Here is a 576,716-nt window from a genome sequence, read left to right on the forward strand (position 1 = left end):
AGGCTAACACTGCCCGTGTCCTCTCTTTTCTTCAGTTAACTCTTACACTTTCCTAAATTCTGCGGTAGTGTTGATCCTTGCATCTAACAGGAAGGCGTCTGTGACAGGAATGGGATAATCACCAACGAAGCCTGGGGAAAAGATTGTGGTTAAAGATGAAAGAAGCCACATTAGTGATAACTTGGATGGACTTTGCAGGTCAAACAAACAAAACAGAAACAGACTCACAGATAGAGAGAACAGACCGGTGGTTGCTGGAGGGGAGGGAGTGGAGAAGGGGTGGGTGAAAAAGGGGAAGGGATTAAGATGTACAAATTGATAGTTATTAAATAGCCACTGGGATGTAAAGCACATCATAGGGAATATAGCCAATAGCACTGTGATAACTATGCATAGGGCCAGGTGAGAACTAGACTATTGGGGGGGGTCACTTTGTAAATTACATAAGTGTCTAAACTCTATGCTGTACAGCAGAAGATAACAAAATAATACTGGGTGTCAATTCAAATTGATATATAAAATGGGCATTGTTTTAAAGTCCACCTTAACATTTAAAACCTTAAAATTTAGAAATCTCAAATTATTAAAATATACTCCCTAAGTTTTAAGAATTCAATGTTTTTTACTCCAGATTACTTTAATTCACAGCCTCACAGAAGACTTCCATGAGATAATCATTTTCAGGTGAGAAATGACTGTATGTAAGTGGAGTGTTGACTTTCTGGAACTGTGATGAGCATCCATCGTGTTTGAAACTGAAACGCGCAGGTGAGACTGTCTTCCCCACTGAGTCACAGGGAAGCACATGGTGTGAAGTCAGCCCAGTCTAATAAGCTACTCATATTGCTTTGCTGAAACCAAAACACATGAATAAATGCTCTCCCTTCTTTTCTTTATAGGACCCAGTGGGAAGCTGGCTACCCGCCCCCACCTTCTGAATTAAGCCATCACTTTTTACCACTCTCTCGGAACAGAGTGACGTCTCCTTGGCATTCTTACATAAACGCCTAATGAATTATGAGCTCCTGTCATCACTTCGAATCCCAAACAGCCTCCATAACAAAGCTTTGCCCGAGGTTGACTCTCTGCAGTGGCTTCTTGAATGTGAAAGGATTAGTCCTGGGATCCTCAGTGATGCTTTTAAACCCCATCCCACCCTCAACACGGCAATAACAGCACTGCAAACAGTTCCCTTATATTTAAGAGATAAAAGCCTTCCAGGACATGAAAAAAAATCTGATATTTTTCCGTGTCATAATGCACAATCATGCAGTACCGATCTGCTCTCTGCTTTGCTGATCAAACGCAAGATCTGTCCAGAAAGTACCCAGCCATGTACTATGAAAAAATAGAGAAATTTACTGAAGAAGATACAAGAAACAAGAAATGTTGTACATAGGACAATGACACCTCAGTCCCCTTCAGAGTAGGCACATAGGAAACTCACACAGTTTTTCCATTCGCCATCAGCTGCCCCATCATATTTTCCTGAATCTCACTGATGGTCTGAAATCTCTTCCCTTTCAAAGGTGGTTTTAGTTTTGGGAAAAGCCAGAAGTCACAAGGAGCCAAATCTGGACCATAGGGGGCTGAGTCATCTGGGTGATTTGATGTTTCACAAAAATCGCATGAGACGTGATGCGTGAGCGGGTGCGTTGTCATAATGAAGCTGCCAATTACGAGTTGTCCATAGCTGTGGCCTTCTGAATCATGCAATTAGCTTCTCTGGTGGAATGTTGATGTTTAATGCAAAATTTGATGCAGATTTGTTGCCCTACTCATTCATTTTGAACGCAACGGCCACACAGTACACCTGCTCACTCAATAGAGTCTACCACTCCTGCTGACTAGTACCAGTGAAGTCACATGTACTTCATGTTCACTTCATGTTCACTCATGTGCACTCCAGTCCACACTCCCTGGCTGCCAGGTTACGTCAATGTCGCACAAACCATTCTCGTAATATTAGCAATGGCTGGACTTTTTCTGGACAGACTTCACATATTAAATCTTATTCTTTTTCTCATGAATCTTAACTTTTATTTTGAATTTCATATCTGTGGTTCATTTTGCCTTATTTCCTCAGTTTTATCTTCTAATTACTGTCTTTCCATCAGTAATATATAATTCACCATTAAATAGTCACCTTCTTAGAGATATTTTTCAATGCTTATAGTGCTTTTTTTAAAGAATTTTGATAGGTTTTCTGAATTTCCTTTTTCTTTGGGCATCATGCCCTATTCTTGCCTTAGAGAGTTTACCCTCTTATGTTTTTATCTTAAACACACTCATTCTCAAATCTTTTTGTAAGATTTAAAATAACCCCAAACAAGAAATAACCCAAATGTCCATCAACTGATTTCAGTATCAGAATCTCTCTTAAAAAGGGTTGTTTCCTCATGTGCTTTTCCTCTTTCATTCTCTTATGTAAGATCTGTTTCAGGGACAGACATTGCCCCAGAATGGGACCTTATTGTTGAGAGTCCTACCTTTATCTCTGCCTGGTTCACAGTATTTTATCAGTTCTAGACTTTTTTTTTCCCACCAGCATTACTCAAATACATACTTAACAAAACAAATTTTTTCCAGTAAACCTTATCATTTTTGACAAATAATACAGTAATATAAACCTAACTCATTTCTACCCCCCCAAACTTTCCCTCTACCTCCCTTACAGAGAATATGCTCCCCTGTTCCTCAGCCCCAGGCAACCCCAAATGTCTTCTGTCACTATGATTTTGCTTTTTCAAGAATTCGTATCAATGGAACCAGAATCACATGATGTTGTATGTGTGTGTATGTGTGTCTGGCTTGTTTCACTTAATGCAATGCTCTTGAGAGTTATTTACATTGTCCTGTGTATCAACAGTTTATTCCTTTTCATTACTGAACCCTATGCCAATTCATGGGTATACCATAATTTATCATTTGCTAGCTGCAGGACATTTGGGCTGTTTTCACTGTTTTGTTACTATAAACAAAGCTGCTATTAATTTTGTATACAAATACTTGTTCCATGTTTTCTTGCTTCTTTGCATGCTTGGTATTTAATTGATGGATGCTGAAAATTGCAAAATTGTGTTGTTTAATATTGAATTTTCTTTTATTCCTGTGGAGTGTCAGGACTTGTTCTGCTGATCAAGTTATCCTATCCAGACTTCCTTGACCATTTCAAGATTTGTTTTTAGGTTTGCTGGGGTGAATATGATTAATTTTATTTATTTATTTATATTTTTTATTGTTGTTCAAGTACAGTTTCTCCATTTTCACCCCAACACGCCCCCACACCCCACCCCATCCCCACCTCCCACCCTCGAACCTACCCCCTTTGGCTTTGTCCATGGGTCCTTTATACATGTTCCTTGATGGCCCTTCCCCTATTATCTTCTATTATCCCTCTTCCCCCTCCTCTCTGGTCACTGTCAGTTTGCTATTTATTTCCATGTCTCTGGTTGTATTTTGCTGGCTTGTTTGTTTTGTTGATTAGATCCCACTTTTAGGTGAGATTGTGTGGTATTTGTCTTTCACTGCCTGGCTTACTTCACTTAGCATAAGGCTCTCCAGTTCCATGCATGCTGTTGCAAAGGGTAGGAGCTCCTTTTTTTCTGCTGCATAGTATTTCATTGTGTAAATGTACCATAGTTTTTTGATCCACTCATTTACTGACGAGCACTTACATTGCTTCCAGCACTTGGCCATTGTGAATTATGCTGCTATGACTACACTTTATCACTCTGGGTCACTGTTCGACATTTATTTCTGTATTAGAATTTTGGACATCAAACAGGCTATGGGGTTTTCTTTCTTGTGTACTATTGCCCCAACCACTGCTTGGAACTTGTTCCCACATAGGCATGAGATTCATTCCTGTGTCATGGGTAACACTGCCTTCCCAGTTCCTGACCCTGTACGAGAAGTTCTGTTCCATTTTCTTTAGCACAAAATAATGCCATCTTTGAGAGGCATCACTTGCTTCCTTGTACCCTCTACTTGTCTACAAGGATGTATACCATCTCAGTTAGAATTTTTACAACCTGTCTTAACAAAATATTTACTTATGGGAAACTGCGTTTGTGGTAGAACTCTCTGAATGGTAAAGCCCTAAGTATTGTGTTCCTATGTGTAGGAAGAGCAGCATAGGAATAGGGGCCTCAGTATAAAATGGTCATGGTACCTTCAGGTGATAGAAGAGCAATGCAGACCAGCTTTGCAAAAAGAAATAGTATTCCTATTCAAAACATCTAATTATTAAAGGGAGAATCCAATGCAATATAGCAAATATAATTGTCTTCTTAAACAAGTCAAACATTGGTAACATTCTAGTGAATCCATTTGTGAGCTACATGTATTAACTTGCTTTGTGCTGCAGGCTGTGAAAATTCTGTGATAATGCCCCTACCCCCTTGTGGTCCTGTATATGTAGGATTAAGGCACGCCTGCATTCCCCCCAAGTCCCTGCTTCTCCATTGTTTCTGAGCATCTAATTCTTCTCCTTCCATTGTCTGCATTGAATTTGGGAAGGTGTGTGAGCTGTCACTCCTCAGGGTACTAGAAACATATTCAAAGGACAATTCCAGCTGGGTTGCATAGCATTTGTTTCACAAAGGATGACCTTCACAAGCCCCCAACACTTCTAACACAATTCAACAATAAGGTTTATTGTTTCCTAGGTCCCATTTCAATTTATTACACTGTTGAAGCTTGTTTTCTGAAAAGGTGCCAGAAAATAACCTGACTAAATTGCAGACTTAACAGTGAATGGTTTTAAGACAAACAAGACAGTTGGCTATTTTCTAAGCACTGAGAGATCACTCCTACACCATGACCTCCAGGTGTAGCAACTTGATGCTTGCCGAGACTGCCAAGAGGACCAAGAGAAGCCCCATCCTTAACAATCTCCAGTTCCTGCCCACGGGGCCTTTCCTTCTCTCAGCATACCCATCACCTCTCCCTCTTACTGTCTCTCTAATTACAAAATCATTTTCCACTGCGTTGTGAGCCCTGCCTGTAAATTGACTATCGCTCTCCAGTAATGTCCTCCAGGGTAGTGATTCTTCTGAAAGCAGGAGTTTGATTAGGAGGTACAGTTGTCCCAGCAGCCCCACCCTCACCACACTAGCCACCTTAACTATTCTACACACAAAAGTTTCTTCTTCCACTGCTCTCAAACACTGGAATTTGGCAAAGGCTACTTTGCATTAATGTTATGTGTGCAAGTAAATCCTAGCACGTGGTCTGAGAGTCCCACCATGAATGAAACTTGCACCTTTGCATTCCGGCTGACCTTACTTTCTCCTGCATCACCTCTTCCCTGCTGCTGCCTCCACCCGGTAAAACACTTGTGGGGAATTCCAGGACTCACGCTATCTGAATGTTGATAGATTTTACAACTTTTCCCTATCCTGTTTTCTATAAAACTTTTGAAAATATGAGGTAGCAAAGAACACCAGATGAAAGATCAGCTGAGGAAACGTATATCCTGGTCATAAAATATGTTTGCATTGGCACAATTTCCTCTCACAATGTACAGCAGCCCGTCTGGTATGAGGGCCTCGGTCTCCATTTTCTGAAAAGAAGTTCAGAGGTGGGTTTTAGTTCTTTTTACCCCTTAGGGATTTTCATCATCATCCCTCTCGACAAAAGAAAAACATTAGAAACAACCCAAAACACTCAACGTGACTTGTTTAAAAACTTTTTTCTTTTTCTGATTTTCTCAGAGACCAAATTAATTACCAACCTTGATTACTGACCACAGAATATCTATTTTTTTCCATAATTCTTGAACAAGTTAAAGTATTTCTTACTCTTTGGTTACTAATACATACTAATAGTAAGAATATTACCTTAAGATGTAGAGAAAACCTTCCTTCTTTCCTAAGAGCTGGAAGACGCTTTCCTGTTAGAGCATGTCCTTCCACCCTGATGTGGGGGAGAGGAAATGGCTCTGCGCTAACAGCTGGCTCTGTATCGCACAGAACAGAGCCATCGAGAACCTAAATGTTTTCCTTCCCGCTGGCACCTTCATAATGGAAAATCCTAACTTCCTTATAGTTTGTTGAACCCTCAGTTTTGCATCTGACCAACCTGACTCAGTGTTTCCCTGTAATGGACGCATATCTGTTCTGATAACCATGTGGTTAGAAAGCACATTTCCCCTCTTCAAAGGTTGTGCAAATTGTTTTTCTTATTGCATTTTTATTATTTTTATATTTTTTAAATTTGAAGTTTGTAGTGATTTATTTTCAAAATATGAATATTTTCATACTTGATTTCATAGTGTGAATATTTTATATTCCTTTTCTTTCAAAGTCCCTCCAAATTATATGAACTTCAGATGCTTTAAAAATGGGATCGATCCTGAGTTTGTGCTGAAATGCATGTCACAGTGAATTCAGTGGAAATCACTGGGAGCCCACGGAAAATGTCTCCAAATTCAGATGGAACCCCTACATTTGTTACATTTCTTTGTGCAAGTGTGTGTTCCCCTTGTCTCATCAGCAAACAAGAGCACCTTCTAGATTCACAAGGAGACTTTCCAGCTGTTGCGCTTCTCTGTGACTGTGTGCACGTGAATTCTCTCTGAATGGCTGGTCAAAGCTGCCCATTTGTCTTTCTGACAGGGATTTTCCAGGTGCCCTGTTGCTGCCACCACTAAACCGTTTTCCCAAGGAAGGGTGAGCCCTGGCCACCAGGGGGCGCATGGTCTCAGAAGTAGAGTGCACAAAGGCATCCTGTAACTGCTTCTGCTTAACCGGAAACAGTAGTAACATAGCAATTCTGAGTTACAAGTGACAAGGAAACTGAAGAGTAAGAGAAGCGTGGACAGGCACTTTCACAGCCCTAAAACCTGCGGTCTTCACGACTCCTAACTTTCTAAGGAAAGATGGCCCATGAAACGCCCACTGTGATAAACAACTGACCTCAGGCAAAGGCATTCACGAACCCCTGGCTGGTATCATCAAGCTCACACACATTCACGAAAAGCCCTAATTCAAAGGCTTCTCTTGTGTTCTATGTTAAATCCCATTTTCAAAACATTAATAGTTTTTCAAACTAGGGACGAATTCTTAGTTTCTGTGTTTTGAATGAGGAATCATTTTACAAAGGGTTATTTTTTTTTATAAATTTTATTTCCTCTGTTATGCTTTTAGCCACTAGTCCTAAGAGCTCTGCACCACGGAGAACTATCAACTGTATATCAAACATCATCTTGTTGCTTTCAGTTCTGGTTCTGGCTGTGATTACAGGGGTGAGGTGAGAGCTTCAAACGCTTCCAAGGAAAACACCTGCCAAGCTGACTGATGAGGGAAAAGCCATTTCAGGCATCATTTTCTGTTTGATTTTATAAACAAACCACTTTAAAGAAATAAACCAAGTATAAACAAAGAAAAAGTCCAGAAAAATAATACGGTTTCAGATATTATTTTAAGGACAATTTCTTTTTACATTAAATATCCACAATTCTTCAGTCAATACACTCAATCTTTCCTGCTATTCTTCAAGAGCTGGGCACAAGGAGACACTTTAAATGGAGATTTATAATACATATTTCAAACAGGTCCAGAAAGATATTTTCAATCATATTTCAATTTTATTTTTAAGAACATATGAAGTGTATAAAAAGGAGTCGGATACATAAGCAATGTGTGAAAATGTGTAAATATTAGAATATATGATTATAAATACATATTCAGAAAAAAAGCCACATGAAAGGAAATTGTGGTACATTTATTTATTCCATTCACTTTCTAAACTACCAGCCAAATGTAGGTTCTTCAAGGGATATTTTAATTTTAATATCTCATAGAATACAAATACTCAGAATCCATGTTGGTCTGGAATGTGGGTTGGATGATGTTTTTTAAAAAACTCCCCAGAAAATACTAATACGCAGCTGGAGCTAATCATTTCCTGGATTGTCTGCTTGCTTAATGGGAGGGGGGGCAATAGGAAATAGACTTCCTCACAAAGCTATAGGAAAGTTTTCTTCTGAGAGCCGTTTAGCACTAAAGGACATCCAGCCTTCCAATAGGAGAGAACGCTTTTAATAGGATAGTCAGCTTGGGTCATCTGGGCAAACACAGAGTTAAAAAAATATTTCATTAAGTGGTGATTAAACAATTTAATTATTATAACATGCTTCACTAGTTTATATTTTTATATAGTTTTATTTTATTATAATTTTTGGCCTCTCTATTAAATGGCGGTTTTCAGCTCTTTGGCCAATTGAAAATTTTATACATATATACACACACACACATATATATGAACTACTATTTTAGATATAAATACGTATCGGAGAGAGAGAAAACACTGAAATATAAATCTTAGCAGTTTTCCTGGGGCAGGCATCTTTTCAGCTGGGGGTCCATACTGACTGACAGTGGTTTGTTCTAGAAAAAAAAAATTGTTTTATGGAATGAAGAATGAAATATGGTGTGCAGGAAAGAAAATGAGAAAAAGGCTTAACAATCACCAGTATGTGGTACCAACTACTGGTAAATTAAAAACCTGACTGGCTCTCCCTGTCATACACTTGCTATTGTCCATAGAAATATTTCTGAAAGTCCTTTACCACTTCACAGGATCATGAAGCCGGTTGGTCCCATCTTCGCCAACACTCAAGAGGCTTCAGGGTCTGCAGGACCAACAAGAGCACGTTATGGGATTCACCCAGGAGGTCAGCCAGTCTCCCTTTGCTGAAGCGCTCTCCTTTGAGTAGTGATTGCTCCTTAGCACATCTGGGAACACAGGGGACTTTGATGCCATGCAAAGAAAAATGCCACTAAATTGTTTCCTAAATGGTAGGATTTATTTCAATGCTCACATACAATTGAATGAGACAAACTATTTACATAAAACCTAAGTACAAAAAATATAATACAATATAACTGTACATAATCAGGGCTCTCTTATTTTTTCCCAGACAGAGGTGAAGAGGGGGTTGCTATGAAAAGAAGATTGCTGCGCCATTAGCAGTACTTAGGATCGCTCTTCACGAATTTACTGTCTTAAAAAAGATGAATTAATTTGGGTTACAGGAGCTGGCAGCTCTCCAGGAGCAGTGAACGAGCAGTGCACTTTCACCTCTGTAACAATAGCTCATTTCAACATGTAAATATGTCTGTTTTCCTCCGAGTCCAGGCTGGGAGAGGTGTGAGTTGGGTTCTGCTGATTATTTGGGTAACCCCTCTGTCCACCCTTCCATCTCTGCACCCCCATATCTGATCCAATGAAACAGGTAAAGAGCTCCCTGGGCTGCTGCGATTGGTGTCTTCAGCTGATTTTTGAAAACCCTGTATCTGTCAGGTATCGTTAAACAACTTTCTTAGATATAGACCCGGGCAGCTCTCAAGTGAGCATTTAAGACCAGTGAATTGATGAACAGACAAGATGAAAGCGAAGACCATTGGAAATTTGTATTTCACACTGAATGTAAGAACTGGAAAAAAAGTGTGGTTTGCTCACTGGCCCTGTGAGGAAATAGTCAGCAATCCATAAGCATTCCAACAGGGCAACCAAATATATATATATTGACTTTAAAAAAAAAAGGAAACAATCCCAAATAAGTTTATTTTGTATCACAAAACAGCGACAGCAAGTGAACAGAATGAGGCTTTTAACATAACATTTTCATGTCACATCAAGTGACTTAACACAAACGGTTTGTTCCACACTTCTGGAGAACCCTACCTTGGACCAAGTTGGTGCATTTTCTTTGCCGATGATGTAGTATTTGGTGGTGAATGTAGGTGGGTAGGTTAAAGGTTCATACTGTGCTTTCTTTCAAAGTACGGAAGTTCAAGTGTGATTTTGCCAACAGTCATGGTAGAGAGGAAGAGCAATCAACTTTAGCGGAGAAAACACTGTTGACTTTCTTAACCTAAATAAACAACTTTGTGAACTTGTGAAGCAGCTTTGACACTGACTTGAAAAAATAAAGGAAGAAACCATCAGGCAATATTGTGTGTGGTGCTCATTCCTCTCACCGAATCTGTGGCCATTGTCGCCAGTCTCTCTGATTTTCCTACAGCTGTGCCCTTGCCGGACGAGGGACAGTAACCACAGTCTGTCACTCCCGTAGGCACCACACTGACATTCCTACCACAGGGCAAACGCTACGGTGTTGGCAGGAGGGTGTAAGATAAAAGTGATGGTGGTTTCTGGCAGGCGAGGCTGGGTTCACCTTCACTCTGAACACTGCTGGGCCCCTATTCCTGTGCCACACCCCAGTGGGGGGTACAAATCACATCGGAAGATGATGTGGTTCTTAGTCATTTTCTATTCCTGAGTTCAAAGAGGCATAGAAGAACGATTTTCTTTAAAGAACAGCCAATCAATCCCCTGTTTTGAATGGGAACCAATAATATCCAGACAAAATGATAAATCATTTTAAACAAGGCACTGACATTTTCATAGGAAATTAAACTATCTGAACATATAGAGGGTGGCTCACAATGCCCTCTGTGTAGAAAAATTTTGCTCTGAGCTTGTATTTCTCCAACGTGTGAACCATTTGAGCTGCCATTTGTCTAGCATTTGGACCCTCTGGAATTGCACTGCCCACAAGCTGAGAAAGAACACGACCCTGTTGGAAGCACTGGCCTCCTATTTCTGACTACATGTGGTGGGATGAATTTTATTCTCTGCCCAATAACATCGTTAGTTAAAAGCTTGCCATAAAGTGGTTGTCTACCTCTACTTTTCTCCCCTCCGGTTCTCAACTAGTTACCATCATCATGCCAACAAGATAAAACATGTTTACTTAAATGAGACTTGATTCTGGCTCTGGTCATGGGTAAGCAGCTTGATTGCTTTCTAACAGGGGCTAAGATGACCTCTCAGAAATACTACGTGAGACAGCTTTCACTAGGAACGGTACACTTTGTATCGGTCTCTGAATTTGGTTTTGATGATGCTCTAAGTCTCTTTGCAGAGTGGAACTCTATTTTCAAAAGAGAACAGGCCTCCATTGCTGATGCTTCTGTAACATGCACCAAATTTTTGATAATGCAACACAGGAACATTTAATAAAACTTTGGTCTACCTTCTCCAAAAAGTACATATGATGCACCTGCTAAGTCCTTAAAAAGGGGGATATGGAAGTCACTTTAGAAATTTTGTGGCTTTCTCCTCCCTGTAAAATGTTGGCACACTTTGGGCTGGCAGATGGCCACTAGTCTAGGCTAGAGAAAGGAACAATGCTGGGAACCACTTCCAAAGAATTGAAATGAGACTAACGTAGTTTCCTCATGAAAACCAGCCGAACTTGAACTGTATCCAGAAACAACCCTAAAAATTAACCTGTGATTAATGTCAGTTGACAACAGGTTCCTTTAGTGGGATTAAATTGCCTGGTTCAGTGTAATGTATGAATTTATAATTGTGCTTCTTGTAGTAAAAGAAAAAAAAGAAGAGGAAAGAGAAAATTAAAAAGTCACACAGAAATGAAAAATGTGACAAGTGTCCCTGAAGGTTTTGGCAAGAATCCCAAGTGTCCCAGCCTAAGGAAGGGCTTCTGTGGTGGGGGGGGAGGCCCCAGGAGACGTGGCAGGGCCCCCGCGAAGACCCACAGGTGAGGGCTCCTGCCGGAAGGAGGGAGCAGAGGCAAAGAACTGGCACCTGAGCAACAGCTCTACAGTGACAGCAACAAAGTTCCTCCACAGCTCGTTCAGATGTTTAGAGTTTAGCTGAAATTATTCTAAATGACTTGAAATCTGTTAAGTAAGAGGGAGAGATAGAAAGAGAGAGAAGCCAGAAAAATCGGGATAATTTTCCTTTGAAGAGAGTGTCAGGGGACAAATATGAGGGGATTTCGTTGCAGTGGTAATACAAGGGTTTATCTAATCAACAACACAAAAATGCTGTTGCTGGTGAGGGGTGTTTTCCCCAGTCGTTGTCTAAGATTGATTAAACACCCGCTTTGATATAATTTAGAGAGCACTTCCCAGGAAGTCCAGTGATGCTTTTTTGAAAATACAGTTTCTTCTTTCCTTGGGGAAATAGAATAACCTTTTAAGCTTAGAAAATTTGGGGGGGAGGGATTCAAAAAAGCAGCTATCGTGATACACAGTGAGGACATTTTTCTTTTAGGAAAGTGATAAACTGGGTTGAAGCACCCAGTTAAAATTAGGGAACCAGCTGGCTTCATTGCAGACTTCCCGCACAAAGCGATCCCACACAGCACACAAGGGATGAGGCAATGCGACCCGGATGCCCCGCCGCAAAGAGCCCGCACACCACTCATCTGCAATCCACCAGGCCTCCCAGAGCCCGCCTGCCACTGAAATCTTAATTTCGGTAGGGCCATTTTTGAAAATCTGGGGATATGAGGATATTTTGAACTCAGTATTACTAAACATAGGATTTTCCCAACACTTCATGAAACTATTTCTTTAAATGGGGTAGGGTAAAAACACACATAAGCTAATAAGTCCATGTTTGCCAATGTCCATACTACATATTTTCACAGGTCTGAATGTTCATTGATTGACAAAAACATGTTTCAAAGTCCACCCAAGGCCTTTATCACAATGCCCTTGGCATTAGATGAATTCTTTCGATCTTGATCCTACTTTCAATAACTATTCAAGCAACTGTCATGTTATGTATCAGCTGTTGGTGAATAATTTATCCTTTTCTTTCCTTCTGGGACCACTATGAATTGTATAATACCCTGAAATGCTCAGAAACACAACAATCATTAAAAACCTTACTTCCGGGTACCCAGATTTCTCAAGCTACATGTTGAAATGCTGTGGCCCCCATGCAGGGAGACATGGGAATGAGTGGATGGGAAGGCAACACTAGGTTAAAACCAAAAGGCACCAGAGCTAAACATCTCCTCCTCACCTGGCCCAGAGGCAGCAATGCCACCTGGGAGCTGGGGGAGCAGCTCACTAAGCACAGCAACGGGCAGCAGAAAGCAAGCTTCACACATCATTAATGCTCTTGGTAGGGGCCGATCGCCAGACATCAGTTCAGTCAAGGAGATGGAAAATAAACGTTAGTTCTTTCAATACTTTCCATAACATGGGAAATTTAAACAAAGTTTCTTACAGTTATATTTTAGTACTTTCAATACCGTCTTCAGGGGCACCATTAGTGTTCAAGGTTTTTTCTTCGCAGGGAGAGAGGAGGGGTAGGGTCTATCCGAATGCTACACAGGTCATTAGTGTACAGACTGGCTCTTCAGGACATGACGATGGACCAGCCAGGTGGGCATCCAGGCCAACCGCGTGGCCAGGAGCTCCCTGGAATGCCATGAAATCCGAAAGTCAGAATAAGGCTGGTTTCACAGCAACCTGCAGAACAATCTCCCCTTCACCGTGTCTGTGCCTCTCCTCTTTCCGCTTACCTCCCCGCGTGGTAACACAGGAAGTTCATGAGGACCAAGGAGGTGGTGTCTCAGGCCCCATATAATCACCTCTGCAGATGCAAACCAGGTTGCAGTCTGGGCTTCCTCTGGCACGCATCATTCCATGTCCGAACACACAAGTTGCTTCTAAGAATTCCACAGTATTCTCCAGATGGGGAAGATGGGGGATTCATGGGAATCACTGTATGGCCACTCCATATTCTTCCTTTTATCAATACTGCGGACCTAAGCACTCCTTGTGTGTGTCTGTGTATGTGTGTGTGTAGGGGGCTCTCATAAAAAGTGACTATTTTCTTGAATTAGAACATCATGAAGATTTATGCTCTAGAGCAAGAAGAGACTCCTATTTCTAAAGTCTCCTTCCAGTGCAGGTGGTACATTTATTACAAAGTTCAAGGAAAAAACTGACCTGTGAAACAAATGGACTGAGCACAATAAGAAACTCCACATCGTGGCTCATTCAACAGCGACCACGCATTGCAGACCAGATTCTCACAATGCCACATGTAGATTTTTGTTGCTTTTAAGGACATCTATTTTTGGCAGCAATGGGACACTTGTGGCTTGAAATGCACTTGAAATGTATCCAGACTCCATCTCTGAAGTTTCGGAAACATGGGCAGTCGTGGAGCACAGGCCTCGAGGAACTGGGGAATTTCAAGAAGCCAGCAATATAAGGACTATTAGTACTCATCATAATTATTGAGATCTGTGAAGTAGGCGTTAGAATAAGTCTTCCCAGTGAGATGCGGGTTGAAGTATTTGTTTCTTTCCTCTAGGATCAAGTTGTTTTTATTAAATGCCTGTAACACATAAAAAAAAATTAAGTGGTATTTTAGAAAGAGGACATAATGAGGAGGAGATTATGTTGGACTTGAGCTCTCTCCTAAGGCTCTATTATTGGAAAATGTGTTTCCTCACTTACCTGCTTTCCAACATCATTGGCCTTACTGAAGATCTGCCTCATAACTAGAATAAGGTGGGCGATTTTTATATCTTCCAGTTTATTGCTGAGTTTTAGGCAGGAAGTTTCCAACAGTGATAGGGAGTACATATTGTTATACTCATTTAAAGATGAATAAACTGTTCAAGGCATTTCATATAAATTACTCCATTGATTTTCATCATTTTCAATTCATTGAGAAGAAAATGGGAGGCTCAGTAAGTGTGAGTTACAGCTGGTGACTCATGAACCCAGGTCTGCCAGCTCCAATGCCAATACCCTCCCCACCCCTACTTCCAGGGAATGAGGAAGAGACTGGTCATTCACTCCAAACCTCTGGGGCAAGCACTAGGGTAATCATCCACTGGGGAAATTTAACAAAAGACAGCAGTCACTCTGCACTTTCACATCACACAAAGCTTCACCGTGCTTGAAAATTATCTGAGGATGGTCTTTATAATACTGTAACAATTTTTTTCAGATTGCCATCCTGGTGACTCCGGAAATGGACCTGTATATCTTATTGCCCAATCCTGGTCCTCATTACCGCCACCCAGCGTGTACCTGCCCTTGGCCTGGAGCTCTCCTCTTTGGCATGGCCTCCCTTTGGATGCAGCAGGCACAGTGGAGCAGAGCTGGACACTGGCCAATAACCTGATATTTCCCAGCATTTTATTTGTTGCTGTTACCATGTCTCATTTTTAACCTACATTCCGAATATGAGACTCCAAATATGTTTTCACAGGCAAAGCAAAGCTGAAAAGGCAGGCCATCATAAGAGGAGTCTGTTACCTTGCCCTCCACCCTCACCTGCGCCACCACCATTGTGCTTTGTCAAGAGCCCCAGTGTCCATCTGCCTTCCTTCTACCTCTAGCTGCTGTGGATGCTGCCTGTCCCTTACCTTGATGGCCTCCACCGAGTCATACTTGTCCAGTTTGTTGATGTGGTTCGTTATGCTGGTGTTGAGAGGGGCGGGTGCGATGGGGTGGATGACAGTGGCATCATGGGACTGCTGTTGGTACCGCTGGCAGTAGGTGTAGACGAGGAGTGTAAGAAGGCAGCCTAGGATGGAGCTGCTCAGCCCCACAGCGACCATGTGGAACATGTTGAACTCTGGGAAGACAGCATCAGAAGTGATGCTACAGTGGAAAGGAACATGCTACACAACAGTGCAGGGCTTTAGTGAACAGAGAAAGACAACATGGAAAGCCCCGTATCCATGTGCAATTAATCGTAGTGCCTTCCCTTGAAATGGCATAGCCACCAAGACACTGCTCCAAAGTGAACAGAGTGTATTTCAAGTTAATGCTCTTATGCATTGTAACGAGTCCTTTGGAAATCACCTTAATACACCAGCAGAAGCTTCTTTTAACTTAAAGAATGTTCTTCTCTTTCAAATGCAGCAGCTCTATGGTCTATGGGGTTTCTAGGAAACATGTTTTCCAGGCACCTGGACAGGCTGGGCATCCCCACAGCAGATGGCTGTGCCCCTTCCGCAAATGGACAAGGCGTTTACTGCTTCTAACACTGCTCACCTGCAAGCCACACTATTTCCCCCTTTTCTTTATTATTTCATTTTATTTAAAAATGAGTTCTACTTACATAATTCTTATGTTTCTCAATATATTTTTGATTATGAATATGAACACATAACATAAAAAGTGTAAAAGGGAATATAAGAATAACATCTTTTTCTTTCCTAGAGGACTGCTATAGCTAGATTCTGGTGTGCTTTTCCCAAAATTCTCTGCACACTTCTGTGCTCTGTGTGTGTGTGTGCACATGCATAAATATTATCCTGGGTATCACTTTTTTTCACATACATTACATTTTGGAGATCTTACAAAGAAAGTGGAAACCTTACAAATAAAAAAGGATTTGTGTCAAGGGAATAAAATATGATCTTTTAGTGGTCATGAAATGACCCTCTTTTTACACTTTTTTCCTGTTTGATAGACTCTGAGTTATTTTCCTTGAGTTATGAGCACAAAGCATTAAAAAAGTGGGAAGGCATGGATTTATGCCTCTAATATAGCATTGGCTCGAGTGACATCAAGGTAACATAAGCACAACCTGCCTAATGTCTGAGAAACCGCAGCAGGAAAAGAAATACACATTCATGGTGTGTTTGTAAGACACTTTGCAATTAGAGTTTCATGCCTTTCAGGGACTGAAGACCGTGCTCGGCAGTGCTGAAGAAGGTGGGCTTAGGGAGTACCAGGTAAAGCAGAACATGATCTTACTTTTACTACTGTGTTGGCCCTGTGTGGCTAGCCATTTGCTTGTGGGTTACTGGCCTTATGTGTCTCTCCTGCCCAGGACACATCCTGAGGACCTGGCTTTCTCTCAGGGTGTCCCCTCCACTGGCCACTAATGGGTGCACTTGCCCTAAGCTGAACCCTCTCCCACCCCAATCTGTCCACACTTCCCCAGGTGGAACCAGTGCAGAGAGGAGTCTGTAGAGCTGCAAAGTGAGGGCCCTGGGGCTCTCGGGAGAGAGGAGACCTGTAGGTCCGCCCCCACACCATGGTCCTAGGGCATTTGTACCTTAACCACTCGGGTTCCTCGCCAAGGGTTTTTCAAGCAGTCTTCACCTTACCTGCGATCCACAGAAGATGCTCATTGTCTCTCACCTGTCCCGACACCCTGACCTCCCCCTCTGAGCTGTGCCCCTTTGCTATTCCCAGACACGGCATTCTAGGGCCCCGGGGCCCTGAGTGGGGGATCCTCTTTCCGACGGGGATGGACCCTGGGCTGAGGCTGCCTCCTTGGTGTGCTGTGAGCACAACCAACATGCTCCTGCTCACACTGAGACTCCAAACTACATGATATTCCCACTGCGGGCATCCAGTGTGTTCAGTGCAAAGGGCTGGATGATCCAGGAGGATGTCACTAGAACTTTCCACAGGTATCATCCACTCCCGGCACCCACCTCAGTCTTTTATTTTTTGATTATTTTGTCAATAGTTTAGCAAAGTGAAAGGACTTCATAAATCTTTGGCTTTTCCTGATTTTGCCTGAAGCTACTAGGGCTGGAGAGCTCCCAAACAGGGACAGTTGGGTAAAGCACCTGGGGACGTTCCAGTAGTGACCACCGAAGCTGTGCCCCCGGTACCCTGGTGTTGTTATTTCTTGATACTTTCGGGTTGAGACTCCCTGGAGGCATTGTCAGGTGTGCATATAACTACTCTCTGCTGCACTGGTAACATATTTCATTATAACACGCGGAAGATGTATGACTCTATCCATATGCAGATGCTTTGTCATTAGTCAGATGAATCATTCCTCCAGGTGTCCTCCAGGGAAGGCTGGGGCCACTGACATCTTTATGAGGATTATATAGTCCTGTGTCTCATGCAACTAAAAATAGCTAAGTTGAAAAATTTCAAAAGGCTCAGATTTTTTTTGCATAAGGAAAAATAGTGCCTATTAAATTTCTTGACTTTGCTTAGTGTGACTCTTTGCTTTGAATATGCTTTTATTGCTGTGATTTTTGGTCAGTAAAGCTGGAGCAGAGACCAATTGCCTCACTGGTTCAACTTCCTGATTTTCTGTGCAAAATGTGATTGATTTTTTGCAACAGACTAAAAAAAGACATCCATATTATCTCCCAAAACATCCCTGCTAGGAAATTGTTTTAATCTATCAGCTCAACAATCAAATCCATCTGACCTCTTACCCAGCTATCCTGGCATGTCAGTCAGCAGCCTAGAGATCCAAAAAATTAGTTCTGAATAGTGCAATTAGTTTCTATGAATTAATCCATAGCACCTCAAGGATTGATTCCTTGCTGTTATTCGGCACAGCTGGCTCAGACACAGAGCAGCAACATTTTAGGATGGGAATGGGCTTTGCCTTATGTCTTCCTGGGAGCTCAAAGCCTTGGAAGGACTCCCATTGCTTAACCCTCAGAGGGCCAGCCAGGGAAAGTGGTTTTCGAACTTTGGCAGATGTGGAGAGCCTGTTGACTCTGCAAAGACATCAGCTGCTGGCCTCCCTCAGGACAGGATCACTCCCAATAAATACCACCCACTCTGGGCCTTCACTGCCTCTGAGGGTAGCAGCCATGCCAGGGCCCTGGTGTTGTCCAAGAGTGTCCGCTGACCGGGGTGCTGTGGCTCTAGCCCCCAGACACAATCCTCCCGCACCCTCTTCCTGTGGCAACCTGAGCTTCAAGTTCACACTGCAATCCCACTGCCTGGATCCGACCTGGGCTCCACTGGTGGCTGCCTGTGTCAGCTTCAGCCAGGGATCCCATCTCTCTGACCCTCACAATCACTACCTGCAAAAGGCAGACAAAAACCCATGACTGACAATGCTTTTCCACAATTCCCAAAGCCAAAACTCTGAAAATTGTATGACCTGACCTGACCCATTTGCTACAGAACTGACCAGAACTTCCAGGAGGATCATTAGCATATTCACTCCACCCACATGTAATGGCAGCATCATCAAAGGAATTGCTTACCTAGTGTGGCCCCCAGATCCTGCAGGGGGTGGGGTAGGGCATTATGTAATATACAGCATATGCCCCATATGGTCCATCTATAATCCGAAAAGTGTTGAAGTCCACAACCCTTCTCTATCTCCAATTCTTTTTTACATAAAGAATTGTGGACTTGGTCACTTACATAAATGTTCTTTGTGACTATCAAATAAGTTTCTTCTTGTCATTTAGTATAGTGTCTGGCTCATAGTGACTGGTCTCAAACATTAATGGATTCTTGTGATTATTTTCATTTGAAGTGGCATACATTCATCTTACAGCTGGATCCCAAGTTAGTGACTGCCATCTGTGAGCTCAGTGACCTGACTCAGGTCAGGCACCAGACACTATCGCTGAGGATTTGACCGTTGGCTCTGAATGACTGGATTACCACATGCCTGACTAAACAGAAAGAATGTCCAATAACAGATAGTGAACTCTTATTATTAAGTGTAGTTAATAACGGGAAGTACATTCCTAAAATATGCCTAGAAGCACCAGACTCCATCTGAGAATAAGCAGAGACCAAAGCCCCTTGGGTTGAGTTGTCTGGGACTCCCCTGGTAGATGGATTATGGTAGGAATGGTCATTAATAGGTCATCGGCCTATGAATACACACATATGACAATGAGTGTCCTGGAGTGGGTTTTAGCTCCAATTAGCAAAGATGGACCGGGGCTGGGCCTGGATATACGGACAGTGAGCTCTTCCCATCCAGATACAATAGACACAGACAGTAAAGTCCAAATTTATCACAGACTTGAATCAGAGAATGTTGATTTTTGTCATTTAGGGTTCTGGGAAGTTTGAAACATACCTCTAGAGATATGGGTAGAACATTTTGCCCCCTTACAAGTTTGTCATTCCAACAATCTGGAGATCTGAGGCTGGTTGCCATGAATTTGCATTACAAATATAAACAAAGTGTTCAATACTCATCAGAACTCTTAACACCGATATTTAGGATCTGTATACTATCAAGATATCAAGCACACGGGTTCAGAAAGCTTAGCATCCACCAGAGTCACGTGGAGGGCCTGTTCAACCACAGAGTGTTGAGTCCCACTCAAAGAGGTTCAAATTCTGCAGATCAAGCAGACGCTTGAGAATCTGTATTTCTCTCAAGTCCCCGGGTGATGCTGGTCATGCTGGGGACCCCACTTGAGAACCACTAATCCAAATGTCCAACATTGACTCTTAGTGTTTATGGTATCGAAGCATAAGGTGCTTGGGATCCAGTCTGTTGTGTTTTTGCTTTTTTTTTTTTCTTTTTTTGAACAACGGCAGAAACATCATTTGGCCAACAGCAGAAAATATCAGAAATCAATGAGAAAGTAGCTAAAAGGAAGAACTTACCTCCACACCTTTTCTCTTCTACGCTACTGGACCTTGCCACAGATACTTCTGGAAAAACAAAAATCCAATCACAATGTATAAAGGGTATTGGGAAGAAAGATCACATTAGGGATTCTTTACAAAATGTCTGATGATTTTGAGTTTTATGTGAGTCAAAGTTCCAAAAGCCTGATTTTTAGAAAATTATATTTGCTTCTGTGTTGGCTTAACCAACCTGAGCTGTGTTGGGTCGAGATCATCTTGACTGGGAAGGGGTGAGTATCATCACCACAGAGAGAAACGCAATGGTCCCCGGAGCTCAGACCTGGGCACCAGCTCGAAAACAAGGCCAGAGAATGTGCTGATGTTCTGTTACAATACTTCTGCCAGCCGTGGAACCCACAGTGTTTGTCTGAGGTCCCCTGACTCAGATCTTTGGTTCCATCAAAGCCATTGTTGTCACATTCCCTGTCACCAGTCCACCAGAGCTCCAAGGAAATGGCCAGAACAAATAAAGTCCCTATTCAGAGCCCACTCATGCTCTGCCATGCCACATACGAGCCGTCAGTGTGAGGAGAAACCCACCCAAACAGTAACACACAGTTTCAGGAGGCCAGAAACATTACTCTCTCCTGTATTTATTCTTCATTAGATAACAAGAATTAGAAATGTATCTGATTAAAAAGAGAAACAACAATAAACATTGCAGTTTTATATCATACATGATTGAAGTGCCCTATAGGGCTGAGGCTAATACTTTTCTCTAAACCATTATCTCTTCCATAAATGGAGGAAAATAAATTATTACCTAGTATTGCTTTGTAAGAGGTTGGTCTCTCCTTTGGTTCATGTCTCAGTCCTAACCCACACAGTGGGCATATGTGACATGTTGCGTCAGTATAGACACCAGACCTACAGCAAGCATGTGACAGGTGACTACCTACCATTAAAAACTAAACACCAAGTTCACGTGGAAAAGCCAGTGGCAAGAAGGCCAGTTACCTTTTCTCCAAGATACGAGCAATTTCCCAAATGGGTTCCCATTTCCCAAATACATTAAAATTACATAGTGAGGATGCAATCGCCTCCTTCTCTTATACAAAAACGTATGCACACAAGCATTGCCAAAACATCTGACTTAATAATTAAAATAACTAAACACGCCACTTTAAATTTTTGAGCAAAATCTTCTGCATGTGTCACAGTCAACAAATTGTAGAAGACAACACTGTGCTTAAAAAATGTCTATGATTTTTTTAAAAAACCTGAAAACTCATAGCCTAAATGCCAGTCTATACTGGCAATTATCTTTAAATCTACACTTGAATCACCCTGAAACCACAAGTTGAAAGAATCATCTGTTTCATCAAAAGGGACCTCAAAAACCAGTAAAGCTCTACTTGATAGCTCATTTTCCGTCTGAATGTGGGCAGTAATTCTACACACATTCTGCCCTTACCTGGGATGAAATTGGAATCAAAAACGCATGGCCGGCTCTCTGTGGTGTTCCCAGAACACTGGCTGCCCACGGGGAACAGAAGGACGCACTGGCGGGCGCGGACCTGGACTCCGGACACGTCACACTCAGACCAGTCTGACCACTCCGACCACATCTCTGCAGCGACCAGGGGCGGGGGAGGAGGCAGCAAGGCCCACTAAGATCAGTCAACTTGAAAGCAGCGTCAGGTTACAGTTACATATGTGAATTTAAGTCCTCATATTAGCTTTTATGGGCCTGTATGTAAATAAGATGTACTCCTATTTTCTTAGAAGTCCAGTGGACACAACACACACAAGGAGGAATAAAGGAACCAGTATATAGTTGACCTGAAATAATGTGCTTAAAGTACACTTGCTAAAACCACATTATTTTCATGCTATTAAGTTACTGCATTGGACACTCAGGCTAATCAGTGATGTCCAGCTGTGCACAGGCCACTGGTGGTGGGGAACAGACACCCTTTCCACCAGGGTAACACTGCTCCTCTGCAAAGAGCAGCCCCCACACACTTTCCTGAGAGACTCCCCCAGGCCTCGCGCTCAGGCGAGAGGAACAGCGGGCCCTCGAAGGAAAGCCCAGGTGCTGTGTTCCCGAGAAACGCAGGGCTGCAAGTGTTCTCTTCTGCCGCAAAAACAGTCCTGCAGAGTCAATATCCCCCAGTCAGGCCGTACTTGAGGTAGAATTCATCTTACTCCATGGTTACTGTCACGGAAGCTCATAGTAATCAATGTACAAGTCTTGGGTTAAGGCCAGAAGTTGAGCAATACCAGGTCCCTTCACCCTGAAGTGGAAGATGTGCCAGGATTTGTTAAATTCATCCAGGCCTACAGATGTGTGACAGGGAGACATTTGTGTTTCGAGTAAGGAGGTTAGACAAGTGAACTCTTAATGTTATTTATGAAATATTAATCAACATAAAAATATATTTCTATGCAGGTTTTTTTTCCCCCCCTCTTTAAATGCAAGATGTCGGCATCATCTTTGCAGTTCAGGGAACATTTGGAACTCAAACTTGTGCCTTAACCCAATGGGAGGAACGATCCATGTAAAGGGTACAACTTTCCCTTAAACATCAGTCAAGTGCCAGTTTTCAGAATGACTGTGAGAGTTTGGTTTCTAGGTACTTTTCAATATAAAGGGAACCTTCTAGAAAGACCTGCAGAAACAAGTTTTAAAAAAGTAAAAGTGTTTCAATGTCAAAGTTAGGCCTCATTTTCATTCCCAGTGGTCCCCCCATGTCAGAAAACAGAGCTAATTCCTGGCTGAGGATGCTGCAGGAGCTGGTGCAGTGGCACCTGCGTCAGCCAACCTCGGCGCTCAGACCCCATCCCCACGGCCCTGAGAGGCCCGTCCTAAGAAGCAGCTTTGCAAGGTACCTCCATGCTCCCACCCTGGTTTTCAACACAATCTCAGATTTCATTCTCAGATTAAATATTTTATAAACGCTTTGTTGTCACCAGCTTCTGCTACTAGTTCTAAAACTACGGCACGATGAGAACCATCTTACTGCAGAACAGCTGTTCTGAAGTCACGGCAGGGGTGACAGTGAGAGGTTGGTGGGCTCCGCTCTTTCAGCACCTGCGATGTAGCACGATCCATTTCACCGTTTCTAAATCACGGGGACAGGCAAGTTTGTTCCAAAGACCCACAGCTTACCAGGGCAGGGCTGCGTGTTGCAGAGAGCCTCTTCCGTGTGGAGCCCCAGGCAGATGTCTCCGCCATAGGCTGGGGCTGGGTTTGTGCACGAGCGGGTCCTCATGTAGTGTCCACCGCCGCAGGTCGCTGAGCATTTTGACCAGGGGGACCAGCAAGACCACATGCCATCCACTGAGAAGGGACACAAAGTCACATTACCTCTGAAATGCAAAATCTGACCAATCTCATGAGGCTACAGATAGTGTGTGCGTGGCAGGGACACATCCATGAAGCCATTAGAGGTCTTCAGATGAGGGGACCTATTTTGCATAGTCTCCCTTTCATATTTTCATTTCCTCTTATTTGTTCCTGCAGGAAATAATCTCTAAACATAACACGTAAGCATGAGGATGACAGAGGAGTGCAGTGTACGTAACACAAAATCCCCGTCCCCGAGAATGACCATGAACCACATTTTGCTGTGATTAATGTGGAGCCACAGCTTGCTCTTGCCTTTGGTAACTGCACAGGTGAGTTGGCCAGGGGAGACTCACAGCCAAGGACAGGTAGTTCCAGTCACAGCCTTCCTTACTAATTGAGTTACAATTTGCTCCAGGACAAAGGGATAAAGAAAAGGCGTCAGGTCCTGTGGGGGACTGTGGAGACACTCCGCAGATGCAGGCATCAAACAACCTATCAAGTCCACACCACACAGACTCAGCGGTGTGTTTACGTGACAGACTAAGCACAGGACCTGTTACCTGCGGCCAGACTTCAGTTTGGAAATGAAGGCGAACATTAGGCAGAACTGCTTCCTGAGGAACTGTTGCCATTGCTATCCGTGACTCTGAGCAGTTCTCCTGTTTTCTCCAGGCTGGGTTCCTGATACCTGTGGACGGGCCTCCTAGGAGAGCGCTGGGTGAGCAGACCCCACCTGGATCTCGGTGCTCTCTCCTGCATTAGCTGGCATTGTTAAACTGAGATCTCCTGCCGGCTTCTGTCTGACAGTGTCAGCTATGATCTGCCCTGTGTCTAAGTCCTTGCTGACCCTCTCTCTTGCCAGCCAGACCTGCCCTGCTTTACTGAGTCCCAGAGCAAAGCCAGAGCAAAGCCAGTCCCAGAGCAAAGCCAGGATGTCATTCAACTCCAGTTAGCAAAAAGCAATCATAACCACAGCAAGCAACATAAAAAAGCTGATGACTCATTTTTACTATATGTAGATAATATCATGTTTTATTTTCTCCATATTCTACATAAAATCAAACAGAGAAAGGGGATGCCAGAATTGTTAAAGACACAAGGCTATTTTGGCCAGAATGACCTAGTCTGTATTTGTATATACCCACTGAGATTTAACGCATCTTTATGGGGTAGTACGTCTCTGTAGATATGGGCACAGGTAAAAAAAATTATTTTTGAGACACATGAGCAGCAACACTATGTTTATCATGATATTTTAATTTGCAAAGAGTAAAAATAGAACAAAGAAACATCTGACGTGTAACTGGGGATTTTGTGATTTGGTAGTTTATCCACACTTGGAGAATTCACCATTTTCCCCAAAAGGCAATAAGCATGTCAGAAAACAAGAGGGAATGAATCGGATATCTGACATTGGTTGTAGTAACAGAAAAAAAGGCAGGCATAGATTTGCTTAGAACTTTAAAATTTTCAAACACCCACTGCCATCTCTATTCTCCCCGGGAATAACTTGCTGGAAGTTTTTCTCTATCTGTAACCCAAGTGGAAGCTTGAAGTGGGTATGCGTGCACACCCCAAATTAAGGCACAGATGAGTCACAGTGCCTTGGAATAGCAGATGTCACAGAGTTCAGATGTTTGCATGCACACAAGGCAGTCTTGGGCTCAGGAGGGTCTAATGCCTCATCTAGTTTGGAGTTAGCATCGGACTTAGAAGCAATCATGTGATCTGAAGCTCCTGGGCTTTTCTCCTGCACAATGAACCTGCAGACCAATGGCCAGCAGGCATATGGGAACAATGTCCAATGTCATTAATGGGCAAGGAAATGCAAATCAACACCACAGGGAGACATCACTGCATAAGTTTTAGGATGGCTATTATAAAAAAACAACAACATTAGATAACAGCAGAAGATAGTGTTGGCAAGGATGTGGAGAAACTGCAACACCTGTATCCTATTTGTGCAAATGTAAAATGGTGCAGTTGCTTTGAATAACAGTATGGTGGTCCTTAAAAAGTAAAAATTAAAATAAAAAAATTAAAAAACTACCATATAATCCAGAAATCCCACTCCTAGGTATATATATCCAAAGTATCGAAATCAGGATCTCGGAAAGATATCTGCACTTCCATGTTCATTGCAGCATTCTTCACAACAGCCAAAACGTGGAAACAACATAAAATCCATCGGCAGATGAGTGGGTAAGTAAATTGTGGTACTTACGTACAACGGGATAGTCCATTAAAACAAAGGAAGTCCTGTCATATTCCATGACATGAATGAATGTGGAGGACATTATGCGAGTGAAATAAGTAAAAAAAGACGAGGACTGCATGGTTCCATTTCCATATGAGATATAAAGTGTCACACTCGTAGAAGCAGAGAGTAGAATGGAGGCTGCCAGGGGCCGGGGAGGGAAGGGGCACGTGTGGAAGGAGGTGCGGTTCACAGGTGTGACGTCCTAGTCATGCAGCATGAATCTGCTGTGGAGACTGTGCCTGGAGTTGACAACACTGCAGTTAACGCCCCTATTCAAGGAGCCTGCCCTCTGTCAGATGCTCACTCTGTTCTCTCTCCCCCATACTTACTGACTTGCGGTGTTCGTAAAAAGACAAAATGAACTATGTTATTTGAATGTGAATACCACTTAGTAAAAAGAACCACCTGTAGTTTCTACCTTGGTCGGCCAAGGTCTGGAATCCTTAGTTCCGAATTAAATGTGGTCTGAAGAAAAGGAGTGAAGGAGAGACACCCAGCTATTTCTCACTGTTGCAGGTAAACCATGCAGGTGAAGGTACTCTATGGATCAACCCACGAGAAGTTAAAAAATGGTCATTTTTTCATGACTACAACTTTCATACCTTGTTGCAATTTACCAAATACATTAGAACTGGAGATCAAGTTTGAAAGGTATTTTACATTCACCTAGTGTGCTTAGATTTATTTTCAAACTTAATCATAATGAAGAAGCTTGTTTTTTAATGAAATAAAATTCCCGTGTGTGTGTACACTATGGATCCAATAGGCCTAAGAAGAGTAAATTCATAGGGAGAAGAGTATCTGAAATAAGGTAAAAATAGCCCTATAACTGGACCTCCTCATGGCTTAGCAGCTCTGCACCCAGAGCCCCGAGTGCTTCTGACCCCTCCTTCATCCTTTACATGTTATCACTCGTTTAGGAATTTTCTAGGAGGTGGGAGAGAGAACTGACATTTGCCCAACTCAGCCCCTCAAACCCACCCTTGCCCAAGTGGAAAGGGGCCACTCAATATTTTTCCAACCCTCTATGGAATCTTGGCTTTCATAAAGAAAATGAGGACAGAGCTATTTCAAGACATTAAGGTTATATACACATGATACTGTCTTCACCATCAAATCAACTAAAATGGAAGCAGCCCCCAGATCATGCTGAGGGCTGTCTCTGAGAGGGGCCCTGGGCCCGCACTCAAGGTCAGGGCAGCGTCCGGCATCTGGGGGAACTTGTACCTTCTGCTGACAGCCACCAGGACTCGAGTCTGGAACCCAGGACGGTCAGAGTCCCTGGAGGGATCCTGACATTCCCACGTCACCCTCCCTGCTCACTTTACAGCACGAGCCTGAATCTAATAATGCCGCCCCGTGGCACCCTCTAGTCCCGGGGGAGGGGTGCTCCACTCTCAGTGCTGGGGCTGTGGGAAAATGCTAGCTCTGTGACCTTTCCCAGCCCCTCAGCACCACTTGGCTGGGAAAGCTGGATGGTCGGAGGGAAGAGTTGCTTGAGGCTGGAAAAATTCTGGCAGAGACATCCTACAAAAAGCAGAGCCGCTGCAGGAGCAGGAACATTACTGAGAGCCTCAGCTACAAAGCTGGGAATTGTGTATTTGCCGTTTAATGTACATATGTATATGCCCATCCATTCATCACCCACCCACTCATCATCCCTCACTCACCCATCTATCCATCCATCCATCATCCATTCATCCATTCATCCATTCATCCACTCATCCATCTATCATCCAACCATTCATCTTTTCATCCATCACCCACCCACCCATCCATCCTTCCATCATCCATCCATCTATCACTCATCCATCCATCCATGGATCATTTTTCCATTGTCCATCAATCCATTTACCCATTCAAAAAATGTTTACTGAGCACTGCTACAAGCCAGTTTCAGTTCAAAGAACTCAGCAAGTTGCTTGTACCTACTGAAAAGATACTTTCAAGCTTCTGTACCTTTAAAAACATTGTTCCTGGTCTTTGGAATGACCTTCCACCCCATTTCTGATCTCTGTTTATTTGTCCAACTCCCCTCTGTCCCTCAAGACTCAGGTCGGAAGCAGCCTGCTCTGGGTCGCTGATCCCAGCTCCATGGGTCCTTGGCTGACATAACCTCTGTATCTTCTCACCACCCCAATAGCTGGTGACCATCTGGAGTGGCATCATTCGCAGGATGCCTCCTCACTGAACACCAGATTCCTTCTGACCTGGGTATCACTGCATCTTTCTTTACCCTGTGAATAGTGCACAGTAGGCTACCCAAACATGCTTGCTGGTAAATTGAGTGAAAGATGGCAGATCAAGTAACTGACTGCCTGCTTTCCCTTCATCCATCAGTTACAAGTAGGTATTCGAGTGTGTGCCCGGCCTCCGTGTGGGGAGCCAGGGCACTGCTGAGAGAGTGACACCCTCACAGCAGCCCCTGCCCTCTTGGAGCTCCCACTCGGGCCTACCTCAGGGCAGCTGCAGACCAGCACCCAGGGTGGCCCGAGGCAGCGGGTGGAAGAGTCTCTGACTATGGGAAGGTCAGGTGGAAGGGAGGAAGGTGACAGGGCCCCACCCAGAGCTGTGGCAGGAGGAATGCAGACCAGACAGAGGGGCCTGTGGGGCTGTGTCAGCAGGCAGCACCTGCTAGGAAGACAGAGGCTCTTGGGGGCTTTTTTTAGCTCATTTTATTAACTCTCTGCCAGCTTGGGAATTCCATGGAATGAAAAGGCAGAACTCAGGAGGAAGACCCAGACACAGAGCTTCTGTTGGCTTTGAGGAGAAAGAAGTATGTTTGGAGACCCAGCTGGGGAGAAGTGGACCCCTGCTGACCGAAGGCACGAGACTGGCTTACAGGCCCCTGGTGAGACACAGCTGATAACTGTCGCCCTGGAGTAGGTATCTGTGGTGAACAGAGGTCAGTTCCTACAGGGCTGGGCTCATCAGAGCCTGGGAGGGGGCCGCCTCCACTTTCAAGGACAGGACTCCTCTCCTGACCAGGGCTGACTTCTCCACTGGGCACAGTGCCTGGGCCCATGACCCTCACAGGTGCTCAGGAGAGTGTTTCAGTGTCTTTAAAAGTAGGAGAAATACATCGAATATAATGCTGTCTAGATTGTATTTGTTTTTAAACTACTTCCAAGAAGCTGGAAGATACAGTCTGTGATTTGTATATTTGTCTGTGTTGTGGGTATATACAGCATACCTCATTTTATTGTGCTTCACTTTATTGGGCTCACAAGTTGAAGGCTAGACCCTCCTGCAGCAAGATTACAACTTGCTGAAAGCTCAGATGATGGTTAGCATTTTTGAGCAATGAAGTCTTTTTTAATTAAAGTATGCACAATGTTTTTTTTTAAGACATCATGCTATTACTCACTTGGTAGACTACAGGATAATATAAACATAACTTTTATATGCACTGATAAACCAAAAAAAAATGCATGTGACCTGATTTGCTCCATTATTTACCTTATTGCAGTGGTTTAGAACTGAACGCTTAGTATCTCCAAAATACACCCTTCTCCCCTCTCATGCACGCACTCGTCCACAAATACACACCCAAAAGCCAGGCAAGTTGGTTGAGCCTCCCTAGATCAGAAAGCCTTCCAAGGTGCTTGATTTTTCAGATCTTTTCAAGATACTCAATCCACTTACCTGGGCAGGGCAAAATGTTGCATTCCTGGTATTCCAGGGATGGGCCCAGGCAGGGCATGCCCCCATACTTGGGCTCAGGGTTGTTGCAAACGCGCTTCCGGTTCCGAATGCCCCTGCTGCAGTCGCGGCTGCACTGTGACCATGACGTCCAGGCGGACCAAGCCCCGTTGACGGTGTGGGCAGAGTATCTCCCAGCACGCAGGAAATCACCAGAGAGGCCTGCCAAGGAAGAGGCTGAAGTGTTTGTTCTCGAAGTAACCAGGGTCTACACTAACTTTCATTTTGTATCAGTGCCTGCTTTATTTCTACAGCTACATCCTCAAATTATGTTGAACACTTTTTATACTTCAAACCCCAAAATTAAAAAAGAAGTAGTTGAATGATTAACCTCCTGTAACTCAAGTGTCTTTCTCTGTGCCTGCTATTAAATAAGGGTGCAAGTAAGAACTCACTTTTGAATGTGGCCAAGTCCTCACACAGGTTATAGGTTACAGTTCACTTACTTTTGTGGAAAACTTTTACAAAGAAGACACAACTTTCTCACTTCCCTTGGGAATTCTATAATAACCTGGCCTTGGACTCATCACTGAGATGGTCTGGAAAAACAGGATAATTCAGACATTTTTTAAAATTGACATTAACTCTCTGAATGGCCCTTCACCTGCTCACCTTTGCAAAATGAAGGAAGGCTGGTGAAAGGGATGGAGTTCAAGCTTCTGAATCAGAAGTCATGGAGACACATGTCTGCTCCAGAAGCCAGCAGTGGGCCTGAGCTCACAGCCTGGCGCCCAGCACATCTGTGAGTGACCCTGTTGTGTGGCAAATGCTCCCATGAAGTTCACAGTTGCTATCAAGACAGGGCTGCCCGGGAACAGGTGTAGATGAAGAAGCAGCAGCAGTGGGAGCTGGGGCTTGGGGGCAGGGCGGGCTGGGCAGAGACCGGCTCGAATACTGACTGTGTGTCAGGTCTGTTCAGGGCACTTTGCACTGACGTCGTGTAATGAGCCACAGTCAACATTCCTGTCCATTTTAATACAAATGCCAGCCACTCATAATACTAACAAAACCTTCAGCACCTTTCTCCAATGCAGGCAGAGCGATACAGGTTTTAACAACGACGACGACGATGACAACAGCAACAACAGAGGGTCTCAGAGTCTGCATGCACCAAAGTTCTGGGGACGTGCAGAAGGCAAATACGCCAGCAGTTGGACCCACTGTCAAAACAGGCCCAGACTCCTAGGCAGGATGCTCCTTAGAGAAAATGGACTAGAGCTGTCTTTTCGTGATGAACCGATACTTTGTGGTTAATCAATACAGAACAACTATTCACAATTAAACTGCATCTTGTGTGGTTAGAGGCAAATAAGTCCAATTTTGTATTCTCAAGATATTGATACCAAAATGTGTGGATGGTCCTCAGAGCTTCAAACCATTAAGACACAAGAATGATAAAGTCTTTTTTAAGCCATGCCCATGATATACTTTTGGAGAAAATACAGAATATATTTTATTATAGTGTATTAAACTTTTCCTTAGTTTATGTTACTAACATTTAAAATAATTATTAGCTTTGGTTTTATATTTGTCTGAAACTGGAAGAAATATAAAATCTATTTTCAGAAAAGAGAATAAAGTTAATGTACAGAGAAACACTGTCACTTATTTTCCATTTTTTTTTACTTCGATATCATAAAAAATAAGATAGTTCACAGCCAGCTCTGAAGTAAGGAAATAAGTGAATAGTGTTTATTTTTTTTAATTGTAGACTTATCCACACAAAATTCTTCACTAAAGGATACTTCTTTCTTTCCCCCCAAGAAACATAAGCTTGGTAGTTGCTAAACGACTTATTAAACAGGAAAGTTTGAGGGGAGGAGAGAGTTAGTGCCATTAACTTAGTAGACAGTTAATGTCAGCGAAATCAGTGCGACCAGGAGTGGCCATTGATGGCAACTGTTGGTCCTGCAGGCATCCAGGCTGGTGGCTCTACGCTGCCCGGGGTGTTCAGCTCCCAGAAGGAGGCATGGGGTTCTGTGACATGTGTACAGCTGGTGGCCCTTACTCACGGCCATTCTGTTTAAGAGCTTTCCCCCGCAGTGCGGGAGGAGATTTATGGCGCCTCCATGAATTTATTCCACCTGCATCAGTCCAACATGGCAACTCACCAGCTCTGTGGTTCCTCAAGGACAACTCCCCCAGGTCTAACATTCCTTCTCTAAAAGCGGCACTGATGGTGGCTGTGCTTTCTCTATCACATTCGTGGTGGGAAAATAAGGTAGAATTATAAACACAGGAGTGCTAAGAAATGTTGGGAAGTGGTCCAGTGCAAGATATTACTGTCACTGCTAAGAAGACCCCTATGTGAGCACTTGTTTCTTTTTAGAATTGATCAGATTTTCTTACATGAGATGAGAGTGATAGAAGACATGAAGAAGGATGCAGAAATGCCCAGGCAGAGGAGGGACTTTCTGGTCTACCCTAGAGCTCAGCCCACACTATTAATATGCTACTAAAGGGATTTATTTATACAAGTACAAGGAGCAAAGCAATTTCAAAGACTATTGAAGGCTTCTCATATGCTGTACTCTTAAAAATCCTTTTATATATATAAACACAGAGATGCAATTCTGTTTTCTTTGTCCAGTTTTGAGATAAAAGGAAAGCTTATTGCAAAATTTAGTGCCGAAAAAACGATAGAAGGTCACACTCACCCTTCCACAATATTTTCTGATACTAAATAAATTTCCCACAAACTATTATGGACCTGCTATAAATATTGTGTTATTTTTAGGGTTGAATTCATAAGACCATCTCAATATGTAACTACCAGTAAATTTTTATAGTAAGAGTTTCCAATCAATTTGCTACAAAGCCAGTTCTGCCCTAAAGGTATCGTTGTTAGAAAGCTTGCTAAACCAAAAGTCATCAAAAGGAAAAATCCCCCTCTCTCTTCTGTGAACGTAGAGAACAGATCACGTGCCAGTCCGTGGAAGTGGGTCAGCCCCCATGGAGTCCCCACTCACCATCCGTGGAGCAGCCACTGGTTCCATCACTAGAGCAGTACCGCATTTCGATTCTCTGTCTTCCCACTTCCAGCAAATTTGGGTCAGGCAGGCGGGCTTTGCATGTGTATCTAAATCGCTGCTCATAGTGGCCTCCATTGTCAGAGATGTTGACGGGCGTCCAGGGTGTCCAGGGCGTGGTCTTCTTCAGCTCAGGGCATGAGTTGGTATTACAAGGCTGGTACTCCTAGGTGAAAAAAGGCATGGTATGTATTCATCATATAACATAAACAGAGCCAGGGTTCTGTTCTTTCAGTGAAAGGCAGGGCTCTCTAAAACCTCAGGTCATTTTTAAGACACCCATTAGTTACTCTACGGGGTTTAAAACACATTTTTGTTAAATTGGCTATTTAGGAGAATGTTCAGTGTTCAATTCAACTCCAAAAGGATAAATGCCCATCTGTAAATGAGTGGATCAAGAAACCATGGTACATTTACATGATGGAATACTATGCAGCAGAAAGAAAGAAGGAGCTCCTATTCTTCACAGCATGGATGGATCTGGAAAGCATTATGCTAAGTGAAATAAGACATGCGGTGAAAGGACAAATACCACATGATCTCACCTACAAGTGGAACCTAATCAACAAAACAAATAAGCAAGCAAAATATAACCAGAGACATTGAAATAAAGAACAAACTGACAGGAACCAGAAGGGAAGGGGGGAGGGGGAAGGGAGGGAACAGGGGGAAAATGGGGAAGGGTCATCAAGGAACATGTATAAAGGACCCCTGGACAAAGCCAAAGTGGGTAGGATCGAGGGTGGGAGGCGGGATGGATGGGGCGGGTGGGAGTGGAGGGGGGAAAGTGGAGACAACTGTACTTGAAAAACAATTAAAAAAATTAAAATAAATAAAAATAAAAAATTGATACAGAGAAAAAAAGATCTGCACAATTTCTTTTGCATCAACAAGGAAAATGAGACAATAAACATACATGTATGTGAATAAAAATCATGATTCCCATAAAAATCATATTTCTTTCACTTAATAAGTAACCAAAAATGCTGAATATTCTGATGTTAAATTTAACTGTCTTATTTAAAATATCAAAGTGAAAATGGTGTGACGATTACTTGTTTTGGGGACCACAGTATGTTCAGTTGGTGATTAATGAATGTTTGAAGCTTTGGAATGACAGGTTCAAAGTGTTAGACTGGTAGGTATCCGAATGATAACACAGTGTGTAATAACTTCCTGTTGATAAGAAGTTTTCACAAGGTTTCCCTGGTTAAAGCCTCAGTGACGTTTGTCAGTTTCTCCTCCCTCCCCTCACTGCCAGGTATCCCTTGTGCACAGGTCGGAGAGTCCTGCAAGCTGAAGAGAAAGATTTGAAGATCTGGCAAATGGTGCGCAGTGTGTGTTCAGGGTTGGAATTTAAGGCTACAATTATGAAGATTCATCAAAAGCACTAAAATATTTATTTGGCAATGATTGTAAACATTATGTCTCTAGAAATAGGGCCAAATACAAGGGTTACTGGGTTTGTCTTTGGACAGAGCATGGCGTCATGATTCCTCCCTTTGACAACAAAGGATGCTTTGTTAGGAGGAAAACCCACAACACACAGCGTACTCAGTTATGGCCCTAGTTCTGAAATGATTTTTATCAATGTAAAACATACATATAAAATAAGAATTAAGTAGTGCTCTAAGCTGTGTTATCAGAGAGAGAACTGTCCAATCCGTCCACCAGCCTTCCCATCTCCGGTCGTCTTACTATAGTTAAGCTACACCTGTGGCTAGGTCGAAATCCAGTGTTCGCCCTTAGCACGAGGTACGCACTCTCCGCACCCAGCACAGAGAACGACTGATTTCTGTTTCTTGTCCAGTTCCCTTCCGACCCAAGTCCAGGGCTCATCTGTTTTGAGGGGTGGTTGTTCAGTTTCTACAAGCATGCCATTAATTCACCCCTGTCAGGTACTCACAGTAGAAGTTGTCTTTGTGGGTTTCTGGTCTGAAAAAAGGTCCCCTTAATGTTTTATTAGTGATTTTCCAAAAAGAGAGAAAGTAGCCCCCGTGTGTCTGCACCACCAGCTTTACATGGAAGTCTATTAAAATCAAGGTTTTGTCACTATTCTAATTATTCTAATTAGGTTTCTTTACTCACAATTCATCTGTTTTATTATTTTTACAAGGGACAATACCCCGGAGTCCTCCAAGTTGGCGACACCACAGGCTTTTAACAGGAAGCGTGTGAGGTGGTTTTCCTTACTCCTCTGATGTCGGGCCTTCTCCCCCGGCCTTCCCTGGCCCACAGATGCTGCTTGTCTCCACACCAACCCACTGCAAGACAGACGACTGCCTTTCCCTCTGTTTATAGCATCTTTTATTATGGCCTTTCGGATGCTGCCTCCTGAATGAAAAAATAGCCCCCATTCAGGCCATAAACCCGACCATGTGAGAAACTAGATGGAACACATGTGAGCGCTCTCACTTCCACTTGCAACGGAAGCCGCATGACAGGAATGCAGTACACCTTGTCTGGGAGCCCCAGGCCTGCAGTGTGGCGGCACTGCCATCCCCAAATTGAAAACGCCATATGCCACCGTCCTGCCCTTCAGGACTCTGTGCCAGCCTGGCTGGGTCAGTGTCCAGGGCTCCTTGCTGAAATGGATTTAAAGCACTTGCTGTTCAGGGACCCCTGCTTAAAAAAATGCAAGTATTAATGAGTTCAACACCACTTATAAAATCGTAATATCCCACATCTTTATCAACAAACGTAGAAGATATATCCAATAGTTCTTAGCTTCCTTACACTAAAAATTTCATCTTCTCTATGGAGATGAAATTTTGTGAAAAATTTGAGGGACAGATATATTTTAAAGCTGGCTCATGTGCCTGAGTTGGCCTCTGTGTGCTGGTGACATGCCCAGCAGGGCAGGGGGCAAGGAGTGCCACTGGTGGGCGTGCTCAAGGACGAAGAAGGTCAATTCAGGCTCATTAGACCTAAACCGCTGATAACGCAATCTGTTCTTTTGTTCATTAGCTCCTCACAGCACAGCTGTTAACACGAGACACAGGACTTTACATTTTCGACTGCTTTTTGAGGTTTTTCACATGATGCATTTACTTAAAATATCAGATTATGAAGTGCTGAGAAATGATATGACCAATCTATTTTATATTAATGACTAAAATTATGAAGTGATTCAAGTCAATGGTGAGTAATTATATGACTTAACACCCTCTGTTTGCTACAATTTACGTTTGAACTGTTGCTCTAAGTCCTCACATTTGAATGGAATTTGAACAGCATGACATTTAATGTTACAGAAAGAAGTTATTTTCAAAGTAGTTTCAGGAGCTAATTACTATAACTTTGCCACATAGGATTCTTAATATTCTGGTGGCAAATATTAACTAAGAATGGTTACTGACATTAATCCCACATCTAGATATATATGAAATCAGGATCTCATAGAGATATATGCACGCCCATATTCATTTCTGCATTGCTCACAATGGGTAAGATATGGAAAGAACTTCGTGTCCAACAACAGATGAAAGAATAAAGAAGATGTGGCATATATAATATACAGGGCCTGACACAAATAATACCTCTTCTTTATTACAAAATCTTTTACTACAAAATCGTAAGCATGTAATTCTGTAACATAACAATATCACACTCAAGCACTGGTGACCATATGACATTTTAGGTGAAATGTTCAAATTAAAACTATAAATTATTAGACCCATATCATTAACCTACCAAACACACTCAAACAGGTTACTTATGCAGGACCCTGTATATATATATACAGTTTAATATATAAAATATATGCACACAATGAAATATTATTCAGTCATGAGAAGTAAGGAAATCCTGCTATTTGCGACAACTTGGACAGAACTTGAGAGCATTGTGCTAAGTGAAACAAGTCAGACAGAGAAAGGCAAGTCCTGTGTGATATCACTTGTATGTGGAATATAAAAAAGATAACATTGTATGCCAACTATAGTTTTAAAAAGAGACTCAGACAAACAGAAAGTAGAGGTGGGTATGAAGTTCCAGGTGTATGATTAACAAGTGTGAGGATCTAACGTACAAACTGGTGATTATAGCTCATATAACTGTATCACAAAGTATATTCAAATGTTGCTAAGAGAGTAAATATTAAATGTTGTCACCCCCAAAAGAAACAGTAACTATGTGTTGAGCTAAAGGTGTCAGCTAACACTGTAGAGGTAATTATGGCAATTTATTAAATGTATCAAATCAGTACATGATGTACCTTAAACTTACACAATGTTATGTGTCAATTATATCTCAATAAAGCTGAAGTAAAGTTTAAAAAACTAAAACTTTTAAGGACAAAAAATAAATAGTCAAGGAAAACAAATGTAAAAAGTGGTTACTAAAGCGATTTCAAACAATTCTCCAAATTTGTTCCCTGGGTAGTCTCTGTCTCAGTCAACAGTGATAAGACCATTCATTTAAAAGTTTCATCCCGAAACCCAGGAGGCACCCTGATGCTTCACCCTTACTTCTCGGTCAAGTCCTCCAGACAGGGCTTCTTGTGTTCCTTCTCCCCTCCCCACTTTAATCGTCTCATTTCTATTCCAGCCACCCTCACCGCAGGCCTGTTTCATGTAGTTGAAGCCTGTATTTTACTGAAGTTTAATTGTCTAGTTTAGATTGTCTCTACTAATAGACTGCAAGTTTGTCAAGAGCAAGGACTTTGTCATATGTATTTCCCATTACCAATCTTAGGTACAGTAACCCTTATTTTTGTGAATGAATGGATAAATCATGTTGATCAATTCATGAACAAGCCCATTCAAGGGGAATTTGCATAAATTGGGTGAACAAATTTCAATGGTTAAGTGAGGTCCTCAGTTTTGCTTTTTATTTTTCCTTTCCAAAAAGTAAGTCAAGCCACTGTGATGTTAGCATCAAGATATAAAAATTAAGCAAAGGAATGGAATGGAAAGCTCAGAAATAGAGCTGCACATATATGGTATATTTGTTTTAAATAAAGGTACAAAGCTAATACAGTGAAGAAAGTAGAGTCTTTTCAGCAAATGGTGCTGGAACAATTGAATAGCTATACGCAAAATCTCTGATCAATAACTTGCTTCACAAATGATAATACATTCAAATGGATCATAGACCAATATCTAATACCATGGACCTTACAGAAGAAAACAGGAGAACCTCTCCGTGACCTTAGGTCAAGCAAACACTTTCTAGATAGGATGCCAAAAGTATCATTCTTAAAAGAAAAGAATAGAAATAAGTTGAATTAATCAGAATCAGGAAGTTCTGCTCTTTGAGAGACACCATTAAGTGAATCAAATCAAGCAACACACTGGGAAAGAATACTTGCAAATCATATATCTAAAAAAAACTCATATCCATTATGTTCGAAAAAGTGAAACTCAACAATTAACTTCCAAGTGTTACGAATAGACGTTTCATCAAAGAAGACATACAAATGGCAAAAATGCACAGGTTAAGATAATAAGATAATCTTTTAGAAAAAGTAAATTAAAACCATGTATAAATTACCACACACCCATCACATATTAAAATGGCTAAAATAAAACAAAACAAAAACTTGACAATAGCAAACGCTGGTGAGCTTGCAAAGCAACAGAACTCCTCCTCATGCCTTCCTGGCAGGGATGTATTGTAAAACTGCACAGTCCCTTTGAAAACTATTTGACATTTTCTTAAAAACTTATGAGCACACTCATCATATGAACAAGCCAGTTCCCTCCTAGATGTTCATCGAAGAGAAAAGAAAGCATGTCCGTACAACTATGTACTTGCACATGAATGTTCATAACAGCTTTATTTGTAATAGCCAAACACTGGGAAAAAATCCATGTCTATCAGCAGGTGAGTATCTAAGTAATTCATCTTATGTCAAAATAACCGAATACTACTCAGCAATAAAAGAAATGTACTGCTGTTATGTGCAACAGCATAGAAGAATCTGAAAATAATTATGCTGAGAGAAAGAAGCCAACAAAAAAAGAAATAACACATATACAATTATGGAAAATGAAAATGAATGCAGGGTCAGAAAGCAGTTAAGTTTCTCCAAGGGTAAGACACAGATGTTTATGAGGGAGAGGTGACAAAGTGGAATGAGGAAACTTCTGGGTTGATGACAGGTCCATTTTCTTGAGTGTACCAATGGCTTCCTGGAAATACATATTAGTCAAAACCTATCAAATTTTATACTTAAATAGGTGCAGTGTATTACATGCCAATCATCCGGCAATAAAGTTATTAAAATTATATGGTCACAGAAAGACAAGTGTCCATATAAGTGGTGGTTACCTTGCTGACTTAGAAATGATATTCAGAACACTGTAATTACATGTACCTGCACACATTAAAATTCCATTTTTTATGGCATTCATATTTGAGTATTTGGGAGTTACTATAACTACGAGGTATTTATAGGTAAATGCTTCATAAGCACAAAAGGTGCATCAAGTCCGATTTTACTTGTCATCACGTACACCTGGAAATGTCATTTTCTATCACAAAACTAGCCAGTGTAGCAACTCTAAGTTACTGTCTATGTCTACATGTATATCAGCTACAGTTTTAGAAGAATCTTAATTCTCTTACAATCAGTTTCTTCAGCTGCACGGCGTTTTCACGCTGATACAGGCCTTCGAACATAAAGGAGTTGTAATCACCTTCCATGGGATTTGGAGTCTCAGGAGGGCTTGGTGTGAGAACTCTGCCCCAAGGACAACCTCTTAGTCACTGTCTAACCCTCTGCAAATTTTGAACACTCAGAACATGTCTTAGTCCATTCTAGACTGTAACAAAATTCCACAAACCGGGTGGCATCTAAACGATAGAAATTTGTTTCCCACAATTCTGGATACTGAAAGTCCAAGATCACGGTGCCAGTGTGGTCAAGAGAAGGTCTTCTTCTGGGTCTCAGACCTCTCCTGTGTGCTCACCTGGCAGAAGGGGAAAGGGAGCTCTGTGGGGACTCTTTAGTAAGGGCACTGATCCCATTCATGAAGGCGCCATCCGCAAGACCTAACCTCTCCAAAAACCATCCCACTGGGCATTTGATTTCAATGTATACATTTTCGAGGGTGACATACCTTCAGAATACAGCAAAACACATCCCAACCAACAAATGCCAAACGAGGAGTTAGACAAGATGATCGAAAAACATTAAAAATATTTTGGGATCCACAATCTTGGTTTTCATTTTGTCCGCTGATTCCAACTAAACTTTGAGTGCATGCACTTGAATCTGGTTCATAGAAGGGGAAAGACTTGATAATCAAAATGTTAGAAGACGGAGTCTACCTTTGCTACTCTAAACAGAGGCTGATGATTTAGAGAACGTTAAGAATATTCCTCAAAATGTCTTTCCATTAAAATTACTAGTCATAAAGACTCAATGAAGTGAACTGGAAATATTTTTAAGTGTAAAGCAATTTCATAATGAAACAAGCGAATGTCTCTGAGAAGAAAATTCTACTGTTCTGTGCAGTGACTGCTTGCATTTCAGCAGGTTTCCTCTGAGGGGCCTCAGTTCTCCCCATGCCATCCTCAGGGACCTTAACTGTCCTGCTTGTCCCCTCGGGGGCCTCCTCCGCCTGGGAGCTCTGGACTAGAGGGTAAAGCCTGGTGTCAATGCATCTTCCCTCCCTGGCACCACTGCTGGCTCCAAAGGGGGAATCAGCTTGTGCCGAACATCTCGGGGGCTTTCAAATGGGTGCATTTACTTTCAACAAACAATCAACTTGCATGCTTTTAAGTGCAGAAAACCAAGCATTTCTCCGCTTTCAAACTAAGGAAAGACGTGTGTGCACGTACAAGATTACATATGTATGTATATATACAATGAAGCTGGCTCTCTTCCTTGCACATTTTTTGGGGCATTCCTTTTTATCACATTGGAGAAAGCCCAAGATAATTAGAGAAGTAGTGTTGTCTCTGAACATCTACACACTTACATCTCAAATACGAAGGTACATTTTATTTTATTTTATTCTCTAATGATAATGCCTTTAAATCCTTAGTAGCTGAGATAATTCAGACACTTTTTATTCATTTTTTCTGACAAATATCTTACAATGAGAGGAAAAAATACTTTTAGTGAGAAGCGAGAATCTATCATTGGGCAAAATGTTTCCTTCTCAAACCAATGACTCAAAAGGGTGACCTTGAGCAAGGGAGTCCACCCTTTACTTCCACTCCTCCATTTTTCAAGGGACAATATTTAGTGGTGATATACTTGCTTCAGAAGAATATAATTTGTACATATTTTAAGAGCTCTAATGAGGATTTTAGAAGAACCAGAGTAAATAACATCACCAAACTGAGGTTGTGTTATTATAGATTAAAGTTTCAGCAGGATAATTCACAGGGCATTACTTTTAAATTAAACATAGGGGTAGCTGCCCTAATTCTTGTTAGTACAAAAGAAGCAGCAAATAATTATCTGCTTTACTAGTAGAAGAGAATGTGTGAGTGTGTATGTATAAAAAAATCAACAAACACGTATACAATTCTAAGAAAAACAAGAAGTAAAAAAAGAACTACTCCCTATAATCAGAGTATTTGGATGTTATGGTCATAGTTACATAGTCACACTTGTGTGGGCTAAAGTGATTTAATTTCTTGGCAAGAAAATGTAAACCCAAGTTAGAATAATACAGTGGTTAGAGACAATTTAATCATGAAGACACAGGCTACAATCATACTTCTGTGGCCTCAGCAAACCCTAAATGAAAGAAAAACCACATGTATTTCATTAAAAACAATTATTTAGCAGCACAGACAACCGTTAGTGAATGTTTTACAAACTCCTGGAGATTAGGCTATATTTGGTTAAGTAAATATTTATTTTATGTATAAATTAATTTCTTTTTTTTTTTTTTTTTTTTTAATATTCTTTTTTTTTTTTTTTTTTTTTTTTTTTAATTTATTTATTGTTATTTAATTACAGTTGTATGCCTTTTCCCCCATCCCTTCACCCCACCCCAGGTGAACCCACTTCCCTCCCCCCTCTCCACCCTCCCCCTTGGATTTGTTCATGTGTCCTTTATAGTAGTTCCTGTAATCCCCTCTACCTACTGTCCCCGCCCCCACCCCCCACCCCCGCCCTTGCTATTGTTACATTGTTCTTAACTTCAATGTCTCTGGTTATATTTTGTTTGCTTTTTCCTTCTATTGCTTATGTTCCAGTTAAAGGTGAGATCATATGGTATTTGTCCCTCACTTCCTGGCTTATTTCACTTAGCATAATGCTCTCCAGTTTCATCCATGCTGTTGCAAAGGGTATAAGCTCCTTCTTTCTCTCTGCTGCGTAGAATTCCATTGTGTAAATATACCATAGTTTTTGGATCCACTCGTTTGCTGATGGGCACTTCGGTTGCTTCCAGTATTTGGCTATTGTAAATTGTGCTGCTATGAACATTGGGGTGCACAGATTCTTTTGGATTGGTGTTTCAGTGTTCTTAGGGTATAATCCCAGCAGCGGAATTGCTGGGTCAAAGGGCAGTTCCATTTTTAGTTTTCTGAGGAAATTCCATATTGTTTTCCACAGTGGCCTCACCAGTCTGCATTCCCACCAACAGTGCACTAGGGTTCCCTTTTCTCCGCATCCTCTCCAACATTTGTTTGTGGATTTGTTTATGTTGGCCATTCTGACTGGTGTGAGATGATACCTCATTGTGGTTTTAATTTGCATCTCTCTGATGGCTAGTGATGCTGAGCATCTTTTCATATGTCTCTGGGCCTTCTGTATGTCTTCCTTGGAGAAGTGTCTGTTCAAGTCCTTTGCCCATTTTTTAATTGGGTTGTTTGTCTTCCTGGAGTGGAGTCGTGTGAGTTCTTTATATATTTTGGAGATCAGGCCCTTGTCTGAGGTATCATTGGCAAATATGCTTTCCCATATTGTTGGTTCTCTTTGTAATTTGGTGCTGTTTTCTTTAGCCATGCAGAAGCTTTTTATTTTGATGAGGTCCCATTTGTTTATTCTTTCCTTTATGTCCCTTGCTTTAGGGGATGTGTCTGTGAGGATGTTGCTGCGTGGAATGTCTGAGATTTTCCTGCCAATGTTTTCTTCAAGGACTTTTATGGTGTTACGGCTTATATTTAAGTCTTTTATCCATCTTGAGTTTATTTTCGTGTATGGCGTAAGTTGGTGATCGAGTTTCATTTTTTTGCACGTAGCTGTCCAGATCTCCCAACACCATCTGTTGAAGAGACTGTTTTTGCTCCATTTTATGCTCCTGCCTCCTTTGTCAAATATTAATTGATCGTATAGATTTGAGTTTATTTCTGGGCTCTCTATTCTGTTCCATTGGTCTATGAGCCTGTTTTTATGCCAGTACCAGGCTGTTTTGATTACCGTTGCCTTGTAATACAGTTTGATATCAGGTATTGTGATACCTCCTGCTTTGTCCTTCTTTCTCAAAATTGCTGCTGCTATTCGAGGTCGTTTATGGTTCCATATGAATTTCTGTAATGTTTGTTCTATATCTGTGAAATATGTCATGGGTACTCTAATAGGGATTGCATTGAATCTATAAATTGCTTTGGGTAGTATGGCCATTTTGATGATGTTAATTCTTCCAATCCATGAACATGGTACATGCTTCCATTTGTTTGTATCTTCCTTAATTTCTTTCTTCAGTGTTGTGTAGTTTTCTGAGTACAGGTCTTTTACCTCCTTGGTTAGGTTTATTCCTAGGTACTTTATTTTTCTTGTTGCTATATCGAATGGGATTTTTTTCCTGATTTGTGTTTCTGCAGTTTCGTTGTTGGTGTACAGGAATGCCTTTGATTTCTGGGTATTGACTCTGTATCCAGCTATTTTGCCAAATTCATTTATTAGGTCGAGTAGTTTTTGAGTGGAGTCTATAGGGTTTTCCATGTACACTATCATGTCGTCTGCAAACAGTGACAGTTTCATTTCCTCCTTTCCAATTTGGATGCCTTTTATTGCTTTTTCTTGTCTGATTGCTGTGGCTAGGACTTCCAATACTATGTTGAATAGGAGTGGTGAGAGAGGGCATCCTTGTCTTGTTCCTGATCTTAGTGGGAAAGCTCTAAGTTTTTGTCCATTGAATGTGATGCTGGCTGTAGGTCTCTCATATATGGCCTTAATTATGTTGAGGACTGCTCCCTTTATTCCCACTTGGCTGAGTGTTTTTATCAGAAATGGGTGCTGTATCTTATCGAATGCTTTTTCCGCATCTATTGATATGATCATGTGATTTTTGTCTTTGCTGTTGTTGATGTGATGTATTATGTTTATTGATTTGCGAATATTGTACCATCCTTGCATCCCTGGGATGAATCCCACTTGGTCATGGTGGATGATCTTTTTAATATATTGCTGGATGCGGTTTGCTAATATTTTGTTGAGAATTTTAGCGTCTATGTTCATCAGCGATATTGGCCTGAAGTTTTCTTTCTTCGTTGTGTCTTTATCTGGTTTTGGGATTAGGATGATGTTGGCTTCATAAAAAGAGTTTGGGAGTCTTCCATCAGTTTGGATTTTTTCGAATAGTCTGTGAAGGATAGGGGTTAGTTCTTCCTTAAATGCTTTGTAGAAATCTCCTGTGAAACCATCTGGTCCAGGGCTTTTGTGTGATGGGAGTTTCTTGATGACTGCTTCAATTTCCTTTGCTGATATTGGTCTGTTCAGGTTTTCTGCTTCTTCTTCAGTCAGTTTTGGAAGATTATATTTTTCTAGAAATGTGTCCATTTCATCTAGGTTTTCAAATTTCTTAGCATATAGGTCTTCATAGTAATTTCTTACGATCCTTTGTATTTCTGTGGTATCAGTTGTAATCTCTCCACTTTCATTTCTAATTCTGTTTATTTGGATCCTCTCTCTTTTCTTCTTGATAAGCCTACTTAAAGGCTTGTCGATTTTGTTTATCTTTTCAAAGAACCAGCTTCTGGATTCATTGATCCTTACAATTGTGCTTTTAGTCTCTATGTCATTTAGTTCTGCTCTGATCTTGGTTATTTCCTTCCTTCTGCTTGCTCTGGGCTGTCTTTGTTGTTGTTCCTCCAGTTCTTGTAGGCGTAGGGTTAGGTTGTTTGTGTGAACTGTTTCTAACTTCTTAAGGTAGGCCTGTATTGCTATGAACTTCCCTCTCAGGACTGCCTTAGCTGTGTCCCATAGGTTTTGGGTTGTTGTGAGTTCGTTTTCATTTGTTTCCAGGAAGTTTTTGATTTCTTCCCTAATCTCGTTCTTGACCCATTCATTGTTTAATAGCATGCTATTCAGTCTCCATGATTTTGAGTGTTTTGGGTTTTTACCCTTGGGGTTGGTTTCTAGTTTCAGACCCTTGTGGTCAGAGAAGATGCTTGATATGATTTCAATTTTCTTGAATTTGTTGAGGGTTGCTTTGTGTCCTATCATGTGGTCTATCTTTGAAAAAGATCCATGGACACTTGAAAAGAATGTGTATTTTGCTTCTTTGGGATGAAAAGCTCTGTATATATCAGTTAAGTCCATTTCCTCTAGGGTATTGTTAAGTGACACAATATCTTTGTTAATCTTTTGTTTGGAAGACCTGTCCATTTTTGATAGTGGGGTGTTAAAATCCCCTACTATAATTGTGTTGCTGTCAATATCTTTCTTGAAATCCTCCAAGATTTTCTTTATGTATTTGGGTGCTCCTATGTTGGGTGCATATATATTTATAATGTTTATGTCTTCTTGGTGGATTCTTCCTTTGAGTATTATGAAGTGACCTTCTGGGTCTCTCTTTATGGCCCTTCTTTGGAAGTCTATTTTGTCTGATATGAGTATTGCTACCCCTGCTTTTTTTTCCTGTCCGTTTGCTTGGAAAATTTGTTTCCAGCCCTTCACTTTCAGTCTGTGTGAGTCTTTTGTCCTGAGATGGGTTTCTTGTAGGCAGCATATGTGTGGGTCATGTTTTCTTATCCATTCAGCTGTTCTATGTCTTTTGATTGGAGCATTTAATCCATTTACATTTAAGGTTATTATCGATAGGTAGTTATTCATTGCCATTATTTCCTACCTGTGTTCCTCTGTCTTTCTCTTTTCCTTCCTTTCCTTAAAGCAGTCCCTTTAGCATCTCTTGCAGAGCTGGTTTGGTGGAGCTGTATTCTTTTAGACTTCTTTTGTCTGGGAAGCTCTTTATTTGGTCTTCTATCTTGATTGAGAGCCTTGCTGGGTAAAGTAGTCTTGGTTGGAGGCCTCTGGTTCTCATTACTTGGAATATTTTTTGCCATTCTCTTCTGGCTTGGAGCGTTTCCATTGAGAAGTCAGTTGCTAACCTTATTGGGGCTCCCTTGTATGTTACTTCCTTTTTCTCCCTTGCTGCCTTTAAGATCCTCTCTTTGTCTTGGAAATTTGCCATTTTAATTATGATGTGTCTTGCAGTGGGTCTCTTTGGGTTCCTCTTGTTTGGGACTCTCTGTGATTCCTGGATTTGGGTGACTTTTTCTCTCCTCAGATTAGGGAAATTTTCCATCATTACTTTTTCAAACAGGTTTTCTATCCCTTGCTCTTCTTCTTCTCCTTCTGGTATTCCTATTATACGGATGTTGTTACGTTTCATGTTGTCCTGCATTTCCCTTATTGCCTCTTCATTCTTTCTGAGCCTCTTTTCCTTTTCTTGTTCCTTCTGGGTGTTTTTTTCTACTTTATCCTCCAGCTCGCTGATCCGATCCTCTGCTTCATCAAGTCTGCTTTTAATTCCTTCTACTGTGTTCTTCAATTCAGAAATTGTATTCTTCATTTCCTCTTGGCTCTTGTTGATATTTTCTATTTCCTTTTTCATGTTGATATAGTTTGCAGTGAGTTCATTGTAGTTTCCTTGTAGTTTCTGGTAGTTCTCTTTGAGCTCAGAGAGCTCAGTGAGCTTCCTGATGACCATTGCTTTGAACTCAGTATCTGATAGTTGACTTGCCTCTTTTTCGGTTAGTATTCTTTCTGAGACTTCCTCCTTTCCTTTCATTTGGGAATTGTTTCTTTGTCTTCCCATTGTTTGTGAGGCTCTTCTTGTTGGCCTCTGCTTCTTAAATTGCTTTGTTCTGAATCCCTGGGTTTATGATATGAACTTCTATGGTAGAATGCCAATGGGATTCGGTGGTGCTGTCTCCTTACTCTCCTGTGCTCACTGGTCTTGAGCTGACGTTTATGTGTTTAACACGGTCTAACTCTAGTCTTTTCAGCACTCCAGGTTTTGTTGTCGCACCTGTGGGAAAAATAGAAAGGGGGGGAGAAAGAAAAGGAAAAAACAAACAAACAAACAAACAAAAAAAAAAACCAAAGATGGGAAGGAGGGAAAAAGGAAATAGGAAAGGAGGAAAGGGAGGAAGGAGGGAAGAAGGATTAAAGAAAGATCGGAGGCAAGATAAGAAGGAATTTTAACAAAAATTAAAACATAGAAATAGATAAAAGAAGGGAGGAAGAAGACATAAAAATGGTAAAGGATGGGAGGAAGAAGGAATGGAAGAAAAAAAAGAGAGAGAGAGGAAGAAGGAGTTCAGGGGAAAGGAAAAGGGAAAAAAAAAAAAAAAAAAAAAAAAAAAAAAAAAAAGGGGGAAAAAAAAAAAAAAATCTTCTGTTGGCTTTAAACCGTTCAGGTTATTTCTGCTGTTGTCCTGTCTGTGCAACGGGAGGCGGTGGTTGGAAGGATTGGTTTCACTTTTCTTCCTTCCTGGGTCACACTCTTCACTGTTTTGTAGGTGTGGTCCCTGGCAGGCAATCAGGCCGTTGATCAGCCAATCCAGCAGCTTTGTTCTTGGGACTCTCGAGTGGCCGCTCCAGCCGCTTTGGCTCCGGACGCGTCTATAAATTAATTTCTAAAGCAATTTAAGTTTTGAGCTTTTTGAGAAATATACTATGAATAAATGCAAATCAGATGGTGTTGATAAACATGTACAACTTGTTTTTCCCTGCCCACAGATTGCAAAAAATTTAAATGTCATCTTCCTCTCTTAGATCATCTGGATGCCTTTTTGTACCCAAAGGAACTTTGGACAGAACAAGAGTTGTGGCATCTTCTTCGGTTTGCTATTCAATTGGTAAAATTTCTGAAGATATCTTACAAAGACCCAGATTACTCAGTTTTCTTTTGCATTTCATCAGTGTTGCAGGGCTGGGTGCCTTTGGGTCCCATAGTCTAGTGGTCCTACTTGGAGCCTAGTCTGTTTTCCATCAGTCACCTGCAGCCTGATTCCTTAATTATGGTACAACAATGGTCTTAAGCGTATGGTGAGAGTATGCATCCGCTCACAGACTATGGTAGGCAGAATTCTGAGATGCCTCCAAGATTCCCACCACCTGGGTGCAATTCCCTGTGTAATCCTTTGTCTGAGAGTGTGGGTGGGTCCAGGGAAGGTGATGGAATAATGGCTCTCTTGATTAGGTTCTGTAACATATGAACACCTTGTAGTGCATGAGAGATTCTCCAGCTGGCTTTGCAAGAAGTTCGCGGCCACATTGTGAGAGGGCCATGTGGCTGGGGCCTGAGGGCAACCCTCAGGAGCTCAGTGACCTCCAGTCTAAAGCCAGAAATGAAACAGAGACCTCAGTCCCAAAATTGCCAAGAACTAAATTCTGCAAACAACCACAGAGCTTGAAAGAGAACCCTGAGCTTCAGAAAAGTTTGCAACTTTGGAAGACACCTTGATTTCAGCCTATGAGACCCTGAGCAGAGGAACCAGTTACACAGGGCTGAGACTTCTCAGCCATGGAGCTGTGAGATGATAAAAGTGTTGTTTTAACACACTAAATTTATGCTAATTTGTTACAGAGCACTAGAATATTAATATACCTATGCAAATATATATACATATGTATTTTTGTTTGTTTGTATATATAAAAATAAATCGAATTCTATGACCTTGCTTTTTGTCCAATACTCCAAGGATTCAACTTATTGGATGATTCAAATGAAGTTGAATTGTTTTTATCTCCTGCCTCCTTTGCCTCTCAGTCTGGTCTCCCACTAACAAGGAATTTTCTTTCACCAGAAACTCATTACCTTCCTGCTATGATATTCCTCCAATTTTCTTATGAGAAAATCTTGGGTAAAGTTTTTTCTCAAAAAAATGACCACTACTTGCTATTAACAATGCATAGGAAATTCAAAGTGTTGATGAGAGTCTCACAGGTTATCTGTCAAGTTGAGGTTCGTTCTTAGAATTCATGTTTTATTAAAGGTGCCTGGCCCCATGCAGAATTTTTTTTTTAATTCAGCTTTGCAGAACTGCGGTAAAATATACATGTGTTGACCAGCAATCTGAATTTCAATTCTACCAGTTCCATTAAAGCTGTAGATTTCAGTCCACTGTGTTTGAGTGAAGGTAAATATCTTCACTCAAGATATTTTGTTGGGTAAATATCTTTTACTTTAAGGGCGTAGATATAATTTAAATGGTGTTCCATTCATCCCATAAAAGAGCTTTTCCTAAAGTGTGTCTCTGGGTAGCGTATGGGTGCTACAGGGAAAAGCATCTGTTGTCCGGAAGGGCTGAGGAGCCCTGGGTTCAACAAAGTTAAATGGATTTATTTAAAGCAAAAGAGATCTGAGCTCACTTGAGCCATTTCCTCAGACCTTCCTGAGAAACCAGAACTGAGTAACTGTGCAGACTGCGCGAGAGTAAATGCTGCCAGGGAGGATGCTACCTGAAATCAAACAAGTTTCCAAAAGGTGAAAGCGATTTTCTTATTGTATGACTGACTTTACAATCAACTTCACTAACTCAAAACTGAAAATGAAGGTGTATTTCTGCAGTTTTGAGGTTGTGCGGAAGATCCCCATCTTCTACCAAACCTAGCCAGGACTTGAAAGATCGAGGATGGGGTGTTATGTTCATAAAATCTGTAGCTCATGTCAAATGTTCTCTGTCCTTAGCCCATTGAAATCTCCATGTCCATGTTCTAATGGGGAGTCATCAAAAATATGCCCCTTCTTCAAAGCTGGCGGTGGTGGCTTTCCAGGGAATGGTTGATGCATAAAGAGCTGGCACTTCATTAGTCTTGCTTCTCAAGTGTTTTCACCTTTGAGTTTATTCATAAGTTTCTACTGTGAAATTCTCGGATCAATTCCAAGTTTGTGACCCTGTGTGATAACCACGATAGCCCACCAGGTCTGTCCAGGGCGGGGTCTACCCCTTTCATGTCCATAACCTAGTGCCTCAAGTTTCTCACTCATAAAATGAGTATAGAGGAAAACACATCACGATGATTTGGGAGTGTTAAACCAGATGATGCATTTATAGTGATTATCAGAGAACTTGGTGTACGGAGCATTGTCGTTCTGCACGGGGGCATGGGAACAGACAGCATACAGAACACAAAAATATTAGGAGTTCTCCAAAGCTGGTCAATAGCAATTCTCTCCCCCAAAATTCAGATGCTCATAAGAACCCATAATAGTTCTAGCACGGTTACACACAGGGGAACAGATTTATCTAAGTGGTAGAATAAGTATCCACAATTCTGTGTATATCACTTCACTCCTTCTGTTATGTGATCATCTAGTGGAAAATTATCTTCTAAATTCGCTCTTATCTGAGTTTATATGAAGATGACTTTTTATCAGTTTATATTCCTTAAATAATTAGTTCAGATTCCATGCCCTAAAAGATAGCAGTAAGAACATTTATTTAATCTAAAATCCCGATAGCGAGTATGATGTATTTGGAACATTCACTGCTGAGGTCAAAGTCCTTCTGTCATTTCATTTCACCAGTAGGGAAGTATTTGGAACTCTGGGGTGTTCTCTTGGCTTTCTGTGCTGGGAACCCATCATTTAATGGATCTGGGAAATGAAAAACATGTGTGTTTTATCAACATCTTTCATGAGGAATTGCACTTTTTTTGCTCTTCTTTTGGCCAATTTACTGTGGGAAATTATGTTCCTCTTGGAAAAAATCTTTAAACAACTTCCTTTTTATAATTCAAATAGTTTAGTTAGATTCCTATTACATCATAAATGTTTCCTGTCAGAACTTATGGGTACTGACCCAAGTAGCTTCATTCAAGTATTTCTATTTTTGAAATTAAAGTCAAAGTAATATTGCCTGAATGACATTTTCAATGAACAACAGTTATGAAAATGGAAGTACCATGTTACCCCCCCCATCCACTCGATCATTTGTCCGTGTTTCAGTAATCACTGTTGCAGCATCTACACCTCTCCAGAGGATCTTAGACATAAATGATGAGTGCGAGCACGTGAAATTCGAGGGAGACAAGGAAGTGCCATCAGCCCCGCACCAACTGTGTGTTATGGGAGTTAAGATGCTGGAGGGACTTGACCTCCAATAACAGGACACTGTGGTCAGTTCCATGAATCACTCCCCTGGGACTCTCTGTCTGAATGAGCAGTTTCACCCTAAGTTTCATCATCTTCCTCAATGACAGCACTGAAGGGGGGAGGCACCTACCGATTTAATCGCCTGGGTAGCCAATTCTGACAAAACTGATCCGTGCCCTCATAGTAGAATGTCATTGTCAATAGAAAACAAAATAAAAACCCTAATGCAATCTTAGCCACCTTCAAAAAAGTTTAAAGTCTTGATCACAGAAAATAAAAGACCCTCTGGTTAAAATGTAAGTTGCCAAATTAGTTGAGTATTCATCCGTGTTTTTTTTCTTTACAGTTAAAGATGCTTGTGCCCCATCTTTATCAATGTTCCAAATGTATATACAGGGTCTCTGGAATAACCCAAATGAAAAGAGTAGAGTGTGAAGGTGGTCTGCTTAGAACTTGTGATCACAAGTTAATCCCGAAGCACAAGGTGTGGGTGGAGCTCCCTGGCTGCCATCACATTCCATTGTCTTGTCTCCCAAAGCTGGGAGAAACAGATGCATTTCCAACCTGAGGATACAGGCTTTGTCCTTTCTCTGTGGAGTCACCACCTCAATGCAGTCACACGCATAATGACTTTCATGGGATCCTTCCCAATAAACGATCACAAAAGTGAAGTCTCTGTCTAAATGGAGTGAAAACATCTTCGCACAGTAACTTTTCTATGACTACTTTTGATGGGGTTATTTCTAAGATTTATAACTTTCTCTTTCAGACCTTAATTTTATGGCTTGTTAATGTCTTGAGGTTATAATTAAATTCACTTATTATTGACAGTATTACTGATGCATTAGAATCCCGCCCCCCCCCCCCACACACACACACAACCTAAACGCGTCTCTTGCATCTGCTACTCTCTTGCATCTGCTACTTTCTTTGCCTCCACTTCTCCAGTCCTCTCCCTACTTTCGTCTTCATGGTAGTTTGGAAGACAGATGATTAAGCTCATTAGAACAAGGAACAAAGAGAACAGCCCGACATCATGAAGCCATTGAAGTCTCTGCCACAAAGGTGAACAGCAGAATCCCTGTCACTCATCTGTCCTCATCCTAGCCACCAGCATTAACACAGGGTGGGGCAAACGGAGGTTTACAGTTGTTCGTATGGAAAATAATACAATAATTAATAAACAATAATACCACATTAAACAGTTACATGTACTCACTACTGTAAACCTACTTTTGGATGCTTTCCCATAAATGAGGTCTGCAGTAGAATTAAAATATGTAAGATGTTGTAATCAAACATGTAAGATAAACATTTCTAGGTTTTAATAAACTCAACATGGCAATGGTATAACAGTTTACTTACTTAGAAGCTTCCTACAAAAGAGTAAATACTCAAATCAATGTTTAAAGACTGATGTACATTATGAATTTTCATCTACTTAATTATGATTAGAAAATCATTCTGCTATAAATTCCTAAAATATAAAATGATTAAATAATGAAGTGGGTAAACTTCTAAATCCATATTTTAATCACAGATATGTGTTTATCCTGATGCATAGTTACATGCATTCCTTAGTTTTTAACTACAAATTTTCTTCCCTCTACCATCATGATATAAATATACTTTTATATATGAAAATAATGGAAATCACTTACTTGGAAATTCACATATTAAGATTACCTAAACTAACAAATGCAGGCACAAATCTCTCATTCTAGAATGTTGCTTTCTTTCTTCAACAAGGTAAAGGGCATTTCTTATTCAAAGCCATCTTTCAGGCCTATAGAAAGGGCCCCAGTTGAAATATTTAGAATTCTATACTGTGGGTGAGTTTAAAATTCATTTTTCTCTTCTGGACACATTGCAAAATGTAATCAAGAGTATTGACTGATTTCTACTTCAATTTCTACTCATTTAGGCAAAGAATTCTATAAGGTGGCTGAGTAAAAGGGCCTGCCCTTCAAAAATATGACTAAAGTATCCCTAAATTGCTTAATCTCTTACAAATATTAGTGTATAGAATAAAACAGTGATATAAGAGTGACTGTATATATCTAAGGTTTCTCTTATAGTGTGATTAAAAAAATGTGGCTTTCTTCTTTCAGACTGCTCCTCAGTGAGAGCTTTTGTTTGGCTTTATCACACAAGGAAATGCCCTAACCCGTACTCAGAACATTCCTGCCAGGGGGCTGAGAGGCGAGGTTCCTTCCAACAGGAGCTGACACAGGCAGGCAGGACCGGCAGCAGCAGCTAGAAGGCCAAATACGTATTTATAAATTTTAATATGTAATTATATATAAAATATATATAATTCCATAAATTATAATCAGACTAGCACTAGAAGGCCCTGGTGATTTTGAATGGTGCACCACGGTGCCCATCTTGGAAAACACTGGGCTAGTTAGTGCTCCTCACTGCATTTCTGTGGCTCCCGCCACTGGCAGAGTAAAACCACCGTCCTCAGCCTTCGAGAGAACTCGGAAAATCAGGTCAGCCGCTTTGTCTCAACCCCTCCCACCTCATGGCCTGTGTCCCAGCCACATGTCTAGAAGACCCATGAACATATGCTGTGGCTTCAGGCCTCTCTGGCTTTGCTGCTGCTGCCTTTTATGACATCCGGTAGCTTTCCCCTAATTTGCCTGGAAGTCAACTTCCTCCTTGGTGGCAACACTGTCTCCTGCACAGTAACCGCTGAAGGAGGCAGCACTGTGATGACTCATTTGGAAGGGTTCTCCGTGGTAGGCCATAGGGTTTGTGAAGGCAGCGGCTGCCCAGGTCTCATTTTTCTGTTTCTCGCCAGGCACCGGACACTTGCTGTACTGCGCAGCAGGCCGACCGCCAGCATCGGACCTGCCACCACCTCCTCACACAGGCGCAAGTGGGGTCCATGCATCAGAAACATGTCAGGCTCTTGTGTGATCTCTGAAAGCTTTGCCTCAATGCTGTTCAAACTCTTTAGTAATACTGAATAATTGTTCAATCAGCAAACAGTGTACAAATCGATAAAGATCAAGAGGCTCTGGTCCAAATGGCATGGAGGCCCCCCATCCAGGTGAGCACCCCCAAGGCCACCTGCAGGGGCTCAGCATGGCGCCAGTTGCCCAGCACTGCTACAGGTGAATGCCACACTCCATCCAATGACCAGTCATGAAGTAATAGCCTCTGACCTTTCAGACACGGGTAGGAGAGCTGGCAGGAATTCTTGGGATAAACTATTCCCTCCTTGGCTCACAACTCTGATTTCTTTGCCTTGCTGTATTGAATTGGCTGTGATCTGCAGCACAGCAGGGAATGGTACGGGGGCTGGCAAAAACCCTGAGCTTTTTCTTGACTTTAATGAAAGAGCTTCTGATGCTTCACCACTAACTATGATAATGTTTGCCATAATGCTTTAATAGATATCCTTCAAAGGGTTGAAGGCACTCCCATCCACTCTATTTGTTGACTTTTTAAAAACTATCAATATTATGTCTGTTGAGTTTTTATCAAACATTTATTCTGCATCTATTGAAATGACTAATATTCTTTCTCTTAATCTTATTAATATAAAAGGTATTATTTACAAGATTCTCCACTTGACCATCATAAATGTCATATTATGAATATGAACAAAAACAACATAAGTGAAATGTAACTATTGTGCATAACTTTCACTTGTACTTAAATCCCAATGAATTAACACTGCACAAGGTTGCCCAATACATGCACAGCACAAAAGAAGACCCTGGCAGCGGGGCCGCGTGAGGCTGTTATTCAGCCTGTTCTTCTCCTAAACTGTGAGCCTTGGCACGAGGCGGCCGTACGTAGAGGAAAGGGCACCGTTCTTTGAGTGAAAACATGTGGACTGTCCGCCAAGGCTTGAGCCACCAGAAGGGAAACTTGCTCAGACTCACACAACGGCACCTTATGGGTTAGCAGTGCTCCTGGATGTTAACCACCTCCTAACACTCAGAGGCAACACTGTCCACCAAAAGACTCAACCACTGGACATACCAGCTTGGGACAACTTGCTGCATTAGCCTTCACTTTACAACAAATGGCCCTCTGTCTATTGCTCAGAATCCATGCTGCTCTAACTGGCTGTAGCTTCTGATACCTGTACCCTACGCAAATGGGGGCCATGAGAAAAGGCACCCAAATATTTGAGAGATACAAACAAAACTTAAACTGTTGAACTGACCCTTCTCTGCACATGTTATTACTAATACGATGATGATTACTTGGGGACTTCCTCAGAGAATGTTCGATCTATATTGCTGGCCCAAATTCGTGACAGTTCTCTCTTAATTTGAATGCTGCCAATACATTTCATTTGTTCAGTTAGTCGCCACTCTGTGCCAGTCACTGAGAAGCAGCTGAGGATGCAGTGATGGGCCACCTGGACAGAGCACCTGCACCTGGGAGCTACAATCCCAGGCTGTCCTCTGTCAAGTGTCCCCACGTCACTGGGGCGCCTCCCCTCTCCAGTGGAAAAACATCACCCAGCTTTCTCTAACTTCAGGCTCATCAGCGATTTCACTTCACCCTGCTAGTTAGGAGGGCAATATTCGCAACTTAAAATTGTGCCAAGCAAATTACCTGTCCTCCTCAAAGATATAAATAAAATGCCCACAAAGTTCAAGGATTGTAACACTTTCTTTTGAATACTTGTCCTGTTGTAACTATGTAGAAAACATACTTTTAACTTTAGTACTTGTGTGAAAAGTTAATTCAGATTCCTTTCAAGTAACTGAGGTAAACTCCAGTAATTCTATGATAAACTCATAGCCACATCTACTCAGAGGCCACTCCTATGCAAATATCAGCATAAAAGCAACAAAAAGAAGTTGCAAATCCTGCTTAGAAACAAGGTACACAATGTCTACTGAGAAAAACATTATAACTTCCATTAATTGTACTTTTTCTTGCAGAAATACAGGTTAACGGTAGAAGTCAAGCACCAGAATTTTAAAAGTTAATGATTTGATTCAGGATGAAATAGTTCCCCTTGGCCAGAACCCTCTCATTCCGTGACTCATGGGGCATCTCTAGCAATAACATGACCAATGTGCTCTGAGGACACAAATGAGGCGGTGACAGGGCTTGCAAGGCCCTGAGAAGGTCATAAAGGACATGTGGACCCAAGAAAACCCTGCCAAGTTCTTCCATGAAGGCACACAGAGCACTGCATTTCCTAATAGCCCCAGGACGTGTGGTTCATGAAACAGAACATCAGTGCCAACAGTCAGAACGTCGACATTTTCAGTTTCACAGATGAGCAGGCTAAAGGACCCCTTGGTGCCAATAAGAGTCACAGTGCACGGGAATAGGACCAGAGTGCTGGAGGTCCACAGACAAATCCCTGCGCTGCTGAGAAAACAATGAGGGTGCCTCAGTGTACTTAGGGGCGCATCCTCAGTGTCTTCAGGGCCAGAGGTCAGCTACCCCCACACAACCCCCCCAGGGAAACACCAGGTTCTCAGCAAATTCCAGTGCCAGACCCTCTTTTGTTAAAGCAAACTATTGGGAACACCAATGATATTCAAAGTCCCATTGACCACCAGTCCATCTAGGTCTCAGGAACCCCCCAAACACCCAAGTGACTTCTTCTAAAATGGTGACATGGGGCTTGCCCAGAGAAACCCATCCCATGTACAGGGGCCTTAAAATTACACGCTTGGCTCCTTCCATCCTCTAGATATCTGTAGCTGGTATTTAATTTGGCACTTTCGACCTAGAATTGAGGTTACTTGGTTGGTAATATTCTTTCTCTTTCCCAGCTGAGAGGTCCCTGAGGTCCAGGAAAGCAATGTAATCAGACTCACATTCCTTCCAGCCCCACTCCAAGCTGGGGCTCACACTCATACTTGTTTAAGACTTGTTTGTTGAGGGAGCAGAGCTGGACTGCACTCAGGCTGGTGTGCATGGATTGCACCAGGGAAATAAGACAGCCTTTGATGAATACAGGGCATTTTGGCCTGAAAGGGCTCAGGGCCATTGGAATTATTTACAAAAAGGAGGTCAAATATTGGAATCCCTGCCACACTAAAACACTAAAGTCAGATTTTTTTTTTCTAATTAGGTGCTCTGCATTAGTTATATGTACTTATGGGGGCCTGATAAGGTCTCGGAAGGTCACTGCGAAGTACAATCTAATAACAAAAGCAATTTTAATGAGCTTCATACACTATTACTGCAGCCATACTGGTTTTCTGTGCTAAATTGGATTCAGTTGGAGCAGACGTATATGGCCAATTAGAAGGAATTTTAAATAATTTAACAATTTGAACAAAAAATAAAATGTTCATAAGTAAATACCACAGGAAAAAAATCAAATGGCAGCTCAGCCAGGGTGGGAATCTCCGTGAAAGACGAACCACAACATATGTTCCATTATACGAGACCATAGAAAAAGAACCCAAGAGTGGACAAAAACGATATAATCACAAAATGAATAGTCACCTAATTTGGAAATGTGTTGGCAATATTTTCCCAAAATATCATAAAAAGATTAATACATACATTTAATAATTACATTCACTTATTCCTCATACACTCTGCTTTGTGTTGAGGATATAGTCATTCATAAAATATTGTCTTTGACTTTAACATCTTGCAATATCTTATTTTTGGTATTAATAAGATTAAAAACAATTAAGGCATAGCTTATTAGTGTGATGGAAGTTTGCTTTTTGAAACAGGGCTAAATTCAAGTTTATATAACATATTTTTGGGCAAGATTACCCTAAAATTTAAGTTTTTTAGGTTTAGAAGCCCCTACTAAAGTTGAAGGGCCACCCAGACAGATCTGCATGCACAGCATCATGAATATAGTTATGACCAGATAGCTGCCTTTTTTTGTATTTATTTTTAAGTTCATTGGGGTCACATTGGTTGGTAAGACTATACAGGCTTCAAATGCACATTTCTATGACACATGATCTGTGTATGTGGCCCCTTTTAGTCTTTACTGCCTACTACACCCCCTGCCCTTCCCTCTGGTAACCGCCATACTGTTGTCTGTGGCTGTGAGTTTCAGTTCATATCCCACATATGGGGGAAATCATATGGTTCTTAGCTCTTTCTGACTGGCCTATTTCGCTTAGCACAATGTCCTCAAGGTTTATCCATGTTGTTGCAAATGGCAGTATTTCACCTTTTCTTATGGCTGAGTAGCATTCCATTATGCACATGTACCACCTCTTCATCCAATAATCTATCGAAGGGCACTTTGGTTGTTTCCATGTCTTGGCCACCGTGAATAATGCTGCAGTGAATATAGGGGTGCATGTCTATTAGCAAATAAATGTTTTTGAGTGTTTCAGGCATACCCAGAAGAGGGATTGCTGGGTCCTATGGTAACTCTATTCTTAATTTTTTGAGGAACCTCCATACTGTTTTCCATAGTGGCTGTGCCAGTTTACATTCCCACCAGGACTGAATTAGAGCTCTTTTTTCTCCACAACCTCTCCAACACTTGTAATTACTTGTCTTGTTGATAATAGCCATTCTAACAGGTGTGATGTGGTATCTCACTGTAGTTTTCATTTGCATTTCCCTAATATCTAGGGGAGTTGAGCATTTCCATATATCTGTTGGCCATTTTGTATGTCTTCTTCGGGGGCCAGTGCCTATTCAGGTCCTCTGCCCATTTTTTTCATTTCACTGTTTGTTTGATTGGTGTTGAGTTGTATGAGTTCTCTATAAATTTTGGGTATTAACCTCTAGTCAGAGTTATTGTTCACAAATATCATTTCCCATTCATTTGGTTGCCTTTTTGTTTTGTTGGTGGCTTATCTTGCTGTGCACAAGCTTTTTAGTTTAATATCGCCCCACTGATTTATTTTCGCAGCTACTTCCCTTGCCTTTGGAGTCAAGTCAGTAAGTTTAGCACCTATGCTTTCTTCCATGTTATTTATTGTTTCAGATCTTATATTTAGGTCTTTGACTCATTTTGAATTAATTTTTGTCCATGGGAAAAAAACTGTAATCTAGTTTCATTCTTTTGCATGTAGCTTTCCAATTTTCCCAGCACCCTTTATTGAAGAGGCTTACTTTTCTCCATTGTGTGTTTCTGGTTTCCTTGTCAAAAATTATTTGCCCATACACATGTGGTATTATTTCTGGGCTATCAATTCTGTTTCATTGGTCTGTGTGTCTGTTTTTATGCCAATACCATGCTGTTTTGGTGATCATGGCTCTGTAGTATAATTTGAAATCAGGTAGTATGATACCTCAGCTTTTTTTTTTTTTTTCTCAAGATTGCTTTGGCTATTCAGAGTCTTTTGTGGTTTCATACAAATCTCACTTTTTGTCCTATTTCTTTAAAAAATGACATTGGGATTTTGGTGGGAATTGTATTAAATCTTTATATTGATTTGGGTAATATGAACATTTTAACTATGTTGACTTTTCCAATCCATGACCATGGAATATCTTTTCATTTCATTGTCTCTTTCAATCTCTTTTAATAATGCTTTGTAGTTTTCAGTATATAGGTCTTCAGATCCATTATGAAATTCATTCTTAGGTATTTTATTCTTCTTGTTGCAATTGCAAAAGGAATTGTTTTTCATTTCTTTTTCTGAAATTTCATTGTTAGTACAATGTATAGGAATGCAGTGGACTTTTGTACTTTGATTTTGTATTCTGCAACTTTATGTTTATTGTTTCCAATAGTTTTGGGAGGAGTCTTTAGGGTTTTCTATATATTACAGAGCACCCTTTAGATCATAAAATCAACATGATTTCTTTTCACTGAAAGGGAAAAATAATTAAACACATGATGTAGCTTACATGTTTGAAATCATGGATGGAGCCGTACCATGGAAATATTACCCAAGAAAGTTAGCGTATCTCTAATTATGTACCTGCAACTGCAAGTCCATGAGAGCTAAAGGACTGGCTGCATCATGCAGCCTGGTACTCAAGACCTTTGGAACTGAAACAAATTACATTCTAAGTCTGTGTCTGGCCACGTAACTTTACACATCCTCATCTCACCCAAACGATGCTGCTCAGGACTCCCAGTGTGTACCCCACATCCCCTGACCCATACTTTCCACTCAAGTTCCTTTCATAGAGAATCTCCCACTCCCATGTCAACCTGGCCAAACCCTGGCCATACTGAGTGCCCTTGACCCATCCAGCCAGAGATAAACTCTCTCTCATTGCTTTCTCTTAATTGATCCATTGGTATTCTTAGCTTCGTCCTTATATTCTAGCCACTTGATTTATATTTTTTCTCTTAAGCTAGAAAGTTATGTTCTTGAGGTTAGGAGTTTTACTGCCTGTCTCTGTATATCTTCCATACCACCTAGGTCAGTTCTGTATACACAATAGGTACTCAACATTTTTGCTTCTCTAAATACACAGATGAAAAGCTTTGAAAATTCTACAAAGAATAGAATGACAGACACAGATCAGTAACCAAGTCATTGAGAATGCTCTTTTTTCCATACATAAAACTATTTAGAAATTAACAATACCATAGGAGATCGCACCAAGCATTAGACAAATTAATTCTCCAAGATGACTGGTAACAGTCACAGTTCTTTCCTCCCCTTCACTGTCAGATGTCAGGGCCTTCTCACTAAGTGGTATTAGTGGTTGCAAGAGGATAAGAGAAAAAAAAAAGTCAATTAAATAAGCGTCAAAAAGAAAACTGCCTGGACAACATCAGAAGCTCCTCATGAGGCCTGGATTCTGTCTGGTTGCCCTTCTATTCCTGCCTCACTCTCTTTTGAGAGGCTATGGCTCATGTGCTTCTGGTTTCATATGCAGAGCCTGAATCATTTTATAAGTAGAGTCCACAGCTTCCTTCTTTCAGTCATCGCCCTTTCTTTCTCCCACATGCTGACAGTACAGTTCCTTGGAAGAGTGCTTTCTAATTGTCTCGAACTGGGACATTTCATGGGACTAGGATGGACTGGAACAGATGGGGAAAATGTTTCACATCATGAAAAGACCAAGATGCCAGAGAGGAGTGTATGAGATGTTACTTTCTCAGGCAGCATGGCTTATAAAATAATGCAAGAATGTGACATGGTATGAGCCAATTCCATCTTAAGTGTCTTTATTGCAACTATTTCTTTCAAACCAGAACCTCATGAGATTGTGCCAGTCAGAGATCTAGAAAAAACGTGCAGTGGAGTGAAATGAGGAGACAACTGCTCTAAGAATGCCTGCTTTGTGGCTCATCATTGGACCACAGAACAAAATAGTTAGACTTCTATTCTTTGCTGACAAACGTTGAAGGCTTCTAAATGTAGCACTGTGTTTCCATTTACAAAGATAGTAACATCTACATGTAGTGCTAGCTTCTTATATTCTCTCTTGTAGTCACACAGAAGAGGTCAGAAGTAGGCTAAAGTTCTTAGGAAATTCTAGGATTACTAAAGGGATAACACTTGAGAAGAAAGAAATGACAGTGTCTATGAAAATATTCAATGTTTTCACACTTTAACATCTGTTACTTCCTTCTTTACTTAATTACAAGTTGTTTTGAAAATTATTATGTGTGTGAATTGCTTTAACAACTGAAATTATACATGTTCAATAATTCCATTGGAGGCACTCAGATGAAATAATAAAATGTGAAATGCATATCTTACGCACACCAATTAAAACATATCATTGATGTAATTAAACATAGATTACTTCTCCAAAAGGAAGAACTGCCTGCCATGAGCCAAACCAAATGACGAGTGTAAGGTGATCAAAACTCTCTTGAAAACCCTCTGGCTGCACTTGTAGACGTGGGAACTAACTCTACACATGCCCCAACCTTGCTGAGTGGAAACTGGTATTGAAGTATATTGTGAACAAGAGCACCACAAATAAAATTAAGGTATCAAACAAACTCATACACAGACGATTTCAATTTAAGCTCCTCAAGTGAGGGCTCTGTCTTAAGTTCCAAGTAGGGACTATGATTCCCTTATTCACCCTGCTATCCACACAGCTCATCAGGGGCTAAAAGCTTAATATTTATTAAACAATGATGGAATGGCATGGGTAAAAAATCAAGATGCTCAGATTCTGGTTCCCCCAGTGTGACTCAGGGAAACATCATTTCAGACAGTGATGCATGCAGATCCCGCAAGCCTGAGTAAACCATGCCACAAGAAGGGTAATCAATTAAGTAAATGACAAAGCTTTCCTCAAAGAAAAGTCTTTGTTTGTTTATTTACTTGATTTTAGAGAAGGTTTTAAAGCTGATGCAACACTGGCAGCTGATCCAACATGACCCTGCAGTGGGTCAGACCCCTGCCTCTCTCTCCACCTTCCCTGAAAGTTGGCTGGGCTGAGTTACTACCAGAGTAGAGCCACAGGTCCCTGACTGGGGTGGCCGAGTGGGCAGCATGTTCTTATGCAATCACAGCCCAACCTGCTATAATGCACGAAAATGCCTCCTGGAAACATAACTCCAGCCTGTGCAGTGAGGTGCTGGACTGAAATACTATTTTTAAAAATTGAAGGCGAGACAGAAGTACCCAAAGATGCAAATCAATGCAAGAGCCCAATCTTGATTCTGCCAACTCCCTCCCCTCCCCTGAGACAGGAAGTCCTTGTCTTCTAGTGAGAGGGAGAGAACATGTCAGCACATCATGTCAATGCGAATTCAGCAGGATAACCAAATCACCTTTTAAAAACTAAGAAGAGTCTTCTCTTTAATTGCAGTGACAAGTGCCCAGTTCAACGAGAAATAGATAAGGTGAGCTACAGAAATTGACCGAAACAAGTGCCTGATTTAGCAGGGACATCGAAATCAACTAGAGGACTCTAGGAGTATTCTCTCTGGTACTCCACGATTAGCCCAGACTGTCGTCAGCAGGGCTACAATCAAAGATGGAAGATGCATTTGGAAAAGAATATTCCCTGATTATATTTGGAGGAATGTCTTCTAAGTCTTTAAATTTAGAAAGCCATATTTTATTATTTAATTTTGTAGCAGTTAAAAATCTGATATCATTTAATACAGAGATGTGGGATTCCCTGTTTTAAATGATGACAACTTAGTATTTGTTACACCTTTTAAAAAATCGGTATGTTCTGTGGATACAATGCATTCATGTTGTGAATGCACGGCCATTTAGTGCAAATTATTATAAAGGAGAATGCTGTGACTGTGTTTCCCTAGGTGCATTTAGGTATTTTAGTGTCAGGTATAGGAAAAGCTTTATCATGGAAATTATTCGTAAACTGTAAAGGAATAAAATCGCTTTGTGTGTCTTACAAGCCACTTTTACAAAAGAAAATCTCTATTTATGTAAGTTTCTCCTTTCAATCAACTATGAAATCATTGTATTCAAATTATTATAGGCAGAAACGAGCCTGATTTTTTGTAGAGCCACAGAAATCTGTGCAATACTCTTCTAAAGCTATAAATAAAACATTTTTGTGAAATGCTCTAGTCCTCCATGTCAATGGCAATTTCCAAGATTGCAGCTGATAATTTATGTGTTTTAGAGACAGACTTTTGATGGATTAATTCCTGTGATCCATCATTTTCCTTTTCTCTCCCTCTGCATCATGCATCATTCTTAAACTTGATCACCAAACCTCTAGTGCTAAATTTCAGAAAACCTGTATTTTTGTGGCCACTTGCTATATCCCTTGATTTTCTGAACTGATACTAAGTTTTTCAAAATACTCAAGCTTCTTTTATTTATTTGTAAGTATATTTTATTGATTACACTATTATATACAGTTGTCCCAATTTTCTCCCCTTGCTGCCCGCTGCCTGGTACTCCCCTTTCCTCCAGCAATCCCCACCGCCCACTTAGTCCATGTCTGTGGGGTGTGCATATAATGTCTTTGGCACCTACTTTTCCTGTACTATACTTAACGTCCCCTTGTCTATTTTGTATTTACCAATTATGCTTCTTAATACCGGTATCTTTTCCTTCATGCTCTCCCTATCCCCTACCCACTGATAACCCTCCATGTGATCTCCATTTCTGTGACTCAGTTTCTGTTCTAGTTGTTTGCTTAGTTTGTTTTTGTTTTTTAGACTCAGTTGTTAATAGCTGTGAGTTTGTTGTCATTTTAATGTTCCTAGTTTTGATCTTCTTTTTCTTAAGTAAGTCCCTTTAACATTTCATCTAATAATGGCTTGGTGATGATGAACTTCTTTAGCTTTACCTTGTGTGGGAAGCTTTTTATCTGCCCTTCCATTCTAAATGATAGCTTTGCTGGACAGAGTAATCTAGTTTGTAAGTCCTTGCTTTTCATCACTTTGAATAGTTGTTGCCTGCAAAGTTTCTTTTGAGAAATCAGCTGATAGTCTTATGGGAACTCCTTTGTAGGTAACTCTCTGCTTTTCTCTTGCAGCTTTTAAGATTCTCCCTTTATCTTTAACCTTTGGCATTTTAATTATGATGTGTCTTGGTGTGGTCCTCTTTGTGTACATCTTGTTTGGGACTCTCATGTCTACTTCCTTCATCAAATTAGAGAAGTTTTCTTCCATTATTTTTTCAAATAAGTTTTCAATTTCTTGCTCTTCCTCTTCTCCTTCTGGCATCCCCATGATTCAGATGTTGGCACTTTTGGAGATGTCCCAGAGTCGTATACTCTCCTTGTTTTTTTTTAAATTCTTGTTTCTTCATTCTGTTCTGGCTGAATGTTTATTTCTTCTTTTTGTTCCAAATCATTGATTTCAACCCCAGCTTCCTTCCCTTCACTGTTGGTTCCCTGTGGATTTTTCTTTATTTCACTCAGTGTAGCCTTCATTTCTTCCCTTATGTTATTGCCATACTCAGTGATTTCTCTCAGCATCCTGACCCACTGTGTTTTGAACTCTGCATTTGATAGGTTTGGTCTCTGTTTTGTTTAGTTCTTTTCCTGGGGTTTTGTTTTATCCTTTCATTTGGGCCATATTTCTTTATTTCCTCACTTTGGCAGCTTCCCTGTGTTTGCTTTTGTGTATTAAGTAGAGCTTCTTTGACACTTTGTCTTAGTGCACCTATTAAGGTGTATGGGGTGGAGCCTTAGGTATTCACCAGGGTGGGACAACCTGCTTCACTACTTTGTGGCTTTGTGTGTTGGGGGAGGGGATGGAGAGGGACAATGCTGCTGCCTGGCTTCTGGAGGCTTGTCAGGCACTTGTCCCTTTTCCAGTCACTTCACCCACTTCCCATATGCAGCTGGCACCCTTCCAGCTGTTGCCCTGGTGTTGAATCCCAGAGTGGGTAGGTTTGTGAATATTTTAAGACTATGCAGGCCCTTTAAACAGGCTCTCCTGAGTAACTGGAAATTTCTTCTGTTGCCTCAATCCCCACTGGTTTTTCCAGCCAGAAGTTATAAGGCTTTCTTTTCACAGCGCGGGAGCCCTGGGCTGCGTGGTCTCATGTCCAGCTGGGGTCCCTTGCTCCCAAGCTATCCCTCCTGATTTTTACCCACCACATGTGAATGTGGGACTGCCTGTTCTGCTGCGGCCTCTCTGCACCACACTGTGTTTCTCCACCCCTCCTACTCATGTGGATGAATATGGCTCCTTTAACTCCTTGGTTGTTGGACTTCCATACAGTTTGATTTTCTGGCAGATCTGGGTGTTCTTTGTTATGAGGTTAGTCGTGATTCTTCTTGAGGTTGTGCAAGGAGGCAAATCGTGTCTACCTATGCCTCCATCTTGACTGGAAGTCCTTCAAGCTTCTTTTAACAAAATGTGACATTTTTACTCTACCCATCTTTCATAACTGCAAGCTCTTCACTGAGATATAACAAAAAGAAAGCAAATTTTACATTCCCATGTAATAAATATCAAGCTTCAGTTAGGGAGGCAAGGAGCCGGGGCAAGAGGCCAGCATCTGTGACTAAGCTTTCAGGGTATTGTCTAGGGCAACAAATAAACACAAGGAAGTGGATATGGCCCAAAGTGAAATAATGACACTTTAATACATAACTTAGTGAGCAACTGGCAATGTGCAAGTACCTGTAGTCTAGCATATACTAGGCTTATACTGTACAAAAGGAATAAAAGCAAATGAAAGTCATTCAACAAGTAGAGAACTTCCTATGTAGCTGCTCATAAAAGTGCACCCCTCCTCCACAGCAGGAGCATGGATCTAGAGAAAATCACTGTCCGAAACTGAGGTAATGCTAAATCTGAGAACAAAGGAAATGAACAACCAACCACAACTAGCATGCAGCCAATGTACAAGCTGCTGCATTTTGCTGTGTACAATGAGCACCCAAGTTTTTGGCCCAAACTTTCAGGGAAAAAAAAATTTTGCTTTAAATTTTAAATTCAATTTTTAAATTTATTTATATTTAGATACTTGCCTTTTGTATTATAAAGGGATTTTAGCATTTATTTTTGAAAATATTATGCTACAAGAAGTTTTATGTAACAAATAATTACAAAACACAAGAACAGACACAAGGTATTTCAGGTACTACCCATGTATAATGTGCAACCTTGTTTCTTCCTCAAAAATTTGGGCAAAAAAGTGTACATTATACATGGCAAAATGTGGTAGCTGTTCAGGTTTAAAAACTTCCATTTCTTCCATCTGAATGGTTTAAAGGTAAGTAGGTGTCAATGCAAGCGGCTGCGATTTCCTTAAAAATGGTATAGTAGAAAAAATAATAAAGGGGGCACCAGAAGTAACTTTATCAATTTAGGAGAAAAGGAAATGAGTCTTTCTAATAACTACTCTTTGAATCCATCTAGCTTTGAAGGTGTGGGACATTAGCTCCTGCCAGCTAATCTCACAGTTCTTGCCCCAGTATTTTTTGAAGAAACTACAGAATCCTGGACCGTTAAGGACCTTAGGGGGAGAAGACCTGGATGTGGGGTCTTACTCTGCCAGCTGCCAGGTGCCAGGTACATAACTAGTTTTCTCTGGGCCCTAACTTCCTCATTTGGATAATTAGGAATGTATTAGTTGACATTTCCAAAATATTCTGCAAACTCCACTGTCCTACATAAAAATAAGGTATTTTTGTAATACTGTCATTATTTTCTTACATCTCAACATATTTAAACTTTGGATTGCCAGGTTTCACTTGTCCCTCAATTTCTCCATAGTGACACAAACAATTTTTAGTTTGTTGTATCAGTTCTGATCCAACCTCCACAGAATCCCTCTGACAACGTGTATTGACTTTAATGTCTTTCTCCTTGACCTTTCCAGGCCTTCTGTGGTCCAATTCTTTTGTAGGAATTAGGTATCTCTCCTATGCTCCCAGTTGATACCATATATCATAGCTTGTCATCAATGGTTTTCCATTGTGTCTGAAATCTCAGTAATAAATACAGGGCTGGCAATATTGAGTCTGTTTCTGTTCTGGAATTATCTTTGCTGTATCTGATGCTGTCTTTAGCTCTGTTCTTTCACATATCAGCTAAGCCTTTGAGAAAATCTTTAGCTACATTTATTTCAGAAGCAATTCTATTTATATAACATACTATTTTATCTCTTTTTTCCTTTCATGTGTTGTAATTTTCAGGCTAAACATTGAATTAAATTTGTTATGAGTTCACTTCCAATTAATTTCCATGTTCATAGTAATCTCTTAATGGTACTCTCATGGTTGGCTGAGGGAATATGATCACAATATTATGAAAGTCAAGGGTGCCAATGAATGAGAGAACTGTTATACAAAGACAAAAAAGCTCCTCTTTCTTTTAAGAAACACTTAGTCCTAAATAAGAAAAGAATAAAATAAAGACCTACCATTTATTACTTAGCAGTGAGCAAAATAGTTATGCAAATGAAGTCTTGTCACTAAATTCTACTTGTGCCCAGAGATCCAGTTCTCAAAGGCTGGCCTGGCCACCCACTAACAATGTGCAACTGGCCAAGTTTATTAATCTTTCTCAAGCTGAGTTTTCCCAGGTCCAAGCAAAAGTAATAATACAAAAGCTTTCACTGCCTTGTAGGGGTAGAGGGAAGATAAACATAATAAATTTTAATTGTGCTTAGTGTAGTGTATGGCATAAAGAAGGCGCTCAATAAAAGTTAATTATATTGTTATGTAACACAGGATTTAAATCTAAACTGAAACTTGGTAACATGAGGTAACAGACCTAAATAATAACTAACGTATATTTAATTATAATTTCATTTGATACTATGCAGTGTCAGGGTATTTAAGATTTGATCTAACAATTATCATTATGTTTACTTGATATTACCAAAACAAGTTAAAAATAAAACGTGAATATGCCAAATATAATATAAAATAATGATACATAGTTAATATAAGACATTAATGTACAATATTGACATTTTGTTAACTTAAAAGTAAATTTTAATATGATAAATTATAAAATGTCCATTGTCTTTATTGCTATTATTCAAGTACAGAACTTTTTCCCCCTGAAACTGTGCTGATGCCAGTAATACGAAATGGTGCAGCCACTATGGAAAACAGTATGAAGGTGCCTCAAGAAAAGGAAAATGGATCTACCATATGAACCAGCAAGTTCACGTCTGCATATTTATCCAAACGCACTGAAACAAGATCTTAAGGAGATATCAGCGTCTGGCACTTTAAGAGCGGGGTTTCGCAGAAGAAAACGAATGGCTCTCACTGAGGGCCCTTCACTCTCTGACCTGAACCTCTCTTGGAGGTGTATTCAAAACCAGGACATACACATTTCACAGGTGAAACTTGGGAAATCTTTTTGTACAGTTTGTTTTCAAATGTCAGAGGGAGAAAAGATTCGCATGTCTTCTATATACTGTTCGTACTGCTGTAGTACTCAGGAAATTCAAGTTCTTGTACTTTCCAAAAGCATGTCCTTTACTGTATAAATAACATTCATTAGCATATTGTCACTTTTAATAAGCCTGAGCTCAGAGAAGCAGCTGAAGCTCAGGAATAACAATTAAAGCAATGAGAGTAGGAAAGGGAACTCACAGTGAAAGTCTGGAAAGGTGAGACCTTCTGCCAGAGCCTCATGCCATCAGCAAAGATGACACTTAACAGCAGTTATGGGGGGAAGGGACTGTCACCCCCTTCTCAGAGGAGGAGATTCACAGTCAGAAATACCATCCGACCTGTCATCCAGCGAGATATTGACAAGCCAATAATCAACTTCATGACTCTAAAAATCAATAAATTGCCTATACTTACATCTTGATAAAACCCTTCCACTAAAAACAAGCACACTTTGTGGCCAAAAATTTATGAATTGCAGCTATATATGAACATGAAGATTTACATATTACTTTAAATAGCTTTTATTTTTAAATAAACTTCTTAGAAATTTAGTTGATAATGTGTACTTTCTAAGCAATCCAAAAACACCAAGCCCTTCCCTCATCCTGCTGATGTTCCCCAGTGGGCATGGGCTGGCATTCCTGCCTTAAAGTAGGCAGACAGTGGGATACACAGGAGAAGCCACGTGGGAAGGAAAATAAAGGTTGTGCTTCTACCGTAAAAGAGTGGATAGCTGTGTTGTGCCGCAATAACACCTTCCAGGAAGTATATAGCCAATCCATCCACTTTGGAAGGAAATACAATAAACTAACAACCCAGAAATTTAAGCAAATTTGACCCATTATTTAAGCAAATAAATAAATAATGAAAAAACAACCCATAATACAAAGAACTGACATCAGGCTCATTAAAGGCTTGCATGACATTTCTCTGGATTTGAAAACTGATGTCATATTTGTTTCATGCACCACAATTCTGTGAACTTGGATATAAAAAAGCAATAAATAAGTTAACCTTTTATAAAGACATTCAATTTTTACATTATAGTCAGGTGTATCTTATGGGTGCACGTACACACACAAATTGTGACTAGGTTGAAGATAATGCTACACTTTCCTTAATATAATTTTTCTTTCATTAAAGTGATTTTAAGTGGAATTACCAAAGTGAATTTGCAATAAGAAAATGAATGACTTGAAATGTTCTCTGAATTTTTAAAGTTGCAAAGTTAAAGTGCGAGAGAGACTCAGGGCGTCATCCCTGTGGTTTCCCAGCAGATAGGATGGAGCCTCGTATGGGCAGGAAGATCCCAGGCTCAGTCGCTGAGCCTCTGGGAACAGGAAGTGATATATTTCAGCAAAGACTAAAACTATCTCATTTGAGTTGTTTTCCAAGAACAAGAGAATGTTCACAGATTTACCCTTCATGTTTTAATAAATAATTTTAAAATCCAGCATCTGAAATATCAATAAACATATCATTGCAAATAAGACAATAAGATTTTTCACGGTTGAAATTTAATTCAGGCTGGCCTGGAAAGAAATGCCTCTATAATCACTAATAGCTTCTATTAAAGTTACTGTAATATCTGCCAGTGCAAAGGGGGAAAAATACCTAATTGTAAATCCCAGTAACAGAGGTCTCCTTGGGTCAGAGTAATATCTGGCAAAGCATCTCATAACCCTCTTCCTCTCTCTGAATTTCCCAAGGCTGTCTGGGGTGCATGCTTTTTGCTTCTCACAAAAACAAGCTTTACATCAGCACAAAACATCCCTTAGCTTCATCAACTAAGGGATCAACAGCCTGCCAAGACCAAGTGGAAAGGTCAGCACACAAGGACACCAAGCCAGACCATTTCATGCTGAACTTCCTCCCCACAACATCCCCCCCATCTCTGCATCCACTCTGTGGTGCCAGCCCCTGGGGAAGGCAATGAGGTGCCAGCCCAGCAGCAGTCAGGGCCCAGTCACCCTAACAGATGGCACGGGGGGTGCTATAACGGGCCTTTGGGAAGGTGCTCACATTTAAGTGCAATTTTATTGGAGGGTACAAAGTGCTAAAGGAAATATAACTTGCTAAGGCAGAAGAAAAGCAGAACCATTAAGTTGTCTTTGATTTCCTCTGAACTGGCATCAGTATGATCTGACAATGACCCCATAAAGTTTCCTACTCCTCAGTGTCTCAGGTCCACCCTGTGTTCCATGCTTCAGTGTGGGCTCAGCATAGAGACCTCATCCCATTTCCCCAAACCAAAGACACTGACCCGAGTCAGGAATGGGAGCTAAAAATCTACTAAGGGTAGCCTATTCCATATGTGAATATTTAATTCCAGAAACTTCCAGGATACCCTGAATGTCCAGTATTTCCGGCAAACATTCTCATGACCAGGGAAACCTGTTTGATTCATGGCATCTAGTGCAGGCAAAGCACCTAGTGTGTGGACATGTCATATTTACAGAGCATGTAATGTTTACAAAACATCTAGCGTCTACTGAGAATCCAAGGTTTGCAGAGCGTCTAGTGTGTGAGAGCACCAAGTGCTTGCAGACCTTCCTGTGTGTATAAAGCCTCCACTGGCTGGTCAGGTCATGTTTACCAAGCATTAGTACCTACAGAACATGTAACGTGTACAGGTAACCTAGTGTATGCAGTGCATCTAATGTTTATATGTGTGTCGGTAGAGCATCTGCTGTTTGCAGAGATCGAATGTTCACAGAGCACCTGGTGTTCGCAGAGCACGGAGTGGTTACAGAGCATTTAGTAGTTGCCATGTATCTTGTATGTTCAGGGAATTTTGGTATGAAAACATCTAGCATGTGCTGACTCTGCCCTCCCAGCTCCAGTGGGTGGGCTGAAGATGAGGAGGATTCTACTCACCACATTGCAGCCCACGCAGTCCGGCCCGTTCTCGCAAGTCCTGCGGCGAGCTTGTATGCCGCCCCCGCACTGGGCTGTGCACCGTTCCCAAGGACCCCAGCCTGTCCAGAACATGTGTGGGGGGCACAGAAGATGCTCATTGCAGTATCTGTAAGGGGGAACCAAGAGGAAAAGGAAACTGCTCAGTGCAGTGTGAGGCCCCAGACCTTGCAGGCTCCGACCCTGCACCAGATGTTGGAACATGGGCATGCTCAGCGGGGGGGCTTTTGTGTTGGAAGTGGTCGCTCAGCAAAGGAGGCAGATGTGGCGCTGGCCATGCTGTGTGTGCACAGACAATGGGATGCACGGGAGACAATGAAGCAAATGCTAAACTCACAATGCAGAATGGATCTTCCTGTGCAGCCAATTAGAGGAGAAACAAACAAAACACCCTTCAAATAGACACCCAAATATGAGAACACATAGAAAACACCTCGGTAGGGCATTCATCTTCTAAACATAAACATTCAAAGATAATGCAGGTTATGAATAATACAAAGTCTGCAAAAGTGTATTTGGATTTTGTTCTTCATTCGTGAGAAATAAGGCTCATAGTCTATTCATATTAGTTAAAGAAAAGTAAAAGCCTGATTTTAGCATAAAGGTTCATGACATATACTGCTTAGGTGATTGCATTTTAAAAATTACTTGCAGACCCCCAGAATGATGTCCGACCTTAATTTAAATGACTACCACTTATCTAAAAAAAGTTGAATTACTATTTACAAATACTAGTCCTGTTTTTTGTGATTGAATATACTTTTACATATACATTCATATTGCCAATTTTTAGCCAAATATACAAGGGCTTTCTTAGCTGTGAGTCAAACTTCTCCTCATTTTATTAATAGTACAAGTGAAATGAAGTGAAGTTAGGGAAACAAATAAACAAAAAAACCAAGAAACAGCCTGGCATTCTACAAGTTACATCTCACAGGGAGGAAGATGCTATTCTGAAAGCCAAATTCAGAGCTTTCTCATAAATCGCCAGGGAGACGCATCTGGCGATTTAACAGACTATTCAAACATAACAGTCCATCTACTAAACACAAATTTGTCTTCTAGAGAAGACTAGAATGCAAGATGTTTCTGTCTTTCTCCCCATGCAGCCCATCCGCATTGAGAAACAGGAGGCAGAGGGTCCTGTTTGTGAGGCTCAGTCCGTTACTTCGATGTCATCACGATTAGTAAACACTTGACCCTGTAGGCACTATGCAAAGGGCAGTGCCAAGAGTGCGCCCCTGTCACAATGTGTACAACCCTGAGAGGAACACCAGGAAAGGGACGACACAAGCCCAGGATGTGTCAGACAGGCAGTCCCATCTCAGTGAGTGGAAAATAGGGCAAATGGTAGCGGGTGCCCAGAAGCTAGGAAAAGTATTTTGGGAGCATCATTTCCTGGCAGTAAACACCGAAAAGATTCAATAGTTTCTTCATCAAACCAAGAAAATTCCACAAATATGAGGCTCTGGGAACAGGTACAGTGATGCGAAGTAAAAAGCCAGGCCAAGCTGAAGGGAGTGAACAGGATGAGGCACGTGGAGCATTGACTGATAATAGTCTAGAAAAGGGTGGAAAGTAGAAATGGGAAGAGTGAAGTAGGAGAGGTCGTTGAGGTAGAAAGAACAGAAAAAAGTGACAAAGTTGAACTTCATTTAGAAGGAATCAAGAAAATCCCACAGAACTCCTGAGAAGAAAACAGAACCATGTGAGTTAGAGTGGGTAGGTTTGGCAGCTCCTCCCGCTGGAGCACGGGAGCCCCTGACATTTGAGGAGCTCTCCCTGCTTGACTGACAGCGAGGTCTGGGCCTCCAAAGAGGGGCCAGGGGAGGCCACCAGCAGGAAGAGCTAACAGAGCAAATAGCAGCCAGGAGAAACTAGACGGCAACCACAGAAGGGAGACATGGTCCAAGCCAGACAGACATGATAGTGGTGGATGGAGGAGAGTAAGGGATGCACATGGGACTTGGGACAGTTGGAATAAGACATAGCAACTGTGTGACTGTACATGAAAAGTAACAAACACTAGAGTCAAAAGTCAGGCTCACATGTGAAAATGGGAGGCATGCTAACTCTCCAAGACAGAGTTGATAGAAAGAAGAGAGAGTTGGCAGAAGAAGCCTCCAGAAAGTCAAGAGCCAATCAGGCAAATGGTTTAGTTTCTGTAACTTTTTACATAAAAGAGTAGTCAATGGCACTGATGAGTTATCACTATTCATCATTTTCACTTTTTAGGCAAAAAACCATGAAGTTTCCCTCTTAAGATGTCACAGACAATCTTCTAGGAGCTCAGCTCTCAGAGCTCAGGGTCATGGCCATAAACAGGAAGGACTTTCTAATTAACAGAGTGTGACTTCTAGATAAAAGAGCCCAAACAAAACTGAGGATACAATAGATTAAAGGAATGTGACCTTAGGAAGCACGTGCAAATGAGCAGTGTTACAATAAGGAAGTCATGCTCAGAGATGCCGACCATGTGAGTTGGCTCACAGACTGTTTCAAGAGAAAATTGCCATTTATTTTAAGAACGTGCTTGGAAGCAGTAAGTGAAGAAAACTCAGAACATCAGAACTCCCAGATTTAGTCCAAAATCTCCACGTGCAGCTTCTCTCACTGTGGGTATCACGAGAAGTATAAGACCACCTCCTGTTTCCAAGCCTATCCACCAACATTTAAAAGGGATGGACATCCTAGAGGCCTTGGCCCTAATTTCAGCTTTCAGAACCACAAACAAACAATAAAGGAGTAGGGGCAACAAAGGAAATATAAGACATTTGACTTTTAATGAGAAGCACAGTAACTGAGCTACCATTTCCCCATGGCAAAATAAATCATAGTGCACAGAAACTTTTCTCACGTTTGCCTATAGCAGGCCACCTTTGAAAACGCCCCGCATACTATTAGAGCAAAAAAAAAAACTTCAGGAGAACCTGAAAACTGCATGAAGCATAGAACTTCAACCAATGTTAATCAGTTCCGTATCTAGCTGCATTTTAACATTTCCCACAACGTGCCTTCCATTTTCTTTCTCTTTTTCCCTCTACAGCAGTCCTGGGGGGCAGAGGGGGAAGCTACACCATGGTTGTGTGAATATATCAGCGGCTGCAAAGGAGGTCAGAAGGAAAGCAGAAATTTGCAGGCTCTCTCTGTCCCTTTATGTTTGGGCTTCTACTCACAAATCCAGCCAGAGTCTGATCAGAGGCAAAGCCCTTGCAAGCCCCTAACTCTGATTCTTTGCAATTTCAAGGAAGGGCCCTCCTGGCCCCCCGACTCTCCCACTCAAACTAACATGCTCCTAAGAGAAGCATCTCTTGTTTAACTAGTCTTTCTGGCTCACAAACAAAAGTGGACATTGGAAGTTTGTTACCCTGGAAAGTTTGTTCCTCTGCTTGTTCAAGGAGTTTTATTAATTTATGGATCAGAGACCTACACAACGGGCCAGCTGGTGAAGTCTCATTGCTCTAGTCTTCGACACAGTGATGGCTTTTACCAAATAACAAGCTAAACAGTTCGAAATTTTATGGGCTCTCTAGGATCTCTAGTGTCTTAAATCATTGACAGCCACAGATGCATTTCATGATGCATTAAAAATTAAGAGTTTAATTTTGCCCATGAATGTTCATTCTCATTTTGCATTTAAAAGTTAATTAATAACCCAGCAATATTTTCCCATAAATTATCCATTTTCCCACAAACCTAGTCTCTGTGAAAAGAACTGCCTTTCATAATCCTGTATAGCCTAGATTCCCAGCACTGTATCATGTTTCTTTTCATATTACTTTATGCTATAAATTGTTTTCAGTTCCGGTTAGATCCATCATGGCTTCTCGCTGCAACCGATGTCCGCCTGCACCAATCAGAGGCCAGTCAGAACTATTTGCTCCTTGGTTCTCTCTGAGTGATAGTCCCTTTGCTGGGATATACTGAAATAATGGGATTTTTGTGACACCAGAGAATCTGTACATGCATTGCATCCATCATAATATTAATATGTTTATCCCAAGGAAAAGCTAAGAGAACCCATTAGGGGAAAATAATGACTTGCAAAGAGCTCACTAAGGGTTGAGGAAACACACGCATGAAGACCAAGTCATAAAAAAACCACCCCCTCCATTCATCCCTTCCACTCTAACCTGGTACCCGTGATCCCCACTCCTAGAATTCACAGCCGTATAAAACCTCCCATGCAGTGTTGGAGGAACCTGTGACTTGCTCCTATCCTAACTAATAGAATATGGCAATAATGACAGGTTATCATTTCATGCTTATGTTACATAAGACCGTAAAGCATTTATTGCAAGAAAGCTCTCCCTTGCTGGCTTCGAGGAAGCAGTCAGGCGGGAGAGGCCCAAGTGGCAAGGGAGTGAGGGTGGCTTCTGGCTAACAGCTTCAGTCCCACAGTGCACCATGGAACTGAATGCTGACAGCAACATGGGACTTGGGACACAGACCCTTCTCCAGCTGAGCTTCACATGGGACCACAGTCATGGTCTGCAGCTTGGTTGCAGCCTTGTGAGACCTTGAAGCAAAGGAGCAGGTAAATTGTGTCCAGACTACACATCCACAGAAACCATGAGCCAACAACCATGTGGGGCTTTAGGCAGTTTAGTCTGTGGTAATATTACTATGTAATAACTAGTGAAACAGATTTTGGTACCCCCATGTGTAGTGCTACTGTAAGAAATAACTAAAACTGTGAAGGGGGCTTTTGGACCCGGGCATGGGTAGAAGAAGCAAGCACAATTTTGAGGAGCATGGCAGAGAAAACCTAAATCAGCTTGACCTGACTATTATAGTCTAAACCTAGACTTTGTGGGCGCTGACAGTGAGGATTTAGAAGGACATAGGATAAACAACTAAAACTTAACAGCAAAACCAACCCAATTCGAAGATATGCAAAGGACTTGGATAGACATTTCTTCACCAAAAGATATACAGATGGCCAATGGCACATGAGAAGATGCTCAACATCATTAGTCCTTAGGGAGATGCAAATCAAAACCACAACGAGAAACCACTTTATATCTACTAGGATGGCTATAAACACAAAAAGTAAAGTAACAAGGATTGTTGGTGAGGATGTAAAAAAAATTGGAACCCTTGCATATTGCTGGTAGGAATGTAAAAAGGTTTTGCTGCTATGGAAAACAGTTTGGCAATCCTCAAACATCTAAACTTAGAATTAGCATATGACCTAGCAATTGTACTCCAAGTTAAATCCACAGAAGAAACAAAACTGGGACTTGAACAGATACTCATATGCCAGGGTTCACTGCAGCACTATTTACAATAGACAAAAGGTGGAGCCCTGGCTGGTGTGGCTTAGCGGATTGAGCGCCAGCCTGAGAACCAAAAGGTCACTGGTTTGATTCCCAGTCAAGGCCCATGCCTGGGTTGCGGGCCAGGTCCCCAGTACGGGGTGTGCAAGAGGCAACCTTTCTCTCACATGTCGCTGTTTTTCTCCCTCTCTTTCTCCGTCTCTTCCCCTCTCTCTAAAAACTAAATAAATAAAATCTAATAAAAAGAAAAGGTGAAAATAACCCAAATGAACAAATAAAGTATGGTATAGCCATGCAATCAAATGATATTCAGCCTTAAAAAATGAAGTTCTGACACCTGCTACAACATAGATAAACCTTGAAAAACATGTTCAGTGAAATAAGCCAGAGAGAAGAGGGTAAAAATTGTGACTCTACTTATATGAAATATATGGAATAGGCAAATTCATGGAGGCAGAACACAGATCAGAGGTTACCAGGGGCTGGAAGGAAGAAAAAAATAAAGAGTTATTGCTTAATGGTTACAGAATTTCTGTTTGGGGTGATGAAAAAGTTTTAGAAACAGTGGCTATGGTTGTATAATACAGTGAGTGCAATTGATGTCACTGAATTGTACACTTAAAAATGGTTAAAAGGCAAATTGTATGAATATATATATATATATATATACATGCACATACAACTTGCCTTTTATATATACACACACATATATATCTACATATAATATGTAATATAATTATATATAGTATAGTATATATATAAAATATATATGTATGTATATATGTGTATATATATGTATATATGTATCTCCACAATAAAAAACTGAAAAGGAAAAAGAACCTAGGAGCTAGGAAACTAGAAGAAAGAGTCTTTTCATACAAGGCAGAAAGCTTCCAAAATTGTTGCTGAAATTATATGGAAAGCAGAACATGAAAGCGTAAAGCAGTTACATAGTTAAGGAAATTCCCAGGCAAAGTATTGGAGGTGCTGTCTGGCCTTTCTTCTTCCTGCTTATTGTTAAATGTAGGAGAAAGAAACAAATGAGGGAAGAAGTAGTAAACAGAAGTAACCAGGACCGAATAGTTTTGGCAATTCTGAGCCTCTCCTAAGGGCTAAAGATGCTAAAATTAAGAAATAGCCCCTGAGCATGCCTGAAACGACCAGCATGGAGTAAAAGCTGAGGATGTGACTGTACAACCTTTTGTTCCAAACGATCAGGGTAGTATTACATCACAAAAAGGGTCCTTTCAAGAGGTCAAGAGCAAGGATGTGCATCATAGATCCTGTCAATCACAGGCAAGCTGTAGGGTGTTGGCCTGGCCCTCAGCAGTCTCCGGCAGGATCCCCAGGCCAAGAAGGGACATCTCACCAATATCTGTGGCTGTAGTTTGGTTTAGTGGAATAAACACCAAGGTAGTCCACAGAAGACCCAGAGCAAAGTACCAGCTTGGACTGTAAGGAACATTGAAAGTACAAATGAAATAAGCACTAGAAAATACAAAATTCTACTGGCAGAAAGCAGGCTGATGAGAGCACCCAGCAGCTAGCACACACTATCTTTTAAGAAAAGGGAAGAAAGATTCAGGAAGCAGAACTGAGAGCCCAGGAGGCAGAGCCAAGAACGAGGGAAAATTATGTCCAGGATTTAAAACTTAATTGAGTACCTTCCATGACCTCCCAACAACTCTCTGGCTAGATTTTAGGATTTCTATGGAGCAATGGGTCCACTGTACTTCCCATTTTCCCCCTTTTCAAGAGAAATGTCTGCAGTAGGTACCCTCTGCCTATCCCACCCACCATTGCCCGTGGGGTGTGTGGGTGGCAGATCTCATTTTAGAGGTTGAAAGACTGAAAAGAGCCACACGGAGGAAGCCTCAGTCACATTTGGGCCTGATTTACAAGTTAAGGTTCTGGAATTTGGTGAGATGATTTAATGGCATAAAATGTGTTTGGATCTTGGGAGTGGGTAAAATGCATTGTGCATGTGGTAGGGATGTGAATGACTGAGGGACAGATAATCTATTGTCCATGACAGATACTCCAGTGTGACTCCAATGATCCCTGCCTGCTGGTATCCGTGTCCTGCGTACACACCCCTCTTGAGTGTAGACAGGGCCTTTGACTTATTTCTCACCAACAGGATAGGGCAAGCTACTAGCACGTGAGGGCAGTCTCTGGCTAACAACTACAAAGAAGCCAAAGTCCTCAGTCTGACGGCCCCGAGGAACTGAATGCTAACAGCAACCACGTGATCTTGGAAGTAAATCCTTCCCGCGGACATGAATAACAGTGTGGTGATTGCTGGGGGGAGGTAGTGATAAGGGGACTAAATGGTAATGGAAAAAAAATACAATAAAGATTAAATCAAAGAAATTAAATAGCAAAAATCAATCAATCAATCAATCAACCCTTCCCCAGTTGAGCCCGAGAGGAGATCACAGCTCTGGCCGAGCAGAGAACCCAGGTAAGTTGGAATGGAACTCCTGACCCACTGAGGCTGACAGAGAAAAAACGTGTGTGGTTTTTTTGGATTTTTTAAAAAAAATTTTATTGTTATTCAAATACAGTTGTATGCCTTTTCTCCCCATCCCTCCACCCTGCCCCAGCCGAACCCCCCTCCCTCCGCCACCTCCACCCTCCTTCTTGATTTTGTGCATGTGTCCTTTATAGTAGTTCCTGTAATCCCCTCTCCTCACTGTCCCCTCCCCACTCCCCCCTGGCTATTGTTAGATTGTTCTTAACTTCAATGTCTCTGGTTATATTTTGTTTGCTTTTTTCTTCTGTTGATTATGTTCCAGTTAAAGGTGAGATCATATGGTATTTGTCCCTCATCGTCTGGCTTATTTCACTTAGCATAATGCTCTCCAGTTCCATCCATGCTGTTGCAAAGGGTATAAGCTCCTTCTTTCTCTCTGCTGCATAGAATTCCATTGTGTAAATATACCATAGTTTAAAAAACGTGTGTGGTTTTAAACCTGTAAATTTATGGAACTATTGTTACAGAGCAGGAGAATAATGCAAATAATGACGTCTGCCTTTTGATAATATTCACGTAAACGTCTGTGGCTTCATCCTTGTTGTGGCCTCTTTGGGAATAGCTGCTACCGCTCAGTTCCTGGTACTCATGAAAATCATTTTCTAGGTAATTTAGAACAGATAAACAGAGTGTCCATACCTTTTAGTAAAAAAATTAGTCAGATATTGTCTTTATCTATTACTTAAGAAAAATGATATGAAGAGTTCTGAGATTTTTGTGGCAATAAAGCTCTCATTGAATTACTCCCCACACTGGAGATTTTGTCTCAGATGAAAAGTCACTAACTATAATCTTGGCTTTAACAGAGGGATGTTTTGGGGGAGAGTCAATTTATTCACTTGTGGCCTCTCAAGAGTTCTTTAGGGTTGATGGAGTTTAAATAAGGATGAGGTGATTGTGTTAATGATTTTGAAAGCTTACACCTTGGTCCTTTGTTCCTTATAATGGAGACCATTCCTTTAATCTTGAGTTTAGTTCTCAAATGTTTGTAACAGATGCTATTCCTTTGTATTACTTAGGTGGAAAGACCTCCCACAGAACATGGCAAAGAAATCTAAGAATTGTTTGCTCGTGAAGACCCAGCATGTATTTTTTCTAGTTTTCATTAACTTCTTTCTAAGCCATTAGAAAGGCTATTCAATAGGGAGGGTTCAATTTGATAAAAATCTTACATAGTCCCTCTTCTTACCACCCATCCATTTATTACTTAAATCCAAATTTCCTCCATTAAAAAAATACTCATTTAGCCCAAAAGAGCATTTCTTCAGTTAAAAAAAAAAGAACATTTTAAATGTAAGTCCTCCAAACACACTGGCCATCCTGATTTTTTCCTGAAAATGAAGCTTCAAGAAAAATCGTAGATGGATACTGAAGACACATAAACTCGTATGTTTACCACAGACAGAGTTAAACAGCATCGCCCCTCCCGAGTGCTCAGCCCGGGAAAGGTGAGAACAGGCATGAGGTCTGTGGAGGTGCCGTGATGCTCAGGGCAGCTTCACACAGACGAAGGTGGCTTTTCCTGAGTGGGCTGTATTCTGTGACAATAGACAGCATTTAAAACTGCCAACCAATTTTAAATCTGACCAGTCTTAGAAATAGCAGGGAGACTGCTCTCCCATCAGTTTTCTCACTTATCAACCGGTGTTAGTTCTGAAACAACAGACTTTCTCAAGAGTATCTTGGGGGATCTACTTCAAAAATGACCAACCCTGCTTTGTAAAAATCATCTTTCATTTTCCTCTGAGTTGAAAGGAATAAAAATCTTAATTGGTAATTTAGGAATACAGTGAAAAAAGAAGAGTGATTTTGTCTGGTTGTTTTGAGGTTGTAATAAATATCTAGGAGAGAACTATCTGTTCAGTAAACCTGTATATAAATATAACACATAAATATTATATTGTATACATAAATACTAATCACATAGCAATGACTGCGCACAGTATTTTATGAGGCTCCAGTGAATCCATATCACTCTATACAAGCCTTACTACATTTTAATTAAAAGGTATTGAAAGTCATTTTCTTTCCCACGGGATCAATACAGCAAGTTTATGTGAGTGTGGCACAATAAGAATCCTGAAACTGATGTGAAAATTACCTACTTGGATATTCTCCAAACACCGTAAACAGGAATGTACTTAAATATGTGAAAAAGAGTCAAATATAACTATCATAGATTGTATGAGGCCATAATCAAATGTCAGATGCTATAAAAACCAACAGACTGTTAAATACAAGACTGAACTGAAATGTCCCCATGTGCTTAAAGCTTAAATTACACACGGAATAGAATGCCCCACTCTGGGTCATGGTGTAGCTTCATTGAGGGTATCCGTTAATCGAAGAATGTGTACCAGTTATAAATATGACCAAAACCTTGACTATGTTCTCACCTGTGCTCCAGCTTCTTAGTATAGTTCTGATGGAGAACTTTACTTCACTGGCCAATACATCTGGACCCAGGACCACCTTAGGTCCTACTTGGAACTGTAAGTTTTGAGATTGGTGTAGCTGAATTCTAACAAACACAAACTTTCTCCAGCAGACTCACTTGCCGGGTCTCCAGAGAGCCCAGTACAGACAGGGACAGGGTGCCCAGTGTCCCTGGACTGCTACTCTGTTGGGACTTGCTCAGCTGAGTCAACCACTCAGGGACCATAGCAGACCAGTGATGCTGTCAACATGGGGCTCTGGTCAAAATTTAAGGATGTCAGGAAAAGAGGAAGACAATTCAGCTCAACAGAAAATAATGCCCCAGAGAAGTTAAGCTTGATCCAAAACTAAAGCCGCAGAGCAACCAACTGCACTGGGGTGACAGTTAAGCGTGAGGACTGCGATGCTGGGGGCAGAGAGGCACGTACCTTTCCTCGCGGTTCTGCCCCACACACACCCGGCCGCCGTGCCGGGGCGTGGGGTTGCTGCAGGACCGCTGGCGCACCTGGAAGCCGATCCCGCAGGTGGTGCTACAGGGAGACCAGGAGGTCCAGGGGGTCCAGCCACCATTCCTGGGGGAGGAAACAATGTGGTCACTGAATCAAACTGGCTCCTGGTCCATCCCCTGTCTGCACCCACCTCCAAATTCAGGTGCTTTCCCTCATGGACCACCCAATTTGGGCTATGGAGGTGAAGGGAACCGGGGCCATAACACTAACTGTACTACATCATGGGAATCTCAATTACTGTGAGATTCTTCTCCCAGGTATCTTTTAGAGTCAAGGTAGGAAATTTAAGAGTAACATTTTAAGTGAACTATAAATAATTCAAAATGGGCTTTATTAGAAACTATTAAGAAACTTGAGTTATGAAAATATAAATATAACAAGAAATGGAATTCATTGAAAAGCAATTAGAGATGAATCCCTGAATGTTTAGAATTTATGCTTTTACTTGACCTGTACTATTCAGTTATAATTTAAAGTGCACATATGAATAAAATAATTATCGGAGTCTACACATAATGCTTACTTTTAAAATCAATGAAAATGTGTATTTCTTTCAGTAGCATTCATATTGATAGACAACACGGTAATGTCTGAAGCTTTAAAACAAACTATATTAAAAATGAAGGAAGGATATTTTAAATCTAGATTCTTGGCTATTTTCTTGCAATTTGACAAAGACACAGAGTATAAATAAGGAGTACAAACTGTATATCTGAATATATTTGTTATTTATATATGGATATAAAATAAGGTAGATGTATTAAAAGAATAAGTAAAAATAAAATGAACCACTTTTATGAAATATAAAATACTGTTGAAAATACAGAATACTCCTGTGGTCATGGTACTACAGGTTCAGAGGCAGAGGAGAAAATTGAGTAAAGTTGTAAAGGGAAATCAAAATAATAGCCACAACAAAACAATAAGCAGAAGACACAAGAAACCTACTTAATGGATCACACCTTTGAACGGGTCTCCTGGTTATTCAGTATCAAATGTTAACAGAGCTGGGTGTTGGGATTCTTGAGCAGTCTTTTGATTAAGGACTTGGCTTCTACTATCTCTCAGGTACTATCACAGTACATAGCAGTGGAAGCCACGCAGGGCACCCTGGGGACTGAGCATGTCTTCCTCCAGCTGCTGAGAGTGCTGATTGCAGTAACTTAGCTGAGAAGATCTCACAGCCACCAAGGGCCATCCCAGCTATGGAGTTCCCTGGAGAACTCAGCTGAGTTCTTCACTGGGCCTGCAGCCCAGGTCAGTATGCCCTCAACCAAGGTTCCTTCCTGCCCACCCTCACTGGGAGGGATGTGGGGGCATCCTCCAATTTACTTCCTGAACACAAACCTCATGTCACAGTGGCACTCCTGACAATCCCAGGACAAACATGGGTTTTGTTCCTCCCTTCCATAAAGGGAGGTAGGTAAGAAGAACGGAAGGCTGCAGAGACTGAATGCATTTAGATGGCCAACTCCTGCCAAGGCTCCAGGCCTTCCCTGACCTCCTGCCTTTCTATCAGCTAGTTACGTTTCTTAATATCTCTGCCTCTCCGTCTTTCCTTCCCTCCCTGCCAAGAATTAAAATTCAGAAGTGACATAGGCTCATTAGGAGGCACATTCAAATATTTATTTTAGTTATAAAATAAACCATACTTTTCTGATTGACAGTAAGTCTTACTTGGCCCTTGTTTGATAGTCAGCTTAGTTGGCTTAGCTAATTAATTTACATTGTGGATTTTTTTTCATAAATTAAATGTCTTTAATCTTGCTGCTCTGGTATTGAGAAAACATATTTAAATGATGTCATGAGATAAAGCATATAACCAAAAATATACTTTAAAAATGTATTGAATAGCAATATTTTGAATTTTCCAACACTTTGTGAGTGTGCAAGGTGCACATACATAAAGAATAACAGGTTGAATTTAGAGTTATTTGAATGATGCTCTTAAAGGCTCTTTGATATACTTTGCACAGACTGAGGAAGCACTTGATAGTACTGAGCAAAAAATTCCGTTTGCGTATTAGGTGGTTTCCGATGTGTTGCTTCCAACAAAACCAAAGGCCAACATAAACAGATTATCCACTAATATAGGACATTAAAAAAAAAGTCTTCAATATTAGGTTATCATGATTTTGGCAGATAATTTTGAAAAAACTTAGAGAAGTGAGTGACAATGCTGTGATCTTACATTTCCAACTACTTATGTACTTAAAACCTGTCAGGCCTTAGATCTAGAAAAATAAAACATAAAAGTGGAATTGGTGCTAAGCTCTTACTGATTCAGGCAGGAAGTTGTATTTATGCCTGAATAAGAATAGTAATTGGGAATTAAAAACAATTGCATTGAGGAATGCAATTCTTCAGTAGAATTCTAAAACAAAATCTCATTTTTTAATGTTAAGTAATTATTAGTCAAAATGTGTAATATCCATAATATTTAGATTAATTGTGTGTTAATTTTCAAAATACACATTTATAAAGCCTGTGGTTGTCAGAAATAAGTTGTAAATAAAATTCCGTTTATTAATTGTTTTGTAGTAGTGGCAGAGAAGAATAATAGGACAACCAAATAAGACTTTCAGACATAAAAACACAGCAAATTAGGATAAGATTCTGTAAGACAACAGACTAGAAATAGAAAGTTAAAGGGAAGGACAAACATAAAATTTTTGAATGTTCAATAAGAGCCTGTTCATCAATTTCTTTAAATAGAGAGGTAGCTAATTATGGTATTTAGGTTCTATTTACACATTTAAAGACCTGTATAATAGAAATCATACCTTTGAAAACATTGAACCTTTTGATAAAATAGATTAGATGCCAATCTACAGGTATTTGAGGAGGCATCAAGATTCTTAGCTTATCAAGACTCTTTGGGGCAGGTGAGGAATTGGCTGTGAAGATTACTGCACCAGAAAACCCAAGGGTCCAAGTACAAACGTGAATGACAGCTGTCCCACCACAGAGCCATGGACATGTGTGGACATGTGAGCTTTAGTTGCTACCCTAGATGTATCCTTCAGAGACTCAGAAAAGTCAGTTCTGTGGGTAGGTGGGTAGCTTCTCAAACTATAAAAACTATCCGACATTGTTGCTCCCACTCCAGAGGAAGCTGCTTCAAACAATGCATACTGCTCTCTGAATCTCCATGAGGGTCACTAGTATACGGGCAGTCAGGAATAGGTTTTGGTTGATGAATTAACTGGCGTCCAGTTAATTAAAGGAGAGGATGAGCTGATGTACCATGAACACCTCTCTGTCCTTGCACACACTGGGGGCAAGGTGGGGGCCTCCCCTTGAGGCAGGGTCTGCCATGGTAACAGAGGGTCCATTCCCCTGGTCTGAGCACAAGGTGGGCTGACTGGCTCCCAGAGCATCACATCTGCACAGGTGACCCACTCATGGGCGTGCCTTTCGGCATGCCTGAGGGTCAGGGACCTGGGAATTGTCATTTACAAGAAGAGGCTGTGTCACAGTGTCATGTGTCTGCCTAAATTTGATCTGAGACTAGTTCTCATTCTCAGGAACCACCTTATGGCAAGGACAGAAGGGCGGGCTCGCAACTCTCCCTTCTAACCACTGGGAGTCACTGATGCTGTCAATCATTTGGGAATGATTTCCCAAACTCCTCTACGGTCCGTTTACACATGAAAGTGGGCCCGAGTGCTGGGAGGGACGCACCTGGAACAGTTGGTGATCTCCATGCGGGGGCCTGTGCACTGCCAGCCACCACACTGGGGGGCCGGGCTGTCACAGGAGCGAGTGCGACAGAGGCAGGTTCCCACAGCGCTGCCATCTGTGTGCGTGCAGGGCATCCACGGGGACCACACACCAAAGTGCCCATCCACAGTGAGGTTCCTTGTCTAGGAAGCAGATATAAGGAAGGATGTTAGAAAGGGTTAAGGTGGCGAACATAAAGACAGGTCTCTCACAAGACAATCAGAACCCATTTATAATGTTTTATATTACAATAAAAAGGGAGGAACAGGGGAATATTTCAAAGTAGAGCAGAAGAGGTCATTGGTGAAGATAATGATGGAGGAGGTGGGGGAGAGGAAAGGAGAAGGCAGAAGAGGAGAAAGAGGAGGAGGAAAAGAAGAAACAGGAGGAGCAGGAGAAGGAGGGGACAGGAAGCAAAGCGTGCCAATAGCTTGACAATCAGGTGCTGGGAGAACTGTCCTCTAATGTGATAACCCAAGGAACAAGAAGAACTGGACTGAAAACCACAGATGAGCAATTGTGTGGCATTTTTATGTAGCTTAAAAAAATGAAAGATTGGTCAATTAGCTGTCATTTAAGACCTGGCCTGGCACAAATGTCACTTAAAACTAACAACATTTAATTTACTCGTCAAGTGCTTGGCACTGTGACAACAACCTCGTTAAGGGCCCATTAGAAGTAAAGTGCTGCACGGAGCAAGGGGAAACGAGGCCAGGTTCCATTTGGAACCACAAACCCAAACACGGTGTCACGTGCCCTCCTCCCGCATTTAAATGATGCTCTCCTCAGACAAGACCTGGATCTCGATGACAAGGAACTTAGGCTCAACTGCCCGCAGAGCCATAGCCCTCCCCAGCTGCTCCTGGCACGCAGGTGTTTGGCTGGAAGGGGGAAATGTGGACAAAAATTCTCACAAAGGCATATGGAGAAGGGAAGTTTCTACTGTTTGGGGCAGTTTCATGTTGAAAATATTTCACAGCTTTTATTCAAATGACTGACAGGCTTGGCTCAGTGACTGGAATTGTACAGGATATGAGGATTTCCCTACTGAGCTAGTTACTGGGGGACAGATGAACTATGGAAAGAATGGATTTCAGAGCATGGGACTGGACTGCGTCACGTGGGTGTCATGGGACTGCTGAGTGTATGATGTATGGGCAGGTGGCTGTCCCTCCTAATACCACACACACACACACACACACACACACAACACACACACACCTCATTGAAAATAGTGCAGAACCTAAAGAGCTTAAAAGTGAATTTTTAAAGCAAAACAACATGAATAAAACAGCCAAAATAGTACATTTACTTAGAACATTAACATCTATGTATCTTAACATATCATGGTAACCCTAGAATTTTACATAACAAAACTTTCTCCTCTTCTACAGGTCTGCTTTTCTGTGGACCAGACCCCAACCCAGGCCAGATGAAGCCCAGAAGCCTCTAGAATGCTACTGGAGTGACAAGAAAAGGGAGGTACAGAAGTTACAAGGCATAAATTAACAAGGCTTCATTGCCAAGTTGAGGTCCCAGAGATGAAGGTCTAAGTCTTAAGTTAATTGCATGTAGGATGACCCTGGCAGGAGACAGAAGCCACAGACTACACGAATTTGAAGAGCGCAGAGTGAAGGTATCTGAGCAGAACTGAGAGAGGTGTGAGAGGTAACAGGGGTCAGGGATGTTGAAGGGTTAGGAATCCTCCCTATATTGATTGGAACTTTTGAAACGTCAGGTTATTTAGAGACAGATTATAGAATTGGGGTCAAAAGATTTTCTCAAATCTCCCTTGGCCTCCATTTCCTCAGCAAAATACAAAGGAAATGGGCACAGAGATCTCTTTAGCTCTAAGAAGTGATGAGAAGTCTGAATATAGGAAAATGAGGACTTGTGAGGCCAGGAGGAAATGTGATAAAGTGACAAAGGAAGGAAGATGGAGACGAGTCACTCAGAATATTCCAAGAGGACATTTTATGATGGGAACACACTCAGAAATTGGCAAACTGAAAAAATAAGTCAGTGACTTGTGGAAAGGGATCTGCAAAGTCATGAGCCAGCCTTTGTGCCAGCTGAATGTATGAATAAGGTGATAGAAATAAATGAGTACAGGGAAGGTACAAGTAGAAAGACCAAAAGTGAGAGAGAAAGAGAGACAGACAGACGGGCATGGGGAGGAGTCAGTCACTGTCCCAATTCCTGACAACACTGAATTTCCCGTTCCAATCCATGTGCTCCCTTAAACCCAACCCCTGTTCTGCAAGGGACCTGAGAATCTCCATCTCTGCAGCCCAAAGAGCCTATGGCAAGAATCCCAGCCAGGGTGGAGGGGTTTTATGAAGCTGATACTTTGAATGAAGGGGCTTTGCACTCATCATGGGAATTATTCCTTGTCACTCCCCATGGGCGAGGAGGCATCACGCCATGCCCTTGACAAGGACACACCCCAGGCCTGGGGCTGACACCCATCGGCAGCATGGCAAAACCACTTGCTGGGCCAGGGCTGGATCTAAGATGAACATGTGGCCTGATCCTGGAAAATGAGACAAGAAGCAAAAAGCCTCCGGAAATTCTTTTCCTCCAGATAAGAGAAAAACACTCTGTTCCTTCTCATCCTTCCTGCCTTGGATATGTGAGGATGCGATGCTTCATGTCCCAGCTGGGGGGTGGACGGGGAAAGGGGTTAAGGCAAGAGGAGAAGGCTCTGGGAATAAGAGACCTGCTCTCCCGGTGCCTCCCAAAACCCAACAGCATCAGCCCTGAAACTGCTCTCCCCCCATCACAGGATGAAAATAGTCATTTTTAAGGCCCTACTCACAGGGAATTCAATTTCTTTTAAGGAAATGCTGTCCTATTGGACAAAATTTTTATATACTATTACTACAGAAAAAGTGAACTAAGATTTAAGGAAATAGTTACAAAATTGCCAAAGACTGCACATCTAGCAATTTGGATAGTGTAATTGGAAATGGCCTGCCTTTTCCTTACCATGAGACCAGCGTTCCTCAGCCTCAGCACTGCTGACATTTGGGCAGGGTAGTTCTTTGTTGAGGAGTCTGCCCTCTTCATTGTGGAATAGTTGCTGACATCCCTGGCCTCTACCCTCTAGATCTCCCAGGATTTGACAACCAACATTTCTCCAGATATTGCTAAATGTCCCCCTGGGGACACATCCAGTTAAGAACCATTGTATTAGACATCCCCCGCCCCTGCTTTGGGCACTGGTTGTAAGATAAAGAGGTCTTAGGCAAAGAAAGGGATGGTACCAATATTTTCCTCCCAAATATATGGATGGGTAAAAATGGGCTCACAAATGAGTGACAGATGAAAAGGGAGGAAGAATATGAAATAAGTGACAGTTCATGAAGGAATGAAGAGAAATGAGGTAGAAAAAATAGAACAGCTAGAGTAATAACAACACTGGAAAGGAAATTCACTCAGCAAATCATTAATGAGGATAGGGTAATATAATTCTGCAGGATGAGAATGTGGGCTTTATCTTTCAGCCATGGGTAGGGTAACTGCCTACTTTGAGGGGCAATAATTTCAACTCAGACACACTGCTGTTGGTTCTGTTACATTTGAAGCAGGAAGAGCTTGCAATATTCAGAAAAGCAGGTGGGCTTTCTGCATCGCATTTAACCGTAGGCTTGTTTTGATCCTGAGTATAGTAGCATGAGAATCTGCCTTGGAAATAGTGTAGATCCATGAATAATGGGGTAGGTTCTTCTGCTTTACTTCTCTATATGAGTAGGTATTTTCACATTTTCTTAGCTTTCCTTAAACACACATCAGAAATAAAGCTCTCTAGAATAAAGTCTCTGTAGTTCTGCTATCTTGATTTTCTATTTGGGGTAAGTCCCTTATATCATTAAATATTAAGTCATAGTAAAACACATACCATGTATATGTGTGGATAGTGTAGTGTATGCCATCCACTGTGCTGAGTGATGTGCACGTATTAACTCCTAGAATCTTGCAAACATCCCTATTATAATACATCCCATTTTACAGAGAAGAAAACTGAAACTCAGATGAGGCTCACCTTACTCTAAGTCATACTGGTTTTAAAAGACCCAAGATCTTTCTCCACAAACTGAATCCAGAGACGGATCTCAGCCACTTCATTCTGTAATGCGATTCCTAGATCATTCTTTGGTGAGAGTCTCAAGGAAATCAGCTTCATGTACTTTTACCCCCAATTCTGTAACAGCAAAGTTCCCCTCACCTAGGAAATAACACATGTCCTAGAGCTAACTAAGGAAGATGCAAGTTTTGTTAAAAGCAAAACCCATAATCCCATTTTAATACATTCTTGGTCAATTAAATTAATTCCCAGCTGACCCAGGATGGAGATGCCTTTGATATGTACAGAGGTTCCTGGAGCGTATCTTTAGGTTTTTACTGTACTCCAGCAGTCATTTTTTTATAACTACTTTAAAATCTCATATTTTCTACTCAAACATTTTTTCCATAAGTTAGAAGATCTTTCTTTATTTTCAAAGTTTCCCATATCTTTTGTCAGAGACAGTAACAAAATGGGTATTAATATGCTCCTTGAAAAGGCTTGTCTTGTATCATCCTGGTCTCATCCCTAAGTCTATGTCTATAAATGAATCACAGAAAGGAAACAGCACCTTCGAAGGGGACTAAGCTGGAGTTCTCTGTGGCCTCTAATAAGATGGGTGAATCCAGGCAATCTTTATTTATTGTCTCTGAGTCCTAGTTCTTTTCTCTATAACATGGAAGCAATGATGTCCATCTTTGAGGGTCATTATTAGCATTAAATGAGACAACCCATTAAAAATTGCCTAACATGGTCCTGCGTACATTAGTATAGACACATGATTAACCTTCGTTCTTGTTTCTTTTTATTAAAGTAGACTTTTTCAAGTCTTACATAACACTTGTTATATAAGATAATGTATATAAAATATTAAGTCTGAGAACTCATGGGCGGCAAATGCTCACTGAATATTATCCCAGATTATCAATGAATGATTATCCCAGAACCTCATCCCCATTTGTCAATGATCTCATGCAAAAGCAACAGGAAACATCTTGTGGGGTCAATGAAAATACATAGTAGATTTTATTACAAACTTTAGAAATAATATCTCACCTGCTATCTGAGCATAATAGGAAGGGTTACCCCTGGATCACAAATGGGTCCCCCGACAGGCCACTGCCTTGGGGAGATGCTAACAGATGTGAATGGCAATTCCTCATACATCAGAAGTACTGGATCTAAATCCTGACTTCCTTCCCAATGTAGTTGGAGAGCCTGTGTAAACTGTTTAGACTCTGGTCTATGGGGCTGCCATCTACAGGGAGGGCTTTGGGTTCCATCGTTGCTACAGGAAGTCCTCTTTCACTGTAAAGATGCTAATTATACACCATAGCCTGAGAAGAATCCTAAAATTGTGAGACTTACTTGGCCTACGTATTTTGCTGGTTATGGCATGATATATTTTGGAACAGTAGCTCATCATATGATATGATATGATATGCTGGTAACCATGTGTCCACAAAGGAAGCAGACTGTATTCAAACCCACGTAGATTCTTCAAACTATGCTGTCCTTGTTCAGCAACTCTACAAGTTATGCAGGACATATATTTTTTTCAAACCCACTAGATATTTTGATTTAGATCTTGCTCATGCACTTCCAAATCTATTAAACTGAGAACAATGTTTTCAATTACATTTACATAAGCAAACAGAACTTTAATCAGTAGTCGGTCCACTATTGCCCTGTGTCCTGGACAACAGAAATCCATAAACATTTTTAGTATTTTTAACCCTTCAGTGGAAAATAGGTCTTAGGTTGCTAAGTCCCTGGGAAGGTTCTGGGGTTCCCATGGGCAACTTGCACTCCCTGGAGAGCACAGGATCTAAACAGCAAATGGTGGCTCCTGCATGCAGTTTGGCTGGAAAACTGACTTTGGAGAACTCAGCTGTGCTACATCCTTTGTCCAAGGTTTGTGAAGATGTCCAAGGTAGGTTCCCACAAGAGGGTCCGATATCAGTCTCAGCACATTCAACATCCCTCCAACCTTATTGAACTCCATGAAACAGGACCTCCTTTCCTTTTTCACCTTGGGCTTTTACACTGGATATAAGCTGTTTTGGTCTCACTTAAAAATCCCTCAGCTTATAAAGCTTAATTTCTTTTGGCTAAATATATGTAGATAAAAAATATATTCTGCTAATTATAAGATTTTATGTATTTTTAACATCTCTGAAATCAGGTGGCATCTTGCATTCCATGGAAGCATTTCTTTTTCTTATAAAACAGGAGTATACTTCACAACCAGTGGCATACCAGAAAAGATGAAATATGGTAAATTTAGCCCGTAAAATTAAGCCTTTCTTTCATTCAGCCAAAAATGAAAAATAACATAGAAGCAAATCACATGTTTAATAGTCTCTAAAAATACCTCTCTATGTTAAGACTGCTCTATATAAATGCTAATAATTTTCACCTACTTCATTTTTTTCTAAGAAATAGATTGTTAGAAAAAATAGATAGTTAGAAAATAGATATATAATTAAAATAGTTGAACAGCACCCATTTATGATAAAAACCCTTAACAAAGTGGGAATAGAGGGAGCATTCCTCAACATAATACAGGCCATATATGAGAGACCTACAGCCAACATCATACTCAATGGACAAAAACTTAGAGCTTTCCCACTAAGATCAGGAATAAGACAAGGATGCCCTCTCTCACCACTCCCATTCAACATAGTATTGGAAGTCCTAGCCATAGCAATCAGACAAGAAAAAGAAATAAAAGGCATCCAAATTGGAAAGGAGGAAATGAAACTGTCACTCTTTACAGATGACATGATAGTGTACATGGAAAATCCTATAGACTCCATCAAAAAACTTGACCCAATAAATGAATTTGGCAAAACAGCTGGATACAAAGTCAATACTCAGAAATCAAAGGCATTCCTATATACCAATAATGAAACATCAGAAACAGAAATCAGGAAAAAAATCCCATTTGATATAGCAACAAGAAAAATAAAGTACCCAGGAATAAAACTAACTGAGGAGGTAAAAGACCTATACTCAGAAAACTACACAACACTGAAGAAAGAAATTAAGGAAGACACAAACAAATGGAAGCATGTACAATGCTCATGGATTGGAAGAATTAACATCATCAAAATGGCCATACTACCTAAAGTGATTTATAGATTCAATGAAATCCCTATTAAAGTACCTATGACATATTTCACAGATATAGAACAAACATTTCAGAAATTTATATGGAACTATAAATGACCCCAAATAGCTGCAGCAATTTTGAGAAAGAAGAACAAAGCAGGAGAGATCACAATACCTGATATCAAACTGTATTACAAGGCCACTGTAATCAAAACAGCCTGGTACTGACATAAAAACAGGCACGTAGACCAATGGAACAGAACAGAGAGCCCAGAAATAAACCCAAGTCTTTACAGTCAATTAATATTTGATAAAGGAGGCAGGAGCATAAAATGGAGCAAAAATAGCCTCTTCAACAAATGGTGTTGTGAGATCTGGACAGCTACATGCAAAAAAATGAAACTCGATCACCAACTTACACCATACACAAAAATAAATTCAAGGTGGGTAAAAGACTTAAATATAGGTCGTAACACCATAAAAGTCCTCGAGGAAAACATTGGCAGGAAAATCTCAGACATTCCACACAGCAACATCCTCACAGACACATCCCCTAAAGCAAGGGACATAAAGGAAAGAATAAACAAATGGGACCTCATCAAAATAAAAAGCTTCTGCATGGCTAAAGAAAACAGCATTAAAATAAAAAAAGAACCAACAGTATGGGAAAACATATTTGCCAATGATACCTCAGACAAGGGCCTGATCTCCAAATACATAAAGAACTCACACGACTGCACCCCAGGAAGACAAACAACCCAATTAAAAAATGGGCAAAGGACTTGAACAGACAATTCTCCAAGGAAGACATACAGAGGGCCCAGAGACATATGAAAAGATGCTCAGCATCACTAGCCATCAGAGAGATGCAAATTAAAACCACAATGAGGTACCATCTCACACCAGTCAGAGTGGCCAACATAAGCAAATCAACAAACAAATGTTGGAGAGGATGCAGAGAAAAGGGAACCCTAGTACATTGTTGGTGGGAATGCAGACTGGTGCTGCCACTGTGGAAAACAGTATTTCATCAGAAAACTAAAAATGGAACTGCCCTTTGACCCAGCAATTCCGCTGCTGGGATTATACCCTAAGAACCCTGAAACACCAATCCAAAAGAACCTGTGCACCCCAATGTTCATAGCAGCACAATTTATAATAGCCAAGTACTGGAAGCAACCTAAGTGCCCAACAGCAAATGAGTGGATCCAAAAACCATGGGACATTTACACAATGGAATTCTACGCAGCAGAGAGAAAGAAGGAGCTTATACCCTTTGCAATGGCATGGATGGAGCTGGACAGCATTATGCTAAGTGAAATAAGCCAGGAAGTGAGGGACAAATACCATATGATCTCACCTTTAACTGGAACATAATCAATAGAAGAAAAAAAACAAACAAAATATAACCAGAGACATTGAAATTAATAACAATGTAACAATAGCCAGAGGGGAGTGGGGAGGGGATAGTGGGGAGAGGGGTCTACAGGAGCTACTATAAAGGACACAAGGACAAAATCAAGGGGGAGGGTAGAGGTGGGGGAAGGAGGTGGGATTGGCTGGGGTGGGGTGGAGGGATGGGGAGAAAATGCAGACAATTGGAACTGAATAAAAAAAAATTTTTAAATTAAAAAAAAAGAAATCAAAAGGATTAAACATGAAAAAAAACAAATAAAATAGTTGAGTTATATGACACTTCCCATTTTCTACATGGGAGCCTACATATATGAGAAAAATACATTGCTTTGTTTCTTGAGTATTGCTCAAAGTGACATAATTTATTCTCTGTTGTTGCATGCTTTCCATATTGTTACCTTTCTAAAAGTGCATCTTGATACATGACACATTATATAGGATGAGAGGATAGGAATGGCTTTGTATAAGGAAATCACTTGAAAAAGAAAAAAGGAAAAACCCTTATGTGTTTCCCAGACAGCGAGTCAGAAAGCACATCTCAGCTACAATTTTAAAGCAGAGAAGGTGGCAAGATAGCTTCAGCCCTGGGGCAGATTCACATTGCCCTCTGACCTCCCTGAGTTTACAAGAGAAATGTTCCTCTCAGCAGCAGTGACAAGTTCAGTAACAGCCCTCTTGATCCCTTCTTAAATACTGGATCATCTCCACTTTTGGACTGTAGAAATATACAAGACACATATTTGTTATAAACCAAGTGGCAGCATGTGTATTTTCCATTACATAAGTAAGTATGTCTCAGATATCCAATAAAACCACCATGGGTCCTAGACCCATGTCCTCATTGCTTAAGAAGAACTGCTGTTATATTCATTTGCTCTTTTTACCATCAAAATTTTAAGGTCAAATATCTAGAAGAAGGTGTGCTGATTCTTCTGAAGTGCATGTCCCTGCCTTAGAGCTGCATGTCAGAGGTTGAATGTCATTTTCTCTGGGTGCAGGAATGGAAGGTGAACACCATTGTCCTTGCTGAGTGTTGGTCAGAAATGAAAAGGAACTTGAAACCCTCGCATTTTTTAAATCAATTTCAACAGATGCTGCAGAAAAGCTTGCTCTTAAGATCAGAGATCTGAAGCAATAACCCAAAGGACTAGCAGCTAACCCCCATGCAAAGATTTGCGTGGAGCCCAGAAGAGGCTCTGAATTCAGAGTTGCACTGTAAGTCCTTGATCTCGTGCCAACATTCGGGGAAGGACAATGTTTTAATAGCCCTGGCCTTCATCATGTAACTGCCTGATTTTCCCACTTACAAATGGAAGGATGCCTTCATGGACATGGGTTTAGATAATAGAATTAGCAGGCTCCTAGATAGGAAGCAGACCCACAGTTCACGTGCCTTGGGCAATTCTGTATTGAAGAAACAGCACAGATTTCAAATCACGGCATATGTCACTTCCCTGCTCAGCCCTGTCTTACAGAGCAATACCAGAACTGACAGTCACAGAAATTAGCAGTTATGTGACAGCAAAGTAACTTAATAAATTTGCAAATGTGTGGAAGCTAATAGCTTTTGATCAGATTATCTGAGGAAATAAAGAAAGTGGGATTTTTAAATTACAGGTTCAAAAGACAAAGGAAAAAAAAATCAGTTGGTTCCCAGAGTGAGTATGCAAACAAATAAGTTGGCAAAAGAAAATGTAGAATCTGTTCTCTTGGATTCAGATTCTAAGCTAAATGCAAGCGAGCTTCTCTTCACTCCGCAGAATTTATTGTGGGAATGTACATTAGATTGTTTCTCCCAGACTTTGCTGTGACCCTGAGCAGAATCTACGAGACTGTCCCACATGGGATTCAATGGTAATATCCTTTAGTTCATTCATTTAAAAGCTCTACTTAAATGGGCTCCTGGAATTATAGCTCCCAAAGGAAATTGATGGTTGTGGGAAGTACTATTTTATTAATGCTACAAAGGGTACAATAGTTCAAACCAAACTTTGGAGATAAAAATCCAAGTATAAAACAGAGATATTACACCCCATTTTCAAGCCAGTACTGTTTTCTCATAAGACACGTCTCTTCAAAACAGACAAAAAGCTTCTGCCAGTATCCTATCTGGCTCTTGTGCAAGCTGAGAGCTGAGTAAGTTAAGAGAGCACAGGCAGGGTGTGCTGAAAAGGTTCTAAGATAAAAATGTGTGGATGTCATTCAAGTGCTGCCTAGGACCAAAGCACAGCGGGGTTACTGTGTATGGCGTGTGCAGAGAACTGAGAATGCGGACACTTACAGGACAGCTGGCAAGGGTCTGCTCCCACTGAGTCATGCTCAGGCTCTCCTCCAGGCTGGTGCATTTCTTCATCACCACGTCCCAGCCACAGTAAGGGTCCTGGGCCCCGATGCAGGCACTGGAAACACATACGTGAGGGTCACTAGAGAGGCCACTTAACTGCACTAAAATGCAAAACGAGGCATGCCTGGCCCTCATGACCTGACATGGGAAGTAATTATGAAAAACAAAGTTTTAATCTGCACACACCTGGAAGTATCCAATAAAATTAAATAACTAATTTTCATTGAAACACCTCTTTTTTTCTTTAAGCTAGAGAGCAGACTGACTATCTGTACCAACATGAACCTTTTCGGTGTCATCAACAGAGCTAAAGTCAGAATTTCACAATGCTCAAAAATACGAGTTGTTTTTATCACCATCATCACCACCACCAACACCCCCACCAGTACTATTTGTTGAAAACCTACTGTGATTTGTCAAATTATCTCATTTAGACACAAACAACATTTATAGGGAGGTATCATTAACACTTTTTTATTATCACCATAATGATCATTACCACCATCAATATCATCATAACTATCTTCAGCAGTTATTATTTGTCGAACACCCACTGTGGTATATCAAGTTACTGTATCATTTAGACACCTAAAACCATCATGAGGGAGGTATTGCTGAAACAACAAAGAAAACAAAGACACAAAATTTATGGAATTGGCCCAAGGACAAGCAAATACGCCCAAAACCATGCAACATGGTAAGTTCAAATTTAATAAAACAAGTCTTTCTTTTCAGTACCATAGCTTAAAAATGTATTAAAGTTTTGAATTTAATAGTAGTTTAATACAGCTGTCTACAATATTCAACATATTATTCAGCAGTATTGTAGATAGCGGATATTTTATTTTAGCTCTGTGTCATTGAAGGAGCTAACACACAACCTGGGCATTATCAGATGAAGGTTTGGCCCCCACGTTATAAATAAAACACAAGGCAGAGGAGAGGATGGAGCAAGTAGACAGAGATAACAGTCACAGAGCCAAAATTATACAGAAGACCACCCTGCAGGAAAACAGGGCATTAAACACCTGGGCATTCGCTCTCTGAGCGGGCCAAAAGGTCAGACATGCAGGAAATGCATTTCCAAGAGTTTATTTTAGCAAACATGAATTCTAACTGAGCAGCATCAGACTGAAAGTGGTTGGCAGGCTCCACAGTGAGGAGCTGGGGGAGAGGTTTCTCTTTTTACAGAGAACACATGGAAGCAAGCAAGGAAGCTGTGTGATGCGCTCTAGCTTAAGTGGTTGCCGTGTCTGGGAAAGCCTGGTTGGCTGTGTGCGACTGGCGTTCTTGAGTGTCATTGTGTCGGCTTCTGGCACATTGGCCCCGGCTTAGGTGTTGGTTTGCTTACACAGGCTGCCAAGGCACTGGAGCCACTGCAGCCCAATGGTGCCCTTGTCTGATTACTTTAACACACACATACTATTAACACTTTCATGCAAAAAAACAAACACCAGCAATAAAAAGCAAAGTAAAAGACTTCCTTCACCAGAAGTAGGCAGTGTTTACACATATATTTGGGAGATAGTGTCTCTATACAAATAATGTGCATGTGAGGACATACACCTGTATTACATATTATACATGTGTCTGTGTGTATATATATTGTGTGTGTATATGTATAAATACACACACATATACACTATATGCAAACACATATACACATGCAAAAGGGACTGTAACACAGCCTCATGTTTTACTTTTTTTCACATAATTATATATCATAACACTTTTTCTTTCAGTAAATACAGCTCTGCCTTATTCCCTCTAACATCTCTATAGTGTTCTGTTACCTTGATGAGCTAACGTTTATTTAAATCCTTGAAAGCACGGCTGAAATGTACATTTTGTGCATATTTTCTACATGATAAACTTCTACTGATGAATGAAAAGATATGGGTTTTAATAATTTTGCACTGATCGACCATATGACGGGTGCCTCTTTTTCTTCTCCCTGTTTCATGTTAGATATGGCCTTTAAAAAAATAACTTAGCTCTTTCTAATGGATGAAAATTCAATTTTCTAGTCATCTGTTTTATTTCATTGTAAAATGAAGATTTAGAGTATGTGTGTGCAGTTATTGATTATCTGTATTTCTGTTTGTGTAGACATCCATTTATAACCAATTCCTGCTTTTGTTTCTTCTTAATTGGGTCATCGGTTTCAGTCTTTTTTATGTGTCCATTGGCAGCAAAGTTTTCTATGTTAAAAAAATGACACTCTGTCAATAGCATTTCCACTATGTTTTCCATTTGTCACTAAATGTTTTTTCTTTGAGGTTTAAAATTTTATGCAGTATATTTTGTGAATCTTTTCCTTCATAGCATCTGGATTTTCTACCATATTTAGAAGGAGCTTCTACTCTTAAAAAATCATAATATTGAAAGAGGGGGGAAGATGGCGGCAACATAGGTGGGAGCAGAATCCACTTGCCCTCAGTGCCAGGGAAATACCTAGCTGATCTGAGGAGCAGAGCGAACAGCCAACAGTACTCCAGCATATACGAAGATTAGAGACCAAAGATAGAGGACATTGAAAGATCTGACGGTAAGAAGAGTGCTCAAGGACAATAAGGTCCCCGGGACCCGGGACCGCGCGGTACAAGGGCTGCAGAGGCGCCAGCCCTGGCGCAGGGGCTGCTGCAGGAGTCCTGAGAGAGGGCCAGGCTGCGCTGTGAGCAGCCAGGTGCTTGATTGGACCAGGGGGGCTTGAAAAGGAGGAATTTCTCAAAAAGAAAAAGAAAATAGAGACACTCAGGGGCTAGTTAGAGAACTCTCGGTGGTGGCCGAGGCCCCTGGCGCCCCTCCCCCCTCTGCCCCTGGACTGCGAACGGGGAACGCGGGATAAGCAGCACCGGGGCTCACCTGAGGTCCGGTTGCGCGCGGTAGCGCGCGCGCAGATTAGCGAACGGGGCCGTTCATGAAACCCCGGAGGGGCGCCCACACCTGAAACCTCCGAGATCTTTTGGAGCAGAGACTAGCTGCTCCACCCACAGACCCAAAACCTCGGAACCGAGGACCACGTGATTCGGTCCCAGGGCGGCCCCGCCCACCCGAGAGTCTCAAGCCCCGGGCAGCTGGATCGGGCCCCCAAGCGTAGAGCCTCTGGCTTGGCGGCGGGCTGCGCGCTCACCAAGCGTAGGGCCGGCTGGATGCGCACTTCCCAAGCACAAAGGGGCTGGCGAGAGTCGTAACACCAAGGCGGCTGAACCAGCAGTTTGCGGCGCGCCAGCCTCCCTAGCCTGGGCGGCTCGATCGGTCGGCCGGCTGCGCGCTCAGAGCCCAAATAACGTCACAAACCCGAAGCGGCTGGATTCCCCTGCTGCGCGCGCACGCGTCCGGAGCCAAAGCGGCTGGAGCGGCCACTCGAGCGTCCCAAGAACAAAGCTGCTGGATTGGCTGATCAACGGCCTGATTGCCTGCCAGGGACCACACCTACAAAACAGTGAAGAGTGTGACCCAGGAAGGAAGAAAAGTGAAACCAATCCTTCCAACCACCCCCTCCCGTTGCACAGACAGGACAACAGCAGAAATAACCTGAACGGTTTAAAGCCAACAGAAGATTTTTTTTTTTCCCTTTTTTTTTTTTTTTCCCTTTTCCTTTCCCCCTGAACTCCTTCTTCCTCTCTCTCTCTTTTTTTTCTTTCATTCCTTCTTCCTCCCATCCTTTACCATTTTTATGTCTTCTTCCTCCCTTCTTTTATCTATTTCTATGTTTTAATTTTTGTTAAAATTCCTTCTTATCTTGCCTCCGATCTTTCTTTAATCCTTCTTCCCTCCTTCCTCCCTTTCCTCCTTTCCTATTTCCTTTTTCCCTCCTTCCCATCTTTGGTTTTGTTTGTTTGTTTGTTTGTTTTTTCCTTTTCTTTCTCCCCCCCTTTCTATTTTTCCCACAGGTGCGACAACAAAACCTGGAGTGCTGAAAAGACTAGAGTTAGACCGTGTTAAACACATAAACGTCAGCTCAAGACCAGTGAGCACAGGAGAGTAAGGAGACAGCACCACCGAATCCCATTGGCATTCTACCATAGAAGTTCATATCATAAACCCAGGGATTCAGAACAAAGCAATTTAAGAAGCAGAGGCCAACAAGAAGAGCCTCACAAACAATGGGAAGACAAAGAAACAATTCCCAAATGAAAGGAAAGGAGGAAGTCTCAGAAAGAATACTAACCGAAAAAGAGGCAAGTCAACTATCAGATACTGAGTTCAAAGCAATGGTCATCAGGAAGCTCACTGAGCTCTCTGAGCTCAAAGAGAACTACCAGAAACTACAAGGAAACTACAATGAACTCACTGCAAACTATATCAACATGAAAAAGGAAATAGAAAATATCAACAAGAGCCAAGAGGAAATGAAGAATACAATTTCTGAATTGAAGAACACAGTAGAAGGAATTAAAAGCAGACTTGATGAAGCAGAGGATCGGATCAGCGAGCTGGAGGATAAAGTAGAAAAAAACACCCAGAAGGAGCAAGAAAAGGAAAAGAGGCTCAGAAAGAATGAAGAAGCAATAAGGGAAATGCAGGACAACATGAAACGTAACAATATCCGTATAATAGGAATACCAGAAGGAGAAGAAGAAGAGCAAGGGATAGAAAACCTGTTTGAAAAAGTAATGATGGAAAATTTCCCTAATCTGAGGAGAGAAAAAGTCACCCAAATCCAGGAATCACAGAGAGTCCCAAACAAGAGGAACCCAAAGAGACCCACTGCAAGACACATCATAATTAAAATGGCAAATTTCCAAGACAAAGAGAGGATCTTAAAGGCAGCAAGGGAGAAAAAGGAAGTAACATACAAGGGAGCCCCAATAAGGTTAGCAACTGACTTCTCAATCGAAACGCTCCAAGCCAGAAGAGAATGGCAAAAAATATTCCAAGTAATGAGAACCAGAGGCCTCCAACCAAGACTACTTTACCCAGCAAGGCTCTCAATCAAGATAGAAGACCAAATAAAGAGCTTCCCAGACAAAAGAAGTCTAAAAGAATACAGCTCCACCAAACCAGCTCTGCAAGAGATGCTAAAGGGACTGCTTTAAGGAAAGGAAGGAAAAGAGAAAAACAGAGGAACACAGGTAGGAAATAATGGCAATGAATAACTACCTATCGATAATAACCTTAAATGTAAATGGATTAAATGCTCCAATCAAAAGACATAGAACAGCTGAATGGATAAGAAAACATGACCCACACATATGCTGCCTACAAGAAACCCATCTCAGGACAAAAGACTTACACAGACTGAAAGTGAAGGGCTGGAAACAAATTTTCCAAGCAAACGGACAGGAAAAAAAAGCAGGGGTAGCAATACTCATATCAGACAAAATAGACTTCCAAAGAAGGGCCATAAAGAGAGACCCAGAAGGTCACTTCATAATACTCAAAGGAAGAATCCACCAAGAAGACATAAACATTATAAATATATATGCACCCAACATAGGAGCACCCAAATACATAAAGAAAATCTTGGAGGATTTCAAGAAAGATATTGACAGCAACACAATTATAGTAGGGGATTTTAACACCCCACTATCAAAAATGGACAGGTCTTCCAAACAAAAGATTAACAAAGATATTGTGTCACTTAACAATACCCTAGAGGAAATGGACTTAACTGATATATACAGAGCTTTTCATCCCAAAGAAGCAAAATACACATTCTTTTCAAGTGTCCATGGATCTTTTTCAAAGATAGACCACATGATAGGACACAAAGCAACCCTCAACAAATTCAAGAAAATTGAAATCATATCAAGCATCTTCTCTGACCACAAGGGTCTGAAACTAGAAACCAACCCCAAGGGTAAAAACCCAAAACACTCAAAATCATGGAGACTGAATAGCATGCTATTAAACAATGAATGGGTCAAGAACGAGATTAGGGAAGAAATCAAAAACTTCCTGGAAACAAATGAAAACGAACTCACAACAACCCAAAACCTATGGGACACAGCTAAGGCAGTCCTGAGAGGGAAGTTCATAGCAATACAGGCCTACCTTAAGAAGTTAGAAACAGTTCACACAAACAACCTAACCCTACGCCTACAAGAACTGGAGGAACAACAACAAAGACAGCCCAGAGCAAGCAGAAGGAAGGAAATAACCAAGATCAGAGCAGAACTAAATGACATAGAGACTAAAAGCACAATTGTAAGGATCAATGAATCCAGGAGCTGGTTCTTTGAAAAGATAAACAAAATCGACAAGCCTTTAAGTAGGCTTATCAAGAAGAAAAGAGAGAGGATCCAAATAAACAGAATTAGAAATGAAAGTGGAGAGATTACAACTGATACCACAGAAATACAAAGGATCGTAAGAAATTACTATGAAGACCTGTATGCTAAGAAATTTGAAAACCTAGATGAAATGGACACATTTCTAGAAAAATATAATCTTCCAAAACTGACTGAAGAAGAAGCAGAAAACCTGAACAGACCAATATCAGCAAAGGAAATTGAAGCAGTCATCAAGAAACTCCCATCACACAAAAGCCCTGGACCAGATGGTTTCACAGGAGATTTCTACAAAGCATTTAAGGAAGAACTAACCCCTATCCTTCACAGACTATTCGAAAAAATCCAAACTGATGGAAGACTCCCAAACTCTTTTTATGAAGCCAACATCATCCTAATCCCAAAACCAGATAAAGACACAACGAAGAAAGAAAACTTCAGGCCAATATCGCTGATGAACATAGACGCTAAAATTCTCAACAAAATATTAGCAAACCGCATCCAGCAATATATTAAAAAGATCATCCACCATGACCAAGTGGGATTCATCCCAGGGATGCAAGGATGGTACAATATTCGCAAATCAATAAACATAATACATCACATCAACAACAGCAAAGACAAAAATCACATGATCATATCAATAGATGCGGAAAAAGCATTCGATAAGATACAGCACCCATTTCTGATAAAAACACTCAGCCAAGTGGGAATAAAGGGAGCAGTCCTCAACATAATTAAGGCCATATATGAGAGACCTACAGCCAGCATCACATTCAATGGACAAAAACTTAGAGCTTTCCCACTAAGATCAGGAACAAGACAAGGATGCCCTCTCTCACCACTCCTATTCAACATAGTATTGGAAGTCCTAGCCACAGCAATCAGACAAGAAAAAGCAATAAAAGGCATCCAAATTGGAAAGGAGGAAATGAAACTGTCACTGTTTGCAGACGACATGATAGTGTACATGGAAAACCCTATAGACTCCACTCAAAAACTACTCGACCTAATAAATGAATTTGGCAAAATAGCTGGATACAGAGTCAATACCCAGAAATCAAAGGCATTCCTGTACACCAACAACGAAACTGCAGAAACACAAATCAGGAAAAAAATCCCATTCGATATAGCAACAAGAAAAATAAAGTACCTAGGAATAAACCTAACCAAGGAGGTAAAAGACCTGTACTCAGAAAACTACACAACACTGAAGAAAGAAATTAAGGAAGACACAAACAAATGGAAGCATGTACCATGCTCATGGATTGGAAGAATTAACATCATCAAAATGGCCATACTACCCAAAGCAATTTATAGATTCAATGCAATCCCTATTAGAGTACCCATGACATATTTCACAGATATAGAACAAACATTGCAGAAATTCATATGGAACCATAAACAACCTCGAATAGCAGCAGCAATTTTGAGAAAGAAGGACAAAGCAGGAGGTATCACAATACCTGATATCAAACTGTATTACAAGGCAACGGTAATCAAAACAGCCTGGTACTGGCATAAAAACAGGCTCATAGACCAATGGAACAGAATAGAGAGCCCAGAAATAAACTCAAATCTATACGATCAATTAATATTTGACAAAGGAGGCAGGAGCATAAAATGGAGCAAAAACAGTCTCTTCAACAGATGGTGTTGGGAGATCTGGACAGCTACGTGCAAAAAAATGAAACTCGATCACCAACTTACGCCATACACGAAAATAAACTCAAGATGGATAAAAGACTTAAATATAAGCCGTAACACCATAAAAGTCCTTGAAGAAAACATTGGCAGGAAAATCTCAGACATTCCACGCAGCAACATCCTCACAGACACATCCCCTAAAGCAAGGGACATAAAGGAAAGAATAAACAAATGGGACCTCATCAAAATAAAAAGCTTCTGCATGGCTAAAGAAAACAGCACCAAATTACAAAGAGAACCAACAATATGGGAAAACATATTTGCCAATGATACCTCAGACAAGGGCCTGATCTCCAAAATATATAAAGAACTCACACGACTCCACTCCAGGAAGACAAACAACCCAATTAAAAAATGGGCAAAGGACTTGAACAGACACTTCTCCAAGGAAGACATACAGAAGGCCCAGAGACATATGAAAAGATGCTCAGCATCACTAGCCATCAGAGAGATGCAAATTAAAACCACAATGAGGTATCATCTCACACCAGTCAGAATGGCCAACATAAACAAATCCACAAACAAATGTTGGAGAGGATGCGGAGAAAAGGGAACCCTAGTGCACTGTTGGTGGGAATGCAGACTGGTGAGGCCACTGTGGAAAACAATATGGAATTTCCTCAGAAAACTAAAAATGGAACTGCCCTTTGACCCAGCAATTCCGCTGCTGGGATTATACCCTAAGAACACTGAAACACCAATCCAAAAGAATCTGTGCACCCCAATGTTCATAGCAGCACAATTTACAATAGCCAAATACTGGAAGCAACCGAAGTGCCCATCAGCAAACGAGTGGATCCAAAAACTATGGTATATTTACACAATGGAATTCTACGCAGCAGAGAGAAAGAAGGAGCTTATACCCTTTGCAACAGCATGGATGAAACTGGAGAGCATTATGCTAAGTGAAATAAGCCAGGAAGTGAGGGACAAATACCATATGATCTCACCTTTAACTGGAACATAAGCAATAGAAGGAAAAAGCAAACAAAATATAACCAGAGACATTGAAGTTAAGAACAATGTAACAATAGCAAGGGCGGGGGTGGGGGGTGGGGGCGGGGACAGTGGGTAGAGGGGATTACAGGAACTACTATAAAGGACACATGAACAAATCCAAGGGGGAGGGTGGAGAGGGGGGAGGGAAGTGGGTTCACCTGGGGTGGGGTGAAGGGATGGGGGAAAAGGCATACAACTGTAATTAAATAACAATAAATAAATTTAAAAATAAAAAAAATAAAAAAAAAAAATCATAATATTTACCCAGGATTTCTTCTGATTCGTCTGTTGAATCATTTCATTTGCCTCTGTATCTTTTATTTTTATTTTTAATATTTTTATCCTCACCCAAACACATGCTTATTTATTTTAGAGAGGGCAAGAGAGGGAGAGAGAGAAGAAGACAAACATCGATGTGAGAGAGAAACAGCAATCAGTTGCTTCTTGTATGCACACAGACCTGGAGTGAACTTGTAACCTAGGCATGTGCCCTGACTGGGAATCGAACCCATGGCCTTTTGTTTCACAGGTGATGCTCAACCAACTGAGCCACACTGGCTAGCGCTACCCCGTATCTTTGATACATTTGAGATATATTTTTAGTAACTTTCCTTCCTTCCCTCCAAAAAAATTAAAAATAAACAAAAACATATTTTAAATCCAAATCATTCAAACTTCAAACCAACAAAAACAGATTCACAGCTTCGAAGTAAGAGCAAGGAAGCTGTGTAGGGTATCCTTCTCTGTTTTCTATTAAATTCAGGTAGCATCTTTTCAAACACAAATTTACATCACAGTGTGTGAGCATTGGTTCTTAAAAATCTCTTCCTCTTAAGGTTTAGAATACAATTTCTAATAATTTACTCTTAAATAAAAATTTATTTTAATAATCAGTTCAGTTAGTAAATTTCACCTGTATTTATAGTATATAAAACAAAGCCCAAATTTTTCAGTTTTAAGACACATAATTATTGATTTAATAACATCTTTTTCTTTTTTCTTTTCTTTTTTATTTTTGCAGGGGATAGGAAAGATGAGGACTAACGAGTTCATAGGACCAAGGACAGTGCCCATTTTGCATCTGTGAAATAAGATTATTTCATATAATGGAACCAGGCCCCAGGACAACAAATTCTCCCAAGTAACTCTGCCTCTGCAGACATTGTTCGTAGGAAAATACCCAGAGGAAATTTACTTCAGCTGCAATGCGACCTCTAAGACAGACCTGGGCAAAGGGTGGGAACTAAGAACCCTTTGCCTGCTGCTGCGGCCTCTCCAGGCTGTGACAGTGGGATCCGCCCCTAGTGTCCCAGTCTTACTGATGGCCTGGCTGACAGCAAGCACAGTGGGTACCACACATGGAAACTCCCATGTCTGAGCCATTTTTACGTCGGTGAGCAGTAGGGTAAAGCTACACTTACAGAAATTATTCAAAAAGTCTGAATTCCTTATGTTTCTTATTAAATTAAGCAAATTCCTTAACGTGTTTCTCTTTTCTTTTTTTAAAAGATTTTATTTGCCTAGTTTGCTCTCGTTTTTGTTTTATGTGTGGCCGTTAATAACTGTGAGTTTGCTGTCATTTTTACTGTTCCTATTTTTGATCTTCTTTTTCTTAGGTAACTCCCTTTAACATTTCATATAATAAGGGCTTGGTGATGAACTTCTTTAACTTGACCTTATCTGAGAAGCACTTTATCTTCCCTTCCATTCTAAGTGGTAGCTTTGCTGGATGACAACTGTAATAGCATAATCAATAAATATATTTAAAAAAAAAGATTTTATTTATTTATTTTTAGTGAGGTAGAAAGAGGAGGAGAGAAAGGAGAGAGTGTGTGGTTTCCTCTTGTGCGCCCCCTACTGAGGACCTGGCCTGCAACCCAGGCATGTGCCCTGACTGGGAATTGAACCAGTGATCCTTTGCTTCGCAGGCTGGTGCTCAGACCACACTGAACCACACAAGCCTGGGCCTTAACATGTTTCTTATTAAATTAGACAAAACTAAAAATATGAAAAGGTGGAAAATTCCTCCAATTTCCTAACTTTGCCCCAACCTTCCCCTTGTAAAGCTACCTCAATCGATGAAACAATGCCACAGGGTTACGCAGAATATTTTAAGCTGTTTTAAGTGAAAATCTGTTGTACAAACATCACTTTCTTCCCAAAATGCTGCCAGTTCTGTGTGATTTTAACTTCCACTTATCCCATAAAGTATTAAAACTTCTCTATGAACACAAATGCCCATCCATTAAAAATACCACTTATATATGTTTTACTCACTTAAAATATTTAATACCATGGGTTAAATTCTGATAAGCTCTACCTTTATTCTTAATTATGCTTTAGGAAAAATGAGTCATCATAACATATATTTTGGAAGGTGGGTCTTTGAAAGAGACCATGTGGAAAATCATGGACTTCCTGTTAAGGATCACAAAAGTGGCTTTTCTTTATTCCACTTTGAAAATGTTTTCTTTATATGATGAATCTTTTTAATTTCCTTATTTTGTGAGGAATTTAATTATTCTCAGTTAACTTATTGTCCTCGTGTTGGAAATTTTGCAAATTCAGAAAACATCAGAATCTGAAGGATTAATTTGAAAACACATTTATCGAGAGTATGTTGTAGAGCTAAATGTGTATTTAGAGTCAGGCCTTAATTCTAGAACAAGGATAAACTACTCACCTTTTTGCAGGATATTGACACTAATATTTATCAAAACTCTTCCTTTGCATGTTAAAGTTAGCAGTTATGCTATTTGCCAATTTGAGTAATAAGAACATACATATATTCATTAAAATCTTTTCACTGTATTTTTGGACAATTGGAGCTAATTACTGAATATGATCCCCTCACATATCAGGTTGCCTAAGTACAGATAACCCTCTGGCTTGTTTTTGTCACACCAATTGTCATTATGTCAGCTTATTTTGCTGTAAAGAATTGTTGCCATGTTAACAAAATGTATCCATTAAACACAGGACATTAAAAAGTATTTCAATGGTTCATTAATTCAGCTCATACTGAAGAGCACTTGCCATGAATGAACTAGACTTTGAAGGTGGTGCGTTTACTGTGGAAAACACAACAGACATAGTCACTGTACCCAAAGAACTTACCTTTTATTAAAGGAAAAAATCATGAAGTGATTATACCGATAAATAGCAACAATTAGTTGCAAAGGAAAAACCACAAGAAAAGAATGAAAAGCAAAAAAAAAAAAAAGTCAAACTGCTCTTATATATTATTTCTCCTCTGTTAGGAAATTGAATAAAAAGCTGAACCCAAAACTGTTGGCTGCCTAATGCACAGCTAATAAAAGCTAAGGGTCTATGCTGCTGGATTCAAATTATGGAATATTTTTAGTACCCCTTATTATTCTTAGAAACATATTTCCCATTGCAACAATAATGTATAATTAATTAATATAAATTATAACATGGTCACATTTAAATATTTGGCCAAAGAAGAAAAGAAAAAAATATGCATTCATACCATGGTTGTAGGGGAATGGAGTGGGCAGAGCAGAAGGCAGGGGCAGCCCATGGTATCACTACAGGATGGCACTCGTATGTTCTTCTTTGTTTTTATTTTCTACCTGGATCAAAATCTATATCTATATCTATCTATATTATTGTCAGAGGTGGACTTACAATGAAGCTAAAGAAGCTTTACTTCCTGAGACTTTTACTTCTTTAGTCCATGAGGCCTTTTCAGGCTCTGCCATTGGCCTTAGTCATTTTACAGTTACAATGTGATGTTCTTTTCCTTGGTGAGAACCCCTCCCAAATGGTATGAACGTCAGGCCCCGCAACACCTACATCTCTCCCTGACCATTGCAGAACAGTCGTCTGGCGTCCGTTTCCTAAGCTACTAGTCAGGTGCCACCTTCTCTACATTTTGACCATTCCTTTTCCGCCCTGTCCAGGACCTGGGCGTGTTAACTTGTGACTTCCCTGGAAGACCCTGGGTCCCAGCCCAAGCCCACCTCAGACCCCCTCTTACAATGTGCTCTTCACAATTGTAATTAGCATGTTGACGAACATACTTTGCTCCCCCGCTTCTGTTTTTTAAACAGTTGTGATGAGGACACACACACAATGATTTCCTCTTTCCAATTACTATCACGCCACACAGATGTCTTCATAGTCACCACTCACAGCTTCAGAATAACCCGTGAGCAAATAATCCACTGAATAAGTACATCATAACTTGCTGATTAATTCCCTTACTACTGGAAATTCGGGACTGGAACACTGGATGTGATTCAGGTATAACTTACAAAGTAATTGGACAGGGATGTCAGGCTCAGATATTAGGTCCCAGAATAGTCTGGCCAAGGTCAGCCGTAATACTAAATCAATTTGGGAGTAAAGTCTAAGGTAATTCCAAGGCCCTTTGGCTGGGATCCCTAATAGATATTTGGGAGATTTTATTTATGCCCAAATCTCTCATTAGAGTCTGAGTTCCGTGAAGACAGAGTCAGGGCTGCCTCATCTGTTGCCCTCCACTTAGGGCCTGCCTTGGTGCTTGGCACCTATTAAGTTCAACAAATATTCTAGGAATGAGTTGAGTAAGGAAAATCCAAAGTCTTTGGAGGCCACACCAAAGCCAACAAAAGCAAAAACTCAGGACACTGAGATTTGGAAAATATTAAATGAATATGAAAGGGAGAATGGTTTGTAAAATGGGTACATGTCAAATATCTTTCTCACTGTTGTTTTGATTCATAACCATGAATCAAGGAAACCATGGCCACGGTTTCCGTGTACATAAACAAAAACACGTTCTTCAGTAAATGTTAAGGTATATAGCTAATTCATATAATTTAATAAGTTTAATACCTAATTTTATAAATCAGTACACATAATATTTTAATTTTCATTCATTCCTTCAAAAGGCATATAGAACAATATTCTAATTTAGGAGTCAGCAAGTGACAGCCCGCCATGTGAAGTTTCCCTGACACACCGCACAGAGGGGTGCTCTGCCCTGGCACCCTGGTGATTTGTCACGCCCCACACAGGGCAAGGCTCGACCACAGCAGGCCTAAGCTTTGGCCGAACGCCCTGTGGTCCTCCTGGGGCAGGGCACGTGGAGGAAGATGAGGAGCTGTGCAAGGCCATTGCCCTCCCACCTGCCTCTGTTCCGAGGAGGCTGTCATGAGGTAGTTTCTCATCGAGCTGCAGGCCGTACCCCCCAGCTGCAGCGCGGACTGGCTGCTCTGCACTGTGGCGCCCTCGTTCTCCTGCTGCAGGGACATCTGGCCCCTTCTGTGTTGGTGTCATCCTGTGGGACAAGGGACATGGGTAGCAGACACCTTTTCTGCTGCTACTTTTGTTGTCTATGAAAATAATAAACTCTCTGAATCTGAAAGTATATTTATTCCTTGGCCTGATGAATCTGGGGTCTGGGAGCCTTGCTGGGAGACACACAGCCATGCCTATTCACTGCGATCTGGGGCTGCTTCCACGCTACCAAGACAGGGTTGAGCAGTTTGACAGAAGCCAGATGGCTTGGGAAGCCTGCATATTTTCTAATTCCTTACCGCAGCAGTGTGCCAACCCACTGACCTAATTAATGCACAATCCTTAAAATGACTTTAAAAGCCTTTATCAAAAGCCCTCCTCCCATCATGACCCAGGAGCTGCAATCTGTCAGGCCACTTGGAAGGCCGGCCGCCCCATTTCCCAGGCAGAAAGGGAGATAGTAGTGTGTATGTGTGGAGGCGGGGAGGGGGGGGGTGGCGGCAGGGGGGTGCAGGGAATAACAGGCTGATTTTTCAACTTGACTATTACAGCCTGAGTCCTATGACCATTGTTTTCTTCCTGAAACGGGGACTCTCAGTTCTCTGCCGGAGTCTGTTTTCCTACAAGTATAAGGTTATGAGTTTACATTGGTATTTGCATCAGTGGGAATGAAGACCGTGGCTATTCTTGGCTGCTCTCTCCTGTGCATCCCTACGGAGATCGTCTTCCACTTTCAAGACCTCATGCCACTATTGGGGAGCCTGGAATGAGCACCTGGTGTACATAGGGTGGTCCCAGGTTGACGACAGCTCACCTACCTTCCACTGTCATATGCTATACCCATATCTGGGCCTGTGCTGATTCCCCAGGGACCTCAAAGTTCAGTAAATGTTAATTCACCCTATGAAACTAACATACCTGCAGTAAATAAGTCCTAGAGTACAACCAGAGGCACAGAGAAGAACGAGTTTCTCTCGCACCGTACACTGCAGAAGGTAACGGCCCACTCTGATGACTGAGATTAATTCTTTGCACAATTCCTCATGCTATTAATTAAATACTTGTGCAAAAAATGCTAAAATTAAAACACGTATTTTTACTTATTTTTTGAGATCAAATTTGACTACAATATTTTTTAAAATATTGTTCTTTCAAAATAACTTTCTGAGGAAAACAGCTCTGTGGAGTTAAAATGCCATGCTGTTTGTCCCACATTACCATGCACCACGGATGGTGCTGGCTGCAGGAGGGCAGCCTCCCCTGAGGCTCCAGGATCACCTCCAGAAAACCCGGAGAACGGAGACTCACTTTAGTATAACCGGGGGGCGCGAAACTCCTCTAGTCTGCTGGATCTGGCAACTAAAGAAGAAACTATTGGGAAAATGCTGTGACTCGCTGTCAGTAGACCTGAGTTTGGCTTGTCCTGATACTAACTAGCTCAGGCTCTCCGTGAGGGACATACATGCAAAGTGCCGTCACCACGCAGCTGGTCCCCTGAAAACCTGATCACTGAGCGTGAGGTCCTCATTGTGCCAGGGGCAGCACAGAGAACCAGAGGTGAGGCCCCGGCCCCGGGGGCAGAAAGTCCCAGCTCTGAACCTGGGTTTCCTGTCACCAGAGTTATATGACCTTGAGCAGGACACCAAAATTCTAAGCCACCATTTCTTCATTTGAAAAGTAGAGATGATGCGTGATTTCACTCTAAGGGTATATGATTAAGGTGATAAAATGATTAAGGAGTGATAAAATCTAGCACAGTGCCAGGTATGTAAAAGAAACTTGTGGAATTATATCAATTGTTACCATTTGTGAACATTTGTTTATAATGTGCATTGCCAGATATTTCTGAAAATGAAAAATGTGAATATGATTAGTTAAGCTAAATTTCTTAACTACTTTAAGATTCATTAATAAAATTGAGTTTCTAGTATTAGCTAAAATTATATCCTACTACAAAAAGTATACTTAATAAAGAAATCAGTATCCATTTCTTCTTACTCAACTGTTATTTTGTTCCTATTTACTATACTTTTTAAGGCATATTTCTGGAATATTGACAGGGCTTTTGTCAAAAAAAAGAACCACACCATTTTCTCCAAGTAATTCATGCAAAAAAAAAAAACCACCTGGTTATAAAGATATTCATTTCTTAAAAATTGATTCATTTCTCTAGCTAATTTTCACTAGAAGAAGGATGGCAGAGAAACATTATGGTGAAACATCCTTCACCATGAAAGGATGAATGGCCTCATGCTTTGCAAGCCACGAACTCCATTCTGGCACCAGAAAAACCCGACATACCGCACAGGACTATGTCTTCCTATATCTTAACCTGGGTCAAGCACCCAACAAAGTCACTGTCGGAACTCAGAGCTCACTGGGATGGAGTTGCAAGACTGGTGTCCTTCTAACTGCACTCTGAAGTGTGACATGTCTGCAAGACCAACCCCCTGTCTCCCACTGAGCCATCAGCATCTGGGCGGAATAATTCCTGCCCTAAATCAGTCCTGCAAGGAGCACAAATCCAAACAAAATTTATCAACCATTGGTTAAAGTTAGGAAAAAAGTGTTACATAAAGATAGTTGGTAATATCAACTATAACAATAGCATTGTTATTAGCTAGGAAGTCCCTAACATTATTTCTCAATACTCTACTACCAAAGGAGGCATCATAGTATAGACTTCATTTTCTCGGACCACCTAGAAGGGGATATTATAATAGTGTTTATTATACATAAGACCTTCCTTCTATGTAAGAACAGTCTGCAGAGTGCTTTAAATTTTGTGCTCTATACATTACCCATTTTATTCTACAGTAATTTGCAAGTTAGATAAAAAAGTGAGGCTTCAAATACTATAGTGACAGGTCAAGAAACAGCACGTACAAATCTGGAACAAGACCCCAAGCCTCTGAGCCCCAGAGGTAGTGCCACTGAGTGCCTGGTTTGAGAAAGACCGACCTGTGTGTGATGCCTGCAAGTGATATATCCAGATACCCACTTCTACACCAATTCTGCACTGATGCCCTGTTTGGGGCACTGAATTAAAAGAGGCCTGATCCCTCAGCACATGTAATGATGGGATTTCACCAGGGGCAAGCTTGCGTCAGGGGCCAGAGCATTTATGCACTATTCCAACATGAAAGGGCCAGTGAAGCACAGGGCGTACACATGACTTTTCAGGTTCCCAGCACCTGGGCCTGCATTTTTCCAAACTGAGCTTCAAACATCACTGTGGTCAACACAGGACATGCGTGGCGGGTCAGCGGACTGGCCTGAGGGCTGAAAAAGGATGTGATGGCACATAGGTTTCCCTGCGCCTGTGGAAATCCCCGTCTCCTTCCCTTCTCCCAGCGGCCTGGGTGGTCCTGGAACCTCAGGAGAGAGACAGCACCCCAAGACAGCTGGTGCCCAGGACAGCATGGTGAGGACTGCCCAGAATGGCAATGCCCACTGCTCCTTCAGGTATGTGGACCAGCTTTGGGCTAAGAGGACACACAGTTCATATTGTTCTATGTCTGGTATATATTCAAGTATACATAGAGAGGATGTGTATGCACACACACTACAGGAATAAAATTAAACTTGTGCTAAAGTAATGCAGGGACACCAACTACCAGTGTTACCACTGAGTGTTCTAAGGCACCAAAGAATTTACTGTAACCCTGACAGCTGCTTGCAGACGTTATCATGTGCCTCCTTGGCAGGTAACTGGTGGGTCATTTTCATCACAGTAAGTCTGTTTGCATCAAAACTCTGCACCCTGGGATTCAGGATTCACAAGGACATTAAGACTGCTGATATTCACCCACAGAGCATTTGAAGACCTCTGGCCCCTATGCCCTCTCTCTGGAGGCACAGCTAGAAGGAGCACCAGCTGACGGGCCGGCCTCCGGGGCTGCCCTACCTGTGCGTGCGGTGGAACTGGCACCTCTTCAGCTGGATCTTGGCCACGTGCTCCCGCAGGCCCACGTACAGGACACTCTGGCTGTGGAGGATCTGCAGGCTCCTGATGGGCTCCCTCCGTCTCTCAGGGAAGAGTTCGATTTCTTCTAGCACACAGCTGCTCAAGCTCTGGGCCAGGGGCGCCCTCACCTTTTTGATGGTGCCATAATCTACAAAGACAACAAGGAAGAAAGGAAATGAGGTCAGCAGGTCTCCTAGGTCACTGGGCAGTTAAGCAGCCCGGCTGCACAGAGAATTCTCTGAGGGGCTTTGAAAAATGCTGGTGTGTAGGCCCCCACCCAGCCCTAGTAAATCCACTGTGCTGGGCGTGGGCGCAGGCACCAGTCAGTTTACAGCTCTCAGCAGGCCTAACCCGCAGTCACGGAAGAGAAGCACCCACTGCCATCTGTCCTGGGGCAAGTCTAGACACCAGTGCTGAGCATGGTTCAAAGGAGCCGGCTTAGTGCCATGTCACATGGAACCTCAAGTGACAGAAGTTTTTAAGAGACAGTCTTGGATTTCTAGGGTCAACAGGGCTGACTTGCTGCCCCAGCAGGGCAGACACCAGGCCACAGGCAACTGCAAATGCGCAGGACAGAGAAGGCGGCCCCTTTTCCTTCCTGCCTGGGAAATACATCATCCTCCATCTCTCCTCCTCCTCTGTTTAGATCACTTTCCTTTTTCCTCTGATGTTCTTCTTTGGGATGCACTCCACAAAGTTTTCTTTTCTGTACTACAAATATCCATTTCTGACCCAGACCCCTCCCATCTGCAGGCTTTCTGCTCACTTATTTTTAAGCGCCACCCAAGGATGAGTGTACCTGGACCATGGAGACTCCTCAGATTGGCTGGGAAGAGCATGGAAGAAGGGCATTTCAGCCAGTGAGGGGCATGGCACGGTCAATGCCATGTGTCAGAGACACAGACTTGAAATGCATGCTGTTCCCCCTGGTGCACTGTAGCGAGGCCCCAGCTGCCAGCCTGCAAACCCAGGGCACGAACCCAGCCCTCTAGAAGCACCTCCCCAAACGTCATCCATCCATCAAGTCAACACAGAGGCACTGACTGAACAAAATCCATCAGGGTGCAAAGTTTTCAACACTCTTATTATGTGCACACAGAAAATGAGGCTAACGAGTAACCTAAAAACAAGTAAATCACGAACTTTTGGCTTTGAGGCTTCCAATCAATCATTAATCTTGGAAGACTCTGGATTGAAAATACTTTTCAGTTTTCTGTTTCTGTGCAAGTCTTTAGGAATGTTTACATTTCGAGAGAAAACACATATGCAGAAATGTATTCTCCTGAATTTATTTAACAATGGACATCTGAAACATCTCCATTGAACATGCGTTGATTATGAACTGACTACAAAGTAGTGTATGCAGTATTAGTAAACCACTGCTTAATTTTATTTGAAGCTAGCTAGTTAAATGAGTTTGAGAAAGTTCAAGCATAAAAAACATAATTGTGCTGTATGCTGGGATGATTTAAAATACAGTGCCTGTCTTTGAAGGGGAAAGTATGTGTTTGTGCGCAGAAGAGAGCAAGCGAGAAGGAGCAAGGATGGGAGGAAGGTCCTTCCTTCCAGACATTTTAACAAATACAATTTACACAGTCTTAGGTGTGCAAGAAAATTTGTATGACTTTACTGTATAAGTCAACTTAATTTCGACGTGGAAATCGCAGTTCCCAGCTGGTGGGAAATTCAACTTCCATGATGCGAGGGTCTTCCTGTTCGGCACGGTGCAAAGCGTGACTGAACACACAGTACCACGGCAGTGCCGGGGACTGGGTGGGAGTTTCAGGGAAGGTGACTGAGCACAGAGAGAAGGTCCTCACCCAGAGACGGAGGGGCCAGCCTTCCTGTGGTGCAGTGACAGCACAGAGCTTTCAGCTGCCCTTTGGGACCTCATGGTGACTGGAGACACTGACTAAGCCAGAGGATAGAAGGGGATCACTAGGCACCAGGGGACAGCAAGGCTCCTATGAGAGTTTAGGTAGGAGACCCTCAGGGCAAAACAGAGTATGTTTTAGCAATGCAGTGGTGGGGGTGGGGTCCGGGCAAAGGAGATGGGAGTCCAGCTGGTGAATCTTCACTTCGTGCCTGTTACTACACCATTTTCATGGGAAACACGGCTTACAGAACTCAATCCTATGCAACCGTTTGGCAGAGATGCCTTCCTGTCTATCATTTATTTTTGATGGATTATTACTCTGAGAAACCTGCTCAAATAATAGTTCAAATGCCAATATGCTCACATGCATTTCAAACTCTTAAGCAATTGCAGCTTAAAAAACCCAAATTTAAAAAGAGTTTTAATAATTTGACTTGAAATAACCACCACAGATCAAAACTTTTCAGCATATGTTCTGCACACCTGCATCTGATTTCCAGCTGACTCGGAGGTGACAACATCACAGGGCTTACTTAGTACCTCTTTAGAGCGTGGTACTTAGTGTGGATTTAAGTGCTGGTCCACCACCTGTGCCTGGGTCTCCTTCACCCTCTGAAGCTTCTGATCACACGAGGAGCCTCCTGAAGCTCCCCCTCCCCTGGCACGAGAGTCAGCACATCTGGAACTCCCCCACCCACCACACACAGCATTTAGAAAGCTCTTTTTCTTTTCTTGAAGCCTTTCCTTCCTCAGCCTGTACCTTGTTTTGCTCTGTGGCCACAACACTGTTACCTTAGCACAGAAATCCTTTCTCACCCGATGTCTCCAGAACACACATGTGACCACGCCCCTCCCCTGCCTCAGACCCTCCGCATGAAGTGCCAACACTGTCCTGAGTCAACCACGGGCTGCGCTTGGCCTGTGCACCTCTACCCTCCGGCTCCTGTCCCCCGTCTCCCACTGCTCTGCGCTCCAGTCATCCAGGGTCCTGCAGCAGAGAGCCTGCAATTGTCCAGGCCCCCGCACAGGCAGGCCCTTTGTCTAAAGTGGCCTCCCAGCCACCTTGCTCTGACTCCTGCTGTCCTGGCTCCTTGCGCAGATCGCTGGCAGCCTTCTCTGCCCATTCCCAGGCAGATGTTTCCTCCTGCGCTGTCCACAAGGCCCAAGTCAGGGCGTTCTTTCATTACTGACTTATCTTTCTGCGGGGGAGTCTCCGGTGGGCAGGACGGGATCTTGTTCTTCCCATCGCAGGGGCCTGGTCTGGTGACTAATCATGATCACACAGAAATTTCTAAAACCTGAGATATGATAGACATATGCCATTGCGTGTAGTGTGTTTACGGCGTACCACATGCTGACTGAACACGTTTATGTACTACAATGATTACCATCGTGGTGGCGTTAGCTAACACCTCCATCACATCACATGACTTTACTTCAAGTGGGTAAATCTGAAACACAAAATAACCAAGGAATTCCAAGGAATACAACTCTCTTTAGAATAAATTAAATCAAATAAAGCCAAGGGAAGCCTGATAATTCTCCATTTCAGAAAAAGATGGGTTAAAGGAGTGACATTTCTGAATCTCACAACACGAATGGGATGTCACTGCACTGAAGTAGATACTTCATCAGGGGCCCATTGGGGATGATACGCAGAACCCGCACCAGCCAGCACCTCGACTGGCAGGCAGCGAGTCAGGCCTTCTGTGCTCCATCGGGCTCCAGTCCCATGTTCTCCCCTCTTTACTCAACACCAGGGTGAAGCGCGCTTGCTCTGGAAGAAGGACGTGGCAAAGCCATTGTTTCTTTCAGCGGCAGGAAGGCAGCGCCCGGGTCATGAAAAAGACCAATGAACAAACGTCTATTTCTTTCACACACCACTGGGACCTCAGGGCACTTTATTTGTTGTTGTTTTGCTTTGTAATATTTATCACAGTTTAATTGCTAATGTACTTGTTTTGTGGTTTCTACTCTTCATCTGAAGCTCCATGGGGGTGGGGCCTCTCACCAGAACAGCCACCTCTGAAGCGAACCAAGTGCCATCATTTTGTTTTCCACACCACAACTTCAAACAGCCACAGGACATTTGAGTTGGAAGAGACATAAAAAAACATTTTGAATCTGGCAGGAAAAGAAAGCACAGCCCAGAAAGGTTGAGTTACAAAGATCAGACTATTGGGCCAGAATGTGGGTCCTCCTCATATCAATCAAGGGCTGGTTTCTAAATCTTCAGAGGAACTGTTGTTCTGAAAGCACGCAAAGATAACCCGCACTCCCAATAATGATGAGTCAGTGACTGCATAGCTGAGGATTTCCTAAAAGATCAGGTGGACTGATAAAACAGTGTATTTGATGGCAGCTGTTATTCAAGGCAAAGATGAAGCCTGGTTTACACACATGTGCTTATGGAATTCAAAACAGATAGCTAACGTATAAGGGGGCCAAGCCCAGGACTGAACTGACTTTTCAGTGAGGTTAAGGCTCTCATGTCCACTAGCTCAGAAAGCAAATAAGAAATAGTTTAATGAAAACTCTATTTCAGTTCTGTTTTTATTTTAAAAAGAGAATTTAAGGTATCAAAAGATTTATTTAAACAAAAAAGTTTACAATTAAAGTAAGACCCTCAAGCCACTATTTGCTGTATATAACGTAAGCCCTGTCTAATGTAGGCTGTCATGTACATAATCCAGTTATTGCTTGTTGAAAATTAACCATGTGTTTGACTTTGGGGGAACCATCAATGTTCAGTTTGCTAACCAACACGAATTTCATAGTTTTAACAAGATTCTATCACGAATCTTGATACAGGGGGTCAAGTATAGCAGTCTATTGTTTGGTATGAAATATGCCTTATAATCAGGTAGGGATTGCGATGGGCTCCAAATCCTCATGTTGAAGTCCCAATTCCTAGCACCTTACAATGTGACTGTACTCAGCTCAGGGCCCGTAAAGTAGTAATTAAGGTGAAACGAGGTCATGTAAGTGGTCCCTGATATAATGTGACTGGTGTCCTTAGAAGAAGAGGAAATTAGGATACACATATGTGCACCCACGTGAGACAACACACGGAGAAGACAGGCACCTGCAAGGCAATCTGGGAAGCCTCAGAAGAAAACAATGCTGCCGACACCTTGACCTTGGACTTCCAGTCTCTAGACCTGTGAGAAATAAATTTCTGTTGTTTCATCTAGCCTGTCTGCGGCACTCTGCTATCTTTGTTATGGCAGCCCAGGCAAAGTAGCACAGGGACTCCAGTCAAGGGTAGGAAATATAAAAATAGATTTTGTCATCCAGATAATTTGCTCCAAGCAATTTCAAAAATAGACTGTAAATTATTTTCTCTATTTCCCTAAGATATTATAACTCAAATTCTAGTGCAAAGGTATTATAAGTTATGTTAGACTCAAATTTTTTACCTTGTTTGATCACAACATAAGATTTATAACAGATTATTAACAGATTAGTATTTTCAAGTATTGACATTTATTTTATTTAATGCGTCTAACCCCTACATGTCGTCATAGGCTAGAAAAGAGTGGGAGATGAGACGGGACATGTAACATTGTGAGGAACTGCTGCATTTCGATCAGCATTACGCAATAATTCACGCAGCTGATGCTATTACCCACGGCCTTTAGGCTAATGACTCTGGTGATCTTTGGGGGAAATTAGACAGAACTAATGAGTGTTAAAGAATGAACTTTCAAATATCTGAGGAAAAGGTCACTGATTATAATAAATTTCTTTTTGGAGGATTTATAGAATTTCAGTCTCACCCAAATTTAAAAGTTTATGCAAAAAAATCCTTTTGAAGGAGGGCAGGACAGAGGAGGGAGGGAGGGAGCAATGGGGGAAAAAGCAATGTCGTCAGCCCAATAAAATGTTTACTGTTGCTGGGAATTAAATAATTTCTGATTTTTCATACTTGTGTATGATCAGACAGCCTTCTGCCATTCACCCAAGCTTTAAAAAGGAAACAAACAGTAAAGTAAATTTCATTATACCCTGCATGTATAGTGACTCCAATTCTGATGCCCTGGGCAACAAGAAAAGACTCAGAGAAATTAATTCTACTTATGAACTGCAGCCTGAAGTACTTTCAAAACTCATAATAAATACATATATTTCCTCTAAGGTGCAAAAAAAAAAAAAAACCTTAAGAGGGTGGAATGGGAACACACTTGATATATAGAAAATTTTTTTTATAAGAAAAGAAAAAAGTCATAGCAAGCAACAGAGCGCCATTCAGGAACACGTGATACACAGCGTAGGGTCATTGCAAAGCCCTGGACAGTTGTCTGTAATCTTGACCCCATCTTCCTCCTACTGCTTCTCTCAGCTTTGCCATGTTTTAAAGGAGTGCTTATTATTCAGCATCCCATGTGCTGAATCCAGTACAGAAACCCAAGTTCTGAAAGGGACAAGTGGCTATCCTGACAATGCTTATCTGTGCCAGGTCTGGACAGTCACTGCAGACACCAAGGCCACTAACCTGGGAAGCTAAATTACTTTATTCCCAATTGTGCATTTGAATGATTCCCCAACACTGTATCTAAGAGCCATTCTTAGTGCTTGTCTCATTGACCCAGAGCTACTGCAGCATGAAAGAAAACCTTTTGTATTCTCATCCATTGCTGTTCCAACCATTATCCGAAAGGTAATGATGAAACGCCCCACTCCACTCACGGGGCAGCATGTTGTCATAGCAACAGATCATTATATAAAGTTCATCAATTCAGCCAGTCATTACACCAAAGGAGCAGACAGCTACTATGTTAGCCAAGTTCTCTCTTTTAACTTGTAATCGAGCAAATGAATTAAATTGGTCTTGGCACTGGGAGCTCAGCATTACATTTATATTACAAAAGAAAAAAAAATCTTCTTGGCTGGTGTATACCTGGAAAGAAGATTTTAATTAAATCTGTTTATCAGAGGCAACTAATGGCTTACTTCTTCTCCAAAAGCATATGTTAGCCGGTTTAAACAGCCTAGTCATAAATTACTTGCAACATTCTTTTACTTCAAGTATTATTTTAAGCCATTTTCCCACATCCTGACCCTTCATCTATAAGCTCCAGAGGGTCAGGCTCTTGGGGTCACAGTCTGTCCTGTTCACTGGTCTCACTGGAGTCTAGGGTGGTTCCTGGCACACAGTGGGTGCTCCAGCAGAGCATGTGGTTCAGTGTGTGGACCCGAAGCCCCATCGCTCAGGCTCGACTCCTGGCTCCCCGTAACTCTTGTCTCTGTGTCTTCTCCCCAGGGCCCAGCTCACAGGTCCAGGGTCACACAGGGAATTTGTTCATGAAGAGGGTGCGGATGGTGCCTGGTACAAAGCATTCGCTGTGAAAAATTTGTTATCAGTATTTTCCTGATGCTTTTAGCTTATAGATAGATTATAAGCCCTACTCAACTTTTGTCCAAAATGAGCAAGCTCCCTGCCTCTGTCCGTCCCCCACACATGAAGCAGGAGGAGAGAGGATCACTCTATTACTGCCGCTCGCTACTGCCTTGCTGCACAAAACCTCAAAAGCACCGCTCAGGCCTCTAAATCATAAGCTGATGCTTATAGGAAATTTACCACTGAAGTTTCCTGTGAATAAAAACCGTATTACATTTAAAACGAGAGGGCAATTAATAGAGTCCTCTGGGTATCTTTTCTAAAGCTCTCATCTAACCCCACAGCTTAAATCTAGCCCTCATCATTCTGCTAAGGAGGCAATTCAAGTTTCTAGAAGGAAATTACTTGCCTTAGATTTATTGTATCTAAATTAGAAAACAGCCACCCAGTTGGCAAAGTTGGCAGCCCTTCCCTGACAGTCACCAGGCAAGAACACGAGTCTAAATTGCCTTCTGCCCCCCAGCAGTGCAATTTATACCGCGACCAATCGCATTAGGTATGGACTGGGGAGGTGGAGAAAAATCTATGCTAAGCACTTTTGTTCTTTTGCAACATTAATTTAAAAGAAAAGGAGAGCTCTTTACTCAATGGAATAAGAAAATTACTTTGTCATTTTTCTGGATTGCTATATTATACTAATTATGAACTATAGCTTGTCTCACTTACCGAGCTATTGGGTAGCTAGAACTGTCACCCTCGTTCTTCAGGCATGATCTCTTATTCACCCCCAAGGCTTCAAGTTGATCTGAGGTCTCTTACCAACCCAAATCTCTCTTTTTAGCTTCAAAGGATTTCCAACCAGCTATCACACCTACTCACGGAACTAGAATTCAGCATATCCAGAACCGAGCTGTGTCTCCCCTTTGGCCCAAATCTGTCCATGCACCTGAAATCCTGAATTCATTTATTAGGATAAAAATTCCAACCTGACTTTTCTTATCTCTCATTTCCATCTCCTGTCACTCCACCCACACCACCAGCTAATTTAAGTTTCTCACCAGTCAGAATATCCTGCCTTTTTATATCTGCAGGTCTTACACGATTGCGGCCATTCCTAGGAACATCCATCCATACTCTCCTCCAGGAAACCATCGCCCTGTCTCCGGGGCCCAGCTCCCACACATCTCCTCTGGGGGGCATTTCTAGTTCTCCTAGTCCAGGTCTGTGGTCCCAAATCCCTATGCCTCTGGGATCTACAGGAAGAAATGCTTAACAGTTTTTGTGGACAGGATGGGAAAGAATAAGCCTTCACTGTTTAACTGGACTTCAAAGGAGGAGCAGGCACTTGCCAGGCAAAGAAGGAAACAAGGGCATGTGAGGGCAGGAGGGCGGTCTGACCACAGCAGGGGTGATTAGGGACCACGACTCATGGACATGTAGGATTAAATGTTGCTTGGAAAGGTGGTGCACTGGGTTGCAACCACAAATGATTGGGACACAATCATTTGTTTGGAACCAGAAAATGTTGGAACCAGAAAATTGTTTGTGGCACGTGCAAATCCGTGTAAATTGGACTCAATTTACACGGATTTGCACGTGCCACAAACAACATCAAGGGTAAGAAAGTGCTGGCCTCCACAAAACACTTTGGTCAGCAATTAGGAATAAGGTAGCAGAGTTAAAGATTCTAGAACTCTGTGAATGACCAACTTCAGCTTCCCAACCTAAGGCCCACAAGTGGGTTACGAACACAGCATAACATAAATCTCCTCCACTCACGGGGCAGAAGAGGTAATTGTGTCCTGCTGGTTTGGTACCTCATTGCAATTAAGTGACCTTGACTTCTCCACTGTGCCATACACAGAATGTCATTTACTATGGCCGCCATGCTTGGGAACCCCTGCCCTGAACAAAGCCCTATAGACGGGCTCCAGGAGACGTCACAAGGACACATCCCTGCAACACCACTTAGAACGACAAGATAGTGGAAACTAGCCAAATGCCAGGCAACAAGATGCCCTTCCATTCAGGGAAACAAGGGAAAACTGTATGGCTGTAAAGATTAATGGACTTTAGATGCATACATAAACATGAATGAGTCACTCATAAAAGATATTAAACACAATTTTAAAGAGCAGGTCTCAGGAGGATATATGTAAATCCATTTACCTCAAGTTCAAAATCATATAAAATTAAGCTATGCCACTCAGGATATGAAATATGTTGAAATTATATAAGGAGAGCAAGAAAATAACAAACACAGAATTCAGGGTAGTTGGTACTCTGGGGAAGAGAGAATGGGGTTGGTGGGGGACATGAAGTGCCCCTCAGAGCTCCTGTGCAGTCCTTCTGTTTGACCTGGCTGGTGGGTGAACGGGGGGGCCTGTTGTTTACTCCTTATACATATGTATGTGCAACAGCATCATGCTTGTGGTCTCTAATTACCAAAAGAGCCTCCTTAGGAACGGCAAGTACTGTGGAATGTAACTCCTGACTTTCATAAACTCACCGTTTGGGTGGGTGAGCAGACCCACCTCTTGCACCCTGTGTTGTCTCCCCACATACACACTTGCACGTGATGGAAAGCTAATTTCAGGTTCAAATATATTAAAATAGAGCTGAATATTTAAAACAAAAGGGGCATAAGTACATAATAATGTACATGCACTTCTATTCCCTAATAATCCTCTTGGGATATAACAGCTATTCCTTGGAGAGCACCTGCAGTGAGAGCCCATACATGTCTCTACTCTCTGTCCCCCTGACCAGGGTATGGGGGTGTGTCAGGGAAGAAGGGCTCCCCATGACATGAAGCTTGGAATTCTGCTGAGGTCCTGCTAAGAATGAATGAAGGATAAAAGGGTGGAAGAGAGAAGACAGGCTGAGGGCAAAAAGCTGCTTGCTCCCCAATAAACCTTCCTGGTGATGATGGAACCTTCCACAACGTCTTCCAATTGCTGTGTCTTACTCTCTTTAAACACAGTCTGGGGAAGGAACTGAGTTTGTGTCTGGCTGCCTCAGAAACACAATCTGCTTGAGAGTAGACAGGACCCTGTGAGCATTAGCCCAGGAATTAATTAACAGAAATTACGGGAGGGCAGTGGAATTGGAAGACTGAAATAAGAAAGTAAAAATCCAAGGGGCCAGAAAATCCTAGCTGGCATCCAACAGGCAGCCATGACACATGTCATTAAATGTTCCTGTGCAAAGAAATAGGCTTACGTTGTGACACTTTACTGTGATGAAAAGCTGAAATACTCAGCCACTAAATATGGCCCATACTAATGATGCAGATTCCAGGACTCCTGGGATTGCTGGCTTTGGTGCTGACTTTCCACTGTGGCTTCCTGGATCTTTTGTGGGTGCGCATCTGTTTTTGATCTATATGGCATCCCAGCTAAGTTCTTACTCACATAGAAGGCTACTTATGAGCCTCAGCAAAAGTCACTGTTTTTCTCTAACTAGGATTCAAGCATCTGAGGGGCAGCTCGGTCCCAACACCAACTATGCATTTTCCAACCATAAAGGTTATGGTGAGAGAGTCCCAATCAGACAGCAGGAGACAGAGGACCAGCAGTGGGGTTAAATGCAGGTGCCTGGACCTGGTGTAGGACCAACCACAGAGCACATGAATAGCCATCTGATTCCTGGAGATGTGTTAGAGGATGCAGAACAAAACTCAGATACTACACAAGATCAGATCACAGGTCAACAGAGATGTCAAAGGCCTGGTCACTAAAACTGGGTGAGAGATCAGAGCCCAGTCAGGGCCAGGTGAGCTGGCACTCTGCCTGCAACCTGGTGCTCCTGGCAAGCTCTGTGCTCAAGTTCAGGAAGACCCCAGAACCTGAGAACTCAGAGATGCAGGCTAAGTCCTGCAGACAAGCTGTCTGATGAATCCGCACAGGTCAATGATTCAATAAAGACCCAGACAACTGGCTCGTATCCAATCCACGCAGAGAGAAATTAATGCTGCCCACAAATGTGTAAAAAACACCAACTTTAAATAATCAATATAATTTCTGATAAGAGGAAAAAATTACATTTTAACTCAAAAAAGTGTAGTTCGTTATGCAGGTTGCTTTGAAAGACCCAATTTACCAAGGACAAGTCAAGGCCTCTGTGGTTGAGGCTATTTTTTACTTTGAATCAGTGTACTTTTTCTATGGTCAAGGTCAGATTTTAGAAATTAACTAAGTGATCAAATCAAAGAGGACCTAAATGAAGCTCCTATTGTGATAATTAATGTTAGAGATCACTTTCAATACTGAGAATTTTTTATTATTTCAAAATCCCCTAAATCTATTTGAATATTTAGAAAATTAGTGGAATTTTTATTATTGGCACAAATACATAATAATTGAGGCCTATGAATCATCAGCTTCTGCTGGTCTTGACTCAGGATCACTCTAAGGGGCTTTTACTACACGTAGACGACTTTCAATATTTTACTCCCACATGGTAACAATACTTAACACATATTTCTAGTTGAACAAAGAAATCTTTCTGAAACAAATTCTCCTTTCCTTTCTCTCAACTCAAGTTTAATTCCTCAAGTAAAAAAAAACTACATATTTAATCAGCTTCATTACACTCAGTTGGAACTCAAGAGTTAGACTAAAAATAGGTAACAAGAACTGCCCTCCTGAACATTGTTTTAATCTCAGAATACTTAATAATTTCAAACAGAGTTAAGCTTTTGTAGCCTTCAGAAATCCAAAAATGATGATAATCATTCACTTGGACAGAAAGTTAATTAATTTGCATTTATTGCTCTTAAGTGGCTCAGAGGTTTTTTTTTTCTTTTTTTCTTTCATATTTGGTGTTAGTTAAAATAATGACAATGGGGCTGGATTATTGGAAGGATGGCTGGATGGACAGATGGACAGATGGCTCCTCGCTTTCCATTTGTTAAATATTTATTTTAGCTCTTACTAAAGGCGGCCAATGACGACAACAGGGGAACGAACTTGTTTTCTTCCCATTGATTTTTCTGTGGTCTAGAAGAGTAACTGTCTACATAATTATAATTTCAGGTATTCTTGACTTCAGGGATGAGTAAGTTCAGGCTGCCTAATTCTTCATATAAAATCTCATTAGCAAAATCACATCCTCAGTGTCACATAAGAAATACTTATACATCCCATGGGTAAATCAGAGAGGATCAGGTAATGATAGCATTTCTCCCTGAGGATGTTAGCTTGAAACATGATCCCATTCTTAGCACTGTGAGAACTGTGTGCTTCCTTCATAGGAACCTCTGCATCATCTTTCTATAAAGACAATTTTGTTTAAAGACCATAAAACACTTTATTCAAGAAACATCAACTTGGCCATCTGTATTTCAAAAAGGAAAGTGGGAAAAATATTATAAACCAACAAATATCTGGAAAGCTTTTGAACCTTACTTTGTGATTACACTATTTTTGAAAGAACCAAATTCACAGATATTCTGATGTTGACATCTATGCAATTGACAAATACCACTTCTGCACATTGCTCACTGTCAATAACTGTACTGTTGACCCAAATCACAGTTGGCCACAGGTATCCTGGTGGGAGGAAGTGCACTGTGCTAGTTCATCGGGATGATCTGGGAAGGACCCATTTTTTTCCAACGGGTTCCAGGTGGGAACTACAGTATTAATAGGTTCACCTTGCTCCCCATACCTTAGTGCTCTTACGGGTCTGTCAAATCTCTTTCTTGGACAGCAAGGGATTTCTCTACCAACATCTCTGCGAAGGCTTATTCGCAAAGAAATGATGTTTTTTTTCTTTTTCCTCCAGTCGCTCTGTTGTGTAACAACTTCTGCAAGAAAGTTCATGCCGAATGTCATCATTGATGATAGCTCATCATGCAGTGGACGCTGTAATTATTCCTTCCCAGTCCTTGGGTGCACTGCTGTCTGCTTTAGAATTTAATTACCTAGGAGCCCATGGCTAAATTTGCTTAGTAATGGTTGGTTGTTATTGCCAGGCATAACGTCCTGCCAATTTACAAGGATATACAGGGGTATATACAAGTTATCAAGGACAGCGGACTGTGCTTACACAAAAAATGAAAAAGGTAGACTTTCAAAACCAACCCTATGAGCAATTTGGCTGCTGTGATTAGATGTGGTTCCACTTTGGGCCAAGCAACCTGACACCTTCGCAAAGCCCTCATTACCTTGTCCTGTATGTTAGATGAAATCATTACAGAAAGATCTACTCTGAAGACAGCCTTCCTTGCAACGGATGAGAGAAGACAGCACTCTGGCCATCTGAGAGGAACCCAGTTCTCCCGGTGCCAAGATTCAATTTGTTAACACATTGTAATGAAATCAAATTATTCCAGGTTTTATGGTACTAGAAAGAATTTTGTTTTCTGATTTAACAGCTTAGAGAATGGCTGTGATGGGCCAGCTGACAGTAATTTCCCATAGTATCCTAATGCCCACCAGCGATGTGGAAGCATAGTGGAATTCCAAATCTCTGCTCTTTGCATTGCCCAAGGGATCACTAAACCTCATCCCAGAGGCCCAAGGCGACGCTGAGCAGTGCACAGTCTCCCTTGTGGGAACCGTGAATGCTCCCTTAGGGTCCTAGAGTAAGTGGGTGTCAGAGAGTCAGCACCTCCTGGGGGAAAGATGCAGTCACCACAATGCCTATAGGTGACTTGAGAAGGACTCCCTTGACAGGGTGTTTATCTCTCCAGTTAGCACAAGAACAAGCATCCTGGTCACAGGATAAAGAAAAGAAGGAGGAGAGAGCAGAGATGGCGGGGGGAGGGGGGGGTGCAAGCACAGATGGGACAGCCCTTCTGATTTTTATTGTTGCCAAGCAGGGATTATCTTTTGCTTACTCATTTTGATTTGTGTAGGAATTAGTAAATGCTGTAAGATCAATGCATTTCTCCCTTGCCCTCCTCTTCTATACTACAGAATTTTTTTCAATACATTTGCTCACAGAGCACCAGAGCCAATGGGAAATGATTTCATTCTGCCGCAAGCACGTCAGTCATTTCTAGATCACCGGACATGGAGCAAGCACTTGACGCAACGGGCAGAGCAAACTAGGGGAAGACTCCTTTTCCCTTAAATAGGAACAGCTTTAATAATTGCAGGAGTAGCTGTTTGCCCCAAAGAAGCATTTGATATTTAATTTAAAACTTTAATAACTGAAACCCATTTAGAGGTTTTTCTGTTTGTTTTGGGGGGGAGCGTTTTTTTGTGGAGGTGGACAGCATGTATGAGGTAGGGGGCATCTAAGAGACCACATACGGTAGGCAGGCAGACAGGTAAAATAGGTTCCTCCCTTTGAGTGGCCAGACCTGAATATGGCAACAGGTCACCTAGGTGATTAGGTGACATTATATGGCAACGGTGAAGGGATTCAGCAGATATCATTGGACTCAGGGTGGTGAACACCCCATACAGTGTACAGATGGTGTACCATAGAATTGTACACCTGAAACCTATGCAATTTTATTAACCAATGTCACCCCAATAAAGTCAATAAAAATGTTTTTTAAAAGGATTCCAAGTAAGTTGACTTTGAGTTGACCCAAGTGGGACTACCTTTCATGAGCCTAGTTTAATCAGGTAAAAGCACCTGAAAGAGGGTTTGGGCCCTGAGAACAAAGGTTCCCTTTGCAGGCTGGACGGAGTAGGAGGTCACGTGCACATGAGCACAGGGGAAGGAACCGCACGTGGCCTGTATGATGTGGGACTGGTCTCTGCCAACAACCTGAAAGAGGCTGGAAATGGATTCTTCACCAATCCAGCCTTCAGATGACACTGCAGTCCCACCTAACATCTGAGACCCTGAGCAGGTGACCCTGCTGAGCAGAGCCCAGGCTCTGACCCACGGATAGTATGTCACACAACACAAAACTAATAAGTCTCTGAGTATTCTATTTAACACCTCGTGGAACGGTTTGCAAAACTGGGTGTCTCCTTCTGAGGTCAGAGGCCCTGCTCCCTTTGAAGAAACTGGTCCCATCTTTCCATATATGGGACTCAGTACCACTCCCAGGTGGTGGGGCCAGTGAGCCCCTGCCCCAAGTAAGGCACCTGTGCAAGCTGACCAGCAGCCTTCAGTGTGGCCTGGCCTGGAGTCCTCTCTGCACAGGCAGAAGAACGGCGATTAGATACAGGGGGTTCTCCTTCTAAGGGACTCGAATCCAGGAACACAGAGAGGGGGACTGTCAATGGGGCCGCAGAAACGGGCGTCCTTACCACGTTCCCGTTGCTTGAAGTACCCTGAGGAAGTCTTCCTCACCACCAGGAGAACCTAATTCAAGTTAAATGTTATGGCCGGGGAAGGACTGTAATCGAGATCTTATACATTGGATGGTACTGATGTGATAAGAATGTTGCAACAACAACAAAAGAAATCACACAACAGCCTTGCAGAAGCAGCAGTGATTGAAGTTGATTCCTTAGAATAGCAGCATGTAAACCCTGTTTGAACAAATAAAAGCTACTTGGAAATCAGAAGGCCGGGGCGCTTACAGGCTGCTAACGTCTCTTTAGAATGGCGGTTACTCCACAGGACTGAGTTCAGGGTGCAGGTTACAAAAAACGAAGGCAGAGAGCAAAACAACAAGATGACTTTTCCGAAGGCTCATGAGATGCTCTTTTAATTTGCGGTTGTAAGGTGACATCATGGGAAACAACGACAGCTGACCCCATCCCACCTTGCCGGAGGTTCTCATATGGGACAGGGGGAGGCTGTTCCTGACATATCCCACCTTAATATTTGGAGAGCTTAAATCTGGGGGAAGTGTCCTTGTATTTCTGTCATTAACCAGTTCCTGGAATTGGCACCTTGACTTCATCTCCACTGATGAGTCAGTTTTTCGTCTTTATTTGTAACTACAGTGAACGCTAACAGCTCACGGCAAGTGAAGCTGGGTCCTGACAGGAACCTGAGGCTTCCTTCTTCCTGCCTGTTGTGCACCCTCCTTGGTCAGCGAATGCCTCTGGGAGAAGCAGACCTCTGCCTTCTGCAGGTGACCTCAAGTGACCCCCTCTGTCTCACAAGTTACTAAGACTTATGTGGATTTTTATTTTAATATGTACTCAGCCCAAGTAGTCTATTAGAACTTTAAAACTAAGCATGGAACAAAGGAAAAGACCACACAGACCTGCAGGTCCCATGTAATCATCGAGCATTTGGAATTTATTAGGTTTCTGAGTATAATTTGAATTCCAGCTCTGGTATCCATAAATACCCCAGAGAGCTCTCATTCAATTTGAGTTTACATGAGGGTAATTGAGATAAACTGAAACGTGCAGGGTGTCACATTCATTATTAATAAAACTGGTGGTCTTGTAGTGACAGAACCGGGGTTTATTTCTTTAAAAGTAATTTTCTTTTACTACTTAGTTGATTATGTAATCATCATGGAAAAGATAAGGGAAAAACACAGAATTTTCCTGTCCAAGTTCAAGCATGATAGCACCTCCTCTCTTGAATGTTTTTACGTAAAAGTGATCATCAGGCTGTACTGGGTACACGGGGCACCTGCTGTTACGTTCATTGTAATGGGGGTCACCACAGTGACCCCCAGAGTGAAATATATAAGGATCACATCTCTTTAAGGAATATGAGTATTTTGTACAAAAAGAGTAGTTCACAAGTATTGCAATAATTGTAAAATGTCTTTAATGTATTTGCCACAAAGAAATGGGTGAGAATGGAGACCTTAAGATCTACAAGTCCAATTCCTTTAAAGTAGCACTTGTAGATTCATCATCAAATGATCAAACAAGTGGACCTTCTCCTAACTGAACTACCCACGATAAAAATATCTGCTGAAGCTCCGTTAGCATGTTCCTCAGTTACGGGCTCCCACAGCAGTGCTCGCCACCAGACTTGCCTTTAGGAGTTTTCACGTGGAAAGCGGTTTGAAGGTCCCTCTGCAGAAGTGGAGATTCAGACTTCACGCAACAAGAAAACCCGGGGCACTGTGTGGACGTTACTAAAATCTCTTCGGAGCTATGATGTCATCACTGCACACAGAAGCAAGAGTATACTAGGTAGGTTTTGTATAAGCAGAAGGACAGCTGGTCGGGAAAAAGAGACTATGGGGCTTAGACTAAAGAAACGGCCTTGGTACCTAAAGGAATTGTATCAAACATGCGCCTCAAGCAAGAGTGACATGAAAAGACGAGGTAAAGAGAAACAGTTTCTATTTCTTTTGTCCAGAGAGCACACAGCTTTGCTGCCTGGGGTAACTTTCAATGAACACTGATCCTGTGACACGTGAAAGGGAAAGTAGAAAGACTGAACATAATTGTAAAACAAACAAACACACAGAAAGCACAGGGAGAGAAAAACTGTAGAATGAGCTACTCCATAAAAAAAGGAAGAAATCACATCATATTAAAAGTGAATTGGTATATTTACTGATTCATTGCATAAAATTTCATAATATTATTTTGTGGTTGGGCAACTAGGAATAAGCCACTAAAGTTATTCAGGAAACATAGTTTTAAACACAAAACACATGAAAATGCAAGAATTTATAATCCTATACTGGGTAAAACAAAATAATTAGTCGTGTTTATGTCATTTTAAGTAGTTCAGCATATATTAAATTGTTTTCAACAGGGAGATTTTCACTCTTAATTGGGCCTGACATAAACTAATACTAAAGAACTAATTTTGTTTATTGAGTTCAGGACACTGAGAAATGTCAGCAGGGCAGCAGAAAACCAGGCTACACTTTAAATTTGGCTGCAAGACCAGATGCAGAGTGGAAAAGTACACCCGGCGGAGTTAGCGGCACTGGGCCGCTGGAGTAGAACCCACAGTCTGGATGGCTTAGAGAAATGGCACCTTACTACCTCAAGGTTCCGGAGGTGAGAAGGTGGCCAGGCCACGCGCCCACGAGACCCTGGGTGGAACTTCTCGCAGATTAAAACTTTAACCTAACTTCTGTGGGGGAGGGAATACAATGTAGTCCACATGACCAGGTAACAGATTTTCCTACGCCGCAATTATTCACTGAAGTTGTGTTATCCTTAAACCCAAAATTCTTTAAATATTATCAAGTAAGCATTCCAACTACATAATGTTCCCTATCAGCCCATGGGAACACCTTGTATAAATAGGCGCACAGGGAACAAGTCTGAGTTAGGGTTGGATTTTCAATTTCCACTAGGAAGGGCAGAATTTGGAATGAGCGTAAACAATCTCTCCAGTACAGTATTTGCACAATGTAATGCTTGCTTGGGACACTTAGGTAGTTGCAAATAGATTATAAATATTGAGGGAGATAAATGTTAGTAATGGCAATATTACTGTATTACTTTGTTTTTGATGCCCAAGAGGATCTCCTCAGGGTTTCTCAAGTCTTAAGTACTTAGTCCAAGGGAATGTTGAGGTCCGCCCCTCACTCAGCAGTCTCTTTCTCTTCCGAAAGGGAGCCAAACGGCCCCTTTTTATTTGGTTTTTCTACCTGCTGATTATGGAAGCATTACTGATTTCTGGGTTTTAACAATGATTAGGAGCAAGCAGAATGCTACTATGTAACTGGAAGGGAAGAATGGGAGGGTAGGATGGAGCCACCAGTTATATTTTCTCCATGGTACTCCTGACAAAGGTAAGTGGAAGACAACAGGCATGAGCTCTGGGCTCCCACCTGCATCAATGAGGCACCTCCTTGCTCTTTCCTCAGGTTATGATGCCCCTGACTTGAGACCCCCAGAACCCCCCCTCTTTGGGGACTCCTTCTCTTGTCCATCAGACTTCCTTCTCGGGGAGACTCACATCAGTAGTTGTAAACTTTATAGAATCTAGGTCCATGGTGCCTAGTCTCTACCGAAAGGGCTCAAGCTGGATATTCCAAAAACGAAAGTCCTCGAATGTGTATTCCAGTCTTCGCCTCGCACCTTTGAAACTCAGTAAACTCTGCCCCCCCCATTCCTCCTTCCAGCTTTATTTTCCCCAGCACACATCCCATGTGACTTCACTGTGTTGTTTGTTTGCATCTCTCTCTGAAATACAAGCTTCTTGGGGGCAGGGAGTCTGCCTGTTGTGTTCACTGCTGAATCCTCTTTCTGGAAATGTCATATCAGAATTTCAGTTTCTCCCTTCTCAGCATTACTTAACTGCCCAAACCAAAAATGACCAGGAGTCATTCTTGCTCTTACCCATTCCCTCACCCCACACACTGCCACAGCCCTCACTGAGCCTGCCATGTCCCCTCCATGGGAAGGCCCAAGAACAGCATTTCTCAAACTGCTATTAGCACTATGGCGAGGAGACTTTCCACACTCTTTTTCCTGGAATTGTCCTGCCGCCCATGAAATTTTAACACTAAAGAATGTATATTTGGCTGTGTAATGCATGGGTACCTATATTTGACACACACAAAAAATAAGACTTTTTGTCCCTCGAGAACTAATTTTTGCCTGGGGAAGGCAGGACCTCTCAGCTGAGCATGCGTGCCTTGGTCTACACCACATCCTGTCTGCCAGCCATGCCCACCTCATACACCCCGTCCTGGACTTCATTTGCGACTGAATAGCCTTCACCACAGTCAGGCTAGACTTCGGTGCACAATCACAACGCAAAGACATGTGACTACAATGCCTATTTATTTTTACAACTGGCCAATCTTGCAGCACACCCACACTGAGGATGTGGAAAGAAACTTTACCTCAATTTTTACTGTTTCTACCTTTGTGCTACCCTGTAATGCCTTCTTCAAGAATAAGGGACAGTAGTCCTTAAACACATTAGCCAAAGAACACATACGCATGACCCATGGACATGGACATTGGTGTGGGATTGCCCGAGTCGGGGGTGGGTGGATGTGGGCAAATGAGGAAAAAATGGGGACAACTGTAATAGCATCTATAATAAAAGATAATGAAAAATAAAGACATTTAACATTTCATGTTACTTCCTTGATTTACAAATTTGTCAGTTTTATCTTTTCCCTTGATTAAGATCTGAGTTCCTTAACATGGACTACAGAGCATCTATCATCCGCCCTGTGGTTTGCAGCCGTGTCATTCTACGGGGGTGAGTACTTACCCCCACTGCAACACCCGAGAGAGCAGAGCGGGAAGCAAGGCTTATGAGCTAATGCATTATGAGGGGCACAATCCCAGGGCTGTGTGAGTGAGGAAGAAAGGGAGCAGGAAAGATGGGAAGTAAAGCCATGTGAGGTGTCACCATGGGGCCACTCCTTTATGTCGAGCCACAACCGGACATCTGCTTGGTTACATGGGAAAGCTTGCCTCAAACGGCCCATTGGTGGAAAAAGAGAAAGAAAACTCATTAGTTAGTTTCTTCCCATATTCTGCTTCTCATTGGGTGAAGCTCACCTCACAGGAGATGAATTCCCCTCCCCTTCTGGGTTGCATCTCCCAGCCCCTTTAGCATCTGCTAAGAAGCCACACCTCACACAGCAGTGTGCGTTTCACAGAAGACCAGAAGTGGCAGGAGGGGACTAGCCAACAGCTGGTTGGCATCAGTTGGAAGGATCTCAAAGTCCCACTGAGGGATCTATCAGCCATGGTGGCAGATGAGACAGGGCATTGGTTGAGGGTCCAGGATAACAGAAGGCCACCAGAGTCTGAGGAGGTGCTCAGACGGGCGATTCACAGACACGCTCTCTGTGCCTGAATGCGCTGTGCTCCACCAGCCTCCCAGCCCTACCGACCACCATGTTCTACAGGCACCTTGGTTTTTCTTTATCTGAACTTGAAATGAGTTCTTAGCTCCCACCCATCCTTTTTCCATGACTTTTCTCTGAGGCTTTTCTTCTTTGGCTGGAAATGTTTAATCTTTCTGTTTTTGAAGGAAAGATTAGTCTAGAATAATAGTCTTGAGTCACACTTCCTTTTCCTCCAATTCATATATGTGTGTGTGTGAAGCATATATATGTAAAACTATATATATATACAGTATTCAGTATATATAGTGTTATAAAACTATACATATAGAAATCTAGTATTAAGTGTTCCACTTTTTCTTCCTTTTTGTTTCTCAAAGCTTCTCCATCATTTGTTTGGCTGAATCTAGCCAGTAATGAGTCTTGTTTTGTGTTTGTAAAAAGAGATTCCCAGATCTATTTCCCAAGATTTTCATTGTGAGGGATATCTGCCTATTTTCTTTATTTCTGGTTGAGTATAATGTTCTTAATTCACAATGTTTTTCTCATAATTTTTAGACTATGTTTCATAGATTTATGCAGCTGAATAATATTCAGGAACCATCTAACTATTTCCCAATTTCAGGCATTTTTTCCCCTGAATGCCTAAATAAATCCTTCTCTCCTGAATGCGCAAATAATTCTTTCTTTATCCTTGGAATTTAAAAACTTAACCTGGCTATAATTAGTGCTCATTTATTATGAATCAATATTGTTCAAATGTGGTGTGCTTTGAAATTTGCAAATTCACGCCTTCCTTGATTTCAGGGAAATCATTGCTGGTACCTCTCTCAGTCCCTGCCCAGACTACCAACTTCATTACAGATAATGTATGACTGTTGGTTTTAGCCTGATATAGTTTCATCATTCTGAATTAGCTTAAACCATTTGCCTTCAAATCAAGTCACAGCTCTTTAGCAAATCATACCAGCAACTACTGAAATGAAAAGTCAACATGTCTGTCAGGCTCACGTGGCTAACAGATTCTGCATCTCCATCATGGTGAAGTCTGCGTCTAACCACAGAGAGCATCAAGGTGCGTCCATTACAGAGAGATTCTAGGTCAAGAATACTATTATTTCATCTCCAACAGCACTACTTGAGTAGGGTCCAGAAATGCCCAGTGTGATGTTCACCTGTGAGCCTCTTAGAAGTAGCAACTCTGCACTGAACTAGAATCGCATGGGGCTGGGCTTGGGAACCAGTATTTCCACATGTCCTACCTAGAACAGGTGAGTTATCCATGCTCAAGGTGAACAAACATTGGTCTAAAATAGTACTCTAGCAATAACAAGGGTTTGAATTAAGGGAATAAATAGTTATAAACAAATAAAATACGTGGTTAGCACAGGTGACAGAGGGCTCGAATTGACAAGATGTGGTGCTTGAACAAGAGTGAGATGGACTATCAGGGAAGCATCAAAGTTGTGCAAAAAAGGCACAAATTCAATTATAGGCACAGCTGGAATTAAGGCAAAGTGAAAATGAAAGTCCTATATTTCATCCTAGAAGAAATCCTTAAGCTTAATGATATTTCTAGGAGGCAACATAAAATTAGAAGAAGCTTAGCAACGGGCAAAGCCAGAGCAGCAGCACATGGCCCTGTGGGGCATGGCCCTAAGGGGCAAGCAGAACACACGGGGCCAGCAAAGGAACATCACAGAGAGGTAGGAGAAGCGGCAAAGAGACGGCGTCCTGCAAAGCAAGGAAGGAGAAGGTTCCCAAAAAGCATGACTGGCCAACACCACTGTAATTCTGTCTTTGTAAAGAGGAATTGAGCAGCTATTTGGGTATAAGATTGGGTCACTTTGAGAACCCCAGCCATAAATATTCTAAAGGGGTTACCCATGTGTCATTTTGCTTCCTAGTCTGAGAAGACCTTCAAATAAATAACAAAATGTCAGCACAGATAATGACCCAGACAATGTGCTTAGCCTTGGCTGGATTTCTCATAAGAGAGGCAAGGAGCAGCAAGCAAACAGACCCCAAACATGTCTGGGAAAAGGTGTATGACGCGGCAGTGGGTAGGGGTTGGCTGGCAGGGAAATCCATTCGAGCTGAGGGAAGCACCGGGAACTGCACTGTTAACAGAGGTCTATTTCATGTTGAGGTTCAGATAATACTGACAACTAGAATAAACCAACTTTCAAATGGCCATTGGCAGATTTCCGCCAATCTGTGTTTATTCAAATAAAATCAATATGGGAAAAAATCAACTTTTCACCAAATCTGAATTCCCAAACCAAAATAATAAACTGATTTGATTATCAAGTTAGGAAGTCCTCTCACGTGACATTCACCGCTGTTAATGTCACACTCATGGTCTGTCAGCTGAGTATGTATCAGTTCCTGGATAAGCACAACACGGGCAGGAGGACGGCAAGGACCCTGGCCTCGTGAGCTCCTTTTCAGCTTCAATATCAAAGAAGATGATTATGCAGTAACCAAAGTCCATAACAGGTTTTTAGAAACTAGACTTTAAGTGAAATGACATAGCAAAACCAATTTTACCCTAAAGTAACTGATATAAACAAGCGTTAAGTTCTTGTGGCACATTTCTGGTCACAAAACCATCACTAAACTTCTAAATAGAGACCCAAACATTTCTAACATTAAACATTTGAGTAAATGTGAGCTAAACATACATTAATTAAAGATTAATTCAAATAAATAATTCTTTTCTAACTTGCTGATTCTAGTGCAGGGTCACATGTGGCTGAAGCCTGTCCCTGTAGCACAGGGTGCAGGAGGGACCCACCCTGCAAGACACCCTTCCGCCGCAGGGCCATGCATGCACATCTACACTCACCCAGACTGGGACGGCTGGGGACAGCCAGTTCCCCTCATGCCTACGTCTTTGGGATGTGGGAGGAAGCTGGAGGAGCATCTAGAGAAAAGCCACGCATACCTGGGTGGAACGCACCAACTCCACACACATGGTCAGTGGCCCTGTCTGGGAATCGGGTTTCTTTTACTCGTCAACATCATACCGAAACAGAGGTGCACCAAATGACATTACTCTAGGACCTGCTCAGTACTCGGGGTGCTTTAACTTTACTGGTATAAGATATAAGTAAAAGGCCATTTAAACATCAGACTTCTGAATATTAAAAATTAAAATCTCTAATCTTTATAAACCCCCTGGTGTAGCTCTTAACAGATTTAGTTAAAGCAGACTGGAATTTTCAGATATTCTTCTAAATAATCCATGTATATATTTCAATACCTTGGAAATAAAGAAGAAATGTATATGCTGAATCATTAAAAATTAGATCCTTTAAAACTAAATTTTATTATCAATTGCAACTTGCTAAAGAAGAACTCCCCTTCTAATGTACCAACCAGTGTCATCAGAGATAATAAGAAGATCCAGAACTTGGCTGAGACACGGCATTTATCATTTACAAAGGTCCTGAAGACAGAATCGCCAAGCTAGTCTAAAGGGATGTAAATACCATCTGCATATTTAGCGGCCAGTAGATCTCTTGAGGTGTCTGCCCTGAGTCCCTGCACGTGGTTTGGAGCAGGACTCTCTTCAGGATGCACGAATCCATGGTTGTTCCCCTGCTGGAAGGGACTTTCACCCACTGCAAACGCCTCTTTCCCTTGAAGTTAACAAGCACGCTGACTAGTGAGACATGGAAACTGCAGAAATAGTCTATGCATGGAATCTTCCCCTATCCCCCAACCTGTGGCTGAGTCAGCAACATCTTCATATGTATACCATGATTCAATTTGAAGATACGAAGTAGAATAAAACAGCAAAAAATAAGGTCTATAAAACAAAAAAGCAAATCTCTGGCCCTGGCCAGTGTGGCTCAGTTGCTTGGGCATTGTCCCATGAACCAAAGGTCACTGGTTCAATTCCCAGTTGGGGCACATGCCTAGGCTGCATGCTTGGGTCCCCAGGGCATGTACGGAAGGCAACCAATTGTTGTTTCTCTCTCACATCGATGTTTCTCGCCCTCTCTTTCTCTCTCTTCCCTTCTCCCTAAAATCAAAAATAATTTTTTTTAAAGTGAATCACTGTAGACAACTTTGCTGAATGGCACATGATATGTTTTTACAGAATCACAACTACAAACCTGGAGACAGGATCAGACAGCCTGGAAGAGCAAATCTACAGCAGCCTGAGCTAATTCCCTGGCTATACAGTGGTAGGAAGAGATGATTCCAAACAGACTTGGGCAGGTAAGCTTCTTGAAGGTTATACTGTTTAAAAAGCCATGGATGTTGATGATAATTTCACCTCAGATCTATAACTTCTCTAAGTTGGCCTATTTTGATTTGACTTAAGATTCTATTCAAACACATCATTTATAATAAAAGTCCTCACATACTGGGGTGGACAAGACTAGGTTTACAGTTGTTTATATGGAAAAAATGTATCATACAAGAATAAATAATAATGCAAAAATAAACCCTGTGTCTTATGAATTCACAACTGTAAGCTACTTTTGCCCACCCCTGTATTTCTCTCCCATAGGCATGTTTTAAATAGTGGTGGGGCAAGTTGCTCAGTGCTATAGACTAAATGTGTGTGTCCTCCCAAAATTCATGTTGAAGCTCTAGTCTTCAAAGCAATGCTACTTGGAAGAAGGGCTTTTGAGAGGTAATTAGGCCGAGAGGGTGGAGCCCTTATGAACAGGATTAGTGCCCTTATAAGAAGAGAAGTGAAAGAGATGATCTCTGTCTCCACCATGAGAGGACACAACAAGAAGATGGTCATCTATGAACCAGGAAGAGGGCTCTTACCAGGAAACCAATTGGCCGGCACCTTGATCTTGGCCTTCCAGCCTTCAGAACTGTGAGAGGTAGATTTTCTGTTGTTTTAGCCATGCAGTCTATGGTATTTTGTCATGGCAGATTGAACAAAACATTTGCCAGGACAGTGCCATTGGAACTTATCAGAAGTTCACAGTGGAAGCAAACATCACCTTCTAATAGCCTTGGTTGTGGAATTGGTCCCAATTCTCATGCTGAAGCCTCAGGATGCTCTGTGCTGACTTGCCCAGGCCTGCTCAGGACCACCCCATCACCCATTTTCCACCCCTTTTCCAGGTCTTGCCAAAGAACTCAACAGCCTCCTAGAATTCCATACTCTGTGGCATCAATCTGAACATTTATGAAGAAAAACTAGAAAAACCTTTGGAAATGCCCAGTCCATTAATTACACAGTCTACCATGTGCCAAGCATCTGGAGGGGCCATATGGAAAAAAATGGCAGAAAAAGAGATATGGTTCTTGCATACAATCTAGTGACCAGACAGACACTGTCTTGGGATGGTAACTGTATGTTTTCTCTTAAAACAGCAAACTCTTAAAACCTAAGGCTTCTATATCAATCTTCTCCAAGGCTTCACTGAACAGCTTCTGGAAGCCTCACTCATAGTACCTGTTTCCATCTCACTTCCCCCATGCTCTGTCCCCTTTCTCCCAAGTCCTCCCCCAGACTGATCTTCAGAGGCATGAGTGGTCTCCTTTGGGGACCCGATGGTCACCTCCCTGCCCTGACCTTGTCTGATCACATGGTAACACAGCTTATAGCGATCACTCCTGAATCTGGCACCTGTAAGGCCAGCTCTTCCTTCTCAGTCAGCTCTCAGGTTAAATGTCACCTCCTGGGAGAAGCCAACCCCCACCGGCCAACTGTAGGAGACTCCCTGACTCTCACCACCCATCGCTGTATTCACACCCACTGTGTGAACTTGACACCACCTCTTACATGTTGTCCTTGGTATTTGGCTTTTATCTGCTGTCCCCATGAGGGTAGAAACTTCTGGGATAATATTTCACTCAGCCATGTCCTCTAACAAATTCCACTGTTTTACATTATCCAAATTAAAACTTGCCAAAAAAATACTTATTTTATGGGAAGTTAAGGAGCAGTACTTAAGAACTCAGACATTGTTTTTCTAATTAATATTATGACTAATAGTAGTGAAAGAAGAGAAAAACTAAGATATCGCAAAAGAAGCACAGAGGATAAGGAAGGGCGATAAGGGAGAGGTCCTACCTGTGGCCAAGTAGATGGTGTGGATGAGGGCATCCCTGCCCTGCACCAGGTCAACGGCCACGTGGGAAAAGCGGCTATTGTCCTCCATGAAGGAGGGCACTGGCGTCACTGGCTGCACCACCTCATGCATCAGTATGAACTTCTGGGCATCCTGCAGGTTCCGTTCTGTCAGGTTCACGTACATTCCTTGGTCCACCGTGCCACACTGCAAGGGAAAACAGGCCATTGCTGGAACCAGCCACCTGGGCACCCACTGACCCTGGCCACCCAGCTGGAGGCTGACTTGGAAACTGAATAACTGAACTGTGCAAACATGCCTGCTTCGCCACAGTCCCCGAAGTCCCCAACCTAGTGTCTCACTCATTTTAGAGTTGAATTTATATTTGAGGAGTCTCTCAACTTCATCATAACTGGATGATCAGAAGTTAAAAAGAATAAATGAAGTGGAAGTTGTCGCTAACTTTAATTTGAACAGCATATGCATAAAATTGCCACATTGCCTGCTGAGTCACTTGGGAGCCCTCTGACTAAATGCATATTCTTTTATCTGCCTGACAATTCAAATACCCAAATTGAAAATGCAGCAATCAAATACATAATGCAGATTTATTAGTTTTTTTTTTGAATTGGAGCAGTGGGTCTATAAGTAAGATATGGAGATAGAATTAGGTCATTTTAATCTGAAAATTATGTAACATTATTCTAATATCTTCCACATGGGCTATAGCAACACTGTGATGGCTTTATTGTTTCACGCTCATATTCCAAGTTGGACAAAAAAAAAAATTTGTTTAGAGCCTAGGAAGATGTGAAATAACATGGTGAATTTGCAAAAAAAAAAAAAGGGACTAGAGATAAAAGAAGTAGGGGAGGGTGATGAGGAGAGAGAAAAGTGTAAAGGAGGACAGGAAAGGAAGAAAGGGAGGGAAGAAAAAAGGAAGAAAAGAGATTTTCAGATTGAGGAAGTATATGAAGATGAATCTGGGATATACCAGGGGGAAATCAGCCTAGAAATGACTGAGAATTGAATTCAGAGCTGTGCTGTGAAGAGGCCGGGAGGTACCACATGGGATGGTTTTTGGCAAGAATGAGATAGAAAGGGGGGTGGAAAAGAAAGCAAAGCTTTTCTAGGACAGAGCATAGAATCGGAAAATTGCCACCGACCTTTCTCATTTCTCTCGTAAACTTTAAATCCTGGTACCAATAAAGGCCGATCCTCGGCTGAACTTCATGTAAGTCGGTCAGATGGAAACATACCATCTGAAACTTCCATTCATAACATGCCATTTCTAATACTAGGTTTTATAACAGGCTAGAGGTGCAAAGTGTAAGATGGAAACTGCTTCATTTAAAGCAGATGTTATTTTTGCAGCACTCGATAAAATACCCTACATGCCATAAAATGATAGGCGGATTGTAGCATTAAAGAATCTTGGAATGAAATAGATTTTGAGCATGGTCCAATGTTTCATTTAAAGTCACATCCTTGCAGGGGCACCTCGGGTGCCAGGCAATGGGACCACATGTGGTCAGGTGAAGGACTCACCGTGGCTACCCAGGAGCCATGTGGTCTCAGGTGAGGCATTGCTTTTCAGCTTCTGCATCTGCCTGTGAAGTGACTAGGAAAACTGCTCACTTCCCAGAGCTCTGTGAGACCCACTGAGATAACCACTGGAGAGCATTTGTAAATTAATTGCAAGTGCTTGTAAATGCCAAGGCATGATACAGTGTGCCCGGCACAGTAAATAAATGGTCAAAGCATTCATCTTGTAGCAGAACAGCAATTCTATGGTCCATTGAGCTGCAGTGGCCAGAGGGAAATGAATGAATAAATAAAGAAAGGAATCAATGGGTGAATACACTAGCAGTTGCTATTGACTGTGCTAGGTGATTTTACATAATTATCGCATGTAGTCTTAAGACTTGGAGGACAGGAACATTCCTATTAACCAATGTGTTACAAAGTGAAAGACAGCCCTACTGGACTTGGTCTGAAGTCCACGCAGATGAGTTCTAGTCCTGAGAATGACTTTATGTCTGATGTTTGTTCCTCCTTAAATCAATGGCAGTAGTTAAGGTACAGGTAGCAATTAGCTATCTGCCTGCTGGGTGAGCTCTTGCACACAGGTTTTTGTTTTGCATGCACAGTGATTTTTAAAAATTGGCATCACGAAAATTGGAAGTGCATAGCCTGACCAATGACCACCCCTTGCTGTTTGTTGTCCTCCTGGACCCCACAGCTCATTTAAGTCATGGACTTTTAATATTGTGATTTATAGTAAGAAAAATCAATTTGGTCTTCTGGCACAAGCTCCTAAAACCCTCGGAATTTCATAAGTGATGAGTGGGATAAAGATGTCTTTTGTTATGTTGATGAGGTGACTGCAGGACAGCATCTGAGGAGGTGGCCTGGTTGCCAGAGGAAAGGACCCTGTGATTAGAGGGCTGGAACTTTCAGTCCCACTCCCCTCTTGGGAGGGAAGAGGAGCTGGAGGTTGACTTCAATCACCAATGGCCTAAGATTTAATCAATTAAACCTATATAATGAAATCTCCATAAAATCCCCAAAAGACCAGGTTCAAAAAGCTTTGGGGTTGTTGAACATGTGGAAGTGCTGGGAGAGGGATGTGCTTGGAGAGGGCAGGGCAGCTCTGCAGCCTCTCCCCACACCTTGCCCTAAGCATCTCTTTACTTGGCAGTTCCTGAGTTAGATCATTTTATAATCAGCTGGCAATGTAGTAAGTAAGATGTCTGAGTTCCGCGAGCCACTCCAGCAAATTAATAGAAACCAAGGAAGGGGCTGTTGGAGCCTCCTATCTACAGAGTATTGGTCAGAAGCAAGGCTGACAGCCTGGACCTGAGACTGTCATCCAAGCGGGGGATGGAAGGGCTTACCTGTGAGATCTGCTGCTATTTCTGGGTATATGTGTCAGAATTGAGTTGAATTGTAGGACACCCAGAAGGTGTTGGAGAATTGCCTGGAGGCACAAGAAAAACTCCCACACACAGGAGCTGGGTGACAAAATCATTATTCAAGAACTGGTTTTGAACTACTCTACAATGTCTTGGTTTCTTTTTGCAGCCTATAATAAATATCTCACCAAAGGAGTCTTTTCCAATTATTTTGAAAGCTATTTAAATTTATAGCACATATTTATTGGATCATGAGTAACCCATGAGTTCTCTAGTGAGCTGCAAATTCTCTAGCTGTGCCTCATAGACTGGGCTCCTCCAGTGTCTGTGTGACACCCTGGGGACTCTGCACAAATGGAAAACAATAAAAATAGCAAGAACACAGTTACCGTCCTCATATGACTTATAACCCACAATGGTTGGCTTGCTAACACCTCTGTAAGTACTAAGGTTAATAATTCTACTGATTTTTAAATGCAACACTTGCATTTTTATTTATTTGTTTCAAGGGCAACAGATCCATCCTCATCCTAACTTACAGGCACTTGGTGGATGAGTCTACAAGCCCGTGATCTCATGATAACCTTCCTCCTGTCTTGCTGTGAATGAGCTTCATGTATCAAGGGCTCTGATGACATGGCCACGTCCCTTAACGTAGTCCTTCAACACTGGCTGCCATCGAGTCGAGGGTGTATTGTCCATGTCAGCGCCATCACTTCTGATGGGCTGTCATCAAAACTGCACAGAAAATTCCAGAGTCTGTGCAACCACAGCTGTGCCACTGGGTCTTGGATGATGTTTTCTGTCAGTAAGTGGGTCTGGGTGACTTTGGGGACCACAGCCTCTAACAGGATGCGGTTTTACAGCACCCCCGACAGCGGTTTCGAGTGCAACTGGTAAGTAGTTTTTGTTGTTTCCTTATCATTTTCAATGGAAATTTCTGAATTAAATCTTGAAATATTACGCACTGTCCTCTTACCCATACTTCTTTCTGAACTTGAATCATATTTCTGCTCCTCTAATTAATAGCTACTTCTAGTATATAAATGCTGCATAAAATTCCAAATGTTGGTAGGCAAAAAAGAATTTGAAAAAACTAGCCAATTCTCGTTGTTGGCTGTTGCAAACATAAGGCCCTTTACACACGACTAGTAGAGGGACCCTTAGTCGAAAGCCTAGTCCGCTCTATGTCAGCCTAGATGGTCCCAGGAAAGTCAGTAAGGAAGCCTAAGCTTCCTAGCAGGGTTTCAAACAAGGTAAACCAAAAGAAAACACTTGGAACGTGTATGCACTAGGAGTTGTACAAAGAACCACCATAAGGTATAACTTTAGTTTCCCACAAATCTTAAATTCCACCCAAAGAGAAGCTCAGCTAAGCAAGCTTCTTGCCTGAAGTGAAAGCCATGTGTCTCCAAGCTTCCTTTATTATACCGTAGATTGGACCTACTCCCATCTCACAAACGTGAGTAAGCCCTTCAATGTGACGCTGGCACTATAAAACCAGATGCCTGTGGCCTTAGGAAATGAGCAGATTTGCTGTGGGCTATAAATATAGCCAGATAAAGGAGCTAAATTTACCCACTGCTTGGAGGCGGTAAGACATCACAAAGTTTCTAAGTCACTTCTTTGTGAAGACTTCTGCAACAGTAGCATCAGGAATTAAAAGTATACCATAAATACAGTGAGTGTTCTCATTAAAATTTTTAAGCTGCAGGATTTTGCAATGAACTTTTGTAAAGGGAATGCTATGTTCTACCTTCAGGGTTTTACAAAGGGCCTTCATCTGGACATGGGTGGGATTTAGATACAGAGACTCAATAAATAGGCCAAGCATCAGTGTTCAGTTACTAGTTACATAAACCATACATGCCATCAGGACAAGTGGCTAATGCCTGTTTTGTCCCCACTAAACTGTTGGCTCACCTGACCCACAATAGGAGCTTCCCTGTCCAGTACTGAACTTTCTCATCAGAGCCTGGGATAGGAAATGTGAATCTGATCCCCGATTCCCTGACTTACAAAGTGCGGATACAGAGCCCACCTTACAGAGTTGCTGAGAGGAGAAGGGCAGACAAAGTTTATAAAGCATTCACAACATGTGGCACCCAGAAGGCCCAGTAAGTGGTCCCTGAGAGTCATCTTCACCATGTACATGACAGAGTAAAAATGCACGTTCACCGATGTGACCAAAATTTACTACTGAAGTGTACATGCCGGTGCATTTGCCTCTCTCCTTCCTCATTTCATGGATGAAAATATGAGGTGGAAGATGCTACATGATTTGTCCAAGTAAATAGTAAATGGTGAACAGGATGTATAAGCCACCCTTCTTGTTCTCCATCCCGTTCTTTTTGAGAAGTTTCAGAAACTGTTTCAAAGCAATTAGAATTGAACAGTTCCCTTCTTTCTACCCCCTTTCATCACCCATGGACATGAACAACAGTGTGGCGATCGACAGTGGGAAGGCAAGGCTGGGGGGAGGGGGGCAAAGGGGGAGAAATTGGGGCAATGGTAATAGCATAAACAATTTTTAAAATTTCAAAAAAAGAATTGAACAGTCCCTGTTGAAGTCCAAGTAAAGTGTAAAACTTTTCCATACCCCCAGTTTTCTCAAAGCCAAAGGTTGTATGTTTTGAGATGATAAACCAATAGAATTCTGAGGCCTGGATACGGGCACTGGTCTGCACTGATTAGTTAGGGTAACTAATGGTCCTTCAGTGGGAAGAGCCCGGGACGTTGCATCTGGAGACCTACACTGGGTATCTGAGAGACTGAGATCCCAGCTCAGTCACTCATCCCCCCCACCCCCCCATCCGTGGCAGGACTATCTGCCCTGGAGAAGTTGTTAAGCATCAGAGCGCTGCTGCCAGCATGTGACATTCCGAGCACCCCCCTGGAACTGGGCGGTACTAAACATACACCCACAAGGATAATGATGAGCCCATGATGGTTTTTGTCAGAAGAGTGGCCCTCAAGGGAAGCCGGCTGTTATGAACTGAGTATCTGTGTCTCCCGCAAATTCTTATGCTGAAGCCCTAACCCTTGGTGTGGCTGTATTTGCAAATGCGGCCTGTAAGGAGGTAAGTCAGGTTAACTGAGGTCATAAGGGTGGGTGGGGCCCTGATCCCTCAAGGTTCAGTGTGTCTCCAGGCACAAGTCAGTGTCTCTCCAGGTGCAAGGAGGAAAGGCCACATGGGGACACACCTGGAAGGAGGCTATCTACAGGCTGGGGAGACTGCTCTCACCAGAAACAGAACCAGTCAGAACCTTGATCATAGACTTCCAGCCTCCAAACTGGGAGAAAATCAATTTCTTTTGTTCGAGCTGTCCAGTCTGTGGCATTCTGCCATGGCAGGCTAGCAAACTCATATACCTGCTGATCAACCAACCAGGAGTAAATCGCTTCATCTCTATGGGTCTCAGCTACCTCTGCATGTTGGGAGATGGGAATAAATGACATACAGGGCCTCCCATTGGTGGGACAGCCTATCATTTTGAGATTTATGAATGAGTGGCCTCCAACTGCTCTACTTTCTCCACAGCTGCTCCATGCCACCCCATTTACCCCAGAAGGAAATCTCGCCACATTCACCAATTAGCAGTCCAATGCTGTTTGTGTGTTTCCACCACAATGCTGGGAGCCCATTCATCAGAGCATCATTCATTAGGGATCAGAGCTTCTGAGGACACAGTCCACCATCGTTAGAGCTAACTAGAGCGTGGTTTCCCAACCTGCTGCCTTATACGCTGGCCTTTTCCAGTTCAGCCTGAGGTGTCACAGCTGACAAAAGTCCATTTTTGGTCCTGGCCCCTCAGTTGACAAAGGTCTCAGGCTATTCACATGAGCCAAGCCCAGTGTAAGACTGACCCCGAGGGGTCTAGGGAGCCCACAGAGTCTGTGCAGCCATTGGAGGTTTAAATAGTCCCAGCCTGTCTCCCAGAAGGTATCAACATGCTTTAGAGGGGGATGACCAAGTGAGTGCCCTAATGCCCCCAGACATTACCTGGAAGTTCGGGTTGGGGTTGGGATATGGGAGCCAGGCAGAGCGTGAGTTCTCCTGATACTTGAAGGGCCCATTAAAGGCCTGCGAGATGGCGCTCAGGTTGAAGACGCACACAGCCGATGCAGCGATGCTGTTCCTGGGGGCCGAGGAAGAGAAACAAGAAGGAAGGTCAGAAAGTCCCACAGTCACTAGTCTCTCCCCAGTGGGCACTCAGACACTGCCCAGTGGGAGCACCTTCTAGAGAACCTCAAGATCCCAGCCTCGTGAATACCCCAAGGAAGAAATGGGAGCCCTGAGTGGTGCTCCCCTGTGATTTCTCTGTGGAAGAACAAATACTTCCGTACAGAAACAAGGCTACTTAGCAGTTATGACACTTGTAATCCTGCTGGATGGGATTAATTCACTCAGCCATCACCAGAGTGACAAAGGATTTTGAAGAGCCCTGTGTTACGCCTTTTAAATTCTGGAGGAAAAAGCCTTTCTCCGGCAGTGGCTGGCACCTCTCATCAGTCAGCATGGCCCCCTTACCCCGTGCATCTGGTTACTTTAGCGGGCACTGGGGTAAGTGACTGCTTCTTTCATAATCCCCAAATATTTGTGTTTATTTGTAAACCTTTAAAAATAATCAACTAAAAGCATTTTGTACACAACGCCTGTCAGACACCCTTCATATATCCTTTTTATAATTAAAAAGGGTGAAAGAGAAAAATCTGAGAACTCTCTGGCATCTTGAAGTGGTAATTTAGAATTCAAGCTCTGCAGCTCTGCGGGAGTGCAGGGCCCTGAGACGTTCTGTGACCTTCTACTAAGTGCGGGAACAGCAAGATGTTTTTTGGTTAAATAAATCTGCATTTTGATCTGAGCTTTGGCTTTAAATTTTCTTGTTAGTAGTCTTAGCCAATATAAGTTGATTTATCATTCTCCCTCACCCCGAATCAAAAGAAATTTCACAGGAACTCGAAAACAGAAATATCTGCCTTACACTCGATTTCTTTTGACAAACAGCCTCGTTGCTAGACGCCATTCTAGAGGCTTTACAAATTTCCATTCACTTCATCGTCCTGAGGTAAGGGGCAGTCGCTGGTAAGTAAAATAGGGCACAGCAAGGTCAACACGCCTGTCCAAAGTCACCCAGCTACTACATGAGGGAGTTGGACTTGAACCCCTGGCAGTCCTGCTCCAAAGACCAGGACTTTGAATTCTTTGTGAGTGCCCTGTGTAGACAGTATTAAAACCACCCCACGGGAACATAGGAAGCTTGAGGTTAGGGACACGTGTTTCTTCTGGAAGCTCCAGCAGAGAGGAAAGAGTGGCAGGAAGTAGGCCTATCCCTGCTGCTGGGGAATAAAGTGACAGATGCTAAAACTGAACCTATACAAATGGTTGTTTTTACTCTGTCTTACTTTTCCCACGGAAAAGAAGAACATGATAAGTCAAAAAATGCAAGGAAGAATTAGCCTCCAAACATGGGACTGGATTTTCGGAAGAACAAAAACGTGACTATGTTGGAGCAAGAAAAGCAGCATGCACAGCAGGGTGTCTACCAGGGACCACCAGGTGAGGCCACTCTGGTTGAGGAAGAGTGTTAATAATGATAATAATAATAATAATAAATCCTCCTGAGCACTCTGCTAAGCACTTCATAAGGGCTACCTCATTTCTCACAGGGACCCCACAGGTGCTGAGACCAGCCTGAGTATACACACGAACAGAGAGAGGCACAGGGTGGTCACTTACTCGCAGTCACAGGCTAAGGGAAAGTAAAGCAGGACTTGCACCTGCTTTGCACGGGGCCCCAAAGTTCCTGCGCGTGACTCCATTGCTGTGCTCCCTACCCTCCCTACTGGTACCCTATTTCTCAGTTCACTGCATCCAGTCACTCAGAACAGGGCTGAACACATATCTGGGGTCAGCCCAGAGTCCCTCTGGATGCCCCAATGGCAGCCAGTCTGGACATCTGTGACAGTCGTTGGGGTCACTTCTTCTCGACCTTCCTGGGGAGCAGAGCACCACCGGTGCAGCATACACACACACACACACACACACACACACACACACACACACACACCCTCACCCTCCTACCTCCCCTACGTCCTTGTACTTTCAGTGAGGTCGGGGTGGGGGAGCAAGGGCACAAATGTCTCCACTGTGGTCCTTCCTCTGCATCTCCCTGGTAGAGGCCTGCCTTCCAAAATTATATACCCACTTTTGCCTCCCCATCCCTGCAGACAGGTGGGACCAGCCCAAGTCTAGACTATCGTGACCTTGTGAATGAGCCTCCTTGAAGCTGGCATCACTACTCATAAGCCCATTTAGAGAACAGACCACCAACCATGTATTGCAACCTGGCCTCTCTCAGGAATCACGGGCATGCTGGGGACTTCATTTAATGCTAAGTTTTATTACTTAACTTGTTCAGAGCCCACATGGGTAAAAGTGGAGAGAGGTGAGCCCCACGTTAGTAGAACATAAAATTTGCTTCCTTAGTCTACTGAAAGCCACAGAAAGAAAAGCAGACATGTTCTTCCTATTTCTTCAACACCTAAGGAGGGAAAAGGTATCAAAACCTTCATGGTTCCCTGCCCCTACCTCCACCTTCACTATTTTAAGCCACCATTTTTAGATATCCCAGAAAACAAAAGCAAAACCTTTTCAGAAACTCCATTGCAATAATTTGCCATGTCCTGCAGCCCAACTCATGCCCCCGGGATTGAGGAAACCACACAGTCACCGGGACAAAGGGAGTCAGAATAGTGACCTGTCTCCCCACTCCCCAGTGTTAAGAGACCTTGACATAGAGAATCTAACTAAAACTATACTATGAGCAAAAGCACCAGAAAGCTTAGCCCCAGCATTTCACAAGCATCTCATCCAGAAATAGGAAATAACTAGCTACCTCTGATAATTTTGTTTCAGGTTGCAACCTGTCTTGTCAAGAATATGGTCATCAGTTGAGAGGGTGAGATCGAGGCCGACACGTGAGAGGGAGGACAAGTTGGACACACTGTAGGATTAGAGATGGATATACTGAAAGTTGTTCTCAAGACTTAGTGAAAGTAAGTATTCAATAGAGAAAGGAAAGATCTAGAAATTCTGCCTCTACTAGCATAGATGCTATATACTGGGTGATTTTCAACATGACGGGTGTTTGCAACACAAAACAAATTATCCAGAATAGTCTGAAACTTATTTTTGAGAGTATCTGAATTGACCATTCACCATCTTGGAATGGACTGGGCACAGTACTTACATAACTTTTTAAATTGTTCATTTTAGCCCAGAGCCAGGGGAACGAACAGCTAACTAAGCCAAATTCCCACTGTGGCTAAAACTGATGTCAACTGAACAACTGAACATTCATCTTGTACAGTCTACACTATTTCTTAAAAAAGGCTCTGGAAAGCAAATCAACTTCAGAAACTATACATTGATTTTTTAAAAGAAACTTATCACAGAGGGAAAATAACCTCTGGGTTGAAAACCAGATTTACAATAAAGATAGTCATGGTGGAGCGGGGGAGGGTGGGAAGCCATCCATTTTGGTCTGATTTTCTACTTTCACGTCAGAAAGAAGACTCTTCATGGAGTGAATGTTATTATCAAGTGAATGTTAACCCTTCAGCTCAGCAGTGGAAAGATCAGAAGAGAAAGATCAACAGGGAAGTAAGATGCAGATCAAGTGACTCTTTGGAAATGCAATCCATGGGCAGGCTTTGGAGGCAGAAGAGATGAGAAAGTAAAAAGACCTAGAAGCCCAGCAGACACCACCCAGAACCAAGAGGTTTCTTGGGAAGCAGCAGGGCCGTCCCCGACTCTAAAACTAGGACAATACTGGACAGACCCAATGCTTGGTCATCCCACCCCATTTATCAGCAATTTCAACCCATCCTGAATCTGCTCCTTTATTTTGTATACAATTACTGGGCTTTTGTCCAAACTGTTAGGTTAACAGTTTAATGATTTCAAAGGTGATCCAAACCAGAACCCATGAATCAGAATCATCATCATCACTGGCAGTGTTGAGAAAAGTGGAGGCTAGTGGCAATGTGATCTGTGATTCCTGGGGCTGGGTGAGACCTTGTTGCATCTTGCACAGCACGTCAGCTAAAAATGGAAAATGAGTGTGGGGTCATGCTACAGTCCGTCAGATCAGAGTGAATGGATGAGCAGAAAACTTCATGCACTTTCTCTAGTACTGTCAGTCATGAAGCTTAGAGCATCTACCCACCAAAGGAAAAAATGCTATTGTTTTTTTCAAAAATACTTTAAAAGCATAACCATCATTTTAGAAATGCCTGCCTACAACAGCCATCTTCTAGAACAACGGCTTAAAACGCAACTCTGGGAAAGCGAGAATGTGCATTTCATATATGAGCAGCGGTTTAGTCAAGAGTTACATTATCTCAAAGATTACACACTCCAGACAATAGGCTTTCATTATGCACAGATGCACAACTTGCATACAGAGAGAAAAACACATCTAACACGTACCAGCATTTCAGAAAGTAGCGAGAACACCCTGGCAAATCAGGAAGGAACATTTCACGGTAGAACGATTTGATGCTACTATTCCAATAAGGATAGATCAAAACCTTTTGATTAGTTTTATTTTCCTAATACCAGTCTCAGAAATCACAGATCTTAGTGTAACATTTAATTCACACTAAAAAAAAAAAAAAAAATGGCTGCTAGCCCAGTAAAATAATAAAGATTTCTTTTTAAAGCTACTTTCAAACCACAAAGGTCAAAAAACAGTAGATTCATTCAGAATGAGCAAAAGAGCAAGAAAAGCAATTATTCCCAGTTACGTACACATTGGTGGTAAAGATGCCGTAGATCAAGTCCAGCTCCGGCAGGAAGAAAGTGCTCTGCAGCTCATTGTAGTAGAAGGGGACCTCGCCGGGGCGGGAGCAGTTCAGGCGGGCCTTCATGAAGGTGGTCCAGGTGTCCTCCAGCAGGAACCGCCCCCCAATGTCATTCTTGCAGACCCGGGCAGCTCTGGAGAACACGGTCTTCCCACAGTCATGCTCCACAGCATTTTCTCGGAAAAAGAAGTAGGTGAAATTCCCGATGTCATAAGATGACACGAAGTTTGGCTCTGGAAACAACAGGAAAGGAGAAAAGTCTTAACATCCATGTGCTAGTTCTTTATGTCTTGCTTGTTCATTATTTCTTCCAAGGAGATTTGGTTCTGTGTAGACATCCGACGGGATGAATGGGAGGCTCCATGAGCATCTTAATGGCCTGCGCTGCTGGGCGGAACTCTACACAAGTTCTCAGTGACAAGAAATCACCATAATAATTCCACAGGGGAGCACCCTGAGTGCAGGGTCAAAGAAACATGCCATTAATACCATAAAAAATGGACAGCAAAGATATGCAGTCCACGTTAGAGCAATCCCTATTACTTCATTTGTATGTAATGCAAGATTATATAATCTTACACATCCTTCAGAGAGACAAAATAAGATCAAAGAGATGAAGTGTGATTCAGAATACAGGGTAGGGCAAAGTAGGTTTATATTTGTGCTTAGGCAAAACAAAGTTTATTCTCATATTGTTATTTATTAGTTATTGCATTGTGTTTCCTACAAACGACTGTATACCTACTTTTGCCCCATCCTGTACACAAGTCTAGTATCATGTTTGTGTGATAAGACAACAAAATTCTTTGATTTTGCTAATGTATACATGTATGGCTGACATAATTTAGGTGCTTTTAGTAAGGACTATAAAAATGTTTTTCATTTGTGAAACTAAAACAAAAACTGAAATGTAAGGTTAGTGTCCTGAATGAGCTTTAGCAAATCCCATTACTATGGTAACCACATAACTGTAAGGATTAACCCCTATTTTCTTGCTTCTGGGTCGCTGGAGAATCCATTTAGAGAAAGGCAGTATACTGAAGCAGAGTCATTGACCCAACCTTCTTGACCTCATAATTAGCTTAAAAATAGAGATTTAAAAATGACAGAAATACGACAGAACCTTTACTTAATCATCAAGCTCATGAGGAACTTAGGAATTACATAGATTGTCCACTGAATTTTATATATAGTATTGAAAGTGTTGTCTTTATAACTCTCTACTTAAGTCCGTCAATAATACAGATCCTACCCTTTCGCACACAGAGATGGATTTAAATATATTCACTGTTAGAGTGTGCTGTTATATCCCAGAGGCTACATATCTCTGACTTGTGTTTCTTGGAAAATAAAGCAAAATATTGAGAGAATTTTGAATCTCTCCAAAAGAGATCACTCTCCAAAAGAGAATTATTTCTAAAGCAGACCCCAAAAGCCAAGATATGGAACAATTACAAATTATGTTTGGTTTATAGAGAAAATAGACACCTATATGTCTAATTCTAAATAGAGGTTATATCGTTTCAGAATAGGTCCTGCACCCAGGTTCCTATATCTAGGCTACAATTAGATCATTATACTGAAAAGAAAGAAAAAAACACCATCCTCACCAGTAACAACAACAACAAACCTTATCTTAAAAAAGAGAACACAAAGAACGAAGGCCCAGGACTAGATGGGTCTAGCCCAGGACTGCAGTTACCAGCACATGTGGATGAGGTGTGAGCGGAGACCACAAGCTTTATCAAACGCCCTCCCAGCTGACTACTTCTGCTACTAACTGGGGACAGACAGTGTGAAAACCATGCAGTAAATATCTCTGGTATGTAGGAAGGCTCAAGCAGGAAAATGAGAAGCGGCAAAGGTAAAAAGATCTGTCATGGTTCTTCCAGGTCAAGGTTGGTCTATAATTTAAGAACATCTGTAGCCAGCACATGCTGCTGTGCTGGGCTCTGAGTGCCATGCTTCACATTCATATGCTAATTAAACTCACAGGAATCACAGAGGTAGATGCTGGGTCATTCTTCCTGTGTCATAGATGAAGACACTAAAGCCCAGAGATTTAATCATCTGTCCAAGTTCACACTACTGGTTGGGTGGGGCAAACCCCCTGAATCCAGGTAGTCCAACCACATAGTCTTTACACTTATATTTACACTACACTGAAAAATGTAATGGGCAGCACCAGAACAATCGATTACGTTAACAATATTCAAAAAGAAAATGGGAATCTTGAATAATGCTTTAGAAACCAAAGCGGTGAGCAAGTGTACTCAGGATCACGATGAGGAGGGTCTTATAACCTACTAGAGGGGGAGACAGATGCCCAGAGGGAACTTGGCCCTTCAACTACTAGAGACATCAGGAATGACACAGAAAGAAGAAAAAGAGGGAGAACAACCCAAGAATACAAGCAAGGGCTTACAAAACAAGAATCTTGCTGGGAAGTGATTGCCCCACCCCCAGAGATGGTGTTGCACATGGCTGCCACTATAGCCCCAGAGTGCCCCTGGGTGACTGATGGGGTATCTAGTTCATGTTCATTGTCCAGTCCACTGAACAATCTTATTCAGATTTCTCATGTAAGAGGACACAAAGTAAAGTCAAGCAGATTGGCCCACTGCTTCCTCTTTCCACAAAGAATCCCTAATGCCTCTTCTCTTCAAGCCACCCTGCACCAGTGTTATGATAGGATGACGAAGTACATTTTACATAGATATGCTCGAACAATTCCCTGTTGGGAAAAGCACACACAGGGAGAGCGTGTGCTTAGTGTGTAGTGTATGCTGTTTAGCTCACCACACATTACAGGTCATTTTAGGGTCTAGGCTGCGTTTGGACACACACCTGGCCACCCTACAGGGGTCCTTCGGGATGCTGATGGGTCCCTGACTGAGCGAAGCTGCAAAGTCAGGAAGCTCCCTTTCTTGGAAAGCAGAGCCTTTTGAAACTCAGCCTGCATCCTGTTTCTTTTCCAAAGACAGCAAGAAAGCAGGAGTAATTGTTAAACAGGCAGCCAAGTAAGTCTTGCATTTATAGATATAAATCTGGAACTAAGGGGATGTTTGAGTCTCATCAGGCAGGATAATAAGATGCATATTGTTTCCCTTGCATTATTCAAGTTCCGTCTTAGGTTAAAATGCAATTCACCACCAACCAGTATCTGTCACTCCTGAGTGAACTAAACAAGTCACCAATCAGGTACTGCCTGATTATCTACAATGAATGTGAGTGTGTGAATGACAAATATGAGGGATCCTTAATTCATTATCATTATTATTAGAGCTACAATGGAATAGGAGGTGTGTTGCTAATTCAAAATAAAACTGAGCAAGAGAATACATCAGTTTATTATAAATATATGCATGGAGCTATTTTATCTCATGTTTGTAAAACACTGAGTTGTGCATTATAGTATTCTGCAAAATGTCATGTTATAGGAAGACTCATGTTTTGTGATATAAGAACTTTGATTTTACACCTTCACTTACATGAGTGACCAAGTCAAAACCAACACTGACAGGAGGCCCATAATATAAGTGAACACAGGAAAAACAAAAGCATCAACAATTTTAAGAAGATTTTGACCACATAAAACCACCAGATGCTGAACATCCAAATGCACCCTCCCATTCCAGTGCCTACTGCGTCGGTCTGGAAGTGCACCAGGTTCAACAACTCAATCACGTGATTGACCAGGTCACTGTTAGGCTCCTGATATAGACATATTTGTCTACATTGATGAGAATCAATATTAAAGACAAAAAGGGAATTCCCCTTCTCCAACTTCACAAAAATCTTACTGGAATCAAAACCTATCATAATTTCTCTTCAGACAAAGGCCATCTTGGGATATGCTTGCCAAAGGCAGGTTGGCCAATGCTTGGCATGCAGCCTGTGTGGGTTGTGGCTCCGCCCACCCCGGCTTGAAACCTGGGCTGGACCACCGACATCCTAAATCCTGTATGATGATTCAGGGCATAGAAGAGCTATTTTGCTGTAAGGATTAAAGAGACGTTTACATAGTAAAATCCTAATGAATGGTGGCTATAATTATTTCATGATTTACTCTTGATTCCCTTTTAACAATTTATACTTAGTAGAACTTCACATAATGATAATCAAACATGCATATATTAAGCCTAAAGGTAATCAGAAATTAAGGAACACAAATATAGCCATACATGCTGAAATTTCAAAATAGCAAGCTATTCCACCCCCACCCCCCAAAAAGAAGAGTTAACGGAAACAGTCTCCACACAGGATGTACAGTTAGCCAGACACTGTCTGCTCTCCTGGGTGTTGGTGGCAGTCACTATCAACACCACTTCCATACAGACTCCTGGAGTTCAGACCCTCTCCTGGGTGTTGGTGGCAGTCACTATCAACACCATTTCCATACAGACTCCTGGAGTTCAGACCCTCTCCTGGGTGTTGGTGGCAGTCACTATCAACACCATTTCCATACAGACTCCTGGAGTTCAGACCCTCTCCTGGGTGTTGGTGGCAGTCACTATCAACACCATTTCCATACAGACTCCTGGAGTTCAGACCCTCTCCTGGGTGTTGGTGGCAGTCACTATCAACACCACTTCCATACAGACGCCTGGAGTTCAGACCCTCTCCTGGGTGTTGGTGGCAGTCACTATCAACACCACTTCCATACAGACTCCTGGAGTTCAGACCCTTTCCTGGGTGTTGGTGGCAGTCACTATCAACACCACTTCCATACAGACTCCTGGAGTTCAGACCCTCTCCTGGGTGTTGGTGGCAGTCACTATCAACACCACTTCCATACAGACTCCTGGAGTTCAGACCCTCTCCTGGGTGTTGGTGGCAGTCACTATCAACACCACTTCCATACAGACGCCTGGAGTTCAGACCCTCTCCTGGGTGTTGGTGGCAGTCACTATCAACACCACTTCCATACAGACTCCTAGAGTTCAGACCCTCTCCTGTCGCGCACATTTTTCCCTTATCAAAGCTACATAAAACTGTGCTGTCTAGGCATTTATGATGAGTGGCTAATTAAACTAAAATAAATTACGTTAAGTATGATGTGGTTTAAAAGCCATAAAAAGCATAGCATTTCTAGTACTGGATAGACAGACAGACAGACAGATGTACGCCCATGTGCGCAGACAGAAAGCACTGAGGTATGTGTATATGTGGCTCAATACTTCCACCTACTGGCTGGATGAACTTAGTCAAGTTATTTAACAGCACAGATTCCCCGTGTCCTGCTTTTTTGGATCATGGTAATGCCGTCCAACACGCAGTATCACTGTGAGAGCGGCAGGCAGCACGTGGCAGTGCCTGGCACTTGAGTGCTATTCATCAAAACATAGACCTCTGTTTATTTAAAGATACAAAATAATGAATAAATAACAAGCATGCAAATTAACAATGAATACATACATAAGTATATAAATTAACATAAACCCACAATATTGTCAGTGTGTACTTAACAAGCTAATTCATTAGTATGACACTCTGTATGTCAAATTGGGGTCTGTGTTCCCTTCGGCAGATCTGGAACGGGACGGGGTGGAAGGGCCACGCTATAGACGCAGCCTTGATGTCAGACAGACTGCTCCTGTGTGAACAGGAGCTTACTGACCACCTACCGTGGAGCCGTCCTGGGCACTGGGTATTCCATGGTAAAGGGAGACACAGCCTGTGACCTCAAGGACAGCGTGAGAAGACAGACAAGACAAACCAACAAGTAATTATAATGATGATGAGGACAATGAGTTCCAAGGGCAACAAGGGGAACTTGAGAATCAGAAAGGAGGGGATCTTATGAGAGTGGGAAGAGGCCACCAGGCCAGGAAGAGCAGAAAGAGTGATGGGAGAGAAGACTCAGAGGGTGGCCAGGATGGAATGAAGCCAGAGTCATCCCATTGGAAGGAAGCAATGGGGCAGGAGGTAGAAGGCCAGGTCAGTTACCCACAGTGAGAAGTCTGAATTTCCACTGCCACAGGAGAGACACGGGGGTGGGGGGGGGGGTTAAAGAAAGCTTGTGGTCCAAAGCCCTGTGTGGGTGGTAGTGGTGGAGGGTAAAGGGGCAAGGGGGTGAACCAAGCATGTCCTCAGTGGTCACTGACCCAGGAAGTGAGCCTCGGACCCCAGGTCCTTCTCTTCCTGAGCACCTGGCAAAAAGGAGCCATTGCCAAAACCCTTGCAGCAGGACTAGACACTGGCTTCCTTCCCTCTTCAAGGGGAGTATACCCTGCTGAGCTGACATGGATTTGCTGACTCAAGTGGAAGGGACTTGTAGCAAAAGGACATTGGCTCTCTCCCTAAAGGAGAACTGCCACCCCAGCATGAGCACATGCCCCAGGAGCCCAAAACTCTCACCCAGAGTTCTCCTTTTGATTCTGTGGGAGCTTCATTAACTGGCCATTTGTCTAATGTTCTAGCTCAAAGGGACAGAGACATCCTTGTCCGTTCTGCTCTCTGCCCCCAGTCCAAGCACAAAGCCCCGGGCAGCCTGTCCCTTCTCCTGCAAGATTCTACCAAACCACGCATTCCTTGGCTCAATTAGTTGTGTAAGTGATTTCTGAATATTTTGAAAACAGAAAGTTTCTATTTACCGTGTTCATTTTTTCCTGATTATATTTTAAATGTATAGGTTCACTTCTTTAAAGAACAAATTATTTAACCTGTAGCATTGTAACTCAAAACATAGTTCTTTCATTGAAATATTAACTTGAATTCAAAGATCTTAGAAATATTTTAATACCTATAAAGTATTTTTATTTTTTACTTCTTTTTAAAGATTTCATTTATTTATGTTTAGAGAGAGGGGGAGGGAGAAGGAAAGGGAGAGAAACATCGATGTGAAAGAGAACATCAATACTGGTTGCCTCTCATACGTGCCCTGACCGGGGACTGAATGTACAACCCTGGCATGTTCCCTCACTGGGAATTGAACCGGCGACGCTTTGCTTTGTGGGACAACACCCAACCCACTGAGCCACACCAGTCAGGGCAATACCTATATAGCATGTTTAAAAGACTAAGAGGGAGAAAAAGAGAAAGGTTTAACTGAAAGAGCAAACCAGGCTACACCATTACACAGTTAGGATAAGTAAACTTGCCTGTTGGCTTGATCTCTGTCTACTGGGATGACCTGAGCCAGGCCAAGAAAGAAAAAACAAAACAAAAAACAGAGTGAACTATCCAATCTGCAGCAGTGAATGAAAAATTGAGAGAGGCCATGATGGAGGAAAAATAAAGTTTAATAGAATAATATGTAGAAAAATTTACTGAAACATGTAGAACTGAATATCTTATGAACAGGATGGCAGTAGGACTTGTGGCCCAAACTGTAACACTTTTGAGAGGAAAAGAGAACAATGTTAATATTCATGCCCGATGCCAGGTATCACCCAAGGCTGTCACAGGAAGCTGATTATGGTCTCCAGGCAAGGAGCTTTAAGCCATTTTCCTGAGTGGTTGCATAAGTACTAGTAAATTTCTACACAATATATTGTACTCTCTGTAATGGGGCATGTCTTTCTGGCTTGGATATTTTTTTGGGGGAGGTGGGGTGGGATGTAGATCTTCATGAACTTAGTGTACACGGTTGATGCCTTTGGTCTCAAAATTTCTTGGTGGGGGATGGAAGGACTCATTCATTCATTCATTCTCTTTTGAAATGTGCAAATTGAAATTGCAAATGATTCACTAGCAAGTAGAGAGACTTCATCACAAGACTGAACAGATGCTCAGGCACTCAGAGCTGGATGACCAAGACAGAGCAGGACACTATTTTGAAGGAGCCCCACAAGAATTAATCCCTTCATGTCACTTGTCCAACTTTTGTGCCCATGAAGGGCTATGTTAAATTAGCCCACAGTCTCTTCTACGTTGTGTTTAGTAACCCCAGTTTACTCCATCTTCTCTGACAAGCTTTTATTCTAAGCTTTTATAAGAAAACACTCAACCGTTTCCAAAGTTCCTATGTTCCTCTTCCATCTCAGCTCGGGCATAAAAACATAGGCACAGGAGAGAGTGATGGAGGCGGGTTAGGACGTTGCTGTTCCCTAGGATGTTGACTAAACAAAGGGGAGGACAGGAGCACATGGAAGTGGAAGGATTCAAGCTCCGGAGTGGGTCCTGTTTTCAAATCCTAGCTCAAGTGCACAACAGCTGTGCAGCCCTGGTTCAGGTGGCTGATCCCTCTAACCTCAGCTTGCTCCTCTGTAAAATAAGGACAGTGCCATCGCCTTTGGAAGGTTGTGTGATGGATTCCAGATAAAATGTACATGCGGCCTCCCATCTACCTGGCAGTTATAACTAGCCACGTGACTCTCCCTTGCACTTGGAGTAATGACTGGAGTTAACAGAGATGTCAACAGATGCACAGACAGGCAGATGGTACACAGAAAGGTTATTTATTTAAAATCTCTTCTGACCCTACGAAGAAAATCTGATTAGGCTTACAAGAGAATTTCCAAAATACATGTAGCCCTTAAAAGACAGACAACCTGTCCATGCCCTCTGATGGGTTGGATGAAGCTTGAAAGTTAGAAAAGAACGGCTCATTGAGCTGGGTCACATGCCATAGGACTTTGCTCAGCAGTAAGTCCCAGTCTCATCACTCAGCAAGGTTCACCTCCAAGAGGCAGGTGTCAGACTGCAGCCTCACAGTCACAGTTCTGAGAAGCTCCCACCATCTACAAGGAAAACCGTTTTAAAGCACCTCCCCAGATGCTTGTTTGCTACAATACAAAACAAGGGGGAGGGTGGAGGTGGGGGAGGGAGGTGGGTTCAGCTGGGGTGGGGTGGAGGGATGGGGAGAAAAGGCATACAACTGTAATTGAATAACAATAAAAATTTTTTAAAAAAAGTATCATGGGGAAAAAAATTAAAAACTTGGCCGTTCACTATGCAATCTTATTTTTGTTCTGGTTTTACCAAGCTTCTTTTTCTCAATAAATACTTTAGTTTTCCTACACAAACATCATGGATTCCCAAGTCCCACTTGCCTGTGTTTTTGCTTGTTCTGTGAACTCTGCTTTCGTTGATGAATTCCCTGTCTTAACAAACACCATCTGTCCACAGAGTGCCTAACAGACACTGCAAGGTGCTGAATAGGCTCTGCCAAAAGGGTTGTCACCACAGGACAAAAGGGCTTCCCCAGAACAGAGCCCAATAAAGTCTGGCCACACCAGGACCACTGAAAGGTGGGGGTGGGGCGGCACCTAGCTCCACAAAGCTCCTGTCTTCACAACAAGGAGAAACAATTTCTCTGGGAGTTAAGTCCAGAGGGGATTTTCTCTCTCTGGGTAAATTAGGTTAATCATTGCATTTTAAAGTCTATTTGTTATGACTATTTGTTTTGTGGGTAACACCATTAACATAATTCAAACCAATGGAATTTCAGATCATTACAGGAAGAGTTTCCTTAACTAAAAATATCATAGCTCCTAAAAAGTAACACTATTCCAATGAGAAGACTTGTGGATTTCCGGTGGCTTTGCCTCACCACGTGAGGTCATGGCTGGGATCTCAGAGAATGGAGGAGGCTGTGGAGTTCATCAGGACAGCCCGGTAGAAAGGCAAGTATTTCCAACAGAGAAGAAACAAGCAGGTCGCTGGGTGTTAATGAGATTACACCTGTGTAGATGTCTGCACTGAGTTTTTAAGGCTAATTTATGGATTAGTTTTTCTAAGTTCTTACAGAGGTTTTATTCTACGCTCAAGCATGCAGGTCCCTCAGAAACTGTATCGGCACTCCCCTGCGAATTGCAGCATGATTTACCATAGCCAAGATATGGAAACAGCCTATGAGTTTATCAATATATAAAATGAAATATGGTTCAGCTGTGAGAAACAAGGAAATCCTGTCATTGGCAAAAACTTGAATGAACCCGAGGACCTCATGGTAGGAGAAATAAGTCAGACAGAGAAAGTCAAATATTGTACAGTACCGCTTATATGTGGAATCTAAAAAGCTGAATTCTGAGAAACAGATGTAAAGTAGTAGTTACCCAGGGCCGGGGTTGGGGGAAAATGGGGAGATACTGGTAAAGGGTATAAACTTCGAGGTATAAGATTAACAAGTTTTGGAGATCTAAGGTACATCACGGTGATTTTAGCTAAAATTACTATATTATGCACTTGGAAATTGTTAAGAGAATAGACCTGAAATATTCCTACTGCATAAAAAATGGAGATCACATGGAGAATTATCAGTGGGGAGGGAATGTGGGGAGAATGGGGGAAAAGGTACAGGGAGTAAGAAGCATAATTGGTAGGTACAAAATAGACAGGGGGTGGTTAAGAATAGTATAGGAAATGGAGAAGCCAAAGAACTTATACGTATGACCCATGGACATGAACTGGGGCCAGGGGAGGGGGGTTGGGGGGGAGGGACTGTGGGTGGGAGGGGTCGTGAAGGGCAGAGGGGAATGAAGAGGAGAAAAAAATGGGACAACTGTAATAGCATAATCAGTTAAATATACTTTAAAAAGAGAAGTACAAATAGGTAGTTACAGAATAGCCATGGGGATGTGAAGTACAGTATAGACAATGGAGTAGCCAAAGAACTCATCTGCATGACCCATGGACATGAACAATGGTGGGGGGACTTCCTGAGGGAGTGGGGGGGTGCTGGGTGGAGAGGGGCAAAGGGGGAAAAATCAGAACAACTCTAATAGCTTCATCAATAAAATATAATTTTTAAAAAAGGTAATTATGTGACAGGACAAACGTACTACCTAATGCTCTGATGGCAATTACTTTATAATACATAAATGTGTCAAATTCACACAATGTATACTTTAAATTTACACAATGTTAAATGTCAATTATATCTCACTAAAGTTGTAAAGACAGGAAAAGAAATGAACTTACAAACTCATTTTACACATTATTAATTCGGAAATGTTATTTTTCCCCTTTTCATGGGTTTATTGTTTCCCCAATTTGATCGCCAATTTCTTAAAGGCAAGTTTTACAGCTTCTCTATTTTAAGCATTTGCTGTTAAATATTTATTACCCTGTCTTAACAGTAATCATTTAATAAGGATTAGTATTAGTATTAAATGCATTAACATAGTTTCATTAATTATTAGTAATGCAATGCATTAATGTTAATGTATTTCTCTAAACACATAAATTTATTTCAAGAGTGATTTTTGCACAGGGAAAAAATGTAATTCTAAAATTTATATTCAAAACCAAACATATAAACTCAACGTTTCAAACCTCCAGAACATTATCCAATCAATTTCTGGGCCCTTGATAACTGACTAAACACGTAATAGTTGAAAATCAGAGTCCAAATGAGAAGTCAACATTAAGATTTTTTTAATGTTTAGACCTGACTCAGTTTCTAACATGCAAATATATTTTTTTAGTTTTGGGTTAAAATTTATACAACCCGTTCCCTTTATTTAACACCATCATTCACATTTCTGCTTCTTGTGACAAGTGGTCATCTCCTACCCATTCAACAATTATTAATAGAGCCTAAAGCGTGTTTCAGGCACTAAGGGGGATGATGAACACACAAAGATGGCTCACACATAATCCCTGCCCTCGAGGAAATTCACAAACTCGTGAAAGTAAAACCAGTAAAAGTCAGCTGGCCCCAGGAGAGAGGGAGTGGGATGTGCAAAATGTAACAGGCTGGGGCAGAGGGGGCTAAGGGTCTGTAGTGAGGACACAGAGGTGACGGGAAGCCGGCGGGCAGGGCTGTGGCTTTCTCTGCAGGGGAAATGAGGACGGGGAGAATGACCAAGAGCTCCAGCACAGTGGGGTAAGCACCACCATGCGCACGGCCGAGAGCGGATGACAGACCCAGCTGAGTCTGGGGCAAACTGAAACTTGAGCAGAAGGAAAGAGAAACTGGAATGAGTGAGCAGACAAAATCAAGGGTAGTGAGGACAGTGTAAATGCTGTGTGCACAGGAGCACTGCAAGGATGGCATGGTGCACCCAGGAAACAGCACACTTCCCCTTAAGAGCTCCAAGCGTGCAACCCAGATGGAGCAGATCACACGGGCTGGGAAGGAGAAGCAGGTAAGCCCGAGGAAAGCATCCACAGCCAGCCCTGCTCTCCCTCTCCACACCAGCGCGTACTGACAGCTGATGGCATGTCCCGTCACCTGGGTCACATGGAACAGGTGCAGCAGTGCAGTGGGACACCCACTCAGTGGTGTACAGCTGTAGGAGTGTAATAAGAAATGGTACCCGGAACTCGAGAATTAAGTCCAAAGGACTTAGCAAGCTCCAGGAAGGTTGTTAGAACTATACTAGGTATTCGTGCTGGTTTCTGGGAGGTGTGGTGGGAAGATTAGAGGCTTGGCAGGTCTCTACTCAGGGTTCCCTGTGTCCTGGCAGGACATCAGCCTGGACAGGCACATGCCACCACTTTCCTGAAGATTAGGCCTGAAGTTCTAGGGGACCCCAGAGGCTGGAGTTGCCAAAGGGCCTGGCATGTTCTGTTCACACCTGCAGTCCTGAAAAGACAGTTTTTGTGCCTTTGTGTTCTTCTTATAGAAGTGCTCGAGTGAAGCCTTCACTGCAGCCCTTTGGGGGGGTAACTCAGACATGGAATGAGCTGGAGGACATCCCCTCTGGAACGCTGCCCAGGAGACAGGCACCCCTTCCCCTGAGGCCATGGGGTGAGGAGGGATGTGGGGTGCAGAGGGCAGCAGTTTGAATAAATGGGTTGTCCCTCCCGGGGCTCTGGAGAACAGAGGGAGGAAAGGTGCAACCAGTCTGCCTTGGACTAGGGCGGCCGACAATGACACGGTCCTGACCTCACTGGAGACCAGAAACAACACTGTCGGCTCAGGGTGAAGATGGTATGGCTGAGACACGGAGGCTGGAGTTGGGCAGAGGACTTTCCCATAGCACAGAAATGAAGATTAAGGTTGTCACCAGAAAATAAGAGGCTGCAGTTTAAGATTTCAACCACTGAGCACTTCACGATTAGGACACTGTTATGGGTTGAATTGTATCCAACCAAAAAATATATATTGAAGTCCAAACCTCCAGTACCTATAAACGTGGAAATAGGGTGATCGCAAACATAATTAATTAATATGGGATTATACTGGAGGAAGGTGGGCCCCTAATCCAGTAGCATTGTTCCTGTATGAAGACGGCCTGGGGGACACAGACACACGGGGAGGAGGCCATGGGAAGACGGAGCAGAGACTAGAGTGGAGCAACCACAGGCCAAGGAAGCCCTGGAGCCACCAGAGCGGGAAGAGATGGGAAGGATCCTCCCATAGAGCCTTCTCAGATGCATGGGCTCTGCTGACTCTTTGATTGTGGACTTTTTTAGCTTCCAGACTCTGAGACAATAAACTCATGTTATTTTAAGTCACTTAGTTTGTGGTGCTCGGTTCTGAGAACCCCAGGAAACAAACACAGGCACTGCCCAAAACACCACTTGATGCAGTGGAGTGGTTTGGTGGCTGTCTGCTGGAGGCAGGGTAGGAGGGTGCCTAGCCTGTGCCGCTACAGGCACGCAACAAATATTAGTAGCTGCTAACCGGTACTTCATGAGTTGGCCCTATGTGTAAATGAAGTAATAGAACTATTGGAAGGGGCGTCCTCTGTGTATAAGTAAGTTGCCCTGCATGCAACTGAATTCTAAGCAGTGAATCTAAACACAAAAATGTTGCTGGCCCTGGTTAGTAGGTGCTGGCGTTTAGACCTCTCTTGCTGAGACAATTCTCTTCTCTGAACACAAAAATGTTGGAAAAACTTAGAAAATGTCCATAACAAAGATGTGGGTTTTATTTATCATATTTTGTCTGCAGCTGTTAGCTGAGTGATAGCCTCCCAGAGGCCTGACTCCTGCTCTTGTGTGGAGGGATCACGGCTTGGGCAGCCATGGGCAGGTCCTGAATGTGCCTGGGGGAGCTGGATGTGGCAGCAGTCAGACAGGAGGGTCAGGAGAGGCTGGCCTCAGAGGGACAGCAGGGGGCACAGCAGGAGGGCGGGGAGGGGGCTCATCACAGTGAGGACAGAGGAGGCTGATAGGTGTCGGTCACTCAGGAACACAGCCCAAACTGTTCACCCATTCGCTCGGTCAGCAAACCCTGCCTCACACATCAGATATCCCATCACTCTGTGGGGAGTGCACAGTAATTACCTTCATGTATTGAGTACTTGCTGTGTGCAAGGCTCTAATATTCATCATCTCCTCATTGTCTCATTTTATTCTCATAACAGCCGTCCAGTAGGGAGTTATCTCCACATTGCAGATAAGGAAACACAACTGGGATACAATCTGTATCTCCAAGGCTGAGTGTTCAGTCACCCTCAGGTGTTTCTAACACCAAGGCCTCCGCCCTTTACCTGTGAGCTGATGCTATTCATTAAACCCAGACTGAACACAGTCCCTAACCACCAGGGTAGGGGGTGCACAACAGTGAGAAGAAATGCAAATGAGGGGGTAACGCGAGGCAGGGCCCAGGGGAGATGAGGTCCCAGAGCCAGTGCACAGGGCCAGTGAGGGCCACAGAAGGGAGCAGACAGCTTCTTTTCCAAGAATATGGGGGGCATTAAAGGGGGTTTAGGACTGGGACTGGCATGATCTGGAGTACAGTGTTGAAGGATCACCCCAGAAAAGTAGTAGAAATAGATTGGAGAGGGCCTAGGGCAGAATTTCAGAAAAGAACTGAGGAGACATAAACACAGAAAGGAGCAGAGAAACAAAGGACACCTCACCAGCCAACTGCATGAAGCCTGCTTCCTGTTCCCCACTAAGCTGTGTTCAGAACAAATCCAGTTACCTGATGTCCATTCATTGGCTGCTGGGTCTGGATTCTCAATCAGTTGAAAACTCAGAAGAAGAATATTGGAGCATCATTTAATAGGACTCTAAAATTAGTTGGAAAATAGGAGCCCTCTTGTTTGGATTTCTTTCTTTGTTCTTACCTCATTTAAGAAAGAAATCTGAGCATTTTTATCCAAAGAGAGTGATCATCATTAGTGAGAAAGAAATTTATGGTGATGGCAAAGAAGAAGGGCAAATGGAGAAAGCAACAGTCTATTGAAAGAAAACTACTCCAGAATACAGCAGAAAGAACTTAGATAGGGCATCTGGTCAAAGGGCAGGTGGGATACAACATGTGGATTTCAATTAGGTCAGTGACAATTGGTGACTCTGTACCCAGTCTCAGCAGGGGACACAGCAGAAGTAAGTGAGGGACAGAGGCTGGAATCTGTCCTGGATGGAAGATCAATGAGAGCAGAAATGTGGGGCCAGACAACCAGGAGTAGAATTGATATCTCAGGGTTCCATCCAAGAAGGAATTGCCCGACAGAAACCAGGAGAGGGAATGAACAGTGAGCATGCTAGACCTGGGAACCCTGAGTCAGGCTCCCTGCTGTCTGTCCCAGGAGTCAAGCCTCCCTGGTGTGGCCAGGGGAGGCAGGGGGCTGCTGCTCTGTGAGGAAGGCAGGGCCATTTCATCTACAGGAGCTATGATGGCACAGTGAGCTAAGAATCTAAAACTTCCTGTGTTCAACCAATGACAACGGCAGGCCTGCAGTGACTGGGGCGAGCACTGGGTTAGCGCTCTCTCGCCCTTGTTCCATCACCTGACTCTCAAATGGAAAGGATTCTTCCACCCAAAGTGTGAGCAGCATCTGACCATCTGGTCGGCCCATGGGTATTGGAGTCACATGTAAACAAAGAGCTGGCATTTATAACTCATGCTATGATCTGAATTATTTTTCCAGGATATTGTTAACGGTTTCACTTTAGTGAAAAGAAACTGTGCTCCTAATTACTTCTTACTTTGCTTTTGGCAAACTCTAATTGCAATGCCTTTGGGTGGGGGAATTTTGATTTTTAACTGGAATCTTTGCTGGGCTAGTAAAAATCAACAAACAAATAGGAAAAACTTTGAGGTATACAGATGAAAGACTTCAGGGATGAAAGGAGACCTTCCATTGAGAGTCAATGCATTCAGCTGCAGCCAGTTCAACAGAAATAATGTTAACAGAGAGAATCTACGAAGAGTTACTCTTTGGTTTGGAAAATCAATCCATATCACCCTTGGAAGCACAGAGTCATTCAACTTCCTGGAGAAGCTCCATGAAAACATTTTTTGCAAGGGAGTCTTCAGAAGGTAAACTGTAATAGTTGGTTTGACTATGTTATTTGACCAAATACTTGTGTTTTATTTATACTTACACATACACATATTCATATGCACTAAGTCTAAACCAGTGGTTCTCAATCAGAGGCAATTTGGGGAAATTTTTGTTGTCACAACTGGGAGTGGAGGGAGGGGTATTGCATCTGGTGAGTATAGTTCAGGGGTGCTGCTAACCAACCTATGATATTCAGGACACCTCCTCCCCCACCCCAAAAGAATTACATGGCCCCAAAGGCCAACAGTGTTGAGGTTGAGCAACTCTGCTCTATATAATTAGCTTGTACTTGGCAAAAGGCCAGTAAATCTTTGCAGAACTTGAAAGCTTAAAATAGTAAATATTATGGTGGCAATTTAAAGATTTTATCTTAGTGCAGCTCTGAAATAAACGAGGGAAGGGATTACATATGGCTCATATACTTATCCCCATCATTATGTGTGTGAGTGTGAGTGTGCCCGCATTCACATGTGAACATACACAGATACAAAGTGCTGGATTTCAGCTGCCGTACGTCAGGACATGGTGCATAGCCAATCTCGATAGCGAGCTGGTGACCAAGTTCTAGCCCAAGTTTGAAAGGAAGTCTTCTGGGGGTTTCTGATTTCTTAAAAAAAAAAAAAAAAAGTAATACAAGAAATGTGGGTTCTTCTTCCACTAGATACTGTCACATCTGGATGTAGGACCAAAAGTTGCAACAGTGAATTAGCATCTGTGAGCACAGCCAGCCTGAGGACCAACCTGACCGGACAGGCCGTGGACGGCAGCAAGACCAGTGACGGGACTGCAGGCCTTACTAACATTTGAGCCTCTGATACAAGCAACTCCAAAGAGGTCTAAATCAACCTTCCAGTTATGGTACCTTACTTTTTAAATTGGTCAAGTCCTTTGGAGCTACCAGTAGCCATACACACTTTACACAGTATCTGAACATTTCACGAAATGCTAATAATTTCCCTTCTTAGACATACAGGGTCCAGCAAAAGTAAGGCTTGCTTGAGTGTGGTAGGTAGGGTATGTGACTGTCTCACACGAGATGGACAGAACTTTGAACATTTCACCTAAAATGTTACATGGTGCACTGAGCTTGAGTGTGATATTGTTATGTTACAGAATTACATGCTTATGATTTTGTAATAAGAGAAAGGGGCATTATTTGTGCCGGACCCTGTAGAATAAAGATGTTAAGAGAAAATGCACGTGTGTGAAGATACCTTGGGCACGTCACAATATTAAAAACAGCGTAAGTTCAATGATTATCAAAGGGTCCTCTTCTCGTGATCCCCACTGTTAAGAACATCACTGCTCTTTCTATCACTGAAGAGCCATACACAGAAGTACCAAACACATTACATTTTGATTTCTTTAGAAAATGAATTTACTGTTCTTTAGAAACCGTGGCAATTTGATTTTAAGCGCCATGCAACCAGGCGTCACCGACACCTGAGACGGGAAACAGGAGTGACTGTAAGACCTACCATTGAGCCACTTGGAGTTGTACTGGGCCGTGCGGAGAGGCGGTAAGACGCCCAGACTTCGGTAAATGGCGGGGTCGCGTCCCGGGAAATCCATGGCTGTAGCAGCGTACAGTTCCCCGCTGGCTGTGAGCAGAGCCGTGGAATTGTGCTGGGGACTGTAGGGACAGCGGGCCATGCCGCTGATCTGATCATGGATCTCGGTCAGGTTATTCAACTGTGGGTGAGGACGGGAAAGAGAAACCAATTATCCCCTAGGCAAGCCCTCGAATAGTGTTAATGCCTGAACTGCTAACAAAACAGGGGCAACAAGCTTTCTGGGGCTCATGACAACACACGACAAACTTTCGCTCTCTGCCCTTGATGAAACTGCATGCTGTGGCCGTGGTGAAAGAGTCCACGGAACAATCCCTCTCGTCATCCCATTAGAGCTCCAGAACCTCCTGTCAGTGAATCCTCACATAGTCTGAGGATTGTTGTATGCAGACAGCTTCTATTCATAGTGCAAGGGGCATGGCTGATCTTTCCACTTGAAGAAAGGCTCCAAATTTAATACTTACAGAAATATAAACCACAATAAAAAATTACGTACACTTTTGTCCATATAAGTGATTCGGCATATTATGAATAGCCCAAAGCTGTGCTCACAGGTAAGGATGTATGGATATTTATAGCACCATAGAGCCCAAATTTCCAAAACGTAATCACTCAGCTTTTAGAGAGACACCTCCATGTCCTGCTGTCATCTGGGTGTAATCTAGCCTCTCGGTTACTGAATGAGAAAAGCTCTTTCTTTGGTCGGGAGGGAATCCTGTGTGCAATTCTTCCATCACTCTTTCCATAGAGGCAATAGAGTCGGGGGTTTGGGGGGCCCTCAGAGCCACTGCCTGCTTTGCAGGTGGACTTGTAGCCCTGCTGAGTCACTCGAAGTCTCTATGCCTGAGATTCTCCTTTTATAAAATGGGGACCCAAAGGGTGAGCACAGCATGGGGTAGCAGCAAGGATTAAGTCATTGAGTCACAGAGGGCTCTTGAAACAGGGCATGGCCCCCCAGGGGTCTCTGTGGGCATTGCTTCTCATCACCATCATCCTCCCTTTATTTCCAGTAACAGAATGTTAGTTCAAAAATAACGAACACTAAAAGCTGACGATTAATTCCAATTTTGTGAGAAGCTGTGCGACCAGAAAATTAACCCAATGATAGTTCAACATCATGCTCCCTGAGGAAGATCAAAAAAGACCCCACACTTGGAAGATGACGTGTGTGCTTTGTCCCCTGGGGCAGCTCTCCTGGCATATGATGTGGATGCTGAACATCCATGTCAGTAATGATATAACTACTTTGCCTAGAGGTCCAGCTGTTTGTTTCCCTACTTTAAAGTTTTGTCATGGTTCTTATCCAATTTGTAATATCTTTGTTCATTTGGATTGTGATTTTAGGCCACTTTAATACTTAAAAGTATGTCCAGAGTAAAGCAGAATTAAGAAAAAAAAATGTTTATGATTAATGTTTAGAATCACTGGTGGAGAAAAACTGATAGAAATCATTTAGAACTCTATTTAAATTTAATTATATAAGCTATGGTTATTTCCAGTTCTTTATTTAATTGAGAGTTGGGATTAGGAATAAATCAATATATCCAATATTTATTCGATTTGATGAAAGATATGTTTTGAATTAAAGAGTAACTCACTGGAGAACAGAAGTACAAAAAGACATGAGTGTTTTGGCCCTGGCTGGTGTGGCTCTGTGGATTGAGTGCCAGCCTAAGAACCAAAGGGTTGCTGGTTCGATTCCCGGTCAGGGCACATGCCTGGGTTGCAGGCCAGGTCTCCAGCAGGGGGTGCTCAAGAGGCAACCACACATTGATGTTTCTATCCATCTCTTTCTCCCTCCCTTCTCCTCTCTAAAAATAAAAAATAAATAAAATCCTTTAAAAAAAAAAAAGACAGTAGTGTTTTAATAGAAGGTTTGGATTTTCCTGGTATTAATTTTAGTCAACTCTCAACATGAAGCCATACCGTGCGGTTGGTGCAGACAGGTGTGAAAGCATTGGTCCCACAAGTAAACAACCGGTCGCCACCCACCAAAAGCACCCGGATGTAGTTCTGACACTCATCCTGAAAAAAAAATCACAAGAAATATATTAACAATGCCTCAGTCCAAAGGGAATGTTGACTCTAAATACAATCTAACTAGCTAACAAATTGAATGTTAATTGACCACTAAAAAAAGAAACCCTCTCAGAAACTGAGCAAAAAGTCACGACAAAACTATTAAATAATCTGACTATTTGAATGCTTATTCAATAGAGGGTACTATGTTCAGTTAAAATCTCAAAGTGTGTCCCTTCTTTTCATGAACAGGGTTTCATTTTGAATTATATTTGATATCAATCCAAACCCAAAATTAACTTTGCCAGCTATTAGGAAAGTAAATAGCAGGTACATATCCAATGCTCCTCATAAAACAGCATCTTGGGAAACTTCCTCAGGGCTTTGAGAAAACATTGTGAATTCTCCTCCAAATGTGAAGGTCACATGGGAAACTTTACAAACTGGAATGTTTCACATTCAGTTCTCAAACACTGCATTACATACAAAGCAAGACTCTTAACATTTTTGGTTCTCTGATGGACAAGTAACAAAAGAGGGTGCCTGAAACGTATAGGAGGAAAGCCATGCTGAGGGGTGACCCAGAGCTAATATTTCTTGTGGTTGCAAAGCATTCCTAGAAAATCTGGGGCATGGTCATAGGCGTGCATGTGTTGGGAACCGCCCTGCCTGGTTTCAGAGACTGTAACCCCCCATGGCTAAGGCTGAGTGAGAGACCTTGAGACCCTAAGCCACTAAGGAAACAAAGCTTATCTCCCTGGCAGGAGCACTGCCTCTGCCCCCTTTACTTCACCCTGCCTGGCCCCCAGTGCATGACCAGTTAGCCAATGATGGGTAAGATTCTTCAAGGGAGGGATGACCTAAGACAGACATGGTCACAAGGGGGCCCTCAGGGAAGGACTTGGGGGGTATGGTGAAAGGGAGTGATGGACCCTCACCCTTCAGCTTTGACATGGCCTGAGTCCTCATTCTGTCTGCAAGAAGTCTCCTAATCTCTTGGTTGCCTACTTCCGCTGCTGGACCTAAGCCTGAAACAATTCTAGAGGTGGGTGCAGCCCTGTGCTGGAAAGGGCAGGTTCCCCAGGGAGATCAGGCCTAAGAAAGAACGCATAAAATCCTGTGAAACCTGCTTTGCTAATACCCTCAGTTTAAATGATAAGGGTCCAAGCATGAAATGAATTTGTTTCCCCAAAGTTTTATGGTCCTTTAGCTATCTGACCCTGACTCAAAATAAGCCCTCAGAGTTCTTTGAATGTTATCTATTTGATTATTACTGCCTGACAATGATTGCTGAGCTTTCCATGTACGCCCTGTATTCCTATGCAAATTAAGCCAGTAAAAGCCTGTCAAGACAAGGCAAGGGTCTGCAGGCTCTCCTTTTGAGAGAGTGGCCCTGCAGTCCATTTTCCTCCACAGGACTCAGTAGTCCATGTGAATTTGTCTCGTCTCAGCCACAACACCGTGGACACTGCTTGCCGGTGACCGCGTCATGCGTGGACTTTGCACGAGCATCTACTGATCATACACTCTTTGGCACACACTGTGCTGAGGGTCACAATCTAGGCTCTTCAGAGAAAAATTAAAATACAGGCCCAGAGCAATTACTTTAGAGTTGTCCACAGAAGAACAGTGCATTACTAATACCAGTGGGCAGGGAAAGCGAAGAGATGTAGGAAGGCTTCTCGGAGGAGGTGACAGCTCACATGAATTTCAAAGGAGGAGTAGACTTTACCGAGGCTTCTGGGAACAGGTGCTATCTGACACTTGCAGAATTTTACTGGACAGAAGGGGGAAAAGATGCCCAGGCAGGGGGAAGGACTGTGCCAAGGCACCCTGGTTACAGAAATCCTGGTGCTTCCATTGTATTCAGAGGAGGCAGCCCAGGCTGGGGAGCCGGACACAGGCCAGGCGTGCCAAGCAATGAGTTTGCACTTTATTTTGATTGTGAAGGGACTCTTTGTGTGTTGTTACTGCATGAGGTTCTGACCTGACCCAATGATTGTGATGATAGGACGACTGGGGAATCAGTGGGGAAGCTAACCTCGAGGTAAGGAGATGGCAGTTCAGAGACAGGTAAGGAAACCACGTCCTAATTCAGTCCATCCTCATCCTGTGCCTGCACCAGGTGGGAAGTGTGAAAAGGCAAAGCCAGGGCCCAGCAAATCAACAGAATGTGGGCACTGACCAACCAGCTGGACCCAGAAGATGACATGATGGCTTGAACCACACATTGTCCAAAGTCAGGGAGATCTAGACTTAAGGACACAGCAGTGCTCCTTCAACCAAACAGAACCCTCGTCTCCATGCCATCATTCAAGCTGCTGTGTGGCCTGGCTGTGATGAGGAAAAGAGCTAAGCTATTTGGATTTGCAAAGCAAATGTACAGTGAAATATCAAGGGTAGATAAGTCTTTTAATACTAATCCTAGCAATAAAAGTAACATATATTATCACTGGCTGCCAATCTGAAGACACTCGGAGGAAAGAAAACCACAGGGTGAGAGATCTAAGATAACTATCAGAATAATTAAGAAATGAGTGTAAACAGTAGACCGTAAATTGGGTGACAAATGTGCACCAGATGGGGAGGTATGTTTTGCTCTGTTCTGTTTTGTTTTTATAACTGGGGAGAGGGAAGGAGAGTTCTAGAGAAAAAGAACAAACCGAGGCTTTGGAGACAACATGATCATTGCTTCTTGGACTCCGGGAGCATGCAGAGAGCACAGGAGGGGCGTGGTGGGGCCGCCACCCCAGGGAGCAGAGGGGTGCAGAGTTTGCAAACATAGGATCAAGGCGAGGACAAAAACAGCCTGAGCTTGTCTGAGGGGCAGTCCAAAGGGCCACCCTGGAGAACACAGGGCCGAGAGGGCCTGGCACATTAACAGATAAAACAGACACAAAAATGACACTATATAATAAGAATAAGATGGAGAATTCCACACAGTGGAGACAGGTGGGGGTTTTGTTTGATTTCTGATGCTGCTTTCAGAAGTCTTGCAGGAATGAGTCAAGATGTATAGAACTATTTGTTTGTTATTTTGAAGCAAGAGACTGACACAAGATAGAAATGTGCTAGAGGCAGTCTCTGTTACCCATGAACAAGGTGAAGGGCAAGTTATTCCAAGAGAATCTGTCCAGCTGGAAAAGGTGTAATCTCAAGGCTGAATTCTAGTGAAGAGGAAGCAAGTGCCTGTGATCGATTATGGGAAGGCAAACAATCAAGATGACAAAAAGGTGGTGCTTATCTTAATCTCCCCAGAGACAAGTGAAATAGGACTTTAGGTCTTTAACATTGCTGAAGACCCATCATAAACTTGAGGAAGGACTAGAGAGGTGTTAGGGAATGTAACAGCCAGGATGCAGACCTGTGCCAGGAAAGCAGGACAAATCCAACTGGTAATTTATTTTAAATCTTGGAAAAAGGTAAATGAAGAAAAAAAACACTATTATTTCAATTAGGCCAGAGTATTTTTTTTTTAAAGAAAAGAAAGAAAAAGAGGCATGTTCTAGCCATCGGGACCACTTGAGAATACACTGGGCAGCTCTGCTACCTGAGGAGGGCCATGCGCCCCTGATGGGCTTCCCCCAGCTCAGTAAATGCGTAGGAAGGAAGGAGGTAAATGTCAGGAACCAGGACGATCTGACATGGAGGTTTGTGCAGCCCTTTTCTAAAAGGATGAAGACCCAACCCTATGGAACCCAGACTTGCTTATGATAAATGGGACCTAAGCACGATGTTCTAGATGAGTCCAGTATGGGAGGTCAGATGGAACAGGGTGTCCCACAAGAGAAACCTTTGGAGGCGTTTCTCCTTAGCTGTCAAAAGCTGAACTCATTTGCCCAGAGGTGTCATGCAGCTCATCGCAGACCTTTCCTCTTCTTACTCACTCAGAAGTTCTCTTAGGTTAAATTGACAAACTGCCTCGACTCATTCTAGAAGTAGTCAGTGTGAATCCTAAGTAAAGAAATACATATAAAATAATAACTTCTTGGGATTTTATTTTGAAGAGAGAGGGGGGCAAGTTCAAACAAAACAAAATGTAAAAACATAGAAAATGGGAGAAAGCGGAAGTACTTAGCCAAAAAGCTAATATAAATTTAAGAAGGAAAGAACCAGTCTGTGTGCCAGGCTTTGTGATAATCAGTCTCATTCTGGTGGTGACCCTAAGACCCAAGTTCTCCTATAGAAAATCTCCTGGTACTTTGTAAGTCTTTTCTACACATGTGGCCTCCACATGGGTTAGCTGAACTTGATAGAAGGAACGCGTGGAGAAACCCTGTTTTAAAATACAGACATAATACAGAAGCCCATTTTAGAGATTCTGTTACAGATTTCTCTTATAAATCCACTTATCTAAATGTCTCTGAATTTTTTCCTCATCGAAGAATTTTTTTTTTCTTTATTCCATCTTCAAAATGGATGAAGGGGATTTAGTGAATTCTGGTTTTCCAAGAAGTCATAGTCTCATTTCCGAGGCCACTAGCAACCTGCCACCACATGGCTCTGTTGTTGATAATGAGACTCATCCATCTACATTCTGATAATACCGCTTGGACATGAAAATGACCCACGTGTGTCCGCGCTCTCACAGGCTGCTCAACCTGTGGGGGACTTCGAAGCAATTCTTATTTGAATTGATAGCTGAGATGCACAGTTGCTGATTCACTGAAAGCTTTTAGATGAGACTGGCCAAGACTCACTTGGTCTCAAGGATATAAGGTCTGGCCCCAGAAGAGAAAACACATGCTTTAGGACCATTTTCTTAATGAATTAACTGGTTTTGCCTTATAGCGTTTCATCATTTTCCTTTCAAACAGTTATGTTCTGCTTGAACAAAGACCGTAATTGTGTAGAAAGATTAACTGTAAACAAGGTAGATGCCTCAGCAACACCCAGCCGTCACCAAACCCATCAATTTTAGGAAGGAGGGAGGAGGAAGGAGGGCTGGAAGCCTGACAGCCTTTATGTTAATCACAGCGCTCCCACTGAAAGCAGTGTGTCTGTCTCTTAATGATGCATCTGTGAGGTCCCAAAGAGCATCCAAGGAGCAATTCAGGGTAATTGCATGTACCTTTTCGGTTCAATGTACACCAACTGAAGGCATGATTACCAGGCGGATCTTGAGAAACCGTATGATCCAATCAGAGATGTGTGTGTGTGTGTGTGTGTGTAATAGTATAAATGTGCATACACAGGTGGGCAAAAGTAGGTTTCAATTCAACTTCCTCAGGAGGCAGTGGGGCTACCCCAAGCAGGTCGCTGAAATTCAGGTTTGTTTACTGGTTTTCGAAGACTACAAGAATGTATAAATAATGAAGGCCGGCTATTTGAGCACTTACAAGACTGTACCTAAGTGCACTGTGCTACTGTGGCATTCTTTTGAGTTAATACAGCTGTTGTAGCCCCAGCCAGGTAGCTCAGTTGGTAGGCATTGTCCCGACAGCACCAAGGCTGTGGGTTTGATCCCCAGTCAGGGCACGTACAAGGATCAGCCAATGAGTGCATGAATAAATGGAAAACAAATTGATGTTTCTCTGTCGCTCTTTCTCTCATCAATAAATAAAAACATAATTTAAAAAGCTATTGTGATAATCATAACCTGCCTGTCTTTTTCCATACAAACAACTATCAACCTACCTTTGCCCTCCCTTGCATATAGATATATTATTATATCTCTATTTATATATATTATTGTATCTCTATTTATATATGTTTATACATATAGAGATATAGCTATGTGTATAGCTATGTATATACACATATTAAAACTATATTATGTTATATAAGACACATTGAATTAATAAATTAAAATGTAATTTATATATTTATATTTATATAATGCAACTATTTTCAATGAAACTGACTCCATGGGAAACTTGTTTGGGAACCTCCATATAAAAAACATTTGGTGTACATAATCTAATCTAAAGAATCCTCCGCCTTGAAGCAATTATATAGGATAAAGGCAAGTCTGTATGGGAATTGATTAGGTCATAGCTTTCCAAATACCGGCAACTTAGGTGAAAATGTCAAGTTTCAACCCTGAGGCCACCAGGACCCCAGGCAGGGTGGTGTCACGTTTTCTTCCTCTCACTCACAGGCAGTTTAACCCTTTTCCTGTGCAGTTTGACATCCTGGGAGCAGGACCAAGGGACACAGCAGGAGGGACACCACACAGAGCCCTGGATCCTAATGGGAACTCTCCCACTAACTACAAAATAATTCTAGGAACTCGGTGTTAAAAGTACTGAGATGAAATCAGGAACAAGAAACTTCTGAAAATTATGAAGTGCAACATACACACAAAGTAGCTCTTTCATTCCCTTCATAATCAGTTGTGTTTCCTTTGTCAAGTTCCTAAAGGTCATGGTGGGATGGGCTTTGGCTCAGACATCACAACCCCACACAGACAAGGAACTCTTGTTCGATCACCGGAGACTTGACTATTTATGTCTAAAATAATATTTGTGTAAAAGACATTCAAATAGTTCTCAAAGCCGAATTCTATAATGGTATTCAAAAAGGTCTAAATACAACAGATTTTATTCTAAAAGTGTTTAGAATTCATGAAGACGGATTTTTCCCCCTTTAATACATGGGATGTTTAAGCCATTGCAGCGAAGTCACCCCCTCTGTCCAAAGTGCGCTGAAAATTGTGAAAATAAAACACAGCTCAAGCCTCAGGAAGAATAAGCAGTCTCAGCGCCTCACTTCTTTTCTAAAGGGGCCCGAATCAAAGATTGGGTGACATTTTTCTTCATTCTGACTCTAAATTGTCACTGGAACGGACTCTGTATGAAACGATGTCGGTTCAGTCCCAGCGACCCTGTTCCCAGGGAAACCGGAGGAAACTGTCATCTTTCTCCTCCCCTGCTCTGCAGGCAGCTGAGGCAGGTTCTCACCACAGGAGTGAGTGGGCGAGGGCCGTGCCACCCGCGGGCCCGCCCCTCACCCTCTCTCCACATTCCTGGCTCTGCAGTAAAACGCATTGTGTGGAGCAGCACAGGCCACTTTTCTTAGCATACAAAAAACCCCACTTCAGTCAAAATGGCTGGCATTTTTCTCATTTTTGAGATGTCACATTTTGCATTGTTCTTTTTGTTTTAGGGAGAAGGGAAACTTTGTAATTCTGCATCAGTCCTCACAACACTACCGCACAAACAACGATGTGAAACAGTTGAATTCTCGTTTCTCAAGTCATGGCTACAAAGAAAAACCTGATGTTCACTCCCCCCACCCCAACCGATGTTATGTGTTAGTCAAATTGACTCTGAGGATGTTTTCTGGTTTGGTCCCTGGCATTGTCAGAACAGGGAAACTTGGGGTGTCTGAACTCTGAATTCAGGGCTTAGCCGGTGGGCAGGTGGTGCTGGGCCTAGCTGTGGCTTCACTGGGGCTGCAAGGCTTCCTTCACTTCTGTGCTGCAGACACTGGGCTTGGGTCCTCATCAGATAGTTCCTGTGTCCAGTAGCACATTAAGAAGGAACCAGACGCTAAACAAATGCTAAATAAGAATGAGGTCATCACACAGTGCCCTGGGACGGACCCTGGAAGGCACCGATGTCCTCAGGCAAAGGGGGGGATGTTGGCCTTAGAACCATGAAAGGAAGGCCGGTGCTTTCCTTCAGGGAATCTTGCTGGTACAAAGCAAGGCGATTTTTTCCACCCCAGCCCCAGGTAAATCTGGTTCCACACGTTACATCCCTCACTCAGCACGGTGGTCTGACTTGAAGAGCTCCCTGTGCTCTGGTGAGTGAGGAGCAAAAGTACAACACATCTGTCATGTTAAGATGTGTAAATATTACAGGGAGGAAAAAGAAAGCGTCTTTTCAAAAGGCTTATACAAAATCTATACAATCTCAGGAAGGTTATTGAGGTAAATAAATTTATTACGTCCTTATTTATTTTCGGGGGTATTTCAGGAGACAGTGTTCTGATTCTTCGTAACCTGGTGCTACCTTTAATCTCCTTGTATCTTTGTGCTTCTCATGATTTATTTCAGAGGCATTTTCTGAGGTTAGAGATCTTTTGATAAATAGCTTTTCTTTTTCTTTATCTCCAAGTGCTTCCCTCGCTAAGACTGTATTTTCTTCTTCCTCCTCTTCCTTCTTGCTTTATTTTAGTTCTTTATTCAGCTTTGGGAAATGCAATGACTAAGTTTTCTGAGACTTACCTATGTGTCTGACCCTCAAAACTGTTGAGTTTAAAGAGAGAGACAGGCAGTGAAGTTGGGTAAAATTAAGGGCAGGACAGTCTTTTACAAATACCAGTCTTTTACGGTGTGAGGATGCTTTCCCAGCGACCTCCATTTGCCCTATCTTTTGTCCTTGGACCATCTTTGGTAGAGAGCCCTCTTTGCTGCTCTTTGTGAAGCGACTTCCTTTGGTGGAGGGGACGGGGAAAGCGTGCATGTAGATTTTCTCGTGGAAAGAGTGCTCATTTTAAAAATATATTAAGACAAATTATAAAGAAATTTCAACTCATTTTTGATGCTATTATTTTAGATAGAATATAGTTACTTTTCTGGAGTTAGCTATAAGGCACAATCAGGGAAAATTAAAATATTATTTAAAAATTCAGGCCTATGTTATTCTAAATGATATCATAACTAATTAATTTCATAGCTTAGTCTAAAGACTGAGAGTGCAAATTAGATCTGATCTTACGTTCTAAATCCCCTTTTGGAAACTAATTTAATGATAAAACCTAGAGAATTTACTGGATATATATTTAAAATCTTGCTTTTTTTTTTTTTACACAGCACCATAATCAGGAAGAGCCTTCACATCCACATGCTTCATGTTTCATCCTTCAGAGAGCTGACAACCACCATGGCCGTGTCCCCTTACCTCCGACTTGCCCTTACTGTAACAGGCCTTCTTGGTCACTTCATCACACTCCCACTCCACGGCCTACAGGAGAGACCAAAGTGACAGCAATTATTATGGTTCTGATTGAATAACAGGGAAAAAAATAAGACACCAGTAACCAGATTAGAAAATGTGGGTGCACCACACACCAATAATTTTAAACTAATATAGAATTTAAACTCAGTACATAAAACTCAGTCATATGGGCTGAGACGGGGCTTTAAAGGGGAAGAATTTTAAGGGACTCCCTGCCTAAGTATTGCGTTTAAGCAGCAATCACGTGATATTTAGGTGTGGTCACTATGAGAGAGGCACGTCCAACGAGGTGCCGACTAGCGCACAGTCACAGAAACCGTCACTTCAGTGACGTCACAGAATATACCTGTAGCGTGCTTCCAAGAGAAGCCTGGTGCAGAAGGGTCCAAATGCTCCTTTAGACATTTACGTTTTTATTTTAATAATATGTCATCTACCGATATTTGCAGATAATGCAACAAGAATGATTTTGCTTCTTTTTACTGCCAAGATACATATATAAATGGTGAACAGTCAATAAAATAAGTAGCTCTTGCAAAAAGCACATCTAGGGTTCCCCCCACCCCGATACCAGTAATGTTCACACTGTTATTAGCTCTGAGTAAATATTCAGAGCCCCAACTGTTAAATATCTTTTCCCGGACTTTCCAAACCTAACTCGTGCTGATCAATTGGATGTGGGTACTCACACATGGGGTGCTAACTCACAAATGGAGCCTGTGTTAGTGAAGCTACCAGACAGCGCTGACTTCATAGGAGGAAGTGATGCTTGCAGACATTAATGGTCTCTATGCTGAGACTGTGAATCATCTTTTGAACAAATTTTCCCATGTAAGTTGTCTATCTCTTCTATTACTTCATGGAATGTGGACTATTATGGGGTAAAAATGTTTTCTCCAGCTGTACACGTTATTACAGTGATGTCCTATCTTACTTTAGAGTAAATTTCTGAAGAATTCAGTATTTCTGAAGAACTGGCTAAATCATTGTCAGAAAAAAATATTTAAACAAGGGAAATTTTTTGTTAATTTGGGCTAATGTTAAATAATAAACTAAGTTAGCCAAAGATAAACTAATGTCTAATATTTTGAAGAATAACAGCTTCACTCTTACTTCTAGAAAGATTTTTCTTCTAACTCTCCAAAACTTAGGAGAATAACAAAGTCATTCTAACACCATTATCTAATTTCTACTTATCCTCCAAAGAATGCAACATAACAAAGATTAAAACATGAAACACTGAATCGTGTATAACTTATCTAACTTGGCAAATATGAGTCCATAAGAAAAGTATCCTAGAGAGGACACTTGAGCATCTTTCAAACAGAAACAAAACTACAACTGTTCTCCCTCCTGCAGGCTTGGAGAGGTTTGTCAGTGTCGCCATCTGATAAGAGAATTTAATTCTTTCTGTGATGCTTTCCTGTTCATAAGGTTTAATGGCAACAATATAGTCACAGTTAATCAGCATCTCATGCAAACAAATGACTTGAATTCCATGGTACGATGACAAATAGTTGCATGAAAAGTGATGGCACTTCCAGAGAAGAGATAAGGGCTTCACAAACAGTTTCATAACTGTCTATCTCCATGAAGCACAGATAAAATAAATGCGTTGCTGTCATTCTGAGTAGATGTTTCCTTTCTTGGATCTCTTTATAAAAGCTCACTCTTGTTTTTATTTAAATAAAGATATCCATGCCTTTACCCTTATTTAAACTCCAAACAGAATCGATCCAGTATGATATATTCTTTTAACAAAGTAGACCTTATTACAACTGCAATTTTATACCACCAAGAGGATTTAGTTTTATATATCACAGAGAGAAATTAATTTCTATACAGTGAAATGCTTGAGAGAAAGAGGTATTTTATAATGGCCCTCTGTGGTCTAGCGATTTTTTTGAAAGTTGAATAGTAACACTCTCTTCAGTAAACACAAGAGCTAGTGAGGAGCAAGGCTAGTCCCAGGCTTGCGAGAAGAATATTTATTAAATGCATAAAATGGCTCAGATTTTTCCACTGAAATGGCAAACAAACAGCTCTCGAGGTCCACCTAATTCCCAATTATCCTTTGAATTTTCCAGATAAATATTGGCCAGCGATTGAAACAGGAAGGAATAGGAAAAAGATTGTGAGAGATTTCCAAAAATATTTCATTACTTTATTCAGTTGACTAAGAAAGAGCAACTGCTCACACACGTTTATGGGACCAATAGAAAACAGGACAAATCTTACAGATACTTCTGAAGACAGTTTGTAAAAGTATCAAAATGTACGATCCTGGGTATTTTCATTACAGTATCACCAGCTTTCCAACAATATTCAAATCCAGAATTAAAGACCATAATTGTATAGCTTTTTCTGTTGACTCACTTTCTACCTGAATAAAGGATGGGATAAAGGGAAATTATATTAGCAGTGGAACTGAAAAACCTATTACAAGGCTGAACAAATATTGTGAGATATTCCAGAATTTGAAAAAGAATGTAGTGGGACAACGTGTCTTTTCCAGACTGGCCTAAAATGGGGGGTTCCAGATTAATCCCATGGTGTCTTTTATTCCCTCAGTGAGCGACACTTTACCCATTTGACCATTGTGAGGAAAAACATATAAAAAACCCCACTTTCCTTGGAGAGAAATATGAATGTCATTGGAACTCTCCTGTGGGAGCTCTTAGTTCTCAAAGTTACTCATTGTTTTGTATAAAATTAGATTATGTCATAACCTTTTGGTCATAACTTTTATCATTCCACGAGATTGGTTCTAAACAGTTAAAACTTTAAGTTGAGCCTTCTCGCTCTATTTGCACTGGAGATTCTTGGTTATTCTTTCATGTGTCATAATTTTGGAGCAAATCCCACTACCAATTTGTGAAGCCATCTTTCTTACCTACCCACACCCGGCTTTATGACAGTCAAAACAGAAAGGAACGCATTCTTCCTTCTACATTCCAGATCTAATACAGCACTAATGACCTAATTTCCTGAGTCTCTGGGTTGTTTTAATCTTTAATTTTTGCCATCTCCTGTCTTTTTCCATTGCACCAGAGCTCAGTAGAGAAAAGGAATCAATTCCCTATTCCATTCTGCATTTATTCTTCATTATAATTTTCAACAGCAGACATGTAGCAGTAATATTGCCATTATTTGGCTGTACACAGTAGGCAAAGAGTTGAAACACCTATTTTTTAAAAGACATGAAGATTCCTGTTTGTGGTGCATTTTCTGTCTGTAAATACATACAAATAACATCTGTGCTCTTCAACTAGTTAAAAAAGTTTTCCTCTGCGCACACATACTCATTCTCTGTCATGCAATAAATATTCAGCGGGTGCCCAGCAAGTGCAAGGCTTTGTGCTAGATAATGAGCGATGGAAGGAAAAACTGACATATCGATAACATTGGCACACATTGGATATTAGCTTGTAACAAAATACTAGTTAGTGTCTTCCATCAGTCTAGACAAGATCATGAGAATGCAACAGTGCTCATGTTCCTTGTTACGGTAGCCATGTTCATCTCAGATCCGGTGACAGAGTAGAGCTGACGACATCATCAACTTTCCGGAAGTGACAGTGTTACAGACAGAACTACAAGGAGATGGAGTGGGTTTGCGGAAAGTCATTTTTTACCTGCAGAAACCTTGAGGGTGTAAGGAAGCTCCTAGTGTTTCATTATACAGTGCACGCCCCACTGGCACGCACACACCCGTGCTTGCGTTGTGATAAACTGAGCTGAAATCTCAGGAGTAAATCAGATGTAGGAAAGAAAAATGATTGGCTCTTTTTATGTGTGTGTTACATACATTTAAGTCCACAGTTCTCAGAAGTATATAAACAAAGCTGTGTATATCACATTTCGCAGTGAGAGAAGTTAATTAGACAGGGACCAGCAAAGGCAGATACTTTTCACAAAAATGAAGAGAACAACATTCTTAGGCAGATGGGCCACTACTCTTTCAGCAGATGGCTTTGCTAATTAGATACTGGCAAGTGATAACATTTTTTTAAAAACTAGTTTAATTACACAGTGCCAAAAATTAACAACCACCTGAGGGCTTTTTTTTTACATGTTTGTATTCATATTCTTATGTCATGTATTTCTGTGAAACACTGGAGAATGTTAAATTGTCAGGGCAATTATAAACAAATTGCCAGGGAATGTGAGGCCATACCTTTGTTCAAAATGGAAGCAAATACAAACTAGCTGGAACTTGAAATAACTGTCATTTTTATGTAACTTGAATAAAGAGTCGATCTAGTCATCCTTGAGCATAAGACATCATCGCTAATGACCTTTCACGGCCACATGTGACAGGTGTAAAACAAGTGGCACTTAAGATGGCATGCTGTGTGCACTGAGAGACACAAAGTGACTTGAGTCACTTTGGCAAGACTTGTCCAGCTTCCTCCCCATCTTCCCTTTGTGGTGGGTAGTAGTGTACTTGCTCATATTTAATGTTACTTTGCCATATACTTGAACTTATGCCCATGTCAAATACAGGCAAGTCACGTCATGCTTACAGTGACCCCTGAGAATCAGAGAATTGGGAGGGGATTTTATATCATCTAAGTATTGTTTTTTGATTCTCATTACCCTAATATCTTCCGAAATTAGAGACATTGTAAATTATAACCTTAGAGAGTCTCATAAACATGTATTATTGTCATTTATAAGTCTTATTTATTTATCCTCACCCAAGGATATATTTTCATTTCTTTTAGAGAGGAAGGGGTGGGGGGAGAGGTATGAGAGAGAGAGCGATGAGTTGCCTTCTTGTAAGCACCCTGACTGGGGACTGAACCTGCAACGTGGGTGTGTGTCCTGACCAGGGATCAAACCCGCAACCTTTCAGTCTACGGGACCACATTCCAACCCACTGACCAACACCAGCCAGGGCTGTAAACCTTATTTTAAACCCCAAGATTTTCTCTCTCATAATATTATCAAATCAAACTTATTTTGAAATCTGCACAATGGAACTCCCAATTTGTTAAATGCTCATTGGGCCTCTTTTTTCTTCTTTTTTAATTGGGCGTTTTAAAGTGAGGGTTGTTTTTTTAACTCAGTAGGTAGTATATTACATTCCTAGGGCTGTCATGAGAAAGTACCACAAACTGAGTGGCTTTAAACAGTAGAAACCCGTTCTCTCTCAGTTGCCAAGGCTAGAAGTTCAAAATCAGAGTGTCCACAGGTTTGGTTTCCCCTGGAATCTGCAAGGGAGAATCCGCCTGGGCTTCTCTCTTAGCCTCTGGCGGTTGTGGGCAATCCCCTGCATTCCCTGGTTTTAGCCTCTCTCCAATCTTTGCCTCTGTTGTCATATGGTATATCAGTGTGTCTCTGTCCAAATGTCCCCCTTCCTACGAGGACACTGGTCTATAAAGTAAAGCCAAACCCTGGTCTGGTATGCCTTCATCTTAACTGATTGTATCTGCAAAGACACTATTTCCAACAAAGGTCACATTCTGAGAATCCAGGTGAACGTGGATTTTGGGGGAACATGATTCAAATTCGCACAGAGAACATGACATAAAAGTAGGAGTTTGAGGCTGACAAGTGATACCACACAAATAGGGTCATTACTCTGCTACAAATTAGCTGCCAGATCTTAGGCAAATTACTGATAACAATTTACTGAACTTTTGTCAAGTGCTAGCTACAGTGCTAAGCACGATCTATGTATTTATCCAATTTACATCTCTATAATATTATGTGGGAAATACTATAATAACTTGGATGACAACATTGGCTAAAAAAACTCAGCAAAAGCCAAAAAAAAAAAAATCTTGGTAGACTGGAACTGTAACTTAGACCCAAACCGGTGCTCTGAGCCACTCTCCGACCACTGAAACTCAAAGTGCATCCCTCTCATTATTGATTGTCAGTTTCTTTGTTTTGTTTCCTCATAAGCTAGAAAAACATATAACTAAATCACAGAAAATGTTGCATGTCTAAGTTTAGAGCTATTGGCATTCAGTAAATATTCATTAATCATAAAAAGTATTGATTCCCCTGTATAGAGTGTATTCATTTTTAAAGTCCCTGGATCCATCCATGATCCTAGTATTGATTTTAGAGAAGAAATGATTCACCTAATGAAGCTATAGAGTCAACAAGTGTGTGGCCAAAGACAATGTAAGAATCTTGGGTTGGTTTTGTGAAATTAAACGTCTTGAATATGAAAAGATAGTTCTTCTATGTAGCAACAATGTTGTGCTTTCAAAATGAATATTGAGGTGTCATCCATCCTTTTTCTGCCACAGCCCTCCAGCCCCTCACCCCCGATTAATCTGGAGTATAAGCCAAAGCCATCTGCAATGTTCGGCCATATCCAGCCACTTTCTTTCTGTCTCATTTCTAGAGCCCCCCACCCCGACACTGTGTTTCAGGAGACATGGACCCCATGATGTGATCCCGGACCATGCAGATGTGTTCCACATGGCCCGCGCACCAGCCAGTCCCACTTCCTGGAACACTCCTCCGAGATGCCCACCTAGCTAACACCCTTGCCCCCTGCACGTCTTTGCTCACGTGTTCATCCCCCAAAGAGGCCTTTATAACTATGTGTGCAAAACCACATCTGCCTTCTCAATCCCCAATGGGAGGCCAGTTACATTTGGGCAGCATCTTGCCCTCTTGGATCACTTATGTGTTCCCAGAATCTAGAACAGTGTTTCATACACAAGAACTCAACAGACAGTTACTGAATACTAAATGACTGAATACAGAACGCCCTATACACACAGCCTTGGAACCATCTCCAGGGTGTCCCCAGAGGACCTCCCATGCACAAAGGGAAGGGGAGACTGTGGGGACTTTGAGTGTCTGGGTGAGCCCACCATATGCTGCACTTCTGCTGTGAACACCCCACAAGGAGTCCTCATCCAAACACTTGACTGTGCCCCAAAGTGTGAAGAGAAAGAATGGAGGTGGCTTCTTTCTAAAGAGGGACAGGAAAGACTAGGGAGATCCACACTTTTTTTTTTTTTAGCAGTAGACTGGTTTCTTTAAGTAAATCTTATGCATAATCTCATTTAAATAAGGTAAATATGGCATTTAATAACGTCATGTTTCAAGTACAAGATGATCACATTAAATCATTAAAAAAGTGAGGACAAGTGACTGCTGAGTCACAGTGCTCTCGGCATTCAATTATTTCTAGATTTTGCTCTGTTGCCTATTTTTGAAATAATACTGATTATATAAATAAAGTAGTAATAAATAAGGCCACCTTTGAAATTCAGTTGCTTTGGAATATAATCAGAAATGACACCAGACACTTTACCCCATGTTCCACAATAAACCAAGTAATCCAGGTAACATCATAATAAAAAATTAATTCGCAAAAGACTTCCAATGTGTTTATAATTGTATATATGGTCTACATTGGTATAAATCCTATTTTAAATAATAGAACTAAAACACATATTACACATAAAATCCATGAGCACCTCTAGAATCCTGAGATTCCAGAAAACATATTTGACAAGTTACTTTTTTAAGGGACCAGGTGTGTCTGATAAGCAATTTAAAGGGCTTGGAATGGACCTGCGGGTGGAGAAATCAAAATAATGTAGGATGGATTGTAATAACTCTATTCCTGAATATGGATATGCACCACTGGGATGATTTTTGGAAAAAAAATGCATCAGAAAGGAGCCCAATATTAAAGGATAATGTTTGGAATAATTTTCAATGATAATTATCAGACACCGAGGCTTCCAACAACTGTTGTACTGCAAAAATGTTGCCATTAATGAGAGTGATGTTGGAAGGTAAGGCTAGTAGGAAGGTGAGCTGCTCCTGGATTCAAAGAAATCACTTTTATGGATCCAAATGGATTGGTTTGAAAAGTGGCTTACTGTTCAATCTGTTAGCCTAAATGTAATGAAAATGTTCAATTACCAGAGGAAGACTATTTTCAACATAAATTTCCTAAAGAATGGAACTGGTGACTTTTTGTTTTGCAGGATGACACCCAACCAATTCAAAGTCCATCAAGCATGGGATAAAAGTGTTGACTTCTCAAGGACTTGCCTAACTTAGTATTTCCCAAAAGTGTTTCATGGGAAAATGATTGCTTCTAATACCATGTTTTTTCTTTTTTAGAGCATACAATTATATAGACGATGCCTTTCAAACACCGCAGTATTTGTAATGTTCAACAGAAATCATGATGTTTTCTAGAAGCTATAATTAGACATTTTAGCTGATGTAACAATCATGCTGCACATGCTAAGGGGCACCCCAAAAGGAGTAAGCTGATTATACAATGTGGTAACAAGTATCAGACTGAACCGAGCTTAAGACTATTTGAAGACTTTATGGAACAATGACATAAGGTCTTGCTAAATAAATAAATAAGTAAGTAAAGAAAGAAGAAAGAAAGATGGAGAAGCATATTGGCATGGGATACTTTGGAGGACCTTGACCAACTCTGCAAATGAACAACTTGATTGACACAATGAAGGCTTTCTTGGACATGTCTTCACAAAGCTATATCTGCAGAAAGGCTCTGACCAATGCTTTCTTCTAGCACAGAGCACTTGACTACTGGCCATCCCATTCTAGAACCATTGGGAAAACGAAGAGAGACAAGTCTGACCCGAACACAGGAGTGAGTTTCCTAGGCAGACGCTAAATTTCATTTGCAAACACAGTGAAAGGGCTCACACAGGGCTGCATCCCACAGGTCAGACAAAGCAGTAAGGCAACACGAAACAAATGTACAAACAAAGGGACTGACTGCAGCAACTTCTGCATGGATGCGAATGAAGAGGCAGAAACCCTATACTTCTTTGTCCAGCTTAGAATTTCATTGTATGGACGTCAATAAGATACTTTTACAGCTTCAAGAGGACTGTCCTATCTGTGATTTTGTGTGTTAAGAGTTCTCTTTCTTGAAGTGGAAGGTCACTTATTTGGGGGTCATCAGTCTTGGTCCTATTATTCACCCTGGATAAATCCTAATGAAACATGCTGCACAGACTGTCAGCTTAATAGCCAATATAGACAGAAATAAATGGGTGTTTGTTTTAGTTCTTCCATCAATATTTTCTACTTTTCTGAAAACAAACAACACTTCATACCTGATTTTCTCAGCAGTTCTGGGTTAGAAGGTGTGCTAGAATCATGGGAGTACTTACAAAGCTCAGATTATAGATGCTTACCAAGGAATTGTTTTATACTCACTGGACCACTCAGAATTTACTTACTATTTGTGTTATAAATACTTGCTTCCTGAGATGTGTCTTACCACTACAAAGATTAGCTTTCCTTCCAACTTCAAAACATATTGAGCTATTTGCCACATCACAAGATATATTGAAAAGCCTTTTATGAGCCTTATCAGTATTATTTCCATAAATTTTTGCTTGCAGCTAAGAGAAATGAACATTAAAATTTGTCTTCTGGTGTACATTTGGGCAGTTACATTTCTCTTTTATTTTAAATAAAATGTATAACAAGATGATATACTTCTGTTCAAGACACATTATTTATAATATTCCAATGTTAAATGTGGACTTAATGAATGTTATCGATATATTCATTTCTCAGTTAATATTTAACATTCTTGTTATTTTAGTAATATCTGCTTAAACTTATTAAAGCAAATACATAACTTAACATTGAGCAGAAATTTGTGCTTTTGCCATTTATTTCTTCAAACATTTTTCTCTGTTCTATAGTATACTCAATTTATTTACATGCCAGGGGCAAGTCTTAGAATATTATCCTTACAAAATTCTCTGATGAAAATGAGCTCTATCTAGGAAACAAGTCCAACAGTGTTAAGTATGAGAATAACAGCTGGTATTTTATTTTATTTTATTTATTCATTTTTAGAAAGGGGGAAAGGGAGGGAGAAAGAGAGGGAGAGAAACATCATTTGGTTGCCTCTCGTACACACCCCACCCAACCAAGACTAAACCCGCAACCCAGACATGTGCCCTGACTGGGAATCGAACTGGTGACTTTTGCTTTGCAGGATGACACCCAATCAATTGATCCACACCAGTCAGGGCAGAGCTGGTCATTTTATGATACATATAGTGTTTAAGATGTTTTTATTGAAAATGGATGTTTTGTTATATTTTACAATAAATGGAAGTCAACTTCACTCAGTCTCTCCCTCCCTTTTCCATGTATTCTCAGCAGCTCTTCTGATACGTGATTAGACAGAGCTGACAATGAATTGCCAAATCTTGCAACTTTACCCAAATTTCCATGAAGGAATTTGAAGTCAATTATTTGGCTCTATGGCTCTGAGTAGTTTCCAGAAACACACATTGTATATGTCTGGTGGTGGCCCATTGTGGCAGGCTGAATAATGACCCCTGCCAAAGATGCTCACATCCTATTCCCTGGTACCTGTGAATGTTACCTGTAGGCAAAAAGGGCTTCCCAGATGTGATGAAGGATCTTGAGATGGGGAAATCAGCCCAGATTATACAGGCGGGCCCCATGTGTAATGAGAGGTATCCTCACAAAGGGTGGCAGGTGGAGGTTTGACACACACAGAGGGGAGGTAATATGATCACAGAGGCAGCGAATGCAGTGGTGCAGTCACAGGTCGAGGAGAGTCTCAGCCACCAGACTCTCCAAGAGGCAAAGAACAGATGCTCCCCTAGAAGGGGAGAGAGGGAACACAGCCCAGCCTCCTTGATTTTAGCTCCTGGCTTCTAGAGCCGTGAGAGAAGAAATTCTGTTCGCTTTAAGTCACCATGACTGTGGTAATATGTTACAGCAGCCACAGAAAACTACTATAGGCATAGGTACCCATGAAATATACACAAGTGTGCAAACACACAAACACACACACATGATTTTGATGTCACCAGGTGGATAAATTTACCTCCACGTTCTGCCAAACATCTGAGCTGGTCTGCAAATATAAAAGACGCAGTCCCTGATATCAAATACATCTCTCGGAGGGATACACTCCGTGGTTTGGGGCGTATTGGAAGGGAACTTGGTCCAGATGTGGCTGCAGATGAACCAAGGTTTGAGCTGGATTGTGAAAGAACTGATCAGTGAATGCAGGGATGGGAGTTCATGAAAAGGAAGGGAATTATCCCATGCAAAGTCCTGGAATGGAAAGAAAGCATATCTGAGAAACTGCAAGTACCGGGAGAGAGACGAAGAGGAGATGAAGAGTCTGGAAAGCAGCTCAAGCCTGACCTCACAAACCATGCCAAGGAGTTCAGACTTTGCTCATGATCTAAAGAGAAGGCATGTTCAGAGGTTAAGCAAGAAGTTGGCATGCTGAGATCAGTATTTGAGAAAGGTCTCTTTGGGGGCACAATAAGGCCCGGAACGGAGAGTGGGTGACTAGGAGACGGGGGTAGCGACCCTCGCAGGCAATGAGCAGTCAGATATTGAGAACTGAAATAGCCAGTGACAATACGATGACAGAAGGGTGGGAAACCAGCTACTTAGTAATGGGAGGTGCACCACAGATGTGTGGAGGAGGACCACACGCCTGACGTGACAGCTGGGTGGACATCCGTAGCTCAAGTCTGTCTGATCTATTGTATGACACCAATGCCCACCCACTCCTCTGGCTGGCTTTGGTCTGAGGGCCACGCGTAATTATGGACTGCCTTCTTCCCACCCCCAATAAAGTAACTCCAGTCATACAAAAATAAACTGTCTTTGCAATTCGGCATGAAGAAAAACATAATAGGACAATAAATTTACTTCTAAAATACAAAATAGTTAACAAAAAAATTCATAGGATGTTTTTATCATCACACTTTTTGAATGAAACATACTTTAGTTTATTGGTAGTGAATTTTGGTTTTATTAAACCAACTGAAAAACAACAAACCATATTTATCCCATGAAAGGTTGTGCTAACATTATAAGAATTCACGTAGTTCTGTACAGGAACTCTTTTCAAAGTCTAATGACAAAGGCTTATCTGCTTGGAATCCTGTGCACAGAGTCAAGCAAATGCGATGATATGAAAGTAATATGACACCAACAAATGAAAAATGGGAGAAAACTTAACCATCCTTGACTTACAGGACATTTAACAAAGTTAAAGAAATTGAAATTTGTAAGTAAAAAATAGAATGGAATAATTAAGTTTTTCATATCTATTAGTCTAACATTTCTCTTTATATTTTCATATATGTGAAAAATTCTGAAAAGAAACAAGCTATTAAAAAACCAAATATTTATTCTGCCTCCAAACCAGCCAAATTCAGAATTCACAAAGAATTTTAAGTATACTTGGATCTCAATCATATTTCTCACTATCAACAGAGGAAATTTAATGGCATTTTGGGGAACACTTTGGGTCTTACTCTAATTTTTCAAGTTTGGACTGAATCACATGCCTACCCTTTGGATAAGCAAAGCGAGTTCAAGCAGACCCAACAGATAAACGAGGACTGTAGAAAGCACTCAGTGATCTGGAGTTGTCACAACGTTGAAAGAGTGGCTAGTACGTATTAGAGCAAAGCAACAGCAGGAACAAGAAATCAGACAATGTTTGACAGTAGCACACCTTGAAAGAGCAGCCAGGAAGATATATCGGGGAAAACATTCCAGAATGGTCGATGGGGATGGAATAGAGTGCTCTTCTGCCCAGCGTCACATACTCTGCCCTCCCAACAGCCCTGTGAATCAGCTGTTGGTATTCAATTCATCCTACACATGAGGTAGGAAGGCAAATAACTTACCAAAGGTCATCAAGCTATTAAGTGGATGACCCAGGATTTGAACCCAAGACATATGGCTTCAGCATCCATGATCTTTGCCCACATCGTAAGGCCCCTTCTTTTAGTGAGTAGGGTGCCAGGAACTTGAAGATTCCTAATTTCTTCCTGCCTTACCAAAGTCCTACTGAAAGATCAAGTTCCCTTGCTTTGAACTTTTCAAAGGAAATAAAATGTACTGTGCATTTCTTTCTAATAAAAGGGGGAAAAGACCCTTGGAAGGGAAATGAACCTCGGAGGGAAGGTTTAGCTGAAGAGATGCTGTCCCTTCATTTCATTTTGTTGTTACTGAGACTTTGACAACACTGTTAAGATTTCAATGTGCATTGCAGACATATTCATTCATTTGAAAGTCTTAGCTAGCACCCACTTCGCCCCAGCCTCACCTCAGGCTGCTTGAGCTCTGAAAGTACATGGAAAACACAAAAGTAACTGTAGAATAGTCTATCGCTCTGCAGTTCTGCAGAGTTATCCAAGCCCACTTGAAATAATATCAAAGGCAAGAGCAAGTATGTGTGGGTGTGTCTATAATCCCATCTGACACATTACTTTTGGGTGAAGATTATTAAACGAGACAGGTCATTCAAACTGGGTTATATTCCCAAAGTGAGTTTATATGTTGGATTTGATGAAATAAAGAAAAACCCATCCCACAGAGATATGAAGGTGATAAGCACCTAGGTCAACAGAGCCTGAGTCCTGGTTATGATGGACCCACTGATTATGCAGGCACAGCCACATGAGATTCTAAGATCCCATGTTCCCATCTCTCCACCTGGAATATGGAAGCCAGCCAACCCCTTTCTCCCACAGCAAAGCACAGGAACACCCTGAGGAGGTGTGAGGACCACTGAAGAGGTGATACCAGGCCTGGAAAACACAAAGACTCTGGGACCCGGTGCACCCTGGGTTTTCACACTGGTCAGAAGTCAGCCAATCTGCTGTCTCAGAGCATGTCACTCTTCCTTGTCCCCAAATGGTCTTATAGTTCCCCCTGCTGTCCTCTCACTAGAGGATCCAGCACTTTACAATTCTCCTAAATGGTCCCAAGGCTGACAGTAATGCCAGTGTTAAAGGGAGAGGCCAAACATGTCTCCTGAAGCCATCACACAAGCTGTGGAAAACCACTGGGCTTTAAATTTAGTATTTTGTAGGACAGTCCCACCCTCAAGGAGCTCTAACATCCCTGAAATAAGTAACAGTAACAGTTACCCCCTCATCTCCTAAGGCCTAGAGATCTGATTAGGCTGGATAATTCAGAAAAGTTGCTTTCTCTTCTTTATTTTTCCAAATAGGATAACATTTTCCCCCCCATACATATCTATACATACTCTCACTCAAGGCCAACTGATTTAATGGATTGTGATGGATCATTAGGTCTCTTAATTATTTTCTTAGGATTATTGTAGCTGTGAAAATCAAGCCACAAACATTCCAATAGCAGTGATAAAATATTTAATTGCTTTTTAATTTAGAAATGATTTCTGGTTATGAGAACATCTCTGTCCCAGTGTGTTCATCATTTCTCTCTGCATATTCAAGGGCCTTATCAGTCTATTTATAACCATTCTGATTGGTTTATTTCTACGTTGTTTTGACAAATGTCATTCATAATTGGTTAGATTTGTGTTCATCTAACATAAAAACCAGGTGACTCAACCAACACATAATTTTTAATTACCCAATTTTAATTGAGTCTATGAAAAAATGAATGCAGCAAGTCCATATATGGTCTACGAAATTTCGGACTTTCACCTTTTCTAAACATCTGACCCTGGGTATTTCTAAAACACTTGATCCCTAGGCCATCTCTGCCAATTTCTGCTCTCCCTTTAAATAATGATGTGTCTCAGGAGAAACTCTTAGCATTAGAAATAGCTTCTATATTGCCACTACATCAGTGATAAAATTATTATTGCATAGTTTTCCTCTTTGGACAGCATTACCTGGCCCCACAACAGTGAAGCCATCAATATGGTGTACTTCCATTCTTACTTACTGACAGGAACTATTCATTCTTCTAATTCTCTTTTGAGCATATCCCGTGTGATACCCTCATGGGTCCCACACTTGATATGTCTGAATCACCACAGATGACCTCCCTCAGTGTCTCCCAACTTGCTTCTCCTAGTTTGTTCATACCACCACTCACATAGTTGCTCAGCTGAAAGATATATGAGCCATCCTTGACTGTTCTCACTGTCCACATTCAATCCACCAGTAAATCCTGTTGGATGTAATAAACACACACACCCCATCCCAAATCCATCCACGTCTCCATAAGAATCCCTTGCCTACACTATGATAGCAATTTTCTAATTGGTGCTCTTCCTCCAATCTCACCCCATTATAACCCTCTGTATATCTCAACCAAATGTAACTATTTAATATGAAAATGAGATTATGTTTAATAACCTCTAATGGCTTACTGTTGTAATTAAAATAAAACCTGGAGTTTACAGCATTGTTCAAAACACCTCATGAGATTTTGAGCCCATTTCACTGATCACATCCATTCCTCTGCCCATAACCACTGCAATCCCACAACTCTGAACAGCTTGTCCTTGCTTTAGCCTACCAAAGTCATTCCCTCTTCTGACCCTTTGGATTTGCTGGTCTCTCTTCCCAGAAATCTCATCCTTTACACCTCTGCCTGACTCCTCAACATTCAGATATGAACTCAAACGTCACTGAAAGTGGAGATTTTCTGAACACCTCACCTACAGGGGCCATTCAGATACTGTCTATTGTATCACTGCACTTGAATTCTCAGCAGCACACACTTACCACTTTCTAATACTTTCCTTAACCATCGATGGATGACATGTTCGTCTCCAAGTATAATGGAACTTCTAAGAGAATCAAGTTCTTTTCCTTGGCTCACCACTTTCCCTCCTGCACTTAGAAATTAGATTGCCACACATCACATCCTAACTAAGTATGAACTGAAAGGAGGAATGAATCTGAGAGTTTAGAGAGGCACAATGACTTTGCCTTTGGAAACTTTCTGAACGGGTAACCACCTCAAGGCGAGAACCTCATCACATTTGCTATTAGGTGAGCCGGGTTGTAAGACCATAGGTTCAAGATGTGTGTAAAGTTTGGGCAAATGATTTTGCATTTCTGAAACTCATCCTGCAAATCTATGGAATGGGAATAATGACCCCTGTGCTTCTTGTTTCATAAGATTGTTGTGAGACAGAAAAAGATGAATGTGGACATGGTCTGTGAACTGCAAGGCAGAGTAAGCCAGGAGGGGTAGCTGCGCCCAGGGTCATCGGACACTGAGAGCTCGTTTTTGTCAAGCATGCATTTGCTGGCCCACCACGCGGGTGTGGCTTAACCAGGGTGGCGGGCATCCCCGCCTGGCCCTGAAGAGCTTTGCGTCTGGCAACAATCCAGAGAATAAATCCTCTGCACAGTAATACACACAGAGAAACTCATTAGTTATCCTCTCCACCACCTCCTCACAGAAGCCTGTATCGAAGACACTCAGATAGCTCCAAGGATGACAGTCTGCTTACGTTTTCCTTTCAGTAGGATACATGGCACAGGTACTATCACTGGAGAAACAACCACAGAACTACTCTCAGGAAAAAGTGAAGCTCACCACATCTGGCAAACAAACTATATACATTGATTTCATGTATATACACTTATACACACTCATACATATACACACATACACACACGCACACCACACACTTCCTATATACATATATGCTTCACACTTATATATGATTTTTTTCACATCAAATTAAATCTCACTGAAAGTAAATAAAATGAAATAAACGCTTCTGTGTCATACCTGAAAATGCCCATCAAAATAGTCAGCTCCCAAGCACAATGTGTGGTTTTATTAAGGACTGAGACTGTATAGCTCTAAACAGTTGATTACAGTTTCTCCTCACAACAGATGAGGTCAATGAAGCCCCTAACTACCTCCCACCCCCACGTTAGGCACGAGGCATCACCACTGATTCAGAAGCCAGGCAGCAGAACCGTCAGCAGTGCACCCCGGTGCTGGGCCCGGCTGCCAGATGTTTCAGGGGGCCAGCATCAAGGGCATCAGTGGGTGTTTCAGAAAGGCTCCGGAACGCGTCATAAAAAAAGGAAGCACAGCCAGACAGCTCTGTATGCAGCAACCAAGGCTACAGGGGGTGAAGAGAAAGAAGTCCAGCAAAAGGTCAGGGTGGGTCCGGGTGCTACCAGGGCGCCCCATGACCAACGGCAGCACCCTAAGGTTTGTACCTGCCTAAAGCTCACTGAAACTGAACACTGAAAACTAGCTGAGAAGGAACACTGGGGAGAAGAGCTGTCAAATGTCAGGCTGCTAAAATAAAAGAGAAATGCTCATACTAAGTTCCTCGGAAAGAATCTCTAAAGAAGTTACCAGTCTTACCCGCTTCCCTTCAAATAGGTTCTCAAAATGCTAGTTTGAGGCTGACTTCTACGTTCATACTTCTACTTCTTAAATTAGCAGGCTCCGTGAGCCAAAATTTAACAACCCAATAAAAATCCTGACTATGGGATTAAAAAATGCATTGATTAAACTCAGTCTCAGGGGTGGTGTTACGTTACCTAACAGAGACTGACAGCCAAGCAGACATGCTGCTCATCAAGGAGGAAGGGAGAGACAGCAAGTTTGTCTGTCAGTCTGTCTTCTCCACATTTGGGATCAAAGGTCAAGTCATTAATATCATTGGGTCCGTCTCTCCTTATTTGTAAAAGACACTGAGAAGCCTGGTCCCACCACCCTGGGGTCTATCTGAGCATATGAAGAGCCGGGCTGAATACTGACTATTGATTCAGTTGAATCTTTTCATTTCCCCCTCCCTCATTATTCCTGGACAGCATTGTGCTAAGTGAAATCAGCCAGTCAGAGAAAGACAGGTACCATATGATTTTACTCATATGGGCAACCAAATGAACAAAACAAACAAACAAACAAAATAGAAACAGACTCACAGATCAAGAACAGTCTGAGAGCAGGCAGAGGAGAAGGGGGTTGGGGCACTGTGTCAAAAATAACGAAGGGATTAAGCAAAAAAGGGGGTTGAGGGATTTAGAAGAGGGTAAAGGGGGAATAAATGGTAACTGAAGGAGACTTGACTTGGGGGAGGTGAACACACAATACAGTATACAGATGATGAATTACAGAACTGTACTCCGGAAACCTATATAATTTTATAAACCAATGTTATCCCAATAAATTCAATAAAAAAAGTAAAAAATAAAACAACACAATAGGACTAGAGTACAGGCAGGTCATTTGCCCCCTCCCCTCCCCACCTGGAGGGAAAGTGTGCGTTGTTCTTTCTGACTCAAGGGCATTTTCTTCCCTTGACTGTGTATACTGTATATATATCATTTCACATCCTCTATTCTGGTTGTCATTACAACACAACATCCCGATGCTACACAAACTTCGTTAGTATCTTGATCATGGGAGAGGTGCCATGTTCATCGTGTGCATCGGGCTCATCAATCTCCTGCACACCATGAACTCGGCACAGAGACGCCACCCAGGAAGCGCTGCTTAGCTGATCTCAGCTAATGGCCAAATTGTTGTTCACTTCAGAGCTATGCCATCATTTTCTGTGACTCCCCTAGACAAACCAGTTATTTCTACTTCCTGGTTTCCAGTGTAAATTCTGCATATACGTACATATATGTCCCTCATTGTTTAATGGAAATAACAAATAGCAAGAATCTCAAAGGGTTGTAAGGAGTACTGAGTAGAATTTATCAATGTATTTAATCGGAGCCTGCACATGGCAAACCTGCAAAGTTACCTATTTAATGCTCTTAATTATTTAAAGAAAATCCTTTTTAACCCCATTCTAATCCTTTAGGTATCTGTTTTTCATGTGGACATAGAGTAGTTCTCACTTACTCTTGGGGACACGACCCACTCCTTTTAAGACCTTCAGTGGATGGCTACAACCTATGTATACCCACACACACCTATGAGAGCATTTAATTATGAACCAGGTGCAGTAAGAGACTAGCAATAACTAATACTAAAATAGAACCATGATCACAATACATTGTGATAAAAGTATATGAATATGCTCTCGCTCTCTCTCAAACTCTCTCACTGTCTTGTGCTCACCCTCCTCTGGCGCTGTGAGGTGAGACAGTAACTACACGGTGAGGTGAGGTGATGTGAGCGACACAGGCGCTGTGACGCATAGTTACGCTGCTACAAGTGTTACTTGAAACTGCGGCACTAGGACAATAAACCGGCTGACCGAGATGGATATAAGGGACCAATAGGCAGGCAGCATGCACAGGGAGGGGTGGGCAAAAGTAGGTTTACAGTTATGAGTACACGAAACACAAAGTTTATTCTTGTATTATTATTTTGTAACTATCATATTATTTTTCAGACAAACAACTGTAAACCTATTTGTGCCCACCCCTAGAGAGCATGCAGATGGGGACAAAGGAACGGGTCACATCCCAGGCAGGATGGAGTGGGAATGGGAGAGATTTCATGGCATTACTCAAAACAGCATGCAATTTTAAAATCTATGCATTGTTAGTTTTAGAATTTCCTGTTTAATATTTTCTGACCATGGTTGACCTCAGGCAACAATGCACGGTAAGTGAAACCACAGATAAGGGGACCTACTGTATAGCCACAATGGAAGCGAGAAATGCAAGCAGCTACTAGGCAAACATTTGCTTGTAATATTCTTAAGGGGTTCCCCGTACCAAATATTTCCACACATGTTGATGAGAAATTGTCATTTGCTTTGAGGGAGATTTGAAAATAAATGCCAAAGAATCCCAAATGATTTGAGAAGCTAAATCCATTCAATCAGTAGGAAAAAAAAAGATGCATATGCCTGCCAAAAAAAAAATCTGTTCAGAATATTAAGCTGCTTACTGCAATATTTGGAGAAAGCTAGAACAAACATAAAGGAAAGTGCGTTAAGGAATCATTGAAAAGTTCTTATCAATGTGAGGTGCAGTGACAAATATATCCTTAGTCTTTGTATACACTCAGTTTGGAACAGAGAGCTCTGAAACCCTCGGAATTCCCTTTGTTACTCACAACAAGCTCCTTTCGGCCACACCTGAGTTTATGCTAAGGAGGTGATTCTTGGGGGACCCCAAAGATAGCTTCAGGATGAAGGCTGGTTTCCATAGAAAGCAACCATAAAAGGCAGCATGTTGGCACCTACCCCACCCCTAGGCCTCCAGGAAGGAAAGAAGGGTTCAATCATCAGTAGCCAATAATTTGATTAATTATGCTGATGTAATAAAACACTTGTAACAATACCTAAATGAAGGGATTCAGAGAGTCTCCAGGTTGGTGAACACACAGAGGTGCTGGGTGCCCCAGAAGGGAGCATGGGTGCTCTGCCAGGCGCTCCCCTCCCTATTACCTTGTCCTGCGTATCTCGGGCATGTGGGTGTCCCTGAGTTGCATCCTTTATAATAAACCGGTAAATGTAAGTGAAGTGTTACCTTGAGTTTCATGAGCCATTCTAGAGGAATACTGAACCTGCAGGGGCTGGGGGAGATCCCAGGTGTATAGCCAGTAAGTCAGAAATACAGGTGACGGTCCAGACTCATGACTACTGTCTGAAGTGGGAATCGGCCTTGTGAGACTGATTCCTTAACCTGTGAGGTCTGAGTAACTACAGATGGTGTCAGAACAGAACGGAGCAGGACACCTGGTTAGTGCGCAGAGTCAGATGACTGACAGGTGTGGGGAAACCCCCTCGTCTGATGTCAGAAGTTGTGATAGAAACAGATTGGATAATGAAAGGAACAAAACTGCCCTTGGGTTTTTTACTCTGTCCCCCAGATTCCCTGGTGTCATCAGAACACTTACACCTGCCATTTAACCTTCATTGATGACTTAAATTTAGGTTCTTGCAAAAAAAATAGATCATGGTTTTTCACGACTGTGACCTACCTCTCTAATCCCCCTGCAGAGATTTATAAGAAGAGAATTTAGCTTGTAATTCTATTTTTGTTGGTAAGCTAATTTTAGGATTGGAAACTCTGGAATGGTGGCCACGTGCCTAGTTTCTTTTTAGGAAATACAGGCCTGCAGTGAAAGATGTAAACAAATTCAAATTCAAGTCTATTCGGGGGGCACTATGTTGTAAAGTTGGAAGAAAATAAAACACACCATTACAATAGATCACTCTACTTTTAGTTTATTACTTCCTGTTTAAGTCTATTGCACATATGCCCAACACATTTCCTTAAGCCAAGAGAAGGAGCCTGGTGCAGTGGGGATAAAGACACAGGACAGTGAAGGAAGAGAGCCAGGGAGGAGAGGGAAATGCGGGCCTTAGAAGGCAAGAAGGTGGTATTGGTGAAGAAAGCACTGAAGCCCTCAACCTCCAAGCCCACGCTTTGTTTCAATAATGTTCAAAGCTCACAGTGCCCAGAGGGGAGAGGGGAGGGAATTTCAGGGGAAAAGGGCGAAGGGTTTGTAGGAACAATTATAAAGGACACATGGACAATAACAGGAGGGGGTGGTGGAAATAGGAAGGAGGTGGGAAGGGCTGGGGGTTGGGCTGGCGTGGGGGGAAAAGGCAGAAAACTGTACTTGAACAATAAATTTTTTAAAAAAGAAAATTAAAAAAATAATAATAATGTTCAAAGCAAATCCCAGAAAAATCTCCTAAGTACTTAAAATTCAAATATGGTCATACATTCAGGGAACCATTTTATAAGGAAATGAAGTCAAAGTTGACGTCAAATGAGTCACTTGGGTAGAAAGTACCCTATGGTTCTCAGCTCTGAGATCCCTGGCTGGGGGGAGTGTGGCATCCCCACAGTTACATCCTCCCGGGAAATGTGTGGGTCTTGTTCCCAGTTCCCTTAGCGGACCTAAAGACCGAGAACGGAAACAAGCAGGAGGCCCATCTCCAGTTGAAAAATTTTGTATGTCCTATACGAGGAAAAGAAAGCTAGCCTCCTCTTAATATGACTAAGCTCTTCAATGAGAGGAATAATAAAGACACTGGTCACTATCTAAGTCACTTGCTGTATTCAGGTTGGGAAGTGCAGTAAGGGAGGACGATGTGGGGCCCAGAATCCTTTACCTACTAACGTAACTTTTTTAATTCCTTCTTTTGAGTTCCAAAAACTTGACTAAGAGTTTTCTTGGATTACAAATTCCGTCTAATCTTATTCTGGGGATTCTTCCTTGAAAAGTACAGACACTTCCGTATTCTGGAGTGGGACATGCACTGAGTGACTGAGGCAATGAGCAAGGGGTCCGCCGTGACTGCGAATGAGCGCATGTTCTCTTTGCGTTCGTCCTCCGACATGGTGGTGTCAGGCCTGCGGTTCAGGCCCACCATTACGTGCTGCCTAGATATCTGGGAGAACCTCGAAGGGTCTCAGATGGCCTAACTGCACATTCCCCTCCCGGCTCTGGGCTCTGTTCCCATGAAGGTCCCTGAGCCAGAGAACCTTGCGGGCTCCAGCACCCGTACCGTTCCAACTCATTGCTGAGTGCTGGCTCCCGTTCTCTGCCAGCCCCTGCAATTATTCAGACAAGCCAGTTCCACCTTCCCTTGGGCACCCCACCCTCTCAGTACTATACAGCCTGCCCCCCACGGGCCTGCTTGTTCCCTCTGGCCCCCATGTGGCTGTGCTCAGTGTGCAGTGTCCTCCTTCCCCGGCTGGGCTCTGGGTTTTTGTGACAAACTGCTGTCGTCTCATTTGCCCAGTGTCGAATGTCCTGTGTGCAGCCATCCCCATTACCTTACATCAGAAGATCCCTTCTGTCACCACTGGGTTTAGTAGAAGACAATTAACACAGGCATCACCTTCTGGGTTATGCTAAATCAAGTTCAAGGGAGCGGCCCCCTTTACTCCTTTTCAGGCCATCACAGGACTGGTTTCTACCCACACTGAATGGGCTCCAAACAGAGGAGCAGCCAGCACCAGCGAGCTCCCCACCACATGCTGGAAGGGAATGTCAGGCACTCAGAGAGCACACCCTGTTTTCATGTTGAGGGCCTGGCATTTGAAAAATGCTAGAAGGAAAAGGGCAGTGTTTTGCGGAGGAAGACCAAAGAGGATTTGCTAAAGTTTTAACATTCCTTGCCCCATGGCACCCCTTCCTTCTCAGCCTCTCCCACATTTTCTCCCACCATCACAGAAAAAAATCCATTTATCTCACATTTCCCAACCTGTCTGTGAACAAAGGCATCAGTGTTCAATTCCACACTCTGTGTACTCCCAATGGCGCGGGCTCTGTCTGCCCCGAGGGCATTTTAGGATAACAGGGATTTTGGGTACGAGTCTGTGAGTGCGGGTTGATCCTTCCAAGGAAAGAAGAGTCTCACCCAGTTTGTGTTTCGTTTTGATGTCTCAGATAATGCGAGACGTCCGAGTTAGCCAGGGTACATTTCAAAGCACAAGAAGGTTCTTATACTACCTAGGTATCCTATAAATAGAATCTGTTGGCGTCCCTCCGCTTGTAAATAACATTAACATAATAAAAAGCGTGAATAGTAATACGTGATTTGGAGGGGTATCCTGTTATCTGTGACAATTATTAGAGGACTAGGGTTCCATAAACAATGATGACACGTTTACAAAACCTCTCTCAACATAATGATGTAATGCTTGGCTGAAGAAACCATTGTTTTTAGCATAATTTCAAGCTACACTGGAAACTTTTATCAGGTCTCTTACAACAGCCCTAGAAAACAATATTTTATCTTTAAAACAAAAACAACTTCTTCCACCCTATAAGAAAGAGTGTAGGAAGATGATAGCAATGAAATGATTGCAACCGTTCTCTTTCGATGGGAAGAAGCATATATGGTGAAATTAAGACTCTCCTTATTTCTTCTAGACTAACGAAGAGAATTTGATCCAGCCCCAAATGCCCCCCCACATTCTAGCCTTGTTCTGGAAAGACCATGTGTATCTCATCTTTATAGCCCTGGTCCAGAGTCTATGTTTGAAATTTTCAGTAATAATAGTAACCTGGAAGTTTGGCCACTTTCTGCACATCTGAACGATAACTTCAAACACCTATTACCAAGTACCTGATGGAGCCCAGAGTAAAGGAGACAGACTTGGATTATGAGCCCTTACTTAATTCTCAGAAAATGCCTTAAAATTCCTGTTAGAACAGTTTAGGAGCCCACAGAGTAGGAGCCTGAGGTTTAGGTTGAGGATAAACACCTCACGGAGCTCTACCCAGCTAGAAAATGGTAAAATCAAGGTGGGACACTAGGTCACTCACTCAAAACACTAGGACATGTGCAGAGCCCTATGTGCCCACACTACGAACAGTAGGATGAAGGTTTCACATGGATGTCAAATTCAGAAAAAAAAAATTCTCATTTCATATACACTAAGAAGAGGTTGATTAAAAGAATCTAGCTCTGGCTGGTGTAGCTCAGTGGATTGAGCACAGGCCTGCAAACCAAAGGGTTGCCAGTTCGATTCCTGGTCAGGGCACATGCCTGGATTAAAGGCCAGGTTCCCGGTAGGGGGTGTGTGGGAGGCAACCACACATTGATGTTTCTCTCCCTCTCTTTCTCCTTCCCTTCCCTTCTCTCTAAAAATAAATAAATAAAATCTTTAAAAAAAATAAACCTTAAAAATAAAAAGAATCCAGACATATTTCATCGTTCCTTCCATTTGGAGAGAGCCATGGGACATCAGATCTGACCTAAACCCTTTCTGTTTCCCCTTCTACATCATACTGCCAAGCTGTTGTCTAGTCTGCTTGGTAAATCCAATTGGCTGAAGACATCAATTTCTTGTGAAAGTCTATTGAAAGTTTGACCCACTGGACTTTACTAAACTTTTTCTTAAACTGAACTGACATCTACCACCCTACATAAATTCTGAGCCTTCTTCCACATTATTGTGCCTTTTGTTTGTGAATCCCTAAATCATCTTCCTGGACCTTCTCCTTTCTAGGCCAGTGTATCCAAGTTACTTTGCTCATTTCTCAGATAATATGGTTTCTGATTCCTATGACTCTTCTGGTCCCTTTCCTCTCTCTTCTTTCTGATTAGTTATAACTCAAAAGTATAAAATTAAACTAACATTGAAAGACGATATACCATCTTGTCGGAGCTGTGCTTCAGAATAACCTAGTGCTGGTGTGTGCAAGGGAAAAGGAGGTAAGATAATGGATAAAACAAGATTTGGAAAAATGTTGATAAATTCTAATCTGACTGCTGAGTACACAGAGTTTCATAATACCATTCTCTTTATCTTTGTCTGCCTTTGAAATTGTCCATAACAAAAAGTTGTTTTAAAAGTATAGCATCCAGAAACATGTATAATACTTCAGACATGACACGGTTAGAAGAAGCTTGGAAACTACATTCAGTACCATGACACTGAATACTGAAAATATGATTTGTTTCTAGAGCCACCTAAATCTGCTGTGCTGTGTTTTCTGATACACCTATTCCATTTCCCATTGTGATTAGCATAGTTGAGTCTTGCTGTTTTTTATTCTTGGTGGATTTAGTTCCAATTATAGAACTGATTATTGGCCCTTGAAAATATTATACTGGTACATTTTACCTGTTCAGAGCCAATGGACCCTAAAACTGTCGATCAACTTGTTCACTTAAAAATACCTGCAGATATTTTCAGCACATCCTTCAAATCCTAACCTGAATCACTGATAGAGATACTGAGACACTGTGAGGTTAGAAACCTGGAGAATGAACTTGCTCTGCGTGGAAAACATACACAGCAATTCAGTCTCAGAGGGTGAGCATTAAACAAACAGCGATAAGATCACCCATCTACTGAGAAAAACACACGAAATGAGGCCATGAAACCCTAAGGAAAGGAAATGAAAAGCTGATTATTTTTTATGCCTTTTTGCGATGAAGTTCAGAATTTGTCAGTCAATGGTAATGGCACAGCACTGATATAGAATTTGAAAAATGTTAATGATGACAAACTAAAAATGCCACCTTAATAAATATTTTTGTCCCCAGGCAATGAGTTAATCTAGAGGTAGGACACACTGAACCCAGAAGTGAGAGGAAGAGATAACTGAATGTTAATAAAGGATTTATTTTCCTTCCACTGTGGCAAATTCCATTTCTATCACACTTTGTAAACAATCACCTTCAACACTTCAACAGATTGCTGTAATTTATCATGAATTTTTTAAATACTACCTTGTATATAGCTAATCAGCAACAACTGTTTGATTTGTAATCGCTTAATAATTAGGGAATAAATTATATTAAACTCTGTTTTAAACAGACTAATTTATTTTTAAAGTAGGTATATTTCAATTTGTTTTAGAAGTGATGACAATTTCAAGATAAATAAGCTGGTAAGGCGCACATTTGAATCGTACAATTATCTCCTGGGATGCTAAGCGAAACACATTTTTTTCCCTCTAAGTTGTAAAATCAGATCGTTAGACAACAGAAACTACCAGCCATGTATCCCCTGGAAACAGGACAGAGGCCGTAGGGGAAGGGGGCTGTACAGAGAGAAAAACTATTGGGTGGAGAACTACGAACTTCACGCACACTGAATCTCTCCAAGTCCTCACCTGCAACAAATTACCTAGAATAAAATCCCACCCCCAATCAGAGACACCTTGATGGCAAATGGAGGCGAGGAGATAACCAGGTGCACGACATATGAGGGAACGTTTAATAACTGCCTCCTGTAGTCATAGGAGCAGTAAAATTTGATATTAATGGTACTAACAACCTATTGTGTTGTAGGCATGATTCTATTCTGATTCAAAAACAAGACACTAGAGATGCTGAGGAATTCATAAAAGAATAAAAGAATTGCATTTGTGTCCTGGTTTTGTTTTTATTAGCTATGCAACCTTGAGCAAATTGGATAACCAGTCAAGTTAGTTTGCTCATCTGCAAGTATGGAAAAAAAATTAATAAGTGCCCTAATTACCAAAAAATAGTGCTACAGAGTTCAAAGCAGGTAATGTCCATGGGAATACTCTTGTTAACACAAAAGTAAAATAGAAACATTTTAATTATAATCCTTATAACAGTAGCAAAGAAAGGCGCAACATACAGAATATAAGACTGCATGATCAGGGATGATCTTAAAGGTTCTATAAATTTTATGATTTCTCAACCTACACTCTGTACTTCTACTAATACATTATCAAAATGTAATATATAATGTATCTCCATGGGCAAAAAAAAGGATTAGTTCTAAGGGTCTTTCCTGACTCAGGCAACCAGGGCTATTAAATCCCATGTAACAATGAACCCCAGTCTCCTCTTAATAAATAACTGTGCAGACGGTTTCCACCATTCTTCATTAAGAGTGGCTCACCATACCCGAATTCTGTATACAACAACAGGTTTATGCTAAAACCTCGCTTTCCTTCAAGGAGACTGGAATTTTAGTAGGTCCCAGGAAGAAGGTGCCTATGTGACCAGCCCTCAGTAAAACCTTGGGCATTGAGTTCAATGAGCCTCTCTAGAAGACAGCACTTCACACTTGGGACACCCTTGTTGCCAGAGGAACTACGCCCGCCTGTGTGACCCTGCTGGGAAAGGACTCCGGGAAGTTTGCACCTGGTTGCCTCTAACTTCCCTCAGGTGCCTTTTCCCTCTGCTGATTTGGCTCCATATCCCTCACTGTAAGAAACTACAGCCAGGAGCAGGACTCTGTGCTGAGGCCTGGGAACCGTCCTTTAATCCTGGGTGGTCTTGGGCCACCCTCCCCCCAATACAATAACAACTCTCCAGCCTGGTGGGAAAAGAAAGTCGTGGCTGGTCAGAAACCCAGCCTTCACTTCAGGAAGAGCTTCTCCAGTTGGCCCGAGAGCCCGGGAGTGGCTCTTCATAAACTGGGGGACATCAGCCTGGACTCATTCTAGTCATACTTGGAGGAGATTTCTCCAAGACAAGGTGGTGAATCTTTATCAATTCTGGCAGTAAGAAGGTATTAAGACATGTGAAGTTTTTTTTAAAATAAATAATTGTGTGTGTGTGTGTGTGTCTATATAATTTAAATAATTCATTAACCTGACCTGATTCTTTGTTGATAACATTCATTAACATGAACGAAGAACTTCTAGGTAAAATAAAAGCCACTTTGTAAGTCTCATGTAATCCTCACAGTAACCCTAAGGTAGCTACCACTATCATTCCTACTTTACAGATGAGAAAACTAAATGTATTAATGTTGTAAATTAAGATGGGCTATTAAAATTTAATTTCTAATATTGAATGATCTTGGTAGAACTGATAAGATTAAAAAATACAAAAGGAATATACAATTTGCTACATTTTGATAATGGCATATTTATTTCTATAAGAATTAAAATATTTACTTCTACTGGAATTAAAATATTCTTCACCTCATTCAAACACGTAATTCAATCCAACCAACAGCTCCCATTCAAAATATGTTTCCCTACCATTGTCAGATAAGTTTGTATGAGTGGTCTCCAACTGCAGGTGACCCCTCACGCCCCAAGGACATTTGGCAGTGTCTGGGGACATTTTGGTTGTCACAGCCTGGGGCTGGGTGGGTGCTACTGGCATCTAGTGGGTGGAGGCCAAGGATCCTGCCCAACATCCCAGAATGAATGTACAGGAGAGTCGCAGAACGAAGAATTCCAGCCCCCAATGTGAACTCTGCCATAGGCAAAACAGCCTAACTTATATGAAAAGTAAATCCATATTCATGTTATTTTATTGACTTTCTAGACAGGGTTATGGACGGATACTGAGAAATATCTGGATTCTTATAGACTTCCAGATCAATGAAAAGGATAAGGCAAATACAGCCATGACCCAATTATATGGGACTGAGATACACTGCTGTCCCTGACAGGGGAGGGGACAGCAGTTTGACATCTGTCAGATCATGCCCTCTCAGGAGTACAGGGGCCTCTTAAGTAAAGTGAGACATGGTTGGCTCAGGTCTCAGCTCCTCTCCAACTCTTAACACAAGAACATCATCAAATTTAGGTTCAGTGAAGTTCACTCTGGAGCAAACAGATTAATGTCCAACACACCTTTAAAGACAACGAATACAATAAAACTACAAAGACCAACACATACAGTCAGGAGCCACATATGGTGTTTCAGTCAATGACAGACTGTGTGAACAGTGGTCCCATAAAACAATAATGGAGCTAAAAATTCCTGTCGCCTAGTGACATCATCATGGGGCTTTATCTGCTTATACAAGCAAATCTATGGTTAAAAAAAGAAAGAAAGAAAGAAGAAGAAGAAAGAAGGAAGAAGGAAGAAAAAGAAACCAGGCAAATAACTGGACATATTTCGGAGCGACACGCCTTCTCAGGAGGAGCCGAGGCAGGCCCTGCAGGAGGTGCTCCAGGAGCAGGCGTTGTTACCACAGGAGACAACAGCTCCATAGGAGTTACCGCCCCAGAAGACCTTCCAGAGGGGCAAGTCGTGGAGGTGGAAGGCAGCCACACTGACGACCCTGTGCGTGTTTGTGCCTTACAAAATATTTCTGTACAGGTGTAAAATGGGTGTGCGTTAAGCCAAGTGTTATTACAGAAGAGTCAAAAAGTTAAAAAAAAATGAAAAGCTTACAAAGTAAAAGACTAATAGTAAAAGAAATTAAGGTTATTTTCATTGTGAAGAAAAAAATATTTTTTATAAATTTAGTACAGCCTAAGTACACTGTGTGTATTGTCTGTTAATGCCCAGTAATTTTCCAGGCCTTCCCTCACCGCTCACTCTCTGACTCACCCGGAACCACCTCCAGTCCCGCAGGCCCCATTCATGGCAAGGAGCCTTACAAGTGCACCCTTTTTTAAATCTTTTCTACCACATGTGTACTATGCTTTTTCTTTTTTTTTTTTCTTTTTTTTTCTTTTTTTTAAATATATTTATTGATTATGCTATTACAGTTGTCCCATTTCCCCCCCCACTCCACTCCATCCTGCCCACCCCCCTCCCTCCCACATTCCCCCCCATAGTTCATGTCCATGGGTCATACTTATAAGTTCTTTGGCTTCTACATTTCCTACATTATTTTTACCCTCCCCCTGTCTATTTTCCACCTATCATCTATGCTACTTATTCTCTGTACCTTTACCCCCCTCTCCCCCTCCCACTCCCTTATTGACCACCTTCATGTTCTAGTTGTTTGCCTAGTTTGCTCTCATTTTTGTTTTAGGTGTGGTCGTTAATAACTGTGAGTTTGCTGTCATTTTTACTGTTCCTATTTTTGATCTTCTTTTTCTTAGGTAACTCCCTTTAACATTTCATATAATAAGGGCTTGGTGATGTTGAGCTTCTTTAACTTGACCTTATCTGAGAAGCACTTTATCTTCCCTTCCATTCTAAATGATAGCTTTGCTGGATACAGTAATCTTGGATGTAGGTCCTTGCGTTTAATCTTGGGTAATGTAATGATGATGTGCCTTGGTGTGTTCCTCCTTGGGTCCAGCTTCTTTGGGACTCTCTGAGCTTCCTGGACTTCCTGGAAGTCTATTTCCTTTGCCAGATCGGGGAAGTTCTCCATTATTTGTTCAAATAAGTTTTCAATTTTTTGTTCTTCCTCTTCTCCTTCTGGCACCTGTATAATTCGGATGTTGGAACGTTTCAAGGTGTCCTGGAGATTCCTAAGCCTCTCCTCATTTTTCCAAGTTCTTGTTTCTTCATTCTTTTCTGGTTGGATGTTTGTTTCTTCCTTCTGGTCCATACCATTGATTTGAGTCCCAGTTTCCTTCTCATCACTATTGGTTCCCTGTACATTTTCCTTTGTTTCTCTTAGCATAGGCTTCATTTTTTCATCTGTTTTTCGAACAGATTCAACCAAGTCTGTGAGCATATTGATAACCAGTGCTTTGAACTGTGCATCCGATAGGTTGGCTATCTCTTCCTCGCTTAGTTGTATTTTTTCTGGAGCTTTGAAGTGTTCTGTCATTTGGGCCATTTTTTTGTGTGTGTCTTGGCATGTCTGTTACTTTAAGGGGCGGAGCCTTAGGTGTTCACCGGGGTGGGGTAATGCTGGTCTCTGCGCTGTGACGCTGTACGTGGGGGCGGGGCCGAGTGGGAGCAATGGCGCCCGCCTCACTCTCCTCCGGATTTCAATCTTCCACTCCGATACCCACAATCAAACTGGGCCACTCTGGTGCTGGTTCCCGAGTAAGTGGGCCTGTGCACACTCTAGGCCCCTGTGGGTCTCTCCAACAACCTCTCCTGTGAGGCTGGGAGTCTCTCCTGCTGCCGTCCCAACCCCCACAGGCGCTTTCAATCAGAGGTTTGAGGCTTTATTTCCCCGAGCTGGAGCCCTGGGTTGCGCAGCGGTCTGCTTCGCTGCCTGCCGTTCGTCCGGTTTATCTGTGGGTGAATGTGGTGCCACAAGGTGCTACCCGCCACTCTGCCTGCCCCGTTCTCCGCCACTCTGAGTCCGGCCCTCTGGGTTTATCTGTGCAAATGTGGGGCCGCAGGGTCTGCTAGTGCTCGGAATGCCTACGCCATTTGTCCCACACTCCGCCAGTCTCAGTCCCGCCACAGCCACGCGAGTCCTCTCCACCCCGGTGCCCGTCTCCGCCCCTCCTACCAGTCTGGATGAATGATTATTTTCTGTTTCCTTGGTGTCAGTCCCCCTTGCTGTTCGATTTTCTGTCAGTTCTGGTTGTGCGAGGAGGCGCAGTGTGTCTACCTACGCCGCCATCTTGGTTCCCCCTTACTATGCTTTTTCTATACTCAAGTATATCTAGATACATAAATACCCTTGCATTGCAAAGGCCTTCCAGTGTTCAGCACAACAACATGCAGTACAGGTTTGTAGCCTGTGGGCTCTGCCATAGAGCCCAGGCTCGTAGTCGGCTAGGTCATCTAGGTTTGAGTAAGTCCATTCCACGATGTTTGCATACTGACAAAATCACCTCATGATGCACTTCTCAGAACATTTCCCCACTGTTAAATGACCAATGACAGTAGAGGAAAACTCTTTAAAAATGGCTAAGAAAGATAAAGCGAAGAGGAAGCTAAGGTTGGAAAGGCAAGAGGCCAGAACTGTCCGAGCAGGGAGGCCCGTGAGCATGCTGGCAGCGAGCTGCGCACTTGTCGCTGTGGTTTTCAGTAACGCAAGTTAAGAGGACGCAGGATGTTCCCAAGGCAGTCATGGGAAAAGTGGCAACCTCACTGTCCCCACAACCTTCACTCGATGTAGTACACGTGCACAAAATGACAGTGTCCTCTCCTATGAAGTGGATGTTAAAGAAAATCAGCATTATACAACATTTATTTATAGCTAAATCCACTTAATTAAACACCACTAGTGGAATATAAGAAAAGAAACAGTGAGCTCTCAGTTGCCGTAGGCACACTGACATATTACACTGAGACGGTTTTCTGGCAGGCACACCTGACCAGATGGAGAAAGAGCTCCGCAGCTGGGCCCCGCCGGTCCTGACATCAGACAGTCCATCCTGTCACTGTGCGTCTCCCCACTCCACAAGGTGACGCCTGCATTCCTAGTGATAAGGCTCAATAAAAGTGTCCACACCCTCGTCCTGGAGACCTCTGCCCAGACAAGTATCATGTTACTGCATGGCAAGGGGGCAGCTCTGGCTGCAAACAAAACTGAGGCCGCCATCTCTGTTGACTTTGAGATGGGAGATTATCCTGGACTGTCCAGCGAGTCCACTGCAATCACACGGGTGCTCGTAAGTGAAAGAGGGAGAAAGGTGTGTCAGAGTCGCACAGGAAGATGTGATGAAGAAAGCAGGTGGGAGTGGTGTGATTGCTGTCTTTGAAGACAGAAGTTGGCCATAAACCATGGAGTGAATGCGGCTTCCAGAGGCTGAGAACACAAGGAAGCAGATGCTCCCCCTAGCGTCTCCAGAAGCAACGTAATCCTACCAATGGGCTGATTTTAGCCCGGTGAAACCCATTTTGAACTTTTGACATCCAGAATGGTAAGATAATAAATTTACTAAATTTACATTGTTTTACGCCACAAAGTATGGTGTAATGTGTTACAGCAGCAATAGGAAACCAATGTAGTCCCTGTTTTGGTTTTCTATTGCTTTCTATGATGTTGCCATAAACGTAGAGGCGGAAGGCCACACCCCTTTACCATCTCACAGTTCTCAAGGGGCAGGAGTCCAGCCGGGCCGCTGCTTAGGGTCCCCACCAGCCTGAGTCCAGGTGTCTACAGGACTGAAGTCTATTTGAGGCTCAGGGTCCTCTTCCAAACTCACTGGTTGTGGCAAAATTCAGCTCTTCGTGATTTTAGGACTGACGTCCTCTGCTCCTGGAGGCTGCCCATCTAACCCTGTCACGTGGAGGTTTCCAAAACATGGAAGTTTGCTTCTCCGAGTCAACAGCAGACCTGCTGCTGTTACTTGGAGAGCCTTTTAGAAGCTCACATGGTTAAGTGAAATACACCTCACATAATCTCCTTTTGGGTTAATTTATACTCGATTGGTTAGTGTTCTTAATTACATCTGCAAAATCCCTTTACCTTTAACATATAAGGTCACCTCGTCGTGGATGTGAATCCCCCATTATATTCACCAGTTGAGCCCAGGGAGAGATGATTACACACGGCACGTCCACCAGGGGGCAGAATCCTGAGAACCATGTTAGAACTCGGTCTACCATACATCTTGGCTGGGAAAACTAGGTGCTTTAGCAGCTTGCCCCAAGGCACCTAATCTTGCACCAAATCCCCCAACAGAGGCAAGTTAGAAAGCTATATGCACTGCCCTGATATGCTCACTGTCACACAGGACACATTTAACCTCAGGGACACCCTCTTCTGTCTCCAGTGACTGCCCTCTGGTTGTACCCTCAGCTGCCTCTTACCTGTCTCAGAGAACTCCAACTTCGCCTCATTTTCATGGTCAGAGGACCTAACACAGAACTACTTACTGTACACCTCAATGTACATGATCCCCAGTTTTACTAAAATATGTGTATAATGATTTTGTCTGTGCCCAATGTCGTTTTCCTGATTGAATTTTCCAATTCTGAATGAAAGCACATTGCAATGAACATCTAGCAATGCAATAATTTTCAGTAGACTATAAAACAGTAGCTCATAGAGAATTCTGAAAGAAAGTAATAGTGACAAGGGGAAAGCAAAAGACCTTCATTTTCATAATGTAAACTCAAACCTAGATTTCCTTGCCTGAAAAGTATCAACGTAGACACATCGTGAATGAATTACGTAGAGAAAGCTGCCACATGGGAGTTTAAAATGAGCCAGCGAATAAGGAACGAGGAGAATATAATTATTTCCATTTCTTTTTTATGACAGATTGGGCCGATTCCAATTCAACACTATTTATCAATTATTTTTAACAGTCACCAGTGACAGAATTTTTTTTCTCCTTTATTTTCTAACTCAAAACTCTTTCTCAGGGTAAAGTTTTCAGAAAATTACAAATGGAAAGAACTCCCTGATCACAGGCTAGTGTGGACCTGCAGACCTTTTATGTAAAATAAAGACCAGCCTTCCTATTGGTTCTTGCAGGTTTCAGCTGGAAGAAGTCTGCCTACCACTACAACATGGACATGCTTTAATAAATCATGCCAATACACCACACATTGCTTCAATTAAAGTTCTACTCCAACCCAGGGGTTGGGGGTAGGGGGAGGCACAGTCCTCACAGCCAGGCCCCAAGGCAGGAAATACAACGGCAGCACAGGAAGAGGGCACCCCTTGGCCAGCCACATAAACTCTGCCAGTCTGGGGCAGCTGGCCCAGCAAGACAACTCACAAATCCTTCCATTCTGATAATAACACCAAAGGAGAGGAAGGGAGAAATAAATGTCTGTAGGTATGTGATAAATTCCTCATGCCTCCAACACCTTCTCAAGTCCCCTGCCTTTAATTAGAAGCATTTCCTCATCACTGCACAATCCCTTTGTCCTTTCAACCACTGACTAGGATGACTTCTATGCTAGTAAGGATTTCTAACATTTCTTGTTAGAAAATGTTTCTGCTTGCAAAATGCTTGCATTTCTTGATATAACTAACCTAACTCCATGGTAGAGTGTTGGATTCTGCAATTCATCTTATAGAGCAGATCCCACACATCCATCACTGAGCCATGAACCCGCAAAGACAGTGTGACCTCTATGAGTTGACTAGAAAGACCAAAAATACCCAGCACTCTTAGCTTTTCAAAGAGGCATGGGATTAGGAAGGGACTGCTTACTTTGTCTTGCAACACATTCACACACAAATTAACACATCCTTTAACTCAAACCCTAGTCACCCGTTAAAGTCGTGAGTCTTAAGACTCAAGAGCCGCCAGGCTTGGTTCTTCCCTAAGCCAAACTTAAACATCAGCTTGCAAGTTTCCACAGCAGCTGTTCTGACGCCCCCTCCATCACTCTGCTCAGCAGCCAGCCGTGGGCAGGCACTGGTACCCTCTGAAGCAGGGAGGGCTGATTTCAGGGGCACAGGTTAAGAACACAACCCCAGGGAGTCTCAGAATGACTTTCTTACCCATGAGAGGTGGTACCCTATAAGGAATCTTGACCAGGGTACTCTGCTGAGTTCTGCTTCTTGGGGAATGGGAGAGAATACTGTCAAAAGTCATGGGTAACTTCAAGAAAACCAAGGCAGGAAGTACGAGTTTTCAGGCAAATCTTCCAAAGAGCTGCATTAAACAATATTTATCTTTTTGTATGAAGCTTCCAAGAATCTTAGAAGTTTGCCCCACTGTGACAGGACAGTAAGAAGCTAGGAAAATTCCTGGGCAAGTGGAACAGGGAAACTGAGATGTGAAAATCAAACAAGGCCAAACAGTACTTACAGCCAGCTGGTGAATCGTGAGAACTCATCTCCCCTAACCGAGGACACTTCAGAGTGAAGGGTTCCCACCTCTCCTCCCTAACCAAAGAGTACACGGCTTAAATCTCCCTGGTCTCAGAAAATAGAGAACAGAGACCCACTTGCTGCCACATGTGCCAGCTAAATCCAAGGACAGATAAAGTCAGGGGAACAAACACGAAAAACCCCATTAAAAGCCAGACAGACCCAAGATAAAAGTAAAACAGTAGAGTAGACTAAAGAATATTCCCAAACCCCCCTATGCACTCATTTTGACACATCAGCATATTGAAAAGTGCATTGAAAAGCTGATGAATATTCTGCTGAAACCCTCCCCTAAGATTCTCATGCACAGAAGGATAAAAAGCCCTCGGGACACAGACTCAGTGAAGCTTTCTCTAGGGCACGCCCTGCCCCTTCCTTGGCATGAACTTTTTACTTCCTCCTAAACTCTAAGGGTCCCAAGGAGACTTGCAGCCAGGGGAGCAGTGAGCAATGGCAGCTCAACCTGGGCTTACTCCCTGATTCTCTCTCCAGGGCCCCCTTTTCTCTTGACTTTCCAGTGAGCTAATAGCAGCCCCGCCATGGCTCACTTCTGTCTCTGTGACCTTCACTTCTCAGTGAGCTAATAGGAGCTCCACCTTGGCCCACTCTTTTCCTATAATATTTCAAGGAAGCCAAAGCAGAGCACAGCCTAGTTCCTCCTCTTACTTCTTCTACCCTAAGTCCTTTCTTTGTTTCACTGCCCCAGCTTTAATAAACATACTCTCCAAATCACCTGGACTCGCGTTGTGAACTCTTTCCTACATGAAGTCAGGAACCCACACACTACAGGCTGGCCTGAGGCAGACCCGCTCAGGGCCAGTCTCTCTCCAGTAACACCACCATCCTGACCAAATGGAGATGATAAATTAAAGTGCTACAACTCAATCTGCAATATTGTAATAAAAAATTACAAAGAGATTTATTAATGAAGTTGTATTTGAAAATGTACTTGCGTTACCTGTAAGTGGGTTACCCTCTTTCACCTAATTGTTCCAACATAAAGTCAAATTTTTAATTGTGACAATGCTGAAAGATGACTTTAAAATATACATTATAGGGAAACTGTTTCTCCTACCATTTATTGATAGTTTCATTTTCCATAGAATCTGGTGTCCACCTCCACCTGTCTCTCTACCCCCCCGTCCAGTCTATTAATAAGGTTAAGCAATCTTCACAGCGTAATTTTCAATTCTTGTGTACTGCTTTGGGCAACAGAGTAGACCTCAGTTTACCACGATCACTGCCAGGGAAGTACCCTTTCAAGCAGGTCCCCAAAGACATGGTCTTATTGCCATCTGCTTCCGAGTCATAGCTGATTGGACCAGAGATAGTTGACATACCCAAGTCCCAATAAGATATTCTTCAGTCATTTGTTTTTAGCAGAGAAAAAACAATATATGATGAGAAACATGAGCTTCCTGAGATCCGCTTGGACCAGCGCCTCCTGCACCCCTGCACACGTGCTGAGTTTGGACCCTCAATTGTTTAATATATTCCCCTTCCTTAGATTCAGTCAAAGCCATCACCACCAACTGCAGTCCACCGGTTCTGTCTACAGACCCCTGTGCAAGGAGAGAAGAGCACGCGCTCTGGAGTGGCCGGCAGTGCAGGAGACCAGGAATTAATGGGTCAGCTGACCCACTTCCTCTTCCGTCATCAGGCAACTGTGCATGCATGCACACACAAGTATAAAATGAATAAGGACATTCATTTTTACATTAACTTGGACACCAGCATTATCTGAAAAATACCATCTGTATCACACTCACTAATGTTAATTAAATATCTGCTAAGTGGTTTCAGAATCAGCAAGCATACCAACTTCTATTTTTAGGCATCATACTAAGTATTTTTCAAACAAATTAGACAATCAAGTTATTTCATATATATAAATTCTTACAGCCAAGTATTTCTTCATACACTGTAATTATTTTTAGATAAAGATAACTAGGAATTTTCACTATCCAGAATTTAAATAATAATTTATAACTTATTGCAAGGATTTATAATTTATATAGCTTCAAAAATTCTATACTTTCAAAAGAGATGATATATATTTTCTAATTTGGGTTACTGGGGTGCCGGGACCACATAAGCACAGTGAGCAGGCCGATCCGGTCCACCAGCTATAACTACACATAAAGTTTTACCGGCACACGGACATCTTTACTCATTTACGTATCGTCTGTGGCTTGTTTGGCATGACAGTGGCAATTGATTAGCTGCATCAGAGGTCACGTGGCCTGCAATGCTTCGAATTATCTGGCAAATCACTTTTTTCTCAAACCCTAATTGAAAAAAAATAGGATGGCATCATATTCAACCAAACTCAGTTAAAAAAATGTAGATTCTTAAAATCTGTCTCTCTTCAAAATCATTGACAAACATAAAAGAAACACATGACAGCTATGTGGTGTTCTAAAACAGAATTAAAAATACTTTCAAAAATGAAGAAAATCTAACACACATTTATAGGATACTTTACTAATCAAGGGCCCTACAGAACACGCGCGACAACATCACATAAGATCATCTGAGGATGACTTAATAGGAGAACGACAAACAGAGAAACAGGAGTCCCCAGCAGCTACCAGAGGGCCAGGATGGAAAATGGGAGAAGATTGGGGCCCACACACAGAGAGTGAGGCAACATAGAGCTTTGTCATCGGGGTCCTTGTGCTGGGTTGACTTTCGGTCGAGGGCTAGAGCCTGTCCAAAGTGACTCTGAGGGGGCAAGTGAAAGAAATCACAACCCTGACCTCCCCTACCTCTCTCCAGCAGCTCCGTGCACCTTCTCTATTGGCCCACCCAACTGGACACCCGAAGGCCTGGGCGTATGATGCGGCCCGTGCAGCGGGGCCCCATGGAGAAGGGGGGTGTGACGGAGAAGGGCAGGAGAAGAGGCGCAGCACAGGTGTGTGTGCATTCGAGGGCAGTGGAACAAGAGAAAATGAATGTGAAGCCATGCTCAGTGGTGTTTGTATTCCCAACAGTGCGGCCTCATGAACGAAACTCATCTTCTAAAACCAGGGTGAGACTAAGATGGATCCTTTTTTCCAACATTAAACGAAAAACACATTTACCAAAAACTGGCTCTATGAAGTGGCTGGAACAAAAAGGTTGGCTTGCTAAGACTCCGATTAACCTGGCAGTAGCTAATATACAAGTCATAACCTAGTCTAATTCTCATCCTGTGATTATTTTTAAAAAGCTGAAGTGAAGAAACAAAACGAATGAAGAACAGTAAAACCTTTCATCACGCTCTGCAAACAAAGGCCTTGTTCTCTTAAAAAATAGTTTTAAATTAAGTGACTTTTCTCTTGAAAGAGAATCCAAGCTGCATTCTATTTTAATCAATTGTTTAAGATCACTAGAGACAATATTGTGGTGTTCGTAAAACATCTTCAGCGGGACTCTGCGCTATTTCCCAAATGTTCTGCTGATAAACCCTTATCAGGAAGACTACTGGCATTTACTCCCTGTCAATATATATTTCTTCATTTGTATATTATATACATAAAACTGTGCATGCATGTATTATATTTTTATTACAAGAGGCACATTTTTAAAATGACATAAAATATACTTTAAAATAACTGTTATTTTATACTCTAAACAATATTTTAATATTTTAGTTTATTAATTTGTGATAGTGATTTAAAACTCTGTTTAGAAAGTCTGTTTTTAGCCCTGGCTGGTGTGGCTCAGTGGATTGAGTGCCAGCCTGTGAACCAAAAGGTCGCTGGTTCGATTAACAATCAGGGCACATGCCTGGGTTGTGAGCCAGGTCCACAGTGGGGGTCGTATTAGAGGCAACCACACATTGATGCTTCTCTCCCTCTCTTTCTCCCTCCTCTCCCCTTTTCTCTAAAAATAAATAAATAAATAAAAATCTTCAAAACAGAAAGTCTGTTTTTAAATTCTTTTCATTTTTCTATTTGTATTAAAACTGTTACAACTAAAGTAGACACCTAAAAGAGATTTGTAAACCCAAATGCATCATTAGCTGTTCTATTTTTTAAAATCGATCTTCCAATCATATAGTTTCTTAAAATTTGCATAATACATTTCCATCCTCACTGATGTCAAAATTATCTGCTTCAAAACTCCTAAGAGAAGTTTAAAATGAGCAGAAAACACACTGAAACACTGTAGTGGAAAATTTTATAACCAGGTGCAAAGTATACATAAAATTTTTTTTAACTTTTTATTTTCAAATCTGAAAGTAAGATAGGATCATCCTAGTGACACCTATATGTCAATTTCAACAACAAATTCACAAACATTTAAGTGTATGGTGAAAAATATTACTTTTCTATTATATGAGACTTTTTTGAAAACAGATTGTGACTCATTCTTGAAATAAAAAGATTATTTTTTCCTAAAGTACCCACTATTTATCATATCATTCAAAATAACAGAAAGTTTGGCAAATTTGGATCAGTTATCTCTTAAAGGATAGACACAGATAGACATACATTCATATGTGCATATATACATATACACACACCCACATATTAAGTTAGACAAACTTATTATGTGAGATTAACATACAGCTAATTTAAATGTGTTGCCCAGTGACAGACACCTAGGGAACGTCTGTAGGGAATGCTCCCCCCTCACTTCATTACCGAACATTGTAAAGATCCTACATATTAAAAATCATAACGCAAACATCTACTTGACTGATGCTTATAAACCAAAATCCTCCCCATTTGCCCACGACTGCCTCAGCATGCCCCAGAAATTGACTGGCATATGTCAGCAGCTTGACATATTAGAAAAGCATCCACTTGCATGTTAATATTCGTAAATTTTACACTGCTTTTATATAAAAATAATAAAAATGGAAATTCTCATATTTTCTTCCCACTCATTTTGAAATCACTGCTTTTGACTCTCAGGTTCACTGCATGGGACTCACCTCCAGGTGTTCATTAGAAATAAAGATTCCTTGGTCGGTGGGGTCAGAAGGTGTGGGAGGTGGAGTCACAGAGCATACAGCTTAAGGAAGCTCTGGGATGCAGCCAACAGTGTGCTCCACAGACGACTCCCGCAATATCCCCCCTACAAGGCCCTTCTTCAGTGTCATCAGCTCACCCCCTCCCAGAACTGGAGTCCAGTTCACCTCTTCACCTGGCAGGACTGTGGCTGCTATCACCAATAGAACAGGATAGAAGTGACCCTGTCTCTGCCAGTTCTGTGCTGAGCCCTAACTGGCCTTCAGCTTAGCTTCCTACCTCTTGAAGCCAGGTGCCTCATAAGTAAGGCCCTACCCAGCAGAAGAGGTCTGGAACATAAAATGACCGATGGAGGAAGAACGGGGTGAGATGAGCAGGGTGGGGAGGTGAATGGGTGGATGAATGGATTGATAGATAGGTCGACTGATCCCAAGGAATAGTGATGTGATTAGTGATGTGCAGACACACAGGAGTCGATAAACCAGCCTGAATATGAAACCTCTGGTCCCAGCTGCCTCATCTGATGCTACCATGACCATAATTGAACTCCCCAGCCAAGGATTTTTTGGAATTCCTTCTTAATCCACACAATCGTGAGCAAAATAAAACAGTTGTTTTGTAGTAATCTTTTAGGCAGCAATTGATCACCAAAACAAGGAGTGATTATTTTGTCCCAAGTCCATATGTCTAGTAGAGACACGTTCCCTGCTCATCACAGGTGCCACATGCATCAAGCACAAACTCTTACCAGCATCTGTGACTCAAGCTGCAGCACTAGAAACAGGCTGGCTTTTGTCCCCCGACTCGTCAGCCACCCAGTCTGCCTTTGCAGCCACCCAGTCTCCCTTTGCCCAGCTGGGCAGAACATAACTGGTGTGGGGGCAAGAGTGGCTTTTGCAAGATACCAAACATAACAATAATGATTTTTTTAAAACAGTGCAAATGTTTAAGCCCTCTTTCCCCTTAGTAAGTGCCTCCCGCCCCACATTTACAAATGGATTCTGTGAGTCCTCCACCCATTTATGGTGTTGATCTTAAATTACAGCATTTACCAGTATAACCTTCATTTGTAAAGCTCACAACTGTAACAATAAAACAACAGTGACATTCATTCAGGGCTTACAATATGCCAGGCTGCTCATTTACTCATCACAGACACCTGGAGGAAGGAATTAAGATTATTCCTGAGAGGAAACGGAGGCACACTGAGCTTACGCAAATTGTCTAAGGCTACACATAGTAAGCTGAGGCAGTGGACACCCAGAAAGTATTTTCCAAAACTCTCTTCGTCAGTGCCTCTAGGAATACAGAGACTGTGCATGGAATGCCAGATGACTAATCTTTGCTGAATTTATAAAAGATCAACGACTCTAGAATTGCTTGTTAAGTTTAAGCAATCAATTTTCATGGTGCCTTATTTACTAAACAGAAACTAACATGCAAAATATTCCTTTGAAATTCCAAAGTAATACAAAGTGTAATCAACTGTATCATGGGCACGTCAGCAGGTGCAGCCATTGCTGTTGGTATAGACCAGTGGTTCTCAACAGGGGTCATTCCTGCCCCCCCCCCCCGAGAATATATGCAAATGTCTGGGAAAATCTTGGGTCCTCATAACTGGGGTCAGGGGAGGGACCTCTAGTATCTAGTGCATAGAATTCCAGGACACCGCTAAAAACCCTACATTGCACAGGCGGCATCCCCATGGCAAAGAACTACCTGGCCCAAAATATCAACAATGCCGAGGCTGAGGAGCCCTGGTGTGGAAGGTAATGCGAGCTGCACCCTCTGCCCTGACAGTCCTTGTCCCTGTCCCTGTCCCTGACCACCCTCGCTCTGCTCTGAGCTCCTCTACGACTGTACGTGCTGCACCCAAGCAATTAATCACAGAGCTCGAGGAACAGCACTACCACTATCACCGCTCATATTTCAGGAGCATAAATCTTATCCCGTCAGCTGGAACATAAGCTTCTAGTGAGGACTCAGGTCCCCTCTTTTCCCAGCAGAATGCAGGGCAGTCAGTACCTGATATCTATTTGTCAACGTGATTTACCTTATAATTTCTGTTTCCTCAAAACTTGAAATGAAAAACTCAAAGCAATCCAGGTAATTGCTTCCTTCTGAGAACATGGCTTCATTAAACTTAGTCTTTTACCTCTTAAGGGTTTACAAGGCCATCTTTTCCCCCTCACCCTCCAGGGCATTTGAAAAGCAAACATTCTCTAATTTTAAATTGCAAAGAGAGCTATCACAGGAAAAACACAAACTTGAATTAATGAAAATAGAGTTACCAAAATTCCAGCTGTTTTGTATTCACTGCATGGACAACCGGTAATTGATGCTTTTTTTTTTTTTTTTTAGCAATAATATTGATGAATCTAACACATGCCATTGAATTCTACACTGTTCTTGGTCTCAGTTTGTCACAATATGCATGTATATAATTTTCTTTCAAGTCCACTCCTCCTGTACTATTTGCGCATCTAATTTTTTTTCACTTTTCTCTCCTCCTCCAACATTTAAGTTTATTCCAATTGATCATTGATCTGCCACATGCTTGGGTTAGCCCTACTACACCGAGTATTTGGAGGTGAGAAACTGTTAACCCACATTAGTAATTGAATTCGGGTAAAGGTGGGGAGGGTATTGGTATTTTCTGCAGAAATCAATAAATAAGTGAATAGCTTACTGTTGGTGTCTGTGTCAGCTGTATACGAACAAAGGGAAAAGAAACAAAAAGCAATTGGCCCCTTTATTTGTGATACCACAGTTACGGTCTCCATGTTTCATTCTCTGTCTTTTACATCTGATAGTACTCTACCAACAGAGTTAGAAAAGTGATTCGCAAACATGCTGACTTTTAATCACACACATAATTGAAGGGAGGGAAGAGATAGGAAAATGGAATTGGGAACAGAAGTTCAGATCATATACAGAAGTGAATTATCCCCAAATCCTGTCTGTGAAACACGGCCAGACAGCACTGGGGCTTCTCGGACACATGCACAGTGCAGAGCCCCATCACACGTAATCCACACCCAGCCCAGCCCCACTGTCGCTGCCCAGGGTTTGAGACTCGGACGTGTCATGATTTCTGGTAGGCACGAGGCCTGGGGTGCAAGCCTCAGCACACGCAACCTGCATCACTTGGAGGAGTTGCACACCCATGAGACCTTTTTCAAAAGACCTCAGCAAAGTTGCTGGGGCAGTGGACACTTTCCTGGGGCTCAGAAGTCATGGTCCTGCCAGACACCATGAGAGGGATACCGAGACGCGGTTCCACCCGTTCTTTCCTGGTTTCCTCCTGCCGTTCCTTGCACAAAGATTGGCATGATGTGTCCTTCCTATCAATACCCATTGATGCCAAACTCGCTGCTTGGGATATCTGAATACCTGGTGCTATCCAGATCCTTGACACAAAGCTCTTCACAGATCTACTGACTAGTGTACCTGCTTGACCTCTCAGAACTCCAAACCCCAGCCCCATCATCTGCTTTGTCCAGGGACCCTGAACTTCTACCTATTTCACTCCAGAGCAGGCAGCTTGTTCTTCCTCTATATTGAGAGTAACGAAGTGGCTTCCTAATGAGCCAACAAACTAGTTCCACTCCCAGACCTACCTGGTTCCACAATTTATTCATTCACTCACAAATTCATTAATTCTCTCCCACTCTTTCACTTTTACTCACTTTGTTTTCCTCCTCCTTCCCTTCCCCCATAAAAGCCAGATTAAAAACTGCCTTTATAAATACCCACTGGACAGCCAATTGGATGCCTCACTATCATGTAAGGTCACTAGGGTCAAAGCAGAACTTCCTGCTTTTCCATCCCCTCAACCCACGCATAGGTCCAGCTGCTCACAGCCCCACTTGCCCTGCTCCTCCCAGCACCCCTGGGATCAAATGCACCATTTCACAGTCCATGCTTGTACCCTTAAAGTATGACTAACGCCACTATTTTTGTTTCCCAGGGTTCATGTTCAAAGCTGGGATCCCCATGACCCCAAACCCTTACTCAGCAGGCATGGAAAGGATTTGGGGATTTCCATCTTTAAAAGTCTATGTAAGTGACTCTGATGACCCAACAGTGTCACTCTATTACAGAGTCAGTAAGCCTCTAATCCAACTACCATTTGTAACACTCTTTCTCTTGAAAAAGGCACAGCATAGAAATAAACTTCCTTTTGTGAGCTGGGAATTTCTGGTTTGTAAACTTCATCTATTTTTCAGAACTACGTGAACAAAGAGAAAGATGAAAGACCAAATAATTCACATTGACTGTTCCAATGTATGGCTTGGTAGAATTTTGTAATGATTCATGTGCAGTGCAGGTGGTTATATGGAAGTTATGGGGGGTGCAATGGAGGAAGTGCCCGGGTGGGGGTAGTTTCTGTCCCTGACTATCCTGCTCTCTGATCTTATCAGCAGAAGACTAAGTGCATGGAAGTGGCAGCCTGGAGGTCTGAGATCTAAACTGGAGTCCACCAAGGTCAGAGATGTATGACTTTAACGAGTTTTCCTCATACAGAAAATCAGGATAGAGACAACGCCTATCAAGTAGGTGCCCTAATTAGATTCAGTGCATGTTGAGCTCTTAACACACAGATGGATATACATAATAATGTCTCCAGATTGGCTACGATCATCATGACAAGATTCAGGAAAATGTAATGTTTTTTATATTGTTAAAAATCTCCAGAGAATTACACTGCACATATCTGAAAGATCTGGCTGGAAATGATCGCATTTGTCCAAATATCACTGAATGCTTCCTGTGATTCTAGGTAGAATGAGCAGAAAATATAGTTTCTATTTGCCAAATAACAACTCTGATCAACCAGTGGAGCAAATAGATAATTACCATTTAAAGGGTATTTTAATGTGATGAATGATAATTAGGGATTTAAAAACCTCAAATGCTACCATGTTAATTTAAAAAGGGTATGTAACTGGGGCAAGGAAATAGATACTTATACCCCATGTGAGGGGAGGAATAGAGTCTAAACATAACAGTTATTGTAGAAGGTCAGGAAAAAAGTTATTACTGTATAAAGTGTATAATTAATATACTACCTATACATCCATCTATAGGCTTATCATGTCTTAGAGGGTGACCTAGGAATCTTTAAATATATTGACTGTTTATATTCAGTTTGTGAGCTGTTACAAACTGAAATTTGTCAAAATCCAGAAGAATTGTTTTGTTTTTAAAATAGCTAAATGTGACCTATTCATACAGAGCCCTCTTAGAATCAGGATGCACGTACATGAGACATTCTATAATTATGCAATATACACGTGCTATGAAAATAGAACCCTCTGTATTGTTTTGGAAAAGAACTGTACTTTCCTCATATGTATTTTTTTAAACAATATGCCCCTTCTGGCAGAATTCACTCCCACTTTGAATGTTATGAGAAAAAAACCAATAATTTAGGGTCTGAAATTTGACTCAGGATCCAATGAAAGAGGAAAAAAATAACTGAACTTTAAAGGATGATAACAATGCTACAGTAAGACGTTAAGTAATTCACTAGAAATTTACATACGGCATATATGCCATGGACACCAGGAGGTTTTGGTCAAACTGAATCACCTTTTTCCCTCCCTTTCCAATTTACTTCAAGTGGATACCACCTTCTCAAGTTTACTGCTCCTGGTTCGTACATCTTCTTTTTGGTAGGAACATTTCCTGAGTCCTTGACCATGGGAATGCATTTAAAATTATATATATTTACTCCAATCATGTTTTAAAATGACAAGGGCCAATTTAATTATGATTTCCTTGGTGGGAAAAAATCATCCATTAATAGAACTATCCTGTTGCTCATACATGTAAGGCTAATAAAAAAAGCCATCAGTGTAAAAATCTCTATTTACCAAGGTAAATCAATTACAAATTCTTTTCTGACTCAGGAACACATTTACATCTATGGTTATGTGTAATCCCATTTTATATCAGTCTCCAAAAGACACTGTATTATTATGTGCTTGGTCAGATCTTATAATGCCTGTTCTTTTAAATTTGACATTTTATGATTTTTGTGTTCAAGATTAATTTAGCTACTTGTTTTTCTGTAATTATAAAAGGAAATCTACATTTCAGAAATACACATTTAAAACATCATACAGAAGTAAACTGATCCAGATATAATAACTCAAAATTTCTGAATTTCAGGACTAGCTTATGAAATAATACCTCTGTAAAGTTTATATTTTTAAATTTCAGAATTAGTGTGGAGAGCAACTATATTTGGCAAGGAAAGGCAATAAGGGGAGGGAAAGACAATATTTTCTATGCGTAAGACATCATGCTCCAATCCGTGTAGGCTCAAAAAATATGTCAAGCACTCCTCAGGGAGCTTGACCTGAGTTATGGCAGAAGCTTCAGGATGTCCCTCCAGAAGACAACAGCAGGGAAGCGACACACGATGGGGTAAGAGCTAGGGGCGAGCTTAAGTTCAGAGCAGATGACCGGCATCACTGCTGCTCCATTAAGAGAAAATTAAAGGGCCGGGGAGAAGGATGAAAACCAACGTGCATGTGGTTAACTTAGAAAGTCTAATGAGAGCTGAATTTTAAAAAGGGACAAGTGTGACAAAAAAAACATACTTTTTCTATATTCTGTATCATCAGCTAAAACATTCCACAAAGGGGTTGGGGGGAACACACTCACATGGTGTGTACACACACACACACACACACACACACAATTGAAGAATATATAGCTATGAAGCTAAGTGACCGAAATGTCACCTATTTATTAAAAATTACATTGATGGTGTTATAAAGTGAATTGTCTCTCAAAAAAGGTATGTTCAAGTCCTAACCCTCAGTATTGCAGAAGGTGGTCTTATTTGGAAACAAGGACTTTACCAAGGTAATCAGGATAAAATGAGATTCTCATGGTGAGCCCTAATCCAGTCTGACTGTGTCCTGGTGAAAAGGAGACGTTTGCATGCTGAGCAGATAAGCACAAAGAGAAGACAATGTGAAGACACACTGGGAGAAGAAGGCCCAGTGACCGGAGTGACACAGCCACGAGCCAGGAAAGGCCAAGGATTGTTGGCAAACACCTGAAGCTGGGAGAGGAGGAAGGACCTTCCCCGAGAGCCTTTGCTGAGAACGCGGCCCTGCCCTCCCCCTGGTTTCAGGTTTCTGACCTCCAGACCCGGGGGCCAACACGTTTCTGTGGTTTGCAACCACTGCGTGTTTGTCGCTCCGTCACAGCAGTCCTAAGAAACTAGCACAGATGGTTGGAATAAAAGTATCACAATTAAATATTTTTTTAAGTTTTTGAAAAACTATTTCTTAAATAAATAACAATGTAAAAATAATAAATACATAGTTTAATTTCCTAGCATTGTACTGATTCTAGTTTCTAAGAATATTAAACATAAGGTCTGTTCTCTGTTTGGCACAGGGTTTTGAAGAAGGAGTTTAAAGAAAAACATCTGTGATGAAGGTCCTTATCCCAGAATGACAGTAGTTGACATTTTTGCAGCTTTAAACACCCAGGGTGACATTCAAACACTTTAAAGGGCCTGACTACTATACGATTCTCCAATCATCATGGTGTTTTAGTAACGAACTCACAGACCTCAGCTCTGCCACTGTTGAATGGAGGCCACAAGCCTAAGTGAACTCCTGCCTTGTGGTGGTGTTAGGAGCCGGGATCTCTCCAGTTAGCCGTTTGGACAGGCTTCAAAAGCAAGCTCAGTCAACCAGCCCTTAAGAGAGAGCTAGGCTGGCTGCACCCTCAGCATTATTATTCAACACTCATTGTGAGCGTAACTGTTCAGAAGAAGGGGATATCCCTAGAACCTGGGCATGCGAATATCAGAACCTTAAGCAGAAAAGGGCCCTTGGAGATATTCTGCCCATTCGGTCTAATGCTACTGAGATGGAGGAAAGTAAACTCCGGAAACAGGGCCAGGAGAGTTGATGAAGAAAGAACCTGCCAACGATGGGGACAGTTAAAATAATACCTGCCGGGAGTTGAGCTGGGGCAGAAGGCAGTAGGATCTGAGCAGGAGAAAGAGCAAGCAGAAAGAAACACAGGTGGGAGGTTTGGATTCGGGTGGAGAGCAGGCAAGCACTCAGGAAGCAGGCAAGCTGGGGATGACCAATGCCCATCTTGTCCTGGGGACTTTCTCAGAACTAACCTTGCTTTTTTCACAGCTTCCTATCATGGAGTAGGCACTGACTGGTGGAATGGGGGGGAGGGGGAGGCCAGGGAGGGGGAGACTGGGCAGAAGAGTGCTCCCAGTGATCCAGGTCCTCGGCAGGGTGCGGCTCAGCAGCCAACTTTCAGCATCCCTTAAGGCATCGCCTTAGGCAGAGTTTTGTCATTTCTAAACCCCTGTCATTTGAATAGGTTTGGGGAAGGAGGCCATGAAGTGGAGCACCTTTCTCTACCCTCCTAACTGGAAACTACAAAAAGCCAAAGAATATTTACAAGAAAAACTTGGCAGTGATTACTACGAATTGCACAGACAAAAGCAACCCCTCACATCTCCTCCTTCCCTCACGGGACTGGACCATTAGAACCCTGCAGGGACTCAGCTCGAAGGAGAACCAGAAGTTCCCCACATGGTCACCTAATGTGACTAGTAAGAAACTGCAGTCCCACCCCCTGACTTCCCACTCGCTTCCCATGGCATTTCCAGGGTCCAGGGCTGTGAGCTCCGGTGGTGCAGCAGGCCAGCCCTGCCGTGAGCACCTGTGTGGTCCCTCAGGCAGTCATGTGCCAGGCATCACTGAGAGGGGCATTGGGACAAAAAGGTCTCTGACACTCTCAACCCCATTCTAAAAGATGGGCACTCCAGAAAAGGGGCAAGTGGGAAGCTTACAGCTCCTTCCGTGTACCACAGTCCACTGAAAATCCATTCCTTCCAATGAATGGCAAATAGGAAAGGTAGAATATACATTTCTCTCTATGCTCTCCAGTGAGTCCTTGTTCTCTTATCTCTCGGCTTTTCTGTCAGAAAACATTGATCACCATCATAGTGTGACATAGAAACAGACTCATGCTTCTCACCTGAGGGGACATTTTTGCACCCCAAGGGACATTTGGCAATGTCTGGAGACATTTTTATTTCTTTTTTCTTTTTCTTTTTCTCCTCACCCAAGGGCATTTTTTCATTGCTCTCAGAGACAGAAGAAGGGAGAAAGGGAGAGAAGCATCGATGTGAGAGAGAAGCATTGATTGGTTGCCTCTTGTACGTGCCTAGACCGGTGATCACATGTGCCCGGACTGGGGACCAAACTTGCAACCCAAGGACATGCCCCAACTGGAAAGTGAACCCACACGCCTTTGGTTACAGGGCGATACTTCAACCAACTGAGCCACGCCAGCCAGGGCTGGAGACATTTTTGATGTGACAACTGGAGATCGAAGTGCTAGCAGCATCTAGTGAATAGAGGTCTGAGCTGCTGCCTCGGTAGGTCCTACGTCCTATGGAGCACAGGACAGCCCCCCCACCCCAAAGGTCTATCTGGCCCACCTGTCACTAGTGCCAAGGTTAAGAACACCTGCAACAGACTAAAAAGCTAAATAGTCACTTTGAAAAATCATGAAGCAATAACACCAGGAAAAGCTTCAATAGGTAGAACCTATTCAAAACAAAAAAGCATGAACTCAGGAAGGTTTTCCTCGACATGGAAGCCTGAACTCTACCCCCACTGGGTAGAACCAGGGCCTGTGAAAAGATACATATATCTATCCAGAAGTGATTACGGCCTTATTTGGAGAAAAGATCTTTTCAAATCCTATTGAGAATCTCAAGGTGAGATCGTACTAGGTTACAGGGTAGACCCTAAATCCAGTGACAAGTGTCCTTACAACAGAGAGGTGAGGGAGATTTGAGACACTCCAATGCACAGGGAGGCCACCTGAAGACAGCGGCAGGGAGCGCAGTTAGGCACTGATGACCGAACAAATGCCAGGTGCCACCAGATGGGGGAGGAGAGGAAGGAGACGCCCCTAGAACCTTTGGAGAGAGTTTAGATCCGTTGACTCATTTTCAGACCGCTAGAATCCAGAATGTGAAAGAATAAAATTCTGTTGTGTTAGGCCACTAAGTTTGTGGTTATGTTATAGCAGCCCTAGGAAACTACACATCACCCAAAGGATAATATGTTCAGACTAAACTTGTATCCTTTCTAATGGAAATATCTGGTTTAAGTGTGACCTCCAAATGAGTGTTTGGAGATCTGTATTTATAATCCAAGTATGTTTCTTATGAACTAAATGACTCCCTCAATCAATGGGAACATTTATTTTAAACAGAAGAAAATCACACTTGCTACATGCATTGGACCCAGCACTCTGAAGGCAGCCTCATCTCTCAAAGGGCAGACAAGTTTTAGGCAGCAAATCCCTAAGTATCAGGAGTCTTAAAGTAAGTGTACACTGGCATTCAAACATGTTTTTGAAAAGTTTTGAATGTCAGCAGGAGACAAAAGTACAATCATTTTAACCAAACCCTTAGGACTGTTTTTGTGACAAGTGATAAAAAGTCAACTCCAACTAGTTTAAGCCAAAAAGGGGAGTTTTAAAGTATTTTGCAACTGGAAAATACATGAGGAGAAAATCAGATTCAAGCACAGACTAGCTCAGGGTTTCAAAGTATGCTGTAAAAATTCAAGTGTTGATTCCTAGTTATGATGGCCTCTATTGGGCCTTATTTGTGAGCAGATACCACATGGTGACAAGATGGCTGCGGGTGACATCATCCCTCAGATTCAAAACTGCAAAGAAATTAGCCTTGTTTCTCTCCGTGCATATTTCAAAGTCCTTAAAGGCTACTAATTAGCTGCCTTGGATCACTTATAGAACCCTGACCAAGAAGATGAGTTACTCTAATTAGGCTTCCTGGGTCACTGGTCTGCCTGTAAGATACAAGAAATAGAGGTCATGTGTTATTAGTTCCCTGAGGCTGCTGTACGAAAATTGTTATAAACTTGAGTTAAATCAATACAATTGTATTCTCTCAGAGTTCTGGTGGCTAGAAGTCAGAAATCAATATCACCAGAACAAAATGAAGGTGTCAGCACAGACATGCTCCCCTCCGAGTCTCCAGGGAAGAACTCTTCCTCACCTCTTCCAGCTTCTGGTGGCTGCTGCATTCCTCGGCTTGTGGCTGCATCACCCTGACCTTCAAGGGAAGCTTCTTCAAGTGTCTCCCTGACCCATCTTCACATGGTTTTCTCCTCTGTATATTTGCGTCAAAGCCCCCTCGGCCCCCCTCTTGTGAGGACCCTTGTGGTTCCATTTGGGGCTCACCCACATCATCAAAGATAACCTCCCATCTCAAGATTCTTAACTTCACCATATTGCTGCCACATAAGGTGACATTCACAGGTTCCATGAAGTTAGGGCACGGATATTGTTTGGAGCGTGTGCAAATTTTCAAAGTACTACTCCATGTCACGGGCAATAGTGCCACAATCATAGACAATAAGGTCCTGGTCGTACCAGAAGGGGAGTAAACAAGAAAGACAGTGATGTAGTTCCTTACAGGTTAAAGCACGGGCTCTCAGTTGACGCTGCTGCTGGTGATCCTCTATATACAATGAAGTCAGTACACATTGGAACCACCAGGTAAGCCAAACTGAATTTCATTCTGCATTACCCGCACGGTGGAACTGAGAAAGCGATACTGCGGGAAGAGTGTGTTTCATTTCATGCTCATTTTCATGCTCACGTTCACTCATGCTCAGGACCCTGGCTCACCTATGGCTGGGTCTAAGAGCAGATTTGCCATGATTGTCCAGGTGGATCCCAGACCTGAGACACCAAAGCTGCCAAGACATGAACATCAGCCACCTCTAGATAAAGTCAGTGCTTTAGAAATTCAGACAGAACTCGCTGCTCTGAAGTTGAGAAGTCTGAAGTTCAAATATTAGCCTAGCGGGGAACTGGGTTAATGGTGAAAAAGAATATATATATCCATTCTTCCAGCAATTCTTCCCTGACTCCTATTAGGCCCAAGCTGAGAAGAAGATAAAGGGACCCCTCAATGAACTCTAATTATTATGTGGCAAGAAGATTTGAAGCCATGTTAAAATTTGGCCCTTTTTTCCTTCATGAATCTATTTAAATTGATTAGGCTTTGCTGATACTAAAAATAATGCAGGTGATTTAGCAATTTATAATAAAGTATAAAAATGAAAGTTCATAGCGCCCACCACATGGGGATGACCACTGGCTAACTTCCTTACTTCCAATGCTAGATTTAACTTAATTATTCTAAAAAAGAGAACTTGTGGTCAAATTGAAGGACTGCCTGAAATTCATATTTCTTTTTTTTGAAATTCATATTTCTTCGTCAGACATATAAGCCCCTAAAATGTTCCTAAAGTTACCAATAAGTAATAAAAAAATCTTTAAACATGTAGAAGATGAGGTCATTAATGTTGTTGTTTATTTTTTAACCAAATTGTTTTCTGTAAAACAAGGCTGTATTTTCAGGTAGCAAAATACAACCAGCCATGTTAGATCAGCTATTTAAGAAGAATCAAAAGAAACAAACAAAAATCCTTGACAATCACAAAGTTTAATAAATCTTTTATAAAATATTTCAAAAAGGAACAAATGTTGAAGTCTAAATTTCTTTCAGCATAACTCTCAAAGAAATAGAGAAAAGATGAGCATTAATCCAGCAAATATCACATTCATAGGAGACAAATCACTTGCTAGGGAAAAAACAAATATCATTAAAAATTTATTATATCATGAACTATAATAAATCCTGAGAAATTACACAAATAAAGACTGTGGTCCTTATGTTCCACCAAAATTTGATGTTTTTACTTTCTTATACTCAAAATTATCACAAGTTTGTTTTATATTTGGAGCACCGCTTTCTTGAATGATTTTTATCTTAATTTTCATATAGAATTTCTAATTGAATTTCTACTTTTTCTTTTGATAATTAAGGGTAGGATTAAGGTATTAATCTTCACATAATTAAGTACTTTCCAGTTGTTAGCTTTGTGTGTTGGATAAAAATACCCATTTTCTTCTTAAAAGTTGAAAACTTTTGAAAAAGTCTTGAGAAACTTATGAAAAACTTCTAATTTTCTTTCGCATCATCTTTGATGAACTGTTTATATGGGACTTCATATACTTATTTCCATGAATTCTTTCTTTTTTTTGTTTCCATCACATCCTTCACATGCTTTATGAATACAATATCACCTTCACATTATTGTTAAATATTAACTTATAAAGAAATCTACAGGACTCAATGCAAAAGACGAAAGCAAGCCCTCCATGCTGTGGCACATATCTGTTTGTGCAAAGGAGGAACTTCTACCTCTTTGTCTCATCAATTGTGGAATTTATCTCCGAATCTCTAAACAATATGATTTTTTGCTGTTGTTTCTTGATTTTTTTCAGTTAAAAGTATCACTTACTGGCTTTTGTCTAATCTACCCTTCTACCATACTAACACACACACATACATTCTTTGGTCTCCACTTTCTCAAAATTGATTTATCATAATTTTTTTTGGATATTCAGGGTTTACATATTTGTGACTATGTCAATACTATTCACAAATGCGCCATGAAATAAGATACGTTTCTCAAAACAATTTTGTTTTTCTTGGAATTAATAATGGTCTTGTCTTAATACATTCAGGTCACTATAACAAAATACCGCAAGATGCATGGTTTATAAAGAACAGAAATTTTTCACAGTTATGGAAGCTTAAAAGTCCAAAATCAAGATACTGTCAAATTTGGTATGTAGTGAGGGCCAGTTCGTGGTTCATAGGTACTGGTCTTTCTGTTGTGATCACACATGGTAGAAGGGGTAAGGGATCCCTCTGGGGCCTCTCTTACAAGGGTACTAATCTGATTCCCCTCCGAAAGAGCTCACCTTTAAACACATCACAATAAAGTTTAAGTTCTAGTATAAAAATTGAGGGGGGGGATGCAAACATTCAGTCTCTAGCAAGACTCTCATTTGTTTTCCTATTTCCTTATTGCTAATATGTCCCCCAATAACCAACTATAAATTTCCATTTTCTCCAAATATATTCAAATACCTCAAGTATTCTATTAGTGTTATCTCCCTGGAAAGATATTCTCTGAACTGTTTCATCTGCTCCAACCTGCTCCTGAGGCCCACAGCAAGATTCCACAACTATCTCCTGTAGCTCTCATCCTGGGCATATTTTTCTTCCTCCTTCTTGTGTTGGAGCCTCTACTTCAAACCTAGTGTATTAATCACATACTGTTCACATATATTCCTTCATTTTCCATCATTTTCTGTCACTTCGTCTTTACTGACATTTTTGGGAGACTCAAATTTATTTTTTAATTTTCCACTGCATTGACATTTTTACAGTCACATATTTTAACAATTATCTATGAAGGGCCTTTTTATTTTTCCTGTTTCAGAAGACATTAAGGATAACTTCCTGTCTCTATATCCTCCAAGTTTCTCATTCAATTTGTTTCACTGTCATCTTTCATACAGGGAACTATAACCAGAACTGGGCACATGACTTGCTTGGTAACTAGTAGTCATCGATGCCTGTTGCTCTGGATGGGACTCTTCGCAGTGCAGCGACTACTACGTCAATACCCTCGAGATTCTAGCTGTAGGCTGGTCAGATGCCCCCAAAAAGTGTATTCTAAAAGTGTATGTGAAATATAGGTGGGCAGGAACACTCCACACTAGAGGAGAGGGACTGGGATCTCACCACATAGACTTTCATCCCTGGTTGTTGGATTTTTTTCAATGGTAATTCTAAGCTAGTTCTGGGCACTCCAGCCCAATGTGCCTCCAGGTTTTCCGTATGCCAAAATTAAAACTCTATTTTCTTTCAGGATGACATAGGAGCAGCTCTGATGCAGTACAAAGTGAGGGAGAAGTTCTGAGCATCTGAGTACCCGCCTCTCTTCCATTGCCTCCTGGTTTGTGTAGTTGCTGTTGGAAAACCAGCTGTAAATCTTCTTATTGCAACAAAGTTTCTGTGGGGTTTTTTTTTCTCCCCACTCTGGTTTATTTTGAAGATATTTCTCTTTGTCATTGTTTTTTGACATTTTGGTTGTAATGCATCTAGATGTGATTTTATATGATAATTTTGGGGAGGTGCTGAAATTCTTAAGGTTATGACTGATGTCTTTAATTGTTTTTGAAAGTCTCATCAATGATTACTATGAATACAGCCACTGCTTTGTTCTCTCTTCTCCTTTTGAGACTCAAATTATATGTGAGACAGTTTTGAGTGTGTTTTTGTATGTCTTACTTATAACATTTGTTCCCCTAACTCCTCTCTGTACATCAGTTCAGATATTTCCCAGCAGTCTCTCTTCCAGTTTACTATGCTAACTGGATCATCTTTGGGTTTAATTCAATTGCCTATTTTTATCTAATATATATGTCATAAGGTCTTGTCTTTTCACATGTCTAGATTATGTTATTGCAAGTTGAACTGTGGATAAAAGAACTGTAGAGACACCAAATTTTGCAACTTCCACCAAAAAGTCTTCCTTCACAAGGAGTTGCTCTGTTCCTTTGTTGAGCAGATTTGGGAGTGGGTGGGAGAGCTAAAGGCAGGCACTGAGCTGAGTTGGGGCTAAGATGCACGCTGGAGAGATTCAATAGACTTCTACTTTATCTCTGCTTCTAGGACATGTCTTCCAGGGTTTTCAACCAGGAACCTGGTGGGTATTTAGCTCCTCAGTCCTTTAAGACTGTGGGAGATCCATTCTACTCTTGTATGAGCTTAGATCTTCAGCTGCATGACCCACACATCATCAAAGTTTGGAAAACATCTTCAGGGGGAAGACTGGCCATGCGTTTGAAGCCAATTAAATCTCTAAATTGTGACTAGACCTTTGTAGGACTGCCAAAATATCTGCTTGTTTCTCTGTCTCTGAGAAGCGCCATCACTGGAGGCTCAGCATCCAGCTAAAGCCAAAACAGCTTTATCTTCTCTCTCATTTTCCTTGTTCTTGTGGGCTAATGACATTTAAAAATTGCCTTCTGGTCTCAAAACATGTCAAGAAAAGCCTGAGGTAATCAGGAGTATATGTTCAATCTTCCTCTTTTTTTTTTTTAACTGAAAACCCACCATATTTTCTTAAAACACTGAATATAATATTTGGAATTTCTTTACTCCTTGAAATATTACTGTACTCCTTGAAATATCACTGTTTCATCTAGAGTAATTAGTTTTGTACTGTACTCCTTGAATATTACTGTTTCATTTGAAGTGATTAGTTTTGGTTCTTATTTGGCTGTTTTGGATTGTGAGGATTTTTTTTTCTGTTCTTGTATATTTTCAAATTTTCAAATAAAGGGTATTTTCTATCCTTAAAAAAAACAAGTCTTCCAATTGGTGTATATATAAGATTCCATATCTAGGATTCATAGCATTTTTCTTTTTATATATCTTTAGTGACATTTAAATGCTATGTTTTTGATACATGTAGAATCTGTTTTTGAAATTCTCTTCACCCGCCTGAACCAGAAACTAATGGTTATACTTTAAAACTAGTTTTGATTTCAAAGCTCCATTATTCAAATGATTAAAAATTCTCCATCAAAAACTTTGAAAGGTCTTTGGACTATAATTATTAACACAATTTCATACCCAGTACTATTTTCTTTTCAGATGGACTACTTCTAATAGTTTATATTTCAGTGTGGAACTTGTCTCTGTACTTTCTAGAGAGAATATAAACAATAAATTGAGTATCTCTAAAAATTAAAAATGAAGGTGACTTCAAGAATTCAACTATTCCATGAATGCACATAAAATCATAGCATGGATTATACCCTATCATTTGAAAGAGGCTAGCTCCAAGACCTGTAAGAACTAAACAAACAGATTGAACACTGTGGCATAACGAAGAAGTAATAATGTATAAACTCTGGAAGGGTAGCTAAAGAGAATAGCAAAAGCAAAGTTTGATGGACATATACACACTAAACAAGGGAAGTGCCCATCACCCGCAGTTATTGTATCCAACTCCGTCACAGTTACTGAATAAAGTCAGGATGACAAATGGCTTGTATGTTAAAGAATTATCAAATCAAGAGTATCAATCCATTAATTCCAGAGAATGATAGGCCAATGTGACACATTTTTTTCATTTCTATTTCTCCCTTGCCATTCATTTTCACTTGGCCCCTAGGTAATTGGGAGACTTCAGCTTCCAGAATACATTATCTCTGACCCGAACAAGAAATCCATTACTTATATGTGAAACAAAGGGCTTTCCTGGTACGTTGGTTTATCTATCTGTGTCAGCATTTTGGAAGAGGCACACAAATAAGGAAAATGAAAGCGGGGCCGAGAATTCTAAGCATGCCCATCATTCAACAGTTATGTCAGGTTCTGGGGCCACTTCTGAAATAGAAGTAGAAATGCATTTTAGATAAATGAAATGGACCCCTCCATTTATCTAGCAGCCTGTGATTGTCAGACAGTGTTTGCTATTGTCTTACAGAGATTTCCTGACCTTGTTTCATAAAACCAAATGATACATATGACTAAGAAAAATATTTCTGCAACTTTGATTTAGTTTCTAAGGCTGCAAATGAAGCATGAATTCAGAAATGGATAGGTAGAATTATTAAAAACTAAGGCTTGTACAACATAACAAAATGCACTCAATGATCAAGCTTGTATTACACTTGTTTTCAAAGATATAAAAACATTTCACTTCTTCAGTGCTTGGGAATAGTCAAGGTCCAGAGCATCGGGACAAGGCTAGGTAAAACACTAGGGAATGCACACTGTCATGGGTGTTCTGGTGCCCTCCACAGCTCTCCTTACAGAAGGATGAGCCTTCTTCTCATTGCTGTCATTGCTGGTTGATACCAGCTCAAAGCTGTCCCCTCCTCTGGAGAACTGCTCTTGGCCAGTCAGGAGATTATGTCAACACACCAAACTCTAAAATCTTTAGCTAAAGACTGAAGGATGACGGAAGAGTTGGGCATAAATCATCCCCTTTGCCTCAGAGGGGACTGACTGAGATTCCATTCACACTCCATAGTGCCCTTGGCACCAGGCTGACACTGGACTCCTGTTGAGAGCAAGCCCTTGCTTCCTTCCTTCCTCCCTCTGCTATACCCCTCACTCTTCACCTGCTAAGAACCTGCTCTCGATAAAGCACACAGACAGGAATCCCTGTCTCAGACTTACAGGACACTTGACCTAAAACCCAGATATAAATTACATGGTAAATTAACAATTATATTCACTGTGAGCCAGTCGTCAACCGTAGGTGACAGGGCAGTCACTAGCAATGAGTACCATAAAATAGCATGCCAGTCGGTGATTAGAGGCTCTCCTTGGGGGTCCCACATACCCAGGTCCAAAGCCTAGCTCTACCACATATCGGGTGCATGATCTTGGGGAAATCACAGAAACTGTCCAAGCTTCAACTCCTCCTCCATAAAATATTGAAAGTAACACCTACCCCTTGGTGCTGCTGAGAAAACAAAAATAAGATGATGCATGGGAAGAGCTGAGTACAGAGCAGAAGGACAGCAAATTTTGTCTGCTATTAGTGTTGTCGAGTCATCATTATCTTATGACGAATTAGGTCATTAAAGTGACATCAAATGAGCATAATGCCAAGTTTCCAATTATAGGGTAAATTTTTTTTTTAAAGAAAGAGGAATCCAGGGGCATTTAAGCAATGACAGGAGAAAGAGTAAAGGGAAGGATGGTGCACATTAAGATTTTAATGCTAAAAGGGTCCTCAGATAACTCCAGACTCTCCTCTCCAAAATGTATCATGGAGAAAATTGAGGTCCAAAGAGGTTAAGTGGTTTGTTCAAAGTATCCCCACTTTGTTATTTACAGAAATGTTGGAAGCATGAATAAATTTGTTTGTGTGCAGTAGGAAATTAGAATGGCTGGAATGGCGGGGTGTGGGGAGCCTGGGGAGAAGACAGGCAACAGTTAAGTGCATCCCTTGGGGCTAGTCTTGTTTTTCCTAATGCTGTCTGGGACAAAATGCCAGCGCCTGCCAATATCTAAATGTCCAAGCTTTTTGCCTTTTCCTGGGTACACAGAAAAACTATAATTCCCAGCCTCCTTGCATGTGGTTGAGGCTATATGACTAAATTATGACCACCAGAATTTGGGGAGAAGGGAGGTGTGCCACTCCCGGGCATGGCCCATAGAGAGCTCCTCTGCAGGACCCTCAACTCCTCCATCCATGCTGTCCCTGTGGCATTGGCTGAGGATGGAGGAACCGTAAAGAAGAGCATCCCGGATCCCTGGATGGCAGCATGGAACAGAGCCCAGACCCTCCGCACTGGACTCTCACAAAACTATGGACTAAGGCTTTGTCTGTGCGGTTAGCCACTGAGAGCACAGGGCTCTGTTAACAGCAGTAAACTCAACTTGATGAATGCTCTCTGATATTAGTAAAACTCTCTTAGTCCTCATCTAGGTAAAATATACCTAAGCAACTTAAATCCTCCAAGAAGTTAAGAGAAAAGGAAAGTAGGTGTGTTTGAATAAATGGGTAAATAAAACAGCTCTTGACAGGGAATTTTCACCTAGGGAGTGAACGTAAGAAATGAGAATCTGGGGACAAATTGTCCCACTATCTTAGGATTCCGACCCATGGGTCACGGCATAGTGTAGACCATGAAACTACTGCCCAGGGAGTCAAAATGAACACATCAACCCGACATTGTCTGAGAAAAGCAAAACCAAAAACAAAGAATCACGCTGCATTAATACTGAGTTCACTCATCCATCCAGGAAACACTCATCGAGAACTCGCATGTAGTAGGTACCATGACAGATGATACACTTTTCCTTAAAGGAGCAAAAATGAAATATTCCAGGCTCTGTGGGTCAGACAGTCTCTGCTACAACTGGTCAGCCCTGCTGATGTAGAAGCCACAGCCAGCACATCATACAGGAATGGATGTGTCTGTGCCCCAATACGTGGTATTAACTGTGGTCACCAGAGGGCAATATGCAAATGCAAGAGCGTGGCTGGGTTTCAGTAAAAGTTTAACTGAGATGCACACTTTAGTTTGCAGACCCTTGAACGGCTCCAATAAAGATTACCTCTAACATCCCTTCCCTTCTACACTACGAGTTTAAGAATATATTTGATAAAGGCAGAAAATAAATAAAATTTATAATTATGGTTTTTGAGGACTACAGGGGAGACCAGTCTCCTCTTGTTCAATATAAATATAAAACTTGATTTTAAAATGAATTACTGTGATTATCTAATTTAAATAGTTTTTCTAAATTATTAGTTAATATATTATTGTTTAAATTTTACAGATAAATTCCAACAGAGGCGAATAATATCACATTGTTATGACCCATTAAAGAGAGTATTAGTATTATAAATTGACTCAATTTATTTTAAATTTAATTTCATATTAACAAAAGCAAGAAATTTAAACCCAAGTCTCCTAGCAGCTTCTTTAGAAATTGCCACTAAGGTTTTATACATGCATTTGGTTAAATATATGAATAAATCTAAAGAGGAAATTCCCTAAGCACATGAAATATCTTATAAATTTAATAAAGTAACAGGAAAAGTGGCTTCTTCAAATATATGGAAGCTGAGGTTTCAATCACCTCACACGGAGTCTCTGCACCTTGACACTATTCACATTCAGAGCCAGGGCCTTCTTAGTTGAGCGTGGAGGGGCTTCCCTGTGCACTGCAGTGCCCCCCACACCCTGGGCCCTGCCCATCAGAGGCCAGTAGCAGCCTCCCCCGCCTGTGGGGACAACCAGATGTTTCCAGTCCCGAGTTGAGAAACACTGGTTTAGAAATTGAAACTCAATTCCCCAAACCCAAATATACAGGAAACAAAGTTAACACCTATCTTAACTTTCCAGAGACTTCTGACGTTGACCAGGTAGCCAGAGATTTAACAGTTTTCAATTTAGAAGTCGGAGAGAGGCAGGTGGCAAATTGGAACACACATTTCAATTTTTATGCTTACCCCTGCAGTCGTATGTGAGAAACAGGCTGTGAATTCCTTTTCCCTCAGTAACAAAACAATATAAAAATGGATTTTGAGCTATTTCCCCAGAGAACGTTAGAAAGATAGCGAGGTTAAATGAGCTGCGGTCCCTTTGTGTTCCTAAGAGGCTGTTCAAGGAGCGTGTTTGTTGGGCCATCCAGGGTACGATCCCAGATGGGCAAATGCGAATGAGTCTGGAGACCAGCTGTATTTTTATATTTTTCAAAAAGCTTTGTTCTTGCAAAATAACCACTGTGATCAAGGCAAGGAGGAAAGTGATACTGAGGAGCTGAATGTGTTATTATGACAAGTAGGAGAGACACATACTGGTAAACTGCCACGTCTTCTATCGCAATGCCTGGAAAGGATTGGTGTTCACGACGCAATGGCTAAATTTCAGCACGCAGTTAGACGTGAGGGAATTCATCGCAGCCTCCGAGTGGAAAGACACCTCATAAATGATAGCCCGTTAATATTTGATTCTCTTGTTGGTGATGCCATCCAGGTTTTATTTCTGTAAATTAAAAGCAACTCTTGGTCTTTTACTTTAAGACGTTAAAGTGCGGCTGTTGATAAAAGGAAAAGCATAGTACATATTCCAAGCACAGCCATTTTACCTTGTGATATATTTATATGTGAACATTCTTGTGTGATGCCAAGAGATCGAACTCACATGGATAATGTCTACTCAGAGTAGTAGAGTAATCGTGTGCTGACCTAACCCTTGCTCAAATCTTTACTGCCTTAGAAACTCCACTGGTGACATCCCCACTTCATTTACCAGGGAGGAAAAGACAAGAAGACTTCTGACCTGGGTTCTGTTGACAACATCTGGCTTGCGGTGAGTTTTGCCATTCTGGAGCCATCCCACAGCAGCCCATTTGTCTCATCAGCGGGTTTCGGCGTGGTTTCACACCCTGAGCACGCGCAGAGCTGCATGCGCAGCTTCGGAAGGACAGCATGCCCTGACTCCCGCTGTCACGCCAGCAGCCCACCTCCCATCCTTCCCTCACCACTCTAGGCAGAAATAGGAGCTGGAGCCCCCTCTTCTGCCCTCACTGAACAACAGATCTGGGGATAACCAAGTCGCCGTGTGGGACCACCTTGACCTGAGAACGGGGAGAGGGAACAGACGCACTAAGAGGTGCTCGCCGTGGCCAAGAACCGTGCTGGCCACTCTACGTGAGCAGCACATTGAATTTGGAGGACACTGACGGGGTGGAGGGCCTCTGGAATTGTGGGGAAATCACTAAATTGAGTTTTAAAAAAACATGATGCAACACCAGCCTTCTTAGGACTGATCCCAAAACAACATCAAGATGGGAGAAGAATTGGGGGAAGAGGAAAAGTGTGGAGCAGTACTGAGCAGACAGGTGAATGGAGTCAGAGTCAGGAATTACCTCTGTTGTTCTAGAATCATCCTTTGGGGTGCGAGTGTGCACAGCAGGACGCCTACTGCAGCAGGCATTTCTCATTGCTCTAGTACCTGGGCTGCGTTCCCTTCCTCCCCTTCACGTTAAGGGTACAAATGTGAAGTTTACCCACACTCGGCTAACGGCAGGTTAAAAAAAGATTTTTAAAAAGGAGTGAATGTGTTACTAAATATCAAGGAATGAAAACTTTCACAGACATTTGTTTTGAGTCTACCACCTGCCAGGTAACGTAATCGAATGCTCTGCTCTGATCTAATACTGAGGAGACAAAGAGAAATACAGGGCTCCTCACAGCACGCACTGCGAATTTCAATGTGCGGCAATAGATTCGAGTCAGAGAGAGAGGTTCTGAGGCAATAAAATGCACCAGAGGGTCATCAGCCCAAAGGGACTCAGGACTGCTCACAAACAAGGGATGGCGAAAGTGAGATTCGGGAGGGGCCATCTTTTTCTAGATTGAGAAGAGGATAGGGTAAAAGTGTTTCTGCGAGAGAGGCCAGCCAGAGCAAACTCTTAAAGCTGGGCAATAACCTCCCATTTGGGAAGCTATACGGAGCTTACAGACAAGGTGGAAGTGTCCCAAGGTGGAGGGGGTGATGGGGAGAGACATGGGCGATGCGAGCTGCCACGAGGAAGTGGACCCTGCTGTTGGGGAGAGAGCAGGGCAACATCAAATAAAGCTTGTCTGGTGTTAAAAAAAAATCTATCATGGACTCTCAGTTCTGATGCTCCCCATTTTTTGCACATTGCTTGTTCTCGCTGGATTCAGTTTCTTCATTTTCTCAAGTTTAAAAAAATGCTCTGTCTTTGGAGAGACAGGGAAGGAGAACAGTATCAGCCTGAGATATCCAAGTCAACCCAGATGCTCCCTGGCAGACAAGAACACTCCTATAACATAACCGAAGGTGTCCAACACATATGTGCTTCTGTCACCCATGATCTAGATCGCCACTGTCCAGCTGGGTCACACTCGACCACACACAGCTTTCACATGCCACCTAGTCCGAATAGGAATATGCTCCGAGAGTAGACACACACCAGAGTTTAAAGACTCAATACAAAAAAAAAGGAATGTAGTATCTCAATTTCTTATAATGTAATAGGTGCATGTTGGAATGATGGTTTTGCTATAATGAGGTAGGTAAAACATATTATTAAAAAATAATTTCTTCTGTATCTTTGTACTTGTTTCAATGTGACTACCACCAGATAATTTTAAATGACCAAGGAGGCTCATATTATGTTCTGGACAGAGCTGTTTCTAACACCAGTACAGCCCTTTCTGCATCACTGTGCCTCCTCTTTTTTTCAGCCTTGGAAATAGTCATGTAAATTAAAATAAAATGTTCACAGAAATCAACAGTTTTGGTGCAGAAACTTTATCAGAGACATGTAAAAAAAAAGTCTGATGGGATGAACTGCCAGCTCTATCTCTCTCTATGCTGAGTAAACAGTAGGCTACCAAGCATCAGACGCAACCAAGAATGTGAGAGGAGGTTGGCGCCTTTTGCAACAATGTGACAAGGGCTGCGTGATGCCTGTCATCTGATATTAGGACTCTGTTGTCAAGGCCGCCATTCAGAAAGCCCCTGTCTGCTTGCCTGGCTCTATGTCACAGACTATATATAATCTGTCAGTGGGAGGTGAGGCTGATGGTTTTCCCATACCTCACTAACAGTTCAATTCCACCAGTAACCTACTCCTGACTTCTACCCACCACAGGCAGTCCTGGCAATGGGAAACATGGACGGGAATCGCAGTCTCCCTTCCCACACAATAACATCACACATGAGCGCCCAGCCAGTGCATCTCCCAAGTTTTTGTATCTATTTATGTTGAAGTAACATCAAGAAAAGCTGCAGGAAGAGTGCGATGGACTCTCAGAAACTATTCGCCCACACTTTTAGACTTCCCTTGTTAACTTCTGTTATTTTTCAGTTATAGTTTACATTTCAATGTTATTTTGAATCAGTCCCTGTTAACTTTTAATCACATTTGCATTATTATTCTTTCTGCATGACTGTATATATATTACATGTATATAGTATCACACACACACATATTGTAGTTTTTTAAATCATTTCAGAATAAGTTGCAGAAATGGTACTCTTTACCCTTACTTATCTTGGTATGTTTTTTCCAAAGAACAAGAACATCCTCCTATATAACCCTATTACAGGGATAAAAATCAGTAAATCAATATTAATATATTTCTACTCTTTTATCTACAACCTTAAAATTTTGCCAGCTGTCCCAATGTAGCACAAACATGCTTTTTTCTGTTCCAAGATGCAAGTGTTTCATTTGATAGTCATGCCTATTTTTCCTCTTCTTTGATGAAATACATCTTCATTCTTTTTATATCTTTAATGACTTGGTGATTTTTGAAAATTAGAAGCAAGTGTTTTCTAGAATGCCCCTCATTTTTGGTGTGGGTGCTGGTTTCTCATGGTGAACTTGGTTATAATCTTTGGCTGGAATATGATGGAACTCTTCCTGCATCCTCCCCAGCACACTGAATCAGGAGGCTCACACTAGCTGTCTGTGCTGTTACCAGTGAAGGCACAGTCAACTAGGTAAATGGTTATGGTGACCCTGACTAGGTTTTTTCACTACCAAGTCACAAGTTTCCCTCTTATAATTAGTAAGCATTTTATAGGTAAATACTTTGAGAATACCTAAATATCTTGGTCATTATGAAACTCTCACCCATAAATTTTAGCACTGACTTTGGCATTTTACAGTAAGGAAGATCAGTCCCTTCTGCCTCAATTGTTTATTCATTTTTTGTTAATACATACTCATGAATTCTTAGTTTATTCAATGTGTTATAATCTGATACCAACATTATTTACTTTAACAATCACACTGTCCCAGACTTCTTCAGGGTGCCCCTTTCAAGTTGGCTCTTAGCTGCTTTCTTCATGCCCTCATTGTTCTGTGAATACTTCCTCAGTTTGGGAAACAACAAAATTTTCCAGGCTTAGCTGGCACTTTTATTACTCAGGCCCTAGAATCAGCTACTTTTACAAGAAGCCTTGGTTTATTCTGGTGGAGAATGAAATTTAGAAAGCTGGCCCTGTGCACCAAGTGTGCTCATAGCTACTTTGCAGACCCTCTACACCACGAGAGCTGGAAAACCAACGAATGTGCTTGAACGTGCACATCCCTGCACTCTACTTTGTAACACATACAAAATGCCGGATGACATATTGTATCAGGAGTCACAATGAGCATACTATAGCGTTCCTATCTATTGAAAGGCCTATAATTTTTACAAAATGTTCTTTAAAAATCAGAGTTTTAAAATGATATTTTGGTTAAACTGCTGATCATTCTGAGTCATTATTAACACAATAAAATTTTACCAACCAATCAATTCAGTGGAGAGACAACTCATTGCCCAGTGTGATGAAACAATTTGGATAATAATGTATTATTTATTACTATTATTCCATTTTAAAAGCATAAGCAATTACCATTTGTTCAGGAAGCACTGTGCCTTATTCTCTTGTACAGGCTTTACGTTTTTTATCTTATCGGTGACGCTCTGGGAAAGAGAGTGCTTTGTGGCCACTTCACGAATGAGGAAACCCAGAACGCTGGAAGTCGTGGAGCCAGACCACCCAGTCTACCGTCTTCACAGACGCTGCTTTTTACCAATACTAGCTTTGCTTGTGGGACTGGCTTACTTTACGGCCCTGGTGAATAAAAGATCTAACATGAAGCTCTAGCTCCAAAGTTTTCAGAATGTTCATAAACACCAGCATCACAGAAGAAAACAATATAAACTCTCCAATCACTTCTTAGAACTCCAGCACGCGGGTGGCATTAAAGGTGATTGGAGAACTTTTTCCAAGCGACACAGCCCCAGGACTCTGGCATGTGTTACAGGCAGCTCTAGAACCTCGGTGAAGGAGGTATTTTTGCCATAACCCTCTCCTTCTCCACGGGCGCCCTGGTTATCAGACCCTTCTAAAAGACCAGAGGGCAGTGTGGGCCTTACGCTTCAGATCCACCAATAAAATCAATACTCCATTCACACACGAGTACCAGGCTCCTTCCCAAACCATAAACGCAGACGTAGGTATACTGCGATTTTCTCCATCATCACTTATTCTTTGCTCTATATAGTTTTTAACACACATATTTATATTTACTTAATTATAAATTATAAAGAGGAAACAATGACTTTCTGAGGGGGTTGATTTTTGCAAGAATATGATAGCTAACAGCATCAAGCTAAATAATCGATGATTATTCTAACTGGGGCAGAAAAGGATGTTCCCAGACATTGAGGAAATGTCCTTTGAATTATCTATCACTTGCAGAAGAGAAAGTCAGATGAGGCCCATGAAAGGAATTGGGGCTGCACAGCGGGAGAAAAGGGCCAACAATGAATGTAAGCGGGTGATGACTCGTCTCAAGCAGGGCAGCCAAGAGTCCTGAGGCCTGACCCGCTGATGCAATGAATCCCCGGAGCAGCCTAATTAAGTACCTTTGCGTACATCTGTCTTCATCCCCTCGAACAGTGAGCTAACTCGAATGGAAAAGGAAAGCTTGAGAAAAATAAATTGCACCTACCTGGATCAGAGACAAATCCTCAAGCTGTAACCTGAAGAGGTAGTTTCTACAAAATACAAAAAGAGAGCAGGTTTACTTTTAATAGATCCAAAAAATTACAGTTCATACAAATCATGAGAACAAAGGAAAACAAAACAAAACAAACAATGACTTTTGGCTTCCAAAGCATCCCCCTGCTAAGACTGTGTGTAGCACAGTTTTCCTGGGACCTCTGAGTTCAAAAAGGCATTCGATAATTCAACCGACACACATTTCAGACGGGCGACAAAGTTAAGGAGCAAGGTGCGTGTGTGCACGTGTATGTGCACGGGTGAGACTCAGGTAAGTCTACATTATGAATTGCTCTCTTGATCTATGTGAATGGACAAGGGGACATGGGTCTTCCATTCTGAAAGTAAATTTAAGTAAGAGGATATAAAACCATTCATCATGTGTCATTTTTACAGGTCACCTACATCCACCCAGTTTTATAATTCAAACCTGTCCAGGTTTTGAATTCAGCAATGGTCTAGGTATTAGAATGCTCTGCCTTGTTAGATGGATTTGGGTCACCCTAAGTTTAAAAGCAGGATCTTGCTCTGCCATCAAGTGCTTGAAAGAGTCAGCCCTGCCTGTGCGTCCTAGTGTGAAAGGACATCAGGGAGAAGGAAACTCTCAGCTCTCAACAGTGAAGGGGAAGAACAGAACAGTGCAATATACAATCGAGGTCAGTAGAGCACAGGGAGAAAAAGCCACAGGTATCGGCCACACGAGGCTTTGGACCCTATTACCGTGGCTTTTAGAAAGAACAGATGGGCCTCCCTCATGTGAGATGTTTTGGCTTCTAATTCAATTCAAGAAGGAATTTCATGCAGATGAGAAACGGAGCACAGGAGCAGAAGGCTGGGAAAACTGGCAAATAGCAATGGAAAGCAGACCCCAAGGACGCAGGACGGTGGGGAGGCGTAACAAGTGACTGTCAAGTGAGGCCACGGCATAGCATAGAGGAGGACGAGACATGCCTCTGGTGTGCACAGGCATGGGGAGAACAAAGCAACAGGGAAGCTGACATCCAGCAGCGCGAGTGCACGCACACACTGCTGGAGGAAGAGACGGGACTCAGCTCCCTTTCAGGGTGGGCTCATGCATCTCAAGGACCGACCCGGGGTACTCAGACTTCTCACAATTTGTCCCCCACCATGAGGGCACTGCCATCCAGCACTCAGTGAAAATTGCCTCCCCCAACCACTGTAATAGTTTCTTTGCCACATTCTTTGTCTCCCTGCAAATTAATCTCTGAAAATAGCCCCAGAAGCATGGCTGGCACATGGCACCTCACCACACAGCCATCTGGGGAAAACTTCCCCTCTTTATTACAGCTCAGTCCTAGCCCACAATGAAGAACCAGATTAAAGACGCCTTCAAGGAGGGAGCAGAGTCTATTTTTATTTAGTCGGGCACTATGCAGAGGCAAGGTTTCCGACAGAAACATCTTCCTGCGAGGACGCATGGAAGGTCGGGGTCCCTTGCCCGGTAAGCTCCTCTGGAGGCTAGCCTGCATTCGAAGAGTTGTAAAGATCTCACCTGATGTTTATTAAATAGAGGCCAGCAGGGCTCCCCTAAGAGAAGTTAGAAATCTATGCACACACACTGCGATAAGTCTTTCGGGTAAGGAGCACACGGGTGGCTCCAGAGGCAATTGCTGGCCACAAAGCAGGCCCGTGGCTCCCGACCCTCGGGCCAGTTTTATAAGTGGCCTCCAGCTGTAGAAAGCTGCCAGTGGTCACTGCCCCTCTGTTACAGGACACAGTATTGCCTAGTGGTTCAAATTATTGTGCAAAAGCCAAAGCTCTATCACTATACAAGCTCAGGAAGAGAGCTTCCGCACTCCACGCCTCAGTCTTCTCATCTGTGGAGTGGAGCGAAGTCAGAGCTGTCCCCTGAGGTGGTTGTAAGGTTTAAATCCCTCCCCACATCAAAAAACAACCCCACTAAGACCCCTGTCTCTGACACATTGTGAAAATGCAATCAATACAGCTACTACTAGACAGTTTATAAGAAATACTAAACTTTCCAGACACAATGAAATTCTCAGTATATTCTCCATGACTGGTTTTTTAGGCAAAAAAGACAACATTGTTTATATTGTCTTGATTCTGGAACCCAGTTATCATACTCTTTCCAACTGGCTGGCTCTATAAGTAGTCTCAATTTGAAAAAGACACTCATATTTTTCAGTCAATAAATTACCTGAGGGCTTTGATGATATTACATGGCCATCCTGTGCCTCCCCCACCCCCCTGACACATACACCCTCACCTACACATGTACACATGTGCATCCCACACTAGAGTACCTATCATTGGGAACTTTCGAGAAAGGCAGCTCCCATACACAAAGGAAGAGCTGACGGTGCTTTCACAGCATTGAGGTAAGAGGATGGTGGTGTCCCTGCCATTCTGCAGAGCTCTGGGTGGGACCAATGAAGAGAAGCATTCAAGGTCCTCTCGACCTGGGGAGAGGCTTGGAGCAGGTATAGAGATCATTCTCTGAAACCCCTGGGTCCAGTTTTCTGTAGGCTAAGTACTACACACTGAATATTTGAGTCTTCCCAAAATTCACATTAAAAATCCTAACCCCCGAAGATGATGGTATTAGGAGGTGGGGCCATTGAGAGGTGTTTTGATCCCTCATGTATGGGATTATTACCCTCATAAAAGAGGCTCCAGAGAGATCCCTAGCGCCTTCCACCGTGTGAGGACACAAAGCGAGAGGCTGGCCATCTGCAACCCAAAAGAGGGCCCTCACCGGAACCCAGCCATGCTGCCACCCTGACCTGGGACTTTTAGCCTCCAGACCAATGAGAAGGTCCCTGTTGTTTATAAGCTACCCAGTCTGCGGTATTTTGTTACTGCAGCCCGAATGGACTAAGATAGGAAGACACTGATTTATGATGACAAACATGCCACATCTCATCTCCCAAGAAAATTTAATCTGCTGACAATTCTTTCCCTGCCTCTCAGATCCCAACTGTCTATAAAGGTACCACCACCCCTCCCCGCCAACCATCACCAGTGGATTTTAACTGTTTACTCTGCATTCCCCAAACACCTGAGTAGGGTGCCCTCAAAAGCATCTCATCAGCAACAACTCAGTATAGTAGAAGTGTTGAATAGACAGATGGGAGCGGCAGAGAGGAGGAGCATGCTTCCTAGGAAAAATAGCACAGTAATCATCAGATATTATCACTGCCGCCACCACCTCCACCGCCATCTTCATGAAGAGGAGCACCAAAGATTTGAACTCTTTCTTTGGCATACTCAAGGTTACAACATGCAAGGTGGTGATTTTTTTTAACCCACTTTCAATTTTTTTATCTAATAAAAATCATAATCCAAGAATTCTAGAGCTGGATTGTCATTAGAGGGTATATGCCACTCAATTTGTAGGTAGAGAAACTTTTTCAAATTAAGATGTGCGGTGTGATTTATCCAAGATTACTAAGATTCAGAGAAAATCCTGGGATTAGAAACAAGCCTCCCCCCCATGTTAGTGTCCCCTGTCTATTGTGTTACATGGCTTTACCACCCAGTCACCCAATGCCCACTTCCTAATTTCACTGGCACTAAACATACACACAGCAATAGTTCTTCCGGCGCAATTATTCCATGCCTTCACTGTCCAGTCACATCTACAAATCGCTGTGAGATGATCCAAGGGTTAGCACTGCTAATGACAAGCTTTTGATTCTAGGTAACTGATTCTGACCTCTGGGACTGCGATCTGACTGTGACGTGTATGTGTCTGCCCATTAAGAGAACATGTTCGTCCTGCTGCTCTGGCTGATGAGACGGTGCTTCCTTTCTTCCTCCTATTTCTCATAAATTCTTCCCGAGACTGATTTATTTTAAGAGTGCTCAAGTTTCTTCACTTATGCAATGAGAAACTATGTGATCTGTCTGCGTATTTAAATAACACAAGTTTCTACAAAATTGTGACCACTTTTAGGTATATGCAATGGGTTTGAGGAACACATGGCCATCTCATGAAAGACTTCAAAAGATTGATCATGATATATTTCAATAAATTCCTGATACTTTTTAAGCATATTTTTTTAGTTTTTGCCAATGAATAATGCATTTCAAATATTCTTAAATGAAATATCAGCATATAAAATATAATTCTTTATTAATAAAAATTTATTCAATAAGTACTTACCTATAATATGTTAATCATAAAGTCGGTTGACTATGCTGATTTGAAAATTTTGAATAAAATTTTGAATTCCAATTTGAAATTGGAATGATCAGATATACAAGCTTCATAGACTCAACATAAATTCAAGGTCTGTTTTTATGTCAGTTGGCTTGTTACATTTTTGTTGCTTTTTTTTTTTATTTGTTTGACTTTGGAGACAAAGAATTGGTAGATATTTTCAAATATTTGTTTAATACATGACTGTGGTCTGCACAAACCCCAAGGAAACAACTGAATGACTTGCTGGACTTTTCCATATTAGAAATATGTAATATTATACATTTCAGTATTCACTTCATCTATCATGATTTTCAGTGATTTAAAAAGTATTTTAAAAGATGAAGTAAAAATAAAATGTTTGTGGAATTTCCTAATCTCCTCATTGGAACCTAAGAATATGACAAAACACAGTGTGGATTCTACTATTCCCAAACCTCTTTCCTCAAACTATTTGGCTCCAAGTACAGCTCCAAGTTCAACTCCAAGTGCATTTTTGCTGTTGGAAAAATTCTAACCTAGCTATCAAGATGAGGGACCTGAAATCTCCCCATACAACTTGACCCATTATCATTTAGGTCAACGACCTATGGAGTTAAAGTTCACAAAAGGAAAGAAAATCTTCTAAAGGGAATAAAACATTGATATAACCAGATGTGGGGTCACTTCCACACTAAAGTAAGACCTATGGTCATCCCCTGCAAGTGGCTGTTGTCTAGAACATTATAGAAGAGGCAACCTCTTTATCTTGTGATTGTGAGCTCACAGAGGAGGGAAAACCCTATCTGTGAGGTTCAAAGGAAAGGCTCCCACCCTTCCCAACGTGAAGAAGTAATGCTTCTGACTCCCTGCCAACAAGGAATGCTAACCAAATGTCTCATGCTGGGTCAGTTTCTCCAGCAGGGCAATGCTTTGAGCAACCCAAAGCATCTAAGTGGTCTCATTAATCTTGGTAACACCCCTAGGTGTAGAGAGGTAGCAAAGAAGAATATTACCATTGTTTAGGGAGAAAGGCCGTGGTACGCAGGGTTAAGAGACTGGATTCTCAGAGTGTAGTAGTTGTACAGCTTAGGGGAGCTACTCTCTGCTTCCATGCCCCCTCTCATTACAGCAGTGCAGAGCAAGGGTTGTACCATGCTCTCAAAGTTCACTTAAATGGCTATAGTAAATAAAAATATGAGCTTTTCTTTCCCTGGTATAGACCTAGTTTTTTTCAATGTTCTGGAATAAAATTTGACATTGCCCGTTCAAATGTAATAACCATATTACTTTTCGGAGTGCTAATATATGATGAGTAATTCACAGATCCAACAGACTGAATAATTCAGATCACAGAGCCATTACATTTGGCAGACACAAACTGACAGTTCTGAAGCCCATTCATCCCTTACTCACTAGACATCTGAGTGCACTTCCTCCCTCTTCACTGGAGTTTATTTCTTATTAACTTAGGTCTGAATAACTCATCCCTGTGTCCCATCACACCCCCCAGAGGCCTATTAGCAACAAATCACTAAGCACAACAATATATTCTCTGAGGGAGCGGTATGGACCTTAATAGATGAAGTTCATTTGTATCCTCATGTAAAGTAATAAAATGCAGCTGGCATTAAAGAAAAGGTTGAGCTATCATGAGCATATTAACTAAATGACTCATTTTATCTAGAGACACTATAAAACTTAACTCTGACCTCCATTAATTATGAAAGACACAGGTGTTTTAAAAATGACATTCTCTTAGAATAACTCAATTGGTCTCTGATGAATATAACTATAAAATCAAAGAAAAATTCCAAGTTCTTATTGAACAGGTAGGTTAGAGGCTTTCTTAAGGAAAAGGAGATAACCAAATAATTAAGACAGATACGCATTTTGCACAAAAAGAAAATGAAGACAGAAAGCAAGTAAATCTCTAAGAAAATGTTTTAAACAATGATGACTTATGTCAAACTTAACACGACGGTTGATCATGAAACAACCTGAAGACAAAACACACACTGTATAAAAACTGTGACCATCGGGGTAAATCTGACAGCCCACATCAACCAAAAAGCTGGTCTCGCTCGTACCTGCCTGTGTCAGCGCCATCTTACCCACTTCTTTTCATTCCCAGATTCTACCTTAAACATTATTGATATCCAACTGGCACAGAATTAGAAATAGTGGCATCTTGCATGATACCCAGATTTTCAATGGCATTGACAGACTTGAAGGTGAAAATATAAGCTTTTAACTTTGCAACTAATGAAAAGTATTATAGTAACTATATCCTTTAAAATACAGTATGATTTTATAAAAATTAATTGTTTAGATGTAAACATTTAATATATCAATCATATCTGTAGCTTTAAAGAACATAAAGATTTACCCTGGCTGGTGTGGCTCAGTGGATTGAGTGCCAGACTGTGAAGCAAAGGGTAGCTGGTCTGATTCCTAGTCAGGGCACATGCCTGCATTCTGGGCCAGGTCCCCAGTAGGGGGCACATGAGAGGCAACCACACACTGATGTTTCTCTCCGTCTCTTTCTCCCTCCCTTTCCCTCTAAAAATAAATAAATAAAAATCTTTCAATACATAAATAGATAAAATCTTTTTTTAAAAAAAGAACATAAAGATTTAATTCCATCATGTAATCAAGTTCCATATTTCACACACCTATCTGTAATTGCTATTCCGAAGACTTTCATTATGCTGGTTGACTCCAAACAACTTCCAGAAGCCTTTGATTTTTTCTGTGGGTATAAACATTTCCAAAATTATCTCTTTTATGTATGTTTTCCACAGTTTGGGGGAGCTTAATTAAATTTTAAAATTACCATACTATTCCAAATATATACCAAAATATTTAAATAGTTGTGTCTCATTTAGATCAAAGCTCTGAATGCTGAATTTTTTTTCCTTAGCTAATATGCTTTTAAAAATGGAGACAAATGTATAATATGGGCATGTTACGAGCTACCTCCTTAGTTCAACTTTTTTGAACCCTTTCCCAAAATAATAAATATATATACTCTGTGCTATAAAATCTTTAAAATAATTTTGATTATTGTTTTTACCATATGTGTTCAGTAATCCCTCTCCCAGAATTGTATTGGCTCATTTCATTCTTTGTCTCATTCCCAAAAAGCCTATTTCAAACCCTTTATAAGTCCTAGTTACCAGAAATAAGTTTCAAAGAATACATCAAAACCAAGATCAAACAGTCTTAATAGCACTCTGGTATGCTTCAATAACAAGATTAAAATTCACCGAATACATGGATAGCCCCTTGGTCTTTGGCCCGTAGAATAAAATAACAAAGATGAATTTTTAGTAGCATGTTACGATTAAGACCAACGCTGTTAGCCAATTACAGAGATATAAAATCAGAAAAACCTTTTCCCATAAGCATCTTTAGGAACAAAGTTATTAATCAATATTGTTAACCACACTGATAATTTAAATGTCACTATGCTCTAAATGCCACTTGCAAATCTCTAAGTGCTTTGAGGATTACAGATGGTGACTTATTGCTCTAAATTTAACTGGTGACTTCTGCTTTTCCGTATGTCCATTGGGTATTCAATTCATTCCTTTCCATTTTTCAGTTAATAGAGATCATTTTTCATTTAAAAAAAAAAGAGAATTATCCTATAATTCTTTTAACTTCTGTTTTCCTAGAAATACTGCTCAAATTATTGCCATATGCAATTATCTTGCTGGGTTATCTTCAGAACTAGTGAAATCTAAGGGTTTCCTTTAAATGTTTCTTCAAATAAAGAGTTACAGCTCATCTCCCATGTGCTCATACCCCTGCTAATGCTATCACAAGCCACACTTCCAAATCTCACTGACTCAGTCAAATCTCCCCTTTGGCCTTTGCCCTCAGCCCTCCATTCTATTTGCCCCCAATCACTGTCAAAACCAGCTTTGAAATAGGTCTCAAATCTGACTTCTCTCCATTTCCACTATCACTAAGTTTAAGTTCTCTCTACTGCCACCTGATCCACAACCCCCTCAACTGCTGTCCCTACCTCCAAATTCTCCAAACTCTAGCACATTCTGTACATAATATGTCACAAGCACCCTCCTAATGTAAATCTGAGCGTGTAATAGGCAGGCTTAGATGTCTCCTGAACAACTGATGAGCCTGGGAGAGGTTCTCACATCTGCCAGACCAGCGCATCCTCAAGAGCTCATTAGAGAGAGCAGGCTGATGCCTCTGGGGGGGTGGGTTGGGGAGTTGGCAGGGGGAGGGGTATGGAGCAAAAAAGGAAAAAAGAGAAAGAACTCATGGATACAAAGAACAGCATGGTAATTGTGGAAGGGAAGGGGGGTGGATGGAGGTGCAAGAGGGCATGGGGTGATAAACGGTAATGGAAAAATACAATAAAATTTAAAAAGGAAAAATAAATAAATAAAAACAGAAAGCTTGTGAAAACAAAGATTCCAACATTACTTCCAGAAAGTCTAATTCAAATGACCTGAAGAGAAGCCTGGGTATCTGCTTTCTTGAAAGGCCTGTCAGATAACTCTCATGATTGCTGGAATCGAAATCACGGGGTGGAGGAAAAGTCCAAGCTCCTCCACAACCTGACCTCATCTTAAGTTCTGGCCTCACCTACAACAAGTTCCCTCTCAGCCACCAAAAGGTTCAGTCAAGTCACACCATGATCTGGTACTTTCCATGTGGTGCGGTCCTTCTGGCAGGGAGACATTTCCAGACCCCTAATACATCTCCCAGGCCCAACTGGTCGAGCCCTTCTGAGTGCACCTTCTTCACCCCCAAGGCCCTTCATGCTCCTTTACTCTTGAAGTTTCCAGGGCCCTAAACTCAGGCCTCCCTGGGGGAATTTAACTGCTTGTGTTGACCCACCCACGAGTCCCGGAGTCAGCAAGCATTTTCTTTAAGGGTCTGAGAGCAAAGACTTCACTTTGTGGTCTCACTGGCAAGTACTCAGTTGTGCAGCTAAAGCTCTAAAGCAGCCATAGGTAACATATAAATAAATGGGTGTGGCTGTGTTCCAATAAAACTTTATTTACAAAAACAGGAGGCCAACTTGGGCCTTTGCTTGACAACCCTTACACTAGGCTATAAAGTTTTCATCTTTGTTTTCCCAATGCCTGAGATACTTCCTGACATACAGTAGCTCAATAAATATTTGATGAATGAAGAGTCATGAAAGAGTAACAACCGAACTAATAAATTCTGATGGGCCCCACGTGGGACCGGCAAGGAGAAAAGCTCTCAGCATTCAAACACTGTATCGCACACACACACTCAAAGTAAAGAGGCTGGTTCATTTTTATCACACTCCTTTGTTGCCTCATTCTTGTAATTTGGAAAACAGACAACTATATATATATATGTATATAATTTCTAACTAAATAAATAACTACACTGCTCGGCTTATCTGCTTTCCTGCTAAAACAGGGAAGAAAGTACAGAAATTATTTTGTTTTTCACAACAGCCAAAGGAACACATGGTAGGAGTATTTCCCACAAGAGTGTCTGTAGACCACATGTTTGTTAAAATCTCACACCCCAGGACCCCCATCCAGCCACTGAACCAGAGGGGATGGGAGTAGGGAGCAGAGAAAGCTGAATTTTGAATAAACACTCCTGGTGATATTTAGGTACACTGATGTTTAGCAAATATTGCACAAAATTTAACAAAGCCAACAGACAAAGAACAGCCTTTTTAAACACAGATTAGGTCAGTTAATCAAATAAGCATATTAGAAGAAAGAGGAGAATGAGTGGAAGGAAGAGGAAGATAAGCAGAGAGAATCTTAAGAGAGGAACACACATAGGAATTCAGTGCCAACACGGAGAAGGACAGAGAGAAGAAAATATTTAAACCACAAAGTATAGGTTTAAAACAAATCCAGGTGGGTAGGGGTGAAAATGAAGAGCAAGAATGAAAAGCACTGCCCTTCCTTTCATCACCAGCTGCTTCTCCTAAGTTGTAATTAATGTAAATACAATATAAACATCACCATTACCTGGGATTTCTTTGCACAATGGGGTTCTGCTGCTTTTTGGATTCACTCCTAATTGCTGATTTCATTCCACACAGCAGGAGTTACCTTTAATGCACAAACTTGACTAAAATATAGACCTTTGAAAGTAGAAGTTGTGGCTACTAGAGGCAGAAATCTCATAGAAATCTCCAGTTTCCTTTTAATTACATGCCACTTCCAACAGATTAGTTCTAAAGTAAAACTTTAAAATGAAAATAGGAATTATAGCCACAAAAAGGAGAAACTTATATTAGTCAACTTTTTTAAATGACTTTTCTATGAATCTAAAATTTAGCTTCCTTTGTTTAGAACCAATGACAAAATCATTTTGAAAAAAGGAAATCATTCCAATTAAACAGAAGCCTGCCCATTCATTTCATGTGATCTTATGGGAATAGACGCTTTGAATACTTAAAGTAAATGCAGCCCCAACACAACAGAAGTAATTTATCTTTCCTTTTTATCTTTCGTTTTGTAGATTTAAACCATGAGCAAAACAAATGGTTCAAAAAATACACTAACATTTTTCAAAACGAGTTGGTTGTGACTGTTACAAACACCAAGCTCTGCCTCGGAAGCACTCGGGTTTTAGTTTTAGGCAGTAAGCATACTGACTATAAAGCCATACTATGTATTGTACAAACACGTGTAGAGAAATACTTCCTATAAATGGAAAGGATCCGCTAATTACAATGGCAAGCTCCATGCGAGGCGCACAGTGGGCTGGCGCTCACTTCAGGTCAGGTGTGTGAGGAAACTCAGGCATCCCCATGACCCTATTTCTTGATTTCCTTATAATGTTCCCATTTTGTGATGCAATTTTAGTAGAATTAAAATTTTAAATTTCCAAGGACAAAAATCATTATATTTGTTGTCAAGTACGATGATTACCTGACCCAAATACTGGGTCTACGGGCTTCCATTCTACCACTTCCATCATGAGCAAGTGGCCAGGCCTCCTGGACTCACAGGGAGATCGTGTGAGAGCTTAGGGGTGAGTGTTCTCACTGTGCCCTTCAATTTAGGTGCTTCTATGACACTGACCTTGTCAGAGAAGCGTGAGACCATCAGAAATCAAGTTATAGGAAGAAAAGAACTGCAAAATCGAAAATCAAAGCTGAAATCAACTCCTCTTATGTTTGATGAGAATCTCTTTTCCTTGATGATGTATAGCTTTATGCTTTATAAAAATATGGCTAATTTGTAAATGCCCTGCACCTGGTGCAGACCAAGTCAGGCACCAGTTGGACTAACATTTAAATTTGGCACAGAATCACTTATCATCCTTACAATGAACCAAAGGCATTAAAGACCATCAGATTCATTTGGAGAATTAAAATGTAATCACCCTTCCTTACATGTGTTGTTACAACCCTAAATGCAGGAAACTTACACTTGGGCCTACTTTGTGGTTATTACTATCATTACATTCATAACTATCTACCCAACTATCTCTAAACCACAAATACTCTTTCATTCTGGAATATATATTATATTATGATATGTTACGATGTTATGTTATGTTATGTTATATTATATATAATGAGAACTGCTTTAAGTAGGTTTTTGGACAAAAATATGAAAATCATTCATAAAATATTATCCCAATAGTATAAACCAATAGAAGTCAAATACTGTAGGGAAAAAACTAAAAAGGTTAACTGTAATTATTTCTGAATTGTGTTTTTTCTTTATGCTTTACTATATTTTCCATATTTTCTAGAATGACAATGTCTGAGTCTCATCACTGAAAACACCCACCAACATTATTAATTTTTAAAGAGGCTTGGGTAAAACAGAATATGAACGTCAATGCTTTAAAAATATTATGAAGGATAATGTACTCCTTGAAAATTGGAAATATAGGGCTTTGTCCAGAAACTATATAAATTCAGATGCAAGGACCTTCTGGCACTACGCAACCCCAATCACCCATGGAAAGGTTTTTCTTTGGCGGCACAATGAACTTCTTTTTACAAAGAGCACAAAGAATTTTGAACTGAATTCAATTTCAGAAACATAAAGTATCACTGGAATAAAGTGAAACCATCCAGTAAATGACTTTACAATGCCTACAGCTAATATGAAAAAAAGACTCATTTTTTTCTACCAATCATATATTTAAACCATTACAGATTTCTAAAATATACACTTGCTATCTAAACTTTTTTGCTAGGTTGAGCCCTCCCAAACAGGAACCTGAGGGCTGGGTTATTTTTAAAGTTTTATAACTGGCTCACACTCCCTCTCAAACATTCTGAGCCTAATCCAACCAAGTTTTCCAGGTAAATTTCCTATTCTTACTCAGTGATATCTGCCGAAATATATGTGCACATATATGCCCAAACTCATAGATACCCACAGAGCCCCCTACCACTGAGGCTTATACTGGGTGCCTGCTACTGTGACAGTCACTTTTCAGGGATTATGTCATTTAATCCTCACAACAGCTGAAAGGAATAGAAATAGTTGTATCACTTTTAAAGATGAGAAAGTTACACTGAAATGGGCTCAAGGTCATGCAAGCAAGTCCATCTATCTTTTCTTTTGTTTATTGACTGTCTGTACTAGACACTCATGTTCTGTACTAGAATAGAAAATACAGCCCATGTTCTAGGATTGCTTATCTGAAATGCAAGTTTAACTGCATATCCTGGACTTTCATGTGCTAAATCTGGAGATCCTGTCGCTCCTGGTCACCATGCCATGGAGCACGCTAGGTCGACTCAGTGGCTAGCCAGTCCCTCTCGGCATGGCTGGGCTGGGACTGGGGTGAGATGAGGTAGATGGAGGCTTCCAGGAACACTGAGGTGGAGATTTCAAGGACACTGGGAGGAAGACCTCCAGGAACATTGGCATAAAGATCTGCAGGGATGTTGGGATGGAAACCTCCAGAGACACTGAGATGGAAACCTCCAGGGCCACTAGGATGGAGACCTTCAGGGACGAGTGTCCCCTGGGAATAAAGCCAAGCACTGTCTCCAGACAAGAGGGACCATGAGATGTCTCTTCTAAGCCCCATTTTGCTCCATGGCTTCTCACATTCATTAGGAGACTGTGCACCATTGACCAAAGGCCAGCCACCAGCAGTGTATGCACATGTGAGGCGCTGTCTGCTCCACCTCCAGAAACAATGGAGAGTCTTTTGAGTCAAAGTCACAAGCAAATCTTATCCAAAGTTCTTTAGAGTTGAATGAGGGATTTTGGAGCCAGCTACACCAGTCAGGGTCATATTTGCCCCTGCTGTCCCAGGAGCGGGCCTGTTTCCTCCTTGGCTAAGGGAAAGAGTTCATCTTCCCTAAGGGTTAGGTTAGGTATTTAGAGACTGCCACTCCTTTGGGTCCTTGCCCAACTGTAGGTATCTGGAATGAATCTGCTACAACTCCTACCCGCTTTCCCTGAAGTTTCCTCCAGTTGCAGAGGGCTGCATATACAAATCAAATCCTGGAAATACAAATACTGAGACAACAGCCACCTCGGAGTTTTTACCAGGAGGAGAAAGGGCTATATTCTAGAGAAACAAAGACAAGACAGACACATCCTCTCTACCATTTGGTAAGTCACTATATGAAAATGGGGGGTGGAGGAAGGACACTGGGCAAGACCTAACACATTAAGTACACTAATAAAGGTACATGGCAGGTGTCATCCAACAGGAATTCTCATAAGACTACACAGAGCAGGGAATGTAGCAGCTCAGGCCAAATGGCGGAGCCTTGAGCTAGATCCTTACCACAAGTTCGCCGAGTAGATATTTGGGGTGGGATGGGTGAGAAGCTAATATTCCAGAAAAGTTAAAAGGTTACCAAATCCCAAAGGCAAGAAAGAGAATGGTTTACTCTGTGGGTAACATAAATAATTCCACATGCCTGGACTGCGTGAGAATGGAAACGGTGAATCTGTAAGAGATGTGGGACCACAAGGCAAAGGGGCTGGTGGACCACATCAGAAAGCCAGCGTTTACCCAATGGCAGCTACTGAAAGTGGATATCTAAAGTGGTATTAGATGGATACCCAAAGGCTCCTTAAGATCTGACAGCAAAAGCAATAACCCTAGAAAACTTTCAATGTCTGTCTCGAATGCCCAGAACCTAAGCCATATTTAGCTTCACTCAGGTCTATGTGGAAACTGTATAACCTCTCTCCTAAGAAAGGTATGTTTTATAATCTAGTAAATTTGGATAAAAGAGATGTGAGCATTCCACTGCCCAAAGTGCTTTGCTTGGTTGACAGAAGGGTCCAAATCTGCAAATTACGTCTTTCTTCTAGTTCCATGCCTTTTTTCCTAAGAGATGGATATAAAGTGCTTTTATACATCACCCTCAAAATGCACTGGCAGGATAGATCATTTGAAGGCGGGGATTATGCATGTTTTCTGAGGAAGTCATGGGAAATACAAGGGAAAAACTCAAGATCTGTGCTGACGGTGTTCCAGTGGCCTTAGTGTCAAACTGGAATGTCAAATGTTGGCCTGGATACAGGAACATGTGCACCTTAAGAGATATAAACAGTAACAACTTCCTTGAATTCTCGATTGGCTGGGTAGTGGCCTAATCATCATCACAGAGAGGTAACATGGGCCAGAATGAGCACAATGGTCCCTTGATCTCCAGAATTTTACTGAGGAATTTGGTGAGAAGTTACAAACATGATTTCTGGAGTATGACTGCCTGGGTTGGAAATGTGGGTCCATCTTTATTAGGTACAATAAACATGTCCCAGGGCCGTGTATTTATCCACTTCCTGCCTCAATTTCCTTTGCTCTAAAATAGGGATATTGACAATACCTACCTCTCAGGATTCATGGAAGGGAAAAGGGAGTGAATTCATGTTAGAACAGTTCCTGGCACGTGGGGAGGGCCCAATAAATGCATGCTGTAAAAAGCAGTAGGCATCCTACTATTAGTGGCATACTTTATGACACTCACGCTGTATTTCACTCTTAGAAGAATTATTACTGAGCACTCGTCAATTATGGAAGAGCAGACCACGTGTAAATGCACAGATGCAAAATGAAGTCCAAAAATATCTGCAGTGGCAAAACATAAGATCTCTCACCTTGCTCCTACAACAAGTTCTTTCTGTCCTGGGTCAAATGTTAACTGCGAGAAATCCACAGCATTCTTCGCTCTGAACTCCCGTAACCAGGGGCCAATTTCTAAACAGGAAAAATAAATAAATGAAAAGATAAAAATGAATGATTTTTTTTAGGGACCACAGAGAATACACTTCAGGTAGCAAACATTACATTTCAGAGAGGATTTAAAGGTCCCCCTAGGTGACTGTTGAGGGGCCACTGGAGGTTTCCATCAGGATGTCCCATAATCCACACTGAGAATGTGTTAAGCACAAAAGACAGCCACCCAATAAAAAACAAGCAAGGCACCCATGCTTGGTTGTGATTTATAAGCCAGATGTGCATTTTCCCATTGGCCCTGGGCTGGGCAGAAAACAACACATCATTCACAGAAAAGACCATTTCCTGTGAACTTGACAGGAAAGAGCTGAAGACTTGGGGAAAAAAGCCCTCTGTCAGAACAAGGACAAACACAGGAGCACCATTTGCCTTCTTTCAAAGAAGATGTCCCATATCCCATCCTTTGGGTTTCTGATTTGACCTCATGATTAAACTTGTCCTTCCTAGATGCGAAATCCAGAATTACTTCTATGTCTCATTTGCATTTTTTAAGGGAAATTAAGAAAGAGCTACTCTTTAGAGAGGTTTGTTTTTTTTACAAGCACTATTAAATGGCCTCCAACCTAGAGTCCTATTCTTATTTCTTATAAAATGACAGTATGCATAGAGAACTGTAATGCTGCTTCTTAAACCTCTTTCGTACAATTCATTAGCTCATTTCTGACACTGAAAAAATATTCAGTGATTCTCACCTTACAATCAGCCCTGACAATCAACCCTGTTGTCAGACCATCTCTTTCTCTCAGATTTAAAACTGTCGGTGATATCACACTGAACAGGCGCATGACAACTGTCAACTCAACAAAGGTACTGGTTTGGGGGGGAAATGTGTATCACAGGGATAATCTCTTTCAACAAAAGCAGATGCTAAAAACAGATCTAATATGAAATTATATCCATGTCCTATAAAAATGCATTTGTTGATGTCGTTGAGATGGATTATTTTCTTTATTTTTGCTTCTTTTTGAGAGAGAGAGAGAGAGAGAGAAACATCAATTTGTTGTTCCACTATTTGTGCATTCTTTGGTTGAGTCTTGTATGTATCCTGACTGGGGATCGAACCCACAACCTTGGTATATCAGGACAACACTCTAACCAACTGAGTTATGCAGCCAGAGTGGATTATTTTCAAGCAATAACTTTGTGTAACAAATATGGCATTTCTCTACTGTCAGTTATTGAGGAAAAAATGACATGAACTGAAAGTTCTAGTCTGCTTAAGGAAAACAAAGGTTGAGTTATACAGAGAATGGTATTTATTTGGTTTTTGAAATTTTCATGTGTATGGTATCTTGATTGTTTTTAGTGATTTATATAAATTTTTTCACCTTATAGGCAAGTCAATTGAAACAAAATACTTATTGATAGCCAAGCACGTAAAAAGCAATGGAGCTATAAAAAGTTATTAATAAATGGTCCTTCCGAGAGTTTAATAATTCAGTTAGAGAACTAGCACTAATATCTTCTTTAAACACAGTATTTATAAATACAGGTATTTATAAGTGTTTATACAGTTACAGAAAGTATTACACACACACAGAAAGTACGATGATTTGAGTCTTAGGTAAAATGAAAGGAAAGATTTGAATTAACTCATTTCCCATGCATTTATCTTTCTATTCATTGAGAAGAATTGAAACAGAGTGACCAACAGGAACCAGAACAAAGATACATATTTCAGGGTTTAAAATGTACACTGCGCAGAGAACTGTACTTGAACAATAAAATTCAAAAATAAATACATAAATACATAAATAAAACCTATACTGAGAAATGATTAAACCACTTCCTAAAATACCAAGATAATAAAAGGAGCCATGTGGAGAAGGGAAAATGAAGCACATAGTTCTGCCAATATAGTTCAATTTTCCTTATTTATATTGCTAATGAGCTTCCCCATTAGAACTCTATATTTTTATGGTTCACACTACATACTAGCCGGGTAACCTGCACGTTCTCTCCTTTTTTGACTTTTGTGTGCATTCCTCCACCAGGTCTGCCCAGCTCAACTGTGCACATCACAGGGCTTTCCATCCCACTGGATCCCACCAGGGCCTCGGGGCAAAGTTCCTGCACCAACCCATCTGTCTAACTGAAAATATGCCTGCAGCAATACTACCATCTCAACTGTTTCTATGAGATCAGAACGTCATGCTCCATCTTTTTTTGATAATCAGTCCCTGGCTTCAATCCTATCTCTTCCCTTGTCTTTAATCCACTCCCTAAATCATCTCTTCTACCCTCTAATTAATATCCAACGTTATAAAGCCCCTTCCCCTTTGCTATAAGAATATGCATATCCTCCCATTAAAAAAATTAAAAACTTTTTAATTATATTCTTTTAATTAGAGATTAATTAGATTTTAATTAGAGAGGTTACTAGAGTTTCAAACACCAAACAAAATACATAATATACTCTCAAGCATAGCATGTAGGAAAGGGCTACATGCTCAGTTTTACCTGTAAATTTTACCAACTCCTTAAAAATATATAATTCCAATCTTATACAAATTATTTCAGAGACTAGGCAAAGAGGTAAAGCTTTCCTTCTCTCTGCAGTTTTGAGGCTATTATGATATTGATAATTTTGATATTAAGGCTAGACAGGGACATTATGGGGAAGAGAAATCATAGCCATCTCATTTAAGAACACAGCTGAAACACTCTTAAGGAAATAGCTGTATTAGCATATCACACACACACACGCACACAATTTCACATGGGATAGGTGTAATCCAGAAAAACAAGGACGGCTCAGAAAAGCTGAGCATCAGAAAATCTATTGGTAGAATTCACCACCACAATTACACAGTTCAATAGTACCATGAAGATTTATTGATCCTGCCTTCTAAGGAATCAGAAAATGAACAGTTACAGACTCATAAGAATAGCCAGGAGAGTACAGAGTCAGGAGAGGGGAGAGCACCAGGGCAGGTGGTGGTGAATACGCTCAGCAGAGGCCAAAGAAAGGTTGGGGAGAGTGAGCTGATCAGAGGAAAAGACACAGAACTTGGTAAATTAGGGAGATATAATTTTCAATAACATTCACTTTCTTAATACATGCTCATTTCCCCCAGATAATGGGTTCATTCACCTTTTCTTTCTATCCCTCTGTTCTGATGTTACTGAAAGACCCATATGATGGAATGGAACTTAAATATGGTAGCCAATATGACCCTTGTTTGGAAATTAAATAGTAACGTAAAACCTATACATTTGAATTGAATACTTTGTAGATAATTTTTAATAATTCATAGTAACCATCCTAGCTAATCCATTTATCACACAAACATAACTGTTAATATATGGACTCTGACAATGACTTTCTATTGCAAAATTAGCTGCAATTAATCATATTGCCTTCTCTTACTACTATATAAACACCAACATGATTTTTTAGTCAAGTCTATCAAAAGCGTAGTGATTCAATTTTTAAAAGAACCCAGTGTCACAGCTTCAAGAAAAATACTTTTATAACCATGCATCCAGTATTAATAAATTTGGTCCAAATAATTGGCATCTATAAACTAGAGACTGGCTTAACAGATTCAAGTTAGTTACCCCCCCAACCCCCAAAATATGAAAGCAAGAGGAGTGAAAGGTGCTATTTTTTTTTAAAAGCAAACACTCTAACGCTATCCAAGGTAAGGAGGGTTGCAAGCCAAGAAAACCTTTTAGAGCCTGATAAGATCACAGGAGATTCTGCTGATGAAGAACAGCACCTGCCGGAAAGTTGACAGCCTCTCCGAAAACCAGACTGATGGCTCTTCGGGGCTGCAGCCCTGACCCACGGGAAGGCTGACCTGTGGGCAGACGCTAAGTGAGAAACCTCTCTGGGAGAATAAAGGTGGCTACACGTGCCCTGAGTTTTATTCTTTTCTCCTTCAAACTCCAGTCAATGAAGGAATCAAGAAAATAGGCTGGCAAAACTTCTTGGGGAAAATGAGACCCATTTTGGAAACTGAGTCACAAGCTAAACTAGGAGGGGCCAGGGGATAGTGGGAAAAGTCACAGAAGCACAGGTAATAACAAAGCATATAAAAATATAAGCGCAAATCAAGGCTTACTATTTCCAAAACTCATGAAGTTATATTTTGATTTAATCTACATCTAATACTGCACATGGTGATAATAGCAATGCTGACAACATGATTATAGGTAAAGCAGCTAACAAAAATAGATAACATTTAAACAGTGCATGCCAGCAGCTACATGCCACTCTATGTAATTTACACATTTTAATTCCTACATTTCTCACACCCACCCTATTATAGGGTAAGCAGGTGAGGAAACCAAGTCTCATTGAGGTCAACGGCTAGAAAGATTCAGCTCCTGACTTTGGAGCTGGTGTTTTTAGCCACTATGCTCTACACTTAAATTGAAGTAAATCAGAAGTATACCTTACTATGTGACAGATTTTTTTTTTAATTTTAAAATCAGTTTATTGATTTTAGAGAGAGAGGAAGGGAAAGAGAAACATCTATGTGAGAAAGAAATGACATCACATTCATGCCCCAAGTGAGGATCGAACCTGCGACTTCAGTATGTGCCCTGACCAGGAATCGAACCCCCAATCTTTTGGTGTATGGGATAATGCTCCAGCCAACTGAGCCACATGGGTGAGGACCCTGTGTGCCACATTTTAAAAGTAACAGGAAGAAAGAAAAATCTACAAACTCTTCATTTGGAAAGGCAGTTTATTCTCACTGATACACTCCTATATTGTTTCATAAAAATTGCCACCCATAGTTGGGTTTTCAACTACGGACTACAGAAGGCACTGTCTCCCACAGGCAGCTACCATGTCGACCTGTAAATATAACATGTATTGTTTTTACTGTTATTATTAATAACAATAATCTACACGTCAGTTAAGCTCTGTAACAAAAAGCATTTACCATTTTCACTCGTAAGGTTTTATGATCCAAGAAGGGTCTTTACGTATGTAAGGGGGAAGACAATGTCAATACCCATCACTGATCTGCTTTATTGGAGGGAAGAACATTCTGGAACGAGAAGGAGGGGATAAGAAGGGGAAGGAGCAATGGCTGGATTTCTAAGCAGTCTGAGCCACTCAGCTGTGATATGGGGGAACAGGACACTGTTCTGAAAATGCATGAGCTGGGTTCTCACCTTCTCCAGAGGGCATTTCTGTTGCGGGGCCTGGTGGGGCCTGGCGGGCAGGAGGAGAAATGCAGGGTGTACTCTCAGCTAGGCATTCTGGAAATTCTCCTTGCCTGCCCTTTCCCCAAGTTGTGAAAGGAACCATCCCATCTCAAAGATACCTATTACTCTTTAATGTTGGCATGCTTCTCCCTTCTATGGATTTCATTTTCGGCTTCAGTGCATTACATAAACCACCATTCGACCTAAAAATATGAGCTAAAAATATGATTGAAAACCAAAGGAGTGTAATTTTAAAAAGCCCTAAGAAGAAGAATAGTGTGGTGGGACTACTGGTTTACCACACCGCCACCGGACTGCTACCCTTTTCTTCCTCTTCCTTGTGCTCCACCCCCCATCCCATCTGCTTTTCCAGGCCTGTTCCTCCAACTGTCACTCACAGCAAGTCCCTGGCACTTCTGGCAAGAGGTCGGCAGCACCCTCGAGCCATGTTTCACCTCCCAAAATAAAACACATCAGGCTCTCAGCTACCTGAGTCCTGCCTGAAATTCTGTAAGTGGTGATAACTGATTTCAGTCCTGTGGACCAAAAAAAAAAAAAAAAGGGAGGGGGGAGAGCAGAGCGTTTCTATGAAAAGAAACCTCACACAGAGTGATCTGATCATAAATTTCTTTTTTTTTAAATCATTTTGTTATTGTTGTTTGAATACAGTTGGCTCCATTTTCCCACCACTACTTTCCTCCGCCCCACCCTCTCCCCCCTTCCACCCTCCGTCCTACACCTCCTTGGCTTTGTCCTTGGCTCCTTTATATATGTTCCTTGAGGACCTTTCCCTTCTTTCCCGCTATCTCCCTCCCCCTCTTCACTGTCAGTTTGTTTTTTATTTCAATGTCTCAGGTTATATTTTGCTGGCTTGTTTAGGTCATAATGGGTAGTCATACCCCAGGCACATAATTGTTTTAGTAAAAGGTTTATCTTCAGCTTAAGCATCTAGGTTAACACACCTTTGAAATAAGTGTCCCTACCCTCCGCACAGCCCATAATCTTGTTACTCTGCAGACAATACAATCCCTGCCTTGCTTCTCCCACCTCCACGGAATCTTCCAAAAGTTCCCAGCTTAATTTCAAATGCATAGAAGAAGCTGTAAAACTGTTATGTTCTCAAGCATTTGAGATCTTGCTTCCTCACAATTGTGACTTTGGCTCAAATAAAATCTTATAAAATTTTTCTACAGGTTTGGACATTTCTTACTGTGACAGCCCCAAAGCCTCATGTATTTTTTGAGTGGCAGGACAAGGCAAAATGACTCACCAGAGAGGAAGTATGCAAATTCACAAACACTGATGCTTGTGAAAAAAAGACAAATCACAATAACCGATGTTTCTTATTTACACTCTTTTTTACTGTCTATATTTTCAGTATTTACTTGGTTGAAGAAACTGTATTAGATATTTTTGGATGTTAATGATTTCTTATTTTGTTTAATATTCATAATACGGTGAAGCGAAGTCTATAAACTTTCCTGTAGAAATAAAAAAATAAAAATAAAAAACCCTGAGATTTTGACAAGTTACATATCTTGCCAAATGTAATGTAAGTGGTAAGCAGATAAGCTGGAATTTAAATCCAGGATAGGACAAAGTAAATATTTCCATAAGGTCCAAATTTAAAATCAATTGTCCAAGGAATGTATAAAACACATTAATCCTTAACACATAGTAATATAATAGCATGAAATAATTTATTGAAAATAGCAGCTGCCACTGACCAAAGGAGAGCAAAACTGAAAAAAGGAAATTGCTGGTGATTTTCAGAAGGGGGATAGGAATGAACAGCCCAATCTGCCCACTGGGCAGGGCACGAGTGGAGAAAGCAAGGTCCCGGGGCAAAGCAGGAGGAAACTAGGGCCTCTCTCCTTCATCGTGTCTTTTCCAAGACAAGTCCTGGTAACACCAGCCCACTTAGAAATAGGCAAATACACTCTGCCTAACTTTAGCTTTGTAGAAAGGATGGAAAAAAGCAAACCAATTTTGTTCCTCCAAATGTCTTAAGCTCAATTATTTTCACTGTAACTCCTATCTAGGCCTCGGTAGAATCAAGGTAGTTCCAGCAGGACACAACGCTGCCTATCCTGTGGTTGCCACCCTGGGTTTTAGAGCTGATAAAGCTAAGGGCAAAGGAGTTACACTGACCTCCCCAAGCCACCTGCCAATGAGTGGCAAAGTGGAAAATCCTACTCCTGTGACTTCTTTACCAAGCCGTATCTTCCCTATCACAGCACTAGTAGTATTTTAAGGAACTAAAATTCTATATCTAGATTTAGGTACAACATCTTCATATATATGTGTGTATGAATGTATATGCATCTACCCGTTTATTTACAGATATTCACGTGAAGATATATAAATAGTTATATACAAATAAGTATATATTTATACATTTTACATCTAGATACAGATGTGTATAAAGTTATACAGTTATATCTAGATAGTCATCAATATGTTCATTCATATGTATATGCTCATACACATGTATATTTGCATAAGTATATCAAGATATTTTTTATATGTATATACATAAAATAAACACTAAAGACCACAGTAGAGAGTGAGAAAATGGTCTCAAACTTTTGCTATATAGGGAATGATCAAAATGTTCTGATGTGGCTTTTTCTTTAAAATTAATCAAAATTATTTCATATTAAATAATTAGAAAAATTAAAACATTTTATATGAGTAAAAGCAAAAAGGATCCAACATATCAAGAATGCATAAAGGATCTTTATTGACATTTTTATTGTAGGCACAACATATGAAAGGCAGTATTTTAAGTGCTTTCTCACATCTTTTTTGTCTTTAGTGGCATATCTGCTCCACATGAGTCGGGTGTTTTTCATGTCCCTTCCTATTTCCTTTGCAATGACATGTAACAGACTTAATCCATTTTTCACATAGAAAAAGCCCACAAACTGCAAGTTTTGCAAAATATCTGTGCTCTGGAATTGGGTTCTTCTGAAGTTCACTGCTTTATCTTGGACAGCCTGCCTGCTGGGTTTCTAAGAAACCAAAAGCTGTGATCGTTCACTTTCATTAAAGCGCTCCTGCTCTGGGTCTGCTTAATTCAAACACAGTTTGAAAGCCACAAGTCTCATTTTAAGCTATGTTTTACAGCCTGCAATGCACAGTACACTATATATTCACAATGTAAATAAGCATTAAATAATAGCCACAGATCTGTTAAATCATAGGAAAGAATGCTTACCCTATTCCAGAAAGGGCAGGAGCAGCAAGCCTACATGGGGTGGGGGTGGGGGGGCAGCTGTAAGTTGAAGACTGGCCAGGGGCAGGCTGAGAGGAAGCTTCACTCATTGAAGGGATTCGTATGTGATTTTTGAACACAGTTTTCTCAAAGTTAGATTACTGCGGGATACTACAGAACTAAAGAAACGTGTTTGATATTTTTCCTGGCCATGCATTTTAAAAGAAATTTAAGAAACAAAATTTCACTGCAATCCACTACCATCTCGTGACCAGCTGAAATGTACTCCAATGCTGAAACAAGAGTGGGATTCAGGATTTCCACTGTTTCCCCAAGTTTTCACTTGCTTGTGTGAATTTCTGGCCTTACCAGAAATGCTTGTTCAATCTCAGGACCTAAATGTCAGTTTTAGGTGGGTTCCAGGCTACCCCAGCCCAAAAAATTCTGAGTTGTCCGAGGGGTTACCTGAGACACACCTGGCAAGATATAAAGGAAATCTGTGGAAAATTGTCAGTAAGCTAGGGTCAAACTCCTCCTGGCCAATTGGTGCTTCCTTTCCTTCGGCTGTAACTTCTAAGATCATGGAAACCTCCTATTTCATTAGACCATCTGGAGCCACTTATTCCTAGTGAGTGCAGGATATGAACCAAGCTAATCGGTGGCAGGTATTCATTGCTGGATAACTCACACAAGAAGCAATTTCTACGTATCCATCCATCAAGACAGACTTTCTCTAAAAGGCTATACAAATTCCTAGGCCAAGACCCTCAAAGTCCTGGACTATGACCAGCTCTGTCCTCCAGGCTATGAAGCTGGTGCCAGGACTGCCCTGCCTTAAACTCTGTGTAGCTTATAAGTACACTGCATCAGCTACAGGAAACATTCCTGGTGTAGAAGTCTTAATTTTGCCTTGTGACCTGCAGCATATGACTGTAGGCTATAAAATCTAATTGCAAAATCTTAATGTTCTGCCAAAGGACATTAAAAAGTAATTTTCTTTAGATTTATAACTTCAGAATTACGAGTGATGGTAATATGACTAAAAATGAAAAAATGAACAATTTCTATTCAAGGGGCACTTAGATTATTCTAGGAGTAGCCACATGCTTCCTGTGTAAGCAGGGATGAGCATTTGCCCCTCGGTAACCACAGGGGCTGCCCAAGATAGTTGCAGGAACCTCTTAGAATCTAGGGCACTCGGTTTTAAGATGGTCCTATACTTCGTTCTGCCATGTGTTCAGGAATTGCCAGACCTTGGCTTTAAGAAAACAAATCATTTCCTGAAGCTAATACCTCTTTTTCACAATTCATAATCACTTTCTTCTCTCTCTATTTGCTAGTGGAAAATCATGTGTTCTCACCTAAGCCACTACCTCTGCAGACCTCAGGGCTCAGGGTAAGAAGCAGAGGCAAGCCAGAGTCGTGCAAGAAAGTTTCCTTACCAAAGATACTCCAATGAGTCCCAAGGTGATCTTTTTGCCAAAGTACTAATTTCATCTATACAACCCAAATAGAAGGTTTTCCAAGATAGACCCAGATTTTTCTAGGAACTTTAGGGTTAAGCATGAGGATGATACACACCAAGAATACAGGGGCAGCACAATGATTTATTTGGGTAGTCAACAAATGTTTCTGAGTCCCTGCTACTTGGAAGACCCTCCATAGGTACCAGTTATACAGGATCCAATGTGAGGCAGACCTCTGCCTCTGAGACATTTATCGTTTAGCTAAAAAAGGTGAGATATACACACTAGAGAGCTAAACCGAAGAAGAGAAATGCTAGCTGGTCCCAAAGAAAGTGTGATGATAAATGTTCTGAAGCATGCTGTCCAATAGAAAGATAATATGACCTAACATGTAATGTTGAGTTTTACAGTACGTACATTAACAAAATGTCAAAAAGCAAGTACAATTAATTTTTACCAGTATAGTTAATTTAACCTAATATATCTAAGATATTATTTCAACATAGTATCAAATTAAAAATTGAGATATCTTCAGTTCATGTTTCATGTGTATATTCTAAGTCCTCAAAATCCAGTGTGTATTTTATACTTCTGCACGTCTCAATTTAGACTGGCAACATCTCAAGTGCTCAACAGCCAATCATGGCTAGTGGCTACTCCACCGAACAGTGCATATCCAAGATATTAAGAATAGGGCTTTCTTGGTAATATAGAGACATTGTCCTATTACACCCATTATTGAAAAACAAATTAACTATGGGTCTTCTCAGAACCAACTGCCATTAACCCTGCAAATAAATCAGACACTGAGTCCAACAGAACTGTCCGCCATTCACCCAATCATTCAGGAAAGTGGCATAGTCCTCAGAGTTTAGCTGCCTTGGGTTTGAATCTTGTATGGAGAACTTTTATCTGTGGGACTCTGAGGCCACCACCAGTTGCCTCATTTTTTCCTAGTGAACTATAAAAGAGAGGAAAAATAAGAAAACAATAGTTAATGTTGAGAAGAATATGTAAATTAATTCCCATGAAGCATTCAGTAGAGTACCTAAAGCATCAGAGGGTCTCAAGAAATATCAGTTCCCACCCCCACCACTCTGGGCAGTAAAGGGTGGTCTTTACCTGTCTCACAGTTATACCATGAGGATGGTCCTATTATAAGAGGTCTGTCCATAAAGTATCCAGCCATGTGCTATGAAAAGTAGAGACATTTATTGAAGAAGATATAAGATACAAGAAACATTGGACAAAAGAACAATGATGCCTCAGGCCCCTTCAAAGTAGGCACCTTGGGACTTCACACAGTTCTCCCAGCGTCTCTTCCACTGTTCAAAACACTCTGCAAAATCCTTTGTCAGTATCACCATCATCTGCCCCATAGCATTTTCCTGAATCGCATCAAGGTCTGAAATCTCTTCCCTTTCAAAGGGGATTTTAGTTTTGAGAAAAGCCAGAAGTTTGCAGGGTGCCAAATCTGGACTGTTAGCGGGGCTGAGTTGCCTAGGTGATTTAATGTTTCACCAAAAACTCTGCACAAGATGAGATGCATAAGCAGATGTTATCATGATGAACCTGCCAATCACCTGTTGTAATAGCTGTGGCCATTTTTGTGATATTGCATCTCTCAACCAAAGAAGAACAAAGAAGAGGTAGTACTCCTGATTAATTGTTTGGCCTGGAGGGGTATACTCATGATGGATAACACCTTCCCAATCAAAAAACACAGTCAATATGGTCTTGATCTTGCTGCAACTTTGCTTCACCTTCTTTGGGCATGGAAAACCAGGCAACTTCCATTGGGATGACTGGGCCTTCCTTTCTAGATCATAGTCGTAGACCCACAATCCACCTCCAGTTATGACCTTCTTGAGGAAATCTGGTTCATTGGTAGCAGTCTGAATCAAGTCGTTAGCAACTGCAGCACCATGTTCCTCCTGCTCTGGTAGCAGAAGCCACGGACCAAATCTTGCCATGACACGTTTCATACCAAGATCCTATGTCAAAATCTCAGACACAGAGTTTTTGGAATCCCCAGATCAGCTTCTAGTTCTCACACTGTCAGTTGCTGATCGTTGTTGATTGCAGCCCCTACACATTCAGCATTCTCGGGTGTTCTGCTTATTGCAGGCCTTCTTTCAACAGATTATTGGCCATCTTTGAAGCATTTGTGCCACACTTTTATTTGACCTGCGCTCATCGCATCATCCACGAAAGCCTTCTGAATCATCCTAATAGTTTCCGCGGAGAAATGTTCAAGCTTAATGCAAAATCTGATGCAGACTCGTTGCTCTACTCACTCAGTCATTTTGAATGTGACAGCCACATAGTGCACATGCTCACTCAACAACATCTACCACCCCTACTGACAAGTACAGAGAAATCATCATTGTTCATGCATGTTCATTCCAGTCCACTCCCCTTGGCTGCCAGGGTACATTGATGTCCTACAAACCATTCTCATTACATTAACGATGGCTGGACTTTTCCCAAACTGGCGTCGTATCTTTTGACAACACCCTGAGTACCTGCCAGATTACCTGTCATCAATATTAACCTCCTCTTAGGAGGTGTACAATTTCATGTAAATCACAGCCTACCTGCTAAGAGTTATAAAAGCTCTGCAAAATCAGGAAAGCCATCCATCAACAACCATTCAAAACTACCTGAAAAGGTACCACACTTTGGCAGAACTCTATCAATCAAGTGAGAGATTCCATAGGTATGGGGTGTTCAAACCCTACATATTTCAAAGAAAAGTTTGATCCCTGGCTGGCTCCTGGGAGATAATTTCTAGGACCTCAGAATATCCTGCCTGATAAGAGTGCCTTTGTATACCTGCGGGCCTTGGGTCATGACAGACCCTCTAGGCTAGCAGTGTGATCGATGGTGGGGACCTCAGATTGACCTCTATAGGCTAGAGACTGAGTAACTAAGGTTAGCCACATGGGCATTCCATGCCTATTGACTGAGGGGAAAATACAAAAGCCCTGGACATCAATGCTCAAATGAGATTCTCTGGTTGGCGATATTCCACACACTGTCACACATCACTGCTAAGAGAACTGAGTGCTGTCCAGATGATTCGACTAGGAGAGAACAAATAGAAGCTCACACCTGGACTCTCCTAGGTTTTGCTTTATGCACTCAACTTTTCCAAGTTTGATCTGTATCCTTTTTTCTATAATAAAATATGAGTATGACAACATTTCTAGTGAAATCATTGAACCTGAAGGTGGTTATGGAGACCCTTAACTCAGAGGTTATTTCTCTTTGATGATAACCAGTAAGTAAAACAATAGCATCCATATATGTTTTCCTGGAAGCTATTCAGATACAGAGACGTTGGTCTGGATGAGTCAGAAAGACATAGAATAACGCGCTCTTGCTTTATCAGGGGATATTTAACCTATTTATCTGAGAGGAGACCCCAGTTCCCCCGGATAGCATCAGGATCTCTCAGGTGGCCCATCTACGGCTTTTCCAAAAGGGCGTTTTTTTCCTAGGATCAAGCTCGCCAAATTCCTTGAATGAGTTGTAATAGATATATGGCTGGAAAACAAGTAAATGCCATACATAATACAATTAATACATTTCATTGTAATCTTTCCTCACATATTTTACAGTCCACAGCCACCTCATTTTTTTAATAGCATAAGAAATTTCTCTACTTAAGAACTTTTACATGTATCGTTCCACAGAAACCAATAAGATGCCAATAGGTTAATAAAAGTGAGCAGACATCCCCTTATATTATTCATTGTTCTATTGAATAATTAACATTGATATTCCATGAAAAAAAAGGCAAAAAGCAATCTGCTTTGGATAAATCTTTTAGGAGGGTTGGAAGGAAGAAAAATTAGATTCAAAGTCATGAGTGTCCAGTTCTTTTGTGAAATTTGCACACACAGATGAAGGCACATTCTTAGCTGTGGTGTCCCTGTGAACCTCCAGACACACGGACTCAACAACAGCCCAACTGGGAAGGCAAGCCAATCTCATATGGCAAAGCTATGTTCTGCTCGTAAGTTTCCATGGGCCCATCAAACTGCCTTTACCTGGCTGTCAGTCCCTCTGAAACTCGCCTGGCTCTTTAGTCTTCTCTGTTTTTCCCCAACTCCAACCCCTTAGTCAGCCACAACCAGCTCTTTCTCACCTGCCCACACTGCCAACAGGATTCCACCTTTTCCGACTGATCTTCCCCCCATGTCCCTACTGCTAACAAATAGAACAGGCAGGAAGGCACTTAAGAGTATCTTATACATTTGTTAATATCTGTGTTCTTATACGCGGTGCAGTAAGCCTTGAATAAATATACAATGAATATAATGCTGAAAGCTTCAAGGCACAATGCAGTCCCTGAATCTACCTGTATCTTTCCTACTCGCCATTCGCCACCCCTTCTGCTCAACCACATTGCCTGTAGACTATATCTTGATTGGTGACTATGTTTAAGTAGCACTTATCAATTATATTCCATCATCTTTCTAAGTGTTTTACGTGTGAAGAGTTTATATACAAATAACGTGAATTTATTTTTAGAAGCCATCTCTAATATTTATACACTACAATTGTTAGTCCGCAAGGATTGGCAACTGATGGTCCACGGGCCAAATCCAGCCGATCACCTGGTTTTTTATACGTAAGTTTTATGGAGCACAGCACGGCTCATTTGTGTATGTACTGTCTATGGCTGCATCTGTGCTACATTGGTATGGTCTAACATAGACTGCCTGATTTCTGGGGTCTAAACTATTTACTGTGTGACCCTTTACAGCAAAGAAAAAAAAAGTGCGCCAACCTCTGCTTTAGAAGATCATAGAGTGAAAGCTCAATAAATATGGACTACAGGTCATTAAACACACTAAGTATAATCCTTTAGTAACAGGGACAAAAATAACACACAACCTTAAAGTAAAAAGGAAACTCTGAACACACCCACTCAAATGCCTCATTCTATCAATGACACATTGGGAGTCCAGACGAGCAAGGGAACTTAACTGACATTCACCCAGCCAGACGTCAATGTAGCCCAGTCTAAACAGAGCCCCTCATCCCTCACAGCACATGGCTTACAATGTATCACATGGCGTCAGTAAGTACTAGCATCGCCAGAGTATTTTATTACATTAGTTTTATATCACCCTAGTTTTGTTTCTTTTTTTTTTCAACTAAAACAAAAAGGGCGTACAGGAAATCATTACCCAACTCATGGACAAACTTCGAGTGTTCTCTACACGATCACACAAAGTCATTTTGAAACCCCAGCTAATTACTTCCATTTCCTTCCAGAGAAAAAGCTAACCTTCAGGAAATCCTAGCATGGCCTATTAGCTGATGTTATCTATGATTTCATGAGATTTACATGCTTCACTCACAGTCTTACTTAGGTACCAATAGCCCCCAAGTCAAATACTCAAGATGTTAAAAGCATGTGTTTTAAATGCAAAACAAAAGCTGATATTTGTGGCTTGAGGGCTGTTCTTGCCAGCAGAGGTGAATTTCTGCCTTGGCCCAGCATCCTCGAGAGAGCTCTGCACCGGGCACCTTCAAATCACCGACCTTGACAAAGACAGGGTCACGTGGTCAGAGAAGGTGGGGAAACTCAATGCTATCTTTTGTTTTGCCCACTTTGGTTTATTTCGGTGGAGCGGTGGTTGTTTTCATTTCCTGGTACTAGCTTGATCTGGACCAGAACCTGGTTGTCAAGCAGCTGCTCTCGTTCCCAGCATGCAAGAAAGCCACTGTGCAAACAGACCAGAAGCTCTATTCATGAGTTCCTCACAGAGAATTGTGAATTCAGTGTCACAGTCCCATTTCTAAGCTTGTTTTCAATTTTCTGACAAGTGCATGTACTCATTTCCTGATGTATCCCCAAAAGACTTCAGAGATCCTTTTTGCTCTGTGCCCAATTTTCATGGCATTCATCACGGTCAACTCTAATCACTTGCTTGATCCCATTAATGTTCCCTTGCTGGGCCATCCACCACCAGGCACATGACAGCCTTCCTTCAGCTAACACACTTAACGACTGTGTCTGGGCCTGTGCTTGGAGCTAGAGATACTGCCGGGAAATATACAGAGAAGGTTCTCCTTCTCCTTAGGTGTATAATCTAATGAAAAAGACAGAATCAACAAAATAAGTAACAAGTACCATGATGTAAATAAAACAGGACGATGTTCAGAGTGTGGCTTGGAGTGACATTATACAGTTTCCAAGGAAGACCACTCTGGTGAGGAGTCATTAAGCTCAGATATGAGTAATGAGAAAAAACCAGGCTGGGAGAAGAGCATTCCAAGATGGGGAGCTGGCTGGGGAGAGGCCCTGAGGTGGGGCTGAACCAGGATAATTGAGCAACAGAAAAACGGCAGGAGCATGTGAGAGGTGAGACAAGGAGAGCTGAGGAGACACAGACAGTTCAGGTAAAGTCTTGCTGGTCAAGGTGAAAAAGGTTAGATTATATTTGTGGGAGCAATGAGAAAACTCTTGCTGTAAAGGGAAAAATCATTATTTTAGGCTTTGCAGGCCGTATGGTCTTTGTCACAGCTACAGTACTCTTCCGCTGTCACTGTAGACAAATGTGAAGGCTGGTGTGCTGTGTTCCAAAAAGGAGGCACTCACAGGAAATGGTGGCGGGCCAGAGTCGCCTGTAGGCTCTCATTTTTGCAAACTCTGCTCTATGGCACCAGGAAGCCAAGTTCTGTGAGCGGGGGATGGGGAGGGAGTGGTAAAGGGGGAGCATGAGCTACTTTGCATTTTTAAAAGCTCCTATGGCCCCTTGTGTGGAGAATGGACCACAAGGGACATAGAATGCAGTCGAGGGACAAGGAGGGAAGGGCAGATTAAGAGGTGTTTTGAATTAACTGGAAAATATGGAAATGTAAGGAATTAAGGATGACATCCAAGGTTTCAACTAGGGCAACTCAATCTCTGAGGCCATTTCTGAGATAGGAGAGATTGGAGGAAAAAATGGTTACAAAATAACCTGACAACTCTTTTATGGGTGCCTCAGTGGAGATCCCCCGTGGAAATCCCAATGGAGAGATGAATAGGTAGGTGCAGGGTGGTTCTGTGGCTCAGGTGTGGTAGAACTGAAGATAAAATTGTGATAGCCATTAACACATAGATGAGACTAAATACAGTTCTAATTTGGAACGTAAAGGAAGCAGGTTAGAACAGGATGAAAGTGGGTCCCCACACAGAAGACTTGTGGAGTATTGAGCAAAGGAACAATAAATGCACACAAGAATGAATGAATAAATTCCATCTTCTTCCTGAGTGGAGTCATGTTACTCCTCTCCAGTCATCTATAACTCCCATAGTTCACAGAATTTCAGAGCTAATAGCCATGATGGTATTGATCTTAGAATTAATTTGACCATTTAACCACATTCTTGAGACCAATAAGCCATTTGTCTGAATATGTGCTTTGTAAGTGCCTCCCAGTTGGATACTGTTTCTAGTGCCATAAATATAAATTCTAACCTCCCTTCTCACTCTAATCCTTTCCCCAGAATTGACAGCTTATAGTGCCAGCTAAGTCCCAGCCTCACCGAAGGTGCATTTCCTCTCCTCCATGGGCTCCCTTGTAAGACAAGAGACTCTTCTGGTAGTAATCAGATGGGAAACTAACATTCTTTGTGAACTAGTTACTAGGTATTTATTCTGATCTGCTCTGCCTTCCAGTCCACCCACTTTACATGCATGAGCAGGAAAAAAGGCTAGCGTGTGCGCTTGTGTGCGAAGAAAGTTTAGCTCAGCCTGTCTGTGCCTCAGGGTATGAAATGTAACAGATGTTAGAGGAACTACAATTTTTTATGCTTTAACAAAAGGATGAAGGAGGTGGGGTGTAGCTGACTCGCAGGCTCTTTGGATCCCAAATCAGACCAAAGGGGAAAAAAAAGACTTTGCACACAGTTACAAGAAAGTGCTAGTGGAAAAGAACCCCCAAGGAGTTCAAAGGGACCTGTGTTTAATCAGACAAAAACATTTTTATAGCCTCAGGAACACACTTGGTGTGCGAGTAAGTTGTGCAGTTGGATGGTATCAGGCATTGAAGCCAGCATTCCTTCCTATGATTCTCTTTTTGTTTGTAACTAGCATTCAAAGAAAGTCACTGTGTAGAACAGATACTGAAGTAGCTAGACCTATGAGTTAACATTGTCATGAAAAGCAGCTTCCTATTATGAGCGAGATAACAAGTGGCTTCTCAAATACAAGCATCTCTATTAGCTCCAGATCCGCCTTCTTCCTGGGCTTCCATGGCGGGGCCTGCTTTGTCCCCTCCAGGGATGCTCTCATGCACCCAAAGATGTGACCACGGCTTCCTGGCCACCCCAATGAGCCCAACATCAAGTAAAAGTCCTGAACAAGGGGGAGGCAGAAGCTGGCAAGAGGTAGAGAGGAATTTTCTTCTGAAAAATCATTCTCCTCCCTGAGTCCATTCATACAGGGCTTTGTCCCGTTCCCACCTGAAGGTCACATGCATGGCCCAAGCCCCATCTCATTAATTATAACTGTCGACAAGCCATTAAAAATCTCATTTCATTTTACCGTTCACCCTCATTTTAACTGACTTTTCATAATTATAATTCTATTTTTGATATACTAGACCTATTAAATTTAATACCATATAGAGATTTCAGAACTCCTGAAAAAAAGACGAAAGCTAGACTGGTCCACTAGATGATGTGCAGTCCTTGCTTGGGAACATGTAGGGGGAAACTGCAATGCCATTCTATTTTCATACGTAGATAAAGAAAAGTCAAGCTAATTACATATGGTCAGTATAATGATGCTGTCCATCCGAACGGGCTATCATTAGCGGATCGTCTGCACCAACAGGACCCACCAGCCGATGATGCCAGCCTGCACTAGTTCTTTTTTCACCCCACCGGGTGTAAACATTTCTATTTTTGTTCTTCCCAAAACATAAACACTACTCCATACCCGAGGACAGGAGAGCCTGGCAATATCTTTATAAACTCTGGGGATAAATGTCAGCCTCTTTTCAAATGTTGAGTCTATTCAAAGGATTAGGGTGACAAGACAGGGTAGGGGGAACTGTTACCCAAGAAGCCATCATTTAATTGACTGGTGATGCCAAGATGAAAAGCCCAGGGGACACCTCTCCTGACTGTGTGAGTAGCTCCTAGTAAAGGAGACACACAGAGGGCTAATGTGATGCCCAGTGCAAAGACCAGAGGAGCATTTGAACCTTTCATGTCTTAAAGCACATAAGGCAAAATTATTTATCTCCACATCATACAGTATAATATTGATGAATATTTACAAATAAATTTCTAATCTCACTTTTTTAACTAACGTGGTTTAACTGGCATTGTTCGGACAGAATTTATGAGAATGCCTCTTCCGCTGCTGAACTTCAACTAAAACAGAAGAGGTTGCCAGGTTTCAGTTGACTGGACTGAAGACAGTGGATCTTCTTCAAGCACACTGCAGCAACACCTGCCCCCATGCATTCACAGAACCCAGTCGCATCCTCCCCTTCAACACACTTCCCTCTCTCCCTTCTGCTATGATTGGTTCGGGCCACCACTCTCTCTCATCTGTACCGCTGTTCACCTGGCTATGCCAATAGTCACTCCCCCAGTACTTTGCCCATCCAGTGTCCCCACCTCTGACTTCACATCAGCATCCTTAGACAACACCTCAGTAAAACTACACCAGTCTGGCTCCTTATCTCTAGCCCCATTCTCCCATCAAACATGCACGTTGGGCTCCAACTGTATTGAAGACTTTCGGCCCAGGGACTATTCAGAGTGTCCCTTACCTCCCTTTCTTCACCTGGTGCTCTGTTATCCACCCTTCAGATGCCGGCTGCAATTACAGCTCCTCCAGAAAGCCTTCGTGGGCCTCCTTAGACAAGATGAAGGACCCTGCCCGCGTGCACACAATGGACCAGCTTTGCCCAATCAGGCCTCATGACCCAGTGTTCCACTTGCCAATGTACACACTGTCTTCCCACTTCCTCCCATATATTCCCTCCCATGCCTGATGCAAAGGCTGACATAAAGGGGACCCTCACTCAATAAAAAATACACTTAGTGGATGCATGAATGAATGTTGTCTCAGTGAATAACTAAATGAATAAATGTTGAACACTGAAGTGAATAAATGAACTTTAGTCCTTAGGTGCCCACTCTATGATGAAAGCAATGAAACTAGAATAATAAGAGAAAGCAGTGAATGTTAGACTAGAGTTCTTTCCACTACGTTTGGGGTGCTCCACTCCTCTGATGTACAATAGTACCCCTGGACTCTAAAACGAGCTTCTCATTTTGGGCCCTGAGGTATATGATGAGATGTATTTACCTCAAAAATTTTTGATTCAAGGATCAAAGAAAACACTGACTCAGAGCCCTGTTGTGAATATGGCAGCCAGCAGAGCTATGGGAGCTTTCTGTGAACCAGAGGAGAGGGAGCGCGGACATGACCTAGATGCAGCAGGCTTCCCCTGCCAACAACAGCCCCAGCTCCTCAGCAGAGCACCACACCACGTACACACATACACACACAGATGTTCACACAAGGTAGAAACGCATCGCCCAAGCTCCTCCCACCACAGCTCAGGGCTGTAGAATTTTAGAGCCCCGCCATTGCAGTCCCTAACACTAACCTTCCACAGACGCCATGGCCTGTGAGCAAGTCACTTCCCTTCTAGGCTATTTCCTAGGCTGTATAAGAGGGCGGAGACATAGCCACCCACAGACTTTATTATAAAGACTCGAAGACACGCTGTCAGTAAGGGACTCAGTAAATATCTGCTGTTGGGTTGGGTTGTGATTTTTACAATGTGAGTCATTCCTGGAATTCGAGACTGCTATGCTTCGTGTTTTCACAACCTGTCACAATTCCCAGTATTGTTTTCATCGAGTAGATTCCCTTTGTAGAGGGAGGCCGGAGTAAACAAGTGGCCAGAGAGGGGGATTCCCAACATGTTAGTTAGATGGAACCTGAATCGGTGACAAGTTTGACATCCATGGAATCTAAAATGAGTATTTTCTTGCATGGAGAACACAGCATAGCTTTTATGCCTATAATGATTATTCTTCTATACCCAATTCTGTCCCTTTCTTTAAAAAACTCAAATGCTCATCAATGCAACTTACTCTGCCTTATGTTTGGTACCACATCTCCTGGGCTTGTCCAACAGTAGAGTACCCACATTGGCATAACTCCAATAACCATTTCCTTGAGTGTCAGGGGGAAGAATAAACTATGGAAAAAGTTGCCCTTAGAGGGCAAAGGGTCCACCCAGTTTCATAAGAACCACAGGGAAGGAAGAGGCAGAGCAACCTGCAATCCAAGGCTTCAATGTTCTGAGAATTATTCCTTTGATCTCATTTCAGGGTGGATTCTTCTAAGGTCATGGTAATAGATTTAAGATTGTTGTTGTGCTCATTTTATAGAAAGATAATGAGAGATTGCTTCTGTTTAGTTTCTAGACTCAAGATAAACAGGAATTACAATGGTGACATCATATGTCAGCAGTGGCCTTTGAGCCCTTTGGGCGGTTCAATGCACTGGTCACCGTAAGAATCACCATTCACCTTGATAGTGGGTCATCGTATCTCATCTGCACTCTTTGCAGATGATTCAGAATCGGCATCAAGTACACGCATGCACACTTGGAGATAACGTATAGGGTAGCATCCACAGGGATGGAATTTTGATGCTATTGGTGACCCAGACAGAGCACAGAATGCAAGATTTTTAGAAATTTGTCAGATTGAATATATTTCAAAAGACAAGATTTTAATCCTCTAAAGATCAGTAAAGGTGATTTCAAAATATGTATATTGAGTAAAACAGGCATCTACAAAGAAAGTTTAGATTAATATATAGAGGCCCAGGAAAGATGACCTATCTCAGTAGTACTCCCCAAAACAAGTACATTTTTATTACATCCTATACCTTGCTTTTGATAACAAGACAATAGCTACCAAATGTAATGAAGCTTTAGTACATGCTCTTCATGAATTTTATTTCAGATGATGGTGAAAATAATAAAACTGAAAGGAAAACAATAGTCTTGGTAGGTATTAATTTCATACAATGTTCTAAGAACTAAGCCAAGCCACCCTGTGGTTATTTTACATACACATTCCCAAACCTTTGAAAAAAGCCTTGAAGGCAGATAATACTATTCACATGATTCATGAAAAAACAAACGAACAAACAAACAAAAAATCTCAAAGAGCTAAAGGGCAGAGAAGAACACAAATGATGAATGCTTTTTATTTTATAATTTTCTCTATCAGTCTATGATTTATCTTTTGAATGACTAATTTTTTATTTTCTTCATCTTATTGGAGAAAGTAAGTTTTGGGGAAGCAGAGAAGTAAATGTATAGCCATTCTCTCCACCAACATCTATGAACTCCTTTCTTGGGGTACAATAACAAATAAAACAGAAATCTCGCCCTCTCAATACCTGAGTCCATGCAGGATTGTGCACTTTTGTCACTGAAAATGAGAAGAATATATGGCTCTGTCTGCGAGAAAGGCAGACAAGTGATCACAATTAGACCACCATGACCTCTACATTTTCCCTGTGATTAAGACTGACTCATATATTTCTTACATGTTTTGAGTTGTTGATAAATACATAAAGGAATTGTTTACTTTGAATTTAAATATGGCTTAATCTGTTCCTCTCTACTACATTCACACAGCTTTCCTCAGAATTTTTTCCCAACTCATAGTATTGTCTTTACTCCATCTATTCTGTCACTTCTATGCCATGGCCTCTTGCTCTGGGCATCCTGATGCTACTTGTGTGTCTCTAAGAAACCTTAACATCTGTTGTATGAGCCAGGGGGTATAAGTTCTGCACTGATTGTCTCATGGAGGTTTATTAAGTCTGAGCTCATCTTCAGTACCAGGAATTCCCACAAAAGCCCACAATCCAGGAACTATCCAGGAGCACTGCTAGAGAGTGGACGACTAGAGGGCCCTCTCAGATTTGGTGTTTAGATGTCAATTGTCTGTATCTTGACTTGGGGCTCCTCCCTAGCAAGGACAGTCCACTTGTGGGTCCCCCACGGGAGCCCAGAGAGCAGGCTTGGTACTCTAGTTTCTCTTTCGTGAGTCTCTTTCCACCCACAGCCTGCTCCCCTCCCTCTACTGTAGGGGTGATATGCGGTCCCTCTGGACTTCCACTCTTCAGTAGGACAGTGCATTGGAGCCTGAGCTCTATACTGGAAGTTGAATGTCTGCTTTCTCTGCCCATCAGTACCCTCCACCCACTTCTCCCCCCTCTAAGCACGTTTGAAAACTCCAGCCCCTAAGGCCTTTCACTGCGGAGTTCCACTGAGGATTCCAGACTTGACACCTCTTTTTAATAGCTGTCATCTGGGACTTTCCCTTTCTTGCTTTTGGGGCAACTCTGTATTTTATAATGCCATTGTATGAGGGTAAGGGATTTCTCCCATAAACTCAGTCCACTGTTTAGCTATGCAACTTTTACAAGAACTGTCATCTTTATGTTTTCACATCAGTTTCTCAGTAACTAGAAGTACTCCTTCCAATGAACAGAGAAAATTAGTTGAATGCTCTCCCAACATTTTTATGGTGACAAATATTAACATTTTAAATCTGCAGGGAAGAGGTATGTAATTTTCAATCCCTACTTTCTATTTTACATCTGCCTTTTCAAAATAGAATTTAAATCGCTAAAGTAAATCTAATTAAACTGCTAATTATATCCAAAAAAAAAAGAGAACATAAAAACTAAGTAAACACAGTTAATCTACTTGCCCCATGCTTTCAGGATTCAGCCCACACACATTCTAATCTCTGTTGTACACCCGTACTACATAAACAGCAAATGTGAGATGATTTTAGTTGTTAGTTACTGAGGTTAGAGCAAAAAACTGTAGTTTCCAAGTCAAACCTTAATTTTTATGTGTAAAACCATCTGAAAGCGCTTAAAGGAGAAACTATGACCTGCCCCGAAAGCATTCAATGCCTCACCTGGCCCCCAGGGGCCCTCAGCAGGATATGCAGGCATATTTGTGATATGTCTCATTTGGGGGTTTGCATTTTTATTCCTTTTAACATGGTTAGAAAAATCGACTACTTCAAGATTCCAGGGCTCCACAGTCTACTTCATGAGAGCAGAATTTTTCATGAGACTTTACAGTTGTGTTTGGTTCTTTGGCTAGTGCTTTGTTTATGTGGTTACATAGCCAGAGGAGTGTGGACTCGGACTATAAAAGGCATAAGGCATTCTAATCTACGATGAACAATTATAGCACACAGGAAATCATTGCAAAGCACTGATATAATCTTTTCTCCATCAGAAAATGCACACTGGTCTGTTAATGTTGCACAGATGATAAAAGCAAACAGAGCAGGAAGGCAGATGTGGCCGTGCGCTGGATCTGCACTGAAAAACAGTGTGGCCGCTACTCCACCTACCGCAGTGGAAGAGAGAGGTCACAATTATATGGTAGGGCAGGAATAGGTCAAAAGCAAATTGCCGCAGTGAGAGAGGATCTCGAAGGTCACATGGTTGGATTGGCTGAAAAGTAGCTCCAGCACTAGCAAATGTTTTTGCTTGGCTTGAAGTCTTAGAAAGAGTTGTTGCTGCGTAATAGAATTACACATCCTTTGGGAGATATCTTTCTCTCACATGGAGTGTGAAATTCTTGGTGATATCAACTGAAGCTTCACATAGGTAGGGAGGCAGAGGAATCCCAGGGCGTTTGAGAATTACAAAGTGAACCGCAGACAAAATATTATCCAACTATACCCTCCACCCCCCTGCCCAGCAACAGCTATATGGTTCTGGCCAAGAGATACAGACCTGCAAAGAGTTAGAAGCTCAGTTGCAAAAAAACAATTATTAATTCATGCAATGGGGTAACTGAATCAAAAAGTAAAATCAAATGAAAAGACACGTCAGGTGGCTAGGAAAAAACAGGGTATATGAAAGTAGGCAAGGGATGAGGCAGAATATAGCTAAGAGAAACTCAGTATTTCATCGGTTGCTAAAAAATGGAAATAAATAATTGATGAAATTAAAAAACCCTGGGAGCTCAGATTTGTCTCAGGAGGAAGGGGAAGTCCCAAGTAAGAACAGTAATGATAAACACATGCAAAGTTCATTGTAATCTTCCCACTTTTACTTTCACTGCTGCGTCTGTTAAATTTTCTCATAGCAGCCATTTTTAACAACCAACCATGTAAATTTATTATTTCCATATGTTCTTCCCTTCCCCCCCTAAATTCCAAACATTGCCCTCAAGAGCTTTCAAAAGCTGAATTAAATCTGAGAAGACAATGAACAATTTTGGGCAGACACCTCTGAGATTGAGGAATTTACATCTTATAAATGGTGTCAGTAATACATTTGGCCCTTAATACAAACATATTTGTATAGCCTTGCATGAAACTCCTACCACGTATCTATATTACTCAGGTTTTACAGGTCTAGATAAAATTTTCCATGTGAAATTTTCATTGACCCTGGCTGGTATGGTTCAGTGGATTAAGTGCCAGCCTGCGAACCAGAGGGTTGCTGGTTCAATTCCCAGTCAGGGCACATGCCTGGGTTGCAGGCCAGGTCCCCAGTAGGGGCCACATGAGAGGCAACCATGTACTGATGCTTCTCTCCCTCTCTTTCCCCCTCCCTTCCCCTCTCTCTAAAAATAAATAAAGACAAAAGAAAGAAATTTTCACTGGCGGAGAGTTAGTTATACTCACAAAAATATCCTGATAAAATTTTAACACTTTCCCTTGGAGAGATGGCTTGCTCTTATCATACTCCTTGAAGGGAAGGAAAGCTTACGAGGTTTCAAATAAACAGTTTATCAACATCAATTAGTAGTTAATAAGACCAAAGATCGAGCGAGATTAAAAATATAGGAAAAGTGGATTCTTTTGTGCCAGCTTTCATGTTGCATGATTATAATTTCTAAAATTTTATGACTTGAGTTCCCGGAGAACAGATTCAGTCATTGCCAAAAGACAGTTGACTCCCCCTGCCCATCTCAAGACACACGGAAAGTTACCAACAGATCTTTCTATTCTCTCAACTTCTTCATAAATCATCTTGTAAATTGTAAGTTATTCAAGAATATTTCTTTTAAAATGAGAAAACATAAAAATGGGAAATTCTTGCTCTTCACTGTATGTATCTCGTATTCGGTTGGGAAGAATCTGCCAGGGGGAAATTTTCTATTTCTTGGCAATAGAGGATCTAGTCAGGGTTTATATCAAAGAGAGTATTTTGAATATTTATTGTTCAGAAAGAAACACAAGATAGAGTAGACACTGTTTGTCAACCAAAGTTTTAGAATGTAAAAGGAGAGACAGACATGTTCCATGGAGCAGATAGAAGGGCACACATTGATGAATATTCATGGTGCAGATACACCAGAATCAATTACACAGCTGTGGAGACAAGGGTAGCCCCCACCACTTCTTCCTTGCTAACAGAACCTAATTTTGTTAAACAGCAGGGCTGGGACAAGAGACAAGTGAGGTCCTTACCTACAGTGTCAAATTTAAGAGGGTGCCAAAAACCTCACCTGTCAAAATAACACTTTAATGCAATATATTCAAAGGTCTAAATTAATGCCCCCCAAATCCATGATGAACAAGCTACCCACATTTGAAATAGACATTAGAGCTCCACCCGGGCTTGACAGGGTGTGATGGTACTGGCCCATTCTTGATTTAAAGTCCGGGCAGATAGGAGGGATTGAGCAAAAAGGAAAAAGGACTGAGACAACAGTGAGTCATAGACCAACAATGTAGTGATTTCCAGCGAGAGGGGAATATAAATGGGACAAATGGGAAAAAATACAAATGTTAAAAAAAATAAAGTCCGGATAGACTGTTCATTATAATTTTTTCATAAATATAGATTTTTCTAAAAATACTGCCTTAATATATTATTTATTTTTATCACTAAAAATTTTTGGTGCCTCTTAAGTAATGCACCCAAAATGGATTCTTCACCTCATCCTATTCCTTGGCCTACAGGGCTCAGGGGTTAAATTATGATTTTCTCCATTCCCCTTTGCCAGATACTTCCCTATGCTTAGAGTTAGTCATGTGACACAGCTCTGGCCACTTGCATGTAAACAATTCTGCATACGAAAGATTTCCCTTTGTTGTTGATTTCTGATACGAAGCAGATGAGTAAAGAAGTTGGTTACCCTCCAACCCTCCCACTGCTGCCTGCCTTCCAATGCTGCCAGCAGCCCTCCAAACACGAAATGCAAACAAAAAGCAAAAGCCAGTTCCCTGAGGATGAGTGAGCAAAATGAGGGAGCTTGGGTCTTGCTGACAATTCTGAACCAGCCCTGGAAAGACTAATTCCTTCCTTCTAGTTAGGGAACAATAAATATCCCTAGAATTTAAACCACTATTAGGTCAACTATCTGTTAATTGCAGCCTAGATATTTCTAGTTGATGTCGTAAGCCTAAAAGCCAGTCAGCTTTCTGAGTAAGGGTTTCTACATTTCAAAGCATTGGCGACTTAAAGTACATATTAATACTTCATTTCTGAATTAGTTCCTTCTAGGTAGCAAGAAAAAGTGCTAAGTCTCCAGTGGAATGTGATCTAAACTCTTTATATGTTAATTAACTATGGAAATATAAAATCTTGATTTTTCCTACTAAATAAACATCTGTGATACGAATGTTGTCAACATCAAGAGAATCTCAATTTCTATTTTGCTCTTAACAACACAGAGTCTGACTGTGTTACTGTCTGAGAATTAAGAGAGGAGGGAGTTTTCTTGAAGAGATAAAGAATATCCCAAATGTCCCTTGGGCTACCCTTTTATCCTAGCTTATATAGCAACAGAATCATCACTGTGGTAAAAACCTTTCATATAATAACCCGATATACTCATTTTCCGCTTATAGAAATTGAGACCAACCAGAAAGACAGTAAGAGATTTGCTTTCCATCAGAGAAGTAATTAATAGCAGAAGTATCACAATTACTTCTAGGAAAACTTCTCCTGTACTTGGTCCAGTTTTCTTAGAACACAACCCATGATGATTTCCGAAAGGCCTGCCTCTGCTACAACGTCAGGACACAGGAGCCTTTGCGCAGACACACAGGAGCCTTTGCGCAGACGCACAGGAGCAGCGGCCTAGGCCAGGAGTTTCATACAGTACTCGAAGCCGAAGGCCCGTTCCTGAGCTTTCCAATAGGACAGTTACCATCAAGAGATGATCATTTATATTTTCACTTTAATTAAGTAAAGTTAAATAAAATAGAAAATGCATTATTTCAGGTTCACTAGCGACATTTCGGTGTTCAACAGCTGCACGTGGCTAATGGCGACCACGTTTGCCAGCCCGGGATTTGAGCATTTCTATCGTCACAGGAAGTTCTACTGGACGGCGGCGCTGCTTTACATTAACGGGTCCCCTCATTGCTAATTGCAGGCATGAGAAGCAAAAGACCGCCTACAGAAAATCAGCCCTGAAAGGGAAGAAGAAGAGTGGTATGCATTACAACAAAGGTACTGTGTGGCTGGCTCAATGAATGCCTCTCCCATTTTCTCTCTATGGTTCTGATAGCTGCTAATTCCAAGAGGTACTATTATCTCTTTTTTTAATTTATTTATTTTGAAACTATTGTGGTGACATGAGTTAATAAAATTATATAGGTTTCAGGTGTACAATTCTATAACACATCATCTGTATATTGTACTGTGGGTTAACCGCCCCAAGTCAAGTCTGCTTCCAAGTAACACAAATCAGCACTTCTCCATGTGATGCCATTGTCTCAAAGCACATGTAAGTCAGAAGTATTTTCCTCCAAAGATCACTCTTTGGGCAGGGGCAGTATTTAAAGAGGAAACTGTCTATGTAAAGTATCTCTCTAACATCAAGTCAAACTGAATTATTAGGGTGTTTATCCTCTAAAATAACTCAGGGAAAAAACTTTACTGATTAAACAGTTTACATGGTGGGTTTTCATTTTAGACCAGAATATTTTGGATTTTAGGTAGCTTTAGGATACACATACAGTTATTCATTGTATTAAATGTTGCATAACACATTATTCATAATCACCTTTCTCATTGTAAAGTTCTCACATGTTTGGCCTTAGTGCCAAGGAAACGTGGCAAACCTCGGCTACTTCCTAAGCAGTGTGATTACTAGATCCTACATTCTGGACAAGTCCATGCTTCTCCACTAGAGTTGGAAGCTACATATTTTAAAATTAGCTTCACTGAGGTATAATTTAGACACAATTACATTTGCCAACTTAAATTCAACAACTTTTAACAAATGTATAAACCTCCTCAATCATGATATAAAATATTTTCATTAACTTATATGTTTTCTCACAAACCTTTGCAATGAAATTTTTCCCTTACCCCAGACCCTGGCAAATATTGATAGGTATTCTGTTAGTTTTATCTTCTATAGAATTTCACATAAAGTAATAATAAATAATTGGTAGTCTTGTATCTGGAATCTCTCACTTAGCATAATTCTCCAGGGATTCACCCATTTTCTTGCCTGTAAGTAGTTTCCTTTCATTGCCTATACATTCCATTTTACACAGTTAATTTGTGCATTCCCACTGATGGACTTTTGATTCCCCATTTTGGCTAGAATAAATGAAGGTGCCGTGAACCTTTGGGTGGTAATCTTTCTGCAGATATTATGTAACATTTCACTGCCCTTGGGCAAATTCCTATGAGGGAGTTTACTGGGATTTAGGGCTAGTGTTTGTGTAACTTCTGATGAAACTCTACATTTTCAAAAGTGGCTGCACCATCTTAAATTGTCAACAGCAAAGCATAAGAGGTCCAGTTCCTCCACAATCTCACCAGTGCTTAGTATTATCAGACTTTTTAATTTTAGTCACTCTGCTGCATGTATAGAGCTCATCGTGGTTATCATTAGTATTTTGTAACCTGTATAAACCTCTGGTCCACTTTTTAAATTTGGATTATTTATTTTCTTATTAAGTTGTAAGGGTTTATTTCTATATGTGGACACAAGACCTTTGGCAGACACAGGTTTTATAAATGTTTTCACATGGCATCTGGCTTGCATTTCCATTTATTCAATGGTGTCTTTGAATAGCAAATGTTTTTAATTTTGCTGTGGTCCAATTCATCAAAATTTTTATATGCTTTTTGTTTCTTTGCCTAATCTAAGGGCACAAAAATTCTTTTTGATAGGTTTTCTTTTAGAGGGTTAATTTAGATCTTTAGGTCTATGATCCATTTCAGCTAATTTTGGTGTAGAGATGCCCAATTTCTCCAGTACTATCTGTTGAAAGGATAATCATTTCCTCATTGAATTCCCATGGCCACTTTATTTATAATTAACTGACAGTATGGGTGGGTCTAGTTCTAATCTCCGTTTTCTGTTACATCAATTCATATGTTTATCCCTGTGGAAACACCTCATTATCTTGAATTCATGCACTTGAAGTATTCTAACATTGATCTTTCTCAAAATATTTTCAGCTTCTTCAAATACTCTGCATTTCCATATGTCTTAAAAACAGCTTTTCTTTATAGAATAAAAACAGTAAAAATTTTATTGGATGGATATAAATCTATTGATTGCAATTCACGTGATACAGCTGCAATACATATGGTACAGATTGAGATCTTAAGATTGAATTTACCGATGTATAAATATGTGTTTTCATTTGTTTAGGTCTGTTTAATTTTCTTAGGTATGTTTTGTTGTATTCAGTGCGCAGCTCCTACACATATCTTGTTAAGGACATCCCTGTTTCATAGTTATGACACTACTATGAAGGACACAATTTAATTTCAATTTCTGAGTATTAGCTGATAGTATATCACAATGCAACTGAGTATTTTATATTCACTATATATCTTGAAATCATAAATTCACTTGTTAGTTCTAATACTTCTTTTTAAAAAATTTAATTAGGATATTCCATACAGATAATTTTGTTTACCAGGAAGAGCTGTAATTCTTCCTTTCCAAGCTGAATGCCAGCTACTTGTTCATTACATTACTTTTATTAAAATGCACTATTTATTTATCTATCATTACCTCGCAGAGTGGCTAGTACAGTAACGAAAAGCACTCAGAGTGGTAAGAGTAGATGCCCTTGTGTGGAAAGCATGCAGCCTTTAAACATCCACCACTAAGCATCATGTTAGACTGAGTTTTTTTAAAGAAGTGTTTCGTCATGTTGTAGCAATACCTTTACTCCTAAGTTTTCATCCTGAATCTGTGCTGAAATTTAACAAGTGGCTTTTTCATGATAAGTAAAAAGATATTTTTTACTATATGTATTGAGATATGTATTTTTTTTAAGTATAGTTAATACATTGATTTACACTGATTGTTTTTCAAATGTTAAACCTTTGAAATCCCATGCAGTGTTGGAGTTTGGGGATAAAGACCAAATGGACATAACATATTACTGTTTTTGCAAATTGCTAGATTCAACTGATAAAATTATATTAAGAACTTTTATATATACATTTGTGAGAGTTACTGATCTAGAGTTTTACATTTTGGAATGTTGTCTGGCTTCAGTAAAAGAGTAATGATGTCTTCTTAAAGAAGCTGACAATTATAACTGAATAAAAACTTTTTTAAAATTAAAAAAAATAAATAAATGCTACTGAAAAAAAAATATTAGGGCCATCAAAAGAAGCTGAGAGGTGTCCCATACTCTTCTACACTGGAAGAACAGAATTAGTATTTTTTCCCTTAAATATTTGGATTAGAAATTTTCTTTGTTGAAAAGATTTTAAACTACAAATTTAATTTCTTTAATAGATATAGAATTAGTTCAGTTATTTTTCTCTTCTTAAATGAATTTGGATATACTCATATCTTCAAAGAATTTGTCCACTTCACCTAAGTTGTCAAATTTATTGACATAAAGTTGTTCATTGTTTTCTATTATTATCCTTTTTACTTCTGTAGGTTCTATAGTGATGCCTCATGCATTCCTAATATTGATAAATACGTTTTCTCTCTTGTTCTGAGTCAATATGGCTAGACGTTTATTGATACTATTGATCTTGTTTAGTTTCAGTGGTCTTCATTAGTTTTTTTTTCCACTTCCCTGCTTTATCCTCTTCATTGTTTTTCTTTCTTCTGTTTACCATAGATTTAATTTTCTTTTTCTGTTTTATTTCCCTAAGAAACATCCCAAAATCATTGCAATGGATTTTCTCCATCACTAATATAAGCAAATAACAGTATAAATTTCCTTTTAAGCTCTGCTTTGGATAACACTAAAATTTGGATTAGGCTGTGCTTTTGTCACTCAGATGGAAATATTTTAGAATTTCCCCTTTGATTTGTTCCTTGACCTATGAGTCATTTAGAAGTATATTACTTGAAGACCAAAATAATTTTCTATATGTCATTCTGTTATTGATCTTTAGTTTGGTTCTGATGTACTTCCGGATCAGACAGGCATAACTGCAATCCCTTTAAACGTCTGGAGACTTGATTTATGCTGGTTTATGTTCGTACTCCCTATTACGTGCTATGTCTTGGAAAACACGTCCAGTGAGCGCAGGCAATCATAGGACTCATTGATTTCCTTTCTTAAAATAATCACAGTCCTGCTCTGCCCTCTGTCTGCTCTACATCATCCGAAAACTTTCCAATATCTTTTCTGCTTGTCTTATTTAAAGCAAGACAGCAAGTCAAGTCCCTTTTTTCTCCCATCATGGCTAGATGGTAAAGTTCCCTGTATCATTTTTCCATTTAAAAAAGACAATCATCTGTTTACCACATCTTGGTCAAACAAGAGACAATTTTAATAGAAGCTCTCTGGAAATCTGTATACAATTTCCAAAGTTGGGACTAGATGTTATGGTTTTAAACTCTTATGGGGAAAAACAAATTCACACATTCATATGTTCTACATTGGTTTGCATTTTTAGTCCCAAAATGAATTGATCTGGGTTTCAAATTTATACCTTTATCCATGAAATTTTCAACTAAGATTTGGTGCTCCCACTGTGAAATGGAGGATTTATGATTTCCATTCTGGGCCTTTATTTTTGAAAATATGATTTTTTTTAGTAGGGCTGACCCTTTGAGTTTAAAAAATAAAAGCATTTACATGAGTTCTAAATTTGAATGAGTCATGCTTTAATTTATCCTAGTCCATTTTTTTTTAATTCAGAAAATATTTAAATCTGGCTTGAACTCTCCATGCAATGATTTGAGATCTTCCCTTTAACCCCATAAAGGAGAAGTTCAACAAATATTTGCATTATTCAGTGATTAACATTAAAACCCAGACAAAAATCATGAAGAATGAATATTCAGATTTCTCATTCACTTCCTGACTGCTAGTTTTTCAAATCAGTGTGCCTCAGAGTGTTCAAAAATTGCTAATATTGTTATACAACTACATTTAAGCTCAAAGTCAGCTATTTTTAAAGTTGGCTATAATGACATCTTGAATTATACTTCTTTGTACCCTCACACATACAAAAAAACACACACTCTTATTTACCCTACTCAATAATCCTACAAAGTTAGTGTTATCATTCTCATTTTTTAAGCAACTTACCCAAGTTCAATTACTAAGTCACAGGACCAAACCCAACACCTGGCTTCCTGACCATACTGTTCTCTCCACTCCTCCACAGCTGGCTAGTACTGCCTCAGTTATGGGTGCCAAGCCAACTTCCGAGCTTTCTCTTTCCAGAGGTAGAAACCTCATACAATACTATTTCTTAAAGATTACTAGGGCAATTCTTTTTTGGCCATCATTCAAGGTATATTCGTATTCAAAATATGTGGCACATGTCCACGATAATCTAAAGTATCTGACAGATATTCTTCTGCCCAGTGGAATCCAGTCTTAGCTTAGAAACTCCTCTCCTGTTAGCAAATGAATCTCAGCCTCCTGCTTTCTGGTCTTCAGAGCCAAGTCTCTGGATTTTCGCCCGCTAGGCCACTGCAAAGACAACATCTTCTTCACTCGGCTTCCAGGATATCTCGGACTCTCCCTTCTCCACCTTATTTGCTCTCTCATCTCGCCAGTCTCTATGCACTGAATGGCTTCAGGGCTCACTCAGTACACCTCTTCTCTGTTTACTCTACACATTTCCCCCTAGACACTGCAGCCAATCTATGGCTTACATGATATCTATATATTAATAACTCCCAAATGCCCACATTCAGCCAAGAACTCCAGACTTGTATATGCAGCTGACTACTAGTCATTTCCACTCAGATGTCAAAGGACCATTTCACAGTTAACATGTCCAAAATGGAGCCCCTGATACGCCTCCAAATGTGACTCTCTTATGGTCTTCCTCATCTCAGTAAACAGGACCTCCACTTTTCCAGTTGCTCAAATCAAAAGCCCTAGAGTCAACCTTGCCTGTTTCTTTCTCTTAAAGTACATATACAATTCGAAAAGAAAAACTTTGAACTTGAGTTCCAAAGTGAGCTATATGAGGAAAATGACTACTGTTCCCTGTGTCCACTAATAACACCCTCCTCCAAGCCACTACCATCTCCAGCTTAGATTATTCACCAGCCCCCAAACTGGTCTCCCTGCCCTGCATCCTACCCACCCACCCGCTGTTCAGTCTATCCTAAGCACAGCAGCCAGGGGGACCCTTTTCAGTCATGTTGTATTGTTCCTCTACTCAAAATCTTCCAGTTGCCAACCTCAACCAAGATAAAAATCAAAATTCTAAAAGGCCCTATAGGACCTGGCCCCCATTAGCCTTTCTGACCTTGTCTCTATTACTGTCTTCTGAGGTTCACTCCATTCTGGTCATCGTGACCTGTTTGCTGTGACTCAAACCTGGGAAGCATGGCCCTACCTCAGGGCCTTTGCACTTGCTCTTCCCTCTACCTGGAACTCTCTTTCCTCAGTTATCCACATGGCTTGCCTCCTCACCCCCTTTAAGTCCCCACTCAATAGGTCCTTTGTAAAGTCACAATCCAGTCAGAAGAGCAGAAGCCAACTTAGGTAGCTCAAATAGAGAAAATTCAACAGAGGGAACCAGTTGTAAAGATATTCTAAGAACTCACAGAGCAAACAAATGAAGGACAGGACCAGGGAGACCCAAAAGGAAGAGCACATGACACACAGAAATGAGCAGCTGCTAACAAGTTGGGCAGGAACCCACAAGCCATCCCTGTGCTGTGCTCTCCTCCAGCTGTGACTCCAGCAGGAACTGCCAAAAGGCCCCACCTCTGCCCTTCAGTCCTGGAGGCATAAACCTCCAGGCTCCTCAGTAACTGCTAGTTCCCAACATTCACACATCCTGATAGGAACCCAGCTGGTACAGGAGCCTGAGAAATTCTTCTGACTCCCTGACCAGATGCACAGAGAATAAAAAGGGTAAGTGTGGGGCTGAGAGGTAACAGGGAAATGTCTGGCACACCTGGTTACCTTGATGAAAACTGGAAGACCTCCCCCACTTAACCCATTCCCTGCTTTGTAGTTGTTCTCAGCCCTTATCACTATATAGCCCACTCTCTATTATATTATCCAATATCATCTGTCTCCCCTGGAAGAATGCAAACCCAGCGTAGGTGGAGAGTGCTACCTTTTGTGCTTATTGGGGCAACCCTAGTGACTGAAACCATCTCTGGTACATAACATACACTCAGTAAATATCAACTGAGTAGTTAATGAACTGGACCTCTGTTTTTATCATCAAACAAGCAGAAGCTAAAACATTCTGTGTGCTGAAGCCAGGGAATACAATGGCAGAAAGTCAAGACCACAAATAAGAATGTCAATTTTTAGTTACCTTCTGAGAGCTACGAGGAGCACTCTATTAGCCATGCCTGGTGCCAGGGTCTGGCCTCATTGATGCCAGTTAATATGGTGTGCAGCCTACCTCACATGTGCCCAGGGCACTTTCAAGGTAGGAATGATCAAATTGCTTTCCTGCAACTTGTTACACTGTGGATTGGAGGAATCTATTCATTTTGGCATTTAACACATGTCACTGAGCTCTTAATGATGAATGAGAATGCTTCCTGCCTCACGCAAGACATGTGATCAGTCCGGAGTCACATCCAGGAAACGGGAAAGCAAAGAGAAATCAAACATAACTCCTCCAAAAGCTAGAGTCAACCTCTGGCCCTTCTTCACTCAATAACAAAACACCTTCCAGAAAATCAAAAGTTAAGGTGTTGATTAAATTAGTAAACGAACTAAATTAGATTGAAAAACCTCACTGGAGTCTTTTCTTTGTGACACTGGTAACAGGAAAAACTCAGCACTGGTGTGTGCTGGAGCTAGCCCGATGCTTTGTCTCTCCAATGTAACCATGGGTGCTTGCCTTGCCTTCGTCCTCAAAGACAGTGGCCGTAAATCCAAGAAAAATACTGCCTAATTAAAACTTTATCCACCTTACATTTGATCTCCGACTTTTCCTTTATACATAAAATAAGGACAAGATTCTTATCTACCTTCAGTGTGAGAAACAGATAAATTACCCATTTAATGCTTAGAAAGACTATAACATGCTTAAAGATAAATAAAACAAAACAGCATACCATTTGAGGCCAAATGAAATGAATGTTTTAAATCAGAATCCTGACATTAACTTCACAAAATCTTATTCCCAGTTTTAATGCAATCACACTGAACTACTTCCTTTATTAAGTATTCCACTTGCACTCTTAAAATAATAAAAACTATTTCCCCACTGAGACAAATCAATCAAAAAATGAAAGTTTTATCTTAAGATGAAATACAGATGTTCATTCACAAATTATTTTATTAGTGGCCCTTGAACTCAAAAGTAATGTAAAAGTTACTGACAATTCTCAAAACTCAATAAATTATGATTTATAAAAAACTTAAAACAAGGATGGTCTTGGATCTTGTCTGGCAAAGATCAGTAACAGCAAAGCACAATGCAGGCACAGGAACCTGGGTCCTCACCGAGTAACGCAGAGAGGCGTGAGAAGAAAATGCACTATAAAACCACTAACAGGTCTATGCATTTATGAATAACCATGACATATCTACATTAAAAATTGAAACGCAGTATCTTTTTAAATATTCCATTTTTTTTCAGATAGCAAACTAGCAACAGACTTTTAAATCAAAAACATATTCCCAAATACAGTTTTTATGTAAAAAAAAAAAACAGGCAGTGTGCATGGACCTCAGTTGCTTCACTTGCAAACGGGTTCAAATAATCTTCCTATGTGATTCTGACATGACGTTATATGACACATGCAGTCATGTGCACAACAAAAGTCAATATATTTATGGAAAAATGGGTTTTTCAAGGATCCAAACTATACTTTTCTTCCCCACCTCATAGGAGAATAACTTATCCCCTGTTATAAAACCAAAAAGAATCACACTTGGTCCATATAAATTTACCGAAAGAAGCACTAAATTCAAGACTGTTTTCAACAATTAGTGGTATATTGCTATACTTTAGTCTGATTTATATAAAATTAAATATGAAAATCAATTTCATACCATCTATTTTTAATTAAAACATATTTCCTAGTCTTCCATGTAGAAAACAGGCCACTGTCGTGCAGGCATATACACGTGTGATTTATAAAGGTCAAATGGCAGCTCTGAGATAGATGAACACGAAGTACTAGAAACAATTTTAATCAAGGTTGCCATATCCAAAGACTTTGAACTCTCACAAGAACTCTAGAAATCATCTACCACAGCTCTGGCTGTGATGATGAGGGTCCTGGAAACTAGAGAAGAAATCCAACCAGGGCCAGGACACCACATGACTGTCCGCGACACTGGACAGAGACCGTCGACACCTGGAGAGGAAATGCTGTACCATGCGACAGGCATGGTCACGTGGAACATTCATGGGGCCACAGGACAGGTAGGGAACCATGGGACTTGCTTAGGGACATGGGACATATATGGAGCCATGGCACAGAAATGGTTTCTTGGGGTTCCTTCCAGTGCCTCCATCATTGTTTTCTAGAAGGCTGGTTCACTCTGCCTTTGAGGGTAACAGCAGCTGCCCAGGCTACAGTTTCTCCAGCCCAAAGAGGAGCTCCAGGGACTGTGAGGAAGTCAAGGGAATAACAGTAAGAAGCAGAACAAAGGGCAGGTTGGCAGTTAATGGGGCAAAAGGAAATGTGGACGTGGCCACCTTACAATCTGGTAGAAGACAGCCTCTCAGAGGTGGGAGAGGCTGTGGTCCCAGGAAGGTAACACAAAGAAGAGTCAACAAAACATGTAACACTTAACAAAGTAATGACAAATATACAGTGGAATATAATTATATGATTCAAAAAAAATACAGGATCCATGAAAAATAATTATTCATCCTGTGGTATCAGACTAGAAGCCAAGTTTAGGATCCTATGTTAGAACCTGTGGTGATAAAGGCCACTGTTTAAATTCAAGGGACAAGTCCCTCCCCAGTGATGGTCTAAGCTAGAACACCCATTTTGATTCCTTCAGATGCCCTTCCCAAGATCTGGGGCCAGTTGTTGCTAATCCTTTATCACGCGTCCATATAGATCTTCCAAAATAAGTTCCAAAACAATTCTCAGGCCAATCAATGATCCTGACATAGGAAGACACTCAACAAGAACACTAAAGAGCCAGAGATAAAATATCAGGGACCTAAGACTGGCATTAATAGTGTCCTGCCTAATGCTACAGGCAGGAGTGATTTCAGGCATTAATACTAAGTGCTGCCAGCTGAGACACTGAAGAGAGGCCTCCAGATTAGTCACAATAGTAAGACTCCAAGGCAAAGAATGCCTGAGTGTGGCATGACTCACCCCACCGGCGGTCTTCCTCTGTACTTACTGTATTAAATAAAACTTCTCCCCATAAACCAATTCCTATAACTGCAGCACACTCTCCAAATAGCTGGGTAAACTTTAATCAATAAACAAACCAAAGCAGAATACGGCACTATCGCCTAAGTGAACATTAAACATTTAAAACTCATTTCAGAGATCATTATGAGATTCAGTAAGCATGCTGAGAAACACGCTGTCCTGAAGGGTCACTATTTCCCCCTCCTCTTTATTGGAACAGACATTTAAGCAAACGACAAGGACATTAAGTGTGAACAGTGCATCTTGAATGGGTCAGGGTGTTTTAGCGCCCCTGCACAATCCGGGATAAGTATTCGAGAACATGCGGCCGGGGAGGAACTCTGCAGACACAGCAAGCTGTTAGAGCGCACTGAGCAACAACTCCGCCAGACAGGAAAAGCCCACAATGGCGGGTGTTTTACTGAGGCTGAGAAGAAATGGTCCCGCCCGCAACTTGATTCCATCTTGCCAGGTAAATGGAATCGAGACTTCAGTAAGGGAGGGGTGGGGGGAGGAAGAAGGGATAAAGGGGGTCAAATACACAGTGACGAGAGGAGACTTTACTCTGGGTGGTGAGCTCACAATGCAACATACAGATGCTGTATTACACAACTGTACACCCCAAATTTATAGAATGTTATTAACCAATGTTACCCCAATAAATTTAATTTTTTTAATTTTAAAATGTTAAAGAAGACTTCTGTAAAGTGTGCTTTGCTATATTAAGACATTACTATCACATCTGGCTCACTTCACTAACAGCCTCCTGGGCAGAGCTCCTCCACTGTTTTCACACTGAATCATGACATTATAAATGTACACAGAAATCAAGATTTGATCAGTCAAAATTATCCAGTCCTTCTTTTGTTTCTCCCTTATCAGTGTTTCATCCTGCTTTCTCAAGCTCTTGAAGAGTCCTGTGCTAGAGGAAAGTGGGCATGCAGGCTAGCGGTGCCCACTCGCTCAGCTGTAACAGGAGCCACTTCAAGGACAGACTGGGCTGTTAGCTGTGTGTTTTTGGCCAAGTTTTATCCCTTCAGAGAAGCACTTCCTTCCTAAAACCCCCATACTCTCGGCCCTCGGCCTGCCTACTCCTTCTCAACTGAGATGGAGGTTCTCAGGAACTACCTCACTTTCCTGCATCCTGGGTGCCTGGACCACCCTCCCTTCCCTCACTGGAGGTGGAGTCCGCTTCCTGTCAGCTAATCCCTCGCTGTGCCCCGTGTCCTGCTCCCACCTACAGTCCAGGACTTTGCCTCCACAGTTTTCTCCCCTCTCCTTCTCTCTTCAGCCTCTTGTGTCACCTGGCTTCTTCTCATCACCATTTAAGGATGATTAAGTAATGATCTCTTAAAAGCCATCCCCTGTCCTCATGTCCCTGCTGGCTGAGACAATAATTCTCTCCTTTTATATGTATTTCTTCATCCCATGCTTTTCCCTCCACTGATCAGCATCTAGTTCCCTCCTCTTGCACCACCCTGCTCTAAACCTTCTTGGCTAAATGCTAGTTGTTACAGGTAGAGTTGTGTCCTCCCAAGAGGTACGTTGAAATCCTAACCTTGGACACCTGTGAATGTGATCTTATTCAGAAATAGGGCCTCTGCAGATGTAATTAGTTAAGATGAAGTCATGCTGTGTTAGGGTAGGCCCTAAGTAAATGACTGGTGTCATTATAACAAGAGAACAAAAAGACATAGACACACAGAGAGACTATGTGACTACAGACCCAGAGGTCAGAGTGATGAGTCTACATGCCAAGGGAGGTCAGTGAGTCATCAGAAGCTACAAGAGGAAAAGAAGGATTCTCCCCTGGAGTCTTCAGAGAAAACATGGTTCTGCTGACACCTGATTTGGGGCTTCTGGCCTGCAGAACTATAAAAGATATCTCTGTTGTTTTAAGCCACCCAATTTGTGGTACTTTGGTACAGCAGCACTAGGAAACTAATACATCATTGCTTACAAAATTTCTAGGAGGGTGATGCTCTGTACCAGTTTTCTCAGAACACGGGCCTTTTGGTGTGAAACCAAGGAAGTCCAAGGCAAACCAGGATGAGTCTGTCACTCTACCTTCTGGTCTACATCTTTCTTAAACTCTGCATCACTGAATAATCTGATGGCCACCTCCCTCTTGAAAAGTCCTTCATTCTTGGTCCTCAGGATGCCTTGTTCTCAACTAGATAATTCCATCTGATGGCAGGTAAAAACTCAGCTTTCTCCATCTAAAATCGCCACATCCCTCAAATCTGCTTCCCTGCCTTTCTTCCATATGGAATAAATAGCCAAGACCCTGGGGATCATACGTGGTGCTTCCTTCTCCCCCTATATCTATTAAATCATCAATGAAAAAAAAGCCTTCAAATTCCTGGAGTCCACCCAATTCTTCCCATTTCTGCTACCGCTCCCTCAGCCCACTTCCTCATTACTGCTCCCTCTGACCACAGCAGCAGCCTCAGAATGGGGTCTCCCTGCCACCCTGCTGCCATCCTCTAAGCTGAGCCTGTCCAGATACACGGGGGACATCTCAAGATGCCTTTCAACACCTGACATTATGGAACCCCATCAAGCACTTTAGCTTCATCTCCCTCTATGTGCTCTCTGGAACTTAGACTAGGATTTCATGATTCACTGTACATGACGCTTGCAGAATACCCTGCTCCCCTCCCTCCCTCCAGGACAAATACATTGGTTCTTCTCCCCCAGAACTCCTCCCCTTTGTGAGATTCACAAACACCTTCTGACCATCACTGGGTACTCAGCTCTGGCATGGCCTCATCCTAGAAACCTTCCTTAACCCACTCCTTCGGCCTGGGCTGTCTGGCTCAGATGCCCCTCTCCCAGGATCCCACAGTCTCCAGCAATGACACCTATTAGGACCCTTAACAAAATGTAATACAGCAATCCTTTTTGTTTACATTCCTAAACGTATTCTAAAATCCTAACAGAGAATGTATTTTTTGCCTCTATCTCCTCAATATTTAGCATAGACACTGGTACATAATAGGCAACACTGTTTGTTGTTGCATTCACTCTTAATTAAAAACATGCAAATTAAACATAAGCTGAGATACCATTTATGAACTATGAGATCAGCCCAAATTGCAAAGCCTAACAGTATACTCTGCTGGAAAGATTGGAGGGAAAAAGATACTTGTATCCAGGGAAATGAGAATGCGAAATGAGACAATCTTTGTGAATGGAAATTGGGCAAGATCTAACAAACCACATATGCATTTATCTTTTGACCTAGTAATCCCAATTCTAGGAATGTCTCCCAATGGTACTCTTGCAAAAATATTCAAAGTTGTTTGCAAGACACGCTATTCATTGCAATAGTATTCATGATCAAAAGTGACAGAAATAACCTAAACTATGTTCATCACATAGAGGAGCGTTATGTGGCTATAAAAAGAAATGACATAAATCTGTACTACTAGGGAGTGGCCTGCAGGATACATCATTATGTCAAAAAATGTTCCATAGAGAAAAGGTTGAATGTCTGTAACCTTTTATCTAAGAAATGGGGACAAGAATATTGCATATGTATTTGTATTTAAAAAGAAGCATGAACCATAAACTGTAAGTAAAAAGTCAGCTAAAAGCAGAGAGAGTAAACAAGGGAAAAAAAGAGGAATGGTAGTTTCCTTGAATACCCTTGTTTCATCAATTTGCCTTTGAAGCAATACATAATAATGTAATGTAAATTTTTTAAATCTCTAAAAATTAAAAGCAAAATTCAACAAAAGTAACTGGGATTTGAGTTGGCATAACCATATAAGAGGAAATTATTTCAAGTGATTTCAAGGCAGTAATTATGCTTTAATTTCCCAATGAAATTTATACCTGACAACGAAGAGAAGAAAATCATCTTACAGAGTTTTCAGTAGTCAAAATGACCAGAGTTGCGTGAAGCTGTTATTCTGAAATGAATACGTGTCTATGTCAGGAAAAGGCAAAGGAATATTACATTGTCCTGCAGAGACTTAGGATTCTGTGTATAAGAGGGAATGATGTAAACATAAGACAGAAGAGGTTCAGAAAACCCACAGTCCTGGAGATGATTTGGAACTATGTAGAAGAACTTAATGGTGCATGTGTTTAAAATGTTTTCCTCAGTTCAAAACCCCTAGCTGAGACTCTCCATGCAAAATCAGCCAAAATAGGTGGTTGTCAGATCAATGGGGGGAAGCGGCTAAGGGGAGTGGGGAACATCTGTTGTCCCAGAGAGTCCGCAAGCTGTGAGAGGCAGCACGGGCTGTGTCAGAACAGCTCAGGAGCCAAATTCACAAGGTTCCTAGGGGGCTTGAAATGTGATGATTTCACCATCTGTAAGAGCAAAAGCTGTAACTGCTTAAAATAGATCAAACCTTGAAATCCATATATTATTAATAATTCTAATAATCAAAATAAGAAAAACAAAAAGCAAACATAACAATTATTTTTCCTCTTTGGATAATGATAGACAACCAACTAATAGTCTCTTTAAAAAACTCATGGAGGGTGGGGGCAGCATTTATTCAGCCGTTCCCATGTAAGCTGCATCCTCAGGATCATCAAACAAGATAGTGTGGGAAAGTTACTTCATACAGAAGTATTCTTGCCATTAAATAAGGAAAGAATAATAAAATGAGAACATCCCAGGTTTGCCTCATGAGTGAGTCAGCAAATTTAGGCATGATCTCCAGTGACTGCTAATTTCAGTCCTAGTTATTAGCTGCCTCCAATAGAGGTTCCATCCGAGACAGAGTGGATACAAAAAGATTCGAACCTCAGTCTAAGCAGCCTCTTGATGTTATTACATATTTACAGGCACATTCAAGACAGAAGAACATTTGAACAACACCAACGGGATGCACTTGGCAAAATCTAGGCTGTGGGAAACTCTACAGCACAAAGAACTTAAGATTTTTGTTAAATAATTGATTTGCAAGAGGATCAACAGCAACAAAAAACAGTAAAAGATTAAAAAGACTCAAAAGATACACCACCAATTGCGATGTATGAACTCCACTGAGATTCAGTCCACCTGTTGCTAAAATGTGTAAGCATCCGTGAGACCGTCGGAGATGCCACAATACTCACCACATGTCTGGTGATGTGACCGAATGCTTCTTTGTTTGGAATTTTGTCTGTTTGATGTGACAATGGTATTGTGAATTCTCTTTCTTTGAAGTTGAAATATTATAGATAAAAATCTCTTCAAGTTGCTTCAAACTAATTTGGTGGGTGTGGGGCACACCATAAGTGGGCATTTAAAAGAAAAAAGGTGGGCCATCAATTAATAAATGTAGGGTCTGGGTGTTCCTTAAACTATTTTTTTTCAATTTCTGTGTATATTTGAAATTTTTCATGACACGAAGTTTAAAAAGTAACAAAGCATAAAACTATTGGCTCTGGCCAGGTAGCTCAGTTAGTTGGACTGTCATCTCAATGTGCCAGGGTTTGGGGTTCGATCCCCAGTCAGGGCACGTGCAGGAGTAAACCAGGGAGTGTGTGGAAGGAGCAACAGATTGATGCCTCTGTCTCTGCCTCTGTCTCTCTCTTTCAAGTCAATAAATAAAAATAATTTTTAAGCATAAAACTATTGGATGGATTATTAAAATACAATGACTGAATAATTATGGTTAGCTTGATAATATAACTGAGTTCAATGAGACAAGAATAAAGACATTTATTTTTTTTCCTGAACACTGAGTGCCAAGGGTAAAAAGAACCCTAAATAAACTTTGATTAATGAAAAAATAAATGAATGAATATACATACTAATTAATGAATCCTACAGATCTATGGAGACACCAGAGACATTAAACTAATTCTGTCTGCCACGCAATGCCAGAGAGAGCAAAATCATATTTTGTGGCAAGAATAAAGCTTTGTTGGAAAATGCTGAAGTAAAGAAATTTTTGTTTTCTTCTCTTTTTATTCTCACCTAAGGGTATGTTTACTGATTTTAGAAAGAGAGGAAAAAGTAGGGAGGGGGGGAGGGGAGGGGGGATTGAGAGAGAGAGAGAGAGAAAGAGAAACAGCAATTGGTTGCCACCCGTAGGCATACAGCGCTGACCAGGGATTGAACCTACAACCTTTTGGTGCACGGGATGACATTCTAACCAACTGGGCCATCTGACCAGGGCTGTTTTCCTTAGTTTTTGGTGTTATTTCTGTGGGTCACATTTTTATCCTCTGGTTCAAATGCCTATTATGCATCTAGTACCTGTTAAATAAAGGGGGTATCAACACTGGGACTTTCTTATCTGTGAGACTTCGGTCATGGATTCTTCTTGAGATAGTGATCTATTTCTGGATGAAGGTTCTTGCAACTTTGCTCCTATTTTAAACAATGTCGAAAACAAGAGTCATAGAATAATAGAGCAATAAGGACTGCTATTCTCCGTCACTGAGTCTGGAAAGTGCATTTAAGTGGTGCCTTGGAATCAGAGAGTGCTTGCCCCTTACCTTTATAGGAAATGACCGGGTGCTCTGCTCTCTGGCACTGAGAAGCGTCTGTTTCAGGCTGGGCGAGTCTCCACCAGCCCAGGCTAGAGAAGAGCCATGCAATGACACAGGTTCCCTTCATGGTGGGCAGGAGGGTCTGACTCTGTGCGCTTGCCTTCTAACCAGAGGTTCGCCTTCCCGTCATGTGGGAAAAATGCCTAAAACACACAAAGGACAACAATGGGATGAAAACAAGTTCAGGTTTTCGGGTGGTGGTCTTTTCGTAATGTCCTGTTACCACCCTTAAAAACATATAAAATGAAATAAAAAGCTTTGAGGGCTTGGACACAAGTGGGCAATTTTCTAGCTGATATGTGAGTGTGTGTGTCTCAATAAAGACCTCTTTTTCTCACAATAATTTTATGAGACAAACCATTTACTATCAAAGGAAAAGTGTTCAAGTGTAAATACTACCGAGACATCGTAGTCACCCCGAACGCCGTTTAAGGCCCGTGATCACGGATTGGTTTTCCCTTGGAACACCATCTTCATCTCCTCGTGCAAACACAGATCGCCAGGTGGAAACCCTAAGGACCCAGCCCTTCCTTTTTCATACTCAAAAGACCCCATTTAGTAAGGTCATCACCATTGTCATTTATGAATAAACTGATTAATAATATGAAACCCGACTCGTCAAAATTGCCCATATTTGATGAATTTATCCTTTGAAATTAATAGATGACCTGCCTTGCAAAGTTCCTGGCTAGAGACCAAGTATAAATCAAATGAAATCTACATTGAGCACCCACTGGGTGAGATGAAATTGCTATGCTGGGAGTGTTGATAGTTGAAAGATTATGAATAATTTAAAAGATTAATAAGCTTTAAAATGAGATAGGCTTGCAAAAAATAACTGCAGTCCAGGTTGTCAGAAAACTGTTTTAAAAAAGAAGCAGGAATGCGGTGGGAGTTGGGAGCGCGCCGGGCTGCTATTTAGAGGGATCAAGGGTGTGTCCATGGAGGGGCTCACATTCGAGTTTAACACTGGAGGATAAAGAGGATTTTAGCAGATGGAGGTTTCTGGAAGTACATTCCATGCCAAGGGAAGAGGATGAAAAGAGGCCCTGGAGGGGCAAGAGGAAGGAGTAGGCAATGTGTTTTGGGAACAGCTTACTATACTTGACCCCAACACCGGGAGATATAAAGGGAGATATAGTGGGAAGCAGCTTACAGAGTAGGTTGGGTTAACATTTGGAAGGGAAACTATACTAAGGTCTAAGTTCTCTATTTTTAGGCAACAAGCTGCCATGGCATATTAATATTACATTAGAAGAAGTATTAATAAAATTATTCTTACAACAGTGTACATAGGCAATTGGGTAGAAAGGAGCACAGAGGTGGAGAGGTTCATCTGAAGCCACTGCAATTGGTCAGAAGAGAAATAAATGAGGCTGTGACTTCAAATGGTGTTAATGGGAATAAAAATTCAGGCAAATATTTAAAGTGATGGGTTAGAGAAAGTATGACAAATTAAAGAGGGACACAGAGTATTTGAACTTCCCTCATTGAGGTCCGTCTATGACCCCTCTCTTAAATCGGCTCAATCAAACGCAACAGAGTGGATGGTGCGCTGCTTTCCACGCCCCGCCCCTGAGACTGGCAGTTTCCACTTCCTATCTCTTAGAACATGTCCTCTGGGCACTGAGACCCCAGGTACCCTGAGACTGCCATGCTAGAGAAGCCACATACAGTACCTCCTAGGGACATTACGTGCTAAACCCAGCTTCCCAGCCATCCCCACCAAGGTACCTCATATGTGAGTATATACGAGAGCCACTGAGTGAGTCCAGTAAGTACAAGAGCAAATGAATCACCCAGCCGAGGCCTGCCCAAATTCCTAACATGCGAAATGTGAAATGAACTAAAAGGACTGTTGTTCTAATCTGCAAACTTTGGAGAAACAGAAAGCAAAGAGTCATGGATGCACTCAAGACAGAGAATACAAGAAACTGTGAAGGTGGTGATGCCACTTTGTTCAATTTGATGATTGACAGAAGAATTTTGTTTAGAGGAGAAAATAATCATTTATTTTTGTACATGTTGTGTTTAAGATGCTAAGAGAATATTTAAGGAAAAGCAACAGACCGTTGAAAATCCAGACTGGATGCTCAGAAAAAAAGAAGTCAGACAGTGCATACAATGTATGGCCAGGTTAAATCACAGGTGTGGTTAAATTCACCAGGGGAACACAAGAGAAATAAAAGAGAGAGGAGGAGCTAAAGAAAATTATTTGTTTATTTGTTTGTTTAGAAAGCTACAATTTAAAAAGTCACCACACAAAGATGGGAAGGAAATCAGAGATAGCTCACCAAGCAAAAATAGAGATCCAGTTAGGCTGAAATATAATAATAACACTTTTTTAAAAAGAGATCTGGTCAGTCGCATACCAATGAGGCAGACCAATGGCTTTAGTGATCAGTCAGTGAGCAACTTGCTGGTGGTGGAGGGGACAGGTAGGGTGGGGGGAGCAGGGTTTCAGCAAAACAAGGGACAGAATCCACATAGCAAGACACCAAACAGGAATGGAGGGAGCAAAAGTGGGCTAAAACGTGGATGGCTAAATTGAATGCCAGGTAATCAAAGAAAATTCAATGAACTCACAGAAGCACGAAACAATCAAAGTTAGGAAAATTTTAATGTAAAGACAACAGATCATTAAATGTGGCTTCTTTTCTTAGAAGTGGTGAGTTGGGGAGAGACTGCAGATGTAAGCAGGAGAAGAGGTATCGGGAAGAAGATAACAAAGGTGTAGAAGCTACTGGAGTCCCAGTAAAGAACGTGATCATGAACTTCATCTTCTGAAGCAGTGTGCCCGTGACTACGTGGTGAGATTTCACAAAGAAGAAGAAAAAATGTTAGGATGCCTCTGTTTTCACAGAGTCTCTGTATTTTGAGTTCCATTGACTCAGTGCTCTCATTGATGAAAATGTTCAAACTGAGCAGAAAACAAGTGCGAGGATCACAAATCACGACAAGGTTGAGCGTGGCTTCTGCAGAAGTGAGAGGCCCTGAGCATGAAGGTGGGGGAAGGGGCGCAGAGGGAGACTGGGAGCGAGGGGGCATCTGTTCGATGGGCCCATCATCCCCACCCAGGCAGAGTGTACCATAATGCACAGCGAAGCAATGAAGGCACAGATGTTACATTTTCCCTGAGTTACAAAATTAAAGAATGATTAATTTCACTCTTGGATAAAGGTGCCGTTGTCTGAAAAACTGGGCAATGCTCTGGAACTCCAGTCCAGAGGTAAACACATGAAGCGGACCATCTTTTCTTATCCTTCTGACCTGAGACTTAATGTATGAAATGTCATCAAATGACATATCTTAACAAAGAATAACACTTGTTAGATGTTTTAGGTGTAATTTAGTTCAGCTCACAGCAAGGGCATTTGGAGAACGCTTGCTAGCCCCCTGGCAATAGATTCCCACTGCCTCATGTCAAAACAAAGCAGCAATGATAAAAGTTAATGCAGGAAGGATAATGAAGTACCAGTACGCCCTCAGAAAGTGCCAGCTCTGTGGCAGGTGTGACACACCACATTGACACCATGTCCAGCACCCACAGTGGTACCACTGGGCAGCATTCCATCAGGAGACGGAAGAGGGCACTGCCCCGGCTTGAACCCCTCCCTCCCACCCCTCCCCGACTGAGCTCAAGCTGACTAGGGACTAAGAGCAAATTCTCCTCCTGCATGGTTTTCGATGTGTCAGGCCCGGGCCTACACAGACTCCCTTCTGCCACCTGTGGAATGAGCCCAGGGACCAACTGTCAGTAGGAACTGTCCAATGTTAACAACAGCCATGGACTCTTACCTCAGTGCTAGCATCTTAGCCTCCTGAAGGAAAGGTAGAGAAAAACAACACAAGTGCCTGAAATGCCCCTTCCTAGGATGTGGAAAGTACCGGTTAGAGAAGGAGGGGATGCCACGTCAAGGGTAAGAGCTGCTAAAATGGGACACAGAGTTCCACGGCGATGAGATGAAATTACATGTTTGCAGGAAACACCAAGGGAAGTACATTTAATGAGAACAGGTGATTATAACTTCTAAACTTTTTAGAAGTTTATAATTTTCAGAATACATCGCATGTTACCTTTTTCTTAAAATAAAGGTACTATAAACAATGCTTGTGGTAATATGCCAGGGAAGGGCATTCACCATCATTTACAGCGTAGGCTTTTCCGAGCACCTGCCACGCAAGGCTAGCTACTCCCTGAATGCCTTCGCTCTAAGTAGGCTACCTCTACATGGCAGGCCCCTCCACCCTGGACTGCGCGATTCCACCTCCCACTAGACTCACTGAGCTCTGGGGTCACAGTCACATCAGGGATCTTCAGTGCTCGATGTCAGCACTTTTGTCACTTAGAGGCATGTCATTCTCTGTTCTGGGAACTGCTCACTGCATTAACAGCGTCCCTGGCCAGACTCCAGCAGCAGCCCCACCCCACTCCTGCCAACCCAAATTGTCTCCAGACGCTGCCCATCGCCTCGGTGAGAACCTCCAACTTTTGCGTATCAGCACACCTCTCCCTCTTTAGAAATTAAATAAGTTATCATCACTCGAAAGACTATATTAAAATACACTTATATAAGTCACCCAGCTGAACTGGTATTGAGTCATGTCAGCAAAATTTCAATAAGAATGAAAAGTCACGTTAATTACAACTACGTATTTGTTACATTGGAAAACACGTTATAAAAAATTTTTCAAAGAATAAATTTCAATCAAAGTTGTTCTAATTTCAACCCACCACCTCTGAAAAATTAAAAATATATTAGTTGAGTTAATACTAAACAAGTGATTTTGCCAGTAGGAAGATTTAGTTCAGCAGACTAATTTGGGCTACAGAATAGAGAAGCACTTTTTTTGCATTTACTTCAAAACGTCTGAGGCCTTCCTTTGAGTTTCCTGACGTGGGAGGATCTCTCTATAACTCCATCTAAATAAGCAAAACTCTGTGTGTAAGTGTGTGTGCAATAAATAACATTTCCCATTCACACCCACACCGCAAATGAATAGGCTCTGGGGAACAGAAAATAACTGTTCTTCTTAGTTTAAAAAACTCTGTCAGATAAAAAAAGAAATTAAAAAAAAAAAGAATGAGTGCTTACACAAGAATTTTTGCTTAGGAAACAAAGCCTAACTACTTATTAATAAAAACAGATCCAAAATAAGCTTAACGTACTTCTTTTCAGAGGCGGCTGGGTTTCTTCTGAGCCTTAGATCTGCTGTAGAGTTCAAGTGGCCTGATCCATTGGCTCATTTCAGAGTTTATCAAGACCAGGACTTCCACTGGGGAGAGGACAATGATGTCAGGTGAACTGACAGGGACAGAACTCAGGAAGCCATGGCCCATACCGGCCCACAACAGAGGGTTTAGTTTCAAAGAGCTGATGCCAAATTGAGGAGCTGTTGTTGCCCGAGAACCTCTTATTTATACAAAGTTACAGCACATTGTAACTTCAGGAACACAGGCTAGGGTTTGTAGAAGGGGGTGAAAGCTCTTCTGAAATGTGTATCTTTGTATTCCTTCTTCCCATCTCCTGGCTCTATTCTATGGGATCTGATCAGATGAACCAACCGCTCCCCCAGAATTAAGTTGCAGTCCAAACTGAAAGCAGCAAAACCCCTAAAAACTCATCCATCCGAACACACCACCTGGTCTCATCCCCACACACACTGGCACAGCTAAACACGGTGTCTGTTGCACAACCATCAGCTGCCTCCAGGTAAACAGCCCAACCCTCTTCAAAAACTCTCCGGGTTCCTCCACTGCATTCCAAAGAAAACACTGCACCCCTTCACCAACCACCATTACCCAAATTCCACCTCTACTACTCCCACTGCAAAGGCATCTCTCCAGCCCCTCTGGCCTAGTCAGGATCCTCAGTCAACCTTGCATACTCATCTGAATGTTGCTAATGCTGCAGGTCCCCAACCTGTCCCAAGTCTTCCCGCCGGGCATGGTACAGGCTAGCCTCCACTTTCTGCACCCACGGGGGCAGGTCTTTTCCAGAAACCTCAATATACCAATTACAGTGCCTGATTCCTCATCAAAGGTTGCATATTATAGGCATACAGCCTTCCCTGTTCTTACGTTTTGACTTCTCCTATTTATTATAAACCAGCTGTGGGTTGAACACGTCGTTACAGTCCTGAGTTTGTGTGTTCCAACATGCTGAATGAGTTGTCTGAATGAATCAGAAATCACATAGTCAATGAGCTATTGAGCATTTAGAATCCATTCATCCCTTGCCACTGAGCAAATACCATTAGAAGGTGGTTTATTCATTTCCCTGGTATATATGAAACAGGAAATAAGTCAACAACTCAGTGAATTCAAGAGGTGAAAGAGGAGGTTGAAATAACCTCGTCTCTCTCTTCTCTTTGTAGCTGAGATACAAAGGTTCAGGTTAAAGGCCTCTGACAGGTTACTACTATACAACCAAGTGTATTGTGGCAGCTGCGCCAGTTGGGTGAGGCTACTCCCCCCTGGCTCTTTGCAAGGCTTGCTCAGTCTTCCCACTCAGGCTGGTAAAACCACACACTGATTAAGGGCCACAAGATCAGATGATCTAAATCACCTCCAGAAACTTAGCCTTGTCTGTAGAATTAATAATGAGGGATAAACCCTTGGCACAGAAACATGCAATGTTGTAGGGAGAATCGTTAACCAACCAGCCACAATGAAGGATGTTACCTGTAGGCAAAGGACAGAACTCCAATACAGGGGGGCAAAGATGAGGAGACACAATGGGGATACATCAAGGTCACAGTTAATACTCGTCAAGCAAGTAAAAATCTACCTTTTGATAATTATCAAATAAAAGTAGGAGTAAAGTCTCAGGAAACCGAGAAGACAGAGGAATTCCCTCTGAATGGTGGAAGAAGACAGAAGCTATGGCCTCTGAAGGGGTTCAAGTTAAGAGCGTTTAAGGAAACAGGAAGAAACAATCCAGGACACTTAGTACGATGTGTTCAGGGCTGGAATCAACATATTGAATGAACCTCTGTTCCTTCCTTGTGAGAGTTCGGATATTCTAGGTACTGAGCAGGAATAGGATTAAATGAAGAATCAATAAAACAATAAACTTAATGCACAGTGCTCAAGGAAATAGAGTCTTCTAACCTCTTGCAAAAACAATAACTGAACATTTTATTCTTTGGGAAATAAAGTTGAAATTCAAGTTTTCTTATTACGATCTTGAGTCTCTACAGGGAATCAAGATGTTCACCAGACATATTGCCATCTTCCATTTTTACATACTTTTTTTTGTAAAAATTAGATCCATTCTATATTGTTTTAACCCATGTGTCTTGACTGCCACATTTCAGCCAAAAGAGGTTTAACATCAATGAATGAGTGAAACATTTTTAGGAACATGTTAATTGAAAACACTGACTGCCATTAACTACAGTAGCGCCATTGGCTGCCACCTTCAGGTGAATGAAGAAGTTGGCTTTGTTACTCATAGATTCTCATCATATCTGAATGGAGATGAGATGGAATTTTATGACTACATAAAATGACCTCATGGTATAAAATGGGAAAAAGCAAACATTAAACTATTTTATACATTTTAATAATGGTTCGGCTTCAGTGACCTTATTTTATATCTTTCTTCAAAGGGAAATGTTATTATACTTTTGCCTTTTTCCCCTAGTTTAGCTCCAGATTGCCTGAAGGAACTATAAAAATAAATGAAGTCCATTAGATAAAATTATTATTTACACAAAGGCAATATTAATTTTATCTGTCAGCAGGTTTTAAAACTAAATGAAAGTTCATTCAATGTATTTCTGTGTTAGCTAAACCAACAAGAGTCCTTTCTAAGAAAGAAAACTTAAATAATGGGTCTTCAAGGTAACAATGGACAATTTCTAAAGGGCTTTACCGAGTCATTTCCTCGGGGCAGGAAACTCATATGGACGGAGTAAGATAATCGAGTATAAATGACTCTCACGTGTGAAAATTATTATTCATAGCTCCCATTTGTTTTTAGTTAAGATAAGCAGAACTCAGAGTGCAATGGCCTTGCCAACATGTAAAAGCATACAGGGGTAGCAGGAAGAAAAGTACGAACCCTTCCGTCCTCAGCACTCCGGTCCACTATCACTGGTCACCCCTGACTGTCACATCCGGGGAGCCTATGCAGCCGAACAGCTCCATGGCAGACTGTGTCCACGGACCTTTTCTCCTGAATACCTCCCAGAAACCCTTTCTTCCCTGGTTTCCGTAACAGCCGAATCTCCTCGTCTTCCTACTGCATCCAGAACTCTTACTGCACAGCTCTCTGAAATGAAGGTGAGCCCCAATCTCTCCTGAAGGTTCATTACTTCTCAATCTACACATTCTCAGTGGCCTCTCTCTTCAAACTCACATGATATTACAAGTTTTCTAAAAACTGGTAACGTCCAAGTCTATAATTCTCTTCAAAACTTCCATACATAATCCAAACTCATAAATCAAAATAGGTATCTTCACATAAATAACCCAGAGGGACATCATCCAAAGGGGACCTGATCCCCATCTTCACCAACTGTCTTCTTCATGCCTATTTCTTCTCATAGCTAGCCACACCATTTACCCAAGACATCCGACTCAGAATCTGAGGACTCGCCCACCATCTCCCTTTCCTTCATCTTCCCAAAATCCGTCCGTCATTTTGTCACTGTGGTCTGACAACCCTTCCCTCATCCATATCTGGAATCATGCCCACTTCCCTACCCTAACCAAGCCCTCTACTTCTCACCTCTGCAACATCAGCTGTTTTTAGGATGGGTTTCCCTGCCTCTAGTCCCAATCTTCAGGCTTTATCTAGGAGAAACCCTCTCTGTTTTTTTTCCGATTCCCCCCCAACACCTGGCCCCCGGGTACATCAATATCCATTTCTATTATAGCCTTTATCACACTGAATTACGATTCCCTGTGGATCTGCCCCGTTGTCAAACAAGGCTGTGAAAATGTCCTCCTCTGGACAATACAAGACATAGTCCAGACAAGTCATCACCACCTGAGGAGTAAGTTAATGGATGAAAATAATGCAAACCCACATATACATCTTTACCTTCTTAACAATATTTATGCTTCCATTAAATGCTATTCATGTTCCTTTTTCTTCTATTCTGCCATTCATTGTCACAGATGTTTTATTCCTCTATTAAAATTCTCTTAACATCTGGTCCAAATACAAGGATTCCCATGGTTTTGAGAAATGTCTTTTCTAAATGTCATAATTTTCCAATTAATGGTCAAAGGGATGAGGGGATTACTGTAGGCAAAACGGCTAAAAAGAGGAAGTCTCCTGGGTCTGGAAACATGAAAGCACACGGAAGATTTCGCCACAGTGCGTTAACCCTGAGGGTTCGGGTAAGTGACTCCGGCACACCCTAGTCCACTGGGACCACTTGAAAAGTCAAAGGACAAAAAAAGGAGGATGTCACAATTCATAACAGAAATAAATTTATCAAATTCATTATTCAAAGATGAAAATGTGATAACAGAATGCTAATATACTTGGAAAAAATAGAATATTTAATGAAAAGGCCCCTAATTTGGTGTTTTCAGATTTTAGTTGGTGATCATTCTTGTGTATGATATCTGATGATACCTATTAGGCCCACTGGACCAGACATGGCAGTCGATATACTTGAGTTCATTTAAATCTGTGGCAGTTTTTGATCTGGGGAAAAAAAATAAAACAAACAAACAAACCCACCAGATCTCAAGTGCACTAATTACTACTTTTGCATCAGTTTATTAAAAGCAAGAACAAGCCCTGGCTGGTGTGACTCAGTTGGTTGGAACATTGTCCTGTAGGTGGGAAGGTTGTGGGTTCGATTACTGGTCAGGGCAACATACCCAGGTTGTGGGTTCAATCCCTGGTTGGGGCATATACAAGAAGGCAACCAATCGATGTTTCTCTCTCACATCGATGTTTCTCTTTTCTCCTTCTCCTTACCCTTCCCCTTCTTATTCTCTCTCTCTCCCCCCTCCCCTTTTTCTCTCTCACCCTTCCTCTCTCTCTCTCTAAAAGCAATGAAAAAATATCCTTAGGTGAGATTTTTTTTTTTAAATAGCAAGAATAAAAAATCCCCATTAAAATAGAAATTTAACTGTAGTTAATAATATTGTTTTTGCATATTTGAAAGTTGCTAGGACTGAATCTTAGAAGTTCTCATCACAAGAAAATATTACTGAGACATATCATATCAAAATCAAAGATTCTACTTCTAAGGGAATAATAAAACTTAAACTACAAAGATTATGTGATTCAGTAAAATATCAATAAATCTCTTATTTCCTGGCATAAACCTATACAGTAAGTATTTTCATTCCTTCGTGTTAGACACAAAGATGAAAAAGGGTCCCACAGATAATGAAAATCTAACAATTTTGACAGGTAAGACCCCGGCCCCCAGCCGCAGGGTCATCTTGCCATACTAAAGATCCTGTTCTTATTTCTACCTCATTTCTGCAATGACCGTTTGCTGGCCAGGGATTGGGAGGCCCACTAGACACATGGGTCATTAAGCCGAAGAAACAAGAGATGCTCTATTTCTAAAAATGACCTTGAGTTGGGCCTGAATATGTGTCCTTGGGGATATAAATTTCACAGTTACCAACCAGCTGTAGCATCATTCATGGATCCTGGAGCCAGAGACCTCATTGACCAAGATTTCAATCAGCCAATGATGAAAGAGAACCAGCCCCTGCACAACTATGGGTGGCCTTCTCTGTGTTTTGTGTCACCCTCTGCCTTGACTTGTATCTTCCTCTGCCTGACATCCACACACCCTTCAGGGGGCCCATGGTGACGAAATAGCAGTTTTCAGCTGGTGAATATAAATTTATATCTCAGCCCCAACCTGCCCCTGAAATTGCAACTTCCATCACTTTCCACTTCTACATGACAAAGAATTACCTCCAATCAAATATGGACTTAGTAAACCACTAATTCCCCCCTCCACAAATCCACTTCCTGTCTGAGTCTCCCCATCACAGGTAGCATAATTCTTATTTCCCCAATTCCTCAACAGGACACTCTACACCATCAATAAACCCTATCACATGGGTCACATACCAGTCCTCTTCCCTCACCTCTACTGTCCCCTTCCTTCATCTCTAATGCCAGGAGAAGCCGCTCCACATTTCACCTGGACCCAGCAGAAGCCTCTCTAGTTTGTCTTGGGGTTTTTCACACTTGCCCCCCAAAAGTTCATTTTCTACGTTACAACCAGAGCAATCTTTGTAAAGAGTCCAAAAAAGTGGAACTCACAGAAGCATAAAATAGGCCGGTGGTTGCCAGGGGCTGGGGTTGGTGGAAATAGGGAGATGTTGATGGAGGGGTACGAAGTTCCAGTCACGTGGGATGAGTAAGTTCTGGAGATCTAATGTACAGCGTGCTGACTGGAGTTCATAATATTGTATTGTATACCAAAAATTTGCTAAGACAGTAAATTTTAAATGTTCTCACCACATACACAAAAGGGTAAATACATGAGTTGATGTGTTAATTAGCTTGTAATCATTTCACGCTGTACACATGTATCTAAACATTATGTTGTACACAGTAAGTATGTACAGTTTTTATTTGTAAGTTATACCTCAATAAAGATGGAAAAAACAAACCAGGAGAACAGAATATTTGTATATATATTTTTAATGTATGTAGCTGCAATATCCTTTCCTGTATAAAAGGAAAAAAAAAACAGTTAATCAGATTAGGTACTTTTTCCTGTTTAAAATCATGGACTAACTCTGCAACTTTCCAAAAATGCAAACCCCTGACCCCAATAAACAGGAGCTCCTCTGTTTGGCCCCACCCACTTCCGCACTTTTCCCAGCACTTCCATGCACTGTGCCCTGGCCACAAACCTGTGTGTGTACATGTGGCACACACACACCTCTGGTGCTGTTACCCACTGAGCTCATCACCTTTCAGGCAGCACTTGCTGGCTCATAGGTCCAGAGATCCTTTCTCTCTCCATTGGTCCTTCCAAGATGCTTCCTTCCCATTATTCAGATTTCCCTCAAATGCCAGCTCCTCAAAGAAGACTCTCCAGCAAGACCTGCTAAAGCACTCATCACTTAAAACCACTTGAAATTGCTCAATGGATGTATTTGTTTATGGCCCACTAGGATATAAGCAACCAACTAGAGGACTGAGCCTTGGTTTTGCTCACTCGACATTCACAGAACCTAGAAGAGAGTGTCATACATACACTAACCGACTGACTGACTAGATGCCAGAGGGGATAGAAACCAAGAGGGTCTTTGTCCAAACAATGGGAAAATCATTGTGAGGGCCTAGATACTTTCTGCCAGTACCACTGAATAGTGCTTAACATGAGTTTTAGGAGAATTTCTATGGAAAAACTACAAGTTCACTCACAAGGAATCTGTTAGGTGAGACTTCAGGAGAACAAGTCAATAAAGACCTTGACTTAGCTGCCACATAAGCACCGAATGATTAGCACAAACGGTGGTGCTGAGAAACGCAGACACGCTGTGAACATACGGTATTTTATCCTTCAGTTCATTAGCCTGGAATGGGGAAAGGTCGTTCAGGACAACACAGTAAAGGTCTCCATGGTTAAAAGGTAATCCCCAAGTGCTTTAAATTCTGTATTTCAAAATAACAAAAGCTCTTCTATGGTGCATATGTTAATGAAAAGACAACAGGAGCAATTCCCAAATATGAGTCCAGAAAAAGGAAGGTCAGATTGCATCAATTTGGCAAGCGGTTCTCTTAACAGTGCAGGGGGTTAAACACAGTCCCAGAATGTCTCCTGGCCTGCTTTTGCTATGCAAAAGGTTAAGCACTATCTGACTGTGTTCCTCAGCCTCCAGCCCAATGATCCACCCTCCCCACCAACAGGTTTAGGAGAGGCAGCAGTGCAGAGATTTTAAGAACACAGACTCTGGACCCAAACTGCCTGGATCCCAATTTTAGCTCCAATGTTATTAACCTCATGCCTGAGGTTCCATCATCTGTAATACAGAGATAAAAACCACAGCTTAAAACTATGAGTCATTTGAAAGGATGTAGAGTACTCCCTAGCAATGAGGAAGCATGGGGGACAAAAAGGTTTTAATAAATATAAGCAAATAAAGACTATTTTAAAATGTTTTTTAAATCTTCCAGGGAAAACATTTTCTAGCAACCTATTAGTGTCTTCATAGAAAGAGCTGATAAAATCAGTGCAGTGTTAATGAGAGCTCCGGGGGCTATCTCGGCCTTGGGGAAATTCCACATCCGCCCAGGGAACATGTAAAAGAGCACTCACAGCAGCCTTGTTCATAATGGCACAAAACTAGAAATAATCCTGCCTTCCATAGAAAGAATGGAAATTTTTATGGCATATTGTATCACAGTAAATATGAGTGAACTCCATCTATATATACCATAAATATTAGAAACATAATGTTGGCGGGGGAGGGAATCAAGAATAATATACAATGTAGTAATCAATATTTTCTAAAAACAAAAACAAACAAAACGAAACAATACTTTGAATTTGTCAAAGCTATATAAACATTTTTTGAAGGCAAGGAAACAAACAGAAACTTCACAGTAGTGCGAAGGCGAAAATGCACGGATGATGAATGAACATCAGAGGCAGTTTTCTACTTCATCGACTTCCCACAGTCAAACCACCCAGGTCGAATTACACAATTCACTAATGCTCCTCAAGTCCCACACTTTCCCATGTCCACCCTTCTGCCCAGAGCACATTCCCCCAGCTCTATATTAGAACCTCCTCTGAGGTCCCGATCAGACATTAGCTAGCTCCTCCATTCCCGTATCCTCTTCTCCAGCAAGAAGCATGGGCCCCTCCACCCAGCCTCCTTAGAGGGCAATTTATCTCTGTGGCCCTCAGCTCACTCGGTCAAGGTCTGAGTTCTCTGCCTTGTGACTTGTCATCCCTGCAAGGCCATATGGGAGAGCCCAAGCCCCACTTAGCATTCTAGCCCCTCTTGAACATAGTGGGTACCTAATACCTGTTGAATGAATGGATCAATAAATCACTAACAGGTAATGTAAAGAAGCATCAGGCTAATATAAAAAAGGCTGGGGAAGGTGAGTTTTGGAAGAGTGGGAATTATGTAAATGGACTGGAAATTAAAATATCACACTTTTGGCATAAAAATGGAATCAAGTTACAGGGTAGAATTTACCAAGAATGGGGGTAGCAAACACAGATACCTCTTTGAAATAAAAGGAACAAAGTTGCAAGTGATGAGATTGAATAAAGTATGGCACCTGCCTGTGATTGACTATTATGCAGCTTATAAAACCAATGCAGTAAGACTCTATACACTAACATAAAAATCCAATAATGATGTTGAGTGAAAAAAATGGTAGGCATTTATCTATCTATAAAGAGATATAGAAAAGAGAAAGAAAAAGGTCCAATTTTTGATTAAAATAAACCAAATGATTTCTATGTTCATATGCTTATAAGTAAAAAAGAATTCAGATTACTCCTAAACAGTGGGGATATTTTATATTCTTCTACCCTGTTTGAATTTCAGCAAGCATTTATTTATTTTATAATTTAAAGTGAACAAAAATATTGAAGTTTAAAATAAATGAGTGATGTCACATGAGTTTTACGAATTAACTGTGGTACACATTTAGAGTCAGTTCAGGTTAGACTCACTGAGCGTACGGAGGTCAGCAATAACGGAGCAACAGTTGCTGCAGGCCAGAAGAGAAGGCAGGGCAGGTTTAAAGAAGGGATGAGGAGAAGGTACACACTTGCATCAAGAACTTCCCACAGCTAGTCTTTTCGCAGGACAAGAAATTCTCACCAGTCTCATTCAAAATCCAGTGAAGAACAGTGGGGATGAGAACACAGGACATGCATATGTAAAATGAGCTAGTGATGGACATTTCTGAAACTGGAACCTCCCACTCCATTACTGACCAAACTCCTTCTACCCAGGGAAAGAAAATAAGTTTCACTCTTACTACAGAAAGGAAATTGGTTTTATCAGCCTTGACAGATTAAACCGTAGTATGCAAAGCTCTCTGCTTATACAGAGAAGAAATGCTTCGGCACACAGCACTGACAAATACTTTCCCTCCCAACACAGAGGCACTGCATTTTTGCCCTCAAAGTTGCCACTAAAACTTGGTAAATAGAATGATACCAGGGAAATCATTCTAGGAAAGTTGGCATACATGTTTGTTTTGCTGATAAGCAACAGATTGTATTTCCAGTTGGGTGCACCGGTGAAAGTGATGTACCTTCTCTAACATCATAAGAGGCAAAATGTTATGCTTAATCTTGCTGTTCTGGAAAATTCCCGCAGTTCTCTGTTTACAACCACAGTAGCACAAGATGCAGCTCATTAACCAGGGAGATGAGATTGGAGGTGATGGAGCTGTGCTTTAAACTCACAAACGGCTCAGTCCGGAAAGTCCGATGTATCCCCAGCATGGCACTCACCACCTGAAGACACCTCCTTGCAGAGAACCACAAACAAAGAGATCTATCTAATGTAGCAACTGGTCTAATGAATCACATAAACTGGCAAGTTGTAGAAGAAAGCTACCTATTTGAGAAGTCGGGAAAAAAATTTGTTTCCATCCTGTAGAATTTGGTTCTGCTTTACTGACTGCCACTTTGAAATGCAAACATGAGGCTGCTGATTGTGGCTGTGGCTGTTTAACAAAACAGTATTTTGATTTGACAAACCAACACACAGACACACACACAAATACAGAGGAGCTTAAAAGTATTTATACGTTTTGCCTTTTGGTTTCATCTCTAGGAAATTCTTTGCAGGAATTCATCAGAGATGCCAACAAAGATTTACACTGAAATATATTCTTCCTAGTCGAATTATTATGTTGTTACAAGCGGGATTTGGAAGCTTCTGCTTAGGGGGATGGAAATGGTTCTATAAAAATTAAGTATATCGGGAAGACAGGATAGTATTTTTAAGACAAACTTTAAGGACATGAGAAATACTCGAGATAAAATACTAAGAGTACTGTAAGAAGTATTTTTTGTGGCCAGGAAATAAATACACACACAGAGGCACACACCCACAAAGCTGTGATCACATGCATACACATGTGTGCATGCTCACAATGAAATATAAGCATACAAACATGGGGACCCTGGCTGTAAGTCTGACTCTACACTGGATACAAATCCTATGTCGGCCTCTCGAGGTTCTATGTCCTCTACTTTCATCTTCAGGTGGGGATGACCTTTGTGCCTTTCTCATAAGGTCGTAAGGGTTTAATGACTTAATCAATGAGAAACACTTAGAACAATGTGAGTCCGCAGCAAGTGCTCGATAACTGTTAGACAAGACAATGTGGATCTTCACTGTTACAATTAACACCTGGAGGAAAACACAGCAAATCATTACCATGTTCTGAAATACCTGGGTCTGCATATTTTTTATACTTTTGGGGGTCATTTTTGCAAGTTCACTACAAAAGGGCAAATGTGATTATATCAGACAAAATTTTTACGTATGCTAAGAAATCAACAGAGAAGAATCAAAATGGATTGGGGACTTAGCCCCCTTGCCAACTCATTTCCATCGCCAGAGGACAGACGCAGCTCTACCTGATAAGCCCAACCCTGGCACCTTGGTTATACGTGGTCATGCTTGAAGACGCCTGCACGAACAGGGAAGCTGGTATTAAAGACAACCTATAGTCATTTTAAAGGAATCAGAATTATTTTATCTCCTCAGAGCTAGATCATCATCTAAAAGGCATGTCTCTAACTCAAAAGCATCGGTTCTCTTCTGAAAGGAGAGCTATAACCTCCAGATAAAAATAAAAATAAAATAGAACAAGATGATAAACCCAACTTCTCTAGAAGAAATTCCACATGGCCGAAGAATTTACCCACAGTAGGAAATTAGAATTTAGATTTTTTTTTACCTAAGCTGCACATTGACCAAAGGCCTGCTAACTGAAGCGAGTGCAGAAAAAAAAAAATCAAGAAAAACAATGATGTTCAGAAGACCAGAAAAAAATACAACAATGGTGTGGCATCACGTGCCAGATCCAATGAAAGGCGTTATGGGTGGTCATCCATAACTTCCTAAATGGAAGTCAGAGCTAAAGTTCAAAAGCACCATCAATGGACTCTTCATTTATCTTGTGAGTTTCCTCCACATACCATACTAAAGATAAAATACAATGAGATCATAACCTTTCAAAAGCTTAGTTTATTGTCCAATATTTTTCAGTGGTTGATGGTGATTCTCACAGATTAGAACGGAAGAGGTTATAGGAAGGGGCAAGAGTGCAGGCACATTGAGAAAACAATTTCCTAACAGAGGAGAATCACAGTAGAGGAAAGAAGCATCGGGCAGGGGTTAGGATACTGGAGAACTGTAATTCAGGTGTGCCAGGGACCAACCCCTTCAGCCCCCAGGTGAGAAGGCTTCTCCATTTACCACAGCCACCCACACTAATGTTACCATTTCCTGCATGCAGTGACATGAGAAACTTTGGAAGAAAAATATGACAGCATGTGAATCACAGACCTGAGTTTAATCTGGACAAGAAACCGTGATTCAGAGAAGTCAACCTTCTGGCCCCAGGTTACTGTCAATCTAGAAAGTAGCGGCGCCAGGAGTTAAATAATTTTAAACATCTTTCACTATTTATAATTATAAGTTGCTTTATAATTTATATTACCTATCATTAAAAATTACCTCAATTTATGTTTTATATTATATTATTTATCAATTTATTGCATTACTTATGTTCTGTTACTTAATAATTGCATTGGTGGAGACCTGGCTCCAGGCCCAAGAACTGTCATCTCCAACACGCATGCCACACACACCTTCAACAGTCCCTAGTGACTATGCACACACTTCTTCACCCAAACACACTAACAGAAATTTCCATTCTTTTCCAAGTGTTTCTTTCCAGTGTTAAAGCAATTAAGGCAGAGCGCTAAAGGAAAGGTTTTGTAGTGTTGCTCATTCTCTGACAGGAGAGCAAATGGAAGAACCAGTGGATGTGAAGGCAGATGGGCAGTACCTATGACCGTGGTGTCCAAGTACGTGGACATATTATGTCAACTACGTGTAAGTGACAAATGTTCTGATATTATGTTGCTCAGAGCACTGAGTTCTTAGAAGGCTGAGGATCTAGTGCCATATGGCAGACCAAGAGAATGTTTCTGGAATCTCAGAACTATCCCAGGGACCACAAGTTCCACCGCTTAAAGTGAAGCCTCCATCATGCAACACTTGTGTAATTGACTTGGAATCAGCAGTCCCTCATGGTCCTCTTCTCAGCTCTTAAATATCAGTATTGCCCCTTCTTCCACAGTTCCCACAGCCTGAGGTCATAGTGTGCTGTGAGCTGTCAAATTAGCATTTCGTATCACGAAATAGTTATGTTTTCCCCAAATCGCAATCCTATAAATCTTAAGCAAGCATCTATTTGCAAATTAATTTCTTGACCACTGAGCGAGATTCTCATCCTACGGAGATTTTCTGGGCAAGCTTCTCATCCCATGGGAGTTTTCTTAAGGAATTTCAAGGATGAGACTTGGCCCAGAGTCACTAACTAAGCACAACATAGTCATAACAAACAGCTGCCTCCTCTCCTAACTAGCACCATCCCCTCCACAGCAGTGTCTCTGAGCAGGCCAGAGCACTGTCTGCAGCACACTCTAATAAAGCAAATGCAAGCCTGTCCCAGTCCAAGGGGACCCACATATGAAATACTACACAGTCATCCGCACTTGTCTACAGCATGAAGAATCGTGTCCTTGTTTGCTATAACCACATGCTTAAAACGATTAACTCTGCCTACACACACACTCACACACTGGGTTCAGATGTCTAAACCCTATTCTGGGGGTCCACTCTTTTCACTTAAGATCGACCCATACATGAGTATCCTCCAAACATCTACATATTCTTACAATTAATAAATAAGGTGATTTTGCTCGTGGCAAAGGACTACAAATAATAAATCCACTGTTAACATTCAACCATGGAGCTAAAAAGGACTTTGACAGCTTTTCTCATCCATCAATACTTCTCTAGACTTTTTAGATGTGGCATGTGTCAAAGTCAGCCTCGGTTTTTAAAGAGGTGTTATGACTTTATCTCCAGTTCTACCATGCAAATGAGAGTATTTCACAGGTCCTTCAGGTGATTTCTGGAATCCAATACATGTGAGCTTGAGTTCTGCTACCTTCCAAATTAGTGACTTTGGAAGAGTTTACTAACCTCTGCCAACTGTCCTTTCTTATCTAAGGTACTAGGTGCCTCCTACCTGTGAGGGTTTTTGGGAGGACCACATAAGCACATGCTTTTAATGCTCCTACAACATCACCAGGCATGTACAAAGTGGCCACTAAATGTTACCTGTTGAAAGCCCTTCTCTTCCTGCCCCGGCCAGTGTCCTGGTTGCGTCACCCTGGCTCTGTTCTCTTTTTTTTCCATATGCCTTCAGTAAGGCTCAACCCTCCATTCTGACCCTCTGCACTTGATCGTACAACACAGCCTCACCCTAAATTCCCGCCTCACCTCCCACCAGGCTCCATGTGTGACACATTGGTGCCTACACCTCTTTCTGCTCTTTATGCTCAGAATTCTTTCTCCAAAGTAGAATTTCCCATCTCCTCCTCCTCTCCTGTGAAGGACCACTGGAAAGGTATTTGCAAAAGCTTTATTATTTTCCCACTCTCATTCCCCATGAAAATCGCTCCTTCCTTCAACCTTGCACTCAGGATCCCCTATATATAGACTTTACCGTTCCACTTATAAAGTGACACAATTATTGATAGACTTAATTCCCCGATACAACACAAGGCCACGGCAGAGACACTCATTAGTTAGTACACCTTTTCAGCGCAATAGAGAGCTCAGTCCTTAAATGTTATGGAGACACAGCCCATGTTGTGAGACAAATGGGCAAGGACTGCAAGGATTAAGAAGCCCAGCTCCTCCACTGGGCTTTCAGACTTGCTGGCTGGGTGACTCTGGGCAAGCTAGGTATTTAACCTCTCCCTAGAGAGGCTCAACCGTCTCATTACAAACCAAGGATATTAAATGAACTTTCCCCATGGATAGCTGTGAAGATTATAATATTAAATTCTTTACATGCATCATCTCACGCTGACTAGCAGGCAATGACTAACACATACTTGCTGTCACATTGCAGTAAAAATTGTAACCCCTAATTTTAAGCCATCTCATCCTCTCTTGAAAAAAACGGGCCAATCCTCTTTGCTGAGCATGCCATCTCAGCACTCAGAGATTTAAGTGTTAGAAACAAACAATTTAATAACAGAGAACACGAGAATGAGATTAAAAGAGAAACAGAGATCAGACACACACGGCTCTCCTCTTCTGCCAGTGCAACTGCCAGAAGCACAGTAAAGGTCTGGTTATAAACTACATGGTATTTCTCTCCAAGTTCAAAGCCAGGCTCAGAATCCTACTGTGAACCATGTTTAGAAGACGTGCATGTGATTCCTATGTTAATATTCCCATCTATGAAATCCAGGGCTGTCATATTTCCACAAACCATGGCGATACAAGCTTCCATTAACTGCCTGCCAGGAGGTTAGAGGTTAAAATACATCAGTGATATTTTTTCTAACCGAAGTCACAATGTGAAATGTTTGCAACTAGCATTCTCTACTATATACATATGTCTGTGTGAGAAAGAGAAAAACAGGACCCAAATTGCAGGCTGGGTGCCCATAACTTTCTAATACCAGCAATAAATCTTTAAGCCACAACTAAATCCTGAGACTCAGTTACAGTTCAAAGTCCCTAGTGCTGTATCACTAGATTCCTTATTTAATCAAATCATTTTGAAATGTGTATTTGCAGTGATGAATGATTAGAAGGCTTCTCTTACAGTGGATCTTTCCAGTGACCCACTGGCGCAGTTTGAAGACAAATAATTTCCCCTTTTAGGGGGGCAGAAATCAGCATTAGACTAAAATCTGATAGCGAGTTCTTGAGATCAAGGAAGAAAATGGCCAGAAGTGAATGAGCAAACACTGAGACCTTCCAGGTGGACCGTCTCAGGTGACCTCCAGGACCATAAACCAACAAGCGCTGAGCGGTTTTGTCGTCTCCCCCATTTAGAACAGGTACTAGATTCCAGAACGGATTATCCAGCCATCCAAAGAAAGGGTGAATATAAGGTAACCAGCTCTGTGAGCATGTTCTCTCACCCAGTTTAATGAGGAGCCATGTGGTTTGGAAGCAACTTCTAGAATTACAGAATGTTAAGCAAGATATTCATTATTTTATCCCACCATGAAACAACAGGCCCAAGCAGACAATTCTGGGAATGTCCTCTGAGACTGTGTTTGTACACGTCAGGAAACAAAACAGGGTGTTCAACACCGTTTGCTACAGCATTTCTGTCCCTTCTGAGAATCTGGATAACACTTAGAAATGGCTTCCCAGGAAAACGGACTCCCCAGAGATCCGGACTTCCACAGCGATGCACAGTGGGGGCCATCCTGCCTGCTCTCATAAAACCTTGCCCACCATCCGGTCACCTGAATTCTCTCTAACTCGGGGCTTAGCAAACTTTCCATTCCTATGGCAGCACCTTCTTCATTCAGCAATACTGAAAATCCAGTTTCTGAAGTGTTCCATCTGAGCCTGGGTCACCTCCCTTCACCTTCACTGAACTGAGTAGTTTACACCAAAAGCCAATGAGACTTGGGGTACAGTCAGAGTGAGAAGGATATCATATTTGGAGCTGAACAGACCTGAGTTGAACACAGAAAAAAAAGCCTTGGCCAAGTTGCTTCAGTCCTGTGGTGCTATTTCTCTATCAGTAAGATAAAGGTAGTCGCCCACACCCACCTCTCTGGGTGATTGCAAGAGGTGATGAGCCAATAATACCTGCAGAAGGTCGGCAAGGTGCCTGGTGTCCTGCTGATGGTCAATAAGCAACAATTAGTTTGCATGACCTCTAAAAAAGGGAAAATTCAAATGCACTAGATTCTCTTCCATATCACTTATTAGTCCTTAAGATTGAATTCACCCGTGGAAGACGTGTTTGGGTTAGCACTGTCTTCCAGAGAGGGCACCAGCTCGGTCACCGTGAGCAGGCACAGCCTACATCCTATACACTCCCAGGAGAGGCCAGACAGAGAAAGTGGCCAGTAGGCCAGCAGAAATGACCAAAAATGCTGAATATCAGGGCACCCTCTTTATCTACCAGGAAGAAAAGGACTTTGAGTTTCTAATTCCCCATGACAATGTTCATACAGGTTCCCTGCCTTACTGACTCCGAGAAAGGGACATGAGAGAAAGAACCAGTAGATATCAAATGAACAGAATACAGTTAAAATGTCACCAACACATTAGCTGTATTTCTAAGGGCTCCGCATGCCCCACAGCAGGATTTGTCCCAACAGAAACATTTCCCTAATGGCAACTGCTTACTCACTGCTAAGTTTAGCAAAATCATGGGTATCTATTTATAATATCGTAACAAAGACAGCAGGACACAAGCTTTTTAAAGGGTGGCCAATTAGAACAGTCTCATAAAGACTATGTTAGATTCATTAAAAATATATAATAATTAAAGCCAAGAAAAATTAAAAGCTAGAAATATTTTCTCAAACATGAAAAAACTGTTCTTGTGTCAGCATTCCAACCCAGTGAGATTATAATCTGAAATGTATCTGAATGCATTTCTGCTTTGGGGGGCAGAGGGGGACAGGGAAGAGAACACTGGTTTTTCTCTTCAATAAAATAATGGATATTAGGAAAATAGTATTTTGATTTATGCAAATGAGTCAAGTATCAAATTTTAAGTATTTTAAATTAAGTTTAAAATGCTTAATACTTTAATACTTAAGTTTAAATTAAGTATTTATTGGCCATGTAAAGCATTTATAGCACTAAACTACATTTGAAAAATAATTCAAAGCCATTTTGTACTTTATTAAGGAGCTTAAAACCAAATTTAAGGATAAGTAAAATGTACATAAGTTGACTTGTAAGAACTGATGAAAATACCATAAAGCATAAGATACCTTTAGGGTTAACACTTAAATTGGAAATGTTTGTGTCAAGAGAATGAATAGAAAGGATATAAAATTAGCCCAAAATTGTGAGTTTCTTTTCTACACAGATTTTAAATGAGTCTCTAAGTAAATGCTAGACCCCTATTGCTCAAGTTATTTTCTTGGCCTATGATGTCCACTCTACTACACAAATGCTCAGCTTACCAACTTATTAAATCAATTTGGAAACATACTGAACATGGAGAAAATACTGAAATTGCTCATAAATTGTAGAAATTTTCTCCAAGTTGCAAAACAAGTTTTCCAATGGGCAAGCATACATTTATTTAACTCTTACACAGTGCTTAATAGGTGCCAGGTGCTCTTCAAAATATTTTACAATATTAACTATCTTGCCATTATAACAACCCAGTAAGACAGTTATTACTCTCTTTGTATTGATAGACTTTACTTTTTAGAACAGCTTTAGGATCACAGCAATATTAATGGAAAGATACAGAGCTCTCTACACACCCCCTGCCTCCACACCCCTCCACCCTCACCAACACCCTCCCCCAGAGCGGTACATTTGTTACCATCGATGAAGCTACGTCATTATCACGCAAAGTTCTTATCCTCTTTACAGATGAGGAAATTGACACACGGGGATATTAAAAACTGTGCCCAAGGTCATAGCAAATGACAGGGCTAAAGTCTGAACCCAGGCTGCAGTCTCTCAAGATCTCTGAAGCACTCCACTCTGTGGCTACTCAAAACTACAAATATTTCAAGGCAAATTTTATGTTTAAGTTATATTTTTAAATAAATCTCATAGAGTCATGCAGGGATCCAGGAACACTTGCTCCTTTCAACCTTTTCTAACAACAGACCACTGTTTTCAAAAGCCATGACCTTGGCCTCCCTTTCCTCTGAGGGCACTTTGGGGGAAACCTGGGCCATTTGAAACACAGTTTAAAAAACACGGATTTTACCTCAACCTTCTCTTTTTACAGACATGGAAACTAAGTTCCCAAGAGGGGAAGTCATTTGCCCAAGAACGACAGTTGGTATCAGAGCTGAAAGGAGAAGCCAGGAGTCCTGATGCCAATCGGTTGCTCTTGCATGATCCCTTGACACCCCGGCTAATCTCCAGCTAAGTGTTCTATGTAAAATACAGTTTAATATCCATCAGCTTAGAAACATGGCTAAGAACACATGAAAATGATTCACCTGGAAAGTCAAAAGATAATCATTCACCCAAATATGTCTCTCTCCGAACCTTCAGGGTCAAATATCCTAGCATGAAATCTGGGTTTCAGGCTGTATCTCTCATCTATGAAGTTCAAAGCCCTTTTCAGGCAAACCTGAGCCACTAACGTACAGCTAACCAGGGAGAAACTGTAAAACAAACACTGGAGTGATCTGAGTTTATAGCTAAGCAAGAGCTAAAACCCCACCTCCCTGTCTCTCTGTCCATCTCTGTCCAGTGCATGCCCCTGGCCCGGCTCTGCCTCCCAACCCACACCTGTTAAGGGGCCTTTACCTGAGTGTGAAGGAGACACGGTGGCTTCTTGGTGGCTGCGCCGTAAATGATTGGGGGTTGACCTTCAGGCCTTCACACCTTAAACCTTTCCATGACTAAGTTTCTCCCTGTGGAAAAGTCTACTTCCCTCCCTGAGGAAGTGTTGAGAAATGATTAAATGCACCTGGCCTCCCAGTGAAAGCGCCTCAGATGGAGGCATTAGATGGGGCAGCTATGTCATTATCCGTCAGCTCCTGCTGATCACCCAGGCAGCTCACCAAACCAAAGTCTCCAAGTGCAAAAAACTGCAGCTTTAACAAACGAGTAAGACCCCCTGGTGCTCTCTGGTTTCATAGCGAGATGAAGTATGATACCATATCCTTTACTTAGCGTTTTTTTTTTTATTTCTGTATCCAGGTATTTTTTATCTCAGTAAAAATTGTTATATATTTCCCTATTAAAATAATAATTGATAGCCAAAACTCATCTAGGTTTTGTTTTATTGTAGAATTTTTCATTTTCAGAAGCTGTTAATTAAAAGTTAGTTTCATTTTCCAGTGTCTTGCATTTGGTTTTATTAAATAAAAGACAATGTGTAAACAATACATAGGTGTGCACCTACACCTATATCAGAACAAAAGAACACAGAATGATCTTGTAGGCCTAAATACTAGACTGTAAAAACTTAATAATAATTAATAATAAGGTACTCCAGAGAACTACTAAGATCTTATGAGAAATATTGTATGTGTGACTGATAGTGTCTATTTGACATTACATGGACTCCCAAGAGGGAGGACCTTTGTTTGTTCACCTTTTCAAAGCATTTTGCTCCATTTTTCAGGAGCCGTTTTAATGCCTGAGTTCCCGGGCAGTCAGCAGTCAATTTTCCCAGGACTGGGATATCCATTTCATTGGTCTATCAATCTCGCAAAGCACCCAGGCTATTCTCTTCACATATTATATATAAGTAAATAAAACAATCTGCCAGCAAAGGAAAAAGGCATACAAGCTGCCTAATTTCCACAACACAGCATTCAGTTCCTACTTAGGATATTTATTCTTGAGTTATAGCAAACGACAATTTCCATCTGGACTTTTTTTTGCACAAAGCCATTTCTCATTTCATCCTGTGATCATTTGAAAAACTATGTACACTGTGTAACCATAAATAAAATAGCTTACAGCACCATTCCAAAAATTATTCTCAACCTTCGTGCACACTGTGCTAGTTGTTCCAGCTCAGACAAAAGAAACAGGGTCAGATGGCTGCACAACGAAGAGAAAGAATAAAATGGCATGTCCCCGGCATGTTCTCTGCTGGGCTGCTGATTATCTTTGGGAGCTCCAGAGTTTAATAAATCTTCTTAATTGGACACTTAGCTCAGCCACTGGGCTAAAACAGACAAATAAGAGGCAATTCTGTTGTGCATGTCTATACCATGCCTGACCTATACCATGGGTGTCCTCTAAATTCGGCCGCTTCAGAGGTCATGCATCTCTAGCCTATAATTAAGCAACATCAAGTGGAAGCAGCACACTGATACAGGAACACGTGAATCTCACATATGCCATCCCCAGCGAGAACAGGCTAGGCACTTCTCTTAAGTCACCCACAGACAGAGAGTCAAGTTGCATCATTACCATGTCTCACCCACTGCCAGAACAGCGGCTCATTCCCCAGCCCCCCAAATTAAACTGTGCTGGTGAGTTACCCACAAGGAGGGAATAGAAGAAGGAGGAAATAGTTCATTTGGGGGTCACCAAATGGAAAAACTTACACTAAATATGTGACCATGATTAGAAAGTATTATGAGTTATGGCTTATAAGGAGATAAATTAAGGCTCATCAAGGCTAAATAACAGTATGACTGTGGATACTGGAGCTTTCTTTTAGAACGAGACTGAGGGTCTTAACAACATCCACGCAAGGTGTTCCCTGGGATGAAAGGCTGTCTCCTTCAAGGAGGCAGTGTCCTGTCCAGTGAATAGTGGGCGGAAAGTCAATCTCGTCATGGATTCCAGGTGCCCTTGCCTTTATCCCTCCTTTCTTCTGCTCATTCTAATTAAGCCCTAGAGAATTATCTCTTTAAAACAAAATATAGTCTACCACTTCCTAGATTACCCCATACCTCCATGACTTATCTTTGGAATGACTAACAGTATACTTTAGACTTTCAGATCTAGAATGTCATATAAAACTAAAACAAAAAGAAACTATGAACTGCTTGTATTGATTCCTCTACTACTTGACTAATTTTTGTCTACACTGAATGGTCCCCAGTGTTAATGTTTTCTTATATGAAGAGACTTCATCATCAAAACACAGCATTCATACATGCATCCATCAGCAATGTCTGCTGTTTCATCCACAAGGCCCACCATTCTATATAACCCGCCAAATGAAGTGCATATGGAGTGCTTGTTAGTGGGAGGTAAACAAATTTCATTCCCAAGTAGGAGTCACAAGGTCAGATGGCCAGAAATCGGGTCAGGCTCCTAGAAGTCAGAGTGAAGGCAACTTTAAAAATGAAGGGCACATCCCAGGAGAATGGGAAATAAAAGTACATACCATAATAGGACAGAGGCCAACTGTAATCAAAACAGCCTGATACTGGCATAAAAACAGGCACATAGACCAATGGAACAAAACAGAGAGCCCAGAAATAAACCCAAGTCTCTACAGTCAATTAATACTTGACAAAGGGGGAAGAAGCATAAAATGGAGCAAAACTAGGCTCTTCAACAAATAGTGCTGGGAGATCTGGACAGCTACGTGCAAAAAAATGAAATTCGATCACCAACTTATACCATACTCAAAAATAAATTCAACGTGGATCAAAGACTTAAATATAAGTCGTAATACCATAAAAGTCCTAGAGAAAAACATTGGCAGGAAAATCTCAGACATTCCACACAGCAACATCTTCACGGATATGCCTCCTAAAGCAAGGGACATAAAGGAAAGAATAAACAAATGGGACCTCATCAAAATAAAAAGCTTCTGCATAGCTAAAGAAAACAGCAGTAGAATGAAAAGAGAATCAACTATTTGGGAAAACATATTTGCCAATGATACCTCGGACAAGAGTTTGATCTCCAAAATATATAAAGAACTCACACGACTCCACTCCAGGAAGACAAAAATACCAATTAAAAACTGGGCAAATGACTTGAACAGACACTTCTCCAAGGAGGACATACAAGGGCCCAGAGACAAATAAAAAGATGCTCAGCATCGTTAGCCATCAGAGAGATGCAAATTAAAACCACAGTGAGATACCACCTCATACCAGTCAGAATGGCCAACATAAACGAATCAACAAACAAATGTTGGAGAGGATGTAGAGAAAAGGGAACCCTAGCACACTGTTAGTGGGAATACAGACTGGTGCAGCCACTGTTGGAAAACAGTATGGAATTTCCTCAGAAAACTAAAAATGGAACTGCCTTTTGACCCAGCAATTCCACTGCTGGGATTATATCCTAAGAGCCCTGAAACACCCATCCAAAACAACCTATGCACCCCAATGTTCATAGCAGCACAATTTACAATAGCCAAGTACTAGAAGCAACCTAAGTGCCCATCAGCAAATGAGTGGATCCAAAATCTATGGTACATTTACACAATGGAATTCTACGCAGCAGAGAGAAAAAAGGAGCTTATACCCTTTGCAGCGGCATGGATGGAGCTGGACAGCACTATGCTAAGTGAAAGAAGCCAGACGATGAGGGACAAATACCATATGATTTCATCTTTAACTGGAACATAATCAACAAAAGAATAAAGCAAACAAAATATAACGAGAGACATTGAAGTTAAGAACAATCTAACAATAGCCAGGTGTGGGGCGGGGGAGGGACAGTGGGGAGAAGGGCTTTCAGGAACTACTATAAAGGACACATGGACAAAACCAAGGGGGAGGGTGGAAGCAAGGGAGGGAGGTGGGTTTGGCTGGGGTGGGGTTGGGGGGAGGGGAGAAAATGCAGACAACTGTAATTGAACAACAATAAAGTAATTTTTAAAAAAATAGGAAAGAGGCCAGAAACTATTCCCAAATCATCAGGGTAGTATTCCATGGAAGGAGAAAGGGCATGACTTAAACATGTACAACCTGTGAGAGCAAATGTAACAGTATACACTAGATATACAGGAAGCTAACTAGAAATAAGAAGCTTAGACAGAGAAGAATAAGAAGAAACTCAACTGGCTTCTGAATCCTTAAATGACATTTAGAAAGTTTAGGGAGAAAGTATGCAAGGCTTAAATGGCATACCCATGATACTGGGCAAGGTGGAGCCAGAACTCACATAAATAGACTAGTGTAAGTTGATATATTGGGGCAAAAACCTTCCAGTAGATTCAGTGGGACATCATAAAGGGAGAAGCGTAAGCCTTAAAAAAGTTTGAACCGGAAAGCGTGATAAGGCCTGCGGGAGAGTGTGACTCAGGGGAACAGAGGAGGGGAGGTTAGGAGAAGGGTAAGAATAAATGCTTGAAATCACTAAGCGCTTTCACCCTGTCGAATGGAACAGCAGAATATAACCCTGTTACAGAACAGGGAAGGCAAAGGACAGCAGATATTATTTCCCAATGTTTTCATCACACATGGCCAACAAAAGCTCTATATGCTGAATGAAAGGCAAGTTATACAGCCATATAATTTATGTTTCTGAAACATTCCTGTGCTCTGAGTATCCCCAGCAGCCTACCACTTACAAAGTTCATTACTTCTCCTTTAATGAATTTCACTAGACACAAGCAAGGTATGTACCAAAACAGGTATGAAAACTTGCTATAAAGTAAGTAATCAACTTATCTCAAGAAATTAGGAGAAAACATTTCCTAATTTTTTTTCTATCTAGTAAAATCTGATTCAAAATTATCACCTACTGTCTTTCTTGTTTAACTGGGTGAGAGGTAAAAGGATCCCCAACTCTTCTGTCAGTGTGAAATGAAAATTTATGATGTAATTATTTTAGGAAAACACATATTACATGCATAAATAGATATTGCAATCATCATATTTCATTGTAATAATATTTGAGACTTTAAAGGATACCATCAAAAAATTAATTTCATTTGCAATAAATGAAGCATAAGATATGGAAAACACTACTCAGCTAGGCTCCAGATCTAGCAATTCACTGTGAATATGAAAAAATTACTTCATCTAAGATGATAGTTTTTCTCTAGCTCTTTCTACTGATGCCTATCCAATACATTCTCTCTAAATGAGCATAAATTTTTTTTAATTTCCTTTTGATTAGATTTTATAACATAGATCTACAGTGTTATAAAGTTCATGGATCCTGCATAAATATTAAGATGGAAATATGTCCCTTTCCAAATATTTTTAAGTCATTGGCTTGACTGATGCTGTTACTGCCTAATAATCATAACATAAAAACACTGGTAACATTATTTACTAGAAATCTCCACATAAATGCAACAACAAACTCATCCAAAAACCTATCACATGTGCTTATGAGAAGAAAACATCAACCACAGGTATCATTCACAACCACGAGAAGAGAAGACTTTTTCCCAGTATCAGATCATGGCCTTTTGAACTAGCAAGCCCTGGAACGAATCCCGGCTTTATGATTTTACCTTGGGAAAGTTACATAATGCCTGTGTCTCAGCTTTCTCCATTCAAAGGGAATAGAATCCCTTACCGTACAGGGTTTCTGTCATGATTGACATAGCATTCAAAAAACACCTAGTATAGTGCCTCACACATGGCAAGTCTGCTATACATATTATGCCACTGCGCAGATGGCTGTTTGATAAATGTTATACCATTTCATTGATGGGTCTCAATTTTGTGTGACTCACTGCCCCCCCAAAGCTCAGCCCAATTGATACACACATAGGCAAAGATCTGGTCACCACGAGACAGGACAGCTCATAAAGAAGATCGGCACTTGACTGCAAAGAGTAAGAGATTTGTACGTTTCACATGATAAATCAACCACTACTTAATTTATCCAGCAAGTGCTTCCAGTGAGGGCTTACTTTCAAGATGCATCTTTCAGGAGCTGCTTTCTCTGAGCAAAATTTCATTACAGAATGCGGCAAAAAGCCTTTGGCCAGTATATAAGATGCTGCACCAACCATGGGAATGTGACTTCTGAATATCTAGGGTTGCACAGACATAAGACGGAGTTCTCCTATTAATCAAGTGTCGATGAGCACTGAACAGACATCTGTAAGATGCTGGGCCTCAAGATGTAAAATGATAGCAGGAGGAAGAAGAGGAATCTAAACACTTTGTCACACATGCCAGAGGACAAATAATTACCAAGGGAAACTTAGAGGACCTTAATTTAACTGAATGTACATGTTGAAAGATGAAAAGTTAGCATTTTCTATAACATTAAATTGCATTAAAAACAGAGTTTTTGTAATTTTTTCATTCTCTATCATTTTTCATTCAGTTGGCAAGGTGTCAAAGGCAATAAAGGGAAAAAGTACTTCCAGATGGTTGGTCTAAGCAAAGAGGGTGGAATTTTCCTTTAAATAAAATGGAAAATATATGTAATAAAAGCCCTGCTGAACACCTATCAAATCAAAATGACTACTGTCTGCATCATTATAATTCACTCACTGGTTTATGGCCTCACTCTGTTTCTAAAGTTTCCCCAGTTCACACATAACCTTGTGCAGTGTTAGAGTTGCCATCAGATCTCTGATTTAGCTCAAATGGACGGACGGTGAAACCTTCCATTGTTAGACAACTTTCTTCCTTGGGATACAGTTGGGAAAGTTGAGCAGCAAAAATAAAAATAATAACCCTGGCTAGTGTGGCTCAGTGGATTGAGCGCTGGCCTGTGAACCAAAGGGTCACCAGTTTGATTCCCAGTCAGGGCATATGCCTGGTTTGTGGGCCAGGCCCCTAGTAGAGGGCACACAAGAGGCAACCACACTTTAGTATTTCTCTCCCTCTCTTTCTCCTTCCCTTCCCCTCTCTCTAAAAATAATTTTTTGAAAAAATGACTGCTGTTTGTACTGCATTTAAGTTAGCAGAGTGTATTTAGATCAGTAGCTCAAAACCAAGGGTGATTTGACTCCCTCTGCCTGGGAACATTTGGCAATGTCTGGAGACAGTTTTGGCTGGAGACAGTTTTGGCTGTCATAGCTGGGGGACGCTGCCAAGGGACACTGCCAGTATCTAGTGAGGAAGGGTTACAGATGCTGATAAATACCTGAAATGCCCAGGAAGCCCACTCCCCGACAAGAAGAAACTATCCAACCCCAATGTCAATAGTGAGGAGGATGAGACACGCTGCTTTAGACAAAAAAGAAGGAAGAGGGGGAGGGGACAGTGGAAAGTGGAGAGGGGGAAGGAAGGGAGGGAGGGAGGGAGGGAGGAGATGCAATTTAGGCAGTATTAAGGTCTGTAAGGAGAAAAGGAATTGGTAGGACCAATGACCAGATGTAATTATCAGACCCACCATCAGGATTCCAATCAAAGCCTGGCCTTTTGCTCACAATTCCTACCTCCCAAGATGAATGTTCTTTATCATCTGCACGTGACAACTATCATCCATAGTTCACAAATACTGAGGCCACACTAAGCTGTAAGCTCCCTACCACTGAAACTTTTCTCAGCTACTACAATAGAGAGCCTGGTACAGTCATTGAACAACTTTCTAATTATCTTTTATATCCCATACATACTCTCTCTTTATTCTGCCACATAAAAAAATAAGAGAGGCAATTTATAATTCTCAAGCATTCCAATTCTCTGCTGTATTATTTTAAGATGCTGCTGCTTTTACATTTTACCTATAAAAAGTTTCACTAGAATAAATAAAACCAGTTGGACACAATTCACACACAATTGTTTTTCAGAGTATTTTTTAACATTATAAGCTACAATTTCTAATTAAATATGCTATCCCACTGGCTTGTACATGCAGAATGTATTTACAATTTCTACTTATGCTGATCATCTGCTTTGCTGAAACATTTTTTAAATTTCTCACATAAACTTACATTTATTTAAGGCTTAAGTGAAATCCGAGTTTGTGCATTTTTTTCCTCAAGTTCCCACATCATTTGATCCCAGGTATTCCTCAGCACTGCCTCCAATTTGCAAAGAATGAACTGACTCTTCTTTCCATTTTCAGTGCTCAGGGGAACAAGAATGATAATGAAGGCTTCCTATACATGATTCCATAACTGCATTCTTCTCTCAAGATATTTTTCCTTCACTTCTCTACCATATCTTCCCTGCCTATCAGCCATTCTGACTGATAACTTCATTTTAACATTATTAAGTCCCTCCTGCCTCAGCTTGGCCTGCTGTAACAAATTACCGTGACTGGGTAGCTTAATCAACCAATGTTTATTTTCACTTTTCTGTTGGCCATAGTCCAAGGTGCTCGTAAATTTGGTGCCTGGTGAGAGCCTGCCTCCTGGTTCATAGACTACCATCTTTTCAATGTGTAGAGAGAGAAGGGCAGTGGGAGAAAAGGAGGGGAGAGGTCTCTCTCATGTCTCTCCTATAAGGGCACGAATACCATTCAGGAGGGGTCCACCCTCATAACCCAATCACTTCCTCAAGGTCTCACTTCCTAACACCATCACATTGAAGGATATACATTTGACATATAAACTTCAGGGGCCCAAGCAAACAGTCCACAACACCGCCTATGTGCAGAATGGAGCAAATTAAAGGCACACACCCCATTTTCCATGGACTCATTAGCAGCAGCATTTGGTTTCAGCATGTAGTTTTTCAGAGCTCTTCCCATGATCGCAATTAATTTGCTTGCCATTTGCTCAAAATTTCTGCCATCCGACAGGAGTGTTCTTTACCCCTGGCAGGTGACAACTGCCTTCCACAGATGACATGCTAAAGTGTGACAGGGCACACTAAAATATGAGCTCCTTAAGAACGGGAACTCTGATATCTGTGTTTACACACCAGAGAGCCAACACACCAGAGAGCCATGAACTTGCAGTACCTTACATTGTTCCTTACATTGAAGAGGACAAGCAATGGCGCAGAAGTACCAGATACCTGTTGGTGCTAAGAGGGCGTCAGGCAAGTAACAAGCATCTTAACCATTTAGGACAAAGTGAAGGTCAAATAGCATGTGTCTTGGCCGGGGCATGTGCCTCACTTAGGAAGTAAGGGCAGACGCAGAGGACAAGTGGTGCCAAATCACGATCACAATCATGCTCAGTGAAGAAAATGTGCATTTCTGAGCTGATGATTTTTTAATCGTATTTTATTGATTATGCTATTATGCTTGTCCTGCTTGTCCTGCTTTTCCCCCTTTGTCCCCCTCCACCCAATACCCCCCACTCCCTTAGGCAATCCCCCCACCATTGTTCACATCCATGCATCATGTGTATAAGTTTTTTGGTTACTCCATTTCCTATACTGTACTTTACATCCTCATGCTATTCTTAACTACCTACTTGTACTTCTTAATCACCTGAGCTGACGATTAAAGGGGGAGAGATGATGACAGATCTTCATGCTGACTACCCAGCCACCCTGTCTCCTAAGTACAGCAAGACGACCTCTCCTGATGCTGTGCAAACCTACAGTTGTCAAGCATCAGTGGGCCTGGCAGTGTTCTGAAGGTGAGGTTAAAACGGGAGGCTTCCTTCCTCTTCTTCCTGGGGCCTGCATGCATGCACAAGTCCAGGGCACACTTAAATGTTTATAAATGACACCCAGATGACTTCTGTATATTCATCAAGGGAGCATTTGATTTTCCTCCAGAATCAGTGTATGAGGAGCTATGGAAAAGCACCTCTAAATCAACCTATCACCAGCAAAAACAAATCAAGTTTTCAGAAAGGCAAATTAAGAACAACTTTTGTCTGCAGTGTCACACAGAGAAAAGTTATGACCCGAGGAGACGCTTTTTGATGTGCATCCCAAAGCCCTATTAGCACATCTGTGGGCACAGCACTGGCTTCAGGATGAGCTCTGCTGGGCCCTGGGAGGCCCTATTGGTTCCAGATGCTGTTCAAGTAACGGGAGGGCGTTTGATCTGTAGCTGCAGCCTCCACTTCGCCTTTGCGTTGTGTGCTGGTACACATGCACACACGGCACTCATTCTTGAACCTTCGGTAATGCCCTGGAGCTCTTCAAACAGCGGGCCAGAGAGTCTGCCACCTCTCATGAAAACCCCCATCTCTGTCACTGACTCGTGTGTGTGTCGCCACCCCCCCCGCTTTAAAGCAATAGCAGCAGCATTTGATGACAGAGGGGTGCTGAGGGGCTGTGTTACACACAATCTTTCTGTTTACACAACACCTCTTGGATAAAAAGTTAGGCATTTACCATTATAATTTACCTTAATTGTAGTATTTGTCACTACCCATAATACACAAAAGAATTATGGTATGATTTGCAAATGTGTAAGAGGGAAATGAGACAAGGGAAGCATTTTTGACATGCCCAGAGTTACCCATGGGCTGGAGAGAAGGGGAAATATTTAATATTGTATATTAAATACCTAAGGGAAGATTTAGGATTTCTAATCAACTGCTGGTGAATGTTTATTTTTTAAAAAGGGAACATCTGAAAGGAAAATGTTGTCAGAAGAGAGTCAGAAAGGATCCCTGACACAAGGTTGGGGGCCAGAGAAAAGCGTACATTCCCAGTAGTTATTTTAAACTCTTTAAAGAAATGGAAAGGCTCTCTGACCATCTTACAACCAGAACTCTGCTATGTCCAGACAACAGCATTAAAGTTCATGGCTCCTTGATGACCAAATCTTCCTACTTTTGCCAGCCCAATGCCAACTGCAGGGCCGTTTCTTAGAGGCTGCTCCTCCCACTACCCATATAACCACTGCCAGCATTCTCCTGGGCCCCCTTCTAGTTCCTTCTCCATGTCCGTCCATGAGATCACATGCAAACACGTGTATACTGGCCTGGAGGATGAGGATCTTTCCACGTTATAAAATGGAATCTATTTTCTCACTGAATAGTATGGAAATCTCTCCTAAGTACCCAAGGGTGATTTAATCTTTAAATGGCCACATCCTATTTGAGGCATTCTCGTACTCTAATTGATATATAACCTGTAATCCATTGATACATACTCAGTGTGGGAGGTAGGTTGTTGAGTGTTTGGGGCGGGGGCAGTGAACACAACGCCACTGTAAGCACCCAATACACATACTATATTCACATGTGTGCATTTTGTTATAATCTATGTTCCCAGAAATCACACTGCTGGGTCCAAAAGTTCACATATTTTTAGTAGGGGTTGTCAGACTGTTTTCCCCAAAACATAAACAATCCCCACACACATCAGGAAACGGCAAGAGTCCCCTTTTATCAACACCCTTACCCGTGGTGAGTGTTTTCTCCTTTTTCCCAGTCAAAAGAATAATATTTCATTGCATTACTGTAACAGTAGCAGATGGGAACATCTTTTGTCTTCTTGCTGGAGATCAGAATTCACTCTTATCTGAATTGCCTATCCATGTCTCTACCCATTTTCCTACGGGTGGTTTGAATTTTTTTATCAATGTTTACACCTTGGTACATGAGATATTAACCTTATGTCTATCATATGCATTGCAATATTGTGTCTATCTCATACTTGATTTGTTAAGATCATTTACATGTCGTATATCATTGTTTAGCACAGCGGGGTTTTTTTTAATGACAACCAAATTACATTTAGTCTGCAACTGTTAAAATTAAGACTCAAAACATGCACCAAAATATACACTTGGAAAGAAATCTGGTATAATAAATATACTTACATTTCCAAAAATGCATTCTTCACCATTGACACAAATGGCATCTTTATACCTCCCTGACTGAGAAGAACGCGACCACACATGAAGTCAGTAACGGGATTTGTCCCACCCTGTGAGGTAGATGTCACTGCTCTGTCTCCCAGTAATTCTTAAATCTGAGCAAAGCATTTGTTTGAGGAGGTTTCAGCTGCAAATATTACTTTGCGCTGTCCCTAGGATGGGTTCCATCACCAGAACACATGCAGAGACCCTGGGTGGTATGCTTAGCTTCGAAGATGTCTCCAACATCAGAAGAATCAGCTACCCTGAAAGGAGGGTGGTTTAGTTGTACATGTGAAATGGGGTGAATTGGCAGGAAGGAACTGACTCTCTGTTTCTTTAAAAATGGCATGTGCATCAGCTTTTCTCCCCATTAGAGAGAGACACACACAAGAAGGCTAACAGTGGGATACAATCCACCAGAGCACCCGTCCTTCCAGCTTCACTGAGTCTCGCTGTTACTCAGCTCTGTCATCTCCCAGGATTCAGCAAGTAATAGAGCCATAGGCCTTTTTGTTAGGTGGTGAAGAGGGAGAGAAATATATCTATCATTCTGCCTGTTCCTCCCAACATCTTTCAGTATTGGCTTTTTATTCTGTTGAATTTTTATGAGACGATTATTGGTATCAACAATAAAGATGTTTTATAATGCTTCCAATCCCCCAAATGGGGGAATAACATCAGTCTTTAAAAAGGATGAGGGAAACCCCTTTGCCCTCACTGACCCAACCTGAAAGCCTGGATCCACTGTCAAATCACATTACAGTCATGGGTGATATGTCCTCTGGGCCTCACGACAACTAGCACACAACCACTGAAAACCCTGATCAGCTGAGGCCAATCCCACCCTTACATTTTCCTGCCCTCAGGGAGCTGCACAGCATTCCTGTCAGAAGAGACTCTGGCACTACACTCTTTACCCGAGATCCGAACACCCCCCGCAGCAGGGAAGGGAGATCACAAAACATCAAAATTAAGGCTGATTGAGATTTAGGGTGCTGAAGGTGGATTTCTGACCCGAATTGACTTGCTTGAAATGGCATTCGTGAGAGGTGATTCTCAATCTCTCAAATTAACGCCAATTTAAAAAATGGGATCTACTATACACGATAGCGTCTACAGCTAATAACAATACTGTATTTATACTTAAACTTGCTAAGAGGTCAGATTTTAGGTTAAATATTCTTACAATAATAATAACAACAACAATAATAATAATAATAAAATAAAAAATAATGGCTAGAGGAAACTTTGGGGGAAGTAATGGGTATGTTTTTGAACTTGATGGTGGCATTGGTGGTTTCATAGGTACATTTGTATCCCCACACTCACTGAGAACTATACATCAAATATGTATAGCTTTTTATATGTCAATCATACCTCACTAATTTTTTAAATGAGACTTTCCAGATTATTTATAAACTACTTTCTATATTGGCATTTTACCAATAAAATGATCCACACGAAAAAATACTTATCCTTTAGTTTAGTTCATCTGTTTTAACAAGTGCTTGATCACTGTGCCTTCAAAATTATTCATGTGCCTTTCACCAAGGTCTCTGTGTGGGCTCCGGAGGGTCAAACCTACAGCTTTTCAACACACGGTCCTATAGCTTGGTTTACAGTACAATACACCTGCCTCAGGAAATCTTAATAGCCAGTGCCAGAAGTCATTTTAACTGACTATGAGAAACGTAAGCCTTCAACTTCACATTAGAGGGCCAAATGCATTTCTCTTTGATTGAAAATCAATGTTCTAAGCCACTGATAAAACCCTGATGACATCCTAAGCTTCATAGCTTTGATCCTCCTACAAAAGGTGTTAACAATGCAAGTGATGTTAACTGAAACCCTTGAAGAATCACACATTAAGTGGCTCTCTGGCCTGCATCGCTGTCTGCTCTATTAATAACAGTGTGTCAGAGACTCTCTTCCCCAGCACGTGGCCAATGTTCCCAGATTCATTTAGTCAGTAAGTGAGCTGACTGCTGCCTGACCTGGCACTGCGAACATGAAGTCCAGGGGCACAAATACGCAGCAGGCCTCTCAAACACGGACCTTTCACTAGCCCAAGGTTTCTGGAAAAATATATAATTATAATAATTCGAAGAGGGGGATCAGAAAACAGTGGAGCAAATTTTTATGTCATAAAGCAGCATTTTGGTAACAAGGGGAAACGGGAGATCATTAAAACCTTTGTCTTGCCCTGCCCAGTGCCTCCCAAGACTCAATTGAGAAGAGACTGCTTTTGAGAACAACGGCAGACTGAACTGCTGATAGAAAGAAACAATGAAATAAAGGTTGAAAAGAGCTCCAATTACATACTTCATTGTAAGAATCTGACCTTATTCCATATAACCAGAATGGCATTTTACGTTACAACCATGGGGAATTTTGCTGCCAAGATGTTGAATGAAATCTCTCAAGGGTAGAATTAACTCTGGGAATTCTTGTCACTTTTAAGATCACTTCTGAAAGACCAAAGCACTGCTATTTTGGTGAAATATCATGAAGATTCTACCAACACCCTCCCAACAGGTTCCCATACCCACAGTTCTGTCTGGGGTGTACTGCTTCTCCCTATCCTAGGTAAGAGGCCCTGGATTTTACATACTGTCACTACGCAATGACTTCCAAATATCTAGCTCTGGTTCCAATCATTCCCAAAGAGTCCAGACTCACATATATAGCTGTCTCCTCTCTGCAACTGGGTGAGAAATGAAAGCTGTCAACTCAAAGTAGGCACGGCCCTGGAATTCTCGCCTTCTCCTCCAAAACCTACATCTCCTCAGGACTTCTATCTTAGTGCATGGTCCACCTTCCACCAGCTTTCTCAGGTCCAAAACTTACAATTCGTTCTTAATTTTTCTTGCCGTTTCCGCCAATGCCCACCAATTGACTCTGCTTCTAGAAATGTGCCAACTCCATCTAGTTTTCTCCATCTGCACCAACAACACCCTAGCCTGTGCCTCCATCACGTCCTGTCCAGTCACCTGCAAGGAATGTCTAGCTGATCTTCCTGCTTCCCCTCCTGCTACCCAACAATCCATTTCTGCAATGGTAACCATGACAACTTGAATGAAAATTTTAAAATGCAAACAAATCCTGTTCCACCCCGCTTCTCCTAAGGCTTCCCAATATCCATAATAAACACCCAAGTTTTGAGTCTGACCTGGCAAAGCCCTACACAATGTAACTCTTGCCCACCTCTACTGCCTCAGTTCACATCACTCTCGCCTTCCCCACCACGCACAGGCCAATCCAAGTTGACCTATGCACGCTCTATCACACAACCCTATCTGAAGTCTCTAACCACTTATCATTTAGGACTTACGCTACAAGATAATGTTCTTATTTATGTTGATGTAATCATTATGATTGACTTTCCCACCTAAAATGTATGCTCTGTGAGAACTGGGAGCCTGTCTTGTTTGCCAGTAAATCTCCAGTGCCTGAAAGTCACCCACTGTGTGTGCTCAATAAATATCTACTGGGGGGAGCAGGACACAGGTTATTTCTCCTTGTCACTTTCCTTGAAATTTTCAGGAAAAGTGGTCAGTGTGTAACGTCAATAATAGAAACACAGTTTCCAATCAGACATTAATTGGGGTGCCCGCCAGCCCTTGGTGACCCAGGTACAGGAAGAGATGCTTCAGAGGCACGGTTGGTTTACACAGATGTTTGTCTATGAGGCATTTTTGTTTCAGATGGACCACCAATCATGTGCTTTTGGCAAGAAAATTACACGGTGAGTGTGAGTTCCAACCCTCAAAGTATTTGCTAGCTCAGTGAAACAAAGCCAGGACACTATTTTTGGAAACCCTACAGCTGCATTATTTCGTAGTAACGTGTAAAATAGGTGGGTTCTATCACTTTACAATTCTTTTCGGTAACACTCCACCAAGGGGGCTCCCTCGGTGACCTGTAGGGAAACAAGGGCTGAAACACACGCTGGATACTATGTTGTGTCCACTGGGCTTGGCCATCCAGGTGACCTGAGTGGCCTTGGCAAGTTTCTTAATCTTTCCATGCCTCAGTTTACTCTTCTCATACCTGGGAATAATATAGTCAACCCTCGGTTCTCAAAGTCTTGGTTCTCGAACAATTCAGTTCTCGACCAAACTGTTCACAGAACAAAATGTCTTGGTTGTCTAACAAAAAACTTCAGGTGTCAATTCTCCACCCGACAACCCTTTCACGCTGCTACCTGCATGATCCGTCACCTGTCTCTCAGGCGACAAAGGAAATTTGGTTTTTTAACAAATCGCTGCTCAAACATTTTTCCAGGATGAATTAAGTTCGAAAGTCTAGGTTCCACTGCTTTGTACGGCGTTGAGAAGATAAAGTGATAGAAGCACAACAGTTCTACCAGTGCCTGGGAATCCGGATGTACTCAAATCATTGGCTCCATTATTATGAATTATTACTAGACCACTAGCAGTGGTTTATAAAATGTTTTATATTATGAAATGTTGGAGATCTTTATTAAATTCCTATTATCACTGCTACATTACAGGGGGCTGTTAAATGATTTCTACTGGTGAACTGGTCCCAGTCCTCTTTCAGATCCAAACAAGGGTGACTACAGAGGTAGGTGAAGGTGACACAGTGAGATCTACTTTCCAGGGGTGTCCAGCATTTTGGCATCTCTGGGCCACACTGGAAGAAGAGTTATCCTGGGCCACACACTAAATACATTGAGACACGTAATCACAAAAAAATATATCATAATGTTTTACGTAAATTTATGATTTTGTGTTGGGCCGCATTGGGCGCATCCTGGGCTGCATGTGGCCTGCGGGCCGCGGGCTGGACACCCCTGCTACACTGTCTCCACTTGGGGAACTGGCCTGGGTTCTGAAAAAGAAGTGACTCCAAATCAGTAAAGTCTTCAAAAACCGTGCACTTGTGGTTAGAAATGTTAGTTGAAAGTGTATCTGACCATTTAGGAAATGCTTAAAACTTGCTTCGTAAATGTTCTTCCATAAAGACAGAACTTAAGCAAGAAAATAAGAGGCAAGGTTAGACTATATACAAGACACTTAAATTATAAACACAGAACATTAGAACATCATAAATCACTTTTTAATTATTGCTATTATTATGACATTCCAGAATAAATTTCTAAAAACTTTACATAGATCATTTATATACCTGGTTTATGAAATAATCTTAGGAGACTGTAACACAGTACATAAAATAGTTATGAAAAGAAATGTATCAGTTCTATAGAAAATATGGCAGTGAAATGATAAAGTTAGCATATAACTACGCCTCAAATTAAATTAAGAAGGAAGAAATTCCAGTAAAATAGAGAAAAGTCATAGTTACTTGGGAGAAAAGAACCGGACCTGCCCACTGGAAAAGTGCTGGGTTCCGTGATGGTATTTTAGAATGAGCCCTGATGTGGGAATGCGTGGCTGTACACAGGCCTCGCTGCGGGTGTTCCTTCCACTTTGGCACCTACTGCTTGCCCGGCCTGTGGATGCCTCCTACCTGCCACTCACAGCCATGAACACAGCTGTCAGCATGACACAGGTACATATTCAGGGATGGCTGATGAGAACGGTGGCCGACTACACTGTTTGATGAACAGTGTGTGTATGTGTGTCTGCCTGTGTGTGTTTGTATGAGCACGCATGCATGCAAGCTCACATGTGCTTGTGGCGACAAGTTAGTGACAGACCACTGATTTTAAAGGTGCTGCAGAGCTCAGACCTTCCCCTATTAGGTGGCTGCTTCAGCAGGTATCAGTTAATTTACCAGAATTTCGTAATTAAGCCACAAAGCTAGACTTTAGTCTAGTTTTAGACATTTATTTCAGTGACCTTCACGAGTCCCAATAATAGTGCTATCAATATCTATATCTATTTCTATGTCTATATCATCTATGTCTGTAAACATACCTATCTATATTATACATCTGTATCTGTGTACACATATATACCCGTTTATGCCTGTATCTACATCTATAAATCTATACCTATATTTATCTACATTTATACCTATGTCAATGTCTCTTTTATCTATCTACATCTATCTATCTATCTATCTATCTATCTATCTATCTATCTATCTATCATCTATCTATCTATGTATTTAACTGATCCAGAAATGTGCTCCCAGTAAAGCAGGAACTCCTTAACACATCAGTGTTGAATATGTGCACACCAGACATCTCATTTACAGAAAGGACGACTTCAGCATTCTGAGCCTGGCTCAGCCCCATGCCCTAACAGTCCTGCTGTGCTGTGCTATTTTTACTTTTAATAATATGTACTCCTTGGAGATGATACCGCTGAAATCCCCCACGACACTGACAGTAGTCCAAATGCTCACACTCAGAAATGTTAAATGCCAGGAAGGAGTTGACATCCAACCCCACAGAGGGGAGGACCGAGTGGGGCTGGGTCTTCACACTGCTTCATTACTTCTGCCCTGCTCTTCAGTTCTCTGTACAGCTCATGGACAACCAGCTCAAAGAGAGAGACATTGGAAAGGCTGTGCACTCCCTACTGTCTTGATGAGTAATGTTCAGTCACGTGACAAACACCAAAAACTGTTCAGAAAGGCAGCAGAGTGAGAGGCCACAGATGGACGACATGGGGATAGTCTACAATGGCTACAGCACGTCTAATTATTGAATTACTGGAAAAAAATGAAAAAATAAACATCTTAAATCAAATGCAGCACAATCAGAAGGCTAGAGGAGTACATTTTATCACCCTGCCAAGGGTCATTAAAGAAGTTATGTTTTATAAAATTTCAGTTGGAAACACTTCATTAACCAACTCATACATATCAGATACTTACTGTGTGCCAGAGTGTTAAGTGCTGGAAAGATAAACTCAGTCAAGCCAAGGGCCTCACTGTATGCGGAGGAAAGACTATGTGCACAAAAGAAATACTACAAAGAATCCAACCTGAAATTACCATGGAATAGACATACATGGTACACAGAGAAGGTGCAACCTGCTTAGTCCAATCATGAAGAGGGAGGACAATGGTCTGTAGAGGAGGTGACGTGTGAGCTGAGAATGGGTGAACAGGCAATTATGCATGCATTGGACAATATGGGGAAAATCGTGCCAAATACACGAAACTCTGATTGTCTAGTAAATGATCTCATTAACTTCCAGTTTTGTGTCCAAATTAAAAATAAAGTTTTGTCACTGGGTTTGAAAAATTCCAAAAGACCCATCCATCCATCTATCGATCCACCCATCCATCTTCCATTAACCCACCCATGAAAAAAATAATTATTGACAGCTTTTTATGCCTTAGCCCCTCTCTACACTTGGAGATGGTACAGTGATCAAAACAAGCAAAACCCCTGCTGTCACGGAGAGTGCCCCAGGGGCGGGGAGGGGAGGGGGTAGAAATCTTACAAAGAGTGGGAATGGTGGGAAAGAAACGTGGTGTCCTGAAACCAGACAGGAAAGGGCTACGAGAAGGCGTGCGAGATCCGCTGTACTGCGTGGATGCTGCCAACTATGACTCTCAGGCGCAGTGGGGACTGAGCCTCCACCGCTGGATTGAGCAACATGGTGGTGACTGGTGACCTTATCAAGGCAGTACTGATAGAATGAGTAGTCAAAATGAGTTCAAAAGAAAATGGAAACACGGGAATGAAGGATAACTAACAAAAGCAAGCATTTTTAAGGAGTCATTTTGTGAAGAGGACAGAAGTGAGTTATAGATGAAGGAACTGGAGGGTCAACAGTTCATTTTATTAGGATGGTAGATGTTTGCATTCCTACTGCAAAGATTCAGTAGAGAAGGGAAAACAAAAAATGATGATGCAGGGGGAAAAAAGGTAAGAATTAATTGTTTAAGAATGGGATATCGGTGCCTAAGCTGGAGTTGAGGCCTCAACTAGGATTAGTCAGAGTGGCCACGGGATGGAATGTGTGACGGGCCAGTAGGCAGCCGCCTCGTCTTCCCGACATCACTGCAGCAAGGAGGTGGTTTGCTGTGGAAGGGAGGGGGACTGTCCTCAAAAGGTGTCTGAGCTCTGAGCTATATAAGCGGGGCAGTCACCACCACCCAAAAAAGTCTGAGCTATGGCAAATTAACTGAGAGGCACCCCCAGAAATCCTCCACACTAAAAATGTAAGATCTGTTTGCTATTCTTAGATTTGGTTGTATGAAATTGTGGTGGTATTCACTTCCCAGAATCTCCTGACCATCTTTCCAACCTTTGCTTTTTCTGCTTCTGTTTAACCAGTAGTGGTTACTATCCAAACTTTGAGCAAAAGCAAATGAAACAAAATGACCCTGATCCCTGTGTGCCCTGTGAGGCTAAAAGAGACACAAACATACATGAAAATCGCATGAAAAGCCCCAGTGGACGAAACAGGAACTGACTGAGTTGGCAGCCCTGCAGCTCTAAAAGCCCCTCCAACACTCCACTCTGCAGACCACAATGCAGGAAAACCCCAGGTCCCCTAGAAAAACCCCAAATCCAAACGCACGGTCAGTTTCATGCCCTTCCGAAAATTCTGCCAAAAGAGATCTCATGCACAGTTTAATTGAGGGGGCAGTTTCCTTGTAAGCGCATGTAAATCTTCAAATCCAAGTAATTAACCGCACACACACGTGCCCCTCTAATGGTGTCTGAGAATGAACAGACACACACGCCATGCCCAGCCTGAGTTAGACACGAAATGAGGGAAAGAAAATGGATTCTGAACTTGCCCAACCATCTGTGAGCTACAAATATTTATAGTACTCATAAGGCCAGCAACCTTCAAGACAATAACATACTTTGCAGATACTCACTAAAACAAGTGAAAAAAGAAAAAAAAACGAAAGGTCAAAATCCCATATAGAAGAAAACAGATGGACTGAGAGCAAGGGTTTGGGAAACCTTCCTGTATGGAAATTCCAGTGCATCCTAATGTGGATAATGGGAACAGACAACCCTCCTGTCAGTGAACTTGACCCATGCAAAGTGAAATACACATGACACAACAGATCAGGTCTGCACAGGCCTTTCCAGATCTTCTCACAGAGGTTTTCCATCAGGCTGAGTAGCCAATAAACAGGGCAGGAATAAAGAGTGGAGTCCACAGCTTCAGTATTTCTGACATTATTAAGAATGACAGGCTAAATCTTTACCCCACAATACAACCACACAGCGTGTTTAAGCAAGTGATGTACTCGTATCAATAATATGCCTAAAAATGAACAGCAAATATGATAAAATGAAATTCCTGTGTGTCAGCATGGTGTCAGCTACTAAAACACCAAGTCAGTAAGCATATTTTTTTCACATGTAGTTTCTGTCTCCAGAAACTCAGTCTGGTTTCTCGTTGCCTATTCCCCATCTCAAACGATGTCCTCTTACTTTCCTTATTTTACAGCCAAGAAGTCCAGAAAACCAAGAAAGGTATACATGGATAACCGAGTTGTGGCTCAATTTGTCCAAACCCAGGAGAACCTCCAACTGAGAAAGAGCAATTAGCTAATTCGCTACCTTTTGGAACTTATGAACTGTGAAACCATTATTGCAGGAACATCGTAACTGATATTTTTAGGTGAGGGCACTAACCTCAACAAGTGAGGACGTCAAGTTATACATCACATGATTTAACCAGCATTGCCTTGGTCTTCCAGACACACCACATAACACAAAATGTAAACACCGAACATTAGGTACAAGGATAAAATGAGAGGAAAAGAACTGTGATGATGATTTATTAACATTCAACATAATGGGTTAAGTACTATTAAATAAAATATATTAAAGGTGGGTGTTAAAAATATAGGTAAAGGGTGTAGCATATCTCAAAATGCAGAAGTTAACCTTTCTCTTTCCTAATCAAAAGAAAATAAAAGAATTAAAAAGTTTCAGTTCTCCACCGTAAATTTAATCTCTGTAGAATGAACTGAGATCTTTCATTCATACAAATATTTTAATCATCTGAACATGCTCATTAAACTAAAATTGAAGATTGATTTTTCTTAGTGAGAAAGAACAGAGGCAGAAAAAAAGCCGTGAGAAAAAGCACAAAAGTCAATGTGTATTCTCATATAACTGAACTGTTTTCTGAATTAAAGAACTGAGTATATTCAATGAGCATATTTAATAAGTAGAAAGTAAAGAAAAATGTATTATTTTTCTAAGCAGTGGTTGAAATAATTATTAAAAATCTGCCAATACTATACTGAACTTCTTTAAATTTAAAAGGATAAAGCTTTACAGTTGATAAGCAAATGAAGTGGAGGCAAAAATACAACAAAGAATTAATATTCTTAAAAATAAAATCTATTAAATCTGTAATAAAAATTCTGTATCTCAGCTCAGCAAGTATAAAATAAAAACAAACAATTGCCTCACACACATGTGTTTCTCACACATACACACATACATACTTTCTCAAAGTAATGACTAATAATCACATAAATCAACCAAATAATATAATGAGTAAACAATGGCACATATAAAAGGAAAGGAATACTAACAAATTGACAAAATAATTAATGATGATACTCAGTGAAGTTTTAGTAAAGTGAACTCTCTTGCACAGTATTGTTGACATATAAATATCTGCAACACTTTCCAAAGCCAATTAGCAGCCTTATTAAACCTCCTTGGTTTTGAAATAGTAAATCAACTACAGCTATTCTAATGCAGTGAACTAATCTTCAACTAAAGAAAACTTTACAGTCACAGCTGCTGTTGCTGATAAAACATCTACCGCACTCACCCAATTTCTGCTGTTCACAAGGTGGGAGACAGAGCGACCTACAACAAGCTGGAAGGCGGGACTGGAATCAGGTGTGAGACGCTCATGCTTGCTGTGACCGTGTCAACACTGTCTGTTATTTTTGTTAATTAGAAACAATATGTATGTCCAGCAGAAAAGAAGCAGGAAATTACATTACAGTGCCTTTACATGATAGAATAGTACGATGCATAAATGAGGGTCATTAATAATTTTCAACATGTTATATTATCATACATGTATAATATAGAAGTAATATAATATAGCAGTATTATCATATATGTATAATATAGGAGTATAATATGTCATAACAAATGTGAAAGCAGTATATAAAATTTTATGTCTCGTATTAATGCAAACTCTGTAAATTACTAATCTTTTTTTAATATACTATAAAAATAACTACATTAAATGCCAACAGCAGTTGTCTTTGGTGGAGTGATTAAGGGTGAATTTTGCCCTTCTTTTACACTCAGGGTGAGGCGATAGTAGGTTGTTTATATGGAAAATAATATAATTAATAACTAATAACATAAGAATAAACTCTGTTTCACATACTCACAACCATAACCCTACTTTTGCTCCACCCTGTATTTTCTATAATCAGTATTCACTATTTTATTCTATTTTTTTCATTCTTTCAGATTCTAAACTTCAAAATAGAAAATTTTAGATAGTGAAGATAAGGATCATAAAATGCCAACATTCTCAATTGCAGAGTAAATTTATTTACAATTCAGAATATTTTGATATATATTCTGGTAGACTTTATAATACACATGACTTGTGGGTAGAGAGTATACATTTGTACGTTTGTGTATATATATTTTTAAGATGAATAGGATTATATTAAATATATGACTCTGCAATTTCTTTTTTCCAGTTAATAAAGTACCATATATAGCTTTTCATTCTTTTATAATCATAATTTTATGTTTTATATTATTAACATTAAAGCGAAGCATGCATTTCCATTACTCACAGAACAAGTACGGTACATAGAGACCAGTGGCTCTTGAAAAAGGCATTATCTCCAAAAGTTCTGCTACATCAGGCTCACAGACTTGCTACAATTATTTATTTCTATGAACGAATGAATGAATGAATGAACAGAATATTTCCCTGCTTAAACTCCTTAAAGAAACACCAATTAATTGGTTTTTATTTGCCCATCTTTCTAGATAAAAACCTGTAGAGGGTCAAATGGGCCTTAAGGTGTCAGTACGCTTTTGAAAGAAAAAGTTAAATCACCCCCCCCTAAAAAAATCACCTTATTTGATGCATGTGGCAAAGAACGCACCATGTTATCCCATGATGTAAGTATGTCAACCCTGTTCAACCTTGAGTCTTGTAAACATCTGCTTTTGCTTGTAATAAAAGAGGGAGATTTGATACCAGAACGCTTTTGTGCAACATAATTATCAGATAGCCCAAAATAATTGCATGTTTGCCCCTAACATGTAGAGGTAGCAGTATGCATGGGGTGCAAGATAAAACTGAAGCCATGTGGACAAGCACACCATGGGCCAGAGAATGCGGTGTCCATGGCTCCCTGTCAAGGTTCTGGGTTTCCTGAGTGAGGGTTAGCCCACAATAGTTTTGCCATAAAGAAGATTTGTCTTTCTGAAAGCTTGCCCACTCACTGCCATTTTAACAGCACAGGTAAGTGAAGCTCATCAGCTATCACAGTGTCTGAATGTACAACACTGTTGGATCCTTCACTTCCCACCTAGATGTCTGACTTACCAAGGAGGAAAAGCGTGGAGCGTTTCTTCGATCATGTATCACACTAAAAATCCACAGCCATCTGCACACTCAAGCCCAACTCTCACACACCAACACTGCAAGAAAGAAAAGAAAAAAAAATCATCTTATTTACCCAGTTTAAAAGATGTTGTGGTCATTGCTTATCAATTCTAGAAAGTTCCATTAGAGCATGCACAGCCAGATTAAGCTGCTTTAGGTATGTAAGACTTAAAATAGAGTGACACAAGATGGCTTAAAAATGACAGATAGGACAGTCCTGGCTTAATTAACATCTGTGAACCGATAAACTTCCGTCTTCAGAAAAGGAGAAATAAAAATTTGAAAACTGTTAACATAAGAAGACAAATCTCAGGGAACAACATAAAACAATGGAAAGGGCCATCATGTCAAGCCCATTTAATTACGTGAAGCAGTTTGAACATCAAAGTCAGATGACTGTGCGAATTTAGCCATTTTATCATGGCTCTTTCAGGCCTTTTTTTTGGAATACAATATTCTAAGTAATACATTTTAAAAGTAGAAGATTAAAGGCAGAAGTTGTAGATTAAACTAATACCAAAAATTTGAGTTTGTATTTTTATTTACATGTTAATTTATTTGATGCACAATGTGAAACTTTATAGGAAAAAAATTATAAGCCATAAAAATGATTCACTTTATGAAAACCAAAGCAAGACATCCAATCCTAACATGTGAAAATCCTGAAAACTTGAGGCTGTTGTGTGACAGAAAGTCTACCACAAAACATCAGCCTCCCTAGAGCCATGAGTTCCAGGAAATGGGTCTCTTCCCGTTTCTTATTTATAAGGGAAATGTGTCCATTGTTAGTTAGAGACACCTGTGCCTTCCAATACTGCACTTCAGGGCTCACACTTTCTGTTATCCTTCTTCACAGTTTCCTTCTACTCTCCCAAATTTGCAGCTTCTGGCTGCCATAAACCTGAAACACACTGATGTTGCCTATCCAACACACTTAGGCAGCAGCTGAGAACGATGACAAGAAAAGGAGAACTTCCCAGAACATTCTGGAACATTCTGGCTATTCCTCTATGCAATAATTCCCACACCCTCTCCTTCAGTAATTATCTAAAAGCCATCTGCCTGCAGAAAATAAACCGAACTACAGCATCTGTTATTTTATAAAATTTTATATCTGCTAAAGAGCAATTTTGAAGTCCCCCAGTTCAGAGGTCAGAGGGCGGTAGCTAGGTAACATTATCTCTCCAAGTGGCTGCTATCTCCAGGAGGTGCCTTTGGCTAGTTCATGGGAGGCATGGAGGTGATCCAAAGCAACACATTCAGAATTGCCCAAGAAGGCGCCCACAGCCCAGGTGCACTGACACACTGCAGCGTCCTGGATCCTGATGTGGTCCCAACAGAGCCTTTGAAAGTTCGTGACATCATCCTTTGGAAAGGAGAAGGCACAGATGCAGATCCTTGAGGCCAAAAGAGGGTAAGAGAGCTCTCCCCAAGGTAAGGAGGCATCCTCAGCCCAGAAAAAATTCCTAGCAGCGGCCAATTCTTTGTTACAACACCATTAATATCTCCTGTGGGTGAGGCAACAAATATGTTAGTTGAGACTTTTTCATTAAACAGCATGTTTGAATAAACCAACTTTCTCTCTAGAGCCCCAAAATCTGTTTTATAGTAAGTACTAAAATTTCCTTGTATTTGTTTGTATCTTAATCAAAGTTTAAGTAATAAAGTTGGACAGATCCACTGATTGCTGCCATGAATACCTGGAGATTTCAATCAGCTCCCACGTGTCAGAATCAAATTAAACACAGGGCTGATAATTAGGTCTGGAGGCTGAGTTTTCCTCTCCTCCCCCAGTGAGGTCATCTATTAGCTGATGAGGCCTCTTCGCTAGGACATCCAAGAGTGAGGCCTGCAGAGGGTGGCCAACTCTTAAACAGCAAAGCAGATCGAGGCCAAAAAGGACGCTGTGAGAATTCAGAATCGTTGATGCAACCAGACAACAAATACTGCAGGAAGAGAACATCCCGCTGAATCTAGGCCTCTTCCTTGTGAAAAGGCAACACTCAAGTGATGACGAAATGCCGAGCACAGAATTCACAGGACTCAGGGGACAAGGGGACAATACAACAGTCTCTAGAATCTGATGTCTAAACCAAAAATCAGTTCCAACAGCAGGATTTGAGCAAATAATACACCCTGAAAGGTTTCACTATACCGGTATTTATAGCAACAATTAAAAAAAACACTTTACCACCCTGGGGCAAGAAAGCCAGTGAACAGCATCAGGATGTTCTGCTCCGTAAGGTCCACCCCTGTCCAGGTAGGAATTCCAGCCTCTAGAGGTATATACGTCACTCAATACAACACTCACACGTATGAGCAGCAATCACAGCAACAAAGCAGTGACCTTGAATGGGAGCTAAATTAAAGTCACAAACAATGACCCCATCAAGTCTGAAGGCTGAACTAACCCATCCTCCCCTGTAAGGTCACACTTTTAGCTGATGTATAAACCATAAATCACTGGCATATTTGCCAGAAAATGGACTAGATGTAGAAACGACAAAGCCCCAGAGGCTGGCCTCAGCCTGGAGAGTGAAATATTTTAAGATGGATATTTAACTACCCATTAAATAAGAAACTGCTTGTGTTTTACTAACACATAAATGTCTCCATTTGACTCAATCCCATATTATTTTTATTCTTTTCTCTTTTACCTTAGTATCATCTTTGGCAGAAACTCCTTTGTGTCATAATTCTCAATCAGAGCCTTGCCCCCCAAAACCCACCCTAGACACACGCTTGTGCAGAACTAGCCCCCTGCAAGGCGTTGTGATTTACAAATGATAAACCATCCCCAGAATTACCCAATAGCCACCTTCTCAGGCTCCTAAAATTGTCTCTAAACTGAACTGCATGAATAAAATTTAAACATCAGTTACAACTTACTAAGTATCCTCAACACATGCCTTTTTGCTAAAATATGCAACCTTCCCCCAGCCCATTCTACTCAGAATGAGGAAAAAATGTGGATTTAAACATTCTCTGGGGATCAAAAAAGTCAGCTGAGTGGTGTCCATTATCCTACAGATACATGAGAGAAATTAAAATTTCAAGCCAGTCTCATTAGCTCAATTCAGAAACCAATGACAGTAAAATCAGAAGAAATAAAATAAAAATGGACGAGACCACCTGGCACCATAAAGACATTTAGAGGAGGAGTGGAAAGAAGCCCCACCAGGGCAGGTTTAAGAAAAGCATGACCTGTTGGACTAGGATTTCCCAGCTTCCAAGAATTTTACCAGTGACTGTGGAGTTTGACAGACATATCGTCATCAGTCTAGAGGTCAGTGAACCACCATACACAGCACACCCCACGGCCAAGCAGGTAGAAGACAAAGCAAGAACCAACAATGTCCTTAGTAGCTCACACCAGGCACTGTCTGATTTGTGTGCTACACAGTTCAGTAAAGCTATGAAGTTGAGGAAAGGGAGGTTACTTCCAAGTGGAAGAGTCAGGGGAAGCTTCCTGGAAGAAGAGAAATGTGATCTGGACTTTGAGGGATGGGTAGGATATTAGGAAGATTATTTGAGTGGGGTACATTACAAGTGGAGCAAATGGTAGATCAGACAGGAAACCCCGAGAATCCTTGGATGAAAGGGAGAGCCATGGTGGCCAGAGCCATGCTGAGTCGCAGCATGAATGTCTGGTCCCGCCCCTAGGGAAGGTAAATTCACAGAAACCCCAGTCTTGGGGCCACCTGAGATAGGAGCTCGAAGGAGTAAGGACCGAACTGGGGCAGGTGAAGCAAAGCAACTCTGCGAAGTCAGCACCTGGGTGCAGCAGGAATCATAGGTGGACAGCTGGTCTCACGCTCAAGTTTGTGGAGGAAGACAAGGAAGCAAAGACAGTGGGTTCCAAGGGGAGGCCGAGGGGCATGGAGGGGCAGCATCAGGAATGTGTGGACCAGCAAGGTGGCCCCTGAGACACACTCCATCCAGCCATGGCCAAGTGGGACAAAGGCTCAAAGGAGCTGCTTTATGACAAAGCAAATCATTAGGGAACACGAACAAGAGAAAGAGATGAGACTTCGCCCAAGGGGAGAAGGCATCATTGAGGGCTCAGCAGAAGGCCAAGGCAAGAGTGGTGTTTAGGAGAATCCATACAGCAGCTCTGCAGAGGACAGACAGGTCGGAAGGGGAGAAACCGGGGGCACGAAGCTCCCCAAGAGAATTTAGATTCTAAAATACTTTTTTTAAAAAGACTATAAATCATAGCCTAGTTCTGTAAAACATTAGTTGTATAGAAACAGTCAAGAAACTGAGCTTGTGCTGTATGAGGAATGAATGTCTTTGAACTTTAATACTATAAACAAGAATCAGCATTTTCTCACTAAGAATCAAAGTTCAAAATAGTACAGGATATTATTGTCATTTGCTCACTGGTCCAATGTCCCGGGTTCAGTCAGGAGGAACTGTCTAAAGGATCCATCACTCAGAGGTGTGTGGGGGTGCAGGCTATCTGTTCATTCTCTGTGCGTACTATTCCCCTTTTTGACACAATCCCTAACTTTGCTCTTCCGGCATTGTCACCTCTGACTGTTCTGTCGTTCCCTCCAAATGTCTGTGCCTCACTAAAGAAATCATAAAGGCACTTGAAGAAATCATAGTGGACATTCAGGTTAAATAAAGATGCTGCCTGAAAGAAAGGTGGGCTCTTGTAGGCTGGGGGGTTATCAGAAACCCCCAGCCGTTCAAGAAAACGAAGTGCTGGCAAGAAGAACAGAGTAAGAAAGCAAAGTAAAAATGAGAGAGAGAAGAGGGGACCATGGAAAGGGAAGGAAGGGTGCATGAGAAAAGGAGGGAGGAGCAGCCTGAAGAGAGAGGTGGGTACTCTGGAAAGGTGCAAACATTTAAGGACATAAAGGCTGGGCTCCAGACAAGGAGGAGAGGGAGCCTCTGCTTCTAGCCGCCCCCACATTCCTGAGCAAAAATGCCAGCAAGCAAGACAACAGTGGGAACAGGAGAAGCTCGAGGTTGGTGAAGAGAGTGCATGGAAAAGGTGGGTCCTGTAAGTGCCTCCAGCAGCCTCCGGTCCCTCTGCTCCAGTCGACGCTGCTGAGGATCAGAGTTGGGCCCACGGAGCGGGAGCATTTTGATCACCCCAAACATAAGATTGCTGACCACGTTACATTCAAGACAGGTCGGGAGTCAAAGTTGAAGCCGTATTTTTTCTTTGTTTGTTTTTTAAATATAGGTCTGTTGATTTGTTCAATAGCCCCATCTAAACTTTGAACACTGTTTGACATTATGATGGGTAAATGCTGAGCAGGGTTAGAAAGGGATGTGATGTCGGGGGCCCCACTTAGGGTGGTTTCTGTTTGGCAGGCGTTTCTTCACCCCCAGGTTGGCCTGCACTGGCTAGCCTGCGGATTCCCTGCCAAAAAAGCATCTACATTGAGTAACGTTTCCATAAGGAAACATCAGTGCAAATAGTTGTGGCTTTTGAAAGTTAGCAATCTTACACACAAAAAATGTGTGACAAAACAAATACATGGGGTGGGGGACATTTAAAAGACAGTTCTTGAGAGCTGTAACTATTGCCAAAAGTAAATAAATGTTTTGCCTTAGTTCATGTATCAGTGTATATGGCCAATAAGACACTTCCTCCTGCATCCCAGTGAAGTACAGGATGTATGGCACAATGCCATGGTTACATGGAAGGGCTCTGTCCTCAAGGAATTCACCCTTTGGAATACCTTTCCCCTAAATTAGAAATGATTAGTAACCCACTAATTATTTGCTGTACAATAATGCCACATACTGGTCAAGATCATTTAATAAAGAATCTCTTTGATAATTATCTCCTGTACATTTAAAAAGGACAAGTGCCACATGTCACAACTTCCCTCTTTGAATCTCAGGCTATCTTAGGCCCCAAGTAGGAACACATGGAGACCAGCACCAGGGATGGCTGAGGTTTCAGGGACAGTGTGTCCTCACACGGGAACACAAAGCCTCACATTTGGGTCATTGAATGATGCAATCTTTGGGCTCTGAGACCAGCAGAGGCAAATCCCACCCTCCTTAGCAGAAGAGCAGGCACTTCTGAAAGCTGTATCCAAGAGGAAGATGCACCAGGAAGAAAGATGGGCTTCCCACTTGGAGCCTGCACATCCAGACCCACCCGAGACCCTTCTCTCCATCAGTTAGTTGTCACTGTGAAATGTGATGCCTTAGAAATATGAAGCACAGCTGAGACCTACAGAAAGGAAAGGCAGAAACTGGGGGGTTTTACTTCTCTAAGTGTTGACTAATCCTAACAACATTTGGGAAGAAAGAAACCCAATTGTTTCCCATTCAGTCTTTGTGTAGATTACCCTTTGTTGAGTATAGAAAGCAGGCCAGAATTGGTGACCTTGGAAACAATGTATTAACTGGAATATAAAGCTGGTAAAATACTTTTTTAGCCCTGTACCCCCTCATCAGACAACGAGATGTGTTCTGAACTGCTAAGAGACATGGGAGCAGAGGGGAAAGAAAGAGGGCAAAAATGACTTATTAAAAAAGCAAACAAGTTGCCAAAAAATCATCAACTGCTCAAAATGAGCAATTTCTAAAATCAGCTCTCTGGGGACACCGGGGTCTGTGAAGAGTGACTACATTCTTATTTCCGCCACCGTGTGCCCAGTTTTCAAAGGGCAAGATCGCTTTTCACGTAGGCAATTCTGAAGCGCTTGCACAAGTGGTCAATTTGCATGGACAATTGGGCCCTCAGCTTTCATTCTGACAGCTAAATTGATCCATCCTTTGCAGACGACATTCTCAATATCCGGAAAGAGAAGAGTGTCTGAGGCTTTTTGAAAAATGTGGTCTCTTAATTCTTGCTTATTCAGAAGAACACATTAGCCAAGACTTAATTTATAAACAGTAGCTTGCCCACACAAAAGAGTCAAGATGTAACTCTAGATCTAAATTCAAGATTCTAAGATTAAGATTTAACTCTAAAAGAATTATGTAACTACTATCATTCCTTAACTTTTGTTAAAGCAAACAGGAAGGATGAGTTCGTATATCAGCCCTTTGGTCATTGCATAGGAAGGGGAAACAGGCCACATGTTAAACCCACAACCAGAAGCAACACCTCCCCAGAATAAAGCTGAACTAAGACAAAGGTCTGCTGTGAGAGCATGGAGCAGAAAGGGGGCTTATTGATCGTGGGAATGATGGCTGATGGTGAAATTCATGATGAATTATCAGTGAAATCACAATGGGTTAAATCACTCAGAAAAATATCTTCCTAAAAGAACAGATAGATTTCTTTAGAAGTTTCTAGCTACAGAGGATGCTCTCTCCAGCTCAATACAGAGAAATGAAAAGATGTTTTCCTTCAACTTATTAAGGGCAATCAGATTAGTACAAACACACAGCCAGTCCAGCATGCTCAGGGGGCTGTGTCGGTCCGGGGTTTTCCATGACTTAATTTATTTTATGTGCCCAGATGCTAATGCTGCTGGTTGACATGGTGTACGGTGATCTGGACCAAGCAAATTGTGTTGGACTTAGAAGTCAAACTATAGTTTTGTTTTTTGGCTTAAACCCAGCAAATACTCTAAAGTCATTTCAGAACATTTGTCTCTCTGAAGATATGAAAAATAAAAGACTGTTAAATCCCGTTGACTCAGTCCCAGTGTCCTATTGGGTCTTCCATCGTCAGAGGTGGGCACCGAGGCCTGAAGAAAGAGGACACGTCCCATCTTTGCGTTTCAGCGTGTGAGTGAGTGAGCCATTCCCCCTAAGCACTAGTTTCATGCTTCTGAGACTACAGAAGCCTTATCACTAACTGTGCGTCATAACCAGAAATCTAATCCTGTCCTATTTATCATCCTCTCAATATAAATTAGTGATAAAAATAAGAAATAGGCTACTACTCATTGAACCAGATGGTGTATTACCTTCCTATAAACACTGCTGTGTTTAGAGTGTTTACATGAGTAGGGGAATAAAAAGATTCTTTTTTTTTTTTTTTACATTTGGCAATGAGTCATGTCACCCATTTCAGCACAGACTGTACTGACACGTCCTCCCCACGAAGAGCCAGCACAGCTTCCCTAATGTTTAAAAACAACCGTGGCAGCTGCCTTGGATTAGTCATGAAGCCGGTCTGCCTATCCCGCAGCCCCCATCAGGGAGACATCTGATCAAATCCGACTCGCTAAATGGAACCAGAAGGCTGGGCGTGTCCTCGTACAAACCTGCTGGGGAAAGGACCTCTCCTTTGTAAGAGCCAAGGTCCTCCTTTCATTTTTGTTCCTACACACACCCTTCAAAATTTCAGCCCAGCAGCCGAACACTACCCGCACACCTCACTCTGTCCTAGATGAGGGACAGCATGCACCTAAAACATCACACCTGGGAGAGGAGTGCTGGATAATCTTAGGAAATTTCTGAGCTCGCCAATTATTAAAGGGGCCACAGTTCATCTCTCATCACCACATTCACACTCCTTTGAACTGAAAGTAAACAAGACCATTTTGAAATGCACCACGTTTTGCAAAATGGTGCTTCATTATTTTCCACTGATGCACTCTGCCAGCAAGTGTAGTAACACAGCGAAAGCGCATAGGATGATGTCCGGACATGGTGAACCCACGAATGAGTGTCTGCCACCACCCCCAACAGTGGGGTTGGGTTTGTTTCCTTTTCAGAAACTGTCAGGAAAACAACCCTCCACTTTGTTGGATGAACAGCATTAAACTGACCAAGGGTATTGTTTTGTTTTGGTTTTTCCTTTGATTTTATAAGCTACTGAGACAGTAATTCCCTCCGTGGGGTATGTATGAAGTTTATTTACGACTCTGAATCCAGAACTCTGTACTCCTTGCCCTTTAGATTATTTTATTGACCTCGTCACCCAAGTGGTTCATCCTAAGACTGTTGCTACATCCCTGCTATCTCTCTGAAATCCAGTGTCCCTGGTGTACCCCTGTGATACAGTCACCTCTCCTCTGTGACCAGGACATGGAGGCCCGCCTTCTGGATTTCTCTGTGGTGAATTTGCTGGCCTTTCCTGTCAAGAGCAGTCAACAAGTCATATTCAACTTTGAATCCCCAAGGGCCTGAACATGCAAATAAATAAGCATGTTCAAGAAAGACATTGGATGAGGTTTCCTTCATTTGATTTCAGGGTTTGCATAAATGTGAACAGACTAGGGTACAACCCAAAAGTCAGCTTCTAGAGAGACTCTTCCAATTTGAGGTCACATTGTTTAATCTGACATTAGTCAAAATCACCCAGAAAAATAAAGCAAACTACACCTGGTGGTTTAGTTTAGAAAGAGATGCTGCCCCATCCTCCTGCAGGTCTACAATGGGCCAGGCCCTCAGCAGGTGCCCAGCCAGGAGCTGGTGGATGCCGGCTATGCTGTGCCGGAGGGAAGGTCCTAAGGAGAGAAAATCCTACCTTCCTGGCCTGAGTCTCTAGGCTTGCCTTGATCTCATCTTTGCTCAAAATAAAATTACCTTTCCACATCTCTTTAGACGGTTTTCAGGTCTTAGAAGCTTGCTGATGCTACTCAGACAGGTTTGCCCCACCCCCCTTTTTTAACATCTCTTCAAACTCTTAAAAAATCCAAATTGTTCACAGACTCCCCTGGGCAAACAGCAAAATCTCCCCTATTCTTGCTTATGAAGCCAATTGGCAGATACAAGGATCCTTCTACAGCCCTTCTGGGGAAGCTGCATCCACTTCCCCTGCCCAATCCAGAACCTCCCTGCATACTCACAGATGTCCCCACAGACAGATGGCTGCTCTTGTGAACACAGTCAAGACAGGAGAACGAGGCCAACCTGACGCCAACAGTGACTGGTCAGGAGAAGGCTTACTCTTTAGAAATGTAAACATTATCTTTGTAAATCTCATGTCTGCACTAATAATTCCCTCAGTCGACCGGTTTTTCACAGATGTCAGGCCTCCAGTTTCTGAATTGATGATGTTCCCTTGACCTGGAATGTTTCTCGTATAGCAATTCTGCAACCATTGGTTAAAACAAAACCCACAGTTTTGCTTCCTGGGCTTCAGTTCTCTTTCTAATCCTGGGTTTCAAGCATCTTCACACAGCAGTGTCCTGAGAGCACTTGACCCTGGGCTGGTTGCCTGGTCACGAGCATCCCTCCCTACTCACTCCTATGCCCTTTCTCCCCAGTTAAGTGCAGAGAAAAGACAAGTTTAAAGGAGCTCCTTTGTCACAGTCCTGCTTTCTATTTCATGTGTGGCTTTAGACAACATGTATGTGCCCTGGCCAAAATGGACATAAAATTATGATGAGGCTTACCGGATTAGAAACTTAGAAGCATTTTAGGTAATTTAGCACCAGAAAGTCATTATGTTCTTGGAGGCATTTTATGGTTGACTCCAAAATGTGCATTTTAATCTCAACATAATTAGTTTATTTTTTTACTTGGTTAGTTCACACTTATTTTCATCAACCACTTTTCAGGCCTACAGAAATGATGATGTTGCTTCCTGAGAGCAGTAAGCCTAGCAATTAAATCCAGAGCCTTAGGAAAGGCCTGTATAACTGTAGTGTGGACGACAAAGCGATGACACAGAAAATGAACTCCAATGACAACAATACACAGACCTGACTCAAGTGTTAAATTAAGATGCTCTTGTCACATTCGGCTTCTTATCCACGTCCCTTCTCTCGGACAGCAGACACGCAGCAGCTCAGCGGAGTGCTAATGTCAAGTCTGTCTCTGTCTCCTCACACACCCCGTCAGAGAAACTGTCATCTCGTCACAAGCTGTCCTATCACTGCAGCAGTCACTGAGAACTCCAGTGAAATTCAACCATAAACAAAACCCCTCACTCAAGTGGACAGCTGACAGCATTGTGGGGGAAGTGATAAGACCCTTTATTATTATATTTGGAACAAAAAGTCCTGCGCTGCTGGCCCTTCACTTCTTCCCATGCCTGGGATGGCACTGGGAAGAAGGGCCATAGCTATCTGTTATTTCCTGGCAGTTTCTCAAGTCACGTCCCTTCCTAAATACTGTAAAAGAGCTATACATCAGAAAAGTGACATGAAATTTGGATGACAGCTGCTTTCCTCAAGGACTCCTAAGGTAAACCACCAAAACATAATTTGATGCTGTGATCCGATGCTTATGGGCATATTCTTTTGAAAACTACTCATGCCCTTCAAATTGGGTCTCTCCTATTTTCATATTCTAGGGCACAAAGGAGTCTTTCAGCAGAAGCTAAAAAGATGCAAATTGATTACAGTCTTCCCGAGATATGGAAGGGAAGGTCAGAAATGGCCCAGGTTTCATGATCTCCCTGTGCAGTAAACCTTGGGAGATGTCAACGTCCCCATCCTCTTCTCTCAGCCAAGGATGGGAACCGGGTCTCCTCCTTTCAGACAAGGCACTTCCACCTGGCAAGGTGTGAACACCAAGTACGATGATGGTCCCATCTGAACTTCTGCTGGAGAGCAGAAGTATAGAAATTACTAATCATGATGGATTTCTGAATAGTTTAATGGTTTTACCCTACATCTAGTCTATCTGGTGTCAAATGGTAAACTGGCCGCAGAAACAGACTCTCCTTCACCCCCTTCCCTCGCCTTCTCCACTGGCTTCATGTCCACCGGCCAGCCCTGCAGCTCAGCATGGGCGCTCCTGGGGCTCCTGACGCTATGACAGACCTTTCAAGAAAGGAAGGGTGGAGAAGTTACAATGACATGTGCCTCCCTTCCTCAAGGACATTCACTCCAGAAACTGTCACTGCTTGGAAGACATCTTTATTCTGACTGAAATCACCAGAGGGAGCCCCCCTCCTCCTCAATCCCAGTTTGCTTTGGCAGACATACGGCTGTCGAGGAGCACATGCTTCCCAGAGCAAGCTGCTGCACCGGAGTCCTAGACAGGGGGCAGCAGCAGCAGGGGCGGCGTGTGGGAGACACTGCTGTCAATCTCAGCAAGCATGTGTTGCACTTGACAATCCACACCCATGCATCCCCCCCACCCCGATTATTCCAGCCCCACCCCAGAGTGTGCCCCCCAGGGCACAGGGGCTGGCGCTGTTTTTCAGAGGGAAGTTTCTCAGCCACGTTAAAAGAAGTTATGGTGGGAGCCCACAAATCAGGCCACACTCTTCACCCCAAACCAAACAAAACTTTCTTTTAGCTCACAGCCACACACTCCCTGAACAGAATTGTAAAGGAGATACCAGAGGTGCAGTGTTACATTGTAAAACAGCCATGGCTGTTCTCATCTTGCTGCATAAATGTATGTAGTTTCTTCACCAGCTTGTCATTCAAGGTGTTATTTATTACAAAAGTGCTGCAAACACTATTCCCCTCCAGGTTAATGCAGAAGCACTGAGGTCCAGGTTCAATGATGCCATCAGCAGGACAGGCAGGAAAGATTCCAAAGGGGTCTAATTCATCACCCAGCGAGAAGGCCTGTCCTGAAAGCTGACTCAGATCCTGTGCTGTCTCCCACCCATGATGCTGCAACCTCCAAGAACAAGGTTAAACATCTACTTTTCACCTACTGGATTCAGAGTACAAAGGGGTTGAATAACTCCAGACATGACTCTTTCATGTGGGACCTGATATTCATGGAAGCAAAAGAAAATACAGTCGATCCTCGTTATTCACAAATTTCATATTTGTGAACCCGCCTACTTGCTAAAATTTATTTGTAACCCCAAAATGTGCTGTTGGCTGTGAGTTCCAAGCTAATGAATCAACCACATATTAAATAAGATGCCTTTAAACAGAAAGACACATAGAATGAGGTTCTTTATCGATGGGTTGATGAAGACATTGTGGCCAGAGGCTCCCAGCAACTTAACCTGCCATGTTCGCTAGGAGCAATGGCTCAGCTCCTTCAGAGTCTGCTGTGACTATCCAGATAAAGCCTGAGTACCATGAATAATGAGGGTGCACTGTAAACACCGGAAGACACCAGTCACAGATAAAATGTCAGAGCAGAGTCCCCAGCTCTGCACAGGAAAGCCCGAAGCTGTCTGACGTGAAGGTGGATGGGCTACAAAACTGCATGAATGCTGTGCATTCTACACAGAGGAGTAACCACCACTGGGAGTCAGGCAACAGAAACTCAAAAAGGCACAAGCTCCTGGACCACTCCTGAAACACAAAATTCCAGCCCTCTTGCTCCGGCAGAGCGTGCGCTAGCTGCAAACCTCAGGGCTCCCGGTGCCTGGCTGTCTGGCATGAACCACACCATGGGGAGAGACCTTTCTGAAGTCATCCTACGGTGAAAATTAGACCCCCTCAGAAACAGAAATCCGAACAATTAGCGGGCATCAGGGATGACGAGCCAGAGGCAAGGTCGCTGGCCGAATACAGGCTCTGACTTTAGCTGGCAGGGCTCTGCAGAGCTCTCATTATGTAATGTGAACCAGACCCCCGTCTGCTGCATCTGATAGTGATTCCCGCTCCCTCTATTTAAGGGACGATTACAGTCTAAAGAGTTGATTGGGTCTCATTACACTTGAGATAATATATTCCTGACAACCCAAGCTATTAACTTGAACTTTCAAATACGCACACACGTCACACATGGCCCCTTTGACACATTCTCATCTGTCATGCATTGAATAGGGAAGTGTTTTCTTGCTACACAGCATATAAAAGAGGAGAAGTTAACCTGGTACAGAACAGCGAATACTGGGTTTTTTTCTAGTCAAGTAAAGTCTAATAATCTAATCGAGTCACTTTTAGTACATGGAGATCCTGAACATTCAAAACCAAAACAAGCAATCTACAAGTGCCATATAATGCAAAGGGCCACGGCTCTCACTTTCTGGCTTCCTGGTGGCCTCACAGCTCTTGTCTCCAGCAGCTACTCTCCTCTGATTATAATCTTAAGAACTATAAATACTCCCTTGTAGAATGGAATTGGCTTCCTTTCAAACTACGTTCCTTCTTTTATAATAAAAAAATGAGCTTCTTTCTCCATCTCCACCTCTATGCTGTTAGTTGTCCATAGAAAGTGAGAAAAAAAAAAAAAACAGAAATAATTCATGCATCCTCAGGCTAAGAAAACATACTGATAAAGCAAGGCACTGTTTCCCAAGTTCAAGAAGAGCAGTTTCTATCAAGATCACAAAAAGATACGTTGGGAGGCTCTCCAAATGTATTCATGAAGAAAATCCCAAGAACCTCTAAGAGCACTAAATCAAGTTCAAGCACTATGGATATGAGTCAGGCACCAGAATTTTTAGTCCCCCAGCATCAGACAGGGATTTCTCTTGCCTATACCTGGAGGCTACGATTACGGCAAAGTAACCACACCTCTCCTGGAGTTTCCTGGTTAGTTAGCATACAGTCAGTTATTTCTAGAAAAAGCATCAAGTCTGAGAGGCAGTATGCCAGCAGGAATGGGCCAGAACAGGAAACGGGTTTCAAACTGGGATCAAGCAATCCTGTAATAAGAAATTGTGAGAATTAAAAGAAATAAATGACTATTCCATCTGGCTTTCCAACTAATCTAAAAAGTCCCTCATCTCTCAGAATACTAGATGCTAAAATAAGGACATGTGTATATACGTTAACGGAGCACTTTTAAGAGATCCAGTGGCAACTTGAAAGGAAGGCTTAACCACTAAAAATTTAAACTGAAAAGTAGAGAAATGATTGATATTTGACTAAAACTTACAGAAGACCCTTCTGGGAAGGAAGGGGGGCGTCAGCTGGGGACATGTTACCTGGAAAGCTTCAAATGCACACAGCACTGAGGGGAGAAGGTGATCGAAAGACTGAGGACGGCTCAGAGAAGGTGCCCACGGAGCGCCTCAGACCTGGTCTGCCCATTCCAGCAGGGGCCAGCTCTTTGTTGCCAATAAGCCCGCCGCTTCAGGACTTCGACTGGGGCATACGTTCTAATTAAAGTAAATCTTTCTGGGTTCCCTGCAGAATTGCCACTCACCACCTTCATCTTTCAGCAGGGAGGGAGTTCCTGGCTCCACTGCTTGACAAAGAGCTGCTGTGTGCCCCTCCATTCCCCCGCCCCCCTCCAGCCAGGGAGACAAATATGCCCTGGTCACACATTGCCTTCTTCCTCTTCTGCAACTGGCTGCAAATAACTGCCTCTGCACTCGGTGTGTCAGGCCCCGAGTGCAGGTGAGAATCAGCACTGGGCTGGGGAAGAGGAAGGGTAATTGGAAGCAGAGAACAAAACATAACAAAAGGAGAAAATTCAAAACCCAAACTTCCAAGGGAATTCAAGGAGAACAGAGAGGTGAGAGGACCAGGAGAAAAGAGGAACATTCTGGTGAACAGACAGAGCAAATGAGGGACACCTGTGGCTTTGGACGCTAACAAAAAGCAGATGTGTCTGCAGCGGCGGCCTCCTGCCCCTCTCAGCCCAGTCCTAACACGGCAGAACAGCACCCCAAACCACAAAAGGGCTGGAGCAGAGGAGGGAGATCTAAGTCGGTCCAGCTGCAATAACAAAAGCAAAAAGGTCGAACCAGGAAACTTTTAAAAATAAACATTGGGATTCAAAGCAAGGGGGAAACCCAGCACTGGAGGAACTTCAAGAAGCACTGGACCTCACCAGACATCATTTTCAAAACCATTTGGAAACTGCCTTTCAATGAGGTGTTTAAATGACAACAGAGAGGCCAGCCTCCAAAAGAGAATGGGATGAGAGAAATCCTCAGAAGCCCCCTGCTCAGACTGTTCTACAAAAGGACCAAACCTGCCTTTTATCACCCCATGAAAACTTCCTCAGCCCTGAATGTGCCTTGAAGCCCGAAGGACACTGAATGTTTCTAGAGTCTTAATAATGCTAACATTTCCAAGTCAATCCCAGCAATTTAGACCAACTACGTACCTATTTCAGAGCTGTTGTGAAATAATTGGTCTCCCTGTTTGTGCTAAAAGCCTGCTGCTTCCCAGTTTAATTCCTAAAAATACAAATTGTGGCCGAGAACTTGCCAGGTTAGTGAAAAACAGGAGAACATGTCATCTGTTCCTAGTGGCGGTGCCAGACCAAATCGGCAGCACACTCCCTCTTCTTTAAGAAAAGATCTACAGAGGCTCCCCCAGAAATGGCACGGCGACTGAGTTCAAACCCTGTCACTCCTTCCCGCCCGTGTAGCGTGGCCGTGTGTTGTTTTGTGTTAAAAGCTCCCTGAGATTTCTCTGCTGTGAAAGCAGGATAGTATCAGTCCCCAGGTAATAGGAAAGTTATGAGGTTTCAGAACCACCCAGGCCGAGCTTCTCCATATGACTATCCGGACAACAAACAGTGTTCTATTCTACAATCCCAGGTCCATAACTTCACCTTTCTGGGCCTCGTTGCTTAATCTCTAAAATGAATTAGTGCGTCAGATCATTTTCTTTAATGCCCGTCTCAGGTTCTAAAACCTAGTCGTGTGGGAATTTGTTTTCTTCCCTTGTACTCTGCAACTGCAAAGACTCATTCCATACCTATCGTGACACTTTTTTTCTTCCTAGTTACCTTTCCAGAAAAAGAAAAAAAAAAAAAAAACACCTTAAAAAACATCACTCTGATGCCCTCTGTAGCATACAAGGACCACATGTTTAAAAAGAAAAAAAGAGAAAAAACCTCGAAACACATCACTCTGATACCCTCTGTAGCGTACAAGGGCCACATGTCATAGGACAAGTTTTTGATATGAATTACAAAGGAAAAGAAAACTTATTCCGTTAAAATCAGCATTTCTGCTTTTATTTGAGAATAGGGACAAGCAATGATGTATTACAAAGTATAAAGTTCCAAAGAGCTGATGACAAATGGGTCCCATTTTGTTCCCTAGTGATAACAGTTTTGTTCTAAATGTTCAAGCCTGCTACCTTCTAAAAATTGATCTGACCCATCTTGCAGTCTTTCTCAACACTTCAGGATAATACAGAAAGCCTAACCTAAAGTAAATGCCCTAAACTAAGATAAGCATTTGCCAACGAGGCACTTTCCTCAAATGTTTATGTGCTGCACTGTGTACACACATCAATGATAAACCTGTTCATAAGATCTGGGTGGCAGGCACCCATCCACATGTTGTCCAGCACGTAAAATCAGGCAGCAAATGGTCAGGTTGCCCATCAAACCATGAAGTCAGCTGTGAATTGCTCTGGGGCTGTGTGGTGTGTCCACCAGCTGAAGCTCTAGGGTTCATGGGTAAAGCCTCTGCAGAGGGCTGGGTCTCCATGTTTAAAGTCAAGTCTGCTGTGGATGACACCACAGGAAGCCTGACTTGCTGTAGTGACAGTGTCAACTCCGTGGAACATGGGTGAGCATCAATATTTGGGGGGTTCAATGACGGCTAACAGGCAGGTATAAGAAGCTGAGAAGCTCAGGCAGGAAGTCGCACAGATGTGCACATTTTATAATCTGTATGAACAGTGACATCCTTTAAAGCAGCGATTTTCAACCTTTTTCATCTCATGGCACACATAAGCTAATTACTAAAATTCTCTGGCACTCCGAAAAATATTTTTTGCAGATCTGACCATAAAAATGGGTATAATTTTGATACATTCACACCAGACAGCCATTGTTGTGTTGTCTGTTGTCATTTTTTAATTTGACAATCTAAGGAAAGAGGTCAGGCGTCCTGACTAAACAGTCAGGTACTGCATGTTTTAAGTTCTTGCTGCACAGCAGAGTCCCTGCCTCAGAACACCAGGCACACTGTTCTGAAAATCGCTGCTTTAAAGCCTTGCAGATTACTCTCACCTTCAGTTAGAAGGAAAGCTATGTTGAATAAAAACTCATTCCCGTAGTCTTAAAGACTAAGCCCTTGATGTGATCTCTTTGCACAGATAAAATATGGACCGGAAAGATTTTCATCAATGGCAGTGGTAGTAACTACATAAATAGTGCTTATTTTAGGCTATACATATTGCATGAGGTTAATATCTAATATATACAATGTTATTCTTTAAATTTGTCTATAATTACACTGTTTTCTTTAAAAATTAAATGTCTCCTGGAAAGCCACTGAGGACCATGCTTGGGAGAGAACTTAAAAGTGTCCCGAGGATACTTGCCTCCACGCATTCAAGCCCTTGTTGTGAGCCCTGGCCCTGAGGGTAGGTGGGATCTGTGACTTGCTTCTACCAGTAGAACACAGCAAAGGTGACCAGATACAGGTGATAAAGTGGCTCTGTTGTATTAGACTGCAGCACCACTTGGCTGGAGTTTCTTTATTCCTGGTTGGCTCTGAGGAAGTCAACAGCCATGCTGGAGAAGTCCACATCTTAGGGAATTATGGGAAGGCCCTAGGAGCCGAAGAAAGTTTCCAGCAAGAAAGTAAAGCCCTCAGCCCTGCAACCACAAGAAATTAAATTCTGTCGACAACCCCAGTGAATCTAGAAACAGATCCTTCCCCAGTCGAGCATTCAGATGAGACCCCGCCCCAGCCGACTGCCCTTGATTTGCAGCATTGCAAAGACCCCAGCTAAGAAGCAAAGGATCCAGGCCCCCAGAAACAGTGAGATCATGAATGTGTGGTGAATGAACTCACTCAGTGCGCTGTACTATTTTTAACTTAATAGATAACTGATGCAGATCATTAAAACTCAAGATGTGACACACTAATTTTATTTAACATCAGTTGATATCATAGTTTGTTCAACTGAACTTGTCTATCATAAACTATATGTATATTTAATACCTGATTTTAATAATTTCATTTTCAACTACCACACAAAATCAAGCATTACAGACAGCTGATTCTCACTTTCCATTCACTGCTCTGCAGTGGTTCTACAGGAAGCTTGGCCTTAACCAAGTAAGAGAAGAAAGGGCAAATAAGATCAACATATCAACACCTGATCATTGGTTACTAACCACGGATAGTTCAATTATAAAGTGTCACGTCAAACACTGTCAAAGTTTATTTTCAAAATTCTAACTGGTCATATAAAACAGCACTAGGGAATTTTGATTTTGATGTTACCAAGAGTATAAATGAAGTATCTGCCTTTCTGAACGGGCATGAACAGGCTATTGCGGAACTATGTCCTGTTAGCAGCTCATGGGTTAGAACAATTGTCCGTGAATTACAAGAGTACATGTTATTGAAACTGTAAGTGTAGACTTTTGTATGTTACACAGAACAAAGAAGTTCATATTACAGCAAATATCTCCCTGTCCATTCAGTACATCCTAGAGATTAAATAGATGCCGCAACATGAAACAATCCACGTAAGTGTATTAGTTTGTATTGGCATAACAAAGTACCACCAATTGTGTGACTTAACCAACAGCAATTTACTTCTCATAGTTAATGGAGGTTAGAATTCTAAGATCAACATGTCCACTGATTCTGTTCCTGGTGAGAGTTCTCTTCCTAAATTGCAGATGGCCGCCTTCTCGCTTTGTCTTCATATCGTAGAAAGATCCCTGGCGTCTCTTCTTATATGAGCACTAACCCCATCATGACCTCAACTAAGTGTAACTACCTTCCAGACACTTCACCTCCAATAGCAGCACAATTAGGAGTTAGGGCTTCAACATATGAAGGGGAGGGGAAGGGACACGATGCAGTCCATGGCAATAAGTATTCAAGTATTTTTAAATTAAGTTTATGAGTTAACTTACATGGTTGGTATGTTTAAACACATGATATCATCTGTATTCTGTTAAAGATTCTAAAAGTTCATGCAATAAATACAGTGTGTTAGACATCCAAGTAGAAACTGTTGCTGCTTACTCAAAGCAAAACATTTTCCACCGCATCTTCATTTGGGGAGGAAAGGGGGGAAGATGTTTTTCTCATCTTGATATGTTTATCAATTTGAAACAGAGCCAAATAGTCCAAGTTTATATTTTCTAGCTCCTAGAAATTATGGAATTCCTTGCTTCATAAAATTCATTCTTCTCTTGTCACTAAAAATATACAATGCAATGAAAAATTTTTAAAAACTATTATTAAAATCATGTATTCCTCAACTGAAAAAACTGATAAACCTGTGTCATTATGTTTTGAAAAATTTTAGCTTATGTGTTGCTTTAAGACAAATTTAGTTGGGTAATTATTATGTATTTTGCTATTCTTATAAAGAATAAGCTGACAATTATTCCTTCTATGTGCCACCTGAGACCTCTCTAAACCTTTCTGAGCAAGTAGCATATGGCTTCTCTTTGGACCCAACCCCAAAGATGGCTAAGAAAACTAAATACAGTCACTGTAATTTCCATCCCTTAAGGAAATGCTTGTTTCCTTAGTCATAGGCTTTTCCTTTCTACAGCCATGCATTTCATATAGAGGTTTCCCAGCACTGAAATGAAATAAGGAATTCCATAATTACAAACTCTTATGCAAGAACCACGTAAGGAACCATTTCAGCAAAGCAGGAAGAGCTCAGCCGAGGATGAGAAGACTAAACTCTAGTGATTATTTCAGACTTTGTTTCATTCTCCTCAACGTTCACACAGAGAAAGCTCACTGAATTTTACAGTGTCCTAGAGGCCGGGAGACCCGAAGATCATCAAAGCAAATGTAATGCCCAAGGTCTAGCTTAGCTGACACCAAACGGCGACGTCCAAAGTCAGCTAGCTAAATGAAAACCTCAGCTTAGCCCCTTTAGTACTAATGGCCCAGGGACAGCAAGATCTTTCTTGGAAACCAAAAATCAATACTTTGCTGCCAGTTAACAGTGGATCCAACAGGGGAAAGGCCTGGAGAATAATACCTTTCCAAATAAACATCCAGAGTCACCTGGTTTTTACAACAGAATCAAACCTGGGGTCACGAATACCTGCTCAGAGACACCCCTGCAATATCATTCTATCACGTCCTCCCTGAAAAATGCACCTTCAGAAAGTGGTGTAATTAGAGATAAGTAACTACATAACTCCACATGGGGACACAGTGGTGGTACAGACCTCCACAGATCTCTAAGTAAGAGGCAAACAACCATTGTTTTTTATTTAGCAAAAGATAGGTGCAGCCTCAACAGTTTGGTGTGCTCGCACCCACCCCCTCTCCTGTACACACTCTCCAAATGCTTGGCCTTTGCCATTCTGTGTGTCAAGCAAGGGGCTTCTGCTCTGTGCTACAATCTCTACAGGAAATCAAACACCCAAGAGATACTGGGACTGCAACACCAAAAAATTAAAAAAACACATTCCTCTTATATTTCCCATGTTGTGATGGTTGCATTGCTACACCCAATCCTAGCTTAAGGCATGAAGGCTGCTGTGAACAATCAACCACCCACCTTTCCCCCACTCTGGTGCCAGAAGCGTCTGTACCCCAAGCCTGAACTAAATGTTTGTGAGTCTTCCAAAAATAAGGATGCACCTTGTACCTGAGCTCTCACAAAGACTCATATGGTGGGGATTCATTTATGTTAAACAAAAAAATCTTATTTGGGAAAGACAGGGTCTGAAAAAAGCGAAGAAAGGCTCTCAAGTGCTCAGCAAGGCTTCCGATAAATAAAAGTACATTGAAACAGCTGGAGAGAGTGAGATCGGTGTGGAAAAAATTGCATTTGAAAGAGTTGCTTTAAATCCAGAAACAAACAAAACCACATACAAGCTTCAGGTGCCACCTAATAGTAAAGGTGGTCATAGCCTTTGGGGGGAAAGACAGGAGGTCAGAACAATATTATTAATAATGAAGCAAGATTTTCCTAGCAAGTTCGTTTGTTTGTTTTCTAAACTTAGTCAGTTGCAATCATTCTCTAAAGAAAGGATTCTTTATCCAGGCATGAAGTAAACACAGTGGAGCCAGTACAAAAATAAGCAGCCAGAATATAAACCATTAAGAAAAAAAGCCCTCTGGGGCTAAAAACGGATGCTCTCATTTTGCCTACAAAATTATAGGTTCTGCAGGTGCTCGGAGCCACCAAGGGCTCCGCTGCCAGTGCGCCTTCCTCGGTCCCAAAGCAGCTTGCTCTCCTCCAAAGGAGCTGCGTGATAGGAAATGACAAGGCAGATTTAATATCCAGGTAGTGGATGCTAAGACCACCAAAGTCGTTGCAAACCAACAGATGTAACGCTCAGGCCCAGGCGGGAACACGTTCCACACACAGCTCTGTTTGAAAAGGCAGTGCCCTTCACCCCCGAAGTGTTTCCACTGTGTACATTCCATGACGTTGCTTTCTGTTGTTACTGGTGGATCCAAACAATGGGATAACTTGCAAAATGTAGGCATTGAAAAGTACAAGGTAAACCTATTTGTTGCCCTAGAACTACCTTTGTGGTAAAGAGTTACATAAAAAAGAAGAGGCCGGAACAATATCTAGGCTCCCATTTCTTATAAAGAATATGCATAGATAGGTATGTTTCCACCTCCTTAAATATTTCTGAAAAGAAACATAAGATGCTGTTAACCATAGTTGCCTCTGGCAAGGGGTTCCCTCGTTTATACTTTTCTACTCTGAATTGTTTGCTATACTAATATACTCCTTTTCAAACATTTTAAAAATAATTTTAGTAACTTTGTAGTTTTAAAAGTCTCGCAGTATATTTTTCAGTATTACTTTTTTAGTCAAGTAGGGGTTTAAATGAGGCTCTCTAATCTATTTGAACCTCCAAAGCCTCCACTGAAAGTGATGAGTCCAAATGCTCGAGGCCATCCATCCATGCCAGCCTGGGTGGGCCCCAGTATTGAATCCTGTTACCTGTCCCCACCTGTGTTGAGTGAAATTAGTAGAAAATGTGGGAAGTGCCACAAGGGCTCACCAATGAATGCTTGCTGGTGGTAGTCTTAACCTGGAACGAGATCATTAGGACTAAGGGACTCGGGCCTCATTAAGCACAAATGCTTGCAGCAAGACCTGCCCATTGGTTTGCAGCCATCCGTGACCAGAGGTCTGTCACATCTTGTCTGTGTCCTGTGGTGAGGGTAGACGTAGCGGGAAAGGGTGCTGCACGTGTTTCCTTATATTCCCCAAAACCTTTTGTTGCCTTGTTAGTTTCAGGAGTCCCGTTTCCATCATCCGGAACCTACTTTAAGGCTGTGAGACAAGAGGTCACTTACTTGGTCCTTGGCTCTTACTCCCTGCCAGAATCACTAAGGAAACAGCAAAATGTAAGGTCTCACGTCTGTCACAGACTTACTGCACCAGAATCTCTAGGTATAGGGCCTCAGAATCTCTGTTTTAACAAGTTACCAGCTGATTCCTATGATAATTATTGCTTGTTTGTGAATTTCTTTTAGTTTCAGGTTAAAATCAGAGTCTCAAGCAAAATACAGTGACTTCCCCAAGTGCTAAAAGATCTAAAGGCATTCCCAAAAGTCTCCATTGATCATTCTTGAAAGAGTTGGGAGAAATTTATTCACACAAAAAAAGTCGATCACCCACAATGTGCCAAGATATGCTTAATATACTCAATTATAGTAATTATAGTCAATTGGGCTGCTGGCCATGTAGATATTTAATTACTTTATAGCATTTCAGGTCCTTGGGCAAAACAACTAGTTGCTGCCTGAAGTGCCAAGGTGACATCTGAACAGGTTCTCAAAGTATGAAGAGCATGCAAGGCCCTGAAGTGGAGAAGGGGAGAACAGGACGACTTCAGGGAGAAGACGAGAGTGAATTCAATGGAGAGAAGCATGGAGGGCGATTCAGAGACGAAGTCACAAGTCAGAGTGGCGGTACAGGCAACTGGCCAAGACGGCCTCCCCTCCCCTCAGCTTCACTAGATCGTAGGCCCATTTCTTCCCTGACTCCCTTTTCTTAGAGCACTTACTTTAGAAAACTAACAATTTAAAATCCTTCCTCTGCTCCAATCTTGGCCCAGCCTCTTGCCAGTTTTACAGCCCAGGATTGTTTTTCTCAAGGGCCTGGGAGCCATCCTTTTGAAATGAAATCATCAAGAAAGACAGGGCCCTGTCTCCCAGTCTCTGTGGGAGGGAGGGACCCTAACTCCAGTGAGCCCAGTTAGCTAATGTCGATGGCCTCAGTACAGATGGCCGACCAACCTTCCCCCTAAAATCCTCCAGTGTTTTTCCATTAAGTCTCCACTGAGTAAAATTCTCTGGCTTTTAGTTCCTGTGGACTCGAGTTCAATCTGTCTCCCCTGTTGCAGTAGTGTTGCATAAAGTCTCCCTTTGCTGTTCAGCTTCTCCAGTGCAGTCTTTCTCAAACATCACTGAAGCAACCTGAGTCTGAGAAAAGCTCGTTTCTTACTTTATCTCTAGGGCACTGGGAAACCAGTGATGTCTGGGAGCTGAGGGTGCAGGCATCTGACTGGCTCTCTACAGGGGGCATCTGGCTGCCAGTGAGGACATCGTTGGGAAGCAGGGGGTAAACTGGCAGGAGTCAGAGGAACCCTGAGGCCAGTAAATGAATTATGCCCCAGACAGTCAATGTGGAAAAGGAGGGCTAGAATACTGGGGGTGCAGAAGTGGGTGTGCAAGGTGACAGATATTTATAAGATAGAATTTGGTGACTAACTATTAGAGAAGGGATGTGAAAGAAAGGGTAGAATTTACAATGATTCTGAGATTTCTAGCTTAAGACACACGGCAAATGTATTTATAGACAAAGATAAGGAAATCCAATTACTGAAGAGTCATTAAATGAATACAATCTGCTCTTATGTTACTACGACGTTATTATTTTCAATGTTTATCACAAATAATTCAGAGTTAATGATCTGGGATTGGTTTCACCTGGGTCGTTGGCTGGTTTTACTCATTCCTCCTCTTCCCACTCAGCATTAAATAATTGGCATCCACTCTCAATAAGCGTTTCTAAAATGCTCTTCAAAGTCACTGCCAAGGGGGAGACTGTGTTTTCGGATCAGTGTGTCTCAGATTTATCACAGGAGTGGGCAGATGTGAGAGAAAGGAGAGTGAGGTTTGGCAATCGCAATGCCGAGGTGCATTTCATTCTTACTGACTGCCCAGATCAACCGTCCTCCCCCGCCACAAAGCTCCAGCCCTTTTCATCGGTATAAACAAAAAGACTCAGACACCAAGAACAGGAACATGAGTGGCACGAAGTGTTCTGAGACCTGAAAAGCATTCATTTTTCCTGGATTGTGACTTTTGCCACTTCAGAGAGCTTCAGGACACTGCCTGGAGTCTTCTAGGCTCTGCTTGGCCCTGCTACATTATAGAACTCCACAGTGAGTCAAATGGGCTTATATGGAAAAAGACTCTTTGTTTCCTGGCACAGACCAGAGGGCTGTGAGCATGGGTGGCTTTCTACCTTGACAGAATTTGGATAATAAACCCCAAGGAGCCACTAAGCCAAAATCAAGCCAAGGCAGGTAGCGCAGCTCCATGCCCAGAGGCAGGAGCCAGGACAGGCAGAGTGGTCTAGGCAGGCCAGAGCCCGTCCAGGCCCAGCGTGGGTCTGGCGTCATGCCTGTGGGAGGCCGGTTCCTCGTGCGGAGCTCCTAAATGCTACAAATAAGGGAACACTGCAGCTAAAGGCTTTTCAGGGTTTTTAAAAATAACACCATTCGGGGCACTAAAACTTCAAAGTCCTTTAACTAACAAAGTTCAACTAATCCTTACAACACCCTGGTGAGCTGGGAAAAAATAAGTATGAATATCCCCATTTAGGGAGCACAGAGAGAGGTAAGAAGCTTTGCTCGGGGCTATGGGAAGATCGGGTGTTACTCACATCTGGGTAACGACCAAGTCCAGGCGGGGATCCACAGCTGCCCCTTGCTCTGCTGACTCAGGCTGCTACTAAAACACAGGGAGGGTCAGTGGGGAGTCTGTCATTACTCAGAAGGGAACTTGTGATTAAATTTTATTTAAAATAAAAGAAGTAGACAATGTTTCTTATTGTAGCTTTAATAATAGTAAATGACGGTAATTCTGCCAAATCAGGAATGTCTGACTTGAGATGCTGGCAGACCCCGCCTTTACTGGAACGTAGACGGCACAATTTCGACAAAGCTCACCCAGGGCTGGGGCAGCTGCCCGGCCTCCTTCCTGACTGTGGCCCCCACATTCTTCTGCTTTCCTCCACAACCTACAAAGTTTATTATGAGTATTAAACTTTCCTTAGTGTTTTCCTTATCTTCCTTTACCTCACTTATAATATTTTTCAGAATACATCTTTATTATTAATAAATTTTGAAGAATACAAAAGTGTAAAAAGAAAGTAACAGCCATAAGTGATCTCTTGGTGGTGAATTAGGATTCTAGTAACATTTGGGGGTATGCCCTACATGTAAATTCTTATGCATGTAAATTTATTTCTATTATATAAAACTGGGGTTACTCTATTTTTACCCATATCCTTGAATATTCAAAATCATGGTTTAAATGGCTACAAAGCTATCCGTCAAATGGCAGTAGCTGTTTATTTAGCCAATCCTCAGTGGCGGGACATTTCAGTGGTTTTCCATTACTGCTGTTACGACACCACATAAACATTTCTCATAAATCTTTCTGCTTATTTTCTCAGGACAAATTTGGGGAAGATACATCATGGAGTTCATAGATTCACACATACTTGAAGCTTTTCATGTATATACTGCCATTGTTCTCCAGAATGTGGTATCAGTTTCCACTTTCACCTGCTCCCAGGTTCATTTTTCTATACTGGTGGGGCTTACGTGTGGCATTGGGTGGCAAGTCACGACTAGGGCATTTGACACCAAGCCGTGTTTACAGAAAGCTTGGTGGGGTGGCTAGGGAAGGCTACCAGAAATGGAGAAAGCTAACACTTCTCCATCCTCCAAAAGCTACCACCATTCGATAAGCAAGTAAGGAAAACACCTCATGTATAAGGTCCTTGCAAGGAAGGTGTCCCCATTTTACATTTGAGAAAAACAAGGCTGAAAGAGATTATCTAGCTTGTCTGTAATTCATGAAGCCAGGACACCAGCCCTCGGCCATCTACCCCGTCCCACTGGAATCCATCAAGTCCTGGGGACTGTGAGCAGGGTGAGTGAGAGGCCCTTGCAGTGAACTCATGGCTATTTCCCCCCTGCCCCTCTTCTTCAAGTTACCAATGGCAGAAAAGTTTTAAATCCTTGATTCAAAGCAACCTTCTTCCTGCAGTGAACCCCCAATGGGCTTGAACGGAGGGAGTACTTTGTAAGAAGGTTGGGAATTTGGAGTACTTTTATTGAAACCCCAAGGTACAAATGGTTTGGAGGGCAAGCTTTGAGTCAGACAACTGTAGATTTTCTGAGTTCTGACTCTGTAAATTAATGTGTGTTGACCTTGGGCATGCCACCTACAACTCCTCTGTGAACTGAAGATGAATTTAAAAAGACAGTGCATGCAGAGGGGCTGCCCCAATGTCTGGAACATGGTACATCCCCAAGAAACAACAGCTAGTAAGATGGCCACATTAGGAGAATTCTTACTATTTCAACAAGGTAATGAGGATGGTGCACAGATTTTTGACTCAGAGAGAGAGAGAGAGAAATCTAGCTTCCACACGTAGTAAACTCTACCCCCATGAGGTTCGGGTGATTCCCTGGGCTGCATTACCCAGGCCAGCACAGTCAGACGGTTCTGGGACTGCCAAACTCCTTGCCCCTGCACTGTTTGCCTCCAGAATTCTACAGCGATTCTGTGCAATGGCTAAGAGCCTCCAACCTGGGGAAGCAGATAAAACCAGATTCTACAGCCACCTCTGTCAAACACTCCCGTCCAGCCTGAGCACTCAGTCACCTTCTGGGGGCCCGTGTGTAAAGTACAGAGCATGACAGAACCCACCTGCGGTGGGAAGCGAAGGTGGTAAGGCTGCACCAGCAAAGGTTAGGGTGACCACGCCTGGCACACAAAAAACAAGAAATCTAATTGCAGGTATTATGATCCTCCTGAATGTTGTTCACCTGTCTTCCTGGCAGAATCGCCCCTCCCACCTCTGACATGGGCCATGGCCACATGATTTCTCTGGCCAACCAGATGTATGTGGAAGGGACGAGTGTCCCTCTGAAGCCTCTGCAAGTCAGTGCCCGATATTACCGTGTTTTCTTCACCCCGCTGTCCCAGTAACAGCAATACTCCCGGTGACAGCAGCCGCAGAAGTCAGCCTGCCACTTGAGCACGGATCACACGGAGCAGGAATAAGAAGCAGACATTGGTTGTTTAAAAGAGATCCAGGGGCTGTTTGTTACGTCATCTGACAACCCTGACAATCAAACTGGTGCTGACATTGCTATGAGTAATTCGTCAGTCTTGTTCAGTAGAGCTGGAAAAAAGATCCTAGCTTTTCATCAAAACATTAATAATTAATAATCATTATGAGGAGGACTTTCTCAATTAGAGGAAGTAGCCTAGGAGAAAGGCTTTTCCAGAGCACTGGGAAGTTGGAAGCAAGAACTTTGAGAAAGACTCTGCTTTCTCCGCTGGAAAAGGTCTGGGCCTTGGAGAGGCCAAGTTTAACTTAAGAACCAGGAGAACCCAATTCTGTCACATTCATAGATCACACCCATTAAGTGTACAATAAGGGCGATGTGGGTGTCCTAAGGGTGAACAGGCGTGATGGGGCCTAAAAACAGCAGAGCTGATTTCTCAGTTCCTGTGGGAGCCCACCTGTGGGTCTCTTAGCACACTGCCCAGGGGGGCCCCTGGAGAGAAATCTGTCAGGATTTAATGAAGCTGCACAGAGACAGAGCAGGTCTGCTCCTGCCCCGTGTGCAGAGCCCTCCTCCCCGAGGTGTCCCTGTCACTGACTGAGTCAGGCAGGGACAGAATGATATGGCCTCTTCCCACCACCCACCAGAGAGACGGAAATGCTTCAGTGTTGGATTTAGAACTAGCCATGACTTTCGAAAATTAAGAGACTGTTGCTAAAACAACCAGTTTCTGGTTTGATTAGAATAAGCCAGAGATATTTTTTAAAATATCCAAAATATGCAACACAACTAAGTTTCATAAGTTATATGTATTAGGTTAAGTTTTCTCAACCAATCAGTCTGTATATATTCCTGTAACAAGATTCATTAAATACCTAAATACCTAGCTGAATGATAAAATTACAAGCAAACATACTCTAAATGGAATGCTCCCTCGTACATCTTTATTTCCAATTTTACTTGAAGGAAAAATGCAGAACAATAACAACCCAGTCTTAGTAAAGTGATGGGATGCTCTTACACTATAAGATCTATAATGCAAGTTATTAAAAACAACCTTCTACTACTTACAAAAAAAAAGTTACTGACTCATTGCTTTTGTCCTTAAAATACATACAGCCAGTTGTATGTTTTCTAAGGGCATCTGTCCTTTGGAAATTTTTCTTCCACTTTTTCTCTGAAAGCTTGGCAGTGTTTGGTTTGGTTTTGACTTTTGTTTTTCTTCTATCTGCCTCTTGACATTTTTGAGCATAAACAAGACATCATGGAGTGCTCTAGAAGGGTTTTGTTTTGCTTTGATTTTTGTTCTTTGATGGCACCCCTTGACAACCTTATATGACTTAGAAAATCAATGCTGTTCTGTGCAAATAAAGCATAAAATGAGCTGTTCCTGCCCTGTGTTGAAAGAGCAGAGTTAGTCCTACTGAGGCTGGATCGCATTTTTCCCTGTACTATTCTAGAGGCGAGACATAATCCTTAGTTCAGCCCGGGGCCACAGCCAAAGGAATTGTCTAACACAGATGATCCTGAGGGGAGAAGAGAGCAGGGAGGTAGGGGGAGGGAAGCAGCCCGAGAAAACTGCACCATAATAATTTTTTATCACTTTTAGGTATGTTCTTAATGTTTTCACAGGTCTTTCTTCTTTGTGGAATCTGTATATATCCAATGTAGGAAATTTATTGAAGTATAAAATAAAGAAAAAAATCACCACCATTATCATTTTGGTGCATTTCTTTAGTCTTTTATCTACTCCTAATTATTTTTATAAAAATATGTTATATATATAACATAAATGTACATAGAATTGGTGTTTATTGACTAAGTTATGTTTAAGAAACATTTCCATGCATATAAAGTAAAAATCCTTTAAAAGCAGGATTTTTAACAACTGTAAAATATTCATGTAATTTATATGGCATTATTTATTAAATCATTTCCTTACTCGTGACCATTCCTTTGCTCTACATTTTAAGCTATTCATTTGCGGGGGGTGGGGGGGGGGGACGTCTAGTCCCATAATTTACATGAATGATAAAATTCAGCAGGGAAAGAACTGCTAGATCACCTAGTCATGTAAAGGATTTAAAATAACAAGCAAAAAAACTTAAAAATCTCTTTGTAAGGAGCAGTTCCGTGGTGCATGTTACTTTGACACAGGAGTACTAGAAAAATGGCGGCACTGTGATACGGGAGGTGCTGAGAAAAGCTGTGGATGGTGAGAGAAAGCAGCTCTCTCTGAGGTGAAGAGTTCAGTCCCTCAGGGTTGAATCCTGACCATCAAATTTCTCCGCGGCAGAAAGGACTTTCTAATGAGTGAGAGCACCTCCTGCACACCTGGCTGAGGCCAAGTTTGAAGACAGCTGAGCTTGAAGGCAAGTTTAAGCCAAAACGTCTGCAAGTTAAAGGAATTCAGAGGGGAAAGCCAGACACGCAGGGACCAGCTGTGACAGACAGGAATCAAAGGCCAGGGCAGACCTTCCCACCAGGAAACAGCAGTGTGGCTTGACAAAGACCAAGGGTATTCCCTGTACCTTTCCCCCCCCTCTCCCCCTCCCACTCCCCTGTTGATAACCCTCCATGTGAACTCCATTTCTGTGGTTCTGTTCCTGTTCTAGTTGTTTGCTTAGTTTGCTTTTGTTTTTGTTTTAAGTGTGGTTGTTAATAACTATGAGTTCGCTGTCATTTTACTGTTCATATTTTTTATCTTTTTCTTAGATAAATCCCTTTAACACTTCATATAATGGAGGGGGTGTGCAGGGTGGAAGGGAGTGAAGGGGGCAAATGGGACAACTGTAATAACATAACCAATAAAATATATTTAAGAAAAAAGACTAAGGCGTAAATAGGCATATCTGAGAATCACCTTACCAATTGTTTTAGGACATTCTGGTATTTCACCAGAGAGAGTTTATATGTGTTTGAAAGATTATCCACTTACTAAGTAATTAGGAGAGGACATCCACCCTGTGCTGTGGACTTAATCTTCTTCTACCTCTAAGTTTACTAGATTTGCCTATCATCTCAGAATCGTTTCCATCACTGAGGATAAATGACTGCTCCACTGTGCACAGTGGGAACTCAGCAAAAAGCAGGGCCATCGGCCCCCTGCCTGCCAGCCCCTCCCACCTGTCCTGCCCTCACTCCAGCCAACTCTCAGGAGTCGCTGGATCCATAAACGCAGCCAGCTGTTTCCGGTCTCATTCCTCCCACCTGCTGGAACGCTGCCCTCACTGTGTACGGCGGGTTCTCTCATTCTTCAGGTCTACTTCTGAACGGCCTGTCCTCAGAGAGGCTCTTGTGGACAGCCTGTCAAAAATCTTCACCACGCCCATGTCCTCCACAGCCCTCACCTTAATACTAGTGACATATTCAAGTCCTTGTTCCTTGTTTGTCTCCTGTTTCCTCAACTGTACTTTAAAAAGAAAGGGCCACATATTTCTTACTTGTCGATATATTCCTGGAGCCTATCACATAGTAGTCTCTCCGTGAATACATTCTCCTCTGGTGAGCATCTCAGACCATGACACACTTTAAGTTTTCAGGAAAGGTGCAGCTTTTAAAATAACATTTCCTATATATGTTATATTCAAAACATTATTTTAGAAATATGCAAAAAAACCCCAAATCACCTGCATAGTACCAAATGACTTTATTTCTATCTTAACCAAATTGTCCAGAGCAACGAAGTAATTAAGAATCCAAAAACAGAAAATGGGGTTTGGCCAATAGATATAAAAGTTAGACTGGAAGCTACTCTGTAGCAGGAGAAATGACTCATTCATATATAGTTGTGTTTTCACTGTCCAGGAGAGCAACGGGCAATTAATAGGTGCTCAATAAATGTATTTTCATTGAAAAGGTTTTCCATTTTAAATGAATATATAGTAGTGATCTCTAAAACAGAATTATATGAAATGAAAAGAGAACTTCCCTTCCTTCCCCCCAATCCAATTCATCGGATGGGGGTGGCCAACAAGCACATGTTGGTGGGTGTTCTTTGAAACACATTCCATGTACTTATGGCCAAGTGCATACACAAGGGATTACACATGCTGTTTTATGTCAACTTCATTCGCTCAATATACTGTAGATGTTTCCAGGTTTGCAAAACAGATACACTCCATTCCTTTTAACAGACTATAGAAATGATCCCTGAAAGTACAGTCTTGCTCCGTTCCTTTTAAAGACCATGTATTTTATTTAACCAGGTCTCTTCTTGTGGACATTTAGGTTTTGTGCACTACTAAAAATACGAAGGAAATAAACACCGCTACCACTGCACAGTTAGGTGGAAATAAATACAGGATGAATTCTTAGACATAGACTTGCCAGGTCAATTAATGCCACAGATACTTCCTAAACCGCCATCAACGCTTGCCCACCTTGGGGATTTCCATTTTTATTTTATCTTTGCCAATCTGATAGGTGATAATCAGTTGCTAATTTACGTTTCCTGAATTATGAACAGCTTTCCATAATGTTAGCTGCTTTCTGAATTTCCTTTCTAACTACTGAAGACTATATGATGCCTCCATGCCAAGCAAGGTGCTAAGCACTTGAGAGGGACTTTCTAACAGTCAGGATTCCAGGCCACTGAGAGCCCCAAACACTCTGTGCTCTGCCTCTCAAGCTGAGTCAGTCTAACTGGTCTACAACCTTAGCCAAGCTCCTCATTATTTTTAAATGTGTGCTTGTCATTTCAGTAGTTATAACTCTCCATTATCCCTTGCCATCGCTTTTAGTAAGATACCATACCACAACTTTTAGAAATGAAAACACCTGCTACCCTTAGAGTAACAGAGCTGCTTCTCGTCCCACTGGTGCAAAGGGAGGATGCAGAGCAGAGGGCGTGGGACGGGCGCTGGCTCTGCAGCGTGTCATCTGGGGGTGCCAGACATGCCACTTATCGTTTCTGAGCCTCAGTTTCCTCATCCACGACACTAATCTTTTAGGAATGTGAACAAAATGCAAAAACTGATTGAAGGGATCATTATTAACAGTGTGCATCGGGGCTTTCCTGGGTGAGATCCCCATTCCAACATCATTTCTCACTTCACAGCAAGAATACGGCATGAAAGTGGTATCTGTTCCAACCATGAATCATGGCTCGTCTATTCTTCTTGAGTGGCACTTCAGGCTGGGAGTCATCCTGGAGGGGCCAGTCCCCACTAACACCGCCTCCACAGGTGTCGGGGTGACGGCCTTCAGCTCACTGACCAGCATGGCCCCTCACCAGCATGGAGCCTAACTGGTGCTCACAAAATGCCTCTGAACTGAAAGAGTGAACAAGGTGCCCACCCAGGAATCTCCCTAACGAGTGCTCATTTTTTTTCTTCTTTACAATCTATTTAAACCAAAGTTTTTCCGCCACACCACTGCTGACATATGGGGCCAATCATTCTCTGTTGGGGGCGTCCTGGGCATTGCAGGATGTTTAGGGACATCCCTGTCCTATGCCCACTGGACACCACCAGCAGACACACAGGCCAAGTTGTGACCACTGCAACTGTCTCCAGACATTGCCAAATGTCCCCTGAGAGGCAAAACTCACCACCAGTTAAGAACCCCTGGTTTAGGCTATAGAAAAACAAAGAAATTTGGTTTTGTCTATTAAAAAATTACAATACTGAAAAATCACTTCATTTTTACAGTCTTCCTGAATCCCAAGCTGTTTTGAAAGTTTAATAATATAAGCCCCAAGTTAGCAAAATAAGTCACAGGCTTCTTACAGAGGATAGGAGAATATTCACTGCCTGAGGCAAATCAATCATTAGCTGCTGCTCATCGGGAGGGGCATCCAGGCTGCAGGCAATAAAATCTTAGGGTTATTTATTTAGCCAATTAGAGTCATTTTGGTGGCAACCCTGCTTTTGTGATGAATAAGCCATGTGTATTCTTCAATTAATCAAGAAGATTGTACACCACAAATCCACTCTTACTGCCTTTCGGAGGGAAGAGTGTGGTACCCATAGTCCTCCAGCCTGCGGAGAAGGGAAACCAGCCCAGCTCCTGAGAGCGGCATAACTTACCCACCGCGCATGGAAGAAAGAGAAGCATGAGAAGTGTGTAAATCAGACATGTCGGCTGCAGCCTTCACTGCTCGACTCCTTCATAACTTTCTAAACTCAATCCAGGGCAAGACAGGGATGAATCACACCAGGGAAATTTAGATCCATGGACCTGTAGGCAGCCACAGTTTACTACCGTTAGTGAAGAACTGTCCTACCTTAACCACTAAGAGACCGGAGAACCTGTTACAAAATATCTGTCTGGTGTCACTAATGCAGCATCACTCACGTTTACACTTAGCTGACAATTTGGGGTACAAGAAGTATGGTCTGTGAAGTGGTCCTTTTTTGAGGGGCTTACTTTGGCCCAGGTCACAATGAGGAGCGCGACCCTTTTAACCATGAGTTGCCAATTCAGAGTCATCTCTGAGCCATCAAACTATGATGGCCAAACTGAGGGACAAAATACCATCACTAACAAGACTACAGACCTACAGAATTCTGTTCATTATGACAAGCTACTGGAAATCTTAGAGATTTCTGCTTCAACTGTTAAGAGATTTAGAGATTCCTTCTTTTTCTTTTTTTAGTCACCTAACAACCTTAGCTCTTCGATTTCAAGTCTATATTTCACATCCTTTTCCATTTTTCTCTGTCCTTTTCCATGTTTTGGTTCTACTCATGGGTTTGCAGGCTGGGTATAATAACAACAGAGATGCTGGAAAGCTCCCAGGTGCCACAGAAGGCCAACTCATTAGAGATGAGGCCACCAACTAATGACCACTGACAAAATTCCCATAAGAAGATGTGCTTATCATTGACTTGTCTTCCTATCTGAGCAAAGAGCAGGGCCACCCCTAGGAAAGATTTCTAATGCACAGGCGCATCTATGTCAGCCTACCTGGCAACTCCAGGTCCATCAACTGTGCCTGATGGAGGCACAGAGTGGAAATCACATCTCCAAACCATCTTTGTTGCACTGAAATTGAACCAATGGTTCAGAAAACAAAACATAAAGAGTCTCTTGCCCGCCCCCATGAAATGTCACTGACCCCCAAAATTATATTTGTCAACATGACACTTTTCTTTGGTCTTTTAACATGCCTTTGGTTGTGTTCACCAAGGCCAGTGGTATACACAGGGATGCAGATGACAGCACTGTGACCTGTGAGCTGAATGAGGTCAGACATTCCCTCCACTTGGATTATGGATTTGTCTGACCCCAGGGAAGATCCAGACCAGACCGTTGCCATGTTTTCACACGGCCCCAAGGAAAAATATGCTACCAAGTCAACACAAGTGCAGGGGCCTTACATCAGGGGCCATCCAATGACAGCAGCAGCTCACACCTCACTCACTCAGGGCAAATACACTTTGATGGAGGAAAACGAGAGAAACTAAGAGCACAAGACATTACCCAGGTGGGTATCTCTAGGGGTCAGCATTCTGGGAGGGAGGTGGATGGGAGGTAAAACAGCACTTGTGGGCATCCAGTAACGAGTACCATGGATACAGAGCACTGGAAGGGCATCCAGTGGTGTACTGGTCAATGTTTAATTATCGGCTTTCCAGAGAGCCCTGATTTGTGGTGTTTGCCAATTTCCGTTGTGTAAATGCTCCCACCACTGCCAGGTTGTCCCTGAACGTGGAGCTGGGCAGAGTGCACAGCTGGCTCTCAGGAGGTGAGGACCAACTCCAGCACAGAAAACCACTAGCCAAAGAAGTGGAACTGGAAAGGCTCAGGTTTGCAAACTTGCTCTGTGGAAGTTTCTCTCCTGACACACTGGGCTGGTGATCATCCATTCTAGAAAAGTAAATGGGTCTTCTTTCCTTTTACTCTCTCCATCTGGCTTTATAGCATTCTTAAGCATTTAAAAATTCATAAAGAGCACATATTAACTCCCATCCAAATCTCAGAGGACTGCTCATTTTTTCCTGTTGTGATCCTACAGTATAAAATTCTGGATGAAATTATCATGCCACCTATCTGGCTTCAGAAGCACTTTACTTATGAAGAGATTTCCTGTGAATGGCATTTATTGACAAAGGCTTTTCACTGCCTAATTCTGGGTCTCTGTACCTTCCCTCCATCACTCCTTCTCTCCCACTATGTTCTCTCTATTCCAGGCTCCCTCCATGTCTTCTCCATCCCTCTCTCCACATCACTGTCTCTCAGTTTTTGCCTCCCCTTCCTCCTCCTCCTCCTCCTTCCCCTCCCACCCCTCCCAACTTACCCCTCCATCTCTCTCTCTCTCTCTCTCTGACTCTCGCTCTCACTCTTCTCTCAATTTCCAAATATGGCAAATGCTTCTGCTTCTATCTTTGTAAAACACCTGGGAACCCAGGCGGTCATGTTTAACAGGGATATGCCAGATTGCAAAGCTAATGGGAACCAGTAAATGAATGGAAACACAGCAAATACCACCCACAACAAAAGCATGAACAAAGCTCTGAGTGCCTAAAAAGCACATATTACCCTTACTTAATATATGTACCAAAACCAAGCACAGCATGACAAAAAGAATGGACAGACAGGGGAGTAAATTACTAACCACTTAAAGGTAGCTTAAAATACTGCCATAAAAATTCTGAGTGTTATTTCTCTTTTATTTTCTGGTTTACCCTTGCCCAGGTATGTACCTCTCAAGTCCTTAGATTCTATTCTTATATATGAAAAGGTTTGGAAGAAAAAAGTAAATCAGATCGAAAAGCTTAAATTACAAAATGAGTGCATTTTAAAATAATAAATACTCAAAAACTTAAGGAGGAGGAGGGAAAAGCAGCTGTGAGGGATTATACAAAGAATAAAAAATCTATTAAAGATATAGATAATGTCAAGGTCAATTACTTTGTTCTGCTTGGCACAGGCAGCACGGCCAACATGTGCATACACAGATAGGAAGTCAAATGACTCCAAACGTGGTAATTCCTGGGAGCTAATTCTCTACACACAGAATCATTCTGCAATGCAGGGGTCTCAGGAAGAACCAAATCAAAAGTCTGTCACCTGAGAATAATAATGAAAGGAGAAAATGAATTGGCGACTGACACAGATTTTTTTTCCAGAGGAAAAAGGAACAGATTTCCAATGTGAAATTTTACATTTATGCCATTTTACAAATGACCTCATTGCAAAGATTAAGCATGATCCTCTATTACATAAAAATGAAAGCTTTGTTTATAGTTCTTACCATCATTTCGCAAATATGTCAACAATAATTAGTCATTGACATTATTTCATTGACCTCCGCAGTCAGGAAAATATTAAAAATTCCTTACATGATCCTTTGTTTTAACACATGGCTCTTATTCAGCATGTCACCAGGAGGCTGTATGCAAACAGCTAGTTAGCTCGCTGTCACCCTCAACATTCAACGTCTTTGAAGTTAATGATACTCACCTGAAACACCAGAAGAATTGTAATTAAAGAACACATTTTGATAATACTTCTGAAGAGTCATTTTACGTTTCAAGCTAACAACTAGCTATAACTCAGTAGACTCTATGGTATCACATTCGAAGTGTTCTTCATCCTTAATATCAGCATATGTATTGTCAGAAATTAATCTAGTCACAGTTAAGCATTATTTGGATCATTCATATTTATTGCTATGGCCTGAATGTTGGTGTGTTGAACACAGGCCTTCAACTTCCTGTGTTGAAGCCTAAGCCCAGTGGATGGTATTAGGAGGTGAGACCTTTGATCCTGTTGACCCCTTATTATAAGGGGTTAGTACCCTTATAATAAGGGCTGTAGAAAGCTCCCTCTACCCTGCCACCCCATGAAGACACAGTGAATAGATGCTGTCTATGAACCAGAACTCAGGCTTCTAGTAGACCCTGCATCTGCCACTACCTTGCTCTTGGAATTCCCAGCCTCCAGAACCGTGAGAAATAAGTTTCTGTTGTTTATAAGCCACCTGCATATGGCCTTTTGTTACAGTAGCCTGAAAAGACTAAGGCAATTCTAAAGTCAGCGTTAAGAAAGCGCCTGACCTATATATACAACGTGGGTCAGTCTCAGTTCAACTAGCATTTAATTTGATCCTGTCCTCAAACTCCTGTTTCAGGTCCCTGCAGGGTGGGTCATTGTCTCCTCCATCTCCTCCCTCCATCACACACACGCCTGGAGACTGAGTGTGGTTCTGTACACCAGACACCAAGCATGGGATGGCCAGAGTGAGCAAATAAAAATACAGAATCTGTCACTGAATTTAAATTGCAGATAAACATCAGTCTCCTAGGTCAAAGGAAATGTCAGAAAAACAGTGGATACTTCTATTTTTTTAGAGTAAGTACAAAACAGACTTATGCTAACACAGTTACACATTGTTTATCTAAAGTTCAGGTTTGAACGAGCACCACAGTATTTTATCTGGCAACCCGGCCAGGGGCCCTGTGTGAAGTCTTGGGTCCCGTCCCTGGGTGGGAACAAGACAGCCGTCAGAGCACACGTAGCTGCCTCTTCTTTCCATCCTCAGAGCCCGCGAATGACAAAAAGGATGTATGCGTTTAAAAAGAAAATGTTCATGAAGTGCTAGAAGTCAACAAGAAAGTGCCATGTGGGCCACAAATCATGAGGAATCTCTGAGAGACCGCAAGGAGATTGCCTCGCCTGCACAGAAAATCACAGCCTCGAATACGAACTACAAAGATCCCTAGAAAACACAGTAGTGTCTCTAGGTCTGCTCCAAGTTCAGAAGCAACAGATGCACTGACAAGAGAAACTAAAGCCACAGGGATTCACTGGGAAACCCCATGGGGCCAAGCAACAGGGGTGTCTGCTTTCACAATGAAACTACCAGGTGAAAACTTGGGCCAAAGAGGGAGGGAGCTGCCTTGACTGACGAGGGACACAGCAGGCACCAGAAAATGGGAAGCTCCTATCCTCAGAGCCCTATCAGCCTGGGGCAATGAACTCCAACCAAAGAAAGCAAAATTACAAACCCTAGACAGGAGAGTTACAGGCTCTCAAGATGATCTGATGACCAAAAACCTTAGGAAAAAAACCAACACCAAGATAAAGAGGCACCAAAGAGCTACATGGGCCCTGCACATTCTTTTAAGTTAATTCTGAGATATTTTTGTATTTTTGCTGCCATCAAGAATGAAATCACATTATGTCATTACATAGCAACCAATTATTGCTAGTAAACAGAAAATTGTTAGCTTCTGCATATTTATTTTGAAAGTTTAACCTAAGTTCTTATTTCTTCTAATACTTGTATCTGATTATCTTGTGTTTTGCGGGGGGCCAAAATGTGGAATTTTATATTTCCCACTTCAACATTCATTATTTCCCTATGTCCCTTTTTATCCGGTATCACTGCATAAAATTTCCTGTGCAGCATTAAATCACACTGGGTAGCCGGCATCCTTATCGTTTCCCTCCTTTCCTGTGAGGAAACTCATTATCCCCACGTTTCTCTCAAAGCCTATGGCAGTTTATGTTCTGCATGGGCACTGCAGGAAACACTCGGCCAGTGCTCACCTGTGCGCACCCCACCCCCACCTCGCTTGAGTCGCCCACTCTTTCCTCCTTCTTAGGTGAAATCTGCCCAAATCCATCCTCACGTGAACGGAGCTAAAGTCAGAATAGCCACGCGTCTGGATCACACCACCGGGCATTTCCCATCCTGCAGGGTGTATGATGCGTAGCACTCACAAACAACTCCAGACACAAAGTACACTGCCTTCCACAGGTCATCTGGTTGTAAAAGACACTGTGGCCCGTCGCGTTCCAATGTCACTACATTCTGCTACTTGGATGTGCCCTTAGTATTCACGACTGCCCTCAAGTCAGGAAAATTAACCCTGTAGCTGCTGAACACCAGCCTCTGCGTGAGGTGCATGCCTGCCACACACCTGCATAAGAGGCTGTCTGCAGATTAAGCAATTGCTAAATTGATGTGTCCTATAACCTAATGCTGTGTGTCCCCAGAACATAAGTGTTTCCTTATAATTACTTGCTCTCTTCTAGAACAAAATTTGCACATTTGGGGGTCTTTTTCTGGAAACAGAGAGATGGTAGGTTTATTTGAAATCGACCATCGGATTAAAAAAATTTTATTCTTTTGCATTTTAAGTCAACACAGCCCTCAATGCTCTTTTGAAATGCTTCCTCATCAGCTGTTTGATTGGAATGGTTTCTGGTTGTTATTTATTTTGCATTTAGCTCCAAAGAGAAACAGATTAACACTTTCATGAGTACCAGCCCCCTCTGACCAACCGGAAATCTCAGGCAGGCTCACACATGGTTTCTGAGGTCCAGGCTTTTCTGGGGCACAGACAGGCAAGTGACAAAGACAGTGACTTCCATAAATGTCCTTCGGCAGCTCTGGCCCAACTAGAAAGAGACTGACTAGGCTTGAATGCCAACATATGCTAACAACAGTGGGTTCCTGTGGTTCTAATAAAAACTGGTTAAAAGAAAATGTTAGCTTTTTCATAAAACTTGTTTACACATGCTTATTACTAAATGCTGGCCCAAGATACAAGAGTTTCTTAAATCCTAATTAAAATTGTGCAAAAGGGAAGAAAAAATCAGGTTCTCCATACAACAGCTATCTCTGTAGACCCTCCTAGGAGACAAGCTCTCTGTCAGGGGAGCCAATGTAAGGTGATGAAGAAGCCACCATCAGGAAGAGAGCCGAGGGGTCGGCGGAGATGGTGGTAAGCGGATTTTGTCTCAACTACATGGAATGTGCTAAATATTGTGGGTTATATTACAAATATGTCTGGCCCATAATATCCATTTTGAGTATCAAAAATTTTGAGAAAAACCACTCTCCAAATAGCGTAGTTGAAATAGCTCAAGTAGAATTAAACAGTGAAGCAGGTGTTTAAAACTTAAGAAACAAAGGTGTCCTTGAGGCAGAGCTTGGAGGAGGAGAGGCACATGGCTATTAGAACCCTGCGGACCAAGGGGTGCACTATTTCTGACATGATCATCCGTTACGACTCAAATTGCTATCTAATAGGCTACCCAGGTGAGTAGTGGCTCTAAATACACTGCCTTCAAGTACCACTCAGGATTCCCAATTCTTAGCTTTGTGATGTTCAATGAGCACTGGTACCACTTCACCCGCATGTACACATACATGGCTGGTGCTTTTCTTCTCGCTGTGTGATCATGGAAAACATACACAAGTGAACCACTTAGTGCAGACTATTTAAAATAAATAAAATGAGAAATGTATAAATAGAAAACAGGACAATTCAGGGAATGATTCTGAGTTGCTCTCCAAACTGAATTCCTTGGTGAGAATGCATAGGTAAAGTGATCAAATATATGTAAAATAGCTAGCAAATTTCTTCAAAATAAATGCACTTAATTGTTTGCAATTTGAGAATATTAAAAAGGCCCAACCTGAATTGACTGAAGGCCTCACATGGCAGAGAAAGAACCAAAGACAAGCATAACACATCTTACTTAAATTGACACAAGATTTGTTTGGCAAAACCCCATCCTTACATTACAGCTTTTGAAGATCTTAAGTCAGATTTTTAAGAATGAGCAACACAGTAAAATAGAAGATTATTTTCTTCTTTTATGTGATCCATCATTAATTTTTCTGCATCAGAAAAAAAGCATTAAAATAATTTTACAATAAAATTATGCCTTGACCCTCAGCATTTTACTTCAGCAGCATTGACTAAAGTGGACATGTAATAAACAAATAAATGCAGTCCTTCTTCAGGCAGTGTCCAGTTACTGTGCGCACACACAGGGTGACGTCCAGCTCTTAAAACAACCGCCTGCACAGCTCTGCCGCTAACGCCCACTCCCCCATTGCATCAGAGAATGTGCCCCGCTCTTCTGCAGCTCCTTGGGGTGAACCTACTCTGATCTCACCGGGGGCCTGTGGCTACTATGCCACCCAAAGGGCAATGTCCTTGACAATGACCTCACATTAAACCTGACTTCTTTTTTCCAATTGTTCTCTCAGAATGGACAAGCAGCAGCTGGTCTAACACCAAAGCTCAAGTTGTCCCCACTGTGGCACACAGCCTGCCTTTCCATGGTGTCCTCTCCTAGATGAAGAGGTTACAGCAAAAACTCTATTTGTCATCAGCCTCATGGAGTGGCTTGTAAGCCAGAGTTGTCAGAACTTAGCAGCAAGGTCAAGAGGACAGAAACTAGGAATTCCTGTCCCTAACCAGTGACAGGCACTCGGGTCCTCCTTAGGTGTCCACCAAATGTGACTGCACTTGGCTGATGACATCATCCAGTTCAGCAATGGACAGAAGGAGTCGCACTTGTATCACACACCCCTTTGCCTCAGTTGCCCCCACCTGAGAGCTGGGGTCTGTCTGGCCATCACAGCTCTCTGTTCACAGTAGCCACTCAACCTATAGTACTTTGAATATACAATTCAAAGACTTGAATAGAAGCAAAGGCAGGAAAACCTTCTAAGGAAGTAAATGTTGATGAACAGACCGCCAGCACCGGCAAATTCTCTGATTAGACTCAGATTCAGATTTCTGCCATCAACTTTAATTTTTTATGTTAATCAGGTCACCCTGAAATTGTCACTGCAAAAATGATGTGAAAATATAAAACTAAAAATAAGCACAAAAACAATTTTCAAAGAAAAAGGAAAAACTGTTTATTACCATGGCCATGTTACCCATCAGAAAGAGCTACGGTGCTCTAATGTCTAAGTAAATTGAACGGTTCTACAAGCAGGAGGAGAGATCCTGACCCAATATATTTACTTAGAGAAGAAACCATAGATAAAATCAGCTTGCCAGTATTAGTAGCCCTCGGTTTATAGACAAACACTACTTGCTACTATTCATGTTCTTTCACAGCAAATCTGTAGTCAGTCTTCCTGCAACACAGGCAAACGCAACATGGCAGCTTCTATAAAGTCCATCGGTTTGTTTGGAAAGCTCATTCATTCATTCAACAGCTTTTCCCTAAGTGTGTCAGAAACTCGTCTAAGCACAAGTCAGATAGATAAATGTATCTGCTCTCATGCAGTTCATATTTTGTAGGGGGAAAAGAATTTTAAAAAGTTATAACAAGTTGGGAAATAAGTTCAATAATAATGATTAGAAAAAAAGTAATAATAATAATCACCTGTTTACTACTTTTTCTGGGCCAGGCTTTGTGCATATATTACCATGAAGTCATTATTGACACATTTTCTCCACGAGAAAATTGAGGCTCAGGAAGAAACTTGCTTAAATTCACAGAATGGGAGGTGCTCACTGAAGATTCAGAGGTGCATCCGCATAACATCAGAGAGTGGGCGTCCAAGCAGCACACTGCTGGGGTCTGCGGCAATCCTAACGGAGACCTCATTAACTGTCAGAAGGGGGAGACCGGGCCCTACCCCCACTGCAAGCTGGGTAAGACATTAACATGTGGGAACAGGATACCTGTGGCCCAGTGCTTACCGACCTCCCCAATCACCAAGCGCCTCCTCCTCACCGTCTCCTTGGTGTCTGCAACACCCTAATTCCATTTGCTTTTCATTTTTACAGAAATCTTTATTTACAAGAAAATAGCATACGAGACTTCCTCTAAAGACATACTTTTTTGTTCATAATTGTCAAAACATGGAAGTAAGCAAAGTGTCTTTCAGTAGGTAAATGATACATGCAGACAATGGAATATTATCCAGTGCTAAAAGGAAATGAGCTGTCAAGCCAAAAAGACTCAGAGGAACCTTAAGTGCATGTTACTGAGTGAAAGAAGCCAATATGAAAAAGCTACTGTATGATTCCAACTATATGACACTCTGGAGGTGGTAAAACTACGGTGACAATAAAGAGATCAGAGGTGGCCAGGGGTCAGAGGAGAGGGAAGGGTGACCAGCAGAGCACAGAGGATTTTCAGAGCGCCGAAACTTCTCTGCGTGCTACTGTAATGAGGGATCCACATCATTATACATGTGTCAAAACCCAGAGCACATGCAAAGCCAAGAGTGAACCCCAATGTAAACTATGAACTTGGGATGATAACAATGCATCGACACAGGGGCATCGCTCATAACAAATATGTCCCTCTGGTGGGAGATGTTGATAGCCGGGGGCGGGGGGGGGAGCTGTGAGCATGTAGAGGGCTGGTGGGATGGGGAGAGGGTATTGAAAATCTCTGTACTTTCAACCTAATTTTTCAGTGAACTTAAAACTGCTCTAAAAAAAAGCTATAATTTATATATATTTAATATATGCCTTAATTATAAATCTAGTTATAAATCAACATATTTACCATGTTTTTCGGACTATAAAACACACATTCCATTCCCAATTTGGGAGGAAAATGGGGGTGTGTCTTATAGTCCGAATGTAGCTTACCTGGCTCGCTGGCAGGGGGAGGGGAGTGTGGTTATTTATGTTATTAAATATTTTACCACATCTTTTGCTTCAAAATTTTTTTTCCTATTTTCCTCCTCTAAAACCTAGGTATGTCTTATGGTCTGAAAAATACAGTAATATGATATATTTTGAGTGTATAATTTAAAGCATACTGTCATCATCACATATTAATGTTCATTCAAAAAGTTACAAAATCCTAAATTCATACTTTTTCAAAAATAGCTTTCCTCCCTCTTACCCACAGATGCCTAATTTGATTACTAAAAGACTCCTCAAGAATCCTGACCTGGTAGCATTAGTAATTAATTATAGCCTTATTTTTATCTCTGTGGGGAGAATATCAGTATAGTCTCTCTGTTTATAAAACAGAACTAATTGAAAGCCATGGGGCCAGGGAAGGAGAAAAGAAAAAGTTAGTGAGGGCCAGACAGTCCTTGACAATGAGATTAAAGTTATTTTCCTCTGGACTACAAATATGCAAAGTTAAGTTGATATCGCTGTAGTTTTTCTTCTTAGAAATATGTGCCGTGTCCTTGCAAGACATTTCTCCCACGCTGCATTGACTGTCTCTCCCGAGAAACCAGCATGAAAAACACTACCTAGTAGACAACGGCTTCCATGCGATGCCAGCACCGACTGAGGCAGCAGCTCAGAACTGACCTTTCTGGAAATGAAAATTTTTGAAAGAATGTTTTCTAGCAGTGAGTGAACAAATCATCTGTTTTTATCTCTCAAGTTGCCTAGGTTCAACACAACAGATGTAGGGTTACCATACTCTTAACAAGTAGTATCTATTTCTGGCATGTGCTAAGTACTGTCTATTTTTAACTAAATAAACAATACCTTTTTTTTAAATATAAGTAGGCCATGTTCTTATCTGGATCTGTCCTTCTAAATGTTCCCCATTAAGACTGAGCCTAATTACCCCCTAGTAATGAAACCCAATTAAATCAGCACCTACACACAGAGCTCTTTCCTTTTGCATAATTAGCCAGGTGCTTTAGGAATAACAATAAATAAAAGAAATTCAAGACATAGACCCTAACCTCAAGGTGCTTACCTATGGAGGGAGGAAGGAAGGGACAGGGGTACAATAAAGTTAATCTTTTAATTCTCAAACTCAAGACAATCAGAGAAATAGACCTTAAAGGCAGAGGTGATATTGAAACTGACAAGGCCTGTAATGAAGGAAATCAGTCTATTTCTTCTAAATATCATCTTCCCACTTTCCACGTGAGTTTCCAAAGCCTGGACACTTGGTGAACAAAACCGATGCAGGAGACATGTTGAGGCACTAGGCCAGTCACTCTCCAACCTGGCTGGGGTCCAGACTGACCTGGGAAGCTCTCTAATCCTCACTGCCCCCAGTCCCTAAAGTTCCAGCAGGTCTCTGATGAGTCAGCTTTCTCCAGGCCCCTGCTCCCATGCTCCCCACCAACCTAATATTTGTAAAGCACTTTAGAGTTCGTAAAATGTCCTTGATCCTCCTAATTTTTAACATTGAGGGATCATTATTGCCATCTTTTTAGGTGAGAAAACACAGGTTATAAGACATGTTCCTGTTTGTTACCAGTAAATAATAAATACCACAGGTTAAATTTAGACCTTATGCAAGATCAAAACAAGCAGTTTGTCCTACAGGTCAGCTTATATTAGTGACACCAATCTGGGTACAAAAAGTTATGCTATCCAAATGTTCCAGTTTCTATTTAGGAAATAATAAACGCCCCCTTTGGCATTTTTTTACTTTAGAAATTGTTGTGAACTGCCTGTATATATTAAAATACTCATTTTGAAGTTAAAACTAGAAATTTCGGAACAATATTTGTACATATGTGCATCAACCTACTTCAAAACCAAAGTCGCTGTAGAATATTCCAAAGTGCTTAAGTTCTTTTTTACTCCCTGCGAGGCTGCCACTATTTCAGGCAAAACAAAAATCTGTGTTCCTTCGAAGCCATGAGGCTGCCACACCTTTGGTCATACCTGGAGTATTAAGGGGTCCCTACTAGAAGATAAATTGCCCAAAGTCAGGGGTTAAGCCGTCAATACTAGGAGTCAGCAGGTAGGCATGGTCAAGGACAGGGGTCTATGAATAACACCACCAAAAAGAGCAAATTCAAGGGCTACCTGCAAAGCCTTCTTCCAGGACAGAGTGAGTAAATGTGCCAAAACTGGAAATGTTCCAGCTGGGAAAAGCTGAATCATATAGGCAGCTGTATTCTGAACTGGGCCAACTCCCAAAGCAAGAAGACACAGTCCTCAGTTCATGGTAAAAACAGTGCTAGAAATAGAATCTACGTTCCATCACTAAATACGGATCTGTTGACTCCCTACTAAGTGTCTGGCACCATAGCAAATGAGGGAACAAGAGGGAGCCCACAGTGCGGGAGTTTACCAGGTTGAGTAACCAGCCCACCGACATCACTTCTGCGGGAGGAGGGACACCCAGTGACGTGTCTACGTGAAGGTGAGGGGAGGGCCAGCAGGGGCCAAGCTGGGGTAGTCAAAGGACACTCATCAACTTTTAAAGTGGTTCTTGACAAAGCGATATTTTTTACATTTAAAAACGTGTAAACAGTACATCGGTCTATTTAAAGTTTATCCTCAATTCTTTACGTTTAGCAATTCCTTCTTCTTACCTAAACTTATAAAAGCTAGGAAATAAATTTGAATGTAATTTTCTAAAGTTTGTATTTTGGAACATTATCTCTGCTCTTCAGCTAATGCAAAGAAGGTATTTTTGATATGTGACTTATTCGATAATTAAAATGTAATCATCATTTCTTCCTAAAAATTTCCACTTGCCAGTTCAAAATCTACAATATAAACTCACCTTTCAAAGATTCTTCTGAGTTATTTATTTATGGTTTGAGCTGAAAATTTATCCTCAGAGTTAAAGTAAGAAATGCATGTAAACTATACAGGGCAGAAGCGGGTTGCACATGAATTAGAAGAAAGGATTTAGTCATCGTCCTGCTCACCTCTGGACCACGGCAATGTAACGAACCGCAGAAGCTGGCATCAGAGGGCTTTCACAGTGTGGGATAAGCTCATGAGTCTTAACCAGGTTGCCCGATGGCATCTCCTTCACGGGCAACATCTCTTCCCCACCACTACCACAAACCAGAAGGCTAGCAGTCTTAGACTGCACCAATTCCTAGGGTTGAAATCTGACATCACCAATATGGGAGAATTTAAAAAGGAGCAAAACCTAGCCATTTCTGAATCTTAACAGGTCCAGCTAAGGTTTGCAGTTGAAATACATTTGCAAGTGTTTTAGAATAATTTTCTACTAATTCCCCTGCTTTATTGTATTTCTCCTTTGAACAATATGATTAAACAGTAGGTATTACAAATTTTTGTTTTTGCTAACAGGAATCAAGAGTGCATTTATTCATCCATTCATTCAACAAACATTTATTTGAGTGAGCCTGCTAAGTAGCAAGAACGGTACTAGATAGTGAACCTAAATGCCTTCTGTATGTTCATGGTCTGAGAAGGAATCAGAAAACATATCAACTGGTGTGAGCAAAAAGGAAATATGTAATAGTTAGCATGAGAAGGCAGTGGTCAGTCATTTGAGGAGAACAAAGAAAGAAGTAACTTTTAAAAGTTAGAAATATTCTGTTGGACAAGGGCAAAAATGGATGAAGTCACAAGGCGTTAAGATTTCAAGAGGAGCCATCTGGGTGTGTACACACAGACACACACACACACACACTGATAAATATGTCAGCGGTCCTCCACGTGTATCTCATGTGCTGCAGGACACTTTGTTCTGGCGACTTTTCTTCTGGATTACCTGAAAGAGAAGTCAGTGTCTCCTTCTAAGAACAGAGGACAGATTTGTTTATTGTCCTACGTAATAAAGATAATGTCTCCTTCTGAGACAAAAGTTTGTTGGATTTGTATGCAGTCATTATAAAAGATTTGGGTTTCTTAAACTTGGGGTCCTCGGCTATGATGCACATCCACTGCATGCACAGTAACTCACCTGGGCCCCTCCACAGGGGGGACTGGGGGACGCAGCCAGGGGAAGTCGGTGCCAACATGAAGCTCAGGCTGCTCACTGTGCTTTTAGCAATAAAGTCCTTTGTCTCTGAACCAGGAGTCTCATGTCTTCTGCAACACCCATGAAATTGTGACAGGCTAACCACTGACTTACAATTACAGTAAAACCCCAACCCCTTCACAGTACTTTACAAGGAGCGAGGGACTGCATTCCTCCTTCACCATTTTCGAATCATAGAAACTAAGTAAAAGAACAGCATGATGCTCTCATATCCGTGTTAGTGGCCCAGCTGACAAAAGTATTTAGATTTTAACGCACATCAGTTCTCCAGCCACTACACTTTCTAACTTGTTTGAGACATACAATGTTTGCTAAGGAGTTTTGGTTTATTCAGGCTTCTATAACAAAACACCACAGACTGGGGGGATTATTTACAAAATGGGATTTGTTCTCATCATTCTGTAGGCTTGAAGTCCAAGATCAGAATGCCAGCCTGGTCAGCTGAGGGAATCTCTTCTGGGCCATGGGCTGCTCCTTGTACTCTTCTGTAGTGGAAGGAGCTTTGTGGGATCCCTTTTATAAGGGCATTAACCCCATTCGCTAGGGTACCACCCTCATGACCTAATCACATCCCAAAGGCCCCACCCACTAATACCATCACCCCTAGGAGTTAGGTCACTCGACATACAAATTTTAGGAGGAAACAAACATCATGGCCATAGCATGAGGAACGTAAAATTATTTAAAATGGAGAAGAAATTTAGAATAAAAAATAATCAGTATTTTTCTTCTGTGGGCACAACAATACCTTGTGTACATAAAGAGAAACGTGGTTGACAATGGTAAACCACTAGTGGACCAGAAACACTGGCCGTCCTTCTGGACAGTGTTCACTTGCAACTCAACACAGTCCCATTGCTACTTAAGAGATGAAAAAACTGTGGGTGTCCACACGACATCCTTAGTTTTCAATCCAAAAAGCTAGAGCTGCAAATCTAGTTTTAAATGTCTTCTCTACAAGTGTGCCAGGCAGTCTACATATAAAAGCACCATTTTTCTACACCACAGGAAGCTGTCCAGTTGGAAGGAAGAGCACTCCGCACTCGTGTAAGTTGTGAAGCCATTTAGCAGACTCTTCCTCCCACTGTATGACTGACTGTCTTCAGGGATGGCTGGGGCATTCACAGGGATTCTAGGGACTACGTGGTCTCAACAGAGAGCAGTACAAGGCAGGGCCTTGGGTTTTAGCTCTGGTATTTCCTTCCCTAACAAAAAATAAAGCTGATCCACATTTCCTCCAAGACTCACATTAACGATAGGCATGAGGAGGAAAGAGCAGGTGAGAGTTACGCTCATGCCCAGGACCAGGCTCTCCCTCAAACCGCTCACTGCACAGTAACCCTAAGGACAGAGAAAGAGACAGCACTGCATGACCTCAGGTGGGGGCAGTCCGGCCTGATCCGAAGTGGGAAATGTGTCACTTCCCTGCTTCCTCACACCAGCTAACCACCTTCCAGGAAAAATTTAATTCTTTTCAAATTCTAAACCATATCAAATTTAGTCAAGGGAAGATGGGAGAGAAGTATTTAAATAAGATGTAAAAGATTATTTGCAAAATACCTTTACCTAAAGAAAACAAACCTGTCACTGTGTCAATAGCAAAGCATATGCGAAGATCACACCACCTCCACTCTCATGTGCTTTTTCAATTTTAAAGGCAAAGGAAGACCTTTGCCATCAGACTCACTTAACAGGCCCCAGTACTGTCCCTGGCAAATTCTAGAGACAAGCATAAAATGTGGTTACCCTCAATCTAAATAATGCAAATACTTTCATCTACCAAACATAAATGCAGTCAATTCACACAATTCGTTCAATTAAACCGTCCTTTCCAACTCTATGCCACTTTTCCTCTCAAGGAGAAGAAAATTAGAGGACGGGATTTTCCAAGGTAGTGTAGTGCTGGAGAAGGGAGAAGAGACAAGGGCACTCAATCTAGCCTGCTTAGTTGTTCTTCACGGAATTCGTGTCTGCTGGATATACTGAATAGTCATTTGTTTACTCACTCATGATCTTATCCACACCCTGAAATGTAAGCTGTGGTATCCCCAGCATGCCTGCCACAGAGTGGGCACGCACTGCCTGAACAGTATTTGAGTAAAAGTAAAATCAGCTAGTGAAGCATGTATAATTGCATATCCTGATACAATGCATTTTAGAGGAAGCTTACAGATAATATAATTATAGTTTATCTCGTAAGGAAGCACTAGAAACTTCTACCAGACAGTCTACAAAAGCCATAAGACTTTTTGAAGCGGCTGCTTCACACACTGACATTGTAGCGAACACAGCCAAAGGAAATATTACTATATGCCTTCTTTTCAGATCAGAAAACTTGTCCAACTCAAGCCAGCCAGCCAGTGGCAAGGTTGAAGTTTGAAATCCAGAGTTGCTGAGTCTGAACCGCGTGTTCCGTCCACTCAATGCACCAGCCTGGTGGCCAGAAGTCAGCCCGAATTAATGTTTCTACATTAGTCTGGATTTTTAGACCTGCCTTGATTCTTCACTATTTTTTTTTATTTTTAGGGATACATTTCTATAATTTGACGATTAGTCCATAAGAATATTTTCAAATCCCATAAAACCATGTACACCCTGCAGCCCACTACCAGGAAGAACAATATTCTGAACAGCCCATTTGAGATAATCACTGTTCATTTGGGCTTTAATATGCATGAATAAAAAGGCCTTAAAATAGCCTGGCATATGAATCCAATATTTGTCTTTCAAACGAGTTAATCTGGTATTGTCCTCCACATGCAATGCCTTACGAAAAAGACTCCTGCACGGCAGCACGGTCCATTCCCCCTTTAGCTTTGTGTACTGGAGACTTACAGGGCCGTGATATTTTGCTCTGACACACTGGAGCCAGTGAAGCCATAATGACACAGAGACCATCAGCTTTCACACTTGACAGAGACAAGTGAGTTCCTCGTGGTAACTGGCCTATATATATTTACATCAGTGGTTTCTTAAGAAACACATCAACTCTTTTCATACTGCCTCAAAAACCATAATGCTCAAGTACTTATTTTTTTTAAAAAAGCCCTGCATATGTTTATGCTTGCTGTTTTTCATTGTCATTTTCAAATACAGAGTCCACCATGTGTGAACACAGCTGGGGATAGAGACTGCTGGAGAGGCAATGATGGAGAAGACAGAAGACCTCAGATAATTATCTTCCAGTGCATCTCAATAATGGGATACACCTCATGATATTTGAGGATTCAGGTTGAGTGCCATACAAGTCCAGTCATAAATGCCTGAAGACTGTGTTTGCTCCTATTGAGCAAGCCCATCTAGACCCGGGCATCTAAGTACACTACAGATGGGGACAGTCCGTCTTCAGAACGGCCCTGTGAGAAAGTGCTATGACCTTCTGTCTCTGATGATGCCCTGCCCCGAACACCTAATCGTACACTACCCTTGAATAACTTTTCCCTCCAATACTGGGTTGAATGGTATCCCCTATAATTCCTGTGTACCTAAAACATGTGAATGTGACTTTATTTAAAAATTGGGTCTTTGCAGATATAATCAGGTTAAGATGAGGTCATTAGGGCAGGTTCTAAATCCAATATGAATGATGTTCTATAACAGGAATTTCGACACAGAGACACAGAGGTAAAACAGCCATGTGAAGATGGAGGCAGAGATTGGACTTACTCTGCCACAAGCCAAGAAACCCCTGGGGCTACCAGAAGCTGGAAGAGGCAAGAAAGGATCCTCCCCTAGAGGGTTCAAAGGGAGTATGGCCCTGCCAGCACCTTGATTTTGTACTTTTAGCCTCCACAACTGTGAGTGAGTTCATGTCTGTTGTTTTAAGCCAAGAAGGAAGGAAGGAAGGGAGGGAGAGAGGGAGGGAGGGAGGGAGGAAAGTGCTATTATTGTCCTCACTTTAAAGAACAGGAATATAAGAGAGTGAGGTCAATATCATGAGGTCAATATCATGTTCAAGGTCACACAGGAAGCAAGGGATGAGTACTGACTCAGCTGTGAGCCTCTCTCTGTGCAGCTGCTGCTCTTAACCATTGGGCTGATTGGCCTCCATTCATTTCTCACTAAAACCTCACACTTCTGATGTTAGTCCCTCTTCCCTTATCAAATGGTGGCCTGTGGTTTGACTCTTGGCTGGCACTCAGGGACAGATGCACACCATTATATTCTATGCTGTTAAATCGTGCGTTCAGTGTTGGGGATATGATGCATGCAGAGCTGGGTACAGCAACAGACACAACACACCATCCCGAGTTAACTGCACGGAGGCCGAGGGCCAATACACCTAATGCAGTGCATCTGACCCTATGAGTCATGGAGTGTGTTTAAACTCCCAATGGAAGTAGCCGGTCGTGTTCATTGAACTGCCCATTTAGGCTCCTCAAAAGAAAGATAACAGTTGGTTTTTAAATGATAACTGTACCGGAGATTCATGGTTACCTTCTATGTGCAATGGGCTGTCATGGACGCCCTGGCCCTGGCACCTCACTCTGGAAGAACAGAGACTGGGCAAAGGTGAGGGATGGTGGCTGGGGACACTCATGGCTCCTCCCAGCCCCCTTTCCTAATCTGACAGAGCACTCCAGTTCAAAGGTGTTTTAAACAGGCACGTTCAAGGGAGTAGAGATCTTACTGGGCTCTAGGATAGTGCTTCTTTTTCATTAGGTCAGAGAGGTAAAGAGATGGGGAAGGAGGTATGGGGGCAGAAGTCTGCCTGGGAGGTATTCAGGCCACCAGCTCTGAGTGAGTCGGGCATGGCCCCCTTGTCCCTCTCTCTGGAACCAGCGTACTAGCAGCCTGCCTGAGTTCAAGTTCCTGAAAAGCCAGAGAAATCCTGGGCACTGGGGAACTGCTGGCTTGTCCTCCTTTGTGTTCCTATATTTGCTTCTTTTGTGTGGGCTGGGTTGATCTTTTTCCCTGAACTGGCCTTTCCTCAATAGTAAAGGGGCCAGGTCAAGATTCGGGCAGAGGTTTGCAGGAGAATGGGGAAAGAAGGAAGGTTGGCCTGCTTTGGGATCGAGATCCTGATCAAGAAACAATGTCTTTGCTTTGGAGAGGGGTTAGGAGCAGGAAATGGGGGATGGGGGTGCTACGAGGAATGGAGAATGGAGGTTAAATTGGCATTTGGGCCAAAAGCCTGCCTGGTAATAAGGTGCTCCTGCACCTGGCCTTGGCCTTAGCTTCTGTACTCCAGTTTCCCTCGATAATTTGCCAGATGGTAGATGGTCCGAAATAGAATAAGGTGTTCCTGCACTCCTTGCTAACCACCAGCACATTTTACCATGATTAATACAAAATCAACCCTGATGAAATAGCTAATCCATCTGTCTAGAGCTGAGAAACCATTTCCTGAAACTGGGTGCAATCATTGCCAACAGAACACAGATTCTGGGTCTGCACGCAAGGATGCATTGGTACCCACGGTACAAAAGAGAGTTTCTGGAATACCAGCACATTCGTGACACTGTAATTTCAGAGCATCGCTATCATGAATAAAAACAAAGAGTCTAAAATATGGCAATGCCACCAAGAAGAAAATGACTTCTATTCACCATCCACCCGGCTATTTTGAGAAAATTATGCCAAACTTTGTCATATTTTTAGTTCAGAAATGAATTTTGGAATCCTTAATACAAATTTCTGGAAGTTACGACATTTCAAAAGACAGAGTTGCAGTTATTCTTGGGTTCTCTCAGAATGCTGCATGGATTCTAACATGGAGGGTGTTTTGTCTTTGAGGGGCAGCCGCTGTGGAGATGCGGGGCTCACTGGGTCCATTTCCCAGCCCAGAGCATGGCACCAGGGAGCAGAACAGTGTGAAACAGGAGATGAGCCTCAGATCACAAAATTATCAGCATGAATTCTCTGCGGCTGCTCGTTTCCGATGGGTATGCCATCCAAGTACTACAATAACCAACTCTGACCCAAAAGACATGTCATGCCGGAGGCCCTTATGACTCAAGACTGGATAGTTGCACTCAAACTTGAACCATGAACATAAAAGGCAATGTTTAGCAGGGTTTGGGCTGAGATGGGTTCAGCAGGGTTAGCATGTGTTTTCGTTCTGTACTTATTTTGTGTGCATGATTAACAATTATGGAATTCATTCTATCAAACAGATACATTAGTTACTGCAAGCTGAAAGGAACACAGTGAAAATGTATGCAAGCCACAATTATGATAATGTCACAACCAAATAAGTAACCATAAAGCAGTAGGTAAATATAAGTGAGGAAGGTCCTAATGCTTTTGTGGCGCCACCTGGTGGAGCAAGGGAGACTGGAGCAACTGGTCATGAAAATGGTTGACTCTTCCCTACATACACCCTCTCAGAATTTTCAGAAGAATCAAAGCGTCACTACTCTTAAAACTCCACAGGCTTTTATGGGACAATTGAAAAAAAGTATTTTAAGGAAAAACATCAACTAGTTTAGTGCCATTTCTTTATTCTCTTTCTATCCCCACTTGAGTGAACTGACCCATATTAAAAAGTCATCAAATACAAACTAAAGAAAAGAAAAAACAAAGAATGGATAAAAAATGATGAGCAGGTTTGGGGATGAATACACTACAAAATCACAGGACTTTCACTATTAGTACTGGCACAAAGAAGCCTTGCCTCCTGCGGCACAGGAAGAGTGTCTCACTGGTCTAATTACCTGGATATATGCTCTCCCCCCACTTCTACTAAACTGTCAACTATTTAAAATAAGACAAACGCCTCCTAGAGTCCAATATCAGTCAATGTGCTACACACGCTAGGCTCTCAAATAAGCTAATGTAAGTGCATAAAGTTTAACAACTGACATCTTTTCTTACGGTCCAGAAATAGATAGTTCCGATTTTTGATTATTTCATGTTTCTGTTATTTTAAATAAGGATAAGAAAACTACAGCCACAGCAGATGTAACAAAACCACCATCATCAATCCATGAATACTGCCATCACCTTCTAAGGGTTTCAACCTGGTTACGTATCAACTTCATCCACTAATAACAAAAACCAAACTCCAAATGGATTCCAGAGCAGAGACTCGTCCACCATGGAGTAAGGGGACAAGAAGAAACTGAGATAAGGAAGTATAGGAAAAGTAAGGAAAAAAAGGCCAAAGTTAGTGCTGCCCTGCAAAAAACCTTTAGTTCTGCAGAAATAGGGGCATAAATAAATTGAAAACAGGGCAGAAATACATGGGATGTGAAGCTCCATTGCGAGCACCCATCTGCTACTCACACTTTAATACCTTCTCTCTCACCCTACAGCACAACCCATGCAATTCAGAGGAACCTGCAAAGAGATGCCTTCAAATAAGTCACTGTCAACAGGCCAACCACACAGGGCCAGATGCAAATCACTAAGTCAATTTAGCACCAGTTTATAAGGTTTTGTTAATCCTCAACTCATTTTGGGTTATTATAATGAATTATTCAATGCAACACATGGTTCAGACTCAATCATGTATAAATTCACCACATATTGATGGTGAGGGTGGGGCGGACGTCATCCCCCTGAGGCCTCAGAAGTGGCGTTCTTTGCAAATGACACGAAAACTGCTAGGAAGACATATGTGAAAAGCTGTCTGGCAAAACACCAAACCTTCCAGAGGTTTTAATCAATGCGAGCGCTTGATGTGTGCATTTCCAGTCAAAGTGTGCCTTGCTAAACAACCAAAACCGCTCATTTTCTCCACCCTGAGCTGCTCCAGGCCGCCAGTGCCCGATGGTCCACACAGAGCCACCCTGAAATAAGGCAAAAGAGTAAATCCAGGAGGCCCAGCTAAATTTGCATTTCTGCTAATAAGGGATATCTTCTTAGTGTAATCATATCCCATGCAACTTTTAGGATGTACTTGGACTGAAATATCTGTTAACTCTGGCCACCCTACGCCCAGAGCTCCAGGTTAATGTAAATGTTTGATGGGTTTCCAAGCATACTTGCTCCCTCTGGAGTCTCTCCTTGCCTTTTTGGCACTTGCCAACACAACCCTTATATGCCAGGCCTTTACTCCGTAAGAATCTTTCATCAGTATCTTCAGAAGCTACACTGTTAATTAAAGATCAAACTAAATTAATCCCCTGGTGAAAGAACTAACTATCCCTGCCTTTACGAAAAAAACTTAACACTGACTTAACGGCCACTGTGTGAGGCTAGAATTTCTTAATGCTGATTTCCTTGATATTCATAATGACTTAATACAAAGACCACAGGAAAAAATTAATTAACATTCTAAATAAGACAGCGTTTCTTCAGTTAAAACATGCTTCATTCACAAAATACATTAGCAGTTTCATATAACTGTCAAAATTGTTGCTAACCCAATTTAATCTCTAACCTGTGATTAGAATTCGACCATAATGTAAAAAATAAAATCCATGCCTATTACATTTAAAAATATAGGAAGCTAAGAAAAGAGAACCTAAATTGCCAATACATTATCTTTTACTCTAAAGACAAACATCAAAATACAGTCAGGCGCCACTGAACTGTGAGGATAAATTCCGAGAAATGCACGGTTAGGCAACGTCGCTGTGGGAACGTCGTGGAGTGGACTCACTCAAAGGTAGGTGGTCTCATCTACTGCACACCCAGTCTGTACGGTAGACCCTATTGCTCCCAGACTGCAGGCCTGGACAGCGTGCTACCACACAAAACAACACGAGACCACATCAAGTACAAGAGGAAATAATGCAGCTGAGAGACGAGGTAAACGGGAGATGTGTGAGGCGGCTGCCGGCGGAACCGGCAGACTGTTTTACAGCAAGCTTTCATTTTATAAGAGAAGCACCCTCTAAAATAACGATACAAAGTATAGTACGGCAAATACATAAACCAGTAACAGAGTCATTTACGTGCTATACTTTTATAGGGCTGGCAGCGCAGTGGGTCCGTGCGCACCAGCATCACCACGAACACAGGAGAAATGGCATGGTGCCGCGATGTTAGGAGGGCTGCAAGGGCATTAGATGACAGAAATTTTCAGCTCCATTATGATTTTATGGGACCACCTGCATATATGCGGTCTGTCACTGAAACACTTATTCCACACTGTATACATGTGTGTGTTTCTGAGTGTTTGTATAAAATACTCTATTAAGTATGCATGCATAAATATAGACACAGATTTTTTTAGGTGATTTTCTACATGCAGAATTGAAAAAGGAAGTTAAGTAGGCAAAAGAAGCATCCAAAAGCTAAAGTCAGGACTTGGAAGAGTTCAGAAACATGGAGCAGACAGACACTGATGTCCATTCAATATTCTTCCTCTCCTCCTCACCCAATCGCTACCCCTGCTCCGCTGGACTCAGGGCAGCCACGTGCCCACCTGCCCCCTCCATGTTTCCATCTTGCCCCCTCCCTTCCATGTTCATCTCCCCCTCCCCTGCCCTCAGGGTAACCCTTGGTGGTTTTAGCCCAGGGGGTGGTAAGCAACAGGCACTGGGTGAAACTTTGGGAAGCTCTTCAAGAGGAGAACTGGCTGGCATGTCCCTTCCAGCCAGCGACCTTCCTCCCTTCCTGCTGGGACGCAGGCTGTCTGCTGGGACGCAGCAGCCTTACTGTTTCCTCTGAACTGCGTAAGGACAAAGCCACACATCAAGGGCCACACATGGGCTGAGGGAAAGAGAAAAGGAACCCGAGTCCCAAAGGTCCCCCCAACAGCACCCCCCAGCTCTGGACATACAGCTGGCTACACAACAAAAACACAGGCTTTACTTAGTTGGCAGATCTGCCATAAATTGAGTTTTCAGGTGTATATAGGTAAACACTGTCCAAACTGTAAAAAAATGGGCAACTTAAAACTTCCTGTTAATTCACCTATAGAAAATGTAACTTGTTCAATTTCTACGGGTTCCACTACAATTACTAAACAGATGAGGGCATTCGGGCATCCACATGTTGCCACGGCATTGGGACAACATTTAAAATGGTCCAACCTACCACAGAAACCAAAATAGATGAATATGTAATCAGGCATATTTGAGTAAACTCTCACTCTCTGCCCCTAAATAGCATTTTTAAAATAAAAATAACAATATTGTGGAAGCACTTGAAGGGACTGAGTTAAGAACCAGGAAAAAGAAACACATCCCTGTATTCAATCAACATAAATAACATTTCCCGGAAGGTAAAGGTTACTGCTCAGCAGCAGTGAAGATGGAGGAGAGAAACAACTTTTGTGCACAGCTGGGACTTAAATAAAAGCAGAAGCGGCCACCTATCTGCAACGTGGACCACGTTGTGCTAGCATTTGAAGACTTGGTTCCCATTGACACACGTGCACATGAGAGGCACCATCTGGCCCGAGGCAAGGAGGCCTGGCTGCGCCAGCCACGTTCCTGAGGACATGTGATCTGAAGTAACGGAGACCTTCCCTACCATGGCAAGCCTGATGGGACTGACAGTGTCCCAGCAAAACCTCATGCCAGGAATAGCAGAGAGCTGGCCCGGACTCCCTGCCAGCCATGAGTTATCACTAAACATCCTACCTCTCGGGCTTATAGAGTTTCCACGGAATTCCTCAAGTGTCAGCCAGCCTACTTCTGCGCAAGCAAACACGTGCTGACCTTGTCACTTGGCACACTCCCGGTGAAACCAGAGAGCTGGGCCTGGTGGGAGGCCCCTGGCACTGCAGTCCTCACCTCTAAACAGAGGGACAAGTTAAGTCTTTGAAATCCATCAGCAACATGCTGCCTGAAAGAGCAGAGGCCACAAAATAATTAAATAGCCTCCCACGTGGTTCTAAATGGGGGCAGAGAAAAGGGAGGAGAAGAGAGAAGCAAAAACAGGAAGTGTCAGGGATCAACAGGGTTTTGTCTTATTCCTTGAATTCCTAAAAATGTTCCCAAAGGGACGCAAAAACACTAAACTCCCCCTCAACCGGGGCTACGAAGTTTTCCTCTCAAGAGGACATTTCTTGGTCCTTTTGCCTTGGGCTCTGCACAAGGTAACAACAGTATTATGTTTTCATTCTCCCCTGCGTCTGGTGCACTGGCTTGACGTCCAGTCACCTTCAATATTCCTATAACTGCAGTTTTGACAGAAATCAAAATTCATCGCCAAGTAATTTCTCCTGACCAAAAATCACAACAAACTTCAGAATGCTGATAAATTAAAAGTCTAATTTAGCTTCCCTATTTATCTTCTACGGGGGCAAAAAATATACAGTAACTCATAAGGGGGAAGAAGTGTTCTGCAAACATGGCTACTGTAATGATTAGGCAATTTCACATGGGGCGGGGGGGGGGGGGGGTGGTAACTGAGAACACAGCCCCCAGTGAGCTCCTCCTATCCCGGACCCAGCATTCATTGTCTCAGTTCACAGGAGACAAAAGCGAGAGAACTCATGGGACTTGGCTTCTCCAATGAGGAAACCGGTTGAGTACAATTTTTTAAAATGACACAACACATGTCTACACATTTCAAACTTTGAAATGATGGCCTCACTTCATCGGTTATTTTGACGAATTTCCAGTGGGAGATCTCAGGTACAAAAGGGAACAGTCTGCTGCCTGGGTCACAGCCTTGCATCCGTCCCGCTTGGGGGTTTGTCCGCAGATTACCCAAACTCCCCCTGATCACACAGCAGAGGCTGTTAAACCTCCTCTAGTCCTAGTGCCTTCCCTGACACACTGAAAGGAGAGTTATTTAATCACCTTCTTCCAGAAAGCCAGAGCAGCCAGAGAGCCAAGGCCCACACAGAAATAACCCCAGTCCTTGAGACCTGAGGGCCCCAAAGGGAAGTGTCTTCGCACATGGCACCCAAACACCTGTGCAGGCCACTTTTCCCAAGAGGACAACCAGATTCCTAAAGCGAAGACAGAGATTTACTTTCTAACTGCTACACGGAAATACGGCACTGGCTCAGGGACGGGGCACGATGTTTCTTTACTGTCTTTGACTTCCAGGTTTATAATTTCAGAGATCAATGATAAGAACAGCCTCAAAGTGAGCAATCAGAAATTTATCCTGGTAGAGTAACTGCCACCCAAGCAGCTACTCTCTACACTCACCCAGCACAGAGCCAGATGAAATCTGCCGGGGGAAAAAAACCAGGCAGATTGAGTAGATACCAAGAGAAATGGCGCCCTGGCCCACAAAAGGGGTTCTCCAGCTCAGGCAAAAATTCCAAGTGTAAGTAAATTAACACATCCCACCAGAATAACGTCCATGACATCTACAGAAAGATGACATAGAAGGAACTGGATGATTCAGAGTCATTTAAAGATTGATTAAACATTAGACAAGTTCCAATTTCATTGTAAAAGCTGAATTTTATATGAGCTATAATGGGGACAGTCTTTTAGCAGGCTACACAGACTGGCTTAACTTCAAACCATGGATCAGAAGTTGCTAAACTTTCTGACTTCTTAGTTTGTTCCTATCTTCATTGAAGGGCTATAAAACATTTTAGTATATAATTAAAGTTCTAACAAGCAGTTAAACAGTTTCTGATGTTCAACTCCCAAATTATTGTTTTAAACCCAACATTACTGTAAAGCGTCTCTTTTTGAAAACTGCAACTAACTGTCATGAGACCATCTCACATGGTCCAGCTTTTTGTGAGAGGACTGCCAAGAACCCCATCTGAGGAGGCGGTCGTATTTCATCAGAACTAGGTGCGTCCCCATGGGGCAGTGGGAAAGGAAAGGCCCTGGGTCCTGCAGCATCAAAACGAGGGATAAAGGCCAACATGGGCAGAAAACCTGTGTGGCTTTGCTGTGGCCGTATTTTGCCATGTAAAACGCACACCCACATTTTTGTGCACATTAGACACGGCATCATTGTGCCCCTGGTATGTAATCATTACACCCATGTATAATGTGCATCATTATTTTGCCCTCAAAAATTTGGGCAAAAAGTGCACACTACACATGGTAAAATACAGTAACTATTGGCAAAAATGGCAGGTAGACATGTTGAGAAGGTGACAAAATCAGTAAAAACAGTATCTTTGTAACCCAAGGTCAACAGGGAGCTTCCAGAACAGCTGATCCAGTTGTGAGGTCCTAAGACACGACTGACCTCAACAGCCGTGAATGCCGGGCCACGCAGAGGCCACGCCTGCCACCCCACAAGCTACCCCAGGGGACCCTTCTCTGAAATTACCCTGAAGCACAGGGTGTGCCAAGGTAACCTTTAAAATTCAACAATTTCTGAGAATTTGTTGAAAGCTGATCTTAAGTTTGCTACAACTAATAATGAAATGGGTGTCAATTCCTTGGAGAACAATGTCTGTTCTTGTGAGAAACAAGGTGAAATTAGTGAGGTGGCATAGGTGTTATTTTACGAGAAATGAAATAAGTTTAATAAGTTATGGGGGTGCATTCCATCCCAATTAGATCCCATTATGTTTGTGGCTGTAATGAAGGAGCACATGCTACGGATTAGGGAGCCGTTGAACTTCCACCATCGCCCTCAAGGAGCGGGTCTCTACCCCATTATCTTCAAGTCATTTTCAGGTTAACGCCATCCCGGAATATTTGGTGCAGATTGACATGTCAATTAGTTCCTCGGAGAGGGGGATGCCATCTGGCCCCGTATGACTCCTCATTAACAGTGCATCAGAATGCAATCACCTCGTGTTTCCCACACATGCCGCAATCCCCTCCTTCAGGAATAAACTGGCTCTCGCGTCACACTTGCTGCCCTATGCCTTCTACACAGCACAGGTACACATGGTAGTTACTTCTCACAGGATGTACTTCTGAGGTATTTCCTTATTGCTTGGTTTCCGTAACTGATGCCACACCTATAAAGCTTATGACATGAATTCTCAGTCTGCCTACCAGGGAAGCAACAGAGTCCTGGAGCTGCCATACGGTGACCCAGGCAGGACTCCAAGCCTACAAGTGTCCACCAGAGGAAGCTGTTCTCCCAGCCAAAGGGAAACCTTAGAAAGACAAGACGGGGAAGTGTTTCTAGAACACGATTATAAGGCTCTGGAGAGAGCTGTGTCACTGTGAGTGGGTCGAGTCTCAAAATCCAAAAATTTGAATTCATCTCTCTACACCTCATCAATTGCAACAACTAACCGCCTTCTCCAGTCTCTCGCCTTGGAATGCAGCATGCTTTCTTCTGAAGATCAAGCAAAACCAGTGAGTGTCATCTCCTTCTACACCAAGAAGCCCCCTCCTCTTCCACACCCAGCAATCACCAAACCCTGTACACCAAGCTTCCTAAACTCCTGGGAAATGGGCCCATTTCCCTCCCACTCCACTATTACCTCTCTCTAATAGAAGCCACCACCACATCTGGCTGGGACTATTGAAGAGGCTCCTACCTGATCTCCCTGCATCCAATCCTGTATCCTCCAATTCGTTCTCCACACTGAAGGAAAGACGGTTTGTAACATCCCCATGGATGCATCCCATGGAAAGAAATAAAGGCAAAGGAAGAAGCACCAGATTTCTCATGGAAATAGCAATGGGTTATTTCAGATGGCTGTCCAGGGAAGGACTCCCTTGGGAGGTGACATGCAAGGGATGACAATGATAGAAAAAAATTAATCCCATGGAATCTGACAAGAACTTAAAGAAAGACACCTTGAGATTAGAAGCCATACCATTTTAATTTTTTATAACTTCAATGAGGACATTTTTTTCATTACTTTCAGGGAGAAGAAAGGAGAGAGAGAAACATCAATGCAAGCGAGAAAAGCATCGATTGCCTGTCTCCCATAGGTGCTTTGACAAGAAAGAAAACCACAACCCAGGTATGTGCCCTGACCGGGAATCGAACCCGTGACCCTTCAGACATGGATGACACTCCAACCACTGAGCCACACTGGCCAGGGCAGAAGCCACATTTTAGCCCCCATGGCCTCTGGCACAATGCCTAGTCCAAAACACACTCATTCAGTCTTCCATTCATTTACCAACTCACTCAGTCCTTCAACAAAGGTCATAGAAGATTTATAGGATGTCAAGCACGGTGGTAGACAGTAATAATATATGATATAAAATAATAAATGTCTGTTGCTCGATTGGAAGAATTAATGTGAGTTTGAATACTTAAATTCCACAATATTTGACAGATTTTGTCCTACAAAATGGCAACTTCATGTGATTCATAGGTGATGTTTTACTTCTGAAGGTAAGTACAAACTATTGGGAGGTAAATAACATGTTGGAAACTCGATTTTTCAAGTCCTTTGTAAGTGTTCACTTAAATAGCGTTACAAGATATTAGTAATTTGAGTTGCAAAGGGGTCTTGCCTCTGGGTTATAGAATAATTTTTAGGAATTCTTTGTTAATCTTGTTCCATTTAATGCTAATGACTAAAATAAATAAAACTGCATATTATTTTAAAAATCTATATACTTCAGACCCTTCTCCCAAGTTATACACAGTTTATAATATACATGTACTGATATATATTTGAATTCCTTCCATTTACCTCTCTCTCTATATATATATAGAGAGAGAGAATATATATATTTATATATATATAAACTTACCTCTTTAATTGTTTTTTAGATTTTATTTATTTATGTTTAGACAGGGGAAGGGAAGGAGAGAGTGAGAGAAACACTGATCAGTTGCCCTTCACACGCCCCCAACTGGGGACCCAGCCCTCAACCCAGGCATGTTCCTGATGGGGATGGAACCAGTGACCTTCTGGTTTGCAGGTCAGTGTTCAATCCACTGAGCCACACCAGCCAGGGCTGCATAAACATATTTTTTAATAAGTGTACCACATTCAAGAGATTTCCTGATCTCTTGAATCAGGAGGTAATTACCATCAGGTGGTAAAATGATGACATTATTTATTTTGATGGAGAATTGGAGTATGTCCGGTTCTCAGTTTACGCTAAGTTGGGGAGATATATTCTGCTTACAACAGAGTCTAACTTTTATATCTCACTAATTCAGGAGGCAATCACAAGGAAGAAAACTAACCAAGGTTGTAATGACCTGGACATTACCATTCCACACTACTTGAAATCCAAGGCAAAGTATCTCTGGTGCCCTGGAGACAAAGGCTCCAATGAGAGAACCTGAGAACACCTAACTGTCTCAGAAAACCCCCTCTAACCAGGAAATATTCATCTGAATTGTCCAGTACCTGGGCCCAAGATATAAACCGAAAACAAAGCTAATTACCCTTTTAAGAACCTGACATCAAATGATTTGAGGGAAAATTATGATAAGTAATACCACACAACAAAAATGCAAACAGTGCTTTCTCTTCCCATTTGTTCTTCTTTGAACAAACATGTGTTCTCTTAGCCAGGGATTGAGGATGAAGAATCTGGAAACATCCTTTGTGGTTTAGGGATGAATGAAGGCAAAGGGGCCATCATTAGTCTCAGCTCCCAGGCATGGGAAGTTAGAGGAGGTCACAGCTGCGGTTCCTAGAAAAGCTGAAATAGCCCCAGATCCTGCTCACTTATTGCACAGCTTGGGAGCGGAACCGATTCTTCTCAACACCATCCAAAACATCAACAGATGTGCAAAAAGTAATTTCTCCTGACCTCAACAATGAACAAAACACCTTTATCACTAAGCATGCCTTTTTATATGAAATTATACATTACTAAATGTTTCCACATACCTAGTCTTTAGGCTCCAAAGAAATCTGAGTGGAAGCAAAGCGCACATTGCCATTTTGCAAAAGAAGAAATGGAGGCTCAGTGCCTTGATGGGACTTGTCTACAGTTCTGTGGGTAAGAAGTACTGACTCCAAAAGCAGAAATCCTGGTCTTCTAATTCACAATCCAGTGATACTTTTTTTCCTTTTTCTTTTAGCGAGTTGTTTATAGTAACTGAGCAATCCCATTGCACACAGCCTGGGTTTAAAAGTCAACAGTCGTGTTCAATTCTACTGCACTGTGCGCTCTGTTCTGGAAGGACCTCGGGAAGAGCCTGGTCGCGTGCCAGCAGGCGCGTTTGATGCAGTCTGCTTCTCCTTTTAAGGCATTTTGAATTAAAGAGAGCCTTCAACACCATCTCTCGCTGTGCCACTCACAACCAAATCCTCTCCCTGAAAGCACCGATGGGGTGTAGTTGCAGACTATTTTAATCTATTTTTGAAAGTCAAATAAACTTAAACTGAACAAATATGTTCCCCTGCAAATATGTTCTTCCCAAATTTCAGTCAAAGTTGTTCAGTAATTAGGCATTTTCCCTAGAGTATTGTGAACCAAATAGTGTTCTGGGCCAAAAACAAGAAAAGCATTAATAAACAAAGGCTCAAATGAAGCCAATCAAGTAGTAAAAATGTTCTGCCTCATTTCATCGAATGAGATGCAGAAAGAAAATGCTCAGAGTGAGAATTAAAGTATGTTCGAGGTTGTCTATGTGAATTCTCTCACTAAAATCTTGTAGGAAAATAAACCTCCCATCTCAAGAACTTAAAAAAACTCACATAAGCAAAAGATATATTTTAATAAAATTAAGGACTTTAATGATTTACTCCCATAACATTATTAAACTGGAGAACTTTATTATCCTCAGAGGAAAATATAAATAATACAGAGAGAATTCTATCACTGCATTTCATTCAAGGTGTCAAACCTTCTAGATTCCAGCAAACTTCTTTAAAATTAAGAACATTTCTCCTTCCTAGGGCATGTTAATCAAATCATATCAAACATATAGACAGCCTACGCAGAACAGTCTTCCAGAAATCTTCAGCCACTGGGGATACATTTGTACTGGAGGAGGTAGTGGGAAGAGAAAGGAAAAGCTGGGAAGATCATCGCACCCTCAGCAAAACCGACCGTCTTTGCACTTTATTGCGGCAGCCGCGGCCCCTCGCCCTAAAGGGGGACCACCACACAGAGCTCTGCCACAGAATGCCAGGAAACTAAAGGATCACTCATTCTGTCTACTTCTGCAGCTTTTCCAAACAGTCCATACCCCAGAGTCCACCTCTGAATTTTGGCATTAGAATTCTCCTGCTTTGAGTCACTGTAGCTATTACAGTTTCACATGGGCTCATTATACATTTGAATATTAATTTTCTTTTTAAAACTCAATGCCCTTAAGCCAAAAGTGTATAAGATAGGGGAATGGCATATTAGTTTCCTATGTAACAAATTATTGCTATTACGAATTACCAGAAACATAGTGGCTTAAAACAACTCAAATGTATCCCTTGCATTTCTGGAGGTCAGAAATCTGACATGCTTTTCCCTGTGTTTCCTTGCTTTTTCCAGCTTCTAGGGCTTTTCATTCTTGCATCTCTTGGCATGTGTCATCCCTTTCACCTTCACATTCTACAGTACAGCATCTTCAAATCTCCCTGCCCCTTGGTCTTCACACCCACTTCCTCTCTCCACGTGTGGTAGACATCCCCTTGCATCCATCTAGGAAGACTCTTGTGATTACATTCAGAACCCGCCTGGACACCCAGGCCTATCTCCCATCTCAAGGCTCTTAGTCACATCTGCAAAGTTACTTTTGCCACATCAGGTGCTCCAGGGATGACAAAGGGACACCTCAGGACCACTCTTCTGCCTACTGCAGACATCTGTTTACCTCTCAATATCGATCACTCCAAACCATTTCCTAAGCGCCTTCATAATGAATACACCCTTTCCAAGATGCCTTCGTAGCAATCAGCTTTTAGAAACCTCCTGTTAGCTTACATTCTGCTCAAGCTTAAACCTTTACTCTGTGCATTAGGAAACCTTGGAGAAAACGGGATGGCATCCCTGAAGTTCCTTCATTCTGCCAACAGAGATGCTGGCAAGTTTAAGGTCAGATTCCACAAAATATTTTCTCCCACGCCCAAGACATGCTTCTGTAACAGCAGCCAAAGCCCAACTACAGATTGGTCCTATTGAGTAATTTTTATATGTCATGTTTAAAAAAAATAAAGTTCACTAATTTACCATCAGCCCATGCCATTAAGGAACTGACCAAAGACATTACAGTCAGGGAACGAGGAAAATGTAAGCATCTGACTCTGGTCCTGGGGTATTCTGGGTGCCAAATAAATAATGGGACACTTAAGCTCAGACTCTTGGCTATTTTCAAGGGATTGCTGAGCTAGTTAACATCATATTTGTAATTAACGTCAGCAGAAATAAATTTTTCCAGGTTTAATTTTCAATTACTTCAGCGAAAGTCAGATGAAGCAACCACTTGGCATGTCTCACGGGCTGTGGAAACCCCGCAGCCCCCAGCTCGCTGCTATAGGAAGGCGACAGCGGGGAAGACACTGGAGAGTCTAGGGCTGCTCCCTCCGCTGCTCAGGCTGGCAGACAAGCTGTCCCCACAGCCCCCTACTGACCAGCGTCTGAATGTCACTGCCAACCCCACAAATCTCCTCTCTCTGCATCACCTCCAGCACAGTCTTTCCATCTCTGCCTTTATTCTATCATCACAAATGTCCCTTCCTGCACCTCAGGTTGCTCCGCTCGTCCTTGGTGATATGTTGTTCTATAGCCATGACCTCTAGTTTCTGGAACAAGCGGTCCACCTCTGCTGCAAGGTCAGTTCTGGAAGGCAGGGGACATACACTCTCTCAGAGTACCCATTTCATCCCGAAGTTCCTGGAGCAAAGCTGTCAGAGGCAGAGTCCGACCCTTGCCACCAGCTCGTACGTGGAGGCTAAGTTATGCAATAATTGGCATTAGCTTAGGACACAACTCATGGAGATTAAATAAGGAAAGTACACATTAGTTGTGAGAATATAATAGCTGCTTAAAAGATTAGTCCCCCTCATACCAAGTGTTTTATCTAACTCTATGGTCTCTAATGTCTAATGAGGTAGTGCTGCTGTCGATGACGATAATAATAACAACACATACATAGCATGCACCAGGCACCGTTCTGTGTGCTTTACTGTATTAACTCATACGCTGCTTTATGGAGCCCTTAAAAAAACACTAAAAGATCAGTATGTTCATCTACATTTTACAGATACAAAAACTCAGCACAAAGAGGTTAACTTATCTGCCCAATGTCACAAGGCTAGTAAGTGACAGAGTCAGGTCCAGACAATCGGTGTCCAGAATCCCTGCTTTTAACCGCAATCCCAACCACTTCTTTATCTAGCACACTTAGCATCGGCATATAAAAGCATTCTAGAAGTTTAAGTAATGGCATGAAATATAAGCGGTATGTAAAGACCTGAAAGAACACAAAATGTACCAGATCAGTGTGTAAGAAAAATTATAGATATATAGATTTATAGTCATCCCTCTTATGCAAGATTAGAAATACAAAACTATTTATAAGTGCCTCAATACAAAGTTTTAAGCTTTATAAGTGAAAAAATGTTCCTCTGTGAATTATATTCACCTACATGCATACATTTATAATGGGGTTCTTTAACTAATGCAATACTCATAAAAACATTTAAAATCTTGTTCATATATTTAAACTATGGATTAAACACTGTTCAGAAAAACACATTATTTTTTTTTAATGCCAGGTGTGACTGCTTGCAGATCCCTAGCCCTAGTGCCGATTTAAGAAACCCTAGCCTTGCCCAGTGGAGATGCCCAGCTCTAAACAGCAGAACAACAGACCATCTCCAAACAGCGATACACCGGGATGAAGGCAGCAAACGAGAAGGTGCAAACTCACCCTGTGGAACTTCAGAGGGCCCTGCCCTACTTAATTTCTGTTTCCTACTTAATTTCACTCTTGAGTCAGCCTCTTCCAATTCGAGGGTGAAGCGGACTCCCCTAGAATCCAGGACCACAGGGCAGCTTTCCTGCATATTCAGGGGACAGACACCACTTCTCCTCCTGCCTGGCCAGTCCCTGAGAGGTCCCCTGCTGGCTGTACACTTACAGCCCCAGCCAGGGGAACAGCAGCCACAAGGCTATAGGACACCTCTCCCTCCTCCCACACACTCCACAAACAAGTCCCTCCTTCCTGCCCCCCATCCAAAGGACAGACATCGAAAACTCAGTGTCCCCACACAGCACGTTGAGACCCATGCACTGTGCATCATAGGTGCAAGGATACAATTTTCAGAACCCACCAGACCATCGTGCAAAAGAAAATTGGACACAAGCTTCATTGAAAGTTGATAGAGGGCAGCTTGTGTGACGGTAAGAGTACGTGGAAACTGTTACTGAGATCTTGAAATAAGCATGAAAAATACATGTTTAATATGATCACAGCAACAGGGAGCTGAGCAGAAAACGGGAGAACGTGCAATGTTGCCAATTAATCCCAGACCAACTAAGAACTACACAAACTGAGGTGCTTTCAGCACTAACAAATCGCAGATACGTCTTATCCCCCCGGCCAGGCCTGAGTGCAATGTGGCTAACCCAATGATAACCCAAGAATAGCAGCTACTTTTCAGACTCAACTCCTCAGCAGCAACTGATAAGGCAGAGAGGAGAAGAAAATATTTTAATGGCAGTATAAAAAGCTGAAGATAAATTAATCATGGGATTTTAATTTCTTGATCTCAAAAAAAAAACAGTATGCTAAAAATCCAGCTGTGTTTACCAGTGCAGAGGCCACAGTGAACCCCACTTTTCCATCAGAGGCATGGGGGAGGCACCTTGCAGATGAACCAGTGACAGGAATTCTGTTCTCCCATTAATCCATCTGCTCCTTTCTTAACCGCGGTTACTTGAGATTTGTGATTTCAATATGAAGGCAATCTCTTCTTATTCCAGCAAACCTAGTACTCATTCAGTTGATGCAATGTAACTGGACAAATCTATGGAACACGTACTATGTGTAAAGCATCGTGTAACACAGTGCAGAGGGTACAGGGCTGGACTCAACCTCAACTCTGCCTATAAGAAAGTGCACACACACCACCACATACACACATGCATACATTCATGTATACATATCACATACACGCAAACACATTCCCATATATATATACACACTAAGACACATTATACAGGTACCTGTGTATCATACACAGGTACACATAAAATACCACCCATCAACACAAAGATATATACACCACACAAAATATTCACACACTGCATGCATGCATAAACACACTTACATGCTATATAAACATGTGTGTAGACACAGTTTCACACATAGGTGTGTGTGCACATGTTCACATGTGCCACACATCATTGCACATGTGTGTGCAAACATATACACATCCCCATGTGTATATAGATAAACGCGTGGACACCTACACATACCATACACATGCACAGAAACACACAGATGTGCATGCCTACACATATACACATGCATACACATACCATACACCCAACTAATTCAGCCACGAAGAGCAAGAGCTGTCTTGTTAATGACACAAAGAACTGAAAAGGTTCTGGAGAACTTTCACTCAGGGTCACACTTAGACTCTCCAGAAAAGCTGAGACTCCTCCTGTCGCCGTTTCTGCACTCTCACAGCGATCCGTCCACACCTTCAGTCGTGTGGGTGACGTGCTTCAGGCAAATCTGCAAAATGTAGAACACTGTCTGCACTTCAGTGGGAATATAAGCATCATTTGCACCCCACCGAGGGAAGCCAGTGCAAAGAGGCATGGCGGTTTGCACAGTCTCCCACTCATTAATCAACAGCTGGCCGATCCCTAAGACTAGTCTCATCCAAGCATCCTGGAGCCCCAGGCAGGGAAGGGTGCCCAGCGGCAGCTGTGGCCATACAACTGGAGCAGAGTGACCACGAGCAGACCTGGAGCGTCAGTGAAGTGCCAGCTCCTGGGACACACCGGAAGCCCTGGGAGGCATTTGCCAACCACAGATGTACAGACACTGTACTCCATGGGCACACCCATTAGACTCTGAATCTGCATCATATCCCAAAGGGGGTGAAATAGTTACCACGGAGCTGAAAAGAATCTCTAAGCTGTACCAAATCCTGGTATTCTCTGGGAGAAAGTAGAGAAAAACGTCCGTGTGGACACCGAATTCCCTTCACTACCATCATACCAGTTCCTGATTATTTCTTCCCAGTCACGTTAACACATCCATGACTTTATGGTCAAGAAAAAGTACACTGTATTCTTTAAAAAAAGAAAATCCCAAAGCTATGTGAATGGGGGAAGAAAAAGCCTATTATTGTTGCCACCACTCAAATGAAAAACAAATTCTGTGATGTCTGTTGATAATCACATTTTTTTCAAAATACAGTGAGAGTCCATTTAAATGCTGCCCAGCCTGTGTCCTAAACGTCCATGCAGAAGGAAAAGCTTTGAGTGGCATCGTCCCCCACCACCCAGAGTGAAGGCCCAGGCCCAGCGGCATCAGCTTCATCAGGGAGCACGCCAGAGATGCAGAATCTCGGGCCCCAACCTGGAACTACTGGCGTAGGATGTGTGTGCGCTTTTACAGAACCCCCAGGTGCTACGTGTGTACCTTTAGGTAGGCGAAGCACTGACATAAAGACCCAAGTGCAATCAAGACAAAAAAAAAGCTACTTCTTGTAGTTCACTCTTCTAACTGTGGACTATAATATCAGTAATTAATGAAGCTAAAGATGACTGAAATTCCTTGTCTAACAGAATGGATTTCATTCCCAAAGTAATCTGTGAAATGATCAGCTTTTGTGCACCACTGAAGTTTACAAAGGTTATTCTCCCAGCTAGTTATGAAGAAAATGTCACAAAAACAATCTAGTGGCTGCACCCTACTAAGAGCTGACTGCCTCCAATCTGGTTTCCTGTAACCATAGCAACTCAAATCTGCATCCTCAGAACACACACACACACACACACACACACACACACACACAGCAAACCAATACGGAGGAGCTTCTCCCTTCTGGACATGGTTTATGGTAGCAACAGGTGAGAAAGGTCAAGATAAGCAAGATTTTCATCATCCCATGAAAAAGAAACATAAGCAGTAACTACGGCAACCGGACAAAAACTTCAAAAATGACTTGAAATTTACAAAGGACAGAGCAACTCTATTTCATTCACACACACACCAAAATAATAATAATAATTATAGGCAAATCCACTGAAACGTGTCCCAGAAATAACTGAATTTGCAGGAGACAATAACACACACCTTCTACTCGGGCACCATCACGGATTGTTTGATTTGCTGGGGAAGTGTTAAATTATGTTTTTACAGTTGGGTTACCTAAGTGTGACTCAATTGAAACCTAGATTTTCAGGTATTCTGAAGAGAAGATGGGACCTTACTTGCCTCAGCTAATTCCTTAGGAGAAAGGCCTATTCTTTGGAAGGCAAGTTAACTCATGAAGGTCAGTAGGGTGGTATCTCACCAATTTTCAAGACTTAAGAAATTCATGGGGCTACTTCTAAAATATCTAATGTTCACCTAAGAAAGATGAATGGTCAGGGATACTGCCTGTTATACATTTGTTCCATTGGCCTTCTCTAGGTTTCCAATGTTACAATCAATCTAAAGTTACACCTTATTCACAAGGAGAAGATAAAGGAGGAAAACTGTAACTACTAATGCCAACCTCCTCGCAGCCTAGAGCCATGCACCCAGCTCCCCTGCCACAGCCACTCCCCCGGTATTTCTGCAGATTCTCCTGTTTATCAATTTGATGCCCTCTCCCTCGCTTTCAGATCAGAAATCACTTACTCCCTGTTCAGACCAGCTTGTGCTCTGCCTGATGCTTAATAGATACCTGCAGGAGAAAATGACCACTCTGCTTAAAAAAAGAGAGAAGACACTGAATCACAACAGAAGGGAGTAAACAAAAAATCTTACACAACTCTCAATGATACTTTTATAGCCCAGAATGACATGTTTATCGCTGATCTATTCTCCTCGTTCCACACCAGGACAGAAAGTATTTTTAAGGCTTGAAAAGTAAAGCCTCATTTGGGGGCATCTGCTCCTCGAATTACACTCTTAGGGTTACACTAACAACTCTGGCATATTATAAAGTCACAAATATCGTCTTGAGCTCTATTCTTCCCAGTGTATTAATGTGAGTCTGTGCCCTGGTTTATGTGTTTGTGTTGGGTTTTCCTTCCTTCCCTGTAAAACATGTCGCTGCTGACCCTCACCCTGTTACTAAGCACTGGCCGAGCCTCTGTGCAAGTAAAAGCTGACGTTGTTTGCGGAGACCCCTGGGTTGTGGCTTTTGTTTAAGTGAGTGGCCCACTTTCAACTAAAATCTAAAAAGAATTTTGAAACATTTTCAAAAGTAAATGTTTGCATTCCACTTGTGCATAGCACACTGTTGATAGATTAACCAAAAGAAAAAAGGGAATTTTAAGTTCAATTCTGTTTTATTATGTGGCATTCAAAGAGGACAAGACCCCCAAACTTTCGGTTGCTCAGCTCCAGGTCTACAAAGTGAGAAAAAGCTTTCCACCTCCGAAATGCAAAAACAACTTGGGCTGGCTGCTGTAACCATTCCAGCATCATTTTAAGTCAGTGCTAATGCTCTAATTTGCTTGTTTATTTGCTCTAACCACATAATTAATGCTGAAAGAAGCCTTTTAGGGGTTTGCCACTGAGCACTCCACGTCTGCGTGGAAGGAAAAATGCCTTAGATATGTTTCCAATCGCCGTGCATGTACTGAAGCCAAGAACTAGCACAGCAGAACTATGGACTATAGCAAAACCCCATTAAGTGCTAATGCCTAGGGCTGTGCTAGGACCAGCACGGGTGGGCTTGTTAGGCCTGTAACTCTCAGATTGTGCCCTAGTGCATGCTGTCCCATCACCACTACCTTCTGATACATCATCTGTCACATCTATAACCTCACCCCTTCCTTTGCTATCACGGTATGTTTCTGAATAATTCCAATGCATTTCCCTGATTGAAACCCACTTTAATCATCCTAGACAATGTGCTTCTGCAACCATTCTCACAGCACATAGAGCAACCAAAAGTTCAGACCTTTATGAAAAAAAGTGCTAGAGAAAAGTTCTCAGAATATAAGTTTGTGAGAGAGGTTGGCAGAAAAATATCCAAGCACTATGGGAGCCCACGAATGGTACCATGAAGAGGCCCATCACCGCAGCCTAGCATCAGCCTTTATTCACCCCCACATTGTAACCTGCAATAGGAGGACTGTGGTCTAAATGCTGTGACCTTTCTCCTACAAATCATTCACTCATTCATCTGTTCATTCAATATTTTTTGAGCACCTATTATACGCCAGGCACTGTTGTAGGAGCTAAAGATACAATAAACAAAGCGGGCTCTCCATCCCCCTAGGGCCTACCCTCTAGGAAAGAGACATCAACCAAACAGACAAATAAACCTACACAGGGCGCCAGTGGTTTGGGACAGAGCAGGACAAAGAAGCAGAAGAAGTAGGTGGGATAAGCTCTGAGGGAAAAAGAGCCAGAGGGACTTGGCCAGTGAAGGTGGAAAGGGGAAGCATATGGTAGGCCTCACGTATGGCCTTGGGCCCCTCTAGACACCCTGGACTTATGTTATGTCATATTTTATACTATCTCAGCAGATGATCAAGGTCAACATCACCAGTGATGAGTCTCGTTGAAGGCATGTGCCCTTGACACAATGTGGAAAGGACACTTTACCTCTTTGTGTTCTTCCTCCCCAAGACCAGTAACTGCACTCCAGTCATGAAGAAAAAACATCAGACACACCGATATTGAGACACATTGTAAATAACTGGCCAGCACTTCTGAAACCTTCCAAGGTCGTCAAAACAAGGGAAGTCTAAGAAACTGTCACAGTTACAATTGGCCTAAGGAGAAATGACAACTAAATGGAATGTGGTATTCTGGATGGAGTCCCAGAACAGAGAAAGGACATAGGGAAATACTGAGGAAGTCCAAATAAGGTACAGACTTCAGTTAATAATAATGCATCAATGTTTTTTTTTCTCATTGTGACCCATTTACCATGTTAAGGGAAGATGTTAACAACTGGTAGTTGGGACACAAGGTAAATGGGAACTCTCTGTCCTGTCTTGGCAACCTTCCCATAAATCTAAAACTATCCTAAAAAATTTTTGCAAGTCTCAAAGTCATAAAAATTTTACTTTATTTTTTGAAAAATTTTTAAAATACTCTTTATTCTTTATGCTGTTACAGTTGTCCCACTTCCCCCAACTCTTCCCCTCCTCCTGGCCCTCCTCTTTCATCTATCAGTCTGTTCCTTGTTTCTGCCTCTGATTCTACAATATGTTGCTCATCAGTTCATTTTGTTCCTTAGCTTCCAGTTATAAGTGAGATCATATGGTATTTGCCTTTCATTGACACTGCCACACCTGTCCTGGACTCCTCTTTCTCCTTCTCCAGAGGCCCTGGGCGTGGGCTCAGGTGGTCCCTCTGTACAAGAGGCCCCATCCACCTGAACAGAAACTTTCAACAGACCTCAGTTCTTCCTTGGGCTCCTTCCCAGGTTAACACTGTGCCCTGTCCCTACCTCCACAGATTATTCCATCAAGGATGCTGACAACTTCCAGGGAGAAAAGCAAGATGGGGCTAATGTAATAATAAATGATCTCGTACCTCTAGAGCAGCCAGGTTATATGCACAGGATAGAGAATGGCGAAAAGACAATGGGCCGTGTGCAAGGGAGGTGTGTCTCAAAGGATGCTTCACTCTTCTGAACGGTTTCTTTCCTGGACTTCTGAACCATTTTAATCTGGAAAGTTAAATCAAGCCTAGGAGGTTCACAGTAACTATGGAATTAATAATAAACCAAAAGTGAAATCTCCTGAATTTAGTCTCCAACAAGGAGCCCTGATATAATTCAGCTTCTCCCTTTTATGTTTTAGTTGTGGAATTTCTTCAAAGTTCTTGATCAAATTGGTCTTTAACTGCCACTGAAATCACACAGCCTTTTATGTACTTTGGACAGGTGTAGCTGCTCCTTACTTAAACATAAGGAAGGAGCAGCAACATGACACTTAAACAGTTTCATAGCTGTAATTTCTTTCTTTTCCAAACTCATATGCATATGCCTATTTTGAGCTTAAGATTAAGATACAAGCAATTTTATAAGATAAAACAATCAGTAAGTAATAAAGGTGATTTGATTTACACAGCTAATAAAAGAATGTTTAAAACCTATTATAAGCTGAAGAAATCACTTTTTTATTTAGATAAAATGGGAATTAGCTCTTCCAATCAAGAGAATGAAATTGAAAAATGAAACCTACATAAGAGAACCATGTAAGTGCCAGACTGAGCCCCCACAAAGAGCAATATGACTTGAGTAGAAGAACTGAATAAAACCGGTGGCAGCCGCACGTTACTTCAAATGTTGGAGTGTTGCATCCTTTTCCAGAGCCTTCTCTTGTCACAGTCCCACTAGAGATGTAAGCTCCTGTACTATCGTCTCTCTTAGGAGGTAGTTTCAATTTCTAAAATGACAAATTTAATCATGCTCACAAATCCCATAAAAACGTAGGAGTTATAAACGTTTATAAAGTGAGAAACATTGGAGCCTATTTTTCAAATCTTACTGTCATCACAGCCACTCTGTATTGTATAAATTGTTCACAAAAACTCATAAATCAAAGCCATTAAGCACAATCTAAGAGTCTAAATTACCTTACAAATGTACAAAAAGAGATAAAGAAGGGCCAATGGGAAGGTGACATGAGTCAGGGTTTTAGCAGTGGCTTATCAATTATTGGTCACCAAATACCACAGAATAATCACCTCCTAGGTGAACTTCCTTTTGTCAATAGTTGGTCTGAAAGAGGGAGCTCAGAGGCAAATTAGTATCACCAAATGTCTATTAAGCACTCAAGAGCTAAATTCTCCATTCTAGGTCCAAAGCAAGTAGCCCAGGACCATCCCCAGTGGCAGAAAGGTCCCTGTAGACCTTTCCATCAGGGTGCAGCCCAGTGCCATCCCCAGCGCCTAGCACTGCATCCTCCCCCACAGACGGTGGGCTGGGTTGGGTAGTGGAATAATGTCCCCGCCCAAATCCATGTCCACCCAGAACCTCAGAATGTGATGTTATTTGGAAATAAGTCTTCTGCACTTGTAATTAGTTAAATTGAGATGAGTTCATACTGGATGAGCATGGAACCCAAGCCAATGACTGGTATCCTTATAACAAGTGACAGAAGGACAGACTCAGGGAGGACGCCACATGACGACTGAGGAAGGGCCTGTCTACAAGCCAAGGAACACTAAGGACTCCAGGCACCCACAGGAAGCTGGGAAGAGGCATGGGCAGATTCTCCCTCAGAGCCTCCAGCATGACCCAACTCTGCCAACATTGCCAAAATTTCAGACATCTGGCCTCCAGAACGGCAAGACAATGTATTTCTACTGCTTTAAGCCACCAAGTATGTGTGTGATAGCCCTAGGAAGCAAATACAGATGGTACAGTTGGTAACAAAACCACAACTATAATGAAAATCCCTTTGGTCACAATATAAGGACTCAACAAATTCTGAACCACTATTAATGTGATCATGCACACACACACATTTTATGGTAAAGGAGAGAATATTTAATAAACTATGTTCTCATACGATGAAGGATTTTTGAGTTCAGTGCTCCTCATTTCAGCCATATACTAAATATATATTAAGTGGATGCCCAAAACAGCAAGGCTCTGACTTCCACATAATGAGAAGCTAAAATCAAGCAAAAAAAAAGAAAAAAAAATTGGGAGAATGAAAGAGATTCAGATGTATTGCGGGTAGAAATGAGATACATATCAATGAGATGTATGACAAAGCACACAATATAATAGCTTAAATCATACAAAATTGCCAATAGTTGATCATTTTTCAACTACAAAAATAGCTATTTTACATGATTTAAGCCAAGGGTCCAAAATCTGGCATCCTCCCCGCTTGTGTAAATAAGGCTTTACTGATATACAGCCACGCCCACTGCTTTACAAGCGGCCCGCAGCTGCATTCACACCGCCACACCACACCTGAGCAGTCATGGCAGGGACCATGGGGCCCTCCAAGCCTAAAATATTTACCACTGGGCTCTTCACGAGAGAATTTTGTCATCCTTTGTTTTAACCTAATACTTACATCAAATGACTGGCAATGGCAGCAAAGGCAACAAAACATCAGGAGCAGGTGAGATCCAGGGCACTGTGTCCCCTGAGAGCCACACTTCAGCTGGGAATTAAGAAAGAGCTGGATTCTGAGCAGGAGGGACAAGGACTCTGCACGGATGACGGGATGACGACAGATGATGGTGGCTGTGCTGGCCTCCGGGGCCCAAGCGCCAGGCGCACCCCAGTCTTTGGCCCATCTAAAACTGCCCCACCTTGCTTCTAGGAACTGTCTGTGCAGAGAGACCCCCATGGAGAAGTGAAATGAGAATGAGAAAAGTCCGGTGTGGTTTGCAGAGGTTGAATTTCCTTGAACACCAGTCCTTCAAGTCTAAGAAATGCTGTCATTGTAGTTCAAGCAGGAATCAACAGGTCAGGACAAAGGTATAACAGAAGTGTTTTGTTAGAAAATTAAGTTCTATAGATGTGAAATAATTGAATCTAGAGCAAAAATTATATTATTTAGAGTATCTATGTGGCTCTTTGTAGGGTCATATCATGATAATTAATTAATTACTGCAAGTAATTATATTTTAAAGAATTAGGGGAAGTTTCAGACACCTGGAAACCCACTTGGGGTAATTTCAAATAGAAACATATTAAAATGAGTATTTCTTTCCCATTAATAACCAGATACTTCACCCTAAACATGACCTGTTATTAAGCTTGTCTTGAACACTGAGTTGCAAAGTTCTTGCTACCCAATGCTTCCCAAGGAGACAGAAATACTGGAAGAAAGAGGGGAATGTGAGTCAGGAGCACTCTCCTCCTTTCCAGCCAAAACAATTATCCAACCACACTAACAACTGGTGGTTAATAAACATTCAAGTTTAGGAGTAAGCTAGAAAGCCAAGTAGGTTATGTGTGTATAAGCCAGTAGGTAAATAGAAATTTGTGTTTATACATCTAAAATTAAATATATCTTAGACCACATTTGTGAGGACTATCCCAGGGTAGTACAGTTTACTGATTTTATCAAAACTAATTCAAAGAATAGTCAGGTGCCTTTACATAAACCATCAATCCACTGCCCAGTAAAGATGTCAGCCTGCAAAACAAGAACTGCCCAGTTGAGAGAGAGAGAAAAAGACCTCAAACACAGATGAACCTGATTTTCTAGCAGAAATACCGTCAGGCCTTAGTTAAGAAATCTAGAGGTGCTTTCTTCCCAGAGAGCCATCAGCAGCTGAAGGTCCCAGAAGCCCTGGGGGCAGCTTGGCTTCAAGCTGCAAGTCCACGTCCCTGGTTCCATCCTCCCTGGTGGCCAGTGAGGTGTTGGTAGAGCAGAGAGCCAGGATTCTGATCCTGGTTTCAGCCAAGATCATGTTTCTGGTCACATGATCTGCTTCACCCCTAAAGAGCCACCCCAAATGTTGGGAAGCTGCCCACCATTCAGGGTTCTCAATGACTTCAAGATAATGCATCATCTATTTGGAAGCTCCTTCCTGGCATTAATAAAGGCAATACATTTCTTTTTTTAAAAAAAATTTATTGTTATTCTATTACAGATGTCCCAATTTTCCCCCTTTGACTCCCCCTCCTGGCCCATACCCCACTCCCACAGTCCATCCCCACACCATCGTCCATGTCTGTGGTCATTCACACATGTTCTGTGACTGATCCCTTTCCCTTCCTTCCACCATTATCCCCTTCCCCCTCCCCTCTGGCCACTGTCAGTCTGTTCCATGTTTCCATGCCTCTGGTTCTATTTGGCTCATTAGATTCCTCTTATAAGTGAGATCATAGGGTATTTACCTTTCACCGACTAGCTTATTTCACTTAGCAAAATATTCTCCAGTTCCATCTATGCTGTCATAAAAGATAGGAGTTCCTTCTTTCTTCCTGCTGCATAGTATTCCACTGTATAAATGTATCACAGTTTTTTAATTCACTCATTTGCTGACGGGCACTTAGGCTGTTTCCAGCACTTGGCTATTACAAATAGTGCTGCTATGAACATAGGGGTGCATGAGGTCTTTTGAATTGAAGTTTTAAGATTCTTAGGGCATATCCCCATCAGTGGAATCATTGGGTCAAAAGTTTCATTTTTAACTTTTTTGAGGAAATTCCATACTGTTTTCCACAGTGGCTGCACCAGTCTGCATTCCCAACAGTGCACTAGGGTTCCCTTTTCTCCACACCCTCACCAGCACTCATTGTCTCTTTATTATGATGGCCATACATTTCTTAACATCTCACATCTTCTTTGCTGGCAGGAGTAGCTATTACAAAACCAACTGAAAATGGATATTAATGTTAATCATCCTGGGGGTAGGGGGTCCAGGATCCAGGAGGGACAGATACACCTTACCAGGTATCTTGGGTATCTGGAGGAGAGTATAAATGTGGAGTGTTAATAAAGGGGAGGAAACATAAGGTCAAAGCCAGGACTAGTCACAGTGGCTCAGCTACCACCCTAGGCCTGCGGGACTGGGAGGAGGGAGAATTTTCCAGGCCCCACAGCCTAAGAGGGGGGTGGGGGTTATAGCTGATGGGTTCTGAGGCCTTGGGTAGAAGGATGCAGCCAGCCCACGGAGTCCCCTTAGGGCACAAGCCCTGCTTCCTCCATGCTCTGCAGGGCTCCCGGTGGGAGGAAGCCAGCCAGAAGTAGAGGAGTAGCAAGGCTTTGCACAGCTGAGCCTCCGCTGGCCTGGAGAAAGCCCCTGACAGCCTGCGCCTGGGCAAGCAGAATATACCTGGCAGAAACAGATAACCTTCCCTTTGGTTTTTCCTAATGTCAAGAGATACAGGCAGAGTCAAGCAACAGTGCTCATCTCAGTTTTTATTTCTAGCAATTCCACTTTTTCCTCCCACCTCCCTTCCGGGGCTCTGCGTGGGCATGCCTGCGCCGGCAACCTCACAGAGGAGCTGCAATGAGGTCACTGTGGGATGTGCCCTTGAGTAAAGGAAAGAGCTACCCCACACCATGGATCAGCAAGAGGATTCTTGAATTGTCACAACATAAATGCCTGCTAACATTTTGAGCGCTCACTATGGAGCAGGCAATTTACATGTATTAACATGTTAATTGTGATGATCACAAAACCCCTAAGGAGGAAGGAACTAGTCTTACCATTTTAGAATTGAGGACGGTGAGCTACACCTTTGGATCGACTACCTCGATCCAAAACCCACTCCCATAACCGCTACATTTATCCTGCCTTGAAAATCATATTGGAAAAGTTCTAGAAGACCTTGGTATTTTTAAAGAAATCCTGCAACCAATCTTCCTGGTAGCATAAAGAAAACCCTGCCTGAGTGAAAAGGATCACCCATTTTGTAATGTGTAAGTTCGACATTTGCATGGTGTATTTGCTGAGTACTGACGTGTTAGCTTCCAAATCCTGTCTTTATAGAAAGGAAGCTGAGTGTGATCAACTTAAGCAAGTGATTACACATTTACTTCATCGGTTCCGATACACCAGTGATTTCAACCTGTTCCATCTCACGGCCCACATAAACTAACCACTGAAATTCTGCAGCACACCAAAAACATGTATTTTTTGCCTATCTGAGCAAAACGTAGGTATAATTTTGATTCATTTACACCGAACAACTATTGTTGCGTTGGTGTTGTTATTTTTGCATTTGGGAAATCTAAGGGAAAAGAGGTCAGCCATCCCCACTGACTAAACAGTCAGGTATTGCATGTTTTAAAAACTCTTGCGCACACCGATGCACCTCTTGAGACAGGCCAGTGTGCCGTGGTACACTAGTTGAAAATCGCTGCCCCACACTGAACATGAGTGACGTGGCTGATGGCCTGTTCTACAGATGGCCTCAACAGTCTCCCCTCCCCGACGTTCTCCTGCATGTGCCCTTGGCATTGCCCATCAGTAAGCGCTCTACTTCTCTGACCCCCTGAATCTGGGCAAGCCCTAAGACTCCCTTAACAGCAGAAAAGACATTATGCCATGGATGGAAAACCTGCATTTTCTGCCTCTTGATGCGCATGCCTTCATGTAGGAACAGGGAGACCATATGGCAAGACCCTCAGGTGCCAGCCCTGTGAGTGAAGCCATCTTGTACCCAGCTGCGAAGCCTCTGATGACATTGGCCCCAGACACCTTGTAACTGCCACACGTGACAGACCCATGACAGACCCGAGGAGAGCCACACAGCCAAGCCCCGCCCACCAGAAGGATTGTGAGAGGGAGTAACCAAGTACTGTCTTCGACCACGAAGGTACGAGACTATGTGCTGCACAGCAACGGATCATGGAAACAAATGAATTTATCACTTTAACGTATTTTCTTGAGAAGAATGAATGGACTAGAGTTGGAAATAAGAGAACTACATTGTTTGCCTATATTCCCAAGTACAAAATCAAGTTAACCTTGTTGGCAGGCATTTACAGGCTATTTGAGGACCCAACTACAGAGGTCCACCAGGCCTTCATGGTAATAGTTAGTCCCTTTTTTTCTTTCTTTTTTTTTTTTTTTTACACTAGACTTTTGTACCTTTTGACCACCTTCACTCATTTGGACCACCTCCCACTCCTCATCTTTGGCAACTACCAATCTGTTCTCTATATTGATGAGTTGGGCTTTGTTTTGTTTGTTCACTTTTTTTTTTAAACTATACATATAAGTAAGATCATTTGTCTTATTCTGACTTATTTCATTTAGCATAATGTCCTCAAAGTCCATCTATGTCACCTTAAATGGACACTATTTCCTTCTTTTTATGGCTAAAAAATATTCCATGATACATATACACTTATATATACATATGCCACAAGTTCTTAATCTATTCATGAATCTATGGACACTTAGCTTGCTTCCACGCGTGGGCTGGTGTAAACAATGCTGCAATAAACATGAAGGTGCAGACATCTTTTCGAGTTAGTGTTTTTGCTTCCTTCAGATAAATTTCGAGAACTAGAATCAGTAGATCATATGGTAGTTCTATTTTCAATTTTTTGAGGAACCTCCATGCTGTTTTCCACAGTGGCTGCACCAATTTACAATCTGACCAACAGTGCACAGGAATTCCCTTTTCTCCACATGTTCACCGACAGTTGTTATTTCTTGTCTTTTTGATGACAGTTATTACAAGAGATGTGAGGTTGGTATCTCATTATGGTTTTGATTTACATTTCCCTGAGCATTACTAATGTAGAACATCTTTCTATGTACCTGTTGGCCATCTGTATGTCTTTAGAAAAATATCTATTCATATCCTTTGCCCATTTTTAAATGTATTATTTGTTTTCCTTTGCTTTTTGCTATTTAGTTGTATGAGTTCTTTACATATTTTGGATATTAACCCCTTATCAGAAATGTGATTTGCAAATATATTTTCTCTTATTCCACAGGTTCCTTTTCATTTTGGTGATGGGTTCCTTTGCTATGTAGAAGCTTTTTATTTTATTATATTTTTAATCCTCACCCAAGGATATATTCATTGGTTTGAGAGAGAGAGGAAAAGAGAGGGAGAAACATCAATGAGGGAGAAAAACACCGATCAGTTGTCTCCCATAGGCACTCCGCCCAGGAATCAAACCCGCAACCTAGGTATGTGCCCTGAACTGGAAACTGAACCTGCGACCTTTTGGTGTGCAGGACATCACTTGTTAGTTTGACGAAGTCCCACTTGTTTATTTTTGCTTTTGTTGCCAGAAGGTAGTTCATCAGATACAGCAATTTTATTGGCAGGTCTTGGTACTTCTGGAAAATCCATAAAGACAGGCACAAGGCAGACTTCTCTGAGTTGTGAGTCCGCCGTGGTGCATGTCCAGATGGTTCTGGCTATTACCATAGCTCTGAAAGCACAACCAGCTGTCAGCTACACCACAGCCTGAGAAACCATCTAAGGATGGCAGCCAGGCCCTGGGTGAGAAGAGCTTCCTCCCTCAGTGTGCCAGCTTTGCCTCGCATCGTTTCCACCCCGCATAACGAAGCGGAAGTCCTCACAGCCTTCTCTCAGGCTGCCAGGCTTGTCGCCACCTTCCCCGGAGGTCAGGATGGCACTGGGCCGGCCCCAGGAGGCAGCCAGGGCAGCTGAACCCTCACTCCTCCCCACCTCCTCCACCACCAGCCACTGACTCCTCCCAAGGGCTTCAGAGTACAGGACTGTGGACTTCATTTCACAGTAAGGTACTGAACCAAAATCACAACTGATAAACTTCAATTAAAACAAAAAGAACATGTAAGCCCTTTATTTCAGACACTGACCTAAAGGCTTCTACCAACATTATTAAGTCATTCACTGAACTGGTGCTAGAATTATATTTGTTTTCACATAATAATCTAGTAACTTGCTTTCAAAACTGGCCTCTTCTTGGTATTTCAATCCTCACAAAATTCCATGAATATATTTGAAAGTAACTATGAAGTTGGTTTTCATTTATTCGTCCACTCTTTTTGAAGCTCCTCAGCAAGACAGGGGTTAATTTGTAAAGTAAAATTTCTTTTTGGCAGCCTGAAGTATTGCTAAGCTCTCTATTTCTACTTCAATACTCAGACACTCACTGCTCACGCGCTCCCTCAGGTAGCTGGAACTGGAGTCTTTGGAATAGTTATGTGAGATTTAAGCACCATGTAATCCTAAAGATGTTACATTCAAACGGACTCTATATAGTATCCAAGAGGCTCAGTGGCCAATGTGACCTCTGAAGAGACGACAAAGTCAAGGAGAGAGCTGGGAAGACAGAGACTGGTGGTCAGGGGCACCTGCTAGTTCCGGGGCATCTGCCAGTGGGAGGCATTTCCTCCCCACACCCTGCAGTTCTGGGTCTTGGATCTCTGCCCTCCCTGGCTTTCTTGGAAGTGACTGTTTCCAGAGGTGTGGATCACTAACAGAGTCAGCAGTTCTTTGCTGTGTTGGCTATCCCATAAAGAGAGAGATCCTGTGTTTCAAAAAAGAAAAAGGAAAGCGCTCTCCCAGGGCTGCAGGTGACAAGAGGACAGTTCAGACACCCCCTTTTAGACCAACAGACACATTTTTAGGCGTAGAGGTATTCATGGCTGCAGAGGACTTGATGGGGTATCAGAACATAGACACAGACATCCAAATTAAACATCCGGGGGGAAACAACACACATAATTTATAAACTCTTCAAGTCTCAAACAACACCACCCTGGCGCGCGCACACACACACACAGAAAAAACCCTCATTTATATCCTCTTCTTTCAAAAATATTTGTTAAAATTAATCTCAAAACAAGGTATGCCTCTTCCAGGCTTAAATAAAAGGGCAAAAGGAAAAAAAAACAGAATGGAAACGAGATACTTCTGGTTCAAAAACCAGAGAAATGATGCCTTGAGAAACGATGAACCGACTACATTTGCACACAACTCTGAAATCGTCTTTGTCCTTCTGACGTCAGGTATCCCACCGAGGGTGGCTCAACTCAGATACAACCAGCATTTTGGATTCACAGAGGGGCTTATAAAAAGAGAGAAATGACCCTTCTGCAGAAGCGCACAGCCTAAATAGACTCTTGGAATCATTCTAAAAATGAGTGTCTACAAACAACCAGACCGCATGCAAAGGTAACAGCTGAGAGGAGGGAAAGCACAGGCCCGAACAGGGAAGGCCGGGCAGGAGGGACGCTGAGCATCTCGGTTATCTGACTCTGCTCCAATCCTCCTTTTCACATCCTGAGGTTCTACAGTGTCAGGAAAGGTCAGCTTTCTTTCTTCATCTCAACTGCACAGTGCACTAGACACTGGAAAAGACTCTCCTGCAACAAAGGTGGATTATTTAATTTTTGTCCCTAAAGAACACCAAGAAACAGTGCATATTTTGGGGCATGCAAGACAGTGAGTTCATCACACAGCGGTGTCGGCATCCAGCTCCCTGTCCAAGAAGGGCTCTCAGTGATCCCGCAGGGGACTACAGACTCCTCTAAGATCCCGAAAAGGTAGCCTAGAACATTCAGTCTTTTTTCTTCTTAGTCTTGAAGTCATTTCTGCTTTTCAGGCCCTGTCTCCTGGTAGAGAAACACCTCTGCAGACACCCCATCCTGGCACATGTGCTCTGATGTGTGCGGCTGTGTACAGTGAGCGGAGGGTCCCCCCTCGTAGAGCCAAGGGTCGGGGTCCCAATCATGTGTCCATACCAGTGGGGCACGCACCTTCCAAATCTCCACCACCCCCTTTCATCCCAGCAAGTGAGGCTGCTCTGCCAGGGTGAGGAAACTGAACAAGGTTCCCAATGGTTCCCACGCCCACTCTTCCTCCCACCTGCCATCTCAGTCATCCTGGCTCAAGGCTCTAGGGAATCCTAGATGCTTGGCTGCACCCAAAGCATCAATCTGGGTTGTGGAAAATTGGAGAAAAATGGTATCCACACCAAGACAAGGGATATCCCTCTAGAAAACAGGCACCAAAAGAACAGAAACCATCTCTTCCCTCTACATGCTGTATTCTCGGGGCAAAGCCTATGGCCTGGCACAGAGGAAGTTTCTGGTAAATACTTCTTGGTTGGCTGAATGCTATCCTTCACCCTGAGGCTCCTCTGGAGCTGCACTAGGGTAAAACAAATGGCCCCTGTTATAGTGGAGGTCCTACATAAGCCCCTTTTTAAGAGCATAATAGATCACTACCTCTGAGCAGGTGGAAAAGGCCCTGCCTGGAGACAGAGACACAGTGGTCGGCCTCAGTAGCGGCTTCCAAATCCTGGCATCCTGTGGAATGGTTACATCAATTAGGAGGCAGTCAACGTTCAATAAACGAGACTCTACAGTTCAACCAACTGCATGTCCCTTCCTCTGAATCAGATCTACCTCCTGTCCGCCACGGCGATTTGAATTAGGACTTAAGACAACAGACGGGGTTTGTCAGAATAAAGCTATTAAACGTTAGTCCATCCTGTTATAAACTGTGGATTAATTTACAAGCAAACAAAAAACCTTAGGGAAAACTGGTAATCAACGACCCCTGCAAAGGACAACTGCATGCTTCATATGTATTTAATAATGAAGTGTTTCTGGAGATGTAGGCAAAAGTAAATACGATTCTTTCAGAGCAAATTGGTCATTTGTCTGCAGGATGACTGGGGCAACGTGTGTAAGAAGAGAGGGAAACTCTCTCTCTCCTTCTGTTTTCCACAGGTGAAAGGCCACTCTGGTGACCAAGCCTGTCCTGCCCTGAGGCCCAGGTGACCTTCCCCTTTAACCTTCTTTTCATGGAAACAAAACAAAAGGAAAAAAATCTCAGCTGTTCTCCTTTATGCTCCTACCAATAAAATAAAAGTGCCCCTTTTAGGGACTTAACTGTCCTCATCCCCAAGAGACTGACATCTTCCAGTCACTTAGAACTGCTCCCCATTTTATTCAGCACCCACTTTGTCAGCACCTAACTCTGCAAATTCCAAACTCTTTGTTCACAACGAGATTATCCTTTCGTTTTCTCCACACAATTATGTATTCTCTGGCCAAAGCCATCAATCCTAGTTTTAGACTTACGCTGACAAATTCCAAGATGTTAAGCATGCTAATCGTCCGAGCCCTTGCCACTGGGGTGTCCAAGATCCCAGGACTAATTTTGGATCATTGGAAATCGGCCACCGCAGGATACGTTTGCACTCCTTAAAAATAGCTCAGCTGCCCCTCCAAACATTTCAAGTCACTGTGGCAGCAACAGAACAGTGCTTCCAGGCTCAAGCCTGGCTTGTTCGTGTGCAATATGGCCAAGGAGCAGATTTCCATGATGTGGGATTTTTGAGACTGTCCGTAAGATTTTTCCAAATAGACTTTTCACTTCAGAACTCACAGTGAGTGATTTTTAGAAGATTGTTAATACATATTTGAATGTCTTTTCTTTAAGTACAAGCAAGCCATGTGGTATACTGTAGATTAATAGCAAACAATATTATTTCAGAAGATCCCTGGGCCTCCACTCCACTTAAATGTGGAGCATTTAATTAAATAAATCCAATTAATCATTTGGAAGCTAATATGGGGAAAGAAAATGGCTGACAACCTCCCTATTGCTCAAAAAAGCCAAACATTTCAAGCGTGTATTTTATGAGTTTTCTATCCACCTCTAATTATTTCTTTATATGAATTCATTTAGCTGTCTACCAATTCTTAGAAGTCTAATGCCAAACTCTGTTATAGAAATGCACCTACAAAACCCTTCCCTCCACCCATGGGAAAGACACAAGACATGGGTTTTGCTAGCAATGACAGCCCCCTTCACAGGGCCTTTTTAAATATCTGACACAAAATATGATATATTTGGGTCACACTGCCATTATTAGGCAAAATGGCTAACTGTCAAAGTCAACATTCATCCCAACTGGCAGGTTTAAAACCCTGGTAGCTTTTCCTGGAGAAGAGTCAAGATCACCATGAGCAAGCCCACACACGCTCCAGGCAGCGGCCTTCCCCAGTGTGCACCTGGTTCATTTCCATATGTTCGCCCCTGCAGGCTTCATTGAGCCTGGTGGCCAACCCTGTGTTCACTCAAAAGTGCAATTAAAGAGAAACCCACCAAGGCCACTGGGCCCTGCAGGCCTCCCACATCAGTCCCCAACCTAAGCCATTCGCCCTTGGCCCAGGCCTCTGCCAATCCTCTAATCACGACCATTCTTCCCACTCAACAAACTCAAGGCAAGAAATCTGGGTCCCAAAACCAATTCTTCAAGGAACAAATGAAAACTCCATTGAAAGGCCTTTAGTAGCAAACCCAAAACTGCATCAAAGTTCATGTGCTACCACCATTAATTAAAGTGACTCTTGATTTCAGGTTGTTGGGGGTGAACTAGTAGCCATGTTTTATGGGCTACGACAGCGCCCATCAAGAGGGGCAGGCAAGCCAAAATGCATTGCCATACTTCACGACAATGCTCACCTGCAGATCACAGGCTTGCCTGTGGGAAGGGTCAGAACCATGACTGCTGTTACAAGTGATGCCTGCTGTTTCAGGCACAGGAGGAAGACAGAAGAAATCAGAGTGGACTTCATTAAAAGGAAAAACACAAAAAAGACTAAATGGAACCAGCATTCTCCGGAGCTCAGAGGGGTCTCCATTATTCAGGGTGACCCTTTCCTTTCTGCGCACCTCCTTCACCTTGCCCGGGATCTGGGTGGTGTGCAGGAGACACTCTGGAGAACTATGAACCAAGACCCGCACTTGCTGAGTCTCTCCTCTACTTACCGGCTAAGTTACAGTGATTTTCCTCCTCCAAAGAAAAGAGCAAAGGACTTGGCCACTAGAAGAAAAAAATCTTCCAGAAGACTGTGAAGGAATTCTCAGGGTCACACACAAAGACCAAACGAGGAACGTTTAACAGTTGTTCTCCTTCTCACACTCACTCCAAAGCCTGTACAGCTCCCCGCTACCAAGCAAAACCAAGAAACCTAATACACTTCCAAACTGTGTCTAAACCTGCAGTGTGGAGTTTTTCTGTTATAATTTCCATTATGCGATTTTTAAAAGTCCCTTTCAAATACTATCTTGACCATGGGAAATACCCTTCTTCCCGATCTAAAGCGAAGGTGCGTTACTCTCTGTATTCTCTTCACCATGTTGGTCAAGTCCATCTTTCCTCTAGACACGATCCAAGTTCAAATGATAGATTTCCTTGAGTTTACCTCAATAAACAATTCATCAATAGACAAGATACTCTCTTTAAACTGTCTTCAAGGTATTTTAATGGACAGGTGTCTGAGCACTATGAAGGTTGTCTGTAAGTTCCCCTCTCTTGTTCTTACTGTGGTTTAGAGCTTTAGCAACTAAAGTCCAAGCATGTACATTTAGTCCATGAAGTGCTAGAGACGTGACCTCATGACACAGATTCTTGGATCAGGGGTGAGTGACGTGTGGGATGTCTTCCGGAAGGCCCTTCTCTGACATCATCTCTGGCAAGCATCCCCTAAGATCCCCACTGTGAACCTTCAAAGACTTTCTTCTGTACTATGATAAGCCTCAATGAGATGGAAACTCAGCAGGTGGGCCTGGAGAAAAATGTTCAAAGCTAAATGATATTTGCAGGCTGAGCTTTCAAGTGAATGAATCTTTGCAATTCTTACTTGCCGGCTTGCAGTTTCATGAATGATTTCTTTTCACAAGCTGGTAATAGGACCTAGGAATTCCATCACTGCTGGCAGATGGAGAGCCAATCTGGTTCCAGGTCTGATTCTGGAGTCTGTTTTGAAAGCCTTGACAGCCAGCATGTGCTGCAGGGACTCGCAGAGCCCCTCCCCCAGCCCCACCCGCCTGACCACTGCATAATTTACATTCAAGGGTAGCATTTTTGGTACAGAAAAGCTGTAGAAAAAAAATTAGTTTGAGATGTGCATTGTGAAAAAAAAAAAAGCAACAAGGGTAGATAAGTACACTGAGAATTATTTCCATCTGAAGCACCTGGGTTCAAGTATCCCCACCTGCCCAGCACCACCTTTGTGGTGTAACCAAGGGCCAAGGAAGTGGGAGTGATGCAAAGTTGGAGAGAAGGGAGGGCCTTGAGAGCCAAGGCTTCAGACTTTTTCCATCATGAGGCGAGACTGAGGAATGAAGGGGTCCTACTCCCTTGTGACAAGTGGCTCTCTCCTCATAAGCACATGCATGCTTGAGAGCACCATCGAATGTGAGGCAAATGTCGGGATGTAACTAAATAGCCATCACATTCCTATCATACTCAGAACTGACCTAGATGAGGTCTGGTCTATAAGAGCCAACATAAGCAGCCCAGCAACAAGTACAGGGCACAAGAACGTGTCTACGGTGGTCCCTGTCATATGAGCAACAACTCTGAGTCTCCACAGTAAGGAGCCAGGCACCAGAGACTCCAGACAGTGTCAGACACAGAGGCAAAAGCAGGCAAACTCCCTTTCACATGGTCGAGGATATTGAATCAGAAAAGGGAAAGGAAAGGGAGTGAGATGGGTCTTATTAGAAATACAGGGTCAACTAGAAGTTATTTTGAGCTCAGCCTGACTCAAAACTGTGTAGTGAAGGAGGAACACCAAAATTAAAAGACGGCTGGATTAGCAGAGAAACTGACCAGAGGAGGATAATGATAAGGAGGGAGAAACGAAGAATCCTCAGATATGGGGAAAAAGTCATCAAAGGATATTTGAGGAGCCACCTTATCAGAAAGGACAGGAAATCTCCTTTCCACATCAGACATCTGGTCACAGCTGCTTACTCTGAGCAAGAGTTCAATATCTGGGCACTAGACTCTTACTCTAAAATATGATCTTTTTTAAAAGGTTTTATTTATTTATTTTTAGGAGAAGGGAGGGAGAAAGAGAGGGAGAAAAACACCAATCGGTTGCCTCTCACATGCCCCCAACCAGGGAGCTGGCCCACAGCCCAGGCATGTGCCCTGATGGGGAATCAAACTGGTGACCTTTTGGTTCACAGGCCAGTGCTCAATCCACTGAGCCACACCAGCCAGGGCAATGACCTTCCTTCTATATTTACAGTCCAGAAATATTTAATTTAAATGAATAAAGTATCTAGCTTTAATTCCCAGCTCAAACTTCAGAGCAGTTCTCCTTCACTGACATATTGTCAAAGATCCTCCAGTTTTTAATTTCAGAGCAGCAACAAGAGGTGAGGAGGGGCCAGCAGGCAGGACGGACTGCACACATCAGCCCTCCAGACTATGCAGTCAACCTTCCGGCTCTTCCCTGTGGTAGAATCCTACACATTTTGGCCCTGGCTGGTGTGGCTCAGTAGATTGAGTACTGGTCTGCAAACCAAAGGGTCACTGGTTCGATTCCCAGTCAGGGCACATGCCTGGGCTGTGGGCCAGGCTCCCAGTAGTGGGGACATGAGAGGGACACATTGATGTTTCTCTCAATTTCTTTCTCCCTCCCTTCCTTTTTCTCTAAAAATAAATAAATAAAATCTTTTTTAAAAAAAAGAATCCTATACATTTTAGAGTGTCCAAAAGCAGTATTTAATGTTAATGTTTGGATGCTTTCCAGAAAAGGAATGGTTAGAAAAAAGTAAAAATCATCTAAAGTAATAGTCTAATACATTTTCCCCACTGAGGACAACGTCTTCAATAATTCTGTACATAACACTATGTGTTGCTTTAATTATGATCAACTCCAGCTATCAGATCCAATACAAATCAACAATTATTCTAAAAGAGGTCTTAAAACCAGAGAAAATTGCACTATTTTCTTACTCCTTGTATTTCAAAACTAAATATATGGCCTGGAAACATGGAAATTTCTCTAACCACATAACCAGTCAGTCTGTTTAATAGAATGCCTAACTAGTTCTCATTGAAATCTCATCGAAAATTAGAGAAAACAAAACCAAACCACATACACACAAATACACACACAAATAAAACCAACCTAAACATTTATTGACCAATTAAACTATCGAAAGCAACATCAAAAATAAAAATGGCAGTCATTCCTTTACCATCTAATAGGCAGAAGGAAATATTAATGCAATCTCATAAACAACGCCTAACCACTCACCAAGGGTGAGTAATAGTTTAGGACGGGTAATAGAGCAACACAGTCATTGTATAAATTTTACTCTTAATTTGTGTCCAGTTTGGGAGGAGGCAAACTCAGAACGAGCTAATTCAAAATTACATTTTTTTAAGTGCTCAAAAAAAGTGGTTACACAAGGACTTAAACTGTCAGGCTCAATTTTTGCATGCAACTACCGAATTCTGCATACAAGGACTGAAGAACTCAGACATCGTCAAAATGCTTGCTGGAAACATCACGGGGCTGGATCAAAAACACTTTATCACTAATGGGGAGATGCATGAGCACTACGAAGGCTGGCAGGTCTCAGCCAACTCCTGGAGGCCAAGAGGGGGTGGGGTATCTGGAGCTTGGGGCTTCTGTGCCAAAGTAAACACTCCCACAGAAAGTCACCATGTGGAAACCAACTGGTATGGGGAGCGCATGGTGCCGGAAGAGAGCTGAGGAACCCCTGAGGCTGGAGGCAGAGAGGGTCTGAATACACTAAACAGATGGAGGGAGCAATAAACAAACAAGAGGGGAGAACTAAAGACACTCCCTTCTACCCAGAGACAGCAGTCAAAGAGCAAGGCAATTACAGGCAATTCATAAGCATCTCTTCCCACAACCTCATTTCATCGTATACTTTAACTGCAAAACATGCCAAAGCAGAGTAGAAAAAGCTAGAGGTGATTCTATGACTCTTCTAGTAAGGCAGAAAATGAGCACACTCCCCTGTAACTACTCAGGCTCTGGGCATTTACAAATCCACATTCTGCCTCTGGGTCTGGCTGTGTAAAGTTACTCGCCTCACCTGCTGAGGCCAATGGTCTGCTAAGAGAGTGTACCAGGACACAGAAGCAGACACGGTGGACCTTCCCTCCCGCAGGAGAGCAGCATCATTTGGTGAGGAAAGCAACACAGCCCTAATGAAACCAGGAGATTGTTGTCGAATATGTCCCCCTGAGCTCTACAAAAAAGTGGCAGATATAAGTGGCAGAAGAGAAGTATACTCAGACGACAGGGAATTAGGGTAAACCAATTTCTGAGCAGCTAGGTTGGCTGATTAGTTTAATGCATTGATTAAATTCAGTAATGTGGTCTCATCTGGAAACAACCTGCATTTGCTTGTTTTCCTGACAGAGATCCAGCTCTGACACACTTCCTCAGCATCAAAGAAATGCTGTCATCTGGGCATCCGGTGGCCTCAGCACCAGGCTCTGTGACAATCATGGAAACACAAACTACACACAGTCCCCAGAAAAGGCAGCAGACTTTGGCTAGGCAATTGGTGGTTTAATGCGCTCTACCTTTTGAGGCTATGCCCCAGATTAATTTTTTAACAACTTTATTGAGGTATAAGTTACATCCCATAAAATTTGCTCATTGTAAGTGTGCAAGTCAATGATTTTTGGAAGCGTAGAGTTGCATGATCACCTCCAGAACCCAGTGTTAGAACATTTCCATCATCCGCAAAAGGCCAGCCCACCCATTTGCAGTGCCCAGCTCCCTCCCCGAGGCCCAGACTACCAAGAATCTCCTGTCCGTCTCTATGGGTTTACTTTTCTAGACATTCCATATAAATGAAACCATAGAATACATGGTCTTTTGTGACTGGCTTCTTTCACACGATGTCTTGAAGTTCACACATATTGCAGCATAGATCAAGAGCTCATTTTATTGCTGAATAGTAGTCCATTTTATGGCTATACCACATTGTGTTTACCCACTCATCTGTTTCAGCTTATTAAACCTATAAATCCAACTAAGTGACAAGGCTTATTGGCCTAATCTCAGGAATAAATCGAGAGCCTGCCGTATTTCAAAAATACTCCAGTATTTCTAAAATCTCTATAACGTGTGAAAATACGTAATAAGGATACAATACGTTCCCTGGAATTTTTGTGCATGGGGGCCGAGTAGTGGAGGGATGCTGTTTTAACTAAGACAATGCCCCTGAATTTCCATTCTTTTATGACTGAATATACACAAAATGTTCTAACACACATAAAGTGTTTTTATGCTCATTTCTAAGTCAAGCAAGGTCATCAATTCATTTAACAAGCATTTACTTACTGTGCAAACAGCCCTGAATGAGGATGTATGAAGTATGTCTAGTCCTTGGCTTACAAAGGCATTTGTATTTCAAGAGTAGGCTAATAAGTCAGTTTGGGGGCTTTTTGCTCCATATAAAAAATAAAATTAGTGTTTAGCTTCCACGGCCACAGCCCTTCATCTAGGACACTGCGGAGCAGTCTGTACTGTTCGTGTACCATACAACGGCACTTCGGGATCCACTCGCTCATCACACATGGACTGAGGGCAGCATGCGCGCCAGGCACTGTCGAGCACCAGAGACACAAATGACAATCTCATCTGTCTCCTAAGCTCAATCCTCTATTGGTGAAAACCCTCAAGAAATAAACAGTGCAAAATGCTATGAAGAAAAAAAAAAAGGAGGCTGAAGGAAGAGAGGAGAGAGACCATGCTATTTTAGACAGTGTGATTTGGGGGTGCCCTCAAAGCAGTGAGATTTAGAAGCAGTGAGTCATCAAGGACAGTGGAGAGCCTCCCATGCAGAAGGAAGAGAACACACGGAGGCTGGGAAGGAGACCAGAGGGGCTGGAGTCAGGAGTGAGGAACAGCGGCTGGGCCAAGTCAGGTCAGGGAACCATGGTCCCACAAGACTCTTATGTCCCAGCCTCAGGTGCACAGTGCCACCCCCCCCCCATTGAACCAATCCAGTCCCCACTGCAGGTGTCTGGCCTCAGGATCATCCTAAACACACACTCACAGAAGTCCTGCTAGTTCCATTCTATCATGGCGTCCAAGTTCAGAGACCCATCCTGCTGTTCCTCCACCTGTTCTCCACATCATGACTGAGCTCCAGTAACGTGTTTTGTGTCATCACTCCCAAGGCCGGACCCTGGTAACCACCCATCCTAGCCAGTCTTGTAGAAAAGTCCTGCCAGGCTTCGCGTCTCCGCGCCCCCTTTATCTTTTGAGGCCGGGTTTCTGTAAGGCCCCATGGGCCCCACGCACACGTGGATTCTGACCCACCACTGACACCTAGCCATCTCCAAGTCCACCCACATGCTCCACCCACAAACTCTGGGCAGGGCCCTCACAGGACCTCTGTGTGACACCCCTGAGTCACACAGGGACAGTTACACCACTGTCAACTGCTGCTGCCCACACCACCCCTCCCCAGCTGCCCAACTCTAGCCAGGAACTCGTCTACCACGCCTGACCCGTCTCCAGCGCAGTGGGTGGACCTGTCCCCTGGGGACCGCTCCGTGGCCTGTGAGTGCTTCATTCAAGGTGGAGACCTCTCCAGGCTCTATTAACTGTGGGCTTCTGGTATTTATTCTGCCCAGCTTTCTAGCACTAATTTTCTTAAAGACAAACCTACAGCTAGAAAACAGAGGCATTTACAAGACAGACGTTGCAGAAGCAAATCCTTCTTTAGTTCATACTTGGACGTCAGCTGGCACGAGCAACAGCTTCATTACAATTTCTGCTGGACAAAGGATGTTTAACGTCCACAACAATTCTTTTTGCTTTATGCCGCCAGTCACAAGCAATGTTCTCAGCTTTACCATCTGTAGTTTTATGGCAGATCTAAATCTCAGTCCTGTAAAAGAAATCGCAGAAGCCAGTTGTGGTTCTAAAATCTGTTTGGTTGCAGGATGTCCACCCATACGTGACCCTGGCCCCCAAAGTGTCCACTCTCCACAGTGGGCTGGAGAGCAGTCTGGGAAGCCCCCTCCAAAACGTGTCTCATCTCCAGGGGGTATTTTTGTTTGTTTGTTTTACAAGAAGAGTAGTTCTTCACATGGGATTTTATCTGGACTCAGTTTATGAGAAATGCCTATCTTCTGGGAATTTTGAGCCAAGCACTGGCCATCTTTGATGTTCCCGACAACTCACAGGAAACTGCTCAGCAGAATTTTTCTTCTGACTTTTCCTCGGCGCTGCTTTTCTTTGCATAGGCGCCTCATATATCGTTGCCAACTGTTACGTGGATTTGAAGTGATTGAAAAGAGGCTCTATTTCCTGTGAACAACTTGTCCTTGCTCAATCCTGCTTGTCACTTGCCTTGAACTTACTTAATTTCACATCTCAGCAAATACAGTATTTCCCCAGCACAGTTGGTTTCTGATAGCATCACTCTCCTTATTACTGATCATACATATCTGTAATTGAACTACCTGTAACAGTAATGTGGTCTACTCTCAAATGTACCTAAAAATGCAGCATAAAACAAAATTGTTCCAGTGTATACTTCCTCATCATTCTACGTGAATTCTAGGCTAGGCTATTGCACAGAGATACAATGACAGATAATGAATGAAACATGAGAAGATAAAAGATTAGTGGGTTCATGGCCTTCGAGAAATAAAAGAAATTCACCAGCCTTTAAAAAAAAAGTATTCTTTTGAAAATGTTTTTCAATATTATTCAGGAAACCAATTTTAGTATATGAGGTGAAAAAGAATGAAGAATGAAATGATTTTTTTTTTCAAATGCAACAATACTTTGCCAATATATTTTAAAACTTAGAAAAGGGAAATAAAGTGTGCTCATCTTTGCTCTCATCAAATAACCATTAATCTTGGACAAAAAGAAGGGATTTTTTAAAAAGACAACAGTAACTAACTCTTTTGAGAAAATGTTCTGTTTTCTTGAGCCCACTGTTGGGTTAATCCTGTTTTAAATGTCACGCCCCAAGTGAAATACCACTTCGCTTTGAAGTTGCCCGGCTTCAAAACATTCTGTGACATTCAGAGGCAGATTTCCTTAGCTCTAGAACCTTCAGATGACAGAGAGTAATGCTGTCAGTACCAATACATTATAATAGATCACTTATATAGGCTACCTTCTCTTGGACCAAGTTTTCATTTGCTTGGTTCTGTTTGGCTTAAATTCTGAATCAAAACAAGTTTTGGGTAGGCTCACTGAAAGTGAAAAGTTTATCTATGTATATTCTAATGTGCTTTAATGTTTTTCTCCTTTTCTGGCTGTTAGAAATTGACTTTATATATCAGATAACCAGGACCTGACATATATCAAAGAAATAAGTGGCATATTTATCAAGCATACCAAAAGCTTCTTCTTTAACTTACTTGCCAATGAGCTATTCCTCACCTGTTGAATTTATCTTTAGGATGCACCAACTTGTGCAGGAATAAGAGACAGCAGATTTCTCCCTATTTGTGGCAGATCATTTCTGCAAGGCAGCAGGCAGAGTGATAAAGACGAGTAATTTTCAACAAAACTTCTGCATCTCAATATTAAAAGGTTGCTGGGAACATATGTGAAAATGTCTGTATTATCAACAAGAGTACATAAAGATAACATAAACGACTTAAAACATATATACATAGTCATCTTAGGACTCAAGAAAACATCACTTTCTCTGTCTAAATGTGCATAAAGATGCAGGTAGGCAGAAATGTACAAGGTCTCACACACCTTGCACGCTGGTATAGCTCAATTTGTTAGACACTGTAATTTACATTTTAAAATTATTTAACACTAAACATAAAAATGTGTCCCTTGGCTTATAATTATACCCTAAGCACTTTGTCTAAATAACTAGAGCAACAATGTCAGAAGCATTTTTAAACACAAATTTGGTATAATTGTAGAATCAAGAATTATGGAGAAGTTACCACGGGATGTGGGACCGCTTTTCTCCTACACTGTACGCATGCTCCTACAGAACTGGATTCCTTGACTGGGACATATTATAAACTGATTGATTTGTTCTAGCCTGCAAACCATATGATTTGTAATCCAAACCTCTTCTTAAGGATTAGCTTCTAATCTCAGTTAACTCTAGAGCTCATGATTACTTGTTTAGGTGATGGATTGCCTTTACACCTTTGGCTGGACATTTATGTGTATCAGAAGCAAAGCCTTAATTTCAATTATTTACAATAAAAAAAAATTGGAGTCATTAAAAATAATCAGCAAGTTAATGAAAAACTGTTTAATGGTTCAGTTAAGAAGCTCTCTCTAATATCAAGAACATCTGACATAGTCTCAAGGAGCTGGCATCTGTTATTTTGAGCAATTCGCATACAATAGAGAGAAAAGTTTCTTCATTTTAACATTTGTCCCTGACCAAGAGCCTAAAATGACTGTGAAGCAAGATTTCTTACTGCAAAGCCATGGATGGGACTTCAGAAGAACCATGAACTCTCTAAAACTTAAGCCAGTATCTACATGAATATGCATATATTCATTAGGGTCCCATAGCCACCGAAACATGTTCCTATGTTTCATTCTATCCAGAAATGGCAAACAAATAATTTGAAAAGGGCAGTGAAGAACACAGGCTTATTATTAGCAAATTCTGAACATCTCAAAAAACATCTTTTGGACAGAGACAAGCTTGACCACCCCGGAGACCAAAGTCTTTGCTCACAGCAGGGATCTTGCAGCTGTTTGCCATTAAAACAATCAAATAAGTTAGTACAATTCGTAAAAGGCATAAAATGATCAGCACCATCCATCCTCGTCCTTAAGAAAAGTGCATACAGGCTAAACACATGTAAAAACAGGTAATAGTTCATTACCCTACGGTTCCATCCAGGAGTGTGTTGCAACACCCAGGAGGAGCTATTACTTTGTGGCAAAGTTTTTACAAGAGAAACCCAAGCAAAATGAAATCTGTGTTTCAAGTGACCCAAACAGTTACATTATGGACTGCTTTTCATTAAAAACAAACATGGGTAAAAATCTTTGGTGGTAAAAAAAAAAAAAAAAATCCATGTTTCCTCTTGGGTAAACAAAATCAGCAACCAGAAAAGTTATTTAACTGATATCCAACTTAAGCTATTATCTGCTTGAACTGAAATTGTGAACTGGTCATTCAAAATAGTGCGTGATAAACATTACCCTCTGTTCAATAATGCAACTGGCATTAGTTAGTAGTTAATTTAGCAGTGCTTATTAGGCATTAAAAATCTTACCTAGTAAAGTCTGTTTTTGTCTTTCTGTGACTCCTTAGGAGAGGCTAACTATAATAACATATCTGCTATTCCCAAACTTGGCCATGATGACAGAGCTCTTCTGGAGACGCTAACGGTGATATACGATTGTTTTCCTTAAAAACAAGCTGCAACAATCATTTGTAACTCCTGGCATTTTAACTAATGTTCTCCTCAGAAGCAGAACTTTATGTCAGTATTAAATATAAATCACATTACCTTCACTCGATTTCGATTTTTTTTTTTTTTCTGAGTAGAGACGTTTCTGAGTAGAGACGATCGTCACGGGGAGGAAGACAGATGCACAGACAGGAAGAGTTTGCAGTAGAATGTGTTTGTCTCTGGAAGGAACCTTTCTATTTAAAGGACTTGGGTTTGGCAACCACCTTTCCTGTCCCTTCTTCTAGCAACGCTGACAGCTCCCTCTGGTCCACAGATCAGCTGCCACCACCCTCCGCCCCTATGAAATTATTGCAGGATCTGCCTGGTCCTGCTGTTTGCTGTCTGGGACCCCCACCCACTCATCCAGGGCCTAATCGCTGCTCTCAGCATTCTCTCTCGCTCTCCAGCGCTCGCTCTCAGCGCCCCCTTCCGGGGATCCCCGGGACGCCACAGGCGCAGGAAAGTTAAATCCCAACTCCGAGCAGCCGCATCCAGGTACAAAGCAAGGAAAGGGCGAGGAGGTGAACGCGCTTCCCGCCAAAGCCGGGGTAATCAGGATCTGACTCTGTTAGGACCCGCAAGGGGCGCCGCGGGAAGCGATCCCACGAATATCACTCCTCTGCGGTGTTTTCCCCGGACATCTTGGCAGGACCAGTTCCCTCCAGTGCCCACATTAGTCTCTGTCCCCGAAACCCTGAGGCAGAGGATGCGAAATTCGCGGAGAACGGAAAGATGCCCGCAGAAAGGGACTCGCCCGCCTGCAGACCACCGGGAAGGCGGCTCCCCGGGCCTCTGCATCCTGGCAGCGGCATTCGGAGCGGTCCCCGGCCTCAATCTTCCCCATTTACCAAAGCGCTTGGCGGAGTTGAGCCCAAGTCCCACTTCCTCCCAGTTTCTCACACGCGCCGCAAAACCGCTGTAACTGGAACGGGAAAAGCTGACCCAGCCGGGCTGCTAGGCAAGGCTATGGGACCACAAAGGGCCGGACACCGGGACCCCTGCCCTTCGCTCCCGTCGATGCACGCCTGGGCGCGCGCGGGATACGTGCACAGACCTCCACTGCAAACCTTCCCGGGGTATTGGGTAGGGGTCCCATCTGGCCCACCGACTGGTCGCCCATGGGGTCGCTCCCGCTCCTTACCTCTGCACCCTCGAGCCTCGGCAAAGGCAGGGTCACAAACTTCCAGCTGGTGCACTAGCTCAACTGTGAGAGCCTCCGCACTAACGGTAGCCCTCCTAATCCTATACGCCCCACCACCCGCGGTTCCCCACTCAAGCCTGGTGATAGACCCAGCCCAACATAGGACCCACCCTCCAATCTCTGACGCCCCCGGGTCCCGGCCAGCAGTGCGGTAAAGTGGGGGCTGCGGCCACCGCCACGCAGGGATGGGGGTGTCGCTCACCAGGTGGGATGCGCGCTCCTCGTACCAGTCATCCAGCGCCTGGAACCCCAGAGAGATCCGTGTCCTCTTCCGTGCCCGGAGAGGGAAGTCGAGGCAGCAGCCGCCACTTCCCCAGAGCCGCACCCCACTTGCTACGCTCCGGGCTTGGGGAGCCACTGGAGTGGCAGGTTCCCCGTCCCCTGGAGCGCAGCTGGCCTGGGGGTAAAGCAGGTTCTTTCCCAGTGGGGGCGACCAGCAACGAGACAAAGTTGGGTGCCCGAACGACTCCGCAGGGAAGCCCCCGGGATGGGCCACAAGGACCGGGCTGTCCCCGCGGAGGGGAGGTGAAGTCTGGGGGCCGCCGCCCGACAGGGGCCGCGGCCGGTCGGGGGTCGCGGAGCCCACCCGCTGCGGGAGGGCAGCGCAAGGGAGCGGGTGCAGCTACAGCTGCCGCCGCCGGCGCCGCCTTCCCAGCGAGTAGAGCTGCGCGGGGTGCAAGCAAGAAGCGCGGGGCTAGCTCGCCCCGCCCCCGCCCCGCCCCCGCTGCCGCACCTCCTCCTCCCCCTCCCAGCTGGAGTGAAACCCGAGCGCTCCACCCGGCGCCTGACCTCCCAGGCCCCACCCCCTACACCGCCCCTTCCCCAGACTGGACCCTCTCTGAGCCTAGGGCACTTCTGCACCCCAGGAACCGCACTATGGCCTCCCTGGTGAAAGTGCGCCCGAGCCTGGACTTTCGGGGGCTCCCTCCCCCCGGCCACTCTCAGGGACCTTTGGTGGCTCCCCGCCCAGGTCCCGCCGCCCCGACGTGGCTACTTTGGGCGGGGTGGGGGGAGTGCTCTATAAAGGACAGGAGGCGGTGCGGGCGGAGACCTAGACGTGGCGCGTCCACTCTGCCGGCCTTTGCTCCAGGTATGTGCGTGTCCCCCGGAGGATTGCGGCCGCGCGGGGCGGGGGGCGGGGGGGGGGGGGTGAGCAAGGATGGCCGGGTCCTCCCGGACTCCTGAGTTTGTGACTTTTTCCTTTTTGTAAGACATGCTATTGTGGGGTCTGAGCTGTAAACTCCTTAAAGACCTAGAGTCACTGCGGGTTCTTGGAGGAGTGATTTGGGGTGAGCCTCCAGCCTAGTTCGGGTCGATTTCAGCGGAGTTCAGAGACAGGAGCAAATCGGGCCAACCCGGGAGGCAGGTCAGGGGTTTCACAAGTCCTACGCTGAACGTTAAAAGAGGAGCTCCGGGTTGGACAAGGTCAGCTCGTCTAATTCTGGGGCTGATTTTTACTTGTTGCACTTTTGCAGAATCTCTCGGTTCTCTCAAACAAGTACTCAGGTGAAAAGATTCATAACTGGAAATTGAAGTACTTTTCAAGACTACTAGAATTTGATATTTTGTTGCAAAGCCTCTGCTGGGAACTCCGAAGAGCGACACGTGACCCTTTCCCTCTGCATAGGGGTGGGGACAGTGTCTCTGGGCCCTTTTTTCTCCGTTTGGACTTCAGAGGGTGGCTTTAAAGTTCCCCTTGCAAAAGGAAGCGCATGAACGCCCCATCGCTTTCCTCTCCTAGCTAATGGCTTAGTATGTCCCTATGGCATACGTTCACACAGCGCTCGAGGCAGGGGCAGGCTGTTGAGATACCCCATACTGGCAATGGGGCCAGTGTCCCCATAACTGCTATTGAGCTCATCTGTGCAAGGAACCCACCACTGGCTAGAAGGTGTCACAGCTGGTCACATCCAAGAGAAGAGCTATTGAAATACAAATTGACATTGATTTGTATTTCCTTTGGAAAATACATTTTTAACAAAAGAATTAAAGCAATTTTGAAGGTTTCCATGGAAGCCCAGCCCAAACTGTTGAAGTCTCTTTCACACCTGTGATGAGTTGCCTGGGAGCTCAAGGCCTCACTGGGATTTCTTTAAGACCTGCGGGAGGAAATGTCAGTAGCTGGGCGCCTCTTTGAGAAGCATTGTAACCTGGGTTGTGGTGGGGGCATCAGGCTGGTGCCCGGCAGCTGCCTGGCTCCTGGGACCTTACTGAACAGCTTAACAGTTCTGTGCTTGGCATGAAGGGCACTAGCTTCATTCCTGACATTCCGACTCTCTTGCCTACGTGGCACCCAGGCCTAGGAACGCCCTGGGAGGAGGAGGTGGCCAAGGTCTGGCCTGGCTGCTCTGCCCCTGGGGGGTAGGGGAGGGACATTACCTTACTCTTGACCTTGCAGCCTTTGCGTGGATGGGTACCGTTGGAGCCTCCAGCCACCACGGCAAAAGGGAGACAGAAATTAGGATAAAAGTGTGTAGTTAATCCCGTCCTTGCCTTCAACGTTACAGTTAAGGGCAGGTACATTTGAAAACAAAAATCTTGGCATATGTACAGAGAGCTAAGCAGTGAAAAGAACTTAGTTTTCTACACCACAACCCAGGAGGGCTGATAAGATAACGTTTAACTCAATAAATTGTGTAACTTTGTGTGTATGCAGGGGAGGGGGGGCAATTTCACGGACAGTTTACAGGCTACACCCAAGCATTGTTAAAATATGGATCTTAGTGATAATGAATGACAAACAAATGAATGAGAACGGAGGAGAAACCAAATAATAATTTAGAGTGTGTCCTTAAAGTGAAATGTCCTCAAACTGAGGTCCTGATTTCACCTTGTGACCTAGGGAAAGTTCCTTAACTTTCCTGAGCTGGCTTAAACGAACCTGTTAGCAGGTGTGTCCTTTGTAAGCACTGAAAGAGAAGGGGACTAATGCAAGTATGGTAAATTCCCAGGGCCCAGCATAAAAGTCTATACGATAAAATTATTTCAAAGAATCCACAAGTGTTCCCTTGTTCCAAATGAAATGTCTAGGTTTGTTGCATGTTTGTTTGTTTGTTTTTAAGTTTTGCTCACTGAAGAACTTCCTACATTAGGCTTCTTACATGGTAGAACTACAGGTGGCCATTTTAAAGCTAAACTGTTTAGTTCTCTTTTAAAAATAAAATTATAGGTTTCCCTAAACCGTTTCATGTCAGCCATGCACACAATGTAAAAGAATGAGCAAAACAACCAAACACTCGGTGAAAATGATGAATTTTGGGGCGCTGATTCATGTGACCTGAAAAACGCCATCCATTTCCTGATTCACCTCAATTTCTGCGGCGATATGAGGGATGTCTTATGTCTCTGAAATAATTAACCAGTTTTGTCTTTATTTCTCTCCCTTGTGCTTGAATTTCAGCTACATCGATAAAGGGCCACCTTAGAGAGGAGCAGCAGGGAGGGGGCTGAAGAGAATGTCTTCTGGTGGAGATACAGATGCTGCTGTGGTCAGGAGTGACCTTCAAGGGACACCTCTATCTGTGACCTTTACAACGCATGTGATTGTATTCGTATCACGAGAAACCTCAGTCCAGAAGTCCTGGCCTATCGACATTTACATCTTAACTAGATTTTCCTGCAGATGAGCCAAGGGACACGTTATAATCATCGTCCACAGGTGTTCCCTTTTTACTCCTGTTTCCCTTCTTTTAGATCCGTGGCAATTTGGAGTTGAAAAAACTGCTAGATCCTCTGATCAGCTCCATTAGTTTTTTTCTTAAAATGACCAAACATTGATAAAACAATATGCAGTTTTATGCCTCACTAAGATTGCCTAGTGCTAGTTTTTGTTCCTACACTATTTTAAGTACTTGCAAGTCCCGTGATATGGCTCCCGCTAAGGCTGTGATGCTCCCCAGACTCGACGGCAGAATCACCAAGTGGGGAGAGTTCAGGGAGCCCATGCTCAAGGCCCTTGAGCTTCACCAGGGTGAAAATTCTTTTACCCCTCGAAATGCTCAGCCGCCCTTTAGCGTAGCAGCCTTGTCCCATGGCAGAGGTAAGCAGGCCAGTTTTACTCAAAAGCAGTAGCCAGAAACTACAACAGAATAGAAAGAAAATCGTTGTGGCACACCTGAGAATAAGCATAAATGGGCATGGGACGAAGTGCGGTCCTGGCCCGTAAGCTGAAGGACCAGGGCAACCACGAGGGCACCTGCTCGGCAGCCCTCTGCCAGGCTGCACACTGGCCACTGCACCAACCACTCTCCCTTCTCTGAAGTCTGAGTGCCACCCACCCCCACCCAGGGCCTGCTCCCAGCTTCCCATGTCTGTCAGGAGCCTGTTTTGTCCCTGCCAGGTGTTCCGTGGAGGCTGACAGAGCGACCTGGCCCTCACCCAACCCAGGTGAGCTTGCTCACCTTTGAGCTCACCAGAACTCACCCCCAAGTGAAAACCACCTCTAGAAGTATTTTGCCTTGTCTTTATGGTTACATTTCTAGGTATATTTCTCTAGCAACCCAATTTCCTGAAAATAAAATTGTGCTCAAACCACCTGAAGTTGTGTTTTTATAAGTATGTTATGGAGAGAAGAAAAATGCTGGGTTTAAAAGATTTTTGGACTACCTGGGGGAAATGCGGACACTTTGTGTCACGGAGATAAAGCATCCATATGGTTTCCCGAGTGTTCTTTTCTGACATGGAGCCTTGGGTACATCTTCAGTGTCCGTAAGCAAAGCATGGCTGTACTTGTAAAACAGATATGCTTGATACTCATTAGCCAATGTCCTCTATATTCTTCTGCCTTTGAAAATAGAGATCTGGGGAAAATAAGTATGTTTGGAAATAAATTTTCAAAAATAAGCTTCATCCTACATAGGTTTAGAAATACAAATTACGCTGCCTCAGATTATTCCATCATTTAGCAGGGAGGTTAACTCATGATGACCTTGAGGTAAATGAAAAGAATATCTACTAAGTGAACTTGACCAGTGGGCCAAGTGTCTGCTGAAGCAAGTAAGTGGGAAGATGAGTTGTCAAGAGTCCCGTCACCCTTCTGTCACCTCACTTCAGACCCTCCCTTCCATTCCCATCACTGTCACCTTAATTCAGAATATGAATTTCCCTCACCCAGTACAGCAGCACCTCTCCCTACTGGCCTGGGTCTCCCTGCGCCTCCTGTCTACAGCTCTACACCGTTGTGCTCATTCCCAAACAACACCCCAATCGTTCTTAACAACATACAACTGATTTTGCATTGCAATCTGCCTGGCTTGTAAAAAAAAGAAAAGCAACTTCCATGGAACTTAGTTGTGACCAATAAGAGGTAAGGCAGTGGGATTCCAAGAAAGGCTTCATATAAGGGGCAACAAGTAACAGGGTGTGATCTTTCTTGCCCTTCCCTCCTGAAACCGAGGGTCCTCATGGCTTTCATTAAATTTAGTCTTAAATCCCAGCTATAGAAATCAGATCTCTCTCTACATATGTACTCCTCTGAGACCCAGCCTTTCCCCCCAGGTCATCAGCAACCCCCGAGGCAGCAGAAGACCATGGCCTGGACCTAATGGTCACGTGGTCCAGACCTCTGGCAGGCTAAAGATAGCACCTGGACCTAAGTTATGGTTTAGTTCCTGAGCCTAAAGGTGAAACGACAGAGGAACTGGACAGAGGAACTTCGAGGTCTTTTCTTTGAGAAAAGACCTGGAAGCTGCCCTCCAGACCTGAAGAAATGATTTATGACCCTCACCTCACCTCTGATCAATCTGCTCCCGGCATGACCCCAAGCCCTTAACCCACAGTGTCCTGCGATTTCCCCCTGTCATATAATCTGTAACCTACGCACCATCTGGGTGTCAGATTTTTAGCATTAACTGCCCTTGTCTGGATTGGCCAATTCAATGTTAAACTATTTTTCTTTCTATACTGCAAAGTCCTGCTCATGCATTTCTTCTGCCAGTGTGCGCAGGCAGGCTGACCCAAGGAAAAACAGGGGTTCTGATAACACTTCTGAATTCCTTCCTGGAGCTTGACTACCATAGTAGAAGTTACAGTCAACATCCAGGACTGTAAGGTAACTTTGAAGATATAAGCCATGAGCCAAGAATAGGAAAGCTGAAAAAACGACCCTGAATCCCCGGTTACCCTCTGGAGCCCCTATCTCAGCTGTGGCTGTCACCTCCAGACTTCGAAACAGGAGAAAGAAATCACATTCCTTTGTGTTTTGTCCATCACTGTTTCTGTTCTGGGTTCAGCAGGAGAATGTGAAGGCTCTTCCAGTGTGGCATCCCCACATCCTCATCTCTACACTGCCACCCATGTAGCCCTCTCTCCAGCTCTGCATTCCGGCTTTCAGCCAAGCTTGTTGCACAGCGTGTGCCCTGGCACTGAGCTGTGCATTAAGAATAGAATAGAGCAACACAGAGCCAATTACTGCCCTTGCAGGAATTACAGTCTTTGGGGGAGAGGTGGGTACCAAGGACTGATCCCACAAACGTGTAATCATAAGCCCTGATAAAAGCTAGGAGAAACAAGTGTAGGGGTGTCCGGTTTAGTCTGGAAGGTCAGGGCAGGCGTCACTGAGGCGGCATTTGAGCTGTCATTTGAGGGATGAGTAAGGACTAACAAGGAAATGGGGAAGGTAGAGAGATTCCAGGAAAGACTGGGAATATGTTAGAATGTAACTCAAACACACGTGTGAAAATACCAAGGGTAGTAATGTAAAAGCAAAAAAGGAACCAACAGGTACAATCTTTAAAACAGTAGAGAGGGGAAAAGATGAAATACAGATAGCTTGATCAATCCAGTTAAAGGCTGAAAAGAAAAGACAAATGGAAAGAAAAACATGTAGGAAGAGAAGAACTAGTAGGATTTCAGTAAACAAGTAAAATCCAATTATATCCAAGAGCACAATAATACAATTGAGAAAAATATACTAGGCAAATAAATACCAAAGTAAAGACAGTTTAAAATTACCCATATCAGAAATATAGGTTTTAAAGATAAAATCCTTTCCAGTTAAATTCACTATCTAAAAAAGATCCAATTCATTAGGAAACACACATGCATACAAACCTAACAAAATGGTTTCTAAATATAAAAAGTAAAATCTAGGGGAGAAAAGGCATACAACTGTAATTGAATAACAATAAAAAATAAATTAAAAAAAAGTAAAATCTACAAAATTATAAGGAAAATTTACAAATCCACAGTTACTGATGGAGCACATTTCTCTGACTCACTGATTCCACAGGAGGAAAAGTATGAATTTAGATATCCTGAGAAAAACAATTATCAAGATTTACAAACAATTATCAAGATTTACAAAAATTAAGCAAGTCTGGAGCCACAAAGCAAGTCTCAATGAATTCTGAATATTCAGTATCATACATTTAGGTTACAAATCAATCATTTTTAAGTATATTTTATTGATTATGCTATTACCATTGTCCCATTTTTTTCTGCCATTTATTCCCCTCTGCCCTGTATCCCCTCTCCCACCAGTAGTTCCCCCTCCTTAGTTCAAGGGACATATAAGGTCCTTGGCTTCTCCATTTCCTATGCTATTCTTAACCTCCCCTTGTCTATTTTGTACCTACCATTTATGCTTCTTATTCCCTGTACCTTTCCCGCAATCTCCCCCCTCACCCACCAAGTGATCTCTATTTCCATGATTCTGTTCCTGTTCTAGTTGTTTGCTTAGTATGTTTTTGTTTTTGTTTTGTTAGGTTCACTTGTTGGTAGGTGTAAGTTTGTTGTCATTTTATCATTTGTATTTTTGATCTTCTTTTTCTTAGATAAGTCCCTTTAACATTTCATATAATAAGGGCTTGGTGATGATGAACTCCTTTAACTTGACCTTATCTGGGAAGCACTTTATCTGCCCTTCCATTCTAAATGATAGCTTTGCTGGATAGAGTAATCTTGGATGTAGATCCTTGCCTTTCATGACTTGGAATACTTCTTTCCCGCCCCTTCTTGCCGGCAAGGTTTCTTTTGAGAAATCAGCTGGCAAACTTATGGGCACTCCTTTGTAGGTAATTGACTCCTTTTCTCTTGCTGCGTTTAAGATTCTCTCCTTATCTTTAATCTTGGGTAATGTAATTATGATGTGCCTTGGTGTGTGCATCCTTGGGTCCAAATTCTTTGGGACTCTCTAAGCTTCCTGGACTTACTGTAAGTCTATTTCCTTTGACAGATTGGGGAATTTCTCCTTCATTATTTTTTCCAATAAGTTTTCCATTTCTTGCTCTTCCTCTTCTCCATCTGGCACCCCTATGATTCGGATATTGGAATGTTTAAAGCTGTCCCAGAGGTTCCTAAGCCTTTCTTCATTTTTTTGAATTCTTGTTTCTTCATTCTCCTCTGGTTGAATGTTCATTTCTTCCTTCTGCTCCAAATCATTGATTTGAGTCCTGGTTTCCTTCCCTTTACTGTTGGCTCCCTGTATATTTTTCTTTATTTCACTTTTCATAGCCTTCACTTTTTCCTCTATTTTGCGACCATACTCAACAATTTCTGTGAGTATTCGGATTACCAGTGTTTTGAACTCTGCATGTGATAGGTTGGCTATCTCTTCATCGCTTAGATCTAATTATGGAGCTTTGATCTGTTCTTTCACTTGGGCCACATTTCTTTGTCTCGGCAGGCCTGTTAGCTTTAAGGGGTGGAGCCTTAGGTATTCGCCAGGGCGGGGCCACCCACATGGCTGCCTTGTGGTGCTGTATGTGGGGGAGGGGACTGAGAGGGAACAATGCTGAGAGCCAGACACTTCCCCTGCTATCCACAAGCAAACTGGGCCCTTCTGGTGCTGATTCCCAGGTGGGTGAGTTTGTGTACATTCTAGGACTCGGTGGGTCTCTCTAACCCATATCAGAAATACAGATTTTAAAGCTGGATTTTTCCCACCACCACAAACCCTACAGATGTTTTCAGTCAGAGGCTTTGAGGCTTTACTTCCCTGCACTGGAATCCTGGGTTATATGGTCTATGATCTATCTTGCTCCGTAGCTGTTCCTCCTGGTTTATCCACATGCAAATATGGGGCCACAGGCTCCACCAGCCACCACCTCGCCAGCCTGGTCCTTCAGCCAATGCCTTGCGGCAAAGTCCTCTCCACAGCAGCTGCCTATCTCCGCCTCTCCTACTGGTCTGGATGAACGTTTCTTCTTTAACTCCTTGTTTGTCAGACTTCCATACAATTTGATTTTCTGGCAGCTCTGGTTGGTTGTTTTTTTTTTTAATTTGTTGTTGTCCTTCTTTTGATTGTGCGAGGAGGCAAAGTGTATCTACCTACACCTCCATCTTAGCCGACAAATTAATCATTTTAAATAAAGCATTTAAAATATTTCATATTTGTCAATTGTAAGCCACATTTCTAATGACACATAGAACATAGAAGATAATGGAAATCAGAAAAATTCATATTTTGTATGAAAATACAACACAAACTTTCATGATATAGCTAAAGTACTATTTACAGAGAAAGCCTAAAGTACTTACATTAGGAAAGAAGGACTGAAATTGACAAGCTAAAAGTCCAACTCAGGAAGCCAGAAAAAGAAAATAGCAGACAGAAATAACGTTGTTAATATCACAAATTGATGAAAGAATAAAGTTACAAAGAACCAACAATAGCAAAGCTGTTTTAAAAAAATAAGTTTAATGAAATAGACCAACCTCTGGTAAAATATATACATATAAAATATATATATGTATTTCACTAGAAAAATTTATCTTTAGAAAAGAGGAAATTAGAATTTAAATACACTTGCAATCATTAAAGAAACTGAATCAGTGAATATAAGTAAGTAAGTAAATATAAGTAATAACTAAAACAGATTAACAGTCGTATTTGGTTTTCTAGGAAGATTCTACCAAATATTCAAGACACAATCCCTATTTTATAAAAGTTATTCTAATGAATAGAAAAGGCATAGGCCAAACTCTCAAAAATACATGGATGATGTTTTATGACTAGAAAATATAGTAATGTAATTAATCATCTCATCCACAGACTAAAGAAAAGCCTTATGACCACTTCAACAGCTACATAATATGCTTTGATAAAATTTAACATGTATTTATCATTTAAAAAACCTCTCTTAGCTATTAGACTAGTAATAAAAGGGAATTAGACTATCTACCAGAAAAATCAACAAGAAACTTTATCTTTAATTGTGAAAAGTTAGAGATGTTCACTTGGAGGGGAAGAAGGAGACAAGCCTGCACATATCAACACTTCAACACTGAAATAATTGGTTGAAAGTGTCTGGCAAGAAAACTTTCCCATTTCTTCCTTTAGTTCTTTCTGGCTGGTTGAATAATTCAAATGACGTACAGCAGATTAACAGGAGAAAATCAAATTTTAATACACGCATATGGAGGAATTCACATAAGCATGAAAATTCCAAAGACACCGAGGCAAAATGAGGTAAATATGTCATTTTGGATTAAAAGGGGACAATTTACAGGTCAATGAGAAAGCAAACATATGGTAAACAAGTTCACAAGGGGTCATCCAGAAAGAAGGGGAAAGGAAGGGAATCCAGAATTAGAGATTTGGCTTGGATCCTCCCTGTCTGACACATGCTTCATTCACATGTGCTAAAGTGACTATGTCAAGTTCCTTTCCCAAGCAGTTTTCTACCTGAATTTCTTTAGGTAGGTAAAGGGCAGGTAAAGACTCCTCCTGAGTTTGTAGGGCATTAATTGTTTTCAGCTGTAAATAATCTCCATGCCCCGGGACAGGGGCACATTCTGGGGAGACTCATTCCTGACCCCCACAAAAGGACATTGCAGACAACATAATTGTTTCCAGTAAAAGCACTTAAGAACATCTACAGATAAATAATTAGAAGAAAGAAAAAGTTCTGTAAGTCTGCTGGGTAGACTCTCAGTACACAAATCAATTGTGTTCCCATAAACCAGCAGCAAATATGAGAAAATATAATTGAGAAAAGATAACATTAACAATAAAAAAATCAATATGTTACCTAAGAATAATTTTGGCAAAGATACGTTGGAACTTTGTGGAAAACTTATAAAACTACACTTAAAGATCCCAAAGAAAGCCTAGAAAAACTGATGCTACCCTACACTTCTGTATGGAATGATTCAGTATATAATATCTTGAATATTAAACATTCATTCAGAAAATCCATGCTCCCCAATTCATTCTTAAATACAATGCAGATGCAATCAAAATCTCAACTGGCTGCATGGAACTCAAGCAGTTCATAAAATTTATAAGCAAGGCAAGATCGCAGGTCTAAGAGTGGTTAAGGAATTTCTGCAGAAAATGAACACGGTAGGTGGGAGTCATAAGGAGTCAATATTGTTCATAAAGCTATAGAAATTAAGACAACAAGATACTGGCACAGGGAATGACTAAGAGAACATCACAGAGGGCTTATAAACAGACCCGTGTATATGCTGTCTTTGACATGTGACAAAGGGCTCACTGGGGAGAGGTGGAACTCAATAAATGGACCTAAGACAAGTGACAACCCAGGTGGAAAAACACTGAATTAGAAACTTCCCTCAAGCCATTCATAGAAATAACCTCAAAGTAGATTAAAGCTAAAGTAGAAAACATTAAAACATTAAGGAAAACATATAAGAAGCTATCTATATGACCTCTGGATAGGGAAGCAGTTTTCAAAAGACCAGCCACAAAGAAAAAAAATCAATACAGCAAACAACATTAAAATTTAGAACTTCCATATGATGAAATACAACTTAGAGGCAAGCCATAGCCTGGGAGAATTCTCAGTGCATACAATTGGCAAAAGATGATGGACAGAATATATTGTCAAAACCCTACCAACCCAATGGAGAAGGAGAAAGAAACAGAAAAATGTGCAAATGAAATAGGAAGCTCAGTGGCCAATAAGCGTAAGAAGAGACTACAGTTTCCCTAATAATCATGGGAACTTAATTAAAACAGTATGGCACCATGTCATATCAATCAGATTGGCAATAATAAAAAAAGTCTGGTGACACCAACTGTTATCAAATTTTAGCAAGGGGAACTTTAGAGGTGTAAATTGGTATAATCACTTGGGAAGGCGTTTTGGCCACTCTTGTCAAGTTAAAGGTGTCCATTGCATACAGCCCAGTTGGCAAAGTTGCAGAGGACATGCCATATAATGCCAGTTTACATAAAATATTAAACAAAAAAATCATGTCTATATAATGTATGAATACATGCACAGTAGCTAAATAGCACAGAAATGATAAGCACTCAATTCAGGCTGTTTTTCTGGGGCTGGGGCTGAGGCTGGGGGTGAGCAGAGATTGTGAAAAGATAAACAACTTTATCTGTGATTCTGTTGTTTTCCATTAAAAAATAAACTAAGATATGAAGCAAATATTGAAAAATGTTAAGATTAGATAAAGCTGGTTTGGTGGGTGTTCATTAGATTACTGTCGTTCTCTGTATGCTGACAAAATGTCATAATTCAATAAAGAAGGTTGAGGGGAAGTAGGGAAGTGCCGAGAGTAGGCAGAGGAAGCTCATTAGAGCAGTTTTGTCCTGAAGAGGAACAAAGAAACTGGTAGCAGCTGGAGGGATGTGAGCACAGAAGGCTATTTTTCAAAGTGGGTCATTGGAAGCATGTTTATACATTGATTGAAATACCTTCATGGACAGAGAGAAAGTGACTATGCAGTAGAGAAACAAGATAATCCCAGGAACAAAAGCCTTGGAAAGATAAGAGGCAACAGAATTTGTGTTTGGAGAGCAGGGGCTATCTTAGTGTTGTCATAGGAGAGAGGACTAAGGCATACCAGGCACTAGCAGGAACGGAAATGTAGTTGGTGCAGATGAAGACCTGCCCCTCTAAGAACTTTTGTTTGTTTTCCTAATGAAGTGCAATCTTCCCTTGTATCTTAGGGGATTGGTTTCAGGGCACCTCCACCCCGCCCCCATACCAAAATCTGCAGATGCACAAGTCCCTTACATAATATGGTCTAGTATTTTCCTATGTCCTTTGCACATCTTCCCATATACTTTAAATCATCTCTAGATTACTTGTGATACCTAATACAATATATATGCTATGTAAACAGTTGTTGCACTGTATCGTTTAGGGAATAATGACAAGAAAAAAAAGTCTGTATGTGTTCAGTACATACACAACCATCACAGGCCTATCTACATAGTACAGTGAGCAAGAATGTAACATTTTTTCAAATAATTTCTATCCACAGTTGGTTGAATCCATGATGGGGAACCACTGGATATGGACAGCCAACTAACTGTATAAGGTCAGGTTTGAGTGGGAAGTGGAAACAGGGCGTGAATGTTAGAGAGTTGAAGCAAGGCTATGAAATCAACATCTTGAAAATCAGAAAAACAAACTGTAACCTCCCTGCCACATTGAGTGACCAGTTGAGGCTTGGGCTCATCATCCTAAAATGACCATCATCCACATCATAGTGAAATTTTCTCCAGCAAAGTTCAGCATCTCAGGTTCTGGTGCAGAAAAGGCCAATAATTGGGTCCAACCAGGAGATGGTTTCACCAACTCACAGAAAAAGAGAGAAGCAGGAAGGTTGAGGATGTTTGCAAGAAAGTGACTTAAAGATGGTTATGCAATGAGAGCTAAATTAAAGGATGTGGGGACAAAAATGACGATGGTTTCAACGGACTAGAGGACAAGATGAGGTCAGGGAATCATTGCCTTGAGAAAGGAAACAGGAGAAGTTGTTGTGGGGGATGGGGAGGTTGAGGAGACAGTGGTCCAAGGTGTGTCCATGACCATGGGGGATGAGGGGAGAAGTTAATGGTGTTGAAGGCAGAGAGGACAAATGGGTCGTGGAACAGAAGGTCAGCATCTGAGATGTGTGACCACTGTTGATACTGAAGTTAACAGGAGTGAATGAGGCAGTGTGATACAGGAAGTTCAGGGGATAGCAGCCAGGAGCAAATGATTAGTGCTATAATCATTTTATAGAGTTTGAAAAGGTGGTTCAGAGAGGATGTGCCTCCATGAAGCAATGTGCAAACCAATAACCAGAGGAACCCAGCAGGGTTTGACTTCAAACTTCATACTCTTTCTACTGTACCAATCTTCTTTATGAGTTTCAACACAGTAAACTTGACTATGACTGCATAATGAAATTCGATGTTAGTCTCCAGCACCTCCTCTGGACGAAGAGGATCACCAAAACCCTTAACCAGTGTGACAACCAGAAATATCTGGGGAGTTTTTCCAAAATAAACAAGCCCAGGCTGACTGTACACCTAGTGAATCAACCTCTAGGGGGTGAGTCCTGACCTATGATTTTGAAAAAGGTCCCCAGATGAATCAGATACATAGCCTTGCTACAGACCATTAACCTCAGGTTCTTGTCTATACAGAAGCTCACCTGTCTTCGGAGCATAAACAGTTTTGCTAGTGCTGAGAAAGAATGGTCCAAGAGAAAAAAGATCCGAGGGTCCAGTTATGAGTGTTTTCTTGTCTGTCTCTAAGGGTTTTGCTCTGAGTATCCTATACAGCAACTCATTTCATGCAAAACTCTATTGAGAGATACATTTTCCTGTGCAGAATCTTACATGATCAGAGAATGTTCTAAATATTTGCTCATCTTGCTCAAAGATTCACTAAAATATCAACATTTATCAGCTGATTTCTATAAAATAGTTTGCTTATCTATAATATAATCTGAAAAATGTTTGTTGCCAAGTTTATCACTTTTGGGACTGCAGTATTATGGAGTTCACTTTCTGCCTCTCTCTGTCGCACACACACACACACACACACACCCCTTTTATCTTCTGCTAGGATCAGATTTGCAGTTTTGTGCGTGAATGAAGGAGCCTTCGGTGGAACAGGAGCTAAGGGAGCAGTTCCCCTTCAGTAACACAAGACCGTGTTTACCATTGCTCACTGTCCTTCTTCCCAAACTTCCCAGATCAACGAGCAGAGGCACGATTACTTACCCATGCCAGCCTAAGAGCTACAATAATACGTATTTCAGCTTTCCCTGCTCTCAGGAGATGTCATTTCAAGTCACCCAGTGAAACACGTCAGGATCTCGGGCAGGTGAGGAAATGGTATGTAGGCACCTCGTGTCCAGAAAGTTGCGCCACACCTCCTGGTGCCCGCCGAGATAAACACTGCCATACTCTCCGAGTGGGCGGACTGTCTGCCTTTCACTCTCCGGAGTCTCGCGCAGTGAGTCATCCATAACGGCGACTGCATCGATGAGATCACAAATATCTGAGGCTTGGGCAATCCTCACTGAAGTGTCTTGTAATGTGTCTTTTGCAGAGCTGACATGTATTGAGTTTCCTGCTTGCCAGGCTCTGGCCTCAGAGGTTTAAACTATTAACCCTGTCGACCCCTCCCAATAACTCCAAATGCTGGGAACCTTCTTATCACCACTTCCTGGGTGAGAACACTGAGCACAGAGAGGTGACATCACTTCCCCCACGGTGAAACAACCAGGAGGCGTGGGGGGATCCAAGTGGCACCACTGCCCCACTGCACACTAGCCCAGGGTTTGGCCAATGCTTCCTGTAAAGGTCAGATAGTAAATATTTCGACTTTGTGAGCCACACAGTCTCTGTTGTAACTCTAGACAATACCTGACCAGATTGTGTTCCCATAACACTTTATGTGCAAAGGCAGGCAGAGGACACACCAGCCCCCAGGTTGCTGACGCCTGCTCCAGAAGACTGGGCCTCCGCCTTCAGCATTTCTCAAAGTCCTTGGAAGGGTTTGCACACATCATGCAGTTGCCCCACAGCCTCCAGTGCTTCTGGCTCCCTAGGCCTTTGGTGAGGCCCAGACGGGCATTGTGTAGCCTGTCTCCAGGCAGTGCTGACATGATGGGTCTGGGGACCCCACTTGGACAACCACTGTCTAGAGGAATATTAACAAGCACAGCCAGTACATTACCTTCTGAAAGCAAATCAGAATTAATATAAAAGCTTGCCATTCCATGACTAAATTCCTATCATTTCCTTCCCCTTGCAGACTTCATTCTCAGGAATTGTGTTTTCTGGGACGTCAGCTTTTCAGACAGGAGCCACGTTCCATCTTCTTGGTATTCACAGTGCCTGGCAGAGTGGCTTGTGTTACCAGTGCTCAAAAATGTCTGCTTGTAGAATCAAAAGGAAATGAATGACTGTATTGCTGCCATGTTAGATCATTTCCAACAATTTTTAAATGTGACAACAATACTAAGGACTTGGCTAAATTGCTGTAACTCAGAGAACGACATTACCTAGTGTGGGGAAATCATTTGTCTTATACAGTAGTTCATTTTTCCCAGTTGACACATTAAGGAAAATCTACATTTTAAGACAGTGTTGAGTTTTGTCCAAGTCACATTCAACGGAGCCTGCTCAGAGCTTGCAGAATTCTCCTTGCCTGTCAGGACAGGGTTTTTCGGAGAGTGAGGACAACAGGGGTTAGGTTGTAGGTTCACAAAAGGCATTGACAAGCTAGGCAACAACAGAGCTTAGAGTTAAAATGTTGGGATCAGGCTGACTGGACATGTCTAGAAATAACTCGAGCAGAGGACACCTGCCACACCTGATTCCCCTTGGAGTAGATGTGAAGGAAGGAGCTACTTCCACATCCAGGTGCTCCAGCCGCGCCACACGGGCACCAGGGCTCCGTGGGTCTCTTTATTTAGAAAAAAATGGGTGGGCAATTAAAATGTCCTCCAAACTATTTGAATTCTTAAAGTGAGGATTTCATTTGGTTTCCAAATGTGACTTTCCTCTATTTTCCCCAATTCGGAGGAAAACTGAGCCCTGCAGGAGAGTAAAAGGACTGCTCGCTGTCTCTGGTACACACACCTCAGGGCTTCCTTGTGTCCAAATGTTAATTCGAACTGACAAAACACTCTTGGGACTTTAATTTCATTTTATAAAAAAAAAAAGGCAAACTTAACTTCTAAGCGTGTTTATTCCAAGTTTAATGGCTCACGTTCCCGAGGTCGGCAAGCAGATGGAGTTGAAGACAAGAATGTATAATTGCAGATTATGAAACTGCAAAATTAACATTACTTTGTTAATGTCAAGATAAGATTTGAGAGCCAGAAGGGATTTTCAAGATCATTGATCTTAAACCTCATCACACAGATGAAGACTCAGAGGCTGGGTTGACAAAGTGTCCTTCCCAGATTCACAGAGCCAGCTGGGGGCAGAGCTACGCCCCCAACGCCCCGACTCCTGGCACATCAAGCAGCCCTCCCGCTCCTGTGCTCCACTAATCCCCACTAACTCCTCACGGGAAAAGGGGACCTAATTTATCCTTTGCAGCTTCACCTTCGAAAGTACAAGAGTGTGTTTGCGTGTGTGGGTGAGAGAGAGAGAGAGAGAGAGGAGACAAGAGGAGAGAGGGGAGGAGATGAGAAGGGGGTGGGGAGGGGAGGGGAAAGAGACTGCTGGGGCACACATCTGTAGTAGTTATTTCGCTATACAATTTAGCCCACTATTTTGAAATAATTCATAACTTATTTGGATCTGTTAACAAAACATTAGACGAAGACCATGAAAGAACTCATTAAGGGAGGCTCCCCCTCGCTGTGGCCATGCTATGCCTCGGAGACTGTCGTGCCTTCATGGCCCAATGTTTCTTACACCCCGTCCACCAGTAAGGAGGCACACAAGGGATCATGCGGCCTTGCTTGTTAAGGTACCACTTGGAGGTTTCACACATCGTTTCTGTTCCACCCTGTCACTCAGAACTGGATCTCAAGAATAAACTCGTTTTTCAGCCTGGTTTAGTGCTAGGGCCAGACTCAGGGTTTTCATTGCTGTGAAAGGAGTCACTGTCTTGGAACGCGAGCAGTCTCTGCCACACTGGAATCTCTTCAAGGTTAAGCATAAACATTTAGAAAATAACCTATTAATAGTTTATAGGTATAACTGCAGTGTAGCTATAGCATCTATGCCTAAGTCTCCCTCGTCTGGAATATGGCGACGCTGCAAACAAGGACATTCCATATCCGCGGTGCTGGGGCCGCCTGATGCTTCACTGCCATTGACCTCCCCTCCGCTCCCAAACCACAGGCACCCACGCCAGACTGTGGCGCCCTGGGCTCTCCTTATATCTGAAGTGATTGTAGATCCAGTGAACAACTCCTTAGGTCCACCTTTTGGATACATCTGGTTCAATGCTTCGTTTTCAATGCCCATTAAGCTTTTATTTCCAATGGGCATAATTTTCATGGGTAGAAAGTACAAAGTAAAAATATTAAAGTCCTGGGTTTTTTCGTGGCCTTAATTACTTCCAATCTGCTGGTTTTCTAGTTGGTGTCCTATTCTTGTTTCTGAGTCTACTGTTTGTGTTTCTGCTGAGCTGTGCACGTGGTAGATGGTTCTTTTGTGATTTTCAAGTTTAAATTGTGAGATTCTACTCAGTGGGGCTTTCTATGTAAAAATCCTGAGTGTCCTGGACTAAAATATGCTCCTTGGAGAGGGTTTGGGCATCCCAGGAGCGATGTCAGACCAGGGCTACATTTTTGTTGTGGTTGTTGTTGCTGCTGGTGACCATTTCCTCCTTTGGAGGTCTCAGATATAGTCATGTCCAACTCAAAGCCTTCATGCAAGAAATCCGGACGTTATCATTCAAAAGGGAAGACATTCCCTATGAGTTGGGAGCAGACAGCTCCACTCTCTCTGCTGATGTTTTACACACCCTTTCAGGTGGGAGGATATGATAGGGCTGGCTTTTAGGATGGGGAAGGGCAGGGGAGTAATTTCCTCATATTATCTTGTACGCCCCACGGCCTTATTTTCTGTGACCACTAAAATCTAAGTCCCTTGGTTATTGGTTACCAAGATAGGCATGCCCCACAATACAACCACATAAATTTCTATTCTCTCTATTTTTAGCCCTTGGGAGTTTCCTACTTTGTTGTGAGCTCAGCTATGCATTTTTTAAAAAATTTGTTTATTTTTATCCAGACTTTTTCAGGTGTTCTGAAGGGAGAAGAGCTTCAGAACACCTAGTAGACCATGTTTCCATAAAGAGACTATCAACCCCCTATTTCAGTCATGTAGAAGCAAACTAAGTTACATGCTTCAACCTGATACATTGTAATGTAAGCAACAGACTAAAAGAAAATAGTTGCAACATTTGTCACAGACAAAGGCTTAGTGTGTTTGTACAAAAGGGCACAGCTGGCCATTTGGGCTGGATCCCAGATGCTCCTGGGTAGAGACAGCAGCTTACCTCCCCTTCTCCAGTTACTCACCCCACCTCTGAAGCCTGGCAAATTCTTGCACATGAAGGACAGGCATCCACAGTGTGTATAGGATTGACACTACTGTTTTCCCACCCTAGAGAAGACAATGTCTCTGTTAACTCCAGAGAGTATTCCAGACAATTGGCAGCCGTGTGGCTTCCCTATGTGGCATCCTGATGGTAGAAATGGATGAGTAGGAGCCAGAGCAGGATGGACAGAGGAAGTTAGAGAGCAGGCAGGTATGGCAGCTCACTAACTGGGCTTGTTAGCATGTGGAGGAATTCCTCTGGGGTCTCCCAGAAGGAACAGGAGCAGATGCTTTGTAGTAAGCTAATCCTGGCAATCTGCCTGGTAGCTATTGAGCTCCCATAATTGACTGGGCCCCTCAAGCTAAGGGGAATTTATACTACTGAGACATGGACCATGTGGGTGATGCTAAATATATAGAGTGCTTAAGAATAGAAAAATCCCAAATAAAAGATGAAGGAAAAGTGAACTCCTAAAAGGAGCAACAAAATAGATATCAAACCTAAAAATTAATTTTGCTCAAAAATTAAAAAATAAAATAACATTTTCATCTACCAAATTGAAGATTACCAAATATACATATACATGTATATATTTGATAATACATATTATCAAATATATATTTGTATATATATGTATATATATATTTGCCCTCTTATTTGTCTGACTGATTGGCATGTAAATTTGTATTAATGTTCTGAAGAGAAATATTTAACAAGAACTTTTAAAATGTACACACAATTTCACTCCAAATTAATTTAAAGAAATAATAAGAGTAAGAGGTTTATAAAAGTTGGGGACAGCCCTGGCTGGTGTGACTTAGTGGAGTGCTGGCCTGTGAACCAAAGGGTTTCTGGGTACATTCCAGTCAGGGCACATGCCTGGGTTGTAGGCCAGGTCTCCAGTAGGGGGCGTGCAAGAGGCAACCACACATTGACTTTTTTTGCCTCTCTCCCTCCTTTCCCCTCCCTCTAAAAATAAATAAATACAATCTTTTTTAAAAAGCTGGGGACAGAGTTGTCATTATGGCACTCATACAGAGTAGACAGATAGAAGCGACATGAATTTCACACAATGGAAGAATAACCGAATGTCATTCCATCCATTACATAGCATGGAACTACTTGAATCTTACTGTCTTCCCAAAGCCTATTTCGAGACATTGAAAGCTGTGTCTGACATTCTTATGAATATTATTTACGACATAAACAATGTTGTGACATATGTTAAAAAGGCACAGGTTGTAGAACGACATGTAAAGGATGTAGTTCTAACTTTGTAGTTTATACAAGTAAGCATTAAAAAAAACAAGAAGTACATACACAGATGAGTGCTTATCACTTTCTCCATTATGAATTTTCCGATTTTCTAAATTTTTCACAATGTACATGGCTATCTCTGTGATCAGTGAGAAGGACAGCAAAAGCTACCGCTGTGATCACATAGCCTTTGTCAGCTGGGTTTCCATGGCTCTAGAGCTTTCGCCTGTTTCCCTGGTGCACCCGCCTGGAGAGATGCTCGAGGGGAGGAGGCTCTGTGGCCAGACTGGACCCTCCCAGGCAGGCCCACCCTGAGCTATTCCCCACTATCAAGAATTGCATTTCTTGCTTTTGTTTTACTTTTCATTTTCCTATGTTCTGAACCATCCCTTCCTGAGCGGTTCTGCTAGCTGTAATGAGCTGTAATGTTCTTACGTTGCTTGTGAATGTACAGTTCTCACAAAATGTACCACAAAAGCTGTCATGAATTATCCCAGAAGTTCAAAAGAGACTTTAAAAAAATTTAATATACATATTTTTTATTTTGATTGTATTTTTTTCCATTACCATTTAGTGCAGTTATGTGCCCTCCCCCCACAATCACCACACTGTTGTCCATGTCCATGCGTACTTTTTCCTTTTTGTTCAGTCCCTCCACCCCCTCACCTCCCCACCTTAGCTGTCACTAATCATCAGAGAAATGCAAATTAAAACTGCAATGAGATGTCATCTCATACCTGACAGAAAGGATGCTCAGCATCACTATCCATCAGAGAGATGCAAATTAAAACCACAATGAGATACCACTTCACACCTTTCAAAACGGCTATCATTAATAAATCAACAAACAACAAGTGCTGGCGAGTGTGTGGAGAGAGGAGAACCCTTTTGCACTGTTGGTGGGAATGCAGACTGCTGCAGCCACAGTGGAAAGCAGTATGGAGATACCTCAAAAATTAAAAATGGATCTTCCTTTTGACCCAGCAATCCCACTTCTGCAAATATATCCAAAGAAACCCCAAACACTCATTCAAAAGAACATAAGCACTCCTATATTCATTGCAGCATTATTTACAATCACCAAGATAAGAAAGCAGCCCAAATGTCCATCAACAGATGAGTGGATAAAACAACTTTGGGACATTTATACAGTGGAATACTACTCAGCCATAAAAAAGAAGAAAATTTTGCCCTTTGCAACAGTATAGATAGACCTGGAGAACACTATGCTAAGTGAAATAAGCCAATCAGAGAAAGATAAATACCATATGATTTCACTCATATGTCGAATCTAATGAACTGAACTAACAAGCAAAATAGAGACAGACTCATAGATAGAAAGCAGGATAAAAAGAGATCTTTGGCCCCAACCAATATGGCTCAGCTGGTTGGGCATCGTCCTGCAAACTGAAAAGTCATCCATTCGATTCCCGGTAAGGGCACATGCCCATGTTGCAGGTTCAGCCCCAGGTCAGGGCCCACACAAGGGGCAGGAAGGAGAGGCAAGAGGCAGCCAATCTATGTTTCTCTCTCACATTGATGTTTCTTTCCACCTCTTTCTCCCTCCCTTACCCTCTCTAAAATATTTAAAAGCCCACTCTCTATGAGTAAAGCAGGCTGGCAGCTCTGGCGGGGGTGGGGGGGGGGCGGGAGGGGGTGGTCAGTTGGTAGGTGGAGGGAAGGTGGAGGGATCAAGCAAAAAGTAAAAAAAGACTCATGGTCACAGACAACATGTGGTGATTGTGTGGGGGCAGAGTGGAGGTGGAAGAAGGTATAAGGGGGATAAATGGAAAAGGAAAAAATACAATAAAGGTAATAATGATAAAAAATAAAATAAAATTTATTTTTTAAAAAAGTGAGACTTCTGTTAATAACCTGGGAGGCCAGCTTTGCATTTGACATTGGAACTCCTAAGAGCTCTGCTTCAGACCCTGGAGAAAGGAAGAGGCTGCGGGCATATGTAACCTGCAGGCCCTGGTGCAAATGAAAGCGCAGGCCCTCTTCCCAAAAGGATTGAGCATTTCAAGATGTCGATAGAGCCTTAAACCTAGTGTGGATGGAGATGGCCTGAGCACAGGGTGCCGGGTTCCAGCACGGGTCCAGGCTTAAACAGTTGAACTTCCCCCAGCACCACTGCCTCACCCACGTGTGGGGCAGAGGGGAAAGGGGGGCAGTGCTGGGGCTTGTAAGCCGTCAGCTGTCAAACATCAAACCTTCATTCAGAAATTACACACTCATACCTTCTTCAAGCCGTTGTCCACTTGTCACCTTCTTAGTGACGCCTACCTGATGGTTGCATTTAAAATTTCACCTCTCTCTCTACCCCTAGATTTCCGTACTGAGTTTTATCCCCCACCCCAGGGCACCTATCACCGCATACTCATAAGAAACTATATACTTTCATAACTAAAACAACGCAGTCACTAGAAAGTAAGCTGCATAAGGACAGGGATTTTATCTGCTCAGACCTCTTTAAAATGCAAACTTTGCAAGGGCCGAACATTATTTAACACTAAGGTTGCATCAGCATTTTTCTGCCTCTGGCTCCAGACTGTAGAAAAGACTCGCAAAGCCAGGAGTGGTGGAAATGTCACCGGTGAAGTATAAAATGGAAAGCTGTGAAAGTTAGAGGGTGACTGAGCAGAAGAATAGGCAACATTGGAAAGTTGATTTCACAAACGCAGGCATCAGACGCCACTGTGTTATTTTAACTCAAGACTCTCAAGCAGCTCTCACTCTGATTGTTCAAGCAGCCAGTGATTGGCTCTAAGAGGATTTGCTCCACCAGGGAACCTGAGATTCAGAGATTGTCTGGAGGGACCAGTGCTAGTAGAATGACGGGGTGGTGCAGGTGGGGGTGGGGAAGAAGAGGCTGTTAAGGGAGAAATGCCCAGGGCTCCAGGAAGGAGGAGGTAGGAGAGAGGCATTAAACGCAGATTTTATCTCTTTCCCAGGACCCCTGAATACCAGGCCTGATCCTCTGAGTCTGATTAGTGTGGAAGCTAAAAAAAAAATAGTAATACTTTTCCTCCCACTTTCTAAGTTCTTCTAGCTGGGCTAATAATCAAATTAACAGACAAATTAATAGGAGAAAATCAAAGTTTTAATATGTGCACATGGGAAATTCGCACAAGCATGAAAACTGCAAAGACAGTGAGGCAACGCTGAGTATGTAAGAGGTTTTGGACAAAGAAGAAAAGGGTGGGGAGATGGGGTATTAGATTTCAGAAATGAGAATGGGTGGTGTACAGGTAGTTGAGAAAGAGTGGAACGCCCGTGGGAGGAAAACCTCGCTAGGCGACTCAGAAACCTTGGGACACCCGAAGCCCTCCATTTACCACCCTTAATTCAAATTAGGCAAAGGGAAACCTCCTAAGATTTCCTTCCTGAAGCAGGTTTCTCTGTCTGACTCTCCTGGGCAGGAAAGGGGGAGGAGGATGGGGGGTGGTCAAAGGTTTTTTCTGAGTCTTTTGTTACTTAATAACCAGCTTAAAATCAGTATCCTGATAGGCAGCTTCAGGGAGGCAAACCTTTAGTCCGCTTCTTTAGGAGGCATGGACTTCAGATCTCATTTCAGGTTTATGGATAAAATCAGTCTCACGTCACTTCATCTTTTTTTCCGGTGTCCAGGTTTATGAAGCTGCAGAAACTGGGGGCACACCCAGTGAAGATTTCCTTTGGGGATAGTCACGCTTTGTGGTACCTCTGTCCTTTTTTCATCCAACAGAGTAAGTTCTACCTGTATGTCCATGGAACTGAACCTATTGTGTTCCTTTATTATTTGGGCTCTGAACCAAGATTCTGACTGACTTATGGGCCTGCTGGGGTGAGATAAGACAGGAAGAAGAAGTTGAAAAAAGAAGAGGAAATAAAATAAGTTCATCTGACCCAACCCTGCACTTTCCAGCACTCCCTGTAAAAGGCAGTGTCTTTGTTTGACAGTCCTGATTCTGGAATTCAGATTTGCCCGAGCTGCCAGGACAGCCCTCGCCTCACATCGCCTGCGCCGGGTTCTGCTCCCTGGTTTTGTAGCTTTCCACATGGATCAGGAACAGGGTTGCACCTCGATTTCTATACAAAATGGAAAGGGAGGCACACCAGGGAGTTATTTCTACCTTTGTGGCTGCAACATATTGAAACCAAAACCAAAAACCATAAGCAATACCTGGAAAGGATTGCAAGTTTTCCCTTGGACATTTCAGGTTACGATTAGATATTTGTGCCATGCATAGCATGCCCATCTGCGGACTTCTGCGTCGGTCGTAATGTTAACAAGAGAAAAAAATCAGCTCTCTGTGGCCAGTCGCTACTGGAGAATCACCCAGAACTCCAACTAAGGAGTCTTAGGGCATAGGTGGGATGCTTGGTAAAGAAGCCGTCTGTGTTTCAAGAGCTTTGAGAAGAGCCATGCTAAAGTATAGCAAATCTCCAACACAGTATATCAATAACTCCTGTGAAGGATTAAAGAAACACAACCCCCTAGCCCAGGGACAGGGGACTCAGCAAGTTTGGCCAGGGGGACTCGTGTGACTAATGTGTGCCTCCTGTTCTTCACCTTGACAAATGGGTGTCATTACTGTGTCATATTTCTCCCAAGATACCGGTAACTTTTTTGTTCATTTCTTGTTGTTTAAAAGTTGCCAGATCAAGGGGAACCAGATGCTGACCTGATGGAGAGACTATAGGAAGCCCTGGGCTTTGACTGAATAGGGCTTGGGGGTATTTTCCTCTGCAAGAGGGTGATGTGTGCAGCACGCAGAGGGGGTAAGGGAGAACTTGTGGCCACGAGAGTGCACTGGCATAGCTTGTATTACTGTTTCAACTATTGGCTCCTTCTTACAGTAAAAGAATTATCCTCCCGCCCCCACTTGACCTGGTAACTTGCTTTGGCTGACACATGAGCTCACAGGATGTATGCTACATCTGAGCAGGGATTTTCTTGTCTTTGGAGAGGGGTACGTTTGCATCACCTCTTCTTCTTTTCCTTCAATCATGCCCATGGCATGTCCCCAACACGGGCTGCACCTCCCGCTTTGTTCTTAGAATGCAGATGCATGAAGCCAACCCACAGATGATATCAAATGTGAGTGAGAAATAAACCAGAGATCTGGGGGCTGTTTCTGCAGCAAAATATAGTGAAAACTGATGGAGAGATTCTGGAATTATCCAACTCTTTGTTTAGCTGATTATTCACATAAGGAGAGTAAAGCGATGCTGAGCCTATGATGCATCAGGTCAATATGGTTAAAAGATTTTGTCAATTAAAGTTGAAAGAATCTGAAAGATGAAGGGTTGGCGGCATGTAAACAAAACATCTGGATGACAGACTGAAATGCGGGCTGAAGTGAAGATGTTGCCTGCCCTGCTATTGTTCGACTGTAATCATCATGTTATAAAAAGTCTTAATGTTTTTGAATTCAGGAGAATCCTAGTAATTAGAACTTGCTTGCACTCCACATAACCTAACATGTGCTGCATGTAATTTTCTCTGGGAGTAATCGAAACTGACTTCTTCAAAGATGAAGCAAAATTAAAAAGTTTTGTTAGCTAAATAACTGCAAATTTAGAGTGGGATGTTTACTCATAACTGATTCAAAAGGTATTTGGTTTCTCTCCTGTTTTATATAAGTCCATTTTAGAGGGGATTTGACAAACGAGTTTTCAGTGTTCTATTTCTCTTTTTACCCCAAATAAAAATATGAAGACTCCAACAGGTTCCTCCTTTTTAAAAAAAATGAGCATTAAAATTCACATATTCTAAGTCATTTGTAGAAATTGCAGAGAAAACTACAGCCCTCCTGTGACCAGTGGGCTCTGAACAGAAGTGTGATAAAGCCTGTCCATGTGCTTGTCGGAGCATCCATAACTTTGGCCTTTGGGAAGGAGGGATGAATGAAGACAGATGGGTGGCAAGCCCTGGCCAGTCAGGCTCTGCCGCTGCCAATTGCGGATGCCGACATGGGCGGGGCTGCACTACCCAAGTGCAGCAAACAGATGCCATGGCCAGAACAACTGCTTCTCGTCTCAGTCAAGGCCATCCCTCTGACTTGGCTGCTCAATCTTCATCATTTTAATAATATGACATATTGCTGCTTGTTTGGCTTTTTCTTTTCTTTCTCTTTTTTTTTTTTTTGATTCATGCTAGAGAATCATTCATTCAAAGAATCATTCATAAGTTATTTGTACCAGTTTCAGGCACTTTTAATTGCAGGTTTTTGGAAAGTTGTCATTTCTAAGTGGAGTCCTGACTGTAAAGAGGCCCAGAAAAAATCTCCTACAGTCAACAGAAAAAATTTAAGCACACATATACCTTAGGTTTATTTGAACACTTTATATCCCCTTACATATAAAACAGAAACCTACCATGCATTCATTTATTTAAGTGACTTTTGATCTCTCTATATTTTCAATCTATACTTCTGTTTTATTAAGAAAATGTTAGCTGCTATAACAAATAAACCCAACCTTTTGGTTGGCTGATGCAATGGAATTTTTTTTCTTATTCATGCAACAGTCCAATGAAAAATTTCTGGTCAGGGCGCAGTTTTCCTCTAACTTGTGACTCAAAGACTTAACACCTTCCATCCTGTGGTGTCAATATCCCTGGTTACTGTGATTGACCCCTTAGAGTATCTGTCCTGCTTTTAACCAGGAAAAAAAAAAAAGGCAAGACAATAGTAGACAAAGCTTATCTGCCTCCTAAGTAGCCTGGCTAAGAAGTGGCACACATCGCCTCCACTCATATCTCACTGGAGAGAACAGGATCATGGCCAGACCTGGAGAAAAGCTGAGCTGGAAGATGTCCTAAACTGGATGACCGCCGCCAGAAACACCTCTATTTTGTGGGAGAAGGAACAATTCCAAGTCCACGGCTAGCTTTCTCTGCCATAATCACCTTGTGGGGTAATAAGTTTTAAAAGTTGTTTCCCAAATATTTAAAAACACTCTCCTTCATTTTATGTCAATATCATGTTAAGTCTGTTTCAAATTTTTAAAGGGGTAACTTCTTCATACAGCGTTGAATTGTTAACCCTCCGACTTCCCGTACAAACAACTGGTGCTCTAGCTCTCGAAGCGCTGCTGTGTAACACTTGCACGTGAAAACTCACCCAATACTGCTGGGTCCTCTTGCAGAGTTTCTGCCTATTCTCAAAATTTGGGCTTGAGGACAAACAGGAGCCATGTAAACCACACACTTCTCTCAGATACTGTAAAAACAGTATGTCTAGTTACCTCAGAAACTTATTCCCCAGGAAAGAATCCATCTAATTTTCAGTAATCTCATTCATTCATTCAGAAATTTTCATTATTCTCCTGGCAGATGCCAGACACAACATCTCATTTTATATTTCTCCCAGTGTAAAATATTTAATAGCCTATAACTTTTTAAAATATGAATGTGTTAAGAATTTTTTAAAGGGAAATAAATTATATTAACTGATTCTGTATCCCTCCCTCCAATGTGTCGACCTGGATATTCATTTCTTCAAAAGGCTGTGACTTGCTGGTCAACGAGGGTGCCATTCCCCCAGCACTGCCTATGTATTAAAGTGTGGACACTGAGCTGGTTTCCTGGTGTGGAGCAGTGGCCCGCAGGCTCAGAGACCACAGTCCTCACCTCCGTTCCCCCAGCTCCTCCTGTGACCCACTCACCCAGGGCGTCCATCACTCCTGGAGTCCTCTTGTGGGGGAGGGATGAAGTTATTTTATTGGACCGAAGCATGCCTGTCATTGTTCCTTGGTCTTCCCATAGTGTCTGTCTCAGAGAGCCACACTTTGAGAAATGGGGAAAGAAGTCCATATTCATTACTGTATAATGAATCAGATTGGTTTCCAGTTTTTTTATTTGTTTTAAACCAAATTGAGAGAGAACTTAATTGAATTGCCATATAATTGAACATTAAAAGTAATTTTTGATGATAGATTATAGTATAATTTCTGGAATATAGCTTCGAAGAGTTCAAAGAATCGAGTGAAATTATTATAACAATTTTCTCCCATTTTCATTTATGTACATGGATGAATTTTCTAAGCACTTGAACTTATAAAACTGAAAAATAGGAATCAAATTGATGTTCAATCTTTTTTTCATTTTATCAATAAGTAATATTAAGGTAGAGACATATAAACTAAAAGAAAAAATAAAGAAGAAAAAATTGCTCATCTAACTAAAGATGATTTTTTTCAATAAAATGTTCTTTCTTATAATTATCGAAATTTGTGAGACTTTTTACATTTTTGCTCCATTATGCAATGGTAATTATTGTAATGATGACTAAATCCAGAGTTAATTATTTAAAATGTATAGCAGAGTATTTTAGAAAATTACACTTAAATACATACCCATATTTATATTGTAGAAAAGTATAATAGATATGCAAATTTCATGAGCAAAAGAAATGATGTAAAACCTCTCTTGTAAAAAAAAGAGTGTGTTCATGTAGTTTGTATATCAAACCCTACCAGTGAGCGGCAAGTGACAATTAAGCTGCATCTGGTGGCCGGCTATAAAGCCCTGCACCCACCCAGTCCATGGGAAAACTGGCTTCCACGAAACCAGCCCCTGGTGCCAAAAAGGTTGGGAACTGCTGCCCTAGAATCAAACACATTAATATTTCTCTAGAGAAATTAGCAACAGCCACAACATGGGACAGAAAAGAAGATAAACAGCTTCACCCACAGTTCATGTCAAGTTTTCACTAAAAAGTGTGTGAGATCATTTTTGTAGCCACATGAATTATAGACAGAATGGTTTTGAGGGCATTTTGAATTTGGGGATTGTGGGTATGTACAACTCACATTATGAGTTTAAATCTGACCTGTAGTTTAAAACTCAGCTGCAATCCTCTGTTTTCCAGAAAGGGATCACAGATAACACCTATCAGAGGTTTCCTGTCACCTCATAGGCACCACTATACAGTCAGAAACACCTTCCCTCATAATTGTTGTGTCTTTTCTTATTGCCACACTAGGTCATAAGCTCCCCCAGGGCAAGGACATTTTCTTTTTCCTTATCCTTCTGGCCATCCCAAGCCTTGGGCTTTGCACTCAAACACATCTCCAAGGTAGAAATTTGCCATTCTCTGTGATCCAATGTGTCATCTTTACCATACCTCTATAACTATGGGAGGTATACACCTTCAATTATCACCCCTTTGTCAGTGAAGAAGCTGAGTCCCAGAGAGATTAAGTAAGCTTCCCAAAGTCACACAACTAATAGTTCCAATGCCTGGATTTGAAACTGAGCGGGTGACCTTTGTAGCACTACAAGTGCATTTTAGTATTTTGGATAAACCTGAGCTTTCCAACCCAAGAGTAGGCTTTTCACAAGTGAGAGGAGGTTATATATGAACCCAGGCATTTTTTTTGCCTACAAAATTTGATACATTTCACAAATCTTTTAAAGGATCAAAATACCAGAGTAGTTACTCAAGATGATGCAAATATGACTGACTATTTATGGAAATCACTCAGATGTCAAATACGCAGATATAAAAGTACCTATTGCTCAGTTCTGTTGAATCACTGAATGAATAAACTACGAGTGTGATTTCCCTGGCTCATCTGTCAAGGAGCCCACAATCCCCTTTATTAAGAAAATAAAACATGTATTCGTTAAAGTAGTGTTCTTATTAAAAGCAGAACAGTCCAGTGAGCAAAAAGTAAAGGAAATATAAGCTTTAATAACAGTCCAAGTATGTCCAAATTATGCTTATCAAATATTAGCTTAACCAAAGTATTTTTATACTTTTTCTTGCCTCTAGGGTACCACACACTGTCTCCACACGCCTATTACTTCCAATGCCAAGTCCATTCCAAGTCCAAGGCTTTTCTCTGTCCCTCTTAATTCTGCTATCCTTGTGTTTGTGTCACCAGGACTCTTCAACCTGGACTGGTAATTGACCCTTTGTCCTCTTTGAAACTAACTGATTCAGAAATCTTCCTTCCTGCTGAGATTTTCATTTTATAACCCTGTCTCTACAGAAGCCAGGCTCATTTTCTTCTGAACATTAATAAATCAGCTAACACAACCAAGCACATTTGAAATGACCTGCAGGTGGACTCTCTGAGATGTGTCTAAGCAAGTGCAACCAACGTGCAATGCACTGGGTTTAAGGCACAGCCCGTTAGGAGGCTGACCGTACAGTGGGGCAACGTTCCCACAGTCCGCAGGTCTTGGCCCTGCCACAAATAATTGGGGAACCTGCATTCCCCTGGCTGAATCATGTAAAACCAGGCAAAAAGAGAAAAGATTGAATTAAATAATCACCTGGGGATTTCAAGGAAAAGAGATATTAATCTCTTCCCATAAAACCCTTAAATCACAATTATGCTGAAGTTGAATGATTAGGAATAATCTCTCAGATTTAAAAATCAGAAAGCTTGATCACTGAATTGCAACAATAGGCCCTTGCTGTTTAAATTGTCAGAGGCCGAGCTTTTAAGTTTATGGTTTTTATTACTAAGTTAATATAAACAAATAGGTTAATATTTATATTTGTAACATAGCTTCATATACAGGTCTGTCTGGAAGAAGTCCAATCATTGTTAATATAACGAGAATGGTTTGCACAACATTGATGTAACCTGGCAGCCAAGGAGAGTAGATTAGAATGCACATGTGTGAACAATGACAACTGCACTGTACTAGTCAGTGGGGGCAACAGATGCCTTTGAGTGAGCATGTGTACTGTGTGGCCGTCACATTCAAAATGACTGAGCGAGTAGAACAACGAATCTGCATCAAATTTTGGGTTAAGCTTGAACATTTCTCAATAGAAACTATTCATATGGTTCAGAAGGCCGCAGCCATGGGCAACTGGTGAGTGGCAGCTTCATCACAACAACACACCCGCTCATGGATCACGTCTCATGCAGACTTTTTTTTGTGAAACATCAAATCACCCAATGATTCAGCCCCCCTACAGCCCAGATTTGGTACCCTGAGACTTCTAGCTTTTCCCAAAACAATAACCTTTGAAAGGGGAGAGATTTCAGACTGTTGATGAGATTCAGGAAAATACGATGGGGCAACTGATGGCGATTGGGAGAACTATGTGAGGACCCAAGGTGCCTCTGTAAAGGGGGCTGAGGCTTCATTGTCCTGTGTACAATGTTTCATATTATCTTCTTCAGTAGATGTCTCTATTTTCCATATTACATGGCTGGGTAGCTTCTGGACAGACCTCGTAAATGCACATTCTGCTTTTAAGTCTTTTAAATGTTAATCTGTAGATTATTGTGTATGCATGCATACCTAGGTTCATGCAGAGGTCATATATTTAGGTAGTATTACTGATAAAATCTTTTTTATCCTGAAAGACTGTTCCTTAAACAAGAGTTCTTCCATTTCAAAAGAAATGCAAATGTTTGCCTATTTGCTGCTCACTTTTATTGTACCAAAAGACACTTGAAAGGTTATTTGCCATTAGATTTCCCCAGCTTAAAGGTAAATTGTGTTGACAGTGAAATCCATCCTGTGATTTGCTGCGGATCCGCATTTTGTGCGTGGTGGTTGGTGGTGTGTCTGTGTCAGAACTGCTGATGGCCTCTGTGAGATCTTGACTCGAAGAGGGTCTGAGCAGGTTCGTAATAACTGCCCTTTCCTGGAAAATTGCCTCCACCTCTGTCCTGAGGTTGGACTACTGCCAGGGGCTCAGCCTCTCCCACTTGCTCCGGGAAATAAAAGGTGTGTGAGACACAGTCTCCCTGAAAAACTCACTCAGGAATGGCAGGCCCTTTTGTAAGTTTTTATCTGATGAAGGTACCTTCTGCATTTTCCCAAAATGATCAGCTCCTAAAGGTCCATAATTAGTTGACTTATGTAGCTGCCTAGCACTGGGCCTCCCTTGCAGCGTTCCGGGACGTAGGCTGGGGCTAAATGACTGCAATGAGCAGACGAGAGTACATCAGGCCTGTGTTTGCCTGCATGCATTAGGCGGCCCATTCTGTGGTTGTTGTAAACCCAAGGTCAGAAAGGATCATAAATTAACTGTATCAAGGTGTTGGGGGACGAAGGACGAGATTGCTTCAGTGGCTGGAGGTGGCACCTTGATGAAGTAGCTGGCAGGCCCCACACTTCCTGGACAGGCAGTTTGTTAGGAATACATCTGAGCCACCCAAGGCTGTTTGCTTTCCGCAGAGGTGACTGCAAACTGCTCTGACCCATGCCATGAGCAAATGTTCCCAAGGTAAGCTCCGGCAGGGAACTAACTCTTTGGGATGTGGAGGGGAGGCAGTAAGCTGGAAAAAGACCAGATGAATTATTTCCTTCCTTCAGCTGGAAAGTTTAGATTTTAATAGAATAATCTCATCAATACTGACAATACTGGTTTACATGTATCCCTTAGGAGTAGCTTCGGCGCATGGTACAGAAAGCCCAGACTGGCGGTGGTTTACACAAAATAGGAAACCTGTCCAGAGCCAGGCAGTGAGGACATGCATGATCCCGCTCCCCTAAACCTTCAAGACACAGGATTTGTCCTACCAACACCTCTGCTACCCCCCAAAATGGGTCCCCTGACCTCAGAGTCCCAGGTGAATGCCAGAGCCCCAGCCGTCTGGGGAGCCCATGGTCTGGGGAGGAAAAACGGGACCCTCCTCCTTTAGAGATACTTCCAGGGCTTTGCACAAAACACTCAGACTTACATTTTTTGGGCCAAAATGCAAGGCACAGTTAGCTGTGACAGACGTGAGCTAGCAGTTATTAGGCTTGATGGCGAAAGGATCAGGAGAATTTGGGGTTCTTACAAGTAAGGAAAAAGGGGAAGTGGATACTGAAAAGCAACTAGGAGTTTCTACTGCACATAATTATAACCTCTTTCCACGTAAAGAACTTTCATTAGGATTATTTTGGGGGAACAACTTTTTTTTCAAAGTAATCATCATAAACCCTAGAAACAAAATAAAGAACCTTCATTACAATGATACATAGAAATACATCCTGGCTAGAAATTATTTAAAATCCTACACAATGTACTAATTACATATTCAATCATCAAGTTTCTAAAGAACCTTAAGTAAATGCTATAAAGATAATCATAGAATTAAAATAAAATTCTCATTTTGTTTAAAAAAACAGCAAAAAAATCAGTGAGAGAAAATTATATTTATCTGTCTGGAAGTTTAAAACCTAAATCACTAAAACTTTTTGTACTTGCATTAGGATTCAACTCTCAGAAAAATTAAAGTTTATTTATTTGGAGAGGAGGTTACTACTATCTCCCCACAACCCCTACCCCCAAGAAACACAAAGTCAAAGTTTATATTTTGAATGCTAAATCTGGTTGCTATGACGACTACAGTAACAACAGTTTTATTAGGTCATGCTGGTTCCATTTGATTTTTAAAGAAAAGGGTGTATTTTAGTCCCAGGGAGACAGGGATGATGGATAGAGTCTCAGGCTAGAGGTCAGAAGACTGGTTTCTATTCTCAGCTTCCAGCATTGATTTGTGTGGCCATGGGCTAGTTACTTAAAGCCTTTGGTTTTATATCCACTTTCTACAAACCACAGCTACTTGCATTTGATATGGACTCCTCACAGTGGGATGCATTATTTGAGAGACTTGCTGTGAAAACCCTGAGGTCCTCCCATTCTGAGGACTGTCCATCCTAATTTCCTTGTGTAGGTGACTCCTCTCTATCGCACAGTCAGGTGTGATCCGCGCAGCCGGTCCGTTTGGAGTGTCCTTTTCTTGGTATGCCTTCCGTGCTCCAGACATCTGAGAAACTGCAGACTCAGCAGCTTCAGAACTTCAAGGAATTGGTTGGATTCAGATGTATTTAAAGTATAAGAAACCCATTTATAACCCTTTTGCAGCCAAGGCCTGGGGAAGCAGGTTTCTCAGGATACTTTGTGTGGAATTAGACGAAACCAAGAGAGTTCAACCACAGCTCTGGGAAGTTCGATTCCAAGTCTCAGATCTGGGTTGAGCTGCGAGTGAAGACCACCTGGGACCACTGACTGCTGGCACAGAGCAGGCGTTCTCATCTGCCACACAAATGTGCTGAATGCGTTTTTCCTTCTCATTCTGAATGGATCTCCTCCCACATTTGAACATACGGTGAGATTGTCAATTACTCTATTACCATACAGTTCGGAGATAAAATGACTCATGTCAAAATTACTCAGTCTGCTAAGAATGTTTTGGTTCACTTAGAAACTTTGAGTCTGCCTACATTTCCGCGGCTGGAACACCAACCTTTAAAAGTATTGTAAAAGTCTGTCAAAAATGGAAATACATGAAGGGCCAGCGTGATAATTACCCTGCATAGTGCCTTACTGCTGCTTGCGAAGTAAACCACAGACGTTGTCACAGGGCTAATAAAAAAAAAAAAAATCTAAGTCCTGAAGACTTAGAATATTTGAGACCAAAATTGACTTCACTTTAGAATGTTAGGTCATTGACTTTAGAGCCAAGCAGACCTAGAAGAAATCTTACCCTAAGTTTTTTCTGTTGGGGTAATCTTCAGCAAATGACTTCATCTCTCTGAGCCTCAGTTTCCTCATCTGCAAAACGGAAATAATGTCCGCCTTCTAGGACTGTGAAGTTAAGAAACTTAAAGGGCCAGAATGCAACTAGGCTTGAACATTGGACGTTCTACCAAAGATTATTTCCTGAGTGTCCAGAACTTGTCCTGTGGAAGCATGAGGTGCTGCCTAGGCGGGTGGCAGGGTTTTATGCTCTTGCTTGGACATCCTCCTTCCACTTTCAGTACAACACATTAAGTCAAAAAAGTTCCAGTTCTGTAATCAGCACCAAAGCTCATCAAGCCCAGGATGAGCCACTCTGTCTCACTCTTTGTTTTTTCTTTCTGCTTGTTTGGAGGAACATCTTATCTCGTGGACATTTAAAGAAAATGTTGAGGCAACCATGTTCGGTGCTGGGGACACAAACTCGAACTAAGAGAGGGAAGGAAGATTCCAGGTGTACTGTGGCTTACTTCTGCCACCCAGACGTAACAGTGTAAAGGGTCCCTCTGTGCATGGAGCTCCAGGATGGCCTGCAGGACTCAGGAGGTTACTGGACTTCCTCTCCTTCCATGCAGTCTGTGGCTGTCATCCTTGGTTATCTACAGATCTTAGTGTAATGTCTACAGAACGTGGAACCTGCACTATGCTAGCGACAGTAAGACCCCCTTTGGTGTCTTTGATTTTTTTCCTGTCCCTTGGCATCTGGAGGAGCTCCAGGATTTCAGTACTAACTAACCTGGTTCTCAGGGTGGCGTGTCCTGCATTGAAATAGAGTAGAAGACCCCTCAAAGCCTGCTCCAACAACAGGAGATTATTTCCAAACACTGTTCTTTCCAGATCTAGACTCCTTGTTTTCCATTATACACATCACAGTCCTCTTCTACAACTGCATGTATTTTACTGGGGAAAATACACAAAATACATGGTAATTACATAACAAAGCAGCCGGTATAAGAAGCATTCTGCCTGTGCTGATCTCAGGCTACCTCCGCCCCTCCTCCTGCTTTTGCCCAGTTCAGTTCAGAACAAGGCACGTGTGTCAGAGGCCATGGAAGGAGCTGGAGTCTCCTTTGGCCAAAATTCCTTGAGCATATTGGCAAAGATCTCAAATGTCAGTGTGTAAGAGAGCGACAGGGAGAGATCTGTGGGTGCCTGTGTGTGAGAGAAAGAGAATGTGTGTGTTAGAGAATCTGCTCCTTGGACTCCTCTGGAGTATGTTTCTAGGGTGAGCAACACACCCTCCACCTCCAGGTTGGCCTGCTGCCCACCTCTCCCCAAAGAATGCTATTCCTGAGAATTCCCACCAGGGTTGACCTGCACTGGCCGCCAGCCCAGGCCTCCCAGAAACCTTTGCCTCTCACCATGTTCTCAACTTCCCCTGCAGACTGGTTACCCACATGGCTTTCTCTTCACCTACATGGAGGAATGGCAGTTTAATTGCCAGTACATTTTCTGAATCATGTTAAACAACTTCCCTTAGACCATTGTCCGCTGAGGAATAGGTTCCAGTGCAAAGGGCATCATTACCATCATTCTTTCCTGGCTGGAGGTGGGTGGGAGGCTAAAATATGCATGGCATCCCAGCCAGTAAGAAACCCCGTGAAGTATCATTCCTCCTGAGAAGGGTACAGGAATCAGGCAGAGCCACAGAATTGATTGGGACACCAAAGCCGACATCGAGAAAGCAGTTTTAGCTACCCTGTAATTAGAGAATTGCAATGGAATACACTAGTACAGTGGGGAAAGAAGCGCGCTGGAGAGGGGCAGACAGAGTCTGAGAGCATATCTCTGACACTTTGTTCTTGGGCAGCTTCCAATGAATCAGGTGACCATCCAGAGCCTCAGTTTCCTAACATGGGAAGCGGGGACACAAACTCAAACATGTGATGTATTGAGAGGACAGCTAACACAGTGCCTGGTGTATAATGAAGTAGATGGTGGTTCTTAGCATTACTGGTGATGGGTGCATTTGGTGCAATCTTTAAAAAAATGCTAGCACCAAAAGTTGACAAAATTCAGGGCAAACAAGTAAAATAATAATTATATACACTATGAGGGGATGTGTAATCCTATGAGGGCTTTTGGTCATCTATGCTAAGAGCTCCCCAAATATGATCCGTATTGCTTGAACCATTGCTTCTTTTCCTGTGAATCTGTGTTAAGAACATTTTAGAATGCAATATATCTCATGATTATAAAACTGACAAGTAATACAGTGCATGGTTAGATGAATAGATTCATAATAGAAAAGCTGGACACTGAGCCACGCTTATGTAGTCACCTGATATTTGACCAAAAGCAACACAGCTAGGCAGGAGGAAAAGATTGCCTTTTTGACAGGTTGGGCCAGGCCATTTGGATATCCATATGGAAAAAATGATTCTTAAGCCCTATATCACATAAACATGAAAAATCAATTACAGATCTAATTGTAAATGGTAAAATAATAAATATTCCCGAAGAAAATGTAGAAAAACATACTCATAACCATAGAGTTGGCACAGATTTCAAAACAAGACCCACAAAATGCCAATCATAAACAAAATGTTAAATTGGAACCACTTTAAATTAAAAACTTATACATCAAGAGACCATTTTCTCAATCCATTGAGATTTTGCTTCCCGGCAATCATCATCAGTTTGGCTCACATAAACTCATAAAAACTCTTACAGGTTTGGACATTACATTGACATTTATTTGGCATAGTCAGCAGGATTCCAAAGAAGCCCACCCAGGACCACGTGGCCAACCTGGACTCAAGCTAGGTACAAGCACCGCACTGTGGCCCAGCAGCTTCTTGTTTTGCATCGGGGAACTTGGGGGAGTTTCACTTGGAATTCCAGACCTGTTTTAAGCAAAGACTTCTTGAGGATGAGAAGCTGCTGACATCAGAGATACACAGCTATCCCAACACACAGACAAGGCCTGTATGCCTACAAGTTGATGGTGAACTTGGTTTGATTGTTTACCTGTCTGCTAACATTAATAATAATAACAATAATAATAATAATTATTATTATACCTGTTCTTTAGGCCTTTCTCATATTGACTACTAACTATCCCATACTTACAAATGTAAAAAAGTAGGTGTCTATTTATTTTACTTTTTATCCAATCCCAGAAATTTCCTACTTTGCTTTCTCCCATCTTCCTAATCTATCACTAGTGGATTTCATATAACCCCCTTTACATCTCCCCTTACGATTCTGATGTATAAAATAAGTGAAGAAACTGCCATTCTCTGGAACATTTTCTCAATCTGTTGAGATTTTTCTTCCCAGCAATTGTCATCAGTTTGGCTCAAATAAACTCTAAAATAAAAAATATATAATAAAAATAAAATATAAAAAAATAATAAATATATAAATAAATAAACATAAAATAAAAACCTGTACATTAAGGTACCATAAACAGATTGGAAGGGGAACCCATGGAGTGAGAGAAAATTGTATAAAACATATGTCTGAAAAAGTGGTAGCTTGTATCCAGAATACATAAAGAACATCTACAAATCATCAAGAAAAAGGTAGACAACCCAATGGACAAAAGGACCAAAGATTTAAGCAGGAACTTAAGAAAGAATACTCCAAATGGCAAATAAACATACAAAAAGATGTTCAAAAAGCAACATGGAAATGAGAATTAAAACCACACATCTATTAGAATGACTAAAGTGAAAAGGACAAGAATCACCATGGGATGGGAAGGATATGGAACAAGTGTGACCTTTCTTTACTGAGCTGGTGGGAGTATAACTACTTTGGAAAATGATGGGAGGTATAATATCAAAATGGAACATACCACATACCCTGTGATCCAGCAATTCCACTGCAAGGCATGTACCCAATAGGACTGTGCATTATAGGGAACCTATCCACATCGTATGGGAAATGTAGCCCAACCCCCACTCGGAAAGGCCAGTGGGGAGCGAGGTCTGGCACATAGGACCCACGCCCACAGATAGGTTCTCCCATGGGGAATCAGGCCTGCACTGTACCTAGGCTGCTATGAGACTTGCTTCTGATAAAACTCCCTCACCCTGGATTGAGGCAGTATCTTTAACTTCCTAAAGTCTAAGCTAAACCTCCCAAGTATGGTGTGTAACCAGTTCAGCCACTTTTCCCCTAGATCTGTAACATCCTTCTCTTTGACGTAATTAGCAACATTCTTTCCTTTGTTATCTGTAAAAGGTAATCACCTACAGCAAACCTTGACATAATGTACCCAGAAAAGCAATAACAGCCTGACCAGGCAGGGGTCAGGGTCCTCTGGCCCTCTCTCTCTTAGAGAGCGGCCCTGCCATCCCTTTTCACCACAGGATTTCTGTAGTTTGTGTGAATTTGTCTGTTGTAGCCACAACACACGGACCCTGCTGGCTGGGGTCCACATCGGTGCATGTATTTCATTAAAAGACATGTATCAAAGAAACATTAATAGCACTGGTCACATGGTATGTTCACTGTGTGAAAATTCCCTGAGCTGCATCCTTATGATTTATGTGCATTTGGGGGTACATGCTGTGCCTCAATAACTGTAATATGTGTGATGAAGACACACACACACAATTTCACTGCTACCAGAGTGGGGAGATAGTCCTGATGACTCTGTAATGGTTAATTTTACACATCAACCTGACTGGGTCACAGGGTGCCCAGATGCTTAGTTAAACATTGTTCTGGATGTGTCATGAGCGTATTTCTGGAAGAGCTTAGCGTTTTTATCAGTAGACTTAGTAAAGTAGACTGCGCTTCCCAGTGTGGACTGGCATGATCCAATCAAAGGCAGAGGAAGAGAGAATTCTCTCTGCCACACACCTGGAGCTGAGGCGTGGGTCTGTCTCCTCTGGCCCTCAGACCGGGACTCACAGTGTCAGTCAGCACTCCTGGTTCTCAGGCCGTAGGACCTGGTCTGGAATGCTGCCACCAACTTTCATGACTCTCCAGCATGCAGAGGACAGGCTGTTGGACCTTTCAGCCTCTGCAATCACATGATTAATTCCTTGCAATAATCATATATTATACCTAAATAGAGATAATACATATAAACATACATATTCTATTGATTCTGTTTCCCTAGAGAGCTCCATGTTAAATTGGCGTGAGTTCTAGAGCAACAATCCTGCCCTAAAACTTTTTGCAAGCGTTCTAACTGCTACCCCATCAGAACTTCATTTTGGATGCCCTCTGCCCCACTCCTGTTTATACCTGCAATTTCATTTTTATTTCTTTTCAATTTTTTGCTGAATTTATTGGGGTAACATTGGTTAATAAAATTATATAGGTTTCAGGTGTACAATTCTATAATATATCATCTATATATTGTATTGGGTGTTCACCACCCTAAGTCAAAACTCCTTCCATCACCATTTATCCCCTTTTACCCTCTTCTACCTTCTCCCACCTCATTTTCCTTCTGGTAATCACCATGCTGTCTGTGTCTATGAGTTTGTTTTCTTTCTTTCTTTTTCTTTTTTTTGTTTTATCCCTTCACCTTTTCACCCAGCCCCCAAATCCCCTGCTTTCTGACAGCTGTCAGTCTGCTATCTATGAGTCTGTTTCTATTTTGTTTGTTCATTTATTGTGGTCATTAGACTCTGCAGATAACTTAAATCATATGGTATTTGTCTTTCTTTGACTGGCTTGTTTCACTTAGCATAATGCTCTACAGGTCCATCCAGGCTGTCACAAAGGGTAAGATCCTTCTTTTTCCCAGCCGAGTAGTATTCCACTGTGTAAATGTACCATAGCTTTTTTATCAACTCATCTACTGATGGACACTTGGGCTGCTTCCAAATATTGGCTATTCAACTGCAATTTCTTTATTGTCTCATCACTACTGCTTCCCTCAAAATCCACTCTTTATTTTCATGTCTGAACTTGACCTACTTGATCTGTGGAAGACTGCCAAGTGAGCTGACCCAAGATACTCCAGCCTGTCTTTCAATTGAATCAGTAGGTCATTGGACTTGAAAGTTGCTGATGGTCAAAACTGTTCCATGGAATCCAAAGAGACAAAATCATCAATATTTTCAGTTGTGATTGGTGAGGTACCAGACAAGATAGATTGGATAATGCCATAGGAGCAACCTAAAATATCTAAGTGGTGAAGTTTGTTTCTGGTTTACATTGTCCATTGCAAACTCTGACCATCTTAATTCCTCAGGGACTCAGACGTCCAAGGGCTCCCTGTTTCTATCACCACAGATGAGGGAAAATGGAGCAGTGCTGTCTGTTAGTTTCCGTCTAGAAGACTCGTATTTCACTGGCAAAGGCAAGTGATGTGGTTCTTCTCAAGGATGTACTACCCTCCACAGGAAGGGCACTGATTAAGTGTGGGTGCAGGTGCAGTCCCCAGAGGGGGACATTAGAGGGAATCAGAAACACAAGATGCTGAAAATAATCACATAGGTTTTCTTCCCAGGTGTAGTTTTGAGAGAGGAGCACTTTCAGGAACAAGCAGGAGGATACACATCTAGTCAGGTGGGCAGAATCAACCCCGGTCCCCAATGGGTGACTGTGGCCACAGCCAATAGCATTCCATCTAGTCAACAATACGTGCATTAACTCTGCAAGTTCAGCGGGGCTCCTGGGTCATCAGCGATAACTTATTGGAGTACCTTAAAGAACACAAAGTTACAACATGATCAAAATGTTGGAAATAATCTCTTTATGGAAACCTGAGGGGCTCTGGATTTATTAGCCTAAAGATAAGAAACACAAGGAAATAGCCAACAACTTTGAAGTAGATGAGTTGATAATATGTAAATCATTTTTCCTCATTCTTTCTAGATAAAAGACATTATTTAAAGAAAGGAGACATTGTAATAAAGAAATTAATTGTTTAATAGCAGAGTTAAACATTAGGTTAAACATTAGAAAGAGTTGACTTTGCACTTCATGGCCCAAGGAGCTTGTATCAGGTTAAAATCCTGGTATATGTAGTATCACTGAATTAATGTGGAGATTCCTGGTTGTACCCTGCCCCCAATCAAATTTGGAAACATTTACTGAGGATTTGCTTATTATATAACAAAGTCAACCACTTCTTTGCAGGAGAAGTCTACTGAGCATGTTCAGAGTCTCCACTGTTTATAAAGCTCAAAAGAAAAGAAGAAAAATTACTTTTATACTTCAGATGGTAGAGGATCAAAATGAGTTGTTAATTTTATTGGGTGAATTATTTTACCATGAGAGTAAGTTTCCGCATTTTCTAGAAGCCCTCCTTTTGCCTGGGGATCTGACAGAGTCAGGTCTCCATACTCACACGGCTCAGCTTGCAAACGGAGAGAAATGATTGTGTGTAGCTTTGCTTCTCCTCAAACAGTCCTTTCAGGCTTTGAAACTGAGCCTCTAATGAAGGGAGAGGAAGCGGGCTCCAAACTCCAGGTGCAGAGCTGGTTCTGATAAGATTAAAAGGATGTTTTTCCTACCAGATATCATTCCCCCGGAATTCAGTGTTTCCTAAACAAAGCGATTATAGGCCAAATGAAGCAATTTATCTCCTACTTGCTTCTTAGTTCCTGATATAATGGTGAGCTCTTGATTTTTCTTGCTAACTTTTGTTCCTTTGTTTTCCTCCCAGTTTTAATATTCTTGCATCAGAAGAACTCAGAAGTTATGGTTATGCTAAGAAATTCCTTTCCATTGTGAATTTTCTTTATTATCAAATCATACTAAAATATGGGCCTATGAAGCAAATTTTTCAAATTTGTTGAAATTTTATTTTATCCCTCCCTTGGATTTAACACCATAGGTATTAGTATACTGATGCCTAACTGTTGCTGAAACTTATTTTATAATTAAATCAACCAAGTAAAATTTTTTTGTGTGGTAAAATACAGATAATGTAAAGTTGACCCTTTTTAAGTGTGCAGCTTAGTGGCATTCAGTACCCTGACAAAGTTGTGCCTTCTTTGCCTCTATCTAGTTCCGGAATTTTACTGATGAAAATTGGACATCTAATAGTTCAAAGAAATCTCACTTCCCCTGGAAAGTGAATTATCTGTTGCCAAATGATTTTCTCAAACAGTATTTTTTATCACAATAATTTCTCAAGCATAAGGACAGAAAATTATAGGGAGTTTCCTTTGGAAATCCCACTCACTGCCCAGGCTCTGCCTCATGCTCCAGCCAGGGCACCTCTGGGGGGAAGCAGTCCTACTGGCCCTGCCACCTCCCAGGCCCCACACCTGCCCCAGAGGGCACGCCCAGAGCACCCGACACCAAGGCACAGTTTGAGCTGAAGAAACAGTTTGAGTTAATCAACTATTCATGGGCCCCTTGTCTTGCCGAACTCACTTGCCATCTCATCCGTCACAAATATGGGGTGGCACGCCAAGGCCAGCTCCTCTGGGACACAGGAGATGCTTGACATTTTGATAAGAGCAGTTGTGAAAGTAAGAACTGAGTTTCACTCCTTTATTTAACCTGAAGGTTCCCTTAATTCCATGCATAATAGTTCCCAGAGCTCTGCTTTCTGAGATTCAGCTGGACTAAGTAGACATCTGGATTTCATTTCAGAGGGAAAAAAAACAGGGTGGGGGAGGGTAGTGCAGGGTCGGGGGACAATGATATGAGCGCCTTTGCTAAATGTAACCTTTAGGTTCATGAAATGAGCCTCCCCTGCCAACACCCCCAACCCAGGTCCCCCTTTGCAAATTCCTTATCTCTCATCAAGTCGCAAACCCATCTGCCTGCTTTCAAATCTAAAAGCAGCCTTTTAATCTTTACCAAAAAACTAGTCTTCTCTAATGTTCCAGACTACAACTTTAAACCCTTAACCATTTTTAGGAATGCAAAGACAAGAAATTGGTGGTAAAATAATCCTTATTTAACCTATAAACTCTAGATGGAATTTCATCAGGAACGCAAATTGTGCCTCCCAGTGGTGAGAGCACCATCTCTAGGTCTCTCCCTCACAGGACAGGAGCCCCACTGCTGTGTCCCAGCACCCAGAGCCCCGCCTGGCAAAGGACGAGCAGAGCAGCCCTGCTTGCTGGATGAGTAACTCACCATGCCAGTCAGTGTCATCATGGTTAATGACAACATGCCGTAACTTACTGCGAAGACAATGGGGACCTCATCCTACAGTTCCCACTAACCTCTCTGTTGGTCTTGCCACACATGCTGCCCTCCCTTTTCCCTGACCCTTATCCCGTCCCTGCTGCTGGCATCTCTACACATCGTGTCTTCTATTCTCTCCTCCTCCTCACCATTGCCTCTGTGCCTTGCTCTAGACTGAGGGCTTGTGCCCCTGAAACTCATATGTTGAAACCTAATCCCTAATGTGATGCTATTAGAAGGTGGGGCCTTTGGGAGGGTGATTATGTCCTGAGGGTAGAGCCCTCGGGAAGGGGATTCATGCCCTGACAAAGAGAGACCAGAGAAATCCCTCAATGTTTCCACCCGGTGAGGACACAGAGAGCAGTTGGCCTTTTATAAACCAGGAAACTACAACAGACACTGAATCTGCCAGCACCCTGATCTTGGACTCCAGCCTCCAGAACTGTGAGAAATTAACATTTGTTGTTACAGCCACCCAGTCGGTGGTATTTTTGTTACAGCAGCCTGAACAAGCTAAGACAGGCCTTTTCCTCTTCTCCTTCCATTTAAGTTCCACATTTCTCATTGAGTTTTCTCTTCCCTTCCTCTCTCCCTCTCCCTCTCTTTTGTAATATGTAACAGGCTGTATTTCCCTTGCCCATCTTCCCCCTTATTTAGCAAATACACAGAACCGGGCTGTATTTTAAATTGGTATTCTGATTTATTAAATATATCTCCCAATTCTTAATTTTTCTCAAGGAGCAATAAAACCCCATAGGTGTCTGCACTGCAACAAAAAAAGAAACCTATTTTTTCTTTGTTGGTGGTTGGGGGAGTCACCACAAGGACAATATGCCTCTTGAAAAGGCCAGTGAGCCTTCCAGCAGCCACTCCCAGACCCTCCTTCTGTCCCCGCCTTCTGAGTCTCCAGGGCTCTCTGTCTCACCAGAGCAGCAGCATTCCAGAAAGTTGGCTGGCTCCCACATGATGGAAACAGTTATCCTACTCACCACAACTACTGTATGGAGACCATGGAACACATACTTAAGGGGAAGATAATTCTTTTGAAAACAAAGGATAATTTCACACTTTTAATCAGGATCCCTTAGGTGGTATTTTACCTTAGGGACCAGGTAGAGGCCTTGTGAGGAATGAATACTGTTGCCCAGTATTCTGCACTCTAATTCCAGTCTTCTGCTCAGTTATTGTTGGTAAAACATACATTAAACTGAGGAGTACCAACGTATCCAGCAGGGTGCAATTTCTCTCAGTTACTGGAAAAAGAGAAATCTATGTTTTAATTCTTAAGTTAACAAAAATAAGCTTAAGACATATTTCTGGTATTTCCTATACAACAATCAATGCTTATTTGTTCTCATCAAATATCAATCTCCTTAATTTAAAGGAATACCTGGCAAAAATGAATCTGTGATCTCAGAATGACTCTCTCATACTGTCCTGTTCTGATTCACTCAAGGAAAAAAATACATAATGCTGAAGGAGTAGAAAAGAATATTAGCTAGTCTATCATTTCTACTTTCAAACATTGGAGTTTTCCAATTCTCCAGATAAGTTCATTGAAACAGATTCTCACATATAATGTAAGAAAAATCTTTTTCTGTTCATATTTGAGCAGAAAAAATACCATATTTGTACTGTTTCTTTTTGAAAAATTTTAGAAAACTTGGAGAAGAAGTGATTATTAGCTTGTTTTCTGGGTCAGCAGGACTAATTTGCCTCCACTGTGTGTCTCTGCAGGTTTTCCACTCATTTAGCTTCTACCTGCCTTGGGCTTTCCCCCTTCTGGATGCTCAGGAAATACAATTTGATGACAAGCATACCTGTGACTTCCAGATGCCTTTGTTCTTTCCTGGTGATCCCTAAGCTCTTGCCAGGGGAGGTAAGCTAGCATGTCAGTAGGAAAGGCCTCTTCTTCAGTAAGTGTGGGTGGGTAAGGGAAGCAAGTGAATAGCTGGAGAACAAAAAGAGAAGAAAATAGCATACTTTGCCATTTCTATAACCTTTACTAAAAATTTTCTTTTGAGGCCATGCGTTTCTTTCTTTCAAATAAGAAGCTTTGTTGAATAAAAATATTCTTAAAACTGCCGTTAAGTGCACCATTTTGTTCGAGATGAACCCATTAAACATTTTCTTTATTATAATAACGCCCACTACACAGCAATTGGACACATTTGTCCCAATGCTAAAGATTAACTATCAGCTTAGTATGAACTGGGAAGGCAAAGAACAGACGTGTGTATCCACTAAGACCCAAGAGCTTGTTTTTGTTTTGTTTTGGTGCTAAGGAAAGGCAGGTGGCTCGAACCAGAATAGTCTCTTTTCCTCCTCAGTATAAGCCTATTCAGCTCTGCTTTGTTGATATCTACAAATGCAATTTTTGCTACACCAGCTACTGTGGGGAATCCTACAACCAGACAGACAACTTGCAGAGGAGAGCAGAGGACCTGGGAAATAAACCTTGTTATTGGGCTGTTTTGCAAGGAAAGCTGTCACCAGCCTCCCACCTCTAGCCATTAGAACCTGGACTACAGCCTCCAGTTCTGCAGCGCACCATTTAGGTGTTTATCGGCGGTGCTATCTACAGGGTTCTTTAACATGCTGATTTTTAAGGCAATGAAAGAATTGCCTGAAAATGATTGGATATTCACATAGGATGAAAACTACCTACAGTTTACTGAGCAGTAACTATAAGTCTAACCATAGATCGTGCAGACTATAAACAATATGCAAATGCATAATATAACGTACACATTAGAAATTAAATAATGTGATGTTTCTTGAGCTAATGCACTGTTACAGAAACTCATACCTGTTACATACTGCGTTAGTTTCCTATTGCTGCTGTAATAAATGACCACAAATTAAGTGACTTGAAACAACACAAGTTGGTTGTCTCATAGTTTGGAGGTCAGGAGCCCAAAATCAGTTACACTGAGCTAAAAACTCAAGGTGTCGGCTGTGCTGCTTTAGAAGCTCTGAGAGAAGAATCTGCTCCTTGCCTTCCAGAGCTCACCTGCATTCCTTGGCTTGTGGGCCCCTCCCCCACCCTCAAAGCCAGTAGGATAGCATCTTCTCTCCTCTCTGACCTCTGCTTCCATTGTCATATATTCTCTGACTGGGACTCTCCCACCTCGCTCTTAGAAAGATCCTGTGATTACATGGGACCCACCCAGATAATCCAGGATAATCACCCCACCTTAAACTCCTTAATCACCAAGTCCCCTTTGCCACATGAAGTAGCATATTCATAGGTGCTAGAGATCGGGACATAGGCATCCTTAGGGGTTATATTCAGCCTATTACCTACACAGAACCACCAGGCTTTGCTATTACCTTCATTTCTCTAAAGTACTGCTGAAAAGCCATAGGAGACTGAGGTCAGAAGACTCTTCTGGTCTGGTCTAAAGTCTCTACTTCCTACTCATCTTCATTTCACATTCAGGAGAGGGGTGAGTGGCACAGGTGGTTACTTGTTGATGACATATGTCACGACCCCCTGTTAGACAAGAACAGTACTGCCCTAGTGGTGGAGCAGGCTCTGGAACAAGCAGGTCTGAGGGTTTCCCCTGTCCTCTACCTCCCTGACTCCCATTCTGTTCCCTGGGATGGGGCTTTCTTGCACATACCACATTCCTCCAGGCCCACAGCTTAGGTGGACATTGGATAATCAGAGACTGTTAATTACCAAATTCCATGTGGCTTTAGAAACTTCTTCTCTTTCTTTCTTTCTTTCTCTTTCTTTCTCTTTCTTTCTCTTTCTTTCTTTCTTTCTTTCTTTCTTTCTTTCTTTCTTTCTTTCTTTCTTTCTTTCTTTCTTTCTTTCTTTCTTTCTCTCTCTCTCTCTCTCTCTCTCTCTCTCTCTCTCTCTCTCTCTCTCTCTCTTTCTTTCTTTTCCTTCCTTCCTTCCTTCCTTCCTTCCTTCCTTCCTTCCTTCCTTCCTTCCTTCCTTCCTCCCTTCCTTCCTTCCTTCCCTCCTTCCCTCCCTCCCTCCATCTCTCTCTTTCTTTCTTTTAAGCTTCTGGCCTGTTAGGGGCTGAATTTTGTACTCTTTCAATTCAAATGTGAAAATCCTAACCCCCAGTACCTCAGAATGTGAATGTATTTGGAAACAGGGCCTTTAAAGACATGATTAAGATCAAATGAGGTCATAAGGCTGGGCTCTAATTCAATATGACTGGCATCCCTATAAGAAGAGAAGATTTGGACACAGACACACACACAAAGAAGAACACGCAAGGCCACAGGAGAAGAGGGCCATCAGCATGCCAAGGAGAGAGTCCTGAGAAAAAAGCCAGCCCTGTCGACACCTTGATCTTGGACTTCCAGCCTCCAGAACTGTCAGGAAATGAACTGCTGTTGTGTAAGCCACCCAGCCCCTTGTACTTCGTGGTGGCCGCTCTAGGAACCAACACATGTTCCAGGCAGTAAATGCTCTGGCAATCGGGGGACCCCAGTGAATCCTCAATAGCCGATGCTCACAGCAGGCCCAGGAAGGGCGTCGGGGCCAGCCACCAACACAGTGTCTACCCTAGCAAGCGAGTTTCAAGCACAGGAAGGGAGTGCAGATGCTCACAGTCAAAAAGAGTGGAAGCCTTTCACAGTGCTGAGCTGTGAGACTCAAAACTGGGACACTACAGGGAACTTCCGACTTTGGAGCTTGAAGCCTCCTTGTAGGCAGAGCATCTTTCCCTTGAAAATAGTGCCCGATGATGAGGATAAGAAACACGCATATCTGCATTGCTTTGTCTGGACAACAGGCTTCCCTGTAGGGTCACATAGGTTTCATTCTCTCCTTTGCCCCTCGCGTAGCCTGGAAAAGTCACTGAATTCTGAAAACAGATAGAGAAATAGGTCATGTTTTCTTCCCTTTATACCTAGATGCTGGTGAGAATGGAAGGTGTCTCATTACAAAATACCCTATTTCCTTTGTACCTTAATCCTTTCAAACTTGGTAGCAGTCACCATCCTACTCACTCCACACTGGATCGAAGGTTTTCCACGGCTTTCCACTTTCCATGCTGATGCTCCTGGCAGGGCTGACAGACAGCACTGTCCTCTCTTCCTGTCAAAGTCCTGTCCTGGGGACATGTGTCTCTTCAGTGCTCTTATACAAGCTGCATCATCCCCAGCCACAGGTTCTCCGTGGCCCAGATTCTTACTTCTCCTTTCTTCCGTGACGTCCCACCTGTGTCAAGGGCAGAATGAAGAAGAGAAACAGTGTTGACCTTCATTTTCCATGTTTGATGGCACTGCAGCACTCGTAGCAGTTGGCACCAGAAGCTAAATGTACAACGAGACATTCGATGTAGTTATCAAACCACAGACTGGATCAAGACGGAACACAACTTTTAGACTAGTATTTACACCATGGTATTTACACCAGGGTATAATCCAAAAGTGACCCAAACCATGTTTTTAAGCAGCCTACATGTTTTATGCTGTATAGGATACCAGACAAAGAAATACAAATATTGGGTGTGTTGTTACATCAAAGCTGAAAAAGTTTAGGGTGCTTTTTTTAGTAAAGAGTCTTGGTGAGGTCAGGGAGAGGTCTGTGAGCCATGAGAAATTTCTCGTAGGGACACTATACGATACAGCACTTTCTTCCAAGGGCTGCTGAATTTAGTTTTCTGATGTTGAATGCATGTAACCGAATGGACATCCATAAAATGGTTCATTCAGTTAAAACAAATGAATTCTGTATTTTTCTTTGTTCCTGATCTAAGGACTAGTCTACCTGGAAGGGAATTACAGTGGAAAGTATGTAGGTCAGGCAGAGGAACACCATCAGCAGCTATCCGAAGAATGCAGGTGTGCAGGCTGATTCCAAGTAGGCAGTTAGAAAGAATTCTGAGCCACCAGCAATGGTGTGCAAAAATGTCCAGAGGCCCCTAGGAGGGGCCCGCATGGCCAGTGGTCCTAAGCAGGTCTGTTAGTGAGAGGAGGCCCTGGGAGACTGGGAGCTCAATGGAAGAGGCAAGTGTGGAGGGAAGGGTCTCTGTACTCACAGGACCAATACTGAAATCAGCTTCCTTACATGCTTGGGTGGTAGGAGTTCAACAGGAGGTGGATTTCATGAGAAAGAAGCCTGCAAAAGAACTACAAAGGAAGCAAGTCATTTCGATAGTGCAGTCCAGCTGGTGGTCTCATAAACTAACCTTTCAATCCCTCTTTACTGAAGGTTTGTGACACGTAGTCATTCAGTTGATGCTAAGAGTAAACGGGCCGATGTCCCTCTCTTAGTCCATTCAGGCTGCTGTAACAAAATACCACAGGCTGGGTGGCTTCTAAACAACAGAAATGTATTCCTCAAAGGTTGTGAGGCTGTGAAGTCCAAGATCAAGTCTCCAGCATGGTCAAGTTCTGGTGAGGGCCCTCTTCCTGGCTCATAGCTGGCGTCTTCTCCCTGTGTCCTCACATGATGAAAGGGGACAAGGATCTCTCTGGAGCCTCTTTTATAAGAGCACAAATCCCATTCATGAGGACTCTCAGAGGCCCCACCTCCTAATTCCAGGGGGTTAAGATTTTAACATGAATTTTGGGTGGACACTTATTCAGATCACAGCAGTCTCTTCCCTCATGGAGCTAATATCTGATGGGTGAGCAGGTGACCCTGCTATAGAACAGGTGAGGGGCCAGACAAGGGGAAAGGAGGTAGAGTTTTCTATAGAATGTTCGGGGAAGGCCTCACAGAGGCCGGTCTCTGAGCCGAAGTGGAATGGAGTGAAGAAGTGAGTTGTGCAGAGATCCTGAGGGGAGGGGTACGAGGACGGGATATTCCAGGCAAAAAGACTAAGTGCAAAAGTCCTCAGGTAACAGTGAGGTTGGCAAGCTCTGGGAACAAGAAAGTCAGTGGGACTGGGGAAGGGCAGGGATGAGGAAGGAGAAGACAAGAGTCAGACAGTGGCCAGGCTTGTGGGGCTGTACAAAGAATGAGAATTCTGCCCCTCATGTGTTGAGAAGCCCCTGGGGACTTTCAACAATTAGAAAATACTAAACAGAGATAAAGTCCAACTGCCGATCTCAGCTGCCATCACCATAGGACACCAGAGTGGGAACTGAGAGTCTGAAATTCCAGAATGGGATTTCTCTGCTCACCAGCCGAGGAAAGCCATTGAGATCCATCTGGGACCTGCTGTTTCAGAAATAAGTGCTGAATTTGAAGACCCCAACTTACTTTTTGCTCTCAGTGAACTATATAATGTATGAATGAAATCTGGCATTATCAAAATTTTTTATATTGAATTTTGTCATGTTTTCTGCACAATTTTTATTCTAATATAATTAAAATTATAGGATGAAAAGGGTCCCAGTGAGCTCATTTTGTTTATATTTAGCTTTGTACATGAAAAATAATGAAAAGTAGAAATAAGTTAAATGACTCCATTGCATATACATACACATCACACACACACACATCCCCTCCCCCACCCCCCAGCAGTACTTCCTTGTTGTAAATTCCACCAGGGTGACTGGCGCTCCTTGGAATTCCACCACGAAATTGCAGCCACTACAACCCCTCTGATTCTACCCTTCAGCGATGACCACTGTCTGAATTACTCTGGAAGCTCTCTCTGCTGGATGCTTCCATGTTTGTCTGGCCTGTCAGTGCCTTTGAACACTTCGGTAAGTCTGAGATTTTCTAGCCTTGTGAGTCCCACTTTCCCGAGGCAGAAGCCAGAGGACCTGGGGTCCCAGCTCTTAGTTGGGTCGCAGCTGTTTCCAGGATCTGCAAGCTGACACACACGGGCTCGGCTTTGGGAAGGAGAGCCTGAGGAAGAGGCCCCCGTGGAATCCACTTTGGTGGAGGCAGCTGGCTCCTGGGGCAGAGTGCTCATCTGCCCAGTCCCTGGAACAGAAGCAGCACCAGGCCTGGGGCAGCTGCAGCTGTGGTCAAGCCTTGGGGCAGTGCGAACTGTAGAATCCCAGGCTTAGTGACAGCAAAGGTCCATGGTCACTCTCAGGCCAGTTCTTGTGCATGGTTTGGGGCATATTCCTGGATGTCCCAAGGATACTGTGCACCCCTCAGTCTCCTCCTTTCTGCTGAGCCCAACATAACTAGCTACTATTACTTGCAACTAATAACCTGGCTGATCCTGGTTGTCCTGTGCTTGTTAAAACATGTGCCTAGAGTCTACACACAATACGTACAAGCAATAATGTATGTTTCTATTTAAGAATAGAAATTCTTTTTATTGTTGTTCAACTACAGTTGTCCCTATTTCCCCCCACCACTCTCCCCTGCCCTACCCACCCTGACCTCCCACACTCAATCCTAACCCTCCCCCTGCTCCGTTGTCCTTGTCCATGGGTCCTTTATACACGTTCCTTGATGACCCTTCCCCTTCTTTCCCCCATTATCACCCTCCCCTCTGGTTACTGTCAGTTTGTTTTTTATTTCAATGTCTCTGGTTATATTTTGCTTGTCTGTTGTGTTAATTAGGTTCCACTCATAGGTGAGATCATATGGTATTTGTCTTTCACTGCCTGGCTTATTTCACTTAGCGTAATGCTCTCCAGTTCCATCCATGCTGTCACAAAGGGTAGGAGCTCCTTCTTCCTTTCTGCTGCATAGTATTCCACTGTGTAAATGTGCTGTAGTTTTTTGATCTACTCATTTACTGATGGGCACTTAGGCTGCTTCCAGCACTTGGCTATTGTAAATTGTGCTGCAATGAATATTGGGGTGTATAGGTTCTTTTGAATTGGTGTTTCAGGATTCTTAGGGTATTTAAGAATGGAACACTGCTGTAAACACTGGTAGGCTTAGACCAACCCTTTCTTGTTAACTGCCTTGTGACATTCCATGGTATTGTATCCTACATCACAATTTGCTTAATAAGCTCCCTGTACATTTAAGACATTTTCTTATTTTAACAGTTATATACAATGGAGTACTGAAAACCCTGACACATTCATCTTTACCAGTTCACACCGAGGATTTTGTACAGACTCCTAGCAATAAGATTGCTGGATCATCATATATATGTATTAAGTTTTTAATATATGAAATTCAATAATATTTTGAGAAGTTATATGAGCTCATATCCCAGTACAGATGCATGAAGGCACCAGTGCTTCCCACACTCTAACACTTGGTGTCATTAGTCCTTTTAGATGTCATTTTGAAAGGCAAACTACACCCCATTTAGCTTTATGTTTTTAAAATTATTAGTGAGATTAATTAGTGAAATCATTAGTGAGTATATTTTTACATATTGATTGATCATTTGTATTTTTATCTGTTTTGCCTACTTATATATCCTTTGTCTATTTCTATTTTTATTAATAAGTAAAAATATATTAAATATTATATATGTATATAATAGATGTGATATACTATATAGTATGAAATTTGTATGCATTGTATTGCAAATATTTTCTCTAAGCTTCTTGCTTATGTTACATTTCATTTTATTTATGATATCTTTTCCTACAGCTACTATACCAAAATTTATTCCACACTTTCTGGAATGTTTCTACTTGAGGGACTCTAACAACATAATTAATTATATTAATAAATAATCGGAGTAAAGGACTAGCACATCATTAGATCCTAAAAATGATCTAATCAAGAAGAAAATTTTAGGATTAAAGCTTTTAACTAAAATAAAATTTCTGACTAAATACTTCAGATCAAACAAAAACTTCCTAAGTGATTTTTAAGATGATAGTGGGAACCATTAAATTACAAGATCCGAAATGCATTCTGCCACAGTGAGACCCCGGGTGAGGTGCGGGATATCTCCCCTAAAACTCCACCTCGTTTGGGAGGTATGAGCTAGTGCAGTGAGACAGAGTCAAGCGAATGGTGCAAATACTGGAAAAGAGGGGAAAACAGTATCGCTTCTTGAAGATAAGATGATTTTATACTTGGAAAATTCAGAAGTATTAAGTAAAAAATACAACCTCTTAGAACTAATTTTTTAAAAAGCAACCACATGAAGATGTCACTATGTAAGATATTTGAAAAACTTAGTGGCTTTCCACTATACTAGTAATAAGCACTTAGAAATTGAAATGGTAAAAGATTCCATTCACGATAGCTCCTAAAACTACAAAATGACTAAAAGTGAAATTGTCAAGGAAGTTGTAAGACTAGAATGTGTATTTTGATATTAATACTTTACAGAAGACCTCAAAGAAAGTGTTATAAGTGAAGACATGTCCTATCCCTGAATGGGAAGCCTGGAAAATATAAATATTTCAGTATGTAAATTAACAGCAACTCCACCCTAAGCAGGTAGCTCAGTTGGTTAGAGTGTTGACCTGATGCACTGAGGTTGCAGGTCTGATTCCTGGTCAGGGCACTTATACAGGAAGCAACCAATGAATACATCAATAGGTGGAGCAACAAATTGATCTCTCTCTCTCGCCCCCTCTAAAATCAATAAGTAATTAACTTAAAAAAAAATTCTGATGGTTGTTTATATATTCTGGTCTTGCTTTTGAAGATCAGAATTTATAGGCATATTGAATATAAATGTCACTTGGAAGAATAAACTTCATAAATTCTGAGAATATTTTGGAAAAAATCATTATAGGGGGCTTATTTTCCAGATACTTAAATGTATGTTAAAACTAATAAAAACAATATGGCACAGGAATAGACAATTGATGAGCAAAACGACATAGAGTCCAAACACCAAACCAAAAATACTTGGGGTTTTAGCACATGATAAATGATACCTCAACAAATAGCTAACAATTTAGAAAATAAAAAGTATATATATATATATATATATATATATATATATATATATATATATATATGTATATACACATACATATAAAATACATCCATATATATGCATTTCAACAACATTTAAAAATGATTTCTAGATGGGCTAAAGATCTAGATGAAAGATAAAATCCATGTAATGACATAATAAGATAGAGGAGTTATGCTTTTGTTTTTTTAACCATTGAGTATGGAAGGTACTTCTAAGAAAAACCAGTAATTCATATGCCATACAAAAACAAACAAAACGACCCTATGATCCCTTTGATTTTATATTAACCTAATCACTTTAGGGTTGATATAAAGCTTCTAGGTGAAAATAAGCAACTCATTCAAGATCACTCACCTTGGTGGAGATGAGAATAAAGGGCTCCCGAGGTGATCAGAGTATTTAAATGGTGTAAATTATATACTTTTCTCTTTTGAAGTGGAGCATAACTATTACCTAAATTATTAGTTAAAAGAGCTACCTTGCCCTGGCTGCTGTAGCTCAGTTGGTTGGTGTCATCCCATAAACCGAAACATCACAGGTTTGATTCCCAGTCAGGGCACATGCCTAGGCTGTGGGTTTGGTCCCTGGTCAGGGCACGTATGAGAAGCAACCGATCAATGCTCCTCTCATACTGATATTTCTCTCCCTCTCTTTCTCTCTCCCTCCTCCTCTCTCTAAGATCAATAAGCATATCCTTAAGTGAAGATTAAAAAAAAAAGAGCTACCTTGGCTCCACACCAGTTCCTGATTTAATAGGTCAGGTTAGGGCCTGAAAATGTGCATTTCTAACAAGCTCACAAGTGGTGCTTATGCTGCTGGTTGTAGCCTTACTTAAGAGTAATAATTCACTATAAAACATCTATACACAAATAATGGTGTTAATATATATACTAGTTTGGTTACCATCAATACATACACACTTTACTCCAGTGAAAACTTAGACCTAGTAAATAAGTTACAACAGATAAATAAGGACTGAGAATCAGGGTAAAACTCCTCCAGGAGCACAGCTATCAGGTCAGTCTGAGGTTACATAAAAGTAGCATAATTAAAATATTTTGTGTATCAAAAAGAAGTTAAATAATATTGATAAAAGGTAAAAATTCTCTTCTCTAAAAATTCTCTTGTCATAAAACAATGATAAAACTGACAAAAGTTGTCATAATCAACTTTATTAGAACTCTGGAAATTAACTGAAGTTATGAAGTGAAGTTATGGAGCATTTATTAGAGAATAACTGACTAAATCTCAGTAAAGCAGTAAACTTTGTGGCATTTAACTTCTCTTCATTTCATCTTCAGCTCACCAGATGTACAGTAACCTTGTAAAATGAAAGCCTGTGTTTCCCTCCCTTCCCTGTCTCTAAAAATAAATTAAAATTTTTTTTAATTTACTAAAGGGCTCAATAGCAGATCTGACCAAGCAGAAGAAAGAAAAAGTAAAGTTGATGATAGTCAATTAAGACTATCCAATTTGAAAAAAGAAAGAAAGAGAAAAAAGAAAAATGAACAGAGCCTCAGAGACTTGTGGAACACAATCAAAATTCTTAACATGTGAACTATGGAAATCTCAGAAAGAATGGATAGAAAGGTAGGGACAGAAAATAGTTGAAAAACTAATTGCTGAAAACTTCCAAAATTTGATGAACAACATTAATTTCATCCTAGTAGCTCAATAAATTTCAAATAGGAAAAACTCAGGAGATCCAAACATACATCTTCATCGAACTGTCAAAAACAAAAACCAGGAGGGAATCTTGAAAGCAGCAAGAAAGAAGTGACTGATTTTGTACAAGTCGTCATCATTTAGACTGATGGCTGACTTCTCACCAGAAACCATGGAGACCAGAATTCAGTGGAATGACATACCCAGAAAGAAAAAAAACCTGTCCACCATGAATTCTCTATCTGGCAAAGCCATCCATTAAAAATAAGGATAAATTAATATATTCTTTTATTTTACCAAACTGATCAATTTGTGTCATATAGACTTACGCTACAAGAAATACTAAGGGGAGTCCTTTAGGCTAAAATGAAGGGACACTAGACAACAACTTGAATTCACAAAAACAAATAAAGAGCATCAATTAATGTAACAACATAGGGAAGTATAATAACAATAAAAATGTATGCTTTGTTTGTAATTTTTTTCTATCCAATTTAAAGACAACAGCATAATAATATAATTACAAATCTATGTGATGGGCATACAGTACCAAAGATGTAATGTAATTAAACATAAAAAGGGAGTAACAGAGAAACAGAGGTCATTTGAAACAAAAAACCCAAAACCATATATAAGAGAGAAAATGGAAGATGTAAACACAAGGTGACCATCCTTGTCTGTGGTAGAAAGAGTGACAATGAATTGATGCAAACCACAGACGTTCAATACCAGGACACCAACAGGAATAAGAACTACTCAGGAGAGGAAGACACCTAGGACACCTAGAATCAAACCCATGGCAGTAAGTCCTGTACCCCTTGCCCCAGTAGGTAGTCCCTTTTGCCCCTCGTGCAGGCTCCCAAGCTGTTCCTACCTGCTCCAAGGTTGGCTCCCACTAAGTGGTGGGCTTGCCAGAAAGAGAATTAAGCTCACACTGGTTGTGCTCTCCTCCAGGGATGCAAGGAGGATTTGGAAGCTCCTCTGAATGGAGCACTGTCTAGCTTAGGGGTCACCTTTACTCCCTACAGCTGGGGGTTACAGTAAAGGCCAGAGAGCCACCAGTACCATGTTCCACCCTGCAGTTCCAGCAACTGCCTGTCACTCAGGGATTCTTGGAGCATCCTGACCCTATTGTTGACCTCAAGGATAAAGATCTAAAGGTGCTGTTCTGCTCCCTGGTTCCAGAGGACCAGCCCTGCAATAGGGGGGAAGTAACCAAGGGGCTAAGAAACAGACCTGGGGTAAAGAAATGACCTACCTCTGAGGCAGTGACTGTGGGAGGCCATGTCCAGAGAGAGAGTGGGGAGGCTTGCATGCCTCTTAAGGCTTGGTCTGATTCTGCACCCCTCACCCCCAGGGAAGACCCACGGTCTCTGAGGGCTTCCCTTGACTCTACACCCCTCTGCAGTCCTGCTGGGAGCCCCTCTGAGCAAGAAACAGCACAGGCACCATTGTGGCATTACCAGTTACCAGACATAGCACCAAAAGCAGCTTTTCTAAACCATTAATAATAAAAAATAAATTTCTGTCAACTTGGGAAAGGAGAGATGGAATTAGCTTTCTATTTTCTCTACAGAAAATGATATTACAAAATTATTGTCATAGGAAAAGGCAATAAAAGTGTATGGGAAAAAGCCAGAGAATACTCATTACAGAGGTATGTCAGGCAGTCAATTACTGCTACTACTAATAATTTCCTGTTATTTTTCTGGGCTTCATGATATTTGTCATATTTGTCAGCTTTTTAGTGTGAAAATGTGTGTGATTTTTTTCTTATGTCATTAATGTAATTCTGCATAGCTTCAAACCCCTGGATATCTGGGATGTGACTGGCCCACTGCTTGCAGAGGCCGCAGTGGGGGGGAGTGTGCTTCAGGCCAGGGCCGTGCCCCCCCCAATGGAATCTTCCAATTTATTGTTTAATAAAACAATACTGTCGGGGCAGTCTCTTACTTTAAAAACTTTCCCTTGTCTCTTTTGCCTCCTTTGTCATCATTAATATAATTTATTTGTGTCTTCTCCTTTTGATTTAATCAGCCTTGTCAGTAGTTTATTTTAGAATATTTTTCTAAAGAACAGCATTTGCTCTGGTTGATTTTTGTTCCTTTGTCTTCTAGTTCATTAATTTCTATTATTATTCCATCTCTTCCTTTCTATCAATAAATGCAGACCAGATATTCTTTCAGGAACTGTGAACACAGCAAAGAACAAGGCAAACCACCCCCCTCATGGGGCTTCTGTTCTAGTTGGGGACAGGTCACAAACAAATGGACAGCTGAATGTGTCATTAACTGTCAGGTAATGACTGAGGTTTTATGAGGAAAATGAAAGGTGAATTGGGGATATGGAATGATGGGGAAGATTCTGTTTTAGATGGGATTTCAGGACAGGCTTCTTCATGGAGGTGACATTTGAGCAGAGACCTGAAAAAGTGAGGGAGAGAGATAGGCTGTGCATTTTCTGGGCCAAGGGAAGCAATTTGCAAAGGCCCTGGGGTGGAAGAGTAGTTGGTACATGAATGAGGAGCAGCATAGAGGTCACTGGGTTCTATTCAGGCTGAGTAAAGAAAAAAGGGAGAAAGAATTAAGAGAGGACTCAGATTTCATAGGATGTTATCAATTATGGGAGAGTATGATCTTGATTCTGAATATGAAAGCAAAACTAAGAAGAATTTCGAGCAGAAGTATTGCACACTTTAAAACAGTCATAAGTGCATGATAGGCCTCCTTTGTTTTCAATTCTGCTTCGGGGAACTTGCTTCTAGGGAGGTACGAAGAGCTTGAAGGAGACGTGGGCCCTAATAAACATGAGAGAGAGAGCGCTGCAATGACAGTCCAGCTCTGAATGTCAGGCAGAAAGGGAGAGGGCAGAGAGAGGGTGATTGGCACGCGGACAAGTTCCGAGGACTAGCACAGGTTGCCACAAGGCCAGGCGGGAGTCAGAGGGCCTCTTCCTACTGTATTTTTTTGCTTTTATTATTAGTTTGTTACACAAATAATGCATGTTGCTTATAAAAATATTAGAAAATACAAAGAGGAAATGAAATCATTCTAATTTGTAAATCTAGACATAGCTACTGTCAATATGTTGCTATATATAATTCCAATTTTTCTGCCTTTACATACAAGTACACTTACATGTTTTTATATAAATAAAATCATATGTATTACCTTATGATCTTTTTTTGCATTTATTATTTCATAAACATCCTCAAGTCCATAGATGTAGGGCAACAAAAATATTTTTGGTGCATGCAGGAGTATTCCATTTATGGTTCACATGTAGTTTTTCTTTAAACACTCTCCTGGTCACTTACAGTTTTTCACATATTTGCCTTCATAAAAAATCCATGTAATGAAGCTTTCTCAATGTTCATTTGGGGCACCTATCTCCTTATTTCTTTTTTTATTATATTAGTTTTAAGTTATTTGTTTTTAATTTATTTTTAAGTATAGTTGATATACAATCTTGTATTGGTTACATTAGTTTCAGATACACAATATAGTGATTTGACATTTTCATACCTTACAGTATGATCACCCCACTAATTCTAGTAACATCTGTCACTGTGTAAACTTATCACAATATTATGACAGCATTCCTTATCTCGCCATTTCTCAGTACCAAGTACGTAGATGTGGAAGGGCTAGGTGAGGGTACTCCGACCTTCAGATCTCAGGGTATGTCTGCCAGCAGTCCTCTCTAAGGCTCTGTTGATGGCAACCTCCCACCCAATCCCGACGGCAAGACTGGAGATTGCATCCTTTTCCATTTCTGTTCATCTGCCAGCTAAACAGTGGCACTACCCTACTGCTCTTCCAGTTTGCATCCTTTTGGATGGAAATAATTTTCATGTATTTTCTGGCCTCTTCTGAATTGTCTCCTTCATATCTTTGTCCTACTCTATTTACCAGGCTTGTTTTTTTCTCATTGCTTTTGAGAATTCTTACTATGTTGATATTAATTGTGTTACATATGTTGGGACAGTTTCCCGATATTGCAATGATCATCATTGAGATTTTTCCTCTAGGGATATTTTAAATTTGTGTGTCATCAGATCTGTGATTATTTTTTACTCTAATGTTCTGCTCAGAAAGACCTCCTCCACTCAAAACTCTATACACGTGCAGTTTATCTTTCTGTTGGTAAACAAGTGTTTACCTTTTAACTCAGCTGGCTTTCTTAGTCCCATCGACATGCTGGTGAGAAAAACGTGAAAAACACCACCGCACTCCTCACTGTACTAGGATTCCTCATCACATCAGTACTCCTCCTTACATCCTGCTTCTACTGGGCCACAGAGTCCCCAGACAGAAGTGACCCTGTAGCCATTTACAGGGAGCTCTCCATAGGCTGCACCAGATAAGACACATTCCCTAAGCTTTTTTTGCTGGGAGTCCTCCTCAGGGGGGTAGGGCTGTCCCCAGCTCTGAGAGTGGCCATAGGTGGCATCTCAGAAAGGAGATGAAGGAAAATGACACTTCTGTGGGCACAACCACGGTTGCTCGGCTTGACCTTTCTCCAGTGGTTCTGGGGACACAATTACTGAAGATCGGCTGCACCCCCAGTGAACTCCAACACATACACTGTGGAAAAGGAGCTTCTAGTCTTGCCTTCCTCCTCTTCAGTCACCCCGTTTGGACCCTGCCCCCTCAGACGCACTCAGAGCACAGATGGTATTGTCTGAGCTTTAGGAACAGCATTCTCTTTACAAAGAACCACAAATAAAAGGCAGACACTATTAATCCACATGGACCTCTCAGTCCATGTAAAATTTGCTCTTCTCTCACAATTTCTGCCCCAATGCCACTGAATTTTGCACCCATAAATTCACTAACCCTACAACATTCTCAAAACATGGGCACATAGCAGGTACCACTCTTCACTTTGGGGTGTAGCAACTGTTTCTCACGTGCAAGAAACAGTAGTTGGGCATGGGAAACAAGAGAGGACATGTTCCAGGTAAATCAAAATGGATTGAGTTTGAATCTGGTTCCAATGACACCATTCGGGTTTTATCTGAAAGGTAATATTCACAGAAACTCGATGCTCTCTTATTTCATTTAATTGTATAATTACAACAGTCACAGGTTACTTTTTTTAAATTATAAACATGTTAATCTACATATTTATTAGTCTACTTCCCTTTGTGAAGGAAATGCATTCCTCTAGCAGAGTTGCTCTCACCCAAGGGAGATTTTGCCCCCCAGGGACATTTGGCAATGTTTGGAGATACTTTTGCTGTCACAATGGAGAGGAGAGTGGAGGTGCTACTGGCATCTAATAGTATGGGCCAGAGATGCTGCTACATGTTCTACAAGGCACAGGAGAGCCTCTGCTGCTTCTGAAGGGGTTACCCATCACCACGTGGCAATAGTGTTGAAGCTGGTAAACCTGATCTAGAACAATGAGGAAAACGGTCTTCTCCATGTTCCCTTTCTAATTTTCTCCCAGTTTAACTCAAGAAGGAAAACGTTGAGCTCTACAAAGAAAGACCTGAGTGATGAGGGAAAAGTGTGTGAGGAGGCAGGGACCATCACTAAACTGGTGGGAAGGTCCCGCAAAACCAACTTTGTTTTAGGCAGCCAGCCCAGCTTCTCACCCTGGGTCTTCTCTTCCTCCCAGTACGCCTTGCGTGCCCCCCACACTGTGAGTATCCATTAGTAGATGTGATATGGGTGATTTTCTCTTTCACTATTTGTTATTATTTACAATAAATAAAACTGTAATTAAAGATGTAAAAATTCCCACTCTTATAGCCCAGTGAGGGCACCCCTGGACCTGTTCTGGAGTTCACACTCTCGGTCATGTCTACATTTGACAGGCAGAAATTGCCCATGTCTCACTTGACTTTGTCTATAAGAAGGTTTACACCAGAGGCCTGAGGCGCCTTTCCTGGAAAGTCCCTGCCGGCTTGTCTGCGTTGTTCTACTTTATTTTATTTTTGTTTTTTTTCAAATATGATTTACAAGACCAAAGAGAACACTTTCAAGAGTTACTTCACAAGAGACCCATTCATTCTCTTCCTGCAAAAACAGGGAAACAGAGAGCTCTTCATACTTGGGATCCCCCAGGAATTCTTCGGGAGGAGTGGCACTCAACTTATAACTGATAAGCACATCTCCTGGCATGTTCAGTGGATCTGGGTATCAGGAATGACAAAACATCTGTGGTTGGCAGAAACCACAGATGTAACAGAACATCTAGGGTGTAACAGAACACAGAGCACGGAAAGAAAAAGAAGTATTTCATTTGTAGATGATATTGCCTGGCTGAGTCAGCTGAACCGTCCCTAGTTACTTTCCGATTTGGGAAGGACAACTACCCCCAAAGATTACGCCCAGCTCCCTTAGGGGGTTCACATGAACAGAAACTGGTCCCATCATGGAGATACGTTTATTTTTAACATTCTGGAAGCATGTCATTGGTAACCAGTTTGTTCAGCCTGAATTAGCTACCAATGACTGAATCACACTTTAAAATTCTTTAGACAAGCACAAGTTTGATGCCCTGAAGGGTTAGAATTTCTATTCCCTGACAATTTGTCCCCAGGCACCCCCTGCCTGTTTAAAAATATATAATTTTTAGGATTATTTAAATTTGATGCTTGAGAAGAATTTCAAACTTCTCTAAAGATGACGTCAGAGAATTTGGATTTTCCTTGCTGGATTTAAGCACCGCTGTACATTCTTAAGTTCAATGGCCTGTAAAATGCCTTGTGTACTTTGAAGGAAGGGAGAGTTCATATTTGAATGCTAATGCTCTATTTAGATTATAAAAGTATCTAGGTTCTTAATATTTATTAGTCTGAACACAAAGTGATTCTAACAGTGAAAACTGATTTCTAATTTAATAATGACTTAATTTACAAAAGAGACTATCACCTGCGTTTACCCATGAACAGCACCAGAACATAATGCAGTACATCCAGCCCCTGCCTCTTTTCTATTCTGATAGTGGGTTTTTTGGTATATACATGACATTTACCATATTAGCCATTTTAAGTGTAATTCAGTGGTATTAAGTACATTCACAATGTTGTGTAACCATTGCCATTATCTACTTCCAGAACTTTTTAATCATCCCCAACAGAAATTCCCTACCCATCAAGCAACACTAGCAGTAGCCAGACATTGATTATAGTAAATCGTCACCTCCTCTCATTAAGCCTGGAATCATTTGTACCCCATTTCAAAAATGGGGAAACATGAGGTTCGGGTTCACCAAGTCACCCTGCTCATTAGTGGTGAATCTAGATTCCAAACCAGGCTTTAGTTATGACTCTCTATTGTTCAACCTCTTCCTTCCCAGTGCTCTCTCCCAAGGTGCTGCTGGAGAGACCTGTGACAGCTCTTATTTCAGTCCCCGTTTCCTAGGAGTTACATACACTGGTGCTCACAGTTGCCTACCTGGAACACATGGTATCTATGGTTATTATCCCCATTTTACAGATCAAGGAACAGAGGCTCAGCTCATGTCTGTGCTTACTGCACTGCAGAGTTGTTACATAACCAAAATAAGCAGGGGCATGCTGGGGAGAACTGAGGAGACCAGGTTATTGGCTTAGCATTGCTGCTTTCGCTTGTGTATGGACTAATTACCTATCTTTACACAGTATCACACAAATCCATTTAGCCACTCAATCTGAAGTATTATCCTCAAGGTTTCCTCTTTTCTCCCATAGAGGCTGTTCTTCAGATCCACTGTCAACTAGTGCCATTAAAAACATCATGCTGTCAATAAACCTGAAAAACCCACTGAAGACTAGCTAAACAGAAGTTTTGTAACCAAGAGTTTACAGAATAAGCCACACTGAGACTGGTAGAAAGGGCAGAGACTCAAAAAGGGCTGGTTCCACATCTACACGCAGCACTTGTTGCCTACAATGGTCCTGCTGGAGGAGCAAGGGATCTCAACCCCACACTGGGCTCCCTAGCCGAGAGCACCAGTGCCAGGAAGAGGAGGCTGCATGGCATCTGGTCATGAAAATCAGTGGGGATTCTGTCCACCCTGGAGAGATAGGAGTCTGCTAGAATCCCAGGCACCCTCTTAAAGGGACAACACACAAAATCTCATTTGTGGCCACTCACCCTGGGCTTTGGCAGAGGGATGGCAGCTCAGAGCCAACTGGAGTCATATAGAGAGAGATTGGGTTGTGTGGCTTCAAGGAGAGGGCTAAAGGGACAGTCGCCATTATCCCTATGCTAAGCTCCTCTCCCACACTGCCCAAAGATGCCATCTTTCCTGGGTCAAGCTCTTTCCTCTACATGACATCTACCTCAGGGGATTCACTAGCCCCACCCTCCTGACCCCTGTGGTACCACCTTGCCAAACTCGCACCCTATGGAGGAGTCTGCTGGCTGTGGCCAGCCTGGGTCCACAACACAGGCTTTTTTGGAAGCCTCTCAAGGAGTTCCATCTCCCCATCCCCATTCCATATGCTTCAACCAATGCACTATTCCTGTGCAGAGCTCTTCCTCCACATGACCAAAACCTAATCTGTTTTAGTATGATGAACTCTACTGGCCCCAGCCTGACAACTCCCTGAGAACCCTCCCAACCACAAAGTTGCCCAGGCCCCAGGATGGTTGTACCTGGCCTTGATGTACCCTGAGACTTTTGCTGAGTGGCCTAGGAACTAGCACTGGTGCTGAGTTTGAATATCTAGTGAACACCAGAAGCTGGTGAACACCAGTTTGCCCCTGCCTGGTTACTTACTGAGAACCTACCTCATACAACCTGGTGATTCACTGCCAGAGGCTCTTTCAGTGACCAAGCCTACCAGGCAGCCAGCAAGTGGAGGCAGATTAGGGTGCGTTGGGACTTTTGTCACTTCCCCCAGCTCTGGTGCTAGTAGAAGCCAGCCTTGGTGTGCAGCTTGGCCCCTTCTATGTACAATCAGGCCAGGGAGACGCAGCCACAAACTGTGCCTCACTTTGTAGCTCCTAAAAGAGAGCCCAGGGACAGTCACTGGCAGCATCTGACATTGATCTGCACCAGAGTCACTCCCAAGAGGCCCCAGAACCAACATACCCAGTGGCAGGTGTCAGAACACATAGGAGCCCCACCCGATTAGCTCCACAAGTGGCAAACCCAAAACGAGATCTCAGCAGGAAACAGACCCTGCTGGGGTGAAGTCCACTTCATGCGGTTGGCCTCTGCACAGCAGCTCGTACATTGAGGTAATGAGTAGTCATTATTGCCAGCCAGGCTAAGAGTCAACCCCACCCTGGGATGGGCCAATAGCAACTAAGACTCAATTGCAACAGGAGGGATCACATAACCAACACAAGGGACAATCCTGGAGTACCTCAGACCTAGCACTGGTGATCAGGGAGACAGTGCCACTGAGTCCCATAAGACACCTACTACTTACAACCACTCTACCAAGACTGGGAGACATAGCAGATCTACCTGATACACAGAAATACCGTACTTTTCGGACTATAAGACACACTAGACCATAAGACTTCCTGCAGTGGCAACCCTGCTCCTGACTCCTGTGACCCCGGTCCACTGCCGCCCCCCCTCCCCAGCCAGCAAGGTAAGCTGCATTCGGACTATAAGATGCACCCCCATTTTCCTCCCAAATTTGGGGGGAAAAGTGTCTCATAGTCTGAAAAATATGGTAAAAACATAGAGGCAGCCAAAATGGGGTGACAAAGAAACATGACCCAAATAAAAGAACAAGAGAAATACCCAGAAAAAGAACTAAATGAAATGGATACAGAGTTGAAAACAATGATTATCAGGATACTCAAGGACCTTAGGGGAAGAATAAATAAACTGAGTGGGAACTTCAACAAAAAGATAGTAAGCATAAGAAAGGACATAGAAACCATAAAAAGGAACCAGTCAGAAATAAAGGATACAATATCTGAAATGAAGAATACGCTAAGGGAATCAACAGTAGGTTAGGTGAAGCAGAAGATCAAATCAGCGACTTGGAAGACAAGGTAGCAGAAAACACCTGATCAGAATAACAAAAAAGTCCAAAAAGACTTTAACAAAAAAGTCCAAAAACACTGTCATAACACTGTCAGATGATTTATCAACAGAAATATTTCAGGCCAGAAGGGAATGGGATAAAATATATTCAACGTGGTGAAAAGCAAGGGCCTACAAATAAGACTACTATATCTAACAAAGCTATTATTTAAAATTGAAAGTGAAACTAATAGGTTCCCAAACTAGAAAAAGCTAAAGAGTTCATTACCACGAAAGCAGTATTACAAGAAATGTTAAAGGGACTTATTTAGGAAGAAAAAAGTAAAATAAAGAGAACATAATTATTTAAAAATGGCAATAAATACATACCTATGAATCATCACTTTAAATGTAAATGGATTAAATATCCCAATCAAAAGACATAGGGTAGCTGACTAGATGAGAAAATGAGACCCGCATATATGCTGTCTACATTAGACCCACTTCAATCGAAAGACACAAACACACACTCACACACACGAAAGTGAAGGGATGTAAAAAGACATTTCATGCAAGTGGAAACAAACAAACAGAAAAGCTGGGGTAGCAATACTTCCATCAAACAGAATAGATTTTAAAACAAAAGCTACGACAGACAAAAAAGGACTCTACATAATGATAAAGGGATCAATCCAACAAGAGAGTATAACCCTTGTAAACACTTATGCACCCAACATAGGAGCACCTAAACATATAAAGCAAATCTTGATTAACATAAAGGGAGAGACTGACAGTAATACAGTCACAGTAGGGCCATTCACACCCATTGAAGTCAATGGATAGACCTTCCAGACAGAAAATCAACAAGGAAATACCAGCCTTAAATGACACATTAGATCAAATGGATTTAGTTGGTATTTTCAGAGCATTATACCGCAAAGCAGCAGAATATACAATGTTTTCAAGTTCACATGAAACATTTTCAAGGCAGGAGCATATGTCAGAACACAAAACAAGTCTCAATAAATTTAAGAAGACTGAAATCATATTAAGTATCTTCTCCAAACACAATGGTATGAAACTAGATATCAATTACAAGAAAAAAAAAACTGAAAAACACACAGGCACATGGGGGCAAAATAACATATCACTAAACAATGAATAGTTTAACAATGAGATCAAGGAAGAAATAAAAAGGCACCTGGAAACAAATAATAATGAAAACACAACCACCGCAGATCTGTGGGACACAGCGAAAAAAGTTCTAAGAGGCAAATTCATAGCATTATAGGCTTACCTCAAAAAAAAACAAACAAACAAGAAAAATCTCAAATAAACAGTCTAACCTAATACCTAAAGGAACTAGAAGAACAACAACAAACAAAGCCCAAAGTGAGTAGAAGAAAGGAAGTAATAAAGATCAGAGTGTAGATAAACAAAATAGAGTCTTAAAAAAAATACAAAAGATCAATGAAACCAAGAGCTGGTTCTTTGAAAAGATAAACAAGATTGATAAGTCTTTAAATAGACTTATCAAGAAAAGAAGAGAGGCCCCAAATAAATAAATCAGAAATGGAAGAGAAGCGACAACTGACACCAGAGAAATACAAAGGACTATGAAAAAATATTACAAACAAATACATATATGCCAACAAATTGGGCAATCTGGAAGAAATGGACAAATTCCTAGAAACATACCATCTTCCAAAACTGAGTCACAAAGAAACAAAAATATCTGAACAAACTAATTGCAACCAAAGAAATCAAAACAGTAATAAAAAAACTCCCCACAAACAAAAGTCCTCCACTGAATGTTTGGCGAATTTTACCAAACATTCAAAGGAGAATTAACACCTATCCTTCTCAAACTACTCCAAAAAAAATCAAGTTAAGGGAAGACCCCTAAGCTCATTTTATGAGGCCAGCATTCTTCCAATTCCAAAACCAGATAAAGACACTGCAAAGAAAGAAAATTATAGGCCAATATACCTGATGAACAGAGATGCAAAACTCCTCAACAAAATATTAACAAACCAAATTTAGTAATACATTAAGAAGATCATACAACATTATCAAGTGGAATTTTTTTTCCTGGGATACAAGGTTGGTACAATATCTACAAATCAATAAATGTGGTACACCACATAAACAAAACGTAGGATAAAAACCATGTGATTCTATCCATAGAGGCAGAAAAAGCATTGGGCAAAATCCAGCATCCATTTATGATAAAAACTCTCAGCAAAGTGTGAATTGAGGGAACATATCTCGAAATAATTAAGGACGTGTACCACAAACTCACAGTTAGCATCATACTCAATGGAGAAGAATTAAAACATTTCCCTTAAGATCAGCAACCAGACAGGGATGTTCACTTTCAGAACTCGTGTTCAACATAGTACTGGATGCCCAGCCACAGCAATCAGACAAGAAATAAAAGGCATCCAAATTGGAAAAGAAGAAGTAAAACTCTCATTATTGTCAGATGGCATGATACTGTATATAGAGAACTATAAAAATTCCACCAAAAAACTACTAAAACTAATAAATAAACTCAGTAGCAAAATACAAAACAAATATCCAGAAATCGGTTGCATTTTTACACAGGAATAATGAACTATCAGAAAAGGAAACTAAGAAAGCAATCCCACTTAAAATTGCATCAGAAAAAAAAAATACCTAGGAATAAATTTAGCTACAGAGGTAAAAGACCTGTACTTGAAAAATTATAAGACACCAAAGAAAGAAACTGAAGAAGATAGAAATAAATGGAAGCACATACTGTGCTCATGGATAGAAAGAATTAACATCATTAAAATGTCCATACTACCCAAAGCAATCTATAGATTTAACATAATTTCCTATCAAAATATCAATGGAATTTTTTTTCACAGAACTAGAACTAAAATCCAAAACTTTATATGCAACCACAAAAGCTCCCAAATAGCCACAGCAATCTTGAGAATGAAGAACAAAGTTGGAGGTATCAAGCTAGCTGCCTGATTGCAAACTGTACTACAAGGCCACAGTAATCAGTATAATACTACGGTATAAAAACAGATATATAGATCCTGGAACAGAATGGAAAGCCCAGAAATAAACCCACACCTACACGGTCAATTAATATTTGACAAAGGAGGCAAGAGCATACAAGATGCCCAACATCTCTAATCATCAAAAAAATGAAAACCAGAATGAGGTATCATCTAACACCACAGAATGGCTATTGTCAATAAAATCAACAAACAACAAGTGCTGGTGAGAATGTGAAGAAAAGAGAACCCTCGTGCGCCGTTGGTGGGAATGAAGATTGATGCAGCCACTATGGGAAATTGTATGGAGGTTCCTCAAAAAATTAAATCTAGAACTGCGTTATGACCTAGAGATTCTACATCTGGGTATATATCTGAAGAAGCCCAAAACATTAATTCAAAAGAATATATGCACCCCAATGTTCACTGTAGTATTATTTGCAGTAGCCAAGTTACGGAAGCAACACAAGTGCCCACCAATAGATTAGTGGATAAAAATGTGGTGAAACATATATACAAGGGAATATTACTCAGCCATAAAAAAGAACAGAATCTTACCCTTTGCGAGAGCATGAATGGGCCTAGCAGGTAGTATGCTAAATGAAATGAGTTTGTCAAAAAAAGACAAATACCATATGACTTTTTAATATGTGGAATCTATAAAACAAAATAAATAAGTAAATAAAACAGAAACAGGCTCATAGAGAAAGAGAGCAGGCTGATGGTTGCCAAGGGAGTGGGGGTTAAAAGACAGGATAAAAAGTGAAGAGATTAAGAAGTACAAACTGGTACTCACACAACAATCACCAGGATGTAAAATGAGTACAGCATAGAGAACATAGTCGATAATATTATAATAACTATGCGCGGTGCCAGGTGGGTACTGGAAATATCGGGGGAAACACTTTCTAAAATATACCACTGTTTAACCACTATGCTGTACACCTGAACCTAATGCAAAATAATAGTCAATGTAAATTGAAATTGAAAAAAAAGCAAAAAAATAAAGGAAAAGAACATTATGCCTCCATGATCAAAGGACCAAGTCTTTATTTCAAGAGTTTCAAGCATTATAGCAAAAAACAACAGTGAATATTTATCATGAAACTGAGCTTCCTGACCACATCTGATCAGTGTTTTCTGGAGGCCAATTGCCAGGGTTTCAAATGAAATAAAACTTATTAATTTATAATCATAAGTACAGCATCTGCTCTCCAAATGAGGGGGTTTATGGCCAGAAGGCATTCCATATATGTAGTAATATCCTATCCCATCCCATTGTTAGCTACTTATTTTCTCAATCTTTTTTAACCTGCCTATCTTCAGAGGAATTTGAAGTTTCTCTCGTCACTCTAGGTCATTCAGAACCTGCTCACCAAGTGCGAGCCCAATCCAGCTATGGGACCACAGGTACTCCCAAATACAAACTCCACCCAGTTACGTGTTACACATCGATGGGTGCTTATATTGAATTACTTCTAGAAATCTATAGGAAGAAGAGAATTTAGTTAATAGAAACTAAGGATTTCACTTAAGAGCATGCATTTCAACTTCAAAAATAGAAGACTCACAATGTATTTTTTTCTCAATAATGTTGAGGTTTAAACAAAATGAATACTCTGTTGTCATTTCAAAAACAAATATGTTTTCAGAGATTTGAGTAGATATTTTAATATTATGTTATGTTGATGATCTTGTGGATAACCTTTTAAAATAGAAACAAATAAAACACCCAAAAGAAAAAAGGAAACCTACACTTCATCGATTTGAAAGTTTTAAATTATAGGGTAAAATCACCAACTCCTGACCCTCAGCCAAAAGGATTAAGTAGATCCAGATGTCACAGACATAAAGCCAAATGTTTACATCACATCTTAAAAACAGTCAGTGTTTAATCCTGCAAAGGTATGGAGTGATATGCCAGATGGTTTAATGTATCAAGGAGAGAGAGAGAGAGAGATGCTAGCTTCACATAGAAAGGCAGAGAAACAAATGCCCAATAGCTGAATTTAGGTTGACTCTCCCCAAAAGCTTCATGTTTTCAACTCACCGAGGCCAAGTTTCTCAGTATCTACCCTTTGCCCTGGCATAAAGTTCTCGGATGTCAGTCTATAATTTTTATGTGGCAAAAGAATAATTTTTAAAAAATGAATGTATCACCAATACTAAGTGAATATAGTCTCTAACCTAATTCCAAACTCATTCCCTAGCAAGACTCTCTTTATAACATGTGGGTTTCCCTGCCCCAAACATTTGGACTCTTCTCCAGTATGGGTGCCATCTGTCTGCAACATCTGTTATTCCGCTGATTGCAGAAGTCGATTTGGGTGATCTGCCTGGTTTCTTCCTCTCTTGCGTATTTCTGACTACCTGTCCCTCTTCTCACCCAAAACTATGTAGGTCTACACAGGCAAAAGTTACAGAAAACAGATTTCCTGAGCCTACTATTAGCATATTCATAGTCTAACAAGTATGACTGCACTTAAGCATACAAAGAGCATAATATTGAGCTGCCTGAAGCATCTACAATGGGCACTGTCAGCCTGAAGAAGGCCGGGAGACATTAAGCACTAATGTTTTCCTACAACTTTCACATCCAGATTATTCTCTCACCAAGCATTTATTATATTTGAATGAGTGACTGAGAATTTAAAAGGCATTTGTAATTCATAAGACTTTTTAAACTTTTTTTAAATACTTAAATTGTTGCAGTACTTATGTTTTAAAAACCTCTTTCTATAAGCACACAGATTGGCCTTCTCAGCTGGAGTCACCATTTTCAGTCACTGGAAATCATGGAGAACCCCTGGAGTCAGAGGAGGAGAGGAGTGCAGCATTGCAGCACTCGTCCTCTGGTTTGGGGCTACACGTGGAACCCCTGGTCTCAAATGGAATGGGATGTCTGCCACTTTCTTTCCAGTCAGAACCTGCCTTGTAGCCCATCCTCCTTTGCTAACGACTGAGCACGGGGGGCTGGATATCTCCTCAGGAAGCAAGAGGAAGTGGAGGAAGCGTGGACAGTGTCATGTCCTGTAATCAGCCGTCCTCTGGCCTGACCCACGGGCATGTGACCCCCACAGCCAAGCCTCCCAGGGCCACAGTATTCACGCAGGGGCAGGGTAGAGGGAGGTGCTGCATCACCACAGAGGCTAACCCCATCCTATGTGAGCAGAACCAAAACAGTTTGTCAAGGCTACGGAGTGCAGATAAGTGTGGCTCCAGGGAGTCCAAAGGCTGAGTCTGTTTTGCTTCTACAATGGAGCAATTAGTGTCCTAGCAATATTTGTCAACAAGATAGTTAGGCAACATTTCTGGAAGAAATATATTTCCAGGAAAGTAGACTGTTTCTAGAATAGGTTGCTTTAGTATGCATTCTCCTTTTTATAACTCTTGGTAACTTTTAAGTATGCAACGGTCATACCTTAATATTTATTTCATTCTTTAGCATTATTGAAGCAGGAGTCATGTGAAATTGAACCAGAATTTGGTATCTGAGAAAACCTCACATGAGAGTTGTATACTTTTCTTCCTGAAGTTTTTGAAATTGCTCCTCCACCCTCCATCCACCTGCAGGTTGAAAGACTGTGACTCAAGGAGCAGGCATCCGAACTTGAGATGTGCAGAAAATAAATGTGATTCTTCACTGTCCTTTCTCAAAGCGGGGGCAGTAATCACCTCCAGGACCCAACTGCTCTTCCCAGAGCTGGCTGCCTGCATGCACAATTAGCTATAAACCTTCCCACCTAGGGGGCCGTGGGAAAAGGAAATAGCAGGAAGATGGAGGCTGTTACTTTGCTCCTTGGGGAGTGAAGTATGAGATCTATGGGACAAGGAAGATCAGTCTCAGAGCTTAATTCCCACCCCCAAGAAGGCAAATACTTCCCTGGATCTTCAGAGGCAAAGGCCTGTGTTAGTTTAGTACAACCAGGCCTGCAAGTCTTGGGCTAGTAAAACAGTATTTGAATCCACATTACTGGTGATTGGACATACAAATCTAAACACACTTTTCATCATTACATGTGAACTACAATCTACAGCCAAGTTGAGGGACATTTTTTACTTTATTGGACATAAAGGGGTTCTGAAGCTCTTTTGGAAATATACATTTCTTAGCATCCAAAATCATCAAATAGAAAATGTGTTTGTGACTTTAAGCAGATGGAGACACCCCCTCCCCGCCCACCTACTGATGTTGCTTCGTTGGGAAGACATGCAGTGTGGTAGTTCCAAATTACCACCCTCATTTGAAAGGGTCTCAAAGCTGAGCACACAAGTGCAAAATGAAACATCTTTGTAAGCTATTGTCTGTTTAGCATTACCAATTGGGGGAAATGGAAAATGAAGACTCAGCCCTGCATTCCTCTTCCTCCTCCATCTGTCTGCCTGCTTATTAGTTGATGGGACATGTCACCATGGCACCTAGGCCCTCAGCAGCATGGAGTAGGTGAGCATGCGCACAAGGACACAGAAGGCCGGCCTGTGCCCAGCTTCTTCTCTGATCAGATGTGGAAGAACAGTTCCATTCTCTGTAACTAACAAACAACATAGCTAACATACAGGTGAACAAGAGATGAGCAGCCAGCCCTTCTGTTAAGGGAAAATCAGCTAAGATTAGGCATCAGACACACAGGGCTCCTCCAGCATTGTGTATCCTTCTGACACAACAAGTTCAAATGTGTTTTTCTTTTTCTTCAAACTTTTCACTTAGAGATAATTGTCGGTTCACTTGCAATTGTAAGAAATAATTCAGAAAGATCCGTGTACCACTTACCCAGGCGTCCCTAATTAGGTAGGTAACATCTTGCAGAACAATAGTAAAAATCAACAAGGATATTGATATAATCCATCAATGCGTGTTATGTTCTGAAAATCAATTTAACCCTTTGAAAAAGCAGCAAATCCATAAAAATGCCTCAGGTTCGACAGTCTTTAGATGATTTTTTGTGTGTTTATGAACAGATCGGTTTGCTTGGCTAAGGGAGGCGTGACGGGAACTGTTGACTCACCAAGCCGCGGGTTCTTTGAATGAATCAAACTTCTCTCTCACGGACAGCACTTACTGTGGAGGAGGAACTTCTTTGCATTTTGTTTTAGTTTAGGATTTCCTAAAATTAAGACAATGGAGTGTACAGAGGGGTATAAACCTACTAGCAACAGGCAGAAGAGAAAGATGAAGTTTCTGATCTTGAAAATATGAGAAAGGACTAAAGTAGCCATCATGTACTGGGACACGTAGAGGACCAGGAAGGACAGGAAGGACAGGAGAGCGCTGATGTGGACACTCACGCTAGGGGGCCTGGTGCCTGTGGCTGTGCTTATCATCTGCCGGGTGTGTCTCCCCAGGGAAAATATCAAGAGAAGAACAGAGATAAGGAAGATAACTAAGGGCAATAAGAGTTCAATGACCAAAACCACAAGCTGTAACACAGGTATTTCTTTGATTTCTCTGACTTGAGTTGTTGCATTTGGAAAGAAAAAGCTTGACCAGGTTTTTTGGAAGAGAATCCATGCACATTTTCTGTGGAAAACAGAAGTGAGAGATGTACACAGCAAGGTCCCCCAAATCAGCCATGGCACCAACTTGGAGATTCTCAACTTCAACCAAAAGAAGAGCGGGTGAGCGATGGTGGAGACCTTGGTGCAGTAGAAAACGCTGAGCCACGTTGCAAGCCAAAGTTCCGATTTGTATATAAACATGAAAATTATAAAACACCCAGCAGAAAGAGAGATTTCAATCAGGGAAAGAAGAGCCAGATTAAAGTAGAACATGACTACCTGGAGACAAATCCTGGAAGTCGCCAGGAAGCAAAGGAGGAGGTCGAAGGGCAGCATCTTTCTCTGCTTGATCGAGCCTGTGCTGGTCACAACCACAATGATGCCATTTGCTAAAACCCCCATGAGACACTCTATTGTTGCAAAAATAAGATGGGTAATAACGAGAGACTCTAGCATTTTAACAAAAAAATCAGTTATTTTAAAAACTGGTGTAGTTATATATTTTTGGACAATTTGAATTATTGAAGTTTTCTGTTTTTCTTCAACTAGACTGAACCCCGATGGGGAACACGGCTCTAATAAGAAAGGTAGTGAGGCAGGAAGGTAACGTACATGTGTTTATAGCACAGTTTTTTCTATGTAGTTCCAAGGCAGTCAAATAAGAAAGAGATAGTCTAGCAACAATTTGCTTGTTCGTGATGGCTTTTGCATTTTCCAGGACTAGGTAAGCTTTCGATGTCAGCATCACAAGCAAATGTTGGAAATGAGACACCTTCAGGGCTGGGAGAAGGGGTCCTCTGCTGCATCATCAGTGGAGGTTTCTTAGCCCCTCCTCGGTAGCCTGAATATTTGTATCTACAGGTAGGATTCTACTTAATGTTTGAGAAGTATTCTTAAAAATATTTTCTTTTGAAATTGTCACCTCTGGTATCATTATGAAGGACACTCAGCAACGTAAGGCTCCTAAGTAGTTGTTTTCCGCTCTGCAATGGCTGAACACTGCAGGACCACCTAAAACTTAAAACAGCGACGTGATAAAACATCTGTGACACACAGAGAGCATCACAAATATGTGTATTCAATCAGTCAAAGGCCTAAAGGAAGGTAATTCACAGCCAAGAGAATCAGTCGGCACCATCCACACCAGCAACTATCGGCAGAATAATACAAGGGTTGGGACCTTTTCCTGGTTATTCTTTCAAAACCAGGAGAATTTTATGATGCGAGCTTGTTGTTCCAGGGGAAAAAGTAACAATATAAGAGTACGTGACTCAATGTGTTGTTATAAGACTATTTTTGGAAAAATTAAGTTAGCATTTTTTAATATGCATGGTGTGCCAGGTCTTATGCTAAACCAGGTTTTCTCAATGTCAACACCATCAATATTTGGGTAATTCTTTGTCAGTGCAAGGAGGGAGCTGTCCTGTGCAATGTAGGATTCACCAGCATCCCTGGAGTCTACCCACTAGGTGCCCATAGTACGCCCCCCTCCCCAGGTGTGAAAACCAAAAATGTTTCCAGATGTTGCCAAATGTTCCCTGAGTGGCAAAATCACACCCAGTTAAGGACCACTGCCCTAAACACTGGGGGACAGCAGTGGGCAGAACAGAGTTCCTGTCTGTCAGGCACTCAGAGACTAAAGGCAGAGCAAGCCATGTGTATAGTGTGACAACAAACTAAATTGGTTATTTGGACAATTCACCACCAGAGCACGAAGTGGGGAAGAGTTTATTAAATGCTGGGGGAACTGAAGCTTTTCTAACCTAGCACTTGATCACAACATTCCCAGCAGATCCCCTATGGAGGCATATGTCCTGGATACATGTCACTTGGTCCAGAGGTGTCATAAACGACACTTAAGGTGAATCTTACACTTAGAACGCTGGCAGGAAAACCAGATGAAAACACCAGCGGTGAATTACTTTGTCATTCTTCTCAGAATACGTGATGTCTGTGCAATGTAGGCTCCACTTCATTGTCGTTGCAGCTTCCAAGTGACCAAGGGAACGAAGGGGAACGAACATCTTCAAGGAGGCAGCTCCTCAGTGGCTTCTACCAAAACAGATCTGGAGTCGATCATGACCATCAGAATAAACCTTGTTCTTCTCCTCCAGGTGGAAAAAAATGTACTAAAAAAAAAAAACTTTCTGATTTTACCTTCTGCAGGCTGGAAAAGCAAAAATGGAAGGGCGTCCATTTATGCAATAACGAAGCTAAGAACACTTGAAAGAGAAGTAGCTACCATTTCCTTGGTTGCTCAGTCAAACCTCTATCAAGGTGCTGGTCTCTTTGCTGGCACATATTGGCTGCCAGCCCGTGCTCTGCAAGGCTCAGCCCTGTGAAGGCATGCCTGGGCTTTCTCCTCATCCCCAGTATTCATTCATTCTTTGATGTTTGGCTTATGGAGCATTTGTTAGGTAAAACCAAATTCAATTACATAAGGGTTTTCATAACAAAGGAAAAGAGAAATAAATATTACAAAGCCACCTTGAAAGACAGTTTTTGCTTTCCAACTCTGTTCCTAGAGACCTCATATCATAAGACCAGCAAGGAGCTCTTCCCGATTGCTCCAATGTTGCCAAGACCTTTGCATTCTGAGTGCTTCGGCACGGTCTGGGCATTCCAAAATTGCAAAAAAAGTAATGGTAAAACTACGGCAGAAACGTGGAAAAATTCTATTTTGATTCTAGAATAGTAATATAGTCTTTCGGAACTGACAGCCAACTAGCAGAGGTCCTGCATAGTACACCAAAGACTCAAATGAAATAACTGTGTCCAATTCCATTTATTAACATGCTGTTTGTCTTTTGGATTCAAGCATCTTGAGGGGATATTTGATTCTCAAATATTCTATTATAACTTTTCTTAGAACTAGCTTGGGGAGTACAGGCAATTCTTCATAGAGAACTTTATTTCACAAAGAACAGCTCTTCTGGATGCAGAAATCCCACAGAGTAAAAAATAAAAATTCATGAGGCTGAAGCTACATTTTTTTTTCATTAAATAATTTCCATCGCCAGTCCCTCTAGTGAGCCCACACAAAGGCTGCTGAAGGCACACCATCTCTGGACAAGTGCCAGCAACCCGCCGGAGACTTGTGTTTCTTACACCGAAGGGGCTGGATAAGAGATGTCTGTCTGTGGCAGCGGAGTACTTGTGTGGCTGCTAAACTAATGTCCTATTCAGACCCCAGGGGCAGCTGCATTTCAGTGCTGATGGGAAGACCTCCGGGGTCATGTTATCCAGCCTTCCCCTTCGATTCTACTACATCAATCAAAATAACCACGAGCCTCTGTCATGCTGTGCTGAGCAAGAGTGAGCTAAATATTTTAATGAGCAATGCAACAAACCAGAGAAAAATGCTCCTAAATATAGAAGCCCTTTGCATCTCTTAAGAAGCAGTTGGTATTAGCGAGAAGGACACATCAGACAATTTCTGGCTCTGAGATGAAAAACCTATATGTCTGGCCTCACCTGCCAGTCATCGGCTCGCAATGGTGACAGTTTTACACGGACAAATGGCTTGGAACAGATGGAACAAGTCCCGACGTGGAGAAATTCACATGATGATTACCCCATATTATCCTGATTAAATCCGCTCACTCACACTCATCTGTAATGAGCAGTCATTAAAAGAGACAATACTAAATATTCTCAAGGTAACTGACAGGCAGAAAGAGTTACTTATTTATATTCAGATCATTCAACCCCTCAAAAGAAAGTGCAATTTTTTTCACAGGCAGTTAGACTGACATTGGCAAGCTTGTCACCAGGTACAACACTGTAATAATCATCTGTCTGCTTTCCAGTGGCACACGGACATTTACTTTGCGATTAGAGTCATCTTGAAAATGAGCGATAGTTTTAATACCTTCCCCAAGTGAGTCTTCCCATTTCATTATCAAGGGAACGATTCCTGCTTTAAGGAATGTGCCCATGTATTAACATTATTGTATATTTAATAAGATCGTTCAAATGAGAGAGAAATAGACCCTGGACTAACCAGTACAGACATCCTTGCTGCATCTTCTCTGGAGCATAGCTCAGCCCTTGTTAAAGTCCATATGGAATTTATCTCATCTAAAATTCACAATAGTTTGGTTAAAAAGCTCCAGACTCTTTCAGACCAATCATTCACCCCATCCACTCCTTTGCTTCTCTCCACTTGAATACGCAGCTCAGCTTTCAGACTGAAATTTTTGCCTTTAACATTCGGGTCACTCTCCTATACTTGTCCCTTCTCTTTCTCCTTTTTTATCTTAGTCATATACTTATGTGCTTTTCTTTACTCCTCACAATATTCTGAAATGCATTCTCAGGGCAGCAAATAGAATAATGGTGCCTGAATTTAAGTCTTTCACATAAAGAGCTCAAAGTGCTTTACAAACAGGAATCCTGTGTTGGTTACAGGGAGGAGGAGGACCCAGGGGTGGTGCCCTTGGCTCACATGAATAACTTCAGTCCCCATGATTTTGTCTTCAGCTCTAAACTAAGCGGTAAGATTTCAAGTGGTTCCTTACTCCCCCCTTTCCCTCTCCCTCCCTCCCTGATTCTTCCTTCTCTCCTTCCATTTCTTCCTTCTTTTCTCACTTCTTTTCTTCTCCCTTCCTTTTTCCCTCTATACTTTAACACATATTTATAGTGTGTATTATGGACTATGGACTAGGCACTATTCTAAGCATGAAGCATATAGTAATGAACAAGAGAATGTTCCTGTTTTGGAAATTACATTTTAGTGGGGAAGATGAGAATTAAATGAGTAAAGAAATAAATACCTCCAGATAATGTAGAGCAAAGTGCTATTTTAGAGAGTGTGGTCAGGGAGACAGAGTCCTTGAAGACTTGGTGGTTATTGGAAAGAGAACTGGATGAAAGGAATCATCTCTTGGAGGTCTAGGGGATGAGCCTTCCATGTGGTGAGGGAGACAGCAATGCCCCCTTGAGTAAAAAATAAAAAGAGCTTGAGAGCTTGAAGTGTTCCAGAAAACAAGGGGGCAAATATTTCAATGCTGGGGCAGCATGAGCAAGGGAAAGGGACTGAGGAGAGGAGAATAGAGAGGCAGGTGTGGTGAGGCCAGATTGAGGGTGGGGGGTTTACTCTGGAGAACAGACTTGGGGGTCAGGAAAGGGCAAGATTGGAAGCACAAGGTCCAATCTGAAGGCTGCGCAGTAGACTAGGCAGGGGATGTTGTTGGCCTAAATCAAGTTGGTGGTAGAAGGTGGGAAGAAGTGCCTGGATTTGGAGTATATTTTGAAAGTAGAACCCACAAGGATTTCAGATGACTTTGATAGGGGTAGTGAGGGGAAGAGATAACCAAGAATTACTCTTGGGTCATTAGCATTATCCATTTTGAGTTGGTGCCACTTTTAAGAAGGGGAAGACTAGAGAAGATTCAGATCCAGGCCCCGGCTTTGGACATGTTTAGTGAGATGCCTATTCCAGGTGGAGATGTTATTAAGCAGTGGGTTATACAATTGGAATTTGGGTAGTTACAAGAGCCAGAAATATGCATTTGAAATTTACTCGCATAGAGATGATATTTAAAGTCACAAGACTGGATAAGATTATGTAGGGAAGACATTGCCAACTGGAGTGTGTGAGCACTATAAATAAGAAACAGAATATTTTGTGCATTCACGTCACTTGGACTCTCCCATCTGGTGCCATATCTTGTGACAGGAAGCCCGATGAGAGCGGAGTACGTGAGTTGACATTTGCATCCCTGAAGTCAGAACTTCTAAGCATGGCAGCCTAATCTCCTTATATACAGCTGACTCTGGCTGGGGGTTCATTTAAAATTTTTGCTCCTTTATTCGTAAGGAAAATTGGTTTGCAGTTGGGTTTTTTTTTTCGGTGTTACATTTGATAAATTTGATTACCCATGTTAAGCTGGATTTATCAAACAATTGTTAAGCTTTTCTTATTCTCTATGCACCAGAACAATTCAAATGACATGGAAATGATGTGTTTCTTAGAGAATGGAAAGAATTCACAGTGAAAGAATCTGAGGCCAGAGGCTTTTTGGAAGGGGCAGAGCACTTACCATTGATTTAGTGCTTAAAATGCTACATGGTTGTCAGACATAGTCTCAATTTGCCCGCTTGACAATTCTATGCAATCAATATTATCCCACTTTAGAGATTATTAAGTTGAGGTGCACGGAAGTTGGAAATTGCCCTCATTTGCACAGATAAAAAGTAGCATTTCCAAGATGTGAACCACAGCCTGACTTCAAATCCTACTGGCTCATTCAGGATCACGGCCTTCCACGTTAGGATTAATGATGATAGTGAAGGTTCCTTCCAATGCTTTAGGCATGAAGGTTGGACAAGTGCTATTTTTTGGCTGATGAGCATTCATTCCCTACTCTTTACCCTGACTTTCTTTGGAGGAACAATCTCTTCTCCACCCTGTTCATGTGTCTTATTCGGGACTATCTCCATCTCAAAACCAAGCATAAGCACATGACCCAGGTGTGACAGTTCACATTTCATTTCCATGATGCACAACAATACATTTCAATATGCTTCTACATATACATTTGTTGCAATAAGTGGTCTTGGAACCCATAACTCATTTGATTGGAGGAGATTCATTTAGGGATGAGCATGAAGCCCAAATATGTCAAGTTAGGACTAATCTGAGAACCTTTGTTCTCTTTATCAAAGATAAGTAGTTTGTCTGGAGCTGCTGGCAGCCATCTTGCCACCCTGAGGCCGAGCACGGGCCTGCTTAAGAATGGATTTCACACAGAGGACAGCAGTGTCCAGAGAAGAGGATGCAGAGCAGCGGTCAGAGCACCGCAGCCCCAGAGCCAGCCCTCACTTACTGTTGTCTTTGATGCTTGAAGGAACCCATAAATTCCTAATTTTTGGTGAAGGGAGCTTGAGGTGGATTTTTGTTACACTGGGTTGGCTAAAACATTCATTTGGTTTTTTTCCATAAGATGGCTCTAGGAGCACTTAGCTGTCTTTAATGTCACTCAAAACAATTTTGTTAGATTTTATTGTGAAGGCTGTCATATCAGTATGCATTAAAAAAAAAACATCAAAATTGGTGAAATTTTATGTAGCCATTTTAATATCGAAGATGGAAGAAAATAAGCAACATTTTTGGCATATTATGCTTTATTAGTTCAAGAAAGGTAAAAATGCAACAGAAATGCAAAAAAAAAAAGTTTGTGTAGTGTATGGACAAGGTACTGTGACTGATCAGATGTGTCAGAAGTGGTTTGCAAAATTTCATGCTGGAGATTTCTTACTGGACAGTGCTCCATAGGCAGGTAGAACAGTTGAAGTTGGTAGCAATCAAATTGAGACATTAATTGAGAACAATCAACATTATACCACCCAGGAGATAGTCAACATATTCAAAATATCTAAATTAATAAAGTTACTGGTAAAGATGAAAAATGTGTCTTTTGTTTTACGGGAAAAACCACATGGACTTTTGGGCCATCCCAGTATAATAGCTGCGGGCTACACAGAAAGGTAGAGATACGTTTTCTACTTTCACATTTAGGAACTGGAGCCAGGGAAGTGATCTGCTTGAAGTTAGCCATTTAGCAATATACCTAGGATTGAGTGATCTATTCACTCAACTCATTTTGCCAAACATGTTTATAGAAAAAATGTTTAGAAAAAATACAAATTTGATGTGGCCAAGTGGCTCAGTTGGTTGGAGCATCTTCCTGTGCACCAAAAGACTGCAGGTTTGATCTTTGGTCAGGGCACACACCTATGCTGTGGGTTTGATCCCTGGTCAAAGTATGTATGGGAGGCAACCAGTTTATGTTTCTCTCTCACATCACTGTTTCTTCCCCAACCCCTCTCCTCCCCCCACCCATTCTCTCTCTCTAAATCACTGAACATATCCTTGGGTGAGGATTAAAAACAAAAACCCCCCACAAATTTATTTTCTGAGGTCTCCCTTATACATTAAATTGTTGTTTCCCATCACATATTCACTCTGACAACTCAAATTTTTATTGTGCTATAAGAAGAGTTTCCAAAACATAAGGTTATCATATGGGCATCAGAAGTTTTATTCATCCCAAACTACATGTACTATCCCGGCATTGTGCTCCAGCTGCCTATATTTCATCCAGAAGATGCACAGTCCAATACATTTCAATATGCGTCTACATATAAGTTGGTTGCAATGGGTGATCTTGAAACCGATAGAGCCACTTATGCCCTGATCGATCTGAAAAGTCTCTCTTTTATTCCAGGAGAGAAACCTTTCTTCTGCCCCTCAAAGGTAGGATTATTACTTAGGAATTACAATGCGATAAAATTGAGCATTTCAGGTTTTCACGCACAAAGGCTGTCCAGAACCTTTTTTCTTCCTTTCCCCCTTGACTTCCCCAGACTCAGTTTTGTCAACCCCTAGAAGACCTGGGTTGTTTTCCTTCCTTTGTTTCCCCAGCAGCGGGGACCTGTCTTCATGATTTCTTACTTCACGCACTCTGGGAACACTGGCCCGATTCTGTGTCCTGGAATAGACATGTATGTGTGGATATACATGGGGATGCTCTATAAACATCTGCTGAATGAGATGCATAAGAAAAATGAATAAAGCTTCTCATCTTTAGAAAGATGTTGCTAGTCAAACTTTAATATTACATAAACTTTGTAACATTATTATTCCATCTACCCACCATCATCTACCAGCCACTTTTTGTGGACTTCTGTTGGACAAATGAATGGGATGAAAGATAAGATCTGTGATTAGATAATAGAGTGAAATTCATTGATTCCAAAGAAGTAAAAAAAAAACAAACAAAAACCCCATAAACTTGGCTTTTTAAATTCATTACAGTAAACTTACTACAGAATTATATCACATGAGATTTGCAAGAGATATTAGTGGTTAATCGTGCCAACTCCTTATTGCTGGAAGAGAGAGAAAACACAATTTCAGAAAAGGTGTATAATGCCCCTATACCTTATTCCAGGGGATATTTAGATGTTGTGTATTCTAGAAGAGGGAATACTGTGAATTTATTTCACCTAGTGCAGCCTCCATGGGAGCATGATGAGGTCCAGCTGATGGATGGCACAGTGATGGCTATGGTCCTCCCAAGGCCTGTCTAATGACCTGCTTGCAGGGAGAGCTGTGCAAACCCCACCTACACGTATCCATATCCCACCACTGTTCACTGCAAAGTGGAGACATGGGAATCTAAAATCCCTCGTCAAAACACGAGAAAAGGAAAGAACATCCAGGAATGGTACCCAAGGCCCTCCAGACATGTGTATAGAGTGACATTGTTCCAGCATATTTTAAATTGCAACAATAATACATTACAAAGGAAAACATAAAGGAAACCTTTAATTCTAATTTTCCATAGTCATTATCATTGTACACTTAAGGCTCCCTACATATATATTAAATGATGATGTAGAAGTTTCATTTTCTGAAATAGTACCCTTCCTCATTTATCCACCAATCTGAATGTTGTCTTGTTATATAAAGTTAAATAGATAATAGCAATTAAAAACATCTATTCTTTTTGCCTGCATAAAACATGATTTAGACAATAAGAGATTCTACTATAGCAGAGGAGATTTGGATGTTAACAATTAAGCAATCAGGAATAGGGTTTTTCCTAGGTTTATTCAACACTCTTTTTTCCCTAGTTATGACTTAGCACAGTAATTTACACAACATACTTCCCCCTAAGAATTCATACAATCATGAAATAAGCAATTTAGGCTGTAAAGACAGGATGAGATGAAATATATTCCAAAAGTATTATTGTCAGATATATTCAAAGTACATCATGCTTTTATCTATAAAACAGAGAAAGTGAATATGACTGTGGGAACACAGCGGTATGGGGAGGAGGAGGGGGCGGGAACAGTCCAACGTGCAGAAGGAAAACATGATCTTAATTATGTAGACTGATAATTACTGCAGCTCAGATCTCTCATGCTGACCCAGATTGCTGAGGACAGGCATGCAGGCCTCATTTTAGTTTCCAACCACTTTTACAACTGATTTATGAAACCTATTTACATACCTTTTATTTTTTTCAAATAATCTGTCAGATTTACAATACAGTTGAGCAGCATTGTTCCTGCATCATTTCAGGTGGGCTGAAGTTTGACAGGAAGAGGTCACGACCATGTCCTCTGTAAGATTAGATGAAGTTCCCAAGGCACTGAGCCTTGTGGGGACAAGACGTGGCTACCCCGAGCAGACGCAGAGGCCACACATGTCAGTTGGTTTCCATTGGCCCCACACTCGCTAATGATGGGGGCACAGCAGCAATGAATGACCCATTCTCTGCAGGGCAGGGTCCTGCCAAAATGAAAACCTCGGTTTCTCATGGTGCCTCTGACCATTTAGGGAGACTCTATACTAACAATCTGTGCCCAGTGGCATCCAGCACACATTTAGATCTCAAGCTAAATGTAGCCCCAGCGAGGCCATATGCTCATGGGAAGGGAGGGAGCAGCACCCACGCCAGGCATCCTAGTAAGATCTGCTCTCTGGCCTCTCATATGGAAAGCCCCTGTTCCATCTGCTCATTCCTGACTCCTATTTAAAACTCCTTTATCTTGTGGTTCCAATAGTGAGTTTGATGTGAGGTCCATAAGTCCCTGTTGTTGAAAGAGAGGCAGAAACACTTGCTTAATTCTGAGGGTCCTCATCTACAACGGACTTGACCAAAGTTGTGTAGGAACATTTCTACAATTAAAAGCAATCTTAAAGGTCCACTGCTTCACTGAGTAACATGTACCAAGTACCTGGGCACACCTGGATCTTTGGCATTGCAGTTGTTTATCTGTCCATTGAACAAATGGTTACTGGGCACCTATTCTGCTTTGCCTTTATTCACATACAAGTAACCTGTGGAAGCAGAAGGATCAAGAATGTAAATATAGCCCTGGCTGGTGTAGCTTAGTGGATTGAGCACGGGCTTGTGAACCAAAGGGTCGCTGCTTTGATTCCCAGTCAGGGCACATGCCTGGGTTTCAGGCCAGGTCCCCTGTGGGGGTGCACAAGAGGCAACCACACACTGATATTTCTCTCCCTCTACTTCTCCCTCCCTTTCCCTCTCTCTAAAAATAAATAAATAAAATCTCTAAAAAAAGAATGTTAATATAACTATTGAAGAACTGTTGACAATTGCACTGCTTTATTTTTCACTGTTTTATTTTTCAGATGATGTTATGTACAGAGGTATAATAGCAAGAGTTGGAAGCATTTGCACATTATTTGTGCAGAAGTTTGCTGACATCAATTTTACGACTTTGGTGTGGTATCTCCGGGAGGCTCTAGCTACACGTCTTACTTTTCCCCAAACACTCCTGGGTGGTGGCTTCTCTACCACCTCTCTGGAATGCAACTTCATCACTGTCTATGTCCCCAGTTTCCTATAATTCAATCAAAAGTCAGTGGTCCTGGGGCAACCTCTATCTCAAATGGATTTTTAATGCAACACAAATATGCACGTGCATGTCGCAGCCGGCTGTTCTGCACTATGCAAAGTGTATTGAAAGTGGAGCCACACTCACATTTGTTTTGTATTTGTCATGTAAGAGGTCAGAACAAGCAAACAGCACCCACTGTTGTCAATGTCTTCGAGCAAAAGAAAATTTTATTAAAGTTAGATACAGAACCACCAGCCCCGCTAACATCCCACATTTGGGGGAAATGGCTATATTTTAAAGATAATAGCCATTTATTGCTTATCTAAAACTTAGAATATTTAACAAATGTTAATGTACTGCTTGTCTCTTTTAAACCAGTATAATGGCCTGCTCATAAATATGCAATTAAAAAGCAAACTTAATTATAAACAGTTTACAGCCCAAATGGAGATAGTTATACAGTCTGCAATTGGTCCTGGAAATTTTTATATGGAAAGTAAAGTTAGTTAGCTCTAGAGGAATAAAAGACAGTGATTTCCTAGAAGGAGTTGTAGAGACAGCAAATTCTTACCCAAGACATGCAAGTAAAGAGTACAGCTATGAGAAAATTTGTATTTTCTAAGATGATAGAAAAAATCTGTTCTCACATAGCTTAAGGATTATAATCATTCATGTGTGTGTGTGCACACACATACACACATATATACATTCACACACACATATACATACACACATATATATGCTGAACTTGGTTATGGCTGCCATCACCAAAGGAAACTTTCTTCCAAATTAAAAGAAGTCAGGTTTTTTTGCTAAATCATTATCTATGTTCGCCCTGAAAACACTGAACAAGAAACGGTGGTGGGGGAGGTGAAAGAAAGTAAAAATTGCATGTGAGCAGTGCATCTTCTATGCACAGCTGGCCATGCACGGTGGATGGACCCACACTAGCATTTCTACATGGCCTCAGCTCCATAGAACTCAGCTCCATAGCTGTTACATTGGTGATAATGCAATCTCACGCCTACGGTTTTGCCCTGGGTTTGGTGGGCACAGGGCACCAAATACCGGGGTGGAGCCTACAGTGTGCATGGGTCGCCATCCGTGAGGTCTGAGGTTTCTCATGCTCGGAACACTCTTCCACAGGCACAAGAGTCAAGCCCTCTCCTGATGCAGATTAAATGTCACCTCGTCAAAGAGGCTTTACCTGACCACTCACCCCACAGCACCACACTTTTCACCCCTTCCCTTCCCGTTTCATTCTCTTTTTTTTTTTTTTGCTGTTTATCATTATCATATATATTAATTCTTATTATCTATTCCTCTTCCTAAAATCTAAAGTTCCATTACAGTGGAAACAATTTTTGCTCATTGATGTAACCCCAATAACCAGATGGTGCTTGGTACATAGTAGGTGCTGGAAAATCTTTATTGAATGGATGCATTAATAAACGTTTAAAATAAAAATGCATCTGCTCATCAATGACATTGTGTGGAAAGGTCAACTAGAAAGTGAAGCCTACAGATTGGCAGGAAAATAATTCCTATAGTGGCTATTGTTTTCAACAATTAGAAATACCGAGACAGCTTTTATGTGCTCTGACAGATGCAGAGTATGAGAAGTACCAAAGACCATGCCGTGCTGCACTGATTCCCAAAGTGGAAAACTGACCACACTCCATCATCAGGCCGTCTCAGACAGATGCTCTCAAAATGATCGACTTCATAGCCTGAGGGGGCGACAGTGTTGCCAGCTTTGTGTACATGTTACTGAACTGGTCCCCAATGTAGCTAAGAAGTTTAATTAACATAAACATACACAGAGATTTCTGTTTTAAATAATAGGGTCAGTAATTATTCAAATAGGTACTGGTGTAGAGGAAGATAAAAACTTGAGTTGGAGAAGGAGAGTCAAACCAGAAATAGGTGGAAATGAAAGAATTTCCAGCAGAAAAAAAAATGAAATAATTCAATAGCATGAGTGTTACTTACAATCACCCAATATGCTAAATTCAGACCTGACAAACAAGATAAAATTGGGAAGTGATTCACATCCGTGAAGATTTTTCATGTTAATGTAGGCATATTTAATGGAGAAATCTGTTATACATTTTAAAGGCTTCATTTTTAAAAGACTATAACCCACACCCAAAGCTTTATGAATATATGTATAATATCAATATAGGTGAACTTATAGCTTATTCCATTTGAGTGCAGATCCAACTTTGTGTAGATATAGGTCTTTCTGGTGAGGGTTTGAGAACAAAGAACACTCCAGAGGCCAGATGCCAACTTAGGGTTCACTGAAGCTACGGCTGGGGCTCAGCAGCCCTCCTGGGCCCCTCCATTTACTCCCACTGCACTTCAGTGCCGGAGCATCTAGGATGGGAAAGTCATCTAGAGCCTGGCAATGAGCTGTGGAGTTTCCATGCTCCCATCTGTACCAGTGCTACTAATCAACTTCTGTACTATCCTGTCTATGAACTTGATAGGGCCTTAGTAATGACTATCACCATAAGACTCACTCTTCACCTCAATATCAAGAGGAAATTTAGAGGTCTGTTGCTAAAGTAATCTATCTTCAGATCAAAATATGAGTTAATTGAAGTAATTATTTGTATATTCACAGGACTATATATGATCATGCTATGGAGATAAGACCCATGATTTAGACATATCTCTCTGGTCCCCATAAAAAATACATTTCCCACAGGATTCCGGCTGCTAGGAATACTGCTGATCTTATTTCCGGTAAGATATTTATCATATGTGCCCTTCTAGTGGGACTCAGCTATAGTGGAGACCTGCAGTTTGCACAAATATCCTGGACACACAGCTGGACTACATTTCCAAGTGCACCTTGCTTTGTCAGGTTTCAGTGACAGAGTTCTGGCAGTTGAATATGACCAGGACTGACGTGTTCCACTCTGAGGTCCGGCCCACAAAAACTCTTCAAGTCTTCAAGCACTATCCTCACCCTCCTCCTCTTCCCCCAACTGAACAGAGAGCACTCCAAGGAATCAGAGGGGCCACAAGGTGGAAGGATATGGTAACCTGAACAACTGTATGGAGCAGATACCGCCCTCCCCTGCTCTTACCAAAGCTGCAAAGGACTGAAATGAGAGAGAAATAAACTTTCCTTGCATTGAGCCATCCCAGTTTTGAGGTTTGTTTCCATATGAATGTGCTTTGACTAATATAATGACCCTTAATGGGTTTTCAGAATCTGAATTTCCTAAGAATTTTTTTCATTTACTTTTTTAAAAATGTGTTTTCATTGTGCTAAAATATGCAAAACATAAAAGTTACCATTTTAACCATTTTTAAGTGCCCAGCTCAGCGGCATCAAGTGCGGTCACATTGTTGTAGAGCCCTCACCACCGTCCCTCTCCAGAGCTCTTTTCACTGGCAAAACTGAAGCTCTGCGCCCATGAAACAGTAACTCCCATCTCCACCCCCGCCAGCCCAGGGCAACCACCATTCCGTTTTCTCTCTCTGTGGATTTGACTACTCTAAGAATCATGTGTGAGTGGAACCATACAGCACTTGTCCTTTTGTGACTGGCTTATTCATACAGCATAACATCTTCCAGGTTCATCCATGTTGTAGCATGTATTAGAATTTTCTTCCCTTTTGAGGCTGGTTGATATTCCATTGCAAGTATAGACCACATTGTGTTTACCCACTCATCTATTAGGGGACACATGGGTTGCTTCCACCTTTTGGCTATTGTGAATAATGCTCCTATAAAGATGGATGCGCAGACATCTGTTCCTGCCCCTGATTTCAGTTCGGATGGGTGTATACCCAGAAGTGCAATTTGTGGATCATATGGTAATTCTACTTTTAATTTTTTGAGGAACGACCATACAGTTTTCCACTGAAGCTGCACCATTTTACATCCCCCACTCACATGGCACAAAGTTCTCATTTCTCCACGGCCTCAGCAGCCCTCATTATTTTCTGTTTGAATATTTTAACATCTTAACCTTCAGAATAAATCAAGAAGGCACATGATAGTACATAAATTACTGTGCTAAATTTTAACCAATATCTTTGAAAATTAGTCCCCAGCTAAGAACAATTCCCAAATATTCAGAATCCACTGTTCTCCCCGCTGATGTGAGCCACAGCCACAACCCTCTCCTCTAAGACCCAGCTTTTGTGGCCACATGGTGGTTTCTGAGCATGAAGGTAAGGTTGTAGTTGCCTCTGTGATTAGTAAATAATCTCCTGGTGATAAACTTCCTTCTTCCGTGGATGCTTTGCGATGCTGAGCTGAGGTCTGAGTTTGACAGGTCGGCTTGGTCATTTTGGTGGCAAGCCTTGGGAGCGTTGTGACTATATCTACAGCAGATTAATGAGAAATGTAAATTTCCCTCCAAAAACAGACTCCAGGAAGCTGAGAACTTTTAAAATTACTTTCCATAGGAATTTCCATGATGCCTGAAGCTCTAATTAAAAGGACTCCTGGTGCTGACCAGTGTGGTGGCTCAGTTGATCGGGCATCATCCTGCAAGGTGAAGGGTAACAGGTTCCATTCCCAGTGAGGGCACACGCCTGGGTTGCAGGTTTGGTCCCTGGTCGTGGCGTGTAAGAGAGGCAACCAATCAATGTTTCTCTCCCTCTCTTTCCCTCTGCCTTCCCCTCTCTCTAAAAATAAATCAATAAAATAAAGGGCTCCTGAACTTCAGCTAGGTAGAGAATTTTTTTAAAAACCATCTTTTTTGCATTTGCTATGTCAGTATAATAGTTAGTTTTTTAAAAGTATAATATTTTGGATTGTTATTCTCTTGGGTAAAATTTTACAGAAGGCTGAAACAATCCCAGTTTTATTCTCTATCCTTTATCATTCCTTGACTTATAAAAGTCAGATTTTTAGATAGAATACTGAACTTCAAGTAAGATTAAATGTGTAAGAATAGTGAGAAATCTTTTGAAATGACAACAAGAAAAAAGAGTAAAGATGAATGATTACCACTATCAGATATTGAAATATATTATGGAGCAATAATGAATAAAACTGAGTGATACTGACATCAAAAAAACTGGGGAATAAATGAAAAATAAAAATGTATGTAAAATTGCTTTGGTATTTAAAGCAATGGAGACATTATGAACTATTTGAAGAACATTGTTGAGATAAGTAGCTACCCATCTAGGAAAAGACAAAGCTAGATTTTTATTGTCTCTGAATTTACATAGAAATTAATTAAAGTTGAAACAAGTATTGGTGAAAATGCAGAACCACTGGAACTCTCATCTGTCCACGGTCGGAGCAAAAATGATATGGCTACTCTGGAAAACAGTTTGTCAGTTTATTATAGAGATAAACCTACAATAGCCTATGATCCATCGAGAGACATTTGGATAAGCAGACACCTACACTGAATACAGTCATGCAATGGGTCACTATTCAGAATCAAAAGGACAAACCACTGCCAAGTAAAACAGGAATGAATCTCGAAATATTATGTTAAGTGGAAAGAGCATGTTTATCAAGTTCTAGAAGAAGCAGGATGACTCTGGCGAGAGAAACCAGACCAGAGAGGGTCTCTGGCAGGACATGTGTGTGGAGAGAACTGACTGGAACAGAACATGAGGGCATATTCCGAGATGCGAGAAATACTACACATCCAGACTCTAGTGGTGGTTACATTGCGCGAAGATTTGTAAAAACTCATTACACTACCAACCTTATCGTATGACAACTATGTCTTCACAAAATGATTAAGTAGGGAAGGGTTTAACATTTAAAGGAAAGCCTGACACATGTAACTAATTTAAATTTCTGTAGGATGGAAAAGAACATAAATAATATAAAAAGATGAGTAATAACCAGAAAGAAATCATTATATAAAGAAACTGAGTTAATATCCTTATTCTAGAAAGAAATCTCAAAACTAAAAAGAAAAAAATTCCCACTAAACACCTCAAAAGAAAAATGAATAAAAATTTCAAAATAAGTGAGTTATTAAAAAAATACACAGGCTCTAAACACTATTTCAGATGTGTGATGGACCAAAGGTTAATATATCACTAATATAAAAGGGTTCTTGGGAATAGAACAGCAAAATAAAATGTGAACTTGGATAGATGCATAGGTAAGGAATATGAATACATGGTTCAAGAGAAAAAATATACATGACCAATAAGCATCTAAAAATGACCAACTTGTCTAGAAATCAAGGGAATATAAATTAAAGCAACTACATGCCTTGTCCCATCCTTGCCTGGCTTTCTTCTGCTCCTGAGGTTTCCATTCTTTCTCCAGCACCAACATTTCCCAACACGATGTCTGCAAACCTCCTATTAATCCTCAGAATTTCAGTTCAGATGCCACTTCTTTGGTGGGTTTTCCTGGCTGCCAGCTCGGATGGGGGACCCCTGCTCTGAAATGCTGTGTTGTGCTGTGTTGCTCATGTTCCCGAGCACAGCACTCATCACACTGCACTCAGTCCAAAGTTTTCTTCCGGCAGTCGCCATGGTAACAAGATCTGAAAGGAGGATGCTAGAGACTGAGTGCCTAGCACAGGGTCCAGGACATGCGGGGAAATATTTCTTGAATGTTTTATTGAGTGAGAAAGCATTTTTACATTGGGAAAGATTAAAATGAAGAAAAATATCCAGTGTTGGCAAGGTCTGAAATTGTGGCACTTTTACCCACTCCTGGTGGGGAAGGTAATTTGGCAACATTTAATACAAGCCATTAAAATGCTTTACCTTCTTAATGTAGCTGTGCAGCCATGAAGAATGTGTTCTAAAAATCATTGGACAAGTATCCATGCATACTCGCACATGAGATCTCGTTGTTCACTCATTATTAGATGGAAAAGTACTTTAAAAATAAGTAAAGGAGCAATCAGTAAACAATGAGTTAACAATGAAATATTCAGTAATGAACCATGATGTATAATAACTATAATTATTAATATTGATTATGATTATTGATAAGTCATTCACAATGTAAGTTTTAAAAACCATTTAATATAACATATATGCAGAAAAACCTATAGAAACATACATCTAAAAAATGAATTACTGTTTTACCCCAGTAACAGAACTATTTTTTTTTTCCTTTCACCCATCTGGTGTTTTCTAATTTTTATTTCAATTAATATGCCTTATTGGTATAATTTTAAAGAATCAAAAATAGTAACCATGTGTTTTGGAAGCTCTGTTAGCTGTACGTAGGTGGGCTTCCCCTTGAAATTCCAGTTTACTGATGATTGAAATCCAAAGCAGTTGGCTAAGATCTGCTCTTTCCTTAAAGATTCCATTTGCTTCCATTACAAATAATCCTGTTCTGACTGGCCTGCAGACTGGCCTACACCTCTCCTCCTGATGTGGCCCTAGCAGGACAAGAGACTGGGACGATGTTTAGGATTGGAGTTTCAGAAACAAAACTGATCTTAAAAGCCCGCAGGCCTACGGTGGCAAAGAAACCAGGGTCAGATCCATTTAATCATGTGGCCAAGGACTTAGGACAGATGTGGGGACAAGATGTAAACCCAGTCTTTCTGGTCCCACATCAACCTACATCCTACTCCCATTCAGGCACCTCCGTATCATCACTGTGGGATAAAAGAAGCAATAAGAGCAAACACTTAGAATGTCCTCCTGTTTGCCAGGTACTGTTGAGATCACATTTTACATGTGTTGACTCAGTTAACCCTGTGAGGTAAGAATCACTGTTAAGCCCATTTTACAGATAAGAAACCTGAATCTCAAAGAGTTTAAGTAATTTTCCCAAGGGTATCCAGCCTTCAGGGGAATAGCCAAAATACAAACCCAGGCAGCTTGGCCCTACGATCCATGCTCTGAACCATTATAGTCATGGTTCTCACACTTCCATGCACAGGAGAATCACCTGAGAGATTTGTTAAAACCTTCCTGAACTGCATGAGAAAGCCTGATTCAATAGACCATAAACGCAGTGTCTATCAGGCCAGCACTGCTGGTCTGAGACCCTCACCATGAGGAGCACTGCAGACACGGTAAGTGTTACAGTAAAGTGCACTAGTTTCTTTCTGAAATTAAATATAGTAAATAATCAATAATGGATCAAATGAATTGGCCCCAAGTGACTTCTGATTGATATGGAAGTAATTGGTAACATAGCTGGATAATAATCCAATTTAAAAACTGTTACTTGTTCAGCTATATCGCAGCAAGTATGAGGCAATGCATTCTCGTGGCAAACCTGCTGGGAGTCTAAAGCAATGGAAAACAGAAGAGGATCACTTACTGTGAAACCATCATAACAGCACAACATGGTCTTCTAATCACTAGAGCTTCATTTTCAGAAGTCACAGAAGACAAAACAGGAATTTAGCATCCCACAAAACCCTCACACTCCCTTTGCTCTCAGTTTACATGTGCTTTTCCAGCAGAGGTTGCCTTGGATACAAGTATCCTTCTGCCTGCAAAGTCTATCCCCTGTGGCAAATTAGCAAATCAGCATTCAGATTTAATAAATCTGCCAGTTATTAATTTTCCTGCATGGCTCAAACACCCAAAGTTGATAACCTCTATGAAAACTGATAAAACCAGTCCCTGGGCTCTCAAAGTGAACAATTGAATCCAGGCCCATGGTGACTACGAGGGAGCACAGAGACCCCGAACTCCTGCCCAGGGAATGGGGAGCATCCTTGCTAGAGATGCTGCAACTGTTCTGAGTGAGGCTCGGTTCCTGAAGGCCACCTTGTAATTATGACTAACACTCAAAACCCACACCAGCTGCCCCCTGGGAAGGATGAAAGCACCACACTTAATACTAAGTCCCAGGCTTAACTTCCTGCACGTCAAACAGCACAGTAGCTTGTGGCCGTTTCACCCTGACGTCTTCCATCTGTATAGGCACCTGGAGAGCCACTAGGCTGGTGGCCAGGGCACATACTCACAGGACATTACTGGGCTCCCCAATCAGGTTTATCTGACACGTGAGAAGTTGAGGAATGGGGACATAGCTGGTGCTGGTCCCACAGTGCAACCATCAAAGTTATTAGAAGGGAAAACACATGACATAGACATTTTTGTTAGATCATAAGGGCTCAGGCCCAAGAGAAGACCTTCACTTTATTACTCAACTCCCTTTTCTATCTCCCTGCCTCTCATGGAGACCCACACCATAGCACCAGTGACACCCCTTGCTGGTAGTACTCTCCAATCACCTGTGCTCACTGTGAACGAGGAGAACCACTCAGGACCGTTCCCAACAAAGTGTCAGGACGGGAGGCTCTGGGAGGTCCTGCAGGTTGTCTCACTCTGCAGTGAAGAAACTCAGACTTCAAGACTCAGATTCACCCTGGGCCCCGGATTCCCAAGCGAGGCTCTCAGCACTGGGAAATGAACAACACTGAGCATTCTTTTCTGAACAAGTCCCAAAATAGGAGAAGGTAAGTTAAAATGCTTTCTCAGAATAAATAAAAAAATATCATGGAAAAGCCTGTCACTAAACAGCTTGATTTTAAACAAACAGACAAAAAAATAAGGCCTAAATGTGAACTTCATTCTTTCTTACCCAGAGATTTCCTAATCCCTGCCTTCCCTGTGCTTACACTCCGAACTACCCAGGCTAGAAGGTGAGGCCCAATGGCCACCAGCTCCTCAAGACCCACACCCCTGATCATCCTCCAGCTCTCTGTGGGCTGGGGAGAGAGGGGGTGGAATCATGGCTCCTGTGATGTGCATGTCCTGATGAAAATGTCACCTTGCATGGCAAAAGAGACTTTACAGATGTAACTAAGGTTCATATGAGGTCTGTCCAGAGTCCAGCCATTATTAATGTAACAAGAATGGTTTGCGTGACATTAATGTAACCTGGCAGCCAAGGAGAGAGGACTGGAATGCACATATGTGAACAGTGACAACCTCACTGTACTGATCAGTGGAGGCAGTAGATGCTGTTAAGTGAGCATGTGTACTGTGTGGCCATCTACTCACTCATTGAGTGAGTAGAGTAATAAATGTCCACCAAATTTTGTGTTAAGCATGAACTATTTGGATGATCCAGAAGGCTGCAGCTATGGGCAACTGGTGACTGGCAGCTTCATCGCAACAATGCATCCACTCATACATCATGTCTCGTGCAGAGTTTTTTGGGGAAACATCAAATCACCCAAGTGACTCAACCCCCCCTGCAGCCCAGATATGGAGCCCTGTGACTTCTAGGTTTTCCCAGAACTAAAATCACCTTTGGAAGGAAAGAGATTTCAGACCATTGATGAGATTCAGGAAAATATAATGAGGCAGCTGATGGTGATTGGGAGAACTGTGTGAGGTCCCAAGGTGCCTACTTTGAAGGGGACTGAGGCATCATTGTTCTGTGTACAATGTTTCTTGTGTCTTCTTCAATATATGTCTTGATTTTTCACTGTGCATAGCTAGATATCTTCTAGATAGACCTCATATGTGTGTTTCTTATTAGTAAATAGGTTTGCTCATATTTGAGTTCCCCTCTTTCTGGGCACATGATAAGACTTCACCTCCCACTCCCCTGAAGTCAGGTGTGGCCATATGACTGACTCTGGACAGTGCACTGGTTGTGAGTGACATATCTCACTTCTGGGCAGAGGCATTTAATTGCCTGCAAGACACTTCATTGATACCTTTCCCTCCACCCTGATCACCAACAAGGCATGCTCTGCATGGAGGCAGAAATCTATCATCCTGCATTTCCGACTGAGACATAATGTGGAGCACAGCCCCTAGCAGACCATGGTGGACATGCAGCACAAGTGAAAATAAGCCTGAGATTTGGGGGTTATGACAGGTTATATAAATCCCTCCATCACTTTTGCATTGTGACTTGTTGCTCTTCTCATCAAGGGCAGACATTCCTCTCCACCCCTGAAACTGGGCTGAACTCGTGTCTTGCTATGATCAAGAAACTAAGGGGGAACTTAGAAGTGATACCAAGGAAGTTCCTAGCAAAGGCCTCCAGGGGTCTTGCAACTCTACTCATCTCTCCTGCTGCTTTGACTCCACCTTCTGCAGCCACTGAAGATAGAGAAAGACCACATGCAGAGAGAGACCTGACTGACGGCCTGCATTCACCTCCAGACATGTGAATAGTCCACCTTGGATTATTCAGCCCAGGTTAGACCACTGTGTAACTGTACTGCTGAGTGACCCCAAACAAAATTCACAGAAGAACCCGGTCCAACACTGCCAACCCACTGAAGTGTGAATGAATAAAGTTTTGTTGTTCTGAGCCACTAAGTTTGTGTGGCTTATATATGGCAATGGATAACACATGCAGTACAAATTTGCTTATCCTGATGAATACTTTTATGTGTGTGTGCATGTGTGTGTGGTTGTGTGTATGTATTTTACATACCCATGTGTACCAATGTGTTCAGGTATAGCTGTGAATATATGACATCAATCTGTATGTATATTTTATTCATGCTCAACAATGGGGATATAAGAATTGCATAATTTTGTGTGTGCACATCATAGAGTGCACTTACACAAGCCTGGATGGTCCAGCCTATCACACCCCTCAGCTGTACAGTACACCACCATCACATACAGGGCCCGTCATTGGCCAAGAGGTCAATATAGGGCACATGACTGGGTACGCACGCACACACACTGATATATGTACATAGCAAATTAATTTCTATCAGCAGACTGGGTCAAGAATGTGATCCAGTTTTTATTTTATAAGCAAATAAATTCAGATGTTCACTGAAATTTTCCTCATTTCTATCAAGATAATTTTGGCAGTCGGTGAGATTAAAGTGATCGTAAAAATGGACTTGAGGAAATCATGCTCTAATAGTTGATTCTTCTGTAGACAAATGACATTAAAACCAGATTGTGACGTGAGAAGATTAGGATCTTCATTTTTCCCTCTTTGTCCTGATGCGTTCCAGCACGTGCTATGGAGTCCTTGCCAGGCATTACTGAGACCACCTTCAGGGTCTGGAATGTTAGAATCCATTTGCCTTTTGGATTGTAGGATTACATCACTCCTCACTGACACTGCTGTGAGCAGTCAAGCTGAATCATTTGAGCTAAATGCAGCTTGGAAATCCACTGAGGCTTTGAATATAGAAAGTCAAGGAACATGTATAGAGGACTCATGGGCATGGACAGGAGGGTGGGGACTGGCTGTGGGAGCGGGTGGCGGGGAGGTTGGGTGGGGCAGGGGAGAGCAATGGGGAAACCAAGCAACTGTAATTGAACAATTAAAAAAAAAGAAAACTTAGTATGAAAAGTTATAAAGACCTTTCTAAATCATTTCACCTGAGAAAGAGGGTTGCTTTACAAGAAGGAACTAGAGTTCAGGCTGATTAGAGTCTGTGCTAGAATGAATAGTGTTGGTTAAAGTGGAAAGGTTTTAATTAAAAAGAAAACTTGTATGAAAACTGTGTATTAATTTTCTATTGCTACCATAACAAATGCCCACAATTAAGTGAATTAAAATTATGCACATTTATTATCTTGCAGTTTGGGAGGTCAGAAGTACAGTGTGGGTGTCCTGGGCTACAATTCGGGTATCAGTAGGTTACTTTCTGGAGGCTATTCAGGAGAACCATTACTTTGCTCACTCAGGCATTGGCATAATTCAGTTCCTGGAGGGTGAGGTCACCTACTTGCCGGCTGTCAGCTGGGAGCCACCCTTACCTCCCAGAGGCCTCTCTCAGATCCTTCCACACTGTCCCTACCTCCCAATCTTTCTCTTGCTGCCATCTCTCTCATTCTCTTTCTTGCCTTTCTCTCCCAACTTTAAGAATGTATGTAATTAGCTTGGGCCCACTCAAATAATCAGGGTAGCTTTTTCATCTCGAGGTATATGAGGTCTGTCCAGAGGGTATCCAGCCATGTAATGTGAAAAATCAAGACATTTATTGAAGAAGACACAAGAAACATTGTACATAGAACAATGATGCCTCAGTCCCCTTCAAAGTAGGCACCTTGGGACCTCACACAATTCTCCCAATCACCATCAGCTGCCTCATCATATTTTCCTGAATCTCATCAATGGTCTGAACTCTCTTTCCTTTCAAAGGTGATTTTTAGTTCTGGGAAAAGCTAGAAGTCACAGAGCGCCAAATCTGGGCTCTAGGAGGGTTGAGTCACTTGGGTGAATTGATGTTTCTCAAAAAACTCTGCACGAGACGTGATGCATGAGTGGGTACATTGTTGTGATGAAGCTGCCAATCACCAGTTGCCCATAGTTGTGTTCCTCTGTATCATCCAAATATTTTCCACAAAGGAATGTTCAAGCTTAACCCAAAATTTGATGCAGGTTCATTACTCGCTCATTCATTTTGAATGTGATGACCACACAGTACATATGCTCACTTAACTACATCTACTGTCCCCACTGACCAGTGGAGTGAGGTTGTCACTGTTCACACATGTGCATTGCAGTCCACTCTCCTTGGTTGCCAGGTTACATCAATGTCACGCAAACCATTCCTGTTATATTAACAATGGCTGGATTTTTGCAGACCAACCTCTTAGATGCATGCACACACATGCACGCACATACCACCAATCTGTCACCTTGGCACCACAAATAACTGGGACTACCCAGAACACTACCAGTGTTCTGGAAATTATATTCTCTAACTACATATCAGTTAAGAAAGAAGAAGAACATCGTTAGTGGTTTTGTCATTTCCATAAAAAATTTTAATAGGAAGACTAATTCTTTCTTGTTAGTTCCAGATAGAATGATGCAAATACAATTACTCAATTATCTTTCATCAGAAATAGAAGGATTTATCCACATCCTGGATCAAGAAATCTATTGACATTTTGTAGTTAATACATTACCATTTCTTTGGACATACAGCTTTGGATCCTAAGCTGTGGTACTTCGGGCTATTCACAAATACTCCTTCTGAGGCCTCGTGTTGTCAGGTGACTTGCATTGGCCAATGAAATTCACTTTATATTTGCATAGTATTCTACATTATAACGAAGTTAAGAGAATTGAAAATTAGTTTATTCTCAACAAACAACAAACATGCTAAAAAACAGGGCAGGGGTGACAAATAATACAGAATCACATGAACACAATTTGGAATTTTTGGACCTAACAAATAACAATATTTTTAAAATTGGAATGAAGATAGAAAACAGCTTATATTTTAAAATTGTATAGTTTTTCTTAATATTTTATTATTTTTCATGTTGTAACTTTGTAAAGGAGAAGGAAGAGATGTTTATAAATTCCAAATGCCTATAATGGCTCAACTTACTTTGGAGACTTAGCCTTTTTTTCCCCTAAGAATAAGCTTTCCTGTTTATGTAGAAAATCATACTAGTATTTACCTGAAATCCAAGTTAGAGAGTTTTTAAAACTTAAAATGTTACCCAAAGGAATTAGTCACACTGGGTTTACTTTCTTACTTTCTGTTATGATTATAGGTGTATAAAGCTATATGCTATTTCCCAATAGCTTTTAGGTAAAGTCCCTGTAACATGTCGAACAGTGACACCCAACAAAGGTATTTGTAAGTCCAAACCCCCAGAGATCTGCGAAGGTGACCTTATAGAGTCTTGTAAACATAATTAAGGATTTTGAGATGAGATCATCCTGGATTACCCAGCTGGGCCCTAAATCCAGTGACCCGTGTCTTGATAAGAGTGAGAAATCAAGAACAGAAGGCCATGTGAAGACAGAGGCAGAGACTGGAATGATGGGTCTACAAGCCCGGGACCCCCACGGATAGCCAGCAGCCGCAGGAAGCCAGGAGGGAGGCTTGGAAGAGATTCTCCCTCAGAGCCTCCAGAAGCAGCCAACCCTGCAGACATACTGAATTCAGAACTTCTCACATCTGTGCTGAGCTGTGAGAGATTAAATTTATGTTGTCTGAAGACACCCAATTTGGGATAATTTATGGTTGCAACCCTCGGAAACTAATACAGTCCCTCCCCTGTCACTCAGGATAGCCTTTCCTCCTCCCTCTTTATTTTAATTTCCCAACAAACCAGCAGAACTGTAGTCTCTGAATTAGCACTATGTAAAATCTCAGTGATTTTATTCCACAGTCCAGCTTCCTTTGAGTTCTATAGAAGAACAGAGGTTATTATTATATCTCAGACATCAGATGTCAATAAAAAACGTGAATGTGTAGCCCATGCTTACCTTTAGGTGCAGCTGTGTGCTTTATGCAGAAACACTGATGCTCTCAGTTGCATGGAGAGAGTACATGGTACAGAACGGAAATAGAAATGAGCCCTGTGTTGGTCCTGCCCCTGCCAGTCAGCCATGTGAACACAAGGGCTGTAAAACACTGTATATATTGTGTACTGATTTCCTTCTTTTTTTTTTTTTTTTGCTTCTGTTTTATTTTCCAAGACTGAAATCTGCCTCTGGAAGATGCCACAGTCTGAGATCAGTTAATTTTCTTCTTCCTATTAAAATGCAAATTCACACTTCCATGCAATGCATGATGGATTTGGGTAAACTGGAGTTTTCTCACAATTCTTTACTGATTTCATTTTAATCTAAATTGTCTATCAAAACTCAGTCTATTCCTTGAAGTTCTCTTCCCTAACTCAGAGTTTCTCTGTTTTACTCTTTACTCTTACAAAGAAATTTTACACCTGTGAAATATAACCTCATTTATTGAACTTTTACCATGTCCTGGGTACCATACTAGACTGCCATATGACTTGATTTAATCTTCAGGGACCACACCTACCATTAGCCGCTCTCTACAGATAGGAAAAAATTCAGCAGTGTTCAGGAACTTGTCCAATGTCATTGCATTAGCATGCTATTCTGTGTAACAAAGTTCCATAAACTTAGCAGCTTAAACACCAATTTACTACCTCGCAGTTCTTTGGTGAAAAGTCCAACACAGCATGACTATTCGGATCTTTTGAGGTTAAAATCAAGGTATTGACTTAGCTGGGTTCCTTTCTGGAAGCTCCGTGGAAGAACCTGCCTTCAAACTGTTTTGTTGATGGCAGAATTCAGTCCCTTGTAGTGTAGGACTGAAGTCCCTATCTCCTTGACACACAGCCTTCTCCATCTTAGCCAGCCCTGGTATATTTCTCAGGCTTTGAAGCTCTCTGACTTCCTCTCCTGCTTATGTTTTCAGGGCTCCTGTGATTATATTGAGCCCTCCTGGATAACGCAGAATCATCTCCCTATTTTAAGGTTGACTGATTAGTAACCCTAATTATATCTCAAAGTCCCTTCTGCCATGTAAAGCAACACATTCACAGGTAAGCTGCCTCATCAGTTACACATTCCTGGGAATTAGGGTGTCAAATATTCTTAGGACCAAAATTCTGCCTACCCATAGTTTTCATAATTAGTAAGGGACAGACCAGGGCTGTAAGCCCAAATCTGTTTTAGTCTTTGACCTGTGTTCTGTGTCTTCCTTAAAATTCACCATAACCTAAACCTGGGCTGTGCAAATACAAACAGTAAAATCTGAAGATGCTGGTGAGATGAGGAGTGGCACATCTAAGACCACAGACTGAGCAACATTGTTTGGAGTCAAATGCTCAGTCCCTCTCTGGCCAGTGTGTCTCAGTTGGTGAGCATTGTCCTGAAAGGTTGTGGGTGTGATTCCTGGTCAGGACTCATGCCTAGGTTGCAGGTTTTGTCCCTGCTTGGGGCATGTACAAGAGGCAACCAGTTGATATTTCTTTGTCGCATCAATGTTTCTTTCCTTTTCTCTCTCTCTCTCCCTTCCCCTCTGTCTAAAATCAATAAGCATGTCCTCGGGTGAAGATTTTAAAAATTTTTTTAAATCCTCATTCCCGTCATCTGTAGAATGGGAGTAATAACAATATCTGCCTCCAGGGTGGTTATGACAATTAAATAACAATATTTATAAAGGGCTAAGAACAGTAATTGATATAGGGTAAGCATTGAAGAAGTGATTTCAAATTAATAAAAATAAGCAAACATAAGGTGAGAGGAAAAACAGCAGTTGAGAAATCATTTTTCTTATTATACCATGATAATTCATCACATTTTAAAAGTTGAAATATTTGTGACTACCAGAAGGCCCTCCTTTTGAGCTAATAGCACAATATGTATCCTCGCCATGTTTCAGCCTACTCTTGGGCGGGGGAGTGTCATATGCATGAGATGCCCACTAATCAATGGGGGAGCTGAACTGGATGCAGGCAAATTACATAAAGGGGACATCATGATGTATCCTTTTGTTCCTGTTTTCTGTTTCTTTAAATAGTAGTCATCTTAATGAGTGTGATATGGAATATTGTTCTAGTTTTAATTTGCATTGTCATAATGATTAGTGATATTGAGCATCTTTTCATTTGCTTATTGGTCATTTGTGTATCTTCTTTGAGAAATGTCTATCCAAGTCCTTAGCCAGATTTTTAGTCTGTTTGTTTTCTTGAGTTCTCTAAACATTCTGGAAATCAATCTCTTGTCAGATACATGATTGGCAAATACTGTGTCCCATTCTGTGGGTTTCATTTCTACTCTGTGAATCACATATTGTTAGAATTTATTCATGCTTTTGAGTAGATCATGCAGATTGAATAAGAGATCTATTCAATCTATTCATATTTGAATAGATACATGAAGATAAAGTTTATTGTCTTAATGGCTGTCATAGCATCCCATCTAATGCATATGAGACAGTTTATTTACCCTTTTTTCTTTTTTTAGACTTTTTAAAAACCATGTTTTATTTCTCAATTACAGTTGATATACAATACTATATTGGCTTCAGGTATATACCCCAGTGATTAGACATTATCTAACTTACTAAGTGATCACCCCAATAAATTTAGTACCCATCTGACACCATAGTTATTAGAATATTATTGACTCTATTCCATATGTTGTGCTTTACATCCCCATGACTATTCTCTAACTACCAATTAGTACTCTTTAATCCCTTCACCTTTTTCACCCATCCCGCCAAAACCCCTCTTATCTGGCAACAGTCAAAATGTTCTCTGCATCTATGATTATGTTACTATTCTTCTAGTTCATTTGGGGATTTTTTTAGAGTCAATTGTCCATAGATATGTATTTATTACCATTAATTTACTGTTCATATTTTAATCTTGTTTTTCCATCTTAAAGAAGACTCTACAATGTCATATAATATTGGTTTGGTGGTGATGAACTCCTTTAGCTTTTTCTGGTCTGGGAAGCTCTTTAAATGTCCTTTGATTCTAAACGATAGCTTTGCTGGATAAAGTAATCTTGGTTATAGGTCCTTACTTTTCATCACTTTGAATTTTTCTTGCCAACCCCCTCTGGTCTGCAAAGTTTCTTTGGAGAAATCAGCTGACAGTCTTATGGGAACTCCCTTGTAGGTAACTAACTGCTTTTAGAATTCTTTGTCTTTAACCTTTGGCATTTTAATTAACCTTGGCGTAGGCCTCCTTGGGTTCATCTTGTTTGGGACTCTCTGAGCTTCCTGGACTTTTAAGTCTATTTCTTTTACCAGGTTACAGAAGTTTTCTGTCATTACTTTTTCAAATAGGTTCTCAATTTCATGCTCTTTCTTTTTCCTTCCAGTACCCCCATGATGTGAATGTTAGCATGCTTGAAGTTTTCCCACACTATCCACATTTTCTAGATTCTTTTTTTTAAGGTTGTACTACTTTTTATTTAACCTTCATTGTATTTTTTACAATACTATTTAGTACCCTTATGCCTTCCTCCATCCAGCAACCTTTTGTTTTGTTTTGTTTTGCTGTTCTGACTAGGTGGTTCTTTTGATTTTTGGTTTCATTTACTCTATTGTTGAGTCCCTGTAAATTATTCTTCATTTCAGTTAGGACATACTTCATTTCTGACTAGTTCTTTTTTATGGTTTCCATGTACATTTTTATGCTATTGAAGTTTTTTCTAAGTTAATCTATTCTTCCCCTAAGTTAATTAAGCATCCTTATAACCAGTCATTTGAACTCTGCATCTAGTAGATTACCTGCCTCCATTTTTAGTTCTTTTTCTGGAGTTTTGTTCTGTTCTTTCATTTGGGACATATTTCTTTGTCTCCTCATTTTGGCAGACTCCCTGTGTTTGTTTCTATGTATTAGGTAGCACTACTATGTCACCCAGACTTGGTAGAGTGGCCTAATGTAGTAGGTGTCCTGTAGGGTCCAATGGCACCGCCTTCCTGTTCACCCAAGCTGGGCACACTAGGTGCACTGGCCAGCCCCCACCATGTGAGCTGTGTACACAGTCCTATTGTAGTTGAGTTTTGATTGCTGTTGGCCCCTCAGTGGGAAGGCTTTACCTCTAGGCTGATTGGCTATGAGGACTGGCTGTGACCACCCTAGAGGATCAGCTGTGCAGGGGCCCACCCCACGGAGCAGAACTTACTTCAGAGGGACTCTGGTGCTTGCTAAGCCTGCCCCCTGAGTGTTTTGCTTGTGGAGGTGGTCGGGTGGTCCTTCAACATGGTCTGAAGTTGTCCACTGCGTGTGCTGGCTCTGGGGACACCAGGAGGGTGCAGGTCAAGGTGAGCCACACCTGTATTCTGCCCAGGTTCACCTGGTATGAGCTATAAAGCAATCTGCAGATGGCTGCTACTTGTGCTGGGCTTGGAGGTGCCCAGAAGAGGACAGGCTGCACACCAAAGTTGGCTGCCGCTAGTGCCAGGCCTGGGTCTACTTGGCGAGATGTTCGCTGCACACTGAGGCCAGATGCTGCTTGTTTGAGAAATTGGAACTTGAGTCAACACAGGCCATTCATATGGAAAAACCACTGGAAACAAACTTGGTTGGGCCCAAAAGTTGGGTGGGGTCTCAGGGAATCACCAGGGAAGAACAAACAGCCAGATTAATGAAAACTCGGATATGGTGCCCACCTGCCACCTCTGTGGTAGAAGGGCTCATCAAAGGAACAATGGCCTCTACTAGCACTTCTGTCTGAGATAAAGCTGTGCCTCCAGCTCTCTCCCTGGTGCCAGACAGTTTAGTTCCTCCTGTATGTCCCTGGAGCTTTTTGAGTTGCTGCCCCAGTGCTAGAACTCAGAATGAGTGTGCCCATGTAAATTTGTGTGCAGGTCCTTTAAGAGGAGTGCCTGGGACTCCAGAAGCCCTGTGTTTCCTTTAGCCTCAATCACCACTGGTTTTTACAACCAAAAGTTATGGGGACTTTTCTTCCTGGCATAAGGGGCATGGTGTGGGGCCAGGACTCCTCGCTCCTCTGGGGGACTTCCATGGGCATGATATTCCCCCCAATTTTTATCCACCACACATGCACGTGGGATCAGTCCATACTGTGTTTCTGCCCCTCTTCCCAGTCTTGATGGGGCTTCTTCTTATACCCTTAGCTGTAAGACTTCTGTTTGGCTAGATTTCAGCTGCTTCTGAATGGTGGCTGTTCTATAGTTTAGATGTAATTTTGACGTGGGTGTGTGAGGATGCAAGTGCCGCATTTCTATTTTTTTTATGTTGCCTGTTTCTAAACAGATTACTAGTTAGGGAAATAATTGTAAAAAGATATTTTTCTGTTTTTTAAAAAAGCTTTTGTTTTTTAAAAAGGATTTGAAGAGAGTTCTAGTTACTAAAGCAGCTGCTCTGACTCAAAGCAAAACCACAATGTAATTCAAAAACATGTAAAAACAATCTGTGATCGAAAGGCCCTTGCTGTGACTACAGTATTATAGCTGACATATCAATAGATGTTATCTATGGCTGACTCTGATGTATAATATGAAGGTATCTATAAAGCTTGCACCTGCCCTAAAGTGCCATGTCCCCCTGCCAACCACAGCTATCCAAACTGTTCTTAATGTCTAACAAAATACCTTTGTTAACATTCATTATGTCTGGGAGGGATAAGAGACTTCATCAGTGAAATCGCACCAGGTAATTTATCAGATGATTAAGAGGAAAGCAAGGACTATTTCTTTCTTGGCACAGATGCTTACAAATAGATTTTTCCCGATGAAATTATACTTCATGTTTGAATCCTGTCTTATTTACAACGTAAATATACTGGTAAAATCCTAACACTAGGTAATAGTAGAATACATACAGGTTGCACATTTAAAATTTTTTGTTAAATGCATAGAAGAAGAGGTGAAAGGTGGTGCTGTAAACTGAAATAGGGGCTAGGAGAGAAAGCAGAGCTGGGCACAGCCCAGAATAAGTTCAGGTTTGGACTGAGTCTGAGGTTTTGGCACGACATCCCCTGCGATTCTCCTCCATGGCCATCTGGACCTCAGTTCAGAGCAGGCTGTACAGCTAATACCTTCCCAGACCGGGTTTACTGAGTGGAGGAGAATTCACAGCAGACGACCATGAGGCTGTTGCATGTATGAGTTTGGAGAGCAAAGGGCATGTGGATCAGCACCTGGGCTGTGAGAGGCATAAGGTAAAGTTCATAGGCAACGCTATGGGGGGGGAGGCTATAAAATAACTTGGTAAATTTTTATTCCCTGATGAGAAGACACTGGAGAGCAGTTTTATCACTTTGAATAGCTGAAGATGAAACTATAAGGAAAAAAGTGGACTTTTGCTCTTTGAAATGAATTAGTTGGCCACACAATACAACCTTAAAGATGCATAGAAAACACCCCACTTGACTCAAATATGTCAGGGAAAAACACTCTTGGAGATCTACAGACACAAAATTTATATTTTTATATATAATATTTAAAATATGGTTATATATTTATAATATTTATTATAATATCATGTTACATTGTAAATATCATAAATATAGGTATAAAACAAGACTGGACAAAATACCCTTTGGAAATCAAGTATACTGGAACCATAAGCACAGTGTGATTATTCACCTGTTTAATAACTTGTACCAAAGTCTAGTCAGATTAGTGATGCTGTTCTGTATTAACAATGGATCTCTCAGGACTTCGTATAGAACCTGTGTAAACTGCCCAGCCAGAGCTGCTGGCTGGTGATAAAAGTGACATGTTCCAGCATAGTCCACACTGCACAGTGCCAAGGAAGAAGCCTAATTACCACTCTAAATTATTCGTAAGAAACGCATAGCGTATTATGCTATACACAGAATTAAATAATGCAGGCAAACTCTTTAGACAGAACATCATTTTGAACTACAATTGAATGAATCTGTTTAATAAAATCTTCAATCCCTAGATTCATCAGCACCTACACACATACAACTGAATATTGGAGTGTCACCGACAAGCCGAAGATGTTGGCACTGTGAAAATCTAACTTAAAAAAATATTCTTGAAAAAAGAGAAAAAAGTTGACCCAGCAGTAAGGATGTTACCCCCAGGAAGTTCCCAGAGACTGGACCCCCAGATGGATGCTCCGGCCTGTGGGAGAGCTCCTTACTAGTGGCCGTTAATCCCAAGAAAGTCCTTGGGACTTTGCTGTGTCATGTAATTAGTCACACACAAGGCTGACAGTGTGATGTTCACTGTAGTGTTATTTACATGCAGAGAGAGAAAGAGAACGAGAGTGGGAAAGAAGAGAGGAGGGGAGGCAGGACAGGCCCTGAAAACCCCACACAGAGGGAAGAGACAGACAGAGCTGGAGCCGAGTGGATGCCCACTCCCACACTGCCGGGGACAGGGGTGAGTCCCCTGGTTTCTGGAAGGCTCCGTGTCCACATCCTTATGATGGGGACACTACCAACTACCACGGGATGTTGGGCATGACAATCCTTACCCAGTGAGTGCTCCGTGGGTTATCACTCCTGCCCATTCCAGAAGCCCACTTGTATAACTGCTTTAAAAATCTAGGGATACAATAGGCAAGAGTGGAGACACTGGGGCCTCTCCCATGTTAGCAGCTTCGTGCTTGGGGACTGGCTGCTTTGGCACGAGACACAAATTCCTTAGAACTTGGCACAGGGGAAAAGTGCTTGGCAAAGACAACCCTGCCCACCACTGTATCAGCACCAGCTGCACCTGTAACACAGGGCATTTAAAAGCCTGAGCCAACTAAGATGTTGCCAGAAGCTGTTCTAGAATCACTCTGAACAGAGAACTTCCATCCTTGCCCATTTATTCATTTTTATCAACTCTATGATTCTGTTCTGGTATGGCTCTGCCCCATCCATCCGTCCGTCCGTCTGTCCGTCCATCCATCCATCCTGTGAACTTTAATATTCTCCATGTACCCATTTAATCACTTGCAAAAATGTCCAATGTATTCTAAATACCTAGAGATAGTCCTTTTTAAAGTGTGTTCCAGCATCATCAGATTGACCGGGGAACATGTTAGAAATGCAAATTGTCACGTTTCCCCCCAGACCTGATGAATTAGAAACTGTGGAAGTGTTTAATAAGATGATGATTCTGATGCATTTTCAACATTGACAACTATTGCTACAGGAAGTTAACACCTACCATCATCCATTTAAATATATACACACATGTATGTATGTAGACAAATATATAAAATAACAAGCTCTTTTTTAACACTTGGGAAAATTTATCTCATTCTTTTTGCTCCTTGGACTCCTACTACACACTTTTATTATGGTGTAACATATGCTTAAGGCTTTTACTCATTACACACATTAGAACTAAGTAAAATATACACATAAATTATCATTTAAAATTTTTCTTCTGTCTACTAGGTTCTAAATATTAAACATTTATTCTAGGTGAGTTATAATTTCACATTACAATAAATAATTGATAAGTACGTGGTACAAATTTTGATGTTATTTAACAAAAACGAAATATAATTACAAATTCATTTCTTAACAACATGATTGAAGGTCTTTTTAGTCTCACACATCCTTTGATGTAATAATTATCTTTCTTACTGCAAGAATGACCTAGGAGTCAGTATCAATTCTATTCTCATTTAATGTTAAACATTATAAAACGATGTTCTCATAAATAAGTAGATGGAAATAAAAGGAATTTTGTTAAAACTGCTTCACTCAATTCATTGTTTTTATATGATCAAAATCATATAGTAATGTCATCAAAAACTATTTTTAATAATCTGAAAATATGATCAGGACCTTCTTTAACTTTGTTGAAAGCAAAAAATTAGAATCCATGGAAATGGTAAAGAATTTGTTACCCTGTCATCAAAGGCTTTCTTGTTCATTAGGTTCCTCTTTATAGGTGAGATCATATGGTGTTTGTCTTTCATCACCTGGCTTATTTCACTCATCATAATGTTCTCCTGTTCATCCACTGACAGCAACCAGAGAGGAGGGGGTGGGGGGATAATGGGGGGAAGAAGAAGAAGGGTCTAATCAATGAACAGGTATAAATGACCCATGGACATGGACAACAGGTTGGAGATTGTCTGTGGGAGCAGGGGGTGGGCAGGTCAGGGCAGAGCAATAGGGGGAAATTGGGACAACTGTAATAGAACAACAATTTTTTTAAAAAAAGCTTTCCTGTAATTTCTGGAACATACAGGGTCCAGCACAAATAATGCCCCTTTTTTATTATAAAATCTTATCACAAAATCACAAGCATGTAATTCTGTAACATAACAATATCACACTCAAGCACACCATATGACATTTTACGTGAAATGTTCAAATGAACACTATAAATTATTACACCCATATTATTACCCTACCAACCACACTCAGGCAGGCCTTACTTCTACTGGACCCTGCATTTTCCAAAATACTATTTACCAAGGTTTGTCAAGTGACTTCCCCCAAAAGCACCTTGTTTCATTTGATACATTCATAAATGTTTGGGAAAATCAAATGTTGTGAATGGTATCATAGTATAACAGCTTTTAAATGCAATGCCCAGGCCTGTGAGCAAGACCACACCAGTGGTGCCTCACGTGACTGAAGGGGAAAACGTCGCAGACTGCGATACAAGGAGGGGGGCAGCCCCTGGACGCGCACAACATGGCCTCCCTAACGTGCTTTATCAGGTGTTTTAAACATGCTTTCATCCAAACTAAGGTCATGACTCAGTTTGTGGGTAATATCCTTCATGTTATCTAATTAGCCAAATGAAACATCATCCACCCAATCAAGTCAGCCTTAATTTCTGTCAGCGGGGAAAAAAAAAAGTCTGACTTCACTTTTGGTTCAGGATATTAATACGCAACCCTTGACCAACCATCTCTCTTCTGAATTCCAAGTTGGAGACAGAGAGATAAATGGGGCAGGGGAGCCCGGTGGGGGCTGCCCACTGCGTCAGATAAACTGTAACTGCCTCTAACACCTTCGCCTCCTCCGTCCTAGGCTCCTTCTCCTATCTTTTGCCAGGAATCAAGGGAGAGAAAGGAGGTCATCATAAACAATCATAGAAACACACCCACGCTACCTAACGTGACCTCAGATCATTCCACAACAGGCCAAAGCCCCTCCGTCTGACACCGCGCCTCAGGCGCTACAGAACCGTGTGATAAACCCATCCTGCGGGTTGTGCACTGCAGTGGTGGGGTGGGCTGAGTGGTGTTCCCCGAGAAGGTGTGCCCGTGTCTTAATTTCTGGGAGCTGGTAACGTGACCTTGTTTAGAAAAAGGGGTCTTTATAGATATAATTAAGTTGAGTATCTCAAGATGATATCATTCTGGAATATGCTGGTGGCCTCTAGATCCAGATTTGCAGGTGTCTTTATAAGAGACATGCAGAGGGGGACAGATACACAGGAAGTGGAGGATAAGGCCATGAGAACACAGAACCTGAGATCGGAGTGATGCAGCCACAAGCCAAGGAATGCCTGGCGCCACCAGGAGCTGGAAGGGGCAGGAAGGACCTTCCACTGAAGGCTTCAGAGGAGTGCAGCCCTTCTGACACCTTGATTTCAGACTGTGGTCTCCAGAACTGGGACAGAGTTAAATGTCTGTTCTCCTAAGCCCGCAGCTGTGGTGCTTTGTTCCAGCAGCCACAGGGAACTAGCACGAGCACTTTGGCTAAATGAGGCTTACCAGTGCCACTCTTCCTAGCTCTGCAGTGCTTGCTGCCTCCAAGCTTCTTGGAAAATTCCAGAAGGGTGAGGAGTGTGCCTTCAGTTTACATTATAGGAAAAGGGTGATTATAAAAGGGGAAATGGGAAGGTAACACTGGCTTAACTATTGAAGAAGTGAAGTAAAAGCATGTTCCAGAACCGACAGGGTTAGGCTATTCCTTAATTTTCCAGTTAAGGAATAGGTGGGACAGATAAGACTCTTCAATGTTTATTACTTGGTGAAACAAAATAGGACATTTAGTGCTTTTTAGGAGTCTCTTTTAGTTCCTGATTCTATGACTAGAAACTCACTCACTTTACACCTAAAAAAATGTCTAGAGTACCCATCTCTTAACAGTGAGGCCAAGAATCAGTCTTGCCTGACCAGGTGATCATTTCTGTTGAATATAATAAGGGTGAGGTGCAGCTACCTCCATGGCCTCTTCACCTTAGACTCACAGCTACTGATGATGGGTCACAGGAGAGGCTGCCTGTGGTCCATCCTTTCTCCATCATTTGAAGTCGATGGATTCCATCTTCAAGAAGTCTGGGCTCTGTCTTTTCATTCCCTGGGCCCTATGAAGAAGAACAGAGGCCTTGTACCTGGGCTCGTGTCCTCGTCTGGCTCCTAGATTGTACATCATACTGACTCCAGCTCCAGGGATCATCAAAGCTGTGTTTCTCCTTTGGCGGGTGCAGAAGAACATCTGCACCCTAGCTTCCTGTCAGAGCACACCTGGAACTTAGCACTGGCCTGGGGTCACCAACCCATCAATTCATAGGAAAATATTTATAAAGGATAACCTGACAGTTACAGACCACCCTTCCTCCAGATAGGTGAGTCTTAAAAAGTGGGGGTCACATACTGTTTCAGAGACTGCTGCTATTACAGATTTTCAACCATGGGCTTACCCAGTCACATTTTTGCATACGATTTTATGGGGGGTTGTAGATCACCCTTCCCCACCCCCGGGAAATCCATTTCTGTACAACCCAGTGGTTCTAAATATTAAGCTTTTATTCTTGAATTAAACCAGACCATCAAAGAACCTGGTCACCTAATCTGGCTACCTGCTAAGATGCTCACACCACAGCGCACTTTGGTTTTGTGCCATCAGCTTCTAGTCAGGAATACCGCACCTAAGCACTCTGCAATTCCTCACTTACTTTGTGGTTGAACTACCTTGGATACCATCACTCAGGGCATCACACGCAGCCATGAGAAGACCTTCTCTCAGGTTTGCCTGCCAAGAAGAGCCGTGCCTCCTGGAGCACGTGTTTACATTGTACAGATGCCAAGAGTTGCATGACAAAGCATGTTCTCTGCGTATGACATGGAGCTGGGTTGGGGCTTGCCTCTTTGATGACAAGCCTCATGCTGGCTCCATCTTATTTTTTTTCCTCACCTTGTTTTTCTCCCTTGTTATTTAAAATGTAAGAAAGATTTGCCAAGAAAGATGACATTCACCGAGAACACAGGAGACCCATGTTAAAGGAGGATTCTCTTCTCTCGTCTGTATGGACTTGCTGAGCTCAGAAGCCATTCCTTCTCCCACTTCCTCATATTCTTCTCCTCCCTCTCAAAGCACCCCACACAACTGTTTCCATAAGAAGCGCTTTTTGCAGCTGCTCCCCATCCATGGAGGAACCCCTCCAAAGATGAGCAAAACTCACAAAGTTGATGGTGAAGCAGAGAAGGCTGTCTGCCTTTAACAAATGAAAACTAAATATACATAAATATAAATACAGATAGATAGATTGTACAACGACCATTTAGAATGTTGGGTTACTTACAGGCATTTTAAAAACCTTCCTCAAATCCTTTTTTAATAGTGAGGTACAATAAAGTTTCCCATATTTATATCCTTGCCCCCCGATTATGGTATGATCTCTGTCATGATGTCTTCTGTTCCCAGGCTGAGTTAGCCAAATGCATGGCCTTCTTCTGTTTTTAATGCTTTATCCCACAGCCGGCTGTTAACCGACGCTCGGGTCCATTTGGAAATTTGTTTGTCTAAAGCATCGGCTGTTAGAGAGCAGTTCCAACAGCATGGCCAGTTGTTACCATGCTCAACCACAATTTAGAATGTAATATGTTTCAGTAGAATTAAACTGGCTATTACAGCTCATAACCCTCACCTCCCAAAATCAACCATAGTCTATCTTCAAAGAAATTACTAGCTTTTTTCTTTCCCTGAGAGGCATTCAATTTAACAAAGCTATTCCATGTCTGATGTTACTGAACAAGGGAAACTGCTTCTTAGTAATTCACGAGGAAAGATTTATAACTAATTAGATCCCCTTTGCCAAAATTAAGACACAAATGAATCACAAAATTGACCCTTTTAAGTGTAGCCTCTAAGATGTCTGCAGCTGTCAACAAGAAAGCATATGATGAACTGTAACAATCAGAACAAACAAAATCAAACAAGACTTTAATTCACAAAAAGTATGGAAGAAATTAAGATGAGATCAAAGGAAATTTTAGTAGTTACAAATCAAACAAGAGATAAATCCAAACTGACTTTTTGTCTTTAGCTTTAGTGCCACTAAAGTAAGGTCTTGAAAATAACATTTTCTTCCAAAATAAATGTAAAAAAAATAAGAAAATGGGATTGTGTTACCCTACTTATAAAAGAAAGGCTTTTCTAATTTTGGCTTCCAACATTTTAATAGGTATCACTTTGTGTTTGAGTATTTTACCACCTCTTGTCCAAAAATCTGTGAAAAGAAAAGGGTTGCTAAAGGGTTGACTTCTCTCTAATGGGTTTCTACTGTTTGATCTTAATTTTAAAGATTTAAAAAAATTATCTCATTTCAAATCCAGTCGTAAGTCATGATGCTGTGCTAGAAAGTTATGTCAGTTCTAACAAAAGCTTTGACGAGGATGGCATATGAAATGTAACATGAAGTTGGTAAAAATGATTATTCCTTAATTCTTTCTCACATACTGAGTAGTTAATTTGCATCATTAACATCCCATGGGAGTATTCCAAAAATTTTGTCTCTTTTTTAGTATCTTTCCCTTGAAGCCACTGAATTTTTAATTTTCCATCGTTTTATCTCAGTAGTTCACCATTAAAAACTTTTTATTAATTCCACACATTGCTCAGAATTTTATTCTTATGCTCCAGGAAGAGACTCAATAACTTGCAAAATCCTCTTTGGGTCCAGTGCCTGGTTAGCAGAGTTAATTCTAGAGTTCAAGGGTCTGGACAAAGTCCCAACCCACTGCTTCCCTGCTGTGTGACTGGCTTAGAGGGGCACGCCGCCTTCTCACCTTAAATACGGGGAGTGGCGGTATCTATCACGGAGTGCATCAAACAGGAAGCAAGTCAGTAATCCCTCCTAGTGCTCCGTGTCCGGAAAGCCCTTCACAAAATCACTGCTGCCGTTGCTGGAGTCCCTGGAACCAGCAGTAACATTCTTGTTTTATGGTCCCGGCGGTCATCTCAGAGTAGCACTGAGTAAGCTGCAATTCCCTGCCCACCAAAACAACGTTGAAGGGACAGAGGAATACGAAAACTCATTTGAAAAGAAAAAGATACCAAGATCTAGGTCTGACAGAGTTACATTTCTATTTCTGGCATTTGGGATAAGTTTGCACCAACTCCAAGGCAGAGAGAACTCAGCTGAGATAAATTCGGGACAAAGGAAAGTTTGGATGACTTTTCTTATTCCCCAGATGAACTGAGGAGGCTGGAGACATGATCGGCATAGACAGTGGATGTTGAAATTTTGAAGGTTTACAAAGCCTCCCTCTGAATACCTAAAATCCTACCTGAGTGCACAGAGGGGGATGGTGAGTAAGAGCACATAGAGTCCACAGACTCACACTTGGGAAAGACCATGGGAAGAAAAGACCCTCACACCCAAACAGGGTTTGAGAAAGCCCTTCAGCATGAGCACGGGACCATCATCTTGAAGACGCAGCAAGGGGACCTACCTCAGCCAAATATTTACCAAGCACCTGAAGCACGATGGGGGAAATGGGGTGCAGGGAGGCAAAACAAGTAGGAAGCTGAAGGCAGCACCCCTGAGAAACAGCACGGAGAGGAGTGCAAAGAGAAAGGCTTCTGTGAGGAAGGTGCTGGGTGAAATAAATAGAGATTACATAAATGTTTGAAGTGAGCTAAATTAAAATATACACTAGAGGAAGTAATAAGCCACCTTAACTGAGTGGAAAATAAAGTAATTATATGGTGGATGTGCTTAAATGGGCTACTGGCAGTGCAGAAGACAACACATGCAAGATGGAAAATAATAATGTAATGACAACAATTTGCTTCAAAAGTCTCAGAATATATTAGGAAAGGCAGAGAGTGAGTAAAAATTTTGCAATTTTTCCTATTTCCTGGTGGAGACAAGGTAAAGGAGAGATTTTAGTATTACCTTTGAAAATAAGAGGTTAAACAACACCTCAAAATCACAACACTCTGTATAACCATTCGTTTAAAGTAAAATCAGAATCTTAAGCTAAAATATAATAACAAAATGAGAGAACATAAAAACATTAAAGCATATAGCCAAGCATGTGACCAGAGAAAAATTCACAGCTTTACACACTTGAGTTACAAATGAAATAAAACAAGGATAA

At 41.8% G+C, this 576,716-nt stretch overlaps 2 protein-coding genes, 1 long non-coding RNA gene and 1 other non-coding gene across 9 annotated transcripts; 2 read left to right on the top strand and 2 right to left on the bottom strand.

The window, feature by feature from the left end:
* Positions 1-9,554: 9,554 nt before the first annotated feature.
* On the bottom strand, positions 9,555-460,713 carry SEMA5A (semaphorin 5A). Of its 6 annotated transcripts, none has more exons than XM_024578532.4 (23): positions 460,262-460,713; positions 359,008-359,102; positions 310,183-310,379; positions 264,958-265,057; positions 249,665-249,710; positions 182,109-182,171; positions 173,167-173,265; positions 171,148-171,361; positions 153,481-153,766; positions 148,669-148,804; positions 141,752-141,956; positions 114,805-115,012; positions 96,646-96,763; positions 85,730-85,911; positions 81,965-82,108; positions 71,247-71,394; positions 32,413-32,638; positions 29,387-29,605; positions 23,302-23,472; positions 21,604-21,759; positions 20,166-20,213; positions 15,224-15,435; positions 9,555-14,181 (listed from the first exon to the last, which is right to left on the bottom strand). In XM_024578532.4, exons 3-23 carry the CDS (start codon positions 310,301-310,303, stop codon positions 14,062-14,064), a joined length of 3,222 nt encoding a protein of 1,073 aa, XP_024434300.2. In that variant the 5' UTR covers positions 310,304-310,379; positions 359,008-359,102; positions 460,262-460,713; the 3' UTR covers positions 9,555-14,061. The 6 variants fall into 6 exon arrangements, with proteins under 6 accessions (XP_024434300.2, XP_053769836.1, XP_071075811.1 ...); XM_053913861.2 differs by lacking the exon at positions 460,262-460,713 and adding an exon at positions 460,000-460,018; XM_071219710.1 differs by lacking the exon at positions 460,262-460,713 and adding an exon at positions 458,916-458,934.
* Positions 460,714-460,868: 155 nt separating this feature from the next.
* On the top strand, positions 460,869-464,592 carry LOC139440368 (uncharacterized). The gene is made up of 2 exons (XR_011650565.1): positions 460,869-461,149; positions 463,460-464,592. It is a non-coding gene; the product is annotated as an uncharacterized lncRNA (long non-coding RNA).
* LOC112321197 (small nucleolar RNA SNORD123) lies at positions 463,298-463,367 on the top strand. The gene has a single exon (XR_002976492.1). It is a non-coding gene; the product is annotated as a small nucleolar RNA SNORD123 (small nucleolar RNA).
* Positions 464,593-534,470: 69,878 nt separating the features above from the next.
* Positions 534,471-535,379, bottom strand: TAS2R1 (taste 2 receptor member 1). Its single transcript, XM_024578389.2, has one exon. The coding sequence runs from the start codon at positions 535,377-535,379 to the stop codon at positions 534,471-534,473; it is 909 nt and encodes a 302-aa protein (XP_024434157.2).
* Positions 535,380-576,716: the final 41,337 nt, after the last annotated feature.

This window comes from Desmodus rotundus, chromosome 1, assembly GCF_022682495.2.
Source record: "Desmodus rotundus isolate HL8 chromosome 1, HLdesRot8A.1, whole genome shotgun sequence".
Classification (NCBI taxonomy): domain Eukaryota; kingdom Metazoa; phylum Chordata; class Mammalia; order Chiroptera; family Phyllostomidae; genus Desmodus; species Desmodus rotundus.

What these genes read in the sequence shown, in the direction of transcription:
- SEMA5A (XM_053913864.2), bottom strand. Translation starts at nt 310,303, where the DNA reads ATGAAGGGAACCTGTGTCATTGCATGGCTCTTCTCTAGCCTGGGCTGG. An exon ending in ACAGTAAGGGCAAGTCGGAG is followed by an intron (nt 173,266 to 182,108) that starts GTAAGGGGACAC and finishes TTTTTTTTTCAG; the next exon opens with GATGAGTGTCAGAACTACAT. An exon ending in CAACATTTTGCCCTGCCCAG is followed by an intron (nt 23,473 to 29,386) that starts GTAAGTGGATTG and finishes GTCCCTTCTCAG; the next exon opens with TGGATGGCATGTGGTCTTGC.
- TAS2R1 (XM_024578389.2), bottom strand. Translation starts at nt 535,379, where the DNA reads ATGCTAGAGTCTCTCGTTATTACCCATCTTATTTTTGCAACAATAGAG.